Source organism: Gopherus evgoodei, chromosome 7 (assembly GCF_007399415.2).
Source record: "Gopherus evgoodei ecotype Sinaloan lineage chromosome 7, rGopEvg1_v1.p, whole genome shotgun sequence".
NCBI classification, from domain to species: domain Eukaryota; kingdom Metazoa; phylum Chordata; order Testudines; family Testudinidae; genus Gopherus; species Gopherus evgoodei.
Genome location: NC_044328.1, coordinates 92,276,593 through 92,770,645, shown reverse-complemented (window position 1 = coordinate 92,770,645; position 494,053 = coordinate 92,276,593). Strand labels below are relative to the sequence as shown.

Sequence of the window (494,053 nt, the reverse complement as noted above, 5' to 3'; positions counted from 1 at the left end):
AAATCAACCCACCAGAGCTCTCAGGATATTCAGTTATAAGTATTATTTTGTTAGAACAAACTCATCCTTTGTACAAGCACTTTAAAACACAGAAGTGCTTATTATCATTGGCTTATGTTCTGAGGTCAGGACATTGTCACCTAGTAACTACGGGGAGCAATTAGTTTTTTTCTATAAGCATGTAGTTCCATGGATTTTAAGGTGAAAAGGGACCAACAGATAATCTAGTCTGACCTCCTCTACAACAGAAGCCACAGAATTTCACCTACTTACTGCTATATTGAGCTCAATAACTTATGTTTGACTAAAGCATAGATTCCAGAAAGATATCCAGTCTTGATTTCAAGACAACAAGGGATGAAGAATCCACCAGTTCCTTGGGTAGTTTGTTGCAATGGTTAATCACCCTCATTGTAAAAAAACAACTTTATTTCCAATTTTAATTTGTCTGGCTTGGTTTGTCAACAAAAGCTTGTTTTTTTACTTGTGGCAGCTGGTAGCTATATGGTCAGCCACCTCCTACTGGGAGGTTAACACTTTATATGCATTTTTTGTATAATTCTTGTATTCTTAATATTAAGAATGTAATGATCATGGACAAGACATTTAATTTCTCAGTGCCTCTGTTCCCCTCCATCTTTTGTCAGTTTTGTCTACTTTATACAATTTTTGGTGGCAGAGACTGTCTCATACTGGGTGTATGCAAAGATTGGGGCTTCTAGACACCAGTATAATATAAATAAGAATGAAATGTTACACCCAATTCCCACTGCAGTTATGCCATTAATTTCAAAAGCAGCAGGAAGAGACCCTTTGTCATCAACACTAATTTTGAAATTAGGTGGTAACTAGCATTCATAGATCTATTTTACTTTGTTTGCTGTTGACAAAAGTTTGTCGGATGTAAAAGCTGTAGGTATCTGCAAGATACTCCTTATAGAAGGGCGTCCATTTTTCATGTAAGAGAACTACAGGTCCATATTCAGCTTCAGTAATTCCATGTGATGGTTGAAAGAGGGAGTGATTTCTTTCTTTATTGCATCGAAATTAGTTGTTGATTTTAATAATTAAAAATGAGATTTTGATATCCTTACACTGAATAGTAGCACATGCAGTAAGTAGTCCCACTGAAATAAACTAGACTACTTTTTTACTAGATTTCACTAACCACGCCTTTATAGATTGATTTTAGGTCAGAAATCACTTTGAATATTATTTCTTAGTTTTAGAATTATATATGTAATAATGAGCCTCTGTGCCTTGTGATCTAGTGATTCATAGAATTGGTTTGAAAAAGATTAGAAATCTTATAATTTATGAATTGGAGATAGAATATTTACAAATATCCTTATTAAGTTATATAGATTTTTTCCTTATGTTTATGCATGAAGTCTCTAGATGCATTACAAAAGTTTAAAAGCACAAATCACAGCGTATCAACTTCTATATTCTGGAAAGGATGGAAAATTTATCTAGCCAATCTTTCAGCATCTAGAGGACAATCTTATACTCTGGCAGTCCAACTATAAATCTAGTTATCAAAAGAACTGTTTTGACTATGAAAAATATGCTGGTCTTAAAGTAAAGGGGATTACTTTAAATATGTCCAGCAGCTACTGTATGGCTGTATTTGTTACAATAAAAATCTAGTATCCATAGTGCTTCTTGCTGTTGTTGGAAGCACATATTGACCAGAGAAAATAAAATAATGAAGCCTTTCTGGGATAGCCTTCCTTCTACTTGAAATATTCATCTGTTTATTTGGTGTTAACAATGGATAATGGAATATTTTAAAATAATCTGTTTTTATTGCTAACTTTTTGTCTGCAGAGAAAATAACGTGTTTGGAAAAAAGGGTTTTCATCTAGTTCATTTACTCCATCTTTGCTTCTTTGACTTTTATGTACTCTTCATATTTGTTTCCATTAAAAGGAAATCTGATGTGCATTAGCGCTTTATAAAGACAGGGAGTGAATCTCACGGAATAGGGCGAATTTCCTTAAAATATTGATAAAGGATTCTGGTTCTTATTATGACTTCAGATTTTCTCTTTAGTGACCACACTACCAATATTGTCAACATTCCTGTACTATGAAATCTGTAACCATGGAACCAGCAGAAGCAATAAAAATAACTATGATATATGTTTAGCAAACATATCTTTAGAGTTGATCAACAAGAATGTTTTATCTAAAAGTGATCCTCTTGCCCTGAACTTTTGGGTTTGAATAAAATGAGATCAAAATTCAAACCATCCCTGGCTTTATTTTTATGAAACTATACAATTTGATCTATCTCTAATAACAGTATGTCACCTCTGTTCCCTCTCCCTCTAGACCTTTCTCTTTTTGTTTTATTTTTGGAGTCACCAGCAGTCCCTTTAGAATTGTAGTTTAGTTCTCCTGTCAGGGATGTCATCTTCGTCCTCTAAAACTTTGCTTTTGTTTTTTGCTTGCCTCCATGTAAGGTATATCCAGTCTGATCACCTGTGCCCATCTTGCACACTCCATATTTGGAGACTTAGAAAATCCACTGTAGTAAGGGAATGTGGTGAAAACTGCACTACTGTCCACTAGGCAACTCTGTCTCTCAAGTGTAACCCTTCTGCCCCTCTGAGTTGGCAGCAACAAGGGCCGGGTTCAGTATCCAGGGGTTCCGTTTCAATAACCCAATTCCAAACCAGCTCGAGCCCCCACCCAGTGACCTGGGAAAATCTTACACACACCCCTAGGCGCCTCAAAGAGGCAATGCTTCCCCTCTCGCAAGCACAGAGTCTTGGTGTAGCAGAAAAGATTTAATACATGAGATAAACAACAAACACTAAATTGGGAAAAACACCTCTACTAGAGTTCATAGACCAAACCGTGAGCAAAGACCCACCCCAGGAAATTGGGCTGTGTCCTCTTTCCTGGGCTCTTGAGTCCAGCAACCCCCAAATCACCCACAGTCCCAAAAGTCTCTGTCCTGGGTCAGTGCAGCCCCAAAGTTCGAGAGTCTATCTGCAGAGGTCTCCCCCCCCAGCCTGGTAGAAAGGGGCACCTTACATGGTCCGGGGCCAACTGCCCTGCCTCTCCGTGGGTTCTGCTCCCGCCTTCTCCACGAACTGCTGCGCTTTACCAGCCGCTCCACTCTGCTCCTCCAGCCATTCTCAGAAACTGCTCCGCTCCGCCAGCTGCTCTCCTCCACCAGCTGCCCTGTGAGCTGCTCCAGTTGTCCCTGCAAACTGCTCAGCTCTGCGGGCCGCTCCACCCGTCTCACAGCTACTCCGCTCTGCCAGCCGCTCCGCTGCCACCAGCTGTCCCGTGATCCGCTCCAGCCGTCCCCACAAACTGCTCCACTCCGCCAACAGCTCTGTTCCACAGTATAGCTTTGGGCTCCCCACTAGTTAGCACTGTACTCAGTGCTCTCAGCTCAGTGATTTTAGCTTTTTAGTGATTTTCAGCTCTTAGTGGTTCCAGCTCATAGTAGGGGAGCCCCAGCGCTAGTGCACCATTAGCCCAAAGTGATTTCAGCTCAGTAACCTGTATTTAAATTCTTAAGGAAATAAAAAAATCAACTCTGACATTCCACTGTGGAGAGAGGAGGAGGAGGTACAACTGGTGCTTCTAGCTCCACAAGGAGACTGCACCACCAAGCACAGATACCTGTCCCCAACCTCTCTCAATTCTCTGGGTTTTGGAACCCATGTCCCATGTCTAGCCAGTACCACCCAACTGAGGGTGAGCAATTTGTCACCAAGCAGTCCCACAGCTTGGCAGTCTGGGATAGGGTGGGCGTACCTATGCAAATACACTCTCTGAACTTCTTTCCACCAGATGTCAGTGTAGAGCTTATCCTGACTCTCCTTACACAAGCAATCACTTTAATGTATCCTTAAAGATTCCGCTACTATTATGGTGATTTAAAACTATCAGCATTTCTTAGTCCTTTGTGTGGTCAAATTGAGACAGGTTTGTTACTGTAGTGTGTTGTCTTTTTGAAAATTCAGATCACATTGACAGTTGTAAAGGTTTAGAATTCTTAAATAAATAACTGCAGGAACCCCGACATAGTGCTGTGCCAGCATCAAGAAGACAGATGGTATTATGGTTAAAGCAGTGATACTCAGATTGAGGCTCGTGAGCCACAAGGAGCTCTTTAACGTGTCTCCTGTGGCTTTTTGCAGCATGATATTAAAATGTGTGATTTAATTATTAACCTAAGTTATTAACCAATCAAGATTCTTTTACTATGTTATTAACCAGTTAAATTATCAGCTTGCACTAAGTTATTAACATATTTGCTGTGGGAATTAGATAGATAGATAGATAGATGGATAGATCTACAGTAAATGAAAAAATGAATTCACACTACTGTGGTTCTTTAGAGTAATGTTGATCGCTAGTTTGGCTCCTGAACCACTGAGGTCTGAGTATCACTGGTTTAAAGGATGGGACTGGATGCTGAGAGATCTGGGTTCTATTTCTGGTAGTGCCACAGACTTCCTGTGGGTAATTGGGTAAGTCACTTAACTCTGTCTTGTTTTCCTCATCTGTAAAATGCAGCTAATAGTTCTATAATGGTTGAAAGCATTCTACAAATACTCGTATATCCTCTGGTGGAAGTTCATATATCATTACAAGAGGTTATAATGAAAGGACCAAAACAGCGATGCTCCTTATTCAGTCTTAATGTAGTTTGCTATTCATTCCAAGCAACTAAGACTCAAAGATTTGTAAGGGATTTTGTTTAAAGATTCAAAATAATGTCTTTTTGTAAAAAAGAAAAATTGAGTTCTCTTTGTAAGAATGTGAAGAAGCAGTTTTATGACATTTAATCCCTGATAATTGTTGCAAAGGATTTAATTTTTTTCACTCACTGTTTTGGAGAACTGCTCAGAAGTCTCTTGGTGCTCCCATTTCCTGTAACCTTTGTCCTGTTTTATAGTTTTTATACATTCTTATGATAGAATTAATGAGAAATACTATTTTAAAAATCTCTACTTTTGCATATTTTACTCTAATCTCCCATGTGCCCTGGTATGTAAAAAATATTGTAGTGCAGCTAAATGGCAGTTCTGTAAATGTACTTGTAACCTATGAATCCCAGTGAAAGTGTTGAAATTGGGATGGTGCACACTATGCCGTGAAGGATTATGTTTTCCTGCATTTCAATTATTGTGCCATGCCTTCCAGGCTGATATATTACAACTGCACTTTCTACCACTGATAGAAGCTACTGAGAGTTTTAAAAACACTAAAAATACTGACAATTAAATATTTGCCTTTGTTATTCTGTTTAAAAAAAGGTGAGAGGAGGGTTATGGCTGAATTCCCCACTTGCAGTTAGGTTTTTAGCTAACTTTTTTGTAGGTGTTAGGTCAAATTTTTTAAAACAAAAACAGTTCTTTAATCTCTCCATACGTTTACACATCGAGGCAAACTTTTTTTAAAACTTTACTTTTTAATATTTTCATTTATAATTATCTTCTACATATTTATACACACTAAAATTTAATTATTATGCAATCAGAGAACAGGCAACATTGAGCAGATCATACATGTTTAATAATTATTCCAACAAAAATAACTTAATTAGAGTCTGTAAAGTTTGTACTGCAGTTATGTCCCTAATTTTTCAACCTCTAACCTGCTGCCAAATTTTGGAGAACAGCAGATGAGCCAAAGAAAAATCACAATGCTCTATACTATTAGCTGCAAAAGAATGATCATAGTTCTAAAACTCCTACATTTATATCATTTAGTACTATTATCTCTACAGGATTGTACCGCAGTAAAAAACTAGAATCACAGGAAGAGCAGCATCAAACAAAAATTGGAGCACACTGTGCTGCAAGTGTAAGAAAGTGGTGTGTGTGTTTCAGATCTCTTTTATGCCCAGTCCATAGAGGTTATGAGCCTGTGACATCACAACCTAAAAACCTTTGGCTCTTTAAGCTAAGTTGGAGCAGCAGCTCATGCTTTTAGCCCTGGAGGTCTCTTGATGACTCCCTGGTGTGTCAGCCAAGATGGCAGCCTCAACAAGCTGTTCTCGTTTTCTCATCTAGACAAATCCCAATTTGCACAAGCCCTGATATTGTAAGCACTTATGCTCACGATGCCTATAGTAGTCCAACATGGGACTATTCATGGTAGTTTACAGGCTTGGGCCACAAAGAACAAGGTTTGGTTGACTTCAATGTAAATGTACACAGATACTAAGCCCTTAGATTCAGTAAGGCCTCAAATTTCTGAGTCAATTTCCATTGTTCAATCATTCTGTATTAATTTTTGTGGTTGAATCTTCAACAAAGACAGATATTTTTATCTTATATATTGTTTAGCTGAGTAAAGAATCACCATTTTTATTCTGTACAGATCATTGAAATTTGTTTTACTGCAGTACAAGAAATTAAAATTTGATCAGGGTATCCAGTCTGAAATGGATATTAGATAAAATTCTTCTTGTTTTACTCACACAAGAGTCCCATTGGCTTCTCGGCTGCCCATATGGGTTGGCTCTCTGGGGATTTTATAATAAATAATCCTTTTATATTATATCTTAACCACCTTTCTTAAAAATAAAGTTATTAGCCAGTTTTCAGTCTCCACTAGCCACTAGGGATACTAAGTACCTTTAACAGTGACTCAGGAGCTATTTTAGGAGAAAAATATGACAATAATTTGCAGGAAATAACCTTTTTGTTCCAAAACAGATGTCATTGAACACCATTATATCTACAACAATTAAAATTATCTTTGGTAACTTTTAGTATTTGGCATTGCTCCATTATTGTTCAGTTAAATATTTTTCAAGTATGTTAGGACCTCTGCCCACTGTATGCTTGCAACCCCTCATTGTCAATACAGAAGCCACTTCTCATTTTTGTGACATGACAGTCTCTCTTCTGGAAGGGCCTATGTGATATCCTACATGAAGACAAAATGCAAGGTCCAAGAATTTTATTATAACTATCAGAAAGTTTACAAGGTAATAAAAAAAATTCATAGCTGAGGCTTTGCTTTTTAATGTGGAGTGGTAAATGACAAAAAAAAGTAGTTAAAAGTATTAACCAACATTTAAAGTGCATTAGAAAACATTCACAGACATCCTGATGAATTCAAATAGCTGGCTGGATCAGAAATGGAGGAAAAATAACATTGGAACAGGAATAAAACATAAAGCAGCCAAAAACTTGTCTCTCTCTCATTTAGGATGCAAATACTCACTGCTAAGGAATTATTTGTTACTTATAAAGTTGAACTTATGCAAAAAAGATTGTTTGGCAGGATGTTGCTGCTGGACTCTGTGAGTTTAATCCTCATCAAATACTAATTGTATGTTCATCAGCACAGGGATCTGCACTTCATACTTGTCTGTAATGTACCTGGCACGCAGTTGCTGTCATATAAATAGTAATATTCTTCAAAAAGTCAGAACTATCCTTATTTCCCACATGTAATATTATTATATATCATTGGTAGTGTGGCAGTGCCTATGAGCTCCACTCATAGACTCATACACTAGAATCCCATTGTGCTAGGTGCTGTATGAATACAGAGAAAAAGATGGTATTTGCCAGTTGCTGGCTAGTGCTTTAAGGGAAAAGGCCACCTCACAGGCATAATAACAGCCATACTAGGTCAGACCAAAGGCCATCTAGCCTAGTATCCTGTCTTCCAACAGTGGCCAATGCCAGATGCTTCAGAGAGAATGAACAGTACAGGTAATCATCATGTGATCCATCCACTGTCGCCCATTCTTCGCTTCTGGCAAACAGAGGCTAGGGACACCATCCCTGCCGATCCTGGCTTGTAGCTATTGATGGACCTATCCTCCATGAAATTATCTAGTTCTTTTTTGAACCCTGTTATAGTCTTGGCCTTCAAAACGTCCTCTGGCAAAGAGTTCCAAAGGTTAACTGTGTGTTGTGTGAAGAAATCCCAAAGAACTTACAAGTCTATGTAACATTAAAATGCTTTATCAGTAGCATATTTTGGATTTGTGCAAGATCATATATGAACTAATATGTAAATACCCCCGTTTGGTATCGAAGTCTGGATACATAACATATGTATTACAAGATGCTATCAATGCATAGGAAACAGGTCTCCTTTTTACATAGGTGGATGTTGTGAATTTGTTAAGTGGTAGGGTTTTCTTCACACAGTGTGGATTATTTTGTAATCAATAATGAAGCAAGTTTGGGAGTACAGATGTGAAACCACTATCAGTGTTGTCTCAGGATTGAGATATGCCATGTATTTTATAGATAAATGTAGTTTTTAAAGAATAAGCCGTGGAACAATAACCTCCCAACCTTCAATTGTTATGAGAGAGTTGAAGTAATTTTAACATGTGCTCCCCTGGTGTGTGTTTTTGAATATATGAAATTTGGGCTAGATCATCTATTTTGTATGTATTTCTTTTCCTCTGAGTGGACTTTACATAGAGCACAATACAGTGCTTCTTAACCCATGGGTTCACAGATGAAGAACACAGGCTGCTAAAATAAGGAAACCAGGAGCAAAACACTGGGGAACACAATCTGATTCAAATAGGAAAGGCATAAGGGAACCCCATATTTATTGAGTGTCAATTGCTTCAGATCAAATTTGTTTAATTAATAAGTATCCACATTCACAAATTCATTTATGGAGTATAAATTTGGCTACAGTAGCTCCTTTACCAGTGTATTTTCTCTAAAAAAAAATATATATAGAAAATTCAACCTTCATTACAAATCAGTGTGGCAATTTTTTATCGGGGCAATTTAGCTAACTAAGCGTATTTAAAGCTACAACATCTTTTTTCAGAAGAAGTGTAACAGTAGTTGTAGAAGATAGGTCTCTTGACTTCAGTTCCAGCCTGATTCTCCATTGTTTTGCACCTTGGGTGGTCATTTACAGTGGTTGAAAATTAGTACCAATTGAGTGTAAAGTGAAGAGTTCTGATTTGGTAGCATTAAGCTGTGTGCAAAAGAAATGTCATTTGAATCATTGTAGACTTTATAGCTCGGAGAACTTTGTTCTTCAGAGACATCTGATTGTTGCAAACAGGATAGAATAAACTGGCTCATCCTAGCTGAGGTACTGTTCAATAGGGTAAAGCCTTAAAAAAAGAGCCATCCCCTGAGGCTTGAAAATTAAAACCACAAATTTCATTTTCCATATTGGTAATTTAGAGGGAAGGAGGTTATTCCATGATTTTAGCTTTCACTGTGATCATTGTCGCAAAAACAGTTTACTAAGGCAACTTCGCTAGGTGAAGCATATGTCAGGCAGGTTAGCAAAAATACAAAAAAGAGTTAATTCTCTTAACTCTGTTCATCTGGATCAAATTATTAAAATGATTAATTTTACCTCAGCATCTTCTCTTTCGTTGGTCCACAAAGAGAATTAGGATACTTCTATTCTCACATATGCCCCCAAACTCCTTCCATTCTGTTTTCCCTGTCTTTAGTTTCCTGTTTACTCATGAAACAGCTCCAGGTTCACTTTTTCTAGAGTCCTTTCCACACATAAAGACATCTAATTTTCCTAGTCCTTCTTGGTTAGTAACCGACTTAGTTCTATTAGCGTAGAACATTTTTACATCAGCCTTTTCTGTTATTTAATATTTCCACGTATATCATCATGTCTTTGTGATTTCTTTTGGTCTGATTCATTCACCAACTCAAATTTTAAGGCTCACAAACTTTATTTTAAATCTTCATTCATCACTTATGAGAAACTGTACTTTTAAAAACATTTTTTTTAAGCTGGTAGTTTTTCCAAAGCAGAGTCCACCCTATTGTATTTTCCAGCTGTACCAGTTTGCTTCTCTAGTATGCTCTGCATGAACCTCAAGCTCATTTAACCTAGGGGAATGGATAATGATATTTAGTCTCCAGGCGGGTAGGAGTAAATTTGGTATGGCTCAAATTAAAACAAGATAAATTGAACTACCGACCCTGAGATCTGTGAGCATGACAGTATTCCTGTCTACTGAAAGTGGAAACAAATCTTAAATTCAACTCTCTCTGATTGTATAGTTGTTCACAATGTGTAGTTCATAAGGATCATCTAAACAATCTTGTTTCCACAAGAAATATGCAAATATATAAAAAGTCTATTTTTTTCACACTGATCTCTGTGTTAGCCCCACATAACTCTTTTCTAGCTTTTGAATATTATTGATTCATGGCTACCCTTTCTTCCTTGTCAGTTTACTGTTTTTCCATATGACAGTTTTCTTCCTATCATGCAATTCCTTAACCTCAGACAATAACTACTGAACTAATGTGGAAGGTCTCCTATTAAATACATGATAATTTCCCCCCATATTTAATTTGAAATATGGGCCTAGACCGTTATTTAAAGCGGAGTGTTATGGTAGGCAACTTCGAGTTTCCGGGAATCTCTCCTAAGTGAAACAAGTCCCAATATTGTTTTGGCATCTGTGTGTTGCTTAATTAGCTTTGAGTCTTTTTAACAACTAGGGTTCAGCTAAGCAGGGGCTTCTCAAACTTCATTGCACTGCGACTCCCTTCTGATAACAAAAAACTACATGACCCCAGGAGAGGGGACTGAAGTCTGAGCCTGCCTGTGCCCTGATGCCCTGGAGGGCTGGGGGAAAACCTGAGCCCCGCCACCCTGGGTGGTGGGGGACAAAGCCGAAGCTCATGGACATAGGCACCAACCTCCTCGTGGGTGTTTGACCCCTCACTCTGCCTCCGGCCCCACTCCCACTCCACCCCTTACATGAAGCCCTGGCCCTGCCCCACCCCTTCCCCAAAGTCCCTGCCCCAACTCTGCCCCCTCCCTGCCAATATTCCAACTCCTTCCCCAAATCTCCACCCTAGCCCCACCTCTTCCCCACCTCCTCCCCGAGCATGCCTCATTCCTGCTCCTCTCAGTCCCTCCCGGAGCATGCTAATGCTGCCAAACAGCTGTTTGGCGGTGGCCAGGCGGGAAACACTGGGAGATAGGTGGAGGAGCAGGGATGCAGCGTGTTCAGGGGGGAGGAGGAGGTGGGGCAAAGGTTTAGGGGAGGTTGGCTTCCAGCGGGTGCAGAGCACCCACTAATTTTTCCCTGTGGGTGCTCCAGTCCCCAAGCACCCATGGAGTCAGCGCCTATGTCCATGGACTTTAGGCCCATGCAGGGGGCCTGTAACCTGAGCCCTGCCACCCAGAGCTGAAGCCCTCTGGTTTTGACTTTGGCCCCAGGTTGTGGGGCTCGGGCTTTGGCTTTGGTCCAGGGGATAGGACTCGGGCTTTTGCCCTGGGCCTCAGCAAGTCTAAGCCTAAGACAGCCCTGGTTACTCCATTAAAATGGGGTTCTGACCTACAGTTTGAGAACTGCTGAGCTAAAGAGAAACTGTCAACTTATCTATGCCCCAATACTAAACCTACTCTAAAATAGGTGTTAGTGGGGGAGAATATCCTCTGGGTCTTAAATATCTAGGCTTTTAAAAAACTCTGCTTTACACATTTGCTTTTATTAAAAAGACAGTCACATCCCTCCTTGGTGCACTCACAGCAAAGCAGAACAGGTCAAATCCTGCCCTCAGTCATGTGCACATGTGATTGCATTAGGAGTTGCGTGGGTGTTTAAGGGCAGAATTTGGATCAAAGCATGCAGTGCCTGAATTAGCACTACTTTCTACCAGCACAGGACTTCACAAAAGGTCCAAAAAAGGGAGAGAGTGCATAGGTTTCTGCAAGTGCACAGCTGGACTTCTAGGTGGTCTGTTAGGAACCCTCAGTGAGCTGGCTTTCTGATGAAGAAACAAGAAAAGGGAAATATATTAAAATGTAGTAGATTAATAGTATGGCTGTGTGCATGAAGGGATTAGTCAGAGCTTTCCCATATTGGTGAGCAGCTTTTCTAGGTGTTTTTTTTTTTCCTGACCTCATTGTTTCATTAACTAGCATGGAAAAGATAAGCAGCAGAGATGAGGCGTTGCCTTCATTCTTTCTCTATGCACTGGACTGGCAGGGAATTACAGTGATTGCAGAAAGTCAGAATATACCTTTAACAGACATTGGGGGCATTAGCCAGAAGTAGTTTTATTTTACCTCTCTAAATTCTCCCTATAATTTCAATTAGGCACAGATTTCTTTTTCATTTTCTGGCCTAGATTGTTGCTATATGCTGTCAAAGCAGGGGTCACAGTTTACCACAAATCTTAGCTAATGAAAAAAAGAAAGCCTTCCTTCTTTTAGTGTCTCCCACAATTATTGCTTAAGGTTCAACAAAAAGTAGAAATCCCCAGTTGTCAGAATCTTGACCCAGGAGACCTTCCAGAGCCTGTGCATTTACCACTGAAAAATTAAATTGAAATAATGTGCTGTTTATAGAGGCTTGAATGAGGTGCAAAACCCACAACAAGTTTAAGCATAAATCTCCTGTTAACATCCTACTTTCTGGAGAGCATTAGAACCTTTTGTTCTAAGTCCTTTGGTAAAGAAATAAGCTGCAGCTGCTGTAAGTGACTCAGGCTGCAGTAGAATTTAGCTGTTCTTTCTCAGATTCTCTGCAGTGAGGGAGATGAACTTCCTTGGGTTCTAGTGCTTTCTGGGACTCTCTTGTATAATTGTTTAGTCAGATGAGGCTTCCTATGACAAGAACCCAGAATAACAGATGTAGTTCTTCAACATCCCATTTGTCCCAATAACAAAAAGTGGCTGTGTCTGAAAGGTGGAAAACTGGCTTAAAGGAAAACTTAAAGGAATAATCCCTGCAAGAGCTCAAAGCAACAATGGTGGCAACAGGGTAGCTGCAGTTAAGCTTAATCACCTTCTAACCAACCAATTTGTTAGAGAGGGCTGCCTGAAAGATGGGAAGAACTGCGGTTTGCTCCTTGAAAGGGAACTTTCCAAAGTATGTGCCTTTATTTATTTTATGAATGTTTTAGCATAGGTGGCCTAAAACCAACTATCTGAGGGCTTTAAGGAAGAGGCTTTTCTTTAGCATTGGCTTTTTAAAAAAAATGTGTTTTCTGTAGTTTTGTTGAAAGAACTCTGGGTGTCAGATCAATTATGTTATCCTGTTACTGGGAAATTGGGATGGGATGGAGACATGTTATGGGAAAATATAGAAGGATCTGTGTTCCATGTTTCCTCAAGTGGGCATATTTCACTATTTTCTCTGATGGATTACTCTGAAGTAATGGTTAAATACTAACAATGTATTCAGTGCTATATGCAATGAATGGATAAATGATTTATTTACATGGCTTATTTTATTAAAGAATATGCTAATTAGCCTTCCTATAATTAAGTTTTAAAACACCTTCCATTAGTAATCCCTGAATCTGCATGTTGATAGCTCTCCAAAAAGTCACTGCCTTAGTTGAAATAGCCATCTGCTCAGGATGGAATTTTTTGAGTTTGAGGAAAATTATTTCAGCCACTCCTAGGTTATGATAGAGTTCTGAAAGTTACAATAATCTCATTTTTAAAACATTTTAGTGTTTTAGACACAATGCAGGAAAAGTAACGAAGTTTGGAACTTGGCATGTGCACAGATGATACTAAAGTCTTTGCTTGGCTGGGCTGCAAGCTAGTTTTTTTTCTGTGACATTAAAAATACTCTTGTATTTGAGGTATCTGTACAAGAACACTAATGTTGACGTAGGCCCTGATTCTGTAAACAGTTACGCATGTGCTTAACTTTACTGCTGTGAATTGTCCCACAATAGACCCACTCAGAATAGAAAGAGGGAGTGAGTCTTTGCATCAAGACCTTAATTTATTTGTATTATGTCACAAGATAGATTTGCACTATATGACTTCTTATTCCTTTCCCCAAAACTTTGTGTAGTCCTTGCACAGAGTTTTCCTCTAGTTCATTGCTAGGGCCCTACCAAATTCAAGACCATGAAAAATGCATCACAGACTGAAATCTGGTTTCCTCCCATTAAATCTGGTCTTTTGTGTGTTTTTACCCTATACTATACAGATTTCACAGGGGAGACCAGCATTTCGCAAACTAGGGGTCATGACCCAAAAGGAAGTTGGGGGGGGCACAAGGTTATTTGGGGGGGGGGTGGTATTGTCACCTTTATTTCTGTGCTCCCTTCAGAACTGGCCAGCTCTCCAGCTGCCCAGTGCAGAAATAAGGGTAGCAGTACCACAACTCCCACTGCAATAACCTTGCAACCCCCCCAACAACTCCTTTTTGGGTCAGGACTCTACAATTACAACACCATGAAATTTCAGATTTAAATAGCTGAAATCATGAAATTTACAATTTTAAAAATCCTATCACCATGAAATTGACCAAAATGGACCATGAATTTGATAGGGCCCTATTCATTGCCATAGGCTACACAGACTGGTATTGACTATGGAAAAATATTAATCATTGTTAACTATTCAGGTCCGCAGGAGAAAGTTGAATGTTGTTAATGCTTTTGCTTCCTACACTCAGAGGCTGTACAGGTTCTTCTGGTTCCTCAGTCAAAACGGAGTCATGGAAAGGGGTGCAAAACATCTTACTCTTAAAGACTAAAACATATCCTTTGCTTGCTTGCTGCACAAATAACCAAAAAAGCAGCTGGTGATCCCAACTGCCACCTTGGGATTCTAGGCAAAAAACATGCCTCTTAGTTGTAAGGCAAAATGGGAACCCTGAAGGTGACTGAAGTTGATGAGGTGAGAGAAGCAGTTGCATAACTGAGCCTTATAAAAAGACAGATTGAGGATTTGCCCAGTTTTGTAAGGGTACTTTGCACAGATGTCTCTGTTTTCACCTGAAATGGTCTTCCAAATTCCACTCCCAACCCCAGCCTTCCCTACATCTATTACTAGTCTTGTGAGGAGGTGGCTTTTTGGCCTTTGACATTTTTAAAATGTTAAAGATATCTTACTAGTCATGGGAAGGGGTTTCCTGCTTCATTTGGCCACACTCCGTGGCTCCTAACTGGCCTCCCTCTTGATGTCTCAGGGTACATCTACACTGCAAAAATAACCAAAAAGAACAAAAACCTCTGTGACAGTGAGTCTCAGAGCTCAGATTAATTGATTTGGTCTCACGGAGCCTATGAGTTGGTGGAGCTTCATTAGAGTCCATGGAATTATGCTGATTTAGACAAGCTGAGCATCTCACCCAGTAGCTTTAACAGTAACCCTGCTATAACAACTAAATAACTCTGATGTAGAGAAAAACTTGGTTTCCTTCTGATGCTGTTTTTCCCAGTAATGCACTTGCTCTGTAATTCTTGAGAATCACCATCTCTTCACTCCTCATTAGAGTGTGCTATATCTTGCAACTAAGATGAACTCAGTTGTACCATCCAGGATTGAATGAGGGCAGTGGTCACATCCACTCTTGGCAGCTGGCTTTAGTCTTGGACCCGGTTCCTTGCATCCTGAAGCTGAGAGTTCTGTTTACTACTGTTTTCACAATAGGATTTGGGAACGAGCACTCTGGGAATACAATAGTATACCTCCAGAAAAGTTGCCAAGAGAAAAAATCTTGGCTTCCTCCTTTAGCGGTGGTAGAGTATAGGTAAGGCTGAGCAAAGGTTCTTAGCCCACAAGAAGGGTATAACAGCATATTTTGGCTCAAATAGCTTCCAGGGGAAGGAAGCATAAACTGTTTTTCTTGTTGGGTTCAGGGAAATAAGTCTACTTGGATTTTTGGTAGTATAGGTATTTGCAGCACTAACGAAGGAAAGAATATTTGTGTTATAATTCTCAATCTCCCATTGCGTAAATGTGTAACAAGGGATCCCACCCAAAAGAGCAGAAGGTTGCAATGAGCTCCCACTATGAATAGTTGCACTACATGTAAACTGGCAATGTGTCATAAATGTTTATTAGTAATATCTTTAGACTGAAAGAAACAGGTAGTGATGTCATAGGTACTTAGGGAAAAGATTTTCGAAGTGTGGAGGCAGATGGAGGGTTGTGAGCAGAAGAACACGGGATTCATTATCCTTCCTAGCTAAAATGCTGCCTGACCTAATCCCAATCAAACCTGACCCATCCCCTCACTTTTTCCCTGATTGTCCCCAGGGTGTGACAGAAAGAAACCAGCATGGACATCTTCTTTCTCTTCTAATCAGAAGTATCAGAGGGGTAGCCGTGTTAGTCTGGATCTGTAAAAAGTGACAGAGTCCTGTGGCACCTTATAGACTAACAGACGTATTGGAGCATAAGCTTTTGTGGGTGAATACCCACTTCGTCAGACACGTGACTAGCCCCCATTGGCCTGCAGAGGCCAGAAGGTAAACAAATCGGCCTGGACCTCCCCTTTTTCACTAGTATCAGAAGGGTAGCTGTGTTAGTCTGTATCCACAAAAACAACGAAGAGTTCAGTGGCACCTTACTGGACTCGTCTTTCTCCTCTCACCTTAGATGTTGAGAGGGAGGAAGAATGGCATCCCTGGCCTTTGAGGAGAGGTGAAGGAGAACCTTTGAGCCTGGAGAACAGAGAACAATTCATTGAGGCAGTCGTGTCCTCTAGAGCAGTGCTTCTCAAAGCTAGTCCACCGCTTGTTCATGGAAAGCCCCTGGCAGTCCAGGCTGGTTTGTTTACCTGCTGCGTCCACAGGTTCGGACGATTGCGGCTCCCACTGGCTGCAGTTCGCCGTCCCAGACCAATGGGGGCTGCAGAAAGCAGCGCAGGCCAAGAGATGTGCTGGCTGCCCTGCCTGCAGCCCCCATTCGCCTGGAGCGGCGAACCGTGGCCAGTGGGAGCCATGAACATCCGAACCTGTGGACGCGGCAGGTAAACAAACTGACCAGACCGCCAGGGGTTTTCCCTGAACAAGCAGCAGCCTGACCTTGAGAAGCACTGCTCTAGAGCAGTGGTTCTCAACCAGGGGTATGTGTACCCCAGGGGGTATTCAGAGGTGTTCCAGGGAGTACTCAGTTTATCTAGATCAGTGTTTATCAACCTGGGGTTTGCAGCCCTGAGGGTGGTTTAGACAGGTTTAGGGGGCATTGCAAATGCAGGGCCAGCATTGGGAGGTGGCAAGCAGGGCAATTGCCTGGGGTCACATGCCATAGGGCCACTCCCCCCCTCCCTCCCAAAGCCAAGTTATATGCATCAGCCCTGGACAGCAGGGCTTGGACTCCAGACAAGGCTCACAAGTGAAAAATAGACTCAAATATCACACTGCACTCTAAGTACAATATTTATATTTCAATCTATTTGTTTTATAATTATATGGTAAAAATGAGAAAGTAAACAATTTTTCAGTAATAGTGTGTTGTGACATTTTTGTATTTTGTAAGCAAGTAGTTTTTAAGTGAGGTGAAACTGTGGGTACTCGAGACAAATCAGACTCCTGAAAAAGGAACAGTAGTCTGGAAAGGTTGAGAATCACTGCTCTAGAGGAGATGATGAAGAGATCCACGCTGGTGCTAGCTGGCCATCGTTCCCTTCCACCCATGCCATATAGGGCAGATAGTTAGTGAGGAGATGAAGGAAGTAGAGTAGAGGTGGGAGAAATTTACTGTTGAGGATAAATATGGGAAAGGTGGGGAAGGAGAGACTCCTGAAGATGGGATATTCTAGTGTCCATAAGCCAACCAATCAGGGAGGCTTCTAGCTTCCACAGAACAAAAGGTAACACGCAAGTCTTTCAGAATAAAAGATGATGCTTGTTTTGTATTCACTATTATGTATTTTTTTTTCCAATGCTGATGCTGGTTTGGAGTGGGCTAACTATAGATAGTACAGTAATTTTACAATGTTGGAACCACTTTTGTGAAGTCTATTATATATAAACTTTTGTTTTTGAAAAATTGGTGTTAGTTTTGTTCATGTTTAGTTGCACTTTCAAGATAAAAATTACTCAGGCTTCCATTTAGCTAGAAAGACATGTTTTTTAAATTAAACAACTTCTACCGAAGAACAAATGGATTTAAATTACAGGAAAAAATGTTTCATAAAATGCAGAAAAGTTTAGTGAAGCCCAAAACTTTAAAAAAAAATCCTAGAGGTTTGGCAAAATCCCCAGCACTACTAGGTTCTCACATTCCTCATCTGTATACAGCTAAAGCTGAGATTGTGATACCATTGCTTTAACTCCCAGTTGCTCTTAAGGCTACTTGAAATGATGTGGCATTCATTTCTTTTGCAAATCTAAAGCTTTCTGTACCATTAAGCATTTCTAGTACCAGTGTTACAGTACTAACAGTGAGATAGGAGATGGAGATAAATCTGGTTCTGAAATGAGTGATGACCTCATAACAATGTACAGGTGATTATATGGTTCACCTGCAGGGCAGATGTACCACAGGTAAAGTGTATTGGGAACTTTTTCATGCTATATTGGCCAGAAGAAGTGATTCTCTGGAGAAGGGGAGGATGAGAGAATGAGCGTGGGTGGTGCTCAGGAATTCACTCTGGTTGGCTGAAGGCTCAGCTCGAAGTAGAAATATGCTGACTTTTGTGTGTGTCTGAGATAAATGTGTTTTAAGAATACCAATGATTTCTTAATCTAGTTTTGCAAGTACAAACAATTACAATGCTTTGTAAAAGAGCTGCTCAGGTTCCAGAATCCTAATGTTACAAAGATCAAAATATCTTTCAACTTTCTGGTTTGAGTGTTTCAGTTTTACTTCTGACAATGCAGGAGTTTGAAATAGTTTCTAAATTTAATCTCTGTACATGAATGTGTGGGAAAATGTATAAGAAATGGAATCTGGTACTGTACTGTCCTATATTAGTTGATGTCAGTGAGCACTTATGATTTTAACATAGTTGCTATTTTGTATTTTAAACTGAACATTAGACTTGTTTATTGAAACAGGAAAAGAGCCTGGGTTACTGAGGATGAAAGAATCAAGCATTAAGTGTTTCACTCTTTAGCATTAGTGATAGGATTCTCCTGATTACATCAGTCTTACATTAATCTCCCACATGTATAATGATTACTTTATGCAACTATGTAACATGTTCGACTTATGCTTTTTCAAAACTTTTTTGACACTTAACAAGCCTTGGTGTCCACGAAAACCCATCTCTGGGGCTGCAGTTAGAATAAGAAAAGTATAGTGCTGAACTGATCTGATCCTAAACCTAGTCCCCAGTGAACAGTGCAGTATTGTCATCTTAAAATGCACAGAAAATAAATCAGCATGACATGACATCACTGGCAGGAATTCTTGCTGAGACGAATCCCCATGCTGCCCTGGCACGTGCTGATTGAACTGTCTCTCATCCCAAGAGTGAGTTATTCCTGTATCTTGGGCTCAACATGGAGCTGTTTATCCTTTTAAAAGTATGTCTTACAGAAACATTTAAGAAATAAAAACAACCAATGGAAATGTTTAAAAAAATTTAAATAAGTTGCTGCAATGTTATGAAACCAGTTGCAATAGTATTGCGCTAACCATTGCATGTAAACAAGAAAGTGAAAATCAATGTAAACTTGTGAATTCAGCCAAACAGCCCCAACAGGAAAAGTTTCCTTGCTAGAATTTTTCTCCAGAGTGTATTGTAGGATTTTTCCATTCAACAGATTTCAACAACAATGCCCATCCATCTCATAATGGACTTTGAGGAGACAGATATCAAATAGGCTATGCTTGGGCTACAGTTTACTGCTCCTTGCAAAGCATTGTCTCCCTACTAGTTGCAAATCTTCCCTCTTTTTGTAAGCTTTTTCTACAGGGCTCATGATTGTCATAAGTTTATTATTATCTTGGGTTATTTTCAATCCTTTCCATTTGTGTGAGCCAAAAGAGTATTGAGCAGAGAGTTAACTCCCTATGTGCCAGATCCTGGCCTCTGCATGCTATCCCATGGACTATAAACAGAGGTGGAACTAAGTCTAGTTTCAAGGTCCAAGCCAGGTGAAATGCAAAGAAGTATATGGTGCAGATGATCAGATATACATTTGATTTTACAGTTCAGTTTTAACAATATTGGGATTCTTAATTACCCAAAGTAAAGTCTTCAAAAAGAAACCTATAACAAATGTATGGCTACCTAAGACATGATGGTCATGATTATAACACATACTGTGATCATTTGGCTGTGGGGAAAGAACAGTCTGGTTCACCTGATCTGAAAGCACAGGCCTCTACTACTTGAGTAAAGGAGAATCTCCATGAGTTTTTTAAAAGTAAAGGGCCTATGCTTCATAACTAAGCAGTTCTGATCCTGTTCATTAGAGAGCAATGGGAGATATACAACCTTGCCATTTCATTACAATTTTCTTGAGCATCCCTTTAAAATTATTCAAAAAGAACATCATGCCAAATACATTTTGTCCATTTAGAAGTAGGATTTCAGCCTCCAGCGTTGAAAGGGAAGTAGTAGCTATAGTAGATAACACAATTTAACTTACCTCATATGTGTGGTGTTCTTAAAGCACAGAGAGCTTGTATTTCAAAACTAAATGATTTTTATTCAACATTGTGTAGCTCAGTAAAGAGAGCTTGTTGTAAACTGCAACCACTCCACAGTATGCCCTTTTACAGAGAATACAGGTTGAATTCAAAATGCATTAAAAAGTAACCTAAGAACATTCATAAGTCCACATAAAAAAAACTGTTTAGTATCCATCTCTGACAAAAATCTATGTAGGGCAGTGGTTCTCAACCAGGGGTACATGTATCTACGGGGGTATGCAGAGGTCTTCCAGAGGTTATAACAACTCATCTAGATACTTGCCTAGTTTTAAAACAGGCTACATAAAAAGCACTAGTGAAGGCAGTACAAACTAAAATTTCATACAGACTACTTGTTTATACTGCTTTATATATTATGCACTGAAATATAAGTACAATATTTATATTCCAATTGATTTTATAATTATGTGGTAAAATGAGAAAGTAAGCAATTTTTCAGTAATAGTGTGCTTGACTCTTTTGTGTATATGTCTGATTTTGTAAGCAAGTCATTTTTAAGTGAGGTGAGACTTGGGAGTATGCAAGACAATCCAGACACCTGAAAGGGGTACAGTAGTCTGGAAAGGTTGAGACCCACTGATGTAGAGGAACAAACTTCATACAAACCCCTACTGAATCCATCTTAAATTCAGTCACATATTTGCCCAGTGTGATGCTCAAGAACACTCTGATCACAGTTGCTGGGCTACATGATTTAAACAGGTAGTGTAACACCATCACTTCTTTTAATGATCAGTGTAAAAGTAGGGAACCTGGGAAAGAATGTGGCTGACAGATTACCAGACCAGGCTGCCACATCCTCCTTTATAATTACTAATTTAGAAATTCTAAAAATGGTTTCCATATGTATATTGTATAATATGGGACAGCTAGTACCATGTCCCTTTTCTGTTTTATCTGTCTCACCAGTAGTATTGGTGAATTTGTGTACCTGAGAGATGTACTGACAGCATAAAGGAGAGAATGATGTTCAGATTGGCCCATGCAAAAGGTGAAAAAGGGGGTTGGTATTTAATCTTCCTCCCATCTGACTTTGAGAAATAACAGTGCAGAAAAATCTCTGTGTATACACACAGTTTCTGAGAGCCCTTTGGGTTCACAATTTTTGATTCCCATATTTACAAAGATAAAAATAGCAGTGTCTCCTCCGATGCTGGCCATATGGGATAAAATTTCAAGACAGTGCTTGGAAGATAGACAGTCAATCCAACCCAAGAGAGCACTGCATTCAGGGTCTAGGATATGTGCAGATCCAGTTTTTTTCCCCTCACTCAGCATTCCTAAGGATATGTCTACACTGCAACTGGGAGTATGCTTCCCAGCATAGATAGATAGACATGCTTGAGCTAGTGTGCTAAAAATAGCAGTGTAGCTGGGAGTAGCTTGGGTGGCAGGTCAAACAAGCCACTGAAGCATGTACCCAGGGGGTCCAGGCAGGGTTGTACTCAGGCAGCTATCCTGAATTGCATGCTACCCATCCAGCTACACTACTGTTTATAGCATGACATCTCAAACAGAGCTAGTGCTTGTCTACCTGAACTGGAAAGTATGCTCCCAAGCTGCAGCATCAACATACCCTTCAAATGCTAACTTAATTTGTGTCACTGAACAGACAGAGACCTTCTAAATGATGGAAAAGTCTTAAGTTTGACAACCATCTTCCTGCTTGGAGCAGCTCTTTGGTTCTTTGTGTTTTGGGGGCATCTGCTCTAGCATCTTAAGATATCTATAGCAGACAAGTTCTACTGGTGCTATGCTCCTTATTCTCAGTCTCTCTCCTGCATATGATATTGGCTATAGGAAGGCCAATGCAGAGCTATAGCATGTCTGTGAGGAAAAGGTAGCTACGGAGTTTGAAAAGTGACTTCTAACTCTGTGTACTGAGTGGAATGGAAGACCTGATTTCTTTAAATGGGCTTTCAGTGTGCATTTTTTGTGCACAATAATGAAATGATTCCTTCATGCGTAAGAATGTATCCGAGTGCAGTCATACATGAATCATGCACTTCATGTGCATTGTGAGGCAGGAGGCTGATGTGAATTGTGAATTCACTTTGGTTGTCTGGAAAGCATCTCTCTGGAGCAAGATATACAAAACTAACAAACATTGCCTGGGCTACTAGGGAGATGAATATACATACACAGTATTTGTAACAATGTCTCATTGTCTGGAGAACCCCTCTTAATGATACAGCTTTTTGACATTGTCTTTGGGCAAATTTTGACATACAGGGCATTTAAAATCTGCTTGGCTTTGGAACAAGCACTGCTCTGCTAGGTGAAAACCAGCAAGGAGGGAGCCAGTGTGGGATTACATGGATCCACAAACCAGGCCCCCTCATTACAGGTGGTAGTGCAGTGCTCATAGAGACTACTGAAATTTCAGTAATGGTTATGGAGCAGCTACAATGCTGTTCTGCAGTCTGTGGGTCGGGGGATCCCATTCTCCTGATACATGTGGAACACCCCCCACAAAACTGTACCTGGGGACCAACATTTGGTCCTGTGTGACTAACCTTTGCAGTGGAACAGGTACATTAGCATTCTGGTATGTACTCAATTCATCTATACTTTTCTTGTAAAGCAGCATTATTGTATAGCTAGCCGTACCTGCCTTTCAGGATTTTGCAGTAAAAGAACTTTTTCTGAGAATGTATATTTAATGACTTTAGTAGCTAAGACTGATAAAAGCTTGAGACAAGAAAGAAGAGGCCTATAAACTATTTACCATCTTTTGCTTAGAAACTTTCACCATTATAATAGAATACAGTTTTTTTTGTGTGCAAACTTTAGTGTCTTGTCCCAAGAATATATTTTGTGAAAGGAAGAAACACAATAAGCAAGTGGAAATATGACCCTGTATAATGTAAAATTTCTGCAGGGTAGCAGCTAGTATGACAGGTGTGTTGCCTTTTCTGATTTCTGACATTACACACCTGAGTCTCATTCTTGTTTGAAAGTAAATATAATTAACTCATGAATGTATTGGATTCCTAGTGGTTTAGGTAATTATAAACATGCAGTACTTACCCAACCTGCCTTCTGGTCAGTACCAATATTTCACAAACAAAGCTGATCCCTCAAAGCCCAGTCAGTTCTGTGAAACTGACCTGTTGTTGCTAGCAGTGATGGAAATGGATTTAACTGCTAGAAACAGTTTTTAGTGCTATTGCAGGAAGCTCATCTAAATGACACTATCTGCATGTGTTATACACTTTTCACTCAGTTCTATTTATCTTCTGTCAATTTTTCATTTTTTGATGGAATTGTCTTGGTTTTGTCAAAAAACAAAACCCCAAACCGAACTCCCTTTCAGTTTCTGAAAACAAAAAGATTCAATTTTTTTGACCCAAAAAAATCCACAAAAAAGTTTATAGCCATTTTTTTTTCAAAAATAAAATCAGATTTTTGACCATCTGTACTGGTTGAGTTTCAACACTAGCTCAAGGGGACCTTTAGCTGAAAACAGTTACCAAAAGGTAAATTTCCTAGATTATATGATGGACATGGGAGAATGCACCAAAAAGTGTATTGTATAAATTGGATACCCAAATCACTCTTTCCTTACTTCACTATTATTTCATCACATAATTCAAATTTATTGGTAGGGCCTTACCAAATTGATAACCATGAAAAATGTGCCATCCTTACTTCTGTGCTGCTGCTGGCAGAGGCTCTGCCTTCAGAGCTGGGCCCCCGGCCAGTAGCCACCGCTCTTCAGCTGCCCAGTTCTGAAGGTAGGGCCACCGCCAGCAGCAGCCACCACAACCCCCCAACAATAACCTTGCAGCCCCTCCCCCCTTTTTTGTGTCAGGACCCCTACAATTATAACACCGTGAAATTTCAGATGTAAATAGCTGAAATCATGAACTTTACAATTTTTAAAATCCTATGACCATGAAATGTACCAAAATGGACCATAAATTTGGTAAGGCCCTATTTATTGAACCTGATGAGAGGGAAGTTACAGCTTGTAGGAATTTAAGAAAGTAGTACTTTTTAAAAATTGGAAGTACAATGGTAAATGTGACCTGAAAAGTAGGCATTCCTGTATTCTAGGAGATGTGAGTAGAGATGCTGTTGCTTGCAACTGAGATGAAACAGTGCTTAAATTAAGCATTGGACTGGAACTATCTGCACTCTTTTTGAATTCTTTTCTGTACATTTGTAATTGTTAGGGGTTTTTTTTGGCATATTTTTCCAAGAACAGGACTTATTGGAATTATAGCCTGTAGGTTTTTCTACTTTTTAGAAGCCAGTTTACACCCTGTGTGTAGTTCAAAGGAAGTTCTGGATCTGTCATTGCTTGCATCATCAGGCAGTTTATACCACAGTTTAGGTCTGTGATATCACATTTCCATATCTTGTTTAAATACATTTATATGATTGCTTCCTTTGATGGTGCAGGGAGATAATTTTTAAATTCCAGAGAGTAGGAGAAAAATGAATAGGTGCACTGGGTTGGGTTTGCCAGTCAGGGAGTGCTGCCATAGTTGCATCAGCCTTGATTAAATACTAGGCAGAGCTGGGTGCAGTGTGGTGACTCAGTGTCACATACCATTTCCTGTCTGGTAAAGGACAAACACAGCTAAATCCCCAGTATTTATGTTCAAACTGAAATGCACATATGAGGACATGGCACAGTTGCTACAAGTTAAATGTCCTGGAAAAATGCAAGAAATACAGGGAAAGTAGTTTAAGGATAGAGTTGTCAATATGGTGCTCTCAGTCAATCTGCTACAGTTAGCCCATTTGATTTTTCTGGGAGGCTTTTGGCTGGGTCTATGACTCAGTGACTTCAGAGCATGGCTACATAGAGTATTATAATTCATAGCATCATAGACTTTAAGGTCAGAAGGGACCATTATGATTATCTAGTCTGACCTCCTGCACAACACAGGTTACAGAATCTCACCTACCCACTCCTGTATCAAACCTGTGTCTGAGCCGTTGAAGTCCTCATATCATGGTTTAAAGACTTCAAGGTGCAGAGAATCTTCCAGCAAGTGACCTGTGCCCCATGCTGCAGAGGAAGGTGAAAAACCACATTGGCTTTAGGAGCCTTGTCATGTTTTGCACAATGGTAAGTTACAGTATTCAATTGGGTTTACACTAGAAATGGACAAATCCTGTGAGAGATGGATTGAGCTGGTATATGACAATATACCATAACAACATTTGTCTCATGGCCTCCTCATTTTCTACAGAGTTTCTGCTGACTGTAAGTTTTTGTAAAAGAACAAACAAAACTTTCCAAATGTGAATCGAATTGAGTGTTGCTTTGAATCTGCAGGTGAAAAGTCGGAAAGAACTCAAGTGTAAACTTCCCTCAGTTGGATGTTAACTGTGAATCCTAATGACAACACATATCAACTTTAAATGTTTCACTGCTGATCAGTTTAGCAGAAGCCTCCGGTAATTTCTGGAGCATGGGTAGGTTTTTTGGATAGAGTGCCCCCATTTTCATTCAGCACATGGCTATACAGCAAAACCAACAGTCAAGCCAAACTTTCTCTGATTCACAAGCCTTTCTAGCAAGCCTGGACTCTGTTGGTTTGCATAGTTTCAACTCCAAATCAGGTGAAACCTGGCATGTTTGGCTGAGATCAACTTTGAATAAAAAAATGTAAGAGGTGCAAAGTCTTGGGGAAACAAAATTGGAGTAAAAGTTTCCCATGACTCTTTGCAAGTGGATCATGGTGACTTAAGAACAGTGCTTCTTTTTGGTGAAAGCATATGTGCAGTTCTGAGAACTGGACCTGGGAGCAGGGAAGAAGGTAGATATTACAAAATAAGGTTTAGTACTACTACAGCAAAGCTCCAATTTAAACAACTGATTAAATAGAACTTCCTGAAATGTTCTGGTTTATTTTAAATATATAGTCTGAATTTATGTAAAATAGATGAAATGCTGGATAGAGAACCAAGACCATAGAGAGAAGCACTAATTAAGAAACAAGGAATTTCCATGGAGCATTGCCTGTATAATCACATCTTAATCCCAAACGTGGATTCCCAGTGCCACATATTGTGCTAACCGCTAGGTTATCAGACTGCTTTAAATGTGGAAAAGTCTTAGGCCTGGTCTACACAGATGGGGGAGGAGGGGATTGATCTAAGATACGCAACTTCAGCTATGAGAATAGTGTAGCTGAAGTCAACGTATCTTAGATCGAATTAAAACTACTTACTTTGCATCCGCGTGGTGCTGGATCGACGGCCATGGTTCCCCCGTTGACTTTGCTTCTGCCTCTCGCACTGCTGGAGTTCAGCAGTCAACGGGAGAGCAATTGGGGATTGACTTATTGTGTCTACACTACACGCGATAAATCGATCCCCGATAGATTGATCGCTACCCACTGATCCGGTGGGTAGTGTAGACATACCCTTAATATTGAAATAAAACACCCTCTTTTCCTACATATTGTATTACAAAGAAGGAGAAGGGATATTGTCATCAGTGAATTTTGTGGTGTCTCCCATCCCCACCAAATAGATAGTCAAATGTTTAAGAGTTGCATCAATAACTATTTGCCTATTTTATGGCATTTGAAAAGAAAGTTCATTAATGAAAGTTCATCATTAGCTAACTGGAAAGTAAATGTAATTGTTAGTTCTGAAATGCTGAATCATGCTGATGCTTTCAGCCAGGAGCTGATGCAATTCCTCCTTTATCACCGGAAGATCTTTGGTAATTACAGGCACACCTCTTCTTTGAATGGGCTTGGAAGGGAACTGCTGATAACTTAGACCAGTGATACTCAGGCCTCAGTGGTTTAGGAACTAAATTAGCAATCAACATTACCCCAAAAAGCCATGTTGTTTCATTACTGTATAGTGCATTACATTATTCTCACAGCAAATAAGTTATTAACTTAATTGGTTAATAACATAATAAAAGCATCCTGATTGGTTAATTATTAAATTGGTGTTTTTTAATATCATGTGCTGCAAAGTGCTGCAGAAGACACATTAAAGAGCCACTTGTGGATCATAACCCTCAGTCTGAGTGTCACTGCCTTAGACCTAACATTAGGTATTAATATCGATTTAAAACTTGAAAGCAACTAAGGGACTAGGGACATGGCTACACTTGCACATGTAGAGTGCTGTGAGATAAACCAGCTCTCGGAGACCGCAGCAGGGAAAGCATTGCAGAGTGTTCACACAGTCAGCTGTAAGCTTAGTGGCGTGGCCACATTTGCGGCACTTGCAGTGGCGTTGGGAGCGGTGCATTATGGGCAGCTATCCCAGAGAACAACTCTTTCCATTCTGGTACTGTGGCTTGTGGGAAGGGTCGGGGGGGGAGTTGCGGGGCATTCTGGGTCCTGTCCCACTGCCCCATGATGCATCACTTTGCATCCCAGCAATTCGTGTGCTTCCATCCGCACTTAGCGCCATCTTCCAACATTTTTTGTATTGCGTGCTCTGTCTTCCCTTTCGGTCTGCGGGAAAGGATCCTGAACTTGAGGAATATGCTAATGGGTCTCACCAGCGCATCATGAATTGCAGTCGAGTTACTCCTTACGCTACAAAGTGACAGTGATGAGTCTGACGATGATGTCAACTCATGTAATGCATACGACATGAGATTGCTTGTGGCATTCATGGACATGCTCATCACAGTGAAATGCCACTTTTGGGCTCAGGAAACAAGCACTGAGTGGTGGGATCACATAGTAATGCAAGTCTGAGATGATGAGCAGTGGCTGCAGAACTTTCGGATGAGGAAAGCCACTTTCATGGGACTGTGTGCCGAGCTCACCCCCACCCTGCAGTGCAAGGACATGAGATTAAGAGCTGCCCTGCTGATGGAGAAGTGGATTACTATTGCAATCTGGAATCTGGCAACTCCATACAGCTACCGATCGGTCGCTAACCAGTTTGGAGTGGGAAAGTCGACCATTGGAATCATGTTGATGCAAGTTTGCACGGCCATTAATCTCATCCTGCTCAGAAGAACCATAACTCTGGGCAACGTGCATGACATTTGGCTGGCTTTGAACAAATGATTTTCCCTATCTGCGGAGGGGCAATAGATGGGATGCATATTCCAATTCTGGCACCAGCCCACCTAGCCTCCAAGTACATAAATTGGAAGGGGGATTTCTCTATGGTTCTCCAGGTGCTTGTGGATCACCATGGGTGGTTCATGGATGGTAATGCAGGCTGGTCTGAAATATATATGCGTCATGCACCTTTCCAGAACACAGGCCTGTTCAGGAAGCTGCAAACTGGGACTTTTTTCCCAGACCAGAAGATCACCATAGGGGAAGTTGAAATATCCGTTGTGATCCTTGGAGCCCCTACTTACCCTTTAATGCTGTGGCTCATGAAACCCTGCACAAGGAGCCTTGACAGCAGTAAGGTGCGGTTCAACAACAGGCTGAGTCGGTGCAGAATGACTATTTGAGTGTGCTTTTGGCCATTTAAAGGGCTGTTGGTGCTGTCTGTATGGGAAGCTGGACCTGGCCAATGACAACACCCTCGCAGTTATAGCTTCGTGCTGTACCCGCCATAACGTTTGTGAAGGGAAGGGTGAAAGCTTCACTCAGGCATGGACATTGGAGGTTCAGCACCTGGAGGCTGAATTTGAACAGCCAGAGACCAGAGCTATTAGAGAGGCCCAGCATGGGGTTGTAAGGATTAGGGATGCCTTGAGGGAGCAATTCAATGCTGAAAGCCACCAGTAATATTTGGTGCCTTTCACGGGAATGAGGTGCAGAGGTTCCAATGCTAGTAGGCATCTGTGTTTGCTATGTATGATGCACTGACTTGCCGTGCCTGTTGCTTTCCTGGGCTATGGTATCTTTTACTTAATGCAATAATAAAGAATGTTTTCAAAACCAAAAAATTCATTTATTGAAAAGAAACACAACTGCTTTGGAAACAGAATGGGCATGAAACATCTGTGCTGTGTGGTAGGAGAGAAGGGGGTGGGGTGGGGAACGGAATGAGACAATCACAGATTTGCATATGTCTTGTTATCATACTCAGCCTTCCTGTCTGGAGTGCAGTGCAAAATGGCTAAAATGCATGGTGATGGGGGTTGAGTGCAGTGGGTAAGGGTTGTAGTTTGCACGGCTGGGTGGTGGAGCTACAGGTGTGTGAGGCAGCTGGTGGTGATAAGAAACCGGATGTTGGGGGAAGTGGGTTGGCAGTGACATGGGGGCACAAGGGAAAGAGTTTTGGGACAATGGTTGCAGGGGTGGGGTGAGTGCGGATGTGCTCTGTCTGCAGTGCTATGAGCGCCTGTATTGAGTCTGCTTGGTGCTCCATGATGCTTCGGAGCCACTTTGGTGCCAGCGAGCCGCATTCTGCTGGTGGAGCCTCCTTTCAGTCTCCCGCCACTCCTGTACTTTTTGATTTTCAGTAAGGGACTGCTGCATGACTTCTTTCGGCCGTTGATCACAAGGACGGCTGGGATCTCAAGGTTGCATCTGTAAAGCCAAAATGCAACACTTAACAGAGGCAGCATTTTTCACACCAGACAGAGCAATGATTCGACTGTACCTAAAGACAAGCAAGTGTACACAATAGCAGAAATTGCCCATCCCAAAGCAAGTGCACATAATCCACAGGAGCCCCAGAATGGTGAGTAAGCATAAGGGCAAGGGGGACTAATTGTTTCATGGCTGTACTGTCTTCTGGGGTCCTGTGCCTTGGGGAGAGCCAACAGCTGCAGGGAGACCCTATATTGAATACTGTCCCCAAATTTTCCACGGGATGAGTTTGTCCTGGAAGATATCTCGCTGCTGAGGGTGACCTGGGAAGCAAGGGAGGGTCTTCTACTACAATGCAGCTTCCACCCTGGCCCTTATGCCACCTGCCTGTGTGTAGCAATGGTCCCCCACCCCTCTCAGCACAGTGGCACGGACATGTTAGCCTTACTGGGACAAGGAGCACAGTAGCTCTGCCGAGGAACCTGCACAAGTGGATTGCCCAGCTTCTGCATGAGATCTTTGAAGAGATCACTGAGGTCGATCACTGCGATGTGAGAGAGCACATCAATGCCCTATTCCGCATCTAGGCATGCATGCAGCCCTAACCCTTCTTCTGCAACCCTCCTTGCCCCAAGAGCCTGCACCGAACAGCTACCTTCCCAAAATAAAAACCACTTACTGGGCACCTCCTCTGCTGTTTTTGTTCTTCCCCAAGCACCATCTGCTGCGACTAGCTATCTTCCTCCTGGCTTGAAAACAGCTCCTGACTGCATGCATCTAGGGATCCCGTCCTCTGGCTTGGCACCCGCTCCCGCTTTCCTCCTCCTGCCTTGTTGAACTCTGTGCTGCTACGGCCTCTGAAGTGTCCATGGTGGTCTTCGGAGTGGAGGTGGGGTCGCCCCCAAGTATCGCGTCCAGCTCTTTGTAGAAATGGCAGATCCAGGGGCAGCTCTAGACATTTTGCTGCCCCAAGCACAGCATCATGCCGCAGGGGGCACTCTGCCGCTCGCCGGTCCTGTGGCTCCGGTGGACCTCCCGCAGGTGTGCCTGCGGAGGGTCTGCTGGTCCCGCGGCTTTGATAGAGCCGTGGGACCAGCGAACCCTCTGCAGGCATGCCTGCAGGAAGTCCACTGGAGCCACGGGACCAGCGGACCCTCCACAGGCATGCCACTGAAGACACCCTGCCTGCCACCATCCCGGTGACCAGCAGAGTGCCCACCGCTGCATGCCGCCCCAAGCACGCGCTTGGCATGCTGGGGCCTGGAGCCGCCCCTGGGCAGGTCGTGGGGGCAGCACTGGAGTGGAAGTTTGCCTTGCAGGCTTTGTGGTAGGCATTCTGCAGCTCCTTCACTTTAACCCTGCACTGCACTGCGTCCTGGTCATGGCCCCTTTCCATCATGGCCCTTGGGTACTGTAATTCCTACGGCTGTGGCACAGCTGGGACTGGACAGCTTCCTCCCCCCAAACACTGATGACGTCCAGCACCTCGCTGTTGCTCCATACTGGGGATCACCTGGTGCGTGGAGGCATGGTCACTTGGAAAGATGCGCTGAGAGCACGCCACGCCTGGCTGAGCAAACAGGAAGGGGAATTTCAGAATTCCCAGATAATTTAAAGGGCGGGTCTTACAGTTGGTCACCTGAAAGCAGGGCAGTAGAGTTCAAAATGATGACCAGAGTGGCTAGAACAGGCATTATGGGACACTTCTGGAGGTCAATCAGAGCGCATTAATAGACCAGGGTGTCTACACTGGCACCGCGGAGCTCCAGTCAGGATGCAGCAAGCTTTCTGCTTCTCGTGGAGGTGGATTACCAGGGGTGCTCTAGCTGCAGAGTCCAAGTGCTTTACATGTCTTGCCAGTGTGGACCCCTCAGGAGTTAGAGCACATTAAGTCAGCCGCAGGTGCTCTAACTTGCAAGTGTAGCCAAGCCCTAACTTCTGGAGCTGTTCTCAACTTTCTTATGCCTTTCACCTTGTTGCCATCGCATTACGTAGTGGGGATGTTATGTGCAGGTATCAAGAGTGAAAGAGACCTTCTTGCCATCTTTGAAGTAAATTTGCTGCTTTAAGTGGAGGAAGACATGTTGAAGGAACTGTAGCCCAAAGTTCTGATGTTCTAACAGTGAGTATGCAGTGACTGAACAAAGCTAAAGACCTTCGTTCTAGTTGGCAAATCTAGCCATAAGTGATCCAGTTTTTAATTATTTCAAATATTTTTTGTACTGTAATAGTTTTTTTTAAGGGTGACCCGTATAAAATAATATACATATCAGTTTTGCTGCAAACAAACTTACTGCAGGAAAAAATACTGATGTAAGTATGGGGAAAGCGCAACCATTGCATTTATACTTCAAAGTAGTTTAGACAAAACACTGCTGATTGTACACTGAACTGTTACTGGCAGTTACTAAATGCCTATAATCAACAAAACTCTGGCGGGGGGAGAATGTTCATCCTTTATATTCAGTTGTTTATAACAAGATTTTATGTATGCTGTAACAGAGGTGCTGCCCTAAAAAGCTATTGCTTTTTATGCTCCATTGTGGATAACCTGAAAAATGTGAAAATTATCTTGCTATAAAATTGCTTCCTTTTCATTTTAGCAAATAGTAAAATGTTTGTTTTTTAAATCAGTGCAATCAAAGACAATGTGGGTGCATTTTATTTACTTGTTTGTGATCAGTGTAATTAATGTAATGTGCACAGTTCTAGGAATGTGAAGTCTGATTCTGCTCTAATTGTAGTCAATGACAAAACTCCCATTGACTTTAGTGGCACAGGACTGGGCCCAGTGCTGGTTTCCTGTTTCAGGGGGGCCTAATACAATATGTTAAAGTGGCTTTTAAGATGGTGACTTTAAAATGTCTAAAATTAAATAGAAATGGGTTACTGTGATTATTTGTAAGGGCGTTTAGACAAATGTGAGTGCAGGTCATGACTTGCTTTGCTGATGGGGATCTTTGGTTGGAAAGGGTGTTTTTTTTTGTTTTTTTACACTGTAAGTTATTTAAGAACCTGGATTACATTTCCCGCCCGATTTTAACAGTTTTATAGTAAGTTACGTGCATATCTTTATCCCACTTGCTGATATTCCTTTAAGGCTGTGCCAGTTTTTGCATTATTAATTTGTGTTTCTGGAGTTATATGTTGGTTGTAAAAATTGACTCCAAGCTTGAACTTGCCATGTAGTTTAGCTAACCTGTTGGGGTGTGTGTGTGTGTAAGTTAAGTACAAAAAGCATCAGTAGTTTCTAGCAACCTTTGCACATATTTCCATTTTAAGAAGGTCCTAGTGTTTGTTTAAAAACAAAAAATCAAAACCCAAGAAGTGTGAAGAGCTGTTTCTCCTAGCGTGGACTTGTGCCTTGGCATTTTGCGGGAATGCATCTGAAGAAGTTATATGTGTTCTTAATTTCATTGTATAGGGTGAGTATGCTGCATTGCATACAGCCCAAACCCTTCCACCAGAACTTAAATATGTTTAAATTTTTCTGGTAAATTGACTTGGTGCCTGACCCAGGAAGCCCTCCCAATAACTGCAGTGGTAGTGTCACATTCAGAGGGTATACAGTATTGTGAGAATGGTAGCCACAGCATATACACAGACGTGTAGGAAGAATCAGGATGCATTGCATTAGTAGTCTGGCCTGTCAGTTTTGTTCATATTCATGTTTAGGTGAAAACTGAAAGTGTTGGTTCATTTCCTTTGTACTGTTTTAATCAGTAATGTTGTGTCACCTTGTCTGATGAACTCACAGGGCGTTGGTGTGGCTGTCCAAGGAAGGCTCCTGGATAGAATAGGATTTGTTTTGCAGGACAGGACTGAGGTGCATTGTAACAGCTTTTGTGAAAGTGTCAGGAGTGTTGAGAATGGAGCAGCAGGTCTATTATGGGTCAGGACAGAGAAGAACTCTTGGCAGGTGTGTGTAGTAGAAACTTTCCTTCCTTTAAAATACTCTCAGTTCTAACTAATTTCATATATGGATTGATGACCAAGAAGAAAGAAGCTTATTGTTTTTTTAAAATTCTAATTCTAATCAATAAGATAGACTGCAGTGGCTCTGAAGGAGTTACGGTAAGGGTAATAAAATCCCATTTTAATGGTGTGGTTCTGCCCTGAAAAGTAAACAGTGCCAATTTACATCGTCTTGCCCAACAGTTCTGCTATCTTGTGTGTATTTGAGTCATATCTGCTGATTTTAGTAACAATAAATATTTAATGCTTTTTACTCCTGTTATCCGTGCAGAGCCAACACAGGTGAAAAGGGAGCTGGATTCTATTCCTTCTTGGGCATAATCAACAGAATTGTTTTTTAAGTTGCAGACATTTAAGCTTGTTGAAATCCACTGAAGACAAGGGGTTTGCAGAAGGTCACTGAGAGCATAATTTGGCCTCATCAAGTTTGAATTTGATAGTGAAGTATTTAATGCTAGTGTCCTGACAAATTCTAGCTTGTTCGGTTATATTCTAAACAATATACACATCTTGCTGCTGCCTTCCTCCCAAGAGGTGCTGGCATTTCACTGGTATATGAAATAATCTCTGTGCATAGTGTATACATTAAGTGAAGTTGGTAAAATACGTTAAGATCCTGGTGGATGGAAGGCATGATATAAATGTAAAGTTATAGCAATGTGAGGAATTTGCTGTTTGAGGTGTCTTTGATATTTCCCTGCACAAAAGAAAAACACTCCTCTACTCTTCTGTTTTGTGTACTCTGAAGACATGTAATGTTACACAGCAAAAGATTTACATAATAAAATATGTCAGAGTGAAATGTATAATTATTCCAAAAATGGGTAGGTCAGTTCAGAACTTGTACTAAACATCCTGAAGGGCAGCAGCAATGTTCTTGCCATAAGGTTACATAAGCTCCATATGGCCCAGAATCAACAAGTGTTTTTCCTTTGTTGTAAAAAAGTGTGGAAAATGCTAAGGTCTTCAAAAATGTACTACTGAACAGAGTTACATAAACTAATAAGTATCATGCTGTGACATTCTCCTATAAGTGAACTTCAGCTTAAAGAGGAGAGATTGAGACATTGTACTTCGATAGATGCAGTCATCACTTGCAAACAGCCTAGGCTCTGCATAAAAAACAGAAGAATGCTTTATGCAGTGTTGTTGTAGCCCTGTCGGTACTAGAATATTAGAGACCAGGTAGGTGAGGTAATATCTTTTATTGGACCAACTTCTGCTGATGAGAGAGACAAGCTTTGAGCTTACACAGAGCTTCAGGTTTGGGAAATGTACTGAGAGGAAATGTTTACCCTGCAATTAGAAACCTGTGACTGGCCTGTGCCAGCTGACTTGGGCTCTGCCTGCGGGGCTGTTTAACTTCCAAGCTCAGGCTAAAGTCTGTAATGATGCCTACACAGCAGTTAACAGTCCCACAGCCCATGACCAGTGAGCTCAAGTCAGCTGGCACAGTCCAGTTGTGGGTTTTTAACTGCAGTACAGACACACCCAGAGTGTCACAGCTAAATACATGGTTGAACAGATTGTTTGTTTAGCATAAGTAGCTAACACATTTCAAGGGACCATTGAAGGTGAAGTAGTCTATTAACCCCCTGCACTGCTGGGGGGAAAAGAAGGAGGGGAAAGGCATAAGCCAAAAGCTTATCTCTCACTAACAGAAGCTGGTCCAGTAAAAGATACTACCTCACCCACCTTGTCTCAGGGCTTTCTACACTTACCAGAAGCTGTGGTGATCGATGCATCGGCGGTCGATTTAGTGGGTCTAGTGAAGACCTGCTAAATCGACTGCCGATCGCTCTCCTGTCAACTTCTGTACTCCACCTGATCGAGAAGAGCAAGTGGAGTCGACAGGAGAGCATCTCCGGTTGATGTCGTGTAGCGTGGACCCTGCATTAAGTAGGTCTAAGCTACGTCGATTTGAGTTACACTATTCACGTAACTCAAATTGCATAGCTTAGATCGACTTTTCCCTTTTAGTGTAGACAAGGCCTCAGAAGAATGCTTTCTTGATCCTGGCTCAGAGGGTCCAGAGACATTCCTTGAGCAGGTGAGGCAAACGCCTTAAAGTTACAATACCCCTCCAAAGTCTAAGGTTTTCATTAAAATGCCATTAAACCATGGAGGGAAAATGTTTTTAGTTAACAGAGGTGGGTATGGCTAGGAACAACCCTTGAAAAGATGTTTAAAAGATTTTGGGTTTGAGGGGGAATAATGCACAACGTATGATAGAATCTGGTATATTTAAATATTTGCAAACTCCCACAAGCTGGAGTCTCAGATGTAGCACATAACTCTCCTCACTTGCATCTGAAGCTGAGAGCAAGTTAATGCTGATCATAATCAAAGCAATACTGATCAACTACCAGTTTTCTGTAGTAACATAGGACCTGATTCTGGACTCACTGAAGTTAGTGACTTACTGTCATTGTCTTCATGGAAGGATGAGGTGCTTATCCTGTTTGGAGTTCTTCTACATCCCTTGTTTTTTGGAGGTGATAGATCTTCTGTGGTTTTTCTGTGTGGGACCATTCTTGTATCATGCATTGATATGGCAACATAGTCAGCAGGAGGAGTTTCTGTGTAAGAAGTGGAGACAATGTTGTAGGAGATTGGTATACTAGGCACAGGAGCCATGGGGGCATATGATCCTTTAATTTTTGTGCAAACCCCTTCCCCAGAAAACCCCCACATCATGGAGATAATATGCATAGTAATTTTTATATACTATGCCATATAATACATTATAGAGATATTGTTTTCATGCCATTATTGTTAATGCAGTTTAGCTAATGAAAAAATCTTGTACACAAAACAAAGACTATAAAAGTTTGGCTTGAACTGACAAAAGTCAGAAAATGCTGTGTGAGGGTTGAAATAATCAGGTCAGTAATCTGCAGTTTGAAAAGCCTCTCTGTAAGTATTTAAATAATCATCACTTTGAGAAATCTATACAGTAAATCTCTAAAAAGAACAGACCATAACTTAGCAAGTGAGATGTCAGTTTGGGGCAATTCTTGTCAACATTTAAAGGACTTTTTTCTCTTTCTTTTTGTGTGATTATTACCTGCAAAAATAGCTGACGTGTTCCTGTTGCAGTTGATGTTAACAGTAAAACTCACATTGATTTTAATGGAGCAGGACTGGGAGTCACAGGTAGGTTTGTGGGCTGCTTACCAATCTTATTGTGGTGGGTGAAGATTATATGACCACTTGCTCTCCCTCAGTTTCACCACCTCACTCCCCTCCCTGCATACCACATAGCTCCAATGAGATTTGCTTGAAGTTTCCAGTTCACATAAACACAAAAGATCAAAGATCAAAACCACCGAGTTCACCTGCTTTCATGTCAAAACCCTGTGAAAAGCCCTGATTTTATTTTTAGTGCAAAGCTATTACTGAGATTCACAACCCTTGGTGACCCTTTTGATGCATGTCCTTAAAGTTCCGAGTTTCAAATAAAATTGAAACCAGGTTGTGAGCAGGAGCAGGTTCTCTTACCTATTGGGTGCAGTTCTGGGGTGGGGTAAAGGAACCTGGCTCTCCCACTCCACTGGGTTCCAACACTGGGCCCTTGGAGGCTATTTCGGCTTCATGCATCTGGCAGTGTCTTGCGTCAGCCTCCCTGGATCTTTTCCTGCCTCACTGTGCATCCCACCTGGCCTTTTGTTCCTGGGAAGCACTGGCTTCTGGTCCTGGTCCCAGTCTCCGAGTGCTGTGTCTCCCCTGTTCCCTGGCTTGGTTTGGGCTTGGCTCTCATCCTTTCCCAGGGCATATCCTTCTCCCTGGCCTGCCAGCCCCTAACTGAGCGGTCTGGTTGCCTTTTAAACCCTGCGACCAACCTGAGCATGCTCAGCACCAGTGGAGGGGTTGGGGACTCCTTAGCCTAGAGTTGCTCTTTAGCCCCGTCCTGTTCAGTGAGGGGTTTAGACACGGTCACACAGGCTTAGGGTTTTGTTGCAGCATTTTGCAAAGACTTGGTAATAGGCTGCATGTCAGCATACATGAACCATGTGAGTCTTACTTGTGAATTTCCTAGCTCTTGTTAGAATGAACCACAGCTTTAATTCTAAACATAGTATCGTATCAATTCTAGTAGCGTACAACATTTGAAAAGAAAGAACTGAACTAATACAATCATGCAAATTTTTGGGCCAGATCTATCTGCTGTAACTCTCTTCAAGTCACTGGATTTACACCAAGAATGAAACTGATCCATCTTTTTTTGGGGAGGGGCGAGAGGGAAAAAGGCTTCAGATCACCAAATCTGCATTACAGACCTCCAAAAAGCCATGCCCACATTAAAAAAATAGCTCAGTATTTACCCATTCTTTATTTTTTTCCTCTGCTGTTTGTGAATGGAATATACAGTATAGTTATAGTCAACTTTAAAAGGTCTCTTAGAGCAGTCAATGTTTGTGCTGCTTGCAGTATTTTCAGCAGCTGTCCTTATCCACATGAACAGCTACAGATATTTCCCTGTGTACTTGTCTGACTTACATTTTTAAACTTGCAAGATGACTCTTCTGCAAGCCAGTACACCCCTGTGCAAATCAGATTCTTTAATTTTTATAAGCCACTCCTTATTATGGATTATGGAGTTTATTAACAGGAGTGTTGTATGTCAGACATAGAAGGTAATTGTCCCTCTGTCCTTGGCACTGGTGAGGCCCCACCTGGAGTATATTGTCTATTTCTGGGCACCACAATTGAGGAAGCGTGTGGACAAATTGGAAGAAGTCCAGAGGAGGAGAACAAAAATGATGCAGTACAACATTTAGAAAACCTGACCTATGAGGAAAGGTTGAAAAAGATGAGTCTTGAGTAAAGAAGACCAAGGGGCAACCTGATAAGTCTCCCAATATGTTAAGGGCTGTTATAAAGAGGACAGTAATCTGCAGCAAGGAAGATTTAGGTTAGATATTAGGAAAAATCTTTGTAACTGTAAGGAGAGCTAAGCTCTGGAATAGGCTTCCAATGGAGGTTGTGGAGTTTGCATGATGGGAAGCTTTTAGAAACAAGTTGAATAAAACACCTGTCAGGAATGCTCTAGGTTTACTTGGTCCTTCCACAGCACAGGGGGCTGGGACTTGATGACTTCTCAAGGACTTCCAGCCCTACATTTCTCTGATTCTCAGGGTAGGTCTATACTACGGGCTTAAGTTGACCTAAGTTATGCAACTCCAGCTACATGAATAATGTAGCTGGAGTCGACGTAGCTTAGGTCGACTTATTGGAGTGTTTACACCACACTGGGTCGATGGGAGAAACTCTCCCATCGACTTACCTTATGCTTTTCATTCTGGTGGAGTACTGGAGTTGATGGGAGAGCAATCTGTGGTTGATTTAAGCAGGTCTTCACTAGACCCACTAAATTGACCCTGGGTGGATTGATCACTGCAGCATCAATCCATGGTAAGTGTAGACATACCTCATGATACTGATCACTTACAATGCCAGAGGAAGTGAATGATGCTGCCAGTGCCCAGCAGCCCTGAAAATCAGACCTTGGATGTTTCAAGTTAGGCACCCATAACTAGTGGGCACTTTTTATATTTCAGATTGATGTCTACGTTTATCTACCTAGGTTGCTACAGTAAATAAATTATTCTTCTGATCTAAAATTCAGTTCTTTACTCTAGATTTTTAAACCTGGATATATTTTCACTGTTCATCAAGGAAGAATGAAATTCTGTCTTAATAGAGCTTTAAATATTAATATTAAATTTTAAGACACAAATGAAATAGTTTTTAAAAAATCAGGATTTTTTTGCAAATGGTGTGGAGTGTCAATGTGATCAGTGTCAAAGTATACACCAGTAATAATACCAAATACAGAACTATAGGTTCTTAGTTATCAAATATGCTGCTTCTGGAGGAGAATTTGAAATGCCCAAATCAAACAAAACCTATGCAACCACACGCCTAATTTGGAACCACTCGAACCAGAAGTACAAAGTCAGGCAACAGCAAACTTGCCACTTCCCCTCCACCCAAAAAAATAAAATAAGTAAAAAGCAAATACAGTCCATACTGTGTTAAACAGCTACTACTAAATAAAAAGGAAAGCAGCATTTTTATTCTGCATAGTAAAGTATCAATGCTGTATTAAGTCAATTTTCAGTTGTAAACTTTTGAAAGAACCATAACGTTTTGTTCATTTACAAACATTTCAGAGTTATGAACAACCTCCATTCCTGAGGTGTTCATAACGCTGAGGTTCTACTGTATGTTAAAAAAATGTGTCTGCATGCTTGGTCTTTTGTACATTATTCTTCAAAGTCTTGTAACAGGTTTTAATTTGTTGCACTATTTTTAACTTGCTGATGTTTTACATTTCTCACATAGATATTTTCATTCCACTTTCTAAATGTAGATAGTCTGTTACAACATATGCATCATTATCCCTGGAAGAGGGCATTTCCCTCTTGTTAATGGGCTATCTTAAGGCAGGATGGAAAGTTAATCCAGCTCAACTTCCTCACTGCTTATTTTAGTTAAAATACTTCTTGATACTTTCGGCATCTTTTTTGTTTTCTTTTTTAGCGACACGCTGTTGAGAAGCCTCCTTAGTAAAATAAGAATTAATAAATAAAAACTCTTAGCCTCTCTCTAGTTAAAATACTAATTTATCTTTCCCTGACTTCAAATATAGTTTAACATCATGAGTTTGAACAATCTTAGGGAGAAGCATAGAACAGAAGAAAGCATGCAGCAGTTAGCATTCCATAACTCAAAACTCATTGCCTTTTTTAGAATAACATAGCAAACGTCTAGTTTATACTATGGTCTAATTAGTAATAACTTCTGGAGTTGTTTTTTGGTGCAGAAAAGTTAAACGATACCCAGGATCAAAACCTGCTCCTGCAATTTTTTTTCTAACTGGTCTTTATAAGGATTTTTCTACTGTGTGTGACCGTTCATTGAGACAAAATTGGCTGGAAGGACTGCACAGGAGGATTTCCTTTTTTCTTTTGGTGTGTGTAGCAGGGGGAGTAATATGTGCCTTTTGAAAAACACTTTAACACTATGTTCACTATCTTTACTGGAGAGAGAAATGACTTCTTCAAAGTTAATCTGTTTTCTTGGTACATAATTATAATCTATTATTATAAAACTGCTTAAATACATTGCAGTGGCTCAGAACTTAATGGTGAGGAAGTAGGTACATTCCAGTCTTCAGAATAAATTTTTATAAACCCTACTATAAGATTTTGTATTGTGTTTGTTTGTGAAAGGTGATAAGGACTGCCACTTGGAGTAAGACGGAACAGCCTATATTGGGACCAACTATCTTCATAAACTCCATGGTAAAAATGACCTTATCTGCAATTGGCTCCATTACTAAATTTTATGCAAATTAGTTGCAGCCCTTGGGTTCTTGGGTAGTTTGTCCAGGTGGCTCAATGTTGTGCAACTGCTGGTCTACTGTCGCTCCAATACTGCTGTGGTAGGTGACTCTGTACAAACCTAGATAGCAACATGTTGGGTAACTGGGTCTTTAAATTTAGAGGTGGCAACTTGCATCTGAATTCAAAACTCAAGCTGTTTAGTGAGGTAATACTAATGACTTATAGGACAATATGGTAAGTGACCGAACTGATTTTATAAACAACTAACACCATTAGTTTTTTTGGTTTTTGTCTTGTTTAGAGGGTTTTACAGATTGCTTTATAAAACAAAATCTCTTTAAACCTGAAACTCTATATCTGGAGCATAGGCATGTATGAACTTGCATGTGAAATGCATCGGTACAGTCAGAGATATAAAAAAACTTTTGCACTGTGGCCTGGTGATCTGGTATGTACTCTGTGTGGGAGGATACACTGTGCAGAGTTGATTGTTTCACCATTTTTTCCAGAAAGTAAAAAACAGCCTGTGGGGAAACTGGTTTTAACCAAGTACAGTATGGCAGGGAATTTTATATGAGAGTGTGAAACTTTGCCTCAAGCAGAAAGGTGAGGCATCACCTAATGAGCTCTGTAATGCAGATTGTACTACATACACACTTTTGAAACTAGACAGATGCTAATTATCCATAATGCCAAATTATGCTTCATGACTATACTTTTCTCTGTGGCAGTAATTAATTTGCTTTAGTAATTTTATTTTTAGATTGATTACAAAGATTTTAAAGTGTTTCATAAAGTACCATATAACTGGTACTACTGCAGCATAAAGAAGAGTGTTTAGTCCAATAAATACAAAACAAATGCAAAGTTGTAGGTGTTATATTTGATTGGGCTAATTAAAAAGAGCAGTTATGTGGTGGAGAAAGGTGCCAGACCAGTAGCAAGGAAATTGAAGCCCTGTACTTAGCCACAGAACTAGTACACAGAATTCATGACCCATAGGAAAAGGGAAAGAACTAAAGGCTTTTTGTTCCAAAGTGCATGCCCCTTGAAGTAAAGGGAAATCACCACTCTTTTAGCATTAGGGCTTCTATTCTTTGAGTTCTGTTGCTACTACAGGAAGATAGTCACAAGACACTTGATCAGGTCTGCCATTCAGTCCAGTAAAAGGCAGTCACTCTAGCTAGTATATTAGTAGAAGTAGTGCAAACTTCCCTACTAAGATGTTTCAACATTGATCTGAAGTGAGCATGGTAATTCAGCTTTCCATAGCCAGTCACTCTTTACCTGAGAATCCAAATAGGATGCCAACTGTGATGCAGACAACTGTTGTACATACTAAGATCACCAAATCATTTTACATTGATGAATAAACAGCTGTCCAATAACACTTTTTATAGGTAAAAACTTAGTGAATTAGAGATACAAGTCTCCATATCTCACCTCATTACCAAGCTCCAAACAGGGTCACTCACCAAAAAGGAGTCCAGTATTGTTGAAGAGGCTTAGATCTGCTGACAATCTCAATAACATGAGAGGCCAAATCTGTGCTTTATGTACACTTCATAAATTGTTATTTTAGGTTGGTAGGAGAGATAAACTCAGAGAGCTAATGAAACTTAAGCCTCTAAAATCTGTTACAGAATCCATAAACACTTTCAAGTAAATGAACTTCGTTTTACACAAGACTATGGCAAACCAATAGTAAAATGCTAGTAGCTTGTAAATTTTCCTCTTTAACAACTACACAAAGTAAGAACAAAATAATCACTGTTTTGGGGTAAATGAGAACCTTTATACATTTGTATTCTAGCTTTACAATGGATACTTTTATAATTGAGAAACTCACTTACTTAAACCCCTTAACTGCCTGTAAATATATCTACGTACTTTGTTGGCCATCTTTGTTATAGTATTTAAGTACCTCCTAATTTAATTTTTAAAAATAGTGACAAATGGTTCATTATTTGTAAAAATTGGGTTAATATTACTTGTAAGCTTTCCAGAGTAAGGACTGTCTCTTACTGGATGTGTGTACAGCACAATGGACCCTGATCTGTGTTGGGGCCTTTACATGGTATCATAATACAGGTAATGAACAAAACAGCTTACATCTTCTTGGGCTGACATAATACTCCCATTTTCTTTAGGAAAATGAATTGCATTTCAAGGAAGGATGCACAAGAATACAAAGCTTGTCTATTTTATTTGTGTAATTACCTGTCACATTTTGGGTAATGGACAAATAATAGGTTTACATCTTGATTATATATTTTTAAGTCTTTTTTCACTATTCTTTCTCTGGTATGTACTCTGTACACTTTCCCATTTTCTTCACCTGCTGCCTACCTGACTTTAGCCTGACAATTGTCCCTCAGTTGTATGAAGTCAGGAAAAGCTGCCCCTGTTAAGCTTCTGGTATCTGAAAGATGCAGCTGATGCATATATGGTTTTTTTTTCTGTTTTTTAATTCACACTTCTATGTTGTTTCTAAGTCTATAACAGAAGTGAGAACAGATCTGATGTGACCCCACATCACTGGGTAATACTAATTGAAATCTAGAACAAATCTATTTAAGTAGATTCTAGCTGCCACCTTCATTTGAGGGTGATGTGGAGAGTTAACTAAAAAAAAAAAAGGATTTAAAAAAACAAAACAACTCCCTAAAAATCCCATATTTATTGCTTTCCTTGTACGTTTTCTTGTACAACAGTAGATGTTAGAACACTCTTCAGATCTGTAGTTTTTTAAGGAATCCTTCTTTTCATTAATAATTTAATAGCAAGTGACACTAACAGGCCAAATGTAAATTATTTAGGAAGATGCTGGTATACAATAAGAGTCAGTGTGGTAAGACTTGGCACATCACTTCTGAAAGGTTGCCAACCCCTGGTATAGAGCATCTTAAAAGTCAGTTTTTGGCCTATGCAGCTGCAGAGAGCTCAGAGTATAATACACAGTTTACCCAGACTAATTGAACTACCATTGCAGTGGTCCCTTCTACTCTCCCAGGTCACAAGTAAGCAAGGAGCTAGATAGGGTACTTTTGTATAAAGCCCTATACTTTGTGATAACATTGTAACTAGAATTATAACTTTGGTTCCCTAAATATGTGCATGGTGAGCCAAATCCTTCCCTAATGTAACTGGAGTAAGTGGAGTTATTTTTGGGATGGGATGTACCTTTGGCCAAGTATATCTAAATCTGTCTGAATCTTCTTGCTGATTCTAACCCTTGTGGTATTAAGCCTAATTTTATATGAACGTGAAAAAATAGGAGCAAGTACCTTTTTTGTTTCTGGAAAAAAAGGAAACCATCTGCCACTTATTTCCCTTCTTAAGTGTTAACATGACATCAGGACAACAAAGGGAAAGGAAACACAACTGTTCCCTGCCACGGAACACTCTGTTGTATGTAACTTGTTTTAGAGAGGAGCACAGTGTTAACTTGTACTGCTGCAGATTGACTTGAACATTTAAAAATGCTGCTGTTATCCCAATATGTAGGACCACTTCTGTTACAGCAAGTCAGAGCAATATTTTCAATATGCGTAATCTCTTAGAAAAACTAAGCTCCATTACTGTAAGTTGTAATTTTACCACATTATGTTTCTCTTGGTTCATGGTTAACTGATAATTTTACATGTTAGTTTCTGATGGCAATGACCTAGTTGTCCAAATATTTTACAAACACAGATGGACAACCAAAGTCAAAACATAGTACCCCTGATTGTTGAAATCAGTCTTCTTCAAAGCTTCTCTTTACCAAGCACAGGGCTTTGCATTTATTAGAAGGGGTACAGAAAAATATTGGTAACATTATTAGGTCATGCATGTTACTTTACAACTCAGAAATCATTATTAAATTAACAATAGGAAATAAATGTTCAATAGACCTATGAGGATACAATAGTACATACACATACTCTATTTATGACATCACTGTTTTAGCCTAGTGATAACTCTCAGCAAATATATCTTTGCAATACAAAACAGAACATAAACATGCATTGCAAAGCACTGGAGATGGGTAAAACAAGGGGAAACCCATAACACAATGCTTTATTACAACAATTCCACGAAGGAGTATCCTATAGGATGATATAGTGCAGTCATAGTAAGGCCACAATGTTACAATTGACAAAGACCATAAAATTAAGCATTTTGTACTACTACTAATATAGCTTTTCCTCTCATATTACATAGATTTTATACAGTGTACCTGAATTGTTATCTCCTCATAGACCTTTTTAAAGATTAACATATTGCTTGGAACAGTAATGGAGGATGGGTCACAGGGATATAAATACTAAATAATATTCACTGTAGGTTCTAGTCTATATGCCATATGCAACTGCATGAAACTGATCTTCAAATGGCTAATCAGAAAAAAGGCTAGCAAAGGATTTCCTCAAGTTTCGGATGGTTTCAGCTTTTGCTTCATCCTCGTTCACGGATGATCGAAAGAAGGATGATTCTGTGAAACTGAAGGCATTTGTCAAAGACTGTGATTTGCTGCAAGACAAAGGCAACATGGTTGGTATTCACATTGTTAGCCAGCTTCCATGTGTACATATACTATGTCCATACAAACTATATGCTGTGTAAAAAGGAGAAGCATTTATGGGATGGAAAACTTACATGTTCAAACAAAGATGGACAAGCCGAGACAAACAGAGTCAAGTACAGCATATAGAACCGCTGAATACAGCACTTTCTCTCTATGCTTCAGTCTGAGAAGTAGCCTATATCACCTATATTAATAGAACAGGTTGCTTAATAATAAAACAGCTTATATTATTGTATGAATCGAAAGGATACTAAATCACCAACAAAATAAAAATGAGAGGAATATTGAGCCTGATTCCCCTCTGTTTCACAGTTTATTCCCCCAACAGTAACCCCATTAATTTCAGTAGCTCCTAGTGCATAAAACTGGAGTAAAGAAGAATTGGGCCTATTAAGTCAAATTCAAAGCCAGGGAAACCTGAATTCAAGATGAGTATTAATAAGGCACAATTATGTTCCTTAAGGCTGCAAACATTTATTGACACAAGGAGAAGAGGAATGTCAGTACATTTGAAGAAATGAACCCTAAAATTGTAATCTCATCTGATGATTTATTGGATGTTTAATTCTTAATTGTGACTTGATGAAACTTTCATTTTGTGAATGCACTTGATTTAAAAAAAACCCACAATCTGTCAGTGCTTGTGTAATTACTGCAAGCAATTAGCCTAACTACAGTAGAACCTCAGAGAACCTCAGAGATACGAACACCAGAGGTACGAACTGACTATTCAACCACACACCTCATTTGGAACCAGAAGTACGGTGTTTGTTTTATTTAAATTAAGATGGTTAAAAGAAGTATTTTTCTTCTGCATAATAAAGTTTCAAAGCGGTATTAAGTCAGTGTTCAGTTGTAAATGTTTGAAAGAGCAACCATAACGTTTTGTTCAGAGTTCTAAACTGTTTATAGTTATGAACAACCTCCATTCTTGAGGTCTTCGTAACTCGAGGTGCTATTGTATGCTGTCTTTTTTTTTTGTGGTGTTAACACTAACTATAGCATAAGTCTCTGTGAAATAATGAATAAAATATACATTAGCATACATGAACGATAAAGTTTGAAGTTTAAAACTGTGTCCAATTCATAGAACTTCAAGTGGAATAACTTTTAAAAAGGTTGGCTTAAATTTAAAGCAAAACATCTTTATCTATCTATCAATCACACCCTAAATTTGTAAGCCATTCAAAAAAGTATCCGTTGCTTAATTAGTAAAGATAATTAACTTTTTGGGAATGAAATGAACTCTGTCAAGTGTTTATCTTATCAGATCTCAAATAGAATTCAGTAGGAAATTGATATTTGGCTGTGATACAGCAGCAACACACTTCTCTAGTTCATATTGGCTCATACTCTGTGGCTTGCAACTTATCCATCTTTACAACAAGCAGTGCTGCATGCATTTCAGGCTTTTAATATATTATAGATGGATTAATGACTGATAAACATTTGTGTTTGCACTAATGAAAGGTGGAGTGAGGGAGGCGAAGCAGCAATTGACTTGATTAGTAACACAAAATAAATGGCCTAATTAAATATTTATTCACAGATTAATACTTGCATGCACATGTTAGGCAACAGTTTGTGGGTGACTGCAAAGCACGCACATGCAAATATCTACAGTACAATTAATCCCAAAGGCAAGGCATTTTATTATGTACTGAAATCTGTTTGGAGTAAAGTTGCTTCTTGGAAAGTTGCATAAACTAATTTTACCCCGACAGGGTTAATACTATATTATATCTCCAGTTTTGAAATCTTGCCAACTAAAAACTAATTGCCTTTTAAAAGTTATATTTGATGAGAGAAAACTGGATGTATCTTGGAAAGGAAAACTATAAATCTATTTAGATGTAAATTGGGAGCAGAGGTACAAATTAATGGGGAGAGTTAGAAAATCGTGTATAAAATAACTAAAAAGAATGTCAGGAAAATCTTAGTTAGGTTTCAGACTGTTTCTGTATTCATCCATCTGGGATAAAGAAAATTGTCATTCATATTCTCTTGTGTACACTTAAAGAAAGGATTAATTTATCCCAGGACATAAAATCATAGAACAAGAATAGTGACATACAACATCCTATGGGATAGATAAATGGGTTTCTTCCAGAATCAGCTGCACTTGTCCCATTTTTGGGGTCACTATTGCCCCCACTGAGCCTCATGTGCTTAAAAAGTCCAAGTCACTGAGCGCTCATTGGGGGGAGACTCTTAGCAAAGTCTGATTGTAGGTGGGGAGGAGAGATTTGCTCACATTAGTTTTAGCATATTAGTGTCTAGAAAAAGGGAATGGGTCTCTCATACAGATTTACTGTGAAATCCAAAAATTGATCTAGTCTCATTGTTTAGCCAATTAAGACTATACTGTCAGAATATATATAATATTAGAAGATCCATTGGAATGTTAGGACATCTCTCTCATTCCTGCTAGCATGTGTGTGTCATGCACACTGCAAGAGTTTGAAGAACAAGACTCTTTGCTGCTTCTCTTTTCTTCTCCCCTTCTCTTGGGTCAAGCTGTGAGGAGGGAGATCTGTGGGACAGAGGATCCGTCAGTGGCAACGGGGACGGGGGGTGTTGGCTTGAGATAGCAGCAATTGTTTACTATGCCACTTGCTGCTCATTGTTGGTCTGGAGTAGGGTGACCAGATGTCCCGATATTTGGGACTTTTTCTTATATAGGTGCCTATTATCCCCCCCACTCCATGTCCCGATTTTTCACACTTGCTATCTGGTCACCCTAGTCTGGAATATATTCCTACAGTGAGGTGTGGAACCCAAGGATCCTTCTCTGTGTTCACTGCACACCATTTATTGTACTGATACTTATATTTTAACTGCAGTATACAAGGGAGATGGTTTGTTTGAGTTACCTGTACTGTATGTTCAAGCAGCAGTGTATAACCTTGAAAGAAACAGTATTGCAAAGAAACCCATCTTACTAACTATTGCATCTCTATAGCATGTTAATTTGGATTATTTTTTATATAGACCTTTTGAAACTGAAATCTTTTGCTGTCTGAGTGACTGCAAGGTTAAAAGTTTAAACAGATAAGACTTTTTTCTGTGCAGCTTTACTCACAGTGCATGCAAATCATGAGTCAATGATACAAAAAAGGAGACAAAAAGAAATTAGAGGATGATGCCTCCTCAAACCAACCATGGTTTGAGCTGAAAATGTGCAGGTATTATATGAAATTCTGCTTTTACAGCATTTAGGATGTGGGTATGACACCCTGAATTGACCTCTTTTTACAGTCAAAAACACATGTTTTGCTTTGCTGCTATATATTAGACAGGCACCCAAGCTACTGTGATGGAAACAAAATACAATTATATGGTAGGGGAGGGAGAGAAACAAATATCTTACTTAAGCTGTGGATGAGACTGAGGTTTCTGCTGTGGAACAGGTTGTGGCTCTGGCTCCACTTCCATTGATAATCCGGCGCTGGAAATACCTTGACCCTGGGCATATGGTTGTTGAGTTGTAGGGCCAGGTGGACGCTGTGGCTGGGAAGTTGAGGGCTTTGCTGACTGCCCCAGGGAGAACATGCGCTGTGGTTGCAATGGCTCCTGGCTGTGTGATTGCGTTCCTTGGGGTTGTACTGGGCTCCCTAAGTTCAGTACAAGAAAAACTTCATAATGTTACAGTATCAAAGAATGTATATTATATTTTATAACCAACACTTAAAAAATAATCCTGGAATCTGTCAAATTCTGTGTTTGAGACAATATTCTGCTAATATGGACCACCAACTTAGTATAGTCAGTATTATTTACCACAGCTGATACATTAATACACTCTTTATACCACCTTTGCACTCCAGCCCTAAAATTGCTATGAGATCCAAATAGCTAAACATCCCTGGGATAAATTTGGCTTGGTTCAGTGAGAGATTTAGTTACAGCAGAATATTCTGATAGTTCACCAGTGCAGCTGATTCATCTATTGTTTTTATGTGATGTTACTACAGTACTGTTGAAGAGCCAATGCTTTAACATTATCTCCATAGTTGCTTATATTATTCCATTTACAGTTACCTTTACAGCAGTAAAATAACTTTAAAATGACACTGACTGGAGACTTCTGGTAATTTTATTAGATTTTGTAGTGAAATATTTAAGAACAGAATACAGAGAGACCTGAAAAAGTCATCACTAATTTATTCTTAGTGACCAAGGAGTCTGAGTTTTTGCTTTTACTGACTAGACTATAAGCTGGCAAATAGAACAGCATTATAAAAAGTATGGGAATAGCACATGAGGCAGAAACCTAAATTGTGAAATCCATGACAGAACTGATCAGCAGGCTTTTGGAAAGATGCTGTATCATCAGACTGTTGGTTTTGAGGCTTCCTGACTGCAAATGTACTCAGTCAGATCTCAGTCATCAGGCACTGCACTTTATGTAGTGTCAGGTGTCTACATGTGGTTTTCACTGGGAGGCTTTTGATGAATTAGCAGTTACAGCAGAATCGTTACCCTCACATGTCACATAGCTCATATAGCACATCTGAATGAAAGGGAGGCAGGGACAGAGACAAAACTTTTTGATGTATTTGATTAAAGAATCTTTCAGTCAGGATCTGTGCAGAATGGACCATGAACATTAGACAAGCCTATTAATCTAGCTGTTTTGAAAATGTCAGAATTTAAGTCCTCTTACAAAGAGATTTAATGTCCGTGTAAGATCTTTCATCCTCTTTTTAGTCCTCAGAAAAGAAAACACTTCTATATCTGGAAGAAATGGTATCAGCACAATATGCCATTGGCTTTCTTTTTAAATAGACAAATAGCCATGGCTAGTTTTCCACTTACTGTATAAGATTGTGTGTATAGAAGAACAGAATATACTAGTGCTTCAAAATGTTTGCCATGACTAGCATTATTCAATATTTTGTGTTGTAGAAAGGTAAGAAGCATCTCCTTAATACGAGGGAATGGGACTTCATTTTGTAAATTTGTATGACTTTTTTGGGAAACCTCAAAAATGGTAACAGTCTTGCAACATCTTAACGATACTCATTTACTTATTAGCCTCCTTTCACTCAATACTGGAAAACAAATATTCCCCTCCTCCTCCCACTTACACATAGTGGCTTGAATGCCAGAAACTTTACACTGAAGACAGATGTAACTTTCTTTTATTGCACATTAAGCTGTACAAGGTATTTCACATAAAAGATATACTGCAGTCACACTTCCAGCATTTGCTCACTTTCTTGCAGCTGGTTGTACAAAAAGGCAACAATCATGAAAGAAACTTTTACCAAATAAAGAAATAAATAAAATCTGAACGTTAATCCTACACTGTAAAACATTGTTCCCTGTTACTCACAAACTTGCACCTAAGCATGCTTGCATGCAGAGACATTTTGACTTGCTGCTTCTCTGAGGTATGAAGTAATAGGTATGTGCCCCTCTAACTTTTACAATCAACAAGCTGAAGTCTTACCTGAAATGCAAATCTTTTCTTTGCACTCTGCACATACAACTCACAAATGTCACATGAAAAGCACTTGTGATTACTCACACCACTACATGCAAAACAACACCTACCGCTTTAAATAAAAATCACTTAGTTAACAGATTCATTTCATCACCCCAGGGCAGTATGCTTTATTCTCATCTATGATATCTGAAGGTAGGAGTTTGTGAACCTGATCTTAAGTGTATTTTCCCCCATCACAACAAAAATAGCCCATGTCATCATCAGAAAGATCACTGACCCAGAAAAACATAGATCACTAAAGCAAAATCTCATGTAATTTACTGATCAGCAGTAAACATAGCATTCACCATTAATATTTAAATAGTTAATAATGCATGTATAAATTCTCATCTTGCCAGCCTGCTTTTACAATTAAGAAAGCTCACAATGCTGAGTTTTTTTTGTTGTTGTTGGTTTTTTTGCAGTGTTTGTAGGGAAAATGAAAAGTAGAACATAATTTTTTTTTTAAGGAAAACAATCTTGTTTGTATTAAACTAGTGATCACTATTTGCCTTTGTCTAAATGACAAAATACAGTGCTGTGTCTTGCTTACAACTAAGTTTTACAGTATGCTATAATAGTGCAGGTTGTGTTCCTAGGCTAGATATCTCATAACAGTTCAGTGGCCTGCCTGGATATTGCTTGTGATATTGAAGAGTAAATTGGTTATGTGAGAGTCATAAGCAATTATGGCTATAGAAAGTCTGGCAAAAGTCAAACCTTTCAGGTCTTTTTGTATTTTGAGTTATGAATAAAGATAAGGCCCTGTTTTGTGGTTAATCCTGGGATAGAATTATTTAATGCATATCCTGATATCTTATCTATTTGTTTGATGTTACAGTTAATGGAACAGAGCCTTAGCTGGTGTAAATCAGCCCAGCTATATTGAAGTCAGTGGAACTGTGCAGAATGATATCAGTTGAGGTCCTGATACTTAGCAAATAAGACATTTCAGGGGGCTCAATAATCCTGCAGACACTTCCCACCAAACACTGTGAGATTACCTTAACCTTTTTAGCTAGGTAAAAAATTTTGGGGTAACATTTGTCTTGGATTTTTGTAGAAACCACAAATGACTAATTCAGAACCACAACAAAAGAAACTACTTAATTGAACTGAGATACATTAAATACTCACATTTCCTCTGAGATATTGCACATAGGTGGCCCATTTACATAGCTTTGCAGCTAATAATTTAATGCAGAATTAATTAAAAATATGAACACCAGTATGTAAAATACAGGATATTTAAATATTCCTGGGAAGAAGTCTCTTGTTTTATGGAATAACTAAAACTCTAGAGTTTTACATCTTACCTATAAATAAAATTCAAATATTAACAAACTTTATAAAATGATTTAAAAAAAGCCTCAATCAACAAATATATTAACTTATATCTTTTAGAATATCTATCTGAATCACCTATCAATGTTAGTCATGCAAAAATAAAATTACAACTATCACACGCACACACTCACAGAGTTAAGCAAAAATATTTAAATCTGAACCTGGGTTGTTGTTTACCCCACAATATATAATACTTAAAAAATACTGTCTAACTATCCATAATATACAGTTGCACTGGACTCTGTAGAGGCACAATTCTTTGTACACTGTTGACAACAGCCCTGAAATCACAAGTTATACAGAGAAACATAGGTAAGCATTACAAGCACAGACATGAACAGGTAAACAACCAGACAATATAGTTGACACTGCATAGAAAAAACACAGTCCAGGTCAGCACTGAAACAATGCAAAAACTGCACATAAACTGGTATGTTTGCTTTAAGGTTGGTTTTTGGCTTTAACTCCTGCTTTTACTGTCAATTATTTAATTAGCCTGGACTTGTTTTGGTCCTACTGCAACGCCATTACAGTCGAGAATATACTGTAAACAACCTTGAGGTGGTGGTCGCTGAGGTGGGATTTTGTTTGGCTCTGGTTCCTTAAGTGATCCACTCTGGAAGATAAATACAAAAAAAGAAGAGACGTAAAAATAGAGCAGCACAGTTACACTGAGTCTACCTGTGTTTCCACTGAAAGTTCTGCATTTAGTTTGGAGTTTAAAACATGCTCTTCAGTTTTCTCCAGGTAAAATCAGGTCTAGTTTAGTTATTGCTGGTCATGATGCATGAATCCTGATATACAAGAACTCAGCTTTGGGGTAATTAAAAAAACAAAACCAAAAACATCTCTCCCTTTTCAGCATGAGGTTACCACTATATAACATGAGCAGGAGAGTGTCTTTTCTTCCAAAGATTGCCTTCCCAAAACCTCGCCATAGCTCATGTGAGGCCTTTTTCCTTCAATTCCTGCTATCTTGAACAACCTTTTCTCTATCACACTGACTGTATCGCTTTTTCAATTTAGATTTTAAAACTCTTCTTTCTTCCTCATTCCTTTCCCTATATTTTTGAGCTCATGAATGAATGCTTTGACTTAATTTCTGCATAAAGTGGGCTCGCTCCTCCTCTCACAGAAATTAATGCATGCAGGATTGTGCCTAGTGGGCCAAATTTTGGCCTCTGTTACACCTGTGTATTCAATGAGATACAAAGGGGACTTCAATAGTTACCTGAATGTAAGTTAGGAAAGAACTTAGTCTTTTTCAGTTGCAACTCAATGACATTCCCCTGCAGTTTAGAAACCAGCATCAGCAAAATTCCACTGTGTTTGAGAATCAAAGTGACACTGACTATAGTTTTAGCTGTTTCATTAAGTGAAATGAAAGCAGGTTAGCAAAAACATAATGGAAAAAAATTACTTCACTCTATCTCACCTAGCATGTAATAGTTAACTTTTCAAAATAGGATATGTATTTGGCAGTATTGCTTTCAACATATTCTTGTCCAGAGAGAGAGATGGGCCTGAACAAAAACTTTGGAGCAGAACACCCTCTGGGAACATTAGGCTCTGGATCCAAACTTTGTCTTGGGCCCATCGCTAATATTTTTCAAAATATACGGTAATATGTTAAATCTCTGGACAAAATAGCTGTGCTTTATTTATTTTTATTAAAGAATGATCAAGAAATTATTGCCTTCTGCCTAGAGAGAAAAAAAACCTAGAACGTATTAAAGGGTGAGTGTAAAATACAATCCTTGCAAAACTTACTTTTCTTCAGAAAGATTTGTGTTTGATCTTAAAACTGAAAATACATGTTACCACTAATGACTGGAATTTCATGGGAACCTAGAAATTGTAATTTTTATGTGTTTCAGGGCAACAGTATTCTATCTTAAGCAGCTGTGCAAAGTTGCTTTAGCTGCATAAATAAAAGGGGACATGATTGATCTGACACTCTAATTGTTCAGTATTACAAACTTCAAGATGAGAAGAAGAGGGATTAAAAATGAATGTGTAAGCAGAGTCAGGATGAGCTCTACCCTGACACCTGGTGGAAAGAATTTCAGAGAGTGTATTTGCATAGGCACGCCTACCCCATCCCAGGCTGCCGAGCTGTGGGACTGCTTTGTGACAGAAATGACTCAACCTCAGTTGGGTGGTACTTGCTAGACAAGGGACATGGGTTCCAAAACCCAGTGAATTGAGAGAGGCTGGGGACAGGTATCTGTGCCTGGTGGTGCAGTCTCCTTGTGGAGCCAGAAGCACCAGTTCCACCCCCTCCTCTCTCCAGTGTGGAATGTCAGAGTTGATTTTTTATTCCCTTAAGAATCTAGATACAGGTTACTGAGCTGAACTCACTTTGGGCTAATGGTGCACTAGCACTGGGGCTCCCCTCCTATGAGCTGAGATCACTAAGAGTTGAAATCACTAAAGAGCTGAAATTACTGAGCTGAGAGCACTAAGTACTGTGCTAACTAGTGGGGGAGCCTGAAGCTATACTGCGGAACAGAGCAGCTGGCGGAATGGAGCAGTTTGTGGGGACGGCTGGAGCGGATCACGGGACAGCTGGTGGAGCAGAGCGGAATAGCTGTGGGACAGGTGGAGCAGCCCACAGAGCAAGTGGAGCTGAGCTGTTTGCAGGGAAAACTGGAGCAGCTCACAGGACAGCTGGTGGAGCAGAGCAGCTGGTGGAGCGGAGCAGTTTGTGAGGACGGCTGGAGGAGCAGAGTGGAACGGCTGGTAAAGCGGAGCAGTTCGTGGAGAAGGCGGAAGCAGAACCCACGGAGAGGCAGGGCAGTTGGCCCAGGACCACGTAAGGTGCCCCTTTCTACCCAGGCTGGGGTGAGGGACCTCTGCAGATAGACTCTCGAACTTTGGGGCTGCACTGACCCAGGACAGGGACTTTTGGAACTGTGAGTGATTTGGGGGTTGCTGGACTCAAGAGCCAAGGGAAAAGGGGACAGCCCAATTCCCTGGGATGGGTCTTTGCTCATGGTTTGGTCTAGGAACTCTAGTTGAGGTGTTTTCCCAATTTAGTGCTTGTTGTTTATCTCATGTAATTAAAACTTTTCTGCTACACCGAGACCCTGTGCTTGTGGGAGGGGAAGCATTGCCTCTTTGAGGCACCTAGGGGTGTGTGTAAGATTTTCCCAGGTCACTGGGTGGGGGCTCGAGCCGGTTATGCATTGTGTTATTGAAACGGAACCCCTGGATACTGAACCCGGCCCTTGTTGCTGCCAACTCAGAGGGGCAGAAGGGTTAGAAATGTATAGTAAGAATGGGTCAAAATCTGCTTGTCACAAGAGGAGTTGATACAATAATACAGTTTTCTATAAACATTCATACAAGGATTGGGAAGGAGAGGAGAATTTCACAAGGAGAAACAGAGACCCCTACACTTAAGAAGATCACTTTAAAACTCCTGGATCGTGAGTTGGTCAGAGTTCTCACCCCCTGAACTACACATGAAAGTCCAATCTGCTCTACGACAACTGTGATCATATGGAAAATGTATTGATATTTGCATTGTACAGAGCATTGTATCTCACTGGGGCAATGTCAATCTTTTCTGTGATAGCTGGGAAGCCTGCACAAGGAACTGGAAACTCTGGAAGGTTCACCTTGAGGTGTTTCCTCCATATTGTTCCAGTCCAATGCTGATGCAGCTCACACCTTCCTCTGTGTGCCATCCGGACATGTGGTGCTCCACACTGTATGGAGACGGTGCGTGTTTTCTATGGCATTGGTAGGGGAATGTTATCTGCCCACTCCCCATATGCAAAACCCCAAATGGATGGTGCAGTTCCTGTGGAAGCAGGATAGAATGCTGCAGTGGAGAAGAATATTCCCCATTCTATGCCCTCGAGGCAGGGATGTCTGGGTTTACATCCTCTCTATCTGTGGGGTTCTGTGGTGGATGGGCACAGGCCTCCAATGGTTGTTTCTGGAGGACTGAATGAAGCCAATCATGCAATTCCTGTTAGAGAACTGAAACCCAAACACATTGCTCTATGTTAGACATGCCTGCTGGTATTATCCTTCTTTTAGAGAGGGAGGTGGATGTGGGGAGAGAAGCACTGTCTGCCCACACACTGGCAGAAGAAAGCTGGGAGGGAGATGGATTTGTTTATTTTTTAACCTAAGGTAAGGGGTTGTGTGTAGGAGAACAATCCAGTCTTTTACTTACAGGAAAAGAAAATGGGAGCTGGTGATTCAATATGTAAAACTAGCTATGAATTCTAAACAGAATATCTGTAGGTCCTTAGTCATTTCCATACCTGCAGGCTAAAGTAGAGCTGCAATTTGTTTGCATGTTGTCAGGGCTTTGGTTTAATCACAGATCAGATCACATCCAACTCCCTTGTCACAACACCACCAGTATTTCTGCAGTCCACCTCCCTATATATCTCCCCATCTACAAGGAAATGCCTTTATCTTAAATGAAGCGTTCCAGAAAACTTGCTTGCATTTCCCTCTTGCTCAAGTTTCTCTAATGCATGCCCTGCCTTGGCAGTTCTGAAGTTTCAGAGCCCCTGCATACATTCCTACTGATGTTATAATTGCTTCACTCTATTCACTGACTGCAGCTGTCCTGGTTCTTCCACCCACACACCTTTTTTCACCAAATATCACCTAGTGCTTGGAAACCTCACCCACTCTCCAGGCCAATCACATGGCTACATTTTGTTTCCTAACCCACCAGGCTGACCCCAAAAGGCCTAATTCACCCTATATTCCTAAAGTGAAAAATTTGACTCTTGGGTTTTCAGTGAACTGCAATAATCTGTTCCCTTTCAGGAGTCTGCTTCTCTCTCACACAGAGCCTTTCATATTAAAAACAGGCTGGGAATCCAGAGTCTTCTAACTCCATACTTGGTTGCTTTCTTGAGCCAATGCTTCTAATAAAAGCTAGGCTTCTCTTTAAAACTGCAGTGGTTGGTAAATCATTGACAGCCGGTTATTTCTCACCTTTCTAATGTGGTATGCTGCTAATGCGACTGCAAGCATTCTAACTCCTTGTGGAAAATCTAATTCCTGTGAGCAGAAACCCACAGGGACTAGACCTGTCTTGAAGATCTGTTCTTCTCTCCTAACATTCTTATACTTGCCTGCAGGCTAGAAGCTAAATTTGTTGCCAGTTTTTCTCTTAGCACAAACAAGATTTTGTACATCCAACTTTTGGATCTCAAACCCATCCAATAGTTAGTCCAGACCTGTCTGGAACCAGGGCTATGGAATTCCAGATAACTTATGTAAAATGGCTCAAAACAGCCCATTGCTTGGATGCCTAGGGCCAAAGAGAGAAAATGGCTCGTCTAATATCTAATTTATTTGTGTGTGTGTTTGGTGTGTGTGTGTGTACGCAGCACTTGATATGGCTATGAATACCTCAGAGGTGAAGTAATTGAGGTGGTAATGAATGCCCTTTGGGGGCATATGCCAATTCCCATGGAATAAAACTCTCATATCATATCTGATTACTTTTTCTGCACTTAAATTTGAAACTGAATGCCCATAGGACAGGGGGATTGCAATATTACTAAAAACATCAAGTCTTGAATTGCCTATTTATGGAATCTCCCCTTTTCAAATAAGATTAGTTTGTTTAATATATTTATAAAAATCACCAAGCTTTACCCAAGAAAGCCCTCTCTAAGTATTGACTTCCCAGTTGTATATGTAATGAGAGGTGCATTAGCCTGCATAATAATATATATTAAAAAAAGCATGAGCTAACTATTTTGGCCAGAGCATCCCTTTAGTGGTCAGATAATCCCATTGGTCTGGAATGGGTGGAATGCTGCCTCTGTACCACTTTCTCCTACTCCACAGAAACATATAGATGCTTTTTGCTTGAAATGGGTTCCCTAGACTGTTAGGGGCAAAGGGGGAAGGTAAGACTGGCTGTCCTCCAAAGCATTGTCCCCTGTGACTCCATGGATTAGGATTAGATTGTGCTAATGCTTGATCTATCACATTCTATATATAAAAATATTATACTTGTATGTATTTGTGACTTTGGGATTGTCTGGCTAGTGTCAAAGTGGGAGGGTGCAAAAAGCTATAATTTGGCAGGGAAATAGCCCTTGGGCAATATAGATGTGTGCTGTATCCCAGTGAAAATAGGTTTTGATTTGGCTGAGTTAGAAGGATTTGAAAACCAGCATTGGAACATGTATAGTAGGCTTATTTGATGCAATGACTGAAGCTTTTAATAGGTGTCTCCACATTCGAAAGGAAATAGGGCTGCACCACACTTTGGTAGTTTAAGAGTAAATTAAGTATAAAGAGACCAGCCTTATTCAGTGCAAGAGCATCTAGATGCTAAAGGAGAGTAGGAACTTTGTAGGGCAGCAGAGTCAATGTATCCCTTCTCCTGCAGAGATGCCTAAGGGAAGTGACTCTTTAGCACCTGACTTCACTATAGTTAAGTATGGTGAATGTTGCAGGGCTACTGGTTACTGCACCTTCCAGCTACTGCTCTGTGAATGAGTCATGGCTGATGGTTGCTCAGATTGTTTTACTTTACTGTATAATGAATATGGCAGGGCTGTTACTGGTTGCTACTCATTGGTACCATACTGTATATTCACTGCAGATTAAGCAAGGCAGTGTGACTGCATACTGCACTTTACAGTTACATTGCAGAGACAGGTGGTGGGGCACACCTTACTACTCAAAGAAGCCACTTTCACCTTGCCTCCTGAAGCTGCACAAAGCATTATATAAACAGGGGGAGTGGGTAGCTGAGTATGTTCCAGAGCCTATTGACTGCATGCCCTTGGGGAAGGTAGCTGGCTCATACAATCTAGCAGTTCTGAATGTCAGTGTGCAATCCTGCCTGCTGCTCTGCAGGGAAAATGTGGATGGAAGAGACTCTTTAGAACAGCCAGGCAGGATTGCACCCTTGTGCTTTGGTTTGATTATAGAGGTTTCCACAGAAGAGAACTAGTTCTAGGAAACAGATAAGCAGGGTGACATGTTGCCACAGGCCTTGCTACAGAATCAGATTCTTATTATAAGAAAGCATTGTTATCTGATGCCAGTGAGACTGACACACAATGATTTTATACATGTTGCATTTTCCTTAATTCCTCCCCGCTCCCAGTGGAGCTGTATCTCCAGGTTGAGATCATCAAGATGATTTCATGAGTTGAAAAAATGTAGATCAGCTATTGTTGTTACTAAACAATCTCTTCCAGTTACCTGTCTACAATTCCTCCGTATTTTCTAGCCAACGTGTGTGGAAAAAGTTCATATAAGAAATGAATGAAATCATTTGGTTCTTATGAAATATAAAAGCTTTGAACATAAATATGGCCATATTACATCAGACCAATGGTCCATCTAGCCCAGTATCCTGTCTTCCACCAGTGCCAGATGCTTCAGAGAGAATGAACATAATAGGGCAATTCATTCAGTGATCCATTTCCTGTTGTCCACTTCTAGCTTCTGGCTTTCAGGTTTAGGGACTGCATGCCTGAGCATCTTGGCTAATAGCCATTGATGGTACTATCCACAATCAAATTTTTTTTTTTTTAACTGAGTTACATTTTTGGCCTTCACAACATCCCTTGGCAACAAGTTCCACAGGTTGACTGAGCACTGTGTGAAGAAATAATTCCTTTTGTTCATTTTTAAACATGCCGCCTATTAATTTCTTTAGGCGATTCCTGGTTCATGTATTATTAGTCATGAGAAGGGGTAAATAACTTCCCTTTTCACTTTCTCTAAACCATTCATGATTTTATAGACCTCTATCGTATAATTTATTTTCTAAACTGAACAGTCCACGTCTTTTTAATCTCTCCTCATGTGGAAGCTGCTCCATACCCAAATAGTTTTTGTTGTCTTTCTCTGTACTTTTTCCAGTTCTAATGTATCTTTTTTGAGATGTGGTGACTAGAACTGTCTTGCCTTTCCTGAGTGCTCCTTAGGTACTTTGATCATCCAGTGGCCTGACTGATTGTTTGGTAGACTTCCTGCTTCTGATGTAAATAAAAATTACTGTTCAGTTTTTTGCAGGGCTATTATCTAGGAGCACAAGTTGGAAAGGGTTTTATTTCCAAAAATCCAAATCTGATTAGATTATAGAACAGTGTTAAAGACAAACATGCTCATGTGGACTTGCTTCTGTTAAACATAGCTCCCCTAAAAACAAGACAAATAAACTATAAAAAGCAGGAGTAAACCTCAGCTGAAAAGGATATTAAATGTTTAGGAAGAATTAATTAATTATGAAGCTCTCCCATCCCACTGGAACTGGATGGTTCCTCTCCATTTTTAGCGAGGAGTCTTGAAAGAAAGTAATGGTGTTTTATAGTTTATTGTGACTCTTGCTTCAGATGGACATATTCATAGTACAATGTATGAAAAGGCATTAAAAGTATAGTTGCACAGTAGGCCTGTAAGCAAGTCTCTCCAAGTCAAAGAATTATTCCCCATAGACAGTGAAGGAATGCAGGCTATGTAATGGGAAAGAGCTCCCCCTTGTGTGGTAAGGTAATATAGAAGCTGAGAATAATAGAGCTGAAGAAGAGCTCTGTGTAAGCTCGAAATCTTGTTTTTTACCAACAGAAGTTGGTCCAATAAAATATATTACCTCACACATCCTTCCTCTCTAATAATACACAGACACACACAACCAAACCTGAATTTAATTACATAAATGTGTGTGTGTGTGTGTGTGTGTGTGTGTGTGTGTGTGTGTGTGTGTGTGTGTGTGTGAGAGAGAGACAAGTGACAGAAGTACAAGGCATCTGAATATGAGACTGTACTAAAGAATGGATAGCTCAGACTATTGAGTACAAACATCTATCTTAGGTTCATTGTCCTTTAATGAACAAACCCATTTGCTCTGTTCATGAGAGCAACAGTTTAAACAGTTTCAGGACTTTTAAAAGGCAGCATCTACTTGGACAGACAGAGCTAAAAGGACAGAGAAGGCCATCCTGCAAAACTGAACTCAAAGGGATAATCCACCAATTTATGCTGAGTGAGTGAGAATAGAAAATGAAAATTATTCTTATTATACTTAAAGGAATCTGGGGAAAGCACCTATTGTTAATTATAACATTTTATATTTGCCCATCAATTTCATTGAGCATTTTGTTTCTGCTTAGTTATTGAAATAATACTAGCTGCAAGATTATTGCTTTATGTCATGCCAAGGCAATTGAAATTATTCTAGTTGCCCCACTTCTGTACTGAGGCTTGTCTGCCAGATTGAGGGCAGAGCCTTCTCAGGAGTATGACCTTGCCTGTGGGACTGTCTTTGAGGATGTCCTGCGAGGAATGTTTTGAGAACAAGTCCTTTCCCCCCTAACCATTTAGCTTTGATCTCCCTGTTTGCAGGGACCACTGGGCCTTGTTTATGATTATGACATTTACTAAGTATTTTATTTATAGTTCCAAGAACCATTGTGGTGATTAACATACAATAAATTATCCAGTAATAAATCTTATCAGGCCATGTACCTAGGTTCTTGCTCAGATTCTACTCTTGTTTATTTGGACAAACTTAGATTGATGTCAATGGAAGTTTGCCTGAATAAAATCCTCAAGATTTGCCCAATGCAGCCCATACACCTAAATATCACCATGTTTAAAAAAAAAAAAGGCACTTAAAATCTTTTAGTTTTTATGCAACACTGATAGGTTGTTATACACTATGTCTTAGCAGGCTGTGGAAATGAAGCATTTGTCAGTGCTTAGTTGCTTACCCTAAAGTAACTGACACACTCTCAGCTAGCCACAAGAAGTGTTTATATAGATATCATTGTTAATAAATATTCAGCAAGCTGCATCTTCATTAGTTCCTATTTATCAGTGACCATAAATAAATAAACAGAAGAGTTGAGCAATACTTTCCACTGTGTCTCTTAACAATTACTCTGTCTGCTGGTGTAGCATACCAATGGACATTTCAAAATAGACAATGATATAATTCTGTCATGGTGGTCACAGCTGTCATGGAACCTGTTTATTTAAATTAGATAGTGAAAGATCACCCCTGTCTCAGAACAGTGGAGTTTGCCATATGGAGTCTGTGGCCGTGCATTAACCGTTCATTAGTTTGTTTTGATTTGTTGCTGCGGATTAGCAGTTTGTTAGTTCACTTCTGTCTAGTTCAAAGTGAGCTAACACACTGTTAATGCACAGGAGCAGGGTCCATGTAGTTGCTGTAACTGTAGCATGAAATCGTCTATTTTCACCGTGACTGTGCTATAACTTATGCATAATTTTACCATGACAAAATTGTATCCATAAAAATAGAGTAATATTTGAACTACAGTCAATATGCTTGTATGCTAACTCACTTCTATATGACCATATCCACTATTTTTAAATGGTGCTGTAGCCCAAGATATTGGATTTTTATTTTTGCATATAAACTTATTATTTTCAATATTTTAAATAGAGTAGCTAAATGTCAAGCCAAGTTAAAATGCTTGGGATAAATCATACACTGCATTTTATCAATGGACTAGTTTTTAACATTTGGACTGAGCCACATCAGTACCTTTTCTCTTTTTTAAAATAAGTTCTACTGGGATATTTGTAAAAAGAACAAGAGTACTTGTGGCACCTTAGAGACTAACAAATTTATTTGGGCATAAGCTTTCATGGGCTAAAACCCACTTAATTGGATGTATGCAGTGGAAAATACAGTAGGAAGATATCTATCTATATATACACAGAGAACATGAAAAAATGGATGTTGCCATACCAACTCTAACAAGACTAATCAATTAAAGTGGGCTATTATCAGCAAGAGGAAAAAAAACTTTTTGTAATGATAATCAGGATGGCCCATTTCAAACAGTTGACCAGAAGGTGTGAGTAACAGTAGGGGAAAAATTAGCATGGGGAAATAGCGTGTCATTCTGTAGCCATCCTTGGTGATCTAAGTGAGAGTTCAGGTGCGAGGCTGCCTCACAGACAGCAACCATGAAGGAAACAGAATGTTCTGGAAAACTTGGCTTTAATTTGCAATATTAGTGCCTCAAGTGTTTCTGAGGATACAGAAGACTGATTTCATAGACCTGACTGAGAATCAGATTCCTACACAGCAAGGGTTAGACAAACACAGACCCTCTGCTATCAGAAAATGAAACCATTCTGCTGGTGATTCCACTGTTGTTTCTTACAGCAGTGGCAAAGGAAAGATTTAAGCAGTGAATGGAAGTAGACTGCTCCTATTCCCCCAATTTGAGTCTAGCTCCCTGCCGGAGGAAGAAATAGCTAGCTAAAATAAGCAATCTTTCATAGTTGAAAATATACCCACAGTAGCTTTGTGTCCAGAAATGTTCAGACTTATTATCTAGGATGTAACTTCAACATATTTCCTGTTAGAAAAGATTATAAATTATTATACTGTTCAGAGGTCTAACACCTCTTAATAAAATAAAAAAGGGGGCTGATTATCAAGTGGGACTGATTGGCTTTTTGTCATAAGTGCCTTACCAGAGGTAGAGCATCTGTCGGACTTCTATGCTTAATGTTCAACAGTCTCAATGTCTCAGACATGCAGCTACAAAATCAGTACTGTTTCTTAGCCTATAGTTCAGAACAGAAGGATGTGAAATATTTGCAGTGAAGTGCAAAACTACTCTTATCTGAATGGTTATCACTTTTTTCTCTGAACTTGAAATGGGACAATTTCTTTGACTCTTTTTCCTGAAGGTAGGCAATTTTTTTTAATTAGCAAAAACGGCCATTTCCTAGTGAAGGTAACCCACACAGCAAAAATACGTGGAAACTTTTTTTCATAAGGTCTTGATCCAGTAAAGAACTTAAGAATGCTATTAAGCTTTATTGCCCTCCTCTTGTAGAAGTGGATGGATCTCTGCAATCACAGCCAAATAGGTATTCTGAAGTGTAAAACTGAAAATAACAGCCTGCCACTAGCTAAATATATTTTATATTAATGTGCAGTTCTACTGACTAATGACAGTAAAAAAAACGTACAGTCTGGGGTTTTGCATTTAGGCCCTGATCCTGCACTGAGCTTCATGTAGGGAGAGACTCGATTTCACTGCGGCTCTGTGCAGGTGTAGTGAGTCCACCCATGCAGAGCAAAATGTGTTTTTTCCAGATCAACTTTGCTTAGTTGGCAAGCACAAAGATGTTGCCATCCTTAATAGTGCAAACTTGGCCTGGGATCTGAAAAGGAGGCTTCTTTTTTTCATGTAGTCCCACAAAATGAACACAGTTAAAATAGTGTTACTGAGAGGCTGATTTAAATCAAGTTTTCTCCCTTCATCTGAGTGCATGTAGAATAACTAACCTATATTCAAATCAAAGGGAAATTAAAGACTTTGGAAATATGAGTATGTCTAGAAACCTTTGTATAAGTAGCATTTTAGTTATTTAGTAATAGTGTATGTACATGAGACACTCAATTTCATTTTTACTGTAATATCACTTTTGTAATTTACCAATTTGTAGTTGCACATTATCCTTTTTCATTAAACAGTAAATAACATCTGACCACCATGAAAATGAAATACTACCACAAGATGTCACTATCATTTAAATAACGAAAAGGTGCTGTAGTACAGCAGAGGGATGACTATTTCTCTGTAGCAGAGTTCTAGTCTTTAAAAATTAAAAGAGTGGCTTCTATAATTTATAAACATTTTTGGGGGGCATAGCTTTAAATGTTTCTTACTGAGCTTCTAGCAAGAAGTCTAGATTGTATGCTGACCTACAAACCTGGAAAGCATATGCCCCCTGCTTCTAATTCACTTGCTTTTGGGCAGGAGTATGTCAAGCAAATTTTAATAGAAAAAGAACTTTACTCACTGTAGGCTATATCTTCAAAAGAACACAGGCCTGGATACTAATTGTCCACTGACATGCACTTTGTGTAAGTATTTACTCCCACTTGTATATACTGAGTGGTAGCTCACAAGGGCACGCAAACTTTCATGTTTAAGAAATTCCACAGAAAAGAGACATGTGATGTTTACCAATTTAGCCCACAGAAAATATATTGATCATATCAAAACTACAACCTAAGGTTTTTTGATAAGTTCCATTGAGTCAAATTATGATGTAACCTGATGAAAGACTTCAAAAATGTAAATACTCAGTTAAAGAGGCAAACAGCAGAACCAAGAACCAGCAGATTCTTTCCACTGAAGTACTTTGCAACAGCATGGACCAAATCCTGAGTATACCTGAGGAGCCCATAATGCAGCTAAGGTGGCCTTTGCTCCCTTGATCATGGGCAAACTATGTCAGGCTAGTACTCTGGCATAATTTAGAACTGGTGAAGGCTAAACTGAGTTGTGCTTGTGGCCAACAACCTCAACATCCCATCAGCTAGGGATCAGAGGGATATTGAGAAGCCACATTATGGTGGCTCTGTCTCACCAGAAGATGCATCTAAATCAGGAGCGATCTTCCCACTTCTGCTTGCACCAGCTTTAGGCTGCAGGCTGTTCAATGCAAAGCAGCTGCACTATACCCCAGATTTCTGTCCTCAATTTTAAATGTTATACTGAGAGACAGAAATACAGCACAGGGTTTCTTTATAGATGGTACATAATTATTTTAGAGAAATAAACAATGATTTTAATCAAACTTCTTAATGCTAGACTCCCCATCACAGTAGGTTGTTAAAAACAGGTTGGACAAACACCTGTCAGGGATGGTCTAGGTTTCCTTTGTCCTGCCACAGTATAGGGGGCTGGACTTAATGACCTCTTGAGGTCTCTTCCAGCTCTACATTTCTGTGATTATTGTTATTGCTGTTTACTACTATAGATATAATTACTCTAGACAGTTTTGCTCCAGTTTAGGAAGACAGTTTGAGTATCAGTATCATGTTACTCTTGTAGAACAATTTAACCGAGCCTTTAATTTGTATACTTATTTGGTGGGTTTTCCTCCCCAGAGGCAGAAATATAAGTTCTTAATGCCTAAAGGCCAAACTCAGGTACCAGAGGGTGGAGAAAAATGGAATGGTCTCCCTTGGCTGTGGAGATGCTCAGCAGTTGTGACTACAGTCTGGATGCTGCAGTAGGTCTAAGGGTTGAAGGTTTTGTGTAGAAGAAGATCTGCCAACATTGGCCTTGTTCCTCCCCCAGGCAGCCATTGCTATTACTCAAACTGTGCGTGGGGATGGACTAAGCAGAAAATGGTGTGGAGGTGGGGTCCATCTGGCACAGACCTTTGTGTGGGCTCCCCATATCTTGTCTCCCCTGTTCAGCACAACTGTACTTATTTCTAAGTTTCCTTGTTCCACCACAGGTGGGTGCAGGATTTCCCCCCTATATAATTAGATGTTCTTTATAAAGCCAGATCAAACTGTTGTAGTGTCAGGCTGACATTCACATTCAAATAGATTAAAGCAAATTACCAACAACCTACTAAACATAAGCGAATTACAATTTAAAAAAATCATGACTGACAGAGGAAATCATAGTTCCGTGTTTCTACTGGAAACAGAACAGTAGAGGAGTTAATTGTGTGGACTTGACTAATGTACTTTTGTCATTTCTTCATAGAGCCAATGCTAACTGCTTTGAGCATTGCCTTTTCCCAAATTTGTCCCACTATGGGTGGTCAAGTTCAGTTAAGTTATCTCTCTCTAATAGTTTTTGGAATGAAGAAGCTAGAGTAAATACTGAGCCCAGCTCCCCGGCACTCTTGAGCCAGTCGTATGTTATGTGAAGAATAAGGGATGGATAGTGAGGAGGTCATGAGGGTGATAGTGAAAATGAAAAGAAATTAAAACAGGCAGGAGTTCCGTAAATCCGAGGGAGAGGTCTTGATCAAATTTCTATTTCAATGTGCTATACTTGGTTTCAATACAGAAGGGCTTATTCTGGGGAAAACATTTTTTTAAAAAGTCTGAATGGTTTGTTAAAGATTAAAACTTTTCTGGGTCCTACTACTCCTATTTCAAAACAGTTAGATAAATGGCCGTTTCATTAGTGGGCTGTTGATCATACACTTAATTACTGTTGTTTCATGGCCCTTACTTTTAAAGAATGCCCAGTCAGGTCAGTATTAAAGATGCAGTAGCCAGCTTCACTTATAGTGTGTTGGACTTTGTCAGCTTGTCTAAAATATTATGTTCCGAACCAGTTTAACATAGTGTGTATGTTTTTTCCCATTTCTTTAATGGCTGCGTATCCTACAGCAACACTTTTGTTGATATTGCAACATGGCCTCAATAGAGTTGTACTGAGATTGTTTTGACATTTCCTAATAGAATCTTCATAGACTTGAACTCCCAGAAAGTACTCTCAGAATTTGCCATTGTAATGTGGCACTTGTGCATCTGCACCGAAATAATTTTATCATAATTCATTATCATACAATAGTTAGAAGGTTTGCATTAACACTACTTTTTGTACCATTTATCTTGGATTCAGACCCTGATCTACACAGATTTAAACTGATAAATTGTCATAAAAAAGGAATCCTAAGAAAGTGAAAACATGGGCAAATTGCTAAGGATGAATACAAAAGAATATTACAAGCATGCAGGAACAAAATCAGAAAGGCTAAGGCACAGAATGAGTTACACCTAGCAAGGGACATAAAAGGCAATAAGAAGAGGTTCACATTAGGAGTAAGAGAAAGCGGAAAGAAAGTACAGGCCCTCTATTTAGTGGGGAAGGAGAGTTAGTAACTGGTGACATGAAGAAAACTGAGGTGATTTAATGCTTTTATTAATGTTTTGCTTCAGTCTTCACTAAAAAGGTAAATTGTGACCACATATGCAACACAATTAATATTAACAAGAGGAAACGAAATAGGGTAAGAATAGGTTAAAGAATATTTAGATAACTCAGATATATTCAATTTGGCAGGGCCTGATGAAATTCATCCTAGGGTACTGAAGGAACTAGCTGAAGCAATCTCAGAAACATTAGCAGTTATCCTGGAGAACTGTTCAAATAATCATGTGCAAAACCTAGTTCTGCCAGTCCAGGTGTGTGAGTACAGATCTTTTCTGCCAGCAGATGGGGGCAGACAAGAATGAACTTTTCAGTCATGACATCCCTATTCATCTGCTGACTCAAAATTCTTAGCTGCTGTCGTCTCTGGCAGATGGAACAATTTCCTGGCTGGCTAGCTCATACAATTCTAGAAAACCCCCAAGATTTCTCAAGTGTTCAGCTGAGACTATTCAAAGAGCAGGAGGAAATTAGAAGACTGCTATTATCAGTAGAGTGGGTCAGAATTTTTTTTCTTCTAGAAACTTTAAGAACATAAGAATGGCTGTACCAGGTCAGACCAAAGGTCCATCTAGCCCAGTATCTGTCTACCGACAGTGGCCAATGCCAGGTGCCCCAGAGGGAGTGAACTTAACAGGCAATGATCAAGTGATCTCTCTCCTGCCATCCATCTCCATCCTCTGACAAACAGAGGCTAGGGACACCATTCCTTACCCATCCTGGCTAATAACCATTTATAGACTTAACCACCATGAATTTATCCAGTTCTCTTTTAAACACTATTATAGTCCTAGCCTTCACAACCTCCTCAGGTAAGGAGTTCCACAAGTTGACTGTGCACTGTGTGAAGAACTTCCTTTTATTTGTTTTAAACCTGCTGCCTATTAATTTCGTTTGGTGACCCCTAGTTCCTGTATTATGGGAATAAGTAAATAACTTTTCCTTATCCACATCATTCATGATTTTATATACCTCTATCATACCCCCTTAGTCGTCTCTTTTCCAAGCTGAAGAGTCCTAGCCTCTTTAATCTTTCCTCATATGGGACCCTCTCCAAACCCCTAATCATTTTAGTTGCCCTTTTCTGAACCTTTTCTAGTTCCAGCATATCTTTTTTGAGATGAGGAGACCACATCTGTATGCAGTATTCAAGAAGTGGGCGTACCATGATTTATATAAGGGCAATAATATATTCTCAGTCTTATTCTCTATCCCCTTTTTAATGATTCCTAACATCTTGTTTGCTTTTTTGACCGCCTCTTTAAGTGAAAATGAAATTTTTCTTTGCCTTCATTCAAGTTTGCAGTGGAAAATTTGATTTTGCATTAAAAAACCATGAACAGATTTAAAAAAAAAATGTTTAGGCCTCCTCCCCAATTTATTTTTTTGAAAATTTCAAGGAAAACTGACCCTTTCCAAATAAATAAAATAAAATAATAAATTGTTAGTTGACAACAACTTTCTGTTGGAAGAAAGTTTGGATAGAAACTTTTCCACCAGCCATAGGTTTCAGGATAATTCTGAGCACAAGCTGTTATAGTGAGGCCTTTTATAAGTCTTAGGATTCTTGCATCTGTGCATAGTAGAAGCTTTCCTGCGGGGAAGGGGGTTGTTATCGAGATAGCTGACAGGAACAAAAATGGCAAATTCTACATCCTGCAACAAAGATCCTAGTGCATGCTTCTAATTAATTACATTAATTATTGTAGCCAGAGCTTTAAGAACCAGATTTCTATAAAAGGAGGCCTGTGGGGTATGCTCATTTTGGACCTACTTTTGAGTGTGAAATTGTGTTTACATACAGGAACAGACCCAATTTGAGTACAAAAGCAGGCAATTTGCTTACATGGCAGTAGTAATCACTTACACAAACATTTCCACACCTTGTGCTTCTCTGAAATCTAGGCACAAGTGCCTAACTGGTATACCAGATTTTCAGTCAGTGAGAGCATTTAATGCTCCATTTTCAGGGGAGGGGGAAGGGGAAGAAAGCTATCTGTTAATCTGACAACACTTTTTAAATTTATTCTGTCAGTTTGACATCTCTTCTCAAATTGAGAATTGCCACAACAGGCAATGCTTCTCAATTAGCCTGTTGTGTTTTAATATATGGTTAATTTACTGGTCCTGGAAGAAAGCATGTTTGGTACTAAAGTGATTTTTTTTTCCTCCGTGACTTTTTTTTTTTTTTTTTAGGTGCCCTTTACAACTTGGCTTGAGTTGTAGTGGATGGAAATTCATCGTATGTGGTTGAAACATTGTGTTCAGTTTCTAGTGGCTATAATATAAATAGATGCCACACCACTTCTTTATGTGGCATGGTGGTGGGTTTTTTTTTAAACAAAGTATGATGATATATTTGAAGAGCAAATTAGTCACTCTTCCGCAAGAATTAGTCTACTTGAGATGTGCCACAAAGCTGTTTACCTGATGTGGGGCCTATTCAGAATTAAAAATAGACTTTTCAGTTAGGGTTGGTAACTCCCAACCTACAGTTTGGGTCCATTTTATTGCTTAAACAATCACCATTGGTCCTGTCAGTATAGCTAGACAATCTCATTCTTAACTGTTCACTTAGGCCTGATACTGAGAAGTGCTGAGTACCTACTCACACACTGATGTCAACAGAATTTGCGGCTGCTTAACCCCTGCCAGGATCAATTCCATTGACTATCAGCTATGAGCTCATAAGGAATAATATTTGGCATTTATGTAGCACTTTGCATCTTCAATGCAGAGCACAAAAATGAATTAATCCTCACCACACTTCCAAGAGTTAAGTAAGTAACATCCTCATTTTCATAGACAGTGACATGAGGATGCAGAGGACTAGATCAACAAAGAGATTTAAGTGCCTACATGCCACTTCAGGTGCCTTAGTCCAAAATTTGGATTCTTAAATCCCTTGCTCAACTGCCACCTAATCCTGCAGGTGCCTAAATTTCTGTTTCTGGGCATGTGCACAGCTGCCTAAGTTCTGACACCCTGAGCACCAAGCTCACACTAAACCCCAGTCAAACTGAGAATTGTCCTGGCTGCCTTTCTTGCCTGCAGGGTCCAATCCAGTAGGCATCTCGATGTACACCTGGCTTGGACCTCACACAAAATGCTGGTTTCTCCTTAAAATCTTTAGCCCAGTGGTTAAAATACTGACTCAGGATGTGGCAGAACCAGGTTCAAATCCCACCTCTGCCTGATGTGGAGCAGGGATTTGAATCCAGGACTGCCACCTCCTGGCAGAAGGAGGCACCTTCCGTGAGGTGCCTAATTTCTTTTGTGGGGCGGGTCTTAGGCTATACCCCTCTACTTGGCATTGGCTAGTTTACATAGCTCCCTGCTCAGTGTGCTGGCTTTTGTGAATCCTATTAGGCACCTAACTCTCTCCATGCATTCATTGTATGGGGAACCTAGGCACCTGACTCAGGGCTGTGGATTCCATTAGGTTGCTGGGTGCCTAAAGTGAGGTGATGCAATGCTGAGTCTAAGTCCTTTTGTGGATCTAGCCCACAGAAGATAGGAGACTTAACCAAGGTCACAAAACAGATCTGTAGCACATCCAGGATCAGAACTCAGAAACTCCTGTCCTCAAAGCATTAGACAATGTATAACAAATTGAATGCATTTCTATCCTTCTTATAACACTGTAAATTAACAATTCAGTCCAGACAACTGCTCACTGAAACAGTAAATATACTTCAGGTGCATTCCAGTTTTGAAATCACTGGTTATTCTCCTGGTTTGCATTATATTATGTTGATCACATGATCATGTAATTTACTTTGCACACATTGTAGTCAATAGATCTCAATAAAATCTTCTGCAATAACACATGTTTTTATTAAGCACTCTTGCTTCCATCTTCAGATAAAGTCAAATGCTGTCTAAGGGCAGTGCCTCATAGGTTTATCATCTCCATTATATTTTTACATGAATATGACCTATAACCACATAATAAGGACCCCATTTTCCCTAATGGCAACTCAGCTGAATAATACCAAATCCAGAGCTATCAAGATACTTAAATAGCTACAATCCTGCACACAGAACTACATCACAAGAATAACTTTTGATCCAGACTGGTTAGTTGTTGTTTCTAGAACACCTTCTAGAATTTCTTGCTGGATGCCTTCGATGAGACGTTTTTGAATTTTTGTATGTAACTTCTCTAGCCAAATCTTTTACTGCAAGTGAAATCTTGACTTAAACTTACATATTAGGGCTGCTGATTAATAGCAGCTAACTCACACGATTAAAAAATTAATCATGATTAATCACAGTTTTATTTGCAGTGTTAATAATAGAATACCAATTTAAATGTATTAAATATTTTTGGATGTTTTTCTACATTTTCAAATATATTGATTTCAGTTACAACATAGAATACAAAGTGTACAGTGCTCAATTTATTTTATTATTTTTCATTACAAATGTTTGCACTGTAAAAATGATAAAATAAAAACAATTTTTCAAAGTACTTTAGTGCATTCTTGTTATCGTGAAAGTGCAACTTACAAACATACACATTTTTTTTTACATAACTGCATTCAAAAACAAAACAACGTAAAACTTTAGAGCCTACAAGTCCACTCAGTCCTAGTTCTTGTTCAGCCAATCGCTAAGACAAACAAGTTTGTTTACATTTACGGGAGATAATGCTGCTCGCTTCTTATTTACAATGTCACCTGAAAGTGAGAACAGGCGTTCGCATGGCACTTTTGTAGCCCGCATTGCAAGGTATTTACGTGCCAGATATGCTAAACATTTGTATGCCCCTTCATGCTTCGGCCACCATTCCAGAGGACATGCTTCCAGGCTGATGACACTCATTAAAAAAAATGCATTAATTAAATTTGTGACTGAACTCCTTGGGGGAGAATTGTATGTGTCTTTCTCAGGTTTACCTGCATTCTGCTATATACTGCATGTTATAGCAGTCTCGGATGATGACACAGCATGTGGTGGTCGTTTTAAGAACATTTTCAATGCAGATTTGATAAAACACAAAGAAGTTACCAATGTAAAATTTCTAAAGATAAAAACAGCACTCGACCCAAGGTTTAAGAATATGAAGTGCCTTCCAAAATCTGAGAGGGATGAGGTGTGGAGCATGCTTTCAGAAGTCTTAAAAGAGCAACACTCTGATGCGGAAACTATAGAACTCAAATCACCAAAAAAGAAAATCAACCGTATGCTGGTGGCATCTGACTCAGATGATGAAAATGAACATGCATCGGTCTGTTCTGTTTTGGATCATTATCGAGAGGAACACATCATTAGCATGGACACATGTCCTCTGGAATTGTGTTGAAGCATGAAGGGACATATGAATCTTTGGCACATCTGGCAAGTAAATATCATGTGATGCTGGCTACAACAGTTCCATGACTTTCAGGTGACATTCTAAACAAGAAGCAGGCAGCATCATCTCCTGTAAATTCAACTTTCATAATAAAGAGATTGCACTACAATACTTGTAATTGGGGAATTGAAAAATAATGTTTCTTTTGTTTTTTACAGTGCAAATATTTGTAATAAAATAAATATAAAGTGAGCACTGTACACTTTGTATTCTGTGTTGTAACTGAAATCAATGTTTGAAAATGTAGAAAACATCCACATATATTTAAATAAATGTTACTCTATTATTGTTTAACAGCACCATTAATCGCAAATATTTTTTTAAATCACTATTAATTTTTAATTGCTTGATAGCCCTATTATATATATTATCCTATTGTGTATTTAGAAAGTAGAAGTTTCTTACCTGAGGCTGTTGAGTGGCAGTTGGTCTCTGAGGAGATGGTATAGGTGTTTTGGACAACATTTGGTTCATTTTGCTTACAACGAGATCAGTTATAAGTTGCCTGTCTTCCACCTGATGTTCACCAATCAAAGGCATTGCACAGTCCATAACCTATAATATACAACATCTGATTAGCTAGGGAATGTAGCATTGCAGCAAACCCACTCCATGTGTGTGTCTGCAAATGTCAGGTCATTCATCGAGTTTGTTCTGCAAAAAGGAGAAAAATGTGTAGAATTGGTCTAATTTTTGTGAGACGAAAGGGAATTGAGCTTAAGTATCATCATCCCCTTCCTGGATACTGGAAGCCATTCCATATGATCTGAGTCTGAGTTTCTGTGCTGTATGTGGGCTGTTTCTGAGCCCATTCATAGCTGGGAATGCCACTCTCCATGGCATCATCCCTTTCTAATCCCAAGGCAATATACCTATGTGACAGTATGTTGACGTTTCTTGGGGATGCCATGTGCGGGCACTCCATGGGAACATGGTTCCTGAGGGAACTACACCACTGCACCTACTAAGGATTATAAAGAGGCACAAGGCTTCCCTAAGGAGGGCTTGAAATCTGAGAGATTTCCCTGTGAATTCTGGGTTATTAAGTGTTTTAAAGGGCTCTTTCCCCTGCATGGTTTGTGTGGCTCAAACCTTATCCCCTTAATGGAATATGTCTAGGGAAATGCTGAGTTGAAACTTGAATTTCCTGGCTTTTCTGTTAGACTTTGATCCCATAGTCCTTATTGGTTAATGTAAAATCTGAAACATGGCCATATGATGCTGCTATTATTGATAGGGTTGTTTCTGAAAAGTACTGTGTATGTTGCAGGGGTTTGCGGACTAAAGTATTTCCACAAATGCACTTTTTTATCCTATTTGTACCTGATGTATTCTTCCTAAGGGGTGAATCATGCCCCCCACTTTGCATGTCTGAAAGGCTTCCCCACTGCAAAATCAGTGCAATTCAATTGCACAAGGGAGGAGGGAGGGATTATGAATCCTATATGGTGTGGAGCCCAACTCCTGCGAGTACTTGCCATGTGGCAGCACACTGGGTGAGTGAGGGTGGCACATGGACCAGATGGGAGAGGGGGAAAACCAGAGGATCTACAGTGCATGAGCTTCTGGTTCTTTGCCATTTTTGGAAGGAGTGGACTAGAGTGTCTGCAGAGTCACTGCCAACCCAGCAGCCAGTTTTAGCGTAAGTGAGGCAGCTCTGCATCTAAGGTGGAGAAGATTCCTCCCCCATACCTCTCCTAGTGCCTAGCTCAGACACTGGTGGTGGACGCTCACGGAAAGATTTGGACCTAAATGAATTTACTATGTTCAGTGTAACAATGTTTTGTAACTATGCTATCCAGCTGCTATTTCATACAATACAGATGCTAATAGATGACTTTTTAAAGAATGTTTGGTGGCTTGGGAATTTTCAAATTGATTAGATGCTTTAAAAAAACTTGTGAATGAAACTGTCCAAAATATTAAATCTAATCATATTAATTATTAATGATTAATCTGAAACGAGACGGTCAGTATGTAACAAACTGAAGCTTACAAATACTTTTGTTCTCTCCCCCTACCTACTCCACCCCCAAAATTAGGTAGAAAGTAGCATTGTTTGTTTATAATTAAGATGCTGCAAATTATTGATTTGGGGTGTTCAGGGCTACAAATTCTCAAGGATGCCCCAACCATCAAAAATCTTCCTCAGAGCTCAGAGGCTTGCTAAAACAAACCCAAATTAAACAAAGAAATACAATTTGTTTCAAGCAGATGTTTTCTAAGAAAAGCAGGAATGGTGTTCCCCTCTTGGGCCACCTCAATGGTATCGCAGAAATAGATATTTGCACTCAAGGCTCCTATAAGTTTTATATATTTTTCACATTAATGTTTCTGAAGTGGTACATAGTGTCTGTTTTTCAAACTTCCTTGTCACATTCCTGTGATGCATAAGTGGATAAATTATAATTGGAGAAATGAGGAAAACAGAATAGTATATTTGTTTTAACATAGTTATTCCTGAGGTTGTTTCCTAGCTCACAGTGTCTTTGAGGGGAAAGCTACATTCAAAACATGCAAGAACTCTATGGTCTGATTTTTGCCAGAGAAAGTAACAGACAGTAAACCAATCAAGTGCTTGATTCTGCTCTCACTTACCCAGGAATAGATCAGGAGTAACTCCACTAAAGTCAGAGTTTCAGTTCTGTGAGACCAGAGACAAGCCTCATGATACTAGTATATACACTGGTTTTAAACTTAGCACCCGACTCTCTCCTCCTGTATAAAACGGGGTGTAATATAGTGGAGCATAAGGGTCCTTAATGTATACTGGAATGTTCGTTGAAATCTGGGCTTTAGTTCAGTATTGTATTAATAACTATAGGCATCAACCTTCATTCTAGGCAGGTTATCACTTGAACACTATCATTATTTATAGTTGCATTGGAGTAGCACCTAAATGTCCATTTAAAGTTATTTCCTCTAGGTTAACAATCATCTTCTTTGAGGTGGGAGGGGGAAAGGTTACCAGGCATGCACAAAACATTTGAAAATCTTGGTCAGAAATGACTAGTGACTGAATTCCTGAACTTCTCGATGCCCAGTGCGAGGCACCTTTAAAAGGAACTTGATTTTCAGAGGGTGGAAGTGTAGCACTTTCTGGCAATCAGTCCCCTTTAAGGTGCCTCTCAGGTTGGGCACCCAAAATGAGTAGTCACTTGAAAATGATGGCCCCTCTTTCTGAGTGATGTACTTAAGTTTCCTAATGGTTTTATCAACAATTATAATAATTTAAAAAGCTGCCTTAGAGATCAACTATATTAATCCTCAGCATTCCCCAACCAGACAGGAAAGTAATCTCCCCATTTCATGGATAGGGAAAGAGGAAAAAGGGACAAATTCACTCTTGGTGTAAATCCATCAACATCAAAGTAGTTGTAGTAGGAATGAATTTGTCCCAAAAAGGAGTAGTAATATGCTTAAAGCTACAAAGTTGGAGACTGGGATTGGAACCCAGGGAAGTTCCTGATTCTTAATTGGTTAACTTTTACACAGCTGGTATGCATGAGGATTTACGTCTGTGCTCTTGTTGGCTTTCCTGAAGCTCCAACAGACACTTCATCATGTTTGTTTGCTCCCCCAACAAATGCTTCATCATGTCTGTTTGCTCCACCATTAGCCTCAGCATTGCATCCTGCCTCCACTCTTTATGCTCACTTAATTCTTTCCTGGCCTCTGCCACTGAATGCCTCCATGCATTAAGCTGTGCCCTATCAGTGCAGGAGGACTGCATGAGCTTGGAAAACATGTCATTGCAAGTGCATTTTTTTCGCCTTCTAATCTGAGATAACCTTAGGGATGGAGATGATAGGGGGAGTGTAGAAGCGTTCTACGCTCTATGATTCTGGGGGGACTGCATGGTCACCTGTGCTGCTGAGTTCGCCATGCTGACCAAACAGGAAATGAAATTCAAAAGTTCCCAGGGCTTTCCCTGTGTACTTGGCTAGTGCACTGGAGTTCAAAGTGCTGTCCAGAGTGGTCACAATGGAGCACTCTGGGATAGCTCCCGGAGGCCAATACTGTTGATTTGCGTCCTCACTACTCCAAATTTGACCCAGCAAAGTCAATTTTAGTGCTACTCCCCTCGCCAGGGAGGAGTACAGAAGTTGATTTTAAGAGCCCTTTAGGTTGACGGAACGGGGTTGGTTGTGTGGACGCATTCATTTTTAAATCGACCCAATGTGGCTAAATTCAACCTAACCCCATAGTGTAGACCAGGCCTTAAATAAGGGCCCCGTAGAACCTCTACTTTTTTAAAAAACAAACCAAACCCAACTAACTTTCAAAGTTGGGACAGAAACTCAGTAGGCATCCCAAGTTAAACAGAATGAGCTTTAGAGGGAAGCACTCCCAGGAGGGGAAGCAGAAAACCTGGTGTGGAAACACTGTAACAACCAAAAAACCATAGGCAATAACTTGGAAACTATCTTTAATTCACTCAGTTCTGCCAACCTATCTTGAAATTTATTTGGCTTTTGTGGTTTTCAGCCAGATGGTTGAATTACCCAAGGAAAAAAATCCCTTAAAGTATTCCTATACTTTTTGTCAGTAAAAAGAAAAACAAAATATTGTTCACCACAATGTTGGAGAGCCTGGATAGTTCTAAAAGTGGTTATTTTTTTAACCTAAGAGACTTTGAAGCTCAGGCGCTATTACCCTGTCATATAAACCTGTGTCTGCAGTTTGGTTGTAGTCATGTTGGTCCCAAAACATGAGACACACATGATGGGTGATGTAATATCTTTTATTGGACCACCTTCTGTTGGTGAAAAAAGAAACTTTTGTACCACACAGCGTTCTTCTTCAAGTCTGGGAAAGGTAATGAGTGTGTCACAGCTAAATAAAAGATTGAACAGAATGTTAAGCATAAGTTCACACCATGTTGCAAGAGACCATTCAAGATGAAGTGGGCAATTAACATCTCTGCAGTCACAGGAAAAAGGAGGGATACCAGGTTACAGATTGTTGTAAAGAGAAGTGAAACCAGTGTCCCTGTTGAGGCCTGGTCTACACAAGGAAATTAGGTCACCCTGGAATGATGCAATTAAACCAACTTAAGCCCTGGTGTAGACAGCACTAGGCTGATGGAAAATTCTCCTGTTGACATAGCTACCATCTCTCAGGGAGGTGGATTACCTACATCGATGCGAGACGCTCTTCTGTTGGTGTAGGTAGTGTGCACCGGTGCAGTGTTTTAAGTGAAGATGTGCCATTAGTCTGTGATTTTTAGTGTCTAGCAAAGTTATGAACTTAGGCTTCCAGGCTAGTCTCTTGAAAGTGCGGTGCAGGTTTCCTTTGAGGATGAAAATGGACAGGTCAAATATGGAGTGATTGTTTTGTGAAAAGTGTGCACTCCCAGGTTAAGAGGGTGTTTTTGTCTTTTCATCACCTTTCTGTGTGAATACATTTGAGAGTGTAGTAACTGTCTGTCTGGTTTCACCAATAAAATTTGTCGTTGGGGCATTTGATAACTGGATGAAGTACACTACATGTTGCGATAAGCTTGTGCAGGCCCCCTGGATCTTGAAAAGTGTGTTGTAGACACTACACGTCTCCATCACATCATCAACTTATCAAGACTACCCCAACTGGAGCCAAATTAGCTGTACTCTCCAAGGGACAGAATTTCCCCACCACAATACCGTACTAACATACCAGAAGAATTCTTTTGCTGACTCTGCCTCAAAGAATTCTTTCGCAACAAAGATGACACCACCCACAACTACCAAGTCCTCACAAACAGTCATAAGAAAAAAGAATCATCTGACTGAAAATCCCTCCCACTCCCCAACCCAAGGAGAAAACCATACATGATGGAGCATAGTGGCTCTTTCTGAACCACTATCAAGTCCTAAGTCAACTCTTCACATCATCATGAACATTTTCATTAATGACTCCCCCCTCCACTGAACATTTAAGATTTTTTATTCAAAATTAGGTTTAATCTTAGTCAACATTCCTTTGCTTTGTAGCTTTAAACTTGTATTTCATCATGTACAATATTGTACAAACATTTTTCTAATGATTTAAATACATTGAACCCTATTTTTTTTTACTGGTGCAAAGTTATCACTGTCTGTATCTGGGTGGGTATTAGTCTACTGGATGGGTGTAAATGACTATATGGTCACTTCAGTCAAGTCTCTGTACCTCAGAAAGGGATTCTAACTCCTACAAAGTCACATGAATCAAGAGGTACCACTGATGCTGAATTTGAGAACATGTGACTGCAAGAAAAAGAGTCCTGAATGACACATCATCATACTCCCTGCAGACGTTGTTCTCCTCAGGAGATGCTGGGAGTCCTGATGTTGAGGGCCTGGTGTGAGCAATGACCTCAACACAAAAAGTGCTGACTGTTCTGAAACATCCTAAATCCACCAATACAGGATGAGAGGATTGATGCAAAGCTGGTATGGTTGATTTTGTGACAGCCTCATAGAGGGAGCAATTGACCATTTAGTAGAGATCTGCAATTGCCATCCCATATTTCACACCAAGAGCATGAATGCAAATTTGGGAGGTCTGTATACAGAACTGTCAGGAGTTGGAACTTCAACAAAGGTATCGCTGTGGAACTGCTAGACATTTTCCTAATGCCCCAATCTCTTGTGCAGTGGTTTAGCTTCAGGCAGTGAGCTGGACATCAGTATCACCGACTTGAAGTCCCAAAGCCCTGAACAAACTGAGGCACTGAAAATCTATGGAGCCCTCAGCTTCACTGTTAATTGTCCAGAATGCTTCATTAGTGAAGATGCCCTGCTGGGCTTGATGGGGAAGAGGTAGATCTGCATCCATCCAGACAGTAATAGCTCTGAGTCCTGGCATTCAGCACCCTTGGCAAAGAGTTTGCCCTTACAAGCACTCCTGGCTGGCCTCTGGCCAGAGTTACAGAAGATTCCATGTTGTGCCCTAAAAGGAGGTTTGGACATAAACTCCACATTTCTTCTGTGTTTCAGATGACATCTGTAAGCATAGCTGGCACCATTGCACATTGAGGCTGACTTCAACATAAACATGTTGCAGGTATGCATCTGTTGGAAACACCAATCAGTTTATGACTAATTTAGGCTATAAAAAAATGCAGTGCTTTTAATTGGCATTTCATTGGTAGAGTGCCACATCATTTGCTGTTGTACTGAAAAGCTTTAGGGGTACAGCTTAACTATATTTTTCTCCCATGGACACTGAGATTAAGCTCAGTTATTTTTCTAACTTAGTTGATATTGCTCTAAACACAGTACATAGTATTGGACAAAATAAGGCATAAAAATCTTAATAACAAAATATAATGTAAGGAATACCGAATGGTACTCTTGTTCATGGTAAATCAGTTCTTTTCTTAACCCCATCTGATTTAGAAAATCTCATTGGGTAAGTCATTAAATAGAGAGAGTCACAAGTATAGGTGCTGACTCTGTGGGAGCTCCAGCCCTCGAGCACCCATGGGAATAAAAATAGTGAGTGCTTATCACCCACTGCCAGCTAGCTCCCCCTCTCCTTCCCCCCGCACATCCCGCTCACTTGCGGCCCCACCGCGCAACTGCTCCCAGCACCTCCTGCCTGCCACCATCAGCTGTTCTGGGGCATGCAGGAGGAGCAGGGGCAGGGTGTGCTCTGGGGAGGGGGCAGAATTGGGCAGGAAGAGACGGGTTGGGGGCTTGGAAGAAGGGGTGGAGTAAGAGTTGAGCACCCCTGGGGCAAGGAGGAAGCTGGCGCCTGTGGTCACAAGTTTAACATAGCCTGCAATCAACAGATCAAAAATGATCCAGGAGTAATTTGCAGCCCTAAATTAGGTAGTTAGGTATCTAAATGTATGCACCTGTGGTATATACTGCACCCACAATTTTCTGTCATAATTGCATTGCAGCAGCAAAATTCCAATTGCCGTAATGTTTGAGACCTGGCCAAAAATCAGGAGCCTATTTTATACTTTATCACCTACCATGGGAAGATATCAGTTGATACCATATTTTAGCTCAGTAAAAGAAACCAGTTCCAGCTGTAAAACTTGTTTGCCCAGTTGATCAAGACGTTCCCTTATTCAGAAGTCTCTGACAACATATTGCACACTAGTCTGTGCTATAAGAAATTTTAGATTTTCAGGAGGCCAAGATTAATCTTTTAAAGGTAAATATGTCCCCTAGATGTACCTGAGAAACCACATCTGTCTATGAGGATTCACATTTCCCAGCCAAGTGTCATCTAAATGTTCACTATAGAACTGGAAGTTAAACAGAGTGAATCCTGCTGTCTACAAATGGCCTTTCGAATTACAACTTTTCCAACAGGCTTCAATTCCTTAAGCATCAGAGTTGTACCACAGTCAGTAAAGTATATTGAATAATACAAAGAGCAATTTAATTTTGGTTTTAAAAGTCCATTGAAGTTTGCTAAAGATTGTTTAAGAAACAATTAGATCATCAATCTTAAGCAGAAAAGTATTAGGATTGCATCTATTGGTGAGGGAATTAGTAATGAAATTGGGAGCTTTTTACTCGCTGTCTCTAGTTCGAATTCAGCATAGGTCAAAAATAACTGAAAGCCATTACCAGCAGAAGGGTAACTGGTGGTCTGTGTAAAATAGGTTAGTGATCTTGGTTCAGGTCCTAGTGAGCAAGTTCCTATCCCATCACAGATTATAGAGCCAGAAGGGACCATAATATAGGCTGCAGGACTTTCCTGAATTGATTCCTATTTGAACTAGAGCATAGAAACAAAAAGCATCTGATTTTGATTTAAAAGTTTCCAGTGATAGAGAATCCATCCTAAGTATATCATAGTTACTTGTTCTATCACCTCAGTCCATGTATCCTTTTATAGCTGTAGGTTATTAACATTATCACTCAAATATTATACTTCCACTAGGTGACTTCCCTAGTACTAGTTCATACTTTTGATATGCAACAGCTTTGATAATAAACTAACTGATTCATAGAACTGGACACATAATTCATTGTATATAATTTATTGATGAATTTCCCCTCTTGATTCACCAATTCTCTGCAAACTGCTTACAGTTTTCTCAAATGCACTTATTGTTTGTATTTATATCCTGAACAATTTCTACACAGATTTTTGGTTTATAGAACATGTATGAGTTTTTTTTTTTTAATTTAAATTGCAGCTGTGGCCATTTGTTTTGGTAGGATACAGAAATCAGATGCTTGGTTTCTGCTCCTCATTGTATAAACATAACTCCTAGAATCAGGATTCCAGTGCAGATAGTCAAGTCTGTGCACTCAAAATTAATTTAAATTCACTTTCTCTGGCTAGTCTTTAGCATTTACTGTTTCTGTGCGCATTTCTGCCAGTAAACTCACTACACCAGGGAATGACTAAACTTTTTCCTAGCAGTAACTAACTCTTAGTAGTGAGGCAATTTCTCTCCTGAATCATTACCCCTACTGATCTCCCAGTCATACTTAGATTTCCAATCCTTCCTGAGGCTACTACTGTAACAGCTTGTAGAAACAGCCACACACATGCAAACAACCTAAAATTCTGTCAATGCCCCCATGCTTTCAGGTCACCTCCACCTTATCACACAAGCAATTCCCCTTACCTCTTATTTAACCTAAATTACTGTCCTCAAACTATTAGTTTACTGTAAAAATCAATGATTCTTCTCAAAATCTCACCTTCACAGTTCAAATAAGCCCCACATTCATAATCAGTACCTGCCACAATCAGATAGTCCCCTTCCATACAAATCCAGTTCTGCTTACTTTCCAAGAACATTTGCACCATTTTCTCTCACCAACAGGCAATTCAAAACAACTTCCTTTCTCCACAGTCAGTCAATTTTCAGATCTCAGTGTATCTCTGCTCCCCAGTCCAATTAAATTCCTTTTATCCCCACTAAACCTCATTTCTCCTCCCCCTTCTCTTTTAGTCAATTCCACTCCTTCTCCCACAATACACAAACTCCATCGTTCTTTTCTCCTTCCCTAGTCCATAAACAATTACTCCTTCACGTGCCCTGTGCCATCTCTTGCATACAGCCCCTTCCAAAGCCTAGCTCCATCTCTGCTTTCTTTCCTCCCATATCCACCTCAGGATTCCCAAAACCTCCTTCTCCCTCCCCCACCCACCGAATGCAGGCTCCACACTCCTGCCTCCCACTTCTTTATCTCCACCGTTCCTCTTCCCCATGGCCCAACTTGGCCTGGCTTTTCATATGATTCTCTTGTTGGCAGCTCTTGCTCACTGAAAGTAGATTATTTAATGGAGGAACACCACTCAGCAACAGCAGCCCCTAGGTGACTTCCCTTCAGCAGCTGTGGATCCCTTTGCAGCTCCTGGTGCTCACTGTAACAGAGGCTCCAACTGCCTGCTGCCCCCATTTCCATTTCATAAGGTGTTCTCAGAACAAAGAGAGCAAATACAACATTTCTGACTGTGAGAGGGATAATGCTATGGAGGCTCTTGCTCATGTCTTCTCCACATATGGAACTCCAACCCACAATGCACCTACAGAGGTGCTTCTGCAGAATGGGAAGAAGTAGCAGCAAAAACATCATGGAAGTGACATTTATTCCCCCTTTCTAACCAGCTCCAGCCTCATAGCCAGGATCTGAGTATTTAAGTCACCTCCACACACAAACAGGCAGAGGGAGGAGTTGTGATTCTGTAGGCAGAGGGGCCTAGTGATTCTACATACCAGGTTCATTATACAATGCAAGAGCACTACACACCATACGGACTTAGTGGTTCTAAAAATTTATGAATTAATTGGTGCTGCTGCTGTTTCTGTGACTACTGCTATGCATTTATTCTCCTTCATATCTTCAAAAGTAGGTCACAGAGCTGTTAGCTGTTCTTAAGAAGATTGTTATCATGTGCTAAGAGAAATACACCTTATGGAATCAATTACTATAGTACATATAAGCAAAAGTTAAAATTGACAAGAGTTTTACGATCATTGTTCATGATGACTCCACAGAACATGATTCTGTTGACATCTGCAAAAGTAAACACATTACTCTTTATAAGTTACAGATGTCTTTTTCTGTGAAACGTTTTTTAATGAAAACTCCAAAGCTTTAAATAGTAGCTGTATGAGGTAGTGAAGAAATACTTGGATCTGTGTTTAAATGTTATTTTAAAAACCACTACATATTGCAAGCAGACTAGTTATAAACAGGATGCTTTGTGTGTGTTTAAACTTTGTCAAGCCCTCTAATGTGGAGGAATTGTCTGGATATTTCTGTTAGTTAATTTTTAGTAGAACATTAAATACAGCATCTTAATTTTTAAAGTACATTTGTATGGAACATCACTTGGCCCAGATAAGTCGTACTAACTATTTTTTTAGGAAGAAAAATATACTCTGTGTTCTCTACAGATACCTTCTGTGAAGGATTACTTGCTTCTTAGCTTGAGTGTGCCAGAATTACTCTCACATTTAAGGGGTCTTTTTAAGCCTTGAAGGCAGCAGTAGTAAGGCAGATCAGAAGCCAATCCTTCCACTAGCTTTTATATGCCACCTAATGCAGGATATAAATGCTGCTCTCTGAACATTTCCTTCCAATCAGTTCCCTGCAGGAGACAGCACTTCTTCAATTTCCTGCCTTTCAGATTCTAGGAAAGCTCACTGAGTGTCATTTGCCGTCTCTTACTTTCTAGTCAGGTCCCATACAAATATTAGATTATTGGGGCTGTTGGCTCACATGTGTGGGGTTACACACCTGTCTGCCTCATCTCTTCAGTACTCAAGCATCCCTGATCTTGGTGGCTGTGTCCTTTTTCTGATGCTTTGATCCCTGTTCTCTCTTTTTGCCAGTTTGTTCTCAGCACACTAGTGTCTGTTGGGACCCTCAGTGTATTACAGCTGTGCACTTCTCTTGACTCAGCACTTGTTTGGCTGTTCATTCAGTGCTTCCTTTGACACACCACATCTATTTATTTTCCAGTAGTACTTTAAATATGGCGTCTAACAAGAAATGCTTTTCAACTGCTTCAATCCCACCTATGTGGCAGAACAATGTCCAAAACACAAGCTGTTTTTTCCAAGTTACATTTTACTGCATGCAGCACTGTGTGTTGGCTATTTGTCTCCTGATGCATTAATTGATATATTGCCTTACTATAGCCAAAATTGCTGAGGACATTGAATATAGGGAGCATTTGCCACAACTGGGGTGACCAGATGTCCCGATTATATAGGGACAGTCCTGATATTCGGGGCTTTGTCTTATATAGGCAACTATTACCCTCCTATCTCCTGTCCTGATTTTTCATACTTGCTATCTGGTCACCTTAGCCACAACTTTCCCAACAGCTGATGTATAGCCAGTTGGGGGTTTAAGATAAGTACTTATGATATGATGTAATTAGATCCATATCAATAAATCATGTGAAGTAGTTACTGGACACTGAATTTCCAGTTCACTAGCTAATGAAGGTTTGCAGTGACTGTATTTATTTTACTACATAACATATGTTTGTTGTATCTTTATCTAAAAATATAATAAAAAATTTAATGAAAAAAGAAGCCTACCACTGGTGAATACAGCCTTTTGGAATGTATAATTAGTGTGGCAAAGAAACCACATGGGAAACAGAAGGAGAATAATCCAACTATTGCACTGTGGTTCGTTGATGTGTTTGAAATTAGAAAAGTGGTGAGCTACCAGTAAACCATTAGTCCAGCCAGCTAACCAAAGAATCTGTTGTATCAGTCCTGCTTACTCCCATTTCTTTGACCACAACTGCATTGCAGACACTAGCTTAAAAAAGATTTTTTTAATTTTCACACAGTTACACTGATTCAAATTGGCCATATTCTGCTGCATCTTGGGATATAAATGGTGAACTGGGGCAAACTACATTGTAAAAACAATATTTAAGGTATTGTTTATCTTTTAGATAAAATGTAAAGAATCCTAAACTTTATTGGTGCTGGTATTTTCTAAAAGTAGATAATTTGAAATTTGTTTAAAAATATTTTAAGTGAACCTAAGAATATCCTGCTGCCTGATTATCCATCTTTGAAACCATTTAAACAGATGCAATCCCATGATAACGTTGACAGAAATGAGGGAATAATGGATTTGGTATTATATTTAGGGACCATCTTTTTTGGGCCAGATTGTGTCCTTAATCTGGAGCGTGCTTGGGATGGTGCAGAGCTGTATTTCCCTATGGGCACAATTCCTCCCTCAGGTCCTGATTATATAAGATTCATTGTTCCTTAAAATTACGCAGCCTGCTTTCCTCCATGCGCCAATAGGACCATGACCTTAGTTTCTCCTCTTCATATTGGCTTGCACTCCACCCTGAGCAAGGAATCTCTAGCACATTTGTAGGAAATCTGTAAAAGATAATGCACTTAGGGTTGATGATCTATCACTGCATTAATATACTGTATTTTTTCCATCTGTGCTCCAAAGAGCAAACTCACTAAACCTGCAGGTAAATTTATTAACACCTGGGAGCACATCTTTAAGAAATATTAAAAAGTTATAACACTTGTGTCATAAACAGATAGCTAAGGGTTAATGTCTCTTTCACCTGAACCACCTGACCAGAGAACCAATCAGGAAACCGGATTTTTTCAACTTGGGTGGAGGGAATTGTGTGTCTGAGTCTTTTGTCTGTCTGCCTGCTTCCTCTAAGCTTTGGAGAAGTACTTTCTACTTTCTAGTCTTCTGTTTCTAAGTGTAAGGACAAAGAGATCAGATAGTAAGTTCTATGGTTTCTTTTCTTTGGTATTTGCATGAATATAAGTGCTGGAGTGCTTTGATTTGTATTCTTTTTGAATAAGGCTGTTTATTCAATATTCTTTTAAGCAATTGACCCTGTGTTGTATCATCTTAATACAGAGAGAACATTTGTATTTTTTCTTTCTTTTTTATATAAAGCTTTCTTTTAAGACCTGTTGGAGTTTTCTTTACTTCAGGGAAATTGAGTCTGTACTCACCAGGGAATTGGTGGGAGGAAGAAATCAGGGGAGGTCTGTGTGTGTTGAATTGGCTAGCCTGATTTTGCATTCCCTCTGGGGAATAGGAAAGTCCTTTTTGTTCCCAGGACTGGGGAACGGAGAGGGGGAATCACTCTGTGTAGTTTCACAGAGCTTGTGTCTGTGTATCTCTCCAGGAGCATCTGGGGGGGGGAAGGGAAAAAGGATTATTTCCCTTTGTTGTGAGACTCAAGGGATTTGGGTCTTGGGGTCCCCAGGGAAGGTTTTTCAGTGGGACCAGAGTGCCCCAAAACACTCTAATTTTTTGGGTGGTGGCAGCAGGTACCAGGTCCAAGCTGGTGACTAAGCTTGGAGGTTTTCATGCTAACCCCCATATTTTGGACGCTAAGGTCCAGATCTGGGAATAAGGTTATAACATGAGTGGCAGCGGCGGGATATAGACAGAATCCAGAAGCCAGTAGGAATATTATATTTTTCTTTTCTCTGCTAAGGGCTTTTTAGCAGAGAGAAACAGTTTGGTTTTAAAAGGGAACCAGAGAGAATTTTTTTTTCTGCTCTCTCTAGCAGTTTGTGGTTTGCATGTTAAGCGAGAAGACTGTTGAGGGTCTTTTGTCATGCAATAGCCCTCCCATTAGGAGGCAAGTACCAGCACTTATATGCATGCAAATAAAGTGGTTTTTCTGGTTTCCCTTCATTGAACATTAGCTAGAGAGAGAAAGGGAAAAAAGCACTGTTGCTAGGCAGACTTCAGGAGGCAACAGAGCCTGCAGTTCAACAGAGAAACACCGGAGGGCACCCCAACACAAGAAAACAGGAACCATGTCTACTAGGACAAAAATGGAGGCCGAAGACCAATTAAAAGAAGCTGAACACAGGCGACAACTGGAAATAAAACAAAAAGAGATGGAGATAAAAGAAAAGGAAGAAAGCATCAAACTGGCAGCCTTCCAAAGAGAACAGGCAGCCCAAGAGGCAGCACACAAAAGAAAGCTAGAGGAAGAAGAGGTGGCCCACCGCCGAGAAATGGAAAAACAACAAAAAGAAATGGAAGATAAGGAAAAACAGAGAAAACATGAACTGGAGATGGCAAAAGCTGGGCTGCATGTGCCAGCCAACCCTAACAACCCGGCGCCAATTATTGCTCCACAGCACAGGAAATTTCCCACCTACAAGGCAGGTGATGACACCGAGGCCTTCTTGGAAAATTTTGAAAGAGCTTGTCTTGGGTACAACATCCCCGAAGACCAGTACATGGTAGAATTGAGGTCACAGCTCAGTGGACCTTTAGCAGAGGTGGCAGCTGAAATGCCTAAGCTGCAAATGAATGACTATAAACTTTTTCAAACCAAGGCCAGATACAGGATGGGGATAACCCCAGATCATGCCCGTCGGCGCTTCAGAACCCAAAAGTGGAAACCAGAGGTGTCATTTCCCAAACACGCCTACTACATTGCAAAAAACTATGAGGCCTGGTTAACAGGAAACAACATTCAAACCTTGGAAGAAGTGAACCTCCTCATACAAATGGAGCAGTTCTTGGATGGTGTTCCTGAAGACATCACACGGTACATACAAGATAGAAATCCCAAAAATATCGCTGAGGCGGGGGAGATTGGAGCCAAATGGATGGAACTGGCAGAAAGCAAAAAAGCTACAGTCAAGGGGAACGATTACCCCAGGGGGCACACAGACCATAAACCCTACAACCGAGGACAGCCAAAGACCCTACATACCACCCAAGTAAAGCCACAGATACCCTACTCTTCAACCTCACCAGTCTCCAGTAACTCACCTCGGCCCAGTGACCCATCAGATGGAAGATGCTTTAAGTGTAATGAACTGGGACATATCAAGGCCAACTGTCCCAAGAACACCATGCGAGTGCAATTCATTACACCACCATCACCCCAAAGATCCCCAGGCCCAGATGCCTCTCAAATACCCTTGGAGCGAAGGGAAAATTTGAGAGTGGGCGGAAAGAAGGTTACTGCGTGGAGAGACACGGGGGCACAAGTGTCAGCTATCCACCAATCCTTCGTTGACCCCAAATTCATCAACCCAAAGGCCAAAGTTACAATTTACCCCTTCATGTCACAAGCTGTAGACTTGCCTACAGCTCAACTGCCTGTCCAGTACAAAGGCTGGTCAGGAATGTGGACTTTTGCAGTGTATGACAATTATCCTATCCCCATGCTACTGGGGGAAGACTTGGCCAACCAGGTGAGGCGGGCCAAGAGAGTGGGAATGGTTACCCGTAGCCAAACCAGGCAAGCTTCCAGACCCATTCCTGTTCCTGAGCCGTCCACAGAGGCCCCGTCTGTGTTACCAGAGACCCAGACAGAGGTAGTGGACCCGGATTCCATGCCTACCACTGAAACAGCCACAGCATCTCCAGTCCCAGGCCCGGAACTGGAACAGCAACCAACACCAGCAAGTGCAACCACATCTTCAAACTCAACGCCAGAGGGCGCCAGCAAGCCAGAACTGGCAGAAGCAAAAGACAGCCATACCCAAAAGGCTCAGCCAGAGCCTGAAATACCCTCAGGTGCACCAGCGGAGAGCGGTTCACCAGCAACGGAAACAACCCCATCACCTACATCGCTTCCAGAGGGACCAAGCCCAAGTCCACAGTCTGAGGAAGAACTGGTGACCCCAGCCTCAAGGGGACAGTTCCAGGCTGAGCAGGAAGCAGATGACAGCCTTCAGAAAGCGTGGGCGGCGGCACGGAGCACCCCACCGCCTCTCAGCTCTTCTAATCGATCCCGGTTTGTTATAGACCAAGGACTTTTATACAAGGAAATTCTTTCTGGTGGACACCGGGAAGAATGGCAGCCGCAAAAACAGTTGGTGGTTCCAACTAAGTACCGGGGGAAGCTCTTAAGCTTAGCCCATGATCATCCCAGTGGCCATGCTGGGGTGAACAGAACCAAGGACCGGTTGGGGAAGTCCTTCCACTGGGAGGGGATGGGCAAGGATGTTGCCAAGTATGTCCGGTCTTGTGAGATATGCCAAAGAGTGGGTAAGCCTCAAGACCAGGTCAAGGCCCCTCTCCAGCCACTCCCCATAATTGAGGTCCCATTTCAGCGAGTAGCTGTGGATATTCTAGGCCCTTTCCCAAAAAAGACGCCCAGAGGAAAGCAGTACGTACTGACTTTAGTGGACTTTGCTACCCGATGGCCAGAAGCAGTAGCTCTAGGCAACACCAGGGCTAACACTGTGTGCCTGGCCCTAACAGACATCTTTGCCAGGGTAGGTTGGCCCTCTGACATCCTTACAGATTCAGGGTCTAATTTCCTGGCAGGGACCATGGAAAAACTGTGGGAAACTCATGGGGTGAATCACTTGGTTGCCACCCCGTACCACCATCAAACCAATGGCCTGGTGGAAAGGTTCAATGGAACTTTGGGGGCCATGATAAGAAAATTCATCAACGAATTCTCCAATAATTGGGACCTAGTGTTGCAGCAGTTGCTGTTTGCCTACAGGGCTGTACCACATCCCAGTTTAGGGTTTTCACCATTTGAACTTGTGTATGGTCACGAGGTTAAGGGGCCATTACAGTTGGTGAAGCAGCAATGGGAGGGGTTTACGCCTTCTCCAGGAACTAACATTCTGGACTTTGTAAGCAACCTACAAAGCACCCTCCGACACTCTTTAGCCCTTGCTAGAGAGAACCTAAAGGATGCTCAAGAAGAGCAAAAGGCCTGGTATGACAGACATGCCAGAGAACGTTCCTTCAAGGTAGGAGACCAGGTTATGGTCTTGAAGGCGCAACAGGCCCATAAGATGGAAGCATCATGGGAAGGGCCATTCACGGTCCAAGAGCGCCTGGGAGCTGTAAACTACCTCATAGCATTTCCCAATTCCTCACTAAAGCCTAAAGTGTACCATGTTAATTCTCTCAAGCCTTTCTATTCCAGAGACTTACAGGTTTGTCAGTTTACAGTCCAGGGAGATGATGCTGAGTGGCCTGACGGTGTCTACTACGACGGAAAAAAAGACGGTGGCGTGGAAGAGGTGAACCTCTCAACCACCCTGGAACGTCTGCAGCGGCAACAAATCAAGGAGCTGTGCACTAGCTTCGCCCCATTGTTCTCAGCCACCCCAGGACGGACTGAACGGGCATACCACTCCATTGATACAGGTAATGCTCACCCAATCAGAACCCCACCCTACCGAGTGTCTCCTCATGCCCAAGCTGCTATAGAACGGGAGATCCAGAACATGCTACAGATGGGTATAATCCGCCCATCTACCAGTGCATGGGCATCTCCAGTGGTTCTGGTACCCAAACCAGATGGGGAAATACGCTTTTGCGTGGACTACCGTAAGCTAAATGCGGTAACTCGTCCGGACAACTATCCAATGCCACGCACTGATGAGCTATTGGAAAAGTTGGGACGTGCCCAGTTCATCTCTACCATAGACTTAACCAAGGGGTACTGGCAAGTACCGCTAGATGAACCTGCCAAGGAGAGGTCAGCATTCGTCACCCATGCGGGGGTGTATGAATTCAATGTCCTTCCTTTCGGCCTTCGAAATGCACCCGCCACCTTCCAGAGGCTGGTAGATGGTCTACTAGCTGGACTGGGAGAATTTGCAGTTGCCTACCTCGATGATGTGGCCATTTTTTCAGACTCCTGGCCCGAACACCTACTCCACCTGGAAAAGGTCTTTGAGCGCATCAGGCAGGCAGGACTAACTGTTAAGGCCAAAAAGTGTCAAATAGGCCAAAACAGAGTGACTTACCTGGGGCACCAGGTGGGTCGAGGAACCATAAACCCCCTACAGGCCAAGGTGGATGCTATCCAAAAGTGGCCTGTCCCAAGGTCAAAGAAACAGGTCCAATCCTTCTTAGGCTTGGCCGGATACTACAGGCGATTTGTACCACACTACAGCCAAATCGCTGCCCCATTGACCGACCTGACCAAAAAGACCCAGCCAAATGCCGTTAAGTGGACTGATGAGTGTCAAAAAGCCTTTACCCAGCTTAAGGCAACGCTCATGTCTGACCCTGTGCTCAGGGCCCCGGATTTTGACAAACCATTCCTAGTAACCACAGATGCATCTGAGCGTGGTATAGGAGCAGTGCTCATGCAGGAAGCAACAGATCACAACTTCCATCCTGTCGTGTTTCTCAGCAAGAAACTGTCTGAGAGGGAAAGTCACTGGTCAGTCAGTGAAAAGGAATGCTATGCCATTGTGTACGCCCTGGAAAAGCTACGCCCATATGTTTGGGGACGGCGGTTCCAACTACAAACTGACCATGCTGCACTAAAGTGGCTTCATACTGCCAAGGGGAACAACAAGAAACTTCTTCGTTGGAGTTTAGCTCTCCAAGATTTTGATTTTGAAATTCAACACATCACAGGAGCTTCTAACAAAGTTGCTGATGCACTCTCCCGTGAGAGTTTCCCAGAATCCAGTAGTTAAAAAGTGTTCTTAAAATGTAAAAGTCTGTTAGTTATATACTTAGTAGTATATGTAAAGGTGCATGTGTTGTATTAATCTGTTTATTTTCAAGTTCTAGAAGGAAATTGCCGCCAGTGAGCTTCCCCCACTGTCTGCAATTTGGGGGGCGTGTCATAAACAGATAGCTAAGGGTTAATGTCTCTTTCACCTGAACCACCTGACCAGAGAACCAATCAGGAAACCGGATTTTTTCAACTTTGGGTGGAGGGAATTGTGTGTCTGAGTCTTTTGTCTGTCTGCCTGCTTCCTCTAAGCTTTGGAGAAGTACTTTCTACTTTCTAGTCTTCTGTTTCTAAGTGTAAGGACAAAGAGATCAGATAGTAAGTTCTATGGTTTCTTTTCTTTGGTATTTGCATGAATATAAGTGCTGGAGTGCTTTGATTTGTATTCTTTTTGAATAAGGCTGTTTATTCAATATTCTTTTAAGCAATTGACCCTGTGTTGTATCATCTTAATACAGAGAGAACATTTGTATTTTTTCTTTCTTTTTTATATAAAGCTTTCTTTTAAGACCTGTTGGAGTTTTCTTTACTTCAGGGAAATTGAGTCTGTACTCACCAGGGAATTGGTGGGAGGAAGAAATCAGGGGAGGTCTGTGTGTGTTGAATTGGCTAGCCTGATTTTGCATTCCCTCTGGGGAATAGGAAAGTCCTTTTTGTTCCCAGGACTGGGGAACGGAGAGGGGGAATCACTCTGTGTAGTTTCACAGAGCTTGTGTCTGTGTATCTCTCCAGGAGCATCTGGGGGGGGGGAAGGGAAAAAGGATTATTTCCCTTTGTTGTGAGACTCAAGGGATTTGGGTCTTGGGGTCCCCAGGGAAGGTTTTTCAGTGGGACCAGAGTGCCCCAAAACACTCTAATTTTTTGGGTGGTGGCAGCAGGTACCAGGTCCAAGCTGGTGACTAAGCTTGGAGGTTTTCATGCTAACCCCCATATTTTGGACGCTAAGGTCCAGATCTGGGAATAAGGTTATAACAACTTGTAAAATAAAAACCTCTATCTAATGTGAGTTATATTTAATAACAGCTAGATCTCATATACTGCTTTTCATCAATAGGTCTCAAAGCTCTTTACGAAGGAGGTCAGTATCATCTCTATCTTACAGATGGTGAAACTGATAATGAATTTATCTATTTTTAAGGGCATGTCTACACTAGGAAATTAGTGTGGTGTAAGCTAGAGCATAAACTTAAAATGCACAAACTATTCTGCACTAACTCCCCATGTAGAAAAGCCATAAGACTCCTACCTGCTTAAAGCTACCAAAAATATTCTGAATGAAATCTGAAAGGTTATCAAAGCCTGTGGTTTATAGATCTACAGGCAGGAAGCTGGTTTCTGGAGGGAAGAAGGTCCTATAGACTGATTTTAGGGTAAGCATCTAAAATTCCACAAACTGATTCAGTATTAAATGCAAATCAGGAGGATGCCTCTGAGCTGTGGGGTCAATGTAAAGGATTCTAATTTGGGTTCTTGTGCCACTATTATAAGAGCATCTTGTGTAGCTTCTTCCAGTTTTGATTTTCCAAGAATGAATTATGGCGAGATGGCATTCACTAGTACTCTGCAATGCAAAGCAGTGTTCAAAGTACCAACACTTGCTGCTGTGCAACAGTGTGTTAAAACTAGAGAAGCATTTTTTTTTACATTTGTCATTCCATCTATATTATAAGTATGAAAAGAAGTTGAACCCTGTAAATGGACATTAATTAGATGTTTTATTAGCATGAACTTGTGAAGCAGTTAAAACTAAATGTTGAATTCATAAAATTTGTTCATATTTCTATAGCATGTCTTTGGTGTAATGGTAATGGCAGCTGAATATTCAAATTGAGGTGAAAAGAACAGAAACTAAATGAACAGCTCTGATAGCTGCACAGAATTATTACTTGGCTTTCCTGCTGATAAACCTGACAATCAATTCTTCTAGCTAAGTGATTCTTTAATTAGCTTCATTACTCTCTAATAGGATTTTGACTTTACAGACACAGTCCTTTGCAGTATGAAAGTAAATCTGCCAAGGCTTCCTTTTGCCTTAGCACATAGCCAGCTACTTTCTAAATACAACAGTCTCTAGAATATTAGTCTGTCCCATCCAGCCTGTGGGACCCTCCTGCCCAGCTCCTAAGCTCCTGGCCCAGGAAACTAGCACCCAGCCCCTCCCTGGCTGTTCCCCCTCCCCCGCAGCCTCAGCTCGCCTCACCTCCGGCGCAGTGCTCTGGGCGGTGGGGCTGCAAGCCCTTGCCGGGCAGCACAGCTGTAGAGCCTCAGCCTGACCCAGTGCTCTGTGCTGCGCGGTGGCGTGGCTGGCTCCAGCCGGGCGGCGCAGCTGCCTGTCCTGGTGCTCTGTGCGGTGTAGCTGTAGTGCCGCCAGCCACCAGTGCTCCACCAGAGCAGCGGGGGTTGGATAGAGGGCAGGGGAGTTCGAGGTGGTGGTCGGAGGCAAGGGTGTGGCTAGGGGTTGTGGCAGTCAGAAGGCAGGGAGCAGGGAGGTTGAATGGGGGCAGGGCTCCTAAGTGGGCAGTCAGGAAGGAGGGGGGTTGGATGGGGCAGTGGGGGGCAATCAGGGGCAGGGGTTCTGGGAGTGATCAGGGAGAAGGAATGGTTGGATGGGGCAAGGGTCCCAGAGGGGCAGTCAGGAATGAGAGGAGAGGATGGATATGGCGGCGGGGGGCAGTCAGGGGACAGGGAGGGGTGGATGGGGCAGGAGTCCCAGGGGCACCATCAGGGAGCAAGAAAAGCGGAGAGTCAGATGGGAGTGGGGGCTGAGCCACATCTGGCTGTTTGCCTCCCCTAACCGGTCCGCCATACAATTTCAGAAACCCGATGTGGCCCTCAAGCCAAAAAGTTTGCCTGCCCCTGCCCTAGGACATGGCTTGCCACAAGTATTCAGAATGATACCTTTCTGCTGGAAAAGCCAGTTAGAATTCATCAGAAATAGCAGTGATAGCAAAAAGGAATGACTACAACATAGTAAAGATGTAGCTATTCTTTTCTTTCAAAAATGTAGGAATGTTCTAGAGAACGTTTAACAGTTAGGCAAAGAATGCTCATAAAGACCCCCTATCTAAAAGAGTAGTAGGGATCATAATCAGAGTTTCAAGTAGAGCTGGTAGGAAAATGCCACTTTGTTGAACCTGAAATATCTTGTGAAAGGGAGTTGGGTGCGATGAACTTTCATCAAATGACAGGCAAGCTTCTATTGGACGTATCTGGTTCCCAGACAGTCTGTGTGGCAAACTGCTGGGGAAGTCTGGGCTTCCAGGGCCCATGGCTCCAGGATAGCCCCATCATGTGGACTGCCTGGGTCCCTGGCTCCAGTTACAGCCCCACCATGCCAGGGCTTCCAGGTTCCCTGCTATGGAGCTAGAAGCTGAAAGCCCCATGTCCGAAGCTGTGTGACTCAAACTGGCACTCTCAGGACTTCCAGAATTTCCTGCTGTGGAGCAAGGAGGTCCTCTGATGGACTTAGAATCATAGGGTTAAAAGGGACCACAAGGGTCCTCTCAGTCTAACCCCCTGCCAATATACAGGATTTGTTGTGTCTAAACCATCTAAGACAGAGGCTATCCAGCCTCCTTTTGAAAACCTCCAGTGAAGGAGCTTTCAAAACCTCCCTAGGCAGTCTGTTCCATTGTCCTACTGTTCTTACAGTTAGGAAGCTTTTCCTGATATTTAATCTAAATCTGCTATGCTGTAGTTTGTACCCCTTGACTCTTGTCCTACTCTCTGTGGCAAGAGAGAACAACTTTTCTCCCTTTTTTTAATGGCAGCCTTTCAAGTATTTGAAAACTGCTATCACATCCCCCCTTAATCTCCTCTTTTCTGAACTAAACACACCCAGTTCCTTCAGTCTTTGCTCACATGGCTTGCATTTCATCTCTTTAATCATTTTTGTCAATCACCTTTGGATCCTTTCCACTTTCTCTACATCCTTTCTATACATTGCTGACCAAAATGGGACACACTACTCCAATTGAAGCCTAACCAGCACTGAGTAGAGCAGTACTATCACCTCCTGTGACTTGTATGCAACCTAAAATTGCATTTGTGTTTTGTTTTTTTTTTGTTTTTTTTGCAACAGCATTGCATTGCTGACTCATGTTGAGGTTGTGATCCATCACTACTCCCAGATCTTCTCAGCAGTGCTGCTGCCAAACCAGTTATCCCCCATTCTGTATTTGTGCCTTTGGTTTATATTTGTCTTTTGTTGAATTTCATTTTGTTGTTTTATAGCCAGGGGTGGCTCTAGCTTTTTTTCCTGCCCCAAGCATGGCAGTTAGGCAGCCTTTGGCAGCTTGCCTGTGGGAGGTCCCTGGTCCCGCAGATTTGGCGGCATGCCTGCGGGAGGTCCACTGATCCCGCGGCTTCAGCGTACTCACCGTCGAATTGCTGCCGAATCCGCAGAACTGGTGGACCTCCCGCAGATGCGCCGCCGAAGGCTGCCTGACTGCTGCCCTAGCAGGGACCGGCAGGGTGCCCCTCGCGGCTTGCAGCCCTGAGCACGCACTTGGAGCGCTGGTATTTGGAGCCACTGCTGTTTATAGCTCAGTTTTCCAATTTATCAAGATCCCTCTGAATTTTAGCTCTATCTTCCAAAGCGCTGGCAACCCCTGCCCAGCTTTGTGTCATCTGGAAATTTGATCAGGGATTCTCTCTATTCCTACATCTAGGTCATTAAACACCAGAGCCAGAACAGGTCCCTATGGAAACCCACTGAGACCTCCCTCTAACCTGACGACATTCTGTTAATAGTTATTCTTTGTTTGCAGTTGTTTAACCAATTATGTATCCAATTAATGGTAGTTCTGCCAAGCCCACATTTCTCTAGGTTATTTATCAGAAAGTCATGTGGGACCAGGGCTGGATTAAGACCTTTAGAGGGCCTAAGCACTGAAAAGATTATGGTGCCCCCCCATATATAATTCAAAATAAAAACAATACTATACTATAAAATAATTTATTTTTCGAAATGACAGAAAACTTGCATGTATGCTGAAATTAAAATAGCTTCTTTCTAGATTTTCTGATTGCAAAATTCTGGATAAATTCATCAAAGTTGACTCAACGAAGGATGTTTGCTTCCATACAGAATAGGGAAAGTGAATCAAATCTGTCCTGATACGTTGTTCTCTGAGGGTTTTTTATTCTTTTCAGCTGAGAAAAAGAGCGTTCCGCGGAGCAGTCAGTAATCATCAATGTTAGAAAAACACATAGTGCAATCTCTACATTTGGAAATATACATTCTATTCCGTCTTTCAGTATTATGTCATGAAGATCAATGTGACTGAATTTCATTTTTCCTGTTTCATTAAACTTTTTGCGTGCATATAACAGTGGAAATGCTGTACTTCTCCACAGAGATTCATGTTCACATCAACAGGGTATAAATGACCTAGCTTTTGGGAACCTTGTGAATATTGTTCGTCAGATAAGTCCATATCGTTTAGAAAAGAAAATCTACTTCTTTGTACACTTCACCTCTCCTCTTCATATGAGCTTCAAGTGTATCAATTATAGCATACTAAGTAGCTACGTGAAATTTGTCTCTAGGATTCAATGCTGTTTCTGTTGCACTGCTATCATTTGCTTGTTTTTTCCTGATTCGCTTGCGGGACTGGGCTTCTTTGTAGTTAGTATCAGGCAAGATATCTTTTGATATGTCTTCAAATCTTTCAAAATCATTCCTCAAAGTGTGCAAGTGGTCTTCTAATGATTGACAGAGGTCTGCACATGTTTTCAAATCCAATTCTTTTTCTTGGAGAGCTTGATTTGTGTGGTAAGCGTTGTAAAATTTCATTCCACATGGTCAGCTCTAGTTCCTGCATCTTGTTGGCAATGTTTTCTGCCTCTCGTATAGTTTCTCCCTTTTGTGATCGGTCTTTAGCTATACTTTCTAATGCATGCACAATCTTTGAGTAGGACTCCAGAATTGCATTTGTTGCCACTGCATGTGCCTCCTAGCGAGTAGTAGAAAGAGATATCAACACACGATCATTGCCCAAATATGTTTTAAGAACTGCCCATCGGTGTGTTGAGGGAGAGAAAAATGTATAAAGTAACTGGACTGTTGAGAAAAACCTTACTGCCACTGGACAACAATCAACAGCACCGTGGCGAACAAGATTGAGAGAGTGTGCAGCACATGCTATGAATATGGCATATTTGTTCTGTTCTAAAAGCTTCTTCTGCATTCCTTGATAATGCCCTGACATGTTGGCAGCATTGTCACAAGACTGACCTCAGCACTTTGAGAAATCTATTTTGCAAACTTGGCAAAGATAATGCAGTACTTGATTTGCCATTTCTTCACCAGTGTGGCTTTTCAAATTGAGGAATGTTATAAATCGTTCAACTGGTTTTCCGTCTGTGGGAGTACAATACCTTAGTACAATACTCAATTGATCAATATGTGAAAGATCAAGTGTAGAGTCAACAGATAAAAAGAAGTACCCAGCAGTACTTATTTCATCCACAATAGCTGAACGAACTTTGTCACTCATTAGACCAATGAGTTAATCACATATTGTCTTGGATAAGTATGATGGGTTACCTTTGCCAGCATTCCCATATTTTGAGATATGGCCTGCTAAAAATGGGTCAAACTAGGCCACAAGCTCCAACAATTCCAAGAAATTTCCATTCTGCAATGATCCAAATGTGTCATTGATCCCCGGAAAGGCAGAGCACATTCAGCTAATGTTTGAATAACAGCTATAACACACTTCAAGACATGTTGCCAGTATTCATGCTCCCCTTTAATTTGTTCTTCCAATTTTTGTGTCATTCAAAGCCCTGTCTTCGATTTAAATATGTCAACACTGAATCTCTGTGAGTAGTGCTATTTTCATGTTGTTCAATTAAAACAGCATTCCGCCAGTCACTAAATCCATCTGCAGCAAACTGGGATATTGAAGGTTTATAAGCAAAAAGTTTGCAAACAAAATAGTACACAGACCCTGTTGATGGTGAATACAGTAGCCATTCTCAAGTGTATTTCTCACCATTTGCTTTCATGCCAAAAAATATTTTTTGTGGACAATATCTTGTTTGTTTGCCATTGGTAAAAGTCTGACGTGATTTGTCAAATGGCCCAGCGTCGTGCTGACAGTCATTTGGTCTACGATCTATCCAGTAAGCTACATCATTGGTACTGAAATCAACCCACATACCAGGATCTTTTCTCCTATTATTTACAGCATGAGCAGGTTCAGTCTCTGACACATCCACACCTTCTAGAACAATGTCTGTTTTACTACCAGGAGTAGGATGATCAGTTACAGTCTCTGATTTCCTCACATTATTTCGATCTACGTTAGTAGGATGCCCTCCCTGGTTTAGGTGGGGATAAGTAATAAAAAGAGACCAGAAAAATGGGGGAGGAGTGTGTAGTGGAGTGTAAGGAAGTCTAATAAAGTTCTGATTTTTCCCATGACTACTTCAATGATTTTTTTGAAATATCAAATATCAATTTTTTTCAAAAAAAATCTCTTTTTTTTTGGTGCCCCCTGCTTTGCTGGTGCCCTAAGCACATGCTTAGTCTGCCTATTGGGTAATCAAGCCCTCTGTGGGACTGTGTCAAAAGCCTTGCTGAAGTCCACCACATTCCCCCATCCACCAAACCAGTTACCCTGTCAAAGAAGTCAGTAGGGTCTGTGGCTCCAGGACAGCCCCACCATGCAGGTGTGCAGGTAGCCAGCTAGTCTGAGAATCAGGAAGCCCTGGGCCTTTGGTACAAGAGCAGTCCACACTTCATCAAAATGTTATTTTTTTTTAAATTTGAGAAAATTGTGGGTAAAGAGGATTTGAGGAAGTTTTGCCAGACTTCTCCCCACATTTTCATCACCAAGGTTTGATATTTTTCACTAGAAAAAAAATCAAAATTTCCCAAAATTTAACTAGCTTTAATGCTGAGTCACAGACATAGGAGTACATGCCAGGTTTTGAAGAGTACACTCCACTAAGCGTGTCAGGATATGGCAAAGTAGATGAATGCCACCCCTTAGTTTCAAGAACAGTGCAGCTGCAGAGATTAACTGATTTAGGCACCCAGAGACAGTTGGAATGGTTTGCTGTCCACTCTTAATTAGTGGTTACATCAGCCTCTTCCAAAGAGAGAGCCTGATCCTGAGACAGGACACAAATTCAGCATTTTTTATTCTGGGGACAGATCTCTGTAACCACAGGGAATAATGCTTCTAATGGAATGTTGTTTGTACAGATGCTGAGGGAGAGGCAGAAGTGACTGCCAAACCCAGAGAATAGCATTTTTGAGCTGATGGAAGAGCGGGTGTTTCACTTACAAAGGGCCGCAAAACAAACAATCCATATTCTCTGCGAGGAGCCCTGAAGAAGGGCGTGGAGGTGGGGCTATAGCATGATAGATGCAGTGTAGTCCTGCAACACCAGTGGCAGTCAAGGTCACCACTGCCAGAGAACAACTGGAGACACCACTGTTGTTAGCCAGCCAGTCCCAAAACATTAATTGATGCCATTCTTGATCGCTGATATGAGGAAGGAATAGGAGCTGCTCCAACGTTAATCTTTTCTACTCAGTAAGTGCTAAGGAATAATAATTGTAGTGGTCTCAGCAAGCAGCACCTTCCAAATCAGGGGAAAAATCCTCCTGGGGGGCTGGTTAAAAAGGAGTGCTGGTCTGTCTGCATGGAGAGGAGGAGGTGCTGCTGGTGAGAAGTTTGACTTAACCCAGAAACCTAATATATCTAGAAATCTGTATTTTAAACTGTAATTGTTGATAGCCAAAGACATTGAAAACCATTTATTAACATGTCAAAGCAAAACATGAAGCCCCATGAAGAAAAACTCTAAAAGAGGCTAATATTTGAAGATGAGAGTCTGTAGATTTTTCTTTTCCAGAATAAGACTTATTTCTTACTCCAGGTTGCTAAGTGTCTGTAAATTTGCTTCAGTGTTGCTTAGCACTTACGACATATTTCTGTCTTTATGAATTCAGTGTATTTCAGAAATACTTCCATTTTATTTATGATCACTCACATCACTGGTACAGATCAAGTATGCTAGTAATATTATATGCCCAGTTAGGAGGCTTTAAAATGCAAATAATTAGCTGGTTGTTACAGAAAATGTGCCAGACAACAGGAGAACCACATTCAATCCACCTACATGTATCAGAGAAAACTATTTCAGAACAATGAAGAATAGCTTAGCCTTCTTTAGACTTGGATAAAATATCAAATAAATAACACTTGCATACAGTGAGCAGGCACTGAACTAAAACATAAGTAATGGATCTCTTTAGAAAAGGTGCTTTAAGAGTACAGCTAGAACATTAAGTTCATCAGACATAATACGGTGTCAGCACTTTGTATCTGATTCTGGCACTGTCTATTGCTTAAAGACTTTTGAGGACTGAAAAGAAGCAGAGCTTTAAATCATGGAAATCTGAAATGACCATCCACAGCACAAAACAGACCAGCTAAATTACCAGGGGAATATGATTAATGATAATAGCATATAAAATGAAAAGTGACGGGCAATATGAAATTGGGTAACAGCTTTCACCGGCCAGAGCTAGTGTTATTTTCATAAGACATACAATTATAATAATAACTTAGTTACTTTTCTTTCAGCGTAAGTCTAGAGGTAATGCACATAGTACCTAAGTACCATGGGTATCCTGATATTGTGAGTCTCTGCTTATGTGTGTCCCAAATCATGAACCTTGTATTGTATAGACGGTATCTGCCTAGAACAGTGGTTTTCAGACTTTTGTACTGGTGACCCCTTTTACATAGCAAGCCTCTGTGTGTGACCCCCCTTATAAATTAAAACCACATTTTTATATATTTAACACCATTATAAATGCTGGAGGAAAAGCAGGGTTTGGGGTTGAGGCTGACAGCTCACAACCCCGAGGGGTCTTGATCCCCAGTTTGAGAACCCCTGGCCTAGACAGAAAGCGTGTATTTACAAAGGACCCAGTCCTCCTGTCTGAGAGGATGTGTTTGTTGAAGGGGTCCTAACATTGCATCTGAATTTGACTTAAGTGTGTCTATTTGACTTAAGTGTTCCTACATTGTGTGGTGGTCTACTATTTTTAAAAGTTAGCATTTGTATCATCTTACTATATTGGGTGCAAGTCTGTTTATACAGCTTGACGTTTAAAAAGTCAGCATTTACCCTTGGTTACCAAACCATATCTGAGACACCACAAGTTTCCCCCTATCTTAAAGCAGGCAATCTTTGTGATATCTCAGAACAACTGTGCGGTAAATGTTGACTTTTTAATACCAATCACTACATGTTTTTAGGAAATCATAGATTTTTACGTATGTCATGAATCTGAACTTCTAGAGCAGTTCTACATCTCAGTGGATAATAAAACTTATAACAACCCATGCTGATGAATGTGATACCGTTTCCAAAACAATTCAGCTGACTCTGTAGAGTAGCAAAGAATTACAATATTTCTATCAGTTTGTAATTTCAGTGCAGTGTCTATTATGTATTATATTTTTAAATGATGCTTAAGTAGGCCCACTACAGTTGATTAGAATTAAAAAAAAAAAACAGGAGTATATCCGGTGCAGATGGCCAGGGCATGTGCTCAAAAGGAGGAAGAAAAATGAAGTATTGTGCATGTCTGTTATGACATTTTCATTCACAATTTTTTTTAATCAATGAAAACATTTTTCAGACCTGTCACAGACACTGGTCCTCATCTAGAAAGTTACTGAGCACATGTTAACTTCAGTTGGCAGGTGCTTACCGTTTTGCAGGTGTTGCTCAGAACCTTGCAAGATTGTGCTCTAAGTCCATGGTAAATTGCAAATTCAAGCACTATCCTCTATTTTGAATTAGCAGAAAAAGAACCAAGAAGGAGATTTTTTTTTTTTAAAAAAAGGGAAAACTTCCATGCTTACAATCAGCCATCTTAACCAGCTTTATAGAAACTTAACAAAAACTGAAATTATTGCTGAAAACAAGCATGGATACTTCAGAGAGAGTTGCAGTATACAAGGGAGTGAAAATAAGGGGTTAGAATGGAATGGCTTTCATCCTGCTGGATGTGTATACAGTTGTTTTGATGTAGCCAGGCATGTTGTCTGAGGAAACAGGAGCTCTACAGTTCACATTCTTCAAGATGTGAGGGAGCTACTACTGATGAACTCTAATTTTTGAGGAGGACAGCACTGAGTTTGATCCTGCGAGCTTCTGAGTTACCTCAACTACTACTGATGTCAGTGGGAGTCATGAGTGCTTAGCACTTGACAGTGATGACAAATGAATTTTAATTGCATTTGTAAGCAGCTTTTTATGTATTTTCTTCTTTTGGAATCTCTCAAGCAGAACACAAAAGAACCAACTGTTTTGGTTTTATTTAGAAATGGATACCATGATCCATGAGAGGACAAAACCAGAGCATATCTCCAGGATACCAGTGTACTTTGGTGGCTTGGATAAAACCACTCTTGCTTTTGTTTTTGGGGGGATTTGAATACAATGGAACTGGGATCCTAGGGACAGACTGTTCTGAGATGCTGAAAGCATCCTACGTTGTTAGACTGTAGTGAGGCGGATTGGCCACCCACAGACCGAGAGGGGGAGGAGCCCCTCATTGAACTCTGGTGGATGGAGCTACGCCTCACTCAACCCTCCTGCTGGAAGTCAGTGGACAGGACTGGAAGCACACTGCTGCCACTGCTAGGGCCCTTGGCCAGGACACAGTGCAGTGGGTGGGCCTGCATCCCACCTGCCACCACAATTTGCGGGGTGGCATTCCCTTTCCCCCGCAGGCAAGAAGCCTGCGCCTGTCGGCCCTCTGCCAGAACTAGGAGGCCTGAGTGTCTGCTGCTCAGCCTGAGCCCTTTAGACTCTACTGCCCCGCCCTGATCAAGGGCCTGTGCTAACTGGCTGTTTGCTGCCTAGCCTGAGTACAGGCCTGAGCCCGAGACACTCTGCTGCCCTGCCCCAACCAGGGACTGGGGCTCCGTAACTGTGTTTGTTGTTTGGCCCTGATCACAGGCCCAAGCTCGCTTCTCCCATTGCCTCGCTGATTCCCCATGTCAGGTGACATGTAGTGGGATGGACTGGCCGCCCACAGACCAGGAGGGGGAGGAGTCACTCCCCCAATGGACTACATAGATAAACAATCTGTGATGGCTTTTTGGGGGGCAGAGTAGGGGTAATCCAAATGATCAAGAACCATCAGGTCTAGAAACTCCTATATCATTTTGAAAAGCCTAGCAGTGTCTTCCAGCATTGATGGCTCATGGGGTATCAGACCTGAAAATTGCATTTTAGGCTGAAAAAAAAAAGGCACATAGTGAAAACAAGGTTCTTCATTTCCCTTTCCATGTAAAGATACACTTTTGCTGGGGTTCCCTTAGGATAGTGTTGCACACAAATCTTACTCCAAAGTAATCTTGGTGAGCCCATTTAGGAAGGAAAGTTTGAGTTGGGAAAATAAGACACCTCCATTTGTTTTTGTTTATAGTATGTGTACGTTTCCTCAGACACTAGAAAACATTATGATATGGTTACATTTTCCAGCAAGCTGTGCCCCTAACTTGGTTATGTGGTCTTGCATTATGACTTAAACATTGTTAAATACACTACATCCTCTGAAATGCAAACAACCTGAGTTGGACACCTAAATCATATGTAGAGTGGTTTTACTCAGGTCTTTTAACAAGGAAATGCTTATATTGACAAGTATGGCATATCTTACCTCAAAAATATAATCCTTTCCATCCTTGCCATGTACAGCTTTGACAGCACAGATATCCAAACCCCCAAACATTTCAGAACAGGTGTCAACCCAAAGCTTGTACCTGTGTGGAAAAAATAGTTCCCATCAGTATAAAATCAAGTCCTCATTATTATATAGACCTAACTGGATAGTTTGTTAGCTGGACAGTTACTTTAAATTCAGTCTTCTCCTGAGTCTGTCAGCTTTACTGAATTTTCATTTACTATAGTAGAGTCTTAGGCCTGGTCTACACTGGGGACAGCGGGGGAGGGGGGCGGGGAGGGTATCGATCTAAGTTAAGCAACTTCAGCTACGTGAACAACGTAGCTGAAGTCGACATACTTAGATCGACTTACTGTGGTGTCTTCACCGCAGTGAGTCGACTGCTGCTGCTCCCTTGTCAACTCTGCCTGCGCCTCTCATGGTGGTGGAGTACAGGAGTTGATGGGAGAGCGCAAGGGGATTGATTTATCGTGTCTAGACTACATGCGATAAATCGACCCCACTGGATCGATCGCTGCCCACCGATCCTGCAGGTAGTGTAGACATACCCTTAGAAATACTAGCCCAGTGTCCATCTGGCACGGTGTTGTGGTGTCACAGAGGAGCTAGCTCCCTAGTTCTTGAACTGGTGATATACTGGCCCTAACTCCAGCACAGTTTAGAATACCCTTAAGGCTGATCGAAACCATGAATGCTGGTACCTGTCCCTAAAGTGCCATCCGTCATCTGAGAGTAGCTGGAGCTCAGTAGCATTCCAGCCATGGTCCTTCTGTCTTTCACATGCCCTTTATGTTCAGGCCAGGAGAAGATGGTGTAGCTACTTATGCTGGCTCTACACCAGCCAAGGACTACCCAAAAGGCCAAATTATCAGCTGCTGAGATCTAGCCAAATTCTGAATCTTCTCTGCTGCTGGAGTGGTGCCAAAGAGCTAAAGTGAGGTAAGCAACTAGGGCCACTCTAAATCTGTGTACATGAGCAGAGCTCCAAATATGTTGTTCCGTAACTGTTGCCTGACACTGGCTAGGCTGCTTCTTAATTTTGGCTATTCTTACTATTCTATCAGGAAAACTAATCTGTTTTGAAACATGGGAGTGTCTTTATCTTCAATATTTTATTGTCCATAAATGTATTCAACATTGTCAGAGGCAGGTTATGAACAAATCATTTAACACTAAACCAACACAATGAGAATGGACAATGTAGAGGCATCAAGTGAAGTGTAGTGGTATGGTCCCCTATGTAGAATTCAACTGTATATTATAGCAGTTATATACATTTTTGGATCATCCTAAAGAATTTTAAAGGATGTTCCAAAAAAGCTATAGAAAGGATATAATTATCTGCTAATTTCTGTTGGTTTTTGGACTAATATTTCTAGAACTGTTTTGGTTTAATGCCAATTAAACTATTACATTTTACAAGACTTTTCTATATTGAGTGTTATATTGATTTTGTGTTCCTTACCTCAAATATTTTAGATAGTGTAATATGGTAAGTTAGGCCCTTTTTAGACTCTTAAGCACATTACCTCTTGCATTACATTTTATTTATAACCTCAGAGAAAGAAACAAGATGGATGTTTACAATATATGTTGATTGGGCTGGATAGTTCATCTTTACAGTAAGGAGTAACTCAAAGTTCTCAATGCAAGAATGGTCTGTCCATCCTGTGCTCATGTCTGTAGAAGGGCCAGATAACTGACCAGTGACTGAGTCAAAGTGGGACTTTCTTGCCAGAAAAAAAATGAAGCAATTGCTAGGGTGGGGCATGGACAGAATGGATAGTGTTTGATGGGAGTCATAAAATCCCAGGGCACACATAGCTGTACTGTGCCTTCAGTTATGAGCATGCAGAATTAGATGAAGACAATGGGAGTTATGTGCCCATGCTCAAAGGAAGAAGTTGGCCTATAAGATCAAAGATGGCAGCTGTGGTATCAAGAACTTTTGTTAACTAAAAGCCTATCTGAACATGGGCCATAGTGCCTGATGATACAATCCTGAAATAATTTATAGAGTTTGATATTACAGCTCTCCTAATTCAGAGGCTGATGAGCCCATTTTTTTTAAAAGAAAAGATATTTACCATTCACACTCCCCCCCCACCCCGGTAAGCTAATGGTCAAATATTTGAGTTTAAATGGGAGCTGTTTCCTTTACAGCTCATCTCCTCCTCTTTTTTGATCCAGCCTTTGAGCCATAAGGATCAATTTGCCACATCATAGAAATTTCCACTGCAAAAAAACTGATGTAATAAACACAGGATTCAGATTTTACTGTAAGATCAAAGGGAAGGGAGAGGTTGGGCTGTGAGGGATAAAGCTTTTATTCACACATCTTAAGTAATCGTATCCCTACCAGCAAACTTCTTAGTGCACATTTTGAATATTTTCTTATTACAAGTCTTTTCCAGCAGAAAAGTTTCACTTTAGGCAGAATGCTGTACTTTGAAATTTGTACAACTGTTAAAAAAAATCCTTTTGGGAACATTTGGCAATGAAAATAATTTTGCTGTTTCTCCTTCGAGCAAAATCTTTTTGTCTGAAACTAGTGATGTTTGGATTCTTCCCAATTTCAACAGCTGTGTTTTTTTTTTTGCTGTAAAATGCCAAGGTGTGTTTAGCAAAAAATGGGAAACACAAAGCTTGTATTTGCAAGGCAATGTTATTTCTCTTTTAAAGAAGTTATCATTTGAAAGCCATAAAACATCAACTGGATTTTACTGAAGGCATTTTTTGACATTCCATCTTTTGCCAATAAAACACTAAGCTGCAAAGACAACTACAGGTATTAGGAGGGATCTTGGGTGAAAGAGCTTGTTGGCTGGTAAGTATGACCAAAGGCCACAGTCCTAGTTTTCCCAGAGCTAATATAATTTGCTGTGTCCAAGAAAGGACACTCAAAACTAAAAGATAATGTTCCGTGGGACATGTTTAGGGAGCATTTGGTGTGGAAAGGGAGATGAGCCCTCTAGTTTGGTGAGAAGGACCTTTCTGAAATGGAAGAGTCAATGAGAACATGCTACAGCTGCAAAGAGCACATGTACTCTGCACATTCTCTTTTCATTATTTCAACAGATTCTGATTTTTTTAAGTCTGTCTCCAGGACGTGGACTGGGATTTCTGTTGCCAACCCAAGGAGCTACAAAAATTCAGACAACTCCAAATCATGACAATTATTATACGTAAATCTCAGGATATTAGCTCAAACCCTTAATTATTCTGAGTCTGTTTTCAAATTCCCTTAATTCTTGGCAAGTAGAGTTTACTCCTTCCTGCACTGGTGCAGGCATTTCAGTGTGAATGCACAAAAAATGTATATACACATGTATATATGTGTGGTGTAGATGTTCATTCTCCTGTTACTGGCTTTTGGGAAGGGATTTCTGTTTTCATCTCAAGCTTTGTCTTTGCTGGCAAAAGGTATATTTTTATAGTGCAAAAACTGTGTGATAGTTATTTCTCTGTAAAATCCAAAGTGGAGACAAACTACTTCTAGTGTTTACCATAAGGTAGCTAGGTGAGGTCAGCACTATACTTCCGTTCTCTCCCTCCCACCTGGGGATGACTAGTTTACTGCACAGTAAAAGTGCCTAGTCTCCACAATATTTTTAAACTGAATAGCTAATATTCGTAAACACACTTTTTTTTTGTCAGGGAAGATGTAGTCTCAGTCTCTGAAGAACAAGGGCGCATTTCATCTCACTTACACTTCCCCCTCAGAGTCCAGAGCTATCACTGCCATGCTCGCCCACCGAGGGATCTGTCTAGATCAGGAGTGGGCAAACTTTTTGTCCCAAGGGCCACATCTGGGTATGGAAATTGTATCACAGGCCATGAATCCTCTCAAAATTGGGGGTTAGGGTGCAAGAGGGGGTGAGGGTTCTGGCTAGGGGTGCGGGCTCTGGGGTGGGCCAGAAATGAGGGGTTCAGGTGTGGGAGGGAGCTCCAGGTTGGGGTGCAGGTGGGTGCTCCGGGCTGGGATCGAGGGTTTCGGAGGGCAGGACGGAGATCAGGACTAGGGCAAGGGGTTGAGGTGCAGGAGAGGGTCAGGGATGCAGGATCCAGACAGTGCTTACCTCAAACAGCTCCTGGAAGCAGCAGCATGCCCCCCTTCCGGCTCCTATGCAGAGGTGTGACCAGGCTGCGCTGCGTGCTGTCCCATCTGCAGGCACCGCCCCTGCAGCTCTCATTGGCCGTGGTTGCCAGCCAATGGGAGTTGCAGGGGTGGTGCTTGGGGTGGGGACAGCATGCAGAGCCCCATGGTTGTCCGTCTGCATAGGAGTTGGAGAGGGGACATGCTGCTGCTTCTGGGAGCCGTGCGGAGTGGGGCAAACCCCGGACCCCATTCCCCAGCAGGAGCTTGAGAGGCAGATTAAAACATGTGACTGGCCAGATGCAGCCCCTGGGCTGTAGTTTGCCCATCCCTGGTCTAGATGGAAGGGGGAAGGGGCTGGACAGCAGGGAGCTGTCATTCCCCTTCTTAAATTTAAATATGAAGATATACCTATCTTATAAAACTGGAAGGGACCCTGAAAGGTCATGGAGTCCAGCCCCCTGCCTTCACTAGCAGGACCGAGTACTGATTTTTTTGCCCAAGTTCCCTAAGTAGCCCTCTCAAGTTTAGCAGTTAATACTGTGTCTGTTTAGCAGACCAATGCTCAAACCACTGAGATATCCCTTTTCACCCTTATAGAAAAGGCTGGCTTTCCTGTCTCTGTCAATTAACAAGTGGGAATGAATGAGTGTAGCTTCCAGATTCAGAGACACTGAAGGGAAAAAGGTTGTCATTGGTGAAGAAACTTTATTTTACCTTTTCACCACCTAACCACTCTACAAAAAGGTGAAGATGCTTTAGCATCATGAAAACAAGGATAGGACATTTTTACTGCGCATAATTTGTTTAACTTCAAACAATGGCAACAGTTACAGAAGTAGAAAGAAGAAAAATCTCATAGCTGCCGTAAGGCTCCAGAGCTCTGTGTTCAGGGGACAGAGGCCTAGGCATAGCTGAGGAACATACAAAAGTGAGCAATATCAGAGTTCTGGGGCTAAGCTCAAAGTGGTATGGCAAGGAAGAAAGAGCTTGATAGGGCTGCAGGAAATATCCATTTATTGGGTTTAAGAGCCTTACAAAACACTTGCACTGGTATCATGGAAGAGGCCTCAGTACATCCCAGCAGCTGAGAAGAACTCAGTGTAGCCCAATGTAGTGTAGAGGTCACGAGGGAAAGAATATGCTATTCAGCAGGGCTACAAAGAAGAAAATTCTTTGTGTGGCTGAAATTAAGACCAGCCTGTTTGGTTGCACAGGAAAAGAAACTTAGCTCAAGGTAAAGAAAATATATGGATGGATGCAGGAAAGGAAAAGTACAATATACCAGGAGGAGAAGTCTGCTGGGGAGAAGAGGAGAAGTGACCAGTGGACTAATGCTGTGGTGGTGAAGTGCTTGAATAGAATCCTGATTGTTTGAAGGTGAGTGCATAGATTTAGATTTAGGAATCTAAATAAGGATGTGGGAGCTTACCTTTAAGGCATCCACTGTTTGGAAAACCTTGGCCATATTATCTCAATGACTTTTTCAAAAGGAACTCTTGGACCTTCAGTTAACACTAATTGCACTAGCATCGGCCATGGGAATTTTTAATTAATTTAAAATGAGAATTATTTAAATTTCTAATTATTCCATACAGGAGGCTGCACTGACCTATCTGACATAGCGATTTGTTCCAACATTGCAGAGCCAGTGTTTGTCTTCCAGTTTCCAGATATGGAAGTCCTCCTGAGAGAAAAAAAAATACAGACACAATATTAACTGAGTACCTATTGCACACTTACATTTATTGTCAGTAAACTGAGCAGACATCTTCACCATCTCTCTTAAGTTTATCTTATTTTCATACAAATATGATACCAATGGTTACCTCGGTTTCTCTCCTCCTGCTGCTTACAATATAACATCCATAGTGTCAAGAATTCAACTGATAACATAAGTCTCAGTAAAACATCATGCATACGTTTTATGAAGTGTGGTAATGGCAGTTCCCCATGCCCTTTTGCCTGTTCACTTTCATAACTGTTGTGACAACTGTTGTTTACTGGTGATATTGGTAACAGACTATTATGAAATTGCAACTATGAGTGGTGTGTATGGATGTACCAACATTGTGAACTAATTCTAAATGCATAGCAAATAACAGGAGACAAAGAAAGCTTCAGGTCCAGAGATCAAATCCATCTCAAACTTTCATTTAGCCAATTATAGAGTTAGGCCCTAACAGTGATATTCAGATGCATATTTTGAACCACTCCAAGGTTCAGGACCGTTCAGAGTGATTGTTCCAGTTTGACCCTAATCAAGATAGACTCTACCTGTGAAATTTGGATCTAGCTTCAGGCCCTGATTCTGGATCCTTCTCAAATTAAATTACATTAAATTAATCTTCTGTTTCTAATGATGTCATTTTAAAGCCCACTAAACAAAAGCTACTCTCTTTTTATGTCTATAATAGAGCATCATCATCAGATTTTATAAATGAGTACCTTTTAAAACATTCTGACTTTTTAAACCAATGATGATGAATAGTACAGAGAAGAGGAATGTATTCTGTAATTGTAAAGACTGTACTAGAAATGGGCAAAGGATACAAACTGTCTAAATTATGACCTCTTGTTTCCTGCTGGCAAAAGAACAGCAACACCTGTAATTTATGAGAAGTGAATTACAGTGGCAATAGATTTGTTTCCATCTTTCTGTAAACTTAATTATTAGCTTGGGAAGAGGTGTCAATCCAGAGAATAAAAGATTTTAAAATATATTAATTGAATAAACAGATGGAGTAATTATGTATTAATTAGGGAATCAAGTCCTAGCACATTCAAATGCATTACACTTGTGCCTATCATGTGTATTTTCAGCTCATATCCATCTTGTGAAGTTTGAGGAGAAGCAATATCTTAAAAGAAACAAAGAGTTTGAGATTATTATATCACTTTCTGCTAGCTCAAGTTTAAAAGGCTTTTACCCCCCTCCAGTTTGATGAAAAAGCACTTGCATTTCTATTCTGGCCAGTGACTTTTCTCCATGAAGGGGTGCATAAATTACCATACACTGTACTTGCAATGCTAATGTGGTATGTTGATACTACTGTACAGGTTATTACTTTAGACTGATGTGAACACTAGACATTAGTTTTGTTGTTTTGGTCAGAGAATTATGGACTCAATGTGTGCTTGGAAAGAGAGGGTGGGGATTTAAGATCAGTTGGTACTTTTGTACATATGTGTATGTTTTCATTGTGCTTCACCCTTTTTAATTACATTTCCTTGAAATCAGATGTAATGAATCCTGTACTGGTAGTTGTGTGTGTCATGAAATCTTTTGAGGAGCTGGGGTATTTGGAGTGATCCAACATTGCATTTTGGCTATAATCTCCACTGACAAATGTTAAACATCCCTTTTTTTTGTGAGTCATGGATCCAGTTTAGACCACAATTTCCCACAGAATTACAACACAGAAGCTCTTAATAACACTTTTAAAACTACAAAAACAAATGTTCTGCTGGCATTTTCTGTGGTTGCTCTTTAAGTACTGTGTTTCTGTGTCATAGCAGAAAATGAGAACCAGCTGTAGAACAAGATACTACTGACAAAACTTACATTAATGCATATGAGGTGTTGCACAGTGATTTGGTAAATCACCTGCTTTTCATTTTGCTTTAGAGTATATAACAACAGATCAATATTTCTTCATAAGAATCTAGGGGAATAACAGCTAGGCTCACAGTGTTCAGACACAATCCCCAATCTTGGAGAAAATGGAGATTTTTAAAAAAGTCTGAGGAACACACCACCATTTTAATTCAGTTTTTGAGGTCTGTTTTCCTATTTGCATTTTCAGAGTAAAAAAAATAAAGTGTTAAATGTGTTAAATATGGCTGAGACTCCTAAGAGAAGTTTGGTCTGCAGTCTATGCAACAAATCTAAGGCCCAGCCCTGTAAAGCGCAGAGTGCTCTAAACTCCCATCAACTCCACTGCTGAGGAGGTGCAACACCTCAAAGAAGGAGCAGCTCACCACCTTGTACTACTGAACCATCAAATTGCTCATATGGACTCTGCTTCTGCTGGTCCTGCACGGTTGTGTGTCATAACCATTCAGCAGTTGTACCTTACTGTTAAAACTGTGCTCCTTCCGAGCCATCAGATGAAAGATGCTGACAAGGAGGTCCAATGGGGTCATTTTTTCATATAAGGCCACAGCTGTTTTCAAATTCTTAAGCATCTACCTTAATACTGGGAACTGTGGCTGAAAATTTGCAAAAATGCTTAAAGCATTTTACCGCCATTTTGCTGAAATTTTATTGTAAGAATTATCTTCAGGAAGGATTTCCAAGAGACCCAGTCTTGGTCCCAGTGAGTATTTTCTGTTACAGAAGTTCATTTGCTATTTGTTTTTTTTCCTGTGTTTTTGTATTTTTGCTTAAATCCATACTATGTATATTAATGCAGCATTTTCTGAAACAAATAGTAGAGATGTGTTAATCTCAGTGTTTCTGGTTTGCTTGGAGCCCAATAAAATTAGGAGTTAGGCTGTACTTTAGCTCAAATATAACAAGAAATAAAAAAATTTAATATACAAGAATTCCTTCACCTTTCCAAAATCATGGGACTCTCTAGGTGCATACAATAGATATTGTGTCCATTGCATCAGTAATTGAATTATGAGTAATAAATTTGTCTTGATCCTGCAGTGACCCCTGAAAAAACAGAGCTGTGAGCACCCACTCCAAGCTCTACTGACAACAGAAGAGCTCTATGTACTTCTGACTAAAGGTCATTACAAGATTGGAGTCTCAGTTATATCAGGTGTGGTTAGAATGAAATATTCTGTGCCATCAGTTAAGAGTTATACATTCAGGCCTCTGTGAATGAAAATGACCTAAAGTTGTCTCAAAGATTTTAATAAAAAAATTGGGTCTTGTTGCTGAAGGGATTTAAAAAGTCATCTATAAAACAATCAGACCACACTTCCTGTTGTTCGTTCCCTGAAACTATTTTGAGAAATTGCTATAAAAAAACTGACCCACATGCAGAGGTGAAAGTAAGCCGGAACACCATGCTGGACCCGACCTGCTTCCCCAGGCTGGCGATTTAAAGGGCCAGGGCTCCCGCCGCTGCAGGGAGCCTTGGGACCTTTAAATCACCGCCTGAGCCCGGCTGCCGGAGCCCTGGGGTAGGACAGCAGGGCTCCCTCAGAGATTTAAAGGGCCTGGAGCTCCGGTGCAGTAGTGGCGGCCAGAGCCCTGGGCCCTTTAAATCTCCCAGAGTCCTGGAGCTCCCAGCTGCCACTGCAGCTAGTAGCTCTGGGGGTAGCTGGAGCCCTGAAGCTTTAAATCTTGATTTAAAAGCCCCGCCTCTTCCAGTTGAGGCCCCGCCCCTGCCCAGGACTCCAGCGTACCCGGTAAAGCCTTTAACTTATTTTCACTGCTGCCCACATGGGAATTGTAGGTAACCATTTTGGAACGTCCTAAGCATGTGTTTAATTCCTCCCTCTCCATTCCCCCTCCAAAAAAATAATTAGAAAGTACTTTGCCATCCTTTAAAGTTTAAACCATTTGAAAGTAAAGTCCATTTTTGCACTCTCCACAAGACCCCTTTTAATTTCCAGTTTTATAACCTCTGTATGCTTTCCATTTGAAATATCACATTTATTTATTTTATTCTCTCAGAGCATTTCCATTGTTATTTCTGTAACAAACAGAGTTCAACAAAATTATTAATATAAACATGAAACAGCTGAGATATTAATACTTTTTAAATGATTGAAAATGTCCATCAACAAATTAAAAAAAGGCTAATATACTTTCCTCCCAAAAGTGCTGATAATAGAGGACTATTAAAAAAGAGGTATTAGACTTCAATCAAGTGAATTTTGGTGGTGCTTTGTAAATATTGAAATCAGAAAATGAAAGGAGATAATTTTTGGCTCACATGTATGCTTTGTAGTTACTGCCTATCTTTTGGATCCTGATGTCGTATTTGGAGTCTATGAAAGGTTCAGTGGTGGCGTAGGTTTGGGTAAGTGCTACCACACTGGCTATGTCCTGAAAGTCGTAGTGGTTGTCTACCTTAACCTGTTGTCATAACACAAACAGCATGAGGAAGAGAAAAATAACAAGAACAATAGTTAAGCATGTACTGTAAAATGCAATTGCAAATGACTCCTGTGAGAAATATTACTTTTTATAGTGTTAGATTACAAAACAAAGAATGGACAATTTATCTGATATGTAAAAAAAGCTGTAGTTGTCAAAACTAGAATATGGCAAAAATATTCCTGCAATAAGATGTGTAATTTCTAGCCGGAAATTTAACCTTCACTGTTGTAGAAGGCAGTTATCAAGTATCGACATTACGTTTTGTTGGAGGAAACCCTTATAAAATACTGATGTTTATTTTTGTGTCACATAAACAATCTCCAGGAATAGTTTTTTCTAGGTATTTTATTGTAGCACTTTGGCATTTCAGTTTTAAGGATGCAGTGAACAGTATTTCTGTGTGGGATGGATCAGTTATAATAAGAGGAAGGAAGGAAAGGAATACAAAAACCCAACCAAACCAAACAAGGAAAAAACTAATTGCATTATCTAACCATGAATTCTGGAGTCTGTTTATACCATTATGTTGCAAGACACCTCTCCTGACTGGGAGATGTTTGTTAAAGGATTGAATTCTGTAGTCTTAATCCAATGTGGTTCAGCTGTTCTGGCCTTCATGCATCTTCATTAGAGCCCAAAACACAAATGGTTGCTTATAGGATTTCATATTTAATTTTGAGATAAGTAAATACACCTATTGGATATTTAGTATCTGTGTTGTACTTCTAAATAAGGTGACAGGCATACTAATGAAGATTTTGAGGAATAATGTGAAAACTGAATGTTTGCAAAGGCATGTGTTGGGTGTACCCAAACTTTACATCAATGTTTTAAAAATGTTTTGATAGTCAGGAACCAGTCCTCCAAGGTCCTAAGTGTTCTGAACTGAACTTAACTGAACTCAGGCTCAATAGAAGCTGAGGGCACTCATCATCTGACAAAAATAGCTCAGTATCTTGAAGGATGAGTTCGTAGTTTTTTCAAGGTGTAACCATGTATATCAGAAGAATGTTGAGTGTAATAACTTGCACAGTGGGCCATATCCTGCTCCAACTGAAGTCTATGGGAGTTTCACCACTGACCCAATGGGAACTGGACCAAGCTCAATGTTAACTATAAGTGCCTGGATTCAAAATCTGTAGCAGCTTTGATGTAAAAGTAGCCCAATTATATTATCACAACTTTAGCCATTTCCACCAACTTTTGGATTGAAATGAAAATTTTATCCAACAAACTAGAACATTTTATAGGCCAAATTCAATGGTGATGGTTAGGAATCTGTGTAAGCTGGTCAGAAAATATATTCAAGTAGAAAAATGATACTGCGCTGATTTGGCATTAAGTAGGTAATGTACAAATATGGGTAACATTCCCTCACAGTAACTGTTATGGGATGCAAGTCATATGTACCTGGCACTTTTATTACACTAAATTCTGAAATATATTTGGCCCAGAGATTTCCACAGGCATTACGCTTCTTACACACCAGGCTGAATTTACAAGTACACTTCTACCCCAATATAACGCTGTCCTCAGGAGCCAAAAAAATCTTATCATGTTATAGGTGAAACCGCATTGTATCAAACTTGCTTTGATCCACCAGAGTGCACAGCCCCACCCCCCTGGAGCGCTGCTTTACCACATTATATCCAAATTCGTGTTATATCGGGGTAGAGGTGTATTAATAAAATGCCTTTTTATTAAGATTCTGATCTGCAAAATGGATGAGAGTAAAGAGATTACAATTTAATTAAATCTGTAAAATCTCATTCCCAATTCCTCCTCCTGTCTACAGTTTAAATTGTGTGTTCACAATAAAACTTAATTTTTACCATTCACTTTCTCTTATTCCAAATCACAAGAGAATTTTAAAAAGAATTGAAAGGCTGATTTTTCCTAAATCCTTTTCTAGAAACTTGATTGATTGAGAGATAGATAGATACAATGTACTAATGCCAAAGTCTTTAATGGTATAAACACTTAAGTGGGAGTCGCATTCAAATATTTGAGAACAGTATTTGGCCACTGTAGTGGAAAAATTATGAATATAAGGAAAAAGTTAGATGGTATAGAAAGAATATCATTAAAGAACCAATGTAGGTGGAAGAGGAGGAATAATGGAGTGACTAACATTAAAAAACCCTCAGACAAAGAGAAGTTCACAAATTTTCCTCAAATCAAAAGAGTAAGAACATCCAGCGTGGTAAAGTAACAATGTGGATAAGATAAAAAGGTTCTTGGTTTTGTTTTTTAAATTCAAGTATATTTATAGACCTCTTAAAAAAAGATTGGCTGGTTAAGCCAATCAACTCCTAGTAAGGATGTTTAAGCAATTACATGGTTCCATCATGGGATATTTCTGTTTGTGTCTATATTTAGTCAATAAACATGCAAATGACAAAAATCAATTTTCTGCTATTCAACGGCTGATATTTCATTCATAGAATTTTTGGAAATCCAAGGGGATAAGTGTCATTTGATGACACTTTGCCCTGTTAAATCCTTTTTCATTTGAAGATCTCTTAGCACTTTGTCTACCAATTGAGTACCTGCACCCATTGACATCAGTGGAAGCATAATTGAGCCATACACTCAAACCATCACTGTGAGATGTAAGTGATATAGAAATTGTTTCACCCACCAGTGAAATGCAGTTGCCTCTGGTTTGAATGCAGTAAGTGTGCTGCAACGCTACAGGACAGGAAATGAAGAAAAATACTGTATCCAATTGAAACTACTATGGGAATTTAGGAAGATGTAGGAAAATTTTATTCACCAGATTCTCAGACCTGCAAATCTTTACTTGTGTTTATAAACCTGACTTTTCAAGTAGTTCTGCTGCAGGCAACAAAATTATCATATAAGGCCCTGATTCAGGAAAGCATTTGAGCATGTGCTTAAGTCCACTTCTCAAGACCAGAATTTAAGCTGTCTGGTGATGTAAGCAGATGCTTAAGTACTGTCCTGAATAGGGACCCAAGTAAGGCTTTGCAGAATCAGAACCCTGAGTTGGAATTTGGCCAGCTCACAAGTTTTAAAATATATAAACTTCTCCACAGTAGGTGTTAATATTTAGACAATTAAAATGTAGACTAGCACCAGAAAACCACTAGCATATATATAAATAGGACCTGCACCTTTCCCATGCCTGAATGAGCATGTCCAATCTTCACAACAACTGGAAACGTTGGCAGTGTTAACTAAGAGGGGAAGAAAAGAAAAACAATATTAATTTAACTGACCGTTGAAGTCATGAACATTTTAATATTAATGAAAATAACTTCTTCTGAAGTAGCTGTTCAGGATTCCTTAGAATTTTTTTCATCCTGGTTTAAACTTGCCTGCATATCTTCATCTATCAAACTGGTGTTTGCAAGAGCATCATCATTACTATGTTACATTCCTCTCTGTCCTATATAACACTGCCTTTAGTTTATACAACACAACAAAAATGCAGTGAAACAGCTCTTCCCATGTGGATATTTTAGAAGTATCCATGATTGCTCAGCTATTTAATTTGAACCCAAGTGTTTGTTTAAAAAGAGCTGTGCTATATTATGAATTACAAAGGTCTAGAGGGTGACATTGTTAACCTGAGTCTTGATCGGTGGAGCGCTGTCCACAATGATCCTGTTGTATGTGCTTGTGTGACAACAGAAGAAGGGAATGTCTTCCTTACAGAAACAATTGATACCTCAGGAAATGCACACACAGCAGAATACTTACAAGAAGTAGCAATAAAAGCTATAACAAACTGTGGAAAAAAAATCAAATATCCAGTATGCAGCTTGGTCACAGACAATGCTGCAAATGTATCCAAGATGAGAAGAAATTATTTGAGAGAGTCCCAAGCTAATAACATACGATTGCAGTGCTCATTTGATGCACCTCCTAACCAAAGACTTCAGTGTTCCAGAAATAAAGGCTAATGTTCAAATTGCAAAATACTTCTGTTACAACCACTTTGCAGCAGCTGCTCTGAAAAAACTGGGAGGAACCAAGCTAACTCTCCCACAAGATGTGCAATGGAACTCAGTAGTGGACTGTTTTGAGCACTATATCAAGAACTGGCCTAGTGATGACAGTTTGTGAACAAAATCCTGAAAAAATAGAAGGCACTGTCACAGCCAAAGTTCTCAACATTGGGCTTAAGAGAAATATTGAACATGTGCTGAGTACCCTGAAACCTATTTCTGTAGCCTTGAACAAAATGCAGGGAAATAGCCATTTTATTGCTGACGCTGTTGAAATTTGGAAGGGACTGAGTGAGATCTTAAAAAGAGAAATATGCAATGACAGAATTAAATTACAAGCATTAAAAAAAAGAATGGAACAAGCACTATCTCCAGCTCATTTTCTTGCAAATATCTCAATACTCGGTACTAGGGTTGAACCTTAACTACTGAAGAAGAGCTGGCTATGACATGGACATCCAGCAATCATCCCTCCATAATGCCAACTATAATAAACTTCAGAGCTAAGAGTGAACCATCCAAGAAATATATGTTTGCTGATGATGTTTTAAAGAAAGTCACACCAGTGAACTGGTGGAAGTCACTTAAGCACTTGAATTCAGAGACTGTTGTAGTGATGATCTAACTTTTAACAGTAGCAGCTTCTTCCGCCGGTGTAGTCTTCCTTAGGACTAGTTCATTCCAAATTGAGAAATTGTTTGGGACCTGAAAAAGCAGGAAAGCTTGTTTTTCTTTTCCAGATTATGGACAAACAGGAAAATGAAGCTGGTGATGACTGAGTTAGCTGCAGAAGCCAATATTTTAAGTTTCTCATGTTGACCTTGCTGACCAGTCAATTTAATTTTTTTTTAAATATTTCATTTAACTATTTCAGTTAAATATTCAAGTTTTTAAAAATCAGGTTAGTTTTTAACTAAATTCAAAAAATTCATATAATTCTTTTGTTAAAATATTTTATATTTGCTGTTGAAGAAAAAAATCCAGAATACATAACTTTATTGTTTTAGTTAAATAAAACAATTTAAATGCCTGTCTGGTGGTGATCTCCTCCTAATACAGCATGGCAAGAAAATCCCCCAAATATTAATGATTAACTTGTTGAATTGGAGATAGTTCACTTCCCAATGACTTCATAAGTATCTGCTTCAATTACCTTTGGTAAATGAAATAACATTTTCTGATATAACTGTAAAACTACTCGGAAAAGTTTTCAAAATAAATCACTTCAAAACGTATAGTGTGTATCTTCTAAAAATGAAACCTTCATCTATCTCTGAGTTGTGAAGAATATGTATTAAGGTTACAACAACCAACAAGAATGCACTCTTATGTAGAAATCCATGATTAAATTGAGTCTTCCTGACTAGTGATTTGAATCAAATCCACACTGACACCTTCTAGAATTTAATGGAGAATTTTAGGCATCCCTTTTTACAGTATAGTTTGAACATTTAATAACTACAGTTGTAACCCATTCATTCATTTTCTTCTTTATATAATCTGTAGGAGATTTGTTGAGCAGCTTAGTAGACCTGTTAGAATTGTACAACTTTGCAATCAGTATTGCTCCTCAATAACACATTTGAGTCAATGTTGCTTCAACTGATTTTTCTATATTCCTAAAAAACAAGCAAACAAAACCCCCTACAGTTGTTTTTTGTAGGAAGTTGCTTAATAGAGTTTATTTTTTATTTATCTTTTCCCCTCAAAGCAAATGTTGACCATGATAATAGAAAGAAAACATGAACTGAAGGTCTTAAGGCTTACAATAGAAGTTTTGAATTTCTTATGTAATGCTGTGTGTCTTCTGTTGAGAATGGCCAAGTTTAAAATAAATAGTGTACTGCAGGGAGGCATTTTGCCACAAGCCAACAAGGTAGCTAGCTAATGTTTCTTCCTTGAAATCTGGCCTCTGCTGCTGCAAGCTCCAGTTGCAGCTGGGATTTCAATTTCATTATGAGATTCTTGTGAGCCTGAATGGGGTAATTATCTTTGAATACAGCAATTGTGACTTCATACTCTTCATGCAGTAAGTCAGTCGCAGAGCTGGGAACATAGAACCCTAGTCTGCTAGTTCCTCCAAATTCACTGCTCTAAAACCTAGACTATGCATCCTCTCTGAATTTAAACTTCTGGACAGGGCAGGAAGCAAGTGAACGGGTATATTATATCAAACAACTACAATGGAGTAAAAGAAAATATGTACAAGTAGGATTATTTTTAACCAAAGAAGGCATTTTGTGCATCTCATGTTTTAGATAGTGACAACCTACTGTCCTCTGCTATCTGGGAGTAAGGAGTAAAAGATGCAGTCAATGTGGAAAGGTAGGAATTCATACACAGAGCTAAAATAGAAGTGGTAGTATCCTGGAAAAAAAACAACAGCCACCTTAAGAATTTCAAAACTTCCTATGCATAGCTAAGTTGTTTTAGGTTATTGGTATAATCCTGATGACAACTGCAATACATTTAAGTCTGACGCATCAGAGTAGTATTTTACATCAGCAGCCTTTTGGCAGAAACAGCCAATTAAAAGTTAATCACACATTTTTATTCCTAATAATGCAATTGGTCATTCCATTGAATTAAAATAGTAATGTGTGGCAAACTCAGGACAATTAGCTACCAGGAGAGGGGTAGTAATTAGTCCCAGAGGGGTTAAAAGGCCTCCCCCTATCCACTGAGGGGAGATAGCCATGGAGAAATAAGGTTCAGCAGCAACAGGGCTAACCAGGGAACTAATTAGCTTCAGCTGGCCCCAATTGCTGGGGACCCTTTTAAACCCTCCCTGGCAGGGAAGCAGAGGGGGAGGGGATTGAGAGAGAAAGAGAAGTAGAGTAGCTGCAGCAGGACTCTGAAACTCTTCCTGCAAGGAAGATTGCACTCTCCCCAGAAGGAGAGAAAAACAGAGCAAGGGACTGACTGAGGGTATGTCTACATCTACAATTTTGCAGCGCTGGTTGTTACAGCTGTATTAGTACAGCTGTATAGGGCCAGTGCTGCAGAGTGGTCACACTTACAGCAACCAGCGCTGCAAGTGGTGTTAGATGTGGCCACACTGCAGCGCTGTTGGGCGGGTTCAAGGGGGGTTAGGGGAACGCGAGAGCAAACCGCGGGGAAGCAGGTCTCCTTCCCCGCGGTTTGTTCTCGCGTTCCCCGAACCCCTGTGCAAGCAGGTCTCCTTCCCAGTGGTTTGCTCCGGTGTTCCCTGAACCCCCCTGCAAGCAGGTCTCCTTCCCAGCAGTTTGCTTCGGTGTTCCCCGAACCCCCGTGCAAGCAGATCTCCTTCCCCGCGGTTTGCAGGGGGGTTCGGGGAATGCGACAGCACACCGCGGGGAAGGAGATCTGCTTGCACGGGGGTTCAAAAAACATCGGAGCAAACCGCTGGGAAGGAGACCTGCTTGCAGGGGGGTTCGGGGAACACCGGAGCAAACCGCTGGGAAGGAGACCTGCTTGCACGGGAGTTCGGGGAACACCGGAGCAAACCGCTGGGAAGGAGACCTGCTTGCACGGGGGTTAGGGGAACGCGACAGCACACCGCGGGGAGGGAGATCTGCTTGCACAGGGGTTCAAAAAACACCGGAGCAAACCACTGGGAAGGAGACCTGCTTGCACGGGGGTTCGGGGAACACCGGAGCAAACCGCTGGGAAGGAGACCTGCTTGATTACCAGAGAGGCTTCCTCTGGTTTGCTGGGATACCTGTTTATTCCATGGAGGTCAGGAAAAACGCTGGTGAGTGTTTACACCTGATGACCAGCGCTGGATCACCAGCGCTGGATCCTCTACACCCGAGTTTCAACGGGTGTACGGCCAGTGCTGCAAACAGGGAGTTGCAGCACTGGTGATGCCCTGCAGATGTGTACACCTCCTAAGTTGCAGCGCTATAACTCCTTCACCAGCGCTGCAACTTTGTGGTGTAGACAAGGCCTCAGGATCAGCCAGACCCTGCATGACCGGGAAGGACTTTTGCTTTGCCAAAGCCTGTGGCTCCAAGGCAACAAGGGACTGAGCCAGCAGAGAAGAAGCAGGTACTTTGCCACAAATGTAATATCATTTATGAAAGAACTATGCATTAACAAAGTTGGTTTTCAACAGAGTAGTTCATTTGACTTGCAGAAATAGGTTAAAACATTGTAAATATACTCTAAATGCAACATTTAGGCAGATTTTGGCCATTGTTACATAACTGTGAGTGAAAATTTAGCAGCACAAAAACACACACTTGCTACTTTTTCTTATGATGTCTCAAGGGACAACAGAATTTACTTATTATTGGGAACAAATTTGGTCATCAAGAGCCTACTTTTCAAATCTAAACGTGCATGTTTACACACCCAAATATGATTAGTTCATAAACAGATAGGCTTCTAATTTAAGTATTTGCAAATGACCATGTAGGTGCACAATGAAACTTTGTATGCAAATGAGGCATGCTTTTGTGTGTGTAGAGTTAAGGAAAAACAGGTCACAATGAGAATGAGATGTGTCATCTGAAAAAACAGGTGATACTGTAAACTTTTTTTCTAAAAAACCAAGACTGTTGGTCAGATCCTGGCCTCCTGTTTAGCCTATGGAAGGGGCTCCCCCAACCCTCAGCCCACTCTGTGTAGACACTTAGGGACCTATAAAAAGTAAGCAATGCTAAATGTTTTCTACCACTAATTTAAATGGTTTGACTTCACTTTTGCATTTAAGACCTAACTCAGCAAAGCACTTAAACACATGTTTAATGTTAAGTATGTATAGGGAATACTTTACTGTACTGGGGTTTTAATCAGCTGTGGGTAGTTTTCTATGTGTACAGCTGCCGTACTTGTACTTACTCAGGAGTAACTAAACTCATTAGTGATTTTGTCTGGTCTTGCCGTATTTGGGAACTGAACTAAACAAAACAACATAACATCAACACTTAGCATGACAGCTGGTCAAAATCTTTTAAACCCAGTGTTTGAGGTCCCCCCCAAAAAACTTATCAATATAAACAAAGGTATTCCCCCCCACCCCCGCCCCGTGGTCAAACAGGAATTTTCGGTAATATTTTTAAGAATGCTATGCATGCAAGTGACTTACATGACCTAGGATTCCAGCCCAATGAATACAGAAGGACTAAATGCTACTCTGAGGCAGAGGAGGAGATATGAGCGGTTTGTATCATGTAACTGGCTGGGGTGGTATAAATAGGTCATTAAGGATTGGCTGAAACTAAACTACATCAGTGGAGGATCCAGAAAGCCAAGGGGAACCCCAGGGACTGAACAACTGACACCTATCAACAGGAATCTCTGCAAGAAGAAAACAATGGACCAAGAGTTGAGAGTACAATAAGAGCTGGCCTTGGGAGACATAAGAGCTCTCACCTGGCAATGAGAGACTGAGCAGGTGGGTGAGGTTCTGTGGCCTGCAATGTGCAGGAGGTCAGACTAAATGATCACAAGTATTCCCCTCTAACCTTAAAGTCTATGAGAGCCAAAAAGGCTTCTGTAGCAGATTGGGTGGATGGAGCCCTGATGCTTGCCAGTTAGAACTCTGTCTTAACCTTTGCTTCTCTATACTAAGCTAAGGACTTCCCGCTGCTGTATTCCAGTTGACTAATAAATGCTACTTTGTTTTGAAAAGGCTGCTCACTCCTATGCAAAGTCCAGCTCCAAGATGGAGTTCTGGAGTCACCTGGGCAAGTCACATGTCCATGCATGACTCAGTCTTTACATGCAGAAGCCATTGTCCACATAGTATCTTCTATGTCTCCAGGAAGACTTATGTGGATTGGAGCCTTCCAAGCTCTTTTGTCTGTTAACTGCTTCCTCATTGAGCATCTAATTTGCACATTCCTTTCCCAAGAAGTGACCAAATATTCTAACTAAGGGTATGGCTACACTTGACATGTCAAAGTGCTGCTGCGGCAGCGCTGCGGGAACGCTGCCACGGCAGCGCTTTGAAGTGTGAGTGTGGTCGGAGCTCTCTCCCAGCGCTGCATGTAAACTGCATCCTTTACAGGTGTAGCTTGCAGCGCTGGAAGCCGTGCTACCAGCACTGCGGCACTGATTACACTGAGGCTTTACAGCGCTGTATCTTGCAGCGCTCAGGGGGGTGTTTTTTCACACCCCTGAGCGCGAAAGTTGCAGCGCTGTAAAGCGCCAGTGTAGCCATGGCCTAAGGCTACTTAGAAATCAAGCAATTATACAGCCAATGTACATAACTCTGAACACACAAATGGTGCCTACATACAACTAGGATGAACATAACCAGTAGATCATAACTTTTACATAGATGTGTTACATGGCATATATAGCAAAACCTGATTCCAGTTATATCATACATACATTTATGAGCACTCTCCCCCACCCCAAGCCTTATGGGGTATACTGTCACACCTGTAACTCTCAAAGCACTGAAGTTTAATTACTATTATTATCTTCATTTTAGAAAGGGGAAAATGAAACACAGAAGGGTAAAGTGAATTGGCCACGGTTACACAATGAATCAGTGGGAGTGCTAGGAACAGAACCCTTGTCTGATTCCCCTTCCTGTGTCCTATTCTCTGGAACACACAGCCCGCAGAGATATTATTTGAATTTCTGTATATACTTTCTAAATTACCTATCGTCCTCAACACTTATCTGTGTTCCTAACTCTGATACAACACTTTATGGGTCCCTTATTTTGACTCAACTGCACTGTCCACCATTTGAATTACCACCAACTCTTGTTTTATGCCTCTCTTGATGATATGTTTTCTGACTCCTAATTTACACTCTAAGGTTATCATCATTAATGTATGTCAAATTAACGTAAATTACATTTTTACTTTTCCCACTTTGTTCTCATTATTTAGTAAAGATGTAAAATACTAAGTATTTTGAGAGTGAATTTGCTTATGAAATGAAATGTCTATAATAAATTGTATTTTTTTTGGAATACTTTTATCTTCTAAGCAGCAGATCCCATCTCAAATGTTTGTCTGTTAAAAATGCCTAACAAATTACTTTGCATAGACTATAAGGACTTTGGGGTAGGCTTTTTGTTGTGTGTGCAGTACCTAGTATAACAAGGCCCTGATTAGGCCCTCCAGAGGCTACTGCGATGCAAATCATAACATAGGATGTAAACTATTTCTACTGTTCAGTCAAATGACAGAAGCCCCAGTCTTGCATGGCTTTAGGTATGTAAATAGTTCTATTAACATCCATCACTCATGTGTTAAGTTGGGGCTGATGCTGGATCGCCCATTATATGAATGCACGAATCATTGCTTCCTATGGAGCAAAAGTAATTTATTCCTTTCCCTGCAAGTTCCTTCACTACTGAAACCTACAGAACTCTCAGACACCAAACTGAACTAGTTCCAGATCATTATCATCAAGAATGTTACATTAGACTGGAATTAATACCAGCCTATGCAATGCTTCAGGAGACCTCTTTCCAATTCAATATACTGCTAGATTTCACTGGTCCCTTTTCTTTTTTAGGAAATATATTTAGTCTGGTTCTAAATAAAAGTACATCCAGCAAAGATGAAAGGCACTGCAAACAAAGCGTTAAATAAAACAGGGGGAAGGCAGAACAGTGGGCATGATGAGACGTGGAACATAGAATCCATAGGACTTGAAGGGACCGCGAAAGGTCATCCAGTCAAAGTCCTCGGCACTCATGGCAGGACTAAGTATTATCTCTAGACCATCCCTGACAGGTGTCTGTCTAACCTGCTCTTAAAAATCTCTAATGATGCAGATTCCACAACCTCCATAGAGGTTTATTTATTCCAGTGCTTAACCACTCTCACAGGAAGTTTTTCATAATGTTCAACATAAACTGCACTTGCTACAATTTAAGCCCATTACATCTTGTCCTATCCTCAGAGGTTAAGGAGAACATTTTTTCTCCTTCCTCCTTGTAACATCCTTTTATGTACTTGAAAGTTATGTCCCCTCTCAGTCTTCTCTAGACTAAAGAAACACAGTTTTTTTCAATCTTCCCTCACAGGTCATGTTTTCTAGACGTTTAATCATATTTGTTGCTCTTCTCTGGACTTTCTCCAATTTATCCACATTTTTCCTGAGAAGCGGCACCCAGAATTGGTCACAATACTCCAGTTGAGGCCTAATCTGCATGGAGTAGAGTGGAAGAATTACTTCATGTGTCTTGCTTACAACACCCCTGCTAATACATCCCAGAAAGATGTTTGCTTTTCTTGCAAGGTTATATTGTTGACTCATTTAGCTTGTGATGGGTATTGGGATGGTTACAGGAGACCTAGACACTTTCTCCTCTGCACCACAGGGGAACACTGGGGGAATAAATTCTGGTGCATCAAGAAGTGGGTTTTAATTAGCAGGTGACAGATCCTCCTTCTAGTACTGAAACCCTTAATCACATGCTTAAATAGATCCCTATTCAATAAAAATGTAGGCATGTGCATAGTTTTAAGAACATGCTGAAGATTCACTAACTTCAATGAGACTTCTGCATGTGTGTTAAGTGTTTTGCTGAATGGGGTCCTGACTGAGTAAACTCCCCAGCATGATGCCAGGGAGCACCATACTGTTAAAGGCTCTGTTCATCAGCAGAGATGTAAAGCTAAGAGCACTTAAGTGGCTGTGGCCTTTTAAGTTCCTATAGTACATCTCACAAGATTAAGAGGTGGTGGTTTCTGTATTCTAACTAAAATACCTGTACGGATGACAACATTCTGCCTACTTAATTCCCCAGTGACTACACATGGAAATTTTTCTTTCACTTCCAGCAAGAAACTGTTTTGTCATAGCCACATTTCAGTGATGGGTGATTTCTGTGTAAATATTGTTTATATTTCTGCAAAGCACCTTCACCCTTCAGAATGGTGCTGCAGACATCAATAAATAATCATTTCTTTGGAATTCTTTCACTTGAATCCATTTTTAGGAACCATTTCAAGAGTTGATCTTTGATCCAACAAACATAAAATTGTTTCTCTAGAGAACTTCAGTCTAACTAATCTGCAGTTAAATGCATCTCCAATACCTTATCAGTTTAATTAGTCTTGTTTCCCACTAGCCAAAAGCATGCATGTGCACACACATTATGAATTAATGGTTGGCTATGTTTTAGTTTAAAAATTAAGCTGTGAATTATGGGAATACAAAGTAGCACGTATCCTAAATTTTAGTTATTTATTCATTACCTTCATATTTTAAAAAAAGTTAAATTTCTCCCTATCACCCAAATTTAAAATAAAAAACAAATCACTGCCTGGTTGGGACATTATAAGGCAGCAACTGATTTTTATGGTTGAGCCATAAACCACTGCAATGGGGTTTATAATGGAAATGCTGGCAGACCTTTTGACTACAGCAATACAAATGGCACCCCACAATTAACAGGACCACAAATTTTCCCATGATTCCACAGCTGTGGAATCCTTTGTGGACCACAGGAACAAAAACAACAATTAAAGAAAATAGGCTTTGCCTTACAAAAATTAACCAGCATCTTTAAAAGGAGCAGGATTCCTTTAACACTGGAGTCTGATACCAGGATTTCAAATGACATGCCATATCTCAATAGAAATAGAGGGGAGTGGAAGGCAGGTAGCAAAGGTAATCAAAACACGAAGGCTACAGCTGAAGCAAAAGAGGGATCAAGGAAGACTTCAAAATTAATTTACCACAAAACATTTTTGGTTGTTCTCATCACTATAATAGCACGAGTGTTAGCTATGTGATGCTGATGTGCCTGCTGTTAACTACGCCATATAGGCAGTACTTAGAGCTATTTTCCCTTATTGCTGCCCCTACACTCCCTGATCCCTGCAGATCTCACTCCCTGCATGGGGACTTGTCAAGTATAATTCCCAATTCTGGACCTTAGCGTCCAAAATATGGGTACTAGCATGAATTCCCCTAAGCTTAATTACCAGCTTAGATCTGATAGGCTGCCACCCATCAGGACTTAGAGTAGAGCACCTGATAGACTCTGGTCTCCCCCCAAAACCTTCCCTGGGGGTCCCAAGACCCAAATTCCTTGAGTCTCACAACAAAGGGAAATAAACCATTCCCTTCCCCCTCCCTTCTTCCTCCCAGCTCCTTCTCGCCTTGGGAACACTAGGAGATCGCCTGATTCAACTTCTTGAATCACCACATTGAGAGGAGTGTTACCTTCCCCCTCACCCAGATGCTGTACAGATTCAAGCTGCGTGAATCTAACACAAAAAGAAAATTTATCTTTCCTTTCTCCCCACCAATTCCCTTGGAGAAAAAAAAATCAAACAGGTCTTAAAAGCAAAACTTTTAATAAAAAAGAAAAAAGTAAAAGGTTTATCTCTGCACTTTAGATGGTAAAAAGTTACAGGGTCTTTCAACTTTAAACAATAGAAAGAGACTTTCTCCAGCAGAAACACAATTTAAGCTACTTCCAGCAAGTACACACATGCAAATGAAAAAAAAAAATTAAAAGACTATGACTGCCTTTTCTTACTTACAATTCTGAATAGATAAGAGACTGTAGCAAGGAAATTGGCAGAAACCTGGTTGCACCTCTAGTCCCGTCCAGGACCCAGAGAGAACAAAGCCAAACCCAAAACCCACAAACAAGGGCTTCCCTCCACGAGATTTGAAAGTATTTTGTCTCCTGATTGGTCCTCTGGTCAGGTGTTTGCAGGTCACTGTTTGTTAACCCTTTATAGGTGAAAGAGACATTAACCCTTAGCTATCTGTTTATGACAGGACTACCTGCCCAAATCTACAAAGTGGTTCTCACCACCACTGATTGACTCCAATCATGGGGAGAAATTATAGTTCAAAGTAAGAAAAACTGACTAATTTCTGTTACAATTATGATACATATGGGATTTAACTTCCCCACCTGCTCCCTTCCATTTTGACTTCTATCCTTGACACCACAGGAGCTAGCACAGAAACCAGTTAACTTCATGAACTTTTTGTTTATTTTGAAGGAAAATATGTAAAAAACAGCTCTACCAAATGTGAGTGGAGCTTCTCTTTGGAAGGCAGTGTCATTAGCAGAGCTAATGGAAAGTTTTAAATCAGTTTTTTGGTTTCTTGCAATAATAGCCTTCTTTCCAAAATGATTTTTATGGAAAAAAGTGTTTCTTTAGCAATGTTCTGGTTTATTATTTAAAAAAAAAGACTTTGGAAAAGAAATTGCATTGACAAAGCAGAAAATGTTCATGAAAATTTTGGAATACAAAGACAATTATTTTTAGCCAATCCTTACAATTTTTGACCAGCTCTAGAAATAATCATGTTAAAGAAATGAGGCAAAATAAATATATAAAGAGGATATGCAGTCCAACAATGAGTTAAATCACAATGACAAGATTGACTACACCTTGTGGACTTTCAAATAGCAATTGTCTGCTTCAAACTGTCAACAAAATATAAAAAGTTGCGAAGTACACACAAACGTTCAGCCACCTTAAACATAAATAACAAGCTCACCCTGATTCCCTGATCTTGCAATGGAATCTGCTTGCATGAACCTTCATATCTGTGTGGAGTACTAATCCACTAGGTTTTAAATGGTTAAATCAGTAAAAGGATAATTTGGGATTTATTATTAATATTTTTATAGATCAAACACTGCAGGCACTGATAAAATAGCATTTTTGGTAGAAAACAGGGTAGCTGAATAAATTTTTATTTTGCCTCAAATAACTAATATGATTTTCCACACAACAGCATGTCTGAATATGCTGAATCAGGTCAATAACAAATATTATTGCAATCACCAATATGGCTGTGGCTGTTACTGAATTTGTAGAAGCTTGTATAATATCAGTGTAGATTATTTACTGTAGAGATATTTGCCAGTATACTAACTTTGCTAATGCAAAATGATAAACTCTACTGATTTTTTTTTATCAGGTTCTAAAGAATATATATTCTTTCTTTTCAGTGATTTTAAACTTCTCTCAATTTGGGGTTTCATTTCAAAAGCCTCTGAAGTCAAAGTGAGTCTTATGGTTCATGTCTGGTTCTGCTTTGATCTGTGAACTTGTAGACATGTTCCCTGAGGGAGTAAAAACCATATTATGTTCTGCAAATGAAAGAGTAAAAAAAATCTATGAGGAGGAATCCTTTTAAATCTAGATAACAGAAGTCAAGATTCCTAAATTTCAGCTAGAAGAGCATTTAGTATGAAAGTTGCTTTCACTGATATGACACATTTTAACGATTTCTGTCATATGTTAATATCAGGAAATACATTAATATATTTAATGACCAGACAAATGGAATGGTTGTTATCAAAGGGCACCTTCAGACTGGAAATTCATTCATGTTCGACATGAAACTTAATGAGTATAGCAATAATACTTTAAAATCTCTTGGCAGGCTGGCCACCTGTCCAAGTGTTCAAAGTCTAACCATTCTTGGTTAACTGCACCACTGAAAGATTTAAGGACAAGAGAGGAGAAGGAATTTAAATATTAGAAGTGATTACATCTGTAATGGAAATACTGCAACATATGTAGGCTTAAAATGTGACTGTAATATCCTGTCTGAAGAAGCTTTGATGCTTTTAATAATGTCTGTCTCTCCCCTACTAAATAAATTAGCTATTTTAGTGGTATTTTTCTTTCCAGAGTTGACACGTGCTGCTTAACTGCTTGCAATCACTTTATTTTTCTAGGTATCTACTTGGTATTTCTTTGTCTTTTTTTTTTAAATATTAGGGAAACATCTCAGAGGCAAAGCATTAGGAAACCAGATTGAAAGTGTCTCTCTCACTGGTATTCAGACAATAAAAATAAAATTTAGCACTTAATGAGCCTAGTCCTTCTCTCATATACAGTGAGTAACTCGCTTGATGTTACTGGGCTGCTGACTAACTCATCTAGCCTCAACGGGCCTGATCCTCAGCTGATGTAATTACAATGGAGGTACTCTTTTTCACACCAGCTGAAGATATGGCCCAAACCGGAGTTACATTGGTGTAAATATGGGGAGAATCAGGCCCAACATCCTCAAAGTGCTGGGCAGCTAGCAACTAAATGGGTGAGAGAGAAGTTTCCACTTTGAGTGCCACCTTCTTAAAACATACAACAAAACAAATGTTTCAAAGGCGTTGCTTTAACCGACTGTGTGTTCCTGACTGGGATATGAAAAGGGGAACTGCGGAGTCTAATACATAATATTCCTGTTGTATCTGCAGTTATCGAAATTGAAACAGCCCTAGGATCCCTGGATTCTTCTGAATTATCACTGATAATACCACAGCTTGCAGGCAGACAGCCCCCTCCCACGTCTTATCAGTTGATGCACCTCTCTGGAGTTAAATCATTATTTACCTTACAGAAAGATTATACCCAAACAAATGTTAGTCTTTGCCACCGAACTCCTTGTGGTTTTTGTGGATACAGACTAACATGGCTACCCCCTGATACTTGACACCATGCAAGGCACTAAATTTAGCCGTATGGAGTGGAAATCCATCAACCTCAACAAAAAGCTTGCACAGATACAGACATCATCTTCCTCTCCAAGTGCAAACAATGGACATCATACCAAATGGACTGAAGGTAAAAAATTCATCGCAATCGACATACTACACTGACTGTGGTGAGAGACTGTGCCACACATTCTCAAAGAAACTGAGGAACCACCTGGTTCTCCACTTGTGAGGTAACTCCCTTCTCCTCATGTGTCAGTATATAATGCCTGCATCTGTAAATTCCATGCATCTGAAGAAGGGTTTTTTTTACTCATGAAAGCTTATGCCCAAATAAATCTGCTAGTCTTTAAGGTGCCACCAGACTCCTTGTTATTTAAATATATTAGTTTTACAAGGTGTGACAGATTTCCTTCTCTGCCTCGGTGGGTTCTGCACTTCCACTTAGTGGTGGGCCAGGGTATTCCTCTCTACCTCAGAATTTCCCGACACCCCATACCTTGCGAGCAGGGTTCCTCCCGGCCTCCCTGACAGGGGAGAGGAAAGGGAGCCTCTTAGTCTCTGGTAGTCCCTCCAGACATGGTGGAAACAAACCGGGCACCCACTTCAGTTTCTTCTCTCTGGCAAGGTCTCTTCCCTCAGACCTCTGGGGCCTGGAAGGAGGGTGACTAGACAGCAAGTGTGAAAAATCAGGATGGGACGGAGGGTAATAGGAGAATATAAGAAAAAGACCCAAAAATCGGGACTGTCCCTATAAAATCGGGATATTTGGTCACTCTATTCAGAAGGGCTGTTTACCCTGCTGGGTAGGATTTCCCCTGCCCTTCACCTCTGTACCTGTGGGTTTTTTCCCTCCTGGTGCTTGTCAGCATCTGCACTGCCCCGATCTCCAGTAGCACACTTTCCTCCCACAACTCCTATCACACACCCCTATCTGGCTGGAGGGGAGGCTTTTAACAGGTTCTGGAAGGCCCCTGATTGGCCCCAGGTGTTCTAATTAACCTAGAGTAACCCCTGTTCAGTTACCAAGGGAAAAGAGACCTGCTTTTCCTGGGGCTAATATATCTGCCTTCCAGTGGCCCCACAAAGTCACGGGATCTGCTTGTTAAACTTCTCCTAGCGCTGGCCAAAGTGGCCATCTGTAAGCTTAGGAAGAGGAGGTTGGCTGAGGGAGTTTCCTGCGACTGTGAGGCCTATTTTTGATCCCCCTTCTGTTCATGCATCCAGGCAGAGTTCCTCTGGGTGGCGTCCACTGGCTCCCTTGACACCTTTAAGAAGCAGTCCGGGGTTCTCTGCTTGGTGTCCCATTCCAGTTCCTTATTTTTGTCCCTTTGATCCTCACACCTGCCCTTGTTGTTTTTTCCATTGTCCCCCATAAATACTTGAGTTCCTGGGCCTTGTGGATCCTCCCCAAAGGCTGGAGGAGGGTCCTTTAGCAGCAAACCCGCTCACTTCCCAGAACTCCTGTAGCCATCTGGCTTGACCCTGTCATGTAGGGCAAAAGCGCACCAGGAGGGACTCATGGGAGATTTCTACTTTAGCTCCCATTTTCCTTCGGCGCTCCCCATTCTGCAATCAGGCAATCTATGGTAACTACAAAACTTTGCAATCAGTAATTGGTGCATTCAACACAAGTAGTTTTGTAATAATTACTGATGTGCCAGAACGGGTCTAAGGGTCATGTCCTGAGACTTAGTCTCAAGTAATCTCACCTAGCAAAACTGTTTGAAGGTGCTCTTCTCTAAGTCAGCAAGCATGATCCCTCTCCTCGCTAAAAACACAGTATCCATAGAAATATGAAAACCTGTAATATGTTATGATTTCTACTTTTCTGGTAAAAGAGATAATGGGAATCCAACTATTCATTATCATATCACTTGGCCTTCTGCTGTCCTACAACATTAACCAGTAGGTCCAGCTTATGGTTCTTGGCAGGACAATCTTGTGGTTAAATTTCAAGAATGATAGCAGATCTGGGTACCATTCCTAGCTCTGTCTTTGACTTGCTTTGTGACCACTCTCTAAGGGAAAAATGTCCAAACTTTAATTGCAGCAATAGGTGGTCAGGACATTTGAAATATCATGCCGCTTAAAATTAAATTTGCTAAAAAGAAAATCCTTTATTATGTAACTCCTAAGCATTCTTTAGGAGATCTGACAATGTTGGCCGTAACCTCTCTTTCTATCCTATCCAGGTTTCTATACTAAGCCTCAGAGGGGTAGCCGTGTTAGTCTGGATCTGTAAAACCAGCAAAGAGTCCTGTGGCACCTTACAGACTAACAGACGTTTTGGAGCATGAGCTTTCGTGGGTGAATACCCACTTCGTCGGATGCATGTCAGATGCATATACTGAGCCTGTTACCGTTGAAGCTGAGCAACTGCCTCTCTTTTCCCATCTGTAAAATAGAGAACAATATTTATCCCTCTTTCTCTGTGAAGTTTTGAAATTTATGGATCAGATTCACTACTGCATAATGCCAGGTTTTCACCAGTGGAACTCTACTGATTTCAGTCAAGCTCATTTGTACAGCACTTTAAGATCCACAAATGGAAGTGCTCTAAAAATGCTTATGTTCTTTCTGTGATTTTGAAAGACTGCTTAGGAGTTACATAACAAAGGATTTTCTTTTCAGCAAATTTTACTTTTAATGACTCTCTAAAGATAAAATATAATTAACACAATTACAGACAGATGTCAGGTTAGATAAAGACTCTCTGCTTTGACACTCTCCTGCAAGAAGGAAACAGATGAGGCAGTTTTGAGAGTAGAACTGGCAAGGGCTTAAGGAACTGTCCACAGCTTTAAGGTCCTCAGAACTGAATCAAAGGCCACAATAGGAAATCAGAGGGAGGAAAAAAATAGCAACACAAAAAGTCAAGATGTTTTATAAACATGACTCACTATGTTCAATATTTGTCTTTCCAATAATGTCCACTGAAAGTTCATTCAGCCACTCTAGTTCCAAACACATTATTTGTGGAGCATGCACCAGCCTAAATCTAATTTTGCTCTGCTTACTTTGGAAAAAGGAAATTAAAAAAATTAAATCATCAAGGTGGATTTTTGTTCATTTTCCTCTTTCCCAGAAAAAGGCAAGCGGAGTTCTAAATCAATAAACAACTAGACAGAAGATGTACTTTCCCTAGCTTATTTGGGTTTAGTAAACACCACTGCAAGATAAAAACATAAGGCTCAGTCCTGTAAAAGTGTAGATGAGGGATATGTGAGAAAAATATTCAGCTACCAGTAAAAGTAACTCAGCATATTGCTCTGTTAGTTATGATAACCCAGTAAAACAGCACAATTAAAGGAGCTGGCAAAGAGTCCTATGCCAGTATAACTCACAAGGCACTGAACAGCCTCCTGTAGGGAATACCTTTTTTTTTTTTTTTTTTTTTTTTTTAAGATTCCTCAAACATTATGATGGAATAATTCACTGTTCAGGACAAGTGCACCTGTATTCCTCCCCTCGGCTCTCTTGAGGGCACCCACTCTAGGCTCCCAGCTCTTCAGCCATCACCTCTTGGGTGGTGACCCGTATCTCTCTCCCTCCTGACCAGGGGTTTCCAGGCTGCCTAGTTCCTTGCCTAGACAGACCAGCATCTGAGCTTTCCTTTCCAAAGACTGTCATTGTCATCAGTCACACCTTACTACACATCTCTTTATAAGCAAGCACATTTATTTTTAATGTGAAAGCATTACAGAGAGAACATTTTTTAAAAAGTTCTTACACACATGTTCAAAGCTTAACAGAAGTCACCCATCAGTCTTATGGGGCCTCAGCAGCCCTAAGTCCTTCCAACCCCTCTCATTGGACAGAAGATCCTGTTGCTTTGCTGGATCAGAAAAAAGGCCCTGAGTCAGCTTAAACTCAGGCTAGTTATCCAAAAGCCTTTTCTTTGTGTGCTGGTCTCTGGAGAATCCATTTTGAACTAGTATTTGTGAACCTCTCCACGTTGTGATTTCTCTGATGATGTTATCACCTGAGCAAATTTGCCTAATCACCTCTTAGGCCTGGTCTACACTACACGTTTAAACCAATTTTAGCAGCATTAAACCGATTTAATGCTGTACCTGTCCACACAACGAGGCCATTTATATTGATATAAAGGGCTCTTTAAACTGGTTTCTGTACTCCTCCCCAACGAGAGGAGTAGCGCTAAAATTGGTATTACCATATTGGATTAGGGTTAGTGTGGCCGCAAATCGACAGTATTGGCCTCCGGGCGGTATCCCACAGTGCACCATTGTGACCGCTCTGGACAGCAATCCGAACTCAGATGCACTGGCCAGGTAAACAGGAAAAGCCCTGCGAACTTTTGAATTTCATTTCCTGTTTGCCCAGAGTGGAGCTCTGATCAGCATGAGTGGTGATGCAGTCCCAAATCCAAAAAGAGCTCCAGCATGGACCGTACGGGAGATACAGGATCTGATCGCTGTATGGGGAAACAAATCTGTTCTATCAGAGCTCCGTTACAGAAGACGAAATGCCGAAGCATTTGGAAAAAATCTCCAGGCTACACAGTGCTGCGTAACAAGCGTAATGGAAAGCCAAAGAATCAAATGGATGCTCATGGACGGAAGGAGGGGGTACTGAGGACGACAGCTATCCCACAGTCCACAGCAGTCTCCGAAAAGTATTTGCATTCTTGGCTGAGCACCCAATGCCTGTATGTTCAAACACATTGTCCGGCATGGTTCAGGGTACAGCTTGTCAATTTACTCCCTCCCTCCCCCCATGTGAAAGAAAAGGGAAAAATATCGTTTCTTGACTTTTTTTTAATGTCACCCTATGTGTACTGAATGCTGCTGGTAGACGTGATGCTGCAGCAGTAAAGAGCAGTATCTGCTCCTCTTCCCTCCCCGGTGGCAGACGGTACAATATGCTTGATAGCTGCTGAATACTCCTGGCTGGCCTCAGGTGAGGCCGGCTGGGTGGGGCACCTGGGTAAAAATAGGAATGATTCCTGGTCCATTCCCAGTAGATGGTACAGAACAGCTGGTAACAGTCCTCATCATAGCAACTGGGGGCTGAGCTTCAATCAGCCCCCTCCCTTTCATGTGTAAAGAAAATATTCTGTACTATCATAGCAGCTGGAGGCTGGGCTCCTCTCCCCCACACCGCTTAATGTCCTGTCTGGACTATCATAGCAGCTGGAGGCTGCCTCCCCCTCATTTTATCTCACTAACAAGTCACTGTTTATTATTCCTGCATTCTTTATAACTTCATGACACAAATGGGGGGGGCACTGCCACAGTAGCCCAGGAAGGTTGGGGAGGAGGGAAGCAATGGGTGGGGTTGTTGCAGGGGCACCCCCCGTGAATGGCATGCAGCTCATCATTTCTGCGGGATCTGACACGGAGTGACTGTGCTCTCTGGTTCTCTGATACACTGGTTCTCTAGTACACTTGCCCCATGTTCTAGGCAGGACTGACTCTATATTTTTAGATACCATAAAGGAGGGATTGACTCAGGGAGTCATTCCCATTTTTGCCTTTGCGCCCCCGGCCGACCTCAGCCAGGGGCACCCATGATAGCAGCAGACGGTACAGAACGACAGATAACCATCATCTCATTGCCAATTTACAACGGCAGCAGACGGTACAGAACGACTGATAGCAGAGACGGTTATCATGCAAAAGCAAATGAATGCTGCTGTGTAGTGCTGCAGTATCGCCTCTGTAAGCGGCATGCAGTACACACACGGTGACAGTAAAAAAAAAATAAAATAAAAATGCTGAACGGGCTCCATGGTTGCCGTGCTATGGCGTCTGCCAGACCAATCCAGAGAAAAAGGGTGCGAAATGATTGTCTGCCGTTGCTTTCCTGGAGGAAGGAATGACTGATGACATTTACCCAGAACCACCCGGGACAATGATTTTTGCCCCATGAGGCACTGGGATCTCAACCCAGAATTCCAAAGGGCGGGGGAGACTGCGGGAACTATGGGATAGCTACGGAATAGCTACCCACAGTGCAATGCTCCAGAAATCGATGCTAGCCTTGGACCATGGACGCACACCGCCGAATTAATGTGCTTAGTGTGGCTGCGTGCACTCGACTTTATACAATCTGTTTTACAAAACCAGTTTATGTAAAATCGGAATAATCCCATAGTGCAGACATACCCTTAGTCCATGAAGAAGCTTTGGTCACCCCATGATATTACGTAGAATCCATGGCCCACAACGATACGTAAATTTAATACAGTAAGAGCTCCCAAAGATATTGCAGGAAGTTGCCATATCTGTCAAACCCATGCTCTCAACTTTGATGCTATTTTTAAGCTTGTTTAAGTCACCATTACTCCTGGCAGGCACGAGGAATAAATTAAAATTCTTAAAATGGCTGTGATGCAAATAAATTGTATACACGGGACTGGATTTCAGTACCTAATCCTGTGGGTTTATAATTGCAGATGTACCCAGACTGGGGATCACAGTGCAGTTCAGTGGCAGATTTAGAGTTAGTGGGGCCCTGTGCACAGCTTCATTTTTTGGGGGCCCCCCCTCGGGATCCAGTCAAGAAAAAGAACATTCTCTCATCTCCCCCCGTTTTTCATTCTTTTTTTTCTTCCTCCTCTTCCTCCTCCTATATTATAAGTAATGGGAAGTAAATGAAAATAAAGTGAGGTGCCTTGATTTGGGGCAGGGAGTTGGGGTAGGGAGGAGGTGCAGGGGTTGGGCTCTGTGAGGAAGTTGGGTGCAGGGTGCGGGCTCTGGACTGGGGCAGGGGGTTGGGGTGCAGGAGGGGCCAAGGAGCGGTGCAATCCTCAAAGCAAAAGCACACCCCTCTGGCAGCAGCTCTTAGGCGGGGGGTCTCTGTGTGCCACTGCCCAGAGGCACCGCCCCTACAGCTCCCATTGGCTGCATTTCCTGGCCACTGGGAGCAGTGGAGTCGGTGCTCGGGGCGGGACCAATGCATGGAGGCACCCCTTGGGTGAAGGGGGGCAACGGGCCTCTGTGTGCTGCCTGGGGTGAGGGCAGTGCGCAGAGCTGCATCCCTCACGCCAGGGGCACACAGAGATATGCAAGCAGCCAGCCGCTTCTGGGAACAGCATGGGGCCACGGAATGCAGGCAGCCTGCCTGCCTGAGCCCAGCTGCACCGCTGGCTGGGACTCAGGGGCAGGTTGTCAGATAAGCTTTGCCCTGAATTTTGGTGGCCCCCCCATCATTATTTCATGGTAAATCCACCTCTGGTGCAGTTAGCCTGGTAACTGACACACACGTTACCTACCATTGTATAAAGCTGGATTTAACAGATAGATAATGGGTGAAATTTATAGTGTATAGGACAAACACAAGACCCACTGCACAATTTAAATGCTGGTTGGGGCTGCACAGGGAGGGACCAACAGCAAGTATAGAGTGGACTGTGACTGGTGAGGGTAAAAACATTGGAATTTTTTATGTCTAGATATTCTGTAAACTAGTCTGCTGTAATATCTTCAGGTTCTAACCTGTGCATGCAGTCCTGACTCAAGGAAGTCAATGGGAGTTTTGGCATTGAAATCAGTGGAGCAAGGATTTCACCCCATGTCCCTTTGTGCATGCACAATACTTAGTACAATGGGGTCCTGATCCTGATTTGGGTCTCTGAATGCCACTATAAATTGGACTCATTTTTTCTTTCTTTTAAAGACAGCTTATGTTACTATTTTATACTTGACAATAGATGCTAGAATTTGAATGGTGTAAATTAATAAGGCTCATGACAGAACTGCAAAAGACAGATTAAACAGAGCTCTGCCCTCCGAAAGGGCAAGAATATCATCCCTATTAAGGATATACCAGATATGAAATAGGTACTAAACTTGATCTTATCCAATTCTCCTTCCTTCTGACCTCTCCTTTTACTGTACATATTAAGAGCAGTGAGTTTCCCCCATCGTTCTGCTGTAATTTTACATTCTATTGGATTACAGAAATGAATTGCTTCCCACTGGTCCGAACTAATCAGATAGGAATTAGTATGTACCAAGTCAGATTTAATCTGATCATGTCAATGACTGAGTTAAAGGTGTCAATGACTATGTTCTATGAAATGCGAAGGGATCGCTGCCTTTCTTTTATAATATGTTAGCTGCAGTAGAATATGTCCTAAGAGTGGATAATATCTAATGCAGCTAGTCTTCATGCTTCATTAGCATTATGACCTCATTTGAAGTGATATCATAGCTCACCCATCAAACCAAAGAAAAGTCAACATGATAATGTATAGAGCAGAAAGAAAGGCTGTGCTTTTTAATTGAGTCACATGAATTGTGAAAAGTAGTAATGTTTGCTTTGCTTAAGCCTTCATTTGTTTATAAAATGCTGGCACACTTCTGTACACTTACTTAGGATATAAGATTTTTTTTCATTTAAGAATTGGGCAAGGAACTATAAAGATTTGTATCAGAGGGGTAGCCGTGTTAGTCTGGATCTGTAAAAGCAGCAGAGAGTCCTGTGGCACCTTATAGACTAACAGACGTATTGGAGCATGAGCTTTTGTGGGTGAATACCCACTTCGTCAGATGCATGTGACAAAGTGGGTATTCACCCACAAAAGCTAATGCTCCAATACGTCTGTTAGTTTCTAAGGTGCCACAGGTCTCTCTGCTGCTTATAAAGATTTGGACAATAAAGATTTTGATTTTCTAAAATCAGATTTTGGATTGTAATATATGACGGACTCTGAACTTTGGTGCTTCTGAAGCTCTCCCCATATAAAATTACTGCTCATTATGTGATAAAAAATACATTAAATAGCATACATTAGAGCCATGAGCAGCATATGTTTCCTTGTCACCATTTCTGCACATATGTGAGTAAATTTAAAATGGTAAGAGCTGATACACATTGATATGTCCTGATTATCTGAGATGTTGAGCACCCAAAACACCTATTGACTTCAACAGGAACTAAAGGTGCTCAACCCTTTTGATAATCAGGCCATATCTATATTGTCTTTGTTTCTTTGATGACCCCTTAAGAACACCTGAAACTGTCATTCACAAACCTTTGCTAATGCTATAAAATATGCTATAGGAGGACATGGCAGCATTATTATTATTATTATTAGTAGTAGTAGTAGTAGTAGTATTGAAAAAAGTCAAAGCTTAATATATTTTATTTATGAAGTAGTTCCTGGAACAGATCACTTTCTCCTTTCCTCAAATGCAACTCCTATTGAACTCTTAAATTCTTTTTTTCCTAAAATGGGAACCAGATCCCAGATTAGGGTTCCATGCTGCTAGTATAATACAAATAAAAGAGATAATAATAATATGGCAGCTATTTGTAATTATTACCATTCTCCCTATCCCACGCTGTTACATTTTAGACAAGCCTACCTCTATGGGCTGATGAAGAAACAGGAGAGACGACGAGTCTTACTCAACTGTGTGCAAAAAACGACAGGCTTTGCAGTGCCATTACTTAACATAATCCAGCATCTGGATGACCAAGAGAAGAGAGACTTGTAAACTAAGGACTCCTTGCAGAGAATGCCATTAGTCCTTCCCCTTCTCTTTTCAAATGAGGAAACTACAGCTTGTGCACAGTTGTAGGCTTCCACTGCAGCAGTATGGCCCAGGGAGACAGGCTCTCTCTCAAGTAGAGCTGGGTGAAAATTTTTGACCAAAACTACTTTTCGGGGGGGGAAAGGGGGAGAATTCGCCAAATTGTTTTAGTTGGGGGGAAAAAACTTCATAAAATTCCAAAAAAACCTAGAAGCTTCTGTTTTGACATTTTCAATTTGAAACATTTTGATTTTTTTATTTGAAATGATGTTAGGTTTTGAAATTTTTCAAATTCAAAAATGTAAAAAAACTTGTCATCAGAAAAAAAGTTTTGTTTGGGATTGACAAACATTTAATTTGAACCAAAATGTGGTGGCGTTTTTTTTTTTTTTTTGGTTCACCAAAATTTCAAAAAAATTTCATTTTGGGTCAACCCAAAACAATTAAAAAAATTTTCTGAACTGCTTGTAACCCAATCAATTATTTACACAGATCTACTCTCAAATAACCAGGCCTCAAACTATTTAGGGATTTATATTGGAAAATAATGTAATTGTTTGCTGTAAATGTTCAAAGTTATTGTGTCTAGAATATTTGCACTGCTTAACTTAGAATCATAGAATATCAGGGTTGGAAGGGACCTCAGGAGGTCATCTTGTCCAACCCCCTGCTCAAAGCAGGACCAATCCCCAACTAAATCATCCCAGCCACCGCTTTGTCAAGCCTGACCTTAAAAACCTCGAAGGAAGGAGATTCCACCACCTCCCTAGGTAACCCATTCCAGTGCTTCACCACCCTTCTAGTGAAAAAGTTTTTCCTAATATCCAACCTAAACCTCCCCCCTGCAACTTGAGACCAACTCCTGGCAAACCTAGTCAAATAATCCTCAGTTATTTATTTGCAATATCAGTGTTGTGTGCAAGAGCCTGCAGAGTCCAGTGTATGGCGTGCCTATAGTACTTGCATCCAAGAACTTGGGACATCCAGCATGTTGTCAGATGTCTCTAGAAGGGACTGATGTACCATAACACCAAAAGCAATGGGGCTAGTTAAAAAGAAAACCTTGAACTCTACTTGTATGCTCATAGGCCGCCAGTGAAGATCTCAGGGCATGGACATAGTAGACTCTCAGTGTGAAACACTGCTTAACCAACCAGTGGGCAGCCACACCTTTCACTAACTTTAATTACCCCATGCACAGTGCATTACAATGGATTACCATGATGTCTTATGTTGACTTTCAAATATTCTAATAGTCATCATGCAATGACAGTATTTCTCAAAATGGGGTTATGCCAGACTAGCTGCGTCAGGTGCATACAGGCCTCTCACAATTGTTACCCTATTATTAGCCGAAAAAATTATAAAGGTTGCAGCTTATTCTGTGACTAAAACAACTTGTTCAGAAAGTTTAGGAATCACAACAAAGGTATAAAGGTTCTATTGAAATGTGATCAAGTATCAAAGTATCCACATACATGATCAACTAAACATTCAGATATAAGACCCAATCTTGAACATATATGCATATCTATTACAGGATTGGGTCCATACTCTGAAAAGTAAAGGTATACAAATATTGGCTTGGAAAGGCTTTTTTATCTCAGTGATTCTTCATCAGATTTATTCAGTTTATAAACTCAAAGCAGCAATGGTGATAAACCAAACCCCTAGATCCCAACATCCTACAACTTAGGGGAAGTTCAGATCTGGATGTGAACTCTGTAGTCCACTTCTAGCTGCCCACACTGCAAACTCATCCTAGGATCTGGGACTGAAGCTGCACATCATTACTACTAAGAAAGATTCTGCAATTTGAACTTAGTTGTTAATTCACTTGATGATGTGTGAGACAGAAAAGAATTCGGCTTACCTTCACACAGCCCTATTCCCTCTCCTACCAGGAGTAAAAAATAGACACTTATTTTTGTCAGTAAAGTAGATAGCTATAACTCAGAATGCAGAAGGAGCACATTTGCTGAGTAATATCCGTCATTTATAGTCAATAAACTTTTCTAACCATAACCACGCTTTAAATGTTCCACCTGTGTGCAGATGGCTTTGAAAGACTCTCTTAAAAGTCTAATTGGATTGGAGCCTGGAGTGGCTTCACGGAGTATAAGTGCAGATTATAACAGAAAGAAATGTATTTTACTGTGCTTACACAACTACCATACTTCTGTAGAATATAGCTCAAGATGTGATCAAACATAAAATTTATTTTTGTCATGTTTACATTTCTGTAGTTGACTCTACTGTCAGGGTATGTCTACACTTAAAATGCTGCTGCAGCTGCACCACTGTTGCACTTCAGTGTAGACACTCACTACAGCAATGAGAAGGGCTCTCCTGTCACTTTAATTAATCCACCTCCCCAAGGGGTAGTATCTAGATTGACAGAAGAATTCTCCTGTTGAGCTAGCACTGTCTATACCGGGGGTTAGTTTGGCATAGATGTCTCTTTCGAGGCTGTGGATTTTTCACATCCCTGAAAGATGTAGCCAATATAAGCTCCCACTGTAGACCAGCCATAATCTAACGTGTGTCTCTAACTCCCAACTCATAACCAATGACTGGGAAATAGTAAATAGTTTAAAACAACCATTTTTATAAATTATTTTCATGGGCTAGTGGCAGGGTCAGCTTCTCCAAAATATCACACCAATGTGCCTGAAGTAGCCATCATATGGACAGCCTAACTCTAAATAAGATATTTCACCCCCCAGACCCATTCAGTCTTTGGGCTTTGCTAAGATGGTCACCAATATGGCCTATTGGTGCCATTTGCGACAGGGTACTTGTCCTGTGGAAACTGGTCAATCATCATCCAATCATTTCTTACAGGCCACTAAACAGCCATCATACTGCCACTTTCAGTCCCTATTATCCTGAGTTAGATTTCATAATCGATAGATCTCAACTATTGAGTGTAAAGGCCATTAAAATACCTTGCCATAGCTTAATCCATAGCCTTTGTTTCTGACAGAAGTTAAATTGAAGGGTTTTTTTAAAAATTCTTGCCCGGGATGTGTACAACTAAATTTTTTTTTTGGTCTCAGATTGCAGAAGAGGTGGAGGGACATTGAGACAGTCCAGCTAATCCTGAGAAAGAGGTGACCATCAGGGCTGTAAGTGCATGAGAAGCAAAGCAACATAATGTGAAGCAGGAAAGGTATGATAGAAGTGAGAAGGGGGCATGGCATTTTGAGGAACTGCAGTTGATTTCCCTATGCCTAGTATCCAGAAGACTACTGGCACACATGGGGCTGTGAATAAAGATTGTAGTTTGTGTATGCATGGGACAGCTTGATGTGAAAATTTGATCTCAAACTTGGGTGCAATAAAGAACCGCCAAATAGAAAGAGTTCAGAGTAACAACTGCAAAACTAATGCATTATCATCCTTCAAAATGCTTCTTTTCTCTGATGCCTACGAAAAAACATGACAATGATTGGGCTCATGGTTTGCTGATGCCACTGCCCATCATACTGACCAATACTGTTTCCTTGTACTCCCCCATCTTTGTATCCATATCCTTGTGTTGTCTCTTGTTTTATACTTAGGGATTGTCTATGCAGCAAGCTAAGGTGCGAGTCTACAGGGCACCAGCTAGCCGTGGCATAATGTTCCATGTAGACATTGCTATAGCATAGTGAAAGTCCCAGAGTGTGCATTCTGGCTTGCCCTGCAGTAACTTGACATACAGACAAGCCCCTAGATTGTAAGCTCTTTGGGGCAGGGACAGTATTTTTGTTCTGTGTTAGTACAACATCTAATGCTAGAGTCCTAGGCTGGAACCCAGTGTTCAACAATCTGGACTTACAAATGTGTCTACTAAGTTGAGTTCTACTAACCCTAGGCATACATTACAGGGTAGACAAATACCTAATGTCAGCCTATACATAAACCTTTCTCAAATGGGCATACGCCACAGTCCTCCTTGCTCAGACCTTATCTTGCTATCCATATGAGACATCTTTCATATAAGGGCAGATGGGATTAATGTGTACAAGCTATATGAAGGTGTTTATAGGAGTAAGAGATCTGCAGATGAGGAAGAGTATTAGTTTTTGAATTCTTGAATCAGGACTAGCTATGCTCTGTGCATGTTGAGTCACAGAAGCTCACAGACTTCCCAGCGCCAGCGCATGTGGAAATGGCATTTCATTTGAATAGGTCCCATAACATGAGGACTGCAAAATACTTATAAATAAAAGCTTCACCTTGAACATATATCACTGGAATTTTTGTAAATCGTTATTTCAAATTAAATATATGATGAAGTAGCAAAATGGCTTTTATTGCAGCCTGGATTTTTATCCAGTATTGCTTGTAGTTACCAATTGTTCAGGGTTCACAAACAAGGCATTGAAACATTTCCTCTTCATGAATGAAGTTCTGTGCAGCCTGTAAACAGTCAAGTCATTTCAAAAAAATGTAGAGAGGGACAGGGGAAAGATCAGGGAATGCAAATGAAATCTGGCTTTAAAGAAGGATGTTAGCATTGCTTTTAGATACATTGTTTGCTTTGGTCATGATAGGGACTGTAGAGGAACCATTTATTTTTTAAAGTAAAACTGGCATGAAATTCACAAGATTAATTTATTAGTTTAATCTCCAATCTGTAAAAGATCATAAAATCAGTGCAGAAACTGATGTTTTTAAAAAGCTTTTGATTATTAATAGTCTCACTGACTCATAATAACAACATTATGATGCAACCCAGTAAGGTAAACTTGCTTTTGGAACAATAAACCTGTCACATCATTTTCACCAATGATGTGCTTTTTCCTTAAAGGAAGGCGGGGTTAGTTGTAAGTATCAGGGCCATAAATAAGAGGTTCCTATGTCAGGGAAATTAGAAGTCTGTTAACATAAGCGTATACTCAGACTGAGCATTAGAGGGCTTTTCTAAATCTAAATCTGTTGAAATTGAACTGCACAGAGATTAGAAAGTTTAGATATAAGATCAACAGTAAGAGACTATTTTCTTTTAGTTGGCCAGTTAGCTGTGTTGAAGGCAGCATGAATCCTGTGCACAGTACCTTGTTGTCTTCAGTGCTTCTTTTCACCCTCAGAATTCAGGAGCTGGCAGATGCATGCAGCTGTGCCCCTGCACATCCACAGCAGCTAATCTGTGATTCTGCTTTAGGTGAGTCATAACAGCTATACAATTTTAACATTGCCGGTAAAAAAGCAATTGTAGCTATATTAACTGCTGTGCTATTTTTCTGTACAACTCTCTAGGGGAATACATTTAACAAAGTAGTTTATTCTCTAAAAGGTTTTCAAAACAAAATCATTGGAAGATCTCATTTAAAGAGACAGGTTAGAAGAAAATCCATTTGGTTTTGTATTTAGTAGTTGCTGTTCCTTTCGCTTTGCTTTTTCAGTAAATGTTCTGGACTACAAATTGTTGAAACTACTGAAGTAAATTATTTAGTGCCTTTTCTTTACAAGAACTAGCTTCTATATTATCTCTCAAATTAAAGCAAGTAAGGAGGAATATGTTCACTGACAGATTACTGCTGTTCATATTTAATATGTAGTATAAAAATTATATAATATATATCATATGAATAATATATATGTGCATTCTTTATATAAATGCTGTAGATACAGCTGGCTGCTACAGCGCTCTGTTAAAAAAAATAAAAGAGATGTGTTGAACTTAGTTGATCTATGACATGCTACAATATAATTTGTCATAAATGTATTTTTGGTAATTTTGTAACAAATAATTTAGCAGGCATCTGATGGCTTTTTAAAGATTTTGATAGAAAAATTGGTCACAGAATTCTGTGTTAAATTTCACCGTACACTCATAAGATTACTGCATTTCACATAGTAATCAACATATAGAAAAAAAACCCTAAAGATCTCAAAATTAGACAACACAGGGGTAAGAAAATGTGACATTTTGCAGTCTTGCATTTTGCTTAAACTGTGGATGGTTAACTTCAATCCAGTGTGAACAGTAAATATAGAACATGAGTTTCCAAAGTGTCACAAAATTAGCATATCTATGGGATAGGCAATACCTTCTGCATACTGATTAATTGCTTTTATACAGTGACAGAAAATCTTTGTAGCCATGACAAACTCTAAGCTCTATTTGTGGCCATCCGTTAGATTGTTATCTAATCTGATTATGTTAAGCAATCTTTTTTAAAGGTACCTACACCAAAGATTACAGATGGGGGTAATTTGAGGTGTAGACAGAAATATCAGTTACTCTTATTATAGCTTAAAATTATTATACAAAACTATTTGTCTGATGTATTCATAACTTGAGGTTTTGCTGGATTTGACAGTAGAGAAGAAACCTGAGATACTCATTACATACAGTATTCCTTTAGGATAAGGCAAATTACAAGGTTCAAGAGTTGGAGGGTTTCTCCAAATATATTTTATAAAAGGTAGATTTCTGCTACTCTCTAACTCACTCTTCATCTGTAAGTAATGGAGGCAGAAAATAAAATTACAAAAATAAAATTTACCAGTATATTTGGACTTGATCCTCAAGCCTTAACTCACACAAACAGTTCTGCTGAAGTCAGATGGACCATTCACATGAGGGAGGGCTATATGATGGGGCCCTGTGTTTAGTATTAATTACATTATGTGGTATTTATTCATGCTGTAGGAAGGCATAGAGTTATACACAATAAATGTTCTCACACACACACATATATATATATATATCATATTTGCTATATACATATAGAGCTGGATTCTTTAGTCTGCTATGGTTACATTGCACCGCATAAGCAATGCAAAGTGACCGGAGAAGACCAGTGGAGAGAAATACCCCATATGGGGGAACTCTCTACTGACATAAATCTGGCTGAGGTAGCTCTTCTGCCCCAGCAGTCTTCCCTGCAACCCTAGAGCAAAAGGGGAAGGAGGAAGTGTATTGGGAGTTTTCTAGGAGTGTGGAGACAAGGAGGGGAGAGGGAACAGTCTTCTGCTACACAAGATCTTCCCCTAGTATAAGTTAGGGCTGTCCTCCTGCAACATTAATTTTCCCACCGGGCCAGGCAGGTCTGAATCAGGGAGCAACAAGTGGCTCCTTGTAGCCACGCCTCTCCACTCTTGGGTGGATTGTAGAATCAGTGCCACAGTATATTTTGCCTCCACTCTAGGGTTGCAATTTTGGTTGGATATATTCCTGGAGGCTTCATCACATGATGGTCTTTAACTAAAGATTAATTTTTAATTCTTGGAGACTGCAGGAGACTCCTGGAGGATCAGAAAATCTATTCTACTCTCACTCCCTCACAGAGTTATACTTTTTGCCAAAAACCAGCACACCCTAAACCTCTGCTTTCCCTAGCACCACTTTTATAGTAAATAAGATGATACATTAAAGCTAGATTTTTGATTGATTTTAACATTTACAGAACTCCAAATATTTTAATAAAAACTTGGGCCATGGTTCCTTCACCCATTGAAGTTAATGGGAGTTTAACTCTTACCTTCAGTGTGAACTGGATTGATCCCTTTGATGTGAGGATTGTTCCCTTTGATATGAGGATTGTTAAGACTAAAACTCTTGCAGAATTGAGAAGCATTTTCCCTCATGCAAAATGGTATATCTCAGGGTATGTCTACACTATGGGATTATTCCGATTTTACATAAACCAGTTTTGTAAAACAGATTGTATAAAGTCGAGTGCATGCAGCCACACTGAGCACATTAATTCGGCGGTGTGCATCCATGTACTGAGGCTAGTGTTGATTTCCGGAGCGTTGCACTGTGGGTAGCTATGCTGTAGCTATCCCATAGTTCCCACAGTCTCCCCCGCCCCTTGGAATTCTGGGTTGAGATCCCAGTGCCTGATGGGGCAAAAAACATTGTCGCAGGTACTTCTGGGTACAGCCTCACCCCTCCCTCTGTGAAAGCAGCAGACAACCGTTTTGTGCCTTTTTTCCTGGCTGAACTGTGCAAACACCATAGCACAGCAAGCATGGACCCTGCTCAGATCAAGACCGCAATCGTGGACGTTGTAAACACCTTGTGCATTCTCGTGCAGTCTGTGCTGAACCAGGACCTGCAAAGCCAGGCGAGGAGGAGGCGGCTACGGCAGAGCGGTGATGAGAACACGGACGCAGAATTCTCTCAAACGGTGGGCCCCTGCGCTTTGGAGATCCTGCTGGTAACGGGGCAGGTTCTAGCCATTGAACGCCGATTTTGGGCCCAGGAAACAAGCACACACTGGTGGGACCGCATAGTTTTGCAGGTTTGGGACGATTCCCAGTGGCTGCGAAACTTTCGCATGCGTAAAGGCACTTTCATGGAACTTTGTGACTTGCTTTCCCCTGCCGTGAAACGCCAGAATACCAAGATGAGAGCAGCCCTCACAGCTGAGAAGCGAGTGGCAATAGCCCTCTGGAAGCTTGCAATGCCAGACAGCTACTGGTCAGTAGGGAATAAATTTGGAGTGGGAAAATCTACTGTGGGGGTTGCTGTGATGCAAGTAGCCAAAGCAATCATTAAGCTACTGCTATGAAAGGTTGTTACTCTGGGAAATGTGCAGGTCATAGTAGATGGCTTTGCTGCAATGGGATTCCCTAACTGTGGTGGGGTGATAGATAGAACCCATACCCCTATCTTGGCACCGGAGCACCAGGGCACCCAGTATGTAAATCGCAAGGGGTACTCTTCCATGGTGCTGCAAGCACTGGTGGATCACAAGGGACGTTTCACCAACATCCACGTGGGATGGCCAGGAAGGGTTCATGATGCTCACGTCTTCAGGAACACTACTCTGTTTCAAAGTCTGCAGCAAGGGAATTACTTCCCAGACCAGAAAATAACAGTTGGGGATGTTGATGCCTGTAGTTATCCTGGAGGACCCAGTCTACCCCTTGATGCCATGGCTCTTGAAGCCATACACAGGCAGCCTGGACAGTAGTCAGGAGCTGTTCAACTACAGGCTGAGCAAGTGCAGAATGGTGGTAGAATGTGCATTTGGCTGTTTAAAGGCGCACTGGCGCACATTACTGACTCGCTCAGACCTCAGCCAAACCAATGTCCCCATTGTTATTGCTGCGTGCTCCACAATCTCTGTGAGAGTAAGGGGGGAGACCTTTATGGTGGGGTAGGAGGCTAAGGCAGATCACCTGGCCGCTGATTACGCGCAGCCAGACACCAGGGCGATTAGAAGAGCACCCCACGAAGCGGTGCGCATCAGAGAAGCTTTGAAAACGAGTTTCATCACGGGCCAGGGTACGGTGTGACTGTTGTGTTTTTTTCCCCCTTTTTGAACCCCCCCCTTGATTGACTCATTCCCTGTAAGCAACCCACCCTTCCCCTTCGATTACAGCTTGCTTAAGGAAATAAAGTCACTATCGTTTAAAAATCATGTATTCTTTATTAAAAAAAGTCATTATAAAAAGAGGGAGAGAAGTGACAAGGTAGCCTGGGTGTGGTTTGGGAGGAGGATAGGAGGGAAGGAAAAGACCACTAAAAAAATTTCAAAGTAATGACAGCCTTTTGGTTGGGCTGTCCACGGGGGTGGAGTGGGTGGGTGCACGAAGCCTTCCCGCACGCGTTCTTACACGTCTGGGTGAGGAAGATATGGAACATGGTGAGGGGTGAAGGTGGTTACACCGGGGCTGCAGTGGCACTCTGTGACCCTGCTGCTGTTCCTGAAGCTCCACCAGACATTGGAGGATGTCAGTTTGATCATGCAGCAGCCCCAGCGTTACATCCCGCCACCGCTGATCTTCCTGCCGCTACTTCTCATCTCGAGCGTCCCTCCTTTCCTCACGTTCATCCCTTTTATCCTCATGCTGGTCCCTCCTGTCCTCACGTTCACTGGCATCTTTCCTGTAATTTGCTACCACGTCCTTCCACTCATTCAGATGAGCTCTTTCATTGCGAGTCACTTCCATGATTTCCAAGAACATTTTGTCTTGCGTCTTTGTTTTCCGCCACCTCATCTGAGATAGCCTTCAGGATGGAGTAGGGAGGCTTGAAAAATTAGCAGCTGCATGAGGGAGGGAAAAAAGGGAAAGAAGTATTTAAAAAGATACATTTTACAGGACAATGCTTATATTCTTTCACGGTGAACAACACTATTCACCTTACATAGCACATGTGATTTCACTACAAGGTCGCATTTTGCATCTTAATATTGAGTGCCTGTGGCTTTGGTGTTAGAGATCTCACAGATGCAGATCCGAGCAGCAGAACTCAGCTTGCATGCGGCCATGGTAAGCCATTGTCTTTCGGCTTCTGCAGCCTTCATACACACAGTGCCCTCCTTTCCCAAATACCAAGCAAATCCTGTTCAGTGCTGCTGCTTTCCTGTTAACATGCAGCAGCAGAAATCACCCACCCATCCAATTCTCTGGAATGATCACTTTACCCCTCCCCCTACCACGTGGCTGGTATGATGGAAGATCACTCCTAATCACCCCCCTTCCCCCCTCACCGCGTGGCTGGTAGCAGGGAAGATCCCTGCTAGCCAAACGCGAAAAAGCTCAGTGCCATTCCCCGCCCTCCCCTCCTCCAGCTTGGCTACCTGCAAGGAAGGATTTCTTTTAAGCAACAGGCAAACAGCCCAGTAGGAATGGCCATCTCTGTCCCTTTACTTAAATTCCTGAATTTCAGTCAGGTTACCATGAACGATATCAGTCTCCTGAGGATAACACAGCGAGATAAAGAAAGGATGTTTCTTGAATGCCAGCAATCACCGGGACCATACGCAGCTAGGCTTTGTCATGCAATGATACCAGACTACTTGCTACATGCATAGCGTGGTCAGGTGTCCTACCATAGTGGACGGAATAAGGCTGCCTTGCCCAGAAACCTTCTGCAAAGGCTTTTGGAGTACCTCCAGGAGAGCTTCATGGAGATGTCCTTGGAGGATTTCTGCTCCATCCCCAGACATGTTAACAAACTTTTCCAATAACTGTACTGGTCGTGAATGCTTCCCAAGTCCTCAGGGCAAATCAATCATTAAAAAATGCTTGCTTTTAAACCATGTTTTATATTTACAAAGGTACACTCACCAGACGTCGCTTCCATGGTTTCATTGTCTGGGCTACTGGCTTGGGAGGGCTGGGAGGGTAATTCCGTCTGGGTGAGAAAAAGCTCCTGGCTGTTGGGGAGAACGGAGTGCTGTGTGCTCTCTGCAAACTCGTCCTCCTCTTCCTCCTCCTCATCTTCCCCATCCACAGAATCCTCAGCCATGGCTGAGATTACCACCCCCACCTCGGAATCCACGGACAGGGGTGGGGTAGTGGTGGTGGACCCCCTGAGAATTGTATGCCACTCAGTGTAGAAGCAGCATGTTTTCAGCCCTGCCCCAGACCTTCCGTTTGCTTCTTTGGTTTTCTGGTAGGCTTGTCTGAGCTCCTTAACTCTCATTCTGCACTGCACTGAGTCCCTGGTGTGGCCTTTCTCCATCATAGCCTTGGAAATTTTTTCAAATATTTTTTCATTTCATCTTTTGGAGCGGAGTTCTGTTAACACAGAATCCTCTCCCCATATAGCGATCAGATCCAGTACCTCCCGTGCGGTCCATGTTGGAGCTCTTTTTTGATTCTCAGGAGACAGCATTGTTACCTGTGCTGATGAGCTCTGCGTGGTCACCTGTGCTGGTGAGCTCTCCACGCTGGGCAAAGAGGAAATGAAATTCAAAAGTTTGCGGGGCTTTTCCTGTCTACCTGGTCAGTGCATCCGAGTTCAGATGGCTTTCCAGAGCAGTCACAATAGTGCACTGTGGGATACTGCCCGGAGGCCAATACCATCGATTTGTGGCCACACTAACCCTAATCCAATATGGTAATACCGATTTTAGCGCTACTCCTCTTGTCGGGGAGGAGTACAGAAACCGGTTTAAAGAGCCCTTTATATCGATATAAAGGGCCTCGTTGTGTGGACGGGTGCAGCATTAAATTGGTTTAACGCTGCTAAAATCGGTATAAACGCGTAGTGTAGACCAGGCCTCAGTTACACAAAGTAAACAAACAAAGCAATACCTGTAAATTTTACAATGAGTTTGAAAACTGAGGCAATGCCTTAAGCTGTCCTGTTTTATACAGCACAATCTAGTACATGTATGAAAGTTATTAAACTATATTTCAACTTCATTTCCTTTTCCTCTGAGGTCATTTGTGATTTTGGGGGAGGGTTAAATCAATAGATCTTACTCCAGCCACTAGCTGAATGTATGAGGCCACTCAGAAACCTGAACATTCATATTGGATCCCCAAAAATAAACAACCAGAGAAATTAATTAAGTTTGGGCTCAGCACTTTTCACTGTGACTTTTGTCCATGTGATTAGTGGGGCAACACTTTGTCTTTTCCTGACAGGGTGTTATGTGGCTTTAGGCTGTCTTTTTCTAAACACCTATAACTACCAAATAGCCGGAGTAACTTGGTGAAAATCATAGACTTTCTGACAAATATAGAGCAAGAGGCACCCTCTGATCCTGTCACTTACATGTGAGAGGATGGCAAAGAGAGAGAGAGAGAAAATTTTTAATGTACCAGTGTTGTATGTACCAGGAGGGGCAGTGTGTTGGGTTAGTGGAGTCAGCACAAGGCTATCAGCCAGGAACTCATGAGTTATAATGCCAGCTCTGCCACTGACTGTGTGTGTGGCCTTGGCCTAATTGCTTAGCCCATCAGCCTCTCAAGGCTAAAGTACTGGACACTAACTGTGAGCAGCTGAGTGGTTTTACCCCACAGTTCACTTCAGTGGGAAGGCAGGGTGCCTTCATCTCTTTGAGGGTGAGCAGCACCTCTCAGGAGAGCTTTTACCTCATGGGGGTTGTGAGGCATAATTAATCAGTAATGCTAAGCATCTAATAGTGCTAAAGTTATTATTACTCTATTAAAGAAATCTCAAAAACAGTTTAGATTGAAGGTTAGCTTCATGGATTCAGAAATGCCTGGAAAGACTCAGAACGGCTTCACTTTAGCTAAACAGTAATGTGCAAAATATCCCCATTGTGCTGTACTGATTTCTTCAAATGAATGGGATATGAGAAGCACGGGTTTCAAGCTTATACTAAGAAAATTTCTCTTGATAAATTCCTGGGATGAAATCCTGGACTCACTGAAATAAGTGGGAGTTTTGCTGTTGAGGGGAGCCAGAATTTCATCCCTGGTACCCATTTTTAATTGATTTTCATATAAAAAACCAACCATACTCAACGACTTGTATACAAAAAGTGTATTTTTGAAATGCTAATTCTGTGTCAGGAGTTAAAATAACTTTTAATAAATACCAACATTCTTAAAACTGTTCTTTATGCCATTCTTGTGATGAACTTAACTCAGTGAGGCAGTCAGCATAAGTAAAGTTAGTGTTTTGGTAAACAGCAAGGTAAATAGATAAGTACACTGCACTGCTACCTATTGAGTGTAGGGTTCTTCATCTTTGAAATTGGCTGGATTCTTTCTGGGTTAAACACTTGTATCTATAATGGAAACAATATTTTGTATTTGAGCAACTGGCACCACACTATAACAGAAATGACAGATATTGGGCACAGATTTGTAATCTCAGACACTAGTTTCATTGATTTAATGAAGAGTGGCATGTCTCAAACTATAAAGGAAGCCTCATGGCTGAAGCTCAGCAGCACTTTGAGCCTGTTAAAATCCTTATAAGTCCATTGAGATCTGGCAATGCAAAAAAGTGTCAGACTTTACTAAATTTTATCACATATAAATATAATGGTAAACATTTTACTTAAACCCACAAAAACTAAGTTTTGAAAGTCCTTTCTGCCTAGAGATGTGTTGAATAGACATGGCCAGGTAGCTTTCATTAAGTTGATGTGAAAATTTTCACCATTCTGTTTCTTTTGATTTTATCATCCCGATAACCTCTGCTTTTTTTGAAGTGACTACAAAAATGTTAAGTCAAGTGAGTAGTCCCATTCTCTTCAGAAGGATTACTGATATGGACAAAGTTAAGCATATACATAACTGTTTGCAGGTTCAGGGCCACGGTATCCACATGAGCTGTAATAGCTACATTAATAGCAAATGGAATTAAAAATTGATGGGCCAGGTTTTCCAGCCCCACTACTGTTTTGGCAGTGTGGAACAGCTGTAATGCCAGTTTGGCCAGATAGTGGTGGGTTCCCTGGGTCACACTGAGCCACTGTAGTGGTTCATACTCCAGACCTTACAGTCCCCTGATGCCCCCCCCCCGCCCAAATCTCCAGAGGGGCCAGAGCCGGAGAGGCATAAATTAGAATAACTTAAGGTTGTTCTATCTTAGGGCTTGAAACACTATAGTAGCACAGCTGTAGCACTTCAGTGCAGACACTACCTATGCTGATGGGAGGGGCCTCTTGGGAGGGTGGATTACCTATGCCAACAAGAGGCAGTAGCTAGGTTGATGGAAGAATTCTTCCATCCACGTAGAGCTGTCTATACTGATGAAAAACGCTATATGCGAGTTGGTGGTATTATTATTAATATGTAATTAAATTTATTCAGCTCTGGAGACTACATTCATTGTCTGCCTAAGGGATTTAAATTATGCTCTTGGTGAAGATCTCAACCCAAGCTCAACTATGAAGTAATTCCAGAACCATCATGATGCACAATATTAGTGAATCTTATTTTCGCCATTCAATGTATTACCAAAATCATATACACAAAGGATGTATTTTCTTATGTGCATATATACAAAACATCTATACTGACTTTATGGATCCCTTGTTATTCTTTCCTTTAAGCAAACTAAAAAAGTCAATTATGCAAGTGCCCTACTTATTTCCAAGTAACTTTTACAAAATCCAAGTACAGTATTGGGCCAAAGCAACCATCAAGCTCTCATCCAGTTTTTGGCGTTTTGGAAACTACTGCCGAAGCTACTCTCTGAATAAAGCTTCTATCAGAAAAGGGGGCATTATTAACAATTCTTTTTAATCTCATAAAATCGTATTCATTCGAACCCCATCAATGGTGCAAATGTCTCATGTATTGCAATTAAACAGTCATAGTAGTAAATATTATTTTCTTAAGCAACAGTACCCCCAAAGCCTATATCTCTCAAACTGCTAAGAACATAAATTATATTGCAGTGAATTGGCTCAGCCAAACCAAGTGCTGAGATGCTGTGCCTTTACTGACACACCCATATTTTACACTCATTTATCCAGTTCCTCCCCACAACTGCAAGTGTGAGGTGGTCCAATTTGCACAACAATTGCCTCAGCAACTGTAAAGTATGCAAATCTTTGTAGTCTGATTAGATGAATGTTATTCTGAGAGAATCAGAGCAAAGAAATTTGCAAAATTATTGTGTTGAAAGCCACAGAAGTGAAGCCTCCCTTTCTGAGGATATCCTCATTGAGATTCCCCTATAGCATCTTGTTATGTAGGATTTGTTTCCCCATGATAAAGCCTGGAGGCCCTGACCCAAATGTGGTGAATTTACCCTAATTTGTAGGAGGAGAAGGGAGGAGTGTAGGATTTGAATTGAGTCAGTCTGCCAGGATTCCCCTTACCTCCTTGGGATCAGTTAAATTGGGGAAGAGGGAATTGAGGGGCACAGGCCTCTGCAACAAAGATAATATAGACTGGAGCTGTATTTCTTTTCAAGGTAAGTTTTGTGTGGATAGCAATAAGTATCCACATCCAGCCTTACCACTGGATATGCACTTCTCTTCATGGACCATCTGGTCTAAACTCCTTCTCTTTGCACTTACCCTTGGGTGGGAATGGACTGGGTGGGCAGGTGCCTAAATGCGTGTTCCATGTGCAAGAGGGTAGATTTCATGCACATGTAGAGCTAGGGAGGTCTATATCTGGTTCATGGTTATTATTCAAAGCTCTCCACTTTGATTAGCTCTCAATCCCTATGTTCAGAGTGGCTACTGCTCTCACAACTCCTCATTCTTTATGCCCACAAATATGGGGCCTAATCCTGCCACCTCCTCTTTCCTCTCACAGGTAGTGCCACTGACTCAAAAGGTCAGTGGAACTATTTGTGTGAGTAAGGAGTGAAGTTATTGAAGTTATTCTTGTGAATAAAGACTGTGAATAAAATCTGCAGGATGAAGCCACAGCTGTTTCAGGTTCTTAGATACAAACAAACATTTTGAGAATGGTACTGCCTAAAAATTCCTCCAACTTTAGTTTTGGTGGCCAAATTTTTAACTTACTTTTCAGCTCAGAAAAGCAAAGTTGTAAACATTTCATAGCACCAACACTAGCATGCAGTATGCAGAGAAACAACAAGAAGTAATTTCCCATTTACTAGAAACAGTGTCCTTTGGAAGCCAGACATTCATACAATGCACAGTCAGTCTGTGGAATTCTTTGCCAGAGGATATTGTGAAGGCCAAAACTATAACAGGGTTCAAAAAAGAACTAGATAAATTCATGGAGGATAGGTACATCAATGGCTATTTGCCAGGATGGGCAAGGATGCAAAATCACACTCTGAAGTGTCCCTAGGCTCTGTTTGCTGGGACCGGGAATGGGTGACAGAGAATAGATCACTTGATGATTACCTGATCTGTTCATTCTCTCTGAAGCACCTGACATTGGCCACTGTTGGAAGACAGGATACTAGTCTAGATGGACCATTACTCTGACCCAGTATGGCTGTTCTTATGTTCTATGTTCAAGCACTGAGTTAGGGTTGCACTTATTTTACTTGGAAAAGACGGTATCAACTGTAAAATATTTGGTTTTAGTCAGTATCAGAGCTAGTTGCATCAAGTAGTAAAATCAATTATGAGAAAAAACTAGCTGGTTTACAGATTTAAAATTAACTCCAGAGCAGAGACTTTTATTATTAGGTATGTTTTAAATGAAGAGTGATAGAAAAAATTCAGGAAATCAGTTATATTTGTAAACAAAGCATGTATTGCAGCATTATGGAACTATAAATCATGATTTATCTAAACATTCTACACATAAATGGTGTGGAAAGCAGAATGCAAGCTTAAAAAATTAAGGACTAAACTTATATAAGATATATGCGGTACCAGCAAATTCTTGAACCAACTAGACCCTGACTTAAATTCTCATTTTGTTTGTCTCATAAAAGGTGGTGTTTCTCCATAAGCACCATCCTTCCTGGATTCCAAAGAAAGGGATGTGTAGTTATGAATGGAAATCTATAATAAAAGGATATATGCTGTTGAATAGAATAAAGAGTATCAAGGCAATGTTATTCTTCAGCTGAAATTGGACAGATGTTCATCACTGATCAAATTATGTGGTATTTGTGGCTTGTGAAGCAGAGAGAAATATTTCTTTTACATCAGTAGCAGCTGTAAAAACACTGCAGAAAAATAAAACTGACCTTGAACAACATTAGGAAGTAATTTTTCTATAATATTTATTTAAGTTAAAGTAAGAGTACTGTACACATCTGCTTTTTTAAAAATCAAAATATTTCCCTGTTTCCACTTGAAAGTTTATAAAAATATACATGTAAAGCCCTGATCCACAGAAATTTCATTTATTCTGTTATCTACAAAAAATAATTTAACCTGGGGTCAGACATGATAAACTCCCTCTATAATACTGGTAGTTTCTCCTTCCCACTCTAAAAACACAAGTACTCAAAAAATCCATAAGTTAAACACATGCCTGAAAGTTGTACAGGCAAGACTACATCTTGGTAAGCTCCGGAGAGAAGTGCTTTAGACTCAAATTAAGATTCTAGTCAAACAGTTTACAAAATTATTTAAAACATTTTCTAACTACATGTGTGCATAGTTTAAAAAAAAAGTGCTATATAATACAATTAAAACAGCCATGCTGATTGGTGATGCAAATTATCTTTGGCATTAGCTATGTTGAACTAGAACATATCAATGTGTTTCTATAATAAGGTGACTCTTTGGAATATGATACTTATTACTAGTCAAAAGATTCTTGAATAAAAAAATGGCGCTATTGCTCTAGTCTTATTATAAACTGTAACAGAAAGGTCTTTGTACTACTGACTCACCAGTGTAAATTTATAATAGCTGGCATCGTTGTGGTGCCTTCTACTGGTCGGCATGCCAAATCTGTTCAAATTTTGTTTCTTGTGCAGCTACAGTCTATAGAGGCTTCTTCTACAAATCCTTCCCTGACCTCAAGGGGTACAGGCCTGCCTGTGGGAGCTAAACGTCCTAGGGTTCTTTCTCTAATGCCACAAGTTTGTGATTCTAATTGGTGATTGTGGTGTCCATTAGTTTGTGACCCCAAATTCCTTACATACTGATTCTTATTTGCTAGACCCAAATAAAAGCTCTTCTGGGCGCTTATATTTGGAGTCCATCTTAGGTTTAGAGTTTAGTCTCACAGTAGAATTTTCACTTGGTTTGAGCCCTGTTAGTGTTTTGAAGAGTCCCTCTCTTTTTAAATTCCATTTGGAATTCCCTGAATCCAGATGATACATTTTCACTTCTACGGATTACATTTGTAAATACAATATAATATAATGCTAACTGTTCTAGTCCCACCCTCTGGGGATGCAGTATCGAGCAACTATATATGCCTATATTATCCTCAAGAGGCTGCCTTCCAAAGGATAAAAGTCTACTGTTACTACAGCTAATGTGAAATTCTCCTTTCGCCCAACTAATAGAGATCTGTGTTTATGGACTCAAAGGTTATGAGGTCACTGGCTTTTATTTGTGGTGTTCTGTATATGTGATTCAGCTTGGCTAGTTATTTTGCTGATTGCTATAAGCTTTTGTCACTGGGGTAGCCACTAACTTTAAAGAATATTCAAACACAAAACAAGAAGAAAATAAACAATTACATCCTAAATAATAAAATACCTCTTGCACCTTGCACTGAATGTTGCTTGATTCTGGCTCTATTAGGCTCCCAAGCAGGGTGAATTCTAATGATGGAGACCCTTAATCCAGAAAGCCATCCTACTGAACACGACAAATGAGATTTCTGAAGTCTCAGCAGTAGCCTAATTCTGCTCCCATTTAATTCCATTTGGCTTCAACAGGAACAGAATTAGGCCAACACTGAGCAGTTTTGAAAATCCCAGCGGAAGTCTTCATACTTCATTTTGGGATGAAATGGCTTCTCTGCTGATCTTAATTGATTTAATGATATATAAGTTGATAAGTGTGGTTTGTAGAGCACACATCACATGCAGGTGTTTAAAGATCATTCAGTAGTATCTTGCTATGTAACCCTAAGAGAACAGGATCTATGTTCAGAGACTTGAGTACAAATTCTATGTTTTCATTCCCACAAGAATCACAAAGGATGATCTAGAACTTCTGCACATACTTTAGGATGAGCCCAATGTAGAGACAATTGCTGTATTGAAGCTTGGAATTAAGAAAGATCTGCATGATTATTGAGAGGTCCACAATAGAGAAAAATGGCTGTAGTGTCCTCACTGGCTGCAGAAAACACTTTGGGTCACTACCTGGGAATACAGAAATAATCTTGGATTCTGTGACCATGAAGTTATGAAATATTTTGACAAAAGTTGGGTATATGCACTCAGTGCATGATACAGACACAGTCTCCACCTTTTCCTACAAATGCCTGTAGCCATGAATCCATTACAGACTATATCTAAATTGTGATCTATTATATCAATATAAATTGAGAGCAACTCCTTTGAATTAAAGATGCGCCACCTTATTTTATTTGAACTGCAATGTATACATATTTATATCTATGAAAGATAAATAGAAATAATATGATGGATAAAAAAATAGTTTACACAAACTCATGATTTAAAATGGATGATAGCCCTAGAAATTTTAGAATACTAAAATATTGCATGTAATTAGCATTCAAAGAGATTTAAATTCCTTTCTGTAGTTTTCCAAAGCAGAATGCTGAGTAACTGTTGTTCAGAATTTATGGTGGTGATGACCATCAGACTTTGAGCAATAATTACTAATTGGGAGGGTATTTCCTTCCTGTTAATACCTAGCTGGAAGATTTGAAGGTCCATGGTGAAGCTGAGGGGCCTTTAACTCAGCTGGTCACTAAATGACAGGAGATGCCCACTTAGAGATCATTATCGCTATTTTAAATTTTTTGAAAATATGGAACAATGTGAAAGAAAAGAGTAGTTACCAGTCATGTTGAAATGTTAGAAGCTGAACAGCACATTGCCGTGGATACACTGATCTGTTTATAGCATTTTTTCTTTTCCTAGCAGCTAAAGAACATTGAAGTAACCAGAAAGTGATATTCTCTCACAAAATTATAGTAGACTCACAAAATTTATGTTGAACTTCTCAAAAGTCATAATTAATTTTAAGATCCCATGTTGGGACATCTAGAGCCTAATTTTCCTGTGTGCCCATAACATCAAGTGAAGTGAACAGGAAATGGAGATACTCAGTACAAACGAAAATCAACTCCTAGGTGTCTCAAGTTGGGCTGATAATTGAGGCAACCCCCAATGAGCCATTTTTTGAAAATGTAAGGTACAGTCTGGACCATCTTAAAGGGACATATGTGATGTAGGACTAGAATCTTAAGAATCCTTTCTGCAGGCAGGCAAGCAAGCAGAGAAGTAGGATGGAGAACTGTGTAAATGGGAATTTGCAATCACAAATAATCCCATTTCCCTGGGTTTGGAGGATGCAAGTCCCTTGGCATGAACAGAGAAATTGGAATTTAAACAGTGTTACAGTTCTTGCTGTGGGAAACATGAGATGCATTTCAGGATGAGGGTAAAATATTGAACCAAGATAAGCCTAAGAGTACTGGCTCCAAGATTTTAGGCTTCATGACTTTGTTCCATTAAAAAGAAGTAAAGAAATGGTCCCTTTCTTGAATAGCAGAATTAGTGTGTGAAAATGTCTGCAACATGAAAAATGTCCACAATTACCTACAATATTTGCATGCATACACAGAGATTCTATCTGCTGTTAGGTGAACAAATTCTCATTTTGCACACACAAATGTGCATGAATTAGAGGCCTTTAAATTTTCTGTTTAACTTTCCTGCCTTCGGTTGACTTAGGGCAGCTCTTTCAAATAATTAAATGTGAGTTAATTGGGTAGTTACCACAAGGAAAGTGGAACATATAAAAATTAAATGATGCAAAAACAAAACAAAATCTTCAGTCTAATCAAAAATGAAATCTTATCTAACCCACCATCTATGCAGAACAATATTTTAGTATCTGGAAAAGCAAAGGTTAAGTATTTTAAAACTCTGTTTTGTTTTATTTAAATAGAGAAAATGTTTCCAATTTAATCTCCTTAAACAAGTCCTGGTATATCTCCCCTTTTTTGCCTCTTTGGATGAGACACCAAGCTTTGAAAGATTTCCTTCTAATGCTTGCATTTGGATTCTTGGATAATTCTAGTGTCTTCTGTGTTGGCAGAATTACAGATGTCTTTGGGCCTGAACCAAGGTTACGATGCTGCTGTGCTGCTCTGTGCCTCTGAATGCTGTTGCTTTTCTTCTCTTCTTCACTTGAAAATTCCTGACAATTTTTACTCTTTATACACTTTAGTGTGGCTATTTAGTAATTATATGAATGTGTGAAAAAGTAATTTATTGGTTTCTTAGGACTTCTTTGGTGGTAAAACGCAAAGCTTAAAACAACCATAATAGGCAAAGTGAAAAGTTAACTTTGAAAAGTGGCTAGTCTGCATGCACTGAAACTGCTTCTAAGAGTTTGGAATAAGATTTTTACTACTAGTATTTTACACATTTTTATTAAGCTTGTGTACTCATACAGTACTAAAGTGACTAAAATGATCTAAGCCAGGGGTAGGCAACCTATGGCACGCATGCCGAAGGCGGCATGCGAGCTGATTTTCAGTGGCACTCACACTGCCCAGGTCCTGGCCACCAGTCCTGGGGGCGCTGCATTTTAATTTTAATTTTAATGAAGCTTCTTCAACATTTTAAAAACCTTATTTACTTTACATATAATAATAGTTTAGTTAAATATTATCGACTTATAGAAAGAGACCTTCTAAAAACATTAAAATGTATGACTAGCACGCGAAACCTTAGATTAGAGTGAATAAATGAAGACTCGGCACACCACTTCTGAAAGGTTGCCGATCCCTGATCTAAGCACATCTTCTACAGAGGTTATTACAGTTGCTTGAAGCAAGCCATTGACCTCTTGTGTAGTAATTTATGGGTACTTCAATAGAGTGATCCTCCTTTTCTGACTTACATTAAGGGAACCGATTCACAAACCCTAAAAAGAGGTAAAACAGTATCAAAGATCTGGTTTCAATTAGCAAAAGCAATGCAGTTTAGTGTGTGAACTTTTGTCCTTTCATAACACAGCAAATATGGAGCCCTAATGTCCAAACTTCCTGACCTGTCCTAATAGCTTCCACAGAATTACTTAGAAGAGGGAGGAGTGCTATTCAGAAGAGTAAGAATTTGCAGGATTGGGATCATAGTGTAGAATCACTCACTGCTGGACTCCACCTTATGGTATCTGGGTGCAAACAGTGAAGTAAAGATGGACTTTGATCCCTCAGTCTGGATTTCAAGGCATTTATGTCAGACTCCTGGCATTACTTTAACATAGCTTGTGTGTGTGAATATAGTAGATGAAGCCAGGTCTGCTTGTCAGCTTTAGTTATTTTGCATTCTAGTTGTCTGCATTTGAATTCCTGGCCAGTTAGAGATAAATGTTTGATTTAAATTGGCATTGACTGGGAGGAACTCTGACCTGTACTTGCTTATGCTGAACAAACTACTTTGAAAGTTAAGAATTCAATATGAAGCAGTCCCTGTGACATAAAAAAGGACAAAATACAAAGTTCTTTTCTTTTCTTGATCTCTTCTCTTCCTTCTCATACATTTGATCATTTGCACTGATTCCCCCTGAGAGTAGAACTGGGACACTGTCAAAAACTTCATTACTAGAATCCTGAGGGGCTCTGTTCTCCCATCACTGGATACTAGTAATGGGAGTTACTAATATCACATGAGGAAAAGATCTAGCTATACTAATAAGAAAGTAGACAGTACCAGGATGTTAAAAATTTCCTCCCTTCGTTATTTTAACACTAGGAGTGAAGACTAAAGAGAATCCCACTTTCCTTTGGCGTGCTTTTACATTAATTCTTAGGGGGGAACAAGGTGGGTGAGGTCGTATCTTTTATTGGACCAACTTCTGTCTCTCTAATATTCTGGTACTGACATGGCTACAACTACATTGCATACATTAATTCTTGGCGTAGTAGTGTTCTGGCTTTAATGCAACCAGTGGCATTAGCAGTACTGTCCTTAGTATGCTGTGTAGTGGGGGTCTATTAGTAATTCCTTCCAATATATCTATTAAAGGTAATTTAACAGACTTCAAATAAATCAATAGGATTGTCATTAATCTATCAATGTATCACAGAAGCTTTCATTGTGACATTGAAAAAAAGAATGCAAAAGAAAAGAAAATCTCTCTTTTATAGGTGAATTATATACGGTTAACTCACATGATGTTATGCCCATAACAACAGGGGGACAGATTTTCAGGTGACGTAAACTGTCATAGTTCCATTGTCAATGGAGCTAGGATAATTTATACCAGCTGATGATCTTTCCCAGGAACTTTTATTCCTGTGTACACAACTAATTAGGAAAAGTAACCCCTTGAAAACATACATCATTCCTAAGGAAAGGTAGAAAGAATTTTATTACCTCCTCTTGACATGAAAAATACATTCTGAAGAGAAGAGGGAAAATCCGCATACTCTAATCTTTTGATAAAGGAGGAAAAACAGCAAACTGTTCTATTATGCCATCATACACCAACAGAGGAGCAGTTTTTGTATAGCCACCCTCATTAACTACAGTCTACATATTCTGGAGACACGTTCCAGTTTACAGTTTGATATATACCTGAAATTGCCCCAAAACCTGGAACTGCTTAAACTCCAAACTAGAGATTTGGATTTTCATTCCTTCTGCTGAATGCAATTTCAATGAATGTATGGTTCACGTGTTTGTGCATGTACTTCTAGGTCCTGGCAATGGCACTCGTCCTCCCATAGATTATACCTACCAACACAGAGCTAAAACTAGTCAGAATACAGATTACAAGTCAAATTAATACTATCTTTGCAGCATCAATCTGTGCTTATTTTACATACACTTAACAAGTTGCTTTGTCTCTAATGTTAAGCCACTTATGCAATTTCAGGATCAGAAGATTAATTTGTTGTTGATCTTCATGAAACGAGAGGGAATTAGAATATTTATTCAAAATGAGAAAATCTATGTTGTTCTTCAACTTAATTACAATTAAACTAATTAATTCAGATGAGATTGTTTAAACTCCTCTAAGCCAACATATTTTTATATGCCAAGTGATTGCTTGCCTTCAGATGAGCTACATGATTTCACTCAATCATTCTACATAATTTAACATTGTGCTCTGCTCCCCAGTCTACTTCCATTCAGAAAATTTAGCATTAATATAAAATATCCTTAAAATTAATCAATTTCAGTAGGGGAGACATAATTCTCATGAGAACTATATATCAGTTTAACTATAAAGCAACAAGTTGAAGAAGAAAAAAAGAAAACGAATAAAAATTCCAGAGTTTAGAAGATCAAAACCTATTCCTTAAAAGTTGCAGAAGTGGTATCTCAAGGGAAGTTTAAGACAGGAAGGTTCCATCAGAGCAAGCTTCTCTCTCATTTTTCTTCCTTCCTTTTCATTTTTTACGTTTCTTCAGAATACGGATTTTTGGTAACCTACAAAGGGACTTTTTCTAAAGGCTGAAGTAATTCCAAGTTTCTGGAATATCAAAGCCACATGAACAGGGCCCCTGCTGTTGGCAGCCATTCATGAAGGATGCCTCCCTTTGACTTTTCAATGATCAGTATTGTGATTACAGTCTTCCAAGATTTATTCTGAAGGGTATACAGTAATATATATAGAAGTTTGATACCTTCCAAGCTACTACGGCTTCCATGAAAGGCAGTTAAATTTCTGAAATAAGCTTCAGTAAACTGAGACAAAAACTATGGACCTAAAACAAATAAAGATGGATGATCAGTCTCTGAGAATACTAGAGGCCATTAAGATTTGAAAAATTTATTCTGCAGCTGTGCAAGTAAGATGGCACTGATGTATAAATGCTGATTAAGGGTCTTGATTGTGTGGTCAGAAGACACATAATTTAATCCTTTCCAAAGTACTGAACAGTATTAAATAAGTGAAAAAGATTGTCTTTTGGATTGTGTGAAAATTACATTGTTCCCACTGAACTGAAAATGAAAACAAAGTGTGTACAGGTATGGAATCATGATACAATCCAATTTGTTACATTACCACTAGCATAGACTTAGTTTTAGTGTCTATTATTAGAGCTGAATATCTATCATTTTAACATTATAGCCATTTATTTTCAAATACAGTAGTATATAATTTTATCTTGTATTTTAATTCTCTTCATATCAGAATTGCCAAACTAATCTAAGAATTACAGGAAAAATGTCACTTCTGGCTCCAAATTCAAATGTCATGTTTCTCATTTGGACACAGTGAAACACATTTTTCATGAAGGTAAGAGTAGATCAATACAAGAGGTGAGGGATTTATAATGGCAGTGCTGACAGACTCTTAACTACATCCTTGTACACATGGCACTACATTTCATTTTAATTTATTTCTCCAGTGGTGAATAAGAGTCTATAAATTCATTAGAATTCAAGGTCCTTCATAGGCTTCGTCTCTTACCATAGCACCCCTTCCACTCTTACAGTGATGACCGCCATGTGTGCTTCTCCTACAAATGTATTCAGCTGCTTACTTCTATGCTGTCTCTTACCCCAGAATGCTCTCTTTAACCTGTCCATAAGACACTTATCTGTCCTCCTTCAAAACCCTCCCCAAGAACCACTTCTTCCATGACCTCTACAATAAACTGGCCAACTAACAATGGCTTGGTTGAGGTGACAGCTATGAGGAGAGAAAGAAATATGTAGGGCCAAATTTTCAATAGTATTCAGTTCTTATTTAGGAACCTAAATGGAATGACTAGATAGGCTCTCAATATGTGCACTGTGCTTTTTTTGAAAAATCTAGCCCTTAATGCATATATAAAGTGTGTACAATATACATATTAATATATACAACTCTCTCTATGCTACCTGTTGTAAGGCAAAAAAAATAAAAACAGAACTATGGATGGATCCATCACCCTAATCACTTTGTAATTTGCATCCCACTTTTCCTCCCTAGATCTTTGATCTTCTTAGACTGCAAGTTCTTTGTGGCAGGATTGCCTCTTACTATGTGTATGTACTGCACCTTGTACAATGGGACCCCAATCTTGGTTGGTGCTCAAACACTCTTGCAGTAAAAAACAGTAGTAACAACTAGCATCATATTGGAGAAAAATGGTTTAGTGGAATAAGTTTTTTCAAGGCTATTGGGCAAAGGCTGATTAAAAGTAGTGATGAGTGAAGCTCAAAATATTTAGATTTTGAGTTCTGTTAGTTAAGCATCCCAAAGTCTGGTTAGTTAGCTAAAACTTATGAGACCTACCCTTCTGGAGCCTACAAATCAAGTGTTGAAATTTTTCATGACAAGAGACTTTTTCCTGATATGTATTTCTAGTTCTGGTCCCAGACTGAGCCCAAAAATTCAAAGAAAGTGTTTTCTAAAAAAGAATCTTCTAATCTGGACATTTCTGAACAAACCACTCATTTTATCCTAGCTGGTTCACCTATCCCTAGATGAAAGTGCATTCAGCAGAAGGAATGGAAAACTACATCTCTAGTTTGGAGATTAGGCACTTACCATTTTCTGGAGCAGTTTCAATTATTTGTAAACTAAGACAGAAGATAAACAGAATGTGTTTCCATAATATGGAGACTGTATTTCATCATGCTAAGACACATAAGGAACCTGTGAAAAACTATGCTCCATGCTACAAGGAGATACTGATTCCCAGGACAGACTCCAGCAACACTGCTTCTTCCCCAGACAGCAGAATTGCGGTGGTTCTGCCTCATCTATGGTCCTCTGTGCCTCTAGAAGGGCTTACAGGCAGGACTTGCTCCCTATGTGCACAAAAAATGGTTCAGAAACCTCCACTTAAAAGATCTTACTGCCCTGTTCAGCAACTCTGTTATTGTTTCTGAAGCACTGGAACTCATTAAAATCAAGCTTTGTGCTCTGAGCTCTGTCTCTCTAAACTCTGATATATTTATCTACGATTCTTGGATGATACAATATTTTAATCATTGAACGAATTAACTATACAATTTACATAATTAGCACAGACAGTGTTTTGAATGGGATTCCATTCATCACTGTAAAGACGCTTGACTCTGTAGTTCAAATAAATGAATACAAATAGCTAAGCAGAAATTGGAATAGACAATCTGTACCACCTCATGGAGGAAAGCCCTTATTATTACAGTTTCAATTAACCCAATGCTTAGATCAATGGATGTTTCTATTGTCACAGGACAGATACTTCTACTGCTCTTCAAAATGCCTTTCTACAAACTGGGAAGAAGAGACAATGGAATATTCTTCTGTGTCCTGGAAACCTTTCAACATGAGTTAGGGGAATTCTGAACTAAAACCAGCTTGTATTTCACTTTAATTTCTCCTGCAGAGTAATATAATGTGATATTGGCATACATGGCAACTTTCCTGCAAGCAACTGGGCCCTAAAAGATCTTGGGAGAGATTTTCCAAGGCACAAATGGGAGTTAGGTACCTACCTGCCTTTTGTGCCTTTGAAAAGCTTCCTCTTCATTAGTTATTTTATGTCAGCACTGGCAAAGTACAGAATAAACCAATATAAATCCTTAATAAAGCAATGTTAAACTTAGTGCTCCACATGGCTGTATGTCACTGCACTACAGAAGCCTGTGGTTATATTTGTACAATGTGGATGGAATGTTTTTAGCCAGTTACAGTATTTAAATAAGCTGAACATTTGTAATTCAAATGCTAGATCCCTCACTACACTGGCTCATGGAGCTGTTGGCAATCCTTTTTTTAATCACCTGATTTAGGAGAATAGCTCGTAAGTTTGTAAGTGTTCTGTTACTGGATCACCCCTTTAGTTAACTGCCTTTTCAATTAATAGGTAACTATACATTATGGGAGAGCACACTGAAAACAGGAGAAGGAGAGAGAGCTAAGAGCACTTAATACCCTTGAAGCTTACCTTGTATAATGCCGTTATTTTGTTCACCTTTGGTCTATAAATATCAAGAGTGTACAAAGTAGTATCCATTTATTTTTTCCAAACCTGCCTACCCAGATGGGCACTTTCCAGAAATTAATTGCTATCTGACCAACAGAGAGTAGGAAGAGGTTTAAATGGAAGTAAATGTGACAGGCACAAAATATTAATTAGAAACTGTTGTCACTGCAAGATGTATTTGGGAGATCAACATCTAAAAGCAACACCAACTGGAAATATATAGACATACTGACCACAACAGCTTTATCTTCTGTCCATCTAACATTTTTGCTGAAAGCTAAAGAAAAAACAGTCTGGCCAAATGCAAAACCCATTGTAATGGTGTTGAGTAAAATTTTGTGTCAGGAGCTCTAGAACATTTTACTATCATGTACTGAAAATAACATAGCTTTGAAATGTACTTTCTCTCATATATGGAGAAAGTACTTTACTTACTATATATTTATTCAGACCAGTCTGGATGTATGTGTTCTTGATTACACTGTCATTGTAAATGAGCCAGTTTTGGAAAAGAAACTCCACTAAGTTCAAACACATCACTTATTGAAATTACCAGTTAACTAGGATGAACAACAAAGGATCATTTTTATCCCTTCCTGCAATTTCTCAGCAATAACCAAGTTCATCTGCACAAAGTCCAGCTCAGTTTCCTCTTTTGAAGGACTAATATAGTTTTGTCATGTATGTACTACTTGCTGGCCCAGCAACCAAGGAATTAATGCAGGCACTGTCAGCCAATGCCAATGGATGACTGGGCATCAAAATGGCAGATGAAATTCAATGTTGATAAATGCAAAGTAATGCACACTGAAAAACATAATCCCAACTATACATAAAAATAACAGCTAATTTAGATCCTACCATCTTTGAGTCATTACGGGTAGTTCTCTGAAAACATCCACTCAATGTGCAGCAGCAGTTAAAAAAGCTAACAGAATATTAGGAACCATTAGGAAATGGATATATAATATGACAGAAAATATCATAATACCACTATAGTAATCCACCACTATATAAATCCAGAGTACATCCACAACTTGAATACTATGCGTTCTTATCACCTTATCTCAAACAAGATACATATAAGATACAAACAAGAATAGGAAAAAGTACGGAGAAGGGCAGCAAAAATGACTAAAGGCGTGGGACAGCTTCCATGTAAGGAGAGATTAAAAAGAGTGGAACTTTTCAGCTTTGAAAAGAGTTGACTAAGGGGGGAAAGCACCTGGCACTGGCCACTGTGAGATAGCAGGATACTGGGCTAGATGGATCATTGATCTGACCCACTATAGCAGGGGGTGGGCAAACTTTTTGGCCCAAGGGCCACACCTGGGTATGGAAATTGTATGGCGGGCTATGAATACTCATGAAATTGGGGGTTGGGGTGCGGAAGGGGATGATGGCTCCGGCTTGGGGTGCGGGCTCTGTGGTGGGGCTAGGGATGAGGGTTTGGTGTGCAGGAGGGTGCTCTGGGCTGGGGCCAAGAGGTTCAGAGGGCAAAAGGGGGGATCAGGCCTTGGGCAGGGGGGTTGGGGCATGGGAGGGGGTCAAGGGTGCAGTCTCCGGGTAGTGCTTACCTCATGCAGCTGCCAGACGTAGCGGCATGTCCCCCCTCCAGCTCCTATGCGGATTCACAGCCAGGCAGCTCTGCATACTGCCCTGTCTGCAGAGGCGGTGCTTGGGGCAGGGGCAGCATGGTGAGCCCCTTGGCTGCCCCTACGAGTAGGAGCAGGACAGGGGACATGCTGCTGCTTCCATAAGCCATGCAAGCAGGGTAAGCCTCTGACCCCGCTCCCTGGCTGGAGCTCAAGGGCTGGATTAAAATGTCTGAAGGGCTGGATGCAGCCCCTGGGCCATAGTTTGCCCACCCCTGCACTATAGCCATTCTTATGTAATGCTGATTGGCAACCTCATAGCAGCTTGGAGAACAAAAGGACTGGGAGGCAGAGGGGAGTGAGCACGCTGGAGAATAGAACTCCTGCCTGCATGCTGCTGAAAAGCCGGTCAGAGACAGCACCTTAGAACAGGATGACTGGACCAGTGGGCTGAAGAGTCTACAGAAACCAGAGGAAGGAGCTCAGGACATGGCTGGAGTCGTCAAACCTTGATTCAGCTTGTCTAGCTTAAGAGCCCTGAGCTGGAACCTAATGGAGTGGGTGGGCCTAGGCTCCCCTACTAACTCCCTGAGTAACTTAAGAACAGAGGGGATTTTCAGACCTCCTGGGTACCAGGAATTGACTAACAGCCTTGCCAAACTGAGTGGACTCAGGTGAAATGCTCCACCTGGCCAGAATGGGCGCCATTGCAACTGACAACCCAGATCACAAGTTAAGATAGTTTTGTGGAGTACAATACACTGGTTCAGAGGTTTATATTGAAGAGAAATATTATCTAAACTAGTGTTGCCAGATGTCAGTCTTCACAGAACATCCATAAGAGTCAAAAGTTAACTATTTAATTAAAGTTAGTAAAAAGATATTTAGTATTTTATAAATAGCAAATTAGAACTCAGACTTCTACAGAAGTATGATTTTTTTTTCTTATCTTGTGAGGCAATAAGAGAAGCATGGAGCAGACACAGCATGGTAAGAGATTTTCATTAATATTTGGGAAAGAAGGAATACAAAGATTCTTAACATTTACTTAAAAATGCAAATAAATGTATATAGCAACATTCAGCCTAAAATATTACAAACTGATTGATAAACTATATAGAAAACATTTCACCCAGAAGAGAAATTCATTCTTCTCCAAGGTGGAATGTCGTGCTATTTAGTACCACACATCAGCACTATCTCAGAGCAAGATCCTAGTGAACCAAGCACAACTCTGGGACCCAGGAACTTGTGAATTCCAATTCTGATGCCTCAGCTGACTCCATGTATGGGGCTGGAGCATTTTAGCCACTTTTCATCTCAATTTTCCCATCTATAAAGTGTGGGTAAGAATGTTTTATCTCATAGAGCTGTTATGAAGTCTGCTGTTTGTATAGCACTTACCATGAAAAGTGCTAAGTACTATTTCTACAGCGGTAAGGTAGGAAAGAATTTATATGTAAAATAACATATTCAATGCAAAAGGGAGAAGGAGCTTTAGGTACATGGTGTATAGCTAACGTGTACTAACTTTAAACACATTCACATACCTAGATTCTTCATAAGGAACCAATCACTATATGGCAGGGAAAGTGGCACTAATGTGATAAAACAACACAGTAGCAACTCCAAATAGTGACTGTTTCAAGGTATATGGAGGAGAGGAGAAGCTAAGTCAGCATTGCTGCAGTTGAAACCACTTTTTAAAAAGAACTACAGACATGAGTGAATCACATGTTATAATCTTCTTCTGCACCATGAGTGGAGAAGTAGGATTGCATAAGCCAAAGAATGCTAAACCAGGAAGTGCTTGTGGTTAAAAAGAGAAGTAACTGCATGAATAAGAGGTTTTACCAGACAGCTAGACGACTCTCATTGAAAAAATTAATTTAAAGGAAAGAAAAACAGGAAGAACTGGAAGGGCCAGACACATTTTTGTGTGTGTGTGTTTGAATCGGACTTGAAGAGAGCAGTAGTACAGAAAAGTAAAGAAAAACTACTCAAGTCCCAGACTTTCTTTAACATGTATCATTTATTTCCCTGAAAACCTCAAGTTAGACTCCTTTCAGCATCATAAGTTACAAGGCAAGATTCTTTCTCTAAAAACTAAAAAAACCAACACACCACTAAACATGGACTCAGTTTTTCCCTTAACTTTAACACCCAGAATAATAGGTAAATGATAGAAAAAAGTTACACTTCCTGCCACATATAAATCCAGGGGCCCCTTTTGAGACAATTATAGATATGTGTGTGTGTGTGTGTGTTACTCATTGAGAGTAACAAGTAGAGCTTAATAAATAATTTAAAAAAGCTTCTATTTCCACAGGAAATGCAAAGGAGAATGTATCTTTAGCAGAAGTTTTATTACATACAAATACTGTGTGTTATTTCAGAATTATGGAGCTATTCACAATTGCAGTCCCCTAGTGTCCTCCTTTATATCCAGTGAGCTCTTTTATGTGATATCTTTTCTTTTAATAAGCTGTGTTAGCGAGGCTGCCTAAACCTGATTCTGATTTAGACCTTTTCCATAATACAGTAAGAATTAATGCACACCATCTACAGTACCTTTTATATGGAAGTATATTAAAGCACTTAAAATCTGTGTTAATAAGTGGGTGCATAACTCATTTGTAGATTATTTCTGGTGTACAATTTAGAAGAAGCTGAATTATGGAATTTGCTACTCACACGTGAAGAACCCCTTCCTTTCCATCCAGCTTATTTTCTAAGCCTACTATGCTCCCTTCTAGGATCTAGGAGCATGGTACCATGCAAGGATTCATGCTCAGATGCTGCAGCCATCTGTATTATGTTGATTAATGCATCTATTTTTCTCTGCAAATAAGCAGGAAATGAAAATAGCCTGTCATTATCTGAGGCTGACCTCTATACTGCTCTAAAGAAAACAACCTGGTTCTTATTATAGGCTTTCATGTCTTTCCTTCCTTTAGAAATGGGCTTAAGCCACCGTATACATAGTATGTTTTCACCCTTTACTTTCTAGAGGAAGGCATAAGTCTTGTTTAACTAGTTACGATGAAAAGCCTTTCTACTTTAAAAGTGTTACACAAACTAATTTCATTTTTCTCAGATCTAATTTCTGAGAGACCTTCCCCTACTCTAACTTGAAAATATTTTTGTGTCATGTCAACACTGCTTGCTTACTCAAAAAAAAAAAAAAAAAAAAAAAAAAAGGACATAAGAATGGCCATACTGGGTCAGACTAACAGTCCAGCTAGCCGGTATCCTGTCTCTGACAATGGCCAGTGCCAGATGCTTTAGAGGGAATGAACAGAACAGAGCAACTTCGAGAGCAATGTCATAGGGTCTCAGCTTCTGGCAGCTGGAGGTTTAGGGATACCTGGAGCATGGCGTTGTGTTGCTGACCATACTGGCTTATAGCCATTTATGGACTTAGCCTCCATGAACTTATCTAATTCTTCTTTTAACTCAGTTATACTTTTGGCCTTCACAACATCCCCTGGCAGTGAGTTTCACAGGTTGACAGTGGGTTGTGTGAAGAAGTGCTTCCTTTTGTTTATTTTAAACCTGCTACTTATTAATATCATTGGGTAACCCCTAGTTCTCGTGGTATGTGAAGGAGTAAATAATACTTCCTATGACAAAGTTCCTCCTCTACTTTGCTGGGTTCTACACTTATTGGTGGATTTGCTCACCTCAGTGATCTTCCCTTCTGGTGGAACCCACAGTCTGGGTCAACTCCTCCTGTGTCTGATCAGGAGTTGGGAGGTTTGGGGAGGAACCCGGGCCCGCCCTCTACTCTGGGTTGGTGCCTGATTGTTGGTGCCTATACAACAGGGGTTCTCAGACTTTTGTACTGGTGACCCCTTTCACACGGACAAGCCTTTGAGTGTGACTCTCATACATTAAAAACACTTTTATATATTTAACAGCATTATAAATGCTGGAGGCAAAGCGGGGTTTGGGGTGGAGGCTGACAGCTTGCAGCCCCCCATGTAATAACCTTGCAACTCCCTGAGGCGGCCCAACCCCCACTTTGAGAACCCCTGCTATACAAGGAGCCGCATATTAACTTCTGAAGAGCTGCATGTGGCTCTGGAGCCAAAGGTTGGCCAGCCCTGCTATAGTGACATTATGATATTTTCTGTCTTATCTATCCCTTTCCTAATGGTTCCTAATATTGTTAGCTTTTTTGACTGCCACTGGACATTGAACAGATATTTTCAGCAAACTATCCACAATGACTCCAAGATCTCTTTCTTAAATGGTAACAGCTAAGTTAGATCCCATTATTTTGTATATATACTTGGGATTATTTTTCCTCTTTCAATGCTAAAAATAAAACAAATGAACAAACAGAACCATGAAAGGTGTCTGAAAGCTATATCCACAGTTAGTAAGTACTGAAGGACAAATTCTGGCTTCTAACATGAGTGCCCAAAATGGCACAACCAGGACAGGAAGTGTGTAGCAGAACAGCTCCTCCATGACTCTGGTTCCCACTACACATGCAGAGACACCACTCTTCGGATCCATCACTGACTGCTCCACCTATAGGAGAGGTCATATAGATGGGGCTTAGAGTTGTGATCTGTGCTTTGGATCGCTCATATCTCCTGACTGTTAGGATCCAGGCACTGTCTCTGCACACTAATTACTCTTCCTCTTCACAAGAATAACCTGCAAAGGGCATGTGGGACTGTGGCCAGCCAGGATTGGGGAAAAATTAATACCCTAAATACTTATTTTGGGGGCAAAAGCACAAAGTGTAAGATTTTGGCCCCAATATATTGTTCTTAACACAGTGCTAGGCCTGGTCTACACCTAAAATTTAGGTCAAACTACCTACATCACTCAGGGGTAAGAGGTATAGTTAAGCCGACCTGGGATGTAGACCTAGCTACCACCTCTTGAGGGGGTGGATTTACTACAGTGATGGAAACAATCTTTCAGTGCTGAAGCAAGTGTCTACACTACAGCAGTATAGCTACAGTGATGCAGCTGTGCTGCTGTAGTGCAGACATACTTTAATACTCTATGCCTAATATTCCACTCTTTTACCTAATATTTTTAGGAAAGCTGGTTAGATTGGGGAAAAAGACACACTTTTAACCAACAATCAGAGAGATATTTCAGTTTCTGTGTAATATATGTGGTTGATTAGAATGGCGTCCCAAAGCCTGCCTGGAGTGTTTTAAGAGGTTTGAGATAACATAGGATTTTTTTGCATAGAAGTATACTGTTCCTGCTAACAAGTAGGAAAATGAGACATTCCATGAGGAAAAGACAAATGAGCAAGAGTGGAACATGATAAAAAAATTGTAGGCAAAATCCCCCTGCTGCAAGCTCAAAAGGAGGATTGTACCTGCTGTAGCAGCACAGAGGAGAGTGCAGCATGAACACTTCTGTGGAGCCAGATACCACACTTTGAGAAGTGCTCTCCTCATCAGGCTCATTCACATATTGACTGATTATTTATAGTACACATTAGCTAAATGTTTCTTTCCTGATGATAAAGAATGAAATAAATAATTTCCTCTCTGCACAAAGCAGCTAAAACAGGGAAGACATCACTAAAGACAGTACTAGAAGTAAATCATTTACACTGTTTAACAAAAGTTGCACATGGAATTTGAGAAATAGCTATTGAGGTGCAGCTATTTGCCATCACAAGAGATGTAATGTGGATGCCTGACCTTATTGTCTTCTCTCTTTCTAATTTTCTACAAGGTATTCATATTTCTATCTTGCCTGCCATGGTCTTGCTGAATGCTTACTGTAGTCCATTTCATTGCTACTCTGTATTTCAGGGGCCCAATGCAAAACCCTTTGAAGTCAATAGGAATTGAATCAGGCCTGCAGATTTTTCAAAGCTCACTAGTGGATTTAGACAACTAATTCTTATTTAAGCTAATGTTTGTCTCAACAGAGATTTACAAAAGAGTTGAGCAGCTACCAATTCCTACTTAGGCACCAAAAAGAAGTAGTTCATTGGGAGCTGCTGGGTACCGAACCCTTTTGAAAATCTGGCCTGAAATCTATACCAGAAAATTTCAAAACAATATGATATATTTTGGTTTGTTGAAAATTGTAGAATATCAAGGTTGAAAGGGACCTTAGGAGGTCATCTAGTCCAAACCCCTGCTCAAAGCAGGACCAATCCTCAGACAAATTTTTACCCCAATTCCCTAAATGGTCCCTTCAAGGATTGAACTCACAACCCTGGGTTTAGCAAGCCAATGCTCAAACCACTGAGCTATCCCCCACCCATCACCAGATAGGATGTAGTATTTACATGGCAGGTTATGCCCTGTACCTTTTTTATTTTTTCAGGTGTTAACTTAGTCTTCAACAATCTTGTACTAACAGGCTTTAAATGCTGTAAATGCTACTGAACATTACATCTAATGTCCAAAAGAAAAACATGGCATTCTGTTACAATTATTTTAATATATGGAAAAAATGTAACATATAGTACTGATGGAAAAGTCAGGCATATGCTTCTTTGCAAATAAAACCTTTTTCTTCCCCTGCAGTGATTCGTGCAAAAATATCCAGTGAAAAGGTGGTTCCTGCCAGTGATGACCCTCTTGACACTCACAAAATGATCCGGTATGAAATCAAACAAATAAAGGTACATGGAATCACTTGGTTATTTTGACATTCAATACTGAGGACTAATGTACCAGGGCATGAATGATAAATTTCCCTTGAATTGGGAGTAGGATCTGGTTGGCCCGCAGTTCTTTTTTTCTATTCATGAATTATTTGCCAACAGGCTGATTTTGATAAATGTATTTATTATTTATAACTGTTTGATGAATACTATATGTAAACATATTTCAACTTATGAAAAGTTTTCATTTGAAAAATATTCATTATGCATCTTTGATTATTTTCTGCCTCAGGTGTATGCTTGGTTACCTAAGTGTCAGAGCATTATTTCTAATTTCTGATTGGAAGATACACAACTTACAAACAGGCAGGCACTTACAGCAGGAATAGCAAAAACCCTTGATCACATATGAACTGCGGTATTTGCAGAAAAATCAGCCCCCACTGGATATTTCTACAAAAAAACTACTGTATGAATGTTCAAAGGAAAGCAAACAAAAGATAGGAGGCACAAAATCAAAAAGTGATTCAAACCTGGGAAAAATGTTCACAAAAAAAAGTTTTTCCTACTATTTGTCCAGCTCCACTTATAGGGTACATTCATTAATGCACTCTTACATGGACAAATCCTGGTCACAATGGAGTCCTTGACAAACTCATTGATGTCAATAACACCATGACTGGCTATATCTTGAACAAAAAAATGTATGCTGAATCCTTCATTTTGAAGAAAAATACACTGTTTTTCTTTTTGGTGAGTGGCAGTAGAAAGATGAGTGACCACACTTTTAAAAATTCGTTACTGCTAGTCTCTTCCAGAATCTAGTTTTGGAAGAGCAAACACGACAAATACATATAGAGGGAGCACAGGAACTGACCTGCTCAAACTGGTGGTGAAGGTACAGATACCAGCAGGCAACAACCTTAATGATGATGCTAATCACTTTGATTTCCAGGACAACACTGACAATCACAGTTTGTATTAATGGGTCTGTGCATGACTCCATGGACCTATTCAGGAAGAACAATGTTTACCACACTGGCCTCAGAGCCATTTACCTAGCTGCACTGATTGAGCTGCCTGGCAATGTGCTTCTTGCTGCTCAATGCAATTCTTCTCAAAGTCGTGGACACCCGCCCTTATGGTATGGCATCATGCAGTATGATCAATTGCCAGTTGTTCAAAGATTGAGTGAGAAATGTTCTTTTTGTGCAGATTTTGTTTTAGGGTGTCTTTGAAGTGTTTCATCTGTCCTCCATGCTTACAATTGCTGGAACATAATTAGAAATATAAGACTTTTTTTGATAAACAAGTCTCAGGCATATTAATTACATGCCCAGTCCAGGGCACAGATCAAATGAGCCTTGAGGCTGAACAAACCAGTTTTCACCAGTACTTCTGTTGGAAACCCAGTCCTGCCATTTGATACCCAGCAATTGTCATAGGTATCACAAATTGAGACTGTCAAACTTTTTAATGTGCTGTTTATAACAGGTCCATGATTCACACCTGTCAGCAATGATGTGAGCATTACAGACTTTGATTTCTATCTATAGACAGATTCTCTGTTAATGATTTCCGTCAGGGATTGGTTTAGAAAGATCCATGCAAGAATCTTTCCAGCCACAGAGAATGAAAAGATACCATGGTAGTTACTACAGTTGCTCTTTGATCCTTTATGCTTATGGATAGTGATGATGTTGGCATCTTTCAGTTGTTGTGGCCTGGTTTCTTGAAGTCAGATATGTAAGAAAACTTCAAAAAGCCTGTCAATGAGATTTCCTCTATGTTTTAAAACTTCAGCTGGAATGGCATCAGGACCAGGAGATTTGTTATTTTTCATTGCTTGAACAGTCTATAACACCTTAGTTCAAGGTGGATTGACAAGTGCATTAGATGTGGGCAATTTGTGGACATTATCCTGTGACTCATCAGAAACAGTAGATAAATGATTAAGTAGTTCACTAAGATGTTTTGTTCACGCCGCTGTTGGTGGATGGCACTGTGATCTGTGATGAGATATTCATCATTAGCAGCTGTTAGTAGTGTCAAGGAAGATAGAGCAGGACTATACACAACTTTAACCGCCTCATAGAAACCTTTGGAGTCAAGATTATCAGTGACCGCCTGTAGTTTATCTACTTTACAGTCAAACCACATACTTTGCATTTGGCCGAGTTTGCACTGGTGCATGCTGCAGGCTGCCCTACAGCTGGCCTTTTTTTGTCTCAGAGAGCGGGCCAGCTACAAGTGCAGCATGCCCTTATCACTTGACATCAAAGAGATTCAATATTTCAGGATCACTATTGTTGAACTAGTCTGCATGCAGTGTTTTGTACACTCAACACAATCCACAATGGTGTTACAGATTGTGTCACACAAGGATACCCATATGGCAAATGTGCCATTATTGATCATTGGAAGAGTTTCTAAAACAGTAGTTAACTGTGTTGAAAATTGTTCGGCAATTGACAGACCTTTCATCAGGAAAATGTTACATGCTTAACTGACCAGTGTTTTGGCTAAACAGAGCGCTGTGGTCAGTTCAACAATCAGCTCCACATAATACCAGAATTATGCACATATGTCCTCCCAGATCATGATGTTAGAACAACATTGTCGATCAAATGCCACATTTTTATTTATTGGGAAGTTGGAAGACAATGTTTGTAACAACTAGATGGTACTTGACCCATGTCTTCAGCAGAAGTAGGCCAGTGCAGTTCATCTTGCCAACCCCATGTTTACCAAATATGCCATGCCATGTAGAAATATCATGACCAACACAAGCACTCAAGTCACTTGAAATAATCAACTAGTCTCTACAGGGAGTCAATAGAATCAGTTCTTTTAGTTCAGAGTAAAATTTCTCTTTACTCTCATGAGAGTTAGTCATCGTCAGTGAGTAAGCACAGATCAATGAAGCATAACATCCATCTTCCTAGGGCAGTCAGAGCATCATCAGTCTGTCATTTATACCAACGGGTAGGCTCTCCAAACAAGAGACAATATTCTTTCTGATTGCAAAGATGATTCCTGCCTTGTGTGGCTTGTTTTGTGGGTGTCTCTTCCAGAAGAGACTGTACCCAGCACTCTGTTCTCTCAGTTGTCTCTCTTCAACAAGTTGAATCTTGCTCAGCGCCTCCATGTCGATACAATATCTTTCAAGCTCTTGAACAACCAGAGCAGTTCACCTGGCAGGAGGATCAATTTGGTTTGGATGATCAATAATCTATGAACATTCCACATTGCAACAGTAACACAAAAGGAAACTTTTCAAGTTTTGTTTGAATTTCGACTGCATGATGGGACACCCTCCAGCCAGAGTAAGCTGGTGAGGGCTGTTCGGGATGAGCAATTTTGGGAAAATCTTTTCTAGCCCCTTCCTCAGATTGAGGTCAGCTCTGCTGTCCCTGAATAGAGCAGTCATGTCAATCAAGATGCTGCCACACTCTGGTGTCACCCCAGGTCAATGCAGAGTGACCATATTCTTGACCAGCCCACATGCAGATTTCAACACTATGACTTTTAGCAGTGTTCAAGTGTCACTTTTGACATTCCCCCATTGCTGCAGGATTTGTTGGATTTTTGAAGGCTGTGCGAGAATTTGTTTAATTCACAAAATTCACACACACATTCTCGGCCAACAAGACCCTTTCCAGTGGCGAGGTGTGACAGGGTACTATTAGTAGCACTCTGGTCACTGAGTTTGCAGCAGCACTGAGAAGAGGGCAGGCTTAACTGAAGCCAATTATACACTTTCTGTTGGGGGATTATGAGCACCTGGGTGCTAATCATAGGGTTAATGATGTAATTTGGAGGATATGAATCAAAGGAACAGGAAGCAAGGGGGAACTCAGGGGCCTCAAAAGGAAAGCTCAGAGGATGAGCCTGGGCTGAGCAGTGAAGGTTGGGAGGGGCATCCCTTTGCTGTAAACCTGCAGTACACTGTGTTATTATGTAAGAAAAGAATAAATATACATCTTGGTGAAAGATAACCTGGTGTGTGTTTGTGACCACAGGATCACCCAAACTGGCCAGGCAGTGAAGTACACTGGGTAATGGCAGAGATGCCCAGTGACATAAGGTAAACTGAGACAACTGAAAGACTTATTGGCTGCAAGTTTATTTTTGGAATGACCTTCTCTTAGACCAGTTGCCCAGTTGTCCAAGTATTGATCCTGGTCCACCTGGCCAGAATCCCGCTAGCCAGGGCATTTCAGAGTAAATCCCTGCAGGCCTTCGTGTCTACTGTAGTGACCTGGAGAGCAGAGCTGACTACCATAAATCACCCTGTAAGGCAATCCCCTATTTGTCCTGTTTCCACAGTCCCAATAAATGGCGGAGGGGTTGGACTTAGAGAAGGCCACCTTACTGATCATCACATAATAGTTCTACAGTACTATTTATTTTTAAATTCCCATTTTTCTGCTTTAAAGACATTACAACAGATAAGTGCTACTTGAAAATGAGATTTGGTGGGTGTATTTCTCTTTCATATAGTCTTATGTATTGTCACATTTATTTGTTATCATGTACGAGTTGCAGAATGGAGCATTAAAACATTTCTGCCCTCATATATTGTACCATACCTTTCTCAGTACTAAGACTGATTAAAACCTTTCTATGAATTTGCCTTGTAATAACTGATTTTTATGTTGAAGGAAATGGATCTGTTCCATAACATTTTGCCTTTAAAAGAAAACTCTGTGCTATTTGTGCTTACTTCACAAACAATCTAAAAATTTTAAAGATTAGAAGTATTACGATAACTGCTGCATGAATACTGCAAAAAAATTATTAATGGACATTCATCTAGCTTTGTGAACAAATTTGCGTCTACTGCATTTGCACTTTTTTATTCACACCTATGAATTTTCTAGTGTACAGGTCTCAAACTTTTGTATACATCCTAACACACAGATTGTCTCATGGACACTTAATTGGTGATCAAATGACATCCCAGTGGCAATTGCCTCGAGGAAAAGCAGCACTATGAAAGTGTTTTTAGCTTCTTTTAATGCAATTCACAACTGGAAATAAATCTGGTCGGAAATTTTCTACTGGAATGATTTTCTGACTGTTTCTAGAAAACTTAAATTTTCCATAGGAAAATTTTAATTAACAAGTATTAATTTAAAATCAAAATGAAATATTGCAATTTGGATCTTTTTTACCTGAACTGAAATATTTTGTTTTTTGAACTGACCCAAAATATGTTGCTTTGAATCAGTTCAACAAAACATTAAACTACATTTTTCTACAAGGGATACAAGGTGTGTGAGGTAATATCTTTTATTGCATCAACTTCTGTTGGTGAGAGACACAAGCTTTCGAGCTTACATAATGCTCTTCTTCAGAGCTGGGAAACTCAGAGAATATGTCTATACAGGAATGAAAAACCCATGGCTGGTCCAGGTCAGCTGATTCAAGCTCAAAGGACTTGGGCTCCAAGGCTGAAAAATTGCTGTGCAGATGTTGGGCTCAGGCTGGAGACCAAGCTCTAGGACCCTACAAGGGGAGAAAGGTCCCAGTGCTTACGCTCCAGACCAAGCCTGAAAGTGTACACAGCAATTTTTAGCCCGGCAGCCCAAGCCCTACAAGACTGAGTTAGCTGACCCGTGCCAGCTGTGGCCGTACCTCAGGGTTTTAATCTTGTGTAGCTGTATCCACAGTATCACAGCTAAATACAAGGTGGAACAGATTGTTTAGCGTAAGTAGTGAACATATTTCAAGGCACAGTTCAAGATGAAGTGGCCTGGTAACAACCCTCCACTCATAGGCGGGAAAGGAATGGACAGAGGGGAAAAAAAAAAAAAGGGAGGATTGTTAACGGGTTATAGATTGTTGTAATAAACCATAAATCCAGTGTCTCTGTTCAGTCTATGATTTTTAGTGTCTAGCAAAATTCTGAATTTAAGCTTCCAGGCTCATCTTTCCCAGCAGAAGTTGGTCCTATGAAAGATATTACTTCACCCACCCTGTCTCTCTAATATCCTGGGACCAACACAGCTACAACAATATTGCACACATTTTCCTAAGGCATGTTGCCTTATAGGAGTTGTAGTTCCAACCCTCTTCCTTTCCTAGGGAACAGGTTCCCCTGGAGAACTACATGTCCCCTAAGGCAATATGGTGATTTCGTCTGATTGAGCTGGATGGTGCAAACTCTGCATGCATTATGAGAGAGATAGACTGGCACACAGGAAAATATAGGGGCAGAAACTACAGCTCTGATAAGGCAATGCACTACAGGAACATGCAGTTTAACATTTGAAATGATTCAAAATGAAGCATTTCAACAAACCGGAAAGAAACATTTCAATATCAGGAATGCTGAAATGCTTTATTTTTATAAGATTGTTAAAACAAAATGTTTCACATCTATGAACTGATTTTTTTTTTGAATTTCCATTCTGTGAAAAATTTCAAAGTTTCAACTTTTTGTGCCTTTTCAGGACAAATGTTGAAATGTCAGAATTTCCTATGCACTGGAAATTCTAACCTCTGCTCAGCATTAGCTGGAAACAAGGAGAAGCCGCTAAAACAATGGAACCAGCCAATTCTCTGTGTCCCACTAGTAATACAGTCAAGATATGTTTTTCTCTATATTTCTGGGTTCACGTAAGAAGTTCCAGGTTTGGAGTACAAGCATCTATGGTAGACAAGTGTATCTCAAAATCCTCAACAGAGATTAAACACGCTGTGCTTACTGAAGAAATCTTCTTGTTAAGATTTTATATAGTAGCTTATGTATTGATTTCTAAGGCCAAATTCTCTCTGAATAAATTTTAAAACAACAACCATCACCACGTTTGCTATCTTCTCAAAAGGATATTAGCTGATTTTTAAATATTTCTTTATTCATATACATATGTTATAGAGATTCCTATTACATCTAGCAGGACCTTGATTTTACAAAGCACATTCTCCTGCCAACTCTTAAGAAAGTGAGTAGTCATACACACACAAGTAACCTCTTTGACTTGGGCCCAATTCTATTTTATACCTTTTGTCATTATTTCTTAATCTACAATCCGGTTCTTCTTTGGTGGCACTCCGTGAAATTTCTTAAATTCATTCTTGCACTGTTGGGGCCTTTTCCAATTTCCCCAAAATGTTTAATAATTAGAGGACACAATCAAAAGCACTGAAGTCAATAAGAGTTTTTCATTTAACTTTAGTGGGTTCTGAACTAGGCCCTGAGTGGGGAAACAGTCAGTTAGGAATAAGTACACCACCGCTGTTTATTTTAACAAAATGTTTTAATGGTGCTACAAGCTGATGCAGCAGGGAAAGAGTTCACAATTTCTACCTTCTGGCTAGACTTGAACTAAGATCTGAATCTCAGGCCTCCACCCTGGAACATCTGTTGTTCAGCTGGGTGAGAGCCAAGCTGTTTATAACAATATTTATTAGTGAGGGTGACTAGAGTTTTTGTTTGAAGTGATGAAGTCCTAAACTCACAAGTGTAATAGCCAACATGAGATTTAGCAGAACTGCACATTTTATGGAACAGATATTAAATTCAATATGCAATTTTTAACAAATAGTTATAAAACTATCTTTGCACTTGCTTCCTCTCTAAGTCTGATAAGAAGTTACCTAATCTGTTGTGTTCAAAGTATTAGAGTGACAAGGTGGTTGAGGTAATATCTTTTATTGGACCAGCTTCTGTTGGTGAGAGAAATAAGCTTTTGGGTTTACACAGAGCTGTTTTTCAGGTCTGGGAAATGTACCCAGAATGTCACAGCTAAATACAAGATGGAACAGATTGTTTAACATAAGTAGTTAACAGATATTTCAAGAGACCATTCAAGGTGAAGTGGCCCATTAACGTTTCTCCAGTGATATATGCCATCATTTGCCAGCAATGCCCCTCTGCCATGTACATTGGCCAAACCGGACAGTCTCTACGCAAAAGAATAAATGGACACAAATCTGACATCAGGAATGGTAACATTCAAAAACCAGTAGGAGAACATTTCAACCTCCCTGTACACTCAATACCAGACTTAAAAGTGGCAATTCTTCACCAAAAATCTTCAGAAACAGACTCCAACCTGAAACTGTAGAACTGGAATTAATTTGCAAACTGGACACCATCAAATTAGGCCTGAATAAAGACTGGGAGTGGATAGATCATTACAAAAAATAATTTCCCCATACTAATTTCCTCCTACTGTTACTGACACCTTCTGTCGACTGTTTGAAATGCGCCACCCTCATTACCACTATAAAAGTGATTTTTCCTCCCTTGTTATTCTACTGTTAATTCAATTGTCTTGTTAGACTGACCCCTCTACTTGATATGGCAACTCTAATCTTTTCTTATACTATGTATATATACACCTGCTACTGTATTTTCCACTCCATGCATCTGATGAAGTGGGTTTTAGCCCACAAAAGCTTATGCCCAAATAAATTTGTTAGTCTCTAAAGTGCCAAAAGGACTCCTCATTGTTTTTGCTGATATAGACTAACAGGGTTATCACTCTGAAACCTGTCTCCAGTCATAGGGTGGAAAGGAAAAAAAAGGGGTGGAAGGGTAGCTGAGGGCGGGGAATACTGGGTTATAGATTGTTGTTATAAGTCATTACAATGCAGGGGGGCAGATTCTGCCATCTTTACTCACAAGAAAATCAACAGTACTAGTTGTAGAGTAATGTAGTACTTCATTTGTGTAAAGGTCTAGTAAGGTAAGGTAAGACTCAGGTCCAGTACTGGCTACATCAATAAGAACTACTTAACTGAACCAGAATTAGTCAGTGAGATCTATTTAAACTGTAATTCATGTGGAACAGTGGCCTCAGTTGTAAATCTCAGTCCCTTAAGTAACTGAGACCTAATTAGAAGAACTCAGTTATTAAAACAAGAGTTTTGATGACCTCACTTCCTGTCTTTTCCCAACATGACATATTTAAAAGACAATCCAAGTGTTCAAACAAGTTACGTCAGAAAATTAAAATATCCTAATTTTTCCCCAAATTCTCCTTCTTCCACACTGACAATGCATCTCTCTGAGATCTCCTATACATTGGATGACGTGCAGCTATACTGCCTTGCACTATGATCTCATCAGTTTTCACCATCTTTGTAAACCCAGAACTGGTTACTATTTGGATGGAAGATGCAACAGATGAAGTAGGTTATTGATTCAGGCACTCTTTCCACCAGCTTCGTAGTGAATTAATGCAATAGCACAACATTAGAAGGCACTATGCTGTAGGAAGATCTTGGCCACTCAGGTAATTAAGGATCTTGTGATTATTTTGGACAAAGTTTTCCATAGTTGTTAGAACATCTCACATACTTGAAGTTTCATATGTGCATAAATGTTTGCAGGATCGAGGCCCAATAAACGAGATTTCTTTTTACAATACCAAACCTATGTTATACGGGAGGACAGACTAGATGATTTAATGGTCCCTTTCTTGCCTTAAAACCTATAAATCTATGAAATACTCCTCAACCACAATCTTTAAATTTTCTGCTGAACATTTTTGTGCTGTTAGGCCAGGATACATCCCTTTTGACATTCCCAAACAATCTCTCCCCCCTTCAGGGTATATCTACACAGCATTTTGGAGAGTGCAGATGCAAGCTCTCTAAAAATAGCTGTACAGACAGCTCTTTGAAGTTGAAGTTAAGGCTGGGGCTCTGAAGCCTAGAGAGGTGAGGGTGAACTTCAGAGCCCAAGCTCCAGTCTGAGCCACAATTTCAAAGCACTGTCTTTACAGCTGTTATTAGAGTGCTACTGTGATACCTGCTAGTCCAAATCTGTCGTCCTAGGAGGTTTGCTCCCACATGCTCCAAAATGCTGCAGAGACATATGCTGTGTCTACAACCTTCAGATACTTGTAGAAAATTATCATTTTCCTCCTTATCCATCATTTAGCCAAGCTAAACGTATTCCATTCTTTTAACCTTTCCTCAGTTGCTTTAACAAGTTATGAAGTCACACAATCTATTATGGGAAAGGTAGTAAAGCTGAACTTATAGCATCAGTTTACTGAAGTCCATTCAAGCCCTTTAATTTAGCCATGGGATGCAAGACTTATTACTCTCATAGATCCCATTAGTGATAACATTCTACATATGGTTGTTACTATACAAACTAAGCAAAATGCTCCTCCTCTTCTTCCACCTACTTTTATGTTACCCAGGGGGCCTATTTAGTACTTTTCGTACAGGAGAGGCTTCTTTAAGCTATTCCTCACAAAAATTATTCCTTCTTCGAGTGATTTTTCATACTGATTCCAATTAGGTGCGTGTGCACCGTGTGCACAGTCATCGGAAAGTTTTCCCTTAGAAGTTCCCATCGGGTCAGCTGTGGAGCCCCCAGGAGTGGCACCTTCATGGCGCTGAAAATTTCCCCCTGCCAACCCAGTCCCTCCTCAGTTCCTTCTTACCACCAGTGATGGTCATTGGAATGGTGATCGCTTGCCTTTACTGGGCTCTAAGCAGGCCTTTGAATGACACCCAAGGATGACACTGCCATGACACCGGATCCTTCCCCTTGTTGTATGAATCGTCTATCCCACTTCTGCCATGCCATAACATCGGACCACTGGGTTCTTTGCATGGTAGAAATGGGATATTCTCCCCAATTCTGCTCCTCCCCACCCTCCCATGCCCCTTCCCCATCCCTCTTCAGGGACCTTCTCATGAGCAACTCCTTAACCAGGAGCTGCAGGCCCTCCTCACCATAGGAGCGGTGGAGAAGGTTCCTCAGGAACTAAGGGGCAAAGGTTTCTACTCCCATTCTTTCCTAATCCCCAAGGCAAAGGGTTTGTGTGTGTGTGTGTGGGGGGGGTGTCTCAGACCTATTCTAGACCTGCGAGGACTCAACAAATTCATGGTGAAGTTGAAGTTCTGCATGGTCTCTCTGTGCACAATTATCCCTTTCCTGGATCTGGGAGACTGGTACACCACCCTCGACATGAAAGACGCATATTTTCACATAGCCATTCAGCCTGCGCACAGACGATTCTTACGGGTTGTGGTTGACCACACACATTATTAGTTCACGGTCCTCCCATTCAGTCTATTGACGGCCCCCCAAGTGTTCACCAAATACATGTTGGTCGTAGCAGCTTTCCTCTGGACAGGTGCAGGTATACCCAGACCTAGACGACTGGCTGCTCAGGGAGCACACCAGGGAGAAGGTGGAATCTCACGTCCGTTTAGTCAGATTGACTTTTGAAAGACTGGGCCTCCTTCTCAATGTGAACAAGTCAACCTTATCACCGACCCAAAGAATAGAGTTCATCAGAGTGGTGCTGGACTTGGTATAGGCAAGGGCGTTTTTACCGGAAACTCGTTTCCAGGTCATGTCAAATATTATTCAAGGCCTCAGGAGGTACCCGACCACTATTGCAAGGGGAGAGCTGAGTCTCTTTGGCCACATGGCAGCTTGCACTAATGTGGTCTGGCATGCCAGAATGAGGCTCGGACCCCTGCAAACACGGCTTGCATCTGTCTACTGCCCAGGGTGCGACAGCCTGAACTCAGTGGTGAAGGTCCCGGAACACATTCTTGAGTCCCTCCAATGGCAGCTCATCCCTCAGATGGTTTGTGAAGGAAGCACCTTCAACAGCCCCCAGCCCTCCTTGTCCCTAGTTATGGATGTGTCAGCTCTGTGTTGGGGCGCAATTGGGAGATCTCCAGACAGAGCCTATGGTTGCAGGACGAGCTCCCCCTTTATATCAATATCAAGGAGCTGAGAGTGGTGCATCTAAAATGCCAAGCTTTTTAGGCCTAGGTGCAAAGACTGTGCGTGGCAGTGATGACAGACAACACCACTGCCATGCTTTACAACAACAAGCTGGGTGGAGCCCGTTCCTCCCCCCTATGTCAAGAAGCCCTCCGGCTATGGGAATTCTGCATAGCCCACTCCATTCATTTGGAGGCATCCTATCTCCTCAGCAGCTCGTTCCACAACCACAAGTGGTCCATCCATCTGGATGTCATACACTCCATCTTCCGAAGGTGGGGGTTTCCTCAGGTCGATCTGTTCGCCACTCGGAGCAACAGGAAGTACCCAATGTTCTGCTCCTTCCAGAATCACAGCCCTGGTTCGACTAGGGATGCATTTCTTCTACCCTGGGGAGGCCGACTGCTGTATGCCTTTCCCCTGATCCCTCTCATGCACAAGGTACTTCTCAAGGTCTGCAGGGACAGAGCAGAGGTAATTCTGGTGGCTCCAACATGGCCCCAGCAACACTGGTACACCACACTCCTGGAGCTGTCAGTGCATGCCCCGATCGCGCTACCTCTCCACCCTGACCTGATCACTCAGGACCACGGTCGCCTTCATCCCCAGACCTCCGTCCCTCCACTTCATGGCCTGGAAGCTTCATGGTTAAACCCCATGGAACTTCTGTGCTTGGAACTGGTAACAGAGGTCCTACTTTGCAACAGGAAACCATCCACCAGGGCCAGTTATCTAGCTAAGTGGAAAAGGTTCACTTGCTGGTGTGCCCAGTGACACATACTTCCACTCCAGATGCCTATACCACTCATTCTAGAGTACCTTCCGCACCTGAAACAACAAGGCCTGGCAGCATCATCCATCAAGGTACACCTCGCTGCTATCTCAGCCTTCCACCTGGGAGCATCCGGATGTATCGTATTTGCCAACCCCATGGTAGGATGTTTCCTCAAGGGGCTGGAACAGCTACACTCCAAGCTTAGACAGCCTGTTCCTGTGTGGGACCTTAATCTGGTCCTCTCCAGGCTAATGGGGCCCCCATTTGAACTGCTGACGACTTACTCCCTCCTCTACCTGTCATGGAAGGTAGCTTTCCTGGTCACCATTACATCAGCAAGGAGGGTTACTGAGTTAAAAGCCCTCACCTCTGACCTACCTTATACAGTTTTCCACAAGGATAAGGTGCAACTTAGGTCTCACTCGGGTTTTCTTCTGAAGGTGGTGTCATTCTTCCATACTAGCCAAGACATATTTCTTCTGTTTTTTATCCTAAGCCACATGCCACTAGCCGTGAGCAAAGGATGCACTCTCTGGATGTTAGGCAGGCGCTGGCCTTCCACATAGAGGGCACTATGCTGTTCAGAAAGTCGAACTGGTTATTTGTAGCAGTAGCAGACCAGATGAAAGGACTTATATTCTCATCTCAAAGAAGATCTTCCTGGATCACCTCCTACCAAGGGCAGCTCCAGGCCCCAGCATGCCAAGCGTGTGCTTGGGGCGGCAAGCCGCAGGGGGCACTCTGCTGGTTGCCGGGAGGGTGGCAGGCGGGTCCACCGGAGCCGAGTGACCGGCAACTGGCAGCCAGCAGAGCGCCCCCCCGCAGTGTGCTGCCTGCCGTGCTTGGGGCGGCGATATGGCTAGAGCCACCCCTGCCTCCTGCATCCATATGTGCCACAAGCTGACTAAGATACCAGCCCCGGCACTTACGGCACACTCCACAAGGGCACAGGCCTCATCAGCGGCATTCCTGGCCCAGGTCCTGATCCAAGAAATCTGCAGGGCACCAATTTGGTCCTCGGTACATACCTTTACCTCTCATTACGCCATAATCCAGCATGCCAGAGATTATGCAGTTTTCAGCAGAACAATGCTCCAATCAGCGATTCCATAACTCTGATCCCACCGCCTAGATAAGGCTTGGGAGTCTCCTAATTGGAATCAACATGAGCAAACACTCGAAGAAGAAAAAATGGTTACACAGCTTCTTGTAACTGTTGTTCTTCGAGATGTGTTGCTCACATCCATTCCAATACCCATCCTCCTACCCCTCTGTCAGAGTAGCGGGCAAGAAGGAACTGAAGAGGGGCCAGGTTAGCAGGGACATATATTCAGCGCCATTAAGGCGCCACTCCAGGGGCTCCACAGCTGACCCAATGGGAGCTGCTAAGGGAAAACTTTCTGACAACTGTGCATGCGGCGTGCACACACAAGTGGAATGGATATGAGCAACACATCTCAAAGAACCACAGTTATAAGACGGTGGGTAATCATTTTTTGTTGTGTTAATTTTTATGTTAAAAGCATTGCTCCCTCCCATTGCAGAGAAGACTAAATCTACATAATTTAAAGAAATAGTGTCAAAATGTTCACAATTTAGGTCGTTAAATATTAACACAATTAAAAAATTTTTGTAACCAGCAGCAACATAGTTTTACTACTAGTCTCACACGCAGTTTACGTTACACAGTACAAAGAGGTACTGACGCTTTGTACTCTTATTTTATATTTAGTGGTAGATATTTAAATTTAAGTAATTTTTCTTTAACTGGGAAAAATATTTAGAGTATTGCACTAACACTAAAACTTAGCAAGTGATGTATTAGTAGATAATATTTGCTTTTATAATATAAATAATAACAATCTTGATTTTGCCACCCATTCTTGCATAGCAAGGTACATAATGCTCAGGGTAAACCGCATGCTCAGGGTTTAGCTGATCACCATATTGGGGTCAGGAAGGAATTTTCCTCCAGGGCAGATTGGCAGAGGCCCTGGAGGTTTTTCGCCTTCCTCTACAGCGTGGGGCATGGGTCACTTGCTGGAGGATTCTCTGCATCTTGAAGTCTTTAAATCATGATTTGACTACTTCAATGGCTCAGACAAGGCTAGAGGTTTGTTGCGGGAGTGGGTGGGTGAGATTCTGTGGCCTGCGTTGTGCAGGAGGTCAGATTAGATGATCATACTGGTCCCTTCTGACCTTAAAGTCTATGACTCTATGACTCCACTACCTTTAAAGGGACTGCTTGTGTATCTGAACACTAAGTATAACAGCAGTAGAATGAGGCCCATATAAACAATACCATCCCACAAGAAATCACAGCACTTTACAAACCTAAACTGATATACAGAGAAAATTCATTTTTAGTACACATAAATGTAGTTCCATTCCAGGGCTGAATTTAGGGCACAAATGAAAATCTAGGAGATATACTGCTAGAGAAATGCAGCCACATTTAGTGAAAAATACAGCACGTGTTTAAACAAAGAACAGCAACCCTGCACAAGGAAGAACAATGCCTCCTACAATTGAAAATGCCTGGAGAATATAGCAGACAGAATGTAATTACCACAACAGAATTTAATCAGGTTAACATGGAGGTTAGCACTCATACCCTTAAGAAAAGTACCATGAGACCTTTAAATGACTACAAGTGGCCATGACCTCAGTTATATATTTCAGTGAGACAACATCTGCCAGAACACAGTGTTCTCTAATATCAGGCTGGTCCATGCCTACAGAGAGAAGAGTTCCACCCACTGAATCACCCGTACCACTGTTTGTAGTCCTTAGGACTTCCTTGGATGTCTCCTATCTAGAAAAGTGATCCAACTGAAACCAGAGATCTAAGTGGTTCACAGCATAGTGTGGCATGGCACCAGGCCATTTTCATATGTTTTAAAAATCCTCAGTGCACCACTTATAGAGGAAGTTATTTATTGGGACAGATCTGAACCACTTCTTTAACATAATCCAAATCATTTAAAAAAAATCATTGGCTAGACCTCTATATCAGTCTCTATGGCAATGTCTTCACTGCCGAGTTAAGTTAAATTATCTGTGCTTGAGTTAGATTAACTCGAATGAGAGCTGCCACAAGATGAAATAACACTGGAGTTGCAAAAATTATTGGATTAGCAGCATAGCCTATGTTAGTGTGACGTTGCACTCTGTGATTTTATGAAAATATGCTAATAAGTGGTGAATATAATGTAACCGGAATATGCTTCATGCAAAAGGTCTCTTGAAAGGTTTCATTACAGAGTTTATAATCTACTGAGTGTGGTCATCCTATTTGTATGTATGTATCATTCTTGTATCTGAAACTAGGAATATGAAATATAACTCTGAGGGTCTATTGTAATTATGCAAAGTATGGGCCATTAATGGTAGTTTGGAATCTTGATGGCTCCCATCACCCAGAACAATTGACTGTGGATGGCTCTGTTTGCTTGCAGGCCTTCCTGTAAGTCAGGCTGGGAGGAATGAAGGCTTGGGGTCTCACAGGACATGTGACCATTTCACCTGGTACTGAAATCCATCTTGAACCTGATGCTTTTCCATTTAGGAGGAGGGCTGGGAACCCAGAGAGGGACAAAGGATTCCCACCTTGTGCAAAGCTATATAAGGGGGTGAAACAGAACAAAGGGGGCTGCAATCCTGAGAAATCCTCTAGCTACCACCTGAGCTGGAAAAAGAACTGTACCAGGGGAAAGGATTGTGCCCAGACTAGGAAGGCGTCCAGTCTGTGATAAAAGCTTATTGAAACATCTCTGAGGGTGAGATTTTATCTGGATTCAGCCTTCTTACTGTATTAGGTTTAGACTTGCGTGTTTTATTTTATTTTGCTTGGTAATTCACTTTGTTCTGTCTGTTACTTGGAACCACTTAAATTCTACTTTTTGTATCTAATAAAATCACTTTTTACTTATTAATTAACCCAGAGTATGTATTAATACTGGGGGTTGGGGGGCCAAACAGCTGTGCATCTCTCTCTATGAGTTTACTCTGTATAAGCTTTAGACAGCGTAAAACAGATTTATTTGGGGTTTGGACCCCAGTGGGAGATGGGCATCTGAGTGTTAGAGACAGGAACACTTAAGCTGCTTTCAGTTAAGCTGCAGTTTGTGGGACATCATTCAGACCTGGGTCTCTGTTTGTAGCCAGCAAGTGTGTCTGGCACAACCAGACAGGTTTCTGGAGTCCCAAGCTGGCAGGGAAGGCAGGGGCAGAAGTAGTCTTGGCACATCGGTTGGCAGCCTCAAGGGGGTTTTTGTGATCCAACCTGTCACAGTTAGTATCTGATGAGTCGTGGTAACTCAGGCTGTAAGCTATACCCCATAATGGACTTGCTATCATGAATTCAAAGCACCACTGTACTAGAGTTAGGGGTTTTTTTTGCATGGACAGGACTCAAGCTAGCTCAGCACTGAAGGGGAGCACTATATCTTGTCATAAGGGTATGTCTACACAGCAAATAAAAAAAAAAGTCCCACGGCAGTGAGTCTCAGAGCCTAGGGCCTGGTCTACACTACGACTTTAGGTCAAATTTAGCAGCATTACCTTTATTTAACCCTGGATCCATCCACACAACGAAGCCCTTATTTTCTACTTAAAGGGCTCTTTAAATCGATTTCTTTACTCCACCTCCGACGAGGGGATTAGCGCTGAAATCAGCCTTGCAGGTTCGAATTTGGGATAGTGTGGACACAATTCAACAGTATTGGCCTCCAGGAGCTATTCCAGAGTGCTCCATTGTGACTGCTCTGGACAGCGCTCTCAACTCAGATGCACTGGCCAGGTAGACAGGAAAAGGCCCACGAACTTTTGAATTTCATTTCCTATTTGGCCGGCATGTTTGTAGAGCTCACGCAGAGCTCATCAGCATGATGTGCACATTGCCGGGGCACATTGCCCGGCCCGTACTTTGTGAGAAGTCTATGACCATGTCCTTCTCGTCATTACACTACCGTTGCCTCCTCGCTTGGTTTTGTGTGAAACAATTGTCTGCTGTTGCTCTGACAGAGGGAGGGCCGACTGACGACATGGCTTACAGGGAATTAAAATCAACAAAAGGGGTGGCTTTGCATCAAGGAGAAACACAAACAACTGTCATACAGAATGGCCCCCTCAAGGACTGAACTCAAAACCCTGGGCTTAGCAGGCCGATGATTTCACAAAACAAATTGGGTCAATTTCTTGTTTTGATCCATCTATCTTTTACGTCTTAGGTTGGCAGCAGACGGTGCAGTATAAGTGCTAGCCTCGTCATGTCCTGGGTACTCAGCAGAAGCTGGGAATGACCTGGCTGAGTCACTCCCATGTCTGCCCAGGCGCCCCTGACCGACCTCACCGTGGTCGGCTAAAAGAGCATCCAGGAATACGACGACGATGGCTACCAATCGTAATGCACCGTCTCCTGCCAAAAGGCAATGAGCTGCTGCTGTGTAGCAATGCAGTCCCACGTCTGCCAGCACCCAGGAGACATACGGTGACGGTCAGCTGTGCAGGCTCCATGCTTGCTGTGGTATGTCAGCAAGGTAACCCAGGGAAAAAAGTGCAAAACGATTATCTGCCGTTGCTTTCACAGAGGGAGGGAGGGAGGGAGGGAGGGGGGTCTTATGACATGTACCCAGAACCACCTACGACACTGTTTTTGCCCCATCAGGCATTAGGATCTCAACCCAGAATTCCAATGGGCAGTGGAGACTGCGGGAACTGTGGGATAGATACTCACAGTGCAGCGCTCTGGAAGTCGACACTAGCCTCGGAACTGTGGACACAGTCCGCCGACTTAATGCACTTAGTGTATTTTGTGTGGGGATACACACAGTCGACTTATAAAAACGATTTCTGAAAAACCGTCTTCTATAAATTTGACCTAATTTCGTAGTGTAGACATACCCTAGGTCAACTGACTCAGGCTCATGCTGCAGAGTCAAAAGTTCAAGCTTGGACTGTAGCCATAGCTCTGAAACTCAGCAAGGTGGGAGGGTCTTGGAGTCCAGGCTCATCCAGAGCCCAAACGTCTATAGTGATATTTTTAGCCCTTCAGGTGACCTGGGCTCTGCGATTCATTGCCTCAGGGATCTTTTTGTTTATGCTGTGTAAATGTATCCTAAGAGAATACACCTCAAGCAATGCAATGGTTGCATTACTTTTAGAATCAGTGGCCTAATTTTCAGAGGTGCTGAGCCCTTACAGCTGCCATTGACTTCAACATGAGCTGTAAGGACTCGAAATTCTGAAATTCAGGCTCAATGTTATCATTAGAAGCAGTGTCTCTGCAACATGCACATGGTTCTGCTGCTTCCTATGGCCACCTTATAGAGAGGATCGTGTGTATCAGCACAAGATTTGCAGGCTTAGCTAATTTGACTTAATTTTGTTTAACATAAATATAAACAAACACCGAAGTTGTGATTTAATAATTTTGGGCATCCTTATTTTGTTTGCATAGGTGGCTCTTTGCATTAAGGATAGAACACTTTTTTATCCTCGGTGTTTATTTCTTGTACAAAGTATTTCAGATTGTTTTACATCAGAGATCCAATGGCAACAATCAATTCTTGACTTTTTTCTCATTCTTTAATCAAGAGGCTTTAGAAACCAACACATTTACAATATATTTGCAAGTCCCATGCAGTATTTAAATCTCCTGAGAAGAATTTGAGTATGATTAATTTTTTTTCCAGTAATGCCAACTGTACTTGGAATCTGTGAACCTTGCAACTATCAACACACAGTATGATGTAAACAAAAGGGGCCTTCTTTGTGATGGAGTTCCAGTTATATCATATTGTAGGTGATGACAGGCATTTTGAAATTGATTAGGACCTCTCCTGTTTGGGTACAATTAGACTTGTTTTGCAAGTATTATGTTAAAAATGTATTTCAGAGCTGAATATGGAAGTGCTATTTGGACAGCATGCTGCATAGTTATTGCACAGGTTTTGTTACAAAAACTTCCAATTTCAGCTGAGTGCTGCAGGCTGTAAACTCTAAGGGCCTGTTCCCATACTCCTTATGAAGGCAGAACTCCAATTATTCTTAGACCAAAATCACCGGAGGCCAAGTTCTGGCCCTGAATATGTCCAGGCAGCATCCACTGAAGATAACGGAGTTGTGCAAAAGTATACTTTATTCCACACAGGTTCTTTCCCTGCACCACCAGTGGATCTATCTTGTGTGAAAATCTATCTAGAGGAGCATGCTCACTAATGTTTTACTAGAAGAGTATCAACAGTCTCCTCTGCAGTTTTTAACAGCTTGCACTAAGGACAGAACTTAGAATCTGGGATTCTCAAGCTAACTACATGATGTCCCTTACAGGACACCCCATTATTGTAACAAAGACAACATTTGTCCAAACAAATACAGTTAGATCAACTTGTGTCTCTAGAGAGTTAAAACTGTAATGTGCTTTTTTAAATGACTTGGTATCTGCAGTGTGGCTGAATTCTTCCATTGCTCCTTAAATGTAAGATGCCAATAATGCGTCTTTTACATTTTAAAAATTGGAATGGTTTGAGGGTCTATGAAAGCCCTCCTGAAGAGTGCACCTTTTAAAATCTGTAATTCTATAAAATGCAGGCATAATTCCCTTGCCTCTTACCTCAGAACAATGGAATAAATTTCATTTTAAATTACAGATTGGGCCAAACCTCTGATCTGTACACCCTTAATGATAGGGAAGGTTTTGAATTTCTGATACAGATTCAGACTTCACAGCTTGAGCTCACCCCTATTTCAAAGAGAAACATCAAGCCATTGTTTCTGTCACTGCCCATGGGAGCTGTTGAGGTTCAAAATTTTGTTCAAATATCGTTCATCTACTCTAAAGTTTTGGCTTACTCAAGTCATATTTTTGTTTCCAAATAAAATTCTTGGTGCAATAACACATTTTTATTTTTTTGGAAAAATTTCAGATGTTTAAGGGGTTTGAAAAACTGAACGATGTTCAGTATGTCTATACTCCTTTTGATTCATCTCTCTGTGGAGTGAAACTAGACGCTAACAACAAGAAGCAGTATCTCCTCACAGGTAAAAGGAAAACAAATCTTAACATATAAAAAACCCCAACACTGTTTAATGATTTATCTAGTTGACTTCGTACCAAATATAGAATTAATACTGTAATTAGTAATTTATGGACAACAAAGTGATACTAACATAAAAATCTACAGAGTAACATACCGATACTACTACTGTGGTTTTATATATTTAGAGCTCTGCAAATCTGATATTCAGTTTATATTTGTATAATCTATATCTGTAGATGTGAATATCCATGGACCACTTTTGCGGATTATGGATTGGATGTGGATACAAATTTTGTATCCGTGCAAGGCTCTCTCTGTACATAGTACTTTTCAACTTTCAGCAGTAGATTCAGAGGTGAATGTAAGCTGGTATGCCCCGGAACAGCATACCGGCAAGGCCTGGCTTCCCCAGGTGGCAATTTAAAGGGCCTGGGGCTCCCAGCAGTGGCTGGAGCCCCAGGCCCTTTAATTTGCTGATAGAGCCCCGCTTCTGGAGCCCTGGGGTAGTGGCGGCGGGGCTCCAGAGATTATTGAAAGGGCCGGGGCTCCCGCTGCCTCTATTGCCCTGGGCCCTTTAAATAGCTGCCGGAGAGCTGCCACTGCTACCCCAGGGCAGCGGGGACTATTTAAAGGACCGGTGCAGTAGAGGCAGGGGAGCCCTGGGCCCTTTAAATAACCGCTGGAGCCCTGCTGCCAGAGCCCTAGGGTAGCAGCAGCAGCAGCCGGGGGCTCCGGCAGCAGTTTAAAGGGCCTGGGGCGGTAGTGGTGGCTGACCCCTAGGCCCTTTAAACTGCTGCCGGAGCCCCCGGCTGCCACTTCTACCCTGGCGGGGGAGGGCACTTACTGGTACAGGGCGGGCCGGGGCTGGCCCCTTCCGCCCAAGGATCAGCCCCTTCCTTGGGCCAGAGCCGGCCCCAACCCAGCCCCATACCGGTAACTCCCTATTTCTACTTTCACCCCTGAGTAAATCTCTAGTGCTTTAACCAAGGAGATCAGTATCATTATGTAAATAGCAATTTCTGTTACAAAGTCTGGCCTTTCTCTAGCAGGACTCAGTCCATTATTTTGTCCTATTACCAAATTAAACTCTAATCCTGCAAACAATTCCACACATGAGTGGTCCCACTGGGTTAATTGGATTACTTACATGACAAATGTGTTTGCAGAATAGGGTCCTTAATTACTGCCAGATGTTTGTAAAATGATTTTGAATTCTAGTTTCACATAGTACTGTTTTCATGTCCCTTGCTGGCAGACCATCAGCATCTTTTGAGAAATTATATTAACATTTTTCAATCTGAATGTAACAGCACAATAGTTAAGCTGAGCTGTTGTACTTGCAGTTTAAACAACAGTTACTGAAAACACGTGAAATCTAACTTATTTGGAGCTACTGGTTTCAAACTTGAGAGTTTTCTCACCATGTAGACTAGGGTTTACAGTACACTCTGCTTCACAAACTTTATTTTTGTTATTTCCCCCCATATAGGCCAAATATTAAATGATGGTAAAGTTCTCATCCATTTATGCAATTACATTGAACCATGGGATGATTTATCCTTGTCTCAAAAGAAGAGTCTTAACCAGAGGTACCAAATGGGCTGTGGCTGCAAAGTAAGTATAGAAATCAGCAATAACAGTGACTGTCTAATAGGTTCAAGGTTCAATTCTTAGAGGAAATAGACTTTTTTTCTTGGTTGGAACTGCAAAACCAGTGTCTTATGTACAATACATTTGATAAATTATTTGATTTCCATATAACTACTAATTTCAAGATCAGTACAGACATTTTGAGTAAACTTTCATACACTGAAAAAGTGTGAAACAAATGACAAATGTCAATCTAATGAAAATTTTGATGAGTACACAGAACTAACTTCACATTTCACATTTAGATTACTACCTGCTACATGGTGCCCTGCTCAATCACTACACCAAATGAGTGTCTCTGGACAGACTGGCTGATAGAAAGGAAGCTGTATGGGCACCAGGCCAAACATTATGCCTGTATCAAGCGAAGCGATGGCACTTGCAGCTGGTACCGAGGTGGCCCCCCGCCAGAGAAAGTGTTTACTGACATCAGCGAACCTTAACATGATCACTTCCTAAAAAGCCTGGGAGGCTAATTCCATAAACGTTGCACACTCACAGCTTTGAACCGCCAACATCTTACGTATCTGTTGCTTAAAAATAAAAAAAAATTGTTCTGTACAAGTAAAAGTACAGAGTTTGTGGAATTGGCACCCAGGCACAAAGAAGAGCAAATCTCTTGGAGGTAGCTTATAAAGTTCTGGTTTGTATACAGGGGCTTTAGTTGAGAATGATCCTCTGTGTTCTCAGAGGCACAACAACTTTCCTTTTTACCAGTATGAATGTAGAAGAACAAAAGAATGATCAGATTTTTGCCCCCATACTCCAGTTACCTAGCAGATTAAGAAAACCCTGTGTTTCAATCCAAAACAGTCTTTCTGATACATGAAGAATGTTTTATATAACTATTTTTTTTTCTGTATGGAAGCCTTCTGAAAAAAAAGAATAATTATTGTACAGTGTGTATGTAAAGTATTTTAACGATGTGCTGTAAAAAAGATTCAAAGATTCATGTTTTCTTCATATTTGTTGAAACAAGTTAAACATTTTTGTGATTAAAAGCTTCTATGTTTTTCTTTTTTGTATGTTACTTAAGTGTCCTATTTCTTACACGTGTATTATAACATTTTTTAATTATTAGGTTAAATATATATCTTTGATAATCACAAATGCCTATCCAATTCATTGATCCAATGGATTCGCACATACTGTAAAGAGAAAAGTTCTAATGCTTAGGTATTACACCAACAGAAAAATTATGACAATATGCACCCGTAGACTAGTTAGATTTACAGGAAAAGTAAAGCATGAACATTGTCAGTGTAGTAATGGCACCCGGTAAAGCCTCTGTACACATGTGACCATATTACTATCATATTTCACTAGTGTTATAAGCCCCATTTCTAGCCTGAGACTGACTTTAAGAAATTGCCCAAAATTTATTTGATGATTTTTAATTCTTCAGATTTCAATACAAAATTTACCATTTTTTGGGTAGTCATTTGCACTTTGTGACAATGAATTTCACAGCTTGCAAAAAGTACCAGAAAGGTGTTATCTTTTTGGAGGTTGGGGGGGAAAAAGGCAAGATTTTAACATTTGAAAACACAATACTGAGCATGCATACATTTCCATATGTTTCTAAGTTTAAAGAGGCAAATTAATAAGGGATGGCGAACTTCAAAAGTTTGGCACCAAAGTTGAGAATAATTATCCACATCTATCTTAACCTCTGAGTTTGAGAAACTGAGTAGGAATCCTCATGAGATAAAGACTCTGTTCTGACATTTCCAATATCTCCTGAATATTGCCAGGTCAGAACCATCTAAAAAATATTCTGCTCCTCATTGTGTTTTTGAATTTCGCCATGTAGATTCCAGATGTGGCTACAATTAATGCAAAGGGAGCTGCCATATGAAAACTGAGAACAATAGTTAGATTTAATGACTTTGAACCTCAAAAATAGTTCAGGTTTGAATAGAGCCATTTATTTGATATGAATGGATTCAATAGCTTTGGAACTTACTGAATGATACATCATGATATAGTAATGGACTAAATGGTCTTTGGAATTGTTATAGTTTATGGGGTTAAGAATCCTACTTTCTGAATAGTGTCTATACTTATTTCAGAGTGGTTGGTGAGTTAGTCTGTATCAGCAAAAACAACGAGGAGTCCTTGTGGCACCTTAGAGACTAGCTAATTTATTTGGAAATAAGCTTATGCCCAAATAAATTTGCTAGTCTCTAAGGCAGGGGTCCCCAACGCGGTGCTCACAGGTGCCATGGTGCCTGCCAGGGCGTCTAAGTGTGCCCACGTACTGGCCAGTGGACAAGCATCCGCCGAAATGCTGCTGACAAGCTGTGCCATCCAGAGGTGTCGCTGCCAAAGTGCCGCTGACTGGTGGCATTTCGGCAGCGACGCCTCTGGATGATGCTGCTTATTGGCAGCATTTCCACAGTGATGTCTGTTAACGCTCGTCGGTGGAATTTTGGCAGATGCTCGTCCGCCACCACAGTCCTCCGTGGCTCGTCGTCTGGCACTCGCCAGACGAAAAAGGCTGGGAACCACTGCTCTAAGGTACCATAGGGACACCTCGTTGTTTTTGTCTATACTTAGTTTGCCATGCAGCTCTAAGACTGAAATCCTACAAAAACTTATGCAGATGCTTAAGTTTATGCTCATCAGTAGTTCCATTCAACTCAATGGAAGGTGCACACATGTCTATTACATTGGGCAAACAATGCATACTTGTATAACTATGTGTTGTCATGACACTTTTTAGTTTATTGTCTCTGTTGATGTCCCTATGGCATCAATATATATTTTTACAATTGAGTAAATCCATGTTTACACAATAGACATAACAAGTTTGAAGATGCTTCTGTAATAGCATAACAAATAATATATTTAAATATTTTCTGGCTAAGGATTTACATATTTTATGCAACACATCAAGTTGGGGGGGTATCTGTCTTGTTGGTTCTCATATATTGGTACTTGCATGAAAATCATCATCATCTCTTTTTAGGATGACTGTGAAAAAAATGAAACCATAAAACAACTAAAACAATCCAACCCCAACAAACAAAAATACCTAGGTTAGAAACTTCTAACATCTTATTTAGTCACATAAAAGGAAGACTATTTAGCACTAAGGCTGAAAAACTGAATTTACACCACACACAGCACCTGAGATTTACATCCAAAAAAATGAATAATCCTACATGCCAGTACCATTGACACTGCACTTTCTTAGGAGCAAAAGGTGGGATAAGATCAGAGCTTCTGCCTTGCATTTGAATTTGCTTATACTTGTTGCTTTACAATAAAATAGAAAGTAGTGTTGTGTAGTTATTGCAGTACAAGAACATTTTGTCCTTAATCTATATAAAATGTAATAAATATTAATAGGCTGTAATAATTCAAGAAAAGAATTAGTAGTCAATATAACACAACACAGTAGTCAATAAAGCCTCTGGGGACAGAAAGCTTTACTTCTTGGAAGAGTAGGTCACCACTACTATCTAATAATCAATATTTCACCCTGTGTTTTGATTTTAGACCAACTATGCTCTTTTAATTTAAGGTAATGTATTAAAATACCATTAATTTCTTCTAATAAACATAAAACCCTGCCAGTATTCTGCTCAAAAAATGCAGTTTGCAAAAATTAATTTTATCCATAGATTTTTGTATTATGATTATTTATACAAATTATATGCTGTGAAAGCTACATGTTTTCCAAAAACAAAAATGAACTGCAGATAAAATTTTTGGTAGTGTGATTTACTGCTAGTGCAGTGCATATATTTGAATATACTCTATAGATATATGTAGTTAACTAGAACTCATTGCATTCTGTCATACCAAAACAATTCCTAGATGAAGCTGCAATAGCTTTATGATCATACCCATTTTCTATCAAACACCTGGCTAATTTAGTCTATAGTGCATGTACAGTGGGGTATTTGTTTTCAAATTCATTTTATTGTAATGGTGTATTTTGAACAGCACTATGTAGTAAATGGATATTTTCTGCTTTGTAACTTGTTTATTGTACTTCTGTTTATATTTTAAAATTATAAAGTAAGCAGGCCTTAAACTCAATGAATATAACACACTTTGCCTTCTTTCATCCTAAACTGTAAGTTTTTTCTTCAATATTTATATATGATTTATATTTCAAGCAAAACTCTTAAGTATGAATTTTGCTATATGAAATATCAGTTTTCTATATTCAGTCTATCAAACATTTTACAACTGATTTGCCATAAACTATCCAATATAAGGTGTTTCAAAACTAGTGTCTGTTGAGTCTGATTTCTGTGTTTGAACTTAAATCTGACTAGATTTTCCACTGTGGAGAACAGAGAATCTGTCTTTCTAATAACAAGGAGAGGTAGAGCTTTAAAAGGATACTTCCAAATGAGTACTTATTTTACAATATTGACAAGGACTGTAGGGGGAAAAAATCATCTACAGTAAAGCTTTCAATGTGTATTTTCATATTAAGATTTTCACTGTATTAGCATTCATATATTACAGCAACAATCTATTTTTAAAAGAGAATGTCCGCTTTCCAGTTCCTGTAACTTCAGTGTGTGAGTGTTTGTATTAGATTGAAGGTCAAGTATGAAATACAGCTTCATATATCTTTTGGTCTTGATTTGAATGTAACTTATCTGACTCATATTCACAGTTGGAAAAACCTAAGAGAAGGGAGGCTGTGCAAGTGAAAAAAATGAAAAAAAATCAAAGGTTATTACTGAAATCATTTAGTTATGAATAGCTAAATACTGTCTTCCTGTTCTTAAAATCATTCTAATTAAATGTTATCAATGTGTCCTACAAATAAGCCTGAACAGGCCATTTTTTTCATGGGAGAATGTAAGGAGATAGAAATGTAGTGAGAAAAGAAAACTAATTCCTGAAAGGAAAGCTGCAAACACGTGACCCAAGCTATGATGAGTTCAGAAAGCACCATTTTGTAAGGTTTCAATCACTTTTTTTTTTAGTGAAATGTCCCTGTTCCAAAAAGCTTTCCATTAAACAGCTCCCAAGCTTGCATCAGAGAATGCTATCTTTGTTTACTTACCTTTTATTGCCTTTGGAAAAACAGTACAAGAGAGCCAGGCACAAATGATCACTAGAGTATGAAAGAAGCAAAAGAAATAGAAGCATAACAGTACATCAAGCCTGCTGAGTTCAAAATCTCCTATTCTCAGAACTTTGGAATACCCTCTGAACCCAAGATACACAGTTTTAAATTGGAGAAAACAAGTTCCAGTTTACGCCTGATGGAGAAATGGGACCAGGATTTACAGGAAAAGAAAAATACCTTCTTTAAAAATCAGAAATTATCTGTATAGGTAAAAGTAATCTCAAACCAAGCTGGATATTAATAACATATAAATCAACATTCATTACCCCGATACGGCTTCAGCTCATCTACTGAGAAAACATCCCCCACTGGATCATCTTACATCTCTCCACAGAAATTCCAATAAAAGCTATCTAGTATATTTTTTCTGAGCCACAGAGTTTCCAAAACTTCCTCCAGAGGGAAAAACAAACAAACAAATCTACATCTAACTTTCCGAAGTCACTGTAGCACATTTGAAATATACATGACAATCCAATACAGAGACAAAGAAGAGTTGTCTTCAAAATAATATTCATTATACAGGAAATTGTCAACACTCCACAAACTCAGTCAAGCCTTTTGCAATCAGAAGTTCAACAAAAGGCAAAATAATACCTCTTTGCTCAATCACTAACTATTACTGTATAGGATCCAAATAGGTAAGAGGACAAGAACCAACTCTCAAATGCATCTTGCAAAATGTTAACAATCCCATCATCTGTCAAACAATATTTTATGCACTCACAAATAAACACACGTTCGTAGCTTTCCAAATTTTCATTTCAACTTCAGGAGCTGAATTCAATCTATGCTTTAAGATAGCAGCCAGCAGTAAAACTTGGGGAGATGGTGGTCTTTCTGGAGGGCATTATATGCAAGGTACAAGCAGAGTAACTGGAACTTCAACCAATTCTTGTGACTGAGCAATGGGATATTTTATTCTCTATTTTTGTAATTTCAAATTAGCAGATGTACAAGCAAAAATAAGCTTTTTATAGGCTAGCAAAATAATTAAAAGAGCAAAAATGAGTCACATGAAGGTCAATACTGACCATCTTTATTCTTGGCCATCTTCAGTACGCTAACAAAATGTACAGTATCTAGCATGTGAAATGGTATACTCTGATCTGAAAAGGTGTGATTCTTATTCTCTGTCTATAATGAATTCATCCCAAAACAAAGGACACTGGTTCATTTCTCATGTTTCACTTTTCAAAAATTGGAGAAATTACAAAGTTTTGGACTTTGCTACCAAATGCATCTACACTCGTGTCAGGGAAAGTCCTCCCTATTCTCAAAAGATCCTTGGGGGTTTGGACTGCATGAGATTCACTGCTCTCAATCAGTAACTTTCTTCCTGGAGAGCTCCTGTTCACCTTTCACATCAAATATGTGGCTATTATTGAAGCTCTTCTCACTTGAAGCTGCACATGGGATAGGAGAAAGGATGGGAGTGCTAACCTAATAGTCTATAACAGCCAGGATTCTGCACCAGGCAGCCATAAAAAGAAACAGGGATTTTGCCTCCCTCACAAAAGCTGAGAAGACAGAGTAGGATAATAGGAAGTGATCAGAGAAGGAGACGGGGGACTGTGGATGAAATTGTAATCAACTGAAGTCAGTGGGAGTTTCGCCACTGATTTTAATAGGGTCAGGCAGGATTTTATCCAGAGTAATGTAGTGTCAAATGGAGCTACAAAGCAATCCTGGTTCAATGACCTATCATTGACTGCTGATTGCTAATGTTCAAATCATGGCATTGCAGCAGTACATGGTATGTTTGAGTCACAATGATGCAACATTACACAACAGATACTGAAAGGTAAAGTTGGGGCTTTGTGCTGAGACTGCTTTGTGCCTCATTGCTATTTTGATCCAGGGCAAATGGTTCTCCAGCTCTGCAGGGTTGAATGCCTCTCCTCTAGACAAATATAGCTATGGAAGAATCTACATTTAGAAACAATAATAAAAGAAAAATTAAAAGAAGGCTGCAAGATAAGACACTAAGCCCGCACCAGTCACGCAGATCCTGTAGGGTCTAAATGTGGGTGGAGGACCATCTCTTGCAGGTTTGCTAGCAGGTTGAATATTCTACATAAACCAGAATCTCCAGAAAAACAATCACCTTTATTTACTCTCAGCACTTCGGTCCTCCCTCTGTGTTTACCTTTTGATATCTTCAGAAAGGAGCAAGGTTTTCCCAAAGCCCACTCACAGAACTCCAGAGAACAGGTGTCACCTTTGAACCTCCACCAGTCTTTGGAGGACGTCGGATGGATAGTCTTGACTACTTCAGTGTCTTATTAAATGAGCTGCCTCCACCACACCTGCTCCATATTGTAGCTGAGGCCTGGCCTGATATGAGTAATTAACACATGGAGGGAGGTCTGATTTTGTGGAAGAGAGAATTAGGGAAGGGAATAAATCATCAGGTTGAAAACAGAATGTCTGTGCTAAATAAGACAAGTAAACAGGTCAGCAGGCTAAGAAGACAGAATGTCTGAGCCAACTAAGATAAGGAGAATATGCAGGGAACTATTTACTATGAACTAGGTAACAAGGGACAAAAGAAATTAGCAATGTAGAGATGAGATAAAGAAGTCCTTGAAGCAAAGACAGTGTGAGAGCAGTGGATGTTGCACAGGGATTGGTTCCTGAAAAGTATCCAAGCCAATCCAAAAATATGTGATGCAATGTATAGTAAATGCAATGAGATGTGTAATGTACATAAAGGGAGAAGGTTTGTGTGTAACTTTGAATCTGTGAGGTATCCTGCATCAATCCCCCCTGCCTCTGATCAACTCAGTGCAGCAGTGCTGTATGCCAAACAAAGACACCTGAGTGATGAAGGTGGGAGTCGAACTGAGTTCTTGGGAAGCTGAATGGAAAGAGGTCTCAGAGGGAATCCCAACACATTTGTGGGTCTTCATATGGAAGCAGAAAGCATCTGCTCCCCTCCCCCATAACAGGAAGAGAGTGAAACTCACCTGCTCCTGCTGCCAGCTGCCAGTGAACTGAGCTGCCTGCAGAGCTACCCCAAAATTCCTGGTGAGTCATCTAGGGAACTCCCAGTGTTACCTAGCAACTATGCACTGGGGATTATGACATTTGTCCTCCTTAATGTGGTTGCTTAGCTATTGAGACTACTGAGTTGGGATTATGGGGCCTCAGCAGCTTGTTTAACAGATAGGAAGCTGGCATTAGGATCAGGATTGTTATCTGCACCTGGTGCCATGTGGTGTGTGTGGCTGGCTAGGAACATTCAACCTCCAGAAATTCATGGATGAAGAGAAGTCGTAGCCCTTACTTGGCGATTCCTCAAAGACAACACTCGAGGAAGCAGCCACATTGGGCCTCTGAAAGACATCATATTTGTGGAACCACTGGAGAATTGCATCAAAAGTATGAAGTATGTGGGGGCCGTGGGTGAGGTGTGAGCATTTGTTGAGTGAGCAGAAAATCAGGGAATTGTGAACAGCATCGGCTCAGGGGAATGAAGGTAAGAGTTACTGAAACAACTCTGATTTTAGATAGGTTTGCGGTTCCATGTAAACATTTCACGTGGCCTTTCTCACAACCAATAAGATAAGTATTCTGGGAGGCATCACACAGGACTAGACTGGCAACACTTCCACGAAGTATTCCCTGCACTTCAGCATTTATATTCTTTTGTTTGTTAGAACCAGTTTGTCTATCTCAAAGCTGAAGGCAGTAATCTTTCAGTTACCACAAAGATGCTTTCAAGAGGTTACCCAGTATTATGCCACTGGAAATTTCCAAAAGGACATTTAAAAAAATAGACAGTGAATGAATGAATCATGGGTGATTATACCTCCAGTTCTATCCATACAGTAATTGCCTTTTAATGTTACTATTTGCACCTACCATTTCCTTGTGATTTGGGTAGAATGTTTGTTCAATTAGAGGGAACTTTTCCACACCCAGAGTTTTCGAGATGGACACCAGCTGGGCAAACTGTAAAAGAAAACAAAGAAAATAACAATGCTTAAGGACAAAACCCAAATTCTGCTGATATGAACTCCAAATTGTCATTCTGCATCTTAATTTGTACATTTCAAAAACTCAAGATCAATTACATATACGTATGTTATGTTCCTTTAAATTCAGCCAGACTGTGGTTCTTTCTATATTCTAATGAAGTGCATATATAACAGCTGATCATTCCATAGCATATATACAGATAACATACATTAGGCTAAGGGCTTTAGATATCTTATACTTGACATATCTTAAGTGTATTTTGTGATAATTATATAAGAAATGTTACATTTTTGTAGCACCTTCCAGCTCAAAATCTTGAAGTACTTCACAATTATTAATTAAGCCTCCCAGAACCTTTGTGATGTTAGTTGGTCATTTTGCAAGAAGGGGAACCAGAGAGAGGCGATAAGTGATTTCCCAAGATTACACAGCAAGTCAGTAGGAGAGCAAAGAATAACATTTTAGTTTCCTAGCTCCTTGTCCTGTGTCTTGATCACAAGACCATCCTTTCAATATCTTTAGTTGAGAAAGATCCCAATTATTTAACAGAATATGTGTTATGTGCATTGTATGCAAGTTTACCCCACACAGAAATGCAGTCACCTCTTGTGTGGATTGCAGTAACTAACAGTGCAAAGCAACACTATTCAGTAGTTTAGGACAGATAATGAAGAGGAATTCCATATTAAATATACACAACTCAGAAATATCTGTGGGCTGTATTATAACAATTTAAAAACCAAAATCCCTTGACATTACAGCTACGCAAGTGTCTAGGGAGCAAGATGATTTTGGCAGTCAGGAGACCCACTATTGTTTCAAGCCTCCAAAGCTTTTAGCATGTAAATACCTGTGATGTATTTAATTGTTAATATGTCAGGCTCAGACAAACAAATTAACACAACAGTATGAATAGCACACTTTGCCATTAAAAAAAAAGAAAGAAAGTGAAGAACAAAACTCTGTACCATAATGTAGTTTGATCAAATACCTTCTCTGTTAAAGCAGTTTAGCGCTGCATACTGAAAACCACAGAAGGGAAATAAGGCTGATGAAAGCTTTGTGTTGGATTTACAACTGACACAGGATTTGATTAATTTAATGGTGTTTATTTAGCTCTTGTTTTTCATAAAAACGTTTATCTTCGTAAGACCCATGGAAAATGCCTTTACATTGAGTAGCTTTCAGCAAAAGATGAATAAATGCTAACTAGTTGGATGTATGCAGCGTTGCTGTAGCTGTGTCACACCCAGGCTATTAGAAAGATAAGGTGTTTGAGGTAATATCTTTTATTGGACCATCTTCTGTTGGTGAGAGAGACTAGCTTTCGAGCTACACAGACATGAAGAACTGTGTGTGAGCTCGAAAGCTTGTCTCTCTCACCAACAGAAGTTGGTCCAGTAAAAAATATTATCTCATGCACCTTGTCAAACTAGGTGAATAACATATAATATAAAGTTATAACCAAGGGAAAGGAAATGTTATGCAGAATACCAAAATAGAGAGGCCTTCAGGTAGGATTCCTGACAGTTTATTATTTATCTCAGTCTCAGCTTAAAGAACGTTGGAGCCTCACACACTAAAAATATTGGGGACTTCCCACCTTCCTTAAAGCACCCCTGCCCCATACATAGCCTACCCCACATAGATCCCAGAATGTCCCTCTCCCCCCACAACATCCACACCCTCAAGTGCCCCTTTCACCCCATTCCACAGACATACCCCTGAATATCCCTCACACTCCACATATATCCCAACAATCTGCCACTACCCTCCATTTACCCTGACAGCCCCCAACATCTTAGATCCACTGACCACAGCCTCCCAACCCCACTTTCCCAACATTCCTCACTGGCTTCCAACCCCACAGACTGCGAATTACTCCCCACTCACTCCCATAGCCCAACAACAAGTCGCCCCCAGGACAAGAGGGGTGGCCAGGCCAAATATGAGTGTATGGCATTGCAACCTGGAGCAAGGAGGGGTCGCAGCACCACTCAATTGTTTTTCCCCCAGTGGTTGGGGGACCCTGCACAAGTGCACTGAGGGCTAATTGGTTAATCTGGGCCTGATTTATTCCTATTCCAATCACAAAACTCTGGAAGTCCCTGAATTTGAAATCACAAACAAATTCTATCTATCAAGCACATAACTCTTGCCATGCTACCTGCTACTTCAGAATATACAGAAAACATGGTGCCCCATATTAAAAACCATTTAAACAAATTTGTTTAAATAAAACCTTCTCAATAAGACATGATCTGTGTATTGTATTTCACTATAGTGGTTAGCAACAGTCAAAAGATCAAATATCTAAAGAAAACGGAGAATCTCCACCATGTTTTAAGTAATTAAATATAATTAGAATTCAAGATGAAAGCGAGGAGTGAATTTAGAGACTAATAAGTCTGATGTATATAATGCTCCATACTCAACATTGAAACAAAGTGCAGTACAGAAAACATTTCTTCTCAGCAAGAGCAATGTTGGTCTAAGTCTCTACATCAAACAAAATAAGGACTAAAAACAGGATACAGGAGAGAGATATGCCTAAACCAAACTCTCAGATCATCTCTAAGTATTGCCTTACTTCCATTTCTCTTTGCAAAACCTTCCATCTCAAATTATATCATACTTTTGTTTCAGAATACCCCTCATGTTATGATGTGGTTACATTTTGTTAAGTATTTTAAAGGTAAGAAAACCTGAGGAAGAGGAGCTAGATATTGTGCATAAATTATAGTCATAAAACTTTTTTAAAATTGGCAATGTAACAACTGCATTGTACAATGGCAATGCAACAATTTTTAGATATATGTAATTAAAAAAAAAATTGTACCATTAAAGGACCTATTTAAACTCAAACAAAATCAGGTCTGAGGATGTTCACAATCCAAATCCAGAGGTGCATTCAAAGTTTATAAACAGACTCTATCTTTGGGTTGTATAGGGTTTTTTTTTGGCTTTAAACCTGCAAAAACACAAGGAATATGCTTAACTGCATGCACTGGAGTAGCCCCTGTGGTTTCAAAGAGACAGACTCCCATTGGCAACAGGGCAGATGTGCACAATACAATTGGCAGCTCCAGAAGGCATTGTGACTCAAGGAAGAACAGTGCCCCCTGGAGAATCCTGCTGCGCATAGGCAGTGTGGCTCTTGAATCACAGTTTAAGACGGTGCAGCACATGTTCCCACATTGGCTCTACCTCTCCTTGCCTGTTAGGAGTAGACTAGGATTTAAAAGTGTACTGTCAGAGCATGGTAGCTAGTTTGATTTCACTAACACCTTCTAAAACTTTAGTCAAACAAGGCCTACTCACACTTTTAAATCATAGTCAAGATAAGGCTATCCTACTGTATTAGGCTAACGTCCAGCCCTGTGCAAGGGCAAGATGGTTGTCTAGCGCATTCTTAATTGTCGAGTCTACTGTTAAATGTCTTCAGTGACAGGACTTACATGACATGCAAGACATAAGTAGACAGATGTTATTTAAATAAAATATAAAGTTAAGTATTATATATGGATGCCAAAAACACTGGGGTATTATAACCATTATCTTTTAAAAAAATAAATCCATAGGTCTTCACATTTTACCAGGAGAATTTTCAACTTCTTAGAACAGAAAGAAGTTCAAGTTCTTTTGGTTCTAATTTTAGTTAGCTGAGTTTCCTCTTCATTTTTAAAGATTGTGTCTTTGTCCTTTTCAGCTGTGACAGAGATGAGAAAGATTCACAATTAAATATATTTATGGCTTTCAAGGTTTTTCTTAAAAAAAATTCTTGTAGCTTTATAACATTTTTTGTAATGTCTCTTTCATCTTTGCCTATAGATTTTTCTCTTTGAGAGAGAGCGGTGGATGGCCAGCTGCACTACTTCTACAACAATACATCACACAGATAATAGGAAGCACTTCACCAGAGAGCTCTTTGATTTAATATAAAAGGCTCATGGGTTTCTGTCATAAAGCGAATGGGACACTGTAATGACTGCACATACTGTACTATAGGCAGATGGCTGACAGTTATAGAATTCAATTTGTGTTACCATCACAATTAAAGGATTGGATAATGACATTGCTTACTATTTGCATTCTATTAGAGAGCACTTAATTACAGGTATGTACCAGTGAAAGGCTAAAAGTAATGTTAAAGCTACAGTGTGGGGTGTTTTGTTTTTGTTTTTTTTGGAGAGGAGGGGGAAGTAATTTAACTATGAAGTGAGTTACTCCAGACTGGCCCTCTCTAATGATTAGAAGTGTATTATCCTAGCATCTTGGTGGAACTATATATTATTGTGTACTTCAAAAATAAATTTCTTTCAGCATTCTTCTAGTGTGTATCTGTATCATAGTTCTCTGCTGGAAAGAATCAGAACTCCTGAACTGTGCACCACCAATTCTATAATTCTAACAACTAGCAGAAATTTTCCTTTATCTCAGTTGATCAAGGCCTGTGCTTTTTGAGCAGAAGGATCTAAGTTTTGCCCCTACTGCTACTTTGAGATTCCAACTGCTCACAGAATACAGCATAGTGATGACCATGAACTCCTAGGTGGCCACACATATAAAGATAGGTACTATGTTTGCTCTTCTCCACTCCTCTGGGAGGTCACTCATTCTTCATGATTTCTTGAAGATAATTGTTAACAGTTCTGAGATTGCTTCAGCTAGTTTCTGAAGTACCTTAAGATGAACTTCATGAGGCCCTGCATACATATAACTTATCTAAATATTCTTTAACCTGTTCTTACTCTATTTTGACTTGCTTTCCTCACCCTTGTTAAAATTGTGTTGAGTACCTGGTCATTGTTAACCCTTTCAGCAGAAAGTAAGCCAAAATAGTCATTAAGCACCCCTGCCTTCTAGATGTAATCAGCTATTAACCCTTTTTCTCCACTAAATAGAGGACCTGCACTTACCTTTGTCTTTCTCTTGCTCAAAACATATTTAAAGAACCTCTTCTTATTACCTTTGATGCTTCTTGCTAGGTGTACCTCATTTTGTGCTTTAGCCTTTCTGATTTTGTTCCTACATGCTTGTGCTCTTCTTTTGTACTCCTCCTTAGTAATTCGTCCATGTTTCTACTTTTTCTAAGTCATTAAAGATCTCCTGATGGAGCCATACTGGACTCTTAACATTCTTCCTCTCTTTCCGTCTCATTGGGATAGTTTTCAGTTGGGCCTTTAAATACTAACTCCATGAGAAAGTGCCAGCTCTCCTGAACTCCTCTTTCCCTTAGATTTTCCTCCCATGGGACCTTACCTACCAATTCTCTGAGCTTGTTGAAGTCTGCTTTTTTGAAGTCCATTGTCCTTATTTGCTGCTCTCACTTCTGCTTTTCCTTAGAAGCATGAAATGTATAACTTCATGATCACTTTCACCCAAATTGCCTTCCACCTTCGGATTCACTACCAATTCTTCCCTTTTGGTCAAAATCAAGTCTAAAATGGCTGTCCCCCAGTAATGTCCTCCACTTTCAGAAACAAAAAATTGCTCCTAATACATTCCACAAGCTTACTGGAAATTTTGTGTTTTGCCATATTACTTTCCCAACAGATGTGTGGGTAGTTCAAGTCCCTTCTTACTACCAGATTTTGTGTTTTGGATATGCTAAATATCTCATGCACCTCCTCTTTATGATTTGGTGGTCTGTAGTAGACTTTTACCATTATGTCACCCCTATTTTCTACCTCATGTATCTTCACTCAGAGACTTTCAACTGGTCTGTCTCCCACCCTCTTCTGACTTCAGAACAAGTATATATATTCCCAATGTATAATACACCTCCTCCTCCCTTTTTATCCTACCTGTCCTTCCTGAACAAGCTATACCCCTCTGTACCAATATTCCAGTCATGAGATTTATCCCTCCAAATCTCTGTGACAACAATTAAGTAACAATTTACTATTTTAATATACTAGTACTTTCAGTTCTTCCTGTTTATTCTCCATATTCCTTGCATTTGTGTATAGACATGTAAGTTGTTGAGCAGATTTAGTTGGCCTTTTCAAAGGGAAGGAAGGTAAAATCCTCACATGATGTAGGGGGATCTCTGTGATGTGATTTATCATGGGAGGTGGCTTTACTTAGGCTGAGACCTTTTCAGTAAGTGTGGATTCTGTGATTTGTATTGTTTATTCTTTCAATTTCTGTTGTGTTTAGCAGTGTTATTCTTGTTATGCTCTGCATGATACTGGCTCTCTATTGTGATCAACCAGTGTTACTCCTGTTATGCTTTAGTTAACATACTTTTCCAAAGGCCAAGTCTGCACACTGTTGATTTGTTATCTGATACAGAATGCAAGGACAGAGGGAGAAGGCAATTTCTTTCCATACTACAGTTTACACAGTGTTGGCTGTATCTTACATATTTATTTTAATCATTATTTCTGGGCATGATAGACTTGATAAAAGGGAACACATTTTCAAAGTTAATGCAAACTTTGACATAACAGCTTAAGAATTAAACAGTGCTTCCCAAATCAGTTTGGCTGCATTAAGGATATATAGAAAAGATGTGAAGCTGACAGAAGAACTTGATGTTCATCCAATATTTCCCACTGTTATAGTGCCAGGCCAAAGACAACACAATGTGATTATCACTGGGAAGACAAACCTTTTATGGATCCTGAAGCATGGTTAGAGTGAGAGTATTCTATACCTTAGATAGCTGACATGGTATCTGTCACATCAGAGTGACACAAATGAATAATCACACAGAACACTTGAATTTCTCTAGAAACAAAAAAACACTTTTAATGAGGAACTGTGGAGCTCTCTCTAGCTTACATTTTATCAGGGTTGCTTCTATGGGAACCAGGTATTTCCAGAGCAGTTAGAAACCAACTGTTGAAGATGACAAGAGCAGGGAGAGAATCAGAGTCAAAGAGAAAAAGTTTCTTCCTCTTGGCTTGGAATGCAAAGGTAAGGAGGCATCTGACAAAGGGAAACACTTGGACAGGTGAAAGTCAGTGACCAAACATGTAAACAATAAGGAAAGTGGGATTAAAGGAAGACTAGGAAGGAAAGAAAGTAAAACGAGTTATAATCCAGTGCACATGGCTTGAGAGGAAATTCACATCCTGATTCTGCAAACTGCTCCATGCAGCCATATTCCAGCACTACTGTGGAGCCCCTTTTTAGTCAACGCAAGCAGGAGTCTGCCTGTATGAAGCTATTTCTAGGATCAGGACCTTCCTTACAGGATAGCATGTGTGGGAAATTTGTCCTGCTGCTGCCCTGTAGATAAAGAGAGGACTGCATTCCATAGGGCTATAAATGTAACACCTTTCACCAGCACTAAATCTGCGCAGCTCTTTTTAAAGAACAAATGTATTGTTCTATGCAAATTTATTAGCCACAATGCAAATTAACACATTAATGATGGCACAACATCATATATGGCTGCACAAACCTTGGCAGCTGTGCCACTGTGTTGGCAACCTTGGAATGCAGAGACATAAGTGCTTTACTGCATGAGGTGGAGTAAGGTGGAGTCTCTGGTTCCCAGCGTTGCTGGTGATGAGTCAAGGGGAGCTGGCCTCGCTATAGCTGCTCCCCAAAACATAACCAAATGGCCACCAAAAAAACCCTGCATTGGCAGGATTAATGTGCTTTCCCATTCTGGCTCTCTCCAGTCTGACACCCAGCTCCTTCACCAACCAGATTATTCCTACCAGCATGGAAGGGGCAGTGGATGTACAGAGCTCAGTGCTGGGTCAAAATCTTAGGCAATAAAACACCTGACTGCCTGGCCCTGAAATCACTCTCAGGTTTTAGTTGTGGAGAGCTTCAAGAGAGGCTCTTCTTTCTCAGGTTTGAATGGAAGCCAGAATTAGGGTAGACATTTTCTACCCTTGCCCTTCTCTAATGAAGATTTGCTGGCATGTATATATACGTGCAGCTGCCAGACAGATTCTGGCTCATTGTTTCGAGTTGATGCACAATTCCTGTTTTTGTTAACGGAACTGAGCACAGAATTCTCCATATTCAGCGATAGATATCTGGTAAAGGGTTTGTGTTTTATGGTTTTAGTCGTAGGCATGAAATAGAAATGAAAAGTCCACAATAAAAGCAAATTTGCAACAGAGGGTTTTAAAAATGCTTTTTTTCTCCGTGTATGTTCATTTTGTAGCTTTGCTTTCTATCTTCCAATAGATACATTGACACAAGATTGAAACTTATCTGTATGGTTGAGTTCTGCCTATTTAGCATAGCTTCAACAATGGAGGTCAGCAGGAAGCTGGAATGAACACAACTCAATTCTCTCCCTGCAGAGTGCCTCCAAGTTCCGTGCCAACCTGGTGCTCAGATTATCAGAATACAGACCTTTCAATAGAAAAAGGCATGAGAGAGCAAACTTTTAATAGTGATACATCCAGAAAGGGGAGACAGGGAGAGGAAAAATACAATAACATAACACACAGGGGGAAAAAAAGCACTTAAAATAGTCCATGAAAAGAGAGAAAGATGTAGGATTAGAGAGTGTTCAGTGGGAAGAGACATGAAAGCAGAGAAGAGAAAAGGCTCTGCAGAAGAGATGCAGGGCAAAATGCAACACATGGAGACACTGAGTTAAGCAAGCTTGGCAATAATAGCAATGAAGGAAAAAAAACATGTCAACAAACTTGTTAACAGGGTGCAAAGCCACCTACTTGCAAAGATGAGGACAGAAACACATGAGGTTTGCAAAATTTATCTGAGTAGTAAACAGCTCTTATGGGCGGGGGATACAATTATGGCAAAAGTAAAAGCCACAATAGCTCTTCCTTGGAAACTAAAGCACGTTTCATCAGCTAGGATTTCAGATTAATTACAAGGCTGAAAGGAAATAAATTTTGCCCTAACAAAGTGTTCGTAGGAGCTTTCCTAACATTTAAGAAGGTTAGTAACAATAACTTCCTGCAAGGAAGCAAATGAAGTCATACTGATCTTTACAAGTATTTTTGTACATATTTGATTCCCATCTGGGTCTCTACACATATAATGCCACGAGCTTTCAGTTTCCTCTTGTCTTAAAAAGATAATGTTGATGAAAGTGCATTCTGGGTTTTAATTCTATCCATTTCCAACTGTTGACCACTAGTGGTATCTTTTTTTCTAATTTAATATTTTGGTAAAATAGATGGCAGATGACATTATCACAACCCTCATCATGTTTTTGACTGTGCCAAATGAATTTATATTAAATTTGATCTAGAGCTATGCTCATAACTCAACTTATGTCAGTCTCATACTCTATTCCATCCTCTAACTGAACAATGTAACTAATGGCCATTTACAAAGACTTTAGCCTGTGAAATTTATTTTGCTCATTTCATTGTCTTGCAATATGACATCAGAGAATGCTCCTTATTTGTGGGCGCAAACATACAGTGGCCAAATACAGACATAATTTAGAGATTTGAGAGGATGTCACAATGCATCAATTCTGCAAATTCATATAGTATCAGTTCTGTTTTCATTAGAATACCTTGAAAGTGGTAAATGGGATATTTCTTCCACTTTTGGCAGCTCTTACATGACCAAGAAGAAACTGTAAAAGCAGATACAATTTCTGGTACATAGTAATTACCTCCAGTAACCAGGGTTTCCGGAACTTTTCAGGGGCATCCGTAAAAGGAGGGGTCATCTTCCATAGCACTATAATTATGCAGTGGGATGAAATACTACATGGGCTTCCATTTGCATGGGCACTTCAATTCAGCATCTCAAGCTAAATCCGATAATTATTGCCAGAACCTGCTTGCCTAGCAGCTGCTAATTAAGATCATACTCTCATGCATTTATTGTAGAGCTTGCTATTATGTTGTAGTTTGTGTCATCCCTTCCAGAGGGGTGAATGTATAATTAATTTATCAACAGACCTGAGACATTTTTCCAGCACCAGTCATTTTTACATAGATTTGCAAGACACACCATCAAAAGGCAGAATGTATTTGACAAAAGCTCCCCTAGCAATCACAGGAGCTGCCATATTTTACCTTTACTGTAAAGAAACAGAACAGCCGCTGTAGGATTATACCTACTATAATTCAAATACAGATTTTCCTTTTCTCTGGAAAATTTATAGAAGTATGGACCTCACAACTGTTATAGTTCCTTAATTTTTTCATTGTTAAAATTTTCATCCCTTTTGTCTGAACACAAAAGTGGCAATCCAGCTGCTGCAATGCACATAATCAGTGTTAGATAGCCAAGGTTTAACCAATTAAATACTTGTAGGGACGTACATAATTATCCTGATTTGCAGTGGCCCGGGGGCTATGGATATTAAAACTAGCATTCCCATCTAACTAGCTCAGAGGTTTGTATTCTACTAACTCCACCAGTTGTGAATTTTGTATAATTTTATTGCACACAGTATGGCTGACCAGATAACAGATCAGTCTGATGACTCCATGGCTTTACATCCATGGCTGGACCTATGCCAGCAACATTTGCAAATGATATTAGAACCCAAAAGTAGGGCTAACAGCTGTTATCACTTATGAAGGTCTGTTCAGGTTCAAGAGGTTGTCCTTTGAGCAGTCTTCAGCTACCAGATAATGAGACATCTGATCTGGCATGGCTCCCTGGAGTTGTAATTCATGTTGATTATATTGTGAGGCATAGAGTCACTTCAGAGATTTGTCACAATTTCTGTTAATTCCTGTTTTCTCATGGCCAGATCTGTATCAATAATAATGAACATCTCAGAAAATTAATTACTGCGCATTAAATCAGAGAAATACCAGCTCGTTCAGTCCAAAATTGAACAAGTTAGCTATAATGTCTTAGATAGGATTGTAGACTGGTTCAGCTAGATCAGTGTAGTTAGGATAATCCGCTGATGAGTCACCAGACCATTTGTTTACATTTGCACGGCGGCCCACAGCTCCCAGTGGCCATGGTTCGCTGTTCCTGGCCAATGGGAGCTGCAGAAAGCGGCGGCCAGCGCATCGCTGATAGACAAAGACACTGAAATCAGGAATTTGAGGAAAGGAGAGATACTGTGGGATTATGGGAATTTAAGTAAAGGACGGATCAGGTTCTGCAATGTTGCCCTACAGTCACAGCGTGGAGAGGAAACCAGGCCAAGCCAGAACATAGTTGCAGTAACTCTGGATGAACTAGAGAGTTGTGCCTGTCCAGGATCTACAATCAAATGGATAAGGAGGCAGGTAAAGGGCCAGCAGTACTCTTCCCCTGGAATATGCGAGCTGCCATACCAAATGGGTGTTAAGAGATCAGCCATGGTGTCACACACACCCCAGTTGACAGGAATGAGGTTCCTTCCCTGAACAGGGGCGGCTCCAGGCCCCAGCATGCCAAGGGCGTGCTTGGGGCGGCATGCCGCGGGGGGCACTCTGCCAGTTGCCGGGAGGGCGGCAGGCAGGCAGCCTTTGTCGACATGCCTGCGGAGGGTCTGCTGGTCCTGCGGCTTCGGTGGACCTCCCGCAGGCGTGCCTGCAGAGAGTCCGCTGGTCCCGCGGTTCCACCTAAGCTATGGGACCAGAGGACTTTCTGCAGGTAGGCCTGCGGGAGGTCCACCGGAGCCACGGGACTGGCGACCGGCAGAGCGCCCCCCGTGGCATGCCGCCGTGCTTGGGGTGGCGAAATGTCTAGAGCTGCCCCTGTCCCTGAATATGAGCAGACCTTCAAGTTGGTGCTACATGTTCTTTCCTGTATAAAAATGGCTCTTCAGTCAAAGACATATTAGGTTGGTTTCATCCATCACAGACTTAACAGTAATAGCATCTCATTGAAGGTCTGGTGGAGCCATGTGCACTAGCACATAAAAACCAGAGGCTGGTGTACAAGTCAAGCAGCTGCTAATCATACAAGTGGCCAAATTCAGCTCTGTGTTGACAAAGTGAGCATGGCAGCAATATTTGGTCAGAGCAAACATCGGCGCCAAAGCAGATGTGTCGTGCACTGAAGGGTCTGCTCCCCGGGAGGTTCCTGATAGTTTTCATATCAAGGCAGTAGAGGAAGAGATCTTCATTTTCAGGTATTCCATTTGAGGCTAATAATGTCGAGTTTTATTCCCAAGTATGTGACAACTGTTGGAATGGCAATAACCATCCTTGTACACAGATCGAGATGGATCCATTGGTAAGATGGCTGTTCAGATGGAAAGTAGTTGCCACTGTTTTGGTTTCATTAAGAATTAATCTCCACTGCTAGAAAAAAGTGGTCAAAATGCCCATGTTTTGACTGAGATTCCCTTCAATCCTATGGAAATTGTGTCTAGTGTCAGCAATACAGATGGCATCAGCATACACATACTTCTTGGCCTGTATTTCAGGAAGGTCGTTAGTGTATACATTTAAGAAAACAGGAACCAAAACTGAACTCTAAGTAAGGCCATTGTGGAGACATTTAAGACAACTGATTTTATCCCTGACTTGCAAGATGAAGCTTCAGTTTCTAATGTTTTCTTGGATGAACTACACTATAGGCTTACAAGGAATAACTTGCAGCAGCTTGGCCATCAGCCTGACGTGCCACACAGAATAGTAGGCTGCCGTCATATCAATAAGGATTGTACCAACTTTCTTTCCTGACTCAAATGCATTTTCTGTGTTGTGTCAGACATAGTACCTGATTTTGGGTGCATCATCCCTTCTGAATCCAGTCTGAATGCAATGCAAAGGCTGATTGACTACCACATTAATCACAGAAGGATTAGTCTCTCCATCAGCTTGTAGGTAACATACAGCAGAGAAACCAACCAGTAGCCTTTGGGTCTGTCAATTGTTTCCCTGGCTTGGAAACAGCTATGACTGTTGCTCTGCACCAGATTTCTGAGATGCAGCAATCCTGTGTACCATGATTCGGAAATTGAAGCAGCAGCTTTTGGTGATTGGTCCAAAGTGAGAGACTGACACATTCTGGACATTATCTAGACCAGGGGCCTTGTTAGGATGCAACTGATGTACAGCTAGGTCAAGCTCTTGATCAATAAAAGGAGCCATCAGGTTCGCATCCATATTCCGAGCCTGCCATATCTCAGCAACCATCATTTTAACTTCATGACTGAAAACTACCTTGATTAGGAGCTCTGCCGTTAGCCACCAGTGGTGATGTGATGGATTTTGCTGTGAATAGTCTTCTCTCTCTTGCCCAAATTAGAATTTCCACTCAACTGATATCATCCACCAGTTAGCCACAGAACGTGAAGCATATGTCAACTATCAATTCCTGGCTTTGCGGTAGTGTCTCACCTCAATCATAGGCAGTAGGAGTATGGGGAGACATCCTATGTCTGAGAAGGAATTCTAGCAACTTCAGTCTCATCATCAGGTCCAAACATTGTTATCAAAAGGCTAAAGGTGAAGGACCTGACTCTTATGAAAGTCTACAAACCTTCATCTGTCAACTGGCCAAATCTTGTCTTAGCAACCTTCTCAGGACCTCCAGCCTACTCAGGCAATTTTAATTCACACCAAGCCCACTGGAGGAACCCTGATGATGATGTAGCTGGAGTAAGGATACACGAGTAAGCATCAACAGTTACTCCTGAGGGCATAACTAAAAATTATGTGCACAGTATTTTAAAATTCTGTATATTTTATTTGTTAAATAAATATGGAAGCTCCAGCATGGCATTGGGGAGCACAGGCCACTGGCTGCACAGAGGAGGGAGATCACTGTGCAACTCTCCCTGGGACACAGACTCAGCCGTGAGGCTGCACCTAACCCTGACATAGCACAAGGACTGCGCCTGCCCCAGAAACACCATAGGTCCCTGCCCCTCCATGCCAGGTGCACCAGGTGTGGGCAGGATCCAAGTGTGGAGGGGTTTAGTGTGGGGGGATCCAGGGGTGGGTTGAGAGGGTTCTGTGTGGGGCAATCTGGGTGCAGTGGGGGGATCTGGATGCACAGGGGCTTTTTCGGGAGTTCTGGATGCAACAGTAATGGGACTCTGCTGGGGGGTCCAGACGAAGGTGGTTGGGGCTCAGCAGGGGGGTCTGGGTGTAGGGGGGATACAGCTCAGCAGGGGAGTCTGGATGTGGGGAGCTCAGTAGGGGAGGATCCAGATGCTGGGAGAGTGGGGCTCAGTGGGGTGGGGATCCAGGTGCAGCTGGCTGGGGCTTGGTAGGGTAGGGATCTCGGTGTGGGTGGCTCATTGGGGAGTGCAGGGATAATGGGGCTTGTCAGGGGGGAGGGAGTTCTGGGTGTGTGGGGAGTGAGATTAACCAGGAGGGTCTGGATAAGAGGGAGTCTGGATGCATGTGGGTTCAGCAGATGGGGGAGCACTCCCTGTACAGGGATCTCTCCCCCTGCAGCTGAGGAGCAATGGGTGCAGGAAGCGTGGGGAGGGCAGTTTGCAGAGCTTCCTAGAGCCAGGGGAGAAACCTGGGAGTGGGTTTGACACAGCCCCAAATGCTGTGCAGGGGAAGAGGAAGTTCTGTCCTCCCCAGCCCAGCCAAGACTAGCAGATGAGCCCAGCGCAGGGTAGGAGCTACCAGCCAGGTTGCCCCTCGTCCCACCCCCTGCGTCACCGTGATTTCTCTCTCTGCCAGCTGCTCTGGGCACCCAGAACATACTGCTGTGGGAGGTCATATGACTGCTCTTGTGGCTTCCCTTTGCTTCCCTGTCAGAAAGTCATTTTTCTGTGTGGAAGCAAAGAAATCTGTGGGGGACGTTCATTCATGCACAGTGGCGCAGAATTCCCCCAGGAGTAAATAGTCATCCTACAGCTTCTACATGATCCAAAGCAGATGCCCACTGTTCATAGTAAAAGATGGACCTTGGGGTCATTCTCCTGACCTCACCTTTTCTATAACTGGAGAACACCCTCCAGCAGTCAAAGAGTATGAAGTGCTTGATAAATTTCTTCAATCCCAGGATCAGCCATTCCCAATCACAACTGGCATGCAAATTCCAACTACAAATGGACTTAGAAACCTTGGTGGAGTTTCTGGAAGGTAAGGTGAGATCTGTTCCAATCTGAGTTGGCATCTGCGATAAATGAAGGGGGGAGGGCGGTAGATCCCTTTTATGGACACCCACCCAGCCAGTTAGCTACAAAATCCCTGTTAGTAGCTCTTCTCTACTTGCTGTACCTGTTAAGGGTTAAAAAAACCTATAGATAAAAGGAAAGGAGTGGGCACCTGACCATAAGAGCCAATGGGAGGGCTAGAACTTTTAAAAAGTGGGAAAAAAGTTTCCCTTTGTCTATGTGTTGTTGTCCTCTCCAGAGAGGAGACACAGAGCAGCAATACTGTAAGAAGCTTGCACCAGGTATGAAAAATCATCAAATCATACCTAGAAACTTATTGGAAACCCCAGATATTTAAGTAGATCAGGAAATGTTTAGGAAGATGTGATTAGGTTTATCTCTTTTATTTCTGTAAGGCTCGCGGACTCCTGTGTTACCCCTAAACGCTTTTGTTTTGCTTGTAACCATTAAGCTGGACCTCAAAAAAAACCCAACCAATCTTGATGCTTAATTATTATATTTGCTCTTTTTAAATCTAGCAATAGCCTAAGTTCCATATGTATTTTTTTTCTTTCTTCATAAAATTTACCTTTTAAAAGAACAGGATTGGGTTTTTTGTGTCCTAAGAGGTTTGTGCATATGTTGTTTAATTAGCTGGTGGCAACAGCTGATTTCCTTTGTTTTCTTTCTCAGCTTTTCCTAGGGGGGCGGGGGGAAAAGGAGGGGTGTAAAGGGCTTGAGGGTACCCCACAGAGAGGAATTCCCAAGTGTGCCTTCCTGGGTTCAAAGGGGTTTTTGCATTTGGGTGGTGGCAGCATCTACCCATCCAAGGTCAGAGAGAAGCTGTAACCTTGAGAGTTTAATACCAGCCTGGAGTGGCCAATATAATTTTTAGAATCCTTGCGGGCCCCACCTTCTGCACTCGAACTTCCAGAGTGGGGAATCAGCCTTGACATAGTGACAGAGCAATGGGATCATTTTGAACCAGAAACACAGATCTCAGGATTTTAAAAGAACGCTTTTCTCTTTTGGCAGCCTGCAACAGCAGGGAGGTGTTTGTTTTGTTTTCTTTTCTGCCTTAAGGGGAGCAGGCACAAAAAGGGTTCAGCCTGCCAAGCCAGGGAGTCCAACAAGCAGTTTTGGTTTTTTTTCAGCTTTGTGGCAATGAACTAGCTAGCCTAGAGTAGGGCAGCCCTGTGCATGAGGTTGAGGTCAGGCACTGAAACTGTAGAGAAATCTTCCTAAAGCAGCATGCCACGGAGAAGACAGACCCAGATCAAGCCCAGACATCCAGCTCCATGACAGAAATGCAGGGAGGGGATATGGGAACAGAGACTTCCCAGCAGGGAAGGGTCAGCCCTCCCCTGAGATCCCAGTGCCAGGATGGCAGGATGTCCTTAACCCAGGCTGAGTTCTGACTGCGGGAGAAAGGAATTTCTTCCTAGAGATGAAGCGCTTGGAGGCGAAAGCGGAGGAGAAGTGCTTAGACATGAAGTGTTTAGAAGTGGAGCTGAAGCACTTAGAGCTGGAAAAGGCTAAGCTGGATCAATCAGGAAGCCCTAACAGTCATTCTCCAGGTAACCACTCACCATTCCAAAAAATTCCCCACATACAAGGTAGGCGATGATACAGAGACCTTCTTAGAAAATTCTGAAAGGGTCTGTCTTGGGTACAACATCCCTTCAGACCAGTATACGATGGAGCTGAGGCCACAGCTCAGTGGACCCTTAACAGAGGTGGCAGCTGAAATGCCTAAAGAGCACATGAACGAGTATGAACTTTCTAAACACAAGGCCAGAATTAGGACAGGGCTAACACCCGAGCATGCCCGTCAGTGGTTCAAAGCCCTAAGGTGGAAACCAGACATGGCATTTTCCCAACACACCTACCACAATGTAAAAAATTGGGATGCCTGGATATCAGGAGCAAATGTTAAGTCTCTGGAAGATCTGTCTGTCCTTATTCAAATGGAGCAGTTCTTTGAGGGTGTTCCTGAGGAAACAGAAAGTACATCCTAGGTGGGAAGCCCAAAACTGTAACTGAAGTGGGGGAGATCAGAGCCAAATGGGTGAGGTAGCAGAGAAGAAGAAAGCTAGTAGCAGTTGGTGGAGATACCACAAGTTGCAACCCGAGATGACACCCCACCATTGGAGTCAGCCCAAGGCTCCACCTAGCAAAGAGGAGCCCTCCACACAGCCAGAGAAACCCCAGATGCCCTCTCAACGCACCACCCCACTCTGCAACCTCCCACCTTGCCCCAGCCCACAGTCAGCTCGGCGATGCTTCAAATGTAATGAGTTGGGGGACATCAAGGCCAATTGCCTCAAGAACAGCTATCTGCAACCCGTCACCCTGGGGTCCCACTGAGAGCCTTCAGGCCCAGATGCCTCGTAAATACCTCCAGAGTGAAGGGAAACTGTAAGTGTAGGTGGAAGGAAGATTACAGCATGGAGAGACACTGGAGCACAGATGTCAACTATCCACCAATGTAACCCTTTAATGCCAATTATTTTAACTTGCCTATAGTCAAGTTGCCTGTCCAGTACAAGGGCTGGTCAGAGAATATGGACTTTTGCAGTCTATGACGATTATCCCCATCCCATGCTGCTAGGAGAAGACTTAGCCAACCATGTGAGGCTAACAACAAGGGTGGGAATGGTCACCCGCAGCCAGGCTAAACAGGACTCCACACCTAACTCCATTCCTGAGCCTCCTACAGGGACTCAGCCAGAGATGGTGAAACCAGACCCCAGACCAAAGTCTATGGCAGCAGTTGTAGATCCAGTTCGTGGGACCCAGCCCAAGAATCAGAACTGGCAGAGCAGTCAGCATCAGAGCCCGTGCTTGCATCCCCACCAGAGTCAGGGGAGCCAGCACCAAGCCCAAGATCACAACCCAGCAAGAAACGAATGTCTCCAGCATCAAGGGAGCAGTTCCAGACAGAGCAGGAAGCAGATGAAAGCCTCAAGGGAGCTTTGACGGTGGCACAGAGCGACCCATCACCTCTCAGCTCTTCCAATAGGTCCAGGTTTGTTGTAGAAGTAGCACTCTTTTACAAGGAAACCCTTTCTGGTGGGCACAAGGAGGACTGGCATCCTCAGAGACAATTGGCAGTTCCAACTAAGTATATGGAAAAGCTCTTGAGGGCCCTCACCTTCTGTACTTGAAGTGCCAGAGCAGGGTATCAGCCTTGACAGCATCTCTTATGGCTCGAAATCAAATATTCAGAACCTCAGTGCCATCTACCAAGATTTTTGCTGTAAAATTCTGGCCATTGCAAAGGAATCAATACCTCAGAGATTTCACGAACAATTCACTCCTGGACAGTCATCTGATGCAATTAGACTATATTAGGAATTTAAATCCTTCATAAGTAAACAGGAGGGTTTTGACAGAAGTAGAGGCTCTTTTCACCTTTTAGATTAAGCCAGGTAAGAGCAACAGAAAGAAATTGTTCCAAACTGACCTTCACACATTCCAGTCAGAAAGCCTGGAAAACTGTAACTTCTTTCAGGATAGGAAAATACTCAGATTCTCAGGGAAATGTATGCCTCCTTATTTGGGATTACAAGTATTGCTCTTTCCAGCCAGTTTGGTGTTATCCCATTCAAGATGCACCCAAGGGAAAGTGTCTCAATTTTTGATCTAATAGGCTGAATCCAAGTCAGACTATCAACTGTGCAGTTTTCAGCCTGCCTAGTTTCTTTATTTTCACTTCTATTTTGAAATCAATTTAAGGTTAACGAACAGTGCCAGACTGACAGCACCAGTGACCGAAGAAGTCTCTTAATGGAATTTCTTTCAGTATCCAGAACAGGGAAATTAAGGTTATCAGAAGTATTAGCTTCCCCTATACTGCTCCCTCAAGGTGCATAAACTCAGGTTTTTGAATGACAACCTTTATGGCTCAGAGAGTATTTATAACCCCCAATTATATTGTTTTTTGCTTGTCTATTAGCACTGCCAACAAGGGTAGCAATTAAAGACAATTGTGATGGAGGTTTTGTGTGGTTCATTAGCAACTGCACTCTGACAATTGAGTGATTTCCCATGGACTAACCAGCCACCAGACAATATCAACCTGTGCCAGACTTAAAATACACTGTCTGTATCCTGTTATCAATCACTGGATATTTCCAGACCCCATTATAAACCACTTTTAGCTAAATAAATTACCTCAGGCTTTGCTCGGGCAGGCTGAGTCTATTTCTCATCAATTGTTAATGAAAATGTGACTGATGGCTAGACCTGGACATCTGGTTTATAATTTTATATTAAACTTTTGAACTTTTATATAATTTTTCTATGAATAATTTTCATAAGATTGCTTGCTCACCCGTATTAGCAGGTTAATTGTCCTGAAGGTCTTTTCTAAATGGAGCAATACAGAGAGGGTTTATATACAGTAAATGGTAGGGCCATCCTTACACAACGGTACATATGCAATTACACTCACAAAAATGCACAAAAATGCACTCACAAAAATGGCAGAGAGGAAGGAGGGTCAGGGCAAAGCTGGGAGGCAAGATCAAACCAGTATCTTAGATGCCTTTATACAAATGCAAGAAGTATGGGTAATAAGCAGGAAGAACTGGAAGTGCTAATAAATAAATACAACTATGACATTATTGGCATTACTGAAACTTGGTGGGATAATACACACGACTGGAATGTTGGTGTGGATGGGTATAGTTTGCTCAGGAAGGATAGACAGGGAAAAAAGGGAGGAGGTGTTGCCTTATATATTAAAAATGTACACACTTGGACTGAGGTGGAGATGGACATAGGAGACGGAAGGGTGGAGAGTCTCTGGGTTAGGCTAAAAGGGGTAAAAAACACAGGTGATGTCGTGCTGGGAGTCTACTACAGGCCACCTAATCAGGCGGAAGAGGTGGATGAGGCTTTTTTCAAACAACTAACAAAATCATCCAAAGCCCAAGATTTGGTGGTGATGGGGGACTTCAACTATCCAGATATATGTTGGGAAAATAACACCGCGGGGCACAGACTATCCAATAAGTTCCTGGACTGCATTGCAGACAACTTTTTATTTCAGAAAGTTGAAAAAGCTACTAGGGGGGAAGCTGTTCTAGACTTGATTTTAACAAATAGGGAGGAACTTGTTGAGAATTTGAAAGTAGAAGGAAGCTTGGGTGAAAGTGATCATGAAATCATAGAATTTGCAATTCTAAGGAAGGGTAGAAAGGAGTACAGCAGAATAGAGACAATGGATTTCAGGAAGGCGGATTTTGGTAAGCTCAGAGAGCTGATAGGCAAGGTCCCATGGGAATTAAGACTGAGGGGAAAAACAACTGAGGAAAGTTGGCAGTTTTTCAAAGGGATGCTATTAAGGGCCCAAAAGCAAGTTATTCCGATGGTTAGGAAAGATAGAAAATGTGGCAAAAGACCACCTTGGCTTACCCTTGAGATCTTGCGTGACCTACAAAATAAAAAGGCGGCATATAAAAAATGGAAACTAGGTCAGATCACGAAGGATGAATATAGGCAAATAACACAGGAATGCAGAGGCAAGATTAGTAAAGCAAAGGCACAAAATGAACTCAAACTAGCTATGGGAATAAAGGGAAACAAGAAGACTTTTTATCAATACATTAGAAGCAAGAGGAAGACTAAGGACAGGGTAGGCCCACTGCTCAATGAGGAGGGGGTAACAGTAACGGGAGACTTGGAAATGGCAGAGATGCTTAATGACTTCTTTGTTTCGGTCTTCATTGAGAAGTCTGAAGGAATGTCTAGTATAGTGAATGCTTACAGGAAGAGGGTAGGTTTAGAAGAGAAAATAAGGAAAGAGCAAGTAAAAAATCACTTAGAAAAGTTAGATGCCTGCAAGTCACCAGGGCCTGATGAAATGCATCCTAGAATACTCAAGGAGTTAATAGAGGAGGTATCTGAGCCTCTAGCTATTATCTTTGGGAAATCATGGGAGACGGGGGAGATTCCAGAAGACTGGAAGGGGGCAAATATAGTGCCCATCTATAAAAAGGGAAATAAAAACAACCCAGGAAACTACAGACCAGTTAGTTTAACTTCTGTGCCAGGGAAGATAATGGAGCAGGTAATCAAAGAAATCATCTGCAAACACTTGGAAGGTGGTAAGGTGATAGGGAATAGCCAGCATGGATTTGTAAAGAACAAATCATGTCAAACTAATCTGATAGCGTTCTTTGATAGGATAACGAGCCTTGTGGATAAGGGAGAAGCGGTGGATGTGATATACCTAGACTTTAGTAAGGCATTTGATACAGTTTCACATGATATTCTTATAGATAAGCTAGGAAAGTACAATTTAGATGGGGCTACTATAAGGTGGGTGCATAACTGGCTGGATAACCGTACTCAGAGAGTAGTTGTTAATGGCTCCCAATCCTGCTGGAAAGGTATAACAAGTGGGGTTCCGCAGGGGTCTGTTTTGGGACTGGTTCTGTTCAATATCTTCATCAACGATTTAGATGTTGGCATAGAAAGTACGCTTATTAAGTTTGCGGACGATACCAAACTGGGAGGGATTGCAACTGCTCTGGAGGACAGGGTCAAAATTCAAAATGATCTGGACAAATTGGAGAAGTGGTCTGACGTAAACAGGATGAAGTTCAATAAAGATAAATGCAAAGTGCTCCACTTAGGAAGGAACAATCAGTTTCACACATACAGAATGGGAAGAGACTGTCTAGGAAGGAGTATGGCAGAAAGAGATCTAGGGGTCATAGTGGACCACAAGCTTAATATGAGTGAACAGTGTGATTCTGTTGCAAAAAAAGCAAACATGATTCTGGGATGCATTAACAGGTGTGTTGTAAACAAGACACGAGAAGTCATTCTTCCGCTTTACTCTGCGCTGGTTAGGCCTCAACTGGAGTATTGTGTCCAGTTCTGGGCACCGCATTTCAAGAAAGATGTGGAGAAATTGGAGAGGGTCCAGAGAAGAGCAACAAGAATGATTAAAGGTCTTGAGAACATGACCTATGAAAGAAGGCTGAAGGAATTGGGTTTGTTTAGTTTGGAAAAGAGAAGACTGAGAGGGGACCTGATAGCAGTTTTCAGGTATCTAAAAGGGTGTCATCAGGAGGAGGGAGAAAACTTGTTCACCTTAGCCTCCAATGATAGAACAAGAAGCAATGGGCTTAAACTGCAGCAAGGGAGATTTAGGTTGGACATTAGGAAAAAGTTCCTAACTGTCAGGGTAGTTAAACACTGGAATAGATTGCCTAGGGAAGTTGTGGAATCTCCATCGCTGGAGATATTTAAGAGTAGGTTGGATAAATGTCTGTTAGGGATGGTCTAGACAGTATTTGGTCCTGCCATGAGGGCAGGGGACTGGACACGATGACCTCTCGAGGTCCCTTCCAGTCCTAGAGTCTATGAGTCTATGAGTTTGCATGGGCAATCGTCACTATTGAACACACAGATTTAGATACAGAATGGTGTTTACTATAAATTAAGATTAAAAATAATGAAAATACAGCCCAAATGATCAGAAAATACTTTACATTACCATTTTTAATCTAGTATGTAAGCCAAAATGGGAAGGGCAAGAATCTAAGAAGAAAAATATTCTTGATTTTAGATGTACAACTTCTACTCCAAATAGCAGAGTTCTCCCCTTTCATTTAATTTTTAGATTAGTTCTAACTTTTTCTCCAATATCCTTATTCCATGCTGTAAATCTACATGCTGGATATTAAGGCAGAAGACTAACAAAACAGAATATTACTCATACATCTCGTGGATAATTTAACTGAGTCAGTATGAAAGTTTAACTAAAGTGCATGTCTGTGGTACTAATAAAAGTGAGTGTTGGCAGGTGCATGAGCCTAGTTACTGAAGAGCCTTCTCTAAAGTAAAAGCATTTCTGAAATCGTTAACAGCTCATATAAGTCTTCTGCTTATAGAAGTGATTCTGCCGGTGCACTGTAATGCACATGGGCAAAGATACAGACTATCATCTACATAAGGAACTGAGAGGACGTTAAGGAGAGTAACAGATGCAGGACAAAGGCACTGAGCTATGTTCATATAAACCGTCCACACTTTTTGCATAGCATATAAATTACACGTATAGAAATATCTATAGGTTCAAATCATCCCCTCAGTTATGCATTTGTGAAAACAGCTTTTCAGCAGCAGCTTATAGTTAATGATTAAGAAGATCAGGAAACTAGATGAATATACGTGACCAGTCTGACATTTTAAAATATTATTAATGTACTTATTTCTAAATGGTAATCTCTGAGAAATGTCAAAAGGCATTACTGTGGGCTATGTATAGACCAGGTTTCAAAATTTAAAACACAGACATCTTTTAGTTATCAGCATTTAGAAAGGAAAAAAAATTCTCCTCCACATTCAAATAAAAATAAAAAATCAGCTGAAAAATATTTTAATGTCCTTTTTCTAAAAGCATTTATTTCTGGGCTGAGACTAGTATGGGAAACTTCAGCCAAAAAGGTAATTTTTTGAGCATTAACAAATGGGATTTAGAAGAGAAGTGCCATCTCATTATTACCTATCGTGTCACTACCTCAATTTTATAACCATGTTTGGAAACTCTCTATATCAAATGCCTGAAGTGACTCAGATTAAATATGTCATAGTTTCTGTAACTTTATTACTTGTCTTGTAATGGGCACACTATTAAACAAGCAGCATATGCAACATGACTGAGATCTTTTAGTTTCAAATGTGCAACCTTACATTTGTTTTAACATATTATTTGGAATTTACTAGAATAAAGGTTCAAATAATTCCTGTCTGTTATGGACATGATCAGACTTACATGAGCAAAAGCTTCCTGCTGATTCTTTACATGTGACAAGATCAGCTATGAGAAATCTTTCCCTTTTGCTGGGAGGAAGAACACAGTCATCTGAAAGTCCAGCACAGTGTGCTTACAAAAGCTTTCCCCTGGCTTGCCAAGCTCAGTGCATACCTAAATATTTCAAACTACTCATAGCTCTAACAGCACTAGGAGGAGATTACAATGAGCTTTTATTCATTAACATTTTATTACACCATTATTGCATATAAATGCCACTGATTTTGCCTTATTGCCCAGCTTTATTGCATAAGATGAATCTAAGTATTAAGAAATGCCACACAGAGCAGAAAACAACAGATGCATTAAAATAACATGTGCAGCTATGTAAATAACCTCTCAATTATAGGGCATCTGCTTCAGTTTATCACAACATAAAAGGTTATAAAATTGTGTGCTGTGTACAGTAATGGCGGTCATTTTTCTTTGGAGGGCCTTTCTTAGAAAATGTTAAAAATAAAAATATTGAGGACAGTTAAGAGGACTAGAGTAAAACTTTCCCTCAATGGAAAAAATATGTTGTCAGGTGTATGTTTCCTCCTCATATTTCAGAGGAAAAACCTGTGAATCACTTATTATTTATAACCCACAGTAGTCTCCATTGGGCCATTGACTCTGCTATGAAAAGGGAAAGTAATTGCACCATCCATAATCTTCTTATGCTTCAATCTCAAATGAGCCTTTTACAACAATATATTTTAAGTCAATATTACTGTCCAACACATAACTCTGTAGGCTCTGCTCTGACTCTGCTGCACCAAAAAGAGAACCACGTTCTGTTTTATCCCTCTGTGTTTATAAAGCAAACTTAAACAGAACCTTTGAGGATCTGACAGGCCTGCCTAAGTGCAAGTCTGGACAGGTCTGGTTTGTATAGGCCTACCCAACCACAAGTGGCCCCAGCAATTGCCCTAGGTGTAACCGAGGGCAAAATCTGAGTCCTCGTTAGTACTTACAAGATTATGAAAAGAGCTTTCAAAACAGGGAAGCTAATAGCTTCATATCTCCTTGCTAGAGCACTGCCTAAAAATCATTCACAAGTAGAAAGAAAACAATGGTTAAAAAGTTAGTGTAGATTATGTTAAAAGCCACAAGTCTGAAAAAAAATTCTTAACTCACTTTTCCCAGAAGCTGTGAATAAACACATCCTCCTCAATTGAGGGAGGATGTTAGCAGCATGTGGGCTTTCAGCCAGTTTCCTCACCTTTATTTCATTATTTCAAATATGTTCTCAGTTTTTACTCCTCCTATACTGGCTCATTCATAATGTGACATATAGCAATGCAGCTTGTTTGCTTTCTACTCCTTTCATTGCAGGTCAGCCACTCTGAGGAGTGACTTGATGGCTTGGAATTTAAATTACTACATATAGGAACTCAAAAGAAAATAACCATTTAATTTTTTGCACCAGGAATCTACATTCAAAGCTTTATAATGAACGTATCACTTACCACCCATGGTTTGTCGCAAAAATTATAGATTGACTCTAGGGAGTTGACACTGGGAATACCAGCATAATGCATTCCAATGATTAAGTTACGGAAGTCTTCGTTCTCAGCCATACTGAACGAATGTTGTCGAACAAGAACAAAATCAGGTCTGAATGACCTAAAGAGAAAAGGATATATAACTATTAGGCAATGATTCAAGTATTTTCTCTGATAAAAGAGAATCTTGAAAGGGAACGTTGTAGGAGCTGTTGCAGAGTAGTAGATTAATTAAAATAGCTTTTACAAGAGAGGTAATGAATTCAAGGTCAGAAAAAAAAAAGATTGTTATTGGCTGAAGTACAAAACCAGGTGAACATTGTGATTTTTGAGCTGCAGCTTTGTTGCATCTCTGTTCAGTTTCTTGCTATTAGAGAAGTCATGACTACCAATGGTATCATATACTTGGTATGAAGAATAAGAGCTACAGAGGAATTTCAGGCTACATCTACACCACGAGCTAGCATGTGATTCCCTTGGTCATGTCTATACACTTTTACTAGCTCTCATCATGGTAGCGCCTACATAAATAGTAGTATAGGCATGGTAGCACGGGCAGCAGCAGCAGAGGCATAGTTTAGCCGTGCTGAGCACAAACTCACCTGAAACCAGTGGGTATATACTTAGCATACTTAAGCCATGCCTCCACTGCTACTACATGTGCTACTGTAGCCGCACTGCTATTTATACTCATGCCAGACTGATGAGAGCAGAACAAAAGTGTGTATACGTGAGCAGAGGAATCACACCCCTAACTCGTAGTATAGATAGCCTCAGAGAAGAGTCCAGCCGGTATTCTTACAGATTCAAAAACTTATGCTAGATACTCCCTTCAGTTGCACAGCAGTACATCAACACTTCACTCTGATATACGATATACTATATACCACGTGCATTATCTACACATGTTGTATTTGCAGTATTCCAGCTTCAGTTTTTTACCTTTTGTATCTCAGAGATGCATTGTTTTATCAAAACTTTAAAAGTTAAAGTACTTCACAGCTTTTTTCCTCTCATAAAATTCCTAACCAATGTCCTAATGTTTAACTTTAAAAACATGTGGGCAGTCTTGCTAAATAATTTCAATGTGTATTTTATATAAATCACTGCCACTTCAGTCAAGCAGAATTAGATACTTTAATGTAAAAAGAACAAGAGTACTTGTGGCACCTTAGAGACTAACAAATCTATTTCAGCATGAGCTTTCGTGAGCTACAGCTCACTTCTTCAGATGCACAGAATGGAACACACAGACAGGAGATATTTATACATACAGAGAACATGAAAAGATGGAAGTATGCATACCAACAGGAAGAGTCTAATCAATTGAGATGAGCTATCGTCAGCAGGGGAAAAAAAACTTTTGAAGTGATAATTAAGATGCCCCATAGAAGGTGTGAGGAGAACTTAATATAGGGAAATAGATTCAATTAGAGAGGTTGAAGTGTTCTCCCACTGCTTTTGAATGTTATGATTCCTGATGTCAGATTTGTGTTCATTTATTCTTTTCCGAAGAGACTGTCCGGTTTGGCCAATGTCCATGGCAGAGGGGCATTGCTGGCAGAACACTTCAACCTCTCTAACCACTCAGTGACAGACATGAAGGTGGCAGTTTTGCAACAAAAAAACTTCAAAAACAGACTCCAAAGAGAGACTGAACTCGAATTAATATGCAAATTAGACACAATTAACTCAGGCCTTAACAGAGACTGGGAATGGCTGGGTCATTACACTAATTGAATCTATTTCCCTATGTTAAGTTCTCCTCACATCTTCTATGGGTCATCTTAATTATCATTTCAAAAGTTTTTTTTCCCCTGCTGGTGACAGCTCATCTCAATTGATTAGACTCTTCCTGTTGGTATGCATACTTCCATCTTTTCATGTTCTCTGTATGTATAAATATCTCCTGTCTGTGTGTTCCATTCTGTGCATCTGAAGAAGTGAGCTGTGGCCCACGAAAGCTCATGCTGAAATAAATTTGTTAGTCTCTAAGGTGCCACAAGTACTCTTGTTCTTTTTGCAGATACAGACTAACACGGCTGCTACTCTGATACTTTAATGTGTTTGCTTTATTCCTTTTAACTGAACTTAATTGCTAATGATAAGTCCATTTTAATACAATGGGGGCCTAATTTATCATGAATCAGCTGTCTTCAAAAAGCAGGAAGTGTGGGCAACATTAAATGTAATCCTGTGCAAATATTGAAATAGCTTTAAATAAAACAATTAATGTTTGTCAAATATCCTAGCAGGAAGAACTTAACACCAAGCCAACCTGTAAATGATGCCAGAAAATATTTTTAAAATTTGGAAAACAAGTCTGACCACACAAACTTAGTTTTATCATAACTAAAGGTTTCTTTCTTATCCCTGCATCCTTTAGGCTGAGAAAGTCATCAAATTCCACAGCAGATTAAATACAGTGGGTCAGATTCTGATCTCATTTAGACAGATGTAACCCCAAAGTAACTCCACTGACTTCAACACTAAGCAGTGTAAATGAGATCAGAGTTGGTTCTGTCCCCTGGGAAGGACTTTAGTGGAGTGCTGAAAGATCTCTCCATTCCCCTTGAGTGGCACACGATGGGAAAGTTGAATGGAGGCGATAAAGCCTATCAAACACTCTACTGGGGTGCTTACCCCACTCCTGTCCTTCGGGGCTTAAAACAGTCCAGGAGAGGGCTGTGGCTGGGGAAAGAAGCCTGGGCTGATTGTGGGAAAGTAGGCTCAGCTGGGGCCATGCCCCAATCAGGCCCAGCGGGCCCCTATAAAAGGCAGTGATCCAGAGGCCCAGACAGTCTCTCTCTGTTTGTAGAAGGAGATGGGCCTGCCTGCAGGGGGCTAGAGACAGGGTACCTGAGTGGAGCAGGGCTGGGGAAAGGTAGAGGAGCTAGGGAGCTCCAGCCTGGAAAGCCCCAGGCTGCGGTCTAGCATTGGGGCTAACAGGTAATGGGGGTTGCAGAGGGCAGCCCAGGGGTAGGCAAAGGCAGCAGGTCCAAACCCAACCTTGCCAATGATGAGTAGGTTGATACCGCAGTCTGCCCCAGGGCGCGGGGGCTAGACAATGACTTGCAATAGCCGTATACTGAAGCGAGGTGGGGATAGTGAGTGGGGATTTCCCAGGGAAGGGAGACTCTAAGACTGAGGGGCTACTGCCAGGGGGCAGCACCCCAGATAAAGGGGCACCAGGTCCAGGAGGGATACGGGGGCCAGAGGACAGGCAGATCACCGGCCTGCAGAGGATGCTCTGGGGCTGGAACGAGCTAATTCCTGGAAGTAACCAGCAGGAAGCGCCGCAGGGGTGAGTCCGCTCCTCTACAAACACCAAATTGGGAAGTTAGATGATGCCATAGTTGCCACTATGGAGGATAATGCTATAACAGGAACTGTTCGTGGGAGAACAGTGGCAGAGGGAAACGGAATTACCAGAAACATGCATAACTTCAAATTTCTGTGTGGTTTAGTGTTGTGGCATGACATACTGTTTGAAATAAATGTTGTACGCAAGAAACTCCAAGGTGTTGACCTTCATATAACTGGAGCAATGGAACAATTGGACAAAGCAAAGTCATACCTAGTCTTACTGGTCAGATGAGGGATTTCAAAACGTTCTGAAGAGTGCACCAGAAGTTGGCAGAGGAACTTCACACTGAAGCTATGTCCCCACCCATTCAAGAATACAAATGTCACCGAAGAAAATGACATTTTGATTATGAGGCATGGGATAATCCCTAAGAGACCCCAAACAACAATTCAAAGTTAAATTCTTTAACCAGGTGCTAGATTGTGCAATACAGTCAGTTGAAGAATGTTTCATGCAGCTCAAGGAACACAGCAGTATATTTGGGATGTTGTACGATATTCCAAAACTACACCAGCAATGCAGGGCACTAGAGACAGTGTTGACACATGATGACATGCACGATATTAATGCGAGTGATTTAAGTGATAAATCGAAAGCCCTTACAAGATAAATTTCAGCAGGATCAACTCCAAAGGCTGTTCTGGAATATATGTGCACAAATAAGATGATCACCCTCTTTTCAGATGCTTTTGTTTCTCTGTGCATACTTCTAACACTTCCTGTAACAGTTGCCAGTGGAGAACGCAGCTTCTCCAAGCTAAAGTTAATAAAAACACATCTATGCTCCACAATGACACAGGAAAGGCTGGTCGGCCTTGCAACCATCTCAATAAAGCATTAGCTGGCCCAGACTGTGGACCTTCAGCAGGAAGCAGATCAAATCTTTGCAATCAGGAAGGCACAGAAAGAACCACTTTGATTATTCAAACAGATAAAAACGCCAGTATTTACTATGCAGACAAGAAAAGTTAACTTTCAAATGCCTGAACAGCAAATGTGTTACTTAAAATTTTTGAACAAGGCATTTTAAATTGTTAGTTCTCCTTTATTAGGATAGGTAGCAGAGAAGTACCATGAGAGGAGTAGAACAGGAAGGAGGCAGAACTGAGACCTTTCAAAGTTTTGGCCCAAGCAAGGGGGCATGGAGGCATCATTTGAGCTCCCTGCTTCAGGTGCCAAAATGTTGTGGGCCGGTCCTGGATTGGTGATATCTCAGTCTGGGTTTTGGCCTGGTCCATTATCAGCGTAAGGGTTATTAGCATAATTCAGATATTGATGGGGGTTCTAGTTTCATACACCCCAAAGTATTCAGGTCCATTAGCTTTGGTTTGGGTCTGCTCTAGGGATGTAAAACATTAACCAATAAGCATTACTCTTACCAGTTAACTTGCCTTAACTGTTAACCACCATTCAGCCTGCCGACCCCAGTGGCCCCAGCTCCAGCTGTGCCGCCCTCTGCCGGATTGGCCCCAGCCCCAGCCCCAGCCGCGCCGGCCCCTGCCGGATTGGCCCCAGCCACAAAGGCCAATCTTGTAATTGGTTAACCATACAAATGAAATGTTTTTAATTGTTTAAGTAGTTAACTTTTTAAAAGATATTTACATCCCTAGTTTGCTCCTAGTTCTGATGGTTCAGGTAAGCATCTGAGTTTCTGGATGTTTATCCAAAACTAAACCCAACAAAATCTTCCACTCATCACTATGCTTTACTAAATTAAGCAACTGAAACCTTGAAATTTAGGTACTGGCAATACTGGAGGTGAAGGGAAGCAGAAGACTTAGAATCATAATATTCAGTTTAGATTCATAATATTCCTTAGAAAAAGTTCCTGTGACAGGCTAGCGACAGATTCCCAACCACACTAAATTTCAGGTCTAGAAAAATCAGTGACTAGCTTGAAGCAATTAATCTATGATGAGCAATATAATAATACCAAGGAACAGGGTGCCGAGAGTTGTGGGGCATCAAAGTATATTGTGAATTGGATGGTGTTCATTAGCTTTACAATCAGAAAAAGGAAAAAAATCTCTTAAGAAGATTCAATATTCCCAGTTTGAATGCAGCTGGACATTTGCACCGTTTTCCAAGTATACGGCATAATTTGTCTGGAGCAACATTACAAAGATTAGTAGTTAGATGAAATGGCATTGTAGACTGGACTACAAACTGATAAATTAATGCTTGCTTTTTATCGAGTTATCCTTAGGGGTATTTACAGGGTAGTTCAGAGAACGTGTGATCTAGGTTTCAGTGGGCAATGTCAAGTGCACTGAAGTCTGTGTCATGTAAGGAAATTCAATTTACTGGCACAGTATGGGTAAAAACACTTGAAGGATTAATGATCCTCCTCCTTTATTTTTGCAGAGCAGCCAGGGCAAGGAAGAGACTGCACCTTTATCTTACAAAAAGTAGAAAATCATCGAGGGATTACACATCACCTCAGAGTGTACTGTGCACTTAGACAAAGGAAAAGAATAGAAAGTGCCCCTTTAAATGTAAGCTCTCTGAACTGATCCAAGATGGAACTGACCTAAGTCTCCCTTCCACCCCATATTCTCTCAGTTGAAGACTTTGGTGCATGAGATTTAGAGGAAGGAATGCAAGATGTTTGTACATTCTAATAAGAATAAAGAGAGTGAGTTACAGTTCTGTAACTGACATTGGACAGAAAGTCTACACATGACTGCATATACATACTATAAACACAAACACACATAGAGATGTGTACACAATGCTCACCACTGGCACAAACCCTCCCAAACCCCAAAATCTCAATGTTTTGTGACAAACGTTTTTCCATTTTTTCCAGAATTCCTCCCCCTTTTTTGTGAAAACGAAAGGCAGCTTTTGCAAGTTTAAAAAAATCTTCCTAGTAAACTCTATAAAATGGAAAGTTTCTCTCTTGGGAAAATACTTAAAAATGTATGATTCTGTACAGCTCTGCAAAGCTGTGCTAAAAGTTCCCTTCGAATCACATTAGCAAGTACTACCGAAACATAAGTTTTCTCATCTGAATATTCAGAAATCAAAAACTGCTATTAAATCTCATTATATATATTACAAGTGAAGTCCTCGCCCCACTGAAGTCAATGGGAATTTTTGCCATTGACTTCAATGGGCCACTGTTTCACCCTGAAAGTGGAGCTCTTCCTGTGTCTATCTTCTAAGAGGTTGACTTTGGGGGAAAAAAAAGGTACATGGTGCATATCCTGTTATCTGACCCATACACTAAAAAGTGGCTTAAACGGGGTTTCTTATCAGCTGAACATTTAAAGAACACTCTTCAGTGTACCTCTGCATTCTTATAGGCTGCTATAAAAAAGATGGAGAAAAATTGTTCTCTCTTGCCACACACAGAGGACAGGAGAAGAAGCAGTGGGTTCAAACTACAGGATAGCAGCTTTAGATTCAATCTCAGAAAAAAACTTCCTAATTGTAAGAACAGTAGAACAATGGAACAGACTGCCTAGGGAAGTCATGGAAGCTCCTTCACTGGAGGTGTTCAAAAAGAGACTGGATAGCCATCTGTCTTGGATGATTTAAACACAACAAATCCTGCATTTTGGCAGAGGGTTAGATTAGATGGCCCTGGCCCTTCTAATTCTATGGTTCTATGATTCTAAATGATCCACACCGGTCCAAACATTTAATAGGCTTCAGACAGTGAAGTTTCAAAAAAGGGTGAGATATAGTTAACCAAAAGGCTGCCACAGGAGTTGCATGATTTTTCACTTATTTATGACAAAGGACGTATGTAGAAACATAGTTATATGTTTTAATAAAATTTAAAAGGATAAACTATCATTATTATTTTCAATGCAGTAATGCGGTAGGATATGAGCTTTTCAGGCACATAAGATGACGCAGCCCGAGCCCCAAAAGGCTTGTAATTGAAAAAGATTGCTTGAAGGGTAAGTGAGGCATTTATACTAGATTTCAGTATTGAAAACCATTTTTCCTTTATGACACTGTTTAAACTCCACAGGGAAAACTTCACAATAATATACTTGTGCATAATGTACTTGCGACTGATCGGTGATGTTTCAAACATCTTCAAAACAGAAAGGAAATATTTATACAGGTACACTGGCACATACAAATTACAATAGATTATCTGTTTTCATTTAGGTCCTGATCCTGCACTGGGCCCCGTGTGGAATTCACTGCAGTATAGTGTCAACAAATCTAATAATTGATCTGTGGGGACCAGAAGGAATGTTTAAAGAAAACTGAAAACAAATTAAAGCTTTCAATGCTATGTAGTTCTAGTTCTACACTATTCTGGCAATTCCATTAGGTTGCCACACCCATAAAAATGGTAATAATTTACGGAAGAGATCCTTTGTCAGCTCACTGTTATACTTGCTCACACACAAGTGTCACAACTAGATTTCGTCACACTGTCAGGTTGCTTTCTTTCTTGATGTTTACCCCAGTGAATCTGAGGCATTTCTCATGAATCAGAATTCCTTGTAGCAGGGGTACCACGTTTGGGCAAGTACAGCTACAGAGAAAGGTATCTCTTCTTACTCAAGCATTTTACTAAGGAATTACAGTTAATTCTTTCCTTCAAGGATTACAACTTCTTATGCTTTATTCAGGTGTTCTTTTGTTTCTTTGTTTTGTTTTTTTAAACTTACCTGACAACTTTGGTGCCATTACGGAATGCTTGGATGTCTACGGCATAACTGCCATCAGCATGGGCTATCAAGTTGATCTCTGAAAATTGTGCCTATGAAAAAAGACTCAGATAAGTCAACCTGCTTTTATTTTACCCACATTTTAACTAACTTCCTTCTCTTTATTTTAAACATTAGCATTTAATTGCCAATGTTGTGCCTGAAACATAACTAGTATTAAAAACAAATATTTTTCACCTAAAAAAGTCTGGCACATACACATCACCACAAGTTTGCCACAATTCTAACATACTAAAAGAAAAAAATGGGCTAAAGCATGAATATATACATAGTAAAGGCCTATTTGGGGCTCATACACAGGATGAGCATATATCCTTCTTCATCTCTGTATCAAAGGGTTGATATTTATTTTTTTTTTCTGTATGGCATTTCAGTGGGAAATTAATAGAAAGACTACTTAAAGTTATAGCCTATGTTTTCCAGAAACCATATTACCAAACTGTGAATTAGCGGCATATACCATACGTAAACAGAGTACCTGCTTACAGCATGTATATCAATGTCCTTACATATGCACACTTTTTCTGTATTATGTACATTTATTTTTCTTCTAAAGAGGTTCCACATCCAGTATCCTCTACACAGCACTACACAGTCAAAATTCACAAATGCAGAATTTCTGTTAGAGAGATATTTTCTCACACTAGAAATGTGACATTTACAAGGACAATAATTCAATTCCATACTATTCGTGAGCTATTTGAAATAAAAGGACAGGATGTTTTTCACTTATGTAAAAGCAGCAAAGAATCCTGTGGCACCTTATAGACTAACAGACGTTTTGGAGCATGAGCTTTCGTGGGTGAATACCCACTTCCTCAGATGCATGTAATGGAAATATCCAGGGGCAGGTATATATATGTGTGCTAGCAAGCAAGCTAGAGATAACGAGGTCAGTTCAATCAGGGAGGATGAGGCCGTGTTCTAGCAGTTGAGGTGTGAAAACCAAGAGAGGAGAAACTGGTTCTGTAATTGGCAAGCCATTCACAGTCTTTGTTCAATCCTGAGCTGATGGTGTCAAATTTGCAGATGAACTGAAGCTCAGCATTTTCTCTTTGAAGTCTGGTCCTGAAGTTTTTTTGCTTCAGGATGGCCACCTTAAGGTCTGCTATAGTGTGGCCAGGGAGGTTGAAGTGCTCTCCTGGGTATTGTAGTTTTGAGAATGCTTGGTGGAGATTTTGTAGGTGTTGGTCTCTGTCTGAGGGGTTAGAGCAGATGCGGTTGTACCTCAATGCTTGGCTGTAGACAATGGATCGTGTGATGTGCCCGGGATGGAAGCTGGAGGCATGAAGGTAGGCATAGCGGTCGGTGGGTTTTCGATATAGAGTGGTGTTAATGTACAATACCCGCACGAGGAAATAAGGAAACAGATCAACAGAGCCAGACGTGTACCCAGAAGCCTCCTACTGCAAGACAAACCCAAGAGAGAAACCAACAGGACTCCACTGGCCATCACATACAGCCCCCAGCTAAAACCCCTCCAACGCATCATCAAGGATCTACAACCCATCCTGGACAATGATCCCACACTTTCACAGGCCTTGGGTGGCAGGCCAATCCTTGCCCACAGACAACCTGCCAACCTGAAACATATTCTCACCAGTAACTGCACACCACACCATAATAACTCTTGCTCAGGAACCAATCCATGCAACAAACCTCGATGCCAACTCTGCCCACATATCTACACCAGCGACACCATCACAGGACCTAACCAGATCAGCCACACCATCACTGGTTCATTCACCTGCACATCCACCAATGTAATATACGCCATCATATGCCAGCAATGCCCCTCTGCTATGTACATCGGCCAAACTGGACAGTCTCTACGGAAAAGGATAAATGGACACAAATCAGACATTAGGAATGGCAATATACAAAAACCTGTAGGAGAGCACTTCAACCTCCCTGGCCACACTATAGCAGACCTTAAGGTGGCCATCCTGCAGCAAAAAAACTTCAGGACCAGACTTCAAAGAGAAACTGCTGAGCTTCAGTTCATCTGCAAATTTGACACCATCAGCTCAGGATTGAACAAAGACTGTGAATGGCTTGCCAATTACAGAACCAGTTTCTCCTCTCTTGGTTTTCACACCTCAACTGCTAGAACACGGCCTCATCCTCCCTGATTGAACTGACCTCGTTATCTCTAGCTTGCTTGCTAGCACACATATATATACCTGCCCCTGGATATTTCCATTACATGCATCTGAGGAAGTGGGTATTCACCCACGAAAGCTCATGCTCCAAAACGTCTGTTAGTCTATAAGGTGCCACAGGATTCTTTGCTGCTTTTACAGATCCAGACTAACACGGCTACCCTCTGATACTTTCATTTATGTATAGTCTTTCATCTACATAGACTCCCAATGCTCTTTACTATAACACCGCACAGCAGAATAATTGAAATGCACCCTGCTATAGTGTTTTGGTTGGATAGATGAAGGCATCTTTGCTGTCCCGGATACCAATACAGAAGGCTCACTGAAAACTGGAGTCAGCGGAAGTTTGCCTAAGTAAACCTGTGTATGAGCCTCAGAGCTTGGCCATGCAAAGTGCTGATTAATCTGACCCAATCCAGCAAAGCACTTAAGCATGTGCTTAACTTTAAGCATGTGACTAGCCCATTGAATTTAAACACACACTTAAGTGCTTTGATGGAGAGGGGCCAGAATGCTCTGGACCTTGCTGGACGAAGCCCTCGGCACATAGTTTTTACATGAAATTGATAACATACACACTGTACAATGGAAATGTCAGAAGTCATGAATATACATCTAAGAACTGAGGCTGTTACAGCAACATTAATTAAGAATATGTTTAATTTGATACTGGCTTCTAATCTTTCCCATTAATTAATCAGGTTAAAAAGACCAATTCCAGGGGCCTGCCTCCTCACAGTATCCTAATCATGTGTTTTGACATTGAATTAAAAATTTGACAAGTGCTAGAAAGGCTGCAGGTTTATTTTTGTATATAATAAATGGGTCTAAGTGCTCCAGTGGACAGTGGGTCAAATTCTTGACATCTGTGTTGGAAAGAAGGAAAATGATTTCACAGTACAGGAAAGTGCTCTGATATTCAGAGCAACGGTGAGCAGGATTCTCATCTCATGGAAGCTTGTCCGTAAGGTGCAACATGCCCTACAATTTCTTGGTATAACTGTGTGTAACAAATGCAGCAAGTAGTAAGGCAAATGTGACACTAAGAATTCCCCCTGCTCAGGACTCAGTGGGGAGGGGGATTGATGACTGTACCCCATCTACCTTTCCATTAGACTACATTTTCTCTGGGCCCTCCACGAACTTGTGTACTCCAGTGCCGAGGTAGGGAGAAGTCTGCAGTTTTCTTGCACTTTCCAAGTCCTGCATTTCAGCACTATGCTGTTTGCTCAGTGTCTGAACCCTCTACCTGCATTATGATGTTCAGGAAGTCCAACATGCTGATAATGCACTGCTGGCAGTTATGAACTATAAAATATTAAAATAGTGTCAGTGACTCAGGTTAATTGCACAGTCAGAAACATCTGTTACCATGGGATTAGTAGGGTCCACAAAAATAAAAAAACTGCTCTAACTTTCACTGTCCCATCCACAAAAAGCAGATCCCAACACTGCAACAGACTCTGTGCCAAGAGAATCCTTAAGCCCGTGTGGTGCTCCAAATGACTTCAATGTGTCTCCACACTAGGGTTGCCAGGAATCCAGTTTTCGACAGGAATGCCCAGTCAAAAAGGGACCCTGTCAGCTCCCGTCAGCACTGCTGACTGGGCCACTAAAAGTATGGCTGGCAGTGCAGCAGGGCTAAAACAGACTCCCTGCCTGCCCTGGCTCCACACGGCTCCCAGAAGCAGTGGCATGTCCTCTGTCTGGCTCCTACATACAGGGGCAACCAGGAGGCTCCGCACATGGCCCCCCAACCAGAGTGCTGGCTCTGCAGCTCCCACTGGCCAGGCACCGCCAACCGCCTGCCAACCTCCTGCACCAGCCCTGAGGTCCCTCCTGCACTCCAAACCTCTCTTCCTGCCCCCACCCAGAGCCTGCACCCCCCAAACTCCAACCCTCTGCCCCAGCCTGGAGCCTCCCCTACACACTTCAAACCCCACAGCCTCATCCCCCAAGCCAGGAGCGCCCTCATGTACCCCAAAACCTCATCCCCAGCCCCACCCCAGAGCCTGCACCCCCCAAACCCCAACCCTCTGCCCCAGCCTGGAGCCTCCCCCACACACTTCAAACCCCACAGCCTCATCCCCCAAGCCAGGAGCGCCCTCATGTACCCCAAAACCTCATCCCCAGCCCCACCCCAGAGCCCGCATCCCCATTCAGAGCCCTCACCCTCTCCCACACCCCAACCTTCTGTCCCAGTCTGGTGAAAATGAGCAAGTGAGCAAGCCTGGGGGAGAGCAAGTGAAGGAGGGAGTGGAGAATGGAGTGAGTGGGAGGTGTAGGGGAGCAAGGGTGTTCGGTTTTCTGCAGTCGGAAAGTTGGCAACCCTACTCCACAAGGGTACTGCTTGTGTGACATGAACTACAGGATTGGATCTATGTCTGAACTATATTTTAGGTCCAGATAATATGCCTCCCTTTTTCCTAACCCCAACAACACTCCTGCTAATCCCCACAAGACTTTCTATGCTTCTGAGTTAAAAATGTGGATTAGATTCTCAGCTGTCATAAAGCAATGTGGTTACATTCAATTCAGTAGAGCTATGTTGGATTTACATTAGCTGAGGACCTGGCTCCCGATGTTTTGTTCTCTCAGGGCCTTATTCAAAGATTCCAGAGACAAAACAATCCCTTTTAAGTGGAAAAAAAATACGGAAAATATTCATGGCTACATTCCCTTTTACAACCAGTCATTGAAAGCACTCAAAGAACATGTTTATTGCCCTTTTCGGAATCTAATTCAAGTGAAATCTGTATAAATCTTCTAAGGCACTCGAGATATATATGGCTTTAGCCCATGTTTTAAAAGTGCTAAAACTGCAGTTGGGGTACATATACATTTTAAAATTAAGAAGGCAATAGAGTGAACCAGAAAAAGCCAAAATTCAGTCCTACTCATCCTTGGGGAAATCAGTTGTCTGTAGCTAACCCTTCTGATCATTTCATATTTTTACCACTACGCATAGCTATAAGGATACTCTAGTAAGAGCTGCATTAAAATGAAAATGAATACTTGAAACTTTTATTGCAGTCTCCTGAGGCTGTATCCCAGGGCCATAGCAAGGGTTGGGATAATCAGGCACAACAGTGAAGGGACCAGAGTCATGACACTGGACTATAATGCGCCATGCCACCAACACAAGGACATCAGAAAAAACAGTTAATGGGGGGTGGGCACTTAAGGTCCCCCCTCAAAAGTACCCCTTCAATTAAATAAGTTTGATTTTGCCACATTCATAACTTACAACAAAATTTCACAGTAGCAAAATTTTCATGAAGCTTTTGGCATTGCTTAAGAAATTCCATAAAAGAAGAGCTAGCAAATTCACATCCTATTTAACCCACTTACACTCTCTGAATTTTCAAGGGACTATATAGAAAATGATAAATAAATATTTGTAACATCTAGAGTAAATAGTTTAGTTACCTGTTCAACTCTGATGTCATATTCCCCGTGGACCTTTTTCCCACGAAAGCACTTGACCCTGAAAAAGGAAAAATGTCACCAAGTTATGTACAGTAATGCACATTAGTGTACTTGAGAAAGGACATGTGACAGTCAGTCACCAGGTTTAGTTTTCATATGATTTTCTGTGTATTATAAATATATATACATAACTGATTATTTCACATTGGTCTATTTTACATACCCATATCCTCACACTAGCCATCTCTTCTCTTTCATTTCAGTTATGGTATTCAGAAAAATCAGTATGCTTCCACCACAAGAGGTATCCCAAATGTTGTTGTTATAACACACTTTAATCGATATATATTATAATAATAAAATGGTTACTTATGACAAGATGTGATCCTGATTCCATTAAAAACAATGGCAAAATTCCATTTACTTTTATGCAAAAAGGGTCCTAGAATGAATCATGTCAATCTATATGTTCTCAGTTTACTCAGAAGCCTCTACTAGGACAAACTCTGCAAAATCTTGCTCAAAAGGTCAAAGAGTTGTCACCTGCCTTTTAAATGAACTTTCAGTGATGACCCTAGATGTGACACTCAATGAATATCTGGGTGACCAATTTACAACACTATCACACCAACCTACCATACTACAAATATATTTATATTCCACTAGAGACAAAACAGGACCAACACATTTTGACAATGTGTTCCTCTGTATTTGTTGTATTACTTAGCTTTGGGTTTTTTTAGCAGATATTTTTGGAGGAGGATTTTACTTCAAATTGGCATGCTAAACAGTCATTCTATTACGAAGTATTAATTTTATTTCCAAAATATTAAGCCTTGGATTCCAAGCAGAATTTCATAGCTCTTAAAATAAGAAAACCAAAGGCATATACCAACACTATAATACTGTTCCTCCTTTCTACATCAGTCTCTTGTTTGACACCAGTGTTGCCCCTCTGCTGAGTGGGAGCAGTTGTCTAGGGCCTTGCAGGTTAGTTTCTAGTGGAGGAGAAATCAGAAAGGTTGAGTCTGGGTATATTCCAAATGTAACTTGCTTTATTTATACACAGATACAAATCCTGAAATGAGATGGTCAAATAGCAATGACTTCTTATAGGCATCTCAGTTCAACACCAACCCCTGATTCCCAAGGAACAACTCTGCCTCAAGAATTGACTCTAAACAGAGATCAAACTCTTCTGCTGCTCAAGCAGTTCCCTCTGTCCTCAAGCTATTCCTGCCCAAAACCACTACATAATCCACCACACCACCACAGAATGTCTTCCCAAGAGTCAAAACTTGCTATCACAATAAGAAAAAGAAAGACACAATGTATAACTGACATCTGCCACAACAATACTTATTACACTAAAATCTTTCTTACTGAGAAAAAACAATTATGACATGGATTTTGTATAGCAAGCATCTTATTAATTAACTTTGCCCCAATTATTCTCCCATTGAAGTAACTGACATTTCACCACTGAGTTCAGTGGTAGCCAAATCAGGCCCCTAATAATCAACTAAAAAAAAAGTCTCTGGCTAAAATATTTCCCAAGTATCTATTAGCAGTGAAAGATGATAGCTGAGACAGTAAGGAACAGATAAAGTGAATTTTCACTGTGCTATGGCATGCAGAAGAAAAATATGCTTCAATTCATGCAGTAAGTATAACCGGTGAGGAGAGAACAAGGAACACCAGATTTGCAATGGAAATCTATTGCTGATGCTGTAACAGGTTTCAGTTTCATTGCGTTCCCTATAGTAGGTACATCTTCAGTAGACATGGTATTATGTGGTTCATTTTTGCTCGTGATTTACATAGAAATTAAATATACAGTACCATAATTTTTTAACTAAAAAAATTACTATTAACCACAAGTATTCCTTTCCAATTACATTCTGAAATATCATATGGTTACTGTGTAACTGATCTTTGAATTGGCTAAATACAGGGCACACAGCACTACATTTTTTGCATATTAAAGGAGAGCTGTCAACTTAATTATTTGTAATTACCATAATTTAAATAATCCAGTTTCCACAATCTACCATTCTTTAAACAGTGTATCCTAAAATTATTTTTTAAATTTTCCTTTAAAATACTGTTTAATGGGCTTTTATAAAAGTTTTCTCATCAAGAGAGAAACGGATTGAACAATTATATCGGGAAAAAGGTAAAGGTGAGTTCACACAAAATGCTGTCAAATGCACAAAGTAAAAATTCTGAAAAATAGAAAGATATATTTTTGCTATCTTATTTCATTTATAGCAATGTTAGACGTACTTATAACTATGGAAGGTACAAAACATTCAGGCCAAAATGTGACTTGTTTTGACAGTCTCACTTTAGTATAAGTAGTCAATAAGTGGGAACTCTTTGCCAATCAGAATAAGGGCCAGAATACAGCATTCCCAAATGGGCTTATAGCATATATAAGCAAGCTTTAAAAGATAAACTATTTTATATATACACACGGAAAATATATTCATTAATGGCAGCTTCTTGAAGATGCTTAGAGGTTTTTAATGTTAGAATACAGAAAACACCAATGGAGACAGGCTCCAGTTCATCAAGATACATACAGATGTGCCTAACTTTAAACATGAGTAGTCCCACTGAACTCAGTGAAACTACTCACCTGCTTAAAGGTAGGCACATCCTTAAAAACTAACTGAATAGGGGCTATAGTGATCAGAGAGAAGGTAAGGTGATCAAAGATGCACAACAAAGACAATTTATGACATGGATGTCATGTTTGAACATTTTTACCCAAATGATTGATATGATGTTGTGAAACATCTACTTGTGTGCTCCTGGTTGCATTCTGGGTCCATGAATCCCAAGCTTGTATATGCTTCATTGTCTTTTGCAATGTTAATTAACGACCTCCCAAGACAATGCACCAAAGCTAATTCAGACCAGTTTAATACAGTAGCAAAGAAACTCCGGTTGTCTTCATGTACTGTATCATCCAGAAGATGACAGCAAATCCAAGAACCCATAAGGCCTGGAAAAAAAACTGTAACAGATTCACATTGGAACAAAGATGCGGAGTTTCAAAGATGTGGCGCATAGCCACAGGTGCATAGCTGCTCAGTAAAAGACCTTATGTGTACAGCAGTGTGTAGCTTAATTGCCCAGACAGGTTACCATTAGAAAATTAGGGACTTAGCTTTTACAAAATGCTAACAGCCTATTCCTGCTCCACAGACTCCAATTGCAAAACTCCTGTTGATTTCATTAGCAGCAGGAAGGGGTTTTGTGTTTTATTTTCACTACAGTAATGGATGAGGTAAATATGATATGTGATACAGTGCAAAATGATCTTAATTTAAATAGAACTACATTGGTTCCAGAAATTAATGGTACAACAAGGCTGCCTTTTGGCATACTGAAAAATAAGTTTAGAACACGATTCAGCTTTCTGAATAAGTTTCAAGAGACCATTTAAAGACATCTCCAGTCTCACACTGTTTTCTCTAACAAATGCCAAGAACTGATTAATTCCATGGCTGAGGAAACGGAACTAAAAGTTTGTAAAATTGTTTTTTTTAAAGTTCATCCTTGAAAGAAACAGCAGGAGTCATTTATTTCTCAAGATGACTGGGATCTATTTTCTATATTGGCACATGTACTACATCTCAATTTAGGTTAAATACTGTCCATTAGATTCACCTTTTCTTTTTAAACATCCTTTGGATGAGGCAATCATTAAACAACTGATCTCTGGAATGATTCACATTTCAACAAATGACTTCAGCTTTGAAAATAAACAGTAATAGTAAGTGCTAAGTGATGCCATCTGGTGTGTGACAACAAATGTTAAACATGACGGAACTGGAAATACTTTAAGTGACTTAATTCCATAGTAGCATTAAAAACTGCAACGTGCCATACATACCCTCTCTCAACATTTTACAGTACACTGAAAGAGTCTGCTTTGAATTTCACTAAAACATACATTATGGTCATGGTTCCCTAGTATCAGATGATTAAACACTGGGCAATTTTTAATGTGTTTATTAGCTGTGCACTAGGATCTAATTCAAATTTAAATGTACCCCTCAATTCCCAGAAAATGCAGTACCACCCTACCTTAATTATTCCCAGCATGTTAACATAAGAAATGTGCAGTTATATCATTTATTAAATTCATGTTCTTGTAGTAAAAAAAAGGAGATGGAAAGAATTAGCTCCTACTATGGTGGTGGTGGTGGTTTATTTACAAAAGTTTCGCTTAAGTACAGTTGGAAATTCCCATAGTGTCTTATCACTTTTGGCAATGGGTGTGAATCTCTCCATTACAGCTACTGACACATTTCCATGGAAGATAGGTAAGGTGAGACCAAGGCTAGGATTTCTAGACAAGATTTTTTTTAAAGAGTATTGTTAGCTGTCAGATTAACAAAACATACTGCATCAGAAGAAAGTAAAAAATAGCAGCTCAGTGTTGATAGTGTAATACGCTAGTGTGTAGGGGAGAAGAATGATGGATACTTTTTTCTTTCTCTATTAAATTAACTGTATAAACAGCTGCTTGCCAGAACATAATGTACAGGAAATGGACAGGTATTAATATTTATGTCCTCTACTGAAGTTGTCAGCATCAGCACTTACATACAGGATCTTCTGAAAATGAACAAAAATATTTACACGTTTCATATTCTGGGTAAAATCTCTCATCTTTTAAATCACACAACTGTGCAATATAGTTGTCAGAGATGCAGCTGAATGTGAACTAAGTGCTAGCTATGCAGCTTTGGCAACAGCAATAAATGAAGTAGAGAAAATTTAAAAATATGCTGAATAAATAAGAGAGAGAAGGTGGGTAAGGTAACATATTTTTTCAGACCAACTTCTCTTCATGAAAGAGACAAGCTTTCAAGCTCACACAGAGCTCTTCTTCAGGTGAGCATTATGTAAGCTCCCCAAAACTTGTCTCTCTCACCAACAGAAGTTGGTCCAATAAAAGATATTACCTCACATACCTTATCTCTCATATATGCTGGGACCAACATGACTACAACAACACCACTGCCAACAACACCTGAATAAATAAGAAAGCCCTGCAATGTTTTCCTTTTAACATAGGGACATTACACTGGACCCCCAAATTATGTAAACAACAATATACATTTCTATAGCACCTTATCATATCACAAAGCATCCCCTATAGAGCAAGAAAGCATGACAACTGGCCCTGATTACAAACCCGAACTAAGGTATTGATTAAACAGAAGAATAGCAGGGTTCCCTTCTGGAGGAAAAAAAGGGACAGTATGAAGATACATGTATTTTCCTGAGTCGGTTTTGCAAGCCACAATAGTCCAGCTTCCATAACTGCAAGTCACCACTCAAACCCTTATATTAGCTAATTAATGCAATTCCTACATAATGATGAATGAGAAGGTTGCACATATCAATATTCAGATTTTAAAACTAATTTAAGACTGAAGTCTAAGTCGCAGAGGTCTTGGAAAGACACACTCTATATTTTAACATCTATTGCACATAGAAAACAATAGATCTCTGGACATAAGTATAACTTAAAAAAAATATAGTTCAGGGACCTATCCTGCAGACTTCGTGCTCAGACTTAACATTGTGCATGTGAGTAGAATGGGGGGGTTGGATGGAACAGGAGTCCTGGGGGGGTCATCAGGGGGCGAGAAGCAGGAGGGGTTGGATAGGGGGTGGGGCCAGGCCGGGCCACGCCTGGCTGTTTGGGGAGGCACAGCTTCTGCTAAACGGCCCTCCATACAATTTTGGAAACCCGATGCAGCCCTCAGGCCAAAAAGTTTGCCCACTCTTGTTCTATAGCCATATAAATAAAAAGAAAACAGGGAAAGAAGAAATGGGATCGCTAAGCAGTGAGATGGGGTGGAGATTAAAGGTAATCAAGGCATGGCCCAGCACCTAAACAAATACTCTGCCTGAGTTTTTTATAAGGGTGCTGAGGAGCTTAGGGGTAGTGGCAGGGCAGCTAATGGAAATGACGATATGGAAGTAGAAATAACCTCATCCGAGGTAGAAGTCAAACTCAAACATATTAAGGGGACTGAATTGCTGGGCCTGAATACTAAAAGAACCAGAACATGAAATTGTAACCCCAATACCACAGATTTTTTATGAATCTGTGAAATCAGGGTCATACCCTATGACAGGAGGATTGCTTATATAGTATCTGTTTTTAAGAAAGGAGAAAAAAACTGATCCAGTAAACTACACGTCTGTTAATTTAACCTCAATTGTATGCAAAGTCTTAGAACAAATTTTGAAAGAGAAAACAGTAAAAAACATTGAGGTAAACAGTAACTGGGATCAAATACAACATGGTTTTACAAAAGGCAGATGGTGCCAGACTAAGCTGATCATCTTTCTTTGAGAAGATAACTAATTTTTTACACAAAGGAAATGCAGTAGATCTAATCTACCTGGATTTCAGTAAGGCTTTTGATACAGTTCCACATGGGAAATTATTAGTTAAACTGGAAAAGATGAAGATTAATACGAGAATTGAAAGGTGGATAAAGAACTGGTTAAAGGTGAGACTACAGTGGTCACACTGAAAGGTGAACTGTCAGGGTGGAAGGAAGTTACTAGTGGTGTTCCTCAAGGATCAGTCTTGGGACCAATCTTTAACATTTTTCTTAATGACCTTGGCACAAAAAGTGGAAGTGTGCTAACAAAATTACAAAAGACACAAAGTTGAAAGGTATTGCCAATATGGAGGAGAACCAGAATATCATACAAGAAGATCTGAATGACTTTGAAAATTGGAGTAATATAAATGGGATGAAATTTAATAGTGCAAAGTGCAAGGTTATACACATAGAGACTAACCATAAGAATTTTTGCTGTAAACTAGAGACATATCAACTGGAAATGACAGAGGATAAGAAAGATCTGGATGTACTGGTTTAAAAAAAATTGGAGATATACCTATCTCCTAGAACTGGAAGGGACCTTGAAAGGTCATGGAGTCCAGCCCCCTGCCTTCATTAGCAGGACCAAGTACTGATTTTTGCCCCAGATCCCTAAGTGGCCCCCTCAAGGATTGAACTCACAACCCTGGGATAACAGGATGACTACGAACTGCCAATGTGATGTGGCCATGAAAAAGGCTAACGTGATCCTAGGATCCAAGGTATTTTTAGCAGGAAGTGTGTTGAGTATCATTATACAAGGCACTGATGAGACTTCATATGGAATACTGTATGCAATTCTGGTCTTCCGTTTTAAAGAAAGGTGAATTCAAACTGGAACAGGTGAATAAAAGGGCTACTAGGATGAGCAGAGGAATGGAAAACCAACTTTTTGAGAGGAAACTCAAAGAGCTTGGCATGTTTAGCCTAACCAAACGAAGGCTGAGGGGAGATATTAGTCTCTAAAAATACATCAGAAGGATAAATACTAGGAAGGGAGAGGAGTTAAGTTAAGTCTCAGTGCTGACACAAGAACAAATGGATATCAATGGTGATCAACAAGTTTATGCTTGAAGGTTCCTAACAGTCAGAAGAGTAAAGATCAAGAACAGCCTTCCAAAGGGAGCAGTGGCGGCAAAAACCCTAACTGGCTTCAAGATTGAGCTTCATAAGTTTATTGAGGTGATGGTATGATGAAATCTAGAATGGTATATATCCAATTTGTGACTACTAGGAGCAAATATCCCCAAATAGCCAGTGATGGGTCACTAGATGGGGAGGGCTCTAAGATACTAAAGACAATTCTTTCCCAGTGTCTGGCTGTTGGGTCTTGCCGAAATGCTCAGGTTCCAACAGACTGCCATGTTTGGGGTTGGGAAGGAATTTTCCTGAGGTCAGATTGTCAGAGACCCTGGAGTTTTTTGGACTTTCTCTGCAGCATGGCGCCTGGGTCACTTGCAGGTTTAAATTAGTGTAAAATGGTGGATTATCTGTAACTTGAAGTCTTTAAATCATGATTTCAGGACTTCAGTAACTCAGCCCAAGTTATGGGTCTATTACAGGAGTGGATTGGTGAGCTGCTATGGCCTGCAATGTGCAGGAGAGCAGACTAGATGATCATGACGGCCCCTGCTGGCCTTAAAGTCTATGAGTCTTAGCACCTGGAAGTTAAGTAATTTGCCCAAGATACATGGCAATCAGGAATAAAATCAATGTATCCTGAGTCCCTGTCCACTGGAACACCCTGCTCCCTTGAAATGATAGGTTCTGAAAGGTGTGCTGAAGACCTGGAAATAAGTATTTTCTAGCAGGCATGCACACATTCTCTTCCCCGCCTCAGTGCTCTCTTTCATTTCAATGCTTTCTTATGTCTTAAGCATAAATTTGCTTAATATCATTTATGGGCAGAGGAAAATTTCTCCAAAGCCAACGTTAATACATATTTTTGTGAAAGTTATGGACTTTCATCCACCAAGCTGAATTTAAAACACTCAACAAACTTAAACTCACCCCTGAGAAATAAAAATCATCAGAAATCACCTCTCTATTGTTTTTGGCACCGTATTTTGTGTAGTTATTAAGGTATAACCTCTAGGCAGTAGCTACCCTTTAGAATGACTTTTAGAGAGATTCAGGCAGGAAGAAACTATGATATTTTTCAGCATCAAAGAAGAATTACACTGCAGCTAACAATAATTATACCACAGGTAACAATAATATGTTCAGTATTGAAGAAGAATTACACCACAGTTAACAATAAGCATTTCTTCAAAATCTACCTGCTCACACATTCTTTTAAAACAATGTCAACAAAAGAACCATTTGATGACACGTTGGTCTACACTACGCATTTAAACCAAATTTAGCAGCGTTAAACCGATTTAACCCTGCACCCGTCCACACAACGAAGCCCTTCATATCGATATAAAGGGCTCTTTAAACCGGTTTCTGCACTCCTCCCCGACGAGAGGAGTAGCGCTGAAATGGGTATTGCCATGTCAGATTAGGGTTAGTATGGCCGCAAATCGACAGTATTGGCCTCCGGGCAGTATCCCAAAGTGCACCATTGTGACCGCTTTGGAAAGCCATCTGAACTCGGATGCACTGACCAGGTAGACAGGAAAAGCCCCGCAAACTTTTGAATTTCATTTCCTGTTTGCCCAGCGTGGAGAGCTCACCGGCACAGGTAACCACGTAGAGCTCATCAGCACAGGTAACAATGCTGTCTCCTGAGAATCGAAAAAGAGCTCCAGCATGGACTGCATGAGAAGTATGCTGGAGAGGATGGGGAGAGGATTTCGTGATAACAGAACACCATCCCAAAAGATGAAATGAAAAAACATTTGAAAAAATTTCCAAGGCCATGATGGAGAAAGGCCACACACAGTGCCGTGTGAAAGTTAAGGAGCTCAGACAAGCCTACCAGAAAACCAAAGAAGCAAACGGAAGGTCCGGGGGCAGGGCCGAAAACATGCCGCTTCTATGCTGAGCTGCATGCAATTCTCGGGGGGTCCGCCACCACTACCTCACCCCTGTCCGTGGATTCCGAGGTGGGGGTGGTAATCTCAGCCATGGCTGAGGATTCTGCGGACGGGGAAGATGAGGAGAAGGAAGAGGAGGACGAGCTTGCAGAGAGCACACAGCACTCCGTTCTCCCCAACAGTCAGGAGCTTTTTCTCAGCCTGATGGAATTACCCTCCCAGCCCTCCCAAGACACTATCCCACACAATGAAGCCATGGAAGGGACCTCTGGTGAGTGTACCTTTGTAAATATAAAACATGGTTTAAAAGCAAGTGTTTTTTAATGATTAATTTGCCCTGAGGACTTGGGATGCATTCGCGGTCAGTACAGTTACTGGAGAAATCTGTTAACATGTCTGGGGATGGAGCGGAAATCCTCCAGGGACATCTCCATGAAGCTCTCCTGGAGGTACTTCAAAAGCCTTTGCAGAAGGTTTCTGGGCAGGGCAGCATTATTCCATCCTCCGCGGTAGGACACTTGACCACACCATGCATGTTGCAAGTAATCTGGTATTATTGCATGACAAAGCCTAGCTGCGTATGGTCCCAGTGATTGCTGGCATTCAAGCAACATCCGTTCTTTATCTCGCTGTGTTATCCTCAGGAGAGTGATATCGTTCATGGTAACCTGGTTGAAATTCCAGAATTTAATTAAGGGGACAGAGATGGCCATTCCTACTGGGCTGTTTGCCTGTTGCTTAAAAGAAATCCTTCCTTGCAGGTAGCCAAGCAGGGGGAAGGGGGACGGGTGATTGGTGCTGAGCTTTTTCGTGTTTTGGTAGCAGGGATCTTCCGTTACCAGCCACGCGGTAGGGGTGGGTGTTTAGCAGTGATCTTCCATGATACCAGCCACGTGGTGGGAGAAGGCGTAAAGCGATCATCCCAGAGAATTGGATGGGGGTGTGTGGTTTCTGCTGCTGCAAATTAACAGGAAAGCACTGAACAGGCTTTGCTTGCTATTTGTTAAAGGAGGGCACTGGATATATGAAGGCTGCAGAAGACAATGGCTTACCATGGCTGCATGCAAGCCGAATTCTGCTGCCTGGACCTGCGCTGTGAGATCTGTAACACCAGAGCCGCAGGCACTCAATATTAAGATGCAAAATGCGACCTTGTAGTCAAATCACATGTGCTATGTAAGTTGAATAGTGTTGTTCACCATGAAAGAATATAAGCATTGTTCTGTAACATGTATCTTTTTAAATACTTCTCTCCCTTTTTTCCCTCCCTCACGCAGCTGCAAAGCCTCCCTACTCCATCCCGAAGGTTATCTCAGATAAGGCGGCGGAAAAAAAAGATGCGAGACGAAATGTTCTCAGAAATCATGGAAGTGACCCGTAATGAAAGAGCTCATCTGAATGAATGGAAGAATGTGGTATCAAATTACAGGAAAGATGCCAGTGAACGTAAGGACAGGAGGGACACTCGAGATGAGAGGTGGCAGCAGGAAGATCAGAGGTGTAGGCAGGAAGATCAGCGGTGGCGGGATGCAACTCTGGGGCTACTGCGTGATCAAACTGACATGCTCCAGCATCTGGTGGAGCTTCAGGAACAGCAGCAGGATCACAGAGTGCTGCTGTAGCCCCTGTGTAACCATCCTCACCCCTCACCATGTTCCACATGCTTCTTATCCAGACATGTAAGAACGCATGGGGGGAGGCTCCGTGCACCCGCCCGCTCCACCCCCGTGGACAGCCCAACCAAAAGGCTGTCATTACTTTGAAATTTTTTAGTGGCCTTTTCCTTCCCTCCTATCCTCCTCCCAAACCACACCCGGGCTACCTTGTCAGTTCTCTCCCTCTTTTCATAATGAATTAGTAAAGAATACATGATTTTTAAACAACAGTGACTTTATTTCCTTAAGCAAGCTATAATCGAAGGGGGAAGTGAGTTGTTTATAGGGAATGAGTCAATCAAGGGGGAGATTCATCAAGGGGAAACAAACACAGCAGTCATACCGTACCCTGGCCCATGATGAAACTCGTTTTCAAAGCTTCTCTGATGCGCACCGCTTCCTGGTGTGCTCTTCTAATCGCCCTGGTGTCTGGCTGTGCGTAATCAGTGGCCAGGTGATTTGCCTCAGTCTCCCACCCCACCATAAAGGTCTCTCCCTTACTCTCACAGAGATTGTGGCACACACAGCAAGCAGCAATAACAATGGGGAATTGGTTTGGCTGAGGTCTGAGCGAGTCAGTAATGTGCACAGCGCGCCTTTAAACGGCCAAATGCACATTCTACCACCATTCTGCACTTGCTCAGCCTGTAGTTGAACAGCTCCTGACTACTGTCCAGGCTGCCTGTGTATGGCTTCATGAGCCATGGCATCAAGGGGTAGGCTGGGTCCCCCAGGATAACTACAGGCATTTCAACATCCCCAACTGTTATTTTCTGGTCTGGGAAGTAATTCCCTTGCTGCAGACGTTGAAACAGAGTAGTGTTCCTGAAGATGCGGGCGTCATGAACCCTTCCTGGCCATCCCATGGGGATGTTAGTGAAACGTCCCTTGTGATCCACCAGTGCTTGCAGCACCATTGAAAAGTACCTGTCATGGTATAATTTCCCACTCTGAACCTTAGCATCCAAAAGATGGGGTATGAGCATGAATTCCTCTAAGCTCAATTACCAGCTTAGTACTTGTAGCGCTGCCACCAACCAGGAATTCCAGTGCCTGGTACACTCTGGTCCCCCCAAAACCCTGCCCAGGGACTCCCAAGACTCAGTCCCTCTCGATCTTAACACAAGAAAAGTAAAGCCTTTCCCTCACCGTTGCCTCTCCCAGGCTTCCCCTCCCTGGGTACCCTGGAAGATCACTGTGATTCAAACTCCCGGAATCCTAAAACAGAGAGGAAAATGCACCTTTCCCCCTTCTTCTCTCTCCCCCTCCTGGACTTTCCCTGAGAGAGAAAGAAATCCTAACACAGAGAGAAAATTAACCTTTCTCTCCCCCTTCCCTCCTTTCTCCCCACCAATTCCCTGGTGGATCCAGACCCCATCCTCTGGGGTCTCACCAGAATAAAAAAACAATCAGCTTCTTAAACAAGAAAAACTTTTAATTAAAGAAAGAAAATACAGTAAAAATTATCTTTGTAAATTTAAGATGGAATATGTTACACGGTCTTTCAGCTATAGACACTGGGAATACTCTCCCAGCCTAAGTATACAAGTACAAATTAAAATCCTTTTAGCAAAATACCAACTTGAACTCCTTCCAGCCAAATACACATTTGAACTCCTCCCAGCCAAATACACATTTGCAAATAAAGAAAACAAACATAAGCCTAAATCGCCTTATCACCTAGTACTTACTATTTTGATTCTATAAGAACCTGTATCAGGGAGATTGGAGAGAAACCTGATTACATGTCTGGTCACTTCAGAACCCAGAGAGAACAACAACCAAAATCTAACAGCACACACAAAAACTTCCCTCCCTCAAGATTTGAAAGTATCCTGTCCCCTGACTGGTCCTCTGGTCAGGTGACAGCCAGGCTCACTGAACTTGTTAACCCTTTACAATCAAAAGAGACATGAAGTACTCCTGTTCTATTAACCCTTAACTATTTGTTTATGACAGTACCCCTTGCGGTTTACATACTGGGTGCCCTGGTGCTCCGGTGCCAATATAGGGATATATGTTCCATCTATCGCCCCACCACAATTAGGGAATCCCATTGCAGCAAAGCCATCCACTATGACCTGCACATTTCCCAGAGTAACAACCTTTCATAGCAGCAGCTTAATGATTGCTTTGGCTACTTGCATCACAGCGGCCCCCACAGTAGATTTTCCCACTCCAAACTGATTCCCGACTGACCGGTAGCTGTCTGGCGTTGCAAGCTTCCAAAGGGCTATTGCCACTCGCTTCTCAACTGTGAGGGCTGCTCTCATCTTGGTATTATGGCATTTCACGGCAGGGGAAAGCAAGTCACAAAGTTCCATGAAAGTGCCCTTATGCATGCGAAAGTTTCGCAGCCACTGAGAATCATCCCAAACCTGCAAAACTATGCGGTCCCACCAGTCTGTGCTGTTTCCCAGGCCCAAAATCGGCGTTCAATGGCTTGAACCTGCCCCATTACCAGCAGGATCTCCAAAGCGCAGGGGCCTGCGGTTTGAGAGAATTCTGTGTCCATGTCCTCATCACTCTCGTTGCCGCTCTGCCGTAGCCGCCACCTCCTCGCCTGGTTTTACAGGTCCTGGTTCAACATGGACTGCATGAGAATGCGCGAGGTGTTTACGACGTCCATGATTGCTGTCTTGAGCTAAGCAGGGTCCATGCTTGCTGTGCTATGGCGTTTGCACAGTTCACCCAGGAAAAAAGGCTCGAAACGGTTGTCTGATGCTTTCATGGAGGGAGGGTTGAGGCTGTATCCAGAATCACCCGTGACAATGTTTTATTCCCCATCAGGCACTGGAACCTCAACCCAGAATTCTAAGGGCAGGGGAGACTGCGAGAACTATGGTATAGCTACCAACAGTGCAACGCTCCGGAAATCGATGCCAGCCTCAGTACATGGATGCACACCGCCGAATTAATGTGCTTAGTGTGGCTGCGTGCACTCGATTTTACACAATCTGTTTTAAAAAACCGGTTTCTGTAAAATCGGTATAATCCCATAGCGTAGACATACCCCCAGTAATGTTTCAATGCCTCAATCTTGACTATTTGAAATGGCAGAACAATGCACAGCTACCACACAATAGGCTTACTAAGCCAAAACCCTGCATTCAGTACAAATATGGGACCCAGTCCAGCAAGCCCTTGCTCATGTGAGGAGTCTTACTCACTTCAATGTAAGCCTGTGTGAGTAAGAACTACTTTCATAATACTCCTCGTCCATTTGATCCAAGATGTGTAATTCACATTTCAACATGCATATTTGGGCTGACTTCAGAATGGATCATTAATGTTTTGAGTGTCACTTTTACCATTTGGATAACATGACGACTATGTTCAATGGGAAGAACAGTGTATACAATGGAGGGCAGTGTCAATTTAATTAGATAAAAGTTAGTGTATTAGTTAGAACATTCATAGAATCATAAAATATCAGGGTTGGAAAGGACCTCAGGAGGTCATCTAGTCCAACCCCCTGCCCAAAGCAGGACCAATCCCCAACTAAATCATCCCAGCCAGGGCTTTGTCAAGCCTGACTTTAAAAACCTCTAAGGAAGGAGATTCTACCACCTCCCTAGGTAACCCAGGTTACCCAGGATTCCACCACCTCCCTAGGTAACGTTAGCACTATATAGAACATAAGTGTACGTTAAGTAAGATACTGCAATCAGATTTAACACTGCAGATCTCAAAAATTTGGTTTGCTGAAGTACTATATGCATTTAAGAGCTTTCAGCAGCCTCTATACTGCTATAGCTCTATGCAGAATAGGCTTCTTAATCTTTAGGTGGAAAAGTACTGAACTATACAATGAACCAAAGTTTGTATAAACAGTCTAATACATTCAAACCTAAGTCTTTAAAGATACAATATTTCACTTATGTTGTGCAACCTAAGATTTCCAGTTTTGTTATATAAAATGCGCTGACGCTTACACAGTCAATGTAAGTACAAAGCACAATACAAAGAACATGTTAGGGCAGTCATCTCCAAACCAGAGGAATGTTTGGGGGGATGAGGTGGGGTGCACAGCAGGGCCTCAGCTAGGTCCCACAGGAAAGGGCAGAGGGGGAAGGAGTGCCACGCTTCCAGCCCTGCTTCACCTCCAGACCAGCTCCACCTTCAGGCTCAGCTCTGCCACCAAGCCAGATATGTCCCCAGCACCATTCCACCGAAAACCCCACTCCACCCCCAACTCAGCTTTGCCCTCATTCCATCTTTGCCCCCAGACCAGCTCTACTGCTAACCCCAGCTCCTCCCCTAACCCCAAGTGCCACTGCTGGGGAAGCCTTGACTGTACAGTAACGGAGGGTGGGCATGTACAGAATCTGTTAACGGTAAGGGCGGCGCGACTGGAAAAGTTTACACATCACTGTGTTAGGGCATCAAGAATTAAACAGGTGGAAATTTCTGTTATTTTCATATTGATTACGGTAAGAAGAAGAATTAGTTCCTAAACATTAATCTATCTTTTATTTTTGCCTAGAACTCAACCAGTTTGTTTCCAGATTACTTCTGCACTGTGATCTCTTGAAAATATTCTAAAAAAGAAAGATAGCAAAGACTAGAATAAAGAGATGAAAAAAGTAACGCTCAATCAAACATATATTCTGATATTTGACTACAAGATGGTGTTTTAACTAAAATTTGAATTCTATAATTTAGAAATGTTTTATATATATTAAATCTGAAAACAAATATTTTGGAAGCATATTTGCTTTCCAGGAAAATTAAAACATCTATCAAAGAAAACAGTGTTATTCTCAGTGCACGATCGCAAATACCATGGACTTGCAATAGAGAACAGTTTAAAGGAAATCACATATTTTACAAATGCTCACAGTATAATTGTGTTTTATAGTGTTATGTTGTGCAGTGCTATGAAAATGTGCTGAAACTGAAAGGACTTGGTGTCAAAGGAAAATGTCTAAGAAGATGTGCACAGTCATTTAGTTATACGGGTCTGTTACAAAGCCCACTGAAATCAATGAGAGTCTTTCCATTGACCTCAATGGGCTTTGGATCAGGTTCATGATCGATAGTTTGGTTAATGAAGCTTATCATATGGAATAACTACAATGCTAGTATGGTTATATTTTCAACATGTAACACAAATAAAACAGGATCATAATCATATTGTCAATAGGTTATGCTGTAGTTTACTTTTGATCAGAACTTCAGCACTATTGCAATAGACAAAAACTTTTCAATATGACTTACTGACATAACCTTATTCCCAGATTTGGACCTTAGCGTCCGAAATATGGGGGTTAGCATGAAAACCTCCAAGCTTAGTTACCAGCTTGGACCTGGTACTTGCTGCCACCACCCAAAAAATTAGAGTGTTTTGGGGCACTCTGTTCCCCCTGAAAAACCTTCCCTGGGGACCCCAAGACCCAAATCCCTTGAGTCTCACAACAAAGGGAAATAATCCTTTTTCCCTTCCCCCCCTCCAGATGCTCCTGGAGAGATACACAGACACAAGCTCTGTGAATCCAAACCGAGGGACTTGCCCTCTCCGTTTCCAATCCTGGAAACAAAAGTACTTTCCTATTCCCCCCAGAGGGAATGCAAAATCAGGCTAGCCAATTCAATGCACCCAGATTTCCCCTGATTCCTTCCTCCCACCAATTCCCTGGTGAGTACAGACTCAATTTTCCTGAAGTAAAGAAAAACTCCAACAGGTCTTAAAAGAAAGCTTTATATAAAAAGAAAGAACAAATACAAATGATCTCTCTGTATTAAGATAACACAATACAGGGCAATTTCTTAAAAGAATATTGAATAAACAGCCTTATTCAAAAAGAATACAAATCAAAGCACTCCAGCACTTATATTCATGTAAATACCAAAGAAAAGAAACCATATAACTTACTATCTGATCTCTTTGTCCTTACACTTAGAAACAGAAGATTAGAAAACAGAACTACTTCTCCAAAGCTCAGAGACAGCAGGCAGACAGACAAAAGACTCAGACACACAATTCCCTCCACCCAAAGTTGAAAAAATCCGGTTTCCTGATTGGTTCTCTGGTCAGGTGTTTCAGGTGAAAGAGACATTAACCCTTAGCTATCTGTTTATGACACTTACCTATACCAATATTAATTAATGCCAAGTCTTTAAAGACATTTGGACACCAAATACATCACAGAAGCTGCTAAGATCTACTTATATTTAAAACATGTTATTTTTACTTCTTCTGGTTATTTTATGTGATTACCATTTGAGCACCTAATCCATTCAGCATTTTGCATTACTCTCAAACCCTTATGAATTTCCAACACTATCAAAAACAACTTAATACAAGAATGGCTTTTTAAAAGACAGTTGACTGCTATAATGTAAGTGCTAGGATACCTTTTCCAGAAATGACATTTATACTGGCTTATGCAAGAGTTTTAACCTATTGCGACAGAACGGACTAGACTGATGATGTCTATTACCAGGTTCTTGTAAATTTGCATAGCAATACTCCACTACTGGCTCTGTACTGAGTAACATTGATTATTTAAACAGATCCCATAGCTCACATTTCAGTCAGGGCAGTTGTTAATCACTGATTCAACAAAAAAAGAAGCAGCCCCTATTCAATCGAAGACAGGCAATGACAAAGACATATAGGTTATTCTTTCCAGTGATTCACCACGTGGTTTGACACCTCATGGAAACCCTCAGTGAAATTTCTTGTTAATAACACACGTAACATATTATTTTCTTAACTTGTGTGTGTGACAGGACATGACTAACTACACCTCCTCATTCTGGGTCATACCCTAGCTTTTTGAGGAGAAAAAGTTGCACATAAAAAACACTATCATCTTTCCACAAGGTACAGAGAAGCACATCCTAGACTTTTTTTTTTTTTTGGCATGTGCTTCAGTTGTCAGGGAGGTGGCTCTTAGGACAGCTTCTTCACTGCTTACTGTTATCCAACCATGGTCAACATTCCTTTGCATCCTGATGGCTCCCCCAGTAAAATATGCCTTGTTCTTCCCTTCTTGTGTCCAACCTGTAATCACTGTCTCAGCTGTCCAAAGCCCAAGATTTGGTGGTGATGGGGGACTTCAACTATCCAGATATATGTTGGGAAAATAACACCGCGGGGCACAGACTATCCAATAAGTTCCTGGACTGCATAGCAGACAACTTTTTATTTCAGAAAGTTCAAAAAGCTACTAGGGGGGAAGCTGTTCTAGACTTGATTTTAACAAATAGGGAGGAACTTGTTGAGAATTTGAAAGTAGAAGGAAGCTTGGGTGAAAGTGATCATGAAATCATAGAATTTGCAATTCTAAGGAAGGGTAAAAGGGAGTACAGCAGAATAGAGACAATGGATTTCAGGAAGGCGGATTTTGGTAAGCTCAGAGAGCTGATAGGTAAGGTCCCATGGGAATTAAGACTGAGGGGAAAAACAACTGAGGAAAGTTGGCAGTTTTTCAAAGGGACACTATTAAGGGCCCAAAAGCAAGTTATTCCGATGGTTAGGAAAGATAGAAAATGTGGCAAAAGACCACCTTGGCTTACCCTTGAGATCTTGCGTGACCTACAAAATAAAAAGGCGTCATATAAAAAATGGAAACTAGGTCAGATCACGAAGGATGAATATAGGCAAATAACACAGGAATGCAGAGGCAAGATTAGAAAAGCAAAGGCACAAAATGAACTCAAACTAGCTATGGGAATAAAGGGAAACAAGAAGACTTTTTATCAATACATTAGAAGCAAGAGGAAGACTAAGGACAGGGTAGGCCCACTGCTCAGTGAGGAGGGGGAAACAGTAACGGGAGACTTGGAAATGGCAGAGATGCTTAATGACTTCTTTGTTTCGGTCTTCACTGAGAAGTCTGAAGGAATGTCTAGTATAGTGAATGCTTACAGGAAGAGGGTAGGTTTGGAAGAGAAAATAAAAAAAGAGCAAGTAAAAAATCACTTAGAAAAGTTAGATGCCTGCAAGTCACCAGGGCCTGATGAAATGCATCCTAGAATACTCAAGGAGTTAATAGAAGAGGTATCTGAGCCTCTAGCTATTATCTTTGGGAAATCATGGGAGACAGGGGAGATTCCAGAAGACTGGAAGGGGGCAAATATAGTGCTCATCTATAAAAAGGGAAATAAAAACCACCCAGGAAACTACAGACCAGTTAGTTTAACTTCTGTGCCAGGGAAGATAATGGAGCAGGTAATCAAAGAGATCATCTGCAAACACTTGGAAGGTGGTAAGGTGATAGGGAATAGCCAGCATGGATTTGTAAAGAACAAATCGTGTCAAACTAATCTGATAGCATTCTTTGATAGGATAACGAGCCTTGTGGATAAGGGAGAAGCGGTGGATGTGATATACCTAGACTTTAGTAAGGCATTTGATACGGTCTCACATGATATTCTTATAGATAAACTAGGAAAGTACAATTTAGATGGGGCTACTATAAGGTGGGTGCATAACTGGCTGGATAACCGTACTCAGAGAGTAGTTGTTAATGGCTCCCAATCCTGCTGGAAAGGTATAACAAGTGGGGTTCCACAGGGGTCTGTTTTGGGACCGGTTCTGTTCAATATCTTCATCAACGATTTAGATGTTGGCATAGAAAGTACGCTTATTAAGTTTGCGGACAATACCAAACTGGGAGGGATTGAAACTGCTTTGGAGGACAGGGTCAAAATTCAAAATGATCTGGACAAATTGGAGAAACGGTCTGAGGTAAACAGGATGAAGTTCAATAAAGATAAATGCAAAGTGCTCCACCTAGGAAGGAACAATCAGTTTCACACATACAGAATGGGAAGAGACTGTCTAGGAAGGAGTATGGCAGAAAGAGATCTAGGGGTCATAGTGGACCACAAGCTTAATATGAGTCAACAGTGTGATACTGTTGCAAAAAAAGCAAACATGATTCTGGGATGCATTAACAGGTGTGTTGTAAACAAGACACGAGAAGTCATTCTTCTGCTTTACTCTGCGCTGGTTAGGCCTCAACTGGAGTATTGTCTCCAGTTCTGGGCACCACATTTCAAGAAAGATGTGGAGAAATTGGAGAGGGTCCAGAGAAGAGCAACAAGAATGATTAAAGGTCTTGAGAACATGACCTATGAAGGAAGGCTGAAGGAATTGGGTTTGTTTAGTTTGGAAAAGAGAAGACTGAGAGGGGACATGATAGCAGTTTTCAGGTATCTAAGAGGGTGTCATCAGGAGGAGGGAAAAAACTTATTCACCCTAGCCTCCAATGATAGAACAAGAAGCAATGGGCTTAAACTGCAGCAAGGGAGATTTAGGTTGGACATTAAATGACCTCTCGAGGTCCCCTTCCAGTCCTAGAGTCTATGAGTCCTTACCCCAACCTTGTCCATTTGAACATATGAAAATAGCATTACGGGCAAGAAAACTAAGTTTCATGGAAAACCATGGTCCCAGTAGGTATTATTTCATGATGGCTCATTCCAGACAACATTCAAAACCATAATGTATCACAATGATAAATCTATCATTCTGATTTTTTCCATCTCTGATTTATCTGATTATATTAGGTTATGAAAGCCCCATCACTTGGGACACTTAAAACTAGACTCAATGGAGCACTAGTAAATTGCTGTAGGAAACAATCCACTACAGGCAAAGGGATGGAAAAAATAAGGTCTTTTCCATTTCTATGAGTAGGAGCAGAGAAGAGGTGCCCTGTGAAAAACTATGAAAAAAGTGAGGCTCCCACTCATCATATACTTAAGCTGCCTCAGCGATGTCATCTTGAGGTCCAGACATATGTTTCTATAACCACACTGCACTCTTCCCCAGAGTGATTAGAATGCTTGTACTGATCTCCAGGAAAAGGTGGGGTTTGACACTGTCCATATCCCTCAGCATGCCAGGTGATGGCTGATCATGTCCCCCAAATCCAGGTGATGGCTGAAGAACTGAATAGGGACAAAGCAGACACGTGTTCCGAGAAGATTCTCCTGCCTAGGCAGCTGTATGACTGCTGGGGTAGATTTAATTGTATTAAATAGCTTCTAGTACATTTCCCTGTCCATGAGGATTTCTTTCTTTAGCACTAGTTTTTTGTTCAGTATAGTTTTAAATATTCCAAGTGACGAGGCTTCCACAACTTCCCGTGGGAAATTATATTCAACAGGGTAAGAGAAAGCAGTATCAGGAATTTATTTTTCTTACTTAATTCAACTCCCATTTTCTTGCTTTCTTAATTTATCCCATTAGGCCTTGTTGTATTCCTTTTTTTTTGGTCTGCTAGTGAACTCTGTTTTCTTAGTGTAGCTGCAGAGTATTATGTCTTTATTGCACTTGGCTAACCAATATGTGTTCAGCTGTTCTAATCTTTCCTCATAAATCTGCCCCTCCTGCCTGCTACCCAGTTTTGTTGCTCTACGCTGAATGCCTTCCAAATTGTCAATATTTTTCTGATAATAAGATGCTTGCCTGAATAGAATATTCCAAATGTGGTTTCACTAGAGCTGTAGCCAAGGAGACCATTGTCTTCTTTGTGTAACCCATATTTGCATTTTCTGGCCTTGTTTGATGTCATGCTCTATTGCAAACTCATGTCTAATTTGCCCAGCCATTCTCACACCCTCTCTTTCACCATCACTACACCATAGGTTTCTTCTTCCCTTTAAATGTGTATGTTTTGGATTATTCTCCTGTATTATCTTGCATTTTTCCTAGTTAATTCTCTCTTTTAAAAAAATGTTCTGCTTATGTTTCTAATCACTCCCTCAGCCCCCTTTTATTATAACTTTTCTATCCTGACTGGTATTTACAATTCCAGCTCAGTATCATCCGCAAACTTCATTAATGTGTTATTTATTCCATATTATAGGATGATTAGCACAGATAGTAAATGTTTTGTCAGCATTTTATTTGGCTATATCTTTATTTTAGCTGGTTATACTGTGCCTTCTATACCAGCTAGAATAAATTGACAGTCTGAACTAATTTGACATTTTTTCTGCAGTACCACTTTGTCACAGTTTTCACCAGAGGACTTTCCAGTCCTGTGGGAACTGCAGAATCTGCTCACAACCAGCACTTGAATTTCAAACATATACAGCCCCTGACTTGAGAGGAAAAGGCAGACAGGCAGAATCTCCAAGACCTACTGAGACCTACATTCACTCGTCTAACTATAAAGTTTTAGAAAAGCTATACTGTATATTTTTACAGTATCTATATTTAAGGCTATGATTTAGTCACAGGTGTTTTTAGTAAAAGTCATGGGCAGGTCATGGGCAATAAACAAAAATTCACAGCCCATGACCTGTTCATGACTTATACTATAAATATCCCTGACTAAATGTGGAGCAGGGGGACCGGCTGAGGAGGAGAGCCCCAGAGCTAGCTTCATACAGAGCCCTCCTGCAAGTCCTAGTACAGGGAGCGTGCTAGGGGAAGGGATAGGCAGAAGTGAGTTGAAGTGGGAGCTGGACTAGCCATGGAACCTAGATTCCGGACTGCTTACACTGAGGGCAATTCTAGCCCCTGCCGCAACTTGGAAAGTTTCCTTTTCACCCACTTGACTGTCTTCAGTGTTCCACCTTTGTGGATCAACCACTCCAAATCTACTTTGAGGCTGAAATATATAATTTGCAAAAGTACTATTGTTGCTTTCTCCTGTGCTCTGGGTTGCTAATCTTGCCCACCTACTTCCTTAATATGTATGAAGAACTGGGCACAGGAGTGCACAGGATGCTGCAAGTGTCACAATATTTTTTCAAGGGATGTTTTGTAAGGTGAAATAAGTGCTCTTTCATGACCACACAGCCTGCCTTCCTATTAATGTCTCAAAATCCCACACCTCAGATTATGTAATATTTACCATTAGCCCATTACTCCTGTACAAGATTTATAGTCATTCTGTAATTTCTGCTTTTCTGCACAAATAATAAATGAAAGTATTTCTTTAAGCATCCATTTCCTCATCACTAGAAGACCTCATACTTGATGCAACATATTACAATCTTTCCCAAGTCTGTTAGACTCATTAAAGCTAACAGCTTTTATACTTTTCAGTGGACAGGCTCATAAAAGCATTTGCACTCTCTATTATAATCATATTTTAAAAAATCACAACTTTAATGCAGAAAAATCTCACACTGAATATACATGACAAAATTATGAAACACTACAATTGTAAATGTTGCCAAAAGGTCTAATAAATCCAGGTACCAGCAGCCAAAATAGAAAGTACACAAAAGAAGAAAAAAAAGAAAGAAATTCCACCAGTGAAAAATGGTGAGGTGCATACAGCTGATTTAAGTTATGTTTTACATTTATCAAGAAGGATGTACTTTCGTGTATTGACATCTCCTCTTTCATCCAGGAATTTAGAGCTCCTATGAGTGTTGCATCATTAACATGCTGTATTATTCAATAATGTAGTATACAAGGGCCCTAGATAATGAATGACAAATGGGGTGTGTTGGAAAGTGCAATTTGCAGGATTTTTCTTTAAAGATGGAAGGTCTCAGCTGATAGCAGTAGGGTTCTTTACACAGAAATGATGCAATACACACCATTTTACTTCTTGACTTAGTTTGGTGCTTTTATTGTATCTGTATATATAATTTAATAAACTGCTTTCAGAACTCTCCTTCTACTAAAAAAAAGCATCAATCACCACACAGGTTTAAGTTCTGTCCTCAGACATACCTGTGCAATGCCCATGGAAATCAACAAATGTGGTGCACACATACTGGAACAGAATTTGGCAATATATATACACTTTGGGGACAGGGAGGAAATTAAGTAGTCATAAGCAAGACATTTGTTGTATCATCATCCACTATTCCTCTTACTTGTTAGGGTCCCTGTTTCCCTAAATATCACAAATCCACACTAGTTTATAAGAACAATATTTATTCAAAAGCATATTGTTGAAAAGCATAAGTCTCCATCTCCCAAAAGTACACACTTGTTCTATACTTATTATTTGATTTCCAGGAACACTAACAATGTATTAGGCACTGTTCACATAGAGGGAATGATACAGTCCCTGCCGCGAGGTGTTTACAATCTCAGGGCTCAGCCCTGCAAATGGCTCAGTGTGGGATGGCCTTGTGCCCACACAGACCCAGACCATCTTCAGGAACATGCCCACAGAGAACCAGGTACCAGATAAGATCCAAGACAACAAGCCAGATATAAAGGGTAGAGGAGAGGGATAAACAGGATGGATGTCTACCTTGATGCTTACAACAATGAATTAGCACATTTATGTAATTAATTTCTCATAAGCATTATGTTGAAGGAGGACTTGCACTTGTCCAGGCAGTTCAGCGAGTTGGACTGTGGTATAGTCTCGCAAGAGATGTCTCCATCTCAGGAGACTAAACTCCACAAAAACAATACAAAGAGTAGGAAATACTCCTTCTTTGCTAGATGGATGGTCATGCTCCACTGAAGTCAAAGGCAAAGCTCCTACTGAACAATAACAGAAGGAGTACTAAGTGCTAGATGACTGAACAGCTCTTTCATCTGTATTTTATAATTCTATGACTTTTTATCCATGAAACCAGCAAAATGATTCCATCTGTCATCAAGCTTATCAACTTTATTCAGTACTCTGAGACCATGTCATCCTCTCCTACTTTGTACCCTGCTGCAGCAAAGAGAACCCTTCAGCCTCTTAAACACAGAATTTACTCACAATTGTTAACACTAATTGTAACCATGTTTTGTGATCTCAATAGTTTAATGTAGCGGGCACATCATCAAACACATGAAAGGCAGAGATAGCTTTTACACACTATTTTCAAGATTCCTTTCATTTTACTCATAACGTTACCCCAAAGTATTTGATACTTGCATAATCCTAACCGAGGGCCAAATTCCGAGTTCCCTACTTGAGTCGATGAGAGTTCTGCCTCACTAAGGACTTTAGGATTTGGCCTCACTTTAAATAATTATTATTATTATTGCAGTAGTGGCTAGGAGCCCCAGTCATGGACTTGGCCTCTATGGAGCTATGCTCAATACAAACACAGAACAAAAGGACAGTCCAGGCCAGAAAGATCTTACAACAATCTAAGGAAAAGTCCCTTCCAAAATGATTTTATTCTAGTATGCACTGTCCATAAAGTCCGATACAACTGATGAAATACTGAAAAATTTACACATACACATGGAATGTTTTACTTTTTGTATATTTTTTCTGCAGATTTGAGATTCATAAATATATTGGAGACTAAAATTCTCTCTTTGGGCAATGCAAAGGTGCAAGATTTGCAAGAGTGACTCAGAGGTTAAAGGATATCTCTATATATCCCATTACCAATATCTGACATCATCAAGTTCCCCCGATAATGTTTTGAACCTTTCACTGCTCTATTATTAATTATTTGTATTACAATAGGCCCTAAAGGCCACAGTGAGATCAATGCTCCATTGTATTAGGCAATGTACAAACATATGGTATGAAACAATCCTTGCCTATCAAAATTTACTTCATTTTTCTATTGTGCCGCTGTAACTGAAGAACTATATACACCTCTACCTCGATATAATGCTGTCCTTGGGAGCCAAAAAACCTTACTGTGTTATAGATAAAACTGTGTTATATTGAACTTGCTTTGATCCACAGGAGTGCACAGCCCCACCGCCCCAGAGCACTGCTTTACCATGTTATATCTGAATTCATGTTATATCGGGTGGCATTCTATCGAGGTAGTGGTGTATTTAATAATCTTAAACTGAAGACTATCTTGCGCTGATCATTTTCTTCTCATATTTCTTTTCTCAGAAATCTTGGTCTGTACTAACTAATCTGCTTAGGGACCTTAGTAGGTTTAGTATAGCTGACAATGTCTTTGTGAAAGTACAATGCAATGAAGTATAGTAGATGCTGTCCTAAGTTTTTGCTGCCCTCTTCCGTAGAAATAAATGTATATCGGCTGAAGAAAGTCATTTCCAAACCTAGTTAACTGTTACTAAATAAAGACCTGTAATTTCATCTTTCTTACTTCCAATGCCCTTAAACAAGTTGTACAAATACTTTATTAGTATGCATTCCCTCCACTATTTTGAAGAGTAGTGTGTGCCACTACACACCTTAGAGCTAGTTGAAGCCAACAGGACTACTACTGACAGTGTTATTATTAGACAATATTATTATTACAATCATAACATTAAGAATATGCCTCAATATTTGCAGGATTCGGTCTTAGGGGCAGTGCATAGCATATATATAGTGCTTTTGGATCTCTTGAGATAAATGCAATAATAATCATCATCACCAACTGTGTTTAGAATGTGAAAAAATGTCTCAGTAGCAAAATATTTAATTGTACTTGACATATACATTAAATATACTTCAGAGTCACCCACTTTTTTATTTAAATCACATCTTGAAAATATTTTACATGATAATGCTGTTTTAAGCTTTTAAAAAATTACTTTAATGCACAGCACTAGCAAATATACATAAAGGAATAATTCTGCACTGGTATTGGGACAGACTAAATTACCTGTAATAATCAATGTTTTCAATTTTTTTTTCTTTATTGTTTTAACTGATGTCACTGAGAAAGAATACCCTTAAATCATTTTCAGATGTGCAGTTTCTACGGGCTTCTACACCTAATGTAAATAAGACTCTGAGATGCATTAGAAAGTTGGACAGTGAATTGAGATGTACCATTCCCTCAGAGAAAGGCACAATCCACACTGCTGAAAGGCAGGGCAAAGCAGACCAAAACCCCAATTTAAAACTATTACTCCTTGTTATGGAAAGGCAAGCCTCACAGACATGCATCTATTCACAACCCTGCTTCAGAGGAGGAGGCATGCCTCTGTGATGATAAAGTCTACAAACCCCTTGCAGTTCTACTTCATCAGGATACTCAAAATACAACCACCACTAGAAAAACAGTATATCAGTAAGGCTACGTCTACACTACAGGATAAATTCGAATTAGCTTAAACCGATTTTATAAAACAGATATTATAAAGTCGATTGTGCGCATCCACACTAGACACATTAATTCGGTGGTGTGCGTCCATGGTCCGAGGCTAGCGTCGATTTCTGGAGCAGTGCATTGTGGGTAGCTACTGTAAAATAATGAGTCCACACTAACCCTAATCCAATATAGTAATATCGATTTTAGCGTTACTCCTCTCGTTTTGTAGGAGTACAGAAATTGATTTAAAGAGCTCTTTAAATCGATATAAAGAGCAGTGTAGTGTGGACGGGTGCAGCGTTAAATTGGTTTAATGCTGTTAAAATCGGTTTAACAGCGCAGTGTAGACCAGGCCTAATTCTGGGCATGCAGGAGCGCCACGTTAGAAAATGGCCTTGATAACATTAATTTCTGCACATCTCATTGTGACCCCACTTCATTTTTCTGCATTTCTTTTGCCATTCTCTCCAGGGAAGTCCTCCTTTTGTGCACAGCAGCTTTGACACATATGGTCTGAAGGTCCCTGGTTGAGACAGTGTGGGGATAGTGCTATCTGGTAGAACTGGAAGAAATTTTTCAGACAAATAGTTTATTGGTCCAAAAATACAGTTTTGGAATGACCGAAACTATTTGTGAATTTGGCAAATAGTTTCAGCCAGAAAAAAAAGTTCAAAAAAGTCAGAACATTTTGTTCCAACTAGGGCTGTCAATTAATCACAGTTAATGCATGCGATTAATGCAAAACAAATTAACTAGATTTAAAAAAAAGTCATGATTAATCAAAGTTTTAATCATTCTGTTAAACAATAACAGAATACCAATTTTAATTTATTATAAATATTTTGGATATTTTTCATTTTCAAATTTATTGATTTCAATTACAACACAGAATACAAAGTGTACAGTGATCCCTTTACATGATTATTTTTATTACAACTATTTGCACTGTAAAAAAGATAAACAAAAGAAATAGTATTTTTCAGTTCACCTCCTACAAGTCCACTCAGTCCTACTTCTTGTTCAGCCAATCACTAAAGACAAGCAAGTTTGTTTACATTTATGGGAAATAATGCTGCCCACTTCTTATTTACAATGTCTCCTGAAAGTGAGAACAGGTGTTTGCATGACACTATTGTAGTCTGCGTTGCAAGATATTTACACGCCAGACATGCAAAACATTCATATGGCCCCTCATACTTCGCCTTGTAGGCTCTGAAGTTTTACATTGTTTCGCTTTTCAGTGCAGTTATTAAAAAAAATTCTATAATAATAAATTGTACTTTCACGATAAAGAGATTGCACTACAGTACTTGTAAGAGATTAATTGAAAAATACTATTTACATTTGTTTATCTTTTTTCACAGTGCAAATATTTGTAATAAAAATAATATAAAGTGAGCACTGTACACTTGGTATTCTGTAATTGAAATCAGTATATTTGAAAATGTAGAAAAACATCCAAGAATATTTATAATAATTTCAATTGGTATTCTCTTATTGTTTAACAGTGTGATTAAAACTGCAATTAATCATGATTAATTCTTTAATCTTGCATTAATTGCATTTTTTTAATCGTTTGACAGCCCTAGTTTCAACATTTTCTGAACGAAACATTCAACTTTTCATTTTGCACCAATATTTTATTACAATATTTAACAAGTTTTATTTTTTAAAAGGTAAAAAAAAAAAACCCAAAATCTAAACAAACAGAAACAGATATTTTTCCAATTGAACAAAACATCGAACTGAAAAATCAGTTATTCACTCAGTTCTACTATATGTTTTTTTCAGACTTGTTTGTTTTTTACGGGCATCCACATGCTTCCCTCTGTGTCATGTAAAGCATAGGGCTCTACAATTCTTTGAATATTTGCATACTAATATTTTCAGAAATTATTCTCCTTTTTTTCATCCCAGAGCATCTTTGCAGACATGAGGAGTGTATCATCACCATTCATTCCTGCCCATGGCCTGCTCTTCCATTAAGCCCAATTTTCAGAAATACTAGTGGTTTAATTCTGACAAAGGGTAGCAAATTTTTTTCTAAGAGTAATCGATAATTTTAGTCAAGGATTTGAAACATATTGCATCTTTTTCATTAGGAATGAATAGGATGCAGTGTACCACAGTGTTAAGCTTAAGGAACTACTACTATACTGTAACACAAGGCAGCTTTGCTAAATATCAATCCTCCTCCTGTTCCCAGATTCAAGCTTCCCAGGGCAATTTACAAGACCAAACAAAAGCCAGTGCACTCTAATATTATACTTAAACATCTGCATGGGTTTATTTTCGTCTGGACTAAAAAATACCCCCAATGTTTATATTATTGATTTCTCAATATTTTAATATTCACTAAAAAGCACAACAGCTGAGGGCCTGTGTTCTGGAGGATTTTCAGTCTCCTGCTCTGGATTAGATAATGAGAGTTTTCTGTCCAATGATGGCTGGTTAAATGAATTTTCCTTGTCATTCAATCTGCACCAGAGCCAATGCATTGTAATAGAGATTTCATGCCCAGCAGTGAAGGACAACACTAACTCCAAGTGCCACATAACTGTCAGGTAGGGGTGCAGCAGGTTGTCTTCCTCCAGGACATCTCCCCTTTTCACTATTGCTCCGCCCTGTGGTGATGTATCCCTTTTTTTGCAATTCAGCTCTTGGGCTGGGTCACACATTCCAGTCCACCCCTTTTGGGGTATAAAAGTCCAATAACAATGGGGACATTTTCAGATGCCTGCAAGGGCTTCAGGGCTTTCTCCTTAGATTGGGGGCTTGGAGTCTGGACCCCTGTAAGTTCAGGGCCTTCCCCAACTAGGTCCCCACCAAGGGACAGGCTCCTATTGTTATTCCATATTTAGGGACAACAGTAGGGGAGTCCAGGTCCACTCTCTCCACCAGGCTCTGATCCAGGGTCCAATGATGGGTAGCTAAGTCCTGCACCTTGGGGTTCTATGCAGCTGCCTCCCTAGAACACTTCCTACCAGAGCCCCCTTTTTCCACAGGGTAAATTAAAGTACTGAACACCTGAACACCAAATAAAGTTTCTGACCTTCAAAAACAATCACCAGTCCCTCCTTTGAAGGTTCGGTCAGCTCAGTATTTCCAGGCCTCAGGAAACAAGAGCTCCTTGGGTGCTCCTTCCCAAGAACTCAGAGCACAGTTCTGCTCCCTTCCACTGTCCACCTGCCTCTGAACTGCTCTGATTTCCTTTTTAAGCTCCACTTCCAGCTTGTGCAGGGTTTGCAGTTGTAAGTACAGTCTGACTTCCTGCACATCACAGGCCACAGAATCTCATCCACCAGCTCCTACAATAGGCACATAACCTCTGGTTGAGCTACTGAAGTCCTCAAATCTTGATTTAAATACTTCAAATTATATTTACTCTAGTTCAAACCAGCAAGTGATCCAGGCCCCATGCTGCAGAGGAATGCAACTCCTCCCCCACCCCACGGTCTCTGCCAATCTGACCTGGGGGGAAATTCCTTCCTGACCCCAAATATCGCTGCCAGTTAGATCTGAGCATGTGAGAGCCATCAATCAGACATCTGGGAAAGAATTCTCTGTAATAACTCAGAGCCCTTCCCATCTAATATCCCATCTCTGCAAGTTGGAGATGGGCCATATGCCACAGTAGGCAACCTCATGATACCATCCCCTTTATAAACTTATCAAGCTCAGTGCCCCCACTGCTCCCCTTGGAAGGCTATTCCCGAACTCCACTCCTCTGATGCTTAGAAATCTTCATCTAATTTCAAGCCTAAACTTGCTGATGGCCAGTTTATATCCATTTCTTCTTGTGCAAACATTGGCCTTTGACAAATAGCTCCTCTCCCTCCCTGGTGTTTACACCTCTGGTGCATTTATAGAGAGCAATCACATTTCTCCTCAGCTTATTTTTTTTTAGCCCAAATGAGCCAAGATCCTTAAGTCTCCTTTCACAAGACAGGTTCTCCATTCCTCTGATCATCCTAGTAGCCCTTCTCTGTACCTGTTTCAGTTTGAATTCATCTTTCTTAAAAATGGAGACCAGAACTGTACAGGGTATTCAGTATGAGCTCTTACCAGTGTCTTGTACAATGGTAATATTCCCCTATCTCTACTGGAAATACAACACTTGATGCATCCTAGAACTGCATTAGCCTTTCTCATAGCTGCATCACATTGGTGGGTCATAGTCATTCTGTGATCAATCAACACACCAAGATCTTTCTCTTCATCTGCCATTTCCAATTGATACATCTCCAGCTTATAGCAAAAAAAAAATCCTGTTGTTAGTCTTTAAGTGCATGACCTTGCACTTTGCATTTTTAAATTTCATCCATTTCTATTACTCCAGTTTTAAAGGTCATCTAAATCTTCCTTTATGACATTCTGGTCCTCCTTTGTACTGGTAATACCTCCTAAATTTTTGTCATTCACAAATTTTATTAGTACACTCCCACTTTTTGTGCCAAGAACATTAATGAAAATGTTAAATAAGATTGGTCCCAAGATTGACCTTTGATGAACTCCACTAATAAGCTCCATCCAGCTTGATAGTTCACCTTTCAGCATGACCTGCTGTTGTCTTACCCACATTTTATTCTCATATTAATCCCCATCATCTCCAGTTTAACTAATAATTTTCCATATGGAACTGTGTCAAATGCGTTACTGAAATCCAGGTAGAGCAGATCTCTACTGCATTTCCTTTGTCTAGAAAATCAGTTATCTTTTCAAAGGAAGAGATTAGGTTGGTCTGACACAATTCACCCTTTGTAAAACCATGCTGTATTTTATCCTAATTACTGTTTACCTCTGTGTCTTTAATTACTCTCTCTTTCAAAATTTGTTTTAAGACCCTGCATACAATTCAGGTCAAATTGATGGGCCTATCGTTTCCTGGATAATTTTCTTTTCTTAAATATAGGTACCAGGGCTGTCCTTAGGATTTATGGGGCCCTACACAGTATTATTAAACTGGTGCCCCTATGCCCGACAGCAACCCGGGGGAGAAGGACAAGGCCGCAAAGGATACCAAGTCGTCCAGCCCGTCTCACGGCGTTGGAGAGTCACAGTTTCCCACAGAGACCCCCATACCTCTCCTTCAGGCAGAATGCGCAGCACCGGCGCATTCGGCTCTGTGAATATGGCCCCTGCCTAAAGAGACTGCAGTGCGTGCTGGGTATGCGGGAGCCAACCCGCTCTTACCTGCTATCATGGGCAGTGGGTGAAGCTGCCGCTTGGGGAAGCTGGCTCCCTAGCCCACCTCTTCTGCCTGTGGACCCACCCATACTCCATTTCTGCTCCACCCAGGCCCTGCTCCACTCTGCCCAGGCCCTGCCCTCTTCCCACAGTCTCCTTCCTCTCTTCCCTCCCACAACCTGCTCACCCCTTTCCAGCCAAATCCCTGAACCCAAATGAAGCAAATGACATTTGAAAAAAACACACTTTTGCAATTTCTTTCTAAAGAAAATGGTGCATGTTTTCCACTGCATGCCAAATGGTGAAGACTGGACATGCAGAAGATACCTAATTAAAAGCACTAAACTTGGGAGTAAAAAATGTCAGTTAGAGGGTTTTTGAAATGCCCTGAAGTTTGTCAGAGATTTATTTGCAAAAACTTGTAATAAGGGCGAGTCAGCTGTCTTGCTGAGTACAATATTAAATATTATGGAATACATGATGCAGCTCTTCTCTGTTTTACGTTTTCTTAATCAGTATTTCTAAGCTGATTTTATATTTTAAATGTTCTCTTAAGCATTCCAGATTACTACATATTTAACTCACTGAAACAAAGACATTATTTTAAATTAATCAGTCGCAGAGGTTTAGTGTGTTCATAACAATGTTCATTGCTTTTAGAAAAGGGAACACTAAATTTACAGTATATACCTGGTGGTTGGCAAGGCTTCATTATCACTTGAATGGCTCTTTAAGAGTTTCAGTGTTGTGCTAATAGGTCTGGCAGGCTGGAAGATGTTTTCACTTTTAAGTTACTAGATCCCCTGCAGAGGACGTCAGGCTGCAGCAGCCAGCTGTGGTGGGAGCTTGCAGGAAGGGTCAGAATAGGGATAGGAAGAGCTGGAAGCTGGACAGTAAGACCCAGTGGTGCTCCAAATTTTCAGGTGCCCTACGCAGCCGCCTGTGCCTAAGGACAGCCCTGATAGATACTAAATTTGCAATTCTCCAAGTTTATGGATTCATTAAAAATCCTTGCTATAAGGCTTGCAGCTTCATGTGCCACATCCTTAAATATTCTTGGATGGAAATTATCCACACCCCTCAATTTGGCCCCATTAAGCTGCTTAAATTTGGTTTCCACATTGGGTGTGGTGATTTCTACTTCCAGAACCTCATTCCCAGTTGCTACTCTGCCACTTCGTCCGAGCTTCTTCTTAAAAACTGAGGCAAATTACTCGCTTAGGTGCTGGCTCATACCTAGATTATTCCCACTTCTTTTTTCCTTTTTTTTTTTTATATGGCTAAAGAATCTTTTACTACTGGTTTTAATTTCCTTTGCAAGGTCCAGCTATGAACGGCTTTTGGCAGTTCCCCCTTTTTCCCTACACTTTCTGACCTCCAAGAGGTAGCTTTCCTTGTTGATACATTCCTGCTTGCTCTTAATAACCTGTAAAATGCTTTCTCTTAATAACCTGTTTGTTCAATATAGCGTGGTCTGCAATCCTTCCCTATTAATTTGTTCACCTTGCTTGGGATGCACTCCTGATACTTTAAGTCAAAGTTGCAGAAACTAATTCCAATCCTTGTTCACATTCAGATCCTTGAGTTCTTCAGTCCAGTTTACTTCGCTAATTCCCATTTCGTTTTTTTTTTAAAGTTTGCCTTTTTCAAATCAAGGATCCTAGTTGCAGTACTGTTTTTGTTTGTCCTTCCATTTAGTTTAAACTGAATTAACTCATTATGAAACCAAAGTTGTCCTCTACAACCAATTCTTCTATGAGGGCCGTGCTAGTTACCAATACTAAATCTAAAATGGCATCATCTCTTGTTGATTCAATAACTATTTGGTGAATAAATCTGTTGGGTATCACATCCAGGAATATCTGCGCCCTATCATTATTAGTAACATGTGTCTTTCAATCTACATCTGGGAAATTAAAGTCTCCCAAATCCCACAATTCCCAGTAGTATTAATTTCATTAAAAATTTTAAAGAGGTCTCTATCCACATCCAAATCCAAAATTTTCCATTCTTGCAGCTTCCAATCCCTTCCTCTCTTCCCTCACACTTTCTCCTCTTTTGAACAGCAGTACCTCCAACTTTTCTCTTCTCTCCTCTCCCCCCACCCCATGTCTCTGTCATCTACCACCCACCTATCTGCCTTCTTTTCTTGACTCTTAGCTTTCTCTTTTTCACTTCACGATCTCCCAAACACTCATTCTTGGTGACTGCAACTTCCCTGTGGATGGCCTATTTAACCCCTTAGCTGCATGTTTCACGGACTCATAGATGATTAGGGTTGGAAGAGACCTCAGAAGGTCATCAGGACCAACCCCAAATAAATCATTCCAGCCAGGGCTTTGTCAAGCCAGGCCTTAAAATCCTCTAAGGATAGCGATTCCACTACTTTCCTAGGTAACCCACTCCAGTGCTTCACCATCCTCCTAGTGAAATAGTTTTCCTTATATCCAACCTAGACTTCCCACCCTGCAACTTGAGACCATTGCTCCTTGTTCTGTCATCTGCCACCACTGAAAATAGTGGATCTCCATCCTCTTTGGAATGACATGTCACAAGGGATTCCATATTCTTTATGAAACTATGCTTATGATATGAATATGACATAACTGAGATATACTTTATGCAAGATGGGTCATGTGAGATATCATTGGAAAGGTTAAGATTTACTGAATGTGATTATCCTGCTTGTATGCAAGTATCGTTTCTGTATCTGAAATTAGGAATAATGACTATGTATCTGCATTTCAACCATGCTCCTTTGCGTGATACCCACTGCCAACACTCCAGGTACAACGATGGAAAAGTCAGAGAGAGCGCATGGCCCATTAACAAGGACAGTGGACTGTGAAAAAGCTTAGTCTTCCTGTGAATGTGTGGGTCAGCCTGTGAAGAAAGGCTACAAGGGCCCTACAGAGTCAGGTGGTCTTGTCACCTGATACTAAAACATTACCTAGAACTTCTTGTAACTTTCCACTGTAAGGGAAGGGGGGGTCAAACTAGGAAACAAAGGACTCCCGCCACCTTATGCAAATCCTATTTAAGGGTCAGGAGTGAGGTAACCCAGGTCGTGAGTTCTCCCCTGCTACCCCACCCAAGATGACTGCTGGAAACAACAAAGACTGAACAGGGAGAAAGAACTGGGACCAGGCTGGCAGGACGTCTGGCCTGTGAAGAAGATTATTAGAATCACATTTAGGGTGAGAACTCACATGTAACCAGTTTCTTTCATGTATTAAGCTTAGTTTCCATGCTCTGTTTTATTTTCTTAGTAATCCGCCTTCTTCTGTCTGCTACCTCCTTAACTACTTAAAATAAACCTGTTACAGTTAATACATGTATTTCTGGTTTACAATATAACCCAGTTTATGCAATTTCTAACTGAGGTGGCAAGAAGTGTGCACATCTCTCTTCCACACTGAGGGAAGAGGCGAATTTAGTAATATATCTTTGGGTCTGTATTCCAAGGGAAGTGGACAGCTGAGTGCTGGAGCATGTCCCTTAAATCGAGGTCTTCCCAGAGCTGATTTGCAGCTGGTTGTGGCCCTGCCTGTGTGTGTGTTAGAAGAGGTTTTAAGAGCCTGGCTAGCAAGACCAGTTAAAGGGGGCCCGTGCTGGAAGAACAGGTTGGCTCAGTGGTATCTCAACACATCAGGTGACTTCCCAAAGGGTCCAACCCATCACACCCCCCCTTCAGGTAGCTGAAGGCTGCTATCAAATCCCGCCCTCACTCTTCTTGTCTGCAGACTAAATAAGCCCAGTTTCCTCACCCTCACCTCTTCATTCAACCTGCAGCCCAGTTCAACTCTCCCACAAACCAAAAGGCCATTCACTTAACTTGATCTTTACCAAGCACAGTGTTCTCTTTGATCTCTGCATTGCTGAGTCCCCTTTCTCTGACCACTACCTGATCTCTTTCAGAATCTCCCATCAGCTCCCCCTCACACCCTGTCACTTGGCCTCTCCATGACTTCCAGTCCCTCAGCATTGATGACAACTTGTCTGCTCTCAAACCTTTGGTCCCTGTTCTCTCTTCCATTGGTATGGTTGTTAGTTCTCTCTAGGCTTCACTCTTCTCCATCCTTGATTCTTTGTCCCTCTCTCCCCATTGCAAAGTCTGCCCTGCCAACCCCCAAATCTGCTTCCTCTACTCCTGCTCTTGCATTGCAAGTCTCTGGTGGAAGTCCCATGACCAAGCTGACTTTCTCCACCACAAATCTGTTCTCTCCTCTTTCAGTCCTGCTATCTTCCATACTAAAAACTCTACTTCTCCAACTATAATCGAATCTCCTGGCCACAATCCAGGCATTTTTTTTTTATGCCTTTGGCTCACTCCTCAAACCCTGCCCATTTCCTCCCTCCATTACTCTCTGCACAGGATATTCTGATTTCTTACAAGAGAAAATTGACAAAAATATTATGCGAGTTTCCTGCTCTCCTCTCTTTGCACCCCTGCACATTCGCCGCCCCCCCTTCATATCAAACATAAGCTACTTGCCTTCACTTTCAAAGCCCTTCATCTGACCTATCACCTCTCATTCAATATCAAAGTCAACTCCTGCCTTTCAATCAGCCCGTGAGGCCAGCTTCCATTGCCCACTTGTTACATTTTCAGACGAACACCTTTGTGCTTTCTCCTTGTTGCTTCACATCCTTGGGAGGAGTTCCCCATAAACATTAACCATGCCAGCTCATTATCCATCTTCAAATCCCTCCTTAAAACTTTCCTTCGCCATGATGCCTTTAAAACACTCAACAACAGTTTGACTGTTGGTATATCGAAACCACAGCCTATCATGTTGACCAATACTGTCTCTTGTTTCCTTGTACTCCTGTTCGTCTGTCTGTATCCAGCTGTTGACTCTTGTCTCATACCTAGATGATAAGCTGTTTGGGACAGGGACCTTTCCAAGAGATTCCGCACTCTGGTAGGATGTAGCCAGGAGCTGAAGTTGGGAAACATCCATTTTGTGTGGCATCATTACCCTTAAACCTGCATAATTTTAGCAAGTGTATGCTCATCTTACTGGCATTATTGTACTTTACATGAAGTGCAGCCTTCTACAGAGGGACTCTAGAGGAAATGACTGATGAAAAGCACTTCCATCACAGATGAGGGGACCAAGAGAATCAGGAATCAGTGCAGAAGTCCAGTGTCTCCATATAAACTATTCTGATTTTAGGGCTCTGATGGAATCCAGTGGTTTTGCACACCAACTTTCCCGACACTGTTGTGAGGAGGAAACTGCATTCTTTTAGATAGTTAGATCAATGGGGCAAGGATTGTCATTTATTATATGTGTAGTTTTATATGTCTAGGGCTAGTTTTAGGGACAGGTGAGCAGAGCAGGGCCGTCATCCTGGGAGCCAACACTCAGTGCAGGAAGGGGCAGCTATGCTGACTGGCTGGTCTTTTTTGGCTTAGCTTTTCACAGGGAGTTGGGGCAAAAGATAGGGGGAACTTTTCTGCCCTGGCCAGCAAAGCATCTAGTCCCAGCCACAGATGGAGTAGTTTCCTGTTCCCTACATGGGAGTGGCCTGCACAGTGAGGCAATAGGGTCCAAATCATTTATCTAACATTAACAAAATATTGCCTTTTGTAGGTGACGAATATTTAACCCCTAAAATTCAGCTTTAAGCAGAGGTGGCCCAAACCAGGTACCTTTTAGGGCTAGGTTGTGAGCCTCTTACTTAAAATGATGAAAAGTTACTGAAATGAACAGATCCACTGAAGTCAATGGGACTACATACGATTATTAGTAATATTACCATAGCACCAAAGAGCCCTAGTCCAGGACCCAGAATCCCATTGTGCTAGACATTGTACATACACAGAACAAAAACATGGTCCTTGCACCAAGATGCTTACAATCTAAGTAGTATGACTCACTGCTTGCCAATATAAAATAAGGGGGTCACACTCTGGTCCTCAGATTGTAAACATTTCAAGAGAGTGGACTGTGCCGATATTTCCCTGTAAAGTGCCATGCACACCTGTGGAACTATACAAACAACAGGATTTCATAAGAAATGCCCCAAACCGAAAACCAGGCCCAGACCACCCACAGTCTTGGTGTAGAAACCACCCTCAATTCTCCCCTCATTCCTGTGAGGTGTCAAGTGCCCGCAACATACTCTGAAATCAGTAGGAGTGGAAGATACTCAGTATTTCACAGGATCAGGCCCCAAGTCGTTCTTGTTTAGTATTTTACTTCATTCGTCTCACAATTTTGGCTTCCTTCTAAGCACAGCTTTTGTTGTCAGAATGCACACTATTATTTTTAAATAATTCATGAATTTCTCTTCCACACATTTCTAGCTGTCAGCTTTAAGTATTTTGTCATGATGTATTGTGATATGTGCTAACCAGCAGAGAATGGGAACACTTTTCTTCAAATTCAGGGAGTAGGCATAGCTGGATTTAGGCAACCCCAAATCTGGTGGATGCGGATTTTAATAATTTCATAAATGTATGTCTATCTTTTCTTATTTTTACAGACATATTTGAAATGCTGTCCACTTTCCCAGTAACACTTATACAGATAAAACTGCAAACATTTTCAGGTTTTGCCTGTTTTGTTATACTTCACTAGATAGTCCATTTGACTACTTTGTTCAAAAAGAAAAAGAAGAAAGAAAAGCAACAATTTTCATTATTTGAATGTAATGATGGATACATATACAATAATTATGGAGATTTTTAGGCTTTACTGCCAGTTAAAGTTCAGGCCTAGCATATTTTGATCAATGACTGCCACCTGCTGGTTAAGCTTTTATTGCAGAGAAACTAACTGTCCAAAGTTCAATGGATTTTATTTATGAAAAAATATCAGTTTACAACAATTACTGAAATGTCAAAGAAACAACAGAATAACTCAAAATAACTGAAAGATTTAATACTGGTGATTTGTGTTACTTTAAACTGCAACACTGATCATCATATATATTCAAAATTGGAACAAACAAAAGAGGCATATTCTGAATTTGAGTCCTAATTGTTAATAATACTAGTTCCTGTATTTATAAATATTAGAATTCTGCTACTATGGACTTGAAATTAAAGAAAATCTAAATACATTGTTACATACACAAAATATTTAATTCAGGCATAAAAAAACTACATTTGCAATAGTTTTTTGTTTTAAATTTAGTCCATTGAAAAGAAGTATTTTATTATATTTGCATGGAGTCAAAATTCATAATACTGTACCCACAACAAATACATGCAAAATATCATGTATTATAGGATAAAAGTAGTAAAAGATCAGTTACATAACACATACCAAATAACAGAGTCACCCATTACAATATGCCAATTTAATGAGCTTTAGATTCCTTGAATAGCAGCCAAGTATGAGATCACTTAGTTAATAATTACCTACTGTATCTACTTTTTCATATCTCCAGATATACGTAACCAATTCAACCACTCATTATAAAAAAAGTATTTCCCAATTATTTAAAATAAGTTTTAAAGTGGCTACAGTCAAAGTAACCTTTGCATTAAATCATACACATTTATAAACTACTAACAGGAGGATATTAGAACTTACAGGAGTTGTTATAAATTTCCCTACTTTGTTTGTCAAGATGTCTAAGAGAAGAGGTAGGGCTAAAATATGTTAATATTTTATTTCTGAGAGGTTTCTCCATTGTATTTTATATTAAAACCAAGTTTATACATGAAAGGCCTGATAGTGCAACCAGTAACACAGCCTTTCATAAATTAAAATATTGGTGCAAGTTGATATATGCCAAAAGCACCCCTCCCTCCCTCTGAATTTGCAACTTAGCTACATTTGTGATATTGGCTGAGCAAAATTTGAGATCCATGTATTTGTTAAAAAAGTTCTAACCACACAGGGCTGGGTGCACTGGAACAGTGCTATTTAGTTCAGACAATTCCCATGCACTCCAGAAAACAACTCAGAGCTTAAGCAAAACCATTTAATTTCCAAGTCTTAAAGAGCTAAATCCTCCTCATTGCAGGTCAAAAGGAAAGGAAGGACAAATCTGTGGCTGCATCTTAACAACATCCCTCACATCTGTCTCTCCTCCCAGAGAGAGAGATTCCACAGGAGATATCCTATGAATTACTGGCATTCTTCATTGCTGAACCCTGTCTCCCATTCCTACCTTATCATACTAATTTCTGCTCCACTAACTCTTCTATGATGATTTGGGGAATCTGTTTATGTACAATTTATTAATCCTGTTTGAGATTATGAACTCTCTATATGTCTAAACTCTTATGCTCATCTTTACTGTTCTTGCCTCATATTCGTGTGTTAAGGAGATAGGGAGGGACACCTGAGTGTCTGACTCAGAGAGTGTTAAGGTAAGTGAGGTAATATTTATTGGACCAACTTCAATTGCTGAGAGAGACAAGCTTATGATCTTTCTAAATAGAACAGTCATTAAAGCCCATGAACTCCTGAATAGATAGTGCCTGAACAGAACAATGGGATGGCTGCATCCTAGTGAAACCAGTTTTCTCCAGGTTGTCTGGAGAGGACTAGGATTTTAAGTAGTGGAAAATCTCCAGAGACAAAGAGATAAGTTTTAGAACAGTGATTTAGAAAGACAAAGTATGAGAAGTTGAGGAGAGACTCACAAAGGAACGCACAAAGGGACTCAAAGGGGCAAGCTTTCTGAACAAGGAGACACCTGTTGACTGTGTGACCAGCCAAAGCTATATAAAGCTAGGTGCAGGGGTCAGAAAGGAGGCTCCATAATTATAATAAGAGAGGCCTCCATAATAAGAGATTCCTGACTTGGAGTAGTGATGTCACAGAGAGAGGACCTGAAACCCTGGCTCAAGACAGTAACCCAGATCCCAATGAATGCCCAGAAACGGTGAGGAAACTGAGGCAGCGAATGGCATAGAGGGTTTATTCTTTTGCCGTGATCTGAATCTCTCTAGTGCTGTCTAAAGTAAAGAGTGATTGTTTTAGAAGCCCTTTTACAAAGTTTGGGCCTATTTACTTCAACTATCATGCGTCCCCCCTCAAATGTTAAACTATAAACTGGAGTATCCACAAGTGTATTGCTCTGGGAAGAGGTATGCCTAAATTATTAGGGTGTCATGGGGGTGGGGGAGAGGGTTAGCATTGATCCTGGGGGGCCCAAGGCAGCTGGGCTGCAGGGTATCACTTCCTGAATGGGTAGCACAAATACAGTCTGTGCCCAGGAAATGTGCCAGAGAGGCTGCAGCCTACCAGTGACTAAGAGAAGTTTATCAGTACAGCCCAGTATGTGGGTCCAAACACAGCAGCTTGGTGAGCATCCTGCAGGGGGAGTTTGATGAAGCTGTGACACCTTCTTTCCCACATGCTTATCCCCTCTCTACGGTGTAGAAGAGCTGTGGGGGAGGAGTTACAGCAAATCCCAGCAACAGAAATTTATTATACTAAACAATGCATAAATTACAAGAAATATAAGGGGGAGTTTGCCATGCTGAGCAGTTGTTCCCAACTCCTCTCACGGTTATGCCCATGAATAAGCTGAGTACCAGCACAGCACCTTTAGTTGGCACAGAGCCCTCTAAGCATGGATGGAAGAGGATGAATGTTTCTATACCAATGCAGATCCTCCCATTCTGGCAATATTTCTACAAATTTACCATAACTCAACTGCACTCTGTACCATGCAGCAAAAGGAAGAAAATGGCTGCCAGGCGTTAATGGCAGTGGGTCTCCTGAGTATATTCCATTTATTCCATAATGAGACTTTCAAGTTCTACCAGCAATCCAAGAGCACATTCAGTAACTAATACCACAGAATCAATATTTCAAGTTGATACCAAGTGCTCATCACCCCATCTCAGAATGCAATTCACACACTGTCCTAGATTACCAATCTAGAGAGCAGGCAGCTCTTCTTCTTCACTGTCTAGAGACTAAGAAAAAAAAAACAAGCCCAGAAAGAATGATATAGCAGAACCTCACTAAACTGCACTCATAGCAAACTTCCAGGACTCAGCCTATTTGCAGAAATGAAGAGGGAATTTTCTTGCATGCCGAGACTAATTCCATCATGTACAAACACTATCATCATACTACATATCTTAGTTTAGAATCCACCCTTATTTAGTCAGAGAACCCCACTTAGCAATATTTCTTTAAAATCAACTATTCCAAAGAAGGATTGGTGGGTAGGATAGCAAAAGTACCTATCTTTAAATATGGCATTAGGGTTGAGCGTGGTTTTACAGAACAATGAGCCTCACTTCAGTGGCATTTAACATGGTTGAAATTATCATTCAAAATAAAATCAAAACCACCTAGATCAATATGATGTGATATGGATTAACAATGGACAGTTATGCGTCTCTGATTTTCTCTGAGCGTACCAATAAAATGGTAAGGCCAACAGCTTAGTAGAACTCAAAAAAGGATTCCTCATTTACATGCATAATAAGAACACCCACAGATACATTAAATAGGATTGAAAACATCGGCTTTTTTGACAGGATATGATCCCAGATACTTCTGGGTATAAACCAACCTCTAAGTGATGGAGGCTAGGAAGAAACTTTCCCTAAGACCTAGTTATTCCATAATTATCCATTAGAGGGTTTCTTACATCTTCCACTAAAGCATCTGCAAATGCTTCCCCAAAGGCTCAAATATCATGAGCAAGGCTGCGAGTCTGTCATGGAAGTCACGGATTCCGTGACTTTCCAGGACCTCCAGGACTTCTGCAGCCGATAGGTGCGACTGATCCCAGGGCCAGCCGCACCAGCTGCCCCTCTGCCCCCACCAGTAGCTGCGGCAATCCCAGGCTGCCCCCCATCCAGAGCACCAGCCAGCACCGAAGAGCCCCCCTCCAGCACCAGCTGGTGCCCCAGAGCCCGCCTCCAGAACAGCAGCTGCACCCCGCAAGCCCCCCACAACACCCAAGATTTAGTAATGAGTATTTATAGTAGAAGTCATGGGCAGGCCAGGGGGCTGTGAATTTTTGTTTATTGCCCAATATCTGTCCATGACTTTTACTAAAAATACCTGACTAAATCTTAGCCTTAATCATGAGCCAGGTCCCCAAAACCCATGATATTTTAAAAGTAATATATTTTGGATTCCTTTTATTTACTTTCTTGATTTTGATCCCTTATGATTCATATTTTCAAGTTTTGTTCTGCAACTATGAATCCCAGAAACAAACGACCAAAACAAAAAGCTGAGATTCTCATGTAATCATATCCCTCCAGAAGTTAGGGCTTTATGAAAAGATACCAATTATAGCCCAAATCACAACAAAATTGCAAGAGATGGCAATGTTGGATCTGGTAATGACCAGTATAAGAGAAAGGATAGTGGACTATCTAGATCACTAGTCCAATCTGATATTGCAATGCACATCGTTCTCATTTAGTTATTATGTGAGCCTCAGTATAAAAATATTTAGATTTACTAGAAGATGGAATTCTCAAATATATAATATATATATATATATATATATATAAAGCATCAAGACATATATCCTGGCTTGGGAGCTATCAATATTCCTTCCAAATCTTCCCCCAAACATCTTATTGATGGAGTCCTGCAGACAAGAACATGACCCCAGTGGCCAAGAACATCATAGCACATTGCTGGTAAAGGCATCTCACCTTGAAGGAATCTGAACTGCAGAAGAGAAGCTGGTATTGCACACCTTGATAATGGGTACATTTTTATTTCAGTGAAATAATATAAATTGATAATAAAATCCATTAGAAACTTTCAGATTTAAAAAGGCTTCAGATACAAAAATTATATAAAACCAGGCTACCAGGGGCAATGTGTCTAAGTATCAACAAACCTGCTCTAGATATGCCCTTACTTCCAGATGTTCAGGGTCCATGGATCCTATTTTGGCTCCCCAAACTCTGTCTGACCTATCTTTGCTTCCTCTGATGATTTTTGCTGTAAGAAGGGACATTTTAGCCTTTACGGGGTCATATAGGTCTGTTTTATATTGATGGATAATAAAAGGTGCCTACAAATGAAAGAAATCTACTTTTGAAAGCAGTTTATCATTAGGGTTTCATTTGCAAAGATAGAGCTCTCTCAACAATGTGTGTTTGAAAAAGTTTGTTACAGCAGCTGTCACGGAAGACATTTCTGGAAGTAACAAAGAAGTCAGATAGAAATGCCTCCAAAATCAGTCTCTTATTGTAATTTGATCCTGAGGGTCAGTTCTAAGACTTATTTTACATCATCCTTTTGAGAATTGCACATTTCATTTCAATTTGAGTTATTTACAGATTTGTTAGTTTGAATAAAAGTAATTTCTTTTTAAAGACTAAATCCAATTACATATATTGATGGAAATATCATATATAACGAAGAGCTACTCTGAGGTATTCTAATTATGTCTTTTGAGTTCTTTTTTTCATGAAAGTCGCCCTGTAACATTTAAATTGTATAACAACTTTTTATTATGGCTGTCAAGCGATTAAAAAAATTAATTGTGCTGTTAAACAACAACAGAATACCATTTATTTTAAATATTTTTGGATGTTTATTACATTTTCAAATATATTAATTTAAATTACAACACAGAATACAAAATGTACAGTGCTCACTTTATATTTATTTTTTATTACAAACATTTGCACTGTAAAAACCAAAAAGTTGTATTTTTCAATTCACTTCATACAAGTACTATAGTGCAATTTCTTTATCATGAAAGAGGAACTTACAAATGTAGAATTATGTTAAAAAAACTGCATTCAAAAATAAAACAATGTAAAACTTTAGAGGCTAGAAGTCCACTCAGTCCTACTTCTTGGTCAGCCAATCACTCAAGACAAACAAGGTTAGTTACAATTTGCAGGAGATAATGCTGCCTGCTTCTTTTTACAATGTCACCTGAAAGAGAGAACAGGCATTTGCATGGCACTTTCGTAGCTGGTGTTGCAAGATATTTACGTGCCAGATGCGGTAAAGATTCATATGTCCCTTCATGCTTCAACTACCATTCCAGAGGACATGGTTTCATGCTGATGATGGGTTCTGCTTGATAACGATCCAAACCAATGCAGACTGATGCACATTCATGTTCATGTTCACCATCTGAGTTAGATGTCATCAGCAGAAGGCCGATTTTCTTTTTTGGTGGTTTGGGTTCCGTAGTTTCTGCATCAGAGTGTTTCTCTTTTAAGACTTCTAAAAGCATGCTCTACACCTCGTACCTCTCAGATTTTGGACAGCACTTCAGATTCTTAAACCTTTGGTCAAGTGCTGTAGCTATTTTTAGAAATCTCACATCGGTACCTTCTTTACGTTTTGTCAAATCTGCTGGGAAAAAGTGTTCTTAAAACAAACATGTGTTGGGTCATCATCCAAGACTGCTATAACATGGAACATATGCAGAATGTGGGTAAAACAGAGCAGGAGACATACAATTCTTCCCCCAAGGAATACCGTCACAAATTTAATTGAAACATTTGTTTTTTTAACAAGCATCATCAGCATGGAAGCATGTCCTCTGGAATGGTGGCTGAAGCATGAAGGGGTATATGCATGTTTAGCATATCTGGCATGTAAATACCTTGCAACACCAGCTACAAAAGTGCCATGCGAACGCCTGTTCTCACTTTCAGATGACATTGTAAGTAAGAAGCAGGCAGCTGTATCTCCCGTCAATGTAAAGAAATTTGTTTGTCTTAGTTATTGGCAGAATAAAAAGTAGGATTGAGTGGACTTGTAGGCTCTAAAGTTTTACACGGTTTTGTTTTTGAGTGCAGCTATGTAACCAAAAAAATCTGCATTTGTAAATTACACTTTCGGGATAAAGAGATAGCACTTCAGTACTTCTATGAGGTAAACTGAAAAATACAATTTCTTTTGTTTATCATTTTTACAGTGCATATATTTGTAAAAAAAATAATATAAAATGAGCATTGTGCACTGTGTATTCTGTGTTGTAATTGAAATCAATATTGAAAATGAAGAAAAACATCCAAAATAATTAATAATTCAATTGGTATTCTATTGTTATAAGTGCAATTAATCACAATTACTTTTTTTAATCACAATTAATTTTTTGAGTTAATCACATGAGTTAACTGTGATTAATAGAAAGTCCTACTTTTTATGTCTTATCATCAGATTCACTCTTTCCCCCACTCACCAAGTGACTGGAGAGTTTGAATGTTCCTCAGTCAAAATGCTTATACAGTCTGTATACTAATGTGAGAAGTACGGAGAACAAGCAGGAAGAAATAGAAATGCTGATTAATAAACACAACTATGACATAGCTGGTATCACAGAGACTTGGTGGATAATATACATGACTGGAATATTGGTACAGAAAGGTACAGCTTGCTCAGGAAGGACAGGTAGTATATACTTGAACTGAGGTTGAGATGGAAATAGGAGATAGACTTGTTGAAAGTCTCTGGGTAAGGATCAAAGGAGTGAAAAACAAGGGTTATGTCATGGTAGGAATCTACCACAGACCAACTAACCAGGAAGAAGGGGTGGATGAGGTTTTTTTTTAAATAAGTAACAAAATCATCTAATGCACAGGACTTGGTGATGATGGGGGACTTCAACTACTCAGATATCCGTTGGGAAAACAACACAGCAAGGCATAGATCATCCAACAAGTTCATGAAATGTATTTGAGACAATTTTTTATTTAAGCAGGTGGAGATAGGCACTAAGAGAGAGGCTGTTCTAGATTTGATTTTGACAAATAGAAAGGAACTGGTTGAGAATTTGAAAGTAGAAGGCAGCTTGAGTGAAAGTGATCATGATTCTAAGAAATGGTAGAAGGGAAAATGACAAAATAAAGATAATGAAGTTCGAGAAGGCAGACTTTAGCAAACTCAGGGAATTAGCAGGTAAAATTTCTGGGAAATAAGTCTAAGGAGAAAAACGGTTCAAGAAAGTTGGCAGTTTTTCAAAGAGAGACATTATTAAGGGCATAAGAGAAAACTATTCCACTGCATAGGAAAGATAAGTATGGCAAGAGACCGCCCTGAATTAACCAGGAGATCTTCAGTGATCTGAAACTCAAAAGAGAGTCCTACAAAAACTGGAAACTAGGTCAAATTACTAAGGATGAATATAAACAAATAACACAAGTATGTAGGGACAAAATCAGAAAGGCCAACACACAAAACAAGATTATACTAGCTAGAGATATATAGGGTACGAAGAAAACATTCTACAAATACATTAGAAGAGGAAGACCAAGAACAGGGTAGGCCCGTTACTCAATGAGAGGGGAAAAACGGTCACAGGCCATCGTTCTGAATTTTCTTTTCCTTTAGAGAACTGCAGCTTAAATCCCTCATCTAGAAGGAGAGTTTCATGGGACTCCATTCCAAGAAAGGTGATCGCTAGATGCTGGAGAATTAACTGGGGTGTTGGTAGGGTCCAAACCTTTAGGCCATCCTTGCCTAGCACTGGATGGCCCTGATAAGCAGGGTTAAGTAGCCTCCAAGGACTGGTGCTACCCTAAGGTGGAGATTTATCATTCAAATTCCACAATATGCTCCTTTCTAAAGATAGACATCAAAGCCACCACCATGAACAGCCGGAGGCTGATCCACAGAAAGCCTGAATCTGTCAGAGCAAGAACTGATGACAGTATTGCCAGCTTCAGGCCTTATTAGCAGCCTGGGTAAGCATGCACTGTGCTGGCCTCCCTGCTACTAAAATGAAACAAGGAGCTCACTGGGTGTGACCCCCCTCTATCTTCAACAGCTGCAGCAACAGAACTTCTTATTTAGGTGATTAGACACACAAATGATTAGTCAAGTAATTACATCCGTTTTGTTTAACTTACAGCCTATACAATTTTGAATTTAAACTCACTTATCTGTGTCATTCATGAATATTATACAACAAATAGAATTAAACCCATTAACTGTCATGACAGGTGACGTACAAACATACAGTCTCTGCCATAAAGAGCTTACAATCTAAGTATAACAAATTCTGTAAGTACCTCTGACTTTGTTGCTTTGAACTAATTTAATCAGAATCTGTATTTGGGAAGAATTGTGTTTTAATAGATTATAAGAAGATTTTAACAGAAAATTAAAAAAAATCTTCCAACTATATAGAATTTGTGATTGGAAAATTAAATGCACTACTATGTATCGTTGGAGAATAAAAAAACTTTGTAGATCTTATTTCCATGATATTGTATATAAAATTAAATCATGCTAATTCAATATTAGTTAATTCGGTCAGTGACAAAGTTTGGTTTGAGAATAGGTAAAACTAATTTTTCACCTTCACAAATCTGCATTCTATTTGATGAATACCATTTGTCTCACTAACAAAATTAACTAATGTTTTATTATGATCTATACTATTCTTAGAACTAACATCATATAAGTCAGAATTTGTTAACAAAATTAAAATGTCAACATATTAGCTTTGTAAAAACTATAATGTAGAATAATAATTCCAAATATTAATCATGAAAATGCAACATTTGCTTATGAAGCAGAAACTCAACTAGAATAAGTAAAGGCTGAAATTCTCAATGCCTTTACGTGCAAAAAAAGACAAATTTCAGCAGAATAACTGCTAAGTTGCTGCAATGGGTCAAGTGCACAAAACTGCCACAGTACTCTACTCTGTGGAAACCAGGTGAGAGAATATGGATTGGAAGTCCAAGACTGAATTTGGTGAGGCCATACATTTATAGATCCACTGACCCACAAACTGCAATACTAGAGGCCACGTCTGTGTATGGAAATTGTATGGTGGGCCATGAATGCTCACAAAATTGGGAGCTGGCGTGCAGGAGGGGGTGAAGGTTCTGGCTGGGGGGGTGGGCTCTGGGGTGGGGCCAGAAATGAGGAGGTCAGGGTGCAGGAGGGGGCTCCAGGCTGGGGCAGAGGGTTGAGGTACAGGGCAGGGGTGAGGGCTCCAGCTGGGGATGTAGGCTCTGGGATGGGGCTGGGGATGAGGGCTGGGGTGCAGGACAGTGCTCCGGGCTGGGACTGAGGGGTTTGGAGGATGGGAGGGGGATCAGGGCTGGGTCAGGGGGTTGGGTGCAGGAGGGTGTCAGGGTGCAGGATCTGGGCGGCACTTACCTCAAGCAGCTCCTGAAAGCAGTGGCATGTTGCCCCTCCAGCTCCTACACAGAGGTGTATCCAGGCAACTCTGCACGCTACCCTGGCGGCAGGTGCCACCCCTGCAGCTCCCATTCACCAAGGTTCCCAGCCAATGGTAGATGTGAGGTAGGCGCATGGGGCAGGGGCAAGGTGCAGAGCCCCCTGGCTGCCCCTACATATAGGAGCCATAAGAGGGACATGCCGTTGCTTCCGGGAGCCAAGGCACATGCGGAGTGGGGCAAGCCCATGACTCTGCTCTCTTGAGGGAATTCAAGGGCCAGATTAAAACATCTGAAGGGCCGGATGCACCCCCAGGGCCGTAGTTTGCCCACCCCTGCTGTAGTGGCTACTCCTGCAACAGTGTCTGTGAAGCAGCTCCATTCTGGCTGAGGCTAAGTGCTAAGAGAATGTCCACAGCTACCATATAATACAGTACACAATATTCTTTCTGGATTTTTCTTCTTTGAAAATGGCTCCAGGTGGTCTTCTCTCTTGCAATTCTAGCCCTCTCACTTTTTACATCTCTTCCCTTTCCCCGTTCCTGTTCTTTTCTCTCTGTTCTCTTTTTTCTTGCATGCGTTCTCTTTTAGCTATCTCTTTTGATTTTTCTTCCTTTCATTCCTGTTGAATTGACAGTGCCATTTTATAGATTAAATGAAAAATCCTGCTCACGATTTTGTGCAATTACCTTATGATTTGTGTGTTGTCTTTCCCCATCACTTATGGAACTTCACTGTTTCACATTACATTGTGTGCTCAAGCAACAGATTTCTAACTCGTAAACTGAAAAATCGTATCACTGGGTTGCATAACATATCATCAAATGACCCCTGACACTGATACTTCTATATTAATTCACTCACTCTATAAGACCTTTCATTCTCTTAAAAGGTGAGTACACTGATGCAGCAAAATGAAGAACCATTTGTTATATAATATACTCCCTGGTAACACTGATTTGAGTTCAAAAGCTATTACAGTGAAATCTGCCTTGAGCCACCCCTCAAAGGACCAATAACATCTGATCCTTATTCTTCTAATAAAGGTGCAGCAGAATTATATTCAAAATATTTGTGTGATCTCTTAAGACAGGAGGTTGTTTAGGAAAGATGGCTTCAGGTACAGGTTTCATTGTATTTTCCTAGACTTCAGATATCTAACATTTATACTGGGAGGATTAGATTCTCCCTACCTGGCACAGGTAGTTTCAAACTGCAATGGATCTGAACTCTGCATGGACCCACTGCATACTTTTTGCAATGTGCACACAGACGTGATATGGATGCCCAGGGGGTAAGAGTGGCAGACAAGCAACTCATGGTAGAAGTGGTGGAGGTGAAAGGTAAGTAGGGAACTAGAGGACGATTAGAAAGTCCAAGTCTGGAAAGAAAGGGTAACCATCTAGCAGTACAGGCCACTCCTAAAAACAATCAAGCAATAAATCCATATTAATGTAGCAACTCCCCATAACAAGGAGGATGGAGGCAGGGAGTCACAATGGTGGAAAGGTGATTTTGTATGTAGGAAGATAGAATCCACAGAAGGAAGCAGTCTGGGGAGTAGCAAGGTTCAATTTTGTGCAGCTTGCAAGTTTCAACCACTTGTATGCTATGCCAGGATACAAGTCACTAGCAATTTCTAATAATTTTTCATAAACCCAAGGACAAAGCATTTCATTAGTTTGGAGCAAAGGTGCCTCTAGCAAATATGTTTCATGGCTTTCAACAACTGCCTGCTATTACCAAGGTTTTAATTATCATATCATATCTTCAGAAAACATCCTTGTAGTTGGAATACATGCAAAGGTAAATTAGTTCAATGTCTTCCCTAAAGTCTGACTCACGGTTTCTCAAACAGGGATCGCCGCTTGTGTAGGGAAAGCCCTGGCGGGCCGAGCCAGTGTGTTTACCTGCCGCATCCGCAGGTCCGGCCGATCGCGGCTCCCACTGTCCACGGATCACTGCTCCAGGCCAATGGGAGCTGCTGGAAGTGGCGCGGGCTGAAAGACTTATTATCTTCATTATCTCTAAAATAATACAGGGGGTCAATGTATGGTCAGTTTTTCTAATACACTAATCCTGACTTAGTAAGATTAAGGTTTTGTCATGGTTATTTTTAGTAAAAGTCATGGACAGGTCATGGGCAATAAACAAAAAATTTACAGGAGCCATGACTTATCTGTGATTTTTACTAAAAATAACCAGGGAAGGGGTGAGGGAGGGGAGAAATGACAGCTGGAGCCCCGTCAGCAGGGACTGACAGCCCAAACCCCACTGGCACAGCCCCAGCTGCAGCCATGGGGATTAGGGCATGGGGTGGGGGGTGCACAGCCCTGGCTCCAGCCCCGGTCGCAGCCGTGGTTGGGAGGCAGCACACAGCCTCGGCTCTGGCCCCCGCCGCTAACAACTGAAATAGAAGTAGTCAGTGAGGGCTTGTAAAGTCACACAATCTGTGATTTCTGTGACCATATCGTATCCTTACATATCAGGCATCAAATTTCTCTCTAATAAAAATAAAACGGCAGAGAACAAAAGTTCAATAGTTTAAAATGTTCACTAGATTTTTTTTTTGGCATGCAGGCAAAGAGGGTGAGAAGGACAATATTTTATTTCAATGTAGCAGAGCTAGCTGCATCAAAAGTTGATATTATTAGATGCTGAATACATTTAAAAGGAGCCCTTTAAATTAAATTTCAGACAGTTCAATTTAGATAGTGACAGTGGTGGCGATTTTCTTCATTTGCAGTGAGGATAAGTCCTGTCAGCTTGCAGAGTGACATTTAATAATAAATCTAAAACAATACAAGGAAAAAGGAGGAAAAGAAGAAAATAGCTTTAAAAAGCTTATGGGATAAACTCTGATCATCTCTTTCAACCCATTTTCTCATAGTGAATCAATCTTCAGGGCAGATAAAAGAAAATGATTACTCAGACTATTTTACCTTGATGTTCATGTCTTTTTATTCAGAAAAATTAGATTGCTGAAAAAATGCTGTCTGAACCTCTCCCTTAATTGTAAGAATCCATATAGCTAATACTGCAATTTTCTGCTCTGTGACTTCATGGATTACACTACAGAGGCAATCAGAGACTTATGCAGGAGAGGTGGGTCAGTGAATAGGGCAAAAGGCAGGAGACTGGCAGATCTGGGTTTTACAGGCACTGTGGACTAGTGGAATAAGCAATGTGATGCAAGTGAGGAACCCTTGAGATTAAATCCCAACCACTAACTGGTTGTGTGACCCAGAGCCAGGTGATTGATTTCCTTGTGTGTAAGTTTCTCCAACTATAAAAATCATGATAACAATACCTTACAGAGGATTGTAAGAATTAACATATTCCATGCAAAACTTTTAACATGTAAAATACTAAAACAGTATTATTCTATTTCTGGCTCTGTCAAAATAAATTGCTGTCAGACATTGGTTAAATCATTGGTGTGCCTTGGTCTCAGAGCTCATGGAGGAAGACATTACATTCCAGGGTCTCATATTGTGGATATGGCAGTATCCTACAGGGAGGCAGTTGGGTCTTGCAGATCACCAGTAAGACTGGTTTTAATTCTGGCATCGTGGATACATGTGAGCTCTATATCAAAGTGGCAGCCATTTAATTTTTCAAACTATTCATTGCTATATGACACTGCAAATGTCTGATTGTTTCTTGTACAAAAGATACATTTGGGAACTTACTACCACCTGTTGCCATATCATTTATCTATATATTATGGGATACTGGTTGGAAACTGAATGGCAAGGGCAACTGTATCCCTTGGGCCTTTATGAATTTGGGTCAGATACAGAGATTCCTTTAAACCTTTAATGTTCAGTAGATTTTCCACAGGTATCCAGAAATGGCTTCAGCAAAGAGAGCGCACTGAATTCTACATCTAGAATCTCATTACAACTTCAGAAGAGTCTGTGAGTAATTAGTACAACTAAAAGATACACGTTTCTTTAACAAAGATCTGCAGTGCCCAGAGGAATAAGATTATTGGGGCAGGATTATGAATTGAAACCAAGTGAAAAACTGGATATACAATAGGACCCATTCTCCAGGACCCATCTGTGATTGTTTTAGGTCTCCCAATTAATAATGTGGCCTTTTGAGAACATTAATCTTTAACAGCACATTTATTAGTAGCAGCACAGCCCTTACTAGCTGGGAATGGAAAAAAGAAACACACTGTACTTGGCACAAGAGAGTTTGGGATACAGATGAAAGGGGAGAAATTAATGTTTCAAACTAAAACAACAAGGGAGATGAAAAGCTAACATATCTAGATTTTTGATTTCTTGTTACTAAGATCTCAGATACGGTATATTCACCAGTTGTAACAATAAAACAAATTTTTACCTCTTTTTATTTTTTTTAGTTTTACACAAGATGCTGATTGCAAAAACCTCCAGAGAAGGGCCATTAAAATAAAAAAAAATACAGACTTAGACAACCCTTCCCTGCAAAAGAAAGATGCACCTGACCGCCCCCCAATTTAAGACTGTGTTACAAGGTCTATAACCAAAATAATACCAGATAAGAAACAACGAAGTGTCAGTTGCCTAAGAATAACTTCGTAGTGTTTGTGAGGGAAAATATCCCATACAGATTGAGCATTGCAAATTCATTTTGTTATTTTCATTTTTGTATATTTTATCATTTTGAAAAACAAACATTATTTTGGAAAGTTCTGATATATACCATGTTAATTTCTGTAGCTTTCACCTTATAATTGACAAAGAGACAGGTATATCATTGCCAACACACGTGATTCTCACAATATTTCAGTGCTTTTCTTGAAGCCCAGCTCCTAGAGACAAAAGTTTGAAAAGATGGACCCTAAAGACTCAAAATACAAAAGCCAAATAAAAAGAAACAGAATGTATTTTGTAAAAATCTCATGATTTTTAAGCCAACCTCATTATTTTGGAGGGGACCTGAATGCCTGGGATTGATGACACTGAATTTTTCCATATCTCTGGGTACATGAACACACTGAGACAAAAAGTGTCTTCCTGTTACTCTCTACTCATTGTTCAACTTTTAGGAAGCTGTACATCTCTTCATAGCAACAGAAATGTAGGTCTTACATACCAAAACACTTTGATTTCTGCTGATCCCTGCAGCTTGATATCCTCTCCCCAACAGAAATCTATACTTATCACTTTGAAGAAGGGCTAGTTCTAGGGATTCTGTTGTCAAAGGAAAATCAGCAAATGTGTGCCCCTTCCCCCACACAGTTATTAAAAGTTTGGTGTCCTAGAAGATTCCTTATGTGCCTATATACTGCTTCTTCCAGCCCTGCTCCAGAGAAAAGTGGCATCCCATCCCAAAATGCATGCAGTCATACAATACTGTGCCATGAAGAGAATGGAGAGGAGAGGGGATAAAGAAAGGTGGATGAAGAGGGTTGAAAGCTCCTGTAACTGAAAATGTTATTCTCATTCATGTCTGGTTTTTTTTAAAATCTTACTAAACAAGTTGCCACAGTAAGTTAAAATAATTCATTTCACATGAAAGCGTTAATAGTTCTGTCTTGTGAGAGATACTGGCTACAAAGAAAAATCTGATTGTGACATACTTCTTATAAGTGCAAACATTTTTTAAAAGATCAAATTATTTTAAAACCTGAATGTTAAAAGACTGCTTAAGGAGAAACCACCATTTTCCACTCTCCCTGTAACAACCTGAATACAGTGTAATGTATTGTCTCTGTGATCCCTAACCTAGAATATTAGCCAAGTATCTTCAGTCCTTGATTTAATTTTGACGATTAAATATAAAACTTTTTAAATTTGCATTTTAGTTGCACAACCATAAAAGGCTGCAATATCTTTGGATAGATGAATTCCTTCAAATATATCTGACATACAAAATAACTGTTAGCTTAACCTTCTCAAGCTGGGAAACAGCATGGTTTAGATGCAAAACTGCCTCACAGAACCCACTTCAAGTCACTTAATTGCTTGTGAAATCCAGTGATTCATGAACAGTCTCCCTGCCCTCACAGAAGTTCTTCTGTATGTGATTTAATGCTTACAGTCATCATTTTGCTGCAACGTTGTTCTTAATTAGAAACAACTCAGTATAGGAGACACTGTGCGAGAGCCTGCAGTGAGGTCTGTGGTTAAAAAACCCAAAGGGTTACATATTTTAGAGAACAGTGCAGGCTGCGTGTCAAGGTACACTGTGCTGAAAGGATAATGTAAGAATTAAAAAGAAAGAGAGATAAAAGGAGTCCAAGGCTGAGCCAATTAATTCAGAATATCCAATGTCAAGAATTTTCACTTATTGTGCAAACTATGTTGAATCTCACACACACTGTGTTCTGCCCAGTATGGTCTCTGTCCTCAATCTTTATTCTTTTATGTCTACTTTTTAAATGTCCTTTACTTTCATAGCCATTACAGTACAAATCATTTAAGAAAGGACCTGATTTAAATTAAAAGAAGCACAGACATTTTGAGTAGTATGCAACACAGTACATTTTCCAGGGAAATAATAAGGTAATATAATACCTAGGCATAACAGTATTACTTAAGGACTAAGAGGACAACTTTTACCCAGAATCTTGCTGTTTTGTTTAGTTAGGCCTTCAGTATTATTTTTAGACTTACTTCTTTGGGAAAAAAAAAAGATAATTCTATGTTACAGTCCACATACATGAATGTGCTTACATACTTGGGCAAATTTCTCTCTCATTTACACCTGTGCAATCCCAGCAAAGTCAATTGTCATTTCACCATTATAATTTAAAGCAGAATTTGCCCCGATGTATATACTGTGCTGGAAAGAAAATTTAGGTCTGTACAAAAAACAATAGGTATAAATATAGTAAAATAATTGTTTCTACAAGCACACTGAGGTTTCTTTAAAATACAAAATTAATACATTGTCACACAAAGATCTCAACTGTGTGTTTTTGAGTAGCATTTGCACAACTAGCCAAATTATAGTCTTTTCCTACTTCCAAACAGGAGCTAATTCTATTATTTTCTAATGGTATAATTTCCTTAACTTGCAATGGAATTGTCACAAAATCCTGGCTAAGCAGGGCATGACCTTACCAGGAGGTGAACTGAGGGGCCACTAGGACCCAGAGTGCAGAAAATTGTGTCTGCTGCTGGTGCATATGTATTCTCTCTGCTCTAGATGTACAGAGACGGTGAAGTGCTGTGCTGGAGGAAGGAGGGCACAAGAGACCTAACAGACAGGCAGGGGAAAAGGTGAGAGGGAATAACAGAAAGCAGCAGGAGCTACAGGGAGAGAGATGAGGAGGAGCCTCTTATGTACCTCTCTGGCACCCCTAGGAGCCTGGACTGATTAACACCAGCTTCTCAGAGAGCTTCCCATTTCCTGATGCTTCGCGGAACCCACTTGAGGAAAACAGGCAGTCAGCTGAAGTAGTAGGAGCCAGGTAGGTCCTTAAGAAGCTGATATTTTCCCTCACTCAGCTTGCTTATTTGTTCCTTTCAATTGAGTATTGAGGCCACTATAGCTGGCACAGAACAGCAGTCATGAGTGAAAGAAGAAAATGCCCCTCTGGGGCAGCATTCAGAAAAAGAAAGAAAGCAAAGGGAGCTTTTCTATCTAAGCAGGAAGAAGCTCTCCTGAGAAACATAGACACAAATGTTCATGGTGAGCCTTCCGGCCCCAGTGAGGATGTGAGTGGTGAGGAGATGCCTGATCTTCCAGTTAGTCAGAGTTCAGGTGACCTGGCAACTACTGCAGCATCCATATCTTCATCTCAAATGGATGTAACCATGCACATTCCTGAAGAAAAGTGTAGATCAGAGAAGAGTGTGGTGGAGGCGCAAGAAACAGCTGCTGCTGAGTTTAGTTCCTTAAGTCTAGATGATCCAGGACTGCGGACCCACTTAAGCAGTAGCCTGAGGGACTTCCTTGTACTGCATGGGCCACAGCAAGCGAAAAACTTCATGTTCCCCAAAGACAATGAAAATAGAAGTTTCCATTCAACACATTACTGCCATGAAATCCCCAATGGTGACAAAGTGGAGAGGCCATGGCTTATGTACTCAAAAACCCAGAATGCTGCATACTGTTTTTGTTGCAAACTCTTCCAGTCTAATGTTCCAGCCACATTGGGTTCTACAGGAACAAAGGACTGGAAAAATCTGGCTAGAAATCTGGCATGCCATGAGAAGGCAGCAAATCACCAGAGAGCATTCCATAGGTGGAAAGAGCTTGAGAGGAGACCAAGGATAAAGGCCACCATAGATGATCAGCATCAAGAGAAGATTGCATCAGAGTCTCTTTACTGGCAAAATGTTCTGAAAAGGCTCTGCCATTGTAAGAATGCTTGCTACCCAAAATCTAGCACTGCGTGGCACTTCAGATCAGCTGTATGTACCAAACAATGGAAACTTCCTTAAAATTGTGGAGCTGATGGCCAAGTTTGATGCTGTACTCCAGCAGCATCTAAGAAGAGTCACCACTCAAGAAATGTACAAACACTCCTACCTTGGAAAAACAATTCAAAATGAGATCGTACAGGTACTAGCAGCAAAAGTCAAACAGAAGATTGCAGCAGATCTGAAGTCAGCAAGATATTACTCTTATTCTGGACTGAACACGTGACATCAGCCATACGGAACAAATGACTTTAATGGTGTATTTTGTAACAACAACAGAACCTAGTGAAAAGGTCCCTGCAATGGTGACGGTCACAGAGTATTTTCTAGAATTTATTGTCATTGATGATACTACAGGAGCTGGTATGACAAATGTGCTTCTTAAAACGCTGGAAGATATGGGAATTGCGATAGCTGACGTGACAGGAAAGAACAGAGGAGCGCAGACACGTATCCAAGAGTTAAACCCTCGAGCTTTTTTTTGTCCCATGCGGTTCTCATTCATTGAACTTGGTGGTCAGCGATGCAGCATCAGCTTCTAGTGAGGCTCCTTAATTTTTTAATGTAATGTAATTTTTTAATGTAATTCAAAGCATCTAGTATTTTCCTCTGCATCAACTCATCGATGGCAAATTTTAAAGCAATATCTGGGTACATCCTCTCTGACTCTGAAACCACTGAGTGCCACACAATGGGAAAGTCGAGTGGAGGCGATAAAGCCTATCAAACACCAAATTGGAAAGACAGATGATGCCATAGTTGCCATTATGGAGGATAATGCTATGACAGAAACTGTTCATGGGAGAACGGTGGCAGAGAGAAACGGAATTGCCAGAAACATGCATAACTTCAAATTTCTGTGTGGCTTAGTGTTGTAGCATGACATAGTGTTTGAAATAAATGTTGTAAGCAAGAGACTCCAAGGTGTTGACCTTGAAATATCTGGAGCAATGGAACAACTGGACAAAGCAAAGTCATACTTACCGTCTTACCAGTCAGATGAAGGATTTCAAAATGTTCTGAAGAGTGCACAGAAGTTGGCAGAGGAACTTCAAACTAAAGCTATTTTCCCACCCATTCAAGAATATGAGGGTCATCGAAGAAGAAGACATTTTGATTACGAAGCACAGGATAATCCCTAAGAGACCCCAAACAACAATTCAAAAGTTGAATTCTTTAACCAGGTGCTAGATTGTGCAATACAGTCAGTTGAACATTTCATGCAGCTCAAGGAACACAGCGGTATATTTGGGATGTTGTATGATATTCCAAAACTCCTCACTATACCTGAAGAAGACTTACACCAGCAATTCAGAGCACTAGAGACAACGTTGACAGATGATGACATGCGCAATATTGATGCGAGTGATTCAGGTGAAGTTAATAAAAACACATCTATGCTCCACAATGACACAGGAGAAGCTGGTCGGCCTTGCAACCCAGCTCAATAGAGCATGAGCTGGCTCAGACTGTGGACTTTCTGCAGGAAGCAGTTCAAATCTTTGCAACCAAGAAGGCACGGAAAGCACCACTTTGATTATTCAAACAGATAAAAATGCCAGTGTTTACTATGCAGACAAGAAAGGTTACATTTGCTGTACAGGCGTTTGAAAGTTAAGTGTTGCTTAAAAATTTTGAACATGGCATTTTAACTTGTTAGTTCTCCTTTATTAGGGTAGGTAGCAGAGCAGTACCACGAGATGAGTAGAACAGGAAGAAGGCAGAACTGAGACCTTTCAAAGTTTTGGCCCAAGTGAGGGGGTATGGGGGTATCATTTGAGCTCCCTGCCTCAGGTGCCAAAATGTTGTAGGCTGGCCCTGTGGCTAAATATCACAAACTCTGATACATATAAATTATAAAACACACACACACACACACACACACACACTCAGTCACCAAGATTTTCAAAAGTGACTAATGACTTTGCATGTCTCTAGTTTTGGTGCCCAGCTTGAGGCACCGTAATAGCAGCTTGATCGTAAGAGGGTGGATGGTCAGTACTTTCTAAAAGCCAAGAAAATAAAAATCCTTAGTCACATCTGAAAATTTTAGCTACACACAAACATATTGCTATAAAATGTGTTCATATACTGCGAGTTGTCCAAAACCTTGACAGCATCTTCCCCACCCCTTTTGTACTCAGGCTCTGTGGATAAAGCAGTGGCCCACCCTTTCCCCACAGATACTTGCAGAGGAAAGCAATTGCATGAGGGAGTACCACAGCAGCACTTCAGTGCCAGTAAGGCTTCCTTGTAAAAAAACCAAATAAATAAAACCTTAAATTATGGAGTCCATGACTTCCAAGAATGCTGTGACAAATGTGCTATGAGAGAAGAATTAGACAGCTATGAAACAGTATAAAAGCAACTAAACATCAGTTGTTACTTGGGACTCCTGGGAGTCTCCATTAAAATGGTCTTAGTCTGAACTCAAGGAATGTATATGGAGAAAAATAAAAGATCACCATCTGTGATGTAAAATCATGGATTATCCTATTTTATTACACAACTGTACTCAAAAAGGGTGATACGTGCATACACCCACATCCTCCTCTGTTGATTTCAGGTCCATAATCCCCATTCAAAATAGTCCTTACTATAGTCCTGCTAACGGCTTCTGAAGACAAAAGTTGTTTTTAAACATGTCTTGTTTTCCACTCACACCATGTAAAGGTTTCTTAGGTCTCTGATTCAGCCTGCTTACCTGGGCTGTTGAGGCTTTGTGTTGCAGTTCCACAAGTGGCTCAGTCATACAGTACATGATCTGTACAGTAGGGTACATCCCCAGGACAGTTCATGAATGATTCAAATCATTAGTTAAAGCTAATAGTGGAGAAAAACCTATTGTTAGAGCAGTTGTTTCACTGACAGTAGCGCCTACAGCGATTATATGAACTCCAGTTGATTTTTCCCCTCTAAAGAAGTGTTAAGTGCAGAAGCAAGCACTCATTCTTCCTTTTCCATCTCTTGGCAGCCAGTCAGCTGTGTAGGGTGAAAGCATAACCTCAACCTGGAGGCATTCATGAATAGAGTTGCCTCGTCTAGCCTACACAAAAATAATACAGTCAATTGATTCCATACAATGGAAAAGGGAAGTAAAAGCCAATTTTCCTAAGGGTGTTGAGTTTATTTACTGACGTGCATTGAACCCCAGTAATTATTTATTTAGGTATTCATTTCCTAAGTTAGGCCTAAATTCTGAAATTTGGGAATTACACAAACAGGAACAATGGATGCCCTCCCTTATTTTTATATTTTAAATGCATCTATTGGCACTTTGAGGTGCATGAATAAAATATAAAACACAGGCTGGGAAAAATCCTACTGTCCACGGGCCTGGGACAAATGAAAGTATTAATTAGGCAAGTAGCAGGATTTCTGCGCACCAGACAAGGGCAGAAATGGATTCTGGGGTTAAGTTAAGTGACAGCAGACAACCGAACTGAGCAGCTCCAGGTCTGTGTGTGCACATGCGTAGCCCAGGGCAGGGGATGGGGAGAGCAATAGAAAGGAGCTGACAGCCAGAGAAAACAAGGATCAGCATAGCTGAACTTAATCAATATGCCTTGGGAGAATGGGATAGGGAGAACTGCACTGCTGAGCATCCCTCAGTCTCAGCTTGAATGTGTTGCCTGTTGGGTCTGCAGTGAACAGGATTAGAGATCAGGTCTGGGCTAGTAAACTGCAGGCAGACAGCTCAAAAATCAAAGCCAGTTATCTTTGCTAGAGCAGCAAGCAACAGTTCAATTTTCCAGGCAAGCCAAAGTAGGCAGTGCAGTAACTTCTAAGGCCCTGAGAACATAAGAAGGGCCACACTGGGTCAGACCAAAGGTCCATCCAGCCCAGAATCCTGTCTACCGACAGTGGCCAGTGCCAGGTGTCCCAGAGGGAGTGAACCTAACAGGTAATGATCAAGTGATCTCTCTCCTGCCATCCATCGCCACCCTCTGACAAACAGAAGATAGGGACACCATTCCATACCCATTCTGGCTAATAGCCATGAATGGACTTAACCTCCATGAATTTATCTAGTTCTCTTTTAAACCCTGTTATAGTCCTAGCCTTCACAACCTCCTCAGGCAAAGAGTTCCACAGGTTGATTGTGCGCTGTGTGAAGAAGAACGTCCTTTTATTTGTTTTAAATCTGCTGCCTATTAATTTCATTTGGTGACCCCTAGTTCTTGTATTATGGGAATAAATAAATAACTTTTCCTTATCCACTTTCTCCACATCACTCATGATTTTATATACCGCTATCATATCCTCCCTTCGTCTCCTCTTTTCCAAGCTGAAAAGTCCTAGCCTCTTTAATCTCTCCTCATATGGGACCCGTTCCAAACCCCTAATCATTTTAGTTGCCCTTCTCTGAACCTTTTCTAATGCCAGTATATCTTTTTTGAGATGAGAAGACCACATCTGTATGGAGTATTCAAGATGTGGGCATCCCATGGATTTATATAAGGGCAATAAGATATTCTCCATCTTATTCTCTACCCCTTTTTTAATGATTCCTAACATCCTGTTTGCTTTTTTGACTGCCGCTGCACACTGCGGGGATGTCTTCAGAGAACTATCCACGATGACTCCAAGATCTCTTTCCTGCTTAGTTGTAGCTAAATTAGCCCATATCATATTGTATGTATAGTTGGGGTTATTTTTTCCAATGTGCATTACTTTACATTTATCCACATTAAATTTCATTTGCCATTTTGTTGCCCTGTCACTTAGTTTTGTGAGATCTTTTTGAAGTTCTTCACAGCCTGCTTTGGTCTTAACTATCTTGAGCAGTTTAGTATCATCTGCAAACTTTGCCACCTCACTATTTACCCCTTCCTCCAGATCATTTATGAATAAGTTGAATAGGATTAGTTCTAGGACTGATCCTTGGGAAATAACACTAGTTACCCCTCTCCATTCTGAGAATTTACCATTAATTCCTACCCTTTGATCCCTGTCTTTTGACCAGTTTTCAATCCATGAAAGGATCTTCTCTCTTATCCCATGACAACTAATTTACGTAAGAGCCTTTGGTGAGGGACCTTGTCCTGTTATAGTTATCTCTTGGATCAGATCCTGCACTCCACTCAGGACTAAATCTAGAGTTTCCTCTCCCCTTGTGGGTTCCTGTACCAGCTGCTCCAAGAAACAGTCATTTAAAGTATCAAGAAATGTTGTCTCTGCATTTCATCCTGAGGTGACATGTACCCAGTGAACATGAAGATAATTGAAATCCCCCACTATTATTGAGTTCTTTATTTTGATAGCCTCTCTAATCACCCTTAGCATTTCATCGTCATTATCACTGTCTTGGTCAGGTGGTTGACAGTAGATCCCAACTGTTATATTCTTATTAGAGCATGAAATTACTATCCATAGAGATTCTATGGAACATGTGAATTCATTTAAGATATTTACTTCATTTGATTCTACATTTTCTTTCACATATATTGCCCCCCACCCTTCCACCGCATGACCTGTTCTGTCCTTCTGATATATTTTGTACCCGGGAATGATCGTGTCCCACTGATTGTCCCCACTCCACCAGGTTTCTATGATGCCTATTATATCAATATCCTCCTTTAACACAGGGCACTCTAGTCCACTCATCTTATTATTTAGACCTCTAGCATTTGAATACAAGCACTTTAAAAACTTGTCACTATTTATTTGTCTGCCCGTTTCTGATGTGTCAGATTCTTTTTTATGTGACTGTTTCTTGTCTGATCTGGCCCATACTTTATCCTCTTACATCCTCCTCTCCTGACTAAAACCTAGAGAATCTCTATCAATAGGCTCTCCTTTAAGAGAAGTCTCTGTCCGATCCATGTGCTCCTCTGCTGCAATTGGCTTTCCCCCATCTTTTAGTTTAAAAACTGCTCTGCAACCTTTTTAATGTTTAGTGCCAGCAGTCTGGATCCACTTTGGTTTAGGTGGAGCCCATCCTTCCTGTATAGGCTCTCCCATCCCAAAAGTTTCTCACTTTCTAATAAATCTAAATCCCTCCTCTCTACATCATCGTCTCATCCACGCATTGAGACTCTGAAGCTCTGCCTGCCTACCTGGCCCTGCGCATGGAACTGGAAGCATTTCTGAGAATGCTACCATAGAGGTCCTGAATTTCAGTCTCTTTCCTAGAGGTCTAAATTTGGCCTCCAGGATGTCTCTCCTACCCTTCCCCATGTCATTGGTACCTACATGTACCACAACCACCGGTTCCTCCCCAGCACTATACATAAGTCTATCAATATGCCTCGAGAGATCTGCAACCTTTGCACCAAGCAGGCAAGTCACCATACGGTTCTCCCGGTCATCACAAACCCAGCTATCTATGTTTCTAATGATCAAATCTCCCATTACTAACATCTGCCTTTTCCGAATGACTGGAGTTCCCTCCCCTGGAGAGGTAACCTCAGTGCGAGAGGATACCCCAACACCAAACTTAGCAACAGATGCAAGACACTGTTTGATTTGATTTTAAGAGCTTTCATCCCATAGGTAAAAACAAAAGCAGTTATTTTTGCCAGAGAGGCAAGCAATAGTTTAACTTCCAAACCAAGTCAAGTCAAGTCAAGTCGGCTTTGCAAGAAAATAAGCTACAAGTTTATTACTGGCTGCTTCCGCAAAACACAATTTGATCTGATATTAGGAGGGAGAGGTTTTTGTACATCACTAGCTTACCCTAAAAATCAGAGATCTACATTTCACACCAGGTGGACCTTATCCATAATAATGTTGTGTCTTTACAATTTTAAATTTTATTTTCCAGTACCTAGTCTCAGTTATGAATTTCTATTTCAGACTGGTGGCACTAGTAGGATTGTATTTTATATTAAAGCAAGGAGAAAGCGAAACATCTAACTAAAAGTGAGAGTCAGACTCAGTAACAAGAGAATAAAAATCCAAAACAGAACAGGCACAATGTAAAGAAAGGACTTTAAGTTTTGATAATCACAGCAGCGTGTTTTGATGAGAGAGTGAGAGAGAGCCTAACAACTGGCCTGTGATTTATGCCCCTTATGGCTTATGTTATATGGGAGATCAGACTAGATAATTACAGTGGTTCCTTCTGGCCTTGGAATCTATGTGACTGGGACAACCAAATATGAAGTCGTAGTTGCCTGCAGACAGTTCGATCATTAATGATCAGATTCATTATTCTCATTAATCATGCCTAACAAAATTCAAGGTTTTGGTTTTAATCTATGCAGATTTAAATTAAATCCTAAAATGTCTGGGTGTAATACCATTCATACCAACCCAGAGCTAGCTCTTTCTCTCCTCCCCGTTTACTGCAAATGCCTTGCCATCATTTGAGCCATACAAACTCAAGTGTTCCATTTGAATTCAGTTACCACAATGAGACATGACGAAAAAGTCAATCTCTAGGTTACTAGTAGCCAAGACCTAAATCATACAGCTGTCTAAATTAAAATAAATATTTTGAATTACAGCAGGAGACAGTGCAGTCTATGGAGTGCTGATGAAATCTGCCTTTATCCAGCATTTTCTAATCTAGTACTGGTTGTAACTAATGAATGACCCAAACTTCACTAATACGTTGAGGTTTCTTTTCTGGGAGGGCCCCCTTATAACTTATAAGCAGAAATCTCAGGTAATTTTTCTGTGTCAATGGTCAGAACTCTAGCTTGGATGAATCATACAGGAACTGATCCTGCATTATAAAATTATCAAGTTTAGCAATCATGCAACCAGGTTTGCTTTTCTTTGAGGCAAAAAGATAGCGGGTATCATTAACACAGCAGAATTGATGAGAAACAATCGTTTTTGTGTGCATGTTTGCCTGACAAATTCCCAAAACAAAAATATAAAATCAAAATATAAAATCATACTGGGAAAAAAATTGTACATTATATTCTGTGATTCAAGACAGTTGCCACTGAACAATCTGTGAGCAACATTCTAACATTTCATAAAGTATAACTCTACATGACACTTTAGGGTGTGAAAAAATGGTTTTGGTACCTTAGAGGCTAGGTTGCCATAGCAACTCCTTTTTGTCCCCATTTAATTATATGAAATATAAAGCACACAAATTATCCAGGTGAACTGCTAGAGTTCCACTTCTGCAGTCCTTACTGATTTATTGAAATGGTTGTTTCTGAGGTTAGATAATATACCTCTATAAAGTTATAATATAAATATTCAGAAGATCAGAATCCTTTTGTATTCTTTGAATGCTAACGTTTTTATAGATAATTTTGTTTAAAGAGTCTTACAAACAAACAAACTAGAAATTGTCTCTGAAAGAATTCTCTTAGATTATTTATGTTCTAAATTAGGTACAGAGCAGGGGTAGGCAACCTATGGCATGAGTGCCGAAGGCGGCACGCATACTGATTTTCAGTGGCACTCACACCGCCTAGGTCCTGGCCACCAGTCCAGGGGGCTCTGCATTTTAATTTAATTTTAAAGGAAGCTTCTTAAACATTTTAAAAGCCTTATTTACTTTACATACAACAATAGTTTAGTTATATATTACAGACTTATAGAAAGAGACCTTCTAAAAATGTTAAAATGTATTACCGGCACACAAAACCTTAAATTAGAGTGAATAAATGAAGACTCGGCACACCACTTCTGAAAGTTTGCTGACCCCGGGTACAGAGTATGAATTTCAGGCCAGAGAGACCACCAGACCATCTACTTTGACTTCCTGTATATCACAGGCCACCAACACCATCCCAGCCACCCACACAATAAACTCAATAATGAAATTAGACCAAACTATTACCGCCTTCAGGAGACTAAACTATCTATGCCAGAGGCAAAGGATAGGAGGGACCAAGGTGCACCAGTGCCTGAGTTCCCCTGTGTTGGCCTGAGACTGATTACATGAGATTTATCCAGATGATCCTAGCAGGTGATCTGCACCCCACACTATAGAGGAAGGCAATCTCCCTCCTCCATCCTCAGACAAGGTCATTGCCAATCTGAGCTGAGAAGATACATGACATATATGGGCATAATTTGTGTGCTGGAGCTCAGAGTCGCAGATCACAAAGAGGTGTATTTTTGCCATTGGAATAACATCGTGAATATCAGGTCACTGATGGCTTAAGAAAAGGGGTTAGATATTGGTCATAAAAGGCAGTGAAATAGGTGGGATTTACTCTATATAGAGTCTGATCCCACATTCCTTGTTATTCAACAATATTACAAAACAAATTCATCAAGAGTCACTACTGCAATAGTCATGGTGTGGGACCTCTGAGAGGTAGAGAGAAGGGGATGGTCCTGGAGAACCTCAATAAATGGTCCACATTTCAAAAAAGCTTCCCAAGCCCATGGCAATGTTTGAATTCCAAAATCAAATACTGACTGTTTAAAATGATTTCTAGAGGACGGCATTTTTACTTTAAAAAAGCAGAAATGATAAACTGTTTTAAGTGTATATCTAATGGTCAGAGAAGAGCTGTGGCAAACAATGAGATAGGAATATATGCTAACCAAATATTAGCAAAGAGCCCTTATGGGACTGTGACGGGGCATCTGCCTCACACTGGCCCTGAGAGGGTTAAAACCAGCCTAGAAAGGCTGAAAGGCAGGCAGCCAAAGGAGTGTACAGGGGAAATACACAATTAGGATGGCAGCTGGACCAGCCAATCAGGGCCCAGCCAGACCATATAAAAGGAAGCTGCAGGCCAGAGCAAGGTAGTCTGCTCCAGGGAGCCCTAGGGAGAAGACTGGCTTCCTAGAGGGCTACAGAGAGACCAGCACCTGGGGAAGGGTAGGTGCTAGCAGAGACTGTGAGAACTAGAGAGAGAGCTCCTGGTGGGCTGTCAGGACTGACAGGCTCAAGGCTTGGGAAGAGGGCAAAGGAGCTGGAGCCAGAGACAGGAGCAGAAGGAACTGAGGCAGCAGGGAAGTGGCCCGGGGAACAGAGACAGTAAGCTGAAGGAAGAGGCAGCAGGACACTGCTGTTTGCAAGGTCCCTGAGCCGGGGCACAGAGTAGTGGGCGGGCCTGGCCCCCACCCTCCACTTGCTGCTGAAGAAGCGGCCAGATTATGGACTGCCAAGCCACTGCAAGGAGCAGCTAGACTTTTTGCAGAAGGAGTCCCCTGGAAGGGAGAAACCCAGATTGTGACACGGCCGGTGGGCTGTGCCTCGAAGCAGAGACAGTGAGACTCGAACCACAGTGGATCTCCAAGTGGAGACGAGGTCAGGAGAGCCACTATCAGTGGAGGGTACACCCACTGACTAGAGCTAATTCCTGAAATGGCCAGCAAGAGGCGCCAGTGTGGTAAGTGATTCCATGACACAGATCAATACATCAAAACTTGCCCACCTTTTCCATTAAAACTCTGCAGAAGTCATGAAAACGTAGCTGTCTTATGCTGTGCAATAGCTAGACTTCTCTTGTGAAGGGCAAGGCCCTGAGGAGTATCACATTTCTTGTAGTTTTGTGCATGACAACTGAAAAAATACAACATTCTTATTAAAAACATAATAGGTATTTCAGAGCTTTTATTTTGATAGTGTTTCTTTCAGCATGCTTAATATTTTCTATAACCACCATGTAGCGTAGCTTACAGACAGATTCCAAGCAAATAAAACTCTACAGGATAAAAACTAAGTATTAGAATAAGGAAATCTAAAGAAGAAATAGTAAAACTATGCCTCATTCTGTCTCAGTTCAATTATATAATGATATACATCCTTCATGCGGGATTATTTGCTAGACTTAAAACTTGTTTGAAGATTATCTAATCCAAAGATTTGTGATGGGTAATTAGTTAAGAGAATATTGTCCTTTATGAGGAATTTGTGCTGGAAGAGAGTTAACAACAAATGCCTTATGAATTTAAAATTGCTGTTACTATTCTTTTAAATACCAAGAAGAGGTGCAATCTTCATCTACAACAAAAATGTGTTTTGCTAATATTTTTGGCTCTTGAACAGTTTAAAAAAGTTCATTACAATTTATATCAATGTCTATGGTTGTCAAACCTTCAGGATTGTCCTGGAGTCTCCAGGAATTAAAGATTAATCGTTAATTAAGTATAATATGTGATGAAACCTTCAGGAATTCGTCCAACCAAAGTTGGTAACCCTATCAATGTTCTAGGCTGGAGAAATAAATAAGGTCCTGACTTGGGCCAGTTCTAGGTTTTTTGCTGCCCCAAGCAACTGCCGAAGCCAAAAAACAGAAAAAACAAAAACAAAAACAAAACAACCTCTGAGAGCACAAACTGCTGCCTCCGGAATGCTGCCCCAAGCATGTGCTTAATTTGCTGGTGCCTAGAGCCAGCCCTGGTCCTGACACTGCAACTGACTGCATTCTGGCTCTGTCCTATGCCCATACAGAGTCACACTGAACTTGATGGGGCTACATGCTGTCAGTTGCAGCTCTGAGCCCAATACCCTCACACAAGCAGAGGGAACAAAGAGACGCTTTGCTTTCAAAACCAAGTTTGAAATACTCTTCCAAGGTGAAGAATCTACTCATTATGGGAACTGATCCACAAGTGATGTCTGTTTTAGGTCACTCCAAAATATGATAATATGGACATCACTCTTCCAATGACTTTCCCTTTTTAAACGGAAATAACTGAAGTAACATTAAATTGATTATGTTTTCCATACCAGATATTATTACCCAATGCCAAATTCCCAAATTAGTGCCTAATTCTGATTTGGCTAATTTTAAAGATTCTCTATACAGCTGTGTATATTTCATGATACCCTGATGTCCAAATTATGTCCCAGGTCTAGACTTCTAATGGCAATTAATTAATACACCTTGTTGCTTTGCAATTTGGAATATGATTTATACATTTATAATGTACACTGATAATAATTATAACATTTTTAAAGCCAGGGTTTTCTTATTGAAACTTTTTGCAAAGCTAGTGTTTTATTAATGAATCTGCTTTACACAAACATATTTTTACAGATGAAATTATCTTAAAGATTTGATACAGTCAAATCAATATGTGGAAAGATAGGGAGGAATGTTACTAATACAACAAAAGTAAACAAAACTGCACCATAACCTCAAAATATTTCAGTAGGAAGGTTTTTAATGGTCACAATTAAGAAACTGAGCGAGTTGTGTTTCTGATGTTTAAATACCCCAATCTGTTCTGGTAAACTTTCCATCTGGATACTTTTGACTGGCACATGGTCCACTCACAAGACATTAAGATTTGGTACCATAACTAGCCCTTTCATATCAATTTACTACATCCTTTATGTAACAGCAACATGTTGCTACAACAACACACAATTCATGGCTAACTCGAATACAGAGCACAGGCTGTGGGTCTAGCTAATATGAAAAGGATATATTAGACAGGGCTAATTAGAATACTAGTCCAGACACTTTGCTTTAAGAAGCAGTACCCGAAGACTTGGATAAATATTCTTTAATTCTTCCCAACAATATTCAGGAATAAGTGTGTGGAAAGCTTCTTCTACACGCCCACATGACTGCATCTGAAAGTTTCAGCATATAAGTGCTTGGAAAAGAAGCAGTGAGATTTCTAAGTGAAGATGGAGTGACAACAATCCTCAGCATGAGCAAACCTCCATTTTATCTAACAAGCTGCCTCTGCTCTTGAGTGAATGAGATATAGTGACCAACAGAAAACCTTTTGTCCTACAATTCACTAATAAAACCACAACTACTTAAAAAAGCTAACAGGGGGTCCAGAGGCTCTTTTCTCCTCCTTAGAAGCATGGCTAGATCCTAAAAATACTACATTCTTTCTTTACTACAGGAAGCAGAGCATGGTTGGTGAACAGTGCCAGGAGTAATCCTAAAGATCACTGTTGCAGAAAATAGACTGGAGGAGGTCATTGTTGACTTGCTAAGAGCAGTTTTGGTTGAGTGGAGGAAGTGAAACCAGATTGCAGTGATCCTGAAGAGACTCCAGTACTGAAATAGCCTCGAATCATCTCACTGACTGCATGGATGAACCCATAACTCTGCATGGAGCACTGTTGGCTGAAACAGAATTCCATGTAGGCATAGGAGTCCCCCTGTATGGAGCTGGTTGCAGGATCAAGACCTCAGAGGGAACAGTAATATCTCTTGAACCACAAGCAGTACTTCCTGCAATATCCTGTTTTTCCTTAGAGGGCTCTCATGCAAGTATTGAGCAGGAGTAACACCGCGTAGTTTATGCCATATGATGAAATGTCACAGTCCAAGATGGTATGGCTGCAATCTGTTATGAATACAAGTTCACTTAGAGATGGAAACAACCTGCCTCCTTAGTTTAAACAAGCTGTTGATGCTACAGGATATCCTCTCTGGAAGCACTTTCCTTTACTCTAAAGCTACAAACCTGATTCCAAGCTAGTTTCCAGTTCACTGTACAGTGTGTTTCCATCACAATCCTGAACAATCATTTTTCCAAAATCCTTTTAAGACAACCACATCATGCTAGTTATTGAAAGTTGGTTCACAATCCATACAAGTTAAAAACTGCAAATCAGGCATTCAAACACATGACAGTGTTACAAAAGGAGCAAGTCTCTACCATATTTTCCCTATTTCTTCAAAGAATTATACAAATGTAGGGATAAAAGAGACCTCGAGAGGTCATTTAGTCCAGCCCCCTGCATTGAGGCAGGACCAAGTAAACCTAGACCGTCCCTAACAGCTCATCTAATATGTTATTTAAAACCTCCAATGATGGGAATACCACAACCTCCCTTGGAAGTCTGTTCCAGAGCTTAACTATTCCTATAGTTAGAAAGTTTTTCCTACGGTAGAACCTCAGAGTTACAAACACCTCAAGAATGGAGGTTGTTCGTAACTCTGAAATGTTCATAATTCTGAACAAAATGTTATGGGTATTCTGCTTTTTTATTATTTAATTTTTTAAGTAGTTTACATTTAACACAGTACTATACTGTATTTTCTTTTTCTTTCTTTTTTCTTCCTGCCTGAATGCATACTTCTGGTTCCAAACAAGGCATGTGGTTGAATGGTCAGGGTCAGTTCATAACTCTGGTGTCCATAACTCTGAGGTTCTATTGTATCTAACTTGAATCTCCCTTGCTGCAAATTAAGTCCATTTCTTCTTGTCCTACCTTCAGTGGACACAGAGAACAACTGATCCCATCCTCTTTATAGCAGCTATTAGCATACTTGAAGACTCTTAACAGGTCCCCAACTCAGTCTTCTTTTCTCAAGACTAAATATGCCCAGTTCTGTTTTTTAACTTTCTTCAAAGATCTGGTTCTTTAAAATTTTATCATTTCCCCTCCTCTCCTCTGGACCCTCTCCAGTTAATCCACATCTTTCCTAAAGTGTGACACCCAGAACTGGACACAGTACTCCAGTTGAGGCCTTTCAAGTCCCAAGTAAAGAAGGACAATTACCTCCCATGTCTTAGAACAAGTCTCCTGTTAATGCATCCCAGAATGATATCAGCCTGTAAATCATTTTGTAAATGAATTATATTGTTGGCTCATATTCAATTTGTGATCCACTACAACCCCCAGATTCTTTTTAACACTAAAATTGCCTATTTTATCTCTGTAAATGTATCGCACATGCCTTCTGCACTGAAGTAAAAAATACACAAAAATTAAGTTAAAAAACAAAGCTATCTTTAATAAACCTTAAACAATGATCACCCTTGGCATAAAGGCCCCCTTCCCACAGTATTTTCATTAGTAATATCTTGCCAAGTAGCAACAACAAAAATGGAACTCCCTTCCAGACACACACAAAACAGAAAAGAGAAATAGCTAGTTTTTATATGAAGTCCTCTCCAGGAATAAAATAGCCTGAAAATGTACCAGTTTGGGTTGCAGTCCCATAATATTTTAGAAATTTAGCAATGTTAGCCCTGGTGAATACTTGGAGAGAACGCAAAGTAAATTCAGGTGCTGGAAATTTGGTAAGGGCTCTACTAGCTCTTAGTGTGAAACCAGTTAAAATGTGACACTTTCCCCAAACTAGGGAAAAATCACCTGATTGTGTTGTAACACAAAATTTGGGCCAGATTTTCTAAGAAGTTCATAGATTAAGGCCAGTAGGGACCATTATGATCATCTAGTCTGAGCTCCTGCATAATACAGGCCAAAGAACCTTACCCAATACTTTTAGCATCAAGCCCATATATTCTGTTTGAGCTACAGCATATCTTTTAGGACAATATCCAGTCCTGATTTAAAGATTGCAAGTAATAGAGAATCTACCATGACCCTAAGTATGTTAACCTTCAGATAAATCAGGGCTAAATCATATACTTGCATGGGACTTAAGGTTTTGGGGGAAAATCATGTTTTTTTATTCAAACCTCACAACAAAGTAACTCTCCAAACTCCTCAAACCACTCCCCAATCTGCAAATGGAAATTGTCAATTTCTCATACTAGACCATGTATAAAATCACTCTCCAAGCTACTGTCAGAGAATACTGCACCATCTGTGGGTACTATGTTTAGATGAAATATCACACTTAAAGACCTGATCAGCGGCAGTCATGACATATCGTTATTATTATTTCTGAGCACATTGTAAAAAGCATAGTCAACCCTGCAGTTTGATGAGAATGAAAGCAATACATCTGGGGGAATAAGTGACTGACACTAAAACACAGTACAGTCTTTATTTAAATTGTTGGGATTCACTGAGGAAGACAGATTTTGTAAGCTACTGATGTACATTCAAAAGAAGTGTGTGTGTATATATATATATACACACACATTATTATTAATTATTATTATTAATGTCTTTATTACATTTAAAGTCCTTGGACAGTATTTTCAAAATACTATTTTTGGCTGCAGTTAGATCACTGCTGATTGCTGCATATTCTGTAGTACTTCCAAGGCATCCATTTATGCAAACTGCAGTTCAGTTTTATCAATCTGAAACAGCACAGAATGAATTCTTGCAGGACTGGCTACTGCACTTATGGAGGATGCATCAGCATTTGAAACTCCTCCATTTGCAAAAAACGTTCCACTATCTTCACATGTATTTGAGACAATGCTAAATTATTGCCTATTTTGATAAACAATGCTAAAATCCTTGGGAAATCTCACAGTAATGATAGCTTGTGTCCTTTTATGAGTCTGAACAACAGCAAGAGCCAACAGAGTTATGTTCCAAGGAAAAACTACTTGTGATGCACAATGTAAGATCCTGGCCTTTTGTTTCCCCTGACTTCTGTATTTTTTTTCTGTCGTTGTCTACTTATTATTTCCTCAGCATCTTTTACCTATTTTTCCTCTCTACTTCTGTTCATCTCACCATCTCTCATTTTCCTCTGTCTCATAGCTCCTTTCCTGCTCTCACCCCTACCTCTCTCTTCTATCTAATTTTCTTCCCTCAAGCCATTTCTATTCTTCTCTCCTCCTTACCTCTCTCTGCTTACCCCTGCCCTTCTTTCCACCCATCTGCCTTTCCTCCACCACATGCCACTCTTAAAATATGCTCTTGGAATTAGATACTGCTAGTATTTGCACCGGAAGCACTACTAGTAATAATCATCAGGCATTTAATGACAGTGCCAAGTATGCCAAATCGCTCAGGGAGCTAGGAATCGTACAGCACTGAATTGAGTTTGCATACCCAACATGAGTCAAATTTTATATTTGCATTTTGTTTCAAACTTCTCTTCCATTTATTGTTGCCACGTCCGTTTTGTGATGATACAGTCTGAAGATGAACAGGCCCAAGGACTGTATTCCAAGGGGGAATACAGACATTTTATATGAAGCCCCAGGGGCGAAAGATGTGGCCTCGGATCTTCAAAGGAGCCCTACAGGGGTTAGGTAACCAAATCCTAATTACATGCAATGGGAGTTGGCTGCCTGAACTCCCACAAACTCCTTGAAAATTCCACCCAGAGGAACCAACTTCAATACTCACCACAGGGCTGGTTTCTTCTCTCTTGTTCCAAATCTGATTACCTTAGTGAAGTATTTTTATCCTACTGGGTATCCTCTGCAACCAGAATCTACCAGCAGTTGCTGCTGAGCACCATATTTGATGAGTAGGGGCGAGTTTGAGAAAAACTGATTTGTAATCTCACTCAGTGGCAGGAATGCAACATCACAAATTTCCCACTGAGATGTGAGCAACTGCAAAATACTGATCTGTGAGTTTCTCTTAACTTCTTGATGTCTGTGTGTGGTCAAAGGGTGGCTGACACTGTGGTGGCCCTTCGTGCTGGCCCAAGAAAAATAGCCTGGTCCATACATACGCTAACAGTATAACTAGATCGGCTAGGAGTGTGATTTTTTTTTTTATTAAAATGGTCATACAACTCCTAGCATGGCCACACTTATGTTAGTACAAAGGTGCTTTATACAGGCCTAGCTTATTTCTGTATGGAAAGGATAATGAGCTCACCATTATACTTAGGTTGGGCACTACCCTACTTTAACTATACCAGTATAGTTAAACTATGCACTTAAACTTATAGTTTAATTAAACAAGTATAGTTAAAGCAGTACAACTTGAGTGTGAAGACAACGCATAAGGTAACAGACTGCAATATTCTCTTTCCTCTTTAGCCTCTGCACTCACAGGTGCCTATGGCATCTACCAGTTTCTATACACACATAACCAATATATAGTTTTGGCGATATTTGCATATAGCACCTTGTCATGCCACAAGTTGCTGAAATTAATTGAACTAATTTACAACAGGAGGAGATGCTAGGGAAAAAATGGCTGTGCCCAATGATTTACAACTATCAATTTCAGAGTCACCATAAGGAAGACAATAAATGTCCTATTTGCACTGGGTAGTAGAACATCCAACAGATACAGGAATGCAAATGAATCACTAGACGCAAAAGTTAATTTTGACGGTGGGCTGAATTCTGCTCAGTGACACCGGTGTAAAAGCCAAAGTGATTAGTTACTTCAGATTTACGCCAATGTCATTGAAAGCAGAACTTGGCTCACTATTCTTATCAATGCAATATAAAATTAGTTACTAAATTGGCTTATTGTAATTCCAGCCATGACAAATGGTTGGCAGAGAACTGAACAAAGACATAAAGTTTTCACTAATCTGCAATCATAATCTTGCTTGTTTAGTTTATCATTCTTATTACATGTTATATATGTGAACAGGGAGTCAGTATTCTGGCTCATGGTAAATGGTGTGTCAGTTGCTAAGAAATAACTGGTCATGTATAAATTACAGTGCATCTGCTTTGTTTCATTCACCATTGCCTTTAATTGCGACTGCTTAATAACTGTATTTACAGCTGAAGTATAAATTCTTGCAACATCCTCAGAAAGAATCAGACAATGGCTTTGTTTAAGGAAAAATCCCAACCTTAGCTCCAATTCTGCAATTGGATATGTGAGGACAGATCCTTAGGCCTGCATGGAACCCCACTTACTTCAACTTAGTTCCAGGTGCGTGACATTGCCCACCTATGTGGGTCTGAATGCAGGATTGGGGCTATGATATGCAGGAATAATGGATATTAGTGAACTTTCAATTAACCTGGGCTGAGACTAGTGCTTTTATGTGGTTTCCAGTTTTGCTGCAAACATTTCATAAAGCTCTAGGTATTGCTTTCAAAAATGCCTTTATTATATCTTCAAAGAAAAATATTCCCTTGTGCTAGTTGAATGCAGTTGAGAGGGGGCAAACTGACTGACAATTCCTGACCTACTTACACTAGACACCAAGGACATGAATTCTGCAAACATTTTCTATATGCTTAATTTTACTACCGTATCAAGTATGTGCATAAGTATTTCCAGGATTGGGGTGCAATGCAAGAGAGGCTCTTCCTTAGCCACTTAGATGCCTCATTTTATGCTATTTTATGAAGGGGCTAATCCTTTAGAATCAGTCATTTCCCAGTACATCGATTTACAAGTTTCTCCAGCTAATACTGTTGTTGAAAGTGGTTAACAAGTAAACTGGTAAGCAAACCAGGCACTTAATTAAATTCTTATTGTACATCTAGGGTCAAATCTGCTGCTGGTGTAAATTAGTATAACTCCACTGAAAGCAATGGAGCTGTAAACATTCATAATAGCAGATAATTTAGTCCTTAACAGGCAAAATTTTGAATTCTTAGAGTGTGGAAATGATATTGCAAACCTTGAATTATCCTTGTAAAATAGTTCTCCCTATATTTGTGAACTTGAATAATTTACAAATATTAACTTAGTCATTAATCTATGAGAGTGACCACTGAAGAGCGTTCCTGTGGTCTAGCAACAAGTGGCTGACAGTCTCAAATTATTGATGGGTGCCTTCTGTATAATCTCAAATTCCCTAATCCCAGGAGGGGTTGAGGATAGTGGTACTGACATCTGAATGGCTCACCCTGGGTCTTGCCAAATCTATCTTGCTCAGTCAGTATACCAGAGTCTGCTGTCTCCCTGCAGGAGCAGTATGTGACCACCTCGAGGGCAGTTTCCCTGAAGTCTTTCAGAAGTCCCTCTTGAGAGCTGTAGAGTTGCTGTCTGCTCTTTCTTAGAGCTGCCCCCACCTGTCTGGAACATCCTGCTTTTAAACTTTCACTCTTCCCCTGACTTGACTGACAGGGGTGAAGAGGTAGGGACAACCCTGCCCAGAGCAGAACTTTAACCCTTCTAACACTGGTGTGGGGTTTATACACATCACAGTGACATGGAGTTTCATTCTGAGCACAAACACGCCATCTGACCATCTGCCACTGGGAAACATCCTGGGAGGCAAAAAGAGCACTCCCTACTTCAAGTGCATGTGCTATTGTGAAAATATAACCAGACACTAATGTTCAGGCATTACAAAGCATATAGAGAAAAATCCTACTGTTTTCAAAAATACAGCATTCCATGTGAACTCTGCAGAGCTGCTTTCCCTTTGTGAAATGTCCAGTTAGAATCATATTATTCAGACTGCAATGTTATCAAAAATGTGACAGTCAGCAGCAACCCCCGAACAGCTAGTAGCCTTATAATAGCTGGCAACCATTAGGGGAAATTGGACACCTCACGGACACAGTAGCTTGAACTTTTGAACTATCTTCCCTTATCGGTCTTGAGGCAGTTGAAGCTGGTCCTAAGCCAGTTTTTGCTGAGCAGATTGCAGGAGTGCAGGGTTTGCTATCAAATGCTAACATGACCGAAGCCTGTGTGTGAGTGTATATAAAAGATTCTTGGTTTTTGTATGGAGTAGAGTCTTTGTACCAAGGTACAAAACTCTACTTTCTTCTGCAGAATAAAGCAACCTTTCCTTATCCCTGTCTGGCTTTCATCGGCTCTCAGCTAGGCAGATCTGATATTTTGGTAACAGTTTCTGGCGACCCAGATGGGACTCTCCTAGCTCGGACATCGGACTCCGGATGGTTGCGGCGAACTTCAGAGGACTCAATCCTGCCTGCGGACCCAATCCTAGCCGAGCGACTCAGACAGGAGGTAAAAGCCTCCCTATGGGGCACTTTAAAAACAGACTTGGGCACTCTCCGGACAGAACCAGTGTGTATAACTTTGAAGCCAGGCATTGTAATTCCTCGAATTCTTAGTACTCCATCCCCCAAGAAGCTCTCCTAGGCCTCCGGAACCTTATCACCACATTCCTGTGGTTGGGAGTGCTAATTTGCACCAAGTCTCCTTTCAACATCCCCCATTCTGCCAGTCAGAAAACCTGACACGGATCCAGAGGGAAAACCGGTATATCGATTTGTCCAGGACTTGCGAGCAGTGAATAAAGTCGTTCAGGCTAGACACAATGTGGTACCTAACCCTCACACTATCCTGACTGCCATTCCAGCAGGTACTGCTTGTTATTGGGTAATAGACTTGTGTAATGCCTTTTTCAGTATTCCCCTAGACCAAGACAGCTGGGATATTTTTACATTTACATGGACGGATCCAGAGACCGGGAGGGCAGAACAGCTGACCTGGACTCGGCTACCACAAGGATATGTTGAATCACCAACCATTTTCTCCTCTATCCTGACATGCGATTTAGCTGATATTAAGCTACCTGGTGGGTCCACTTATCTCTTGTATGTGGATGACGTCTTGGTTTGTTCTCCTGATCAGGTAACATGCGAATCAGACACTATTTACTTGCTAAATTGCTTGGCAAATAAGGGACATAAAGTGTCCTCTTCTAAGCTTCAGTTTGCCAAGGACCAGGTAACCTACCTCGGTCATGTACTGACCCCAGGACATCGAACTCTATCTAGTGCCCATATCCAGTCAATCCTTAACATCCCACGGCCAGAGACTAAATGTGAAATGCAGGGATTTTTAGGCCTTGCAGGATTTTGCCGTTCTTGGATTCCAGGTTTTGGAGAAATGGCAAAGCCCCTTTATGAGCAAATAACCCATGACGCCAAGCAGCCCCAGCACTGGAATTCTGGGGCTGTCAAAGCCTTTCAGGAGGTTAAAACAGCCTTGGCCTCAGCCCCAGCCCTTGGGCTCCCTGATTATCGGAAGCCCTTCGTTCTCTATGTGCATGAGCGACTAGGGCTGGCCTTGGGTGTCCTGACCCAGACTTTTGGGCCCAAGGAACGACCTGTGGCCTACTAGTTCCAAAAACTGGATCCGGGTGGCACAAGGCTTTCCTGGTTGCCTTCGGGCAGTGGTTGCTGCTGGCCTTCTGGTACCCCAAGCAGAGAAGGTTACTTTACGCCATCCAATGGTCCTACGGACCCCACATGCGGTCCAACTACTGCTAGTCCAGAAGGGCACTCAGCATTTAACCCCTCAGAGATAACCCATTTGGAAGTTTCTTTATTGTCCAGAACCAACTTAAAGATTGAGCAATGCCATACCTTGAACCCTGCAACCCTTTTACCTTTTCCGGACAACGATCATAAGCCTTCACATGATTGTCTTCAAGTAGTGCATTATCAGGAAAAACCTCAACCAGATCTTTCAGATGTGCCCATTCCAAATGCTGACCTGGAACTGTATACAGATGGCTCGGCATGGGTCGTGGAGGGCCAACGAATATCTGGATTTGCAGTACCTACCCAGTTTGAGGTATTACAGTCTGCACCCCTGGCACCCTTCACCTCAGCCCACGCAGCAGAATTGGTAGCCCTCACCCAAGCATGTGAGCTGGCAGCAGGTCAGTCTGTAAACATCTATACTGATTCGAAATATGTTTTTGGCGTTTGCCATGCCACAGGTCAACTCTGGGCAGAGCGGGGTTTTATTACCTCCAGTGGCACTAAAGCAGCACATGGGCCTTTAATTCTGGAACTATTAAAGGCTGTGCACCTGCCATCCGAGATTGCCATTCTTCATGTTCATGCCCACCAGAAAGGAAATGATCCCACCATCTGTGGGAACCAATTGGCTGCTGCAGCATCAAAAGCGGCCTCCTACAATCTTATATTACCAACCAAATGGTGCTCGCACCCTCTCCTCCGTCAACACTGGTCTCATTTGTCCCTGAACCAGAGGTTAGTCGCTGGGAGGATGTAGGGGCCACTAAGACACCCAGAGGGGTGTGGCAGCTACCTGATGGGAGAAGGGCCTTGCCCCAGGCTGCTCTGTGGCCTGCCCTATTTAAATTACACCAAGAAACACACGGCGTAGCAGAGGCCATGGCAGCTATTGTGAACAGACTTTGGTATGCCCCTAGGGTATTCCAGGAAGCCAAAAGAGTCCTTTCCACCTGTGACATTTGTGCAAAATTCAATCCAAGTGGGGAACCATAAGGCCCCCCCCGGAGCAAGATTATGGGCATATACGCCCTTGTGAAACAGCTCCAGACTGGACTAACTCAGAGATGCCCAGTGCCAAGGCTACAAGTTCTTCTTGTAATTGTATGCCAACTGACTGGCTGGACCGAAGCATTCCCCGACTAGGGAACTGCCTTGGAAGTGGGGGAAAACCTTATTGAACCATGTTATTCCTAGGTTTGGTCCTCCTAGGTCTATCGACTCTGATCAAGCGACTCATTTCACTGCCCAGGTTATTCAATACATTGCAAAGGTCCTAGGTACCACCTAGCTTCTACATACTCCTTGGAGACCACATCTTCTGGGCAAGTGGAAGAATGAACCAACTTTAAAGCTTAAGCTCTCCAAAATATGTGCACAGACTGGGTTAAAATGGCTTCAGGCTCTGCCTTTGGCCCTCCTGGCAGTTCGAACTGCCCCTAGGGGTCGACTTAGTCTCTCACCTTTTGAACTTTTATTTGGCAGGCCATACACCGGATTTGCTGACCCAGGACCTGAGACTGATTTAGCCACTTGGGGGGGACGAGGAGTTGACCAGATACGTTGTTTCCCTCCAAAATACTCTCATGTTTCTTTACAGGTTTGCAGCCCAATTTCAGTCCTTACCCACTGATGTGTCTGCTCACCGCATCCAGCTAGGGGATTGGGTCTATGTAAAAGAGTGGAAAATCGAGCCTCTCCAACTCCAGTGGGCTGGCCCTTTTCAAGTCCTTCTTACCTCCCACACTGCAATTCGAGTAAGGGAACGGGATACCTGGATCCACCACACTCGAATCAAGCTAGCCCCTAGGCCAGGGCCAGAAGCAGACGACAACAGACTTCAAGGGAGCACCGCCAGCAATTCCCACCGCAACCCAGAAGAGCCAGAAGCAGACGATACCTGGAAAACTGAACCTCTCGAGGGACTAAAGCTTTGTTCCGACGAACAAATCCTGAGACTGTTGTGACTATGGGTTCTCAGATGGTGCTACGGGTGGCTGTTATTTCTGAGCCTGCCCTTGTACAAGCTAACCCACACTCAGCAGCTAAACCTCTTCAGTGACTGGCCACGCTGGGACACTTGTCTGACTGTTGGTTGTGTCACCAAACTCGTTCTGAGGAAGGAATAGGACTGTGGGCTGTACCTTTAAAGTTCTCTGAAACTCTCTCCCTACAAGTGGTGCGGAAAGCTGAGTGGTGGTGGAAAGGAGAATACCAGTCTGATAAGTATGAGAAAACGTCTGAGGTTTGGCATCATAGTTCGAGGCCCAAGGGGTCTCTCTCTTCGCTATCCTTGGGTTTGGGTATAGCCTGGCCCTATGTTTTGAAGGTGTGATGGGACCGGGAAGGAACTGAGTTACATCCCCTTAGAAGCCTGAGATCAAACCCTTAGGTTTAGTGTTAGAAATGGAACCTTTTACCCCTTAAAAATTGTGTAGATACCCAGAGACCTCCCTGCCAGTTCAAAAGGCCTATATTGTGAAATTGACAGGCGAACGTATCAAGGGGAGTGGTTTCCTTCATTCCTTCCCTTGGGTCCCATAAATGAGACCCATGCATATTATATGGACGTCTCCTCCGGCATTTTATCACCTCACTCATCCCTTGTAAAAATCTCTGAATGCCAGGGGGTGCTAGTAAGCTTTACATCACACTTGTTTGCTGTTACATACTTGGAAGTATCTTAAACAACACCCATGCCATCGGACATTTGAATGCATCCATGGCTGGGCTGGGGCCGGGTATTTGGCAACTCCAAACATCAAGATATTAGGGTAGATTGGAGCCACCGAGCAGCAGGAAGCTCCCTCACCCTTTATTTACAGAGCCCCGGTCTGTATTTTATTTGTGGCCATAATGCTTATAAAGCTCTCCCGCCAGGTTGGCATGGCCGGTGTGGTGTGTAAACACCACACTGGACTCACGCCAAATCCTCAAGCTGGGGACTTATTCTCACAAGCTCTTCACACCCTTGAAAAGGGCTTGGGTTAAACGTGCCGAAAACCCCCTAGTAATCAGGCAAACGGGATTTCATTCCTTTATACGTGGACTTATTCCTGGACTGTGGGTAGCGGAGCTGGAAAGGGCAGTGGTAAACATTTCTGCAGAACTTGAAAAAGCAGCTAATGCCTCCTTGGATGCGTTCCAAAAGTTACAACGAGAAATCGATGACATAGCAGAAGTAACACTGCAAAATAGGCTTGTCTAGATGCCATGAATGCTGAAGTAGGGGGGGCCTGTGCTCACATTGGTGAAAGATGCTGTTTTTATATTAATCGCTCTGGTTTAATTGAGGAGGATTTGCAGGCCATCAAGGATGCAGTTGTTGTTTTCCACACTGTATCTCTTGATCATACCCTTAATTTTGAGGACCTCCTCCCAGACTTGGGTCACGGTTTACTGGCCTTTTCCGTTAAAATTGTCTAATGGATTATTTTCTCTCTTTTCTTTCTATGTGTCATTTGGGTAATGTTGCAATGTGCAAAATGTTTGTGTAGTGCTGTTAATAAGGGCTCTACTGTCCGAAGGAGAACACAATATCTCTCCCTCCAGCTTGATCGCAAATTGCGTATGTGGCCTGACAATTTGGATTATCAGGCCCGAAGGGGGGACTGTGACAGTCAGCAGCGACCCCCGAACAGCTAGTAGCCTTATAATAGCTGGCAACCATTAGGGGAAATTGGACGCCTCACGGACACAGTAGCCTGAACTTTTGAACTGCCTTCCCTTATCGGTCTTGAGGCAGTTGAAGCTGGTCCTAAGCCGGTTTTTGCTGAGCAGATTGCAGGAGTGCAGGGTTTGTTAACCACCAATCAAATGCTAACATGACCGAAGCCTGTGTGTGAGTGTGTATAAAAGATTCTTGGTTTTTGTATGGAGTAGAGTAGGTACAAAACTCTCCTTTCTTCTGCAGAATAAAGCAACCTTTCCTTATCCCTGTCTGGCTGTCATTGGCTCTCAGCTAGGTGGACCCGACATTTCGGTAACAAAAACAAAACAAACATCTTATATTTTACTAAGCTGGAAGATTTCCAGTGACATCAGTGAGAGACTCTGCACTGTGCTGAAATGGGTGAGTTGAGTGATTGTGAAGGATCTGCACTAGAGATGTAAAGAGGCAGAGGAAAATAGCAGGGTGCATGTGGTTCTCTCAGCCTCATCATTTCTTTTCTACATCAGCACTTATATTGAAATCCCTCAGCTAGATTCCTAGCTCCACTGATGTCAAAGCCTTATAGCACATTCAGCCATTTGTGATCATACCTGAATTTTTTTCTTTTCATAATGAGGCAGTCTTACCTGTACACAGTATAAATAACTGTAAAGGAAAGAGGAAGACAGAGGAAAACATACCTACTTGCACCCTCCTCAAACTCCCAGCTCTTCAGGGTACCCTGAGAAATGACAGGTGTTTAGAATAAGCTTGTTCAAAGGCTGAATTTTAAAACAGGGAAGGGTCTTATCTTATCCAACAACAGATTTCAATTGCTTCTGATACTGTATAATATTTACAAACACTGCCAAAAAGAGATCTCAGTGGATAGCCAACTTAATGCAACTAACTCTATTTATCATCCTCTATGACTGTCTATGACTTATCTAATCCTTTTCTTTTCAAAATTATGTCTCCACAAATTGAAATCATGTTGCTTAGAAGTCTGAATGGAAAGCTTGGCTCTTGAGGCAGATGGCTGTTCCATGAGGATATTTTACATCATCAGTCACTTATAAGATGTGTTGATTACATGATAAAAGCAATAGTGCCAGGTTACCTTCTTATATTTTAGCAGGCATTGCAGTAAGCAAAATACCTATTTTCTGCAGTTTATCTGATATATAAATACATATACAAGGTGGTTTTGTGTGTATGTACGCATGAACGCATGCAACCACATGTGCATTTATGGGGAGGTGAGAATATTATCCCACCTGCCTATGCCAAAAGCTTATGCAGAGAATAGAGACATACTTCCGCATGATTGTGCTTAGAATTACTTGTAAAATGCCTAGGAAATTAAATCTCTCCAAACAGTAAGAGCCACATCTGTGCATTTAACAAGTGAAAAGATAGGACACTGAGTAAACAACAAACAACACTCAGCGGGAGGATTAAGGCAAACTCACAGAAATATCTTGAAGTCCTAATAATCAGCATGAAGCCCTTAGAACTGAACTCAATAAGAAATGCTTGTTGACTTTATTATCACATTCAGTATGACTTGTTTTCTAACATGGTGAAATAACTAGCTCTGACCATGGGAGCTCTCTCCAGTAGTGGGTTACAAAAGAGAATTAAACTACTCTGTTGCCCAGCTTTTTTAAGTTGTTGGCACCTGACAGAAAACCACTGTCTATGCCCAATGTCAAACAGAAAACAAAAAGGCTGTAAATGTCCTGTCTGTCAACATTTAAAATATCACCCTACTGACTGGAGTCACTGGATACAGCTGATACATTCAAATACACACGTCATGCATCTGAGGAAGTGGGTATTCACCCACGAAAGCTCATGCTCCAAAACGTCTGTTAATCTATAAGGTGCCACAGGATTCTTTGCTGCTTTTTCAAATACACTAGTTATTTAGGAGTTAATAAGAGAAGTTCAGACCAAGCCAGCAATTTCTGCAGTTCTCTTGGCTACCTGTGTTCAGCCAATGCACCCAAAGGCAGATAGTATCTGACAAAGACACTGATCAATTAAAGCTACAGTATTTGAGTAGAGCTGGTCAAAATTTTTCATCTGAAACGTATTCAGGATAAATACAGATTCAGTGACACTGAAGTGTTTTGTGAATTTGGGTCAATTTCACTGAATTAGTTTTGGGGGGTGGGGAAGGTGGAACATCCAAAACATTGAACCACTTCCTTTTGACATTCTTGAAATGAAACATTTTTACTTTTTGGCTGAAAACAACTTTTAGTTTCAAAATTTCCTTTAATATTTTAAGTTTTAAAAAGTAGTGATCTAAACTAAATGTGGTGTTTGATCTGCAGTGAATTTTTTCGAGTTTTTGATTCACTGATGAAAATTTTCATTTTTAGTTCTATCCCAAATGGTGGGGTTTTTTTTAATTTTTGAAATTGTCAACTAACCAAAAAATCAATTATTTGCCCAGCTGCATATTCAAGTTTTTACTAAAATGTTCCTATACATTGATGCCCAGAAAGTATATACAGCGGTCTCCATACTTACTGTAGTTTTACTTTTCCTGGGTCAGATTCTCACTTAGAGCCTGCGGCTATTGAAGTCAATGGCAAAAATTCAATTGACTTTAGAGTGGTAGAATGAAGCCCTTATTCTGGATAAGTACTACCTTCTCATTGAAATCTCCATGAAATCAATGAGACTACTTAGTGTGATTTAGGTATTACTCAGAGTAAGGAACGGTGGCAGAACTGGACCTTACTCATGATTTAAATGATTGTAAATGCGAAAGCTGCTAGAGTAAGCCTTGCTGACAAAACCAAAAGCCCGAGAAAAACAGATGAAAAATAAAACCTAAATCCAAAAAACATGACATGAGGCAACTGATAAAAGAATACAAGACTGCAGATACACAGGCGTCAGCTATTGATGGAATCTCATTCCTAGAAATTACAATCCCTGCAGAAACTGAGCTGTCACTTTTGTTTGACAGAGCCCCCAACCCTTCCTAATCTGGCTAGTACTGTACTGTCTGTCTTAATGCTCTATACAGCAGTGTTCTGTCTGAGAAGCAGCTGGAGCTGTACTGAGAATACCTACCTGGATAAGTGCTGCTGGCTTCTCCCAGTGAGTGCTTAAAACTTAGCATTTGTAAAGTGCAACTTGGCTTTTGACAACTCCAGTAACTAACTGTAAGGATAATTAGGAAAGTTATCAATAGTATTTAATTAGTGTCACCGAATAATATCCATTTATAAACTATTAATTCCAGATTCACACCTTTTCTGTTCTAAGCATATGGAAATAATGGGTTTCAGAGGAGTAGCCATGTTAGTCTGCACTTTCTTGTCAACTGTTGGAAATGGGCCACCTTAATTGCATTGGCCTTGCTAGCATTACAAAAGTAATTTTCCCTCCCTTGGTATTCACCCCTTCTTGTTAACTGTTGAGAACAGGCCACTTCCACCTTAATTGAATTGGCTCATTAGCACTGACCCCCCACTTCTCAAGGCAACTGCCATCTTTTCATGTGCTATAATACAGGGTTCGGCAACCTTTCAGAAGTGGTGTGCTGAGTCTTCATTTATTCACTCAGATTTAAGGGTGATTTCATGTGCCAGTAATACACTTTAATATTTTTAGAAGGTCTCTTCCTATAAGTCTATAATATATAACTAAACTACCACTGTATGTAAAGTAAATAAGGTTTTTAAAATGTTTAAGAAGCTTCATTTAAAATTAAATTAAAATTTAGAGCCCCCTGGACCAGTGGCCAGGACCTGGGCAGTGTGAGTGCCACTGAAAATCAGCTCGCGTGCCACCTTTAGCACGTGTGCCATAGGCTGCCTACCCCTCCTATAATATATATTCTGCTTACTGTTTTTTTCACTTCCTGGATCTGATGAAGTGGGTTTGAGCCCACAAAAGCTTATGTCCAAATAATGTGTTAGTCTCTAAGGTGCCACAAGGACTCATTGTTGTTTTTATGAAAATAATAGTCTCTCATACTACCAAATTGTGATTACAACTAGTATAGACAACTAATGTGGCACAGTGATGTAAAATGTTTACGCTGCATACTATGAAACAACACAGATAAAGTGTCAAATCAAATGTCTATTTCATATTACTTTATATAATAGTGTTATTTATATTAAAACATTCTTTATTTTAACAAAATGGTTTCCTTGTTTCATTCTTTGGATTTAGTATCTGACCGATGCCAAAAGCTAAGGCAATATTTGATATCCTAACAAATTTCAAAAAGCAGCAGATGAGTCACATAATTGTTTTCTTTTCTTGGTATTAAAAAGAGGACCTGAAGCTTTCAGTGGAGCTAGAACTGACACGAGGATACAGGAAGCACTAGTATTTTCATCAGGAGACGCTTCTAATGATATATTTGCCTTGTACCCAATTCACTTCTATTGAGGGCAGAGGTTCCTGACTTGTGGTACATAGAGAGCTGACTAATCATGTGGTGCTCACTCTTTCTTTCCAGCTGAGAAGCAGCAGTAGAGATACAAGGGGAGATTGAAACGAAGAGCAAAATTAGATAGCGTCTTCATTTTTACACAGATGAAACATCTTATTGAACCAGAATTGTATAATCAGTTTCCCGTGTAAGCAATTGACATAGTTGCCACACAGTTGTCGTTATGAATAGGAAGGGAGGAGGCCTCAGACAACAAATGGTAAGGAAGTTAGCCCACCATCTATTAATATGTGGACCACAACATGAAAAAGTTTAAGGAGTTCTGATTTATGGAATAATTCTGTTTTGGAGGGATGGGGACTGAGACAGTCAACTGAACTTCTCAGTTGAAAAATGTTGCACAATACTTCACTTTCTACAGAATTCAGTTGGAGGACTTTGAAACTATTAGATTTGCTCCTGTAGCTCTGAATGAGGCTGGGATTACATGCCTCTCCAGCTAACAGACAACAATCTCTGCAGACATCATCTTCTTAAAGCCACCGTGGACAGCAACTGAACGTGAAATATGCCAACAGCCCAATCATAAGAATGTGGAGCCTAAATGAGGGTTAGATGCTCAGGCTGCAGCTCAAGCTCTGGGCCCCTTCCATCTCACTGGGTCCTAGAGCCCAGGCTCCAGTCTGAACATCTACACCACAATTAAACAGTACCAAATCAGCTGGCATGCACAAGCTGCAGGTTTTTAACTGCAGTGTAGACATAACCTAAAATGCTCACAGAGTATTGCTGTTAGCTTTACAGTTGCCACAGCCCATGAGAAAAATGTTTCCGCATGTCACAGGGAATGTAAGAAATGTATAGCTTCCTACTTGCCCTCAGTCATTACAGGAGAGAGAGAGGACAGAGGGAAAGTTTCCCTAGTGATACCTTGAGTAGTTCATTATATAGATAACTATTAGCAATCAGAATATTATTCTCCCTCTCTGCCTATTTGCACAATATATTTAAGACTCTGTGATGCTTACAACTTAACACACCATTTTAGAACAGCAGCTGCTAGGTCCACATCTTATCCCTTTGCCTGAAACCTTTATTTGTTTAAATAATTATCTACAGCTGTTTAACTCTTCATTTCATTTACCTCCTTTTTGGTGTAGTAGTGTATTCTTATTAATTTCCTTCAAACTAATAGTATATACTCTTTCTACTGCATCTCTTTTATGTGTTTTCTAATAGGTTTTGCATTTTATTCTCTCCTATTTCCTTAAAGGCAGCAAGTTATGACACTGTTTTCTCTTATAAAGGTAGTGCCCTTCCATTATCCCCAGTTTCCAGAAGCATTATAATTATAATTTTTAAAAACATTCTCAGCCATGATTGTGTGCCTCGGGTTATGTAATGCTGCTATGTTCATGCAAGTCTGAATTTTTAGCAGAACTGCCTCTGCCCTGGTTAAAAATGACATCAATGACACATAAAAAGGCTTCCCAAAAGGTACATTCTTTTATTTTTCTGCGCTAACTTACATGTGAGCTGCATGGTACCGAAGACATTGGCCCTCTCAGCTAACCCCCATTCATTCAATAAACAGAGTTCTAACTGGCAAGTCTCATTCACAATAACTCCATTCAGGAGCTGCATACAGAGTCACAGATTCCAAGGCCAGAAGGGCTCATTGTGATCATCTAGTCTGACCTCTTGTATACCATAGGCCATAGAACCTCCTCAAAATAATTCCTAGAGCAGATCTTTTAGAAAAACATCCAAACTTGATTTAACAATAGTATGTTGGTGACAATGGGTTCATTTCCTTTATGTCTGACAAATGGGTAGAAGTATATGGGAAATCAGACACACACTGCTGAATCAAGTATAAAATGTGTAAGCAGCTTTTTTGTTTTCATAAATAAATTTAGTCAGAGTACATTTTTGGATTAATGAGTTATTGAAATTAAAAATAATTTTAGTCAAAGTTAGTTTTTGGAGGACTGCGTTTTTATTTAAGCTCCAGTTTCGCCAGTGTCATTAAAGTTAAGTTGAATTTTCCACTTAAAATAAGGATTCAGTCTTTTCGTTATATATGAAAACACACCACATCTTCTGTTAAAGTAGAACACATACTCTCTGGATACAGAATGTTTTTTTCTGAGAGTATACTGTTAATCCATTAATAGGTTTAGAAGTTAAAATTAATTAAAAATGGGTCTGTAAAGGCGCATGGCCGGGGCTCGACCCTCCCTGAGGAGGAGGGGAGCCACACCGGCCTCGCTACACGTCGCGTACGTCAGCCCCTTTCTTCAGGGCTGAGCGACGCTACACAGTCGCCCGGGGCCCTGGCCTTCTGCTATAGGACGGGGCAACAAACACAAAGTTATAGAGGTTCAGACCCTCTCGGCTCAGGGCTGAGCAACAACAGTTCAGGCAGCTCGAGCTCTTTGGGGCAGGACCGAGCAGTGGCACAGTTAAAGGGGCCCAGCCCTTGGTTCAGGCGGGGCACCAAACACACCGTTACAAAGGCTCCACTGAGCAGTCAATCACTAGGCTTGATGGCCTCCTTAGGCCAGGGGGAGGGGGATTCTGCCACCCGGGCCCACCCACTCCACTGCGTTCCAGCCCGGGGCCCTAGTAGCGGCTATCACCACTAACGGTCAGTGGGGTTCCTGACCACAACACACTGACATGGATTCAGGTACACTTGCAGCCTGACTGGGGTCGGCTGCCCCCAGGCTACTTTCAATCTCCCCCTCTGGGTCTACCTGTTCTGTGGTGTCAGCCCCTGGGAAGTCCAGTAGCATGGGCCCCTCCCGGCTGGCGCTGGGTGGTAGATCCAGCAGTACCTCTGGGAAGTCTGGCCAGGGTTGCTCTGGGGGTTCCTCGGCGTAACAGCAGGGACGGGGCGACTCCGGCAGTCCCTCCTCGTAGTGGGCGCAGGGAAGCTCCGGCAGCTCCTCGTCATAGTGGGCAAGGGGAAGCTCCAGCAGCTCCTCGTCGTAGCAGGCGCGGGAAAGCTCCGGCCAGTCAGGGCAAGTGCCCTGGGCCTCAGCAGCCTCCCAGCCATGAGCACCTTGTGGCAGGTCTGCTCCCGATGGCGGCTGGGCTCCAACTGAGCGCCGCCGGCCGGCTTTTATAATTCCAGGTCACCTCCTGACCCTCTGAGGGGCGGGTCCAGTACCCTGTGGCCCCTCCTCTTCCGGTCCCTGGCAGGGCTCGACCCTCCCTGAGGAGGAGGGGAGCCACACCGCCTCGCTACAGGGTCCTTTAAGAAATTTAGCATCTGAACCCAAACCGTTTTCTTCCCTATTATCTCAATAATGAAGTAACACAGACTCTTCAAACTCTTAAGTTTTTAAAATTCACTGAAGTCTTGTATATAGAAGTTTTTTTTTTAAAGGATCAATTACCATTTTATACCATTATCCTTCACAATAAAATTTTCTCTGTCCGCAGTGGTTGAATTCTATGGAGAACTTCCATTTTGCAAAACAGCTGTCATCTACCATTGTTCTCAAAGGTACCAGGGACTTGTGTACATGTTTCATTAGTCCACACTTAAAGGGGTGTCAAGACTAGTTCATGCTAGCATGCTGTGCACTGACTGGCCCTTGTGGACCCTGCTGGTGTGAATTAAAAGTTCCCTAGCGAGCATCAACATAGTACTATTTGTAACAGTACTACATCAGCACACACTAGGGAACTTGTAGCGCACATCAGCAGGGTCCACACAAGCTAGTTAGTTTATTACATGCCACTGCAGACTAGAATTTACACACTATTGGTATGGAGTAATGCATTGTGTAGAAAACCTTAAGTGTTTTCCTCTCTGTCTCCTGACAAGAATGGGGCCTACCAACTTCTCTATGGACAGCTTGACTTCCCTCTCATTGAGAACAAAGGGAAATGGTGGCCATTTTGAAAAAAAATGCACTTCTTAATGAGCTGCTTTGAAGGTGAAAATTTTATGCATCAACCTCTGCTGAAAAATAAACTTTGTCATTATTTTTCATAACTGCAAAATGTCCATGAATCTTAAATATTTATTTTCAAAAGCTACTCATTGCTTTAGCCCAATACAATTAGGAAAACAGGGGATGGGGAAACTGATGTGTGTGTACACACATATTTACATAAAGGGGAACACAGAAGGTGCAAAAGGGATGGGGAAACAAGATTAGCATGGAAGGTAATATGCAGTGCAAGAGGCAAGAGTTATTTGGCCAGCAGGAGGAAGGGGAAACTGAGCTAGTTGGAAAATATCCCATCCCCATGATGGAAAATGTTGAAAAGATGGCTTTTCAGCAAAAATTCAAATACTGAAATATTCTGGCCAAACTCCATAATGTATGGTGCCTTATGGGAGGAGTTGTTCAGGTGTCTAATGGTCCCATTCTCCACTACAGGCCGGGCTTCCTGGTTGAATGACATCGCCTATGGTGCAACTGCCTCCTGTCACCAAGAGGAGAGACCAGTTCATCATGGGAGCCCATCTGTGGTGTATAAAGGGAGATGGACTCCAACAATGGAGTCTCGCCCACAGAGCAGAATGGGGAAATAAGGCAACTGAACTACAGCTCCCAGGAGGCACAGAAGGAGCATATCCAAATTGAAATATTATGCTTTTTATATTTCAGTTTTCAGGTACTCTTTTTTTTGGTGAAAAATCATTTTCTTCTGTGAAAAGCAAACACTTTTAGTGAAAAATCACATTTAATTGGTCAGTTTTACATTGAAAACAGTTTCAATGGAAATTTTACAATCAACCCTTCTGCAAATCTAGTTTAATTGGTCAGAATGCTCTAGCTGCTGGGTGCTACTCCAGAGTAGCATAAATCAGCCAGAATATACTAGTGAATCTGGCCATAAAAGCTGAAAATTTATTTAAGGTAGAGGGTAGAATTTTCAAAAAAGTGTGTAAGTGACATAGAAGCCTAATGGAACTTGTGCTCGTAGGTGCTTCTGAAAAATCATTCATTAACACTTTATATCTTCAAATCATGCAAATATCACAAGCTAACAGTCTCTTTTAGTTTCTTATTTAGTGTTCATTTATTAAATTTTTAATTAAAAACCCAAGGCCATTCCCCAGACAAAGTCTATTTTAAGAAAGAAGTAACAGAGTACATATCAGTAATTGAGCATAAAGTATATTGCAAAGATTTTGTAATTATCCCAAACTTAAGTGTTATTAATCTAAGAAATTTAAACTTAAGACTCTTCTTTTGAGAGCTACTCAGTTTTTGTCTGTCCCAGAGCTAGACAGAAACCCAATCGATTTAATGTCTGCATGAGTCAGCATCTCCCCATAAGTTCCTTGAGTAGAACATTGTATCATATGTACCCATACGCCTTTGTCAACATAACTAGGTTCTGCCCCCCACCCCTCCCACACCAGAGGATTTAACATAAGGGCAGATACCTGCAGAAGAAATGCTTTCTAAGAGTATGTCTACACTTGGAGCTGGGGGTGTGGTTTCCAGCTCAAGGAGACAGGCCCACACTAGCTCAGACCAAACTCTCTTGCTAAAAATAGAATGTAGCCACAGGCAATGTGATCAGCAGGAGGGATGAGCCACTACAAGTATGGATGTGTCCAAGACCATAGGCACCGACTCCATGCATGCTCCAGGGCTGGAGCACCCATGGGGAAAAATTAGTGGGTGCTCTGCACCCACTGGCAGCCAAGCTCCCCTCACCCCCCACCCCACTTCCTCCCCGCCCGAGTGTGCCGCTTCCCTGCTCTTCCCGCCTACCTCCCAGCCCTTCCCACCACCAAACAGCTGTTTGGGGGTGCTTAGGAGTTTCCAGGAGGGATGAGGGAGGGTTGGGGACGCGGCGCACTCAGGGGAGGAGGTGGAGAAGAGGCGGGGCAGGGACTTGGGGTAAGGGGATGGAGACTTTGGGGAAAGTGTGGAACGGGGGGCAGGGCAAGGGCAGCGCAGGGCCAGGGCCAGGGCCAGGGCCAGGGCCGGGATCAAGCACCCACCGGGAACAGTGGAAGTCGGCGCCCATGTCCAAGACCATAGGCACATACTCAGTGAGGCCAGCCCCTTCTGCTGCTTGTGTTACCTTTGCTATCAGAGCTAACATGAATGCATCTTCTCCATCTGGGACTCATATCCTAAAAGCAATGCTAATTCCAATCGTCATCCATAAAAAGATTAAAAATAGAGATATTTTAAAACTAAACTAGAAAGCCCATGTTCAAATAAGCACTTATAAATACATTTTTAAATGACCCACAGTTTATTCATGTTAATCCTAGCAATTCACTGCCAGACAAAACTGCACCTACAAAAATGGAGGCACACAGTCTGAAAATCAGGTTGCCAAATATCAAATAGCAAGTGTTATAAAAACACCTTGAATGCACCGTTGTATGTTATGTAAACATGAACATTAATTTAATGCAGTAAAGCAGTTTATAAAATGGATCATTGTCTCCATATTGACTCAATTGTACTCTTCCTTAATACATTATTACTTGTTCTAAGACAGCACATTTTCACTGCTTTAAGTACTCTCTTGATAATTGCATAATTACACCATTTTGTGGTACTAGCTGTCAAATACAGGGAATATTTTAGCAACACTAATGTGAAAAAATCATGAAATATAGCTACCTAATTTATTAAAGTAAACATGTTCTAAACTTCCACTTGCTTTTGCAGTGAGGGAAAGGCAACAGAGTTGGTGAAATAAATATAGCATCTGCCATAATCCGCAACAGAAATACAGGACACGTACAGCAGAATTTTTCTGAAAAGCAACTCAACCTCAAGACAGTGGCGGATTAACAAATTTGGTGCCCCAGGCCCCCAAAAAATTGCTGTCCTCCCCCCCACCGCCAGCTCACCTCTGCTTCCCCGCGGTAAGCCTGGGAGAGAGGGGTAGAAGGGGAGTTGTGGCGCGCTCAGGGGATGGCAGCGGTGGGGTGGAGGTGAGCTGGGGCAGGGATTGGTTCCCTGCCCCCCCGAGTCACTCCCCGCACCTACCGGCCCCAACTCACCTTTGCTCCGCCTCCTCCAATCACGCCGCTACTCGCTTCTCCCTCCCTCCCTCTCAGCGCTTTTGCACAGTGAGCCTGGGAGAGGGGGGAGAAGTGGAGTTGCAGTGTGCTCGGGGAATGGCAGCGGTGGAGAGGAGATGAGCTGGGGCAGGGAGCGGTTCCTGGCTCCCCCGGGTTACTCCCTGCATCCGTGGGCCCCAGCTCACCTCTGCTCTGCCTCCTTCAATCGCACGGCTACTCGCATCTCTCTCCCTCTCAGCACTCTCGCATGGCAACCCTGGGAGGGTGGGGGGAGAAGGGAGGCATGGCGTGCCTGGGGGAGGAGGTGGCCTGGGGGCTTGGGGAAGGGGTGGAGTTGGGGAGGGGTCACGAGCAAATTTGCTGCCCCTGCAAATTTGTTGGCCTAGGCAATAATAAGCTGCTGCCTCAAGAGAGCATTCCAACCAATCAGAAGGATTACACAGTCAGCAAGGTACTCATTAAGTACATGTGGCCTTGCAGAATAACTGCAGAGAAGAACCAGCTAGAGCAGGGGTTCTCAAACTGGAGGTTGGGACCCCTCAGGGGGTCCCGAGGTTATTACATGGGGGGTCATGAGCTGTCAGCCTCCACCCCAAACCCCGCTTTGCTTCCAGCATTTATAATGGTGTTAAATATATTTTTAAAAGTGTTTTTAATTTATAAGGGCGGTTGCACTCAGAGACTTGCTATGTGAAAGGAGTCACCAGTAAAAAAGTTTGAGAGCCACTGAGCTAGAGATTCCTGCCAGTAGGAGCAGAAGCAGCAAAGGCAGGGACTTGGATAGCGGGAAGGGAAAGAGAGGGTAAAATGGGACTCAGTCAGCCCACCATTGTGCAGAGGAAACCCACCCACACATATCAGGGGCACTAGGATCCCCCATACCTAGTGATGCCTCCATACCTAGCCTCCATGGGGCCTTTGGAAAAACCTGTAGAGAGGGACCAGCCAGAAACTCCACCAGAAAAAGTAGAAACTGCTCAAGTAGGATGTTTAGAGAACTTTCTACAGTTTCGACTGGATTTTCACTGCCCTATCGCTCTTTCCTGCCCTTTCCCCCTTCCTAACTTCCCTTCAGCAAATCCCCTCCTAGGTAAAACCCAGCCATTCCCCACACAACAAGTTGTTTTTGCCACCATTACGTAGTTCTCGCTGCTCGTGTGTTCTATCCCTTCCCCGCACTGCATCTGTCTTGTCTATTTAGACTATAAGCACTTCAGGGTAGGGACCGTCTACTAGTCTCTGTTTGTTCAGTGCCTAGCACAAAATGGTCCTAATAAACATAATTATTAGTAATAACAGTCATGTGACTTATGAGACAGCCAATTTGCTATGACATTTCAGGCACATCTGGCAGTCCCTTGCTATTCCTTTATTAGTGTTTCCTGGAGAAGGAAAAAAAATCTCACTGTCCCTATAAAAAACTACTAAAAGGTCTCTTTCTAAAATATCACATTGTGTTTTGGCACAGGAGGTAGATGGAGGAGCGCTCAGTCTGATTTTTAGTGCTTAGTGTTGGACGAGGGACAGCAAAAGCAAGGGACAGGCAAGCAGCCATACAGACACAAACCAAATCCTTTAACTTAGCCCAGGTTTAGTTCTATCTGCTTCTCCTCTGTAAGCACCTCAACTCTGTCTGGGATGCACATGCATATGGTATATATCAGGGTAGGCAACCTGCGGCACGCGAGCTGATTTTCAGTGGCACTCACAGTGCCTGGGTCCTGGCCACCATTCCAGGGGCCTCTGCATTTTAATTTAATTTTAAATGAAGCTTCTTAAACATTTTGAAACCTTATTTACTTTACATACAACAACAGTTTAGTTATATATTATAGACTTATAGAGAGAGACCTTCTAAAAACATTAAAATGTATTACTGGCTCACGAAACCTTAAATTAGAGTGAATAAACAAAGACTCGGCAGACTACTTCTGAAAGGTTGCCGACCCCTGGTATACTCAAATCCTGCTGCCACACTATGCTGTGCCTTGCTCATTTTTATCCAAGTGCGCAGCTGAGCCCACCTGCTTCCCTGCACAATCATTGCTGTTGCTGCTGACAGATAATGCTGCTGAGTATCGCGCTCCTTCACTGGGGGAAATAATATTAAACATTTTTAACTGGTGGATGTGGAATGCTCTCAGATGGTGACAGCTGGGGAATAGGAGGTAACTGCCTAGCACTGGCTGCTATGGTGAAACTCGGTGAGTTCCCCTAGGGTATTACTGTGCTACGAACCTCCAATACAAACTGGGGCCATCCTACCAAATCTATGCAGGTGCTGAACTCTCCTTCCCATCATAGCTCACACTTCAGTTGATAGCTCATGTCACCTCATTGCCTTGAGTTGGAGTTCACCCTGACCTCCTCCACCTACCCACCCCCTGGTGTAATATGCCTCAGTTTTCACCCCAAACCCTGTAGTCTTTAGGAGATCCACAGCAGGTTCTGATGCTTCTGGCAGCTCTGGGAGCCCTGAGCCAGGAGCTATGAATTTTCCTGAGAAACTAAATGCTGCTGCTGAAAAGCATCTCTCACATCTCTGTAGGCACATTTTCTAGCTTCCATGCAAAGAAAATCCTACAGTACAGAAAACAACTTCCTACTAGAGCCTCTTTTGACTGATAGCTACTGTTAAACTGTCTCAGTAAACATTAGAACAATAAAAATGTTCACAGGGTCACATGGGGATTTCAGCGATTCCTGTTCCAATCTTACACGTGCTCTCTATGTTTTACATTTTGTAAGGTGTCTAATTGGCTACCACAGAAACCTATAAATAAACTAACAAACTGAAGATGCCTCCTAAAGATAGCTGTGGAATAGGCTCCCAAGAGAAGCTGTGGAATCCCCATCACTGGAAGTTTTTAAAAACAGCTTGGGCAAACACCTGTCAGAGATGGTCCCACCACAGCACAGAGGGCTGGACTTAATGACTTCTCAAAGTCACATCCAGCCCTATATTTCCATGATTCCAAGACTTAACTTTCAATTATGCTTCAAGCTGGTACAAATTTGCTGAAGTTACATAAAGAGTCATGCACAGCTCTTTATTAGGGTCTAATTACATAAAGTGTTAACTTGAGTATTCTTAAACTGTCTTATAATAACAAATGAACTTTAAAGATTTGAGCTTATTTTAAAACAAGGTGTAAATATTCAGTATGTGAATTTAAAATGAGGCCATTGTTTGAACTCATTTTGTTCCACACATGGTAGCTCTGCAGTAGGAAACATTAAATCAGGTTTTGGCTACACTAAATTATTTTCTTAACATATTCTTAACATTCTACTCCTGCACTGGTGGTATTAGGGGTTAGAGAGAGATGGAGACAAAAGCCAAGCGACCAATGATAGTTTAATCACCATTATCTAGACTGCTCTGAACAGAGTCATGACACTTTAAAATGGCCTGTTTTAGTACTTCCACATTACAAGCACCAGTGAAGCTGCACTGGTGGTGCAATGGTGAGTAATTCTGTGGGGGACAGGCTGGTGCAGACCTTCCTACATAGGTCCAGGTACATTGCACTGTTTCCAAGTGTCTTTTTCAAATATAGACAAGTAACCAAAACATACAGAGAATAAGCGATAAAAAGAGACAAACAATTCTGTGTAGGATTAATTACAGTATCCCCTGCTGTAATTACCTTTTTCAACATTAGCTTCTCTGGTTCTTTTTATTTTTTTTATAAGCCTCTCTGCATATTCTTTAGATCTTTGTACAGAGGCTATAGAAAAAGTGCCTGATTTACAATTGGATCCTCTAGGGCAGTGGTTCTCAAACTTTTTTTTCCATGGACCACTTGAAAATTGCTGAGGATCTTGGTGAACCACTTAATGATCTTTCCAACTGTTGTTTGTACCATTAGCTAACTATTGTAAAGCACTTTGGATAAAAGTGTTACAAAAAAACATAATAATTATTTTTTCCAAAATAAAAGCACACAACTCATATTTTAATATCACTAATCTTACCTTTCTAATGCAATGGATGTCCCTCTCTCCCACACCACAGCAGCCACAGAGCTGGGGCTGGGAGGAGGGCCATGTCTCCCTAGCAGCCACAGCCCTGGAGCTGGGGAAAGTCACCTCTTTTTCTGGCTGCCCCAGCTCTGTACATCCCTAATTCCCCCCACCCCCACTTCTTACCCCACTGTCCCCTCCCCACCTAGGGGTCCTGACCAAACTCTGAAGGCAGCATCACAGAAGTATTGATGGTATGGTATTGCAACCCTTACTTCTGCACTGCTGCTGGTGGGGCACTGCCTTCAGAGCTGGGCACCTGGTCAACAGCCACTGCTCTCCAGCCACCCAGTTCTGAAGGCAGCATAGAAGTAAGGGTGGCAATATCGCAACCCCACTACAATAACCTTGTGACTTCCCCCACAACCCTCTTCTGGGTTGGGACCCGCAGTTTGAGAAACACTAGTCTCCGCCATGAAATCCATATAGCACAGGGTAACAATACACAAAAGAACAAATTTCACAGGGAAACCAGATTTTACGGTCCGTGACATGTTTTTCATGGCCATGAATTAGGTAGGGCCCTAATCATTATGATTTTACTTGTGAATGAAGCAGCTGACTGGCAAGAGAAAAGCTTCTCTTTTCCACGCAAACCTCCTGGACATTTAGAACCAACAGGAGAGGGTCTGATGAAAAATGCATGATTTACATTACATTAACTGTATGGTTATGTAAGGTGTTGAGTTTGCCCAGTGGGGAATCCCTCTCACTGAGGGATAGTTGAACTTCAAAATCTAGAATTAAATGAAATGCTTCTCAATTAATTATAATTAACAAATCCAGTTTCCTGATGTCTGTAGAACACGTCTGGATTTCCGACATTAAATTTATTACTTCTCTTCTTTTTTTGTGTTGTTAAAAGAAAAATAACCTAAAAGATGACTTGGTAGGACTGTGATCATTAGTGTGTGTTCTAGAGAAATGGATAGAGTAGTTTGATCAGTTGTATGTTAAATAGCTTTTCTTTGTTCTGATTATTGAAAATATGAGGTAATGGATTATGCAGCTAGTTATTTATTATATCTGAGAAATGGTGAGTGGATGTGTTAAAAATACAAATAAGAGAAAACTTTCTAGCAAAATCAGCTGAACATAAAGTAGTGAAATGGTCAGAAAGTCTGTCATGTGGCTATGAAACATATTCAATATTTTTTGTTATAAAAATAGAAAAAAATATTAATTTCTACTTTTTTTCCCTCTACATTTATGTTGCATGTTCCTATAAATATGAGTGTACATTAACTGTAAAATACATATACTTAGTTCAACAAACAAAGAAAGATGTGCAATAAAAAGCAACCTGAGTAAAATCACTGACAAGGATTACATTTATCTATATATTAATCCTGTTTTATATAATGTTGCCTTTTAGTTTCAGTTATGGTTGCATCATAATTTCAGTTACTGCACCCACAGTAAAGCCCAGCTTTTCAAAGGCCTCCTAAAAATACATGTTCATTATCTGGCATTTAATCCTTTTGCACATGCCAATACTTTCATTAGTGTACTTATCACACATTTAATGTGTGCACATATAACAGGCACATTTTTTCCCTTAAACTGGCACCTTAAACATGTGATTCTCCAATACCTTATAAAATGAATAATGCAAATTCAATCTTATACCATTGAAAAATAGTAAGGAACACAGAGATAAGATTGAGTCTCCAGCCCGACAGCTTGCTTGTGATTCTCCCATATTACAGACATAATGCAGAGGTCTTATAAAAATAAATGACATTACCTATCCTAGCATATACTACTGTTGAAGTAGTTAGGGAAAATGGCCTGAGCTAGGTATAAGGCATGTGCCTATGTTTCTTGCTTTTGCTGATTTGAACCAGACTTCCACAATATTTTGGGGAGATGGGGCATGCTTTCTGATATACAAATAGCATTGTATGAAAAAAACATGCAGTGCTTTTTTTTCCTTTCCCTTTATGGTTTGAATTTGTATACTGCAGAAGGCTTCATGAAGCATAAAGTACTGCAGATTTAGCCTTTTCATCAACCAGTAGCTTTTTGCTGTAGATCACTTTCCTACATTCCTTTTGAAATCTAATATCACTGATATTCAGATGTCAAACAGGACTACCATGCTAAAACCTGGTCCCAGAACTGAACCATTTATGGACTAAACAAACAAGTAATCGTCTTAAGGGAATCTGTGTCTTAGAAAAGACAGCAAAATGAGATAAAAGCTGAATTTTGGTGCTAAGGCAAAATTCCATTGTGGCTTCATAAATGAATTTCCACAACAAATATGAACAAATGGCACCACTTATTTTTATGTGGTTTACTCCAACAGTACTTAGGAATCAAAAACAAGTAATTCAATTAATAGAAGGATGACATTTTTCCACTGATGTAAGTAACAACAAGATATGCCTTTGTAAATTCACCACAGTGCACTCTAAAGTACTTTTACAGGTCAAGGAAGCATTAAAACTCTAAGCCAATTATTATTCAGTTAATCAATAATAGCACTTAGCAACAGCCATTCTTTTGCACCAACGCCCTTATCATATGCAGTTATATAGCAAAATATTTTAGAAATTTGGAATAAAATGTTCTGAATATATTTTACTATGAAAATACGTTACTGGCTTTGCCTTGATGTTTGTTTTTAATAAACCTCTTATCTCTGCCTCGGAATTAGAAGAACGAAACTATTGGCCTAGCCAGGAAGAAAGCACTAATTATATTGATATTACTTCCCAGTTCAAATATTATTTTTGCATCACTGAAAATATATTACACATAACATATTTACATTTCATATAAGAAAGTCAAAGAAATATTCTATAAAAAACGTATTTGGGGAAAAAATGTAAATAAATCCATTGATCAGGACACGCAGATGAATGAAAACAGCCAGAGGGATGGATTTAAGTGGCAGACCACAACTTTATACACTTAAAAATTGAGAGTATTATCCAGCGCTATCTGCACTGTCTCATGCAACTCTCATGTACCAGGCTTTAAACGGGTCTAGAGGGCTCCCACCATACAATCCATAACTTGGGGTGGACTCTCCTTGGCCTACCCCATAGGATTCAGTTCACTCTTCTGAAATTTCTCCTCTCCACCCTCCGTGAGAGGGGTAAAGGTTACCAACAGGGGGACCTCAGTCTGCAAAGACCTCTAGTCTCCCCTTCTCCCAGAGGCACATGCTCTATCAGCTAAAGAAAGAGAGAGGCTCCAGAAGACCCAGGTAAACGTTTAATTTAATAAGAGGCCAAATAGCTCCACTTTCTCACTGTCTAGTTAATGAGAGGCAGAGAACCCTTGGAGGAGGAGGAGCCCATCCCTGCATTCTCCCATGTCTCTCCTTCTGGGCTGTCTACACAGTGCAGATCCAATCAACTTCCTCTCCCCACCCTCACCACAAAGCATGTGCACTCTGAAATGTGTCCTAAACTAAACTTGCTTAACTTTAAACAGGTAACTGTATGGGAGATGTCAGGTATAACTAATATATTCTTTTAAAAGGAATCTGCAGCTGTGATTAACCATCACAAAAAATAATACCCGGCAACTTTAGGGTTGATCCTTCAAGGGGCTTAGAGCCTTCATTCTCCAAAGTTATCAATACTTTGCAGGGTCAGACATTTTACTTTCAACAAAGCAATTCCATTTTAAGACTTAACGAGCAGGGGAGATTCCCAGAGTGGCGGTGGGCTGAGCTGGCTCCTGCCAGACAGGGTCCCACCGCCGGTCCCACTTAGCGCCTCCAGTCCTGCTTAGCCCTACCAGCCGCCAGCTCCACTCACCTCAGCTGCTGATCTGGGGTTCCAGTTGCTGCCAGCCAGGGTCTGGATCTCTAGCCTTGCTCAGCCTGCTTTCCAGCCTGGAGTCCCAGCAGGCCACCTTGGGCTCTGCTCCTGGCCTTGGATCAGTGCTCTGCAGCCTCACCACTGTGGCCCACTGTTCCCAGCTTGGGACAGTGAGGGTTGCAAACGAGGCAAGAGGGGGTGCAGCTCAGCACCCTCATCTTAAAATTGCTTATCTCAGACCATGCTGCGTTTGACCTTGTGCCTGCCTTCTATCGCCATTTTTTTTCCCACTGAGAGTTGAAGGGAACATTTGACAAAATGGCAGCTCCTAAGAAAGCGAAGCTAGATATCTGATCATTTCGGCCTGCTTGGACAGACGCATTTGGACTTATTGAAAAGAAGGACCGTGCTATCTGTACTTTCTGTTATGAAAGTGTTGTTTGTCGCACATCAAGTGTTCGACAACATTTTGAAACAAAGCAAAAGAAAACCTTTCTTGATGAAGCAGACAAGACTGAATTGATCAAAAAGGCAGCAGCAGCCTATGAGAAGCAAAGCAGTGTTTTTAAAAGCTTAAGTATAAGTAAAAATCAAGCTACAGAAGGAAGTTACAAGATTGCACAGTGAATTACAAAAAACGGAAAGCTGTTTACAGATAGGGAATATATAAAAAGTTTTTCTCAGCATTTCCGAGATTTTGTTCAATGATTTGCCAAATAAAGATACAATCGCATCTAGAATAAAAGAACTGCTCATCTCTGCCAGAACAGTTGAGATACGCGTAAGTGAAATGGCAGAAAACATTAAGGAAAAGCAGAGGACTGCACTGAAAGACACAGCAGTGTTTAGTGTTGCAGCTGGTGAGAGCGTGGATATAAACAATGTTCCACGTTTTGCAGTTGTTGCAAGATATTGTGCTTCGAATGAAATCCAAGGGAAACTTTGTTGCCTAAAACCCCTGCATGGCATAACAAAGGGAGAAGATATACTGGAAAGTTTTGTAAACCATTTTGAAGAACAAGGAGCTGACATCAGAAAAATATTTTGTGTGAAAACAGATGGTGCTTCTGCCATGGTCGGAAAACAGAAGGGATTTGTAAAGTTACTTGAAGATCAAATTGGCCATCTGACAGTCAAATTTCACTGTATCATCCATCAAGAAAACCTGTGTGCTAAAATTTCTAATTCAGAGCTTAATAATGTGATGAATACAGTCATGCGAATTATGAATTTCCTCGTTACTCGATCTGCTTTGACTCACAGACAATTTCAAGCACTGCTAGAAGAGATGGACAGTGCTTATAATGACATCTCACTTCACAGCAACATTCGGTGGCTAAGTTATGGCAAGTTTTTGGTGCTCTTTGTAAACTGTTTTGATGGAATCAAGGCCTTTTTGTCGGAAAAAGAACAAGACTACCCTGAACTGGTTGATGACAAATGGCTGTGCAAGCTCATGTTTCAAACTGGTATAACTGCTCACCTAAACGAACTCAACCTCTGTCTCCAGGGTGCAGGACAAACATTTCTGGATCTTTATGAAGCCCAGAAAGCATTTGTTGTGAAACTAGCAGTTTTTTCCAGGGATATTCAGACTTCTACTTTCCACTGCTTCCAACTCATAAAAGAGTTGTCGACACGTTGCACTTTCAATGTCGATGAGATTGGAAAGTACATGCAAGAACTGGAATCAGAATTTTCTGACAGATTTCAAGATTTCCAGTGATTTGGCCCAATGCTTTCTTTTCTAATTAAATCTGAAAAGTTCAATGAAAGCAACTTGGATTTGTCTGTATTTCAGTAGATGGTGCTGAAGATTTTGAAATGCAACACATTCAGTTAAAAAGCTCAGAATTATGGACATCTAAGTTTGTGGATCTGTGGAGCGCACTTGAAGCTACCAAGAGAGATCATGGGGCCTCTATTTTGACCTGCTGGACGTCCCTGCCAGTGAAATTTAACTGTTTGAAGAAAATTGCATTTAAAATGCTTTCAGCATTTGGATCCACATACCTGTGTGAACAGGTATTTTCACACATGAAATCTGTCCTCTGTCCCTCTCAAAGCCGGTTAACAACTGATCACTCAGAAGCCTGTGTGCAGCTTAAAGTATCCAAATACATGCCAGACACTGGAAAACTCAGTAAGGAAAAGCAAGGGCAAGGATCACACTAAACTGATAAGATCTGCCTTTTAATTGAATTTTAAATAAAGCTTCTGAAACATTTTTGAAAACCTTGTTTACTTTACATATAACAGTAATTTGGTTATATAATACATAGAGTTATAGAGAGACCTTCTAAAAAAATGTTAAAATGTATTACTGGCACGCGAAGCCTTAAATTAGAACGTATACATGAAGACTTGGCACACCACTTCTGAAAGGTTGCCGACCCCTGTCCTACACTGTAGGGGTGTGTGTGTGTGTGTGTGTGTGTGTGTGTGTGTGTGTGTGTGTGTGTGTGTGTGTGTGTGTGTGTGTGTGTGTGTGTCTCTCTCTCTCTCTCACGCATGCACACACACACACACCCCTGTGTTGGCCTTATTTTCATGGTTTTTCATTTTATTAGTTAAGATTTTTGCTACCCTCAATATCCCGTGATCCATTTCGAATTCCTTTTCCTCTAGCTATTTTGCACATATGTGGCTTATTCCAGATCCTAGTGAACTTGATGGCAAAACTCCCATTTGACTATTGTAGGAGGTAGCTCAAGACCAGAGGAAAAACTGAAATATTTAAAACATTGCTGACTCCTGGATGACTCTGATGGAGATGTCATGTAGGTCAGAAATAGTAGATATTGATTTACATAGTTTACATGGATTCTACACCATTTTGATGTAAAGAGCATGATCAAAGAGCCAGAGGGGAGACAGTATGCCTACAATACAAACGCAAATGTGTTGAAACAGATGAGGGAAACAGATTAGCATATTTACATTTGCAGTATTTTGGTTCTTCTCACTTGTTATTTTGTTGTAAGATTTTTGACCTGAAACTGTTTGTCAGCCTATAGCCCTTAATGGTTAACAAAGAATTCATAAAATATATGGTATACACAAAGTTTATATATATATATAAACTGTTTTTGAGAAATAAATGCTTTTTCAATAGGCTGACATGGCAGATGGGACAGCTCTACTCATGAAGCTAATGTATCACCTGACCTGATTTACTGCTGGCAAAAGCTTTGAAGCAGAATGTTTGCTACACACTCCTCCCTATCTATCTTCAGAGTCACAGGTAGAAAATCACCTTAATCTCCAATTGGAAACATGCCACCCAAATAATAGCCTTAGATTTCTGATTTAAAATTAGCACAACTGCTGATCTGTCACCCCCTATTTACTTCACATGTTGCTGTTATTCCATATTGCAATTTAAATCAGCTTCACATAATGTGGCATTGGGGATAAGACAGTTGCTTTAAAGCTGCTGCATCATGCAGCAGGTTCACACTTAGAACCTGGCAATATCACACATAGCTGCAATCACTGAAAAAAATAGTGAAGGGAGCAAGAGGAACCATTTTATTCAACAGAAAAAAATGACAAAATCATGAGAGATGTAAGATTATCAGAAAGGGCTGGTACTATGAAAATGTCTAATCTCACCATCAAAGCACATTTAATCCTATCCGTTAAAATAAAGAATTTATTACACTTGGTTATTTTTATTCCATCACTTTGCAGCAGTATCTTTTCTTCTTCTTACAGGCTCTGCCAGGTGCAGCACTATGGGAGTCAGCCAGCACTAACAGGAGATAGATATGGAAGGAAAGAGGAAAATAGCTTGGACCAGGAGGCATTAAACAAAGAAGATTATCGAGAGAATGGTATGTTTTAGGGGAACACAAGAAGTCATTTCATTTTTAACCTCCAGTCATAGGGCAGTCAAAGTTGTTGCTGGTGCGGGAGGGTGTGGAGAGAATTACCGGAGAGAATAAAATTTGGGGGAGGGGGTAGGAGGGAGAAGAATACTTGCAAATAAGACACATCCTTTCTGCAGAAGAGCTGCATTGCCATGATAACTTGTATTTCCTTGGTCTCCTGCTTATATCTAAATTAGCCTACAGAGATGAATGTTAGCATGCAATAATAAATGTGTATTGTTTTGTTTTCCCTCTCCTGCAACTGAATATTCATAGTGATCTGGGGAGATGCTATTCTACCAATGATCCACCCTCAATAATACTTCAAAATAAGGTTATGTATACACTAGCACTTTTGTCAGTAAAACTTACATCAGTCAGGAGTGTGAAACACCTCCCTGATCAACATAAGTTTCACTGACAAAAGTGCCAGCGTGGACAGTGCTATTTCAGCGGGAGATGCTCTCCTGCTGACATAGCTACCGCCGCTTGTTGGGGGTGGTTTAATTATGCCAGCAGGAGAGCTCTGCCAGGGTAGAGCAGCTATATGGGGGACCTTACAGTGGCACAGCTGTATCAGTGGCACAGCTGTATCAGCACAGCTGCGCCACTGTAAGGACTGTAGTGTAGACATGGCCTTAATAAATGGGATCAGGGAGAGAAAATTAATTAATGTCAGTTTAACAACATAAAAACCCTTCTAATGAACTCTCACTGGAATAATTTCTGGTGGGAGGAACTGGCTGTGGCTCTATGCAAAATGGAAGTGGTAGACCGATGAATAATGGAGAACTATTTTAATGACAATAGCATTAGGAGCTCTACCTCAGGTTTTGCCCCTCAGGAGAAAGTGTTCTCTCTCTGCACAATGAATACAATATTTGAACCGAAGAACAAATGGCAGGCCCTCATTAGGGACATGGGCACAAGAACAGGCAACCTATTGTGAGTCATTCTATAACTCTGCAGGAGGCTCAGTGCTACATTTACTTTATATTCTTCTTTAGATTTCATCTCTAATTAGGTTAACTGGATTCGTTACATGAGTTTTTTGCAATGAATGTGTGTGTGTGCACACGCGCATAACTGACCTACAGTCTTCTTCCTATCTCTTTTCATGGACACCAAGCCTTCCCCCATCTAACTGCAGCCAACATCTAGCCATAGACTATTGGAAAGAGGCACCTCTTTGCGCCCCATTCTACTGATCCTACTTTGGAGAAAGGGGTGTTAAAGCAGTTTAACTTACTAGCTATAATTTAGCAAATGCAGGTCCAGATACAAGAGAGAACTTAAGCAATGGCTTACGTGCTTTCCTGAATCAGGACTATATCACATAAAAGGCAAATTAACATTTTCCTGTTAAACCTGGGCTCTGAAATACCACAGCAATTCCTCTCTCCTCTCTCCCCAAACAGGATACTTAAGAATTTGCAAATGCAGTGTTTCTATACTGGCCCTGTGAAAAATGCTAATAACAAAACAATTAATGTGTTAGGTCAGGGGTCGGCAACCTATGGCACGCATGCCAAAGACGGCACGTGAGCCAATTTTTAATGGCACGCTGGATCCTGCCAGGACTCCAGCATGCCACTAAAAAATCCTGCCCAACCCGGCCCGCTGTCCTCTGCCCTCCGCTCCCCCAACAGGGGCAGGGAGCAGAAGCATAGCCGTGCGCACGGGGTGGGCAAATGGCCCCACTCTCCCGGCACGGAAAGCCAGGTCAGGGCAGTCAGGGGACTGGGAGCAAGGAGGGTCCTGGGGGGGGGCAGTTAGGATGGAGGGGTCTCTGGAGGGGGTAGTCAGGGGACAAGGAGCTGGGGGGGTTGGATGAGTTGGGAGTTCTGGAGGTCCTGTCAGGGAGCAGGGAGCAGTTGGATGGGGCATGGGAGTCACGGGTGTCTGGCTGGGAATGGGGGTGTGGATAAGGGTCAGGGCAATCAGGGGATAAGTAGGGGCTAGGGTCCAATCCGGGGACAAGGAACAGGGAGGCTTAGATAGGGGGTGGTGTCCTGGGGGGAAGTTGGGGGCATGGGTTCCAGGAGGGGGTAGTCAGGAGACAAGACCAGGGAAGTTGGGAGTTCTTAGGGGGGCAGTCACCCAGCCCTCTCCCCTGAGCCCTGACCACCCCACACACTGCCCTCTGCCCCTGCCCTGAGCCCTGTACCTCCCTCATACACACCCAGCCCTCTGCTTGACTCTATCTCCCTCCACCCCCAACAACTCTAGCCCTGACTGTGGCACCCCCACACATACCCAGGCTCTCATCTGCCCTGACACCTGCACCCCCCCACATACCCAGCCCTCTACCACCAGCCCTCTGGGTCCCGGCAGCCAGCCCCGCACGGCCTGCTGCTGGTCTGGGGTTCTGGCTGCCAGACCCTTGCCAGCCAGGGTCCCGGCCGCAGGCCTCACTCAGCCCGCTGCCGGCCTAGGTGAACAGAACCCCAGACCAGCAGTGGGCTGAGCGGGCCAGCAGCATAAGATCAACATTTTAATTTCATTTTAAATGAAGCTTCTTAAACATTTTGAAAACTTCGTTTATTTTACAACACAACACTAGTTTAGTTATATAATATATAGACTGAGACCTTCTAAAAAACATTAAAATGTATTACCGGCACGCGAAACCTTAAATTAGAGTGAATAAATGAAGACTCGGCACACCACTTCTGAAAGGTTGCTGACCCCTGTGTTAGATAATGCAGCCCCATATTTATTCCACAGCCTGAAGAAAGTCTTGCAGCTAAAGACCTGGCTTTAACCTTATCTACTGGTGGCATGCGCTTTCACAATCTGTTTGATTTGCAGTCAGCTCATACTGTATATATTAATTCAGTTTCTGACTTTTACTACATATGGTGGACATTGCTAAAATGCAAGCATTTACCTGAGGTGCCACTGTATTTCTTAATGCAAGGTGATTCTGACACATCTCAGAATCTGCTACTAAATTTGGACATTAACAGTAAGCTCTTTAACTCTACAACACAGAATGTCTCTCTCATTCCTTATACCAAAATCTCTACATTCATATAAGAATAAGGCAGTCTGGTGGAAGAAAGAACACTTTTCTTTACCATGTCCACAGTGAAAAGAATTTTAAAACTTGCATATAAAAGCTATGTAATTTTTATTTCCATGATTTTAGCCCTGCTACCAAAGCAAAGGGAGTTGTTTCTTTATCCATCCAAAATAAGTCTGTAGACAAGGGTATACAAGCAATATATTTGCATTTCCCCATCAAGCATATACGATAAATGTTATTTTTGGAGGGGGGGCATTAAAATAATTGTCAGTGAAAACACTCAGTCTGTAAAACTCATATAATTTATTATTTCATATTGGAAAATGGTTCTTGTTATCTTTAACTATTTGTTGCCTCACAAGACATTCTTTTCTAATACTACATTTGGCATTTGCTTAAATGCTCATAGTTTGTTTAATATATTGATTTAATAATTGTATATAGTGTCTAAAATATTAATTGCAACATTCACGGATCGAGGTAACTACTTAGGAAGGTACATTTTTCTGACCCTTATTTTATAGTAACTGTTAATGCATTTTAGTTGTAATGTTTTATCTACTGTTTTGCAGTAAAAGTTGTACTCCTTAAGAAACACAGTTAATAATTTTGATCTCCCTTGCAGCTATTACAAATTTGAATAATAAAAGTTGTGTTTATAAATCTTCATGAGACCTACTCTGTAAAATGAGCATAATTAATAAGTTAAATAATGTAGCAGAAGTTTACTCTATGGCCTAAAAACCACTCAGAATTGGTTTTCTTATCCCACTATACAATTTAACAACAATCAGAATTTGTTTGATTTCCAGCCAGCCACTGAACTGGTTCACAGATCCAGGATAGAATTTTTGAACAAAATGAGAGAGACGCAGATCACCCCAGAACAAACCAATAGCTTGGTGATTAGGGCACTCACCTGGGAGAGGGTAGACTGCCTACTGGGCCCAATTTTAAGCAGGACTGGATTAATTACACGACTAGCATTATCCAATCACCACCATATGTCAACCTTGTGGTTAGTGGTCTAGACAGCTGCATATTGAATCATAGGTTCCACTATACTTTTAATACATTTTAAGTTTCCAGCTATACCTACAAAAGATCATTGTGGCTCAGCCTATTTACCAACAAAGCTTAACATGAGTTCAGTAATATGTTTTAATCAATCATTTCATTTTGCCCTTTGCAGTTGGAACATCCTACACATCTGCAAAAACAGGTCATGCCCTAGATATATCTTTTGCTTCATAAGCAATATGAAATTTTTATCTGCTAATGATTGTCCATTGTTTCTCTTAGTATAATTTATGCAAAGCTTTATAGTAGGCTGGTTTTTATCCTAACAGTCACATGCACCTTTTAGTTCCATTTGATATAGCCCCAAGGGATGCTTGGAACTCTAGGTCTACATGGCAACATCCCTGTGCCACCACCGCTTCACAGGGATTTAAAACATAAAAATAAAATAAGTCTGTTAATGCCTTTAAAGCCACTGCAAAAAGGCATATTAGGATATTTCAGCTTTGATGGTTCATGTCGTCTCCAATTAAAACTATTTTCATCAGCTTTGCTATTTCTACCATGTATTCTGCCCTCTTCCTTCTTTGTGTTTTGAAGGCAATCCAAGCCAGCACTACAGGTGCAAGTGTGAGAGCTCCTCAGTTTGACCTCTTTGTTGCAAAGTTTATAAAAGGTTGACCAGACCAATCATTGAAAATAAATATATATATAAAAATAAAATAGTAAAAAATATGTAGTCCCACCCAAACAAAAAAAGATCTCAGTAAGGCTCTGATTAAATTAGTAAAGAGATGGTTTCTGAATTTATATTCTTGTATATTAAAACACATCTCAATCCTCATACATTTCTGTGGGGCAGAGCTTTACAAAACCACATGATTTCTGCAAATGTCACAGCAAAACCCCTACACAAGATTTTGAAAGTGTCAGAGTAAATATCTAATTTTATCAATTCTATAATTTTTAATATAGAGCTGCCAGAGCTGTGAGTAAGCAATGATTAAGTCTCTATTTTATTAGGATCAAGTACTAAGCAGTGTTAGTTTTAGAAACAGACTGTAAGGAGCCTTCCACTGCAGAAAAACACTTTTCTACTAATAATGCCCCAGCCACTCAACACAGGTCAAGAGGCATAGAGTGCCATATTTTTTCAGATTTCTAGTTTATTAAACATTTACTCATGCTCTGTATTCAAGTTTTAAGCTTTGTAAATACAGCGTAGAAAAGGTTGATCAAAATAAAGACATTCAGTACTTTTTTTTCTCAATAAGAACATATATTCATGATGACTAAAATATATCAGTAATTTGATAACATATTCTAAAAGGAAGAATTAAACCAGGATTCAGTAGAAGTATTTATAAATACTACTAGTGTATGCGGATATCTCTATGGACATACATGCACACAGTACACATTTATATAATATATTTCTAAACCTGGAAAAATAAAAATCCCCTAGGAAAATAGCAGTACCGAGCAAGTCTGGTATTCTGATCTCATATTTTTTCTCATATTCTATTTAATGCACAGCAGAGATTAAACATATTAGGAATTGCATCTCTCTCTAACTCTTGTTGAATTGCAGTAAATTTATGCAGTTTGCTATCCTAGGAGCACAGGATCTATTTTTGCCATCTAATTATTAGTAGGGAGGACTGCAACATGACGGAGGTAGTTTGATTTGTCAGTCATGGCCGAATAAATGAATTCTCTCAGCTCTTTTCTGGACTTTCTGTGCATTGCTGTTACTGTACATATATAATACTTCACTCCCTACAGAAATTCCTCTGAACTGCTGTGAGGTTATTCTGCCTTCTCATGAAATAAAAAGGGGATCAGATTGCTGAACAGGCTGGACAGACTATTAACTCCTGATTGAAGGGAGTTTTTTGTTTGTTTTTTACTTAATCTATATTAGAAATCTCTTTATTTTCAGTCACGAGGAAGGGAACTTGGAGCAAAAAGGAGGATACTCACTAACTGTCTTGATTTGACTAAGACTGTCTTTTTTTTCCTGTCCCATATTCCACTGAGCTACCTCTTTCCTGGGAGACAGAACTGAGAAGGGCCCCTGGCCTAACATTAGCAGGACTAGCTCTTGTAATTGCCCTTCACAGGCTGCTTCTCTTACCTGTTCTCCCTGCTCTGTGCTTCTATCCATCAGCATAGAAGGCATCAGATACATGGAAAGCAGTAAAAGCTCCTCACAGACCAGGAGGGAACAGTCACAGGAGGGGGCAAAGGGGAAGAGAAAGAATTCAGCGATGCAAGGGGGAGAACTTAAGGGACGAAAGAAGATGAAAATGGAGAACTTGGAAGGGTATTAACCAGAAAGCACACACCACCTTCTGTTGGCTGAAGGCCCAGGGCCTACAAGCCTTCATTTTATCTAGAAATGTACTACATTTAATTAGTTTCAAATTAATATTAACAGCTACTGGGAGAAGGGAAGAGAGTTTCCAACCATTCCATTTTCCCTGTTCCCCAGGGATTGTTATTCCAAAGAGCGATGTTCCTGCCACTCTTTGTAGCTTGGCTCTGTATAGTCAATGGGATTAGATTTCCTGTGGGCTCCTCTCTGTCTGAATAGGAGCAAAGAGGCTATGTCCAATATCCTTTTTAAAAAGAGGCTTCCCCTGTTTTTCTTCACTATCCCACAATTATTCTAACATAAGTGGGGAGGAAGGATGACCTTGTAGCTAAAGCACAAGATTTGGAGTCAAACGTTTATTCCTGGCTACACTGGATACTTTTTTTTCCAATGCGCCAGGGACCGGTGCCATATTATTATCCTATTCGACACTCTTATGAGGAAACTCGCTGGGAACCGGCCGCGAATGGCTCACGGACTGGTGCCACCACTTTGAAAAGCACTAGTCTACACCATAAGGCAAAGAGCCTGATTTTCATAAACTCATGCATGAATAACTACGTGCAAATATGTGCCTGATCTGCACCTGCAATTACTGGAATTGCATATATAAACAAGACAGTTGCACATACAAATAGCCAGTTTCTCATCTGATGAGCAATTTGCATGTGCACATACTGGATTTGCACGTACACTTCTGAAAACCAACCCAAATAGTCTCATTCATGCCAAAAAAGTGACTCACAAAACATAATATTCTTCATATCTTTAATTACTAAAGAGTTTTAACTTTATGGACTCTACAGAGAATGAAAAAAATTAAAAATATTTTTTAATTTAGTAAAGCTGCTGCATGACATCAGCAAGTGAGGAACTGAATGGAATTACTGAACTGCATTAAGGATTTGAAGGGTTTGTTTGTAGTACTTAGTCTGCAAACAGATGTAACCATCTAATTTTCCAGTAAAAATATAGTGAGTATGACGTGTTATGACTTTGAAACATGCTTTAATTTTTCACCATTATTTGTGATGCAAGTACAGTATTAAGTTGGCCTCAGAGACCTTTATGATTAAGACATTTCTGAGAGTTGTGGTCATGCCTCGGCAAGTAAATTACCTTACCCACCTTGTCTCTCTAATATCCTGGGGCCAACACAGCTACAAAAACACTGCGTACAATAAAGACTGAGATGAGTCAGTATTAATGGAACGTATACTTTTAAAAGGAAATGTAAAAAATAAAATATATAAGTTAAAATCTAACTTAGCTATAAAAATAGTGGTTCCTGGCCAACAGGAGCTGCAGATTCAGCGCTCGGAGCAGGGCCAGCATGCAGAGCCCCCGTGGCCGCTCCTGCGCCTAGGAGCCAGCCTAAGCTAGATGCTTTCAGGAGCTACATGTTGTCTGCCTTAGCCCCGCTGTGGGTGGCCAACTGCACTTTTAATAGCCCAGTCAGCTGTGCTGACCAGAGCCGTCAGGGTCCCTTTTCGACTGGGCATGCCGGTTGAAAACTGGACACCTGGCAATCCTAGGTAGTTCCCTAGCACGGCATAGAGTAGACAGTGAGGCACTGCGTAGGTGAGTAAAGATATGCCTGAAGCCTATGGATATGTATCCAAAAACATACCCTACATGACTCTCTACTCACCCAAGCTGTGCCTCTCGATATCTCCCAGCTGCTGAAGTCTCTCTCCACCACAGAGGAGGATTCTGGTAGTGGAGAAAGCCTCTAGCAGTGGGGAGGCAGGAGGGAAAGACTCCTGCAGAAGAGAGGCAGTGAGGAAAAGCTCCGCTAGCTTCCCGCTGCTGGAACCGCCCATTGCTGCAGGGAAAGACTCCAGCAAAGGGAAGGCACTGGGGAAAAGCTCTGCCTCCTCCCTGCTATGGAGCCTTCCCCCACCGCTGGAAAAAACTGGAGCAGCGGGAAAAGGGGGGAGGCAGCAGAGACCTGCCAGAGCCCTGCCCCACTGCCTCCCCTTTGCTGGAGCCTCTCCCTACTGCCTCTCCCCTGCCAGAGCCTGAGACATGTAGCTACACATCACAGTGTGGATGCACCCTGCTTTTCACTGTGCCATGTAGCTACATATATCTTATATGATGCCTGGCCTGGTGATATAGTGCAGACGCAGCCTTCTGACTGACTATATGATCTCAGTGGCCATGCAGATCCTCCTACAAAGTCTAGAGTTACTTAACAACACAGTGACAATCTACCTGATTTCAAAATGGCTTTTCAGAGTGATTTTAGTTTTTTTTAAAAAGACTTTTTCCCTCATTCACATATAAAACGCATCCCTTATATCTCATAATATTTGCTACTGCTGTCACAACATGCTACTGATTTCATCTAATGTGACCTGGTACTTTCAGTTAAGGTATTATGTTTTTTTCTATTTTTCATTAATCACCAAAGATGTCCTGCACTCTAAGTCAGCGTGTGGTGTGTTCAGTTCTTTAAATTCACAAAGCTGGATATGTAAGAACTAGAGCTGTCAAGCGATTAAAAAAATTAATCACAACTAATGGCACTGTTAAACAATAATAGAATACCATTTATTTAAATATTTTTGGATGTTTTCTGCATTTTCAAATATATTGATTTCATTTACAACACAGAATACGAAGTGCAAAGTGCTCTTATATTTATTTCTGATTACAAATATTTGCACTGTAAAAAACAAATAGTATTTTTCAATTCACCTAATACAAGTACTGTAATGCAATCTCTTTCTTGTGTAAGTTGAACTTACAAATGTAGAATTATGTACAAAAAAAATCTGCATTCAAAAACAAAACAATGTAAAACTTTAGAGCCTACAAGTCCACTAAGTCCTACTTCTTGTTCAGCTAATCGCTAAGACAAACAAGTTTGTTTACATTTATGAGAGATAATGCTGCCCGCTTCTTATTTATAATGTAACCTGAAAGTGAGAACAGGCATTTGCATGGCACTGTTGTAGCCAGCGTCACAAGATATTTACGTGCCAGATGCGTTAAAGATTCATATCACCCTTCATTCTTCAACCATCATTCCAGAGGACATGCATCCGTGCTGATGATGGGTTCAGACTGACGCAAGTTCATTTTCATCATTTGAGTCAGATGCCTTCAGTATACGGTTGATTTTCTTTTTTGATGGTTCAGGTTCTGTAGTTTCTGCAACAGAGCGCTGCTCTTTTAAGACTTCTGAAGGCATGCTCGACACCTAATCCCTCCCAGATTTTGGAAAGCACTTCAGATTCTTAAACCTTGGGTCAAGTGCTGTAGGTATCTTTAGAAATCTCACATTAGTACCTTCTTTGCGTTTTGTCAAATCTGCTGTGAAAGTGTTCTTAAAACGAACAACATATGTTAGGTCATCATTCAAGACTGCTATAACATTAAATATATGGCCGAATGCAGGTAAAACAGAGCAGGAGACATACAATTCTCCCCCAGGGAGTCAGTCACTAAGCAATTAACACATTATTTTATTAATGAACATTGAAGCATGTCCTCTGGAATGGTGGCCAAAGCATGAAGGGGCATTAGAATGTTTAGCATATCTGGCATGTAAATATCTTGCAATGCTGGCTACAAAAGTGCCATGCAAATGCCTGTTCTCACTTTCAGGTGACACTGTAAATAAGAATCCGGCAGTATTATCTCCCGTAAATGTAAACAAACTAGTTTGTGTTAGTGATTAGCTGAACAAGAAGTAGGACTGAGTGGACTTGTAGGCTCTGAAGTTTTACATTGTTTTGTTTTTGAGTTCAGCTATGTAAAAAAAATCTGCATTTGTAAGTTGCAGTTTCACAATAAAGAAACCATACTACAGTTCTTGTATGAGGTGAACTGAAAAAATACTATTTCTTTGGTTTATCATTTTTACAGTGCAAATATTTGTAAAAAAAATAATATAAAGTGAGCACTGTACACTTTGTATTCTGTGTTGTAATTGAAATCAATATATTAAAAATGTAGAAAAACATTCAGAATTATTTAAATAATTTCAATTGGTATTCTATTGTTTAACAGTGTGATTAAAACTGTGATTAATCGCGTTTAACTTTTTTAAGTTAATCGTGTGCATGAGTTGACTGCGATTAATGGAAAGCCTTTGCAAGAAATGTATATTTTCATTTAACATACGGTGTGTCTTTATTACCGCATGACAAGCTGATGTGGTATAGATACACACCCTGGCTTGCTGCGCAGTAACTCACTGTGTAGACAAGAATATAGTGTTGATGGTTGTGCTTTATTTTTTTTAAGTTCAATCCAATTCTGTAAATTTATTAAAAACTAGTTTATATTTTTCTGAATTATTAAAAACTCCTGGATTGGTTGGTGGCATTTATACTGCTCTAAGGTTTCAGAGTGGTAGCCGTGTTAGTCTGTATCAGCAAAAAGAACGAGGAGTACTTGTGGCACCTTAGAGACTAACAAATTTATTTGGGCATAAGCTTTCGTGGGCTAAAACCCACTTCATCAGATGCATGCAGCGGAAAATACAGTAGGAATATATATATACACAGAGAACATGAAAAAATATGAGTTGGTATGGCAACAACCCATTTTTTCATGTTCTCTGTGTATATATATCTTCCTACTGTATTTTCCACTGCATGCATCTGACAAAGTGGGTTTTAGCCCACGAAAGCTTATGCCCAAATAAATGTGTTAGTCTCTAAGGTGCTACAAGTACTCCTTGTTCTTTATACTGCTCTAAGACACATTCACTTTGCAGAGAAAAATACATAAAAAGACGGTTACTCACCTTTGTAACTGTTGTTCTTCGAGATGTGTTGCTCGTATCCATTCCAATTAGGTATGCATGTGCCGCGTGCACGTTCGTCGGAAGATTTTTACCCCAGCAACACTCGGTGGGTCCGCTGGGTCGCCCCCTGGAGTGGTGCAGTTATGGTGCCGGATATATACACCTGCCAACCCAACAGCCCCTCAGTTCCTTCTTGTCGACTACTCCGACAGAGGGGAAGGAGGGCGGGTTTGGAATGGATATGAGAAACACATCTGGAAGAACAACAGTTACAAAGGTGAATAACCGTCTTTTCTTCTTCGAGTGCTTGCTCATATCGATTCCAATTAGGTGATTCCCAAGCCGTACCTAGGCAGTGGGGTCGGAGTGAGATGTTGCAGAATGCAGAACTGCTGAGCCAAATGCTGCATCATCTCTGGACTGTTGAACCAATGCGTAATGTGAAGCAAAGGTGTGAATTGATGACCACCTAGCTGCCCGACATAGCATGTACGGATGCAGGACGTTACCCAAGATGAAATTCATTGGGATGAGACCGGTAGGCCTTTCATCTGGTCTGCCACAGCTTCAAAGAGCTGAGGCGACCTTCGGAAGGGTTCTGTTCTCTCGATGTAAAAGGCGAGAGCCCTGCGAATGTCTAGGGTGTGCAGATGTTGTTCCCGAAGCGATGGGTGCGGCTTTGGGAAAAAGACTGGAAGGAAGAGGTCTTGATTGACAGGAAAGGCGGACATCACCTTAGGGAGGAAGGAGGAGTGTGATCGCAGCTCTACCTTGTCCTTACGGAACACCATATACAGGGGGTCCGCTGTCAGGGACCGAAGCTCAGATACTCATCTTGCCGAAGTAATAGCGACGAGGAAGGCTGTCTTCCAGGAAAGGTACAGCAGCGAGCAGGTGACTAGTGGTTCAAAAGGAGCACCCATAAGCTTGGCTAGCACCAGGCTGAGGTCCCAGATAGGGGTCGGGCGTCTAACTTGTGGGTACAAACATTCCAATCCCTTGAGGAACCTTGAAACTATGTGGTGAGAAAAGACTGATCGGCCATTTTCCCCTGGGTGGAAGGCGGAGATGGCTGCAAGATGCATCTTTATGGATGAGACCGATAGGCCTTTTTCTTTCAGGGACCAGAAGTAGTTCAGGACAGTAGAAATTGACAACTGCATGGGGACTAAGTTACGTTGAGCGCACCAGCAGGAGAAATGCTTCCACTTGGCCAGATATGTCATCCTAGTGGAAGGCTTCCTACTGCCCAAGAGCACCTGTTGGACCAAGGCAGAGCAACGCAACTCAGACTGGCTCAACCACGCAGCAACCATGCTGTGAGGTGAAGAGACTGCAAGTCCGAATGGTGAAGTCTGCTGAAGTCCTGTGTTATGAGATCCAGCCAGAGTGGCAGGGGGATCGGGTCTGCCACTGAGAGGTCAAACAACATGGTGTACCAGTGCTGCCTCAGCCATGCTTGAGCAATCAGGATCAGGTGGGCGCTGTCCCTGCGAAGTTTGAGTAGGACTCTGTGGACCAGCGGAAACAGTGGAAAGGCGTAGAATAGGTGCTTCTTCCACGGGATGAGGAAAGCATTTGATAGGGAGTCCGGAGATCGTCCCTGGAAGGAGCAGAACACCTGGCATTTCCTGTTCTCGCAGGAGGCAAAGAGGTCTATGTGGGGAAACCCCCACTTCCGGAAAACAGAATGGATGACATCCGGACGAATCGACCACTTGTGAGACAGGAAGGATCTGCTGAGGTGATCCGCCAGAGTATTCTGGACTCCTGGGAGAAAGGACGCTACCAAATCGATCAAGTGGGCTATACAAAAGTCCCAGAGGTGGAAGGCTTCTTGACAAAGGAGGGAGGAGTGTGCTCCGCCCTGCTTGTTTATGTAAAACTTGGCCGTTGTGTTGTCCGTGAACACTGACACACAACGGCCTTGGAGATGTTCTCGAAACACCTGGCATGCTAGACGCACCACCCTCAGCTCCTGCACATTGATGTGTAAGGCTAACTCTTGAGTTGACCAGAGGCCTTGAGTGCGTAGACCCTCGAGGTGAGCACCCCAACCCAGAAGTGATGCGTCCGTGCTTAGGGCCATCGAGGGTTGTGGTGGGTGGAATGGCATCCCTGCACAGACTAGAGTGGGGTCTAGCCACCAGGTTAGGGAGCCTAGAACCTTCTGGGGAATAGTAAGCACCGAGTCCAGGCTGTCCTTGCATGGCCGGTATACTGAAGCAAGCCAAGTTTGAAAGGGATGGAGACGTAGCCTGGCGTGTTTGGTCTCGAAGGTGCAGGAGGCCATGTGACCTACTAGACTGAGGCAGTTGCGCACCGACGTTGTCGGGAAGGTTTGAAGTCCTCGAATAATTGTAGCCATTGCTTGAAAACGCAACTGTGGGAGGCAGGCTCTGGCCAGATTGGAGTCCAGAACCGCTCCGATGAAGTCTATTCTCTGCGAGGGTGTCAGAGTAGACTTCTCTATGTTGATCAGCAGCCCTAGGCTCCTGAAGAGGTCTTGGACGATGCACAAGTGACATGACACTTGTAACTGGGAGGTCCCTCAAACGAGCCAATCGTTGAGATATAGGTAGACATGTACCAGACGCCGGAGGGAGGCGGCGACTACGGCCATGCATTTCATGAACACTCACGGGCCGTAGAAAGGCCGAACGGAAGTATGGTGAACTGAAAGTGTTTATGCTTGACCACAAAATGGAGGTATCATCTGTGTGGTGGGTAAATTGCGACGTGGAAATATGCGTCCTTCATATCAAGGGCGGCATATCAGTCTCCTGGATCCAGGGATGGGATAATGGTCCCCAGGGTTATCACGCGGAACTGCAACTTTATCACGAATTTGTTGAGTTCTCGCAGGTCTAGGATTGGTTGTAGGATGGGGAGGGATGGTGGGAAGGTGGGGTTTAAACAAACTGGAGGTGGTATCCCAATTCCACCGTGCACAGGACCCAATGATCGAAAGTGAGCTGGGACCAGGCAGGGAGGAAATGGGAGAGGCGGTTGACAAACGGAGGAAAAAGATCCGGGAAAGTAACTGGCGGGCCATCCTCAGGTGTCCCATCAAAAGTTCTGCTTGGGCCTCGCTGGTGGTTTGGGGGGGCCTGATTTTGATCCCCTTGGGGGCCAGACTGCCTCCGACGACTCCCTCTACCACGCCTTCTGCTAAACTCCTGACGCGGCCTAGACGGGGCGTAAGGGCGGTGTGGCTGGGGCCAGAAGGTCCTGTGTTGGGTCACTGGCATGTGCATTCCCAGCAAGCGCATTATGATGCGATTGTCCTTCAGACTTTGCAATCTGGGGTCAGTCTTGTCTGAGAAAAGGCCCTGGCCTTCGAAGGGCAAGTCCTGAATAGTTTGTTGTAATTCAGGAGGAAGGTCGGAGATCTGGAGCCAGGAGATACACCTCATCGTCATTCCTGACGCCAGAGTTCTGGCTGCAGAGTCCGCTGCATCCAGAGAGGCTTGGAGGGAGGTTCTTGCCACCTGTTTACCCTCCTCAAGTAGGCCCGTAAATTCTTGACGGGACTCCTGGGGAAGAAGCTCCGTAAAGTTTCCCAAGGACGTCCACGTGTTAAAGTTATACCTGCTTAGGAGGGCTTGTTGGTTTGCCACCCTAAGTTGAAGGCCCCCGGCCGAGTATATTTTGCGGCCTAGGAGATCCATGCGCCTAGCCTCCTTCGACTTAGGAGCAGGGGCTTGCTGGCCATGACACTCCCTTTCGTTCACGAACTGCACTACTAGAGAGCAAGGAGTGGGTGACTGTAGAGATATTCATACCCCTTTGAGGGGGCCATGTATTTTCTCTCTACTCCCCTTGCTGTGGGGGGGATCGAGGCTGGGGATTGCCAAATGGTGTCAGCATTTGTCTGTATGGTGCGGATAAACAAGAACCACTCTAGTAGCTGCGTCAGCCGAAAGGATGTCCACTACAGGGTCCTCTATTTCAGGGACCTCCTCCACCTGTAAGTTCATATTTTGAGCCACTTGTCTCAAGAGGTTGTGATGGGTCCTTAGATCAATTGGTGGAGGGCTTGAGGAGGATGTTCCTGCCACTGCCTCGTCTGGAGAGGAGGAAGATGAGAAGCCAGGGACTAGAGGGTCCTGTGGGGGCTCCTGTTCTTGAGGAGCATCATTTGCATCAGGTGGGACCTGGGTATCTGCAGGTGGTATTGGAGCCTCATCCGTGCCCATGGCGGGGTGGGGGGGGCGTCTTACTGTCGCCTCTGGCACCCGGTGTTCTGATGGAGTCGATCGTGGAACCACTGAAGGAGCACCTTGTGCTTCCTGGTATGCCCATGGTGTCCAGAAGGACCAGCGATGGGGTCCTTGCTCGTGGCTCTGGCTCTCGGGAAATATATGGCTGGGGACATCCAAGTCGCGCTCCTGTAGATAGGAAGCTCTACCAGTCTGTGATGACACCGATGTGTGTGTCTTGACGGCCACAGCGGTGCTGACAGACCCTGAGAGGGAGCCCCAGTTCTGGTTGTTCTTTTCTGGGGTGGTACCAGAGAGTTGTACCGGGAGCTATAACGGTACCGCGAGCGAGACCGGGACCTGCAACCGTAGCGGTGCCGGGAGGTTGACCGAGATCTCGAGTTCCTTCGCCTGGAACAGCTGCGAGATGCACAGTGCCAGAAACGGTGTCGGGAGTCAGATCGGTACCGTGAGTATCTGGCAGGCGAACGGGAGGCCAAACAGTGCCGCGAGTGCGACTGGTACCATGATGGAGAGTGGTGCCGGGACTGCGAGCGCCATCGGGACTGGGATAGGTGGCGTGACCGAGATCATCGGCAGGACTGAGATCTTGAATGATGCCTCTCGGCGGCTCCCACGGAGGGTGGCCTCAGCAAGGCAGGCTTGCCAATAGATTGTATGACCCACACCGGCAGCGCCGGGGGTTGAGGCAGCGTGGTCTCCGTCATCACGATCAACTCCCTTGCCATGTAGAAGGTCTCTGGCGTGGATGGGAGAGCGAGCTCCACCACGCCGTGAGCTGGGGAGCTTTCGGCACCGGAGTCAACGGCCTTGCAGGACCGGAATCGACGGTGCCGCACTCGGCAGTGCCGCGGTAGATGATGATGCCGGGTGATCCGTTGTCAACGGGCGCTCCTTCTGGGGTGCAAGTGTTGCTGAAGCCGCCGGAGCGCTGTGTTGCTTCCTGGGCCGCAGGGACAGGGAGCGGTGCTGAGCAGACGTCGGTGCCGGTGAGGGTCGGTGCCATGGCCCCTTCGTGGTACCAGAGCGGTCCGGAGCCAAAGGAGCGCTCCTCACAGATGCAGGCTGTTGAGCGCTCGGTACCAACGTTGTAGGGCTAAGTGCCGCCTCCATGAGGAGCTGTTTCAGTCGAAAGTCCCGCTCTTTCTTCGTCCTCGGTTTAAATGACTTATAGATGTGGTACTTTTCAGGAAGGTGGGATTCCCCTAGGCATTTGAGGCAGAAGTCATGGGGATCCCCTACTGGCATCGGCTTTTGGCACGCTGAGCACGGTTTGAATCCCGGTGACCTGAGCATGAGCCCGGCACCGGGGTGGAAGAAAGGGGCTAATCCCCGATCCCCCCTTCAACTATATACACTAACCATATATATACAACAACTAACACTAAGTACAACTGTAAAAACTCAAACTATAAACACAATTAACATTAAAGAACAACGAGTAAGATAGGGAAGTGGAGATCAGCAAAGCTGCGCTCCACAGTTCCAACGACCGTCATGGGCGGGAAGAAGGCACTGAGGGGCTGTTGGGTCGGCAGGGGTATATATCCGGTGCCATAATGGCGCCACTCCAGGGGGCGACCCAGCTGACCCACCGAGTGTTGCTAGAGTAAAAATCTTCTGACGAACGTGCACGCAGCGCACACGCACACCTAATTGGAATCGATATGAGCAAGCACTTGAAGAAGAACATTATTTTTATTAAAAAGTGGATGATTATGTAGAATTTGGGACCTATCCAGAGATTCTCAAGGATCACTCTTAGCCAGGGGTGGGCAAACCACATCCCAGAGGCCGCATCCAGGCCTTCTGATGTTTTAATCTGGCCCTCGAGCTCCTGCCAGGGAGTGGGGTCTGGGACTTGCCCCGCTCCACACATGCCATGGCTCTGTGTGGCTCCCAAAAGCAGCAGCAAGTCCCCCCTCCAGCTCTTACATGTAGGGGCAGCCAGGGAGCTCCACCCCCACAGCTCCTACTTGCCGGCAACCAGGGCCAATGAGTGCTGCGGACAGGGCAGCATGCAGAGATGCTGCATGGTATACAATTTCCATACCCAGATGTGGCCCTCGAGCCAAAAAGTTTGCCCACTCCTGCTCTAAGCCCAGCAAAAATAAATAAATAAATAAATGTTTAAAAAATCACACACAGAGATGATTTTCAGTTAGACTGAAACCAGTTCTGAAATTGTACAAGTATCTCCATTTACATGCTAATTTTCATGTGCAAATAAACATGGACTCATAACTTATTTTTACAGTTTTGAAGATCATGGGCTGCAGCAGCAGATTTGTCCCAAAAAGATTCTAGTGGGTCTCAGCTGGTAGGTACAAGTAGTGAGTATATTAAAATCTATTTTTTTAGTGTTTGCAAAAGGGTCCTGACTCACCAACCTGAATCCTGAAATTTTGTATCTACAGGGCAGGTACCGTTTTGCTATGAATGCTGGACAAGTTGTCAATTAATGTCATTTGGGATGTGAATGTAATGCATTACAACCTGGATTGGGATATGACCTCACTTCTCAAAGAAAACTGAAGAAATATCAGTAACAATTTTTCATTCTCTTTGATCTGGATTTGAATTGGCAACCTAGAGAAGAAAAGTTTCAGATCAGATTATCTATCCTGAGTCATTCACTCTCCTACAGTGGACAGTTTAAAACCTAAAATATTAATGTCTGAAAAGAATAATTGGATATATGCTGGAAAACAGAATTTCCAATACCTGATGCTTGTATTTGCTTTTGTCAAGATAACTGAACTAACACAAACAAGAGCTTTACCTTACTTTTTTACTATTTTTTGTACTGCAATTTGACAAAGTTTTCCTTTCCTCCCAGGAGAAAGTATAGCATTCTAGAAAAAACTCCTGTTTTATGTGCCTTACTAATGGTTCCAATATCCACATTTGCATGCTCTCAGCTACATTTTTAATAATGGCATACAATAAATGTATAGAAAACATGCTTTTATGAGAATATTTTGTTGTGTAAAATCTTGTAGATTATTCTCAGATGTCATCACCTAATTTATTCATGCGTGTTTAACACTGCACGGGTTCCCTTTTAATTAAAACAGGTCTAATTATTTCCTCTTCATGACTCACTTTGAGTTGATGCAACATGATCACCAACAGTAATGAACTAAAGGCATTAATACTTGGTAACAGAATGATTTGTTAAGGATTCTAGAACTTCCTGTGTAAACTTGCTAAAGCTAATTCTTTCTTTAGCTGTTTCCTGTGACTGAGAGTTTTTCCTTTTTAAGCACATTTTTCTTCATGCTTTGAAATATTTATGGAACATCTCCAAGGAGAGCAAGTCTTTTATCCTATCCTCTAATTCATAAATTAAAAAAACCACTACTTAGAAACAGCTATTTTGATAGGGCTGCTCATTCCACCTTGTGGCTTTATTGTATATAACTTAATTTCTCATTTCCATCTTGAAAATTCATACTCATATGCGATCAGATTTTCAAAGCAAAAAAGTGTTTTTCTAAAACACTAACAGATTAATAGTTGGGACTTACATAACACTGCTCACAAGAATCAAGAAGGTTTTCACATTTGCAAAATATACACAAATCAGAAATAACTTCACCCTTTGAAATGTAGCCACCTGTGAGTTAACATGTGATTATTGAACACTGCACACAATATTAGCTAACAGTTAAGGAATGGAAGTGAAGAAAACTGTGCCTACTTGGACCTAAAGGGAGGAATTTATGTAGGCAGAATATTATCCTCCACATCAGAATATAGCAAGAACACTGGGTTTATGTCCCTTTTCTTAGAATATAATGACCAGAAATGATCAGATCCAGGTCTGTGTCTCTTACAAAATATAGCACTCCCCAGGAACACAGTACCTCTAACACCTGCCTGGGGCATTGGTTCAACACTGATGTAGAAGGGAAGTGGCCCTAGTGAATTAGCACCATCACTTCCTGCAGTAACTAGGTATTTCATGGAGGCAGACTCACTAAAGCAGTGACTTAGCCTAAGCCTACTTAGCTTGTGAGCTGTGTTCAAATCTCAGAAAATGGTATGGGTGCAAATCAATTAATTGTTTAATGACTTGACTTCTGGCTGTGCCATACGGTTTTCCTGCCGGTAATACATTATACTGCTTTAAAGTACCATTGTGACAGTCTGTACCCTTTCACTTACCACTTTTACAAGACTACGATAAAATTTTGTACAAAGTATACCTTGTGAGGTATCGTTTGAAAACTTATAATCTGCTGAACATTATTGTCCCAGTAAAATATGTGTGGCAGCACTGTATGCAAAGTTATAAAATTCTACTGTATAAGACATGTTCCAAGTCTGGGGAAACAGCTTCAGACCAGTTCTCCAGAGACAAAAGTCTAGCCAACACCTCAGAGAGGTGTCAACATAATCAAATAGACTATCATCCAGTTAAGCAACCATTCTTTGGCAGGAAAAAGGGCTTGAGTGAGAAATTTACATCTTGGCAATGGAACAGCTGGAGGTTCTCGTGCAAATAGATTTTTGGCCTCCTGAACCTCAGCTGGGGATGATTTTCAAAGAGGAAAATAACTATAAGAAATGAGAACAGAGGACACACATCACCCCTCCCTTCATCTTTACTCATGGCATTGACAACACTTCAAAGAGAAAGGAAGCATCACTGGACTGTGGGGAGATCCTGGCTGGAAGATTCAGCCAGTAAGACTGCTAGAACATGTGGTCTAAGGGACTTTCATTTTGAATTCACTTATCTGTTATGTTAGGTATTAGTTTGCATTTTACCTTTTATTTCTTTGTAACCAATTCTGATTTTTATGCCTCATTACCTGTAATCACTTAAAATCTTTATTTCTGTACTTAGGCTAATAAAGTTGTTTTATTGTTTTATCTAAACCAATATATTTGGTGAAGTGTTTTGGAACTTCATTTGGGATAACAAGATTTGTGCATATCATTTTCTATTAATGAAATGATGGACTTTCTATGAACTTGTATTGTACAGGATGGGACTGGGCACACAAGACATATATTTCTGGGGATAATTCTGGGACTGGGAATTTGCTGGTGGTGCTCTCTAATATAATTCATGGGTGGCTGGCTGGGTAGCTATAGCACTCATACAGTATAGCTGAGGGATGATTTACATGCTGGAGGCTGTGTATGGGTAGACCAGGAGCAGTTGCTCTCAGAGTGAAGCAGTGTAAGAGACACCCGAGGTTGGACAACTGAAGGGACACAGCTGTTCAACAGTTCAGATTGTACTGTTGGTAATGGTCACAAACATACTTAACATTTAATTTGAAACTTGGGACGCTTAAGTGTTTATATCACTATTTACACTGCCCTTTATTTGGAAGAAAAACATACCATTGTCAGGGAACCAACGTAATAACCCACAAGTCTGTGTTTCAGCATTTGAGCAGTATTTAAAAACCATCCTAAACAACACTAGCTTTCAACTTCTGCATTCATGCTTAAGTACAGATACTGATGCCACCAAGATGATAACATTTTCAATATGAGTTATTTAGCAGCACTTTGAAGCACATGCCACACAAAAAAAATACTTGAGTGCATGAATTTGGGCATCTCACAGACTGCATTTCAGAAAATCCAAGAACTCCAATGTTCTTTCCACTCTATTTTGGTTGCAGTTAGAACAAATATATCAGTTTCTTCAAAACAGTCTAACTTCAAAACACATAAGAAATTAAATAAATAGAACACCGCTGCTTAAATAGTCACTTAGTAAGGTACATTATACATGCTCAGAAGTAGCAGAGCATCTCCAGTACCACAAGAATGTCCTTCAATCTCCTAACTTAGCCATTTCCTACCCCCAGTGATTAGTGTTACGCCCTTATTATTTCACATGTAAACAAGTAGTTAAAACACATGCACAGGTTCATGCCAATTTTTGAGAGAGCCACAATCACTGCTCGAGCTCGGTGCCCATACAGGGTCTTTTGGTTAAGGAAAGGGCTAGACAATTAGTGGCACAGCAATCGTAGTCAAAGCCACAGGATTAGATATGGATACCGTAAAGGGTAGGTGACAAGGGGTGAGGGTCCCTAGGCCAGAGATCTGTGGGACTTTCATGGAAAGTGGGAAACAGGAGGAGATCCAACAGCAGGAGGTGCTACAAAATAGCCAGAGAGGTAGGAGGACTACCAAGAGAAGACAGTCTATGGAAACCAGAGGTGGACAAGATACCTATCAGAAAAGAGTGATGAACAGTGTCAAATTCAGCAGAGAGGTCAGGGAGGATGAGGATGGAGAAAAGGCCCTGAGATTTTGCCAGAAAGTGGCCACTAGAGATCTTGATGAGAGCAGTTTTGGTGCAATAGAAAAGGTGATAATTCCAGCATTTATATTACCTATACTTGAGTTGAAAGAGCATTCTGGGAACATCAAACTGCATTTAAATGCAGAATTGACATGTCCATAACTGTAAAGACACCTGTTTCTCTCTGCCTGGGGTTTTTATCCACTGCCTATATATAAATAGCTATATATGCCACATATGTTCTCCAGCTTATAAACACATACACAGTAGAGCTGGCTAGAAAATTACCATCAAAACAATTTTCTGTTGGAAAATGCCATCTTGACTGAGCCAAATATTTTTGTGAAATTGTACTAATTTTGATAAAATTTCCTGTAAAATAAATGTCAAAGTGAAATATTTCTTTCCAAAAAATTCATTTTCAAAAAATTACACTCATTTCAAAATTATTATTCAGTTTGTAATTTTTTTTATTTTTTTTTACATTATTTTATGACACAGTAGTAGTGTACAATACGTCACGTCATAATATGACACAGTATGATATATTATATACTTCTACTACTGATTTGTCAGATAACATAAAAATAAAAAACAATAAAAATTTTGATTTCTAACAAACTTTCAAAAAATGGCAAAAGAAAATTCTCAACATGGATTTTTTTAAAAAGAATTTCAATTTAATAGGAAATTTCTAATATGCATTTTTTCTGTTCCAGTTTGAAACAAAAAAAACAAATTAAAAAATGTTGAAATTATTCACATAATGGGTGATAAAATGATAAAGTATTTTCACATGACTATGCTGAACAGTAAAATACATCAGGATACTAAGCATTCCTTAAACACCAAGTTGAGGTATTACAAATCTAAACTGGTGCAGGAAAGCTGAGCTTGCCAGGAAAAAAGTGGGAGGGAAAGAACCAAAAAAATCAAAATTTCCAGTAAATAAAACAAAAAAACTTTTTCTGTAAGTCCATTTGGGGAAAAGGCCATTTTTGTGGAAAGAATTTTTGAGTAAAAACATTGACCAGTTTTACCTACTATTATTTCTTCACTGCTACAGAGTTTATTGGCAATCTTTTTATTAAGAAAAGACCCATGCTATGAATAAATGTGAGAGCCATTGGTTAGCTAAACATTTTTTATGTTTGCTAGGATATTCCAATTACTCAGCAATGAACTCAAAAATGAACTCCTTTTTTAAAATTTACAATAGGGTACTGTGTCAATGTTTAAACTCTGTTCTATTGGTCTGTTGTGAAAATACAGAGGAATATTCATTTTACTGCATACTTAAGAGTTAAAAGCATAACGAGAGCATAACAATATGAAGACACATCAAGAAGCTAAAATATTCTGACTCTAAATTAATTAAAATCTGTTATTCATATTATATACAGTCCTTGCACATTCAGAGTATTTAGTTTCTTGACACAGGTGTGCAGAAAGAAATGTTAATGAAGTACTTCAAAATTAACAGAACACAGTGTTGCAAGCCCCTAGGCACTTGGTGGTTTTGTACAGTATATTCCACAGACCTTTACAAATTATTTACATTATCATGAACCTTTATTTCACCAAATAAAAACGTCAGTTTAACTTTTTTTTTCAGAAGAACGTCCTTATAAATTAGCACTATACGTTTGAACTTTTTGGAAACTGCATAATATATGCCAAAACATTTTATATATATATATATATATATATATATATATATATATATATGCACATATAAACTGAGAATACAGGCTTTCAGACTAATGAATGCTTAAAAGGACATACCTGTACAACATCCAAAATTTTATAATAAATCATATCAATAAGGGTGTATCATTAGAGCGATTGGAAAAAGGCAAACAGTGCCCATCTTTAAAAAAGGGAAGAAGGAGAATCCGGGGAACTACAGACCAGTCAGCCTCACTTCAGTCCCCAGAAAAATCATGGAGCAGGTCCTCAAGGAATCCATTTTGAAGCACTTGCAGAAGAGGAAGATGATCAGAAACAGTCAACATGGATTCACCAAGGGCAAGTCACGCCTGACCAATCTGATTGCCTTGTACGATGAGACAACTGGCTCTGTGGATATGTGAAAAGTGGTGGACATGATATACCTTGACGCTAGCAAAACTTTTGATACAGTCTCCCAAAGTACTCTTGCCATCAAGTTAAAGTAGTATGGATTGGATGAATGGACTATCAGGTGGATAGAAAGCTGGCTAGATCATCAGGCTCAATGGGTAGTGATCGACGGCTCGATGTCTAGTTGGCAGCTGGTATCAAGCGGAGTGCCCCACGGGTTGGTTCTGGAGCTGGTTTTGTTCAACATCTTCATTAATGATCTGGATGACGGGATGGACTCCACCCACGGCAAGTTCACGGATGACAGTAAGCTGGGGGGGAGGTAGATACGTTGGAGGGTAGGGATAAGGTCCAGAGTAACCTAGACAAATTGGAGGGTTGAGCCAAAAGAAATCTGATGAGGTTCAACAAGGACAAATACAGAGTCCTGCACTTAGGACAGAAGACTCCCATGCATATAAAAATGGCAAGATATTACATTTCTCGTAATATTCATATAAAAGCTATTTTGCAATGACTAAATGAAGGGCAAATTGAAATTGTGTCACTCTATTTTTACCTACTCTACTTACCTACAAAAAGGCCATGGTGTAAACCATAACATCTTGTATACACTGAACACATAAAAAAGGTGAATTAAGAAAATTACCATGATGATGACTTAGAGATGAACATACAGGTCTCAGTGTAAGAGTGAGAGAGAATAAGTTTTAAGTATTCCATCTTCCATAAGGACACAGACCTGAGCTTCTGTTACAGAAATAATCATTCAGAACTCAAGTTATGATGTGAACAGCTCATCTACACAACTCACACTATGATATTTTTTCTATATAAATCTAGTTATGACAACCTCTTTAGTTTCTAACCCGCCTAATCTTTTCTGTGTGCAAAAACTATGCCAGTTCTTTCTCTGGTGTGACTTTAAAGTACCCTGTCTCTTCTGGCTGATAACTTTATAACAAAAAATCTTGGCAAACAACAAGCTTACACCAAATTCAGAACAAAGGACTAAGTGGTCATTTATCATTTTAGCTTCTGTGGGTGGTTTATTTTACTCCATATGTTTACTCTAAATATTGGCATTTAAATTTTTTGGGCTTGTGGGTTTAAGCCTCAATACCAAAATTATTTTAGCAGCTTTACATATTTAAACGGACATGGTCAAGACTGAGAGAACAAGAATGTTACTGTTTTTCTTCTTCAAATTTATGTTCCAATTTTTGACATTATTGGTTGATGATTCCCCCACCCCTACTTTCTCCAAAATGTTTCCATGCCTCTTTTGAGCAGAGACCATAAGCAAGTCCATAACAAGTCCATAACAGCCAAGAAAGCATGCACCCATACCCACACAGTAAAAGGGGAATAATTTGGTAAGAAAAGATTTTAGCTTCACACTTCTTTATAGCTAATTATAAACTGAAATTTTTAAAATATTGACTAAAACTCAGTGACATATCTTGACCTAGCTCCTTCTATCTCCTCCATTGTTTCTTTACTCAAAGATAGACACTGTTCTTAGTATGTATCAACTACTCAGATCAACAGGATTTTTGAAATTGAAAATGGTATGTAGAACTCTAGTACTGTAATAATACATGAACCCTTATCTGCTCTGAGCATTTTCTACTGTTGTTCATTTCACCCTTTCCAGTGCTATAGGTGCAGCTCCAGCTCTCTCTTAGATCCTCTTAGCTCTGTCAATCCCTTATGTCAGCCCCTGTATAGCTTTAATCCTCCCTCTCTGCTTCCAGCCCTCTCTGATCTTTCTTTCTACGGCTCCAAAATGCTGAAATAACCTCTTATTCACCGAGAAAACTTAACCCTCTCTGTGAGGCACAAAAAAAAAAAAAGAAAAAGAAAAAGAAAAAGACAGTGCCTGGTTTGGAAAACTAATAGAAAATAAAGAAAAGGGGGGGGGGGATTTTAAAAAATCTGAAATATATTAGTAACTAAATTCTAAAGAGGCAAAGTGACTACCCCTTACTCTCAGGGCTTGTAAGAAGACTTTGTTCTCCAAGAATCACAGCGGTCACCATTAAAAAGATGATAGTTGCCAGTAGTTGCCATACATTCTGATTACCTCTTTGGACAGAGAAAGAGGAAAACCACTTGAAGATGCCCCTTGCAGAGTTTAATTCAGGTGCAGTGTTTACCCCCTTAGGCTGTGAGACTCTCATCCCAAACCCAGAAGATCCCTAGGGGATCAATGGAAGACTAGAGCAGTTTGCTTGGAGATCTGGTCCTCTCCAGAGGCTTGTGCCATTGGGTTGCTCTGGCTGTGACTCTTGACACCTGGCAGCAGAGCTCCAACAGAGCCTTGTAACCAAGCTCCCCCCAACCTAACCACAGCTGCCTTAAAAGGGGATCCTATTGCACAGAGGTCTCTTCAGCAAAAACAGACAGTAGCAGGATGTACTGCCCTTCTTTGCTAATCTCCTCAGGCAGTAGGGATATAATTTGTGATGTACCCTGGGTCTTCTCCCCTCTAGTCTGCTCACTTTTATCCCTAATGCTAACTTGGCTGGCTTGAACCATACCTATCATTTCTACATTATTATTAATAATTATATATTTAAAATGTATTACCACAATTTAGATTCACATGCTGATTATTGCACTAGATATACTGGATTCTCAGTTTCCTTCATTCTTCACATACAAGTTATTTAAAACTGCTGTCAATTTGCCTTTCCAATGTCCAGAGTAGTCCCACACTGCCCTGTTTACTTATATAGCATGTTGGCTGCTTATGGCATGAGAACTGGATTAGACATTCTGTTGCTGAGCAGTAAGTTTCAAACATCTCAACAATATCTTACCTTTCAGATCTGAAAATCTGTTTATTTCCCCAGTGTTCATGTCATGACTTGCTAAGTAGTTATCTCATCCGCACCATCTGTATGTTCAAAAGCACCACGCTTTTCTATGTTGTTCCCCTTTCATAAAAGCATCTTCCCAGAGAAATTTGGCAGGCTGAGTCACATGCTATATTTAAATCTAAAATTGAATATTCCTGCTCCGAAGCTTCCAAATTAATATTTGTTCATTCTGACATTTTAAATATGCCAGGTTGCCAGTGACCAAGGCTTCATAAAATTAATAAATTATCTTATACACGTACCTTCAAAATTTAATCTTTAAAAAGACAAGATACTTAAAGCACGTGAAAAAATCAAAGCAATAGGGATTTTTGTTTGATTGATTTTTAGTTTTTAAACCAGGTCTCTATACACAAAAAAATCTTTAATATTTATTTTTATTAATTTGGAACAGAAATAAGAATAATGAATCAGAGACAGAAACTTGAAAGCAAAGTTACTGCACTATTTTGATATTTAAAACACTTGACCATCATGTTTCAGTTTAAGGTCGCATCTGAACCTTAACCATAGATGAACTAACAGGAATTTCTTTCTCTTTATACTAGAATGTTTGAAATAGAGATCAGCTGCAAAGCTTATATTTGGATACAGAACCAAATTCTCCTAAATTTGGGGTAGGTAAAATGTTCTGGAACCAGAGCTCTGGTTCAGGCTTTTTTCTAGTGTGAACTGATTTGGAGTTCAACTTGGGTAAAATTGCACATCACATTCCATAATTCAGGAAATGCTTACCAAGATATATAAACTTCTGACACTTGGATGCTACAGTTTCAAATATTCCCATATGTTGTAAGTAGAAAAATATGCAAATATATTAAGTACAGTGTAAACAAAATCATGGGCATAAGCTTGTGTTTGAAAAATTGTTGAGAGAAGAGACCATGAGGCTAATATTCATGGTGAATGAATTACAGGGAAGTCATTCAGTGTGACTCTGGCACATGGCTGGTGTAGCAAGTCCATGTAATCATTCTATGTTTCTTAGGAGCACCACAGTAATGCCTTACAGCTGACTGCACGCTGGAATCCCCTGAGTGGGTATTGATGCATGAGAGCCAAAAGCAATCTTGTAAACCAGAATCCTAGCATTTGCATTGCAGATGATAATACTCTTAAAGGTTCCATTGAGCATAAACACATTATCTTATCCTGATGTAAATAGTGTTTTAATGCATGAGTTAATATTAGCAAAATAAATGCTGCTTTAAGCAAAACCATAAAAGGTACGGAATCAAAACAGCAAGATATCGTTGCTATACCATCATGCATTTCCAGCATTAAACTGGTCATAGCTGATATTATTGTCCAGTACATCATGATTAATAAGAGGGCCTGCTGTCCTGGAAAATGCTGTGTCATTAGTAAAAGCAATTTTCAAGTCACACAGAATGATGCCTCAAAATAATCATTTGTCTTTTATCACAGCTAGATGCCACAAATTGATCAAACTTGTACTTAATAGAGAATACTTAAAATACAACTCTCCATCTAGACCAGACACTTTACCCAGTATACTGAAAAAAGAACTCCATATGCTCATATGCACCATGAAGCCGAAATATGGCTATAACAAACTTACATGACCAGACAATGCACAGAACCCCCAAAACAGCCCTAAGCACAAACCAACCAGTTTACAATCATTATTTTTTCATTTTTATTAACTGTGCCCATCCCAAAACCTATGCATGCTACAAAACTTTTTTTCAGAAACATACACAATAAAATATAAATCAGAGGCCCCCCAACAGGAACTGGCCTTGTAGATCTTCAAAATCCCAAAATATCTACCTGAAACCTAAAGAACGGCCTTTTCCTCAGCTTCCCTCCTTTACCTAAGGTCTTGGAAAAAATTTTGAAGGAGAAAGTAACTAAGGACATTGAGGTCAATGGTAAATGGGACAAAATACAACATGGTTTTACAAAAGGTAAATCATGCCAAACCAACCTGATTTCCTTCTTTGAGAAGGTAACAGATTTTTTAGACAAAGGAAATGCAGTGGAGCTAATTTACCTCGATTTCAGTAAGGCATTTGACACGGTTCCACATGGGGAATTATTAGTTAAATTGGAAAAGATAGGGATCAACATGAAAACTGAAAGGTGGATAAGGAACTGGTTAAAGGGGAGACTACAACAGGTCATACTGAAAAGTGAACTGTCAGACTGGAAGGAGGTTAGTAGTGGAGTTCCTCAGGGATCAGTTTTGGGGCCAAATCTTATTTAACCTTTTTATTACTGACCTTGGCACAAAAAGCAGGAATGTGCTAATAAAGTTTGTGAATGACACAAAGCTGGGAGGTATTGCTAACACAGGGAAGGACCGGGATATCATACAGGCAGATCTGGATGACTTGGAAACTGGAGTAATAGTAATAGGATGAAATTTAATAGTGAAAAGTGCAAGGTCATGCATTTAGGGATTAATAATAAGAATTTTAGTTATAAACTGAGGACACATCAGTTGGAAGTTACAGAAGAAGAGAAGGACCTTGGAGTATTGGTTGATTACAGGATGACTATGAGCCGCCAATGTGATATGCCCGTTAAAAAAGCTAATGCAGTTTTAAGATGCATCAGGCAAGGTATTTCCAGCAAAGATAAGGAGGTGTTAGTACCGTTATACAAGGCACTGGTGAGACCTCATCTGGAATACTGTGTGCAGTTCTGGTCTCCCATGTTTAAGAAGGATGAATTCAAACTGGAACAGGTTCAGAGACAGGCTACTAGATGATCCGAGGAATGGAAAACCTGCCTTATGAAAGGAGACTCAAAGAGCTTGGCTTGTTTAGCCTATCCAAAAGAAGGTTGAGGGGGGAAATGACTGCTCTTTATAAATTGTGACAAAGTTCCTCCTCTACCTTGGTGGTCCTGCGCTTATTGGCAGATTTTCTCACCTCAGTGATCTTCCCCACAGTCTGGATCAACTCCTCCTGTGTCTGATCAGGAGTTGGGAGGTTTGGGGGGAACCCAGGCCCGCCCTCTACTCCGGGTTCCAGCCCAGGGCCCTGTGGATTGCAGCTGTCTATAGTGCCTCTTGTAATAGCTGCATGACAACTACAAATCCCTGGGCTACCTCCTCATGGCCTCCTCCAAACACCTTCTTTGTCCTCACCACAGGACCTTTCTCCTGGTGTCTGATAACGCTTGTACTCCTTAGTCTTGCCCACGTGCTCAAGGTTTAACTGATCACCATATTTGGGGTCGTGAAGGAATTTTCCTCTAGGGCAGATTGGCAGAGGCCCTGGAGGTTTTTCGCCTTCCACTGCAGCATGGGGCACGGGTCACTTGCTGGAGGATTCTATGCAGCTTGAGGTCTTCAAACCACAATTTGAGGACTTCAATAACTCAGACATAGGTTAGAGGCTTGTTATAGAAGTGGATAGGTGAGATTGTGTGGCCTGCATTGTGCAGGAGGTCAGACTAGATGATCATAATGGTCCCTTCTGACCTTAAAGTCTACTGTCCCAATCATCTACCTCCACAACCAGAAGAACTGAATCAACAAATCGAGGCCTGGTCTACACTATGGGTTTATACCGAATTTAGCAGCCTTAAACCGAATTAACCCTGCACCTGTCCACACAACGAAGCCCTCTATATCAATATAAAGGGCTCTTAATATTGATATCTGTACTCCTCCCTGACAAGGGTAGTAGCACTCAAATTGGTATTGCCATTTCAGAATAGGGTTAGTGTGGCCGCAATTTGACGGTATTGGCCTCTGGGAGCTATCCCCCAGTGCACATTGTGACCGCTCTGGACAGCAATCTGGAGTCGATGCACTGGCCAGGTAGACAGAAAAAGCCCTGCGAACTTTTGAATTTCATTTCTTGTTTGCCCAGCATGAGGCTGTCATAACATTTCTTCCCAGATCTGGACCTTAGCGTCCAAAATATGGGTGTTAGCATGAAAACCTCCAAGCTTAGTTACCAGCTTGGACCTGGTACCACTGCCACCAGCTAAGAATTATAGAGTGTCTAGCTCACTGTGGTCTCCCCAAAACCTTCCCTGGGGGACCCCCAGACTCAGATGCCTTGAGTCTTACAACAAAGGGAAATAACCCCCTCCCCTTGTTTCCTTGTTATTTCCTCCTAGGCTCCCCTCCCTGGACGACCGTAGGAGATTCCCTGCTTTCAGTCCTGGAAACACAAGTACCGAGAGATCTAATCTCTCCCCCTCACCCAGAGGGTATGCAAAGTCAGACTTAGCACATCTAACACAAAGAGATTTTGCCCTTGACTTCTTCTTCCCACCAATTCCCTGGTGAGCTGCAGACTCAATTCCCTGGAGTCCCCACTAAAGAAAAACTCCAACAGGTCTTAAAAAGAAAGCTTTATATAAAAAGAAAGAAAAAAGGACATTAAAAATAAGCTCTGTATCAAGTTGACAATATACAGGGTCAATTGCTTAAAAGAAAAATGAATAAACAGCCTTATCCAAAAAGAATACAATTTAAAAACATTCCAGCAACCACACACATGTAAATACAAAAGAAAACAATATAAACCTATTGTCTTACTATCCTTGTACTTACAATTTGGAAACAGAAGATTAGAAAGCCAGGAGATAGAAAAATCACTCTCAGAGCCGAGATGGCACAGACACAAGACAAAGAACAAAGAACTCACACCCAAAACTTCCCTCCACCCAGATTTGAAAAAGTCTTGTTTCCTGATTGGTCCTCTGGTCAGGTGTTTCAGGTTACTGGTGTTACCCCTTTACAGGTAAAAGAACATTAACCCTTAGCTAACTGTTTATGACAGGAGTGCTGATCAGCACGGACTGTACGGGAGACACTGGATCTAATCGCTTTATGGGGAGACAAATCTGTTCTATCAGAGCTCCGTTCCAGAAGACAAAATGTCAAAGCATTTGAAAAAATCTCCAGACAGAGGCCACAGCAGGGACTCAACACAGTGCTGTTTGATAAGCGTAATAGAAAGCCAAAAAATCAAATGGATGCTCATGGAGGGAGGAAGGGGGGCCTGAGGACTCCAGCTATCCCACAGTCTCCGAAAAGCATTTGCATTCTTGGCTGAGCTCCCAATGCCTGAAGGTCAAAAACATTGTCCTGGGTAGTTCAGGGTATATCTTGTCAATTTACCCCCCTCCTCCCTCCGTGAAAGAAAAGGGGGAAAAATAGTTTCTTGACTTTTTTATATGTCACCCTATGTCTACTGCATGCTGCTGGTAGACGTGGAGCTGTGGTGCTGAACAGCAGCATCTCCTTCCCTTCCTTCCCTGATGGCAGACGGTGCAAAATCGTGGGAAACCGTCATCATCCCGTGAGTGCTCCTGGGTGGCCTCAGTGAGGTCGGCCAGGGGCGCCTGGGCAATAATGGGAATGACTCCTGGTCATTCCGTGCAGACGGTGCAAAAGGATTGAAAACCGTCCTCATCATAGCAACTGGGAGCTGAGCTCTATCAGTCCCCCCCTTTCATGTCTAATGAAGATACTGTACTGCCTGGACTATCATAGCAGCTGAAGGCTGCCCCCCCTCATTTATCTCACTAAAAAGTCAGTGTTTCTTATTCCTGCATTCTTTATTACTACATCACACAAATGGGCAATCCAGGGAAAAAGGGTGCAAAATGATTGTCTGCCGTTGCTTTCATGGAGGAAGGATTGAGTGACGACATTTACCCAGAATCACCTGTGGCACTGTTTTTGCATTGGGATCTCAACCCAGGATTCCAATGGGCGGAGGAGACTGCGGGAACTATGGGATAACTATGGGATAGCTACCCACAGTGCAACGCTCCAGAAATCGACGCTAGCCTCGGTACATGGACACACACCGCTGAAATAATGTGCTTAGTGTGGCCGCATGCACTCAACTTTATACAATCTGTTTTTAAAAACCGGTTTATGTAAAATCGGAATAATCCCATAGTGTAGACATACCCCCAGACAGGATATGGCAGACTATGTAGAGTTCTAGAGCAAAGGACAGCGTGATCCCAGTAATCTCTTGATTAAACCAGAAACCATTTGCTCAAGTGCTTCAGACCAATGGGCCAAATTTTGCCTTCTGTTATATCAGTACAATCTTATAACATAGTCACAGTGTCAAAAAAGCAAAATTTGACTCATTGTATCAAAATTTAAAACAGAAAAAATGTGCATGTCAATATACTGAAGAGCATTAAAATGAGAAACATGATTGTTTTTACTCAGCTATATTGAAGCTTAGCCTACTTAGCCTTTAGATGCATTGGTAACAATCAATAATGAGGCAGAATGTTGCATCCCTTTCTCTTCAGTATGTAGCCTGTCAGAACTTCTAAATTACCACTTTATAGTATTCTTGGTATGTTACAGAAATACTCATTTTTCATTGCAAGAGCTGGTAATCATCCTTATCAGAGACTAGATCTGCAAATCTGTTTGAACAAAACCCATATAGGAAAATTTTCTATTGTGATCAATTCCTGCTCATTTCTATAATACTTATTCATTTTATCATATTCACGAATGAGGAAGAGTTTCACTCCCCCTAGGAACAGTTAATGGAAAAGAAACAAAATTTCTTGAGACTGGTGAAATCTTTGTTCATCAAATGTCTAGAAAAATGCCATAATATTCAAATGATTTCAAGAAACAATAGGCAACATTACCAGTTATTTCAAAGTAGGAGGCAATGAATATTCACCCACTTCACCACATTTTTCCTTAATCATGTTAAATCCAACACCATTTTTCACTGATAACAAAAAATGGATGGATTCCTCAGCCCTTGGTCTGACTTCACAAGGCAAAGACAACCCTAAAGTAATCATAATTATGATGTAGCACACAATGTGTTCTGATAATAGATGAAGAAATGGAAGAGACCAGCACATTTTTTGTACTTTTTATAATTTTGTACTTTGTACCATATATCAACATTTAAATGCTTACATAATTTTACACAATGAAAAGCTTTTTTTGAAGTGTCTTCTAACAAAATGAAGATAGATTTTTGAGTAAAGTTTTTAGACTCACATAATGAAATCTCTACAAACAGGGCTATGAATAATCACATATAAGGGTAATGTTTGCCATTCATTTCTTTAGAGAGATTTAGTAAAACAAAGCTAATAAATAGAAATGTGGATATTTTGAGGCTACTTATAAGCCCTGTCAAGTTAACCACTCTGACTCAAAGATCAGACATAAATTTTCTTTTATGAACTAATGATTAATCAGTTCACAGTTTGAAGTCATCAGAAGTTCAAGTCATATACTTATTCCCTGAGGATACAACTGATTTTTGAAAAAGGTAATTTTTAAGAAGTTTCTGTCAGTTTATCTTTTGAGTTAACATACTGGCAAGTATGAGAATAGAAGCACATTTCCATAAGAAAAGAGAAAGAAAAATACCTGCATGAGGTTATTTATTGTGTCGTGATTTCTTATAAAAGCATATTTTTGCAAAACAAACCTTGCTTTTTATTATTAGACTCAGTACAGCATATATTTGCTGTTCCAATTTATTTCTTCTTGCGGACTATATCTCTATTTATGCATGGGGCCAGTCTTCTACCTAGCACCCATCCTGAGAAACTCAGTTGAAAGCTGGAGTTCTCCATGGAATGGGAAGAAAGAGCAACTCTCCTAAGCACACCAAGTAGTGGTGGAGCTTCTTTATGGAAGCCTTGTAACAGGGGTGGCCAACCTGAGTCTGAGAAGGAGCTAGAATTTACACATGTACATTTCCAAAGAGGCTTGGGGGTGGGTGGGAGGGGGAGAGGAGAGAGGGCACGGCAGGCTCAGGGGATGGGGCAGAGCCAAGGGTTGAGCAGTGAGCCCCCCCAACACATTGGAAAGTTGGCGCCTGTAGCTCCAGCCCCGGAGTCGGTGCATATACAAGGAGGCGCATATTAACTTCTAAAGAGCCGCATATGGCTTCAGATCCACAGATTGGCCACTCTTGCCTTATAATATTGCCTCAGTGGCATCAGAGGGACCAAATGCTCCATACCATTGTGAACCCTACAGTACTTCCGTTCCCTATCCTTAACTCCTCCTGTACACAGCATGCCAGAGAGCTGAGCTCTTGGGCACATTGAATGCACACCTACTGCAAAGCCTCCACAAATTCTACTCTTGAGAAAAGTTACATTGCATGAATTCTGAAGCCAGAGTACCCTTCACTAGAAAGTGCAAGACTGGACCCATATGAACATAGGAAAGATATGAAAGACAAGAGCAATTTGCTCTGATGGGTCTTTATCTGATATTTATGGCTAAGGCTACATTTTAGTCATGGGTAGGGTTGCCAGGTGTCTGGTTTTCGACTGAAATGCTAGGTTGAAAAGGAACCCTGGAGGCTACGGTCAGCACAGCTGACCAGGCAATTAAACGTCTGGTTGGTGGTGCAGCAGGCCTAAGGCAGGGAGGTTCTCTGCCTGCCCTGGCTCTGCACAGCTCCCCGGCAGCAGCTGGCATATCCTTGTGGCCCCTATGTGCACAGGCAATCAGAGAAGCTCTGTGTGCCACCCGCACCTGCAGGCATCTCCCCCACAGCTCATACTGGCTAGGAACCATGGCCAATGTGAGCTGTGGGAGAGATGCCTGCAGGCACAGGCAGCAAGCACCGCACAGAGCTGCCTGGGCATGCCTCTGCTTAGGGGCCCGATGTGCTGACCACTTCCAGGAGCAGCACAGAGTCAGGACAGGCAGGGAGCCTGCATTAGCCCTGCTGCGCCGCCAACCGGGAGGTGCCTGAGGTAAGCGCCACCCGGCCAGAGCCTGAACCCCCGCTCATGCACCCCAAACCCCTACCCCAGGTTTGAACCTCTTCCCACACCCTAACTCCCTCCCAGACCCCACAACACACTCCTGCACCCCAACCCCCTGGCCCAGGTCAGAACCCTCTCCCACATGCAAACTCCCTTCTGGAGCCCACACCTCCTCCCACACCCCGACCCTGTACCTCAGCCTCCAAACCTCTTGGACCCAGCCCGGAGCCCCCTCCTGCACCCGAAAACCCTCATCTGCAGCCCCACCTCAGAGTCCACAGCCCTCACTCCCTCCCACTCCCCAACACCCTATCCCAGCCCAGTGAAAGTGAGGGAGGGGGAGGGAGAGAGGGGGGCTGGAGTGAGTGGGGACAGGGTCTCAGAAAAGGAGAATGGAAGGGGTGGGGCCTCAGGAATGGGACGGGGACGGGGTTTTCGATTTTGTGCAATCAGAAACTTGGCAACCCTAGTCACAGGTATTTTTAGTAAAAATCATGGACAGGTCACAGACTGTAAACAAAAATTAATGCCCCGTGACCAGTCCATGACGTGGACTATATAACCCTGATTAAATCTGGAGGGGGCGGGGAGTGGCCAGGGGGGTGCCACGGGTACTCGTGGGAGGGGAGGCCCGTGGGGCGCTGCAGGTACTCGGGGGGGAGCAGCCCCAGGAGAGACATGGGTTCTCTGGGGGGGGCAGCGGCCCAGGACCCCTGCTAGTGCTGGGGGCGAGGGATTGGCAGGCCTTGCAGGCTCCCTACCTGCCTCCTAGAGGATCACTCCTAGGTGGAGGTGCAGCCAGACAGCTCTGCGCACTGCTTCTGTCCCAAGCACCAGCTCTGCAGCTCCCATTGGCCAGGAACCACTGCACATTTCGCCGCTTCTGGGGATCCCTTGAGGTAAGCACCGCCTCAGAGCACTCATCCACTCCCATGCCTCAACCTTTGCCCCCTCCCACACCCAAACTCCTGCTTCTGCCTGGGGAGGGCAGCACGGTGGCCCAAGACTGCTCAACAGCGGCAGGTGCAGCTGGCCCAGGGGCTGCCCAAGCTGCTCAGGTAGCCTCCAGGCTGCAGAAGTCCCAGAGGTCCCAGAAAGTCACGGAATCCGTTACCTCTGTGACAATCTCACAGTCTTATTTATAGTTGTTAAATATCTGTTTTATGTATCATTCATTGCTCCCGTATCTTCTATTTTACTACTTTACTATTTGACACCTGTGCAACCACTGCTAGAATATTGCCTGTAGTTCTGATCCCCACAATTCAGGAAAGATGTTGATAAATTGGAGAGGATTCAGAGAAGAGCCATAATTAAAGGATTAAGAAAACACGCCTCACAGTGATAGACAAAGAACTCAATCTAGTTATCTTAACAAAGAGAAGGCTAAGGGATAATTTGTTTACAGAGTGCAAGTATCTATACAGAGAACAAATATTAAGTAACGGGCTCTTCAACCTGACAGAGAAAAATATAAAATGATACAATGGCTGGAAACTGAATTTCAACAAATTCATACTACAAATAAGGTGTAAGTGTTTAATAGGGAAGGTAATTACCCACTGGAACAATTTACAAAGGATCACTGGCAATTTTTTAAATCAAGATTGGATGTTTTTCTAAAAGATCTGCTCTAGGCATTATTTTGGGGAAGTTCTGTGGCCTGTGTTATACAGGAGGCAGGGCCAGATTAACCTTTTGTGGACCCCGGTCCCAAACATATTTGTGGGCCCCATGTAGTCACCATGGGCTCCGAGTGTGTGTCTGGTGTGGCAGTACCATTGGTGCCAGAGTATACCCGATACTGAATCTCACAGACATTTTTTCATTTTGATCACACACCTCTTGCATGACTATATGCATTGCCATACACAGCTCTCTCAGGCCCTCGTTTTTCTCATTGAGCTGTAAACCCACGTGTGTTTACCAGTGTCCACAGTGAACAGAACTTTCATAGTGACCAGGGGAAACTCTGCACAGATTTATCTCCTTCCTCATTCAGACCTTCTGCAGCCATGTTTCCAATACAACCCTATGTCACCAGTCACTGTATATGGTTCTGGTCTCAGCTCAATAAAGTTCCACAGCCAGCTGATACCTGATCAATTCTGACAAATGCTTCTCTCAGCACCCATCCTGCCATTTGAGCAAGCCACTTCAAACACCACTTCCCCAAAGTAAGGACTTAGCCCTGAGAACCTGAAGTCACCAGCTTTTCTCCTTCTGCTCCCATCTACATGATAGTCAGGGACAGGGTTTTTCAAGTGCTTGTACACAAATGCTAGAAGTCTAAATAATAAGATGGGTGAACTAGAGTGCCTCGTGATAAAGGAGGATATTGATATAATAGGCATCACAGAAACCTGGTGGACTGATTGCCATCAATGGGACACAATCATTCCGGGGTACAAAATATATCGGAAGGACAGAACAGGTCGTGCAGGGGGAGGAGTGGCACTATATGTGAAAGAAAATGTAGATTCAAATGAACTAAAAATCTTAAATGAATCCACATGTTCCATAGAATCGTTATAGATAGAAATTTCATGCTCTAATAAAAATATAACATTAGGGATTTATTACCGACCACCTGACCAGGACAGTAATAGTGATGATGAAATGCTAAGGGAAATTAGAGATACTATCAAAATTAAGAACCCAATAATAGTGGGGGATTTCAATTATCCCCATATTGACTGGGAACATTTCACATCAGGATGAAATGCAGAGATAAAATTTCTCGATACTTTAAATGACTGCTTCATGGAGCAGCTGGTATGGGAACCCACAAGGGGAGAGGCAACTCTAGATTTAATCCTGAGTGGAGCGCAGGAGCTGGTCCAAGAGGTAACTATAGCAGGACCGCTTGGAAATAGTGACCATAATACAATAGCATTCAACATCCCTGTGGTGGGAAGAACTCCTCAATAGTCCAACACTGGCATTTAATTTCAAAAGAGGGAACTATACAAAAATGAAGGGGTTAGTTAAACAAAAGTTAAAAGGTACAGTGACTAAAGTGAAATCCCTGCAAGTTGCATGGGCCCTTTTTAAAGACACCATAATAGAGGCCCAACTTCAATATATACCCCAAATTAAGAAACACAGTAAAAGAACTAAAAAAGAGCCAATGTGGCTTAACAACAATGTAAAAGAAGCAGTGAGAGATAAAAAGATTTCCTTTAAAAAGTGGAAGTCAAATCCCAGTGATGCAAATAGAAAGGAGCACAAACACCGCCAGCTTAAATGCAAGAGTGTAATAAGAAAAGCCAAAGAGGAGTTTGAAGAACGGCTAGCCAAAAACTCCAAAGGTAATAACAAAATGTTTTTTATGTACGTCAGAAGTAGGAAGCCTGCTAAACAACCAGTGGGGCCCCTTGACGATTGAAATACAAAAGGAGCGCTTAAAGACGATAAAGTAATTGCGGAGAAACTAAATGGATTCTTTGCCTCAGTCTCCATGGCTGAAGATGTTAGGGATATTCCCAAACCTGAGTCGGCTTTTGTACGTGACAAATCTGAGGAACTGTCACAGATTGAAGTGTCACTAGACAAGGTTTTGGAATTAATTGATAAACTCAACATTAACAAGTCACCGGGACCTGATGGTATTCACCCAAGAGTTCTGAAAGAACTCAAATGTGAAGTTGCGGAACTATTAACTAAGGTATGTAACCTGTCCTTTAAATCAGCTTTGGTACCCAATGACTGGAAGTTAGCTAATGTAATGCCAATATTTAAAAAGGGTTCTAGAGGTGATCCCGGCAATTACAGACCGGTAAGTCTAACGTCAGTACCGGCAACTTAGTCGAAACAATAGTTAAGAATAAAATTGTCAGACACACAGAAAAACATAAACTGTTGAGAATAGTCAACATGGTTTCTGTAAAGGGAAATCGTGTCTTACTAATCTATTAGAGTTCTTTGAAGGGGTCAACAAACATGTGGACAAAGGGGATCCAGTGGACATAGTGTACTTAGATTTCCAGAAAGCCTTTGACAAGGTCCCTCACCAAAGGCTCTTACGTAAATTAAGCTGTCATGGGATAAAAGGGAAGGTCCTTTCATGGATTGAGAACTGGTTAAAAGACAGGGAACAAAGGGTAGGAATTAATGGTAAATTCTCAGAATGGAGAGGGGTAACTAGTGGTGTTCCCAAAGGGTCAGTCCTAGGACCAATCCTATTCAATTTATTCATAAATGATCTGGAGAAAGGGGTAAACAGTGAGGTGGCAAAGTTTGCAGATGATACTAAACTACTCAAGATAGTTAAGACCAAAGCAGATTAAGAACTTCAAAAAGATCTCACAAAACTAAGTGACTGGGCAACAAAATGGCAAATGAAATTTAATGTGGATAAATGTAAAGTAATGCACATTGGAAAAAATAACCTCAACTATACATACAATATGATGGGGGCTAATCTGGCTACAACGAGTCAGGAAAAAGATCTTGGCGTCATCGTGGATAGTTCTTTGAAGATGTCCATGCAGTGCACAGAGGCAGTCAAAAAAGCAAATAGGATGTTAGGAATCATTAAAAAGGGGACAGAGAATAAGACTGAGAATATATTATTGCCCTTATATAAATCCATGGTACGCCCACATCTCGAATACTGTGTACAGATGTGGTCTCCTCACCTCAAAAAAGATATTCTAGTACTAGAAAAGGTTCAGAAAGGGGCAACTAAAATGATTAGGGGTTTGGAGTGGGTCCCACATGAAGAACGATTAAAGAGGCTAGGCCTCTTCAGCTTGGAAAAGAGGAGACTAAGGGGGGATATTATAGAGGTACATAAAATCATGAGTGATGTGGAGAAAGTGGATAAGGAAAAGTTATTTACTTATTCCCATAATACAAGAACTAGGGGTCACCAAATGAAATTAATAGGTAGCAAGTTTAAAACAAATAAAAGGAAGTTCTTCTTCACACAGCGCACACTCAACTTGTGGAACTCCTTACCTGAGGAGGTTGTGAAGACTGGAACTATAACAATTTTTAAAATGGAACTGGATAAATTCATGGTGGTTAAGTCCATAAATGGCTATTAGTCAGGAAGGGTAAAGAATGGTGTCCCTAGCTTCTGTTCACTAGAGGATGGAGATGGATGGCAGGAAAGAGATCACTTGATCACTGTCTGTTAGCTTCACTCCCTCTGGGGCACCTGGCATTGGCCACTGTCGGTAGACAGATACTGGGTTAGATGGACCTTTGATCTGACCCGGTACAGCCGTTCTTATGTTCTTATGTAAGAAGTAACAGTGAAAGCTATAAAAAACTGTGAAAAAAAATTCAAATATCTAGTATGCAGTTTGGTCACATACAATGCTGAAATGTATCCAAAATGAGAAGAAATTATTAAGAAGAGAGTCCCAAGCCAATAACATATGGTTCAGTGCTCATTTGATGCATCTCCTAGCCAAAGACTTCAGTGTTCCAGAAATAAAGGCTAATGTTGTTCAAATTGCAAAATACTTCCGTAACAACCACTTTGCAGCAGCTGCTCTGAAAAAACTGGGAGGAACCAAGCTAACTCTCCCACAAGACATGCGATGGAACTTGGTAGTGGACTGTTTTGAGCACTATATCAAGAACTGGCCTAATCTGAGGACAGTTTTTGAACAAAATCATGAAAAAATAGATGGCACTGTCACAGCCAAAGTTCTCAACATTGGGCTTAAGAGAAATGTTGAACACATGCTGAGTACCCTGAAGCCTTGAACAAAATGCAGGGAAATAGCTGTTTTATTGCTGATGCTGTTGAAATTTGGAAGGAACTAGGTGAAATCTTAAAAAAAGAAATATACAATGACAGAGTTAAATTACAAGCACTAAAAAAAACAAAATGAGACAAGCACCATCTCCAGCTCATTTTCTTGAAAATATTCTCAATACTCGGTGCCAGGGTCAAACCTTAACTGCTGAAGAAGAGGAGCTGGCTATGATATGGATATCCAGCAATCATCCCTCCATAATGCCAACTATAATAAACTTGAAAGCTAAGGATGAACCATTCAAGAAATATATGTTTGCTAATGATATTTTAAAGAAAGTCACACCAGTGAACTGGTGGAAGTCACTTAAGCACTTGGATTCAGAGACTGTTGAAGTGATGATCTCACTTTTAACAGCAGTAGCTTCTTCTGCTGGTGTAGAAAGAATATTTTCTTCCTTTGGACTAATCCATTCCAAATTCAGAAACTGTTTGGGACTTGAAAAAAGCAGAAAAGCTTGTTTATCTTTTCCAGATTATGAACAAAAACAAAAATGAAGGTGAAGACAACTGAGTTAGCTGCAGAAGTCAATATTTTAAGTTTCTCATGTTGACCTGGCTGACATAGTCGATTTAATTTGTGGATTTTTTTTTAAATATTTCATTTAACTATTTTAGTTAAAAACAATTTAACAAAAACAAGCCTGATTTTAAGAAAAACTTGAAAGTTTAACTAAATTCAAAAATCCATATGCTTGTTTTGTTAAAATATTATGTTTGCTGTTGAAGAAAAAAATCCAGAATAGATAACATTGTTGTTTTAGTTATATAAAGCAATTTAAATGTCTTTCTGGTGATGTTCTCCTCTTAATACGGCATTGCTAGAAAATTCTCCAAATATTAATGATTAACCTGTTGAATTGGAGATAGTTCACCTCCCAATGACTTCATAAATATCTGCTTCAATTATCTTTGGTAAATGAAATAACCAAATAATCGTTCATTTCCTGATGTAAAACTGTAAAACTCATCTGAAAAGTTTTCAAAATAAATCACTTTAAAAATGCATAGTGTGTACCTTCTAAAAATGAAACCTATACTTATCTCTGAGTTGTGAAGAATATGTATTAAGGTTATAACAACCAACAAGAATGTACTTTTATGTAGAAATCCATGATTAAATTGGGTCTTCTGTCCACCCTGCCCAGTTCTACTCCCTACTCAATCCATAGCTCAGCTCTGCCCTCATTCCCTCTCCACCCACTGACCAGCTATGCCTCCAGCCCCAGCTCCTTTCCCATCCGCAATTCCACCCTCAGCTCCACCTTCAGCCCAAGCACCACTGCTAAGGAAGCCTTCACTTTGCTGTAATGGAGGGGGGCATGAGCAGATTCTGTTAATGCTAAGGGGGGCATGGCTGGAAAAGTTTGTGAATGACCACCATAGGTGTCTGAAAATGGGCACCCAGAAATTTCAGTACCCAAACTTAAGAGGCTTTATTTTAAAAATTGGGGCTAAATTTTTCTGACAGTTTCCAATTCTGTAAAATGGGGCTAACAAGATTTACCTACCTCACAGAGATGATGTGACACTAGATTAATTGATGATTATCATGGGCATTGAGTTCTCAAATTGGACACTTAAGATTCTAAATTCTTTGGAGTAAAGGACAATCTTTTAATTCTGTACTTGTACAGCACCTAGCACAAGGCTTCTAGGCACTACCACAATACAAATAATCCATACAAATGAAAACAGGATAAAAGTGCATAGTATTATTAGAACTATGGTTCTTTATCAAGAAGCCTCAGAAGTCTGAGCAGTCTGACATACTGAACAACATTAAACTAAATAGGCCATGTTAAGGATAATGTTTCAGACTTAGTCTTGATTTTCCTACCAACAGTGCATCATGCTGGCACACACCTTAATATTATTTTAATAACTTTTTATTGCATGAGAATAATAAAATTGGTGCAAAATAAACCATGCCAAAGTACTAGAACCGAAGCTATACAATGTATTTCAATATAGGAATTATGCTGGGAGTCTTAACTTCATTAGAAATTCCTGTTAATGAAATACATCAGAGTATTTTTTTTAAATGAACTTTTACTAAATATTTTTGGAAATATCTTCTCTCTGACACAAACTGAAAACTCTCAATGATTTCAGAAGGTCAGAATTTGAGAGCACAGCCTCTTTTATCTCTTGTTGTCAATCTCATTGTTACACTAAGTGAAGTGGAATTGTACTGGACACCCACTGCACAAATTCCAAATGTAATCTTTTCATTTCCCAAAGAAAACTCTGTCCTCAGTCTACTGAATCTCAAACACTGAAATAAGCACGTTGCACAGGCTTGAGAAAAATTCATTGTTCTAGATGGATGGTTACTGAAAAAAAAGATTTGTTCCCCTCCCTGAGGTAAGCACTGCCACAAACACACAACATTCTTTCACTTGGGAATAACCTCACTGGTCTTTCAGAAGCTATAAGCCTAGACTTTTATAAGAATAAAGCCATATTTTCAACTTCCCTCACATATTCCTGTCCTATATTTTAAGACATGCCCTTTCTAACCATTCAGACCTTGGGTGTTGTGTTTATGCCTAGGGACAGATAAGGATGTCAACCTCTGAACTAGCCATCTGAATATAATTTTCTTAATTTTTTGTTTAAGCATGCTCACAATTCACTGACATTTAAATGTATTGTATACAGGCATCAGTAAGTCATATGAACAGTTATGCAGTATATTGATTAACAATTGCTGCAACTCTTTCCTGAGTCCAGCACTTAAAAAAGCAAATGTATTACCACTTATCTCCTGCAACTTTGATGTCGTTGTGGACTTAGCAATTTATAAGATCTTTAGAAAGACTAATCTAACAAACTCCAGCCTAGGGTAGACGTTTGCATTTCTCTTTTGTTTGCTAGACACATATCTGCTAATAGTGCATATTACTTTTTACAGACTAGATTGAAGATCACAGGAGCTGAGCACACTCAGCATGCACATCTTGCAGGATTAGCCCCTCTGTAAGTGAAGCTCAAATCAATATTAATTTTTTTCCAAGGTACAGTATAATATAACTGTTTTGAACATCCTAAGAGTTTGTCTACATGAACATTGAGTTTGTGGAAAGCCGGGGATGTGAATCTGCACCACACTGGCCTGATGCAAAGTAAGTGTCCACACAGACCCTGCTAACATGCATCAAGATTTAGTTAGTGCACTTTGATCAAGTCCCTTTTTAAAGAGGGCTAGATTAAAGTTTGTTAATGCACGTCAGCAGGGTCCACACAGACAATTAGTCCACAGCACGCTATTGCAGGGTAAAAATCACACCCCAGCTTGCTGCAAACTAATTGTTCGTGTAGACAAGGTCTAAGCATGGCATTAAAGCATGAACTGTCAGACTCAAATTCAGTTTTACAGAAAATTTAGTGCATTCGATTATCCTAAAACGCCTTCTGGATTCTTCAAAAACACTAAATATTAAGAAGAATGAGTTCAAACAGTCAGAAAATGTTAAAGAAGGGTTCATGGACAGAAAAACTTAATAAGTACAACATATCTCTTGCCTTGTGGGATAGGCAGGGATTGCTTGCACACTGAAGAAGTGCCCTAGGAGTATAGATATAGCGGTAAACATCAAAGAATGCTCATAGTGTACAACAGAGAAATTTCAATTCTGTAAATGGCACAAATATGGGGAGGCCTAATACTATATATAAGCAATCAAGATAGTACCTGTGCCTTTATATTTATTACACTCTACATAGCATAGGCCCATAATAGAATAATAAAACTGACATTTGGTGAGACAATTTAGATTTCATACTTCTTAAAGACGCAGTGTAACTTAGAAAAGGGCATTTTCTCTTTTCATTCTCATACTATCAAAATAATGAGGCTTACAATGAACAAACTAGTGCTCTGATTTTCAGAGGTGTCGAGCACCCACAAGTCACACTGACATTTTTAATTGCCAGCTTTAGAATGATTATAAAGCTCTCCAGAGCCAGCTAAAACTAGTATTCTTCACCATCAAAGCCCTGCATAACTCTCCCCTTCCTACACCTCTGACTGGGTTTCCAGAGAACCCTATTTCCTTTAATCAAACATTGATGCTTCAGCAGCCCCTTCATTTCTCCCATCCACTCCCATCTTTCTACTCTCTGTGAATGTGGCCTCATGCATAGACCTCTACTCTACTCATATTTAGCTCCTCCCAAGACTCATTTTTAACTCCAGGCCCCCTTGCTCCCAACAGAATAAAAAAAAGTGAAGAGACAGTGGGATTAAAAGTTATGTAAGATCTCAGAATAAAAGAAGCAGTCATGGTTGCAGAGCTTGTGTACGTTGATATTATCAAAGTCCACCTATAGTACTACAGTTACGGTTGTGTCTCGATTTCACTTTGACAAGTCCTCACCTATGTTAGGGTATGTTTTGGCGGTGTAATGATGTCTCTACGAGGGAGCGTAGTGTGTCACAGAATCCTCTCAGTATGACATGGTTGAAATAGCATGCTGGAGATTTGCATCTTAACATGGCACTTCCTGATTTTAAGGGCTAGGGGAGCAGGATAGGCCTAAAAACAACTTCTACAGCCTTTGAACAAAGTTGGTGTTTCTTGGAATTTGTTTACCTTAAAAGACCCTATAAATTGTTAGATGCAGAAAAAGATAATCAAAGAAGCCATTAGAAGGAATGTACAAGCACTAATTAAATATTATATACATGAGCTATCAATACTGAGCTGCAGATTTGTTATTCCATATGGCTTCCAGACTTTGCAGACTAGATATGGTTCACTGTGTTCTTGAAATACAATTAAAGGAGATTTTAATATGTCCACAGTTATTAGGCTTGGAATTATTACATTTTTATTGGTAAATGTAGATAAACATCAATTTCACCATACACATACAAACCAGTGAAAACATATTTCCATCAATTACTGAAATTTACAGATAGATAAAATAAGAAAAATGCTGCTTGAGAACTTATTAGAGTTAGATTTAAGGATATTTACTTGGTATATTTTGACGCGATGTTGAGTTTGTATTTTAACAGTTATAAAGCTTTAACATTTTGAATCTCAATATCTACTGTGATTGAATAATTACTGTCTGACCCCCACCCCAACTTATTGCAACTGCAAAAATTCAAATAGATAAAAGTAAATAAAATGCTTAAAATAAAATCTGTTAAAACTATAAAAAATTTAAATCATATTCTGCCAGGCCTATGATTTAACAAAATGGGAACTTTCCAGGAGTGCAACATCGCATGTTCTTTCAAACAAGGATCTGGGACTTTGGGAACCATACCTGATATTTTGTCAGAGGAAAAGTTGTTTAAGGTAGAAAGACTTATTGTATCAAGACTTTGTCTTCACTTTCTGACTGAAAGGTTCACATATAGTGACCAGACAGCAAGTGTGAAAAATCAGGACGGGGATGGGAGGTAATAAGAGCCTATATAGCAAAAAGATCCAAAAATTGGGACTGTCCCTATAAAATCGGGACATCTGGTCACCCTAGGTTCGCAACACTGACCGTGTGGTCTAAATTTAAAAAATTAGGATAGTCTTATGCCCAGCCCTGAATTGGTGAGAAATAGAGATATGGATCACTCAGTCTAGGATTATTGCTGCAGCGCAGCTCCTTCTCATCACCTCCCCTAATACACTGGGTAGCTAGAAAGCCACAATCTGTATACTATATTTACACATACACCTCTCCCCATCACCACAAGACCACGCCCTTGACACTATTGGCTTCTCTATTATAAAATAGCCAGAGGGGCCAATTTTCTCATTTTCCCAGGGGTGCTCAACACCCCCGCTGCTCCAGGCTGCATCTCCACTCCACCCCTTCCCCCAAGGTCCCACCCTTGCCCCATCTCTTCGCACCCCTCCCCTTCCTGCCCCATTCTACCCTCTCCCCCAAGCATGCCCCACCTTCAGTCTGTCTCTTCCTGCCCCCACTCCTCCCCCTCTGCCCCAGCACCTCCTGCCCGCCACTGAACAGCTGATCACCGGCAGGCACCGCCTGGAGAAGAAAGGGGGAGGAGCTGACTGGCGGGGCCCCGGTGGGTGCTGAGCACACATTATTTTTTAATATGGTGCTTCAGTCCTGAGTCAGCACCTATTAAACTAGCTTCCTATCACAAATCCAATATTTAAACTTTCCTATGATGTTGCACTCCATATGATTTTATAAAAATATGCTAATGACTGTGAATATAATGTAACTGGAATATGCTTCACACAAATGGTGTCTTGTAAGTTATCATTACAAAGCTTATAATCTACTGAGTGTGGTCATCCTATTTGTATAAATGTATCATTCTTGTACCTGAAACTAGAAATATGAAATATAACTCAGAGGTCCTATTGTAATTATGCAAAATGTGGGCCATTAATAGTGGTTTGGAATCTTGATGGCTCTCATCAACTAAAACAACTGGTTGTAAATGGCTCTGTTTACTTGCAAGCCTTCCTGTGATCAGGAAGAATGAAGGCTTGGGATCTCACAGGACGTGACCACGTCACCTGGTACTGGAATCCATCTTAAATCTGGTGCTTTTCCATTTAGAAGGAGAGGTGGGGACCCAGACAGACAAAAGATTCCTGCCTTGTGACAAAGCTATCAAAAGGGGCAGAACAGAACAAAGGAGGTTCCAGTCATGAGAAATCCCCTAGCTACCACCTGAGCTGGAACAAGGACTGTACCAGGGAAAGGACTGGGCCCAGATGAAGGAGTCCAGTCTGTGAAAGAAGCTTACTGAAACATCTCTGAGGGTAAGAGATTTCATCTGTAATCAGTTTCTTAACGTATTTGGCTTAGACTTACATGTTTTGTTTCATTTTGCTTGGTAACTTACTTTGTTCTGTCTGTTATTACTTGGAACCACTTAAATCCTACTTTTTATACTTAATAAAAAGTGAGTTTTTGCTTATTAATTGTATGTAAATAATACCTGGTGGAGCAAACAGCTGTGCATCTCTCTCTATAAGTGTTATAGAAGGCGGACAATTTATGAGTTTACCCTGTATACCCTTTATACAGAGTAAAACAGATTTATTTGGCGTTTGGATCCCACTGGGAGCTGGGTGTCCAGGTGCTAGAGACAGGAGCTCTTCTTAAGTTGTTTTCAGTTAAGTCTGAAGTTTTGGGGCACGTGGTTCAGACCGTGGATCTGTGTTGGAGCAGACTGGTGTGACTGACTCAACAAGGCACAGTTCTGGACGCCCAAACTGGCAGAGAAAACAGGCTCAGAGGCAGTCTCAGCACAGCAGGAGACAGTCTCAAGAGGGTTTCTGTGATCAAACCTGTCACACTCCCCTCCTGCTCCTATGTTCCCTAAAAGAAACCTACTACACTGAAACTTTGTACATGGTACCTCTTCCCTAGACAGTGGTGGCTTTTGTTTTCGTTTGGGAAAATTTGTTAACATTCAGGAACAAAAGTTTTGAAATAGTACCCAAAAAAGTCCTTATTCATATTTTTAAGACTTTTTCTTGGCTCATCTGATTTCCAAACAACTTGTTTGAAAATGGACTTCCAATTTTGTTTTGAACTAGGTAAAATTGCCTTTTAGTATTTAGCAGGGGGCAGGGACAGGCTAACTAAAATATAAAGAATTCTTTTTAAAGAGCATATAAAGCAATATTTAAAATTATAAATAGGAATATAGGAATTACCATATGGGATCATAGCCACGGCCCATCTAGTCCAGTATCCTGTCACGGACAATGGCCAGCACTGAATGCTTCAGGGGAAGGTGTAAAAGCCCCTCAGCAGGGAGATAATTTGCCCCTCATCCCACATTAGGTCTCATCTTGGCTTAAACTCTAGAACATAAGATTTAGTATCATTTCCAATGTTTTCATTAGAATTAACTGTTAAAACTCTGGATATTCTTGCTATCTATATAACTATCCACTCCCTTTTTGAATGTGGTTGGTTCTCGGCGTCAATAATTCAATTCCTGTAGCAGTGAATTTCACAGTCTTATTGCTGTGGATAAAATATTTCCTTTTTCCAGTTTGTGAATTATCCATCTTATAACTTAACTCAATGTTCCCTTGCTCTTATGTTATGAGAAGGGAGAATAGATGTTCCAAATCTACCTTCTCGATACTGTTCATTATTTTATATGCATTTATGTCCCCTCTTATCTTCTTTCTAAGGGAAATAAATCTTACTATTTCCATCTTACTTCATAAGTGTTTTTTTCCACGCCTTTGATCATTCTTGTTGCCCTTCTTCTGAAGCTCTCCTAACCCTGCAATATCTTTTAAAGATATGAACATGTAAAATATAAAACTAATCTGTTGCTGATTTCAGACTATACTGCAGTAACTTCAGCTCTGAGCAAGGCGTGCAGAGGCATAGATGTGACGTTTATGAGACCCAGTGAATATCCAGAAAGGAGGGGGCCTGGGAATGGCATAGGAAGCACAAAAAGAAACCAGGGTACCAGGAAGGATATCAGCTTGGAGATACAGACCAGAAATGTCATGGAGCTCTATTCTCTGGTCTTAGAATAGTGGTGATGGCGATTTTCACAAAGAACATAAAAATACAAACTAAAATGTCTGCAATAATCACTACAGTTGTCACTCTCATATATTTACTGAAATAAATTTGAATTTGCTGATTTATAAAATGGTAATTCTTTACCATGCATCACATTTCAGTACACTATGCTCAGAGCAGACACCTTGGAAGTGTCATGACATAAAACTGGGTACCAAGTTCACATTGTGTCAGGGTGTTGCAAAACTGTAGAACACAATACAATACGTTCAAAATGCTACCTGTTTGATCAGATATTGTTATGTGGCAGATCACATAGCCTGAAGAGATGGGATCATTTCTATTACCTGCAAATAATTCATGGGAGCAGACGTTTCTACACACAGTTTACATGTACCTAAACTGTAACTACTCTTCTTTACGTTGCATGAAATGGAAGGCTTCTTAATTTAACTAAACTAACCTCTCTGCTGTCCCCATCTCACTTTTTGTCAATATATTATTTTTTATAAGAACCTTAACGTGAAAGTTGTGGAAAGAATGCAGATCATGCAGACTGTGTCAAGCAAATTCATAAGTGCCATAGTAAATCAAACAAAACAACAGAAACCACAGAAGAAATATTACAATATAGTAAAACAAAAGCATATTATTTTGTGTGAAGAAAGGAGGGTAAACATACAGTGGACCAGTGTTATAGCTGGAGAAGCATTGTTGTTTAAGTTTACCCAGCAATTAGATGCAAGTATTTTTAAACACCTTGCTTTCACCTCTTACACTGACTCACTGAATGGCATAGCCCTGAACTAGGCAAACCACAGGGAGTAAACTGCTGATTACAGAACAGTTTGGTCTGTTGCAGTTCCTCTCTCCCGCCACACATGCATCCTCAGCATATATATATTATCATTTTCTCTATAATATTTGCTCAAGGAGTGGGCTAGTTATTAACCTCAAATCTCATATAGGATGGATGAAAATATGAATGAACAAACTGATAGAGCATCATGGAAAGTAAGAGTGGCTGAGTTTTACATACACGTTCCATCTGCTTAACCCAGTAAATTGTCAAGAGCCCTCTCAAATAGAGACATAAAATTTGCAGTTGGTGGGCCCAGTTTTCCAATACACACACACCTCTGAGTGGACAGCAACAGAACCAAAATATTATTACATGTATGACTTTGAGAACAACAGAGTCATGGCTTGTCTACACTTGAAATTTAATTTGGATTAAGTTAGAATGGGAATTTAAAGTACAATAGCTATTCCTGAATAGATCCACAAGTGAACATTTATTCTGGAACATTCCTGAACAGCCCCATGTGTAGACATGCTCTACAGGCAGTTATGTATATATGTCATCCTACAGACTGGAGGGAATGAGATCATATCCCTCTCACATTCCTCTCCAAAAGCAGCAGAGTCCTGTGGCACCTTATAGACTAACAGACGTTTTGGAGCATGCACTTTCGTGGGTGAATACCCACTTCGTCAGATGCATGTCATGACATGCACCTGACGAAGTGGGTATTCACCCACGAAAGCTCATGCTCCAAAACGTCTGTTAGTCTATAAGCTGCCACAGGATTCTTTGCTGCTTTTACAGATCCAGACTAACATGGCTATCCCTCTGATACTTGACTCCTCTCCAAGGATATTTCACCTTCCCGATGGAGGGAGACAGGGTCACATTCACCTGCACTGGTCAGTCTTATCTGAACAAGAGAACAGTGCTTTCCCTGCTTTGACAAAAATTATTCAAAAACCTCCAGAGACCTGATGAAGGGGAACATTAAGGCTGTTGTGTTCTCCCCACCTGCTCCATGGGGATTCTTCAGTGAAAATAATACTTCCTCAGGCTTTATTACATTTCCCATTGGTCCCCATTGTGCAGGGAACACCCCTTGAAGGTGTAACTCATGGTGCCATTAGCTAGCAGAAACAGCACTGGGGCCAGATGGCAGTCAGGGGGAACCCAAAACAGTAAGAAAGCACAGTTTCCCAATGCAGAGCATTCAACCACCTGCTGGATTTGGGGAGTGGAAGTGTGGGGACAGCAAAGGTGTCCAAATAATGAAATAATTCAGGACGAACTCTGCAAGAACAGCCTCACACAGTGTCTCCATCTCTTTACCCCTGTACAAGTTTTACCATGAGCGTAACTAATCCTTCCCCAGGTTAGGTTCCTACAATCATTAGTATTAGTAAATATAAACTCATTCCAAGGGATAGTATCGTTATTTGTTTTAATTCTGTGATAAAAGTAGGGTAATTTTACTCTAGACAGTCTAGGATACATTCCTAAAACGTACAGCACAGATTTTTTTAAAAAACAATGAGAATATTATTCAGTGGAAATCACTTTGCAGGACTGGAGATTCTCTACTGGACATCTTGGACTATATATAAGTGCAGGAGGATCTGGACTAAGATAACACCCATATTGTTTTGAGACACACTGTGAATTGAATGTTTGCTCAAATACTTGAAGTTACTGATAGTATTAAACAGATTTGCTAGAAAGGAGGTGTGAAGAAAGTGGGAGTTATGTACACCATTACTAAAAAATGAATACTGATATCTCTATGGGCTTGGTGGTTATTGGATTGTAGGTCATTGAAGAGTGAACTCAGGTCTATGGGTCTCTGTAGTACCATAGAAAGGCACACAATGGGTATAGTTAGCACCAGTCTCTGACACTTGGCACACAATGCAAGTGTCAATCCTTCAGAAGATTCATCCCTAACGTGCTCTCAACAGCAGGCGGGGTTTTGGGGCCAGATCTTTCAAACAAAGAGCTTGAAAAGAGATAAAAAGCTGACCCTCTAGGGCAGTAGTTCCAAAACTGTTGGTCACAACCCCATTTGGGGTTGCAGCAATCCCTACTGTGTGGAGAATGCCATTTTGCTCTACACAGTGTGACCTCACATGTTTCACTCTTCAAAATGGCAGGAAATACTTCATCACACTTGGGTCATGCCAATACAAAGTTTGGAAACCATTGCTCTATGGAGAGGGAGACAAAGGGTTAGCAGAGAAGGCACCAGGACTAAGTGGGGTCCTAGCTAAACTTCCAGCAGCCAAGCATCAAATAAAACCATATGCATATTGGCTTCTGTTATTTTTAACACTTCTCTCTCTGCTTTTTAATTTCTTATGGACAAATAAATCATACTTGCTTTTTGAACAAGCTGTACTCTCTCATGGCATTTGTCAGCTGGTTACAGCCCCTGAAGCGAAATATATAGCAGAAGCCAAACCCAGCTAGACCTGCTGAAGGCAATACGGTTCTGGTAAATAGCGACTGCAGTAGCCTGGTGATCCACTCTATCAGTGGGGTGAACTGCAGAGTTCTACTCTGAGAGAAGTGCGGGTTCAGGCCTGTGACTTGGGAAGGGTGCCCAGGGAGATACTGAGTGTGGGACCAAGGTACTGCACTTTCCTGGAACAGCAGCAGGTAGCTTTTAGTTACTGGGCTACAATTCAGTGTTCAGTAGCTCCTGCTTTCTTTTCCTTACTTATTTAACAAACATGCTTTCAGAACTGTTGGGCAAATATTAACTTTTTGCCAGGAAAGAATAGGTTACGAAAATAACCAAAAAACTGCAGTAAAAAGACCACTGGAAGAAAAAAAATGGGAATACAGATAGTGAGGAATACAGAAACCTATATACCAATTAGCTGTTCACATTTAAAAAACAAAAAGGAAAACAACAGGTCAATGCAAAGCATCATAAATATTAATATTGTTTTATTCCTTTCCTACTTATATTCATTACGTGTTCTTCCATTATTGGTTTTTCCTAAAATATGGATGATAAACAGCAAGAAATAATGTAATACCAAATGCAGAAAAACAACCAAAGCCATTCTTTTTTCATAGATATAATGGAGTTTCAGTGAAGTGGCTCTAAAATTAGCATAAGAACTTTTTTCTGTCGTTTCTCCAGTTTGTTCAGAGGGAATAGCAATATCACTAGAAAAATAGCTTGCTTCTGTGAGATACTGCACTTAGTGAAACATTAAAAATACATTAAGTATCAGTAAGAAAAAATAAATGACAAAAAGAGAGACGGGTAGTTTTGGTTTTTCAAACTGACAATTTCTACTATTTCTGCAGCTATTACCCAACATATCTGCTCCAACACAGTACCAAAGCAATAAGAAAATTTTCCACTGATATGTGACTTTACTCTCTGTGCTTCAGTTTAGTCACCTATAAAATGGGAGAATTAATCACTTAGCTCATATTGAAAAGTTTGAGGGCTTAGTACTGCAGACCTTAATCAGTCTGAGCCTCTAGCTATTATCTTTGGGAAATCATGGGAGACGGGGGATATTCCAGAAGACTGGAAGGGGGCAAATATAGTGCCCATCTATAAAAAGGGAAATAAAAACAACCCAGGAAACTACAGACCAATTAGTTTAACTTCTGTGCCAGGGAAGATAATGGAGCAGGTAATTAAAGAAATCATCTGCAAACACTTGGAAGGGGGTAAGGTGATAGGGAATAGCCAGCATGGATTTGTAAAGAGCAAATCGTGTCAAACTAATCTGATAGCATTCTTCGATAGGATAACGAGCCTTGTGGATAAGGGAGAAGCAGTGGATGTGATATACCTAGACTTTAGTAAGGCATTTGATACGGTCTCGCATGATATTCTTATAGATAAGCTAGGAAAGTACAATTTAGATGGGGCTACTATAAGGTGGGTGCATAACTGGCTGGATAACCGTACTCAGAGAGTAGTTGTTAATGGCTCCCAATCCTGCTGGAAAGGTATAACAAGTGGGGTTCCGCAGGGGTCTGTTTTGGGACCGGTTCTGTTCAATATCTTCATCAACAATTTAGATGTTGGCATAGAAAGTACGCTTATTAAGTTTGCGGACAATACCAAACTGGGAGGGATTGCAACTGCTTTGGAGGACAGGGTCAAAATTCAAAATGATCTGGACAAATTGGAGAAATGGTCTGAGGTAAACAGGATGAAGTTCAATAAAGATAAATGCAAAGTGCTCCACCTAGGAAGGAACAATCAGTTTCACACATACAGAATGGGAAGAGACTGTCTAGGAAGGAGTATGGCAGAAAGAGATCTAGGGGTCATAGTGGACCACAAGCTTAATATGAGTCAACAGTGTGATACTGTTGCAAAAAAAGCAAACATGATTCTGGGATGCATTAACAGGTGTGTTGTAAACAAGACACGAGAAGTCATTCTTCCGCTTTACTCTGCGCTGGTCAGGCCTCAGCTGGAGTATTGTGTCCAGTTCTGGGCACCGCATTTCAAGAAAGATGTGGAGAAACTGGAGAGTGTCCAAAGAGCAACAAGAATGATTAAAGGTCTTGAGAACATGACCTATGAAGGAAGGCTGAAGGAATTGGGTTTGTTTAGTTTGGAAAAGAGAAGACTGAGAGGGGACATGATAGCAGTTTTCAGGTATCTAAAAGGGTGTCATCAGGAGGAGGGAGAAAACTTGTTCACCTTAGCCTCCAATGATAGAACAAGAAGCAATGGGCTTAAACTGCAGCAAGGGAGATTTAGGTTGGACATTAGGAAAAAGTTTCTAACTGTCAGGGTAGTTAAACACTGGAATAGATTGCCTAGGGAAGTTGTGGAATCTCCATCTCTGGAGATATTTAAGAGTAGGTTAGATGAATGTCTATTAGGGATGGTCTAGACAATATTTGGTCCTGCCACGAGGGCAGGGGACTGGACTCAATGACCTCGTGAGGTCCCTTCCAGTCCTAGAGTCTATGAATCTATGAATCTATAAAATTTCCACCAGTTTTCACTGGGTGAGGACTCAGTAAGGACTATAGGATTTGGCCTTCAGGAGACCCCTAGTCAATAAAATATACATCCAGCTCCCTAACTGCGCAAGACAAACTAATTTGAGCTTCCCTTTATGATGCTGAATCTAGTCACCAAACTACTTAGACTGTAAACTTCTTGGGGGAGGAGCCATCTTGCCAAGGACAATGAGGCTCTGATCAGGGCCTCTAGATGCTACTACTAATAATAATTAATCTGATTTTATAACAGTTCCATTAAATATACTCATAGACTCATAGACTCTAGGACTGGAAGAGACCTCGAGAGGTCTTCGAGTCCAGTCCCCTGCCCTCGTATTTCCCACAAATGCCACACTATAAATCATGCCTTGGAAGACATGAAAAATTGTTTAAAAGATGGACATATTCATTCTGTTACTAGAAATGATAGTCACATAAAGAAGCAGCCTTTATTTCAAAATAAAAAAAAATAAACACAAGCTGTCAGTTTTCAAAATGAGTGGGAAAAAAGAGAGATGAGAGAAATGGCAAAGATGGATGAAAGGAAATTACTTAAAAAATTAAAAATATACAAATAGAAATGTAAAGAAATCAAAGATAATTTGGGTGGGGAATGGAAAAAAGAACAATGGATCCATTTTGAACCTTGTGAACTGAAAAACATTCTGAAACTTATCATGAAATCATTTTTCCATTTTCCAACCAGTTATAATGCTAACACACTCTTCAACACAAAAATAGGAACATTATTTTTGTAGCACAGAGATAGTCTATCATGTTTTCTACTACCCAAAGAGTCCTACAATTTTTTGCTTAGTGTATAATGGGAAATTCATCTGTATATCAGGCAAGAAATACCCTAACCGCTCATAAATCCAAATATGAACAAACTTATTTCCCTTCATTGCAATTTCAGACTAACCAGCTAGCTGCCCTAAAACTGAAATTACAGCAGATTTACAACTAAATAAAGATTATGTTCTCCATTTCCTTAAACACAAATTCTAGACACATTCAGGCAAATGTGCACTTATTCTTCAGAGTGATGAAATATCAAAAGTGTTAAAAATTAGAGTGCTTTGGTTTCAGCTATGGACTCTTCTGCTCTAGAAAGAGAGGTACAAATGCTGTCTCTAGTAACTGAAAATGAGTTTAAAGTTGTTTAATCCTATTCTTCAGGTATTCAAACTACCAAACAATCTGAAAACATACTAGCATCTACGCAACAGAAGATGAAGATTAGACAGTCACTTGTTTCAAATCAGGGCTGGTACAACCTACAGACTGTCTTGTTGCATTGTGCAACAGCTCAAGTCCTATAAAGATTAGTCTTGCATTTTGCAAGCACTAAATGCATCCACATTTTTTTCAGTATTTAATATTTCTTGTTTCACTTTGGATAAAAAGAGAAAATACCAAATAAAATGAAGTAGCAATGATTAAAGTCATAGCATGCTTTCGCTCAGGGGTAGGCAACCTATGGCACCTGTGCCGAAGGTAGCATGCGAGTTGATTTTCAGTGGCACTCACATTGCCTGGGTCCTGGCCACCGGTCTGGCAGGGCTCTTCATTTTAATTTAATTTTAAATGAAGCTTCTTAAACATTTTTAAAACCTTATTTACCTTACATACAACAACAGTTCAGTTATATATTATAGAATTACAGAAAGAGAACTTCTAAAAATGTTAAAATGTATTACTGGCACGCAAAACCTTAAATTAGGGTGAGTAAATAAAGACTCAGCACACCACGCCTGAAAGGTTGCCAACCCCAGCTTTAGCTGATAAAATAAATATATTTTGTTTGAAAATACAGTGAATCCATACTATCATCTTGAATAAGATAATCAAGGTTGAGGTTTTTAAAGTATATTGAAAGGTTAACATTTCAAAATGTAAATGTTTGATGGAGGAGATAATAAGGACATATCAGCAGAATATAATTGACACTGGTAGAGTCTGTTCCATATTTCAAGATACCGGTAGGTCTTTTTTTACTTGTTGACAAAAATATTATAAATAAAACTTAAAGAAATCATAGTATTCATATAAGTAAAGCTTCATACATTACTCAAGTTGTATTTCCATAGATAACAGATGTCTAATTCACTACGGCAGACAAGAATATCTCCGAGAGAAAGAAGCAACTCAATAATGATACAGTGAGGAAGTTCTAGTATAGGACACCAGCATCCATCTTAAAATGATTATATATGTTCCATCAGTCCTTTGATCTAACTGTAAGAAAGTCATTTAACATAACACTGTCAGAGGAGCAACATCACCTGCTGTACTACTCTACTTTGCCTTACCATTTATTTTCTACTCAGGTCTTGAAGAGTGTGCATCACCAGGAGCGGATTATCCTGTGATAACATTCATTTTTAATGGCATTATTTCAGTCATAGTGACATATTCTTGTTGCTAGTTAGTTATATATTTTTAATTTAACTCTAAACTTTAAATTTAATTTTAAAAAAAACCTATAAAGTCTGGGGAAAATATCTTGGTATGCAATATCCCTTACCTCCCTCAAGGAATCAAAATTTTACAGAAAGTTTGTTTGGATGCTATTAAATTATGAGAGCAAAATAAGAAAGTGTTATTTCACAAAAATTAATTAAAAAAGAATATAAAGTTAAAATTTTTTTGTAAATCAAGACTGTATTAACTAATCTTGAAACTGCAGGTGAAGCTCGTTAGTCACAAGCAGACACAGTATCACATTCTGGGATCCAATCCAGACCAGTGAGGGACTGTGTCATCCCTGCCCTGCAAATTCAGGTGCCTCACAATGCTTTGCTGCTGTAGCTTCCACCTGGGCCACTCACAAACAGCCTTCCAGCCTGCAGGTAACACCCTGAGTGTCTTTGTATAGCTGCAGCCTGACTCCCACATCAGTCACACTCTGGCTTCCATCAGCCTTGGTTACCACTTGGAGAGTGATTTCAACATATTCCCAGTCCCGGATTTTCCCCCAAAACACGCGTTCTTCTCTGTCCAGACCTCTCCTAGACAGCCCACATAAATTAGGTCCATTTCCCCTCTAAGATGATCTGTATCTAACAGTTTGCTGTTTCATCATATTAGCAGCTTCCAAATGATACCTCACAAGGCAAATTTTGTATAAAGATTATTACAAAAGTATGTAGGGTCTGAATACAGGCTGCATTTGGTCACATAAGTTTAAAAAAAAATCATTGAACTATGCACTTTAATTTACTATAATAATGTTTACAACACCAGAACACACAACCAGTGCCTGGTACTGAGTGATGATAAAGAAATTCAACAGAATTTTTGCATGCTTGTTTTTTGGATATAAAAACTACACTATTGAAAGTGCTTGCGCTAGTTTCCATGTTCCCTGTTGGGACTTTGTATTATATTAACAGATTTCTTGTTATTTTCCCCAACTCCAATCCATTTTTTTTCCTGATAAAACTCTCTGGAAAAAAAACAGTATGTTTTATAAAAGAAACTATATACAATGTGATTTACGTTGTGAACATATTTATTCCCAAAACATAAACAGACACACATTTTCCAAAAGGAGAAGCCTGCAAATCTGTAAATAAAAAACAAAGGAACAGAAACCCTCATCTACTAAACAGCAAGGCCTAGCATTTTCTCTTATTTCCTTTTAGATACTGGTACTTTGATCAATTTTATTTTTCATCACATTCTTTTATAAAGCTTTGACCAAACTAATCCAAAATGTGCTAGAAACATGGTCAATTTATACAAAGCAGGCTGGATGGGAGGGCCGGTTAAAAACTGAAAAAATTCTGAATTAAATCATTCTGTCTTTCATTGAGTATTACATTCACAATTTTGAATAAATTTGAATATATTTGAATAATTACATTTGATGCAATAAAACCTTCCTTGCAAACATAGACTTGGGGTAGAAATATAACTCTTCCCTTTAAAATATTAAAGGGAAAAAAGAACACAGTTCCGAGTTCCAATCAGCAAATTATCAGTCTCCTTTTCCTGTGCTTTTGACCTTTTGACAGGGAAAAAGTCTAAACAAACCTTTTCAATTCTTCATTTTGTTTAGATAATAACAAACTGTTTAATTTTAATATGATGAAAATGTTTTGTTTCAGCTTTATCATTTCAATGATTATATTATAATGTTTCAAGGTTATCAAAACAAAACATTTTGGTGGTTTCAAACTGAATTTTTTAGGAATTTTCACTCTGCAGGAAATTTCAAAGTTCTGTTTTTTTCATTCCAATTTTGATCAAAAACAAATTTTAAAATGTTTCCCTGCAAAATGGAAATTCCAGTTAGCTCTCAGAATCAGTCACACTGGCTAAAATAACATACACAAAGGCAAATAAACTGTGAGACTAACGTGTCAATCCTTCCACTGCTGGTGGTTGAGAATAAATTTTTGAACTGTCACAATATCCTTTAGGAAAGTGCTAGGTGTTACTACTTTCTCACAAGACTTGTGTGTGTGCTGAATAACCATATGTCACAAGTGTAGGATAACTACCCCTCAAAAGATCTGCCTGTAAGACATTAATTCTGTTTGATATTGGGGGAAGGGAGGCACACTTGTGACACCTGTGTCATACTGCAGATTCCATTTTGAACGTGGGGTTATTTACTTTCTCTGTTGTCTCTTGATCTCCATGTTGGACTGAAATTCCAACAGAATAGTGGCACAGGGCTGACATTAGAAGGTCATTAAATCTGGATGGTCGGTCAACCACTGAAACATAACCACTCAAGAAAAAAAGACTTGCTCCCAACCAGGAAAAATGTTCTTTCAGAGAAGTTGCCTACCAGTGAAGACACCTGGTAATACTCTGGTCACCTGCTGAGAATGACCAGGGAATCACCTGACAGTGGGTCTGGAAAGTTATGAAGAGCAAAAACTGCTCTTTTTGCACTTTCCCTCTCAACCATTTTTACCAGCTCAAGATAAGATGAGGGAAGCCACTTCAGGAGCTGGATCAGGCAGGAGGGGGCAGCAGGGACTTCCAAGGAATCACTGAACGAGAGCGAGGGGAAATGCATGTAGGTTTATTATCTTTATAAAGATCTGTGTATTTCTCATGTGATTAAGTAAAGAGCAATAGCACTGTAGAATGCTGGGTGGAGTGCCTGTGTATGTTATACTCTATATCTATCAGGTACTTCCTGAGAGTAGGGTGACCAAGTGCCCCGATTTTATAGGGACAGTCCCGATTTTTGGGTCTTTTTCTTATATAGGCTCCTATTACCTCCCACTCCCTTTCCCGATTTTTCACATTTGCTGTCTGGTCACCCTACCTGAGAAGAAACTCAGAAGGCTCACACCTTCAGTGGGATTCTGGGAAAGCATGTGGGCTACAGGGATCCATTTCCATGAAGAGATAAACAGACCCTTAGTCAACACCCAGGAGATGTGCCAACAGGGGCAGCCCCGCCAGATCTGTGACAATTGGATCTTTGCAGAGGATTTCCATTCTCTGAAGACGCATCCCTGGCTCACTATCCTTCCTATAGTGATGTCTTCCTTCTCTGGCAACCCTTACCCTAGCTCTCTTCTGATTTATTAAAATACTTTGTTATGCAAGATTACTGTATTTTAAATCCCATATGTGATGAACTTCCACTAAAACTCTCTGTAATGTTCTAGGTTGTTTTGGAATTGGTATTAAAGTATCACTCTATTATGATGTAAAGTGTATGCATAATTTAGATAAGCAAGGCAACAATATGCTTACCAGTGTGCCAATTTTGCTGACACTTTTGGGGTATGAAAAGATTTATTTCAAGCCCAGTAGTTAGAACATTTCTATTTAAATAGATATTGATAACATATGTCTTGATCTTTTCCCAAGTTCCAATAAATAATTATCTTTTTTTTTTTACTTCCAGCATAGAAAGCAGATTATGAAAAATGAGAACTAAACAGTTTCAATTAGTTTGGCTAAATATGTTAGAAGCAGATGCCTTCTATAAAATACAGATAATTAGCAGGCCACATATCATAAAGAAAAGTCTGAGTTTAAATATTCATGCGTACAGCCCATCTGCACATCTTGAAATATCAGTAGATTTCAAACATTTCAGTTGCAATGACAGAGCTAACTTCCTTTAAATGTGATAACCAGGATGTTCTGCCTTGTGCCCTAATTCTGCAAAATGGAACAACAATAACTGAGTAAAGATTGTGTAGGAATTATGCCCTAGTACTTTAAGTAGTATTCATAACGATAGGTCAGACTAAATCAGTGATTTCTAGTGGGCAGAATCCCAACACCTATGAGGTCTTACTAAACATTATTCATGGCATCATGGTTTATCTTTCTCCATTATAAAGCAGTTATATGCAGCAGTAGCTGAAGCCTGAATTTGAATTATATTAACTCTTCCTCTTCCATAGAACTAGCTGCTTAAGCATGCCTGGTCAAAAGCATCCTGACTGCAAAATCATTTACTTAAATGGGGTCACACCTGGGATGAATATGAGCTAAAATATTTACAGTCACCAGGGATTGAAAGTAATTTAAAGGATTTACTGGTACGCCAGAGTCCTGAGCGGGCTTGGCCTCAACCAGAAGAGGCATGGCTTCAATGGGAAGAGGTGGGGACTTTCAAGATTTAAAGGCCCTGGGGCTCCAGTTGTGGCTGGGAGCCCCAGGGCCTTTAAATCACCCCAGACCTACTAGCTGCAGAGGTGGCTGAGAGCCCCAGGGCTCAGGGGCAAATTAAAGGGCCCAGGGCACCGGCCGCTGCGGAGCTCCGGGCCCTTTAAATCACCGCAGAAGCTCTGCCACCGCTACCCCGCAGGGGTCGGAGCTTTCAAGACCTTTAAATTCCCCCCGAGCCCGAGCCCGGCTGCCAGAGCTCCGGTGGTGATTTAAAGGGCCCGGGGCTCTCCACAGCGGGTGGAGCCCTGGGCCCTTTAAATCACCGCCAGGGAAGCCAGTCGAGTCTGGCACAGTGTACCAACTCTCACCGGTACGCTGTACCCGACCACACCGGCTTACTTTCACCTCTGCAGTCAACCAAGTTCCAGCTGGAGGATAATACTGAACACTAGCTAGGATGATCATGTAAATGATATAGACTTGATATGCTGATTATGTGAGACAGATGTTTAGATGCGGTCTTAGTGTAGTTGGAATTAATGTTCCATAATTAACATGAGTAAGGTCTCTAAAAGACCCAACTTTGTTCCTATTTTGAGCTCCTATTTTAATACATGGATAAGAAGAACTTTTAATGTGGTGGGACTGACATCTAAGTTCTAAGTTTTTTAAATAAATGTGCAGATATTGAGAACAGCCTAGCTAACTGTTAGCAGCACTCTGGTCAGCCCCATTGCCAAAATTTCTGCTCAATATTGATGCAATTTTTTCCCCCAAATTAACCAGAAAAAACAAATATCAGAACAAATTTTGTCAAACAGAAGTGTTTCCTCAGAGCACCTCAGTATCCCATCATGCTAGTGACAATGCCATTTCATAGAAAAGCAGAATAGGAATTTAAGATTCCCCCTGGCAAAGTAAGAATGAGTTGGTGTGGGATGAAATGATACTAGAGGGGTAACGTTTAAAATATTAGCATTAAGATGGAGAAAGGAAGAAAGAGAAAATACATCTCAAAAGATACAGAGGTAAAGTATGTAGCTAAACATGTAAGACTGAGCCAAAGGCAACTGGGATATAGAATGATCTGCATTAGTAATTTAAACTTGGGAAATATCCCTAATGAGTCCAAAATCATAATGTACCATACTAAGAGGTTCTTGGCTTGAAGTCTAGTTTTATTTAAAATGATACACATTTATTCGAAATGACATTGGAAAGAATAAAAGTGACCAAAGAGAACATCAGAATAGTTAGCAGAAGTCATTAGTCAAAAGTTTGAAGACTGACTAAAATGACAAGCCAACACAGCGAGGGCTGGAGAGATAGAGTTAGGGCTCTCCAAATAACTAAATATTTGGCTCGGGTGCAGGTCAAGACAAAACATTATTTCTGATCAGCATGAAATTAAAATGTTTCAAAATGTTCAGCAGCTCAAAATGTTGAAAAAAGCTTAGTTTCAGGTAGACCAAAATGTTACATTGCAATTTCAAAGTTGTTTTTTAAAAAAAATTTAATTTTTTTTAAAACAACATCAACAAAATTTTGAAACATCTTTCCAAAACAAAGAATGAAAATGTTTTGTGCCGGAAATGCCAAACTGGATCAGTTCAACACTTCTGAATGATTTTTTTTTCTCCCACAAACCAAAACAATTTGCTGAAACTGACCTGAATTTATGAATTGTTTCAGTCAACCCAAATCTGCATTTTTTGGCCAAAAAAAGGTTTTGTGTGAAAAAAATGTAGCCCAGCTCTATGTATAAGCTCTAAAGCAGCCTGACTATATCCAAGGAGGAATATAAAAAGATGTTCAAATTTAAGCTAATGGGGAAATAACCCTGGAAAATCAATCTTAGTGTAAGGAGTAGACAAGAAGCAATGAAATTGCTAACTATACATAGACTGAATGCTCTTGGGGCATGGTCCATTTTTTGCACTATATGTTTGTACAGTACCATAGCACAATGATGCTCTGATCCACAACTGTTCTTAGGCACTGTTATTACACAAATAACAAACACTGCCATATAATAAAATATATATTCAAGGAAGTGCAGCGACAACATAGAATCACTTATGATCACCACCCTGCACTTTAAGTGTGTGGGAGGAGGGGGCTGTCTGGCTGGCAGGGAAAAGAGGGCAATGCTTTCTGGCTTAGGGGAGGAGGGGAGACGTAAAACTGCTGGAAGAGCAGCCAGTGTGGTGGATGACTCACCACCCAGGCATGAGGGGTTTAAAAAGGTCAGCCTGGGCCTGGCCCCTGCCCTCATTCACTTGGAACAGGTCTGCCCCGTTCAGGCACTGAGTGCCTACATGGCAATAAGGTGTAAGGGAGAAGGTCCCCTTTATGTACATGGAGATGAGAATCCCCTCACAGCATATCGATTACCATGTTGAGACGGGGGCTAACGAGGTTTGGGCTGCCAGCCCATGAATTTGGTTCTCATTCATTCAGAATAGTGAATAGCGGCTATGGCAGCAGTGCAGACAGGCATGGAAGCAGAGGCTATTCAGGCAATCGGGTGCTGGCAATCTAATGCATACTGAACGTATGTAAGACCTCATGTGGAAAATCAACATTAATCAGTTGTGTTCTCATTTCAGATACGGGACAGTCGGCTATACACAGGAGGGTGTGGATCTGGGGGCACAGAATTGTGTTTTGGGTGCATACGCACACCTCCAGGTTGCCTGAGGGCTCCCAGCTGGGATTCAGTGGCAAAGCATTACTCAGTTGGCATGCACGGATGGGCATGTTATGGGATCAACTGATACCGTTGTTGCATTCTGTGCAGGCGCGTCAGCAGCCACTGGATATATTGGTGATACACCTGGGAGAAAATGATCTGGGAACACATAAAGGGGTGGAGTTAATGCTTTGAACTAGGAGGGACCTGATGCAGATCCTGGCAATATTTCCGGGCGTTAACATTGTCTGGTCAGATGTGCTTCAGCACAGGATCTGGTGGGGAGCCATGAACCCCACCAGGGTGAATAAAACCAGTAAGCATGTGAACAGGGAAGCGGCCAAATTCTTGTTGCCCTTGGGAGGGACAGTAATTTCACATCCTGGCATATTCTATGGGGCACCTGAGTTACTTCGGGAGGATGAGGTGCATCTGTCAGACTCAGGTGCTGCCATATTTTTGGCTGATATAAAATAGGGCATTGGGAGATGTCTGGGAACCCAGCTGGGTGGGGGGAGGAGGCAGCCAAGCTAATGGCTGGCACCTCCTTGTGGCGGATGTTCAGTGCAGGTACTCCATAAATTAAGGCACAAAAGAATGGATAAATGGCTTGGAAAAGGAATTAAGGAGAGGTGCTTGGTAAATGAGCAAGCCAGGGACAGTTAGGGACTCCTCTGATTGGTACAGCAGGGAGCCAACCCCCCATCATTATAGTCCACCTTAACCCCTCCTACGAGAGGGGTGGTTGGTAAGGTCCAGGCAAGGGAATTGCTGGAGGAACCTGGTCCCGGGAAGGGAATTGCTGGAGGGACCTGGATGAAAAAGGGGAGAGCTGGTGGAAGCCCCGCCTCCCCCCCCCCAAAAAAAAATTGGCTGGAATTGGAATTGGCAGTGGATCTGCTGGAGGGACATAATTTTTTCACCTGCACTGCACATTTTATCCACTGGGTTAGTCCCAGATATCTATCTAATAATAAAGTTGCAGCCTGATTAAACCAATATCTAATGTCTCCTGTCATTCTTTCGGCATAGCCAGACAAATACATTTAGCTGCTATGGATAAGATTGTGGAGAGCAGATCAGAGACAATGAGGTAGAAAAAAAGAATGACCAGAAGCCTAATTTAATTCAAGTAATCAATGAAATACAAAACTGAAACGCTGTATTAGAAAATGAGACTTGATCCTGTAATATTAGACATCTAGGTTTACCAAAATCAAAAGAGGGGGATGACATTGATTTTTTAGGTTTTGTATATAAGGAAAGAATTAGTCAAGGTCAAATTATTTCACTGACTGTAGTTTGCTGCCCAGAGACTGCAAGACTTTCTTTAAATTTACTCTGTAACATCAAATTTTGAATTTGAATTTCATTATTTTAATGTTAAAATGAAAAATCTGACTAAATGCTTTTTGGTACAACGGTTTTGCTATATTTCTTTAAAAAAGACAATTAAGATCTTTTTGGTTCTCTCTTCAGATCTAAAAAAAGACATCCTTGTTAAGAGGACAATTCAGAAATGATTAGATTTACCAATAAACATGCCAGAGCTAAGCATAAAAAAATCATTCTTGTTATATGTCTGAATTATCAGTTCAATTAAATTAAAGGATTGCTGTGGAGTAGGGATATTACAAGACTCTTCAACAATTAGGTCTGTTTGGGCATGGGGAAGGGCTGACTAAATTTAAAATAAAAGCTTTCTGATAATTAAGTTAAATAATGATCAAGTGATTTCATCTGCCTTAGAGTATAAATAGTAAACCATTAAATCAATTTAAGCAACTAGTTAGCATACATTTTTCCCTTCAATATTCGTTTTGTAGTATCTGAATTCTGATTCTTTACCAAATATTTCATTTGAAAACTGAAAGCTAATTATTCTAATACCTCTTTGACCTTTACAATTAAAATAGCTACTCAAACTATTGAAATCAGACTGTCTAATGCAATTGCACTGCTAAAGCAACTGATATTATACAAATTAAATTAAATGTGGTAAGAATAAACATTTGGAGTAAATTTCTAGTTAGTTCATTGTAATTTGATTTCAGAATTTTACCTGTATTTTACTTATTCGGGGATATATTAAACATCTAAAACTACAAAGATTGATCTAGTCTTATGGGAAGGTGCACTGTGGGGGAAAAAAGGGCATTGTATTTCACAAAGGTTGACCTGCTCCAACATTCCTTTCAAAACAGGAATAAGAATATATGTTTGAAACAATATGAAATAATACCAATTTCATTCCAGTAAAGAGAAAGCTAAATACATTAGCCTAGATTTTTTTATGACTATTGTTTTACGTACTTCCATTTTTATGTCTCCAACCTGAAAAAATAAACTTAAGGGAGCTTGATTTTAAAGGCCAGAGTGTCAGTACTTAATGAAAATCACACCTCATTTAAGATATCAAGTTGGGGCAAAAATTGAAGCTCCCAAAAAATCACAAGAAAGATTTGAAAATTTAGTCCATTATTTTTGGAGCAAGTTCACATGCATCATACACCTCTTTTACTATAAAGAATCTCATAGCAAAAAGAAAACAACAATATATTTAACCAAAAGGTGGAGGTCTGATGCCCCAAATTGAAAGACAATAATTTTGAATATATTAAGTGAAAACAGATAAACAAGTGCTAAACCAGAAATGAAATATATTGGTGTATATGTAGGGTTACCAGATAGCAACTGTGAAAAAATGGGACAGCGGTGTGTGGTAATTGGTGCCTATATAAGAAAAAGTCCCCAAAAAATGGAACTGTCCCTTTAAAAACGGGACATCTGGTCACCCTATGTATATGAATTGAATAGTTATGCAAACATGGAAAAAATGTTGCTAGAACCACTTAAGTTATTTAAAACACAGCACAATTTGATCCAGGGCCCATTCTTCAACCTATGAGTTAAGTCAGAGTACGGGGCAGAAATTGAAACATGCTGAATTTATAATAGATGTGAGGAAATGGAATTCTGAGCCCAACACTGGAAGCAGGGACTGAGGCAACCAGCCAGCTAGGCTGAATTTAGCTATTGCTTTACGGGTGCACATGTATGTAAGCAACAGCTGTTGCCCATCATACCCTTTCTTTGTGGTCTTGTGCTCTTGTGTTTCTGCATGGGCAAGAGAAGTTTTCCCTTCGGTAAAATAATTGAATTACTTTACAATTTATAGGGAGAAGGGAACAGGGGAGGGCATTCTTGTGAAATGTTTACCACTCAAACTCTATTGTATGTTTACCTGTAGTACCAATATTCCTTCAAATCAATAATAAATTGCTTTGCACTCCACTTACCTAGAAATGAGAAGATCCCATGCCAACAAAGCTGGTTTTCTTTTCCAGCTGCTTGAGAATGGATATTGTGGTGACAGGATATACACACACACTCCTGTCATCATTAGTACTGCACGGTTAAGGTATTTTATTTTGCTCTTTCTTCCTTTAGTTGCCACTTTCCTGTATAATAACTTTTATTATGTTACTACTTGGCAGTTACTTTTGATCCATATATCTCAAAGTTCTTTAAGAAGAGAAGCATATTATCCCCATTTTACAGGTAGGGTAACTGATGTAAGGGGACGTCAACTTGCCCAGGTCAGTGTCAGAGCCAGGAATTGAACCCAACTCACCCAACTCCCAGACCCGTAACCTATTCACTGGTTTCCTGTTATCTCACTTTTACTGAAGATTGTTTCCTCATGCCATCTTTTTAATGGAATGGAATGGTGGTGTTGGTGTATAATTCCAGCCTTTCTTGATGCTATTATGCCTTACTCTTAGCCTTTATTGCCAATTTAGATGCAGTTTCTGCCATTGCTTTTTTAAATTCTTCCTATCTGCCTTCTGGCCCAGTGATCAATAATAAAAGCTGTCTGGAATTATCCATCTCGCAACACACCCTATTCTGCTCAGAACAGAAAAAAGTATCATTCCTAAAATCAGAGCTGCTCGAGGGGTTGGGGGGCAACTGGGGCAATTTGCCCCAGACCCCGGGCCCTGCAGGGGCCCCCACGAGAGTTTTCCAGGGCCCCTGAAGCAGGGTTCTTCACTTGCTACGGGGGCCCCAAAAAACTCTCGCGGGGCCCAGGCCCGCAGAGAATCTTCTGCGGCAATTCGGCGGCAGGGGATCCTTCTGCTTCGAGACCCGTCGCCGAAGTGCCGGGTCTTTGGCAGCAATTCGGCGGCAGGGGCGGCCCCCTGAATCCTCTGGGAGGCCCTGCCTAAAATTAGCATTTATTATTTGTTTCTTTTGACTTTTAGAAGAAAAACAAAAAATACGTCTCTGATGTCATAGGCACCTTAGACAAAAACCTTGAGAACACAGTAAACACAAACTCCAGAGCATAATTTCACTCACACAGACAACAGCTAGTCAAAACAATAATAGTAGAAAGCTATAATAATGCCCCAGGATCGCCTTCAAAACACCAAATCTCAGTTTTCCCTTTCTGCCCCAAAGGCTGAGAAAATACATTAGTTTTCTAGACTGACCTGAAAGTCAGACTGTGATATTTCATTTAAGGTGGAGGTTAGGAAGTGAGCCTCAGAGTTGGAGGCCCCTAAATGTTTTACAGAACGTCACTATTTCAAGTAAATTTGTTGAGTGATCACAGATGTTCATGAATTTTAGCATAGACAATACCTTTTCCCAAATTTCTCTACAATTTTTCATGAAGTAGCAGCATTTTCGTCTAATTGCACTATACATTTTCTTTTTAGCGCAGAAGTATCTTTTTTTGTTTTGTATTTGCTTAAAGGCAAAACGGAACATTCACAATTATATGCAATTAAATATGTGTTAGTAATAATCAGTCTGGCAGTTTTGGAAACAAGTACATCCACTAGCACTGAATAAAACATCACTCTGAACGTCACTGGCCATTATTGGATATGCCTTCAATCAAATTCCAACCTCATTAGGAAAAATCTATTTAAAAAAAGACCAGAACAGCCTTCTGGCACTTGTAGCAAAGTTAGTTGTCACAAATTGTTTTCTGAAGAGACTGATTAACATAACTTGATCCTAGCCACCACAGCAAGGGGTTATCTAACAGTATAGAAGGAAAAATAGTGGCAAAGAGAAGTCAAAATTTCCATTGTTTTACTTTCTTGTGCTTATTTATTTCCTGGAGTAATGATTGATTATGGTTTTGTGAGCATTGTTAGTATTTTGGGATATATTTATATTTAACGGGTTGTCACTAGAATAACTGCAAACAAATAGCTTATGGAGGTGCCCTCAGCAAGTATACCATTTTTAACATAACATACCCCTAATATGTAGAGGTCATTCAATGTACAATCAGACCCCTAGGATGATTTTTGTATTTACTGTAGAGCATCTCTCTAGACTCAACAGAATTAGTTTAGTGAAGGAACAAATTAAACTAAAATCAGATATGTTGCTTTTAAGCTCAGTGCTTTTAAGCTTTCCCTTTTCTACTAAGGATTGTGATTAATTTATATAGTTAATCTGTCATATTAGTTAAATGGAGATCCTAGAACAATACTGCTGCAAGTAATAGATGTTGCTACTTGAAATGAGAATCATATATAAACTATGTTGACCTTGGCTTTCAGTTACTTTGGAGCAATGCCTGGAAGAGGAAACAGTTAAAGTGATTGTGACTGGTGCGCATCTTCAAGGAGCTACATAGTAAATTTCCATTCTGTCCTGTGTCCCACTAAAAATATGGGCAGGAGGAGGAAGTGAAGAAGTTAAAAAGATATACACAAATTCTAGAAGAAAAAGGCTGTTAATTTTGGAATTAAGTAAAGCATTCTTAATCCCTATCCTGCATGTAAATTCATGAAATGGAATGTGACTAATTTTAAATACTACATATTTTGATACAGAATAAAACTGAAGCCTCCACATATCAAAAAAAATAGATACAGATTACAAAACTAAATTTAGAAAAACAGAGGGGAGTAAAATGAAGCATAATTAATGGGTTGAACACAAAACACTAACGATAGACCCTTGAGATTTCCAACTTAAATATAAAATCCTTTGCTACAAGCAGCAGTGAAAATGAATTAATTAATATCAATCTTTTCTCATTTCAGCAATATCTGTTAAATTGGTTAGGCACTGGTCAAAACATTTTGTACATGAGTTGAAGAATGATTTTCAAAGTTAAAGAAAAGAAGAGGTTGAAATGTCATGGGTCAAATTTTCAAAATGCCTGTGCTTCTGTTCTGAGTGGAAAAAAATCTAATGTTTGCATATGCAAATTGCTCACTTGTGAATGTTAATAGTCATTGCGTGTGCAAGGGATCAATTAGCCTGAACAATAGGCAAGAAGGAAATTAATTAACTCTGTTCCTTATGGAACAATTTCATTTTACACTGAAACACATTATTCGAAAAAAATAAAAAAAAAGTTAAAACTTCTAAGGCATCTTTTCACACTCGAAGAATGTTTGGGAAGTTCCTGTCTGATCTGTCTTATCAATAGAGACAAGTCAGTAGTGAAAGTGTGCTTCTCACTGGTTCCTGAATAAATTCAAAACAAGAGAAACAAGACCTGTCAATAATATAGATGTCCATAAGTCAACACACCAGCCCCACACAAGGCAAAACAGCAGATAGATAAAGATAAGATCTATTGTAGTATTGAGGGCTTGTATAAGATGACTGAGCTTGTCACTGGGTAGATGTGGAGGTTGTACAGTGACTGTGGAGGGACAACCACGAGAGAAGGGATTTATCGTGACTCAATACGAGCCTTTAAAGATCAAGATAAGTAAAGTTAACCTTTTATTTCTAATCACTAATCTAAAAACAATGCTTAAAAAACGTTTACTGGATCTGAAAGCATTAATATTGATTTAATAAAAATGTTTCCAGCACTGGTAGATAAGGAGAAAGCAGACATTAAAACCACACTATTCTTATCATCTTACTTTCCCCATCACCACACACACACTTTGACACAACTTTAGCTGCCACTATATCAAAAATCACTATGATTAAGATTAATGTTCTGTCATTTAAAAGCTGGGTTTCAAGTTCTCAGATGATAAATATCTACATAACTGATTTCTACCCCAGGAGTTCTCTAGGTACTAATTGCTAAACCATGTCATAAATGAAAATAATAGGATTAAAACAAGCTAGGAATCAGAATAATGCTTTATGATCTAGCATCTTGCTAATTGCCTGGTCCAAAATGAAATACACCTCTACCCCGATATAACTCTGTCCTCGAGAGCCAAAAAAATCTTACTGTGTTATAGGTGAAACCGCGTTACATAGAACTTGCTTTGATCTGCCGGAGCATGCACCCCCACCCCCCGAGCACTGCTTTACTGCGTTATATCTGAATTTGTATTATATCGGCTGGCGTTTTATCGGGATAGAGGTGTATTACCTATTGGAACCTCAGCTGTCTAAGGCTTTATGGTCATGCACTTAAAGTCCTGAGAGTTCTCAAGCATTACATTTTGGTCCAACTGTACTGCCACAGATCCAGGATTGAAAATTTTAAGTCCTGGCCCTCATGCTGATGTAATTTGCATTCACTCTTGATAAACATCTGAATTTCTGAATGATTACCTGGACTAAACTGCCAAACCATCACTGACAAGACTAGTTCCAGATCTAACACACACATTTCTGAAGAAAACACTGAATATTGAGCTTCTTCCAAAAGACAACAGCATCAGGATAATTTCCAAATAAATCATTTTGTCAGTAGAAACATCATTATTGACAGAATTCAGACTTTAGACATGCAAAACAAAGCTATCAGCAGCATCAAACACGGGGTCTCTTTTATTAGCAACAAAAGTTACTAAAAATCATTTTCTGGGTTCAGGTATTGCCTGAGTACGGGATTGCCTCTCTCACAGGCTTACTTGTTATAACATAATCTTAGGTGTGACCTAGGGTAAATTCTAACAATTTCACAACATTGAAACATTTAGTATACATTCCCTTATATAGCATTTTGGCATATATATTTTTGAATTAAAGAAACTGTGAACAGCCTGGGGGGAGGGGGAGAGACATACATTAGATGTCTTCTAGTTAGTTACTCCTGAACCACTTAGGCAACTGGTAAAGGTCTTGTACATGTTATGGTCAATTTGTAAATCTTATTTATTCTAGGTAACCTTTACATTGTCTTTTACAGGAATCTGTTGGGAATCAGAGTTAGTTAAATAAATGAAAAGTGAGCGACAGATTGGGGAAAATATATCCAAAGTGAAGACATTATCCTCAAAGTCTAAAACAATGGTATGCCATACAACATATCCTGAAGACAAACCAGACAGATAAGGGTCTACAAGTAAATGCAGCAGCCTTTCTGCTGTCCCTCATGAATGCATTTGCTGGTATATGGTCAAAAAGCTAACCCATTCAGTCATGAAAGCTAACTCACTCTTAGTATAGATCCTTTTGTAGATGGTTAAGAAAAACTTATATTGGACATGAATCCACAGAATATTCATTATGCTCAACATGCCTAGACCTAGTCCAACCCGCTGCTCAAAACAGGACCAATCCCCATTTTTTGGCCCAGGTCCTTAAATGGCCCCCTCAAGGATTGAACTCACAACCCTGGGTTTAGCAGGTCAATGCTCAAACCACTGAGCTACCCCTCCAACTATGTTTTATATTTACAAAAGATACACTCACCAGAGGTCCCTTCCATGGCTTCATTGTCTGGGATACCGCCTTGGGAGGGCTGGGAGGGTACTTCCACAAAGATGAGAAAAAGCTCCTGGCTGTTGGGGAGAACGGAGTGCTGTGTGCTCTCTGCAAGCTTGTCCTCCTCTTCCTTTTCCTCATCCTCCCCGTCCGCAGAATCCGCAGGCATGGCTGAGATTACCCCCTCCTCGGAATCCATGGTCAGGGGTAGAGAAGTGGTGGCAGACCCCTCTAGAACAGCATGCAGCTCAGCGTAGAAGTGCCATGTTTGTGGCCCTGCCCCAGACCTTCCGTTTGCTTCTTTGGTTTTATGGTAGGCTTGTCTGAGCTCCTTAACTTTCACATGGCACTGTACTGAGTCCCTAGTGTGGCCTCTCTCTATCATAGCCTTGGAGACTTTTTCAAATGTTTTTTCATTTAGTCTTTTGGAATGGAGTTCTGCTAGCATGCAATCATCTCCCCATATAGTGATCAGATCCAGTACCTCCCGTACAATCCATGCTGGAGCTCTTTTTCGATTCTCAGACTGCATGCTTATCTGTGCCGATGAGCTCTGCGTGGTCACCTGTGCTGATCAGCTCTCCACACTGGGCAAACAGGAGGCTGCGCACTCCGGCAGGTCAAATCAAGTTTGATATAACACAGTTTCACCTATAATGCAGTAAGATTTTTTGGCTCCCGAGGACAGTGTTATATCGAGGTCTATATCCAGTTGGCTTGTTATATTTCCTCCAAGCACCTGGGATGTTACTATCACCACACTGAAAAGGTTTCAGGGAAATTCATTATCTGAAATAAGTTTCAGTCATGAAACCCTAGACTTCCATAGCTAACTTAGCTATGTTGCCAACTCTCACGATTTTGTTATGAGATTCATGATAAGTATTATTTTCCTTGAAGCCCCAGCTCCCGGAGTCAAGTGGATATGTGGTGATTTCGGCCTTCATTCTTAAAGAAAAAGTAATTTTCTAGGCCTCCTGGCTGTGGAGAAAGTTTCAAAATGCAACCCCAGTGCACTGTAAAGGCTCAAAAAGCAGAAGGCAAATAAAAAGAACAAACGTATTATTTTTACATAATCTCATGATTTTAAATCCAATCTTGTGATTTTCTATAAGCCTAACTCATGATTTTTGAGCAATTGGCATTGGCAATACTGTAGCTTTGAAGAGCTGCATGAAAGTGTTGAGTTAATCACCTTAGTTACATGGTGAGTTATCCTGTTCCAAGGAGAGGGGAAACCATTTGACTTTTTTCCTTCTACTTCCTTTTTTTTTAAAAAAAAAAATATGTACAAAACTGTACTGTCCCTCTAACATTTTTCTGTTCTTCAAATGATACAGTAACTATTTTGGTTGGAATTCCAGGTTTAGTACTCCAGAGAGGGTGATCTTTTTCTATAGATAATTGCTGACGTTATTCCAGAAAATTGAGGTAACTGAAGGTTAATTTTGGGAGGATTTTAATAGTTACTAAAGAGCTGTGAATTTATGTCTGAATCATATCAAGGTCCTAGAGAGACTATAAAAGTAATTTGCAGGATTAATAAAGACTGTGCTATTGGTATTCTGGTAGGAGAACTTGAGTTATGGTCATGGATTTTTATAGGATTAATTTTAGAAATGCCTAGATCAATCTGCACTCGCACTCCTAAAATATTGCTATTCTTTTCAAAACTACAGGAACATAATGATTCCTCACCCCACTGAACCCTCTCCTGCACAATACACACAGAATACTTTCTCACTGAAAGACTAACCAGACTATATGATATATTAAATAATCAACTGATGTGATTGTGGAGAACATGGGAAATTTCTGTTTTATTTTTAAGAAAACTATGTGAGTGAGTTTACCCAATTACTTTTGTGTTGTGACCTACCTGGTTTCAAGGATTAACTTCTTTCCCGAGACATCTTTCCCAAAACACTCACTGGATGTGGGACACACAGATATGTCTAGGTTGGTATAAATCAGTGGTCCCCAACCTTTTCGTCTGGCGGGCACCAGATGAAGGATCATGGCGGCGGTGGAGCATCAGCCAAAATGCCACCGAATTTCTCGATGACAAGAGGCGTCGCCGCCGAAACGCTGCAGAAATTCGGCAACATTTCAGCTGATGCTCCACTGACGGCCAGGACACGGGTGCATTTAGATGTCCCTGCGGGTGCCATGGCACCCACGGGCACCGCGTTGGGGACCCCTGGTATAAATGAACTATTGAGAACTACCAAAAAGTGAAGAGAGCTACTTCGGAAATACAACGGATAACAATGACCAGACCATACATTTCTAACTGCTGCTGGTCAAGGGGACTTTAGATATAGATTGACCATTACTTGTCTAACTACAACCCCTCTCCCTACCTACGGTGACCAGATGTCCTGACTTCATAGGCTTTTTCTTATGTAGGTGTCTATTAACCTCCACCCCCAATCCGAATTTTTCACACTTTCTATCTGGTCACCCTTCCCGTCCCCAAGAAGGCGAGGAATGTGCATGTAAAAACAAAATGACTGCAACTGGACACAATGTGTTAAAAGACTGGCATAAGAAAATTCCTCACCCAAGAGAAGGGAGGAATCCACTCGAATAGTTGGGCACAACCAGGGAGGCTAGCTGCAGGCAGGAGTCTGCCTTACATGCTAGTGCAAAGATGGGCCTTCCTAACCCAGAAAGGGAAGCTGGCAGGTATGGGGAGAGCTGTGTGTTTAGGGTTTTCTTTAGCATTTTAACTAAATGTCCCTGAACACTGTATTGAGCTAACTGCTGACTTGTTTGGTCACTGCAAACTCTGCTGGCTGCTTAGCTTGCAAGGGGAGTAGTTTCCAACAAACGTTCAAGCTCATTTGAACCTACTAATGGACCTATTATGAGATACGTATGTTGAAGTCAGGGACCTAGGCTCACAGTAGTGGAGTCCGAGGGTTCCTCCCTGGGAAAAGTGAAGGCCTATCACTAAGAAGTGTAGGCTCCCAGAAAAAATTATTACGGTTGAAAGCATAGTATGCCCTGTAATATCATGACACTGATGGACAATATCAATTTTTTAAATCTTAAATAGCTTTGTTACTTTTAATATTCAAGTTTTAAGGACTTACGGTGTAGGCATAAGCATTAAAATGTGAGTTGGTGTTTGCAATGGCATTGTTCCACCGAAGGCTAAGTAGGCATAAGAGCACCAAAACTGTTTGGGACTAACCAAGGGCGAAAGTAACTTCAAGGACTTACTGGTACACCAGAGTCCTGAGGAGGGGGTTTGGTCTCAACCGGAAGAGGCGGGGCCTCAACCAGAAAAGGCAGGGCCTTTAAATAGCTGGGACCTTTAAATCAAGATTTAAAAGGCCCAGGGGCTCTGTAGCTGGTCGTTCTGGGGGTGATTTAAAGGGCCCAGGGCTCCAGCTGCCGCTACCACAGCAGCGTTCCAGGCCCTTAAATCACTGCCAGAGCTCTGCTGCCACTACCCCAGGGCTCCAGCAGCGGGGCTCGACAGGCAATTTAAAGGGCCCAGGGTTCCGACCACTGTGGGGAGCCCTAGGTCCTTTAAATTGCCAGCCTGGGGAAGCTGGTCCAGTCTGGCACAGCATACTAGCTCTTGCCAGTACACTGTACTGGCTTACTTTCACCTCTGGGAGTAACGTAAAGGGCCCATTCTTCAAAACTATCTACACACAAATCACTGACATCTACAGGGGTTCTACATTCCACCTGTCACAACTGCAGAGGACTTGTTGGTTTAAATAAAAATATTTACCTTGGGTCTGATACCACATCAGGAATTAACCTAACTGAATTCGAACCAGCAATAGCAGAAAGACTTGGAATGATTACATTTTTATTTACTTTATCTTTGGGACTAAGAGAAACTCAGCACCAAAGGACACCCATCACAAGTCTTGGTGTTCTTAACATCCCACAAGAACATGAGAGATCAAGGCTATATTGTATTTTAAAATTATGTTTAAATTAACAGTTTGCCCTTTAATGCTAAGAGGCCATTTTGAGGGAGAAACTGGCAGGAAATGAGTGAGCAAATGTTCAAACTAAATATGACAGTTAAGAGAATATGCTGAAAATACAGATTTTCAGGTGAGAGTTTCCTAAAATCAGTCAATTGCTTTAATACTTTAGAGCAGCTGAAGATCTTTAAAGTAGCTGGAGTAAAGGACCGTGACACTGCAGTGAGGATGAGTCATGCCTTGGTGCTCCCACAGCTCTTTTTGACCATATTAAGTACTCCTACCCAGCGCATGACACATTTGTAATCAAAACACTCGTTGCAATTCATGAAATTATAGTGTTGCTAGAAAAAAAAAGGGCTACATTCAGAATGAGTTCAGCTGACATTTTTGATAACCACAGTGAGATTGTGTCACCTCAGCACCAACACCTGGTTTTCTGACTCTACACTAAACCAGGTGTGAAAGACCAAAAGGGGAAGAAAAATTCTATTCAGATAAACTTGCTATTATTTACAGTAAGATGCAACATTTACTTACAGCTAAATAACAGGCCTATTACAATTGAACAAACCTGGACAGCACTCATCAAGAATTACCATTACAATGTTTTTAAAAATACACACACTTTTAGTACAATGTGCAACCTTAAATAACCACGAAAATTAAAGCGCCTATGTGCTGTCCTGGTCTAATTTTGGCTCCATACAGAGTTTTCTGACTGGCACCTCGTCTGCAAGGCCAAAGATTCAGCATGTTGCCTCCTCCCTCCTCGAACTCCTCTGATGCACAAACTACTGCGGGGTGACATGAGAAGAGAATACACCCTAGACTGGATACACATGTGGAGAATTTAGGGAATAGTAGATGAAGGTTTCCTGTGAAATAGAAGGAGCAGGGGAAAACGTGCACCAGATAGCTGACTAATAGATTATTATTTTAAAATATGCACAAGTTGGCAGCTAGTTTCTGACAGAACATATTGCAAAACTACTACTTTTAATGATTCATGTAGGAAAGCTTAATTTAAATCCAAAATATGGACACACAGAAAAGCAGTATTGCATTAGGTTTCAAGGAGAGACTGCCAAAATACAAGTGGAGCCCACTATAGGTTCCTCCTGGGAAAATACAGGATGAGTCATCAAAGATGTAGACAGGAATTTTCAAAGGTGTTTATAGGCGTTGGGCACATAACACCTTTAAAATTTCAGTTGTGCTACCCTGGGTCTTGTCAGACTCAAAAGGTCAAATTGGAAAAGAAAAACATCACTTATAATAGTCTATTTTACATTAACTTGTCAATCCAGCTATGAGAATGCTGAAACCAACAAAAAAGACCTTGTAAAATACACATTACTTTTTTGCCACTTAAACTTTTTTTCATGTTGATCCCTAAAACTCCAAGTCCTAGCTGAAGTAGAGCATTTCCCACTTTCAGTGGTGCCAGCAGCTGTATGCACGTTATGACCAGTGTTGCCATTGGCAGGGGCAGAGCTAGCGAGGGCAGTGATTTCAGTTGCTTCTGGGCATGGTCAGTGGCTGCAGAGGAGCTCAGAGAGGGGGAGTGACACTGCACCTGGACAGGATGGGCTGGCATTAAGGTCTGATCCTGACACAGATTCCTCAGGCAAAGCACTGGAGCCAGCAGCTGCAGCAGGGAAGGCTCCACAGGGATTGGCAGTGATAAACTGTGTCCCAGTTTAGCCACTTGAAATGTTGAAAGGTATGCCACGGTGTTTAGCTTTTAATGGACAGAGGTAAAAGGTCTGCAGATTAGCCTCAATCCAAATTAGATTTAATCTCTTGATCATTTAATGTCCCATAACTGTTTCCTGTTTAGGTGCTCATTTTGTTCTTATATTGGCTGATTTTCTAGTATTTTATGCCTGATCCAATGCCCTCCAAACCAACCACTAATATACCTATATTCTTAGATGTGTACATCAATAATGGATATAAAAGGACTAACTGTGGGAATATGGGTACAAGATTACATTTGTCAAAAGGAACCCTGATATGGAAATGCAGAAAAGAATTGAACTGCTACAGATTCATGACATATATAAAGTCATATTCAATGTAGTCATTTGATACAGTTGTGACCATTTTTAAAAAGTCAACATTTCCCAATAGATACTACAGTTATCGCAGTTATTTCTAAAAATAATCTAGTGTTGTATCTTAGATACCATGGTGTAGTAAATTGGTAAATATTGACTTTTTAAAAAATGGTGACACTGGTGGTGCTATAGCTTAATTACATGCTCTGGCATCTGACAGCCACTTATGCTGGGCTGTGGGACACATACACTATACCAGGGAAGATACATCTCTCCTTCCTCTCCCAACCATGCACAGACAGGGAATTCTCAGCTTTGGAGATCTGGCCAATTTCTGGTTCCTTCACATTGCCAGAATAGCACAAAGGGTCAGAAAAAATTGAAATCTAGTCCCTAATTTCTCAACCGCTCTCTTGTATTAACATGTTTTTTTAAAAATTTTAAAAAGAAGAAAAGAAAAGAACACCCGTGCATCAAATTGTGTAACTGGACTATGTACTTTCTCAATTACACAGTCAAACATTGCATGTGTGTAACTGAATGCACCACATTTAATTAAAAGCTCACATGATGGGGGGGGCTGGAATCATAACCCTTAGAGGTTTTTAAGACATGGCTTGACAAAGCTCTGGCTGGAATGATTTAGCTGGGGTTGGCCCTGCTTTGGGGTGACCAGACAGCAAGTGTGAAAAATCGGGACGGGGGTGAGGGGGTAATAGGAACCTATATAAGAAAAAGACCCAAAAATTGGGACTGTCCCTATAAAACTGGGACATCTGGTCACCCTATCCTGCTTTAAGCAGGGAGTTGGACTAAATGACCTCCTGAGGTCTCTTCCAACTCTAATCTATGATTCTATGATTGAGGACTGGTGGCGCCTAAGTGTGCTGTGGCCATCCAAGGATCATGGTGGAGTCTCCATCAGTGACAATATTTAAATGAAGATTTGACTTTTTTTTTTTTTTTTTTTTAAGAAAAAGATATTCTCTAGAAATTGTGAAGATCTATGTCCTCTGTTGTCCAGGAGGTCAGACTAGATGAACACAATGGTCCCCCTTCTGGTCATGGAATCTATGAATGTATGAAAAAAGAAAAGCATTGATTGCACCTAATCATCAGCAGACAGGCTGGTAACTGGGTAGGTTTCTTCTGATGCCATCTTTATAGGTGCTGAACATGGGGAGATGGTAGGGATTAAGGCTAAGCAAAAAAACTGGGGAAATATTTCAGCAATTTCCCACACATGCACATGCATACATTTTCTATAGTTTGGCAATTTTCCTTCAACTTTAATTTATACATTTACAATGTGAAGAAGATTATTGGAAAGCAAATCCAACAAAAGATTATGTTCTACAGCAAATGTCTTTTTAGCTGAGAAATATTACATCCTTTCTTTCCCCCAAAACTCTTTATTTATGTATTAAAATACTCTAAGCGCAATATTGTAACAATGTGAAAGTGCTCAAGAATGACACTGGAATTTAAGAGGTTACTGTATTGTAGCATTTGATAAGCCAAATATAAACCATATATGATTTTTTTCTCTGGCACTTATTCCCCCTTCAAAAATGTAAATAGCTATTTTAGGAAAATAATACTACTGCTAATACATGAAAATACACTCTAAAAATCGTGTTTGTGATCTATTATTTTTAAAATAGGGTATCAGTTCATTTACAGACCCTCCTGGGACTTTGTGACCTGTACAAAATGCATGAAGCTACATGTTAAAGCTAAAAGTCTGTCCTCTAAATTATTTCAATTTACAATAATAGGCTGGCTCTTGAAAATATTCATGAGTAGTTCATGCGTACATCCATAGATAAAGACTGTCAGGACCAGGCCCACACAAATAATAAAGAATATTAAAAATACTCATTTGTACCCCTTTGATGTCTCATTTAAAGATAAAGCCCTTTATAAGGATGGGTACTGCTCATTTTTTTTTATAGATGGAGAAGTCAGATGTTGAGGCATCAAAAGGACTGCACACTTCAGCTGCAGGTAGAAACTGAAGCAATGCGTTAAATTATATAATCTAGAATGTTCAAGCAATTTGATCATTCCATTTGGTTACATGACACCTATTACTGGAAAATAGAGCCTCCTTCAGCAGTTTATGTGACGAAGCAGTTGTGCTGATAAAAACACAAGATTTGTGATACAAGAATGATAACGTAAACACATTTTTAAAATGTATATTTCATACAGGCTGAGACACAGAATCATGTAAAGATAGTCTCTTCTACAACTGCAAAACATGTCCTCTGGCAATAGGTCCCCGGGAACCTAAATAAATGAACAGAAGCCCTTAATGTCTTTCAAACAGCATCATATAAGCAGCTAGGCACTTCCTTACTTTTACCATCATATAAATTACATGAATGGAAAAATCATACAGTGTAGTTTTAAATTGTAAACAACTTTGAATCAGTGATAACCAAGAATCAATGCAACAAAAAAACCCACTAATAGTTACCATACTACATTCTGCAATTAATATGCTAAAGTAGAGCTGGTAAGCAAATTTTAGTAGGAAGAGCGCACAACTAAAAAAACCTGTTAGTGTCAAAAGTGGGTTTGCAGCTTAGATAATGCAGTGAATCATTGCAGTACTCACAGCAGGTGATGAGCAGGATTCCTTTCATGTTATACTTTTAACTTATCAGACTTTCTCCTCTTAAATTTAATTCAGTACCACTGTGCTACACCGCAATGGACAGAGAGCAACATACAATGCACCCTGATCTCCTTAAAACCCCAGACAAAAAACCCACCTCTCTGAACAACCATATTTTAATCTAAGTTTCTGTATGGTTGCCTATTAGCATGGTATCTGAGTGCCCGGAGAAGTAAACGATATTTTAACAGGATGTGATAATTTAAGAATATTGAGCATTTTAGTGTGAAAAATTATGTATCTTTTAAAAAAAAATTCCTTAGAGGCAATACAAATTAATTTAGTCTAAACAGATTATAAATCCACGAACTATACAGAAAATAGACAAGTCTTGGTATTATGCAGTATTATTGCAGCCGTGTTGGTCCCAAGGTATTAGAGACACAAGGTGGGTGAGGTAATATCTTTAGTCCAATGAAAGACAATACCTCACCAACCTTGATTCTCTAAAGTCTGATATTTGCATTTAAACCTAATGCAATGGGTCCTGGTCCATGACTAGAATTCCTATGCATTACAGTAATACAAATAAACAACTTCATTTTGTGACTGTTCTCAGGGTACCCAGGACAATCAGTCACATTGTCACCCCTGACTCCAGAGAGATGTAGCCATGCCACTGTGACTGGGTATTAGCTCTCTAATGCCACCAGCCTGTTAGCCACTCAAGCACTGTACTCTGGGCTATGCCAGCCCTGTCTTCACTTTCCAGGTTAACTACAGGTGCACTCTAGTCCCCAAGTCCCTTTGAATCATTCCTCTGTGATATCCAGTCCCTGACACTGGCTACTCACAGAAATCCCAGATTCTCTGCCTCCAAAGGAGCAGTGTGCCCCAGTTTACTAGTTTTACCTTAAATCACTGCTCCTGAAAAAAACCCAGTACTTTTCAGTACTTATAATAAAACAAAGATAGGTTTATTTAAGAAGTACTGGAGAATTAATTAGAAACACGAGAGTGTGGTGGAAACAAATGGTTACAATATCAAACAAAATCGTAACATGCAAACCTAAGTCTATGGTTATTAATAGTTAAACTTTCCTATTTAATCAAGTAGATTTTCCCCCAAAGTTCCATCTGTTGCAGAGTTGGCTGGTTTCATAGGAACCAGGACACAATTTTTCATGACAAAATCTGTGCTTCCCAAGATGTCTCCTCAGTGAAAGGATACAGAATACCTTTCCCAACTCTGTGTCTTTTGTCTTTATCCATAGGCAGAGTGATTGTCGGTTGTAATGTTCCTTTTATACCTCCAACTAGTTTTGATTATTGCAGTTGTCTCTGATGGTTTTCCATTGAAAGTCTTGGGATAGAGCACAGATAGACTACTAAGCCTTGCATTACATCACTGGTTAACTAGAGTGGGGTGACAACTCCCTCCTGCTTCAATGATGTGCCACTCAGACACATCATCCCCTGGTGACTAACTTCTGCCCCAAGTCCATAAAGCGTATTTTCACTATAAACACATTATTACATACCTGTTACCCATACATACATCTCACATGATTATGAACCTTGACAAGTTACAAGTTTTCTAGAAATGCCTAACTCTTTATGGATAAATATTCTGCATCACCTGTGTTTGCTGTAATGTGTCTATCAGATCTGAGGTGAGTTGTCTGCAAAGAAAAGGGGACCCTTTGCCAAGGAGCCTGTGTGTCACAATTAGATACACAGTGTGTATCTGCTTTAATTCAAAACGCTTTCCCTTAACACAACACAACACACCACACACGCACACAAATCTATTTCACAGATCTTCCTAGTATCAGATCCATTAATTTACTGCGTATGGAGCTAGAGAACATGTGTGGGTGTAAGAATAATGACTTAAGAGAAGGGGCGGCTCTGGATACTACTATAGTGTAACCGCCCACACATATTTTATCAGAAATGAGCAGCAGCTGTATTATCATGCTGGATACAACCCAGAAAAGGGATTTTCTGCACATTGTATTTAAATAACATTTAATTTTTCATAGCACTAAATCTCCAGCACTTGGACATCTAATTTATTAATTAATAAATATGGCTTTCTTTGGATTGCTAATGCCAAGAAGATATTTGCTATAATAACGCTGTGAACAATCTGTTCAAATTTTGCATGAGACAATGTGCTTTTCATAAAAAATGTGCGTAGAACATCAATTTCTGCCTTATTAACTTCATATATACCTGTACATCTATTTATATGTATAAAAGTGTGCTTATCTCATGCTCTCAGTGCTTGTTCAGACAAAAAATACAGATTAATATCACATCACAAAATCTTCCCCAACCAGTGAACTCAAAGGACTAATAGTTTTTATTCTTCACTATGCAGCCACTGCCTAAAGAAGGGTATGTTTATGTAAATAGAGTCAGGATGAGCTCTACCCTGACATCTGGTGGTGAATTATGGGGAGTGCGGAAAGGAATTTTAGGTATTTGCACTGGCACACCCACCCCACCTAACATAGCACACGGCAGCCTGGGATGGTTATTTTGACAGCTCTAGGATTCCCAATTTCTTTGGTATTGGGGCAGGAGGAATAAAGTTTTGTCACCCTGATTATGTGAATGAGGAACTATGAGACTGCTTTATCACAGAGATGTCTCAATATCAATTAAATAGCACTTGTTAGACAAGGGACATGGGTGCCAAAACCCATTGAAATGAGAGAGGTTGGAGGCTGGTGTGTGTACCTGATGGTATGGGCCCCTTTTGAGGGCCTGGAACACCAATTGCACATCCTCCTCTCTCCACTGTTGAAGAGTCGAGCTAATTTTGATTCCATTAGAAGTCCATCTAGAGGCTGCTGAATTGAATTCATGTTGGGCCAATGGTGCACCAGCACCAGGGTTCCCCTACTACAAGTTGAAATCACTAAAAGAGCTAAGCTTACTGAGCTGAGATCACTGAGTGCTGTGTTAATTAGTGGGGGAGCCTGAAGATCTATCGCTACGTGGCTGGCAGAGCAGAGCAGTTTGCAGCATGTTGGAGCAGCCCATGGAACAGTGAGCGGAGTGGAGCAGTTTGTGGGGATGGCTGGAGTGGCTCACGGGTCGGCTGGAGGAGTGGCACAGCAGGTGTAGGGAGCTGGTCATGGTGAAGGCTGCAGCAGAACTCCAGGAAGAGGCAGAGCAGTTGGCCCTGGCCCATGTAAGGTGCCCCTTAACACTGTGTGTGTGCGCCCCCCCCCATTTCTACCCAGGCTGGGGGTGGGGGTAAAACTCTGCAGATAAACTTTTGAACTCTGGGGTGGCACTGACCAGAGACTTTCGAGTTGTTGGACTTTGGGGTGATTGGACTTAAGACCCTAAGGGGGAAAGGACATTGCCAAACGTACTTGGAGGTGGGTTTTTGCTTATGGTTTGTCTTATAATCCTGTTTGTGGAGTTTCTCCAATGTGACGCCGCATTGTTTCCCTCCTTTATTAAAAGGATTTTGCTACACTCAGACTCCGTGCTTGCGAGTGGGGAAGTATTGCCTCCTAGAGGCGCCTGGGGGGGGGTGGTACGTAATTGTCCCAGGTCACTGGGTGGGGGCTCGAGCCGGTTTTGCATTGTGTTATTGAAACGGAATCCCTGGATACTGAACCCGGCCCTTGTTGTTGCCAACTCAGAGGGGCAGAAGGGTTACATTTACACTGCAATAAAAGACCTGTGGCATGGACAGATCTAGCTCAGGTCAGCTGACTTGGGCTCCTGGGGATAAAAATAGAAAAGCCTGCACTCTGAAACCCTCCCTCCTCACAGACTGACTTGGTCTCTAAGACTCAGTGCTATAGGTTTTTTAATCACACTGTAGACAAATCCTCTGGGTCCAATTCCATGCTTCCTGTTCCCTTTTAAAAGCCTAGGAAAATAAGCGAGAATGCCCTGAAGGCCAACACACCCTGAATCACATCGATAGAGCATCATTGTCCATGCAGTCTAGCTGTGTAATCAAATGTCCTGCAGTTTCATTCTGAAGTATGACAACAAGAGTAAGATGAAACAGTTTCTTTCTCCTTATATTTAACTATTCATTGGATAAACAAATTAGACCTTGTATGAAACCTCACAGCAGCACAAATTAAAGACAAACAAAACATATCCTGTGTTTTACTCAAAAAGTCAAGACTTCCAATCCCTACAACGGAATCCCTACATGCAGGGGACCTCATGACTGGGACCTCACTGCCATTACCTAAAGGACAGTACTGGATCAGAGCAGTGTTGGGTTGGTTTGTTTGGGAGTTCCCCCCTCCCTTTTAATTTTTGGAATTCCAATGTGAAGAAAAGCAAGTTGTGACCGTCGCTGGGTTTCCTACACTCTTTGTTGAGCCTAGAGTGTAAATTCACAGGGTTTAAACAATCTCACAATATTCTCCATAAAAGGGCAAAATGGAAAACATATTCATGAAATCACAGATCTTCTACAAATTTTGAATAAAGTCATAGAAGTATAAAACTCCTTAATGATTCATTTTGTAACTTGTAAATGTTCTTTATGAATTTTTACATGCTGGCTCTACATCTTGGAATAAGTTCACTTCATGAAATGGTGTGTACAGAAATATTTACAAGGGCATGAGACTTTTGCTGAACTTTTAATATAATTACAGCGATTACTCCAATTACCTGGCATTAGTGTCGTTTTAGACCAGGTCTACACACAGATTCTGTATGGATATAAAACTATTTTGGTTGGAGGGGCAGCGGGTTTGTGTGAGAGTTTTTTTTACTGTAATATTACACTGTTACAATCCCTCTAGCATACAAGGTGCAAGTTATACTCGCATTTTCATATCAGTATAACTCCCTGCACACTACAGCAGTGGTTCTCAACCCACAGCCCAATCAGCACACAGCTACAGCTCATGTGACATTATCGGGGCCATACAGGTAGTAGTAATATATTGTGTGGCTGCAGCCCACATAACAAACTGCATATGCAGCCCACAATGGTAAATAGGTTTAGAAGCACTGCACTAGAGGGTTATACAGAGGTAGATATAGTCAAATCAGTACAACTTTTGTGTTTAGATAAGGCCTCAGATATTGGCATTAAGTGGATATGGCACCTAATGGCAACTATTTGAAAAACAGCTAGACATAATGGAATTTGTTTATTTCTAACAGAGCGCCCTACAATTACACTAAGAATTGTGTGTCATTTTGGACCAAAGAGAATCTAAATAAAAGCAAAACAAAATGAGACCCAAGCACATCCTCACTACAAATAACTGATTCAGCAAATTTTGCTTCTGTTTGCAAACTATCCATAAGAAGATCATAATCTTCTCAAATCTGTTGCACAAAATTGCTTGTTTAATAATTCTTGGTCAGTAGCTCATTTATAAGCAGTTCATTATATTTCATATTTAAGCTCTTCCCATTCATCGTTTGGTAGGTTTCTCTCCTTTATTAGAGCTCTTAAATCAGAGATCAGGTTCAAATACTGAAGTTTGAAAATTCAGAGTTCCCATTGCATGACTGTTGTCATATTCTTTTATAATTTGCTGTTTGGACATACAGCATACTCACTTGATAAAATATTAATGGAAAATAAAGGTCTGAACACAACTGGAGCAAGCTGATTTAAAACTTTACATACTAATCAAAATATTATTTCAGTGTTCACCCTACTCTGCCTACAGACAACATTTGACAACAGCTTTCAATGGCCATTTTCAAGTTCTGACATCACAAACACCTAATTCCATTACATCACTTTTTAAATTCTATGACATTGGCAAATTGTAAACACATTGTTAGAAGCGAAGGATGTGGGTCCACTTTATTAGAGTAAGTACAAAACATCCCTTAGCATTGTATGTAAAATGAATCTAAAAGTAGGTGCTAGCCACAGGCTTCCTTGATATTTTTAAAATGCATGTCTACTGCAAACAGTTAACAGAAATCTGGTAAATCACCTTTGCTGTGAAGTTAAACTAGATTCAGAAGGCAAAAAATGGAACTGGAAGGGCCAAGGAGAACATATTCAATTGTGAGTCAGCAATAAATGAGTAGGCCATTACTATATCCCATATATCCTCATGAGATACAACATCCAACTTCTCTCTCTCTGTTTGGCAGACATGCATTTCTAGACAAGAAAAGAACAGAATGCAGCATGAGCAGGGAAAACTGAACTGGTGATAGCCTAAACTTAAACACTCCAACAGTAAGCGCTAGTGTATCTTCAATATCTTCAATATCTTCTTTATTATGTTACTAATCACACAGTGCCCCTATTCAGATGTCTAATGTAGTTTATTTGCCGCTGCATCATAACCTAACTGTGATACTTTTCCGATCACTGTTTGACCAAGGATCATTCATTCTAGCTAATCAACCATTTTTTGCCCTGTGAGAGCTGAACCGTTAGAGGAAGATGCACTTCTGCTTGGTAAGGGAGGAACTGCAAACAAAAAATGCACTATTTTTGTTCTATAGTGTACTTGCTCATCATGCATCTGACGAAGTGGGTATTCACCAACGAAAGCTCATGCTCCAATACGTTTGTTAGTCTATAAGATGCCACAGAATTCTTTGCTGCTTTTACAGATCCAGACTAACACGGTTACCCCTCTGATACTTGGCTATTAGTCCATGAAACAAATTTTAAGAAAGTCAGGCTAAGAATCTGAATAAAGATCCTCCCTCCAGCCACACAACTGACAGACTGCTGCAACAAAATCTAAGTACAGTGAAGTTTAGTCCAACAGGACTACTGCATTATCTTGAAAGAGCATTACATTTTTCAGTTTGTCCACTATCACACTAACAATTTCCGACATCTGCTTTTGTTTCTAGCCCATGCTATTAAAGTTAAGTATAGATAAAAACAAAGATTTGTGTTTTAAAATAAAAATTGATGAACTTCATAGCACAACAACTGACCCCTAAAAAGCAGTTTGAAATAACTTATTTGAATATCAGCAGTTGCTAAGAGGTGGATAACTAAGCCTAACGTTTCTCCAGTGACCTAGACCTAACCTATTTTAGGTAAAAAGATTCTTTTCCTCACAGACAATACTGAAAGGGGTTTATTTACAGTACTGAGAAGACTGACAAGCAGCTTCAAAAATATGGTGCCACTGTTGCCAGTTATATACATTCCCTTACCAATCCATTTGCATTTATCTGTATATACAGAGATAGACATTGTTACAAGTCAAAAAAGAACCCTGAACAAAGATTAAAAATAAGAATAGTACATACGTATAGAGGTCGTCCTACTTGCATCAAACATTTACGGCTACCTTGCAAGAGAAGGAGGCGGGGTGGGGGTTGGGATGAGTGCTTACAGACATTCAGTGGGTTGTAAAGGGAGGGTTAGCATTGTTCTAAGAACTGAGTTACTGGGTGGGCACTGACCATATAAGCTGAGCAAAGTTATCAGATATTGACAGGAACTGTCCTTGCTTCTCAGCAGTTTCTGTCTTTTCTGCTGGCTGAATTTTAGCTCCTTCCTGACACTATGATCCTTTCTTGCCAGCATAGGCAGAAGATATTTAAATTGCACCATGGCACAAAACTTGTAATAATGAAGAAGACTGCATGTTGTGTTTTTCCATGACTGTTTAATGTTTTTTAACTTTCATTGTTATTTGTAAGTTTCTCATACAGACCCCTTCTAAGTGTTCCCTCCTAGTTATAACAAAAAGGTCCAATAAGATCTTATTAACAAATAAGATAACAAACATGGTACAAAAATGGTATAAAACCCACAAACGTTTGGGGTTTACCCTAAGATTCAGTTAAAATAAAGTTACAACACAAGCAACAGCTGTGGCCTAGACATAGCTTATGTGAAAGCACTTAGAAAAGAATTAATAAGTGCGTGTGCATTTGCTGCATTTATAATATCTGAAATAATTCATCCAAATCTTTTTGTAAACAGTTCACTCAAGTATTTGTAGCAGATATGCAACTTGTTTTCCAGACTTCGTGTTCTCCTGAGTTTGCAGTGTATGTTCCTGATCATTTTGTGGATTTTGCCTTTCCTGGTACACATTTATGTCTGGGGTTGATCTTGAAAGAAACTGTCCTTGGTTTATTGCAGACATTATCAGATATGAATGGGCAGCCTGCAACTCTCCATCATACTATTTTCCTGTAATAGGTCACTTAAGAAAATACTCAAGAAAGGCCAGATATCCATATATTTAGCTTTTTTATTTTTGCATTACATAGTTACTAAATATTTCAGTACATTACCAAACCTTCAGAATAGATGTATACACAATACAAATAACTGCCACAAAGTTTCACTATAGTTCTTTAAAAAAAAAAAAAATTATTTCCCAAGTGTTTGAGTCATCAATAACATGGCAAGAAAACATTAACTAAGACAAATCTCAGCACATACAAAGATTACATTATTTTGCTTTTCAAAAGAGATGCTACTTGTAGAAACACTCCACCAATACTGTACAATACGTATACAAGAAAACAGTATATTTAAATTTCCCAGAGACCCATGAGATTATATTTTCACCTGATTGATAATCTTACAAAAATAGCTAGTATAATTGACCACGGACTGAACACCAAACTATTTTCTGGAAGTAGACTGGTGCTCTTTACAGTAACACTGTAATCTCAGTGCCAAAACCTTTAACAGCATTCACAATTCCAAAATACACTCTTTAAGCATCTTGTCCTTTGGGCACCAGACAAACCCTAAAACTCAAATCAGTCTTATACCATAAATAATCTAATTAAAATACACTGCCCAGCCTCAAATACAATTAAGCTGGATCCTTTGATCAGTTGTGAATTCATTTGATGTTTCTTTCGTTGATTTATTTCATGTACTTTCAATTGTATTGCATTAACGATCCAGACATCTGTTGAAAACGTAATATGGATGTGATTGAGGTCTTAGTGGGGGCTATCTATGGTCTCCCTATTAGAATGAACTGCAAAAACTGGGGCAACCAAACCCCAAAACACTGGTGGACATTCCAATACTTAGGTTTGCCAATCCAGCATAAAACAGCTTCATTATTACATCACTGGCTACTCAGAAGTCCAAACAACACAGTTCCCTTAAAGTGCTCCAGCCTCAGGCCTCCATCCAGGTACTTAAGCCGAATATGATGATTTCTGAAAATCTTATTTCAACATATAAAAGAAAAGGTTCTACCAATCCCAAAGGATCGGACACATTACCTACCAGGTTATTGAATATTTCAGATCTTACCCAAATACATGCTACAGCCAATTCTTATTAACTAAACTAAAATGTATTAAAAAACAAAAAAGGGAGAGTATGGTTAAAAGATCAATATACATAAAGACATGAGTTCAATTCATTTAGGTGCAGATTCATAGCAGAGACGGTGAGCTTTGTGGTTGCAAAGAGTTCCTTTAGAATTCAGTCCACATAGGTCATAGTTCAATGTCCAAATATCATATTCAGGGGTTCCAGCATAACTGGGACCTCAGTCATGCGACTCAAGCTTCCGCTGATGAAGTTTAAGCAGATCTGAGATGACAGAATCAGGACCCAAGGATCTTTTATACAATTTCATGTCCTCTTTGACAAGTTTGGAGTTCCTTGGGGAACAAAAGGTAATTAGGATGACTTTGAAGGAGGTCTATCACCGGTATTTAGCTGTATGAATTAACCATAAAGCCATTTGCTTGTTCCTCCACCATTCATAGTACATTTCGAAGAGAGATGAATAACAAGATGTTCACAATTCATTTAAATGATAGGATCTTCTTTTGACCTCTGAATTATCAGAATACAGCATAGACAGGGACTGTTGATTGCATTGCCAACCCTACTGATACATACGTAAATACACAAAAACACAAACATTATCCCCCCACATGTCTTCTGTGGGTTATTTATTTTGCAGGATGTTTATCCTTTCTAGCCATGTGTCATGTCAAAACACAAAACTTCCAGTTTTCTGTTATAGAAAGTAACTGGGGGAAGGGGCAGCTATTTTAGATTTAATTCTGACCAACAGGGAAGAATTGACAGCGAACCTGAAGGTGGAAGACAATTTGGCTGAAAGAGATCATGAAATAATAAAATGTCATGATTCTACGGAAAAGACAGAGTGAAAGCAGCAGAATAAGGATAGTGGACTTCAAAAACTTTAACAAATTAAGGGAATTGGTAGGTAAGGTCCTGGGAAGAAAATCCAAGAAAAAAAGAGCTGGCAGTTTCTGAAAGATGCAATGTTAAAGGCACAACTGCAAACTATGTTCATGAAGAATCAGGAGCAGTTTAATGACCTGAAAATCAAAAAGGAATCCTACAAAAAGTGGAAACATGGACAAATTGCTAAGGCAGAGTACAAAAGAATAGAGCAAGCATACAAGGATAAAAACTAGAAAAGCTAAGGCACAAGTTACACCATGCAAGGGATTAAAAAAGGCAATAAGAAATGGTTCTTAAAATATGTTAGGAACAAGAAAAAGAAAAAAGAAAAGTCGAGGCCCTCTAGTTGGCAGGGAAGGAGAGCTAGTAACTGGAGACATAAAAGCTAAGTCATTTAACACCTATTTTGCTTCAGTCTTCACTAAAAAGGTTAATGGTGTCCAAATACTTAATGCAATTAAGAACACAAGCCAAAAGAAGGAACAAATAGGTTAAAGAATATTTAGATAAATCAGATGTATTCAAATCAGCAGGGCCTGATGAAATTCATCCTAGGGTACTTAAGGAACTAGCTGAAGCAGTTTCTGAATCATCAGCAATTACCTTACAGAACTCATGGAGGACAAGTGAGCTCCCAGAGGGCTGGAGAAGGACAAACACAGTACCTATACTTACAATGGGAAAAGGTACAGAAAAGAGCAACAAAATTGATTGTGGTATGGAATGTCTTCCATATGAGGAGAAATTAATAAGACTGGGATTCTTCAGCTTTGAAAAGAGACAACTATGGGAGGGATTTTTGGGGGGCTGGGGGGGAGGGGGCTGACCTAAATTTTTGATGCAGTAGCTATTCCGTTCTTTGATCTGCTCTCTGCACCATCATATGCTGTAATGTTGATATTAGATGCTATTACACTGTGACATGTCAAAGCAACAAAATAAACATTTTATTTTAAATGCTGTCTTATCTATGAGACACCAATATGTAAAATACATTTTTACCAATTCCAATTACTTCTATGTATGAAGTATCCTTTTTATCCTTTCCCCTTTCTTTGTGTATAACATTAGTGATTGTTTAAGAGACTGTAATGGCAACCCCGGAAATAAAATCTTATCTATTCACAGAAGAAATACTGCCAAGTACTGAACATGGCCTACCTACTGCTCCTCAGCCCTGAACAGCATTAGACATGAGCACTCCCTAAGCCATTCACATCTTCACTGAGAATACCAACAAAGGAATCCCTTCCATTTACGCCAGTGGGTTTTGAGCTGTGGCAAAATGTCCATTGAGATCTGTAATAAGTAGGGCCATACCAAATTCACGGCCACGAAAAACGCGTCATGAACTGTAAAATCTGGTCTCCCCTCATGAAATCTGGTCTTTGGTATACTTTTACCTGATTACTATACAGATTTCACAGTGGAGACCAGCATTTCTCAAATTAGGGGTTCTGACCCAAAAGGGAGTTGCATGGGAATTGCAAGGTTATTTTAGGGGAGTCGAGGTATTGCCACCCCTACTTCTGTGCTGCCTTCAGAGCTGGGCAGCTGGAGAGCAGCAGCTGTTGACCAGCTGTCAAGCTCTGAAGGCAGTGCCCCACCAGCAGCAGCACAGAAGTAAGGGTTACAATACTATACCATGCCATCCTTACTTCAGTATATACGATTATTATTCTTGTGCTAATCAATTTTGCTGTTCAGAATTATCAAAACATTTTTCTAGGAATAAAACCTGACAGCGTATAATACACCAAAGCCATAAAAAGCTTAAAATGATCAAATAGTTGACAGATAGAGGCAATAGGTTAAACTTGTCTAAAGTTGACAAAAACTCAGGTACCTGAAGTTAACCACTAAAGCCTAGGTAATGGAAGACACCCAAGTTTGAAAGTTTTGGTACAGTTTATCAGGATTATCGCTTTTCTCTTTACAATATATATATATTGAATTTGCTTTCCTTCCAATTCATAAGTGAAAATTCATGAACTGGAACTGAGTATCCAAAAGAAATAACATGCACTTTAAGGCTTGTATTACGTCTTGTTAAAACGCTATTGACACAAAATGGTTGTGCTAGCTTGACTGACAGAGAGCAATTTACCATATTTTTTCTAAAGATTAAAGCTGGTATTAGCATTCTGTCCACTACAAAGTGTCATGATTCCATTGTGCTAAACCATCCAAAACAAGAAAGCTTTTTCTGACCAATTATTAGTCAGACTCTGGCCTGAACTTTCTCTTCAAATAAGGCAAACTAGAATCACATCTGATTTAGAATTAATTACTGCATGCAGCCGCACACAGAACTTGTAGCCTTTTGATACAGAATCAGTGCATTAGATAAATTTATTCTAAATCCAGGCTGTCTCTGAAATCAAGAGGCCCTATCACCATTGCAACTGGACACTTCAATTACAAAATAAATTCACCTTATAAGTCACACACCAAAATATCACTACCCGTGTGAAAGTTATTTAAATGCCCCCCAAAAAAATAACTTTGCATTTCACTCTGAAGGTCACAAAACTTGGAATATAACAAGCCATTGAGACAGCCCATGATCTAAGCAATTGGGAGACCTCAAATGAGAGCCTTGCAATCTATCCTAGAGAGTTGGACCTCCAGGAACTAATAGTAAGAGTTTCCCAGATGAATTTAGCTGCTAATACGGAGACATGGTCTCTTGGAGATCATTCAGAACTTATCACCCTCAAACAGTACCAAAAGCGATTAGGAATATGCTGAACTTGAGCATAGGTGCCATATACAGTGGATCATCCACTCAAGAAAAGAGTAGTTGTATTCAGCATCAGCTGGAGCTCCTGGATGACTTCAAGAATAGCCCTGCTCAGAGCACCAGAGATGAGAAAGGCATGAATAACCATTGCACCATCTATCTTGGAAAGGAATGGTCACAAACTCTTGACCAGCCTTCATAGATGATGGTCTGGGCTACCACTGCTACCTACAAATTCAAGCACAACAATGGAATAATGGAGTTGCAAAACATTTTGAGAAAAAAGTTACATAAAGCTTAACAGATAGTGTAGACAGTTTCTCCCAGTGTGCTAAAGGAACTTTCCTGCAAGCAAGATTCTACTTATACTTATACATGTTGAATCACAACCAATCTACTTTTATACTGATCCCTCACAGTCAAAAAGTAGGTTTCCAGAACCTGAGTTTGACTAAAAGGAGAATTAGGGCCCAGTATCATCAGATTATCTAACACAATATCTCCAAACTTCTATTACTCTCCCTTGTGACATAACATGCATGTTGCACAGGATGAGTGATCAAATGGAATTCTAAATGTGAAGGCCTTCAGGAAGGATGAGTGGCTTTCCAGTGGCATACTGTGGGAGATCTCAGAAAGAAAGTAGCAAACCAATAAAAGTCCACTCCATTTACTCCCATAAAATCCCTCAAACAAGTCAACAATACCTCATGGTCAATGGTACCAAAAACTTCTAATACTGCACTAGAATCTACATGGACAGTTACCCTTGTCCACCACTGAAAATTCTTATAGCTGTAAAATTGGTATGAAAAAGGCCCTTTAAAATGTTGACAGTTGTAATACAGAGTTACTTTAATAACTTACAACTATCTTATCTGGGAACTACCAATCTGCAAAAGGAATGTCAAAATATTGCAACACAAGTAGATTTGATGAGAGTCATCTTTAAGCTTAACAAAAGCAATGCAGCCTAATGTACTACTGCAAGTGCTAAATTTAATTACCATAGGAAACCCCATCTCTTTCTGAATGCTAGTCCTGCTTGCATTTTAGCACATCAGATTTATTTACAGCTAAGTATATTAAAACTATCGCAACAATTCATTTGGCTCATCTTTTTGTCATATTGCTAGTATAGGAAAACTAATGCACCAAATTCAGTCCTAGGCTTTAATAAGTCAAAGACATAATGGAGTAAGCTACAACTTTTATGCTTTACTGCTGGATATCCACAATACTATTATTCACATTACACTGTTTTTTGAGATAAAAGCAACAGGGAAGTCATTCTGACTCAGACCCTCAAGTATGAGCCACACACATTTCAGCACAGAGACTACTTGACCTGGCTATTTAATGTACTCTGCTTGGCAAGAATAGTCTGCATTGGGGCAGTGAACTGTGCTGTAGCTGTTTTAAATGCTACTGTTATAGCCCTATTATGTGATTCTGGCTATGCTAAAAGCACTTATGGTCTGAACTTATCTTTTTTCCATTATATTTATTCCATAATTATCTAAACTTTGCTTATTTTACTTCATATAAATTATATTAATATGAAATTATATATTGCTCAAGCATGCAAGACTGAAATCAGGAAGGTTAAATCACACTTGAAGTTGCAGCTAGCAAGGGATGTTAAGAGTAACAAGAAGGGTTTATTCAAGTATGTTAGCAACAAGAAGGTGGTCAGGGAAAGTGTGGGCCTCTTACTGAATGGGGGAGGAAACCTAGTGACAGAGGATATGGAAAAAACAAATGTACTCAATGCTTTTTTTGCCTTTGTCTTCACGAACAAGATCAGCTCCCAGACTACTTGCACGGGGCAGCACAGTCTGGGGAGGAGTTGATCATTCCTCTGTAGAGAAAGATGTGGTTCAGGACTATTTAGAAAAGTTGCACGAGCACAAGTTCATGGGACTGGATGCACTGCATCCGTGGGTGATAAAGGAGTTGGCGGATGTGATTGCAGAGCCATTGTCCATTATCTTTGAAAATTCATGGCGATCAGGCAAGGTCCCGGATGATTGGAAAAAAGCTAATGTAGTGCCCATCTTTAAAAAAGGGAATGAGGGCAGTCTGGGGAACTACAGACCAGTCAGCCTCACCTCAGTCCCTGGAAAAATCATGAGGCAGGTCCTCAAGGAATCAATTTTGAAGCACTTCAAGGAGAGGAAATTGATCAGGAACAGTCAGCATAGATTCACCAAGGTTAGGTTAGTTCATGCCCGACTAACCTAATTCCCTTCTATGATGAGATAACTGGCTCTGTGAATGTGGGGAAAGCAGTGGACATGTTATTCCTTGACTTTTGCAAAGCTTTTGATACAGTCTCCCATAGTATTCTTGCCAGCAAGTTAAAAAAGTATGGGCTGGATGAATGGACTATAAGGTGGATTGAAAGCTGGCTAGACTGTCTGTCTCAAATGGTAGTGATCAATGGCTCCATGTCTAGTTGGCAGCCGGTATCAAGCAGAGTGCCCCAATAGTCAGTCCTGGGGCCAGTTTTGTTCAATATCTTCATTAATGATCTGGAGGATGGCGTGGACTGCACCCTCAGCAAGTTTTCAGATGACACTAAACTGGGAGGAGTGGTAGATACGCTGGAGGGTAGGGATAGGATACAGAGGGACTTAAGACAAATTAGAGCAGTGGTCCCCAACCTTTTTCATCTGACGAGCACCAGACGACGAGCCACGGAGGACCATGGCAGCGGATGAGCATCTGCCAAAATTCTGCCGACAAGCAGCAACGACAATAGGCATCGCCCCGAAATGCTGCTGACAAGCTGCATCATCCAGAGGCATCACTGCCGAAATATCACCAAAAATCGGCAGCAACGCCTCTGGATGATGCAGCTTGTTGGCGGCATTTTGGCAGATGCTCAGGTGCTGGCCAGTATGCGGGTGCACTGCACAGGCACCGCGTTGGGGATCCCTGAATTAGAGGACTGGACCAAAAGAAATCTGATGAGGTTCAACATGGACAAGTGCAGAGTCCTGCACTTAAGAAGGAAGAATCCCATGCACTGCTACAGACTAGGCACCAAATGACTAGGCAGCAGTTCTGCAGAAAAGGACCTAGGGGTTACAGTGGACGAGAAGCTGGATATGAGTCAACAGTGTGCCCTTGTTGCCAAAAAGGCTAACAGCATTTTGGGCTGTATAAGTAGGAGCATAGCCAGCAGATCAAGGTTCATGATCATTCTCCTCTGTTCGGCATTGGTGAGGCCTCATCTGGAGTACTGTGTCCAGTTCTAGGCCTCACGCTACAAGAAGGATGTGGAAAAATTGGAAAGAGTCCAGCAGAGGGCAGCAAAATTGATTTGGGGGCTGGAACACATGATTTATGAGGAGAGGGCGAGGAAACTGGGATTATTTAGTTTGCAGAAGAGAAGAATGAGGGGGGTTTTGATAGCTGCTTTCAACTACCTGAATGGGGGTTCCAAAGAGGATGGATCTAGACTGTTCTCAGTGCTACCAGATGACAGAATGAGAAGTAAAGGTCTCAAGTTGCAATGGGGGAGGTTTAGGTTGGATATTAGGAAAAACTTTTTCTTCACTAGGAGGGTGGTGAAGCACTGGAATGGGTTACCTAGGGAGGTGGTGGAATCTCCTTCCTTAGAGGTTTTTAAGGTCAGGCTTGACAAAGCCCTGGCTGGGATGATTTAGTTGGGGATCAGGTTCTGCTTTGAGCAGGGGGTTGTATTAGATGACCTCCTGAAGTCCCTTCCAACTCTGATATTCTATGATTTATTAAAGGAAATATATCTAAGACAAATATTCTCAAAGAAAAATTCTATGTAATTAACAGTGAATTAAATTTGCAAAATATATACTGCAATTATGATTCTGCCCTGGAAACACTGATAATGCACATCATTCTTTATTAGCCTCATTTCACAATTTACCAATAAAAGTTCCACCCATAACAAGTCTGAAAGTAATTTTTTGATGCTGTGAGGTCACTTCCTTAATCCATGCCAAACATATTTATAAATTATACAATTATCAAACTAATATAATTTCTGAAACAGTTACAGTCACTGGACTCAATAGTTTCCAAAGGACACCATATTGAAAATATAAATGAAATTAACATATTTAATATTATGCAAGTGCCACATTAGCCATAGTTTAGATTATATACAGACACTTGTGTTCGCGATGGTTGTGTGAGTGTTATGTAATCAAAAAGCTCCATCATAATGCATAATTTAAAACCTTGTTTTATGCATCTCAACTTTACTGTTTTTAAATCTGCACTGTCTCAATACAAATCTAGTTTTAAAACAACTCTTTGGAAAAAATTCTTAGTTATACTATTAGAACGGTAAGTGTACCAAAGATGTGCCGAAGCAATAGAAATATATCAAAACTTGTAATACAAAAGATAACATATGTAAGCACATTTTGGCTGATTATAATCTCCTGAAAATTACATAATGCCAAATGGTCAGTTTGTTTCCACCAGCTTGAAAAGATGACAGCTAGATGAAAGCTAAGCTAAGTGAAATTGGCTCCAGCATATGCATATTTTTATTTTAAACAACACAAGAATTAGAAAAAAGGTGTTTCGTCTGCTTCCTTTGAGGGAAATACTAAAGTAGGAAACATTCTGATCGTGAGAAAGCCATATTAGGAGATTTAGAACATTTCCATTTACTTTTTATTCCACATATACATATATAGCTGCACTGCAAAACAATAGGTCTCCAGTTTCACACATTTTACTCATCAAACGTGGACCTTTGTTCCACAGTTCTCAGCCAGGAATGCCAGAAGACAACCTTAATTTAGATATGTTACACAAAAAGAGGCAAAAACTGATTGTTTGCACTATGATGTCATACCAATACAGTCATAGCCAATCAATCCCTCAGGCTTGCAATGTCACTTTATAAATCACAGTGAGCAAACTTTAATATAATTGTTTTTAGAAGATTGAGAAACACCAAGGTTTCTGATTGTAAGTTTCCATGATCTGCTGCTACTGTTTCTACATGGAACCAAAAAGAATTTCACATTTGGTAGTTCTATTAAATTGTTGTTGCATTGTCCAAAGTCACCAGCTTATGACACTTACCATTCCATGCCAATATTTATACTAAAGAATTATGGTAACACTGTAGTGAAAGTATAGTAAATAAGTGCCAGTGTCAACCATGAACAAAGCTGCACATAAATCAGGCAACAAGAAGTATAGTTTTGTCGCATCTTACGCATTTAACATGCGCAATTTCAGCTTTACACAGTCGGCAAAAACAAAAAACAAAAACAAAGAAAAATAATTTTAATACTGTATATATAGTGTGAGCGATTCTGCCCACCATTACACTCAATGTAATTTTGCCTATACGCAATTTTCGCTTTATACGCTGACTGCAGAACATAACCCCAGCGTAAGACGCAACAGACCTGTACACAGTTGAACATTAAAACAAAAACATAGCAATATCATGAAAGTGGAAGTCCTATGTACTGTATTCTACCACCTCACCCACATAGAGCTGAGCAGAATTTTTTGGATGAAACTTTCACTTAAAAATTCAGATGTGAATTGAAAAACGTTATGATTTCATGTTTAATTTCTGGATTGTTGTGGTGAAAAATTTTTTAAAATCAATGTTTCATTTTGACATTTTTAAAACAAATTATTTTGATTCAAAATGACTTCTCATTTTTAAAATTTACTTAATAAAAATGTAAAGGTCAAAAATGAAATGAAGCATTTTATTTCAGGTTAAACAAAAACATTGTTTGACCCAATGACTTTTGTACTTTTTCAATTTTCCAAAAAAATAATTTTAAAATAAATAAATAAATAAATAAATAAATAAATGTGGTTCAGCCAGCAAACAAAAAAAAAAAATCAGTTATTCACATAACTCCAGCCCCATACTGCATGTCTGCTGCAACGTACATGCTTTGGTTTATGCGACCAGGCAGAGAGACAGTATTTATCCACCATGACCTACAGGCTGAGGTAATTAAATCTGCACATGCAGAAACATTAAAACTGATGAGTTTTGTGAGTATAAATTGCCACACCTATATTATAATCTTTCAACTGTGCATGCAGCTCCTAGTGCACAAAACATGTAAACACAAATGTGTACCTGTGAATAACAGCAACAGAAAAAGTAAAAGCCCCCTGAGATGAGACTGAAAAATCAGGCTCATAAGCAAAAAGGTCATTTCCTGATGCAAAACTATGCTGTTATAGAACCTCAAAATTATAGAAATGTAGGGCTAGAAGGGACCTCAAAAAGCCATCAAGTCCAGACCCCTGTGCTGAGGCAGGACCATCTACGAGTGAAAGACTTTGGCTTTAGATTTATAACATAGGATACCATAAAAAAATTAAAGACATTAGGTCATTTGGCTCATTTCCCTACCAGAGCAGTGTTGTCAATACTCTCAAGTACTTAATTTACAGTTCCAAAATATTTTGCCAAGAAAAAAACTGAAAGCTTTTCCTCAAGAAAATCATCCTTCCATCATTTGACTGTTATAATGCAAAAGACAATGCATTTGAGACTGTGGAGTTTGCAGAGGTAGCAGGGGAGCTTTTGTCTCAACTACTGGGGGGGGGGAGGAAGTAGTGGCTCAGACTCCATTTTGGGAGGGGGTGTTTGGGAAGGGAAGAAGGCATCATCTGAGCTGCTGGGCAGGCTGGTGGTGCTCAGATAAGTCTCTGGCTCTGGCGCACCTTAGGGAGGGTTTATAAATACTGTCCTTCCACCCTGAGCCCCTTCTCATGCCTTGTTTACCAGCTCCCACACAAGGGGATTAGTGTAGGACTGGTTTTCTGGGTCTCCTGTGGGCATTGCACTAGTTGCCTTTTTTTAGGTGTGGAAAGAAATTTTCCCCTCCTCACCAGATTGGCCTGTTTGGGGTGGGTTTTTTCACCTTTCCCACAGCAGCTCAGGGATCTGGTTGGCTAAGTCAGGAGGTAGGGTTCAAGTTGTTGCAATTTAGCAGATGACAACTGTCCAGCACAGGTATACATTCCACAGGAGTCTTGGTTCCCTGATAAATCGTAATTGGAGTGGACTTAGGGAAAGGCTGGGGAATTGGGCTGGCGTTCCTAATGTCTGGTAAAGCAAGGAGACAACCCCCTTTCCCCAGCCTCTTAACCCTCAGATGAGAAGGTGGTGAGGTCCAAGCAACAGACTAGGAACACCCAATGTAGTGATAGTGGGCTGATAGCAGCCCTCCACAAGGTGGATATGACTAAGGAAGGAATCATCATCTGCACTGTACAAATTATTGCTGGAGAGCTCTTAGATGAGTTAAGTTAATAAAGTTGTGGCCTAATTAAACGACATTCCTTGTGTCTTGTCTTTCTTCCCATGTGTCTGGGACCATGAGGATCACATTCTTAAGACATGTATGATAAACATATCAGGTTTATGTTACAGTGACATATGTAACTTAAGATAAAGTGTAAAAAATGAATGGTTCCTGGCAACAAATGGACTAAATACAATTAGGGTTTCATTTACTTATTTTAAAATGTACCTAGCTCATTCCTTAATTACAAAAGACACTAGGAAAGATCCATTAAGAAAAGGTCAATGTTTCCACTGTAAAATCCTTACATTAAACATTATGGTTCTAAAATATTGCTTTGGGTTGAAACTTGAATGAAAATTTCTATTTCAAGGAAGTATAGATGAAATTTACATAAGTGCAAAAAGGGATTAGAAACCAAATCAAAACACTTTGAGTGTTCCTACATATCTAAAGTACCTTCAGATATTTTTGAGGAAAATGTTTATATAACTCGACTTATAGCTATTTATAGAAAGCCAGAACTTTATGGAGATAATTGCATTATTTAATATTTATTCCATGATTTAGTAATTATCACTAATGACTTATTACATATGATTCAATTAATGTCTGCTTTTCATCATTTAAGCTTAAAAACTGAAAAATACCTGTTTGTTATCCTTCTGAAGACTTTGTACAGAATGTGATACCTATGAATAAAGCACTAAAAAAAGTACTAATGTCAATTTTGCCAACTCCTTACATTTTATCCCCACTTGAGATATTTAGTATTTTTCACTGTCTCAGCTGCTCAATCAGCTTACTACCTGAAATACCAGCACTGATTTAAAAAATTCTAGTCCTCATGCTTGTGAAGAAAAACTTGAAATTCACCCTAGCTGACCCAGCACCAGATGGCAAATAAAAAGAATCCAAAATGTACTCATTATTCCTAATACATTTCTAGAGTTGGCATTCCTGAAATACTGCATGATCAAGAGGATGAAGCTTGTGGTTCAAGAGGTACTTTCTGCTCTTTTATTTCTCTTACTCTTAAGTAAATCAAAAATTTAAAACTGACATTTTATGGCACTTCTTCATACGTATGTTAACTAGTCAAGACAAACAGGTACCTTTTGCCAAAATGTGTTTTGGGGATGTTTCTGATCCAGAGACATGAATAGTTCTCACAGTGGAGGATTTTATTTCCAGTAACAACAACATCTTGTTCTGAAGGAAATTATAATAAAACAACAAACTAGTGTCATCGTCACTCTCCTTGGGCATAACAGAGTCTACCTTCATTTGACTTCTCACTTCAGTGCAAACACTGTTCTTTCCATTGAACATTCATTCCACTGGACTGTTTGCTTCTGGTAAGCACAAAGTAAATCCTACTTGATATAATAATATCTTGAACAAATATTTTGTACTTAATTTAAAACTCAAAGTTTTGACTGATGGAATGAAATGAAAAGGTTGGACATTTCAGGTGTCCTGGAATAAATTCCTGGGACAACAACATGTTACGTGAAAACCTGGGACATATGAGTATGTCAGTTATTCTATTTATACAAGCACCACCACTCTTGATAAATGCACATCTGAGCCAAAAAATGAAATTTTAACCCACTTAAGATTTGGTACTGTGTTATTGCACCATGAAAACTGCTTCATGTGTTCATTATAGCCTGGCAATTCACTGTTTATCAATTTTTCTTCTAATCTGCCCTCATGATGCATAAAGTTTGCAAAGCAATCTCTAAACAAAAAGTAATATTAAGTATATTTTGTTAATGCACTTGTTTTTATTTGCATTGTCCACAGAAGTGTACAACATTGATATCAAACTGTTCCTACCATATCTGAACATGACTGAAGAAAAAAAATCACAAACGTATTCAAGTGTAGGCAGCAAACCATGAATTTCAGTGAAATATGTGACACAAGGTGAATTGATGCAAACAAAGTAACTATGACAAAATGAAAATTAGACTTGTCAATTAATCGCAGTTAACTCACGCAATTTACTCAATAAAATAATTGCAATTTTTAAAATTGATATAAATGGCAGTTTTAATTGCACTGTTCAACAACAGGATACCAATTGAAATGTATTAAATATTTTGCATGTTTTTCTACATTTTCAAATATATTGATTCTAATTACAACATGGAATACAAATTGTACAGTGCTCACTTTATATTATTTTTATTACAAATATTTGCACTGTAAAAATGATAAAAGTAGTAGTATTTTTCAATCCTCCTCATACAACTACTGTAGTCAGGGCCAGTGCAAGGATGTTTCGCACCCTAGGTGAAACTTCCACCTTGCGCCCCTCCCCCCCCGCACCCTGAGGTGCTCTCCTGTGGCAGCTCCCCACCCCCCGCCCTGAGGCGCCCCCCTGCCCCAGCTCACTCCTGCTCCGAGCACGAGCACCCCATCGCTGCTTCACTTCTCCCGTCTCCCAGGCTTGCGGTGCCAATCAGCTTAGGTGCCGCAAGCCTGGGAGGCGGGAGAAGTGAAGCAGCCACGGTGTGCTCAGGGAGGAGGTGGGGCAGGGAGTTTCCCTGTGTGCCATCCCCCCAACTCTTGCTGCAGGCAGCCCTCCCCATGCTCCCCTGCCCCAGCTCCCTCCACCTAAATGCCGGTGGTGACAGGGGCTGCCGAAGACACAGTTGCTGCCGAAGAAAATTGTGTCCCCCAAATTCCAGCACCCTAGGCGACCGCCTAAGTCACCGAAATGGTTGCACCGGCCCAGACTGTAGTGCAACCTCTATCATGAAAGTGCAACTTACAAAATGTAGATTTTTGTTACATAACTCAAAAAAAATGTATAGGCTCTAAACTTTTACAAGTCCACTCAGTCCTACATCTCATTCAGCCAATTGCTAAGACAAACAAGGAGATAATTCTGCCCTCTTCTTATTTACGTCACCATAAAGTGAAAGTCGGCATTCACATGGCACTTTTGTAGCCAGCATTGCAAGGTATTTACATGCCAGATATGCTAAATATTTGTATGCCCCTTCATGCTTCAGCCACCATTCCAGAGGACATGCTTCCATGCTGATAATGCTCGTTTAAAAAAATAATGCGATAAATAAATTTGTGACTGAACTCCTTGAGGGAGAACTGTAGGTCTCCTGCTCTGTTTTACTCACATTCTGCCATATATTTCATGTTATAGCAGTCTTGGATGATGACCCAGCACATGTTGTTCATTTTAAGAACACTAAGTGCAGATCTGATAAAACTCAAAGAAGGTACCAATGTGAGATTTCTAAAGCTAGCTACAGCACTTTACTCAAGGTTTAAGAATCTGAAGTGCCTTCCAATATCTGAGGGGGACAAGGTGTGGAGCATTCTTTCAGAAAACTTAAAAGAGCAACACTCTGATGCGGAAACTACAGAATCCAAACCATCAAAAAAGAAAATCAACCTTCTGTTGGTAGCATCTGACTTGGATGATGAAAATGAACGTGTCAGTCTACTCTGCTTTGGATCGTTATCGAGCAGAACCCGTCATCAGCATGGACACGTCTTCTGGAATGGTGGTTGAAGCATGAAAGGACATATAAATCTTTAGCGCAGGGATCGGCAACCCTTCAGAAGTGGTGTGCCGAATCTTCATTTATTAACTCTAATTTAAGGTTTTGCGTGCCAGTAATATATTTTAATGTTTTTAGAAGGTATCTTTCTATAAATCTATAATATATAACTAAACTGTTGTTGTATGTAAAGTAAATAAGGTTTTTTAAATGTTTAAGAAGCTGCATTTAAAATTAAATTAAAATGCAGAGCCCCCTGGACCGGTGGCCAGGACCCGGGCAGTGTGAGTGCCACTGAAAATCAGCTCACGTGCCACCTTCGGCACACATGCCATAGGTTGCTTTAGCACATCTGACATGTAAATATCTTGTGGCACCAGCTACAACAGTGCCCTGCAAATGCCTGTTCTCACTTTCAGGTGACATTGTAAACAAGAAGTGGGCAGCATTATTCCTACAAATATAAACAAAATTGTTTGTCTGAGCAATTGGCTGACCAAGAAGTAGGACTGAGCGGACTTGTAGGCTCTGAAGTTTTACATTTTGTTTTTGAATGCAGCTTTTGTACACAATTCTACATTTGTACGTTCATCATGATAAAGCGATTGCACTACAGTACTTGTATTAGGTGAATGGAAAAATACAATTTATTTTGTTTTTTACAGTGCAAATACTTGTAATCAAAAATCAAGTGAGCACTGTGTACTTTGTATTGCATTGTAATTGAAATCAATATATTTGAAAATGCAGAAAACAGCCAAAAAATTTTAAATAAATGGTATTCTATTATTGTTTAATCGCACGATTACTTTTTTTAATTGCTTGACAGCCCTAATGAAAATTGAACGAGTTTGCTGGCATTTTAAATATCACCTTCAAAGAAATTACAGCTTCACTGAAACAAAGTTTTCTGCACCAGGACACTCACTTGAGGAAAAATGTGTTCAACATTGTTTCCTCTGTTATGTTATAGCAATAGGACAATGTGGTTCTTCACGAGGTATAGTAAGCAAGAAAAAGACAAATTAGAGCTTTTTCATCAGACCACCAGCTGTGGCAAGTCATCAGTCAATTTAATATATACCTACTGGCATTCCTAATAATCAGCTGTTAAGAAATTCAGAATAGAATGTAATTAATAGGGATGCTAAAGGTCATTTAAATGAAACATTACCCTTAAAACAACAACAAAAAACAGAAAAATCTTGCTTGTAGTTGAGTTTGAAAGTAATTAGATTATAAATAAATTGGTTTGGTTATAAATGCTAGAAAGCTCTAGGATTAGTGAATATTGAATACATTGCCGTTGTTAAACTGAAACAGCTATGTCATGTCAAAAAATGGCAATGAACATAAATTTACGAAATCAGGGCCGGCTCTGGCTTTTTTGCCACTCCAAGCAAAAAAAAATAAAACACCTCTGCGGGGCGGCTGGAGCCAAAGTGCAAACTTTCAGCTAGCGGAACTCCCTGCGCTGCAGATGTGCCCCGGGCAGTGGAGTGTGCACCCCTAGCTGGGGGGAGGGGAGGGAGAGAGAGAAGGCGGACGGCCAGGGCTTCCTTCAGCCGGGGTGCTCACCACTCGGCTCCTCTCACCGTGACGCTTGCCGAGAGGGCTCCGCGCTGCTCCGGTCAGTGGGGAGGGAAGGACGCGGGCTGCCAGGCTAGCTGCTGGCCTGGCACCGGCTGGGGCAGACGGAGCGCATAGCCGGCTCCCAGCAGGGCGCTCCCCTCCTCCGCGCCACCGCCCCCTTCAGGGTGGCCAGAGCAGCAAACAAAACAAAAGGGCGGCTGTGCCACCCTAGGATTGGACGGAATACCGCCCCTTAGAATCTGCTGCCCCAAGTACGAGCTTGCTTGGCTGGTGCCTGGAGCTGGCCCTGTACGAAATAGACAGAAAAAGATTTGAAAATAGTTTTCTAATTAAAAATACTCCTGTGATTTTACTCTTGTCAGAAGTCTCAGCTGGGTTAGTGAAGGAGTTTCAAAATAAAACAAGCTCTCAAACATTTGCAGTTTATGCAATCACACTGCACCCCTAAGGAGTATGAGAGAAACATACACAGAATATAAGAACCATAAGAAATGCCACACTGTGTCAGACCAGTGGTCCATCTTGCCCAATACCCTGTCTAACACTGGCCAGTGCTAGAGGGAATGTCCCAATTTCTGAAAGAAATTTAGGGACACCTGGAGCATGGGGTTGCATCCCTGACCATACTGCCTAGTAGCCATTGATGGTCCTCTCCTCCATGAACTGATCTAATTATTTTTTGAACTTTTATACTTTTGGCCTTCACAACATCCCCTGGCAATAAGTTCCACAGGTTGACTATGTGTTGTGCAAAGTAGCACTTCCTTATGTTTATTTTAAATCTGCTGTCTATTAATTTCATTCGGTGACTTCTTGTTCTTGTATTATGTAAAGGGGCAAATAGCATGTCCTTAATCTTTTTCTCTACACCATTCATAATTTTATAGACTTCTATCATATCCCCCCTCAATCATCTCTTCTCTAAGCTAAGCAATCCTAATCTTTTTTATTTCTCCTTATATGGAAGTTGTTCCATAATCCGAATCATTTTTGTTGCCCTTCTCTGTAACTTTCTCCAATTCTAATTCACCTCTATCCCGAATTAATGCCACTCAATATAATACGAATTCAGATACAATGCGGTAAAGCAGCACTGTGGGGGGGCGGGGCAGCGCTGCGCGCTCAGGCGCATCAAATCAAGTTGGATATAACGCAGTTTCACCTATAACGCGGTAAGATTTTTTGGCTCCCGAGGACAGTGTTATATCGAGGTAGGGATGTATATCTTTTTTAAGATGGGGCGACCAGGACTGCATGCAGTAATCATGGTACATCCATGCTTTTGTGCCCATTTCTTGTTCTATTACTGTTCAGACTGTGTCTAATTTACCTGCCACATCTTGACTACATTTCTTTAGTGCTGTCTGATTTTCCTTTCTTCACTTAGAGAAGTGAAAACAAATGCCACTTTGAGATTTAAATATTCATGATTGTGTTGCATTGACACCTTTTTAAGGATGTTTTGCACTTCTTCATTCTGTTCACTTACAAGTTTGCACTGATACCAACTCACTCCAATGTATCCCTCTTGAGTTAAGAAACTGTTTTTCCAGTTAAAGATATTTGGCAATTTTCCATCTTATTTTTATGACTTTTTTATTAGATCTACCTTTTTCAGTGTCTGGTTTTTAAATAAAGATGTCTGTAGAGCATTCTAACAAAGCACAATCTGTAAATGACACTGACATTCTGATACAAGTTGCATTTTTTTAAACAGCTACCAAAATGCTAAATCAAAGAGTTGTGTTGGCATCATAGAAGAGAACTGAGACCCTTAAAAAATCCCAGTCAGAAGCATAGACATTGCTTTTTAAGAAATGTGTATTTTTCTAACATTATTTAATACAATTATTTAACACTTCAGTGTACGTTACGCAATGCAAACACTGAAGGAGACAATGCTACTGCCTAATGGAGCTTACATTCAGATCCTACAAGCCCTGTATGCACAGAATTACACTGTGGTCAATGGTGATCCATAGATGGAATGCTCACTGAATCAGGCCATAAATCAGGCATGGGTACACATGGAGAAAGCACAGCTGGAAGACTCAATCTTGTAGCAGTGCAGAAACATATTTTGAATGTGCAATGGAGGCAGTTTCAGATATAAGCAGATAAAAAGAAGAAAGCACAAAGATCAACATTTGTCTTTTAGAGCTGACATAAGGGAGCAGTCAGAAGACACCAGTTGCAGCACACAACTATTTCTATTGGTTCTTCATAACTCAAGAACTAAACTCAATATTCTTGAGCACCATCTACTGAAACCTTATCTATTAACTATTTGCATATATACAGACAGTGCACTCACGTAACAGTAGTCACCCTTATTCAGTATAGGGCGACAGATGGTCTTCAGAGTCCAAGACGTTAAATGCCAGATTTACGTGAAATATAGAAATAGCCTGTTTAGATCTGAGCTTTCAGGTCTTTTGAATCAAGCATTCTATTCCTTTTCTTCTGAAAACAAACTGAATATCTGGGTTGGAAGTCACTCCATTCTGAAGGACTTCAAATCACTTTGCACTTTTCTGGAGGCAGCAATTCTCAGGCTGCCTCTTATATCACAAGGGTTGCCTCAGACTCCTCCAGCTGGATGCCTGAAAATGAACTGCAGAAGAACCTCAGTTATGAACACCTCAGGAATGGAGGTTGCGCGTAACTCTGAACAAATCATTATGGTTGTTCTTTCAAAAGTCTATAAATGAACATGGATATGAAACTTTACTATGCTGAAGACAATGATGCTTTTAACCCTCTTAATTTAAATGAAACAAGCACATAAACAGTTTCCTTATCTTGTCGATTTAAAAAAACCTTCCCTTTATCTTTTTAGAAATTTACATATAACACAATATTGTACTATATTTGCAGGGTGGTTTTGTTTTTGGTGCGTGTGACTGTGTGTGTGCGCGTCTGCTGCTGCCTGATTGCATACTTTTGGTTCCAAATGACGTATGCAATTGACTGGTCAGTTCGTAACTCTGAGGTTCTACTGTAGTTTGCTTCTGAGAAGCCATTTTGACTTAGGCCACAGGGCTGGCAGCCTAACAGCGAAAGACACAATGCAGCCAAATCAATTAAATACGGGCCTGAAAGAAAAGGGTTCACACATTCTAGTACAGACTGTGATGCTGACTCCCTCTGTGCCCTCAGTGAAGTCTGATCACCTCATTATGCCTTTTTCTTCCTTTTACAAGATAAGAAGCCAACTTTGGGTGTAATACCATGGTTCTGGTAACATCTACTTTAGAAAGTGTCTGCATCACAGAAAATGAAAATATTGGTTATTTACTGTTTCAGTATATTACAACATATTATTTCCATATAATTACAGCATTTGATCTTATACCCAGTTGTGGCTTTCCTACACTTCAGCCATTTTCCATTTCATTTCATACCATTAATCAATCCCTTTTTTTCCCTCCATCACTTCAGTATGGTATCACAATGCACCTTGGGGGGGGGGGGGGAATTACTTCAGCTTCTGATCCTGCATTTTGTACACACAACTAAAAAAAAATCCACTCAAAGGTCTGATATTCAGGTCTATATACACACAACTAACATTTATATTAACAGGCAAACTCCTGGCCTCATTGTAGTCAATAGGAGACCTGACAGTGATTCCAGTGGGGCCAGGTCTTCAGCCTTGTTCTTGGACAACAGACCAGGCATCATTTAGGACTTACGTTTCATAAACTCTATCTGGTTACATTTGATGGCTATTTTTTAGGCCCCAAAAGCAGCACAGCTGCTCAAGGATCCATTTTAGGCTTAGTTTTATTTAATTTGACATTTATGTTTCATGATGAGAGTCTTCACCTTTTTATACAAACAGCAACATACAACTCGTTTGATACTGGTGACACTGATTTTGACAAAGACAATGAAACAGAACTTTCCATAATTTCTCTCTCATGCTGACTTTTTAAATTGTGTTCTAATATTTTTTTTCATTTTGAGGTCACTATGGATTCTAAACCTAGAGTGAATAATACTGTGTGCAATCAATTCCTAGTCATGAGAACTCAGAGCATCAACTCATATTAACTATGATAAAAGCTCTTTTTGTGGTTTTGTAACATTTGGGTTGGGTGAATTGGCTGAACAGCTGTAGATGATATGTTTTTACTACGTATGTTTAATTATTTGGGTGGTGGGAGGTGCAGTAGAGTGAAGGCTATATGAAAATTACAGGAAACAATGAAATCAGATGGTTTTTAAAATATGTTGTTGATATTGTAAGTGTGTCTATTTGGTATTCAGCATAATGTTTTTCTTTTACAAGAATTAACAGACTAACAAATAATGGGGGGAGGGAAAGCTCCATGGAGTACTGGCCTGCTAAACCCAGGGTTGTGAGTTCAATCCTTGAGGGAGCCATTTAGGGATCTGGGGCAAAAATCTGTCTGAGGATTGGTCCTGCTTTGAGCAGGAGGTTGGACTAGATGACCTCCTGAGGTCCCTTCCAACCCTGGCATTCAAGATCTATACAATTCTGAGACCATAATTAGAATTTGAAAAAAAAATGTTAAGAGGAAAAAATCCACAAAGGTTTTAAACATCATAAATCTCACTTTACCTGAGGACTGAAAACCCTTTTTCTAAAGGTTCACTCTCTCTGTAGATGACACACAGCAAAGCACTTAACTCAGAATGAGACAATTCTTTTGAAAGACCGAGCTCTGAACTATACCTTAAGGACACATTAAATAGCTCACACCCTTTCCCTCATTTCCCAGTAAATCTTTCTGTCCAGTTCAATCTCCTCCTATCCCTCCCCCAAAATACTTTCTCCAAACCAAGCAAGCATACATAAGCCTTCCAAGATTTGACTGGGGAGAACTATGGGGAAACTGAAAGGTAAGGGTGGAGATTTGATTGAGAATCTGTGAAGAGAAGAGAAAATAGCTAATTAAGGAGCCTGGGCAGTGGCATTGGAACAATTTATATAATGGGGGTGCCAAAAGCCATTGAACAAAACTGTAAACCCTATATATGATGGAACCCACTTCAAGCCAAGGAGTGCTGCCACACCCCGAGCATCCCTAGTTCCAGCACCCCTGGGCCTACGGAGAGCAGAGAATAGAGGGGAAATAGATAAAACTAGAGGTCTAAAGATATACTGGGAGTGTTGCTGGACAAAAAGATGGATGGAGGAAGGAGAAGCATAAGGGTAAATTGTTGGGGAAAGAGGATGGGTTGATGGTATTGAGGACAGTTAGAGACTTGGTTGCAGAGAGAGATTTGACAGGGCTAGGATAGGAAGCACATGAAAAAGTTGAGAAGCCAAGTGAGAAAAGACTATGGAGGACAACAGACAAAATATGAAGAAAAAGTAGGTCCAGCAAGATGTGGGAGATAAACGGGGGGATAGAACAAGAAGAGTAGAACAGGGGACAATGACCAGAGAACAGAAGGCAAGCCAAGAGATAAGGTAATATGGAAGGGGTGAGGAAAGAGAGCTGCAGAGAGGCAAGGGTAGTAATGCAATGAGTGAAATGGAAGGAGGAAATGGCAGGGAAAGATTTAATGGGAAGCATGGGAAGTAGGGAAAATGGTGTGTGACTAAAACAGATCGGGGGGGACAGATGAGAAGCAGAGTAAAGATGGAGGAAGAACAGAAATCAAAGGGATACAATGAGTTCTAACATTTTGTTTCTATTCTTTGTCAACGTTTGCTGGAAAAGTATACAATAAAAATTAAACGTGCATAGAGGAATGGATCTTCTGGACATCTGATTTCAGTAGGAAGGTGTACACAGAAGTCTAGTGTAGCTGCAGTATGGATAGAGAGGAAGCATGCATTAAACAACCAAAAACCCAAACTCAGGAATACAGCAGAACCTCAGAGTTATGAACTGACCAGTCAAACACACACATCTCATTTGGAACTGTAAATACACAATCAGGCAGCAGCAGAGAAAAAACCTAAAAAGCAAAATACAGTACAGTACTGTGCTAAACGTAAACTACTAAAAAAAAAAGGGAAAGCAGCATTTTTCTTCTGCATAGTAAAGTTTCAAAGCTGTATTAAGTCAATATTCAGTACATTATTACTGAAAAATTGCCTATGTTCTTATTTTTACTATATAATTATTAAATAAATTGTAATATAAATATTGTACCTACATTTCAGTGTATAGTATATAGTACAATATAAACAGGTCATTGTATGAAATTTTAGTTCGTATTGACTTCACCAGGGCTTTTTCTGTACTGACTTCAATAGTGCTTTTTCTGTAGCCTGTTGTAAAACTAGGCAAATGCTTAGATGAGTTGATGTGCCTCCTGGAAGACCTCTGTGTAACCCCAGAGATATATATAATCATGGTTGAGAATCACTGTCCTAGGCCTTTCTGGAGACAAATACTTTAATCAGGGAGGTTCGTATCATCACCAAGACGTATTCTAAGCATGACAAAATAGCTACAAAATTTCCAACTTTCCAATTAGCATCATACACACTAGACTATCTGAAAAGAGCTACAACATGCTGTAGTGTTATTAATACCATACATGGGCAGTATTTGGAGCATAGATGCTCCCCCCCAATTAAATGCAGTCCACTGTTTTTAGAAGTGTGTATCCAGTAGAAATGAAAATCTGTAAAATATTCTATTTTGCAGTTTATTTTAATATCAAATAATTATACCATGACAAAAGTTGGGACAAATATAAGATCTCTTGCAGGATTATATTTTGGTTATTTTTAATTGCCAGATAATTTGTCAGATTGGGCTCAATATCAGGTGGTCACCCCAGCATCCAAAACTGAAACATTAACTAGGTAATGAGGGTAAAAGGCTTGCAGGCTTCTTCACACAGGCATCAACTATTACACAGTCAAAGAAACAGTATGCTCTTGCACATAAGTAGTGACCAGTGTGGAGACAATTCAGAAAGAGAACACAAAACATTTAGTCCATAATCTGGGCCTTCCATCCCTCTCAGAGTGGTCTCTCTCTCATGTGTACACACATAATTTGGAATAGGCCCTTCCTTCTTCCTGTGATCCCACATTGCTATGTCTGGGTGCCTGGCTGTAGGTTATTTTCAGCCTGTGAAGAGATGTGTTCCCTCTCCATTTGTGGCAGCCTCTACTATGCATGCCTCCTCCCTTTCATTTCCTTGTGTTTTGATTGCAGCTGGAAGGCCCCTGTGCAGGTTTGAGAGCAAGTGCTGTGAGGCAGGGCTGATTAATTCTCTGAATCCCTGCGTTGGCCTAGCATCAGGTTTTATAAACCCCATTACTCCACCGCAGTATATTAAGAACATGGTTCCCGGGGACTTTACTCAAACTAATGGAGGGCAGTTACACCAGCAATCAATGATGACGGATAGTTGTGCCAAAGCATTTGAATTAGGACATCCCCCCAGGACTGATCCTATAACTGATAACAGTACACAAATGAAGCTTCTTATCAAGCTCATCTGCAGCAGGAGTAGACTATCATCTGTAATAAAACTTTAGAGTGAGAGGGTACATGCTATGATATTTCTCTTAATCAGATATCAGTGGGATGCAGGGAACGTGTTGTCTATCTACAGACTGGTTAGTTAAATCTAAGCCACCTCACTTGTGATCTTTGAGACGGGAGACTGTCACAAAGGTCATAGCAGCTTTATATCAACAAACATGCTCCTGTTTGAAGATACGAGAATATGCAATTATTTCCTTCTGCTCTGGTCTCAAAAAATATGCATTGATGGTTAGAAGGCTTCTTCTTATATTCATTTCTAAAATCAATACAGTTAGTTGTATCTACACGCTGAACCTTAGAGCTACAGACCTTCCTACAAAATATCCTTGCAGTAAGCATCCTCTTTTCTCTCAGATTTACTTTCCAACAGGATATAGAGAATTCTACATCCCCTTCCCAACTTATGTATTGATAAGGAAGCCCAAATAACACCTTCTGAAAGAGGGCTCAGTTAACATGTAACTGAGAAGTTCATAGTGAGTGCAATAAATACTGCAGTTTTTGAAGTTACAAATGAGTGTCATATACAATATTTAAAAATTCTAAATGTACTGCAGATACTGAAAGTGTGCCAAGACTTACTCACGTAGGCAGTGTAGTTGTAGCTGTGTCAGTCCCAGGATATTAGAGAGAGACAAGGCGGGTGAGGCAATATCTTTTGCTGGGCCATCTTGTTTCCCTAAAGTGTACTGTGACTGAATCAGCTCTCTGGTCACAGCTGCTCCAATCACACAATGCAGAACAGAGCTGGTTAAACAAGAGCTGTGCCTAATTTGTGGGTGGAGGACAACTGAAAGGCTAATTACGCCATTAGGCAGAGGCTACAAAGAGGCACAGGAAGGAAGCAGAAAGGGAGGGATGAGATGAGAACTATTACCCTTCCCTGTTTGCTACAGGAGCTTAGGGCTCCCTAGGACTGTTGGAGCAGAGCTCTATATAGTCTGAAGGTGGTGGGAACCCACACTGTAAACAAACTGCACAAGGTGTTTGACCAGCACAAGGGTCTCTGAGAAGTTCATGAGCTGGAGCAGAGGCAGGAACCAAGAAGGCCCTGTCACATTTACTCATGTGAATAGTTCCACTGAAGCCAATGGAACCACTGACATTCTTCTTTCTAGACAAATCTCAGAACCAGAACTTGATTCTCACCTTCAAAACAGTCAAAAATGCTCCTCTTCTTGAAATATTGTCATTCGTTGAGTAACACAGTGGCCACCACCCAAGTACCCCCTTATGACCAGGGGTCCCTCTGCCTCGGTTTTCCCCTTCTTCAGGGCTCCTTAAACTCTACACAATCACTCTTTCAATGACCGCCCTTTTGGGAGGCCTATGGGAGTTTTTTTGGTCAAATTAACAAAAGTTCCCAAAAACAAAATAAGAAATCTTGCACCCAGCCTGAAGCTGGGCACAGCCACTCCTCCCTGCCATACTGTACCTTCCTCAGGGATCACTGCAGGAGGCGCTCTCTCCTTACAGCTTCACTTTGTAGTCCCCTGCTAGCTCTGCCCTCACTGAAACTCTGTGATATTTTATAGCCCATGTGCAGCCCCACCTCCTTATCTGGCTCAACTGGGAGCACCTGCTCTGGCTGGACCATGGCTTCCATTATTCTGTTCTCTCCTGGTTTTCCCCTTACCTGTGTAAACACTCCTTCGATGTGTCTTTTGGATGATCCTTCTCATCCTCCCACCAACTTTCTGTGGGAGTTTCACAGAGCTCCTTGGCCCTTTCTCTTCTCCCGCTGAACCTCATCTGAGTAATCTGATCCACAAACACAAATTCATTTGTCATCTCTACATGGATGACACACAGATCTAACTCTGTACTTCAGACCTGTCTCCTGTCCAAACTAAAGTCTTGGTCGGTCTCTCTGACATCTACTCCTGGATATCTAGCCACCAGCTCAAGCTTAACATGGCTGAAACAGATTTGTTAATCTTCCTCCACAAACCCTTCACCCTATCTCCTTTCTTGGTTACTGGGGAGTATCACCACCCTGATTGACAATCAGGCCCATAACTTAGGAGTCTTTTTTGACTCTGGCCTCTCTCTAGGTCTTCACATCCAAGCTATGTCTAAGTCTTGCAGATTCTTACTGCACGACATCTGAGATACGGCCTTTCCTACCCATCCACATAGCTAGAACTTTCATCTCACTTCTCTATTATTATTGTAACATCCTTTTCTCTAGCCTTGACATATGCAATCTTGCCCCACTCAAATCCATTAAGAACACTGCTGCAAAGAAAAGGTTCCTAGCCTGTCACTTTCCAACCTTCCACTGGGTCCCCATTCTCTATCACACCAAACATAAGCTGCTTGTCTTCACTTTCAAGGCCCTTCACAGCTTACCTCTCACCACCTCAAATCTATCATTCATTACTGAAATGTTTACTTCCAACTCCCATCAGACTATGAGGCCAGTCTCCATTGCCCACTTAAATTTTCCAACAAGCACCTTTGTGCTTTCTCTCATGCTGACCCTCATGCTTGGGAGAAGCTTCCTGTAAACATTCACAAAGCCACATCATTGTTCTCCTTCAAATCCCTCCTCAGAACTTCCCTTTGCCATGATATCTAAAAAAACTTGACAACTATTATGCTACTGATGTGCTGAGACCACTGCCCACCTGCTGACCAATACTGTTTCACTGTTTTCTTATACTCTGTTGGTCTGTCTGAATCCATCTGTTGTCTTGTCTTACACTTAGACTGTATACTTTTGGGGGCAAGAGACATCTTTTTTGTTCTGCTTTTGTACAGTGCCTAGCACAATGAGATTCTGGTTCATGACTGGGACTTCTAGAGACTAGAACATATAAACCAGTCAATCAAAAACCCAACACAACCTAGAGTTGCAGAACCAGACCCTACACTAAACAGGTCAGTAGTACCTCTTAATAACAAGACAGTTAAAGCCAAAAAAAAGTTAGAAGTCTATTTTCTTCACCACTTCACCACATAGACAATGAAAATATACTGCTCAATTTAATTTCTTTTGTAGGGAGTGACATTCTGTTTCTTGTGCACTAACCTACTGCTGTTTGTGCTTACAACATGATGAGGAATGGTTTGCTTTTAAATGACTTTTAATTAATCTTATAAAAAGAAAATCTCCTGTTCATGCAGAAATCCTCCTATCCATCCTAAAACCCTTTTAAAAATAAATGTATTTTGGATCTAAAACAAGGTGAATGTACCACTAAAGCAGTTGGCAGTATTCTAAGCACCAAGGAGGATTCAGCTAGGGCATCGGATGGGTTACTTATAACATGCACCTAGAGAGCATCAGAAGACAGCTGTAACGTAAGTGCCTTTCCTTTCTGGTTTTATTTTAAATTTAAAAGGGAAAAATATCTTCTGTTATACGTAAATAATCCATCCCATTCTTTTACTGTGTGTTTTGTGTTAAGCACTTTGGGGGAAAAAATACTGGAGCTGCAATGATATTAAGCTATATTAAATCCTAAAAACATTGCTTCTTTCATAGTTTCTCATAAATTGTAGATTTCCTTCCACTTTCTTCTTCTTTATCTCCAGTGGTTCTTCTTCAACTGACAACTTCTTATGCATAAATTCACATTGTTCCAACATTTTCTTCATAACAATCAGAATGAGAAGCTTTTTAATTTAAAATGAAAGCTTAAATTTTGAATTTCCACACATGCAAAAAATACAAGGCCCTGTCCATAACTTCCCATTCTTAAGTGTGGACAAAAAGTTTGCAACATGGGAAGAAGCTTTGAAATAGCCTCAGTGAGAGTTCTCCCGGGGGGTACCAGTTAGTAAACTTATATGTTACAGATTAGTGATTTGTCTTGTTTTTTCGTAGATTAATGTAGAGAGGAAAGGATTTCAGAAGAGAGAATGAGTGAGTAAAAGATGGAAAACTGGAGGAACCATCCATATACTCTTTTGGAAAATTCATACCAGGGACATATTTAAAAGACAAAAAAATTCCCATGGCCACTTACTAAAAAAAGAGAAGTCATATTTCACAATAATGAAGCAGTCTGGGGGACCATCTTTCATGGATGCAAGGTCTCAGTAATAAAGTGACTTTTAAGAGTAAAGAAAACTCCAAAACAATTTGAACAGCATTTTAACCAATAAGGCAGTGTATACAAATTAACTCAAGTTAACAAATTGAACTGCACAATCTCTTCAGCCAAAAATTAGCTGCTCATAACTGAACTGAAATAGTTATAAGTAGAACACGGCTTCCTATTTTCCTTTTGTGTTGCTCTAAGAAACTCTTTACATTTATACTTAATGTTGAAAGACAGATGAAGAGGATATAGATGGCTATAATGGAAATATTTCTTTCATTCAAGGTCCTACAATACCCTTCAGTTGCAGAAAAGCCAGCAGACAAGCTATGAATACAGCTAGACATCTCAGGATACTGATGACATAAACTACTTGAACTGTGCTCTTGTAAGTACCATGCACCTTTTCCTCCATGCTTGACTCATGCAAAATTATCACTGAATTCAATGGGAATTTTGTCCAAGAAAGAACTACAGGATTAGACTATATAACACATTTTATGCACCCCCCTCCACCAACACTGAGCGTATGTTTACACTACGGGATTATTCCGATTTTACATAAACTGGTTTGGTAAAACAGATTGTATAAAGTCGAGTGCACGCCGCCACACTAAGCACATTAATTCGGTGGTGTGCGTCCATGTACTGAAGCTACCGTCAATTTCTGGAGCGTTGCACTGTGGGTAGCTATCCTGTAGCTATCCCATAGTTCCTGCAGTCTCCCCCGCCCATTGGAATTCTGGGTTGAGATCCCAATGCATGATGGTGCAAAAACAGTGTCGCAGGTGATTCTAGGTAAATATCATCACTCAATCCTTCCTCCGTGAAAGCAACGGCAGACAATCATTTTGCGCCCTTTTTCCCCTGGATTGCCCTGGCAGACGCCATAGCATGGCAACCATGGAGCCTGTTTTGCCTGTTGTCACTGTCACCGTATGTGTACTGGATGCTGCTGACAGAGGCGGTACTGCAGTGCTACACAGCAGCATTCATTTGCCTTTGCAAGGTAGCAGAGATGGTTACCATCCCTATTGCACCGTCTGTCATTGTAAATTGGTGATGAGATGACGGTTATCAATCATTTTGTACCATTTGCAATTGGAAATTGGCGATGACGGTTAGCAATCATTTTGTACCATCTGCTGCTGTTATGCTGTCATGCTGAGGTCGGCCAGGGGCGCATGGACAAAAATAGGAATGGCTCCCCGGATCATTCCCTTCTTTATGTTTTGTCTAAAAATAGAGTCAGTCCTGCCTAGAATATGAGGCAAGTCTACTAGAGAGCCAGAGAGCACAGCCACTTCGGGTCAGAGCCCCAGAGATCCCGCAGAAATGATGAGCTGCATGCCATTCTAGAGGGTGCCCCTGCAACAACCCCACCCGTTACTTCCCTCCTTCCCCAACCCTCCTGGGCTACCACTGCAATGTTCCCCCATTTGTGTGATGAAGTAATAAAGAATGCAGGAATAAGAAACACTAACTTTTTAGCAAGATAAAAAGAGGGGGAGGCAGCCTCCAGCTGCTATGATAGTCCAGGCATGACATTAAAGGGTGGGGGGGAGAGGAGCGCAGCCTCCCGCTGCTATGATAGTCCAGGGAGTACAGAATCTTTTCTTTAGACACGAAAGTGGGGCGGGGGCTGATGGAGCTCAGGCTCCAGCTGCTATGATGAGGTCGGTTACCAAGCATTTTGTACCGTCTGCCAGGAATGACAGGGAGTCATTCCCATTTTTACCCAGGCGCCCCCGGCCAACCTCACCGAGGCCAGCCAGGAGCACTCACGGGCTGATCACGGTTTTCCACCATTTTGTACCGTCTGCCGTCAGGAAAGGAAGGGGAGGGGATGCTGCTGTTCAGCACCACAGCACCGTGTCTACCAGCAGCATGCAGTAGACATATGGTGACACTGAAAAATGGCAAGAAATGATTTTTTTCCCCTTTCTTTCGGGGGGAAGAAGAGGGGTAAATTGACGAGATATACCCTGAACCACCCTGAATAATGTTTTTGACCCTACAGGTATTGGGAGCTCAGGCAAGAATGCAAATGCTTTTCAGAGACTGCGGGGACTGTGAGATAGCTGGGGTCCTCAGTACCCCCTCCCTCTCTCCATGAGCGTCCATTTGATTCTTTGGCTTTCCATTACACTTGCCACACAGCACTGTGCTGTGGACTCTGTATCATAGCCTGGAGATTTTTTCAAATGCTTTGTCATTTCGTCTTCTGTAACGGAGCTCTGATAGAACAGATTTGTCTCCCCATACAGAGATCAGATCCAGTATCTCCCGTACAGTCAATGCTGGAGCTTTTTTTGGATTTGGACTGCATCACCACCCGGGCTGATCAGAGCTCCACATTGGGCAAACAGGAAATGCAATTCAAAAGTTTGCGGGGTTTTTCCTGTCTACCTGGCAAGTGCACCCGAGTTCAGATTGCTTTCCAGACCAGTCACAGTGGTGCACTGTGGGATACTGCTCGGAGACCAATACCGTCGATTTGCGGCCACACTAACCCTAATCCAACGTTGCAATACCGATTTCAGCGCTACTCCTCTCGTCGAGGAGGAGTACAGAAATCGGTTTTGTGGACGGATGAAGGGTTAAATCAGTTTAATGCTATTAAATTCGGTTTAAACGTGTAGTGTAGACCAGGTTTTATACACATGCAGTATATTCTACATAGAAAACTAAAAAAGTTATTTCCCCAAGTATCCCAAGTAATATGAATTGGAAAGAAATAGATACATGACACATGATTGAGGATATGGTAGTCCAGTATTTAGGAAACTGGACTAGAAGTCAAGAGATCTAGGTTTTATTCCCAGCTCTGCCACTAACCGTGTGACCTTGGGCAAGTCATTTCACCTCTCAGTCTCCTCCATCTCTAGAAAGGTGATATTGGTAGCTTCCTTTGTAAAACACCGGATTTAATACCATTAATTATAATAAGAAGCTTTTATTTCCTCCACAGATCTTAAAGCATCTGCATGACTATAAATCAGAATCTTTTTACAACGAATTACTTATTACTGTGTTACACTCATACATCTTACAGGGTTCTAAACTAGATGTATGAACTCAGGAAAGGGACCTGAGCATCATTGTAGACACCCCAATGAAGATCTCTCTCCTCAATGTGTAGGTGTGGTCCAAAAAAGCCAAATAAAAGGAATTGGATGGAGAATAATACAGAGAATATTATAATACCTTTATATAAATCCATTGTGTTGCCTCATTTGGGTGCTGTGTACAGTACATGTCACCCCATCTCAGAGATATTGCAGAAAGAGAGACCAGGATAAGATCTATGTGGTAGTGAAAGGGAAAGAGGAATCCTATTTACCTTTTAGGAGGTTCTTACACCTTACTCTGCAGCATCTGGTTCTGGCCACTGAGCCAGATCTAATCCACACCAGCATTTCCTACATTTCTATAAAGGCTATAACCAAATACAGTTATGCACATTCAAGCTATAAAATAAGGACAGTGTAACTCCACACGTTAAAAGCAGCTTTCTAAGCTGTTCTCTCATATTAAACCAAACCTGTATTTATATACCAGCCTAAAATACAAGATAAACCCCAAACAACTCAATTTATTTCTCAAATAGCTACTTATCTGTCTCAGAATATGATCTTTTTCCTGTGTTATTTGACAGTAGTTCTACATACACCTCATTTTGTCAAACTGCATGTCTTTGCATCATACAACACAGGGTCTAGCTAACATCATGATTACAGAACAGAATAGCATGTAGTAATTCATCTATTACGAGAGCAAGTTGAAATATTTTTAAATATTTATTCAGGTTAGCCTTCATCATGCATATCTTGTTTTTCTTCCTGCTAGTCTAATTATATGGAAGTTCAACAAATATCTACGTGGATTTCCATCATTTTAAAAGGTACAAAGCCACTAATACTTATTTACTTTTGAAATCTATTTGCATTTAGGCACTTATTTAAAAGCTTGTAATTACAAAGTGGCTATTTCTTGGGGTGGAGGGGCAGGAGGAGAAGCTAGGCCAAATAGAATTTTAAAAACCACCACCAAACTGAGACTCTAAACTGTTCTTTCCAGAAGTCCTATGTATTGTTTCCACAGAAAGGAAGAATGAAATAAACAGAAATATATACACTTGTGAACACATCTGCTCTCCTAACAGTGATGCACAAGCAGTCATACCCAATGTACATTTCAAAACAGAGTTTATCAGAACTAGCAAGTCTTGGTAAAGACAGATTCAGTTAACTGTTATTGCACTATAAACCTGCTGAAATTACAATGCCTGTACATTAACCTGGACAACCTCATCATTACAAATACATAGGCTGATGCTGATAGGTATGGAAAGGCCTCACCAAGGACTGACTTTACTGGACAAGCAATTTAGGGATATTTGATTTTTGAAATTGGGATTTGTACACTGTGGAAATACTTTTTTCTTTGTATTAGGTTTCAAGAAAAATAAAGATTGCCTATTTATAACTTCAGACTACAAGACAATGAGTTGTGTCCATGGAAGGTTAAGTAACTGCTCTGATTGGGCATACTGGTTTTCTTCTACCCAACAGATAAAACCATTTTCTGCCTAACATTTAAAGCATATAATTCAATTTTCTTTGTCACAAATTTAGAATATTATTGTTCTTTCTCTAATCTTAATGCATTTATTTTTTAAATTTGATTTCAAATACTGTATTAAGATAGGATTTTTATTTACTTTTAACCATTAAGCTACTTGTGGTTTTTCCTCCATTTAAACATAAAACATCTTGTAAAATTGGTTTTGAAATATGATCCTGACTGTAAATAAAATGTTGTTTGATTAAAAATAAACATATACTTAGACTCCATTAATAAAACAATTTCTACACATTATAAAAAAACTTGCCTTACTGATTTTAGCTGGCATTAATAAGCAGTGTTCAGAAACTGTATGTTGTCATTATGATGCTGACTGCAATACAACACATCATGTCTGTACACATTACATGAGGTAAGTTAATAAATGGAATGAATAAACAAGCACATGGCCTGTCTACATGATACATCATGGCACGTATCATCCTCATGTATGGCGTTCTGACATGAATTAGTGATAAAGAGTTCTCATAGATTTATAAACACCACTACTGGTCATAATTAGACACAAGAAGAAATAATAGGTCAACATATCAATTTCTCAATCTTACTTCATTATGATTAAACTAGAAGCAAAATAGCCAGACACAACAACAAGAGCTAAAAAGTTAATTCTTAAACCCTAATTATGTAATTCTACAATGATGGGCAAAACGTTTAGGCTGGCTATCAGTATTCATATTAATCAATATACAAGCCATGTGAATTTTAAACACTGCAACATCATTGCGAAGACCTGCATGAAAACAAGTCCACTCATACATATGAATATGTGCACTTGCATATTCATACTACAGTCACATACAAATCAGACATATATCCTATCTGTCTAGAGTATTCCCACGTTTACACAAGATGAAAATAACTTTTGATCTCATTAGAGTATAAAGTGTATTCTTCCCCAGTAGAGTAAATGTATTCCATGAAGTACATTTCTAAAAAATTGCTTTAATTCCCTTTTATGTACCTTGGCATTTGATAGCTTTTGATTCATCTTCCAAAGCTACAATTGATTTTTCTACAGCCACCAACCAATTTGACTCTGCTTTCAAAAGGGGAAGGGAAGGAGGGTTCAGAACAGAAATGAAATAGTTGTGTCTCTCACATGCTAGCTCCAAAGCTAACCATCGTCTCAAGCTTAGAGTCCATGCAAACTGACCATCTGCAACTGCAAAGAACAACCGGTTCTGACACTATCTTCGCACCCCAAAGCGGGTGAGTTTCAGGCACTTCTGTAATCCCTGCATGAGCCAGCCCTGGAAAGCAGGGTGCTTCCCACTCCACTCAAAGGTGAGCCCTCGCCACTGAAGTAAACAGACATTCCGAGGCACCAGAGCCACCCACCACCTGGCCATTAAAAGTAAGGGGGGGAGAAGGGCTGTTTATAGACATTAACACCGTGAGAGAGGGGAGGCAGAATGGGGGGGGGGCGCGTGTGGAGGCTGAAAGGGGGACACCTACCAGTCCGTGTGCGGCTCCTCAATGACCAGCAGCAGCTTGAACTTTTTGGCTGCAGCTGAGGAAGCGGCGGATGCCACGTCCACCAAGCCGGCCGAGGCTGCCGTCTGCTTCACGGCATTAGAGAGGGAGCTGAAGAAGCTGCTGCCCGCCGACTGCTGCGGCTGCTGCTGGGGTGGCGCCGACTGCGGCTGCTGCCTGCGCTCCGCGGCCGGGGAGGCGGCTGCAGGAGCCGCAGAGGAGGCAGAAGGAGGCGGCGGCTGCTGGGGCTCCGGCCGCTGCAGGTCGGTCATGTAGCCATTGGGCAGGTTGGCGATGAAGCTGCTGTCCGAGAGCCTGCGCCGCAGAAAGTTCATCATCTGGCCGGGATCCGGGGAGCTGCTGGCGAGAGTGCGGCGAGGAGGAGAGACGGGCGGCGCGCTCCGCTCCTGCTCGGGCGCTGCGCGGTGCAGGCGGACTCGCTCGCAGGCTGCAGCCCCAATGAGGAGAGGCTCTGCCTTCGCTAGAGCAGCGGGGCCGGCGGCTGCTTCCCTCCCCCTGCTTCCTCCAGTCTCTAGGTGGCAGCCGCCCAAGGCTGGTCTGCCGTGAGCGCGCAGCGGGCCCGAGGCAGGGCTGGGCTGGGCTGGGCTGGGCTAACGCCTTGCGGAGCCCCAGCCTCAGAGCGCCGGAGGGGTCCCAGGAGCAGTCGGCTCAGCCCCGCATCCCGCACAGCCCCCTGCGCTGCTTCAGAGGCCTCCACAGCCGCAGTGCACAGCCCCCCGCCAAGGCCGGGCCCACCGCTCCTCCGGGGCAGAGTGACCCACCCCCGGCACCGAACCGTTCCTCGGGGCCCTTCCCAGGCAACACACGCTGCCAGGGGGAGGGGAGACAGCCCTCTCTCCCGCCCTACGAGGTAACACAGCGCTGCACGGGGCGGAGGGGGCACTCCTCTGCCAGGAGGGCTCAGCTGCACAGAGCTGACACCTCCCCCCTGGGCCTAGGGCTGCACAGGGGGTTTTGGGGGGCCAGAGCAGATCTGAAACTGAGGCCCCTCTGCCCTTGCAGAAAGATTACCAGGAGGGGAAGCTCTGGGAGGGGGACAAGACTGGAGAGAGCCATACACTGCACCACACCTCAAACCCCCTCCTCCCAGCGGTGGCTTCTCTTGTATGGGGCTGGGCCTGGCTCCCCACTCTGGACCTTGTGTGCAGGGTAGGCTTTGGGCCTATTCCACCAATTCCCCTGAATTGGGCCCTGCACCCAGTGAGAATCCCTTCCCTGACTAGAAACCCCTTTTTAATTTTTATTCACCTGGCGGCGCTCCGGGTCTTCAGTGGCACTTCGGCGACGGGTCCTTCACTCGCTCCAGGTCTTCAGTGGCACTTCAGTGGCAGGTTCTTCAATGGCACCGAAGACCTGAAGCGAGTGAAGGATCCGCCGGCGAAGTGCCACTGAGAATTTGGAGCACCGCCCGGTGAGTACAAGCCCTACGTTTTTTTACATTTTTTTTTAAGTCATCGCTGCCAGGGCCCTGCACTTCCTAAAGCTGGCCCTGCTTGCGTGGGAGTGGCAGTGCAATTGAGGTTTGGCCTGGTGGCCCCTCGCTCATGACACAAGGGCTGCCAGGCCAAACCTGAGTGGCACTATGAGCTTACATGCCTCATTGCAGTTCCACTCAGTTTGGAGTCCCTCTCAAATGGGGCTGAGGCTAAGTCCCACAGGTGTAACCCACGCTATAGACAATGCATAGAGTGGCTACTGTAGTGTGGGTGCAGCCAGACCACTCTCAGAATCCCACCTTGATCAACTGTTCTTTATCAGGAGTGGGTGGGGGGATTACTCTCTGCCATGGGTGACTTGGCTAAAGGAGAGCTAGCCCTGGAAAGACTCTTGCATCAATTTGGAAATTTGTTAATTATATTTCACGGAGCATCTCCCCTAAGTTCCTAAGGCAGTCCCTACCTCCAGCAATTTACTACCTAAATAAACATCAACATGTTTATGCTAAACTAGCAAACTAAACTAGAAGTAGCATTGAACCATCCCATTAAACTGGCCACTTTATTAAGTAATCCAGTATTCCAAACATACACAGTACTAGTCACCTTTAATAAAACTTTCTAAATGTTAGAGAACTAAAACTGTTTCATGTCAAGTGGTGATTATGAATGGAACCTGACTTACAGCCTGAGTACTGGATCTCTGTTTATCATAAGTAACACAGACCAGACAACAGCAGCTCAAGCTTCCAGCTGCCCCGGTAGCACTGGAGCCCCGGGGGCAGCATGGGCCAGGCAGTGCAGAAGTGCTGGCTGGGGGATGCTGACCCCCCCCCCCAGCCTCACCGCTTCCGCCTGAGGCTCCATCCCTTCCAGGGGCCAGAGCGGCCCCCGTACCGGTAAGTCTTCTGTGTTACTTTCACCCCTGTCCACTTCTATTTAAAGTGTGGTTCTACTCGAGTGACTATGTAAAAATGGCACCTCTTTATTCAGATCTGCTTCCTGTATACCTCTGTAGATTTTATTGAAAAAAAAAAATAGTTTACTTCTTTCTATTCCAGTTAACCCTGCTGAGTCAACATACATTTGGGAGAGTGATCTGGATTATATGATGTTTTACACACCTACTTGTGTTAACTAAGTTTCAGTTACAGGACTAAATATTCTGTCCTCCATGTCACCTGTGCCATTTTCTGGTAAACACACAGAAATGGTGAGAAGCAATTTAAGCTTCGATATCTGTTAGTATAAAGCAGAATGTAATCAGTGATTAAGTCATGGAGTGGTTCAATTATGCAACCTTAACTGTTTGGACATAGGATCCACCCAACTTAGTAAACTTGTGTGAAAATAGTTGTCTTCTTATGGATGAAAATGCTTCCAATCTATGGCATTTTCCACACCATACCCACCAAACTAACCTGGATAAAATGGAAGGTATTTTCTGACTGCAGTCATAGCAAATGGCAGCCATGTTTCACCCCTGAAATGCTATCCTTTATAATTATAAAAAGTTTAATTGTACAATGTCTGGAAAGTACTATATGCCTGGTTGTATCATGTACACTTTTGATAGGAGAACTAGATCCTCTGAAATCATCTTCTTCCTGTTACCTTGGCAACTGGAGTCCATCATTGTGCAAGCGTGTGCCATCTTGGTCTGGCTATGGCAGCATTAAGATACACCTGCTTACCATCTTTTTTGATATTATCCATCCATCACTTCCTCAGCTTCCTTTGGGATCTCTTTCCTACCACACTCTCCCTGCCATGCTATCTTCATCAGGTCCCTTTCATTCATCTTCTACATGTTTCAAAACCAGCAAAATTACACTTTTTGTATTCTGTCAGCCACATTACTGAGTTTGACTTCCATCCTAATACTTTTATTTCAAAATCTGTCTCTTCATGTACAGTAGAACCTCAGAGTTATGGACACTTTGAGAATGGGTTGTCCATAACCCTGACATGTTCTGTAACTCTGAAGAAGAGGTTGCGGACTTCAGTCACATGCAGAGTTGGGGCTTCAGCTGCAGGTTTGGAGCAGAGTTATGGCTCTGGGTGTGAGGGAGTCAGGTCTTCTGACCCTCGGGGCACCAGGATGCCAGGGCTCCAGGCAGGGGACTCAGGGAGTGCTAGGGCTCAGTGGGTTAGCCATGGGGGAGTGCTGGGGCTTGTGGCTTTAGCCTCACAGTTCCACTCCCAGTTTCAGCCTGGGATGGGTGTTGGGCCTCTGGACTTCAGCCCCGCAGGGGGTGCTAGGGCTCAGGGCTTCCCAGTGGTCCACTCCTAGGTTGGGGGGGGCACACCAGGGCTCTAGCTACAGGGGGAGTGCTGGGGTGGAAGCTGGTGCTCCCCTCATATCTAAAGCCCCGATGCAGCTGAAGCCAGCCTTAACACCCCGCGCAAGGCTGAAACTGGGAGCAGAGCCCTTGCACTTCTCCACTTTGGTCTAAAGCCCTGAGCCCTGGTGCTCCCAAGGGTCAGAAGCCCCAAGCCCTGCCCCCTGCAGCCCTAAACACTCCCCACCCTGCAGCTGCAGGCCCAGCCCCATACGGCTAAAGCCCAAGGCAGTATAGTATTTGCCCTTTTTCTTTTTCTGTCTGCACTGCTGCCTGATTGAGGACTTCTGGTTCCACAGGGTGTTCGGTTGACTGGTAAATTTGTAACTCTGATGTTTGTATCTTTGAGGTTCTACTGTAACTCCTCATATAGCGCAAAGACATCTGAAAAACCTGTAGGTGTTGAACCTGCTGTCGCTGTATAAAGCATGCTTCTGCACTATACAGCATTGTGCGTGCACCATTGTTCTATACCGTCTCAGTGGCATGTGCTTGTCATACACTACCCCTGAGATGTTTTTCCACACTCTTACAGCACTCTCCAATCTGCACTGTATGTCATGTTCAAACTCACTATCTTCCGTGACCCAGCCACCAAGGCACTAGAACTTGTCAGTCTAATTTAGTCTAGGAGCGGTGCCAGGGTTTTTGCCACCTTAGGCGGCAGTGCTCCTCCTCTGAGTATTCGGCAGTGGGGATCCTTCCACTCTGCGTCTTCGGGGCACTTTGGCGGAGGGTCTTGGAGCGAGTGAAGGACCCATTGCCAAAGACCTGTAGCTGAAGGACCTCCCATCACCGAATTTCTGCCGAGGGTGGCAAAATGCGCCCCCCAAATCCGGCCGCCCTAGGCGACTGCCTAGGATCACCTAGTGGAAGCACCAGCCCTGGTTTAGTCACACACCAAACAGGTGTTCTTAAATGCTAGGGTAAAAGCTATGCCCAGATTTTACACTATTAATTCTTTTAGTTTAACTGCACTATTCCCTCCCTATAAAACTCCTTCTTAGAAAGGAATCTTCTACCTTTAATCTTGACTATTTTGGCTTCCATTATAGTTAAAACAGCTCCTCTGAATAATACTCAGAATGCTAGGTTATCAAACATGGTGCTTAATTAGGATGCATTAGTCACAGTCTTCTTTGCTGCTTTTCTCTGGTAGTATCTTCTTTAATTTATTTAAGAACATTTAATTTGCATGAGGAAGCACTATTGTGCTATTCCATCAGGTATCCGAGTTAATCTGGGTGTTTGTCACAGTCATCATTAGAATGGCTTCCACAGTTTTAAAAGTGTCTTGTTATGAATGTGATGGAGTTAGGCTGCCCCTTAACTGTCCTAGTGGTCAATTCACCTCCATCTTTAGTCATAGCCCATTAAGAGTTGGAGAGGTCTGATGTAGGCAGGGATATGGGAAACAGGACATATGGGTAAAGAGGAAGCAGTCCTGGGGGTAAGTAGTACTTGAGGGAGAGGAAACCCATTACTATTCCTTTAAGGGCTGAGGACCAGGAGCATTGCAGAGTGGGTAAGGTAAGTCTTCCCTGTAACCCAACCATGGGGGATGAACTGGGAAAAGGGACTAGCATGTTTGTGCCTTCTCCCTGATAGTGAGGATAAACAGGAGCAGGCCTGCCTATTGAATTCTCCAAGACTAAAACTGGAAGGGCTGATTGGGGGAAAAAGGCTAACTGGAGGAGAAATGGACTCTGGGCTTGTAGCTGGCTTGAATCAGAACCCAGCTCCAAGCCTGGAGCTGGGGGAACTCCTGTCTTATGGAGAGGTGGAATAACAGAGATACAGCATGGCTCCAAGAAAAGGGGTTATGGACTCTTGCCCTAAGGAGAGAACAAATAACGCTGGCCATTGGATTGTGCTTCACAGAAAAATGTGGAGTGGAGGATTTAAAGAGGCTCCTCGGTGTCTGGCTGAAAAGGAGCTGCACAAGGTACCTGAACCACAAAGCAGGAACAATAGAATCTGCAGTCCAGGGAGAGATGCTGATGAACAAGGAAAGGTACAAGCAGCCCAGGGAGGCTGCAAGGGATTAGGCATAGTCCTGAACTACCAAAACAGGCTCCCTGGGCTGGATTCCTCTATCTCTTCTCCAGCAGAGGAGAACGGAAAAGTCTCAGGATTGAGAGAGGCAAAGTCCATTCCACTCACAGAGCAGAATCTTTCTTTGGAGGACATTTGCTAGTACTTTGTCTGGTCTAGTTTTAAATGTTGCAAGCCATGTGGATTTCCACTGCTTCCCTTGGGAGACTATTCCACAATTTAATTGAATGTTCTCTCTTCATATTTGTTATATTATTGCTGCATTAAAATATGCTCATGTAGACACACAGTTACATACATAAGCAAAAACAAAAAGCGTAAGAGAAGCCTTAATGTAAGAGAACAAGGGTGCTGTCCATGCTTGTAAAAGCTGCAGTAGTAAACCAGATGTCCCATGTTACTAGATGAAAAACTGCATTCCTCAGGACGGATGTATTTTAATTGGAACAAGTTGGAATTGAAAGTAGGGAAAGCATTGCTGGCAGATAATTGGGTAACTGGGGCAGATGCTAGTCAACAGCAGTAGGAATAGGGGGTTGGAGGTTTTCCTTCCAGTTGCTGAAGAAAATGGTGAAGAGTATAATTCCATTACTTCTCTCTCACCTGCTCACTGTCATATCCTTCTTACCCACTCTCCTGACACCACAATACACACGGTACTCCTCTCCCAGCCACACATCCACAAATGCTCTCCGAGTCACTATGCTTCCCACAACCACCATGCTCCCTGCCCACTGTGCAGAGCATGGTCCTCAGGGACCTGGAAGGAGGGGTATTCTCTTCCTCTCTCCACAGTCTCAGGAAAGAGAAGCCAGGAGCAATAGGCCTTATATTATCCTCCCACCATGGCAGGTTATGGACAGGATCTACTTTCCTTTTACCCACACACATGAAGACCCCAGGCTCTCCATGGGTGTCTTTTAGCCTGGTCCTGCTTCAGGCTGGCAGGAGAAGGCCTGACATGCTGAAACCTCTGCTGCTTGCATTGAACTACAAGGTGAGCTTTCTAAAGGAATGGGTCAAATGTTAAAACAGCTATCCCCTTACTCCAAATCCAAGAATGTTCCTTGTCATCACCCAAAGTGGCTGCCCTACTTACTTGTCATTTTGACTGTGATCCTTATTTTTCTATTAATGCAGTTTCCCTAACTTTTTAATATTGTTCATAACTTTATGTACAGAGAGAATTAGTTACTTCTGTTGTATAACTTCCCTAATGTAGTAGTTTAACAGATGACAAAAGATTATACATAACGTATTTACAACCAACTGGCCAAAGATGTTTCAGTGACCTTAGTAATGGATATTCAAGGTAAAATTTCAGCACAGCTCCAGGATCATGCAACTTGACACTGCTATAAGCAAAAGAGAAACAAGTTTTATATTGTATCTGGTATATTAAAGCCTTGGTGCACACCCTTTAACATTTGTTGACGAAATCTTCTAACCATCAAGGAAAGATATCATCCATAAGTTCCCCTATGTAAAGAGAGAGAGAGAGTGTGTGTGTGTGTGTTTTCCCCCCTTGGTTCACGTCCTGAAGGATAGGCAAAGGTTGTCTGTATAGATTCAAATATGATGACAAAGCATGAAATAGGGTAATAGTCTCTCTCTTCTATTGATTGTTTTAAGTTGTGTAACAGTGCATCTAGGATGCAGTTTAAAACAGCCAAATTAGTGAATAATTGTAAAAATAAATGAAATGCACTCCACAGTGTCAAATGAATACTAAGCAGGGACAGCTCCAGGCCCCAGCGCACCAAGCATATGCCTGGGGCAGCAAGCTGCGGGAGGTGGCCTGCCAGTCGCTGTGAGGGCAGTAGTCAGGCTGTCTTCGGCAGCGTTTCTGTGGGAGGTCCGCTGGTCCTATGGCTTCGGCAGCAATTCGGTGGCAAGTACGCCAAAGGCGTGGGACCAGCGGATCTCCCGCTGGCATGCCACTGAATCCCCATTAACAGCGGACCTCTTACAGGCGTGCCGCTGAAAGCTGCCTGACTGCCATGCTTGGGGCGGCAAAATACATAGAGCCGCCCCCGTTACTAAGGTCAGCCATTAGAGACAAACAAGATCTGTGTATTGAAAATAATGTCTTTCACACACACGAGATAATACTCCACAACCCAGGCGACTACGTGGAAATCTAGGGTAGATTGGCAGCTTTGCAGAAGATTCTAAAATGTGTCAAAATTTACTTTCATCAGAAAATCCCTTTATAGATTTCCTAAATTTGAGACTGTTGGGATTCAAGATGATCCCTAGTTGTAAGAATTCCAGTGTTTAGGGAGGTTGGTTTCTACAGTTTGGAATGAAAAGAAAAATGTACTCCAAATTTTAAAGTAACATCTTAAAGCAACAGCAGGACCTAATGGAATAAAATAAAATATCAGAGAACGTACAGCAGAAAATATTGTCTCTACAGTTTTCAGAGTAGCAGCCGTGTTAGTCTGTATCAGCAAAAAGAACAGGAGTACTCGTGGCGCCTTAGAGACTTAACAAATTTATCTGAGCATAAGCTTTCGTGGGCTACAGCCCACTTCTTCAGATGCATAGAATGGAACACACAGTAAGAAGATATGTGGGTTCTACAGTAAAGATCTGTAGCAATTTATTCTCAAATGCTAGGCAGTCTAAAATAGTTAACATGCCACATTCTGCCATTGAATGCAGTATCTAGTACTGTACCCTAAACATCAGCGTGTATAAACTTTTTTAATTCAAAATCTCTTTTCATTTAAGTTAACTACAGATTTATTTGTAATAATTAATTTTATTTATAATTAAATTTTAAATTAACAACCTATGTTAAGGCCTAAATTATATATAATATTTAAAAATTGTTTACATTAAATACAACAATTAATATTAAGCAGTGCCTGTTTGCTGTCAAGTTTTAAAGAAAGTCAGACCACTAAACTGGTGGAAGTCAGTGGCCAAACACCTGATACCATAGTTTGCTGAAGTGCTAAAACCAGCTTTTGACAGCAGTAGCCTCTTCTATTGGTGCAGAGAGAATACTTCCTTGATTTCAGTTTATTCAGCTATTCAGTTCATGACTTGTTCATTTAAAGTTAAGAAACCAACTGGGAGTTGACAAAGTAGGAAAACTTGTTTTCCTCTTCCTATATATGAATAAAACGAAGTGAGAGCATGAGATCTTCTAGTTCTAAAATGTTGATGGACAGGTTGACCAGATACTTTCTTTTGTTTAATACATTTGTTTTAAATGTAAAACATATTTTGATAATTTTTCTATGTATCTAGCATATTTATGGCCATTTTATTTAACAAGAAAATTAAAATGTTTTTATGCCTTTAATTGAATTTCAATTTCCATCCAAATAGAGCCTGACATTTTAAATGTTATCCTGCATGCTCTAATATTTAAACAAAATCATTAAACATTAAAAAAAACAAGATTACTTTCACACACACAAAAAGAAAAAACAACCCCAAAACCAAAACACCCCAGTTATTTGACTCAATTAAAATTGCATCAGGGAGACAGAGCAAATTTTGTCATTGTAAAATGAAACCTGGAACTTTAATAAATTTGAGTGCCATGCTAATTGTACTGTTTTCTGTAATAACCACATGAATGCAAATGATAGCTAATGTAAGCATCCCAGGAGATTCCATCTTAACATATTAGGAGACTGGTCATTTCTTACTTAAGCAAGAAGTGAGAGATTTCACTATAGTCTCTGAATGGCAATATTAATGCAATAAAAGTCTGTAGTGTCAACAGGCTAATGACTGGAATGTATCTCTCAAGTAACTTACTCTCTCATCTTTTTAAATTTAACTTAATTGTTTGATAACAGTGTGGGGCCTGATTCTCACTGCAGTCAATGGGATTTTTGCCATTCATGTAACTGGAAATGGGGTCATACCCTTGATAGGTTTTTCTAGCTCTATAGTTATAAAATTAGGGTACACGTACAAAAGTTGAAGGCAAAAATCCTTAACAGTTTCTTTAACTTAAGAGACAGACTCTTGCATAAAATAAAGTTGATAGCAGCTCAACAGCCCTCATTCAAGTAAAAGCCAAACATGAATAAGTAGGCCTTAGACTGTATCCAAAGATCAGTAGATCTGGTCTGACAGAACAGAAGGAGGAAGCAGATTTCAGAGGTGAAGGTATTCCACTGAGAATGCCCTTCCAGAAGAACAGATTTCTTTTTTTCAATTAGGTGCTTAGACATGATGGGCCTGAAACTTCTCTTACACTGGTTTAAATGTCCTTTATTGTGCAATAAATTTCTCTCAATCTCTTTATTCCACTAAAAAGGCCACAGTCAAATGTGTAAAAGCGCATGGAGTCTTACACACTAACAGTCTGGATGGGGCAAACATCATGAGCTGTTATGAAAAAATTTAAGGATCAGTTTGTCATGAAAGTTATGGTTGTAATGAAAAAAATCTTTACATGGATAGACCCATAGCCAGGAATGCTACTCTCACTTAAATTTATGCAATTCCACTGACTTCTGAGTTCCCCCAAATTACACCAGTGTGAGAGAAGAATCGGGCACGGTGACATTAGGGCAAAACATTGTCATTCTCAGACACTGAACTATCAGGAGTATTGTACTATTGCACTAATGCTAGAGTTTAAGACTTATCCAGGCAATTAAGAAAAAAAACTCCATGCTTTACTGATATATAGAAGAATCCTACAAATCACCTTACTAAGACAGTTCTCTCTGCTGAAAATCTCAGTGAAGAATTAATACCTGAGTACCTGAGTGAAGACTCATGATATGGAGAACAAATTATTTTTACAAGACATATTATGGAAACCTTACCAGTATGCTATACAGTACCACCAGGAATTACAAACTAATCTACACTTGTCAAATAAGTGTTAAGAGCCTGCTTGTGAACCTAGTGAAGTCAGTAGATTTGTTATTGACTTCTGTGGGAGACAATTTGGGCCCTACATGTGCATATTTAGCAAGTGCAGGTGATATGTCTTTTGTATATTTAAATGTATTTTTCCACATATCTAGAAAGTATCTACTTAGATACAAGAGAAAAGTATTGACAATCTATTGGCGGGGGGGGGGGGGGGGGGATTTTGGAATACAGTAAGGAGTTTTACTTAGACTAGTTGTATACCAAATCCATTATTCCTCTGGAAAATAAACATCACTGCAGGAAAGCAAAGCAATTATCACATATCTCCTTTTCACATATTACTTAACTATATCAGTTACCAGACCTAAGGCTGGCAACGCTTTCTATATACTATTTGTAGCTAAATTGTTTTCCCTCTTTTTATTAAAAGATTATAGACAATATACCTAGCAACAAGATGATAGACACAATAGTTATTCAGTCCAAGTCTTCACACATGCAAGTAGTCACACTGATGTGAATGGAAATATTTGTATGAGTGAGGACTACTCTTTATGAATATGGATTTGCATGACCAACTCCAAATCAGCAAAAACATCAATATTTTCTTTTTGTTTAAAGAAGAAATTCAAATTTGGATTTTAATATACTTCTTTTATTTAAGGTACTTTTCTACATTGTACCTCAATGGCTCTATTATTTATAACAACAATTACCCAGCCATGTATAGATTTAAATATATGTCATTGAAACTTCTCACAGTGGTGCCTGACCTCCTATATCTGTCTCACACCTCCATTTTGTCTTATCAGACAGCTTCACTGAATTACCTCAGGATTCCTGCTGTTATGATGCCGCCTCAAGCAAGAATATGTCAACTTTCTGTTTCTGATTTTTCTTGTATTTAGTTATCCAAAGTGGCAGAAGTACTGTGCAGCCATACGAAGATATGATATAGGCACACTGGGAAAGAGCTATTTCAGCTGTAGCAATAGAAAAGACACAAACCCAACTTGAGCTCCCCCATCTGAGCTCATATCTCCCAAGTGTTGGTTTATGAACCCTAAACAGAGAGATTAAGTCAACCATAATTTCTGCTTGTTGTACATGACCATTTAAATTTCTAATTCTTGCCTAAAGTTACTATCACGCTGAATATTACATCTTTATGAGGATGAATGATTATTTTTCTAACTTGTCTGACTAAGCATGCTTTCGATCATATTAGAGAGTTGGATGGACCAATCCCTTGGCTGTGAAAGTGAAAATTATGTGATATGCATAAACAAACATTCGAACAGAGCAACAGTATCTACAAGACATATACTGTACTATTCTGGTATTCACAGACCCAGATGGTACCTGGGAACTCTGTGAGTGTGTTAGGAGAAGGCACAAGAAGCTGTCTTCTCTCTCTCTCCTTGTGTCCCTCAACTGAAACTGGGAACAACTGCAGTACCTGTGCTCTGTGGAAAACAGAGACTGCTCCCTTATGTGCAAGACATCCCAAATGGAGTATGAATGGGTGGGGAGAAGGGAAGTACTGGGGAGTATGCCACACCCTCTGAAGGGGTAAAGTTCTTCACTGTTCCAGTGTAGGCCAGTGCCCAAATTTGTTTCTTAATTATCATATAAATATAGTACTTTGTGCATGCATTGTAGTACCTCAAACTCAAATCCAATTATATTTTTAATGATGGCAAAAGTACATTGAATCATTGAATTGGGCTGTAGTCTATTAAAAATACTACTGAAATACTATAACCTAATTGGTTTAATGAACCATGAATTCTGACAGTTAATACTTCTAGATTTGCAAGTTTTTAACAAAGCTGAATTCAGATCACAGAAAAGAGCTCTGTGCTCCCAATAATTATGTTTATTGAGATTAAAGAGGTGTGCACAGTAACAATTTTGTACAATGTGACACATGAGAGTAATTTGGATCAAGAAGGGTACAATTGGTATGAGTTGTAGGACAAATAGATGATGCTATTAGATAAAAATGTACAATAAATTAAAATAACAGTCTCAAGATTTATTCCAATACATAAACCTACGGTAAAAGCAGTCTTCTTATGCCATATCCCATGCTGAATGAATACGTTTTGTTTTCTGATTTTTTTTTCTGATTTTTATTTTTTGGTCTTCCTTTAAACTGTTGAGTATCACAGTAAAAGCTGAAAAGCCTTTTTACATCATCATTTAGACTTTGCTCTTTAAGGGCCAAATTCTGCTGTCCTTATTCAGACAAAGTTCAATGGGAATTTTGCCTGGCTAAGGAATGCAAGATATGGTCCAAAGAAACCTAAATACTTTATTTTATAAGAAAGCTGATCAGATACATCTAACATAAATGGTATTGCTGAACTGAGAATTATATATTTTTTAAAGAACTAGACAGAAAGTAACTTAAGGCTAATTTGGTGGCATCACACTTCTAGGTAGATTCCTCAATAAGCATGATTTGCTTTTTTCAACACTTATAGAACTCTGCATAATCAGTTCCCCCTCCTGCTATCCACTCTTTTGATCTTGAAGCTATATAACCTTTATGATCTTACTAACTTCCTGTAATTCAGAAAAAAAAGTGTACATTTTCTGGCTACATTAATAATATGAGGAGTATTTCCTTTTGCAATTAAAAGATATGTCAGCTCATCTATTGATTTTTCCATAATATTACAGTAGGTCCAGGACATATTTACTGATTCAAATTCAGCAGCCCTCTTTGCAAGCAAAACTACGCATACAATATAGGGGCAATTTTATCAGCAAAACACAGGCGCCTCTGCCAGGGTGGAATAGAGCCACCATTATGATCGCACATATGATGCTAAACAGTTTAGGAACAGAAAAGGACAAAGAATACCTTCTCCACAGGTAATATAAGCAGATAAAGTAATTACTGCCTATGCTAAAATGTGGCCAAGATACAAGGACAAATTTGTTAACACAATAGAATAACTACAGATTTTAGCCAACTATCTGCTGAATGTAAGAAATGCTTCTCAAATTTTCAATCCCCCTTTTTAAGTCAGATTT

General features: G+C 40.7%; 2 protein-coding genes across 3 annotated transcripts; one reads left to right on the top strand and one right to left on the bottom strand.

Annotated features, from left to right (window-relative positions):
* Positions 1-44,862: 44,862 nt before the first annotated feature.
* Positions 44,863-480,744, bottom strand: SYN2 (synapsin II). Of its 2 annotated transcripts, none has more exons than XM_030569938.1 (13): positions 480,280-480,744; positions 249,253-249,310; positions 243,599-243,690; positions 235,556-235,712; positions 210,226-210,315; positions 119,003-119,065; positions 115,699-115,841; positions 111,414-111,488; positions 105,682-105,784; positions 73,980-74,129; positions 53,070-53,130; positions 49,047-49,290; positions 44,863-45,621 (listed from the first exon to the last, which is right to left on the bottom strand). In XM_030569938.1, the coding sequence occupies exons 1-13, from the start codon at positions 480,633-480,635 to the stop codon at positions 45,486-45,488; spliced, it is 1,728 nt and encodes a 575-aa protein (XP_030425798.1). In that variant the 5' UTR covers positions 480,636-480,744; the 3' UTR covers positions 44,863-45,485. The 2 variants fall into 2 exon arrangements, with proteins under 2 accessions (XP_030425798.1, XP_030425799.1); XM_030569939.1 differs by lacking the exon at positions 480,280-480,744 and adding an exon at positions 479,786-479,808.
* TIMP4 (TIMP metallopeptidase inhibitor 4) lies at positions 147,598-203,272 on the top strand. The gene is made up of 5 exons (XM_030569940.1): positions 147,598-147,881; positions 178,992-179,089; positions 199,491-199,605; positions 201,094-201,218; positions 201,500-203,272. The coding sequence occupies exons 1-5, from the start codon at positions 147,755-147,757 to the stop codon at positions 201,695-201,697; spliced, it is 663 nt and encodes a 220-aa protein (XP_030425800.1). The 5' UTR covers positions 147,598-147,754; the 3' UTR covers positions 201,698-203,272.
* Positions 480,745-494,053: the final 13,309 nt, after the last annotated feature.

Excerpts from the sequence above, each read along its gene's own strand:
- TIMP4 (XM_030569940.1), top strand. The coding sequence starts at position 147,755 with ATGAATCCTGTGCACAGTACCTTGTTGTCTTCAGTGCTTCTTTTCACC. Across the intron at positions 179,090-199,490 it reads ATGAAATCAAACAAATAAAG|ATGTTTAAGGGGTTTGAAAA; the intron begins GTACATGGAATC and ends GAAAAATTTCAG. Across the intron at positions 199,606-201,093 it reads GAAGCAGTATCTCCTCACAG|GCCAAATATTAAATGATGGT; the intron begins GTAAAAGGAAAA and ends CCCCCCATATAG.
- SYN2 (XM_030569938.1), bottom strand. The coding sequence starts at position 480,635 with ATGATGAACTTTCTGCGGCGCAGGCTCTCGGACAGCAGCTTCATCGCC. Across the intron at positions 249,311-480,279 it reads GAGGAGCCGCACACGGACTG|GGTCAAGTGCTTTCGTGGGA; the intron begins GTAGGTGTCCCC and ends TTCCTTTTTCAG. Across the intron at positions 119,066-210,225 it reads ACCCAAATCACAAGGAAATG|TTAACACTGCCAACGTTTCC; the intron begins GTAGGTGCAAAT and ends TTCCCCTCTTAG.